We start from the raw sequence: 566,507 nt of genomic DNA on the forward strand, positions 1-566,507 counted from the left end.
GCAGTGTGCGAGACACGGGTGGTAAAGCCGTCGGTACAGGGACCGTGCTGTCGAACGTTAACGTTGAGCGTGCCAATTTCAACGTGCTGCTGAACGCTCAGGAACGATGCGACTCGTGCATACGGTACGTGGGCCCCAACGTGGTATACGCAATCGCTACGCACTCCAGTGGCAGTTCGAGGGATGTTTCTAGTTCGTAAATCGCACTGTTTAATCAACGGGCGCGCGTAAAATTCCCACGTTAGCTCTATCAAAACGCACATTTCCTCCATCGTCCACGAAAAGGGAAGTACCATGTCCAATCAATAAGAGCACAGGCTTATAAAAGTTCCATTACAAACAGTGCGGTACAAATTTGGAATACTTCTCCGCATAAGATAAACATTATTTCATCATTACCACATTTTAGTTAAACCCCAAGGTGAGTCTTACTTGATCACTGTTCCTACCCAGTGGCACAGACTTTGCAACATGTGGATTACGAAGCGTAAACGAAAAAGGAGCAAGATATCTTTATACAAGTAGCGCAAGCTGTCCTGTAATTAAGCCAATCGAACAAAGTCAGCTCTCAAGAAAAGGTGAACATATATTTGCATAACATCAAATATTATAGGATATACTTATATTAACCTGACAATAAAGTATCAGAACTAAATAAAAACGCGAATGTTTGAAAAAAAAAATTGGAGAAGTTAAGATGCGAACCACTGTCCCAGCAAAGAATCATTACTGGACAGAGACGCTGCTCATTACGCTAAACCAACATCAGAACTTATTTCTTAAAAATATTGTGGTACACCTTGCTAAAAACGTTAATCGTAGATAATTATATTATTAATTGAAATTTAATTATAACAAATTGTACGAAGAACAATGCGTTTTGGGTGGATCTTCAGCGTGTCGCTGCCTTCAAATAGCCTACTATCATAATACGCAAGCTACAATAATTGTCTTGCCCCGAATGTGATCTTACTCATTATTTTATTGGAACGAATAACACAACTAACAACGGGTTTTCCAGTGATTCTCAGTTTGGTGGTGCTCAGGAACGGCATATATACATATAGGCTTGAAATGAATGCCAATATGGCACCTCACAACTCTGTACTGAAGGGAGACGGCGTGCGTGTGACGTAGGTGGCGTTGTACCACCTCATTGGTCAACGCTCAGACGTACGCTCAGAATATCTGACATGCCAGATATTGCTCTGCACGTTCGGAAAGACTCCCGAACGTGCTATTCGACGCTATGACGTCAGAAACTGGGCACGCTCAACGCTCAACGTTCGGATGCACGGTCCGTGTGCCAACGGCTTAAGGCTCAAACCCAGAGCTCGAATGGCTGTAGTGGTGGCATGTGGTACAAAGGTGGAGCGTCTTGTGGTGCCTGTTGACGCACGCTTTGTGGACACCTGCGGGTCTACAAGCGCTCGAGTCGGCCCTGCCTCCCCGGCTACGGCCGGGCTGCGCCGGTACCTCGTTGCGCAGCTCGCAGGTCCTCGTCTCGGCGTCGTCGTGGTAGGCGGCGGTGGCGGCGTTGTGCTCGGCGCGCATGCGCCACAGCGTGGCGCCCAGGTCCTCCTCGCCGTGGCGCTGCGCCTCCTCCACCCTGCGCCGGAACTCCGCCCCCGCCGCCAGCAGGCGGTCTCGCTCCGCCTCGTACCACGTGCGCACCTCCACCAGCCGGCGCTCGTTCTCCTCTGCACAAGGCCACAAGTGACAGGGCCTGACTACCGACGAAGGCACTGCCGAGTACACGTACTGTAACGGAACATTTCCTGGTCTCATCAGGATCTCCGTCCTGCTCGCTATTGCTTCCAGTGACTCTGAAAGGGCGAGTACCGGCAGCAAGCAGGTAATGGGTCGATCTTTCTCTAATCCTTATACAAATAGTATCGGCAGCAATCGAGAGATTTATACCAACTAAATTAACAAACGACGGAGCTGATTCTCCTTGGTACACAAAACAGGTCAGAACACTGTTGCAGAAACAACGAAACAAACATGCCAAATTCCAACAGATGCAAAATCCCTAAGATTGGCGATCTTTTACAGAAGCTCGAAATTTAACGCGGACTTCAATGAAAGATGCCTACAACAGTTTCCACAACGAAACTTTATCACGAAATCTGGCAGAAAATCCAAAGAGATTCTGGTCGTATGTGAAGTATGCTAGCGGCAAGACACAATCATTGCTTTCTCTGCGCGATACCAATGGAGATACTATCGAAGGCAGTGCTGCCAAAGCAAAGTTACTAAACACAGCCTTCCGAAATGCCTTTACAAAAGAACACGAAGTAAATATTTCAGAATTCGAATCGAGAACAGCTGCCAACATGAGTGACGTAGAAGTAAATATCCTCGGAGTAGTGAAACAACTTAAATCACTTAATAAAGGCAAGTCCTTTGGTCCAGACTGCATACCAATTAGGTTCTTTTCGGAGTATGCTGATGCATTAGCTCCATACTTAAGAATCCTATACAACCGTTCGTTCGACGAAAGATCCGTACCCAAAGACTGGAAAGTTGCACAGGTCACACCAATATTCAAGAAAGGTAGTAGGAGTAATTCACTAAATTACAGGCCCATACCGTTAACGTCGATATGCAGCAGGATTTTACAACATGTATTGTGTTGGAACATTATGAATTACCTCGAAGAAAACGGTCTATTGACAGACAGTCAACATGGTTTTAGAAAACACCGTTCCTGTGAAACACAACTAGCTCTTTATTCACATTAAGTGTTGAGTGCTATTGGCAAGGGATTTCAGATCGATTCAGTATTTTTGGATTTCCAGAAGGCTTTTGACACTGTACCACACAAGCGGCTCGCAGTGAAATTGCGTGCTTATGGAATATCGTCTCAGTTACGTGACTACATTTGTGATTTCTTGTCAGAGAGGTCACAGTTCGTAGTAATAGACGGAAAGTCATCGAGTAAAACAGAAGTGATTTCAGGCCTTCCCCAAGGTAGTGTTATAGGCCCTTTGCTGTTCCTTATCTATGCAAACAATTTGGGAGACAATCTGAGCAGCCGTCTTCGGTTGTTTGCAGATGACGCTGTCGTTTATAGACTAATAAAATCGTTAGGTCAAAACAAACTGCAAAACGATTTAGAAAAAATATCTGAATGGTGCGAAAAGTGGTAGTTGATCCTAAATAACGAAAAGTGTGAGGTCATCCACATGAGTCCTAAAAGGAACTCGTTAAACTTCGGTTACACGATAAATCAGTCTAATCTAAAAGCCGTAAATTCAACTAAATACCTAGGTATTACAATTACGAACAACTTAAATTGGAAGGAACACCTAGAAAATGTTGTGGGGAAGGGTAACCAAAGACTGCATTTTATTGGCAGGACACTTAGAAAATGTAACAGACCTACTAAGTAGACTGCCTACACTACGCTTGTCCGTCCTCATTTAGAATACTGCTGCGCGGTGTGGGATCCTTACCAGGTGGGACTGACGGAGTACATCGAAAAAGTTCAAAGAAAGACGGCAAGTTTTGAACTATCGCGAAATATGGGAGAGAGTGTCATAGAAATGATACAGGATTTGGGCTGCAAATCATTAAAAGAAAGCTCGTTTTTCGTTGCGACGGAATCTTCTCACGAAATTCCAATCACCAACTTTCTCCTCCGAATGTGAAAATATTTTGTTGACACCGACCTACATAGGGAGGAACGATCACCAAGATAAAATAAGGGAAGTGAGAGCTCGTACGCAAACATTCTTTCCGCGCGCTATACGAGATTGGAATAATAGAGAATTGTGAAGGTGGTTCGATGAACCCTCTGCCAGGCACTTAAATGTGATTTGCAGAGTATCCGTGTACGTGTTGAATGGTTCTAGTAGAAGCCCACGAGGTAGGCTCGATGCCGGCTGATTTTCCCTGGATAGAAGGTGTTTTCAGGCACCTGTTAGAAGTAAACTTTTGCGAAGTTCTGGTAGGATGCAGCAGCACTCTACAAAGAAGTGCTACCAATGGAAGCAGGCAACTGGTCAATGAAAATGCACAGGTGTGGCTACTGACTCTGGATGACAAAGAGGCCCGAAAGTTAAATAATTTCGTGCAGAGTTTTAGTGACTGTGAAATCCAGATACCGGCCATCAGCCCTCGTCGGGTTGCGATGGCAAGTCGTTGAGCCCTATAGGACAGAGCAGAGATTTTAAAGTGTTTAAGTCAGGTAGGGAGCTAATGATACAAGAATCGGAAGTCTGCCCCTGTGCCCAGGTGTAGAATTCTGTTTAACTCTTTTTCCGATCTTTCTAGGAACTTGTTGTGGTGGATATTTTAAGGTCATTACAATACATACAGTAATGCACTTGAGTCCGGCTTCAGCATACTCAGTAGAAATGATTAGGAGCGCCAGCAGGAATAATTTAAGGTTCAAAAATGGTTCAAATGGCTCTGAGCACTATGGGACTTAACATCTGCGGTCATCAGTCCCCTAGAACTTAGAACTAATTAAACCTAACTAACCTAAGCACATCACACACATCCATGCCCGAGGCAGGATTCGAACCTGCGACCGGAGCGGTCGCGCGCTTCCAGACTGAAGTGCCTAGAACCGCTCGGCCACACAGGCCGGCAATAATTTAACGAGGTAGGTGATAAATGCGTATTTGTAAAAACAAACTGCCTTTGGACCACAGTTATTCAAATACATTTAGACATCAACGACACTTACTCGTAAGTAAAATTTCTCAAAGTCTTTACCACGATGTTCAAATTGTGGTTGCTATGAGCAGAGATAATTGACAGGCGGACGTAGACTAGTGAGACAGCTGTAGTGCGTGATCGTTCCGCTGTCGCCGAAGCTGGCAGTACGCTGCTGTCTCTTCGCGGCGACTCGCAGCCGCGTGAAGGGAGCGGGCTGGCGCCTTGCAGACGGCTTGCCTCATGTCTCGTGGGCTGGCGGTGCTCGTGCGGTGGTCAGTGCGCGTCTTTGGCTGCCACAGGCGCTGGGTGTCCGGCACAGACGCCCACCAGTGAACGTCCATTTAGCCGTCTCTATCGCAAGTATCCATCCCCGGCGATCTCTTTGCATCGTTCAGAGCTATATCCCTGATTGTTGCCACATGTTAGACTGGCTGGCTCGTATTCTTCTTCTGGTCAATCGCATTACCGTTCAATGCCACTGTTAAACATTTTTCTAACACCCACAAGATCCAATAACTCACCGTAAGAAGGGAAGACTACACGCAAGCCGGCCGCGGTGGTCTCGCGGTTCTAGGCGCTCAGTCCGGAACCGCGCGACTGCTACGGTCGCTGGTTCGAATCCTGCCTCGGGCATGGATGTGTGTGATGTCCTTAGGTTAGTTAGGTTTAAGTAGTTCTAAGTTCTAGGGGACTGATGACCACAGATGTTAAGTCCCATAGTGCTCTGAGCCATTTGAACCATTTTGACTACACGTAAATCGTAGAATTCCTTCACTGGGCAAGCTCCATGTTGCCAGTTAAGAATAGATATCCTGTGTCCCGTCCACACAGATAAACGATCTGGCAGACGATAGCCTGGATGTCCCAGAAGGGGAAAGAGGGGATTCCTTTTCGGTCCACTGACGCCCCCCTGTCTCCTACAGGAGCGGTCAGGATCTGAGGGCGGGGTCGAGCAGGTCTCTATCCACAGGTCCATGGCACACTGATGCTTCCTGTTATTGTACAGGTACTTTATACGAAGAGGCGTCTTACATCAGGTGCTGGAGCCTAGAAGCTAGGTGGACTATCGAGTTTTAATGATCATCACAAGCTAGGTCTACTTGTGGCTGATAAATACGGCCATCGACTTGCCCAAAACTAAGTAGACCCTGGTAGCCACATGCTGGGATGGCGTTAGTCTGAAGGACTGGTTCCTTAGATGTCTTGCTGTGTATGGTTACGCCACTGCTAGTCTGGTGTGTTGTGACAACAGTAAAATTCGGAGGCGGTGGTGTTATGGTGTGGTCGTGTTTCTCATGGAGGGGACTTAACACCCCTTGTTGCTCTGCGTGGCACTATCACAGCACAGGCCTAAATTGATGTTTTAAGCACCTTCTTGCTTCCCACTCTTGAAGAGCAATTCGGGGATGGCGATTGCATCTTTCAACAAGATCGAGCACCTGTTCATAATGCACGGTCTGTGGCGGAGTGGTTAGAGGACAATAAGATCCCTGTAATGGACTGGCCTGGACAGAGTCCTGACCTGAATCCTATAGAACACCTTTGGGATGTTCTGGAACGCCGACTTCGTGCCAGGCCTCACCGGCCGACATCGACAACTCTCCTCAGTGCAGCACTCTGTGAGGAATGGTCTGCCATCCCCCAAGAAACCTTCCAGCACCTGATCAAACGTACACCTGCGAGAGTGGAAGCTGTCATCAAGGCTAAGGGTCGGCCAACTGCATATTGAATTCCAGCATTGGAGGGCGCAACGAACTTGTAAGTCATTTTCAGCCAGGTGTCCGGATACTTTTGATCACATAGTGTACCCGACACTTGTATATTGTGTATTATCATGGCTTAACGATATGTTTTAATTCATTCAGCTACAGTGATTGCACTTACACAACCCACGTTTTAACACCTACCGCCCAAGGTGCGCGAATAAAACTCCACTATCTGGAATGGTTCTTTTTCTTCCGAAGATGTTGTGTAATTCTATGATTTTTAATTTTCCTTTATTGAATTTGATCCGTCTTCCAGTTACATACTGGCATTTGAATCTCTTGCTGGTACAAGGCGGGTCGCTAGCGACGTAACTCAACCGATGAATCGTTACCAGTGAGTGCACGTGGGACTAATTCTGCAGCGCGGGTTGCGGGGGCTACAGGGCTGTTATTGCCGAGTGGAGCTGTTGTTCTCAACACATCTACTGTTTCCTGCGGAATTTTGAGACTCTCTCTAATATTTTTGCATGTAGACGGAAGTGCCGTAAACTGGGATCCCCCCCCCTACACTAAAGTGGACCCCCTGGTCTCTCGGCTCTGCATTCTTCTGAACGAACGAAATGTAAATAGTAGTTGAGACTTGTGCCCCTCTGTAGCGAAAAGCATAAGTTGCCCGCTTCATATCTGTCGTATCAGTTCGCCATCACACGTTTCGACAATGGAAAAAGTTTTTGCACTGTACTATATTTTTCGTCATTTCTCCTAGATACTGACAGGTAAGGCTTTCAACCTAAATATGTTCTTGAACAGTAAGGTTTAAGGTTAATATTTATGATTAAATAGTTTTTAATGTTTAGTAAAAATGTATTTAATTAAAAACTGTAGGCTGTAGTTGCGTAAAATAGACCCCCTTCAATTGCTCATACCGGGCCCCTTACTTTTCATGTTCAAAGCCTGTTGGTATTAGTATACACTCTTATTCTCTTGCAGTTCTATTGCGCATTCGAAGACGATAAAGGGAAAGGTTGATCAAATAAATTGAGTGCTTCTAAAGCCATCGAAGCTATTGATGCAGTTCACAAAAAGAGGTTTGGTAGGAAGAAGGCCAGCAACCAGTTTAACTTAAAACAATATTTACGAGGGTGCCAACAAGAAGTGCGGTACATCTGAAGAAGCAGCAAAAACAAAAACAGGCACACCGACAATTTGGATAAAGATTTTGAAGGAGAGCTAGCTTAATATTGTCTTGCTTTGGGCTTACTCACAATGACATCTGAAGAATAGCCGTACACTTGGCAGAGATAAATTGCACTGAACAATTGCTTCACACACGAAGTTGGTAAGAATATGTGGGTTAGTCTTTTTCTTAAACCAAATGTCAGAAAGAACCAAACTCTCAAAAAGAACAGCTTCAAGAACATCCTATAGCGGGTTCAGCAAAGAAAACACTGGGAAAATCTATAACCTCCCGGAAACGTTATATTATACCTACTTTGAAGGTAGATTATGTTTCCTATGATTTTATTTAGTGCTATTTTGATTATTTTTAGACTGAGCTAGATTTTGGCAACTATTTTTCAAACTCGCCAAGTGCACGGATTTTGAAAGTAATTTTTTTCATAATTACTTTTAATTATATTTTCTAAGAGTATAATGAAAATCGCGCATGATATTATAAAGTAAATATTCAAGCTTCTGGAACATAATTTTTTGATGTTTTCTATTTTCTAAAATTCAAAAACAGTTCTGGGCAGTTTTACCTACTATTGGAGAAGACGCTGAGGCGATAAAAGTCATGGGATAGAGGCACGCGCAGTGGCAGTACCGGGTGCGTGCGCAAGGTACATGCGTTTAGGAGCTGTCACCTGTACTCAAGCGACTCGCGTGGAGGGTTTCCGACGTGATTACATCCGCACGACGGGAATGAACAGACTCTGAACGCGGAATGATAGTTGAAGCTAGACGCAAGGGACATTCCTTTTAAGAAATCGTCAGGCAATTCAGTATTCCGAAATCTTGATTGTCAAGAGTGTGTCGAGAATACCAAATTATAGGTGTACATCATACCACGAACAAAGCAGTGGGCGACGGAATTCACCTAACGAACAAAAGCAGCGGCGTTTGCGTAGAATTGTCAGTGCTAACAGACAAGCATAACTGCGTGAAGTAACTGCAGAAATTAATGTGGGCCCGCAGCTCGTGGTCGTGCGGTAGCATTCTCGCTTCCCGCGCCCGGGTTCCCGGGTTCGATTCCCGGCGGGGTCAGGGATTTTCTCTGCCTCGTGATGACTGGGTGTTGTGTGATGTCCTTAGGTTAGTTAGGTTTAAGTAGTTCTACGTTCTAGGGGACTGATGACCATAGATGTTAAGTCCCATAGTGCTCAGAGCCAATTAATGTGGGACGCACTATGAACATATGCGTCGGGACAGTACGGTCAAATTCGTTGTTAATGGGCTACGGCAGCAGACGACCGACGCGAGTGCCTTGGATAACAGCGCGGCATCGCCTGCACCACCTCTGCTCGGATCGTGACCATATCGGCTTGATCAAAAGCTGGTGGTGGCTTCATAATGATGTGGGCTGCGTTTACATGGAATGAACTGGGTCGTCTGGTCCAACAGGACCAATCACTGAGTGGAAATGGCTATGTTCGGACACTTGGAGACCATTTGCAGCCATTCATGGTCTTCATATTCCTAAACAAGGTTGGATTTTTTTTGGATGCACACTTGTTTGAAGAACATTGTGGACAATTCGAGTGAATGCTTTAGCCACCCAGATCACCCGACACGAATCCCATCGTCCATTTATGGGACCTAATCGAGAGGTCAGTTCGTGTATAAAATCCTGCACCGGCAGACCTTTCGCAATTATGGACGGTCACAGACGCGGCACGGCTCAGTATTTCTGCAGGGGACTTCCAACAACTTGTTGGGTCCAAGCCACGTCGAGCTGCTGCAGTACGCCGGGCAAACGGAGTTCCGACACGATGTCAGGAGGCATCCCGTGACTTTTGTCACCTCTCTGTAATGCGTGGACAGTAGCAATGTACTGTGAGAGTGCACGAAATGGAAGCGAACATTTCAGCCAGTCTTAAACGACAGTGTGAGAGGATGAGAGTAGAGTGAGTGAGAGACGCTAAAGACAGGTCGCAGGCGCTGCACTTGCGGCCGAGCTTCTGGCTCTGGAAGAGATGCCACTCACCGAGCAGCCTGTCGACGGCGGCGGTGTGGTCCCTCTGGTTGTAGAACGCCTGCCAGTCTTCAAAGTCGATCTCGTCCAGAAGACTGCTTATCACGTAGTTCTTTAGCTCCAACCCGAAGTCGAACCGATGCCACATTGTCTGCGACAGTTGCAGCAACAACAGAGGTGCTATTTAGTTAAATGTACCACGGATCATATTCAAAAGAGATATGAAATGTATCAATTAAACAAAAGTGCATATATCATTAAAAATATGTATACTGTTACCGTCCTAATCATTTATTAGCTTGCAGTTCACTGCTTATTTTTATTCAAAAATCCATGTACTTCTCTTATCAGTCAGATATTTTCTTGCCACGAGAAGATTATGAAAGAGTTTTACACCTGCGTATTTCATTTCTTTTGTGCCTAAGCTATATTTACTGCAGAGAAGTGGGGATCATTTCTTCCTCTAGTACTGTACTGGTCAGTAGTTCTATTACTCTAAAATAGCAATGGATTGTGTAGAACAAATGCCAGCAGTGGATAATTATACTGTGAGCCTGAGGTTAATAATCCCAATCTCTTAAAAAGGTATCTGTAATATTTACGTGTATTAAGTCTACACACAATTTTAATCAACTTCTCTGTGCAAAGAATACATTTAGGAGCTACCCAAGATATACAAAAAAGTCAATACAGCAACAAAGCAGTCTAAGTTGCAAATGCCATCTTAGACTTTGTTATGTTGATCTGAAAACGGGTCTCGGCCCGAAATTAGTTATCAAATGAAAAATAAAATATTTGCATCTAGTACTGGTTTTTCGTTCTATTGATTAACAGAAGTTGCTGGCCCAAGTCACTCCAGCATGCTGGAAGTTCGTATGCAAAAAGGCTTTTACTTAGTGATTTCCGTGGCTCCACAGCTGATAATTCTTCTCGCGGCAAAGTCAACTGAACCTAAACGCTTTACCATGTCAACCACATGGTTTTAGCAATTAGGTTTTCATCAATATGCACGCCCAAGTACTTAGAACTTTTTATCCAGTTTTACATTTTTTTTTGTGCACTACATTAATAGCGAGCAGCGTGTGTTGACAACGTAAAAGTCGATGAGCTGCGTTTTTTATTTTTTCAATGTTTAGAGCTAGCACATTCCTACAAAACCAATTAGAATCTGTAACTAAAATATGATTTACTATTTTAGATGCTAATACTAATCGTAAGTAGTAAAAATACAGATCAGTGAAATGCAGCAAGAACTGTGACGTGTCTATGAATGAACTTTTCGTGGGCACTTCTCAAAGGTTGTTATTGCGTTTCCCTTTTGAGCAGGAAAGGAGAACATTGCTCAAAATCAGCGAAAGTGGTTAACAAAAGCTTTAACTAGCGAGACAAAGAATGAAGGCTGGGCAATCACATGTAAAGACACAGCCAGCGCAAATTTTGCAGAACGCAATGGGGAAGGGGGGAGGGGGGAGAGGAGATTTTCCAAGTGAGGGGCACTTCGCTGCTACGTCGCTGAGCGATTGCTCATGACTTTTGTTGCGGATTCAGATGATGAGCGTCGGTTTGATACGTTGCTGGTAGACATCCGCCACGTTGCCACCAGTTGTCACACATAGGTCAACACTCTGGCGCCGCCATCACGCCGTCGCTACCAAAGATATGTTGCTCCACGACTTGCTGGACGATACACACTACCATTCATTGCCTGATAATGAAATTCAGTAACATGCCGCAGTAAAATTTCACGTTGCAATGTGTTTGTCACAGAGCAATAACTAATACCCAGGAAAGCACCCCCATGCAATTATTAATGTTTATATTTTCTTTTTAATGTTGCTGTGTGATGGAGAAATGTTAATTGTTTTGGAACTATTGTTTTAATGACTAGACGCATTCAATTTAGCCACGGCGCAAAATATACATGTATTTTTTGGAAATGGCAGCGATTATAATATATTTTAATTAAATTCCCTGCAGCTGACATACCTAAGATTTCTATTATATACTGACTGCAAATACGACAGTCACGTACAACTTTCATAGTTAATACACGTCGTTGATGCAAAATAGCGTCTCAAGATGGAAATCATTGTGAAATCTGTCACCATTTAATGAGCTTCACCAAATGGATTTAGCAGTTGTTCACTGCAGAAGTAGCTTTCCATTATGGACTACTAACACGATTGATAGACGCCCAGTCTGGGGCTAACAACAAAGTTCATCATTACAAGGCAGAAAAAATAGTCACAACCATAAAAAATTTGATTTTACAAGAGAATAAGAAATGAAATTTAAAAGAGGACTATATCAGCATTTCGACTCAGAAGCATGGACACTGTCCGTTACCTGTACTGTACATTGCAAATCAGAAAACTGTTCAGTTAAAGGTACGGAATTAAGAATGTAAAAAAATTGCAGCATTAATGCAATTATTATTATTATTATTATTAGCGAATGTCCCCATGGGAGAACGATAAGCAGGTGATTAACATTTCTTAATGTTCTTCTTATTTTCCCAGTATTTCTTCATTGCCTCCCCAAAGGCCTTCTTCCTTTCTTCGGTCCACTTTGGTCGGAAAGGTTTAGATTCCGTCTCTGGAGTAAACTTCCACTTGTCGATTTTTCTTCTGAATGTATCCCGGTCTGATGTGTTTGTTATGTCAATTTTTGCCTTTTTCAAATCCTTCTTAACTTCAGTTACCCAGGGTATTGTTGCCTTAAGTGATGTCATATAGTCCAATAGACGTTTAGTTAACCTGTTTCCAGGTAATCTGTCTATATGTCCATAAAACTTCATCCGCCTCTTCCTGATATCTGCCTCGATGTTTGATATTTTTTCGGTTGTCTCGGTAGTCTGCAGCCTGTATCCATCTTGTGTGTATCGTGGTCCTAGGATTTTTCTAATAATTTTTCTCTCTACTTTCTTAATTTCGTGTAAATCTAATTTTCTATTCAGGGAGAGTGTTTCACTTGCATATGTGACTGTTGGTTTGATGACTGTGTTGTAGTGTCTGATTTTAGTGCCTTTTGATAGACATTTCTTGTTATATATATTTTGAATAAGTCCGAATGCTTTCTTGATTTTCTGTAATCGGTTTTTTTGTGCTATTTTCTCAAGTCCTGTTGGTTCAATAACTTCACCGAGATACTTAAAGTGCTTGATTCTAGTTATTTCACCATACTTTGTTTTTAGTTTCGAAATATCTAATTTTGAGCAGATGAATTCTGTCTTCTCAAAGGAGATTTGCAGGCCAACCTTCTCAGCACATTCTTTAAGTGTCTCAATTTGTTTTACTGCTGTTTCTTCACTGTCAGTTATAATTGCCAAGTCATCTGCAAACGCTAAATAAGGGATGTTCAATTTTCCTTTACCTCTTCCTAGTTCAATTGGCTTCCAAAAGCTTTGTTTCCTTAGTGTTACTTCCCACTCTTTCATAACTTTGTCCAAAACTATATTGAATAATAGTGGTGAGATCCCATCTCCTTGTCTTACTCCTGTTTTAATTGAGAATGGTTCCGAAATTTCCCCTCTGAATTTAATTTTTGATTTGGTTTCTGTTAGTGTTTGTTCAATTAGTTTTCGGGTTTTAGTGTCTAGGCCTCGTTCTTCGAGAATGTGACATAGAGACTGTCTGTCTATGGAATCGTATGCCTTTTTGAAATCAACGAATGTGCAGATTATTGGTTTTAACCTGATTGCTTTAATCTTTAAAATAGTTTTAAGGTTGAATATCTGTTCCGGGCATGATCTATTAGGACGAAAGCCTGCTTGGTAGTCTGAAATTGTATGTTCTAGTTGTTCTTGTGCCCTCTTTATATATGGAAGTTCTACAGAAATTAAGGATAAATGTCTAGAAGAATTTTTGATATTTCTAGAAAATCTAACATAATAAGTAACGAGGATAAGTCTCTTGGAGACGCTGGCGGACGAACTTCGTCTTAGAATTTCCAGAGAAGAAACAAAGCTCCTGTTAAACGTAGATAACAAAACTATGTGCTAATTTCAAATAAAATAGAAAGAAACTTGGTGAAATGATATAGGTAAACTATTCAGAATGACCTGCAATAGAGAAATTGAGTAACAGAATGAGAAAAGCGAACATCTCAACTACGAAAGAGATATAGGCCCATAAATACCGGCATATGGAACTATAACAATTCTGCCAAAATGTGTATATGTCTGCGACTGCTTAACAATTAATTACTAATTATAGAGATTAGAGGTGCTAGAAAGAAGATTTGCAAGAGAAACAGAAGTTTAGTGGAAAATGAGAAACAATGAGGAATTTTAGCAAAGCGTAAAGAAAGTGTGAGAGGTAATATAAAACGAGGGCACAGTAACCAAACAAATAAAATGCTCGAATAAATTTGCATCATCGTATAACTTCCCAGTAAATATGGCCCTACGCTTCTTAAATTCGGTTCAATGAGACGCTATACATTGCGCGACTTGTTTCATTACCTTTTAAAAGTAAACTCGGATGACTGCGTAGGTAGCTTCACTTCATTTTCCGGTCACGCGGTATTTAGTCTTGCATCTCAGGGGTATGCTCAACTACAACCACAACCACAACCACCCCACCTCACTTTAGGGGAACCTCATAGGACCGCTCCTGTTCTCTATACAAGTAAATTATATATGCACAGGGTGAGCAGCAATCTGCAACTGTTTACTGACCATGCTGTGCAGTACGAGAAGGTGTCACCGGTGAGTGGCTGGAGGAAGACATAAGATGACTTGGACCCAATTCCTATTTAATACGATAAATAGCAGCTTTCTCTAAACGTAGAGAAGTGTAAGATAATACAGATGAGTTGGGAAAACAATCCAATAATGTTCAATAACAGTATTAGTAGTATATTTCCTGACATAGTCACATTGATTAAGTTTCCAGGCGTAACGTTTGCAAAGTGATGTGAAATAGAATAGTAATGTAAGGCCGGTAGTAAAGACGGCGGATTGTCGAGTTCCATTTATCAGGAGAGTTCTCATTTATAAAGGAGACTTTGTGTAAATCAATAGTGCGATCCATTCTTGAGTACTGCTGCAATGTTTGGTAGGATTAAAGGAAGACATCGCAGCTGTTCGGAACCGTGGTGCCAGATTTATTACCGGCAGGCAGGATCAACACGCGGGTATAACGGAGGCGCTTGGTGAACACAAATGAGGAAAATGACGTTCTTTTCGCAAAATGCTGAGGAAATTTAGAGAAGAGGGATCTGCACGTGACCGTAGAAGGATACTACTTTCACGAACGTTATGTAGCGTAAGGAATAGACAGTGGAACAGGGAACGGAATGAGTAGCAGTGCTATGAGGTACCCTCCGCCACGCACCATACGGTGGTTTGCGGTGTGTGTATGTAGATGTAGATATAGACAAGCGCCAGACTGAGCATGCTTTGGACCAGCATCCTCACACGCTGGATGTCTGCAGGAGGACCGCTGTCGAGCAACGGGGCAGGCCCCAGCAGCGACGAGTCGACCGCACCCCAAGCTCTCTTCTGCGACGTACATTATGGAGTGCAAAGGCAGTGTTGCACGCTATTAAGGTGATACCTCCTGAAGATTGCAGATTTTTTTCTCCTGTGTGCTTGTGTGGATGAGCAAACGAGAAAACCGAGCCTGCAAGAACCCACCACTCGTATTAAATCTCCAGAAATGTCTTAGTTTAACCGGTGAGTCCGTAGATGGTGGTATAAGGGACGTACAGTACAACTGGCCACGCTTTCGCACCCCAAGGTTTGCTATAATTAAGCCAGTCCGTCCTTGAACTGACTTAGTGAGCCGCTGCGTATGAATTCTTTCTACCTGTTATGTGGAAATGCGCTCGTGGTTTTATGTCCCCTTGCAGAGCCGTAGCAGCGCCGTCAGGTTCTGAAAGTGCAATACTACTTTCTGCATTTTACGTAATGAAGCGGAAAGAAGTCGCTTTGTGCAAATAATTTTTACAGGGGATGCCATTATGGTGCGTTTATTTAAGAAACACCGTAAAATCAACTTGTTCACTCTGATTATAACCTAAATATTAACGGTAAGATAGCACAGGTATCGTACGATTAGATTGAAAGGCATCCTATCGACGACTGCCGACTACGGCGCGCCGTCTGTATCTTGAGCGTACAATCGGTAAAGTTCGCATAAGATCGTATATGTTCGTTTATACCAAAGTTATTCATTCATTTATTAGCATCAACGCCTCCTGGCATTGTAAAAATAGTGAAAGACAGTATTTACAATCCATACACTCCACCTAATGTCTCAGTGGAAAAAGGCGACTTTTGTTAGCAAATATTTATTAATAACAATTACTTGACCCGCGCCAGAATAAAAGTGCTTTCCCTACATATCTCTTTGCTGACGTCACGAGTGATTCTTGCATCGGCTCCTCACCCCACTAGCTCTGAAAGAGGCAGGTGGTCAACTGCCTCTGCCAGCCAGCGTGGGAACCTATCGTTCGCTCCTTAAACCGTACGCTCTTACGTTCTCTTCTCGTATGTGACATAACAAAACTGGAAATAAAGTAAAATATGCTCTTATCTGCAAATAAGGGGCACTTCGGAAGCCAACAGTATAACAGCCGGAGCGCTGCGCTTCTCTGCTGTGCACAGAGGAGCCTCGGAGCCAGCTGCTGCTCACTCGACCTACCTCGACGTCCTGCTTGAGGATGGGCATCTGCGTGCGGTAGATGATGTCCCGGTACTTGCGCTGCACCGCCTTCCTGTTGACGCTCGACACTGCCATGTGACGCGTCAGTTTGTCCTGCAAGCAGTCACAGGTTTCAGGGAAAAGCTACCAACGTGCGCAATAGAGCTCTGGTAGCTTTGGTACGGCACAGCAAGGCGTCCTTAGCTCGGCTCCTGCAGAAAATACGAACTGTATGCATTATGTTTATGTTGGAGGTACAGAAGGTCACTGTTAAATTTGTAGGCTGATCAAATATCAACTATAGAAAACGACTGCAGGTGGGCAGCCACAGTTAGATTCTGGGAGGGGGGAGGCGAGCGTATGAAATGTTTCAGTATGATGAAAATAATTTGTTAACATAATTTCCAAGAAATTGCAGTTCAGAGAAATACATCATTTAAAAGCATTCTCCAGGAAATTTGAAATTCACATGTGTCATGCAGCTGCTTTAAGAACTACGATTGCAGTAAACTTTCAAACTTTGATAATGTCATAATTTAGACCAGCGCTTCCCAAACTGTGGGTCGCCGGACGATTTTTATAATAACTAAGTAAAATGTCTGCCCGACTGAAAATATGAAATCTTCTTTCAAGAGGAAAGTGTTATAATCTGAATAGTTGTATACAAAATCATTCTAAGAAAGAAACTATTGTGGTTTAATAACGTGTTCTGGGCGAAAAGAGAACAGTGCAGGCGCAGGACTCGTCGGTAATTGCGATAGTGCGACATCGTTTTCCTTTCAACTTGCGACAATGTGACTCATGACTTTGATTGTTTGTTGGTATAGTGTGTGCATTCGTGTTTTATTGTGGTGGCTTGTTTCATTTTATTTCGCAATGGACGAGTGGATTAAAACAGGATCGCGCCGTAAAAGCCAGCGAAGCTATTTTTTTTAGCTATTGTTGGGTTTGAATTTGATAGGAGTATAGAAAAAGAAATGCTCTTTTGTAAATGTTTGCCAGTGACAACAGGAGCAGAAATTTTTAAATATTTTGATGGCTTAATGGTAGAAAATGAAATAGAGTGGACAAAATGTGTTGTACTGACGACTGATGGTGCCCGTCCTATGTCTGGCGTTTACTCAGCTCTGATTGCCAAAGTTAGGGCAGTTGCCCCTTCTGTTTAGGGTTTAGGGGGCTCACTGCAGCCGGCACCGAATTGGGTTGTTTTGGGGGAGGAGACCAGACAGCGAGGTCATCTGTCTCATCGGATTAGGGAAGGACGGGGAAGGAAGTCGGCCATGCCCTTTCAAAGGAACCATCCTGGCATTTGCCTGCAGCGATTTAGGGAAATCACGGGAAACCTAAATCAGGATGGCCGGGCGCCAGATTGAACCATCGTCCTCCCGAATGCGAGTCCAGTGTGCTAACCACTGCGCCACCTCGCTCGGTGCTGCACCGAGAGGCCCTTGTATGTAAAGGTCTGCCTAAAGGCCTAACGATTTTATTTTGTAAATGAAGTAATGTTGCGCAAAGAAATGAAAGTGAGAAATCTTACCATTTTAGCTATTTGTTAAATCGATACTAATGGGTTAACGTGTTTCGCAATACCAATGTTCAATTAGAACTTAAACGAGATTTCAAATAATACGTAGATCATTATAATAGCCAGGTTGGTCAAAATATATGAAACATGAAAACTCAACTATAAATATTTGCCGTAAAACAATAAATTGAATATTGACTGCGTCATGTCAGCGATGTGATTCCACTAAAAGTCTGTAAGTAACAATAAATAAAGTGCATTAAGTGACGCTTCTGTTTTAATTGTTATTGGTTTGGTGCCAACACGTCAGGCACTTGTCTGTATAGTAGGAGTTCTAAGGAAGAAGGCAGTGTGAGTACTTCGAAAGCAGATTTTTTGTAAAAATGTTTATGCCAGGATCATGAAGAGGTGATACCAAACACTCTTTGAAATTAAAACTGGAAGTACTAGAAATGTCAGATACTGTAATGAGGGACTGAAAATTCCAAAATGTAGTAAATTGAAAATGTCTATAATTACAGATATGATTCTTAACGCTGTAATGAGACCCGATTCCTTGGATTTTTCTACCTCCTCGAATGTACCTCGGACTCAAAAGAAGAGATTTCGATGTGAACTACAAGGTTGCAGCTTAATCAGATGAGTACACTATATTAAAATAACTTTGGTTACCAACTATCAATTTAGATAAGTTAATATGCAAATATTTGTTTAACACACATGTGATTCTAGGTGGAAAGTAGGGTCAAGCTGCAAGATCTGTAGTGTCATATCAAGTAAATGAGTGTTTACAAAGAGTATCAGCACCAATGTAAACATACGTCTGCTCAGCAAACTCAGCACTTGGTCGTTGGCAATGTATTAAAAGTTCTGACGCCACTGGAAATACCTCTTACTTGTCTACCAGTTATTTCATTGTTATTCTAGCGTAACAATGAGACACACTAAACCATTGGGGATCTTCACTGTTTTGGCAGTCACTGTATTAAATGTTTCACTTGTGTGGTTCTTATTTCAAATCTCTGTGTCCCGCAGGCCATGTTAATGTGGTCTTTCCATTTGTATGCGCTGTGAAACCGTACGAAGTTGGTTCGTGTTCTTTAGAGAAACGTAGGCGTGGAAAATTATTAAAACCCGCGGGAAGTGGGTTATGCTTAATGTGCTCAGTATGTTTTTTATGTGTTTTGTTTCTTTTTGGTCGTGATGGTGGGGGAGCGGGGAGGGGGGCAGGAGGGGGAGCAGAGAGAATCTTTTACCGATACTGCAGATTTCTGAAGTAACGTCAGAGTTTACCAAAGTGTATTAGATGTGAGGAAACAAAAACAAAATACGGTAGCTTTTACATCACACATACCTCACACAGATGAAATACCCTATGTTTGCGACAGTTTTTTCTGCTGCTCTTTCTGCGATGTATCTTTCGTTTTTGATTTAATTTTTTGTGTAGCGTATAGCAGAATTTTACCGTATATTGTCCCTCATTGCCCTTTGAAGCTGCACTAAATGAAATCAGAAATTTTACTGTATACCTACTGTTCTTAGGTTTTACACATCACTTATGCAGATAATTTGACGTCTTGTTGTTAGGGTGCTGTACACTGGGCGTTTGGCTGTTGTAGGTACAAACGAAAGGGGCAACTAAAACGCAATTAAATGATCAAATAATTCTAATAAACGTAGGTTCTAAAACAAGCGGTTTCCTCAGTATGAAGTCTTATGACTGGAACATGAAAATCTTCCACACAACAGAGTCTCTGGGGATCCAACCTGCAGCTATGCACTTGCCGACAAACGAATTACAGCAAGTGTTCAACGTGACCTCCGTTCATGTGAAGCATACTTCAGCACGTTTCCTGATCGATGCTTGTAGTCGTTCAAAGATCCCAGGTGCATTCCCAATGCACTGAAAACAATCCACATAGTGATGGGAACAACCAAATGAAAACAATCGATTCATTCGGTTGCTGGAAAACACTCGACTCATTGGGTTGTAATTACATGTATGCGTTGAATTATTTATTCATTCTTTTGAGTGAAACTAGTCTTTTGGAAGAACTGAATGAAAACAATCGATTCTGTTGCTTGGACTACTCATTCATTCTTTTGAGTGATACCAATTTGTGGGAGCAACCGAATAAAAAAAAACCGTGTCAGTGGATTGTAGTTTTACCTGTCGGTTGGATTATTATTCGTTCACTTTTTTCGAGTGAAAGCAGTCAGTGTCAACAATCGAATGAAAAGATTTGATACCGCTGTAGCTTCGCATATTGACTGAGTTATTCATTGTTTCTTTTCAAGTGAAAATAGTCAGTAGTTTTTCTGTCGGTTGAACCATGTGTTCATTCTCTTAACTGAAGCCATTCTTTAGTGTTTTAGATAACGGAGCTATCCATTTATTCTTCTAAGTGAAACCAGCCTGCACTAATTTAATTAGTAGAACTAAAGCAGTGCTACATTATACTGTCAGAGGTTGGTCCTAAGTGAAGAGGCATCTCAGGGGTGTACCAAAGTTAAAATAAGCAGTATACATGTTAGTTTAATTATGTTCTGAATGGAGTAATTTTTCTTTTCATCATTTAATACTGATTCATCTATTGTTGTGGATTAAATTGTTCCAGGTGTTATTAACAAGTAACTAATTAACCTGACATATCGCTGGGGTAAGCTTGCCATCCTTTAAATTGCCGACCCCAGACAAAAACTTCGAAAACCCCGGACGTCTGGGTTAAATCGGATTATTTACCCAGACACATACAGTCTGTAGACGATAAGTTGGTCTACGGTCTCGTTGTTGCGCGGGGAGCGGGGACGTGCGAGGGGGAATGTTTTCCCGCTTGCGTCCATTCTCAGACGTAGTACTAATTTGCAGTAAGGGATATGAATGTAAACGAAATCGGTTTTACATAGCTCAGTGAGCAGAAGGCTAGCGACAGTTCAGGTATCCCGCTGTCTGGCGGGCGGTGTATACGATCGCCCATTGTCGGCGGCTTCTCATTGTCGCCAGCTTCTCACTGTCTCAATAAGGAAGTATGGAAAATACAGGGTGTTCCAAACTCGTCTTTGCAATTTTGATCACATGTATTTCAGAAATGGGGATAATCAGAAAATCGCCGTTTGCGGCATAATGTTCATACATACCTAAGGTTCTAGCAGCCACAGAACAGAGTTCAATGTGTTAAGCTGACCATATTTTCTACAGCCAAATTCGGGACACATAAAAAATACTGATATTGCAAAAGAAGTCTTAACTGAATGTAATGAATGCAAACTAATTTGTTACAAAAAGTAAATTAATTTATATTTTATTAGTACCTCCTAAGATGAAGGAGTGCGAGCAGACATATAGTATTCATCACTGCTGTAAATTTTCTTTAGCATTTTTCCTGAACAGAATTATGAAAAAATTCAACTCAAGTTTCATTATAACTCACTCTAGTCATTAACATTGCTTTCGCAGTTTGTACAACTAGCTATGTTTTGTCACTGCTCCATACGTTACTCATTTGGGTAAATATACTTTCAGTAACAGCATGCCGATACAGTTGAAATGAACATGTAATTCGTGATAAACGGTTTCATAATTCTTAAAACCAGGAAAATAAGTGTCTCGAATTACTTCCAAAGGAATTCGGGACAGAGCTAGAAAATGGTGACTGTCACGAGAAAAGGGGGGGATGGAGGGACGGATGATCACCTCAAATGGGTGTGCAGTCTCTAGTACGCAGCTTATCTAAGCGATATTCCAGCTCCACGTCCGGCCTAGGTTGTTCTTATTAAAGTGTAGTATTGCTGCTCTGATGCGAGCTCGCAGACAATGCAAATCCCGCCCGGGGAAAAAAATGTAACGGGGTTCCATAAGACCCGTGTGTCAGATCTGATCTGTACCAAACATCCCACACATTGTACCAACTGCTGGAGGGTAGCCAGTCGATAACTAACATGTGAGGATAAGAAAAAAAAATCAGCTTTAGGTGTGTATGAACTTTATGCCGTAAACCGCACCTTTCTACCTATTCCCATTGTTAAAATATACGTGATCACAGTTGTAAACATCATTTTGGAAAATATTGTACGCGTATATGAGCGTTTAAGCGTCCTTGCCGCTGTGTTTGTAACAGACTAAAACGAAGAAATTATCTATCATTCGCTCCTCCTTTAATGGATTGTAACTAAGGTTTACTACAATCTATTTCCAGTCAATCGAATTTCCACAGACACGAAAAAGGGTTTAGGTTTACTCCAGACAGCTTTGTAAAAATACTTCCAGCATGCGTCCATACGCCCTCAATACTGGGGCCAATCCGGACGCATTGGAGCCCTAGTTGGGGTGCGAAGATGAACGCAATGGTTCCCTTAAGGATATACACTCCTGGAAATTGAAATAAGAACACCGTGAATTCATTGTCCCAGGAAGGGGAAACTTTATTGACACATACCTGGCGTCAGATACATCACATGATCACACTGACAGAACCACAGGCACATAGACACAGGCAACAGAGCATGCACAATGTCGGCACTAGTACAGTGTATATCCACCTTTCGCAGCAATGCAGGCTGCTATTCTCCCATGGAGACGATCGTAGAGATGCTGGATGTAGTCCTGTGGAACGGCTTGCCATGCCATTTCCACCTGGCGCCTCAGTTGGACCAGCGTTCGTGCTGGACGTGCAGACCGCGTGAGACGACGCTTCATCCAGTCCCAAACATGCTCAATGGGGGACAGATCCGGAGATCTTGCTGGCCAGGGTAGTTGACTTACACCTTCTAGAGCACGTTGGCTGGCACGGGATACATGCGGACGTGCATTGTCCTGTTGGAACAGCAAGTTCCCTTGCCGGTCTAGGAATGGTAGAACGATGGGTTCGATGACGGTTTGGATGTACCGTGCACTATTTAGTGTCCCCTCGACGATCACCAGTGGTGTACGGCCAGTGTAGGAGATCGCTCCCCACACCATGATGCCGGGTGTTGGCCCTGTGTGCCTCGGTCGTATGCAGTCCTGATTGTGGCGCTCACCTGCACGGCGCCAAACACGCATACGACCATCATTGGCACCAAGGCAGAAGCGACTCTCATCGCTGAAGACGACACGTCTCCATTCGTCCCTCCATTCACGCCTGTCGCGACACCACTGGAGGCGGGCTGCACGATGTTGGGGCGTGAGCGGAAGACGGCCTAACGGTGTGCGGGACCGTAGCCCAGCTTCATGGAGACGGTTGCGAATGGTCCTCGCCGACACCCCAGGAGCAACAGTGTCCCTAATTTGCTGGGAAGTGGCGGTGCGGTCCCCTACGGCACTGCGTAGGATCCTACGGTCTTGGCGTGCATACGTGCGTCGCTGCGGTCCGGTCCCAGGTCGACGGGCACGTGCACCTTCCGCCGACCACTGGCGACAACATCGATGTACTGTGGAGACCTCACGCCCCACGTGTTGAGCAATTCGGCGGTACGTCCACCCGGCCTCCCGCATGCCCACTATACGCCCTCGCTCAAAGTCTGTCAACTGCACATACGGTTCACGTCCACGCTGTCGCGGCATGCTACCAGTGTTAAAGACTGCGATGGAGCTCCGTATGCCACGGCAAACTGGCTGAGACTGACGGCGGCGGGGCACAAATGCTGCGCAGCTAGCGCCATTCGACGGCCAACACCGCGGTTCCTGGTGTGTCCGCTGTGCCGTGCGTGTGATCATTGCTTGTACAGCCCTCTCGCAGTGTCCGGAGCAAGTATGGTGGGTCTGACACACCGGTGTCAATGTGTTCTTTTTTCCATTTCCAGGAGTGTATATGGAAGAAAGGAACTTTATCTCGTATTAGAGACAATTTGCATTCCGTTTTATTGGCAATGTGTGATAATGACCACAAATGCAAAGTCATTTGAATATTCAGTCATTTATTTCTGTGGAAGGTAAATATTTTGTACAGAAAACTACGTCGCCACATCCATACGCTCCACGTTTTCAGTTTTACAGGTAGAGTCATAGCTACAAAAATTCGTAAGCGCAAATTTTCAGGACTATCTATACGGCGTTAGGAATCTGTATTATTTAATATTTATCAGTTCGTTTTAAAACAGTGTTGTATTAAAAAGTTTTTCTATTTAAATAGTTATTTTCTCCTTTTTAGTCTTGTGTATGTGAAATTTGTCAGTTGATTTCCAACATTTTAATGAGATTACAGGAGGACATGTGGTAAACTTCAGCTTTATTTCAGTTTCTCTTGAAATAAGGCGTCCAAAATTTTGCTTTCTCATCGGCATATCTCGCAAGAAGACCGGGAATGTAAAAATAGAGAGAATAGAGCTGACAAGGAAGCTTAGCGGTAATCGTTCTTAAGTGCGAAACATTCGCGACTGGAACAATGAAACAGAGAGAAAGCAGTGGTACACCAAGTACCTATTCTTCGTCACATACCAGAAAAGAAAGCGGGTTAATATTGCATTGTCATGCAGTTCTGAGCTAAGTTGAAAGTTTCAAGTCTATAGCTTACCGGGACTTCAGTTAAAAATTAGTTGCAAAATGTGTACCGATCAGACAGACAGACAGAAAAAAACAAAGTATCCTCCGCCTCACACCAGACCCGAAAGCGAGTTAATATTGCAGTGTTATCCAATTTTGAACTATTTTGACAATTTAAAGTCTATAGCTTATCCGAAGCTTGTTTAAAACCAACTCCAAAATATGTACCGAGAAAGAAAACAGACAAGGAACCGACCTAATAAAAACGTGTTATAAAGTGATTGTTGATTTATATATACGGCAATTCTATAGCGTAGCGCCAGATATTAAACTTTTGAAACCAAGAAAAAAATTACATTTAATGCATCAAATACGAAAATTCGTATTTCAGTAAGTAAACATGTACATACATTTTGAATATAGTTTATTTTTAGAAATATACTTCTCATTCACATCTTCTTGAAACAGGAGACTTTATTTGTCTCAGAAAAAGTTGACAACCCTAGTCACGATTCATGTATAACCGAAAAGGCTGAAAAAGACGTAAGTAAAATCACTCAAACACGGTGGATGAGTGGAAATATTCGTATAGCGGCCGCAACCGACAGAGACTTGATTCACTCGGTTGTCTCGCATTGAGTGAAACAACTCAAACTCGGTGAGTGAGTGAAAACGTGCATATAGCTGACATGGTCGCAGAGACTAATTTCACTCGGTTGTTTCATTCGACTGAAAAAAACCGACCGAACGACAAAACAAACGACTGATCAATCGATTGTTGAAAACAGTCGATTGTCTCATAACTAAATCCACAACGCATTCCCAAAGTTCATCGACACTCTCAACAGGGCTGGTATACACCGGTGCTGTATCTGCGTGGCAGTAGTTACCTCCGTACACCAAGCAGGCCATGTGGGCAGTCGCCCCTCCAGGGATGTGTGTCATAAACACTGAGATATTTTATGTGTAAATTGAAGGTGGAGGCGGGGAGAAAAGACAGGGATTATTGATGTGAGGTACTTCGGGACATTACGCAGAGTCAGCGGCGGCGGGTGAAAACATGCATTGGACCGGGATTCCAACCGGGAACCTCCTACTTACTAGGTAGACGCGTTAACCACACCGACAATCGGGACACAGTGTTATCGTATCTACATGATCTCGGCACGCCTCACGACCGACCCACATTCCCGCCGAACGCCACCTATCCGCAGACCCTGTCCGTTTCCTCCACGCTCGCCACTGTGATTGTTGCAGCAGATTGGACGTACTCGTACATCGGCACTGAAGAAGGTGGAGCCATTGCCCATCTAGACGAATTAATTATGTGAATGCGTGGTGTCTGTTCCTTCGGACATGTACAAAAGAACAGAAACCGCACAATCATATAACAGAGATATTTCCTTGAATGGGCTGGGCTGTTTACCACGGAGTTACACGTCACCGCCACGATGTCTGGGGGCGCCACCCTCGCCGACAGGCAGCGTGTCTGTCGGAGCAGAGAGCGCTCTCCGCAGCGGACTATTTTGAAACGCCAGGGCCTGCGCCCTCGCAGCGCCTCGCGGTTATCCATCCGTATCGACTGTTTAGCCCACCACTGCACACTGCAAAGTCGGTAGTACCAGCAGTTCAGTCAAGCCACGTCAGCAGTTCAGTTCAGCACTACAAGTTGGCAGTAGCAGCAGTAACGTCGCAGGTCTTCTCTCCACTGCGTATCATGACTGTAGGGTACGTCATATAGGCGCATCACAGACAACGTCATAGGACATACATTTTTGTTGCATGTAGTTCTTTGGGTATTCATAAACAGGCAAATAGATCCTCAAATATATCCTGGGGAGGCATCGTACTCGAACATAATCCTACTTCCAAATATCTTGGAGTAACTCTGGATTGCGCGCTAACATATAAAAAGTATTGCCTAAACACCAAACAGAAAGTTGCAGCCAGAAATAACATAGTGCGAAAATTGACAGGTACATCATGGTGTGCTAATACATGGCCTGTGTGCTCAGGCGCGCTTGCTCTATGTTATTCCACTTCTGAATATGCATGTTCGCTATGGTACAAGTCCAGTCATGCCAGGAACGTAGATGTGGCTCTAAGTGAGTCTTGCCGGATTCTCACGGGTTGCTTAAGACCTAATCCTGTGGACAAACTCCATTGCCTCGCTGGCATAGCTCCTCCTGAAATCAGACGTGAGTTAGCTGCGAGATATGAGAAAAGTAAGGCCACAACGAAGGAAGCCCATCCACTATACGGCCGTTATTCCGCGCACATCCCAGGCTGGAATCGAGGAAGAGCTTCTTGACAACTACTGAGGCTCTCAACGAGAATCCACTTGCGGCAAGGACCTCGCGATGGCCGGAGAAATCTCAGTATTTGGGAGAGTGGATGGCTCCAAAGGAAGAACTTCCCCCTGGACATTCGGAGAAGTGGTCAATATGGAGGTCTCTCAATAAATTACGAACAAACACAGCGAGATGCAAGACCAATCTGCGGACTTGGGGTCTGTGGACTCAGTTCTTTGCCAGTGTGGCGTTGAGCAGACTAACAGCCATTTCCTTCAGTGTTCCTCATCACCAACCGCCTGTACTATGCAGGACCTTATGAGAGCTTCAACAAATGCACATGAAGTGTCCAATTTTTGGTCTTCTTTTGTGTAAAATTATGTCAGCACTCAAATATTTTTTATATTTCTGTACTTTTGACACGATAAATAAATAAATAATAATTGAATTTTGTGGTAAACCTTCCGGGATGTAAGGTCGTGGTCCATGAAACTCTTCAGCTCCTAACGTTTCGTCCAGAGCTGCGCTGGACATCTTCAGAGGGGTGTTTCTCCTCCGGTGAGTCTTGCCGACTGACGGGTCGGACGTCTGAGAGCGACTTATATATCGTAGAAAGTGGGCGTGGCCAGAGTTACACGTGATATGCAGAGATAATCTTTGTCAGACATAAAACTTAACTATCGATCGTGATCTCGTCACGGATAAAACTGTCTAGCAATTGCACTTTCTACGATATATAAATCGCTCTCAGACGTCCGACCCGTCAGTCGCCAAGACTCACCGGAGGATAAACCCCCCTCTGAAGATGTCCAGCGCAGCTCTGGACGAAACGTTAGTAGCTGAAGAGTTTCATGGACCACGACCTTACATCCGGAAGGTTTACCAGAAGATATGTCATCCGGCCGTGAAAGCCTTCATACTATGAATTGAATTTTGGTTTTGTTAGTAAAAAATTATTCTTTTAAAGTGTTCTCTATCATTCTTCAGTACGACGATACTATACAAAGCTTTTAAATAAACCCTCACAAAAAATGCAACTGATTCATTGGCACGGGAGGCGTGGAATAGTAGTGGTGAGACACACAGGATACGTGAAAATCTCATTCTGGATACGTATGTTGTCGAAACGGTATTTACTAGTACTTATGCATCTTTAATAATAATAAAATCAAATCAGGGCACTATGTAAGCATGACTTGCGGTGTTACGAAATACACTGACGGAAAAAATCTTTCAAATGGCTGTAAGAACTATGGGACTTGGCATCTGAGGTCATCAGTCCCCTGGACTTAGAACTACTTAAACCTAACTAACCTAAGGACATCACACACATCCATACCCGAGGGAGGATTCGAACCTGCGACCGTAGCGGTCGCGCGGTTCCAGACTGAAGCGCCTAGAACCATTCCGCCACAGCTGCCACCTCTGACGGAAAAAATCGCAACACCATGTTAGAGCTTTGCAAGATAATAGAAAGTTGGTAGTCGTGTTCCTACACCTGAAAGGTGTTGTCTAGTCACACACCGAGGCAGTCACATAAAGAAGGCGCTGGTAGCACCACCATGTGCATGAAAATGATGTGTGCTTTAAATACGCGCTGTAACGGTCCTGAGCGTAAGTTACCTTTGACATTGGACGTAGTGAGTTGAAGTTAGTTAAGAATGTCTTTAAGACGACGAAGACGCTATTGTCAACTTTTGAACGAGGTCGTGTAATAGAGCTACGACCGGCTGGACGTAGCTTCCACGATATTGCAGAAAGACTTGGAAGGAATGTAGCCGCTGTGCATGACTGCTGGCAGCGGTGATCACGAGAATGTACAGCCGCAACAAGGCCGGGCCCCGGAGGGACACGTCGCACAACCGAGAGGCAAGACTGGAGCACCAGCTGGCACCAGGGCGACTCAAGGAACTGTTACAAATCGGCTACTTCAAGAACAGCTCCAAGTCAGGCTCACTGCAGCTTTCATCCACCGACGCCGAACAACCGTCATTCGAGGGCAGGCTGAAGGTCTGTTGTCTGTCCTTATGAAAGGCGGCTCTGCCTGGGGGTCAGTGATGGCCGTGTGCTGGTGCAACCAACCTATGTGCACGCTGGACACGCTGCACCTGCACCTGGAGTTACGGTCCAGGTTGCGATCTCGTATGACAGCAGGAGCACGCTCGTGGTTATCTCACGCACACCGATTGCAAATATGTACTTCGATTTGCTGGTTCGACCAGTTGTGCTGCCATTCATAAACATCATACCATGGAGCCTTTTGCAACAGGGCAACGCTCGCCCACATTCCGCTGTTGTAAGCCGACGTCTTGCTTTGGCCTGGTCGAGCACCAGATTTAGTCTCCAATCGAGCACGTATGTGACGTCACAGGATGACAACTCCAGGGTCATTCACAACCAGCGTTAACCGTCCCTGTCCTGAGTGACCAAATGCAACAGGCATGGAGCTCCATGCCACAACTGACATTCAACACCTGTCCAACACAATGCATGCACGTCTGCGTGCTTGAAGTCAACATTCTACCGGTTATACTGGTTGTTAACGTACCAGCATTTCACATTTGCAATGCCTTTTCTTGCGCTTAGATTAAAGTATGAACTTGTAAGGTTAATCACTTAAATGTGTTACCTACTCAAAAGTATTCTCAAAATTTCGTGATCCTACATTAATTATTTCTTGGTGCTGCGTTTTTTTTCTGTCAGTGTTAATGTAGCCTTACACAACAGCAGTGTTGTACCGTAGCATTAACGTGACTGCCCTTGTGCATATGTCATATCAGGGAAACGATTGGTTTAAACACCTTCTTCTTCATCTTCTTCTTGCGTTATGGCCTCTGTAGGACTACGGGTAGCTCCTTCGTGGACTGCATTTTTCTCTTCTTCTCCCATAACCTCTTAATTTTTTCTCTTCTTCTCTCCCGCTCTTCTTCCGAGATCTTCAGTATCCGTTTCTCCTGTCGGCTCTAATCTTTTCGTGTATTCTTCTCTGTCCTTGATCTCCGGCATATTGGTCTGTGTATATTTGTTCCTCCGATTTTCCTTTCCTTCGACCTTGATCCCCAATTCCAACCAGTCCTTCCGAAGTTCAACAACCCACTTGGTTTCTGTCTTTCCCCTTGTCCTCCCTGTTGTTTTCCACACTCTCTTCGTCATTCTGTCCATACACATCCTAACTACATGTCCAGAAAACCTTGCCCTTTTGAGCCTGATTTCCCCAGATATTGTTCTCATGTTCCGGTACACTTCTTCCCTAGGTCTTCGCATCCACCTCTCTCTACCTCTTTTGGGACCTAGTATTTTTCTCAGTATTTTTCTCTCTTCTTTCTCTAGTTGTTCTGCCCCATTTCTTCCTAGTGTCATCGTCTCAGCTGCATATAATACTGCATTCCTCACCGTTACCTTGTAGTGCCTTATCTTTGCCTCTGTGGATTTATTCTTTTTATTGTACATCTCTCTCGCCATGCAGAAGGCTGACCTCATCTTCTTTATCCTCTCTGTTATTCTCTCCTTGCTCCTGTTCCTTCCTGTTATAAATTTGTCCACCATTTGCACAGTGCCTTCCGGTGTTTCGCAGTCTGCAGTGGTATTTAATGTCTTTGTCTTGTTATAGGATATCCTCAGTCCCACCTTTCTGGCTACCTTACTTAAGTTGTCGAGTTGTGTCTTTGCGTCTTCTTCCGTCTCACCTACTATTGCTATGTCATCTGTTTATTAGGATTATTCGATTGTTTTATTGTCGTCTAGCACTTTGGGGATAGAGCCCGAGCACAGTTCGGGCCGTATCGTTTTGTTGAAAAGACCGTACCCGAGTACAGCTCGGGCCGCGATTTTCACAACTCGCGACCCATCGAGCACTGGAAAACGGACTCATTTCGTATGATAACGAAGTACAGACGTCTCGCTACCTGTCCCTTGACAGGTGCTGCTTTCTGTTGTCAATTTCTAGAATTATTTCGAGACAAACATTACCGAACGTATCAAATGCTTTCGCGATGGCTCAGCCAATATATTGCCGCAGAGACGTAATTTCGTGCTTGTACTCGTTAGGTTTCGCTGTTTTTGCTGTAATTGTGCTACAAATACGTCACGTTTGTTATTGAATAAGAAATTTTGAAGACTCAAGAGGAAAAAATTGCTCAATAATTCACATCGCACTTTTTTTTGCAGGGATAATTTTGCTTTCTGTCATCATTTTAAATTTGTGATATGTGAAAGAACTAAAGCAAATGTGAAAAATTTTAAATTTAGGTCCTTTTTTACTATGTGTTACTCTTGAAGATATATCAATTACACATGTGCCAGTAATGTCTCAAGTAATGACGTAAATGGTCGGTGTTCTTGGCCCCATGTTCCTCTAAGATGAGGGCGGGCAATAGCGGCCCGCGGGCTACATGCACCACGTTATTGGTTTTTGTGCGGCCCGCCAACATTTCCAGAAGAATCCGCCTTTAACTGCGATTTTTGCCCGTGCGCGAGCGAACATTTCCATTAGGATGGTCATGTCAATAAGCATGCACCACAAAAAAAAGGTTCAAATGGCTGTGAGCACTATGGGACTTAACTGCTGAGGTCATCAGTCCCCTAGACTTAGAACTACTTAAACCTAACTAACCTAAGGACACCACACACCTCCATGCCCGAGGCAGGATTCGAACCTGCGACCATAGCAGCAGCGCGGTTCCGGACTGAAGCGTCTAGAACTGCTCGGCCACCGCGGCCGGCTAATACGCATGCACAGTGTAGATATATTCGTACAGTGCTTTCCAGGTTGATCTGGTTTATTTCCATTTCGTTCGTGCAACAGTACTGATATGAACTTCTAATTGTAGTGGAATCATGGGCCCTCCGAAAAAACGTAACATCAGCGAAGAACATAGTGTATTTAATGTGGAATGGACATATATTTCTTGGTTGATACAGGGAGCGAAGTAGTGTGTTTATTTTGTCATTAAACAATAGCCTTGTTTAAGGAGGGAGTCTGAAGCGACATTACGAAAGAAAACATAGCAAACCTGTCTGCAAATTTCCCAATGAAGAACGCAAAATAGGACCTGTTGATCGTGTTGAAAGGCTGAGAAGTAACAAACATTATTTACAAAGCAATTAATACTTCAAAATAGCGCCACAGAAACAAGTGTCAGGGTAGCTTGTAATCATGCTAAACGCAACAAGCCTATTTCGCATGGCGAGTTTACTAACGCCCAAACGTCCAGGTGTCAGACACTTAAATCGGTACCAAAAGTTGTATGTCCACAGAGCATGAACCAAAATACAGATTTAGTTCCTGCAGTGTGCCGTCGTCCAGTAGAAAATGCGTAAACGGTAATTACAAGTATCAACACAGCTACGGAGCACAGGAAAAGGCGTATATGTGAGTAGTTCTATGGTCGATCTTGCGTGAGTGAAAAGGCAGTTGGCCATCAGCGACGGAGCGGCGAGGACGCGTGCCTGCCTTCCCGCCGGTCAAGTGGCGAACGCGAATTTGTTTACTTCTCGCGAGCGCGAGTCGCTTGCTACAATCTCACTACAGTAACATGGCGTACTACTTTAGAAAGAAAATTATAAAGATTACGTTGCAAGCCGAATATCAGAGACAGCATTCATATGAAGTAGAAAACTTCTTGCGTCATGAACTACTTGTGCCGGCCGATATAGCCGAGCGGTTCTAGGCGCTACAGTCTGGAACCGCGCGACCGCTACGGTCGCAGTCTCGAATCCTGCCTCGGGCATGGATGTGTGTGATGTCCTTAGGGTAGTTAGGTTTAAGTAGTTCTACGTTCTAGGCGACTGACGACCTGATGAGTCACGTAGTGCTTACAAGGGAACCTCCCCATCGCAGCCCCCTCAGATCTATTTATAAGTTGGCATAGTGGATAGGCCTTGAAAAACGGAACACAGATCAATGGAGAAAACAGGAAGAAGTTGTGTGGAACTATGAAAAAAAAAGCAAAATATACAAACTGAGTAGTCCATGCGGAAGATAGGCAAAAAAAAAAAATGGCTCTGAGCACTATGGGACTCAACTGCTGAGGTCATTAGTCCCCTAGAACTTAGAACTAGTTAAACCTAACTAACCTAAGGACATCACAAACATCCATGCCCGAGGCAGGATTCGAACCTGCGACCGTAGTCGTCTTGCGGTTCCAGACGGCAGCGCCTTTAACCGCACGGCCACTTCAGCCGGCAAGATAGGCAACATCAAGGAGAGTGTGAGCTAATGAGCGCCGTGGTCCCTTGGTTAGCGTGAGCGGCTGCGAAACGAGAAGTCTTTGGTTCAAGCCTCCCTCGAGTGAAAAGTTTACTTTTTTTATCTTCGCAAAGTTATGATCTGTCCGTTGGTTCATTGACGTCTCTGTTCACTGTAATAACTTTAGTGTCTGTGTTTTGCGACCGCACCGCAAAACCGTGCGATTAGTAGACGAAAGGACGTGCCTCTCCAATGGGAACCGAAAACATTTGATCGCGAGGTCATAGGTCAACCGATTCCTCCACAGGAATACACGTCTGATACATTCTATACGACACTGGTGACGGCATGTGCGTCACGTGACAGGAATATGTAGTTGGCCCACCTAACTTGCACACTTGGCGAATGGGTAAAAAGATTCTTCTACCTTGCCCGATTTAGGTTTTCTTGTGGATGTCATAATAACTCCCACAAAAGTGATGAAACCATAACGGACGGACAGATAATAATCGTCTGAAAGTAAAAAATTAAACTTTTCACTCGATGGAAGACTTGAACCAAGAACCTCTCATTCCGCAGCCGCTCACGCTAACCACGGGACCACGGCGCTCCTTAGCTCACACTCTCCTTGATGTTGCCTATCTTCCGCATGGACTACTCAGTTTGTATATTTTGCTTCTTTTTTTCATTGTTCCGCACAACTTCTTCCTGTTTTCTCGATTGATCTGTGTTCCGTTTTTCAAGGCCTATCCACTGTGCCAACTTATAGCTAAGTCTGAGGGGGGTGCGATGGGGAGGTTCCCTTGTTAGAGCCATCTGAACCATGTTTTTGAAGAAGCGTGCACGAAGATGGTTACCGGAGCTGCTGGCAAACCACAGTTTAGGCACTCAGATGGACATATCGGCGTTGTTACCATTTAACACGCAGACCTAGGCATGAGGACCTATCGGGTTTTCGAGCTACCTTTCGAGGTCCGTTCTTAGGCTGTACGGGACTGTGATTAGCCACGTGGCTGAGAAGTGGCAAACTTTTACAGCGTATCCAGTACTCAACGGTGTAAGACAGGTCAAAATCGAACTGACGAAGCATGTTCCTTCATACTTAAACATTGCCGGTTGTAGTGGAATTATCATGTACGATGGACAAGCGCGCACATGCCTAGGATGCCGATTGGAGGGTTACGCTTGCTCTGAGTGTTTGCAACGGCGGATCACCCAGATTCCATCAGAAGAAGCGGTACAACATGTTCCTCCACCTATTCCACCCATTACCTATGCACAGGCGACGGCACCTACGACGTCTGGCGCCCAAGTGGCGACACGGCGGGCGCTGGGGATCGGGAGCGCCTGCTACTGCAGACACACGGACTCGTTACTGATGAGACACACACCGTCCGCTCTTAGGCAGACGGAGTCGCCAGACAAACCCGAACAGCAACTGCCACCGCACAACGAGCGGATGGATGTTGATACACGAGTCGTGCCAACCCGAGCTTTTCCCTCTGAAGGCGCAGAAGAGTCGCATCTACACTCCTGGAAATGGAAAAAAGAACACATTGACACCGGTGTGTCAGACCCACCATACTCTCTCCGGACACTGCGAGAGGGCTGTACAAGCAATGATCACATGCACGGCACAGCGGACACACCAGGAACAGCGGTGTTGGCCGTCGAATGGCGCTAGCTGCGCAGCATTTGTGCACCGCCGCCGTCAGTGTCAGCCAGTTTGCCGTGGCATACGGAGCTCCATCGCAGTCTTTAACACTGGTAGCATGCCGCGACAGCGTGGACGTGAACCGTATGTGCAGTTGACGGACTTTGAGCGAGGGCGTATAGTGGGCATGCGGGAGGCCGGGTGGACGTACCGCCGAAGTGCTCAACACGTGGGGCGTGAGGTCTCCACAGTACATCGATGTTGTCGCCAGTGGTCGGCGGAAGGTGCACGTGCCCGTCGACCTGGGACCGGACCGCAGCGACGCACGGATGCACGCCAAGACCGTAGGATCCTACGCAGTGCCGTAGGGGACCGCACCGCCACTTCCCAGCAAATTAGGGACACTGTTGCTCCTGGGGTATCGGCGAGGACCATTCGCAACCGTCTCCATGAAGCTGGGCTACGGTCCCGCACACCGTTAGGCCGTCTTCCGCTCACGCCCCAACATCGTGCAGCCCGCCTCCAGTGGTGTCGCGACAGGCGTGAATGGAGGGACGAATGGAGACGTGTCGTCTTCAGCGATGAGAGTCGCTTCTGCCTTGGTGCCAATGATGGTCGTATGCGTGTTTGGCGCCGTGCAGGTGAGCGCCACAATCAGGACTGCATACGACCGAGGCACACAGGGCCAACACCCGGCATCATGGTGTGGGGAGCGATCTCCTACACTGGCCGTACACCACTGGTGATCGTCGAGGGGACACTGAATAGTGCACGGTACATCCAAACCGTCATCGAACCCATCGTTCTACCATTCCTAGACCGGCAAGGGAACTTGCTGTTCCAACAGGACAATGCACGTCCGCATGTATCCCGTGCCAGCCAACGTGCTCTAGAAGGTGTAAGTCAACTACCCTGGCCAGCAAGATCTCCGGATCTGTCCCCCATTGAGCATGTTTGGGACTGGATGAAGCGTCGTCTCACGCGGTCTGCACGTCCAGCACGAACGCTGGTCCAACTGAGGCGCCAGGTGGAAATGGCATGGCAAGCCGTTCCACAGGACTACATCCAGCATCTCTACGATCGTCTCCATGGGAGAATAGCAGCCTGCATTGCTGCGAAAGGTGGATATACACTGTACTAGTGCCGACATTGTGCATGCTCTGTTGCCTGTGTCTATGTGCCTGTGGTTCTGTCAGTGTGATCATGTGATGTATCTGACCCCAGGAATGTGTCAATAAAGTTTCCCCTTCCTGGGACAATGAATTCACGGTGTTCTTATTTCAATTTCCAGGAGTGTACATTCACATTCTGACACGGAGACGCCCCGCAAGCACAAGACACGTCGACGGACGCCGTCTGACGACTGTCTCTTCCGGACAGATACGAACGATCGTACTGATTTCGACAGTGTCGTGGATGCCCGTGCTCCGGAAGCGTCTATCGACACTTCTCACTCTTTAGGAACTGATACGATGCACTTTTCTTCTCCTGGACACACGTGCAGAGATAGACGGGACGCTGGAACACCGTCACAGCCGCAGGGCCTCTTTGGTAGCCGATGAACCACACCGGCAGTCTGTCTCCAGTAACTCGTGGGCGAACGACGTGGAAGACGACTCTTTAGCGGGCACATTACATACAGAAGAGGGCGAGTTACATAATCCTCCCCATATCCTGCGGACAGCATGAGGACAGAAACGTAGGTTGGCGTGGGGGGTGACCAAACCCGTCGTTACCGATGACTGCCACTGCCTTCGAGGCGAACGACAGTCGTATCGATTCGCGACGATTAACATCAATACCATCCGGTCGCGCGAGAAGCTGTCATTGCGGGGAAGATATTAATTGTACACAATCTCCCAAGGACCAAATTCCTCAGCATCCACCATGCCCAGCACTCGGCGCTGTCATTTGGGTGCTCGGTTGGTAGACGCTTGGAACATCATCTATGCTGATACATAGGGTTTCACGCATTTTGCGGAACATTCGTCTAGAAAATTTGATAAGATATAGACCTCCCACTTTCTCAGGGATGCGGTCAAGCAGCCGAGCTGTGGCCAGCAGCATTTACTGACCACACTGCTTACATCTGTACCATCACACTTCGACGCCAACAAGTGTGGCGAAGCCGCAGCCCGTGGAAACTTAACACCGCTCATCTGGCTTCACCGGAATGTAAGGCGGCTGTGGGAGACACATGGAGTCTGTGCCTACGACGACGAGGAGCGTATACATCTGCTTTACAGTGGTGGCTGGAATGTGCCAAGCCGAGCCTTCGTCGTACCTGGAAGACTTTTAGTAGGGAAGCTGCAGCATGCAGGCGCAGCACTACTACGCCATCCTCAGGTCCTGTTCCGTTATGAACGCATCACCGGACCGCCAGATGACTGTCAACCGAGCAAAAGCGAAGATTTTGAAGTTGACGCGTCAACACCTGGAAGGGACCATCATTCGTACACGACAAACGGTCTGAATCGCCAACGAACGACCCTCGATGTACCACATAGCCATGGAAAGACAACGCAGACAAAGGACATTGATCCAGGAGGTGACGACAGAAGATGGCGTCCGTCACGTCACACAAAGAGGCATAAGCAATGCATACTTTACCCATTATTCTCACCCGTACACGGAGAAGAGATCTGACCCAGAGATTATTACTACTGTCGCTGATTTGACGCACGCAACGTTTACTCCGGAACTCCAACGGGAACTGCTATAAGTCATGAGCTCATGACAGCTGAGGTGCAACTTCCGTCTGCATTTGTGGAAGGTATCATCATTCCAATCCGTAAACTCACGGATGTTTACGTATTAAAGACTACCGACCAGGAACTTTGTTGAACAGTGATATGAAAATCTTTCCATGTCTACTGGCAGCTCGAATTCGGCGTACGACGTCTCATGTCCTAACAGTCGATCAAGCATCGTTGGGTGGGACGCATAATATCCACTCCGCCCTGTGCCGCTACAGGGACCTGATTGCCCTTGCTAAAGTGCGTCGCGTACCGGGAGCTCTGGCTGCGATAGACTTCAGTCAAGCATTTGATCACGTCAGTCATATGTACTTAACTGCTGTTCTTCAGAATATACATTACCCGGGCGCTTTTGTCCAGGTGGTACTCCGCCTCCTATGTGGCGCAACACCGAAAGTGCTTGTCAATGGTCGATTCTCGAACATCTTGCACATTCGCCACTCTGTTAAACAAGGCTGCCCACTATCGACAATACTGCACGCTTTAGCATTAGAACCTCTGTTGTGCAAGCTGCGACAACGCCTCACACGTTTGTCTCTTGGTGGCTTCGTTTTTAGGTGCACTGCGTACGCTGATGATTTAATGTTAACTCTTCGTGACGAACATGATGTTCGCAAAGCTTTGGATTGGTTAGCCACTTATGGTGAAGCTTCGGGGAGCCGTGTAAATGTACATAAATCGATGCCTTTGAATACTGGCACTGGGATGACACCTGCAAGCGTCACCCCACTCAGACTGTGCGATAAAATCCGCTGTCACGGATGACATTTCACGCACAACGACCATTAATTATCGGAGACTCTTGCAACACATCCGTGCTGGACTTGTGGATCATCGTCTTCGTGCATTGGACCTTCATCAGGGGAACGAATTTGTTAGCGTCTATCAGGCATCGCGAATTCCGCATGTAGCGCAAACACCACCGATGCCTAATCACGTAGCTCGGAGCATCATGGCAGCATTCGGTTCCTTTGTCAGCGCTGGAATGATATTTAAGGTTCAATACGACTCCCTCACTCTTCCTAAAGAACGTGGAGGACCTGGTCTTGTCAATTTACATGATCGAGTAGTATCTGCCGGGTGGCAGATGCAGGCTTCGCGTAATACAACTTGTTTGAAGACCTAAGCACGAAAAAATATGACTCACAAAAAGCAGGATTTCAATTACCGGCGTCCCCGTGTCTAGAGGTTTACTGAATCCACTTTCGGAATGTTAAGTGTGGTGTCACCGCCAGACACCACACTTGCTAGGTGGTAGCTTTAAATCGGCCGCGATCCATTAGTACATGTCGGACCCGCGTGTCGCCACTGTCAGTGATCGCAGACCGAGCGCCACCACACGGCAGGTCTCGAGAGACTTACTAGCACTCGCCCCAGTTGTACGGACGACTTAGCTAGCGATGCAACGCTGACGAAGCCTCGTTTATTTGCAGAGAAGATAGTGAGAATAGCCTTCAGCTAAGTCAATGGCTACGACCTAGCAAGGCGCCATAGCAATTGATAGTTATCGTATGAAGCATGCCTCATCAAGAACGATGTATACAAATGATGGATTAAAGTTAAGTATTCCAGCAGCTACGTACTTTTCTTTATAGCATTCATTACGTATCCTGTTTCAGACCTCACGCCATCCTGCGTGAGCTTATAGCGTGCATTTCGGCCTTCGCTAGCAATATAACATTAAGTCACAACTGGAGGGTTTCTCGACTCCTGAATGTCTGTCTTCATGTACCAGTATGTATTGTCAGAATGGTTGCATTTTGCGTAATTATGTTCGAGTAAGAGACAGACTGAATTTTGAAAACACACCGTAGGTTACCCTTTTCGAAGATGTGGCAGAAACTGCACCTGTAAGTAGATCGAGGAACACTGGACGAGATTGCGGAATATTTTGCAGATACAGGAGCGTGCCCTGGCACACAGGCCAACTATCTTAAAGACTGACATTTGCTGTTGTGTCTACTTGCCTACTTACGAGATTTCTTCTGATCTGCCTCGGTTAAACCTTGAAAGCCGAATATTATGTTTTCGCTGACCTCTCGCCAAGCCTTCAAAAGCATTTCGCGTCTCTTGTAGCCCCCATGAGATGGATCTCGTATGTGAGGACTGTGCACGCACCAACTTGTTTCTACGTATTGACTTACGCGGACGTTCCGGGACGCGGAAGGGCTGCGCGAACGGCTAAGCCGCGTATAGAACGTCCGGTCAACTGTACGGTGCCCCACTCAAATACGTGACTACAACCGCGCGCGCGAACGCGGAGCGAGGGCCATCCGTGTTACTGTGCAACGGGTCTTTGCACTTCCCGTTTCAAATTTTCTTACACACCTATCACATTTAAACTTCTGACACTCCACACCCCGACTGACAAAGAGCTATCGTTGAATATTCTATATTTTTCCCATGGTCATCTACCCTTTGGCAGTACCCTTCCTGAGATCCGAATGGGGAACTACTCCGGAATCTTTTGCCAATGGAGAGACCTTCATCACTCTTTTTCAGTTACAGGCCACATCTCATGTCAGTTCATGTTATGTGTCATTAATGCACTCGTTTCCATTCCCTTCTGCATCGTCAGGCAGTTGATCACTGTTGATCCGGCCACCTTTAGGGGCAGTTTCACATCCCCAGGGCGAGAGGGATCCTCCACCATCTTTGACAATTCTGTCTGATGAATGATGGTGACTTCTCATGCCGGAAGTCTTTGGCCGCTATTGCTGATGATTTTTATTCAAAGTTACAGCGGCAGCATTATTCGGGACTGATGACGTTTTTGACTGCTAATCAAAGTCGCTACCCCTAGACCACCCGTGACGCCTACGCAGATTAATTTCTAAAATCTTTGGGGTAAGTGGAAACAAAACGACTGTTCACGTTGATGTGGACAGTCTATGAGTCTATCATATGCGGGAAAACCGTGAGCAAACCCTCATCTCAATCTTCGATGCCCGACCAGCCTCACTGGCCCACTGGTGGAGGCTCTGGCACCATATTCCCTTGACCCTTGACGTGTAATACGTGACACTTAATGAAATACCGCGCCCTTTTCCTACTTTGGGAGGTTTTAAGTGCAGTATAGCTACCTACGAGACGTTCTCCCCGTCTCTCGATTACCAACGGCCAGTGACATCTACCACGCACTAACCCGCCGCCGGTCGCCTAATGTCGTCGAACAGACATGTCCTACCGTGCGCTGGAACGTAGTATGGCGCACTGACAACGCGGTAACGCTCGATGCAGGTGCACGTTCGACATGGTACTTGACGATGAACAGAAAACAAATTACTCGAGAGAGACTCCGTGGGATCCATATTGCAGGTTCGCCTTTATGCGTGAACTGCAAATGACCAGGATACAGATGAAAACCGGCTCCATTGTGGACCGGCGGAAGAGATCTGGTATTTTGTACGTCAAATTTTGGCTCTCTTTTTAAGAATGTAGCCCTCTTATGTTGATTCCCACACTCTCCTCTACCCGGACGCTGTTTATTACCCGAGGACAAAACACAACCCTGTCACATGGATCAGAGGTTATGCGATTCATTATTTATTTGGAGGTGGTGTCATAGAACTCATGGATATTCTGAACTATTTAAACGATCGTCACTGTGCTATTGTGAAGAACCCTAAATAGAGTCAATATTTTTCCAACTTCTTGCGGAGCATCTTCCACGATCCGCCCCGTAGCTGGTTTATTCATCGCAGGAGATAACATTGATACATACATATAAGGAGATGAACAGATAACGGTACCTACGCGACGTTACAAGAAGACATGCCAAGAAAATGAGGCGGCGGCTTCGTGGAGTATCGACGCTGCATGTGCGTGTTACAGAACTGTAGCTTTTTGTTTATCTTTTCTTTCTTTCAGAGACAAGTCATGGTGAAAGGGTACAGTACCGCCCGACATTGAAAATAGGTACAACATTCTTCGTTATTCTTGTCAGTACAACATATTTTTTCTAATAATAACTCAATTTCAATTAATACAGCGAAGCCGGATACCAGTGTGGGAAAGAATGACAATTTATTTATTTAATTGATCACATGTGCACTCCCACAAAATAAATCCCTACATCCAGTTTGGTGAGATCTGTGAAATGAATGAATGTATGGTCGTCTGCTAACCGCAGATAGTGAATGTGAATATATGATCATTTTTGAGACGATCTTTTGGTCACCTTTGGTGGAACCAAAGAGATGAAATTTACCTGAGCTTTGAGCGCCTGAAATGTGGCTGACCAATGGGTAGCATGGTCTTCCCCCACCTCGACAGAGGTGCGAGATGACCTGAAGAACGGCCATGTTTCAGCACTCTGCCGCTGGATCTAGTGTTGGTAAGACCTGTCTTAGATGTGCCCCGTAAAGACAAAAGAGTGGACACGTGGTATGCATGTGAAATACTTAAGAGTAGTTTAGAATAATGATTTCTCTATTTCAGGAACTTTTGTGGGGAGAATTAAATGTCAGGCAGGTAATATTAAGGGAATCGTAGTAATCTTCGGAAGTGACCAACGGTCACAATGAAATCACGTGTAGCAATAAGTTGAAATACTTCCGAGTGCTTAAGTTAAGCTGAATTACTAGCGTGTGTACTATAAGTTGGAAATATTTAAGAAATGGCGTGTGCAGGACTTGAAATTAGAGACGAGTACTTCCACGTGGTGAGTACTGTGTGAGTCTCAATCTGCGTATGAGACAAAGGATAAATAGAAGTACTCGTCCATGGTATCAGTTGAGGACTCGCGTGTGTGATGAATATGTTCTTAATATTACTTTGCGTGTTATGTTTCCGTGTGACGCTTGATTCAAACTATAATACTCTGAGAGAGAAGCAAGGTGAGTCAGCCGTCTATCCAGCAACGCCACTTGGCTTGCATTGCACAGGAAGACGTGCATATATCCTCCAGAGTTCATAGTAGGAAAGAAAAGTTACGAAGTGGGGCAGTGTCGTGTGAAACTGGGATGAATACTAATTGAAGTGTGAAAGCTGAAAGTGATGTGATTATAATGTTGTGACTATTCCTTGTGTTGTATTCCATGTTGCAGTGTGGTGTATGTCATGTAATTTAAGTATGTGTGGTTTGCATGGGAAAGTAGCAAGGTAGTTTCAGAGGTAGTGGGTTTTGCATGTTCCTTTTGTACCGCTCGGTCTGGAGGAAAGTTTCGTGATGATGGTTGTGAGAGCCGAAGTGTGAGATATAGCAAAAGATCCACCATCCTATCCAGAAAGAGCACTGTAGCGTTAAATAATTACGAGACCATAAGATAGAGAATCACCAATGTAAAGCCATGCCCTCTGGGCGGAATTTCTCATGTGTTATTGTTGTAGGTTATAGAATTTGTGTGCTTAGGTTATAGAATTTATCGGAATAAATAAGATAGTGAAAAGAAAAAGATTGGTGGCCTTTTCCTTCGAATTGTATGTTGTCATGATATCCAGAATTTATAATGTGTGCGCCATTAATATTTAGTGCGATGGCCACGTGTTGATCAAAGCCGTTAAATAAAAAAGAAAATGTGGTATTGCCAGTGCGTAGTGAACAGTCAGAGTTTTGTAAATTACTAATAGTCAGATTTGCGTTTCCGTTGCGTAATATTCAAACAGGAGAATAACTTGTAACTTAATTGTGAGTACTAGAGTTCATGTTACTCGATAAATAAGAATGATTCCACTCGCTTGGCAGACTACTCATCTTGCAGGCCTGACTGCTTGATACCACAGTATGAGTAAGGCATGTGGGTCCCTCTCAATGGAAAAGGTGGATTTATTTTTTCCACTAAATAAATGAATATCCTCCCATGGCCCCATTTACTCTTTCCATATGTTCTGTTTGGCGACGGGGACAACGTGGCCAGGCCTCGTACAATGAGTCCTACCCACTTTGCCCGTGCCCCCCGAGACCCTTCTACTTCTAAATAAATAAAAAAAAGGGAGGTTAGAGCGTACTCTCATCGTACCAAATGTCTCGAGTTCAAACCCCACCGATGACAATTTTTTTAACTGTTTACGGGTCAAACTATAATATGGGAGAACTTTTTCCTGACATGTAAAAGGACATTACAGAGTTCGTAGCAATGTGCTTTCGCTTCGTTAGTTGAACGTTATATAATTATTATTGATAGTATTATTTTGTTTATTATTAATTACTATTATTACTATTACTTCCACACGTGTGATGCGATTGTTTCTTTATTTTTATGTTGTGGTACTCTTTAGTACTCTGTAGGTTTACTACTTTCAAAGAAACAAAGCGAAAGCAGACTGCCAAGAGAACATTACTGTAAACTCCAAAAAATTCCCTTTACGTTGTTCCATAAAACATTTTTACGCATAATACAGTAAAAATATTTTTGTCATGATAGGGGTTTGAACACAGGACCCTTCGTACGAGGATCTAACGCTGTACGAACTTCCACATGGAAACAACACGACATAACTCCTCACAGGTATTATTTTCCTATGATCTGTAGTTCTAGTGTTACTTGTAATTAACGTTTACGCCCGTTCTGCTGGACGACAGCACATAGTACGAACTAAATCGCAGTTTTCCGTTGACATACAACATTTGGTACCGATCTAAGTTTCTGACTTCTGGAGGTTTGGGTGTAATCGGCATAAGGTGGAGTGTGCCAGAAATTGTATCCTGATATTGTAAATGCTGAAAAAGTTTCATTGTCAACAAGGATTATAATGCGGCGCATCGACTTAATTAGTGACGAAGTCACAGAACAGTTAAAGACTGCGAGCAAAGGTTTTGTTTGGTTTTCCTTGGTAATGGGGGAGAGCACAGATAACGAAGACAACTTCTAATCCTTATCCGTAGAATTAATGAAAATTTCGTCGTCACAGATGAATTACTTGGCCTAGGGTCAATTAAAGATAGAACCACTGGTTGGGACTTGGTTGAGTGAGTTGGGAATCGTGCGAAGAAAAGTGGTTTTTCCTCGAACAGAGAGGTAAGCACTGCAGTAGATGGAGCCAGAGCTTTCAGTGGGAAAAATGTAGGAATGGTTAAGATTTTAAAAACGAGTTGCAAGCACAAGACACAAGACAAGTCCAGTAATCTCTTGTCTTTTCAGGGCATTTTGCATCGGGAGCCGTTGTAAAGCTGTACTGCACTCAAAGCATGTGGTGGATCCTCTAGTTGTGAATACAATGAGAACGGGTACTCCACCATCGACAGTTCAAATCTCTTCTTCACAATGTGGGGACAGTGTCATAACTTACCAAAACAGTGTGAACTGGTTGAACCAGTGCAAAGCATTAAAAAGGGACTGGGATCACAGAATAAAATGCTCATGATATTTTTACAAAAACAGAAAGAAAAAATACGAGATGATGTTTGCAGCTGATATATTTCAGAAACTGATGTACTGAATGTGATATTGCAGGGTAAGGGGTTGTTTGCATGTGATATCTAGACGCATTTAAAAGCATTCAAAACAAAACTAGGCCCGTTTGCAAGGCAAACTGATGAAGGCAGTTTTTGTCTTTTCCCTTTATTAAGAAAATAAAAAGTGTATCTGCTAAGATCAGGGATCATCTGCGGAGTTTGGAGAACTAGTTCACTAGAAGGTTTCGGGGCATTTTAAGAAAACTGAGCCTCAATTTAATTTGCTATATTATCCCGTCGCTGCTGATACTGACACAGTAGCTGACGAGCTTGAACTTACTGACATGCAGTCATATTACACCATGAAAGAAATGCTTTGTTGGTTGGTTTAAAAGAGGAGGGAGAGGGGGAAGTGGAACCAAACTGCTAGGTCATCGGTCCCTCGTTCCGAATAAAACTATTCCACAAGGATGAGAGGAAAACAGATGAGACATACAGAAAACAGCAGGAAGAAAGAAAACAATCACAAGAAAGACAGAAGGGCAACAAAACTAAAATGTACAAAACTGGAGAAGAAAAACACAGAGAGACGCAAGAAAGAGGCAGAAGAAATTAAAACAAGAAAGCAGATTGCCACGGCTGGCTAACCACGACACTGAAAAGGAGAAGCCAGCCACTCTGCAACACATTAAAAAATCCAGCCTAAAAGCTCTAGGGTGGAGGACACAGACGGATAAAGGACATGCGCTAAAACTTAGCTCGAATGATAAATTCCGCCCTCACGTATAAAACGTAAAACCAAACCAGCTGATGAGGCGTTGTGTGCTAAAATCATTGATAAGGAGTCCGGCAAACGAAGATGCCGTCGCAGGGCAGTCAAAGTGGGACAGTGCATCAGAATATGGGCCACTGTCAACCGGGCGCCGCACCGACACAGAGGTGGGTCTTCACGGCGCAGGAAGAGCTGATGGGGTATTCTTCATGTCGACGAAGCTTCCTACTCTCGTACATATGAGGTACTGGGGGGAGTAAGATTCGCTGCCATCCTTAGCCTGGTGTTCGTCCCTTGGTGAGGCTAGGGAAGGGAACGATTTGGGGGTCATACTTCTTCGCATTGCAGTTAGACCTCGATCGCTTAGAGACTACTGGCGTTGGGCCACCAGCAAGAGATGACGCTTCGTTGCATGTCACCCGCCCTGATGCCACCAACTCCAACCAGAGGCCCTCCACACAGGCGCTACACAGTTGCAGCAGAGGCCACCTGGCACGATGGACATTGCCGGGAGGCCCGATGCCCCAGGGTGAGGGGCATCTACTCCTTGGCATACGTGGGGAGATAACGGCGCAGGCATCAGCAGAGCGATCCCTGTGTAATCAGGGGGTTACAACCATCAGGGTACATGGCGGCTCCGCCACATTGGACTGGCTACCGTGCTGTATATCAGGTGGGAACAAGCAAACATGTCCATTATCGTCGTCAGCGCAGAAAACGATACTGCCCAGAAGATGAAGGAAAACGCACCCAGGAGGGTGACCTCGCCCAACAGCTGGAGAATGAGCCGAAGTGCAGATCCACGTCGAGGAACGATGTGAGAGGTCTCAGCACATGAGGGACAAGATGCACCATGTAAGGCCGCCTTACCCAGTTGGCTCGCTCTTTGGGAAATTTTATAAGAATGGCGGTCAAACCAGACAGGGGACCATCACATAAAGGCCGAAACGTGTGATATTCCTTTTGGTCACCTCTTACGACAGGCAGGAATGCCGAGGGGCCTACTCTTACCCCTGGACCCGCAGGGGGGTATTTGTAAGTGAGAATGACCTTATATTCCTCGTCACATAACTGGACCCGCAGGGGGAGAAATGCTTTTTGCTATGACATTAATTGACTTTTACATGTCTTCCTCGGCTGAAAAATTTCCACGAATGAAGAAATTTGACGGGGAAAAAGTTCTCCCTGTTTGGGCCAACATACATTTGTGAGCAAAGTTTTTCTTGTTTGAACATCAACATGAGTAAATTTCGTTGCTCTTTGAAAGACATTAATTTGCAGACTTTGATGGGAACCACAACGAGGAATGTCACTCTGGTATAAACCGTAAAAAAGTGTGATGGGGTACATTGACTCATTAAACTGGTTTATTTCCTGTACACGTAGATGATACGAAGTTAGCAAAACAAATAAAATGAATAATACTACTACTACACTTATATTTATTGATTTTTATGGTTACACCTTTCCTGAAATGCAAAGCTAACTAATGAATGTAATGCGCTAACCTCCGCTTCCACAAAGCGCCCCATCCCTGCCCTAAGCGGCCGGTCTTATTAAAGTGCTTGTCGCTCCTTTCGTCCGTACCTATTATGGTCAAACAATCTGTAAAGGTGTACCCAAATGTTCGCTTGTTGGGAATGCCACTGGCGTCGAGGCTTGCATCACTACAGCTGCGGGTTAAACGCGGTAGCCGATAACGTGAGGCTGCTGCACAAACTAAACGTACCTTCAACTACCGTACTTACGTACGTGACCGTACTGGACAGGGCGTGCGACTCCGGTGAGGTTACAGCAGTCGTAGAGGAATACATTCGGCCGAACTTAACGATGAACGGAGTTTGGTATGGGCGGTCCGACTTGAGACTCCGCGCGGAGGGTTGGGTTGGGTTGGGTTGTTTTGGGGAAGGAGACCAGACAGCGAGGTCATCGGTCTCATCGGATTAGGGAAGGACGGGGAAGGAAGTCGGCCGTGCCCTTTGAAAGGAACCATCCCGGCATTTGCCTGGAGCGATTTAGGGAAATCACGCAAAATCTAAGTCAGGATGGCCGGACGTGGGATTGAACCGTCATCCTCCCGAATGCGAGTCCAGTGTCTAACCACTGCGCCACCTCGCTCGGTACCCGCGTGGAGGATGCCGGGAGTGATCGTGAGGGACTCTGCCTACTAACAACGATTCTAGCATCCGCCGCGCTTAGGGTCACCGGATCTCCCGGTTCATCCAGATACAACTCGATTTTTAATGCTCCATTTCAACACCCGGTTCCAAGTTTATAAAACATTAAAAAAAACCGATTTTTGGACTTCGAGACCAAGCTGTTGCTCTGTGATGTCAGATGTCATCCGGCGGACTGAAGCTGGACATAAATTGGGAGACACAAATGCAAGTTGGCAACACTTCAGGTGATCGTCGAATGTTGCAGCACGGCGACTTGATTTTCGTCTTCGTCGCTCTTGTGTGGCTTACCGCGGATCAAGCCGGCTGTGGTCGTGTAGTCGTCATTGATACTTTTTGAATACTCCTACAGATACCTGTAACTGCAATGTTAGGGAAAATTACCCGAATGAATTTCCATTTCTTCTGGAACGAAGGACTGTGTATGAGACGGAATGCTTGATGTGCAAGTAACTCCCAGATATAAATAAATATAGTTATTTGCAAGAAAATAATGCATGGAGAGCCCGCAGCTTTGCCTCCTGCGTCCATGAGTGGCAGGTATCTTGCATGTAGCTCATTACTAATATCGTTTTAAGTTTGTTTACTTCCAGATGTTTCTTCTCTATATCACGTGGTTGGAGGTCAGGCATTATGGATCATGTAAGTAAAGAAGAACAACGCACATCGCGAAGAATCGGTGAGTTCTTCCCGCAAACATACAGTGAAAGTAATCTGAAGATTGTGGCAGCTGAGGCAGCATATGCAGTTCATACCATAAAACGCCATCAGAGTTTTATCACGATGGATTGTGCCAAAACATTATTTGGAAAGGCTGTCGATGACTTAAGCCTGCAACTGAAAAAAAATTACATATGTATGAGACAATAAATTCTTATTTCATGTCTATAAATAATGTATCCATTACAATTATGTTTTTCCTAAAAAATTCTCTGGTTGAAGAATACGTATGGTTTCTTCGTAGTGTCTCCACTGACCTGCACAAACAAATGTTGTTGCGCATTGAATGTGAAAAAAAGACTGTAGCGGAAGTCATTTTGATTCTGTAACCGAGCGAGGTGGTTCAGTGCTTAGCACACTCGACTTGCATTCTGCACGACGGTTGAATACCGCGTATGGCCATCCTGATTTGGGTTTTCCGAGATTTCCCTAAATCGCTTCGGGCAAATGCCGGGATGGTCCTTTAAAAGGCCACGGCCGACTTCCTTCCCCACCCTTCCTTAAGTCTTTGGGTCCAAAGACCTTGCTGTTTGGTCCCCTCCCACAAATCAATCAACTAAACAACCAATCTGACTGTGTCCTAAGTGACACTGTACCAAGTCTGCAAAAAAAAAAAAAAAAAATGACGAGCTTGTTAACGTGTCCAGAAAATATATGGGTGCTTTTTACACTGTTTGTAGTGATTATGTTAGCAAATGGATGAGGTTGTACGATGAGTTAATTGTGCTCGATTGGTTAACTCCTAGCAAAGAACATGATTGGGAAAATGTGGAAAGTATATATCCTGTATGAGAAATAGAGCTGTTCTTGTAAATGACAGTGAATTGTTCTATGAAACAAATCGCTTGGAAATGTTTTTAAGGGAACAGCTCAACTCGGAAACCAGATCAAGATCTTTAGAGATAAAAGTATCTGTTAACTGGTGTAATTTCATGAACAACCGTTATCGAGAGGAAAAAATGTGCAATCGTTTTTTTTTCCAATCCCCGCCCACCATGCAGCTCTGGAAAGGATATCATCCTCATTAAATATACACTGAGGCGATAAAAGTGTTGCGATACCTCCTAATGTCGTGTCGGGCCTTTATTTTCCCGGCGGGAAAACGTTGGGGCACGTACTCAGCAAGTCGTTGGAAGTACCCATAGAATTATTGAGCCATGCCGCCTCTACAGACGTCCACAATTGCGAAAATGTTTCCGCTGCAGGATTTTCTGCTCGAACTGATCCATCGCTTGTGTTCCATAAGTGTTCCATGAGATCCACGTCGGGCGATCTAGGTAGCCAAATCATTCGCTCGAATTAACCAGAACGCTCTTCAAAGCAACGGCGAGCGACTGTGGCCCGATGACATGGCTCATTGTCATCCATAAAAATCCCACCGTTATTTAAGAACGTGAAGTCCATGTGGGGCTGCAGATCGTCTCCAGGGGACCCAGTTATTTCATGTAAACAGAGCCCACACCATTATGGAGGCATCACCAGCTTGCACAGAGCCTTTTCGACAACTTGGCTGCATGGCCCCGTGGGGTCTGCGCCACACTCAAACCCTAGCACCGCCTCTTACCAACTGAAATCGGAACTCATTCGTCCAGGCCACGGTTTTCCACGCAGTGTTGTTTGACTGTTAGCACTGAAAACTCTACGCAAACCCCTCTGGTCTCAGCCGCTAAGTGAAGGCCGTCTGCCACAGCGTTGTCCGTGATGAGAGATAATGTCTGAATTTCGGTATTCTCGGCACACTCTTGACACTACGGACCTAGGAATACTGACTGCGTAACGATACCAGAAATTGACTACCCCATGCGCCTAGCTCCAACTACCATTCCGCGTTCAGAGTCTGTTAATACCCGTCGTTTGGCCATAATCTCGTCGAAAATCTTTTCACGTGAATCACCTGAGTACAAATGACAGCTGCACGATTGTACTGGCCTTCTATACCTTATGTACGTGATATTGCCCGCATCTGTATATATGCATATCATAACCCATGACTTTTTTAACCTCAGTGTACATAGGACTCATAAAAGACACAAGACTTTCTCTATAGTGCGTATAGCGTTTGTTGATCATCACATATAATTATAAAGATCTGACTTGTTCTCAATGCTCTGATAACATCAAATCTCGGAAAGTGTTACTTGAGTTGGTCCCAGGAAGCGAGAAATATGCTTCCTAATAATGTAAGCCATTATGGTTCACAAAAATTATTTGTAATACCGCCCCACTCCCCCCCCCCCCCCCCCCCCCCGGGTTTTTACACTACTAGCCATTAAAATTGCTACACCACGAAGATGACGTGCTACAGACGCGAAATTTAACCGACAGGAAGACGATGCTGTGATATGCAAATGATTAGCTTTTCAGAGCATTCACGTGCTGACATGAGGAAAGTTTCCAACCGATTTCTCATACACAAACAGCAGTTGACCGGCGTTGCCTGGTGAAACGTTGTTGTGATAACTCGTGTAAGGAGGAGAAATGAGTACCATCACGTTTACGACTTTGATAAAGGTCGGATTGTAGTCTATCGCGATTGCGGTATATCGTATCGCGACACTGCTGCTCGCGTTGGTCGAGATCCAATGACTGTTAGCAGAATATGGAATCGATGGGTTCAGGAGGGTAATACGGAACGCCGTGCTGGATCACACCGGCCTCGTATCACTAGCAGTCGAGATGACAGGCATCTTATGCGCATGGCTGTAACGGATCGTGCAGCCACGTCTCGATCCCTGAGTCAACAGATGGGGACGTTTGCAAGGCAACAACCATGTGCACGAACAGTTCGACGACGTTTGCAGCAGCGTGGACTATCAGTTCGGAGACCATGGCTGCGGTTACCGTTGACGCTGCATTACAGACAGGAACGCCTGCGATGTTCTACTCAACGACGAACCTGGGTGCGTGAATGGCAAAATGTCATTTTTTTCTGATGAATCCAGGTTCTGTTTACAGCATGATGATGGTCGCATCCGTGTTTGGCGACATCGCGGTGAACGCACACTGGAAGCGTGAATTCGTCATCGCCATACTGGCGTATCACCTGGCGTGATGGTATGGGGTGCCATTGGTTACACGTCTCGGTCACCTCTTGTTCGCATTGACGGCACTTTGAACAGTGGACGTTACATTTTGAAACGTCCCCTTAGAAAAATTTTACATGACTGTGCCTAAACTGACACACAATATTTTTAGCGCAACGAAATCAGACTTTCAAAAATCCCCACAAAAGAATGGCCCTGAGTAACATTAACCTATACCTTTCACAAATCACTTACCTCACAAAATCTTCGTTACTCGAACTACTGCAATACAGCGAGCGCCACTACTGCCAGCTAAACAAAAGATTCAAACTACGCAAGGCACTAACTACTGATAGGCATAGTTAGCAAATGAAAGATTTTAATAGAGAACAAACAATGTATTTGCCTTAATAGTGTTGAAAAATCATAATATACATAGCAGTTCATGACATCCAGTCTTACAAATTTCAAATCTCCGCCATTTCTCTCCCCACATCCACCACTGCTGGCGGCTCACCTCCAACTGCGCAACGCTACGCGCTGTTAACATCCAGCTGCCCAACACTACAATGGCAGACAACAATGCAAACTAGCCACAGACTGCACACAGCACAGCCAGTGATTTTCATACAGAGCGCTACGTAACGTTGCCAATAAGAAACATAAACAGCCTACTTACATAGCCCCCATGTTCCCCACAAAAAATTTTACAAATTGTTTTGGGCAGTGGCCAATAATGATTTGATAAAATTTTTCATAATTACAATAACAAAGATATCAAATGCACACACTTATTGATACAATGTTGGTCAACAGCCAAAATTTTCTCACAGTCCATAAAGATAGTCCTGATCATTCATCACAGTAAAATTGCAGTGTTTTTCTCAAAGTCTGAGCAGTAAAAGAAAATGCACATGGAAGTAGTGGATTTGCATGCAGTCTTGAAGAAGTAGTGTTGTCCTTCTAATGGAAAGACAGTGCTGACTCTCGACATGCAGGCAGGTAATGGGCCACAACAGAGCAAACCCACAGCAGTCATTCGAAGTTTTGAAGAATATTGGTAGGTAGGTCATCACAGAGTAGACCCACTGTAGTCCTGGTAGAGATTACGGTATTGGTGGACCACCAGAGGTGCAGATCCAATGTAGTCCTGGTAGAGATTGTGGTATTGGTGGGCCACCAGAGGTGCAGACCCACTGCAGTCCTTGTAGAAATAATGGTACTGGTAAGTCAGCAAAGGTGTAGACCCACTGTAGTCCTTGTAGAAATAATGGTATTGGTGGGTCATCAAAGATGCAGACCCACTGTAGTCCTTCTAGAGATGGCCAGCAGCCATCTGTTGTGACTGTGCAGGTGCACAATCACCATTGAAGAGCCTTGTGGAGAATATAGCAAGTCCATAACCACCACTTGTGCACTCACAAAGTTTTTGGAATTGTCCTTAGAACCAGCAATGCTGTTAACCAGTCCCTTGCTGAATTATCAACACATGTGGGAGCACTAACAGTCCTCTTTTTTTCACATATTGTGCATATACTATGACCAACAGAAATGTGTGCAGTGAAATGAATGCTTACAAGGTACTTAATTTGCTGAACTGGTGTCAATTCCAATATTATAACATGAGAATACAATAACTAAGGTACAAAATATATCATTAAAGAACATAACAATACAGATAACATTTGTGGTAATATGGGCTTTACAAAAGAATTGAACTAACATATACATCAGTGTTACAGGAATTATGACATAAGTAAATACATAAAAGATCAGAATAACTTTTGAAACATCAACTTTACACATGAGCATTAAAACAAAACAGAAGAAAAAATGTCTAAGCATATTTACAAGGTAAATAAAATATTATCAGAAAAATTCTACAACGTAACTCTTATTAGCTAAACACATAAAGACAGGAAGAACACAAATACCAAATACACAAGGGTACACAAACACATAGTGGAATAATACAAAAGGAAAGGACGGGGTTTGTTTTACTGCAGTATTTTGCAAACAAAACTTTCTTTACTTCTTGGAGATCTCCCTTCATTCATCATTATTCCCAAAAAGTCCTATCTATAATTGCTTTCTGTATTCCATTCATATTTCTTTCAAAATAATTATTTCTCAGTGTATGATACTCATTTTGGCCCAAAGCTTTTTCGTATAACTTCTCAATGCATTTCTTTCCATTGATCACAACTCGTTCTCTTATATAGCCTACCCCATCTTAAGCTAACTTAAATCTACTGAGCTCAGATGCTAAACTAAGGGATGAGGCAAAGCAGCAGCACAAAACAATTAATACAAACAGCAATGACAAAAAAATGAAAATTGGTGAAGCAAGCTACAGTAAATCTAAATTACCAAGCAATGCAACATTACAACTAATATGAGCCAATGTGCAGCAACAAGAAAAATAAATCAGTAGTAAAACTAGCTTAACAGAGTAATACAAAGTGAAATTTAGTAGCACTATGCCTGGCAAACAGCAGCAGCAAATGCAATAACTTATATCTAAACATGACAAAGCTCAATCAGAAAAAATATTACAATAAAGATTGCCATGTCTAATACCTATGTCACATCTTAATACTAGAGTGATGCATCACGATAAGTTACTGTAGCAGACAAGCTACCAAATCGTTTAAAAAATTATTTGTGCAGTTCCTGTGAAGGGAAATGTCTATTTGTGCTCTCTTTTCTAAGAAAGTACATCATAAATGTATTCTTTCCTGGGTCTGTAGACAGAAAATAGTGATATTAGTACATCTATTAAATTTTATAATAACAAATGCTACAGTGCAGCTAGAAACTAGATATTAAATGAAATGAGCAAATATATATAGCCTGTATAGAGCAATGCAGGATACGTCATTCACTAGGCAAATGGCAGCTCCAAAGGCAAAAGAATCTCTCAACTGGAAAGACAATAAATGTAAAATGTTTCTCATCATTTCATTAGGCATTTCAGTAAATATCATAAATTAAGAGCTCCACAGTGTAATCATATGTTTTCAAGTTTGAGTGTGTTGTATTTGCGATGCTTTCTGCAAAGAAATGTCAATAGCGAGGATAATGGCCTCTTTTTTTTTCTCCACCTGTGCCTCTGAAAGGCACACACTAATGGCTTTTTTCCAGGTGTCTGTCACGCAGCTGGGTGCCACGACGCATTACGTGAAGGTGGTCACTTAACTTTCTCACCGAAATATTTACAACACCAGTTTGCACTACAGTGACAGTCTCATATAAAAAATTTCACAGGTCGAGAATTTGCGTTTCAAATATGTGGAAACAAAATCCTATATTCGTCGGCATTGTGATACATTCACGCATTTAGACACATTTCATAACTCTTAAAGTACGATTCTTGGTTTCCAACATACTTTTTCACAAGTCAGAGTCCCTAACCACTACTAATTATTCCTTACCTTATTACACATATACATATTCATCGACACTTCTTCAATATTTCATCATAATAAAAACGTAGCATAGTCAAATTCCTCATATAGCATCAGCTTATTGATCATAAACATACCTCAACAGCATAATACACATTGTCATCGTAATAATAACATCACAAAAACTCAGTCAAATCTTAAAATCGTCGTAGCTTTCTGCAACAATTTCCAACCACAAAAAAATATTCTCTGCTCATTTCAATAGTGTCATCTACCTTGAACGTACTTTAAAAATCATGATCCCATACCAAATACATCATTCAAAGCTCTCATAGTATCATAATGGTTCCGAAATAATATGAACAGTTCACAAAGTACAGACAAAATACAATTTCATAAGTGTGAAGTTACCCAACTGTCTAATTGCGTAAACATGTGTCACTGATGTAGTAAAAAAAATGTTTATCTCTCAGTTAAATGATCAGATAGCTGTGTAATTTGTGTGTTAGAGAAATATGATACCGATGTGTAAAGTTGTATAAGCAAATACCATATTAGCTAGGGCTCCTTGTGCTTGCCAAACACATGGTAACACAAACACAAAGTAAACGTGTACCCCCATGAGGATTAATGAATAATACCCTCAGGTGTTACAGATTACAGCAATGGAATGAAATGTATCACGGAAAATCTTTGTATCATTGTACTTCAAATATCTTTAAAAATAAATGTTTTAAGTACAAAATTAATCACTCAAATACGTGTACTGTAGCGCGAAACTGTGCGTCTTGTTGTAGGATAATCTCTGTGGAAGTGTCGTAGTTATCGTCCTCCGAAAGCTAAGTTCTGCAAAAGTCAATGTACTTACCTCATGATAAACAAAAGTGAAATGCTTTGCGTATAGATATCTTAGTTATTACGCTTATTGCCATGACGAAGAAAGTACTGTGCTGTAATGTATTGTTGTGCCACGGAAAAGGCTGTCTCATTGTAGCTATACCACAAAAGTTACTACTAAAACATGTCTTACTTTCCAGAATAATTCAGAAAAACTGTGCAGATATGCAACAGAAACACCGCAAAAGCAACATTGTAAATTGTCACTCATTAGTAGCGTCGTGATACAATCATGTAGCTGTCACATAAACGAACCACTGTGTCATCTGGTATCTCACAGAAAGTACTTTAAATCCAGAATGTATTTTCAAGTAAACCAAAATGGTGCATTAAAATCTCATTAGCAGTACCAGTATATGTTCTAAGTATGTAAGCCTTATAGTTGTTATGTAATCATGCAACTAACAAGCAAGAATGTACACACACAATAACACTGTGACGTCTGTTCACTATAACAATGCACTCGTAATTTCTGTTTAAATAAGTTCTCTTGGTTCTTGACTGGATATTTAACTTCGAACATTGTTGCATGTTAACAGATTCTAAGTCTGACAAAGCATACTGGTAATGTAAAGTGAAAAGTTATATGGCAAAGACAAAGTTAAAAAGCAGATTCTCTCTCAATAAACGGTTTTACATGTGAAATGTGGTGCAAACCTTTACTCTTCCTAGTACGCAGAGGTTCAACTTGAACGTCGGTAAGGAATACTGGAATTTTTCTCAAGGTTAGCGTCTATGTTATTTTTCTCTGAGCCAGCTGGCACATGCGGCTGCCTGCGGTGCGAGTCATTGTCTGTTCCTTAATTGGCGCGCGTCGTTATTGGGATTAGGAGACCTAACTTCTACAAATTCACCTTGTCGAGAGTGCCCTGCTCTGTTTGAATCCCGCCAGTTCTGATGGAATTCAGGTCTGTCGTTTTGTCGGTAGTTTACATAGTTTCTTTCTTGTCGGTCATGTGGTGGAGAATTTCTCCCTGAATTATAACTGCGCGCTGGACCGTTGCGTCTAAAGTTATTGTGTCGCCCTTGATAACAATTATTTTGGTTCCCAAATTGTCTGTTTCTCTGATTGTCTCTGTGATAGTCACTACTGCGGAGAGGTGATCTTGCCCTGGAATTATTACTACTCTGCCAACAGTTGTCATACGGGTGGTGTCTGTTTTGGTCACGATTTGTGTTGTGAGAATAGCCTTGTCGTGTCCAGTTATTATTTCCTTCATCGCGGAATTGCGACGGATGTGACCTGTAATTGTTGTGTTCCTGTTTTCGCGTTCCGCGACTGTCAGTGTCAATTTCTAATTCTTGTAAGAGTCCCTGAAAAGCTTCAATGTCGTCTTTTCAACGTCCTGCCAAAATAATATGTCGTAAACGTTCAGGTAATTTGATTAAGCAAATGCGGATGACTTCTGAGGGGCTGTATATGTTTGACAGGTACAGATTCTTGTGCAACATGTCTTCAAAATATTTCACAAGACTGGAAAATTCAGATTGTTCGAAATGTTTCATCATTATGATGCTATGTTTTACTCGGTCTTGTGTAGCTTGAGACCAATATGCTGAGAGGAAGGCATGGTAAAATTCTCCTTCACTGTGACAATCGTGAATGACCGATCGCATTCTTACAGCTGGTTCATTCTCTAAATAGCCACACATAAATTCTAATCTGTGCTCTAATGACCAGTTGGGAGGAAAACAATGAGAGAATTGATGGAGCCACGCTTGTGGATGAATGTCGTTGCCAGAATTCTTAAATGTTTTAAATTTACGTGTTGTAATGAACAGCTTATAGTCAAAATCATCATTTTGGCGAGTCGCATATCGGTCATTGTTACGTCGTTTCGGCGGTTCCATTTCAAAATTCGGTGTACCCTGCCAATTTCTTTCATAATTTCCAAAGTGCCCTGAATTATTATTTTGTGGCTGTTCCGTATTTCTATGTCCCTCTTCCCGTATTGGAGCACGAGTGGCCTCTGAAATATGTAATTCCTGTGTTACCTGTGTTAACTGTTCTTGTACTTCCCGGATTTCTCTTTTGTACTGTGTATTGATTTGATTCTGATTTTGTTTGAATTTCCTAATTTGTTCGCACACTTCTGTGTCATTAAAGACTACCAGTTTTGTGTCATTCAGATTATCATCTACCTTCGTAGATAAATTATTTAGCTGATCCGAAAGTTCAACTACTTTCTCTGATAATGAACTAATTTCCTCCATGTGTCTTTCTGAAGCAATTTTCAGAGTATCTACTGTGTCCTTTAAGTTTTCCTGAGTTTTGCAAGTTGCCTAACCAAATTGGTAGATGCAACTGAGTCAGTTTTGGCTTTCAAGGTCTCATGATTTTCATGAACAATAGTTTGCAGTTCTTTTATGGCTGCTTCGTGATTCTGTAATGCATTTCCATGACGCGAAAAAATAGGTTGGAAATGCTCAAAAATTTGTGTTTTTACGTCATTACAGACTTTTTAAGATTTCGATTCGATTTTATGTAACTCAGTAGTTAAATCTTCACGTGTTTGTTCAAGTGTGGTGTGAAGATTTTGTTCCATTGCGTCTAACTGTTGCTGTGTTTGTCTCTGGTGTTGTTCCATTGTGTTTAACTTTTGAAGATTTTGTTCCAATGTGTCTAACTTTTGAAGCTTTTGCTGTGTTTGTCCCATTTGTTGTATTAATTGTAATAACAATGCACTGGTGTCTGAAATATGTTCCTCAGTGCTTTTCGGCAGTGAATTTGCACTGGCAACATTCACATTTTGACAAGCAGAAAATGTGTCTTGACTTATTTGAGAAAACGGTGAGGACCCAAAACCTGAATCTACAGTATTTGCGAGATTGTGTCCTGTCATTTTGGATTCCTGAGGCGAGCTATTGCCGACCGATCGATCGATAATGCTTCCCTGTTCACTAATTGTTTCACTGTCTACGCCATTATTTGCCGCCCGCTCCATTTCCCTATGCACAATTACCAAATTACTAGTTCGAACATTAGTTAATTCATTACACGGTGGCGCTAACACATTGCTTTCGTTTTCACTGTCATTTCTCAGTTTACTTTGGAGCCTAGTATTACGTTTTTCACACGCCATTATTGTCACAATATTTCACACGACAACACAGAAAAGCACAATCTGAAGAGCAAAATAAGAAAACACATTAACATAGCACTGAAAATAATATCTAGTTAATTGCAAGCGCAGCTGCGAAATACTTGGTGCAAATCTACATGCATGCCACAACTGTTTTACTGTACAAGAATGAAAAACTACAACTACAAAGGAAATTCTCTCTACAATTATGTGCTAGCAATAAACAAAAGCTACACTAATTACACAAACTACAAGAAAAAATCAGAAGATTCCAGTGAGGTATCCTGGCAGGGCCGCCATATCAAACGTCCCCTTTGAAAAATTATACATGACTGTGCTTAAACTGACACACAATATTTTTAGTGCAACGCAATCTGACTTTCAAAAATCCCTACAAAAGAATGGCCCTGACTAACATTAACCTATACCTTTCACAAATCACTTACCTCACAAAATCTTCGTTACTTGAACTACTGCAATACAGCGAGTGCCACTACTGGCAGCTAAATAAAAGATTCAAACTATGGAAGGCACGAACTACTGATAGGCATAGTTAGCAAATGAAAGATTTTAATAGAGAACAAACAATGTATTTACATTAACAGTGTTGAAAAATCATAATATACACAGCAGTTCATGACATCCAGTCTTACAAATTTCAAAACTCCGCCATTTCTCTCCCCACATCCACCACTGCTGGCGGCTCACCTCCAACTGCGCAACGCTACGCGCTGTTAACATCCAGCTGCCCAACACTACAATGGCAGACAACAATGCAAACTAGCCACAGACTTCACACAGCACAGCCAGTGATTTTCATACAGAGCGCTACGTAACGTTGCCAATAAGAAAACATAAACAGCCTACTTTTACTTACAATTTCAGATATGTTACGACCCGTTGCTCTACCCTTAATTCGCTCCATGTGAAACCCTACATTTCAGCAGGATAATGCACGACCGCATGTTGCAGGTCCTGTAGGGGCCTTTCTGGATACAGAAAATGTTCGACTCCTCAAGTGGCCAGCACATTCGCCAGATCTCTCACCAATTGAAAACGTCTGGTCAATGGTGGCCGAGCAACTGGCTCCTCACAACACGCTAGTCACTACTCTTGATGAACTGTGGTATGGTGTTGAAGCTGCATGGGCAGCTGTACCTGTACACGCCATCCAAGCTCTGTTTGATTCAATGCCCAGGCGTATCAAGGCCGTTATTACGGCCAGAGGTGGTTGTTGTGAGTACTAATTCATCAGGATCTATGCACCCAAATTGCGTGAAAATGTAATCACATGTCAGTTCTAGGATAATATATTTGTCCAATGAATACCCGTTATTATCTGCATGTCTTCTTGGTGTAGCAATTTTAATGGGCTGTAGCGTAATTCGGAAATGTGGTAACTCAACGCCCAGTGTTAAGTTGGCCTGCACGTATAATATATGTGGCATAAGTAGCAGAAGCGATCACTGTTCCGATCTTGCGCCAGTGCTTGGTAAGCAAAGAGGAGGTACGTTGAGAACAGCGGCGACATGCAGTAGATGTGATAATACCTGGTCCCCTGCACCTGTTCACTGCCCTAGCACGGAGACGTCAGTGGGTGGGCGGGGCTTTCGACAGTGGGACAGGCTGTAAGCAAGCTATGCTAGTACAAAACTCTTAAGGTTTCGTGGCCACTTCTTGGCAAATTGCCTGTTCACTTGTGTGTCGGGTCCTTCGCCCGACGTTTTTATCATAACTTTTCTGACGCTTCGTCAGCACGGTTAGCTGGCGTTGTCAAAGCTTCGCCATCCACTGCTGGTCCACCACTACCAGTGGATGGTGAAGCTTTGACAATGACAGCCACTCGTGCTTGCGAAATGCCAGAAAAATTATTAAACTAACGTCGACCGAAGGACCCGAGACAGAAACCAACAGGCAGTTTTTGAGACCAGTCTAGGCTGGACGCTGCAGACTACGCACCCTCAGGGCCTGGCGCGCCCTCTCCTGCGCCTCCAGCAGCTGCTGCTGCTTCAGCGCCTCCTTCTCCTCTTTCGTCAGCTTCTTCTTCCCCTTCTTGGGACCCATGCCGGGCAGCTATGCCTGAAACAGAAACAACGCGATGCTGTTCATGGGTAGGATACTGCAAAACTACATGTCATAAACAGTAAAGTCACGTTAATGTGACCACCTCCTATGTTCGACGTCGACTTGGAATAATCACTCACAGACGGCAGGTGGCAGCACTAGCAGTGAAACGTGTATAAAGTGTGTCGGACAGACGCGGAAAACAGTCCAGTCGTTGATATAATGCAGAAATGGAACGATTTATCTGATGTCCAAAAGGGCATGATCATTGGCTTTCAAGTCAGGAATGGAAGCATTTCTGAAACGGCTTTTTAAGCTGTTCGTGTCCCTCCATGGTTAAAGTACACCGTGGATGCCAAAATGGCACTACCCAAAACCAGTGCTAAGGTACATAGATGCTGAGCGGTCCAGGGATGGACTGTGCAGCTGATCCGAGCGGAGGTTCGAGTCCTCCCTCGAGCATGGGTGTGTGTGTTTGTCCTTAGGATAATTTAGGTTAAGTAGTGTGTAAGCTTAGGGACTGATGACCTTAGCAGTTAAGTCCCATAAGATTTCACACACATTTGAACATTTTTGGTTCATAGATGACAGGGGTGAGCGACGGCTGCGGACGTGTATGAGGGTGAAAAGACGTGCAACTGTCGAGCAACGGACCACCCAGATGAACCATGAGGCTACCCACAGTGTCTTCTCAACGACCGTTTAGCGAATGTTGCTGCATAAGGACCTCTCCAGCAGGCTCCTGGTTCATGCCTCGAAGCTGACCGCTGTTAATTGGCGACGAAGACCGGAACTTCCACGCCAGTACCTCAGCTGGACGTTCGCTGGGTGGCAACAGGTGGCCTTCTCAGATGGGCCACCTTTTATGTTCCATCGAACAGATGGCCTTTGGCGTTTACGGCTCTACAGCAATCATTGGAAGGGTCCAAGCCTGAGCAGGGAGCATTATGGTCTGGGGAATATTATCGTGGCATTCCCTGGGTGATCTCCTTATACTGGAAGTCACAATGGATCAACAGAAGTATGCTTGTACTCCTGGGAACCAGTCCACCGTTATGTGTAGATGATGCCATCCACCAGCAGGACAATGCAATGTGTTACACAGCTTTCAATGGTTCGAATAGAACCAGGATGAGCTAACAGTATTCTCTTGGCCACCAACCTCCACCCCACCCCCCTCCGAATTTAAACCCATTCAATCAGCTTTCGCGCTTTGGATATTCAGCCCTGAAACTTAGCGTAGTTGCCCACAGCACTTGGGTCGGCATAGAACAACATCCCTGACGGTACCTTCCAGAACCTGACTGACTATCTTCTCTCACGTCTGTACCGCAGAAGGTGGTTATTTGGCTTTTTATAGGTGGTCACATTAATTTGACACGCCATCTAATATGCGTAGATCACTCAAAAAAAAAAAAAAAAAAAAAAAAAAAAAAAAAAAAAAAAAAAAAAAAAAAAAAAAAAAAAAAAACTCTCTTAAGCTGTTGGACGAAAACACGGATCACATCACTCTATAAAACGAGTAGCACGAGCGATCCATAAAACTACCGTTCAGATTCATTGACGTTCATCTATCTTAGAATTCTAGAACATATTCTGGCCTCAAACTTAAGGAGGTATCTTCACCGGAATGACCTGCATACCAGCTAGCATCGATTCTGAAAGCATCGGTCATGGGAAAACCGACTCACACTTTTCTCCCATGTCATCCTGAAAACCATGGATCGAAGCAGTAAAGGGGAAGCACCATTTCTTCACTTCCAAAAATCGTGACTGGGTACCTCTCCAACGCTTATAAGCGTAAGTACGGACACATGAACTAGCAGACAAAATTTGGCACTGTATTGACGGTTTCTTCGTACGGAGGATACAGCATGTTATCGTGAATGGTGCGTCAACAGAAGTACGAGTAACTTCAGAATTGCCCCAGGAAGTATGCTGGGATCGTTGTTACTCGTGATCTATTCTAATGAACTAACAGACAATTCAAATTTAATGAAGTACTACCTGGAAAAAACTGCATAAATAGCCGGTCAGACCTTGATAAGATACGAAAATGATGCAAAAATCGACAAAATTCGTTACACATTCAGAAATGAATAATTGCGCACTTCACAAAACGCCGCAAAGTAGAATACTTTGAACATGATATCACTGATTCTTAATTTGATAGAGTCAACTCATACAAATACCTGGATATTAAAAAATTATGACGTGGGATCAGTTTGAGATAAGGCAACCGGCAGACATGGCTCCATTGGGAGGGTGTTGGGGAAATGGAGTCGATGTACAAAGGAGACTCCTTACAAAACACGTGTGTGTCCTCTCCAAGAACAAGGCTCAAGTGTGTGGCACCTGTGAGAAATACGACAAAGAAAGAATATTGTACATGCACAAAGAAGGTCTCAATTCCATAAACATATGACACACTGATGATTATACGCTATGGTCAGACACAATCTGAAAAGCTTGTACGGGTGTTGCAGGGTAGGTTGTGCAGAGAAATAACTGTTAAGAAAAAAAAAAATTCGATACGTTGCGCTGTTTCCGAGATAATTAGCGTTGAAGAGAGCCAATCAGGCCGTTTCGCGCACATATTCGAGCAGCCCATCGGAGACAGCGTCGCCAAACGTGTTCATAGTTTAGTTTCTTAAAAACGAATAAAAGAGCGATACAAATACTGGACATGGGGCTATAGCAATGATCGAACCCGAGCCAAAGGCTGAGTATTCTCATGCGCTATTATTTACACTGTTAGAACAACGGAGACTAACTGTATCCGGCGGGCCTCCTGAATTTTCACGCGCGACGGTCTCATTGACTACCTTCAATGCTAATTAACTCGGAAACGGTGCAACGCATCGATTTTTTTCCTGACCAATTATTTCTCAGCACAACCTACCCTGCCACACCAATAAAAGCTTTTGAAACTGCTTTCGACCACCTTCTATGTCTGTGATTACAGCTGCAGTCATCTGTGACGGTCAGGACGGACACAGAGTACATTTATATTGTCATCGCGTGATCACGTTATCACATCTGACAGGAGATATAATGGGTGTGCAGTATTTCAGATGGTTGGTGAATACTGTGAAGGAAGATATAGAACGCGTCATGCTCGCATCAACAACGGTACCGGTACTTGTCAGAGTTTGGAAGGACTATCACTGTGCACCAGAATGCGCTCACCTGGTTGAGTTGTTCAAGGCCCATGCATGATGGTGAATCACTAAAACGTTATTACTCAATCCGTATTTGACACTAAAATAAGTGCCCAAATTTTAATGTACTTCTGCTGAATTCTTTGCCCTTATCATCAATCTGAGATCGACCGGAAGCACTAGATCTGTATCTGATCGACTGCTTCAAACGAAAGGATCTGATCACTGCGGCTTAAATTTTTATCGTGATAAAACTTTGTTATGTTACATCATAACGGATTGCGACATACAATTGCTTGAAATTGATGTGTCGACAGAAGTGCCGACACAGTGTGATTTGAGGGGACCGCAATGCACGCTATAAACACACGAAGGATGGCGTGAGGTCTGAAACAGGATACGTAATGAATGCTATAAAGAAAAGTACGTAGCTTTTGGAATACTTAACTTTAATCCATCCTTGTTGTATACATCGTTCTTGATGAGACATGCTTTATACGATAAGTATCAATTGCTATGTAAGGCTAATGGCGCCTTGCTAGGTCGTAGCCATGGACTTAGCTGAAGGCTATTCTAACTATCTGCTCGGCAAAGGAGCGAGGCTTCGTCAGTGTAGTCGCTAGCAAAGTCGTCCGTACAACTGGGGCGAGTGCTATTCCGTATCTCGAGACCTGCCTTGTGGTGGCGCTCGGCCTGCGATCACACAGTGGCGACACGCGGGTCCGACATGTACTAATGGACCGCGGCCGATTTAAAACTACCACCTAGCAAGTGTGGTGTCTGGCGGTGACACCACAGAAATTATCCGCCTTCTTTAAATAAATCTTTTAATTTATATTTGGTGTATCAGCAACTCAAGTTTTCAGATTTGGTTTCCCATTTAGAAATTATATGCAGCGCTATTAACATTATTTGTAAGTGATCGTTGGTTGGTTTAATTGAGTGGGGAAGGGACCAAACTGCTAGGTCATCGGTCCCTTGGTCTGAATAAAACGAAGCCACAAAAGGTGAGAATAAAACAGATGAGACTTACAACACAAAACGGAAAGAAAGGAAAAACCACAAGAACGAGAAAAGGGCAACTAACACTTAAATGGACAAAAGGGGACAAGAAAACCACAGAAACGCAAGAAAGAGGTAGAAGAGATTAAAACGAGAAAGCAGATTACCATGGCTGGCTGACCACAACAATAAAAAGGAGAAGCCAGTCACTCTGCAACACATTAAAATCTTCAGCCTAAAAGCACCAGTGTGAAGGACACAGAGGACAAAGGAGATGCAATAAAACTTAGATTAAATGATAAAACCACCCTCACGAAGAAAACGTAAAACTAAATCAGCCGATGAGGCATTGTCTGCTAAAATTAACGGTAGCCGAAGATTTCGTTGCAGGGCTGTGAAAGTAGGACAGTGCACCGGAATACGGGCCACTGTCAACCACGAGCCGCACCGACACTCGGGCAGGCCCTCACGGCGCAGGAGGCAGTGTTGGGTCGTCCAAGTGTGGCCAATACGGAGCCGGCAGAGAACCACAGAGTCCCTGTGTGAGGCTTTCATCGAGGACTTCCACACATTCGTAGTCTCCTTAATGGCACGGAGTTTGTTGTGTGTACTGAGATTATGCCATTCCGTCTCCCAGAGCCGAAATACATAGCGGCGTAATAATGAAAGCAGGTCAGATTCAGAGATACATATCTCAAGAAGCGGTTTCGGCGCACGCAGCCTGTTCGGCCACCCTGTCAGCAAATTCGTTCCGTGGGATTCAGACGTGTCCTGGAGTCAAACACCACTAAACGACTGGACCGTTCCAGAGCATAGATGGACTCCTGTCTGGTCGCTACCAAAGATGACAAGGGTAGCACTGGTCGATAGCTTGAAGGCTGCTCAAGGAGTCAGTACACAGAAGGAACGACTCTGCAGGGCATGAATGGATGTGCTCAAGAGCACGAGATATAGCCACCCGCTCTGCAGTGAATGCACTGCAGCCATCGGCCAAGGAATGCTGTTCAATGTGGCCTCTGTTGACGTAGACGAAGCCAACATGACTGTCAGCCATCGAGCCGTCGGTGTAAACCATTTCAGAGCCCCAGAACACGCCAAGAATGGAGAGTAAGTGGCAGCGGAGAGCCGCGGGAGTAACTGAGTTTTTAGGACCATTTGAAAGGTCCAGATGAAGCTTCGGCCGAGGTTTACACCATGGAGGTGTACGTGAATGGACCTCGAGTAGAGGTGGTAAAGGGAAGGACTCCAGTTCATACAGAAGCGATCATGTGCGAACCGCAACCGTGAGCCCTCACCTGAGTTGACGATGCGGGAGATGAACTACACTGGTTGGGAAAACGAGACGGTAGTTCAGATGCGCAGGAGAACTACGAACGTGTGCAACGTAACTGGCGAACAGTTGTGCACGCCTTACCTTCAATGGAGGGACTCCAGCATCCACCAGAACGCTGGTCACCGGACTCGTCCTAAAAGCTCCCTTCGCTAGTCAAACGCCACAGTGGTGCAGTGAGTTGAGTAAACGCAACGCTGAGAGCGCCGCCGAACCACAAACCAGACTCCCATAGCCAAGGCGGGATTCAAAAGGGGTCTTTATAGCTGCAGCAGCATAGAGCGATCTGCACCCCAGTTGGTGTTGCTCAGGCAGTCGAGGGCATTGAGGTGCTGCCAGCACTTCCACTTAAGCTGACGAAGGTGAGGAAGCCAAGTGAATCAGGCGACGAAAACCAATCCTAAGAATAAGCATGTCTCCACTTCAGTGAGTGGATCGTCATTAAGGTAAACTTCTGGTTCTGGGTGAACGGTACAACGCTGACAGAAGTGCATAACACATGACTTTGTGGCAGAAAACTGGAAGACGTGGGCTAAAGCCCATGACTGCGCCTTGTGGATGGCTCCCTGTAGGCACCAATACTGCAGTATGAAATTTAGAAGTCGTCTGCATACAGAGAAGGAGACACAGATGGCCCTACAGCTGCTGCGCTGCCGTTAATAGCCACTAAAGATAGAGATACACTCAAGACAGACCCTTGCTGGACGCCATTCTCTCGTATATGGGGGGAACTATGGGAGGCACCAACCTGGACAAGCAAAGTACGGAGTGATAGCAAATTTTGGATAAAAATCGGGAGCAGGTCCTGCAGACCGCACTCATACAATGTGGCGAGGATATTAAGTCCCCAGGTCTTGTCGTAGGATTTTCCTAAATCAAAAAATATGTTGGCGTCTGCAAAAGGCTGTTTGTATGGCAGACTCTAGGGACACAAGATTATCAGTTGTAGAGCGACCCTGGCGGAAAACGCCCTGTCATGGAGCCTGTAGGCCATAAGACTCCAGGACCCAACCCAACCAGCAACACAAGCGTTCTAGCAGCTTACAGAGAACGTTGGTGAGGCTGATGGGCCGATAGCTATCCAGATCAAGCGGGTTTTTACCGGATTTGAGCACTGGTATGATGGTGCTCTACCGCCATTGCGATGGAAAGACATCACCACACCAGATCCAGTTGAATATGATGAAGAGATGTCGCTTGTAGTCAGACGAGAGATGTTTAATCATCTGAGCCCGCATCTCGTGGTCGTGCGGTAGCGTTCTCGCTTCCCACGCCCGGGTTCCCGGGTTCGATTCCCGGCGGGGTCAGGGATTTTCTCTGCCTCGTGATGGCTGGGTGTTGTGTGATGTCCTTAGGTTAGTTAGGTTTAAGTAGTTCTAAGTTCTAGGGGACTGATGACCATAGATGTTAAGTCCCATAGTGCTCAGAACCATTTGAATGTTTAATCATCTGACTGTGGATCTGATCTGGCCCAGGTGCTGCGTCGGTGCAGAGTGCAAGGGCACTGAGGAGCTCCCACTCTGTAAATGGAGCATTATAGGGTTCACGATAGTATATAGTGAACCAGAGGACTTTTCCTTGTGTCCGCCGTTTGAGAGTGCGAAAGGCTGGGTGTAATTCTCGGATACAGAGGCTCGAGCATAGTGCTCAGAAACCTGCTCGGCACCCGCCTTTGCATCTATAGATAAAACACCATCGATAGTAACGCCAGGTACACCTGTTGGGGTCTGGTACCCAAAAACACGTCTGATCTTCATCTTGGTTTGGGAAGGTAACGTACGGCACCAAATGGTCGAGACATACCTCTCCCAACACTCCTGACACTCCTGTTTCCGTCTTTTTGTAAGCTGGCGAATGTGGTCACGAAGCTGTTCAAAGGCAATTAGGTGCTTAAGGTAAGTTTGCCGCTTATGTCGCTGTAGAGCTCGCCGACGCTCTTCAGTAGCCTCAGCGACTTCCAGCGACCACCAAGGTACTGACTTTCACCAGGGGCACCCTAAAGAAGAAGGGATTGCGTTTTCCACCCCAGAAACGATCGTTGTAGTGCCTGCTCAACCAAAACAAGGATTGCACCATGTGGGGCAGATTCAATGGTGACAGCGGAAGGCCTCCCAGTGTGCCTTGCTGAAAGCCCATCTGGGTAGGAGTCCGTGGGCATGACGCCAGGGGAGTGACAGGAAGATGGAGAAGAGGTCACTACCACACAGGTCGTCATGTACTCTCCAGTGGACAGATGGGAGAAGGCCAGGACTACAAACCGAGAGATCAATGGCCGAATATGTGCCATGTGCCACTAAAATGTGTGGGGGCACCTGTATTTAAGAGGAAGAGGTCGAGTTGGAACAGTAAATTTTCGATATCTCTACCTCGGCCAGTAATCAAGGTGCCACCCCACAATGGATTATGAGCATTAAAATCTCACAAAAGTAGGAAAGGTTTAGGGAGTTGAAGAATCAGTGCAGCCAATAAGTTCAGGGGTACTGCACCATCCAGAGGGAGATATGCATTGCAGAGAGTTGTCTCCTGCATCACCTGCATCCTGACAGCCACAGCTTCAAGAGGAGTTTGAAGGGGCACAGGTTCACTACATACTGAGTTCAAGACACAGACGCAAACTCCACCTGACACTCTATTACATTCGCTATGGTTCTTGTAATATCCCCTGTAGCCACAAAGGGCAGGGGTCCACATTGCCGGGAACCAGGTTTCCTGGAGGACAATGCAGAAAGCAGGTGCAAAGCTCACCAACTGCTGTAGCTCAACCAGGTGGTGGAAATAACCACATCAATTACACTGAAGGATGACGTTACCGTGAGGCAGGGAAGGCATGAAGCGTTCAAGGAAGAAGTTTACACCTCAGCATCACGTGCTGCCACTGATTGAGTACCTGTGCAATTGACATCCATTGTGTCTGAGGGCCCAGACAGATCTAGGTCCTCAGAAGACACCTTCTCAGATACTGAGCTTGTAGGGAGTGGTGGTATGGGTGCCACCACATGGACTGGGTTCTTGTGGGTCTTCTTCTTTTTGGTTTTCTCTCTCTGCTGCTTTGGATTTCTTGGCTGGGAGGGCTTCACTGAGTCAGTCTCAGGGACTGAGGAGGACTGTGAAGCCCTACGACCAGCTACCTGTGGTTACTTCAGCCACTGGAAGGTTTCTGCTTTGCCACTGGTAGGAACCTGGGAAGAGAGAGACCCAAGGGACCCCTTCCTAGTGAGAAGAGCCGAAGAAGACTTACACTTCTCCGTCTAAGAACTGGGGACTGGTATCCCTGATGGTTGGGAAGGAAGGGGGGGTGTTGCTCATGAAGTATGTGGTGCAGGAGCACCAGGGAGGGAAGTGCCCCCACCATCAAGGGGGCCAGTGTAATCTTATGGCTCTGAGAGCCGACTGGAATTGGTGCAACAGATGGGGCTGAAACAGCAGTTACAGCAGCGGCGTAAGATTTGTCATACACGTGGGATGGAGCCTTTCAAATTTCCTCTTAGCCTGAGATAGGTCAGTCGGTCCAGGGTCTTGCATTCCATGATTTTCCTCTCTTTCTGTAACACCCTGCAGTCTGGGGAGCAAGGTGAATGATGCTCTCTGCAGCTGACAACGATGGGAGGCAGGGCACATGGAATACTGTGATGTGAAGGATGTCCACAATGTCGACAGTGGCACTGAAAGTATAGTCCAAAGACATGTGCCCAAATAGACCATAACCTTGGCCTTCTCAGGTAATGTGTCACCCTCGAAGGGAAAGATGAAGGCACCGGTGGCAACCTGATTAATCCTCAGACCCTGATGGATGCGTTGGATGAAATGGACACCTCACCACTCTAAATTGGCATGCAGTTCGTCTTCAGACTGTAAAAGAAGGTCCCTGGGAATATACACCACTGGCCATTAAAATTGCTACACCAAGAAGAAATGCAGATGATAAACGAATATTCATTGGACAAATAGATTATACTGGAACTGACATGTGATTACATTTTCACGCAATTTGGGTGCATAAATCCTGCGAAATCAGTACCCAGAACAACCACTTCTGGCCATAATAACGGTCTTGATACGCCTGGGCATTGAGTCAAACAGAGCTTGGTTGGCGTGTACACATACAGCTGCGCATGCAGCTTCAACATGATACCACTGTTCATCAAGAGTAGTGACTGGCGTATTGTGATGAGCCAGTTGCTCGGCCTCCATTGACCAGACGCTCTCAATTGGTGAGGGATCTGGAGAATGTGCTGGCCTGGGCAGCAGTCGAACATTTTCTGTATCCAGAAAGTCACGTACAGGACCTACAACATGCGGTCGTGCATTATCCTGCTGAAATGTAGGGTTTCGCAGGGATCGAATGAAGGGTAGAGCCAACGGTCGTAACACATCTGAAATGTAGCTTCCACTGTTCAAAGTGCCGTCAATGCGAACAATAGGTGACCGAGACGTGTAACCAATGGCACCCCATACCATCACGCTGTGTGACACACCAGTATGGCGATGACGAATACACGCTTTCATTGTGCGTTCACCGCGATGTCGCCAAACACGGATGCGACTATCATGAACCTGGATTAATCCGAAAAAATGACGTTTTGCCATTCGTGCACTCAGGTTCGTCGTTGAGTACACCATCGCAGGCGCTCCTGTCTGTGATGCAGTGTCAAGTGTAACCGCAGCCATGGTCTCCGAGCTGATTGTACATGCTGCTGCAAAGGTCGTCGAACTGTTCGTACAGATGGTTGTTGTCTTGCAGACGTCCCCATCTGTGGACTCAGGGATCGAGACGTGGCTGCACGATCCGTTACAGCCATGCGGATAAGATGCCTGTCATCTCAACTGCTAGTGATACGAGGCCGTTGGGATCCAGCACGGCGTTCCTTATTACCCTCCTGAACCCACCGGTTCCATATTCTGCTAACAGTCATTGGAACTCGATCAACGCGAGCAGCAATGTCGCGATACGATAAACCGCAATCGCGGTAGGCTACAATCCGACCTTTATCAAAGTCGGAAACGTGATGGTACGCATTTCTCCTCCTTACGCGAGGCATCACAACAACGTTTCACCAGGCAATGCCGGTCAACTGCTGTTTGTGCATGAGAAATCAGTTGGAAACTTTCCTCGTGTCAGCACGTTGTGGGTGTCGCCACCTGCGCCAACCTTGTGTGAATGCTCTGAAAAGCTAATCATTTGCATATGACAGCATCTTCTTCCTGTCGGTTAAATTTCGCATCTGTAGCACGTCATCTTCGTGGTGTAGCAATTTTAATGGCCAGTAGTGTAATACCTTGGACCATATTTAAGCTCTTATGGGGCGTGATAGTAACAGAAACATTCCCCAGATTGTTACAAGCGAGTAATGCTCGTGACTGGGCAGAGTATGCTGTTTGTATCAAGACTGACCCTGACTGCATGTTGGACAATCCCTCCACCTCCCCAAACTTGTCCTTTAAATGCCCTACAAAAACTGAGCTTTCAATGACACAAAGGATTCATCAGCTCTCATATATACCAGGTTCCGGAGTAAATAAGCTTCACTGCCATCCTTAGCCTGGCGTTCCTCCCACGGTTGAGGTCAGGAAGGGAAAAGATTTGGGTTTGTATTTCGTGGCATTGAAGCCTGCTGGTGGTAACCACCAGCAAGAGATGATGTACTGCGCTTCATGGTGTCTTATCTGCCCTGATGCCACCCACTCTGACCAGGGACCCTCCCTACAGGTGCCACCCAGCCGCAGCAATGGCCACCTGGCAGGATGGTCATTGCCGGGAGTCCCGATGCCCCAAGGCTATGGGCATCTACTCCCTGGCATATGTGGGGGGTTAACGGCGCAGGCATCAGCAGAGTGATCCCTGTGTAGTCAGGGGGCTACAACCAACAGGGTACATGGCGGCCCCACTACAACGGACTGTCTACTGTGCTGGATATCAGGTGCAAACAAGTCCAATATCATCGTCAGTGCAGAAAACGATACTGCACAGTGGATGGAGGAAAACGCACTCCGGAGGGTGACATCGCCCAATAGCTGGAGAATCAGCGGATGTGCAGATCCATGTCGATGAAGGATGTGAGAGGTCTCAGCGCATGAGTGGCAAGATGCACCATGTAAGGCGCCCTTCTCCAATTGGCTCACTCTTCAGGAAAATTTAGAAGAATGGAGGTCAAACTCGACAGTGGACCATCACATAAAGGCTGAAACGTGTAAGTCTCCTTTTAATCGCCTCTTACGACAGGCAGACCTTGGGCCTATTCTTACCCCAGACATGCAGGGGGTATTTGTAAGTGAGAATGACCTCCTATTTCTCGTCACATAACTGGTTTTGTGGGTGACAGCTCCCATGAATTAATCTAATATGTGGACCTTGCCATTGGTGGAGAGTCTTGCGTGCCTCAGCGATACATATAGCTGTACAATAGGTGCAACCACAATGGAGGGGTATCTGTTGAGAGGCCAGACAAACGGTTAGTTCCTGAAGAGGAGCAACAGCCTCTTCTATAGTTGTAGGGGCAACAGTCTGGATTATTGACTGATCTGGCCTTGTAACATTAACCAAATTGGCCCTGTTGTGCTGGTACTGCGAACTGCTGAAAGCAAGGGGAAACTACAGCAGTAATGTTTCCCAAGTTCATTCAGCTTTACTGTATGGTGAAATGATGATGGCGTCGTAGTAAAAGATTCTGGAGGTAAAATAGTCCCCCATTTGGTTCTCCAGGTAGGGACTACTCAGGAAGACGTCATTATCAGGAGAAACAAAACTGGCATCCACAGATCGGAGCAATGACTGTCAGATCCCTGAATCGGGTAGGTAGGTTAGAAAATTCGATATGGGAAATGGTTAGGTTAAAGTTATATATAATGGGAATTAGTGAAGTTCGGTGGCAGGAGGACCAAGACTTCTGGTCAGGTAAATACAGGGTTATAAATACAAAATGAAATAGGGGTAATGGAGAAGTAGGTTTAATAATGAATAAAAAATAGGAGCGCCGGTAAGCTACTACGAACAGCATAGTGAACGCATTATTGTAGCCAAGACAGACACAAAGCCCATGTCTACCACAGTATTACACGTTTATATGCCCACCAGCTACACAAATGACGAAGAGATTGAAGACATGTATGATGAGGTAAAAGAGATTATTCAGACAGTTAAGGGAGATGAAACTTTAATAGTCATGGGGGAGTGGAATTCGATATGAAGAAGAGGAAGAGAAGGAAAAGTTGTAGGTGAATATGGAATGGGGATAAGGAATGAAAGAGGCACCCATCTGGTAGAATTTTGCACAGAGCGTCAGTTAATCATAGCTATCACTTGGTTTAAGAATCACGAAAGAGGGTTGTGTATGTGGAAGAGGCCTGGAGACATTGGAAGGTTTCAGATTGTAAGACGGAGATTTAGGAAACAGGTTTTAAATTGTAAGACATTTCCAGGGGCAGATTTGGACTCTAACGACAACCTATTGGTTATGAAATATCTACTAAACAAATTCAAAAACTCAACAAAATCAAACTAAAAGAAAAATAATCAATACCAAAATAATATGAAATTATATTAAAGTCAGCAATGAAGAAAGTGCAAAAAGATGGGAATTGAAGGAGATGGGATCTGGATAAGCTAAAAGAACCAGAGGTTGTAGAGAGTTTCAGAGAGAAGATTAGGGGACGACTGACAAGAACGAGGGAAAGAAATACAGTAGAAGAAGAATGGATAGCTTTGAGAGTTGAAATAGTGAAGGCAGCAGAGGATCCAGTACGTAAAAAGACGAGGACTAGTGGAAAATCTTGGTAACAGAAGAGATATTGAATTTAATTAATGTAAGGGGAAAATATAAAAATGCAGTAAATGAAGCAGGCAAAAAGGAATACAAACGTCTCAAAAATGAGATCGACAGGAAGTGCAAAATGGCTAAGCAGGGATGGCTAAAGGTCAAATGTATGGATGTAGAAGCATATATCACTAGGAGTAAGATAGATACTGCCTACAGGAAAATTAAAGAGACGTTTGGAGAATAAAGAACTACCTTATGAATATCAAGAGCTCAGACGGAAAACCAGTTCTAAGAAAAGAAGGGAAAGCAGAAAGGTGGAAGGAATATATAGAGGGTCTATACAAGGGCGATGTACTTGAGGACAATATTATAGAAATGGAAGAGGATGTAGATGAAGATGAAATGGGAGATATGATACTGCGTGAAGAATTTGACAGAGCACTGAAAGACCTAAATCGAAACAAGGCCCCGGGAGTAGACAACATTCCATTAGAACTACTGGTAGCCTTGGGACAGCCAGCCTCGACATAACTCTACCATCTGGTGAGCAAGATTTACGAGACAGGTGAAATACCATCAGACTTCAAGAAGAATATAATAATACCAATCCCAACAGGTGTCAACAGATGTGAAAATTACCGAACCATCAGTCACGGCTGCAAAATAGTAACACGAATTCTTTAGAGACGAATGGAAAAACTGGTAGAAGCCGACATCGGGGAAGATCAGTTTGGATTCCGTAGAAATGTCGGAACACATGAGGCAATAATGACCCTACGACTTATCTTAGAAGATAGATTAAGGAAAGGCAAAGCTTCGTTTCTAGTATTACTTAGAGAAAGCTTTTGATAATGTTGATCAGAATACTCTCTTTCAAATTCAGAAGGTGGCAGGGGTCAAATACAGAGAGCGAAAGGCTATTTACAATTTGTACAGAAACCAGACGACAGTTATAAGGGTCAAGGGGCATGAAATGGAAGTAGTGGTTGGGAAGGGAGTGAGACATGGTTGTAGCCTATCCCTGATATTATTCAATCTGTATACTGAGAAAGTAGTAAAGGAAACAAAAGGAAAATATGGAGTAGAAATTAAAATCCATGGAGAAGAATATAAAACTTTGAGATTTGTCGATGACATTGTAATTCTGTCAGAGACAGCTAAGGACGTAGAAGAGCAGTCGAACGGAATGGACAGTGTCTTGAAAGGAGGATATAAGATGAACATCAACAAATACAAAACGAGGATAATGGAATGTATTCGAATTGAGTCATGTGAAGCTGAGGGAATTAGAGCAGGAAATGAGACACTTAAAGTAGTAAATGAGTTTTGCTATTTGAGGAGCAAAATAACTGATGATGGTCGAAGTAGAGAGGATATAAAGTGTAGATTGGCAATGGATCAGGAAATGAGACACTTAAAGTAGTAAATGAGTTTTGCTATTTGAGGAGCAAAATAACTGATGATGGTCGAAGTAGAGAGGATATAAAGTGTAGATTGGCAATGGAGCAGGAAATGAGACACTTAAAGTAGTAAATGAGTTTTGCTATTTGGGGAGCAAAATAACTGATGATGGTAAGGAAAGCGTTTCTGAAGAAGAGAAATTTGTTAACATGGAGTATAGATTTATGTGTCAGGAAGTCTTTTCTGAAAGAATTTGTGAGGAGTGTAGCCGTGTATGGAAGTGAAACATGGACGGTAAATAGTTTAGACAAGACGAAAATGGAAGCTTGCGAAATGTGGTCCTACAGAAGAACGCTACACATTATATGAGTAGATCACGTAACTAATGAGGAGGTACTGAACAGAACTGGGGAGAAGAGGAATTTGTCGCACAACTTGACAAGAAGAAGGGACCGGTTGGTATGACATGTTCTGAGGCATCAAGGGATTACAAATTTAGCGTTGGAGGGCAGCGCGGAGGGTAAAAATCGTAGAGGGAGGCCAAGAGATGGATACACTAAACAGATTCAGAAGGATGTAGGTTTCTGTGGTTACTTGGAGATGAAGAAGCTTTCACAGGATAGAGTCACATGGAGAGCTGCAGCAAACCAGTCTCTGGACTGAAGACCACAACAACAACAAGAAAAACATGATGAAGACTACTCAACATGCTTTTCAACACTTTCTTAAAAAAGCACTAGGAAGCCAATGAAGTATCATAATCAAAGTGCGAGGTCTAAACACATGGACGCAGGCACTTTGTTTCATATAAAAGACAATGTTTTAATTAATATTAATTGAAACATTGATGCAAATGGATCGATAAGTTCTGTAATGCTTTCCTTGGCAAATTACAGGTCCACGTCCAGATTTGTAATTCTAAAAATAAAAATCAGTCATTTCGTATATATATTAGCCGCTTTCTCTGTAATTTGTATAGTGATTCTAGTTTTTGTGTGTTTCGATCTTTTCTATTCCCATATGAACCAAATTTAAGAAATGCAGTACAAACACGTTTTTCATGTGAACCGGCAATCTGTGATGGTCTCTGAGCTCTATTTTGATCGAATGTATCGTGCTGAAAATAGGCATCCAATGTCATTGGGCACTGTATTAATGATAATTTGATCCAAATGTCAGTGCTGTGAGGCTTGGTTGACACCATATGAATGACGTCACAGCCATCATTCCAAAAGAAGCTGTATGGAATTCTTGGATGCGGAGTCGCGTCACGTCGTAATTCCTCCACCATATTTCGGCAAACAAACACGATGTTATCTTCAGGTGGTCTTCGAGGATCACTTGAAGATGGCAACGTGTCTGTTTGCCGAAATATCGTGTAAAAGTTACGACGTGACCCGAATGGACACCCGAGAATTCTATACATTAGAAGTACGCCGGTAAAACATCAGATCACGTACCAAAATAAGCAGACGTAGCCCAAAGTGGGAAGGTTTTTGACTGCGTTTCGGCAGCTGCAGGCAGAATGTTGGGAGTAACAAGTGGTGGTGTGGTTTGACAGCTTCAGATGACACTGAGAATGTTCGCTTCTGAGTAATGCTATGCCAAAGACAGCCATACTGAATAGCAGTAATATCTTTTTATCTTGTGCTGAATAATAATAATGAACAAAAATAACGTAATGTTTTATTTTGTCATCCAGCCACCCCAAATAACCTCAGACATCATATGGAACTTCGGACCAGGAACCCTCGACGAAGTGACTAAAAAACATAAGTACAGTAACTGAAGGTAATAACGCCATGGATTCAGTCAACTGTCTGTAATGTTGTATAGAAATAAGCAAAATGTCTAATATTTAATTAGTTATTTCCAAACACCTCCCTTATGGATTCGTTAAAAATAGGCTAAACTAAACAGAGAGTGTATGACACAAATATTAAGCTTGATTATGCTATGAGGTGTTGTATAGGCACAGAAGTGCACAAATTTTCTGTGCTCTTAGGGACGTACCTCCCCCTGCAAGGTTTGACAGGCAAAATAAAATTATTCTACAGGCTTTAGAACAAGTAGCAAATGATAGAATGAAAAACGCTGTTCAGGAAAGTGTAGACATGAATGACAGCAATACATGTATGTCTGCAGCCCTGGATGCATCCTGACAACAAAGAGGCCATAATTCCCTAAACAGTGTAATTACAGCTACCTCCTTGGAAAACAGTAGCGTCATTGATGTCGAATATATTACTAAGTACTGTCATGACTGTACGAGTGGAAATGTAAATCATAAATCTTTGATTCATTTTAAAGGTTATAATGGAAGGACGGAATCTGAAGGTATTGTAAAGACATTTAACAGGTCAGTGGAAAAATATGATGTGATGTATACATCTTACCTAGGAGATGGAGACTCAAAAGGGTACCAAAAAGTTTGTGAATCCAAACCTCATGCTGAGACAAAAATTGGAAAAACGTAATGAAAAAAAGATTGAGGTACTTGACGAGGAATTTGAAGGGAAAGAAATTAGCTGTTGGTAAGTGCATTAATGGACATGGTCGGCTTACAGACAAAGAAACAGACAGGTTCCAGTATTATCATGAACAAGCCATAAGACAAAATAAAAATGACCTTGAGGGAATGAAAAGGCAGTATGGGCTACCTTGTTTCATAGTCCTCCACAGATGACAACCCATGTCTTGCATTCTGCCCACCTAGCAGTGATTCGTGGTTTGGCTACCAGAGTGCTGTTACTCAAGGTGAGAACTACAACCATAAACATTCTTTGCCATTTGCTTTAATGGAAGTTATAAAACCTGTCAATTTTTTTAAAGGTTTCTCGTGGTATTCAAGGACCAGTCTCCTAGAATGTGACTGACTTACAAGTTCATTGTATGCTTAAATTTTGCATTGTTTCCATAATTGTTGACTGTATCTCTACCATTATTGATTACAATAACGCATTTTTTCACTTTTGACTAATTTAAGGTATACTGTGTGACATAAATGTGAGAGAATTTCAAAGTGGCGTTATTACCTTCACCACTCCTTACAAAGTCGTTTTCCCTTTCCTGCCTAAAAAAATTATATCTACAGGGTTCCAATTATTGAACTGCGCAAAATAAATCCGTCGTAACTTCTGAACTGTTTGCGTTAGGAGGTTGGCCGTGGGGCACGATGGCAATTAGTACGTGCATGCATGGTTTGGTTTAGCAACGAAGCCCACTTTCATTTGAATGGGTTCGTCAATAAGCAAAATTGGCGCATTTGGGGGACTGAGAATCCGCACTTTACGATCGAGAAGTCTCTTCACACACAATAGGCGACTGTGTGGTTTGAAGTGTCCAGTCGCAGAATAACCGGTGCGATATTCCTTGATGGCATTTTGGAAGATGATTTCACCCCCCCTCCCCCGCCCCCCCCTCATTATGCATAGCCACCCTGATTTCGACAAGATGCGATTCATGCAAAATGGAGCTAGATCCTATCGAAGCAAGAGAGTGTTTGATGTCCTGAAGGAGCACTTTCGGGACGGCATTCTGGTTCTGGGGTACCCAGAGGCCTCTGGCATGCGCCTCGATTGGCTGCCTCATTCACCTCTCCGAATCTGAACACATGTGGCTCCTTTTTGTGTGGCTTGTGGCTATATTAAAGACAGGGTGTACATCAACAACTCCTAAACCATCGCTGAGATGAAAACAGCCATTCCATCGATGTTCCAACACTTCAGCGGGTCATGCAAAATTTCGTTATTCTTCTGAATCACAATGTCGTCATTGATGGCAGGGATGTAAAATGTGTCACAACCTAAATCTGAATATCTGTCGTGACGTTTACATGTTGAATAAAGTGTGAAGACGCCGAAGTCTGTAAGTAATTTACGTTTCTTTCACATACTTCAATAATTGTCACCCTGTAAAAATTACTAACCACTTTCCCTTAAACCACAAAAATTACAAGCAATTCTTGCTTTTGATGCACAACCTCTTCTAGTTCGTACCTCCTCAACTATCTTCACACCACTATTGCTACATTCCTTACACTGCAAATCTTTATTTATTAGTTCAGACAGCGCAAAGAGTTCAACGTTAACATACTTGAATCAATTGTTGGCGTCTCTATATTATCAGCATTAATACTGACAAGCCCATTGTCCAAATATTTCAGTTTTAGCTTCGAAGCACTTGGAGTAGCTGAAGCTGATTCAAGTGTTGTAGCACGTTGCATTTCAGTATTAGCAGAGTTAATCCGTTTGGTCAACCGATTTCCACAAAAGTTACGTTGTTTTAACACCGAACTTCTTAATTCTTCATATTGCTTTCAAGTGGAATAAGAAACTCACGCAAACAATTACTTCACTGTAAACAAAATATACACGGCAAAACAACAGGAAACAACTCTCTATATAAACGAAAGGTAAGCAACTGTAAAGCTTTCGCAGGTTAGCCAACTTAAGGGACTAAAAAGTCATACAAACGAAACAAATGAGAGCAAAACTTTATCTTGAACAGAGCTGTCTGTGTGCCAAAGGGACGTAGTGGTGCGTGCAGTCACTTTTAAATTCCTCTAATTTTGGTACTTTCTGTGGTCCGTTTTCTGGAAGTAGACTTTTTCTTGTTCAGAAAACTACAGAGAATTTTTTAAGGTAAAGATTTTTAAAAATCGTTTTTCTTAGTTATTCACGTACAAGCCCTGTCAAGTTCGGCACAGCCATCTTTGCACAATGTACACAGCCCTGATATCTTTATGACCCATTATCAAGTGTTTCATGATATCATGTTTTATATTGTATACACTGAATCCAATCCTTGTTGCTGCTTTTGTCCTAGAAGAAGCAACCACAGTCACCACAGTACAGATCCTTGTTGCAGGACTTGGAATGTGCTTTGATTGAGGTTTTCTTGCCAGAATTTGCACGTCCCGATGTTGATGAATCAGTATTGAGCAACTCTCTATTGAGAACCGTTGCTTTGGATTACAGCCAAGTTTTCCTAATTGGGATTTTCCCTTCATCCTTGTTCAGCCAGTTTCTAATAGTTCTTCATGGGAATTTAAATGTCCTTGAAGCCTCCGCAACAGTAATTCCGGAACTAACTACCTCCATGGCCTTTAGATCCTCAGCAGTCCACCTAGCACGAAGATTTTGATGGGGCTGACCCATATCGTTACCGAGATGAGAAAAACACGGAAATATCATAATTACCTGCATGTGTATTACACTTTAACACATGAAAGAACGTATTTTGATCACAAAGTAGTCGAAACGTTGAGTGAGAATGACATTAGAAGTTCATATGTTCCTCCTTTGACTTACGGAAAATATTCAGTGTCAATAGAAAGTAAACTTTTGGTACGCTACCTCACTGTGACAGCTGTCCAACTTACACTGACGTTGCTGTAGCTGCAAGGACGCCACAAGCATGCAGTGGATGTCCCCCCCCCTCCCCCCCCCCCCCCTTCGTTATTCGTTACTTACGCGGTGCTGCCACCATCGGAGTATTTGCAAACTAACCATTAAACTGCACATGATGTTAAAACCTGCACGGGATTGTTACCTTCAGTTAGCCTATGTCAACAGCAGCTGAATGTTTGAGAAATTTCTGAATGCGGGCTCACATTTTATACCAAAAACAGGACATACGTAGGTTTAAATCGAGTGGTCAATACGGATTGTCGTTGCCAAAGCGAAGGTTTGTTTGAGTTGTAAAACTGAGTAGCGCAGGAGTCACCGCAAACTGCAATCATTATCTGTCTTTTTAAAAAATGTGTGGGATTAGTGAAGTTTCGTTAAGAAGACGACGAGTAATTCTAAATAAGCTCGAAGCGCCATGCATGTCACATCAGCGTGAGATTCTTCATGAAAGGAGACGAGGGACACCAACATTAGCTGTGCCACCACGTCGACTTTACAGCCACCACATCTATAGCACTGTTCAGAACTGTTAAAGCCCGACCACTCGCGTAAAGTCACTTCAAAAATTTCTCAGAGACTATAAGCACGTTAAATGCGTCAGATAAATTGTGTGCACGATTTACCTGTTTAATTCCGTTTAAGAATGCATATTCCTGTGATCAATGATAAATTTAATTCGTAGTTTGTAGCATGAAAATATTAATTTAGAATCCAGAGTATTATAGACATTATCAACAAATTTAAAATGCCTATTAAATACCTATAAAACGTTCTGGATTGCACTGCATAGACCAGGTATTTGGTGTATTTCTGTGAAAAACCATTCCACTATTGTGGTCAGTGGTTCATTATCGGTACGTGATCATATTATTGTGTGCGTATGTAGGTTGACAATGTATGTGGTGATACGAGTGTCAGTGAGCGCGCTTAATTTTGCCTTGCTGCCTCCAATGCTACATCATACTATACTAGCTTAGCGCCCGCTGCTTCACAGTAAGGTTTGCACGGATTTCTCTTTTTGTTTTGTTTTGTTGTTATGTAACCGAATTTCTAAGTTGTCCATACATTGCTACATCTTCTAATCTTTACACGATAATTAAGACCGCAGAAGCATTGTCTTTTGCGAATGTACTCGTGACTAAAAAGCGATTCTGGTAGCTGCGGTCGGAGGTCTTTGTTAACCAAAACTTTTCGGTTATCGTGGTAATATTTCCATAGAAACATTCATCGCCATTCCTTTAGAAGCCAAATATCAGTTTGCGTCGATTTACCTTAAATATGTGTTAATATAACGAAATATTTTCATAGGATTGAATTTCGAAAAACAATGAACACACATTTCTTTATTTGAAGGCGAGAACCCAAACACAAATTTTATTTGATCTAGCTTTGAAAATGCTTTCATAATGAAAAGTTTTCATAAAAATGTTTATCCACTATTTCACCACCTTGGGGGTTAATTACCGAAAATACTCAAAAACATAGTTTTTATTTCCAACCGAGAAGTCAAATACCAATTTTCATAGATGTAGCTTTAAAAAAGCTTTAGTAGTATTTTAATAATGATTTACTTTTAAAAAAGATTTTCATCCACTATTTTACCCTACTGCATTAGTGGTTGAATTTTGAAAAATGCTAAGCGCGTAGTATTTTATTTCTGCAAGAGAAACCAAACAGTTTTCGTAGTTAGAAACTGTCTTAACAGGGACATATTTAAAAAAGAAGTTTCATCCCCTACTTCAAATCCTTATGGGTGGAATTCCAACAACCCCTCACTGAACGATGTATACAGTATAAGATCAAGACCCTCTCCAAATTTCAGGTTGTAATGTGGTCATGTCATATTGGTTTTTTTACTGGGTGGCAGTTATTGTACTATATGAAATAAAATCGTCATAACTTCTGATCGGTTTGCGCTAGGACGTTCAACTGCACGATGGCAATCACTATGCGCATGCACGGTTTGGTTTAGCGCCACAGTTACGGCTGGCTTATGCTACTTTTTACGGACTGTCGAAGGTAAAAAATCGCTTTGTGTCAGGACTTCGGTCTCTCTTTTAGCTCATTCTTCGTCTGTTTAAGCGAAATACTTAACTGCACACATTAACAAGCGTTAGTTTGCCATACTCTTGTTGTGATCGACTACGTAACGTCGCTGAACAAAGAATGACACAAAGAATGACATTCCTTCGCAAACAATCGTAGCTGCTAGGATTACGAGTGTTGAAAAAAGCTTGGTTTCTTGAGATATTATAATTCCGCTCTCTCTGTGATCGTACTTTTCCCTAGTGACCTCGACGTCACAGTACCGTTAAACGCCGTTCTCGCTTTCTTTTTCGTATTTTAATGTGGGTTATCTTTTGTGTATACGTCTGGAGGATTAAATACCTCGTTTCCCCTCTCTTTTATGAGTTTTTAATGTAACGTTCAGCATTAATCCCTGTGATCCATGATACAGTCTTGCATTCGTATCCAAGTCCTACGTCAACATCAACGCCTAATTAAATAGCAGTAAAACAAATTATTCGTTTCTTTTATTAGATTTTTTTGTTTCAACAACGGTTTTTAAGTAACGTTTGTGACTCCGTTAGATCCTACTTTGTAATTAGATCGAGCATTTTCGTTACAATTCAGACGTTAGTGATTGTAACTTTCCTGTAGCACTCAAAGTTATTTTCATCATGCATATACATTCCATGTATGCATGCTAAACTACCTTCTGTGTAAATCGTCCCTTGCATCAGCGATTTGCATAACTGCATATCTGCAGTCTCTCCAGACAGTTCAAGATTCGACTGTACAAAACCCTGATCCAGCCTGTTGTTCTATATGGCTGTGAGACATGGAGTATCCGGAAACAGGACTTCCATAAGCTCCTTGTTTTTGAGAGAAAAGTGCTTCGGAAGATCTTCGGTCCGGTTCTGGATGCAGATACAGGGGAATGGAGGATCAGATACAACCAAGAGCTTCAGGAACTATACCAGCAGCCCAACATAGCAGGAACTGTCAAAGCCAAACGAATGCAGTGGGCCGGCCATGTGGCCCGGATGGAGGATCACAGATGGCCTCGGAAGCTCCTTGATTTCACACCTACAGGAAAGAGACCGCCAGGGAGACCCAAGAAGCGTTGGAGGGATGGACTCAATGAGGATTTAAACCAAGTGTCAATAGATGTGGACGAATGGCGGATAGCAGCAATGGACAGAATACAGTGGAGGAGGAAACTTGTAGATGCGTGCGGTCCACTGGGCCTGATCACGTAGTAGTAGTAGTAGTAGTAGTTGTAGTATATACATCCCATCAACATTGATATAAAAAGTATTGTGGTGAATGACAGAAGGTGGACGAAACTAAGGAAAGATCAAAAACACAACTCATTACCATAGCCAATACGTTGTAGGAAAACCGTTGGCATTCAAAACAGTCGTCTCAGAATGTATAAATACAGGTCTTGTATGGTTTTCGAGAGACCCTTATACCATTCTTCCTGCAAAATACTGGCAAGCTCAGGTAACGGTGATAGAGGTGGATACCAATGACGCGCCCTTCTCTCCAAAGTAGACCGCAAATGTTCAACAGTTCCGAGGTCTGGCAACCGTGGTGACCAGGGGAGATCCAACAGTTCATCCTCGTCCTCACAAAACCAGTCCTGGACCATGAGAGCCGTTTGAACAGGGACGTTCTCGTCTTGAAACACAGCTTCAGCTCTGGGGAACAGACATTTTACCATGGGGCGGAGCTGATCAGCCAGAATGGTTACACAATCCTTGGCAGTAATGCGACCGTCCAGAGCAACCATGTGGACCATGGAATACCACAATGTGACTTCCCAAATCATCACCAAAAACTCGTCATATTTCGCTTTTGACAGCAAGCAATCTGCATCATGGGCTGGGGATAGCGTTAACTCAGCCAGAAGTTGGAAACAGTGTGTAACAAGATACATCCGTCGAAATTACTCTCATCCTTTAATCCATTGTCCAGGTTTTATGGCATCGGCACCACGTTTTCCTGTTACGGGGATTTAAATCACTGGTGAGCTGTTTTGGAATTCCAGGTTGCCCTGCAATTCACTGCTTATGGCGTTTCCTTAGTGTTGTTTTGCAGCTGAAAGGGTCCGAGAGTGCGATATTTATTTCTGCTGTGACTTTTACGGTTGTTATACGGTACCAAAATGTACCCTCCATCGTGGAACTTCTTGAGAGTCGGGCAATACTGCGTCAGTCGCCTGAAACTTCCTTCCGTTTTATTTCGTGAACGGTAACAGATCGAAACGAGGTAACCTGTAAATGATAGTAGGGAGAGCGGCACGTAATTTTTATTGAATGGTCGGTAGTGTAAACTCTAGTATCATCCTATATGTTGAACCAAGCTTTTTTATGGAACGATGTACCTTTTTTGTAAAGACATTCGAAACCCCTAGAAAGACAAGTACAGTGACATAATGCTTAACAATGTTGACGCCGAAACTTTTCGGAAAAGTATCCGAGCAATGTGTCTGAATTAAAAGGGCAAGAAGGCCGGAATCTTCCACTGTGGTGTAAGCACTGCCAAGTGGAGCTTTCTCGCGAAGCTCCGTTGCTCTGCGCAGCGAGTAGATAGGTCTACGTCACTAAGGCAGAATGTATTTCCTCCCAACCCTACATTAGGCGACGTAGATACAATTGCGACAATCATACCTGGCGGCGTTTACGAGGTCTGTGAGAAAAGTGATGAGACTGACAACTTTGCCAGCAATTTTGCAACGCTGTCTTGTTCTACTTGTGCTCTGCTTCGGTCCTTGTTTCAGTTGCGTACACAAATCACGTGAATTTGGAGAGCACCATCAGTGAACTTGTGTGTTACGAAAATGGAATAGTGGAATTTAGAGCAACGTTTTTATTAAATTTGGGGAATCGGCAAGTGTGACCGTTGAAAAGTCGAAAAAGACCTATGGGGAATACTCCTTATCAAGAGTACAAGTTTTTGATGGCGTAAATTGGTTTTGGATAGCTGAGAACACGTTGAAGATGGACCTCGCTCAAGAGACTTTCAACTTCAAAAGCCGACAATAACGTCGAACGTGTGCGTGCTCTTGTGATATCAAACCGACGTTTAGCAGTAAGGACAAACAGTCTACCAAGTGTTTTACAAATCTGTGCTTGAAAGGCTCAGGAAAAGGTTGAATCGAGTGAGACCGAACACTGCAGACAACTGGATGTTGCGTCATGACAACGCCCCATGTCACATGGTCACTTCCATCACGGGGTTTCTGACCTAAGAGAAGGCATTCCTGTTGTTTACCTGATATGAGCCCCTGTGAATTTTTTCTTTTACTGAAGTTGGAAAACGTCTTTAAAGGACGTCTGTTTGGGGTTCTCAGAACATTCAGAAACATGCGACCGGCATGCTAAACGTCCTACCAGTTCAAGCTTTTCAGCGCTGCTACGAAGACCGGGAACGACTCCGGCGGTCTGTAGCTGCCAAAGGGAACTGCTTTGAAGGGGATAATACTGTTGTCTGTAATATAAAAACATTGGTAGACAAAAGCTCAGCCTCATTACTTTACTCACACTCCTCGTACATTGCAATAGCCGATTACGGCATGCTTCGCCTATCAGTTTAGATCATTTCTCTAATATTTTCGCGAAAAGTTTCAGCGCCAGCATTAAAGAGCACTCTGTAACTGTGCTCGTATTTTCAGCAGCTTTCGAATGAAAACTACCTACAAAGTTAAAAAAAGAAGAAAAACTTTATTTGATATCTGAATGGACACAACAGTTAAAAGTATTGCATATCTAACATAACTAGTCCCCCCTGCCGTCTATTATTCGTCTTCCGAAACACTGAATACCCAACTGGTGGCACCGCACTTACAATACACCAGGCGCACGTGGATACGGTAGTAGTCAAGTCGGATTACATCTCATTCGCAATAGGTTTGTGGCTGACATTACACCGTTGTTTTAGTATACTCTCTCCTCGACGTACTTTTTATTCAGTGACCAGTTCTTTGAATAATATGAAGGTTTCGCCATGGAGAGTCCTTCGTCTCCACTAGTGGCTAATCTTTTTATGGAAGTATTTGAGGAGCAAGCACTCGCCTCAGCTACTTTAAAACCAACAGTATTTTGGCGATACGTGGATGACAGTTTTATAGTTTGGCCTCATTGTTTAGACAGTCTCCGAGAGTTCCTTCAACAGCTGAACTCCATACATAGAAAAATAAAATTTACTGTGGAGGTCGAGAAAGATTGTCATTTTTTGTTTTTAGACATCTTGGTGCGGTGTAAGTGTAGTGGCACAATTGAGCATTCAGTATTTCGTAAAGAAGCTCATACTGATCTTTATTTAAAATCTACTAGCCGCAACCATCTTGCACAAACGATGGACGTCTAAAGACTTTGATCCAGTGAGCCCATACCTTCTCAGGTGCCGATAGCATGCACAAGCTGGAACACCTGAAACCAGTGTCCCTGGACAATGGATATTCGTCTCAACAAGCACAAAGAGCCCTACAGACGTACAAACGACAGAACAAGAAAGTACAAAGTCCTATGAACAAGGAAGTGGATGAGACCTTCCAAAAGACTGCTTGTCTACCATGTACTGGAAATGTTTCAACTAAAATAGGCAGAATATTAATAAGAGATATTTTCGACCTGCTTCAAAAATATCAGTGCTTTAGGGATCTGACAAAGACGACTTATTATTGCGCAAAGCGGTTGTGTTTACAGAATTCCGTGTGAATGCGACAAATCTTATATAGGGCAAATGACGCGCACTGTGCAGGATTGCGTTATAGAACATAAGTGCCATACTCGTCTTCTCAAGGGAAATAACTCCGCTATCGTTCAACATTGTTTTTACAATGGTCATCCATGAAATATAATGAAACAAAAATTGTGGCCTATATGTCAAACTATTGGATCTCAACCATCAAAGAATAAGTGGAAATACGACTCGCCGAATCCATTATGAATCGAGACAGCGGTTTCCAGTTAAATTCTGCGTGGGGCCGGTTATAGAAAAACTTCGTGCTCTGCCTACTCGTCCTCGAGCTTTCACCACGGAGGGCGCGCCGGGCAACGCACAGACTTAACAGCAGAAGCGCATGCGCTCAAGCAACGCTTGCCCAATGCAAACTATAAAAGCACACCTCGCACGTGCGGGTGGGATCTTAAACTGGCGAGCTTAGTGTTTTGCTCATCAGTGTGCACTTGTAGATGGCCAGAAGACTCTGCCCCGAAATATCGTACTAGCAAGTTACAGATATCCGACAGTTCTGCCGAAGTTTTGTAAAACAGACATGAGGTTACATTCAAGCTTTTTATTCTTTTACACAATTATGTGTTATCACTTTGCTAGGCGAAAAGCTTCCCATCATTACTTGGATTTCAAATGTGGATTTTATTTCCACACACTGCATGTCAGTTCAAGTTTTATTGACACACGCTCTCTTTGCCCTCTACAGGCCACTGTTAATTGTGTAAATAAGGACGCACACAGGCCATTACCAGCACTTACTGTGTTCCTAGATATCTACAATGAAGAGCCAAAGAAACTTGTATAGGCATGCGAATTCAAATACACAGATATGTAAACAGGCAGAATACGGCGTTGCGATCGAATACGCCAATATAAGACAACAAGTGTCTAGAGCAGTTGTTAGATCGGTTACTGCTGCTACAATGGCATGTTATCAAGATTTAAGAATTTGAACGTGATGTTATAGTCGGCGCACGAGCAATGGGACACAGGATCTCCGAGGTAGCGATGAAGTGGGCATTTTCTCGTACAACCATTTCGTGAATGTACCGTGAATATCAGGAATCCGGTAAAACATCTAATCTCGGACGTCGCTCGCATTCGGGAGGTCGAAGGTTCAATACCGCGTCCGGCCATCCAGATTTAGGTTTTCCGTGATTTCCCTAAATCGCTTCAGGCAAATGCCGGGATGGCTTCCCCATCCTTCCGTAATCCGACGAGACCGACGACCTAGCTTTTTGTTCTTTTCCCCCCAAATCAATCCAATCCAATCAGACATCGCTGCGGCCGGAAGAAGATTCTGCAAAAACGGAACGAACGACGGCTGAAGAGAATCGTTCAACGTGACAGAAGAGCTACCCTTCCGCAAACTGCTGCAGATTTCAATGCTCGGCCATCAACAAGTGTCATCGTACGAACCATTCAACGAAACATCAGCGATATGGACTTTCGGAGCCGAAGGCTCACTCGTCTACCCTTGATGACTGCACGACAGAAAGCTTTACGCCTCGCCTGGGCGAGCCAACATCGACATTTGACTATTGATGACTGGAAACATGTTGCCTGGTCGGACGATTCTCCTTTCAAGCTGTATCGAGCGGACGGACGTGTGCGGGTATGGAGACAACCTCATAAATCCATGGATCCAGCATGTCAGCGGGGGACTGTTCAATCTGATGGAGCCTCTGTAATGCTGTGAGGCGTGTGCAGTGGGAGTGATATGGGACCCTTGATACGTCTAGATACGACTCTGGCAGGTGACACGTAATTAAGCGTCCTGTCTGATCACCTGCATCCATTAATGTCCACTGTGAATTCCGACGGACTTGGGCAATTCCAGCAGGACAATGCGACACCAGACACGTCCAGAATTGCTACAGAGTGGCTCCAGGAAAACTCTTCTGAGTTTAAACACTTCCGTTGGCCACCAAACTGCCCATACCTGAAAGTTATTGAGCATATCTGGAATGCCTTGCAACGTGCTGCTAAGAAGAGATCTCCAGCCCCTCGTATTCTTACGGATTTATGAATAGCCGTGCAGGATTCACGGTGTCAGTTCCCTCCAGCACTATTTCAGACATTAGTCGAGTCCATGCCAAGTAGTGTTACGGCACTTCTGCGTGCTCGCGGGAGCCCTACACGATATTAGGCAGGTGTACCAGCTTCTTTGGCTCTTCAGTGTAGAGTGACGTTGATACTTACATCAGAATATTTTTATACTATGTATGGTTCGAGGGCGTGAATAATTCAACTTAGGTTACACCACTGATTTTCTATTTCTAACAGATTTGAAGATGACAATGGCTGATACTGGTGATTGTGAATTGTACAATTTATATCATCAACATGGATCTTTATAAACAAATTGTAGATACTCTACACTGTATAGACGTAGACAGTCGTAGGGCATCCTTTGGGCCGTGTGTGCTAGACAGGGAACCTAAAGTAGGCGGAGGAGTTTGTGACGGTCGGACAGAGACACCATGTTTCCTAAACATCTGCCGTATCGACTCACATGCCAACAGTGTGTGTTTAGTATTTCATGAATGCAGACATGAGTCAAGCAGCGGAAAGTGCTTCGGTGTTATGTCAACAGAGAGGCACGTTGCCCACGTATGAGAGCCGGCTGTCTGAGTGCGTCAACGACCGTTCATCTGGTCACGGTGTTCTGTATGCTCGCATGAGGGGGAAAGTTCACTGTCTTCAGCAGTGATCATACACTTCCAGATAAATCGAGGATGTTTACTGTTTCGCTGACACTATTACAGCTGCAGCTGCAGCTGCAGTCGTGAGTCACCTTGTGGTGTGTGGCGGGGAGGGGGGGTTCACAGAGAACCGGTACCACTTTTTCCCTTCCTGTTCCATTCGCATGTTGTACGCGGGAGCAAAGACTGTCGCTGGTATCCTTCTGTATGTACCAAAATTTCAGTAATTTGCGGATCGAGCACTTAAGCGAGACATATGCAAGATGAAGTAATACGTTTCTGAATTCATTTTCGATGGTCGCTGCCATTGTCTTTCTTGTAGTGCCAGTACCGATAGATCCAGACGTCTAATCAGAGATTTAGAGATGAATTAATGTGTTAAATGTTCTACTTCGAGCAAGGAAATTGTAGGTCTAAAATATTTATGACTGAGGAAGATAAATATTAAATATCGTTGTTTTACTAGTTTCAGTCTATTCACCCATAGGGTAATGAAAAAGTTTACAAAAGGTTTCAACTTATGTTTGAAGTTTATTGGAAGTCTCTAAGTGCTCTCATTATGAAACACTGGGTAATTTACGCTCTGTTTTAACAAAAGCTAGTTTATTGTGCATCTCAATGCTTATGACATCATATCTCATGGACTACTGAAATGTATCGGAAGTTAATTCGCCGTCTGCCAGTCAATGTAACTGTTTGGTAGCAACAGCAATTAGAAGTGGTTGCGCGCTCATTACTGTCACCGCTGTTCTTCGAATATCCGACAGTTTCTTGCTCAAAATGAACTGTTGCATATCAGATTTTAGCTAATGTCTTTCATAGGAGAAGGACGTAATTCGTTATTCACGCCGAATACGGCCATCACTTGTACAGACAAAGTTGACTAGCACAATTGAAAGCAACTGAAATTGATCTGCTTTATTAACTATTTCCAAGAAATCATCGGACATTAAAATACTGGTGACAATTAAAATGCTCTTAAGGCGATACTATATCCTGACTTAATCTCATTTATGTTTCATGTACGCTTCGCTGGAAGTAGTAGGGTATCATGGTCTGTTCATCGTTAACCGTAATAGAGCCTACAACTTCGGAACGTATGATAGTTTTGCTACTTAATTACATCTACAACTACATTACAACTCCGCAGTTCACACTTAAATGCTTGTAGAGGGTTCATCAAACCACTTTCATTCTGTTTCTCTGCCGTTTCACTCTCTAACATGGCGAGGGAGAAACTAACACTTCAATCTTACCGTGCAACCTCTGATTTCCTTTATTTTATTACAATAGTCCTTTCTCCCTAAGCACTTTCACATTCGGAGGAGAAAGGTGGCCAGGGAAAATTTCGAGAAAAGATCTCACCGCAGCGAAAAACGCCTTTTTATAAATGATTTCCATCCCAATCGCTTATCACATCCATGACATTCTCTTCCCTATTTCTCAGAAATTCGAAACGAGCTGCACTTATTTGAACCTTTCCGATGTTCTCCGTCAATCTCATCTGGTACGGATGCCATACTGAATAACAATACTCTACCAGACAAGCGTATGAAGATAGTCTCTTAACTGCACTTATTACATCTTCTAAGTGTTCTGCCAATAAAACGCGGATCTTCGGTTTACATTCCCCACAGCATTCTTCGTGCGATAGTTACAATTTAAGTCGTTTGTAATTGTAATTCCTAGGTATGTAGTTGAATTGACGGCTATTAGATTTGTGGAAGTCGTCTTGTAACCGAAATGTAACCGATTTCTTTTAGTACTCATGTGCATGACCTCACACTTTCAGTACTCATGCGTATGAGCAGCCTTGGGGAACGCCAAATGACACTTCTGTTTTTCTCGATTACTCTTCGTCAATTGCAGCGAACTGCGACTTTTCTGAGACGAAATCACGAATCCAGCAGCATATCTGATGACACTCATGACACTCCATAGGCACCTAATTTGATTAAAAGTCGCTTGTGAGGGACGGTATCAACAGCCTTCTGGAAATTCAGAAATAAGCAATTAATTTGAGATATCCTGTCGATAGCACACATTACTTACAATGAATAAACAGCTACATGTTGCACAAGGACAGTATTTTCTGAATCCGTACTGACTATAAATCAATAGATGGCATTCTTCGAGGTAATTCATAACGTTCAAATGCAGTATACGTTCCAATAACCTGCTATAAATCGCCGTCAGTCATATGGGTCTGTAATTCAGCGGACTACTCGTATTTCTTTTCTTGAGTATTCGTGTGATATGTGCAATTTTCCAATCTTTACTTTCGGATCTTTCGAAGAGCGAGTGGTTGTATATGACTGCTCAATATGGAGATATTACATCTGCCTGCTCTGAAAGGAACTTAATTGGTATAGAATATAGAGCAGATGACTTGAGTTTGTAGGGTATTTGACAAGGTTTATTCCAACATGTACGAAGCGCAACTACAGAGACAATGCGTAAAATATATGTCTGGCTGCACATACCGACCAAAAGTAAAAAAAAAAAAAGAAAAATTAACAACACTATGACTACATAACGCATCATTCTTTGACAAGCGCCACTTTGCAACGAGATAATTTTCCACGGTCGCTACAGGTTCATTAAGTAATTTGTGTTCCTTCGTTACACAGATGATATCTACTGTTACGTTATTCATATTGGCAGCAGTTCTCGATTCGAATTCTGGAATATTTACTTCGTCTTCTTTCATTAAAGATTTCCTGAAAATCGTATTTAGCAACTGGGCTTTAGTGGTACTGTCATCGGTAACATTACAATCGGTATAGCGCAGTGAAGGTACTGTGCCGGCCGCGGTGGTCTAGCGGTTCTAGGCGCACAGTCTGCTTTAGGCGGTGGCGCGGCACGGACCTGCTGTCCTGGCTACGGGCGCGCGTGGACGAGGAAGTGTTTACACCGCCGGTACTCGTGCGTGTTGTTGTCTGACTCGATCGCCATGGCGCACAATTTTCGAAAGACTACGCTCCAATTTACGTTCGACAACGAATTTGCCAGACCCAAAGCTTTCGAAATAGAGCGTTTTTTGAGGGAAGAAGTTCGTTTACCTGCTGCAGATATAATTGCAATACACCTGTCCATTGTAAGCAGACCGATGAAGCTGCGTGTGAAAGAACTCTCTCCGCTGCTCAAAGAGGATTTAAATTTCGACACTCTGATGGCCATATCAGCGATGTAACAGTAGCTCATTCAGGACTGGGTGTGAGGGTCATTCGGATCTTTGAATTGCCGTTTGAGGTGCCAGAATCGATGGTTACTGAATCGCTGCGACCGTATGGAACGGTACTTAGTCATACGCCTGAACGCTGGGCAAGTTTTAGTACCTATCCTGTGCTAAACGGCGTGCGACAGGTGCGGATCGTCCTTACTAAACATATCCCGTCTTATTTGTACATTGGCGGATGTCGAGCTATTGTGATCTACGATGGCCAGCCACGCACCTGTTCTGGCTGTGGTGGAGAAGGACATATCCGCTCGGGGTGCGTACAACGTCGCGTCGTGCAACTGCCACGTGGAGAAGCGTCACAGCGAGAAGTTCCTACGCAACTGCCGATGACGTACGTGTCGGTGGCTCGCCGGGAGGTGTTGCCCAGTTCGGAGCGTGACAAGGACGTGTTTATGCAAGAGCAGACCGAGTTACGGGAGCATGGAGGTGACTCGGAGAATGTCCCTACACCCACGTCACGTCAGTTGAGGGAGGAACCTTCCGAAAACTCACATGAAGCACGCGGCGTGGAAGTAGAGGTCGAGACAGAGGCGCCGGCAACGGACCAACGAACGATCGACGAACACAGTGAGGCAGCAGAGGGCAGGGCACGCAAACAGCGATCGCCGAAGCGTCGCAAAAAGCGTCGCCATAGTTTCGGGTGACACGTCCCCCCCTAGCCTAGGGGACACGGAAGGTATCCTAGCCGAAGAACTGTCTGACACAGAACACGTGCCTTTAGAGGACGCTGACAGGATTCCGTCGGATGGTGACCGGATGTCCTGCCTTTCAGATGGTCCCTCTTCATTGACACCGACTGACCCAGCGCTGCCGACGAAGGAGTCAGGGATACCAACGTCCCAGCTGCCACGTCGAAATACATCAGAGTACGTTTCTCGGATGGATGACCACTGCGACTGGGCGGAACCAGTCGAAGACATACAGGAATTGCCACCCCCTAATGATGACCACTCACCTACAGGATGCAAACCACGGAACGACAACAAAGGAGGGCAGCCCGTTGGAGGGCACCCCTCTCAGCACGAATAGTGGACTAAAGCCCTTGGAGTTCTCAATGACATGACACGAGCATGACGACGACAACGAACCAAGCATATAAGGTGGGCACAGTGAACATTAACATCGCACGTTCGCTTGCAAAGATGCAACTTCTCCGGGACATGATTTACGCCACAGACGTTGATATTCTGCTGATGCAGGAAACCTGCAATGCTGCTTTTCCCAACGTGCATGGATACAACACTTACCTAGCGCCGACTCCAGATGGAGGACGTGGCACAGCGATACTAGTCCGGGAAGGGATTCTGATGTGTGACCTCGATTACCTTCCTTCGGCTCGGGGTTTGGCTATGACCGTGATAGGCATTCGTATCGTCAACATCTATGCACCCTCCGGATCTGACAATCGACAGGCGCGTGCACGATTCTACTCGGAGGAGATTGCCCCCCTATTCCATGGGAGGTATGACCACATCTTGGTAGGGGGGGATTTTAACTGTGCACTCACACTGAAGGATCAAACTCCTAATTTCAGCTCCTGCCACGCATTGACACGATCTGCCGGGACATGGCCCTTATGGACACGTGGGAAAAGATCCATGGGCAGCGAGAGGGCTACATGTATTTTACTAGCCACTCGGTGAGCAGGCTGGATCGGATTTATGTTTCTGACGGATTAAGAGATCACGTGTTGGCTGCTGAACGTTGGCCCACAGCTTTTACGGATCACCTTGCATATTTATGCACGTTAACCCTCCCACGGCAGAGGGTCTGGCGGAGTCGTAGTTCCTGGAAACTTAATTCATCCTTATTGGTGGATCTCGAATGTCGCCAGCGGATCGAAGAAACATGGCAGACTTGCACTCGCCGTCTACCGATGCACCGTACGGTTTTTTCGTGGTGGCTGCAGTGTGCAAAACCGGCGATACGAAGAGCTCTCATCACGTATGGCTCCGAGATACACTTGATTATTACTACATGGTGCTCCGCGACCTATCCTCCAGGCCCCATCGCCCGAGCGTCAAGCGGAAGTCCATCGCATTCAGGCCTGCATTTTATCGATCACGAGACGTCGACTGGAGGGACTTTCGATCCGTGCTCGGTGCTTGGACAACGTCGATGGAGAACGTATTGGCATGCATCATGTGTCCAAGGGACATGCGCGTAATCGCCGATCCTTAATCACAGTCCTCCATGATGACGATGGTCGACCCTTGACGTCACAACAGGGCATTGCTGCTGAGTTTCTGGAGCATTACCGCCTCCTTTTCACTGGGACGCCGACGGACAATCGGACAGGAGAAGAAATTTTGCGACAAATGCAAACGGAGGCGGATGGTGCGGATGCAGAGGCGCTATTGGAACCCCTAACGGAAGATGACATCCGGGGCGCACTCGCGAAGTGTGCGGTGCATAAATCCCCTGGACCAGATGGGTTGACACTCGAATTTTACCGCGCATTTGCGGATTTAATGATGTCCCAGTTGGTATTGATGTATAATGAGTTATTGAGCCGTGACACGGACGTTCTGTCGCAGTTCATAGCGGGACTACTTATACCAATACCGAAATCGACAGCGAGTGTCAGCGCCCATCAATTTAGACCGCTCACGATGCTCAATACTGATTATAAGATCTTTGCGCGAATGTTGGCGGCAAGGCTCAAGACTGTAATATCCAAGACAACACCACCAGACCAGGCTTGTCTAGGGGTTCGGAGCAACATACATTCTATCCTCGGCGAATACCGTGACGTATTTTCCCTGACGGAAGCTTGTCGCACGCGAGCGGCGTTCGTATCGGCGGATTTTGATCGTGCCTTTGACAGGATCAACGATGATTTCCTTGACTCGACCATGCGATGCATGGCGATACCACAGGATTTTATTACCGTCCTCATGCGCCTCCTTCGCGGCGCTTCTTCGACGGTGAGAGTCAATGGCAGGGAGGTAGGAACGATTCCTGTTTGCAGCTCAGTTAGGCAAGGATGTCCCTTGTCGATGATACTGTTTACAATAGCGCTCGAACCATTGATGCAGACTCTTAGACGGACTCTAACAGGCGTCCGACTCCGTGCGAGCTCCTTCACGTGTCGTGCATATGCCGACGACTTGATGATACTCGTCCGGTCGGAGAACGAAGTAAGTCAGGTGGTTACCCTTCTTACTACGTACGGAGCAGCTGCGGGAAGCAGAGTCAACATGAATGAAACCAAGATCATGCACATCGGTCGAGGGCTGGACGCTCTGCACAGTCCGTTTACGACGGTGGACATCTTGCGATGCTTAGGTGTATTGTTCACCCGATCGCTACGGCAATCAGCGGCGGCGAGCTATCGACGTCTCCTCCAGAACGTCCGACTGCACATACGCAACAATTCACTCCGAACGCACGACCTCCTCCAAAGGGTGGACTACACTAATGTTCACCTGGCTTCGCGACTGCCGCACCTGGCACAGGTACTGCCAATGCCACATGGTATTGCTGACAGATTAATGGCGGCCTTTGGATACTATGTCAGCCAAGGAATGTTGTTTAAGATCAAATACAAGACTTTAACTCTCCCACACCATTCTGGAGGACTTAACCTCACGGATGTGCGGAACAAGGCTCTAGCTCTATACCTGTGAGCGACGATACGCACTTGGAACCAACGGCAACGCGCCATCACGTCGGCCATCCTGGATGTGCTTCTTCCCACGTCCTTTGAACCACCGGTGGCGGTAGGCACAATCTCGCCCTCTTTTTCTCACGTCGCGCGATTTTTTGTTGATTTTAGTTATGTTCAGTTACAGATACCTTCCACAAGAATCCCCACTACCCGTGAGATATATCGATACTTGCGGCGTCATCATGGCAGCAATGTTGTCGAACTTAAATACCCAACACGAAACTGGCGACAGATTTGGCGAGCTGTCCATACACCTCTCCTCACCACAGCAGCGCGATCGTCATGGTATACACTAATCAACCGCAAGACAGTCAACCGCCAACGATTGTACGACATTCGCATGGTAGATTCCCCGCTCTGCCTTATATGTGGCATGCAGGACACAGACGAACATTCCCTGCAGTGCGGTGAGGCAAAGGATGTCTGGCGGCTGACGCAACGCATCATGGCCCTCCTCCGACGCACCGACGAATCAACGATCACGATGGATGCTTTATTTTTCCCTGACGCTGTATTTTTCCCCTCACAAAAAACTTCGGCAATCCGATGGATTGGAGGACACGCATCGCACTACGTGCTCTAGCGGACCTTGATATCGGGCATGGACTGTCGGCATTATCTACTAGAACTACACGAAATCATCGGACGCCACTCTAAATATAAAACGCATTTTGCGAACTTTCTAGGCAGCATGTTTCATAACCCCCCGAAGCGGTGGGGAGTCCCAGGTTTACGTTGTTTCGAGGGATAGGATGTACTCCCAGTGAAGTGACGAGGATGTCACTTCAGCCCTATATTTCTTTCCCTTCTTTTTTATATATGATTTTTCTTTTGGGACATTAAAAAAAAAAAGAAAAAAGGCGCTCAGTCCAGAACCGCGCGACTGCTACGGTCGCAGGTTCGAATCCTGCTTCGGGCATGGATGTGTGTGATGTCCTTAGGTTAGTTAGGTTTAAGTAGTTCTAAGTTCTAGGGGACTGATGACCATAGATGTTAAGTCCCGTAGTGCTCAGAGCCATTTGAACCATTTTTTTTTAAGGTACTGTTTGTGTCTTTCCGCTGGTGTACTTCACATATGAACAGTTTCTCTGAGGATTTTCTGTCATATTTCGGGACAGAGTTTCAAAATGGAAAGTATTAAAAGGATGTATCATTGAAGCCCTCACTAAATTTCGAACTTCTGTAAAACATTTCACATCTTGGGGATTTTATATTCTTTTAAATTTGGCGTGCGTTTTTAATTGCTTCTGCAACAATGTTCTGACCTGTTCTATGTGCCATGAGGAATCAGTATCCTCTCTTATGAATGTATTTGGTGTAAATTTCTGCATTGCTCTCGATACTATTTTTTTAATTGAAGCCACATCTGATCTACACATACATAGTTCCGAAGAAATGCAGGCTGTCTCTTAGGAAGGTTCAAGCGAATTTCACCAGCTTTTTTAAGTAAGCATATTTTGCGTTTATTTTTCGTGTGTTTGAATATTACGGTATTCAGTCTCGCTACAACGCTGTTGTGGTCATTAATCCCTGCATCCGTCACGATGATTCCTATTTGTTCTGGATTATTTGTTGCTAAGAAGTCGGATACCTTTTTGCAACCATTTACAATTCGACTGGGCTCCAGGACGGTTCAAAATAATTTTTAGAGAAACCATTCAGAAACACTTCGAACGATGTTTTATGCCTACCACCCACTTTAAATACTCGTATGTATTTTCGCCAACCTACTGGGGTAAACTGAAGTACCTATTTGAAGTGAGCCTCAAGTCTTCTTAGAACTGTTCAGCAATTGCATAATGTGAGTCACGAGATCGGCAAAAGGAACAAGCGAGAATGTATTAAATTGCCCTCAGTTAAGGCAGGAAAATTTTGATCTTTTGTTAATGTGCACTACTATGTATGGTGTTGGTACCTACTTGCAAACATCTAATAATTTCAAATAATTTACAAAATGCATTAGCTTTAATTCCGCTTAATATTCAGCAAACAAAAAGATAAATATTTATATTAAAAAGTCTAGTGACATTAGTTTATATTATATGTTGTCCAAGATACAAGTTTTCAGGTGTGTTCAGTAATATGTAAGTGACGACGAAAATGTTTCCGTTCGAAGACCGTACAGTCCAGAATCAATATGCCAATCAGACAAAATCGCCGAGAGCATCGAGGAAATCATTCCACCAGCGCACCAGGTTGAATATACCAGTTTGGGAAAACATTGTGTCCTGCTGCGTGGAGAGATCCGTAACTATAAAACATTCTCGGACTTCTTGCTGCGTCAGTTCAGCGTAAAACCTCAAGCTTTCGACGATTACCCCAGTCACCTTCCTCAGGAGCAGCTGACTGTCAAAATTGCGACTGCGAGAAACAGATGGACCTGATCTCAGTGTATTAAATGCGGAGATTAAACAGGAACTGCTATTCCCCCTGACATCTTGCTGGTTGACGTTAAGGAACCTGCCGTTTTGGACTGGCTTGAAGTTATAACTGGAGCCTAATAAAGAGGTCTGCTAAAAAGATAGCTGTTCGAAAAGTTCTTGGACTACGAGTTGTCATAAGGGAAAGACCTCCCGAGACCTCGATGAGATTATCTCAATAGGCAGGGATAGAGGGGGGCGATGACAGGGTGGGGGTTGATAATCCACGGTTTTTTCCTGGAGATGATGTCAAACATTATCCCATGATACCTGGCGAGATAGTACGGCTTGTAGGGAAGGGAAGGTATGGGAACATCAGGCTCGCTCGCTCGCTCTGAAACTCTGGCTACATATGGCAGGTGTGGGGGCAGGTTAAGCAGCGGAGCTGCTGTTCCTGCGGTGACCTCTGTGGGGTGCAGTGGGACCTAACGGGGTGAGCTCTCCTCACTGGGCGCCGTTGATTGTGACGGCCTTTGTTCCTACATCGGGCTGCAAGAGAAGACTACTCTCGCAGTAGGTCGGGCAAACGTGTCGTTGGCCTGTGGTGGACCTGGCGGCCCAGACCACGAATCAGGCGGCTGCCAGAGTGTTCTGCATTGCTGTAGAACACTCTGGCGATTTGCCGGAAGCGATCCCGCAGGAAGGATGCCAGCTTCTTCATGTAGCAGCCGCGTCCGGTAGCGAGGCGGCTTGTGGAGCGCAAGTCGCAGCGCCCTATTTTGCACACGTTGGAGCGTCGCAATGTGCGTCGCTGCCGCGTTACCCCACACCACAGCCGCGTATTCCAGTACCGGCCGGACAAGGGACAGATACATGGTGAGGCCGTGGCGTGGAGGAAGTGTCGATGAAGGGTTGAGCAGTGGGTAAAGCGCACGAAGGCGCGTCACTGCCCGCCCTCTGACGTTTCGGACGTGTGGCAGCCACGTCAGGTACCTGTCCAACGTCACCCCGAGGTATTTGCCGGTCCGCAACCGTGGGATGGGGCCCCCCATGATCGTGACCGGCGGTAGGTCCGGCGGCAGCCTCTTTCTGCTGAAGATGACAGCCTGACTCTTCGCAGCGTTGAACTTCAGGCGCCATTTCGTGGACCAGGCGCCCAGGACGTCGCATCCGAGCTGGAGGCGGCGGCGCATCTCGGCCGCGTTCATGCTGCGGGTGAACAACGCCGTGTCGTCAGCATAAAGGGCCAACTCCACGCGTGCCACCCGCGGGGCGTCGGCGGTGTACAGGGAGTACAGCAGGGGGCCGAGGACCGACCCCTGCGGCACTCCCGCTCGAATCTGCCGGTCGGTGGAAGTGCCTCCATCTTCTCGGACGTGGAACGTGCGTCCCGAGAGATACGAGCGCAGCAGGACCACGTGCGACGTCGGTACCCCGTGCAAAAAAAGTTTGTACACGAGGCCGTCGTGCCACACGCAGTCGAAGGCCTTGGAGACGTCGAGAAGCACCGCCCCTAGGTACTCCCGCGTCCCCAGCGCTCGCATCGCCTGCTCCACGAGGCGCAACAGCTGCTGCGTGGTAGAGTGGCCGCACCGGAACCCGAACTGCTCCTCGGGAATGATTTGCTGTTCCGTCACGTGGCGCAGCAGCCGCACCACGTACAACCTCTCAAACACTTTTGAGAGGGACGGGAGCAGACTGATCGGCCTGTAGTTCGCTGCCTGGCGTGGATCCTTGCCGCACTTGGGGATGGCAACCACTTCCGCATGTTTCCACGCGGAAGGGAAAGTCCCAGAGCGGAGGATGCAGTTAAAGATGTCCGCCAGAGATTGGTGTACCTCCGGCGGTAGCATCCTCAACCGGCAGTTGGTGACACCATCTGTGCCACCCGCCTTCTTCGGGTTGAGTCGACGGAGCTGCAGTGCCACTTCCTCAGCTGTGATTTGCTCGATCGAGTCGTCTTCCTCACGCGCAGCGAGGAAAACCGGCAGGCGGTCCTCCACCAGACGGACGTGGTCGGGATCGATCACACCATCAGCGGGTTGAAAATTTTCCGCGAACGTGTCCGCGAGGATGCCGGCTTTCGCATCTGGTTCGCAGACAACGTTCGCACCCGTATGGAGACGCGGGACTCGCTGGCGACGACGAAGGAAACGCTTGGCGGTCCGCCAAGCACTACCATCTGTCGTTGTTAGGGTGGCCACAAGGCCCGCCCAGTCCCGATTTCGATGTTCCTCGATGGCGGCCCGAATCTCGCGCCGCGCCCTGTTGAGGCGGCGCTTCGTCTCTGGCAGCCGTGTGAGCTGCCACTCCCGGAAGAGCCGATTCTTGTCTGTGATCGCCTCTAGGATGTGCGGCGGGAGTTGGCGCGACATCTCTCGCGGTCGTCCTGGCCGCCTGGGGATGGCCGCCTCAGCTGCAGCCAGTTTGTGCCTCGTGAAGAAGGGCAACGCTTCGTCAGCTCCTTGCACAGCGGGATCGGGCGCGCCCTCGAGGCGGTCTAGGACCTCGTCACGAAAGCGTGCCTCGTTGATGCCACGGAAGTTGTGGCGGTCGGACGGCATGGATGCACCGATGACGTCCAGGTCGAAGACCACCGGGAGGTGATCGGACGACATGGTACATCGAACGGTGGCAGATGTGAAGTGCCCAACACCTTTGAGCACGGCGATGTCGAGCACATCTGACTGGCCGCGATGGGGGAAGACGGTGTGATCGTAAGGTCCCAGTACCATCGCGCCATGCCGTTGTGTGGCGCGAAGGAGGCGGCGGCCGCTGGCGTTGGTGATGCGGGAGTTCCACTGCGGGTGCTTGGCATTCAAGTCACCCGCAATGAAGACTTTCCCGCGCAGTGCCAGCAGGGCGTCGACGCCAGCCTCCTGAAGTAGTCCCCTCGGCGGCCTGTAGGCCGCAACGAAGGTGATGACCCCCGCCGTCGTGGTGACAGCCACCCCAGTAGCCTCCACTACAGCGAGGGGCGGTAGCTGAACCTCATGATGTGTGAGGGACGCCTTGATATAGATAGCCGTCCCGCCGCCGTGGGTCAACCTGTCGGTGCGGTAGCACCGATAGTTGGCCATCTGCACATGGAACATCGGGCTTACTGTGGTGGCCTTATATAGTCCATAGACGGCTTCTGATTGGTCGATAATTACGTAACCTGTCGCAGACGGTGCCAACGTCTGCGCTGGTGATGCCACCTCTTCCGTAATAGCGTGAACATTGCGGCGAATATCTCTGCGTCTTTTCTGTTCCGAGAGCTAGCTTCTCTGTACCGGTAAGATTATATTCGCTGTCACAGTTGAAGTTCCGGTCACACTTTCTAATTTGTTCAATCTCTATAATTACGGAATGTGGATGGTTTTTAAGGCGGTTTTCCATCTGCCTCGGGGAATGCGGTACGAGTACACCATAATTACTCTACCACGCAAACATTGGGGTTACACTCGTCTGGAATGAGACGTTCCCGGGGGCTCCACTGGTGGTCGAACCGCACAATAACCCTGGGTTCGGTGTGGGATGGCGTTGGGGTGAGTGGACTGCTGTAGTCTTTGTGGGTTTGTGTAGCACTGAGGGCCATGGCGGGGACGAAGCCTCTCCGTCCTTTCTAGGTCCCCAGTTCAATACATAAATACTCTCTTTAACTGGACGATGAAAACTCTGGGCTCTGTGATATAAATCGGTGAGCGCCGGATTGCTGTACACGGAGTGGCTTCCTGCATACTGGGATTACGTAATTAGAGAGCCTGTAGAATGAAGAATGTGCGACAGGAACTTCAACCGTGACAGCGGATACAATCTTAGTGGCGCAGCGAACCGAGCTCTGTATCGGAGAAGGGGCATAGATATTCGTCGCAATGTTTACGCTGCTAAGGGAGCGTTGGCGCCATCAGTGCAGAAGGTTCACAGAAAGACGTCCGAGGGTGCTTTATACAACAACACAGACGCGAAAGACATCGTTCTTAAGTCCGTGACTGCTTCACATCCTCGAGCGACACGAATCGTTGACTCTTCAAGGTCTTTTTCTACGGGACCGAAGGCGTGATATTCGCACTAGGAGAGACCAGGACTGTAGGGCGGGTGCTCGAGCGTCTCCCACTTGACTTTCCCAGTTGAGCCTGGCCTACCAAATCGAGCGACGTCTTGAGTGGACTCGCGACCAGCACGCAACTTCGCGCACCGTTGCAGAACGGTGGTTTCCGCCACACATGCTGCACCATACACATTCTTCTTTCTCCGAGGGATGTCTACCGGTGTTTGTCCTTCGGCAGCCAAAAAAAGATTAATAACCCGCTGATCCTGTCTGGACGCAATTGGCAATAACATCACCGTAGTTCACGTTTCTTCATTCACTGTACGCATGTCTGAAAGACACGAATGCCACACTAATTCCGGAGTCGTGTTATTTTGCATATACGCGCAGCAACGCCCTCAGACGGAACCTTTTTGAGCGTGGATATTGTCTGTAGAATGTTTCAGGAATAGAGTTACTGGTAACGAAGTAATAAATTAAAACGCCACGCCTGATGATGAAGTTTTAGTGAATGAACAGAGAAGATTCAGTAAGCAATAAACTTTTCCTTTCATTATTTTGTGTTATGTTGTGTGTGTGTGTGTGTGTGTGTGTGTGTGTGTGCGGGGGGGGGGGGGTGTAGATGGGGTCGATCAGGGAGAAAAAAATTTGTAAATGGTTTGAAGATATATGTAAGACTTGTTGGAAATCGCTAACTCCTCTCATTTTAAAATACTGGAGGAATATAGTGTTTGTAACTTGCAGATTGTGAGTTACACTGCATCAAGACATAAGGGTGTTGGTTTTAAGTTGAGACAGCTAAATATCTCAAAAACGATGCTTCACAAAAAAAAAGTCCTGGGTGAAAATTTAATTTTAGTAAAGTGGACATCTATCTGTGCTACAAGTGGTTACCTGCTAACCATTCCTCCTGTGTGGGCGGGGTCAGTTTGGTATTTTGAAATGGGAACTGTGCTGGCGTTAGCTGGCGCCAGCACGCCATGCAGCAAAGAGGTTGCGAGACGACAGATAGAGGCCAACAACAAACTCACAGGCAACGCGCCGCCAACGCGTCCTCGGCCGTCAGTATTTAGGATCGCCGCTCGGACCGGAAGGCCAGTCTGTTCAAGTCTGTCGCAGTCTGTCGCACCGAGTAAGTTCCAGTGTCGTCAGTGGCAGCCCAGTTGGAATCGCAGTAGCAGTTAGCTCCGCCGCTACCGCAGAGACAGGCAGCACATAGCAACCATAGAACTGTACGTAGCAGACTTTGTACTTCACCAACGATGAGGCTAACGTGGACTAAGAACCCAGTTAATATATGCGTGCAGTTTCTGTTATAGAAAGAGGATACCCGCCACCAAACAACATCCTCCCTTTGCTTCCAATGGTACAGCTCTAAAGAGACAACGAAACGACATAAAAGGAACAGCCTTTTTTTGCATATTCGGATTCTACGCCAAAAATACGTACGGTTTGCTGAAAGCGTTGTTTCTCATTCATGACCGAGCGAGGTGGCGCACTGTTTAGCACACTGGACTTGCACTTGGCAGAACGACGGTTCAAACCTGCGTCTGATCTTCCTCATTTAGGTTTTCCGTGATTTCCGTGATTGCTTCAGACAAATGACGGCATTGTTCCTTTGAAAAGCCACGGCCGATTTCTGTCCGCATGCTTCCATTATTCGATGTGACCGATGATCTCGCTGTTTGGTCCCCTCCCCTAAATCAACCAACCAATCCCATTTATGGCAGACGGCGCTGCAATCGGCAAATATCAGTGTGTCTGTTTTTGCACTTAAGATCCGACGCATTTGATTCTACACTTAATTTACGACGTAAATGTAAACCTTTGTGTTCTAACGGTTGATATTTATGTTCAAACGTTACTTGAATGCCGCAAATGTGACTATACAGCACAAATAATATGGCTAGAGATCAACCTGGCAGTTAAGCTTATTGTATGGTAACGTAGTCTTCTGTTTCCTGCAGGGTTGCGCGTGGTGAGTCCTCAAACCATCACAATGATTCATTTCGGTGACAGCCCTCGAAACCTACCATCAAGGTGACTAATGTCGGTGTTTCTATCTGACCACCGTAAGACTCGTGCTAACTGCTATCGGTGGAATACAAAGCAGTCAGGCAGCAGTAGCCGACAGAGACAGACGCAGCAACAGGGAAGTAACCACTTTTGTGTCATTTACGAGTTCCTAACCAGGAGCGAATTTTATTGTATCATCCGTGTGCCTTAATAGTTCAGTTTCTTGAGTTTCTGCACGTAAATTCAATATATAATAGCCACAGTTGTCGCGTTTTTGTTTGCGTCGGAAAGTAAACCGATTTTGTGACGTATTACAAGTTACTAATCACGGGAAAATTATTTAGTTTCACCTGAGTGCTTCGGTAGTTTTTCGAATATCTGCGTATTACTAGACACAGTTCATGCGTTTCCGTCAGCGTCTAGAGTAGAGTTGCGCAGCACGTGCCGATAGTCCGTTTATATGCATGGTTTAGTTTTCCACGCTCTTTCGTATGGACAGCGACTGCGATTGTTGTGTGCGGATGCGAGCCGAGTTGGTGACACTTCGCTCTCAGCTTCAGGCTGTGAAGGCTTCGGTTACACAGCTTGAGGCTGCAGTGGATGGGTACCACTGTTGTGGGCCGGCCGTGGGGATCCAACGGACCTCCAGCACGGTCAAGCCCTCCGATCGGTTCTCACCGGTGGCCAACCCAGTTACTGCTCGCACTGAGGCTGACCCCTCACCTGTGGTCGAGTGGGAGTTCGCCCTGGGGCGAAGCAGGTGGCGAAAGATTTCCCAGGCGGCCGCACGTGAGGCCTCCCCGGTTTGTCTGACAAACAGGTTCCAGGTGCTATTTGTGGCTGACACTGTCCTGTTTCAGAGGAAACCACTCAGCCTGCAAGATCCGGGCAATCGCAGAGGGTGGGATTATTGGTAGTTGGGAGCTCCAACGTTAGCCGCGTTATGGGGCCCCTTAGGGGCTTGGCTGACGAGAAGGGTAAGAAAACCAATGTGCACTCCGTGTGCATACCGGGCGGAGTCTTTCCAGATGTGGAAAGGCTCCTCCCGTATGCCATGAAGAACACAGGGTGCAGCCAACTGCAGGTGGCTGCTCACGTCGGTACCAATGACGTGTGTCACTTTTGATCAGAAGACATTCTCTCTGGTTTCGAGCGGCTAACAGAAGTGGTGAAGGCTGTCAGTCTTGCTTGCAAGATGAAAGCAGAGCTGACCATTTGCAGCATAGTCTAAAAATTGTCCAAATGGCTCTAAGCACTATGGGACTTAACATCTGAGGTCATCAGTCCCCTAGACTTAGAACTACTTAAACCTAACTAACCTAAGGACATCACACACATCCATGCCCGAGGTAGGATTCGAACCTGCAACCGCAGCAGCAGCGCCGTTCCGGACTGAAACGCCTGGAACCGCTCGGCCACAGCGGCCGGCTGCAGCATTATCTACAGGACCGATTGCAGACCTCTGGTACAGAGCCGAGTGGAGGGTCTGAATCAGAGGCTCAGACGGTTCTGCGACCGTGTAGGCTGCAGATTCCTCGACTTGCGCCAGAGGGTGGTTGTGTTTCGGGTTCCGCTGAATAGGTAGCTAGACGGGTAGCAGGGGCTGTGTGGCGTGGACTGGGCGGTTTTTTATGTTAGAGGGTCTCGGGAAAACACAAGAAGGGCTTCAGTCACAAAGGGTGCAGGCTGAACACAGGAAGAACGTAGATACAGGAACCATTGGTACAACAGTTGTAAATTGTCGTAGCTGTGTTGGGAAAATACCAGAGCTCCAAGCGCTAATAGAAAGCACTGATGCTCAAATCTTTATAGGCACTGAGAGCTGGCTAAAGTCGGATATGAGCTCAGCCGAAATTTTTGAGAAGGATAGGCTAAACACGATTGGCGATGGCGTGTTTTTTCCTGTCAGAAGTAGTTTATCTTGTCGTGAAATTGAACTAGATATTTCCTGTGAGTTAGTATGGTCAGAGATCATTGTTGGCAACCGGAATAAGATGATAATTAGATCCTTTTACCGACCTCCCAATTCAGATGATACAGTTGCTGAAAGGTTCAAAGAAAACTGGGAGTTTGATTTCAAACGCGTACCCGACACATACAATAATAGTTGTTGGTGACTTTAATTTACCCTCGATATGTTGGTGAAAATACATGTTTAATTACGGAGGTACGCATAAAATATCATTCGAAATTGTGCTAAACGCGTTCACTGAAAATTATTTCAAGCAATTAGTTCATGAGCCCACTCGAATAATAAACGGTTCTGAAAACACACTTGACCTCTTAGCAACAAATAATCCTGAGTTAATAACGAGCATCAAAACCGATTCTCGGATTAGTGGACACAGAGTTGTCGTAGCGAGATTGAATATTGTAATCCCCAAATCCTCGAAAAATAAGCGAAAAATATACCTATTCAAAAAAGCAGATAAAAATTCACTTGACGCCTTTCTAAGAGACAATCTCCACTCATTCCAAATTAATAATATAAGTGGAGACCAGGTGTGGCTTAAATTCAAAGAAATACTATCGGCAGCAATTGAGAGTTTTATAACAAATAAATTAACAAACGACGGAGCTGATCCTCCTTGGTACACAAAACGGGTTAGAATACTAATGCAGAAACAACGAAACAAACATGCCAAATTTAAACAGACGCAAAGTCCCCAAGATTGGCGATCTTTCACAGAAGCTCGAAATTTAGCGCGGACTTCAATGCGAGATGCTTATAACAGTTTCCACAACGAAACATTGTCTCGAAACCTGGCAGAAAATCCAAAGAGACTCTAGTCGTATGTGAAGTATGTTAGCGGCAAGACACAATCACTGCCTTCTCTGCGCGGTAGCAATGGAGATACTATCGAAGACAGTGCTGCCAAAGCAGAGTTACTAAACACAGCCTTCCGAAATGCCTTCACAAAAGAAGATCAAAGTAAATATTTCAGAATTCGAACCGAGAACAGCTGCCAACATGAGTAACGTAGAAGTAAGTATCCTCGGAGTAGTGAAGCAACTTAGATCACTTAATAAAAGCAAATCTTCTGGTCCAGACTGTATACCAATTAGGTTGGTTTCGGAGTATGCTGATGCATTAGATCCATACTTAACAATCATATACAACTGTTCGCTCGACGAAAGACCCGTACCCAAAGACTGGAAGGTTGCACAGGTCACACCAATATTCAAGAAAGGTAAGAGGAGTAACCCACTAAATTACAGGCCCATATCGTTAACGTCGATATGCATCAGGATTTTAGAACATATATTGTGTTCTAACATAATGAATTACCTCGAAGAAAACGGCCTACTGACATACAGTCGCCGGCCGGAGTGGCCAAGCGGTTCTAGGCGCTGCAGTCTGGAACCGCGCTACCGCTACGGTCGCAGGTTCGAATCCTGCCTCGGGCATGGATGTGTGTGTTGTCCTTAGGTTAGTTAGGTTTAAGAAGTTCTAAGTTCTAGGGGACTGATGACCTCAGAAGTTAAGTCCCATAGTGCTCAGAGCCATTTGAACCATTTTTGACATACAGTCAACATGGGTTTAGAAAACATCGTTCTTGTGAAACACAACTAGCCCTTTATTCACATGAAGTGGTGAGTGCTATTGACAAGGGATTTCAGATCGATTCCTTATTTCTGGATTTCCGGACTTTTGGCACTGTACCACACAAGCGCCTCGTAGTGAAATTGCGTGCTTATGGAATATCGTCTCAGTTATGTGACTGGATCTGTGATTTCCTATCAGAGAGGTCACAGTTCGTAGTAATTGACGGGAAGTCATCGAGTAAAACAGAAGTGATTTCAGGCGTTCCCCAAGGTAGTGTTATAGGCCCTTTGCTGTACCTTACCTATATAAACGCTTTGGGAGGCAATCTGAGCAGCCGTCTTCGGTTGTTTGCAGATGACGCTGTCGTTTATCGACTAATAAAGTCATCAGAAGATCGAAACAAACTGCAAAACGATTTAGAAAAGATATCTGAATGGCGTGAAAAGTGGTAGTTGACCTTAAACAACGAAAAGTGCGAGGTCATCCACATGAGTGCTAAAGGGAACTTGTTAAACTTCGGTTACACGATAAATCAGTCTAATCTAAAAGCCGTAAATTCAATTAAATACCTAGGTATTACAATTACGAAAAACATAAATTGGAAGGAATACATAGAAAATGTTGTGGGGTAGGCTAACCAAAGACTGTTTTATTGGAAGGACACCTAGAAAATGTAACAGACCTACTAAGGAGACTGCCTACACTACGCTTGTCCGTCCTCTTTTAGAATACTGTTGCGCGGTATGGGATCCTTACCAGATAGGACTGACGGAGTGCTTCGAAAAAGTTCAAAGAAAGGCAACACCTTTTGTATTATCGCGAAATATGGGAGAGAGTGTCACAGAAATGATACAGGATTTGGGTTGGAAATCATTAAAGGAAAGGCGTTTTTCGTTGCGACGGAATCTTCTCACGAAATTCCAATTACCAACTTTCTCCTCCGAATGCGAAAATATTTTGTTCACACCGACCTACACAGGGAGGAACGATCACCACGATAAAATAAGGGAAATCAGAGCTCGTACGGAAAGATATAGGTGATAATTCTTTCCGCACGCTATACGAGTTGGAATATTAGAGAATTGTGAAGGAGGTTCGATGTACTCTCTGCCAGGCACTTGAATGTGATTTGCAGAGTATGCATGTAGATATAGATGTAGAAAGCACAACAACTGTAACAAGATAAAATGTCCGTGAAGTGATAGCGGAAGGTGCGTCTGCCATGGATGCTCATCGAAATCAGGCGCCCCAGTGGTGACAGGTAACCCGATGTGAAGACTACTACATCCACATCATTGTTCCTGGATCACACTAAATGTAGTTTCTAACGAGACACTGAAACGACTAACCAAATTCTCTTGTTCAATCAAATCTGCAGTACTAAAGGAAATTTACAATATAAATATCTACTGTTAGAACATAAAGGTTTACATTTACATCGGCAATGAAATGAAAAATCAAATGCATCGGCACACTTGATACTTGTCGATTACACCGCCATCTACCGCCAATGGGAAACAATGCTTTGGGTAAAATGTGCGTATTTTTTAAAAGTAGATTCCGAATACGCAATAAAAACGAGGGGCTCCCATTCGAAAGCACAAAGCTGAACCTCGCTCAGGTAGTAAGGGTGGTCAGACGTAGCACAGACTGATCTCCTCTATACTAGTATTAGCTTTTGACGGGGTACATTTTTTTTCGTACGACGGGTCGTTTACGAAACATTTAGTTGTCTTGAATTAAAAATAAAACGCCCTATATACAGATTTCCTAGTTTTAATACTTGTAATATTGTGTTAAATCGTTACCGTATGATTACACTTCTTAATGAATGGATTATGACAGCATTTTAATTTTTTGAATTCGGTCAATAATTATGTGAAATACGGAACACCAAAGTTTCGTTGCCCACAACTGGGACCTAATGACTGTTTACGGCGTGTGGTATACAGACGAAGAAGTTTCGCTCGGCTTCCATTTGAACTGCTATGAAATAAACACGGTTCTTGCAACGGTCACTCTTGTTTCATACGCCAATACTCTGCACGACCACGTGGAAATCTGTGATGTGTTATGCAGCAATGCCGTGCGCTGTTGGCGGACTGCTGTCTAATTTCCTGCACTTTGAGTATCGCGCAGGCTCTGCGTATTGGCGGTACATAGCTTGATCACTCTATCGCTAAGCACCTGAAGCTCTCTCATCCCCATCGACGCGCAAGCCGCCGAAGTGGCATCAGACCGAAAGACTTGCCCCGGCGAACGGTCTACCCGACGGGAGGCCCTAGTCACACGACATTTACATTTATTTACCTGAAGCTCTCACATGAGGCATGCTATGCTAACGAGACCAACTCTTCGCAACGAGACATAATTTGGAACTTAAAGAAAAAGCGCTAAATGAAAATTTACAAAATCAAACCCCTTTTTAAGGAGCTGACCTCCATAACTGACAGCGAGAGAAAGTGTTTGCAAGAGCTAGACATTCGAACATCTTCAAAGTATTTATGAAGTGATGCGAAAAATACAGAGTAAGAACATTTTCGTAACCGGCACAGAGATGTCTAGAAAGCGGCGCAAAAGTTTGCTGTCGTTAAGCCTCACAACATGGACAAAAATGTATTGTACATTAATGAAGAAAGTTCTACGTTACGTACGATGGATTGTGTTAATCACCAAGTCGCGAAACACGACCATAACTATTGCTCCCAGTCTTTCTATGCGTTCATTGCCTCCTATCTAGGAAACAAAATTGCACAGGGTGGCTGAATCAAGTAAGACGTCAGAAGCAAGTTGCACAGGAAAAGAAAGCTCTACCGGTATCCGATATTGATACGGAAGTAAGGAAGATGTTCCTGAACATATACGTCTGGAGCACAGCATTGCGCGGAGGTGAAATGTGGACCATCAGAAACCCGAAGAAGACGTAACAGAGGTGTTCGAAATGTGGTGCTACCGAAGAATCTTAAAAATTATGTGAAAACATCGACTATACAGTGAGGAATTATAAAAAGGGAGCTGAGGAAAAAGTCCCAGTTCGGCATTACAGGACGTAGTCTGAGGCATTGGAACCTTACTTAGCTTGCATTTAACGCGAACCTCTCGCCCAGCGGAAAGTCCCAAGCGCATGGAAAAAGGCTCAGGTGACACCTGTGTAGAAGAAAGGTAAAAGAACTGATCCGCATAGTTACGCACCAATATCCTCAACGTCGGTTTGCTGCAGAATGATTGAACACATTCAGGATTTGAATCTAATAAATTTCCTTGAGATAGCAAAGTTTCTGTCCAAAAAGCAGCACGGACTTAGAAAGCATCGCTCGCGCGAAACTCAACTTGCCCTTTTCTCGTATCATGTTCTACAAACCACCCATGGAGGGCAACAGGCAGAATTCATATTCCTGTATCTGCCGAAAATATTCTACACGGTGCTTCACTGCAGGCTGTTGACGAAGGTCCGAGCATACGGTTTAGGTTGCCAGATATGTGGGTGGCTCGAAGACTTATGAAGTAATAGAACCCAGTATGCCGGCCGCTGAGTCCGAGCGATTCTAGGCGCTTCAGTCCGGAACCGCGCTGCTGCTACGGTCGATGGTTCGAATCCTACCTCGAACATGGATGTGTGTGATGTCCTTAGGTTACTTAGGTTTAAGTAGTTCTAGGTTCTAGGTGACTGATGACCTTAGAAGTTAAGTCCCATAGTGGTCAGAACCATTTGAACCATTTGAACCCAGTATGCTGTCCTCGACGGCGAGTGTGACAGGACCGCTTTTATTGTCTTTACACATAAATGAACTGGCGGACAAGGTAAGCAGAAGTTTATGGCTGTTTCCTCATGACGCTGAGGTGTATGGCAAGATGTCGTCGTTGAGTGACTGTATGAATATACAAGATGACTTAGACAAAATTTCTAGTTCGTGAGATGAAAGGCAGCTAGCTGTAAATGGAGAAAAAAAGTAAGTTATTGCGGATGAATCGAAACTGTAAAGTTCGGATACGGCGTTAATAGTGTGCAGCTTGACACAGTCAGTTCGGTTAAATATCTACGCGTAACACTGTAAAACGATGTGAAATGGAATAAGCATGCCAGGTTGGCAGTAGAAAAGGCGAACGCTCGACTTCATTTTATTCTGAGAATTTTGGAAAGCCGGCCGCGGTGGTCTCGCGGTTCTAGGCGCGCAGTCCGGAACCGTGCGACTGCTACGGTCGCAGGTACGAATCCTGCCTCGGGCATGGATGTGTGTGATGTCCTTAGGTCAGTTAGGTTTAAGTAGTTCTAAGTTCTAGGGGACTGATGACCACAGCAGTTGAGTCCCATAGCGCTCAGAGCCATTTGAACCATTTTTTGAATTTTGGAAAAGTAGAGCTCATCCATAAAGGAGACAGCGTATTTTGATGCAGACCCATGCTTGAGTACTGTTCCGGTGTTAGGGATCCTCAGCAGGTCGGATAGAAGGAAGACATCGAAGCAATTCACAGGCAGACTGGTAGATCTTTTACCGGTAGGTTCTATCAGCAGGCAAGTATTACGGAGAAGCTTCAGCATCTCAGATGGGAATTCCTGAAAGGAAGACGTTTATCTTTCCTAAGGCACTATTGCGCAAATTTAGAGAACCGGTATTTGAGGCCGATTGCAAATCGACCCTACTGCCACCAATGTACATTTCGTGCGACGGCAGTGAAGGTACGATGCGAGTAATTAGGGCTCACACGGAGGCATATAGACAGTCCTTTTCCCTCTCTATTTGCGAGTGGAATAGGAAAGGAAAAGACTACAGGGTCTGCCATGCACCATACGGTGGTTTACGGAATACATATGTAGATGCAGAAGCCTATGGAAGATTCTTTGCAGAACAAGGAACGGATTAGTGGGACAACTGCTGCAGCATGCAGCAACAGTCAACCTGAGAATGGAAGCAGCAGCGGAGAGGGAAACACTAGGGGCGAACGAGGAGCAGAACGTGTAAAATAGGCTGTAGACGACGTTGAATGCAGTGCTTCAGTGCTTACTCAGAGATGAGAAGATTAAGCCATAGTGCTCAGAGCCATTTGAGAAGATTAAGACTGCGTCATACCAGTCAGCGAGTGGTGAGTTAAAGGAACCGGTGCGAAAGTTCGAGATTGCTGTTTAAGGTTGTGTTTCAGAGCTGCGCTGCCTAGGTGTCCTCGATGAGCGTTTCCTAATTTCAGTACCCCGTATGTTCGTCAGCAAAGCCTAACATTCTCTCCAGAAACAATTAGTATAAGAATATTTGACTGATCTCAAAAATATTACGTTTCAGACTGGTAGAAATATGTCTCCTAGTTTAGAAAACGGGGAAACGTTCTGCGTGAAAGGACTAATAATCTCTACGTCGATAAGAAATCCTTCAAACGAGCTCATAGCTATCTCATGCGGAATTTGTCCCCTCAACTACGCAGAAACACTTTGTCGCCCATAAAGATTCTAAAGTACGTCCTAGACGACAGGAAGAGGCTGTAAAATAGTTCTCCGAATACCACTATTTTGTGGTTGCTCATTCCATTCCTGTCATGCCATTCTGCGGGAGAGGCGTTTAAGTCACTCGTACGGCTTCGTTTGTATACAAGAGCCGACAGCTCTGGAGAAAGAGCGATATTTGAACACCCCGCTGGTTGTACGAAAGAAGTTACATCTGGACTCAAAAATGCAGTTTTGGGAGAGCGAAACAAGAAAATGCTACTGGTGGCATTTTCTGTTATCTTGGAGTCATAAATTTCACTACAAGAGCTTGACTTAATTTAGATAAAAGACAGTGCCCAAGAAAATACTTCCTCGGTAACAATTACTAAGCAGCGTAATGAGTGCGAAAATTATGGATCCAACAGTTATATCGATTGTTCTTGAACATTTATGCTCGTCATGGCTTCTCACGGCCAGGAATGACGGGGGTATATTTGCCTCATAGAATTTTTATAAAAATAATTACACAAATAGTACAAATAATGAGTAATGTATACCGGGTGATCAAAAAGTCAGCATAAATTTGAAAACTGAATAAATCACGGAATAATGTAGATAGAGAGGTACAAATCGACATACATGCTTGGAATGACATGGGGTTTTATTAGAACCAAAAAAATACAAACGTTCAAAAAATGTCCTACAGATGGCGCGTCATCTGATCAGAATAGCAATAATTAGCATAAAAAAATAAGAGAAAGCAAAGATGATGTTCTTTACAGGAAATGCTCAATATGTCCACCATCATTCCTCAGCAATAGCTGTAGTCGAGGAATAATGCTGTGAACAGCAATGTAAAGCATGTCCGGAGTTATGGTGAGGCATTGGCGTCCGATGATGTCTTTCAGCATCCCTAGAGATCTCGGTCGATCACGATACACTTGCGACTTCAGGTAACCCCAAAGCCAATAATCGCACGGACTGAGGTCTGGGGACCTGGGAGGCCAAGTATGACGAAATTGGTGGCTGAGCACACGATCATCCCAAACGAAGCGCGCAAGAGATCTTTCACACGTCTAGCAATATGGGGTGTTTTTTTTTTTTTTTGGTTCTAATAAAACCCCATGTCATTCCAAGCACGTGTATCAATTTTTACCTTTCTATCTACATTATTCCATGGTTTATTAAGTTTTCAAATTTATACTGACTTTTTGATCACCCGGCATATAAAATTGTCCAGATGTTTCTGAGTTATGATTCTGCGTCCGCCCCCCCCCCCCCCCCCCCCGTTTCACCCTATCCCCATCTCTGTGGCTAGTGTGGCTTTCCAGATAGTAAGTGATATGTGAACCAAGTTTGGGTGGCGCCGATCGAAAGCCTTAGGAGCTCATGTATAACGTACATGAATACAATGATGTTTTTATAAAGACGTACACGAATTTTGAGACTACAAAGTAGAGACGGATGTTTTAAAAATATTTTCAAGTCTAGTGGACACGAAAAATTACTCCTACGACGAAGAAGATGTCATAAATCAGATCTTCTTACTGTAAACAGAAATCAGTAAATTCAAAATCCTCCTCATCTCGACTTGTGAACTACAAGCTTTCTTGAGGGCACGATTACTTCGCTGATACAACAGTTTACTGAGTGAGAGCGGGAATCATTTATACAACACAAGTATTTCCGTATGATAAACATTATGCATTACATCGATCGAGCGAAATAGATGTTCAAACCTATACCATAGTAATATACGATGTTATGTGATATATAGTTGAACATCATTCGTCTGTATGTATGTCTATCGGTCTTTCTCTCTCTCTCTCTCTCTCTCTCTCTCTCTCTGTGTGTGTGTGTGTGTGTGTGTGTGTGTGTGTGTGTGTGTGTGAAACACCCATGATGTTGTATTATCGACTGCATTTCACTTAAATTGAACCAATATTACCTAGGTAACAAACAACAGGGGATTTTAGTAATAAACACTAAAGTACACGAACAGAAAATTCAAAGTGGTTTTTGTAACCTGTGGTATTTGCTGGTGACCTAAGTAGACTGATTGATCAAGCGTATGAAGTCAGCTACACGAGACATAACGAGGGCAATTGACGATCGTGTTTATTATTACTTTACAGCAAACCAATTTACTTTTTATTTCAAGCAAACTCACAGTTCTAGGGACTGATGACCTCAGATGTTAAGTCCTATAGTGCTCAGAGCCATTTGAACCATACAACACTTGTAGCGGCTGATGACTTCGCCGTTGAGCGTCCGTAAGATCCAACAGTCATATCTGCCCCTTTATGATTTTTGTACAAAGTAGCGCCCAGAGGAGTGACGTTTCGCCTGAGTACCGTACACCAGTCTTCTGGCTGCGTTGCAGTGTAATGGCAGGGCTTGGCGTGAGAGCCATACTTGGCGGCGTTTACACCGCAGTAGCAAAGTGCATCCATCATCCCCTGGAATATAACGACGTTTCTTGAATACTATTGCGAAAAGTTTTCATGCCGACATTAGTAAGCGTTATGTCACTGTACTCGGCTCATCAAGAGCTTTGCAATGTCATTAGAAAAGTACAGGGTGACAATTACTGAACCATATGAGCAAAAAACGTAAATTAGTTACAAACTACAGTGTGCACACACTTTATTCAACATGTAAACGTCACTAAAGATATTCAGATTTAGGTTATGACATGATCGATTGCCTGACATCATTGACGAGGATGTGGCGCAAACGAATAGCGAAATTCTGCAAGACCTGCTGAAGTGTCGGAACATCGATGCTGGCGATGATCTCCTAAATAACTGTTTTCAGCTCAGCAATGGCCTTGGGGTTGTTGCTATACGCCTTGTCTTTAATATAGCCCCACACAAAAGAGTCGCACGTGTTCAAATCTGGAGAATGTGGCGGCCAATCGAGGCCCATGCCAGTGACCTCTGGGTATGTCAGAGACAGAATGCGGTCCCCAAAGTGCTCCTCCAGGACATCAAACACTCTCCTGCTTCGATGGGGTCGAGCTCCGTCTTGCATGAAATACATCTTGTCGAAATCAGGGTCATTTTGGATAACAAGGATGAAATCATCTTCTAAAACCTCCTCGTATCGTTCAGTAGTCACCGCGCCATCAAGGAATATCGCACCGATTATTCCGTGACTGGACACTGCACGCCACACAGTCACCCGTTGAGGGTGAAGAGACTTCTCGATCGCGAAATGCGGATTCTCAGTCCCCCAAATGTGCCAATTTTGCTTATTGACGAACCCATCCAAATGAGAGCGGGCTTCGCCGCTAAACCAAACCGTGCATGCGCATACTAATTCCCATCATGCCCCACGGCCAACCCTGCAGTTTGAACGATTTTATTTCATACAGATTAATAATTGTCACCCTGTATGTCGTTCCATTACTTGGTTCAATATCGAAATTCTTGCAAGAGTGAAGCTGATTCGGCGTTATACAAAAATACATGCGTCTCTGCGCTCCATCATTTGCGCTCCGAATGTGTTATGTGATTCACACTTGCCTTACTGCGTGTAAACTTCTTGGAGTGTTGCTCGTCTACGTCCGCTTTTACAGCTTAGCGTTCGTTCTACATCTACATCTACATTTATACTTCGCAAGCCACCCAACGGTGTGTGGCGAAGGGCACTTTACGTGCCACTGTCATTACCTCCCTTTCCTGTTCCAGTCGCGTATGGTTCGCGGGAAGAACGACTGTCTGAAAGCCTCCGTGCGCGCTCGAATCTCTCTAATTTTACATTCGTGATCTCCTCGGGAGGTATAAGTAGGGGGAAGCAATATATTCGATACCTCATCCAGGATCGCACCCTCTCGAAACCTGGCGAGCAAGCTACACCGCGATGCAGAGCGCCTCTCTTGCAGAGTCTGCCACTTGAGTTTGTTAAACGTCTCCGTAACGCTATCACGGTTACCAAATAACCCTGTGACGAAACGCGCCGCTCTTCTTTGGATCTTCTCTATCTCCTCCGTCAACCCGATCTGGTACGGATCCCACACTGATGAGCAATACTCAAGTGTAGGTCGAACAAGTGTTTTGTAAGCCACCTCCTTTGTTGATGGACTACATTTTCTAAGGACTCTCCCAATGAATCTCAACCTGGTACCCGCCTTACCAACAATTAATTTTATATGATCATTCCACTTCAAATCGTTCCGTACGCATAGTCCCAGATATTTTACGGAAGTAACTGCTACCAGTGTTTGTTCCGCTATCATATAATCATACAATAAAGGATCCTTCTTTCTATGTATTCGCAATACATTACATTTGTCTATGTTAAGGGTTAGTTGCCACTCCCTGCACCAAGTGCCTATCCGCTGAAGACCCTCCTGCATTTCGCTGCTATTTTCTAATGCATCATCCGCGAAAAGCCGCATGGAACTTCCGACACTATTTACTAGGTCATTTATATATATTGTGAAAAGAAATGGTCCCATAACACTCCCCTGTGGAACGCCAGAGGTTAGCCTGTAGACGTCTCTCCATTGATAACAACATGCTGTGTTCTGTTTGCTAAAAACTCTTCAATCCAGCCACACAGCTGGTCTGATATTCCGTAGGCTCTTACTTTGTTTGTCAGGCGACAGTGCGGAACTGTATCGAACGCCTTCCGGAAGTCAAGAAAAATAGCATCTACCTGGGAGCCTGTATCTAATATTTTCTGGGTCTCATGAACAAATAAAGCGAGTTGGGTCTCACACGATCGCTGTTTCCGGAATCCATGTTGATTCCTACATAGTAGATTCAGGGTTTCCAAAAACGACATGATACTCGAGCAAAAAACATGTTCTAAGATTCTACAACAGATCGACGTCAGAGATATAGGTCTATAGTTTTGCGCATCTGCTCGACGACCCTTCTTGAAGGCTGGGACTACCTGTGCTCTTTTCCAATCATTTGGAACCTTCCGTTCCTCTAGAGACTTGCGGTACACGGCTGTTAGCCCCACTGCGATGGCAAGAACCCAGGTTTGATTCCTAGTTTTGTCAGGGATACATCACTGGGTGGACATCTGGATGGTAGTTAATCCAGCCAAAAGAGAGCAGCTGAGGAACTACTCGAACGGGATGTGAAGTCTCTAGTTCAGAAAGCCGACATTAGGATATGTAGCAGCGAAGTGATGGCGATATACCCCTGTAATTCTAGCTTTCAGTGGTGCTGTTAGTTAGTTCAGTGCGTCTCCGTTAAGCATTTGCAGACCAAACATATTGATTTTTCACAATTCCATCATGGTACTGCAAGTCTGACATTAGCATTGATTCATTCCGCTCTTACATGCAGGGCTAGGTCCCTCAGCGTTACGGGCAGCACATACCAAGTACAGAGATACAAATCTCTTCAGGTCACACACATTCTGGCACAAGTACGTCGCGACTGCATCCGAGGTAGGGCGCGGTGTCGGCATGAATCTTTCACGAGGTCTGCACCGGCTAACAGGTGCCCAACAAAACGGATCGGACAGCGGAAAACAAACATCCACGAGCAGAGCGGACAGATCTGTCTCTGCAGCGCTCGCTCGTGATCGGCGTGGGAAACTGCCCGCTAAGTGTGTTCAATCTTCAATGCCCAATGCCCAACGGCAATCGCGAAAACAAGGAAAATTACTGCGTTAAGGACGAAAAAGCGTGTCCAAAGAAAGGGCAATGTTTTAAAAAAATGTCGTGATCTGCACTAACAGTTACAAACTACATCCTCAGCTGGATGTCCCAGTGGAAACAGCCGAGTAGGTTCAAATGGCTCTGAGCACTATAGGACTCAACTGCTGTGGTCATAAGTCCCCTAGAACTTAGAACTACTTAAACCTAACTAACCTAAGGACATCACACACATCCATGCCCGAGGCAGGATTCGAACCTGCGACCGTAGCGGTCGTGCGGTTCCAGACTGTAGCGCCTTTAACCGCTCGGCCACTGCGGCCGGCTCAGCCGAGTAGGAAGTTATTTGAAGAGTACATAGGGGGCTTCATAAAATGAATTACACAGTTTAGAAAACCAAGTTTAGAAAACCAAGTTTAGAAAACCAAGAAACCAAGGAAACTCTAAAATCCCAAGTGAAGTGGAATGGAAGGAAGACAAAATCAGCTGTCAATGCGACTACAAATAACGGCACATCGGACTACGCCGAATAAATCGGCGTTGTGAGAAGGAAACTGAGCAGTGTAGTTACGATGCAATATTTCTCAGAATAGAATCACTGCCAACGCTAAGGATCAGATTTATACTACTTCGACACTGAAGCATCAAAGCTGCTTACATTACTAAGAGACTATGCATTCTAGCGTAATACTACGTGACTGTTTTACGAAATTGAAATATGTGCTTATTCTGTGCCAAAATTTCATCAAAATCGTTCATCTCACCTCAGTGTAGCTCGTAAAAAAGTGGAATTATAGTGACTTCTGCTGCTAGTATCGTATTTCTAAAAGAGATGAATTCAACAGTGTTTCACTCTTTCAGATCCGATTAGCAGTTTCAGAAAAATTATAATGTTCTGAACTTTAGATTTATCTGTTCTGGACATGAAAACGTTACCTTCTTATGCGGAAGTTAGTGTTGTTCTGCGTAACTGTCGCTAAGGCCTTGCAGCTTAGTCAGCTTTCTTCTTCTTCTTCTTCTTTTTCCTTTTTATGAGTCATCAGTCTTTTGACTGGTTTGATGTGGACCGCCAGGAATTCCTCTCCTGTGGCAAACTCTTCATTTCAGACAAGCACTTGCGACTTACGTCCTCAACATTTGCGATGTGTTCCAATCTCTGTCTTCTTCTATAGTTTCGACCATCTATATAGCTCCCTCTAGTATCACAGAAGTTATTCTCTGGTATCGTAACAGGTGTCCTATCATGCAGTTCCTCCTTCTTATCAGTGTTTTCCATATATTCCTTTTCACTGATTTTCCATCAGTCCACCCAATTTCCAACATTCGTCTGTAGCACCACATGTCAAATGCTTCGATTCCCTTCTGTTCTGGTTCTCGTACAGTCCATGTTTCACTACCACATAGTGTTGGATTGCAAATGCACATTCCCAGAAATTTCTTCCTCAAATTAAGGTCCATGTTTGACACTACTAGACTTATCTTGGCCAGAAATGTCCTTTTTGCTAACGCTACTCTGTTTTTTATGTACTCCTTGCTTTGTACATCATAGGTCAAATTGTTTCCAAGGTGGGAGAATTCCGTCTACTTCATGATCATCCATTTTGATGTTAAATTTCTCGGTTCTCTCATCTCTGCTGCTTCTCTTCACTTTCGTCTTTTTTCAGTTTATTCTCAATCAATACTCTCTACGAATTAGGCTGTTCATACCATTCGACAGATCCTGTCATTCTTTTTCTCTTTCAATGAGGACAGCACCGTCATCAGCGAGTCTTATCATTGGTATCCTTTCACCTTGAATATTAATCTCACTCTTGAAACTTTCTTTTATTTCCGTCATTGCTTCTTCGAGGTATAGACTGAATAGTAGGGGCGAAAGACTACGTCCCTATCTTATCCCCTTTTTAATCCCAGCACATCGTTCTTGGTTTTTCTAGTGTTCCCTCCCGGTACCTGTACTTATTGTATATTACCCGTCTTTCCCTATACTTTACCCCTATCTTTCTCAGAATTTCGAAGATTTTGCACCATTTCACATTGTCGGATGCTTTTTCCAGGTCGGGAAATCCCATGAACATGTCTTGATTTTTCTTTAGTGTTGCTTCCATTGTCAACCGCAACATCAGAACTGCCTCTCTGGCGCCTTTATCCTTCCTAAAGCCAAACTGATAAGTCGTCCAATTGAGCCTCAATTTTCTTTTTCAGTTTTCTTTGCATTATTTTTGTCATCATCTTGAACGAATGAGCTGTTACACTGATTGAGCAGTAATTCTCGCAATTGTCAGCTCCTGCAGTCTTCCGAATTGTACGGATGATATTTTTCCGATAGTTAGATGGTATTTCTCCAAACTCATACAGTCTATACACCAACATGGCTAGTCCTTTTCTTGCCACTTCCCCCAATGATTTTAGAAATTTTGATGGAATGTTCTCTATCCCTACTGCCTTATTTGATCTTAACCATACAAAGCTCTTTCAAATCCTGATTTTAGTACGGGATCCTTTAGCCCTTCTCTATTTATTCTTGTTTCTTCTTCCATTAAGTCTCCTTATGGGTCCTCCTCCTTATAGAGGTTTTCAATGTATCCTTTCCGCCTACCCGATTTTCTCGTCTGCATTTAACAGTGGAGTTTCCATTGCACTCTTAATCTTACCACCCTTGCTATTAATTTCACTTGGTTTTTCTGTATGCTGAGTCAGTCATTGCGACAGCCATTTCTTCTTTGATTTTTTCGCATTTCTCATGCCGCCATTTCGCTTTAACTTCCTTGTACTTCCTGTTTGTTTCGTTTCTAAGTGACTTGAATTTATAAGTTCCTGAATTTCCCTGAACATTTTTGTACGTCCTTCTTTTGCCGATCAACTGAAATGGTTTCTTCGCAGTTACCTTTCTTCCACCTATATTTTTCTTTCCAACTTCTGTGACTGCCCTTTTTGGAGATGTCCATTCCTCTTCAACTCAACTGGCTACTGAGATATTCATTATAGCAGTATCTATAGCCTCAGAGAACTTCAAGCGTATCTCCTCATTCATTATTACCTCCGTATCCCACTTCTTTGCGTATTGATTCTCCTGAGTAATCTCTTAAACTTCAGTCTATCCTTCATCATTGCTGCATTGCGATCTGAGTCTAAACATGCTCCTGGGTACGTTCTACATCCAGTATCTAATTTCGGAATCTCGGTCTGACCATGACATAATCTAACTGGAATCTTCCCCTATCTCCCTGCCTTTTCCAAGTATACCTCCTCATCTTGTGACACTTGACTGGAGAATTCGCTATAACTAGCTGAAATTTATTGTAGAACTCAATTCGTCTTTTTTCTTCCTCATTCCTACTACCAAGCCCATATTCTCCAGTAACCGTTTCTTCTACTCCGTCCCCTACAACCTCATTCCAGTCCATCATTACTATTAGATGTTCATCCCCCTTTACGTACTGTATTATCCGTTCGATACGCAGATGTATTTTTTCTGTTGTCTTCTTGTTCTGCTTGCGACGTTGACATGTAGACCTGAACTATTGATGTCGGCGTTGTTTTGATGTCTGTTCTGGTAAGAATAGCCCTATCACCGAATTGTTCACAGTAAATCACTGCCTGCCCTAATTTCCTATTCATAATGAGTCCTACTCCCGTTATACCACGTTCTGGTGCTGTTGCTATCACCCTATATTATTATGATCAGAAATCCTTGCCTACTTCCGTTTCACTTCACTGATCCCTGCTGTATCTAGATTGAGCCTTTACATGTCCCTTTTCATGCTTTCCAGCTTCCCTACCACGTTCAAGCTTCTGGCATGCCACGTCAAGACTCGTAAAAGCCGCGCGGGGTTAGCCGCGCGCTCTCAGGCGCTGCAGTCATAGACTGAGCGGCCGATCCCGGCAGAGGTTCGAGTCCTCCCTCCGGCATGGGTGTGTATGTTTGTCCTTAGGATACTTTAGGTTAAGTAGTGTGTAAGCTTAGGGACTAATGACCTTAGCAGTTAAGTCCCATAAGATTTCACACACACTTGAACATTTTTTTTGACTCGTAAAATGTTATCCTTTCGTGGTTAATCAATCGTTTTCTCATGGCCACCTACCCGTTGGCAGTACTGGAAAAATGGGAGACTATTCCGGAATCTTTTGCCAATGAAGAGATCATGATGATATTTTCTTTTTCTTTTGCAGACCACGCGTCCTATGGATAAACATTGTGTGCCTTTAATGCAGTGGTTTCCATTGCATTCTGCATCCTCATGCTGTTGTTCATTGCTGATTCTTCGGAATTTTAAGAGCAAATGCCCACTGCAAAGGCCAAGAGAATGCCCTAAACCTCCGTGCGCTGCTCCGCCCTCTTTGAGAAGGCCGTTGGCAGAACGAGGGTGACTTCTTATGGGGGAAGTCTTCGGCCGCCATTGCTGATTACTATTATTCAGAATTTAAGCAGCGGCGAGGATTGAACCCGAGACCTAGAACGTTTTGATTACTAATCAAAGACGCTACCCCCTTTTTTATTTCCTGCTTATCGCGAGCGGTCGCCATTACCATTTTTTCAATTTTTTTCCCTCAGTTCGACGACTTACGTGTCAATGAGGGCAAGTACTCTACCGACTTTTTTTGTTTTTAATTTTTTTTCGTTGAAGAAACAACACAAAGAAACACTTATAGAACTCGCCACATGCAGAGTCGATACTCCATGAACGCCGCAGGCTACCAAGTCTTTTTTGTATTTTTTTCATTTTTTCAATTTTTATATTTTTAGTTGAGGACCTGAGTCAGCGGCAGGTTGGAGGAGGCAAGGCGGGAAAGGGTCGAATTCCGAGGCCTGCCCGGGAAGCCTCCTCCATCCTACCACCGAAGTGTGCTGAAGCATTCTTTTATTTTCAAGATCAACAAATACATGGGAGCCATACGCCAAAAATTATGACAATAATGTGAACGAAAGAGAACCGCTGAAAGCAGTCAGAGACTGTTTCTGTCACCGTATGGGGATCGTGGAAACATCACGTCTGTGCTTCAACTTCTTCTCACACCCGGCGCACCCAAGTTGGGTGGTGAGTCCATGAACGACGACCCCAGATAGTTATCAAAAAGGTTCCGATATTGCATTCTGTTCGTTAAGACCATGAGCTCGTCCATTATGTATTGCCACAGATCGAGGACTTCCTTTTCGCCGTGGTGGTAAATATAGTGTACCGCCATTCCTTTTGTCCAACTGACCGATTTCATCTGGGTCATCGGGAAATAGATGGTGTCGTCATGAAAGAGATCAAGGGGGCACGTTCGAAGCAAAGGATGGCGTAGGAGGAAGGCCAGTATCTGGTGGATCAGTTTCCAGCACTCGCATGCTGGATCACAGTTCAGTCTGTGTTCATCCGTATCTAGCATCGCTCACTGGTGCACATGGGAACGTACAGTTAAGTGAACAGCGTGTAGCCTTTATCGGGTGTATGGATCGCCAGACTCGTGTCCAGTCGACCTTGGTGTGTCGTCATACAATGTCCTTAACCGGATTCCACTGTTGGAGAACGCTAAAATAAATCTTTGCTGTTGGATTCTGTGTCTCCGGTATAACACCCAACATATAGCTGGGTTCCATGGAAAACGTCCTGATATGCGAGGGCGATTATTATCCAACAGGTACCGGTGAGGCCACCTCTGCTATCAGGATACCAGGAAGATAGTCCATTGGTAAAAGCCAGAGTCAACGCATTGAGCGAAAGTACAGCGCCAGTGTCAGTGCTTGACGTGATTGAGTCCAACACCTCCTTTGTGGAAGGATAAAGTAAGAGTAACAAAGCAGATCTTAAAACCTGCATCGGCATTCACCACGTGTCCGAACACTGCATGTTCCTGAATGCCATTATGTCTGTCAATGGTAATATGTGAGCGTGATTGTTATGTTGCGATGCCATGTACACTTTGACGAACTGAGTTCGTTGTAGGATGTCCAACGATTTAAATTTGTTGAGGCGAGCCTGTGTGCAGAGTCGTTCTAAGATTTTTCGATACGTAAAGGCCGTCTTACATTGTATGCGTCAATGGAACGATATCTGTAAACATTTGAGCAGTGGGACCTGTGGGACCTTTGTCAGGGATAAATCACGTTCTGAAGGCATGCCTCGTCTCAAAATGGTTCAAATGGTTCTAAGGGTAAGAAAACCAATGTTCACTCCGTGTGCATACCGGGCGGAGTCATTCCAGATGTGGAAAGGCTCCTCCCAGATGCCATGAATAGCACAGGGTGCAGCCAACTGCAGGTGGCTGCTCACGTCGGTACCATTGATGTGTGTCACTTTGGATCAGAAGACATTCTCTCTGGTTTCTAGCAGCTAACAGAAGTGGTAAAGTCTGCCAGTCTTGCTTGCAAGATGAAAGCAGAGCTGACCACTTGCAGCATAGTCTAAAAATTGTCCAAATGGCTCTAAGCACTATGGGACTTAACATCTGAGGTCATCAGTCTCCTAGAACTTAGAACTACTTAAACCTAACTAACCTAAGGACAACACACACATCCATGCCCGAGGCAGGATTCGAACTTGCGACCGCAGCAGCAGCGCGGTTCCGGACTGAAGCGCCTAGAGCCGCGGCCGGCGCCTCGTCCCATCTCCATATTGTCGGAACCAGGAAAGCGCCGTACGTATAGCTATTTCGTCACCAGTCCGTGCTAACAACATCACATCATCAGCGTACGCGCCACATCGAAAGATCATTGAGCGGAGGTTAAGACCTTTCAAGCGTTGTCGCAGTCCGTCAAGAGTGGGCTAGAGGGTAATGGCGAGTAGTATGCCAGAAAGAGAACTGCCCTGTCTGACGCACCTGTTGACGCGGACGGGAGCGAACCGATAGCTGTTTACCGTAATTCTCCTGACCGCCCCACTGATTAAACGAAGCACAATAGACGTCGTCACGCGCAGGATACCTATGTGATCCATAACAGCACGCACAAAACCGTCTTCGGCGCGGTCAAAAGCCTGGTAAAAATCCAGCGGAACAAAAGCGCTCTGGAGGCGGCATATTTGCATCAACGCCACAACACATCTATAGGTGTTCAAAGTCGTAAACACATTAGGGTTCATCCGAGACAGGTGTGCTCAGTGTGAATGGCCACCATTACTGTAAATTTTGTTGTGGACTGGCAAGACAGCCAATCCACTATGACAGGTAGCCGAAAGGCACGCGTTTAAGCTCACGCAGGATGGCGTGAGATCTGGAACAGGACAAGGTCTTTATAGTAGCAAAAATAGTACGTAGCTTCTGGAATACTTAACTTTAATGCATAATTGGTGAACATCGGTCTGACGGTACATGCATCACAAGATAAATAGCAATTGATAATGGCGCCTTGCTAGGTCGTAGCAAATGACGTAGCTGAAGGCTATGCTAACTATCGTCTCGGCAAATGAGAGCGTAATTTGTCAGTGAACCATCGCTAGCAAAGTCGGCTGTACAACTGGGGCGAGTGCTAGGAAGTCTCTCTAGACCTGCCGTGTGGCGGCGCTCGGTCTGCAATCACTGATAGTGGCGACACGCTGGTCCGACGTATACTACCGGACCGCGGCCGATTTAAAGGCTACCACCTAGCAAGTGTGGTGTCTGGCGGTGACACCACAGATTTGAGCCTCTCTCAAAGGGTGCGTTGCTAACAGTTTGTAATCGATGTTTAACATTGTCAATGGGCGAAAATAAAGATTTGGGCACTGGAATCAAGAGGACCTCATTGAATTCAGATGGCACTTGAAACTCCTGGTTCAGGACTCCTCTGTACATGCTGACCCACGCTGGGCCCATAGGATCAAAAAACCTTTTGTTAAATTCAGGAGGGAGTCTGTCAGGGCCTGGCGTTTTATTGGGAGCAGCGCGCAACATAGCCTCTCGGAATTCTTCCAAAGTCACCATCTTGCAGGTTCCCAGAGACAGGTAGGTCGGATAGGACTTCCCTGGTTCCTGCATCCATGTTGTGCTCTCACTCGTAGAGTGGTGTATATGACTCTGTGAAATCTCGGACGATATTCATTTGCGTTTCAGCTCGTTGTCGATCCTCCGTCTCGAGCTCCATAATGAGCTGCCTCTTACGTCGTCTCTTGTCTTGAATGATATGACGGAGGGAAGGTCGTTCTCAAATAACATCATCAGCTGTCCTCGCCCGCACCCGCACATCCGCGAGACATACCGTGGCGATATGTAGCAAGTGGGCCTTGACGTAGTTTTCTGCCAATTGTCGTTCTGGTGACAGAGGTTACACAGCCAGTCACAGAGCGCAGTGTAACAGAAATAAGTGGTCACGGTATACCAGAACGCTCTATCTCGTCCATAGCTGGATAATGTTCGGCACAAGGCGGCTTGACACACAGTAACGAACATTAAAGTGTGGAACCGTGGGCGGGTGATCGCCGTTGGCATCTGCTCCACTTGGACTCAACTTCGCGTCTGCAATTTACCTAATCAAGAAGGGCCACATTGAGGTGCCACTATCCCCTCCTTTGTCAACGCGTTGGCGGGGGAGGTTGCGAATACACATATATGCTACGTGGTCCGTGAACGCTGCCGGCCACATGTCAGCACTGACAACTGCCGATCGCAGGCCGTATGTGACGTAAACTCGATCCAAACGGGTATATGCCTTTCGATCGCCGTGTTGTGTGACCCATGTGTCCAACAAAGCCAGGTCCTTTACAAGAGCCTGAAGTGCAGGGCAAGTGGTATAGTGCGTCATCTGATCAGATGGTCTGAGCACACAATTGAAATCTTCGACTACTACCCAGTGGTCGGTATTCCCCTGGAAGAACAGTGTTATGCCTTAGGAATAAAAGATGTGGCGTTCTCTCCTTGTGTCGGTTCCGGAAGGAACATGCAAGTTCACAAGACTGTAGCAACCGTGAGTGCGACCCCACGGGCCGATGGTAAATAGGATACATCAGTTGCCATAATCCCTTCCCTGAGCAGAGAAGTCGTACCTCCTCCGCCCACATCTGAAGGCGTGGCTTAGGCGTCATATCCGTAGGCATCGAGACAGAGTCCGGGTCGAACTTCTTGAAGAAAAAAAACATTCAGATTCACAGCTCATAGTGCATCTTGCAGCACATGGGTTTCGAAAGCAAAAGTAATGCAACTGACATTGTTCGTGGCGAGCCGGTATGCCTGTTCCATCAAGTCGCGGGGTCTGTCCTTGGTATTGCAGGTAGGCAGTGGTCATGGTGTGGAGCGACTTCAGGGCGAAGAGTTAGGAAGCGGCGATTGTAGGTCATGCCGGCCAAGGCGTCTGTCGCCGTCAACGTAGACGCTGCCAACTTCATTGGTATACCGCCAGGGTCCTGAAGAGCATCCCGCATCTCCGTCTCCTGCGCCCAGTCTCCCAGGGGGGTCGATCACACTGAAACCCGAGAGGCAGACTTAGTCGTGGGTGCAACCCCGGGGGTGGAGCGTCGGTGACCTCCCGCATGTCCACAGTGCGCGGTCCCGCCAGTAGCGCGGAAAGACATCAAACCATGTGGTGCGTTAGGATCGGCCGTGTCGGATCGGTGTATCGGTTGACGAACTCATCATCCATTGTTTCTTCCTTGGGCCGTTCTACTGCCTCGGTCGTTGTGCGCCATTTCTTATGGCGTTTCGGCATTTCTGTTTAGACTGTCTCTGTGACCGGCGCAGGGCAGGGGCTGGATGCGGCATCCTGTTCTTCAATTTCCACCGCAACGTCGTCCTGTCGTTGCAGCGGTTCATGCGGTCCTCCTGGGCTCGACGAGGGGCAACAGCGGCATCGGCGCCAGAAGAAGCTGGGAACCCCTCAGGAACTGTTGCAACGGCCTCCAAGGCTTGTACCAACATAGAAGGGGCGTCACGTAATCGGCATACAAGTCGCTACCGACAGCGGAATAAGATCGTCTGAGAGCATCTGCACGAGACGGCGTTGCAGGCATTCTGTACGTGCACGGCCTACCTGTTCACATCTGGAGCAGGTCCTCGGTTGACCATCGTAAATAATTATCGCCTGACAACCAGCTTTCTTGAGATACGAAGGTATATGGTGGTGCAGTTGTCGCACCCTGTTAAGGACAGGGCAAGTTTCGAAGGTCATTGATTTTTTCGCCGTATGGCCAAGCACAGTATCATACGGTCGAAGAGCAAGGGTAAACTATTCCGCTGTAACTTCAAATGGTAGCTCAAACACACGCACATTTTGTGTACTCCCAGTCCAGTGCGTTCAGATGTTACCCCATCCACGTTTCCATAAGAGTGACAAAATCTGTAATAATCCGTCGAGTGTCTGAGAAGTTTGTCACATGCCTCATCGTCAGCGAACTTAAGATATACAGCGCTGAAGACAACAGACAAGTGGGTACCCAGCAGCTCTTTCAGATCAACATGTATCACGTCTCGTAAAAATTTCTCTACTTCGTGGGTCTTAGTTCGAGAGTACGTTGCGTCAAACTGCAGCTTGATCGTGGCTTTCCGATGCCAAAGAGCCATCGAGTGTCAGGAACGTAGCACCGCTCCACAGCCAAAGGCTGACTGTGCCAGTCTGCCATTCAAACATACGTGAAACGCTTGTCGTTGCAGTAATTCTACCAACACGGAGTTCTTATATTTCAACTGTGCTCGAATAACGATTTTCAAAAGGAATGATACTGTGAGTTAAATTCGAATCAATGTCGACATCTACTGTATCCCATCTGTTATATTGCTTCTATTTGACGATGTTAACACCAAGCTGAAGCTCCACAGACCGCTAGAGTTGTGAACACTGACATTTCTGAACTTGGACATGTGCTATGTTCTGTTCTTGCGCTCTAAATTATTCAGGCCAGCCAATCTTTCTGCCCCTCATTACACATCCATGTGTTTCAGCTGGCACTTTTCCCTAAGAAGAGGAACCGTTAAGGCTTTATCAATGAAGTAAGGACCAATCACGTAATTTCCAATAATCCCACGCCAAAGGTTCACCCTCCACTGTGATGTTCAAATGCCTCAGTCCCCTGCGTATTCTTAACTGCCCAGAACTGCATATTTCTTACATTGTGCTTCCCATAATTTGTAAAGGTAGCTTCCTCAGTAAAAAGAATACTTTTAAGAAAGAACTTACTGTACTAATGTCATATCAGAACCGAGTAATGAAATTTAACAAGGGCTACTTTGTTTTTCAAGGTCCAATCGATCGCGGAATAAAAACAAAAATGAAAATCCTACGAAGTTTTGGACAAATCAGTTGCGCAGTGTCTCTAGTATGCCTGTCAATCGCGTCACGTCACAATTTTCGCATCTCAGCGTACAGGGAGCGGACAAACTTTCGTACAACAATCGTGTCTCCCACCGAGTGTGAATTGTGTGCTTAGGGGTTTCGCCTGATTTCACGCAGCCCACGTAACGTAACCGTCAGACGTGGCTGTCCTCATGGCAATGCCTGGCCGCACACTGCAGGTGCAACAAAGATGCTCCTGCAGCTTTTTTGATGGGAAATGTTTCACAACCCACCATATGGTCCAGACTTGGCTCTTTCTGATTTTCGTTTCTATGTACACGTGAACCGCTGTTTATGCCAGCATTTTGGCACACAGACAGCGAGCTGCATATCAGCATAGGGAATTGGGGAGAGCATAAGCACTGTCGTCGATGACCACGACAGATGTCTCAGTAGGAGCAGCGACTATGTAGACAAGTAGCTGGAAGTTGTAGCTAAACTTTGCAAATACAACAATTTTCGTTTTGTGAATGTAAATCGCCTATTCTTGCTGCAATATATGTTATTTTCCAGACGCGTTTCGCCTTTTACTTCAGGGCATCTTCAGTGGGGTATAGAATGATACCGTTTTGTTTTGACATGTTGTGTGTGTACGTGCTTCTGTGTGTGTGGGGGGGGGATGTGAATGGGGGGTGTGTGGGTCGGTGGGTGTGTAGATGTGTGGGTGGGTGGGTGAGTGTGTGGCTATGGGTATGGGTGTGTCAGTGGTTACTCAGTGCGAGTTGTAGAGCGTTGAATATGAATGTAATAGCTACCAGAGAGTGGGTGGAAGTTTTAATGTTAAGCTGATCTGAGTTTTGGTTTGAATGTTTTGTAGAGGGATTCATGGACTAGTGAGTGGAAACGGGTTGGGTGATATTATTGTTATTATGGTATCAATAATTCTCTGTTGGAGCGAAATTCTATTATTTCATCTATTAGTGTATACAATGAGTCGTTCGGCATGTGTGCTTGATCATTTAACAGGGTTTTCTTTTATTGTCTGGTTTTCTGTATGTGGTAATTTTCTTGCAGGGTTAGAAAACGTCTTTAATTGTTTATTCTAATTATTTGCATATTATCTTGAAAAATGGTTCAAATGGTTCTGAGCACTATGTGACTTAACATCTGAGATTATCAATCTCCTAGACTTAGAACTACGTAAACCTAACTAACCTAAGGACACCACACACATCCATGCCCGAAGCAGGATTCGAACCTGCGACCGTAGCAGCAGCGCGGTTCTGGACTGAAGCGCCTGGAACCGCTCGGCCACAGCGGCCAGCTGCGTGGATTTGTATATCATTGTGTACCATCCTTTGTTTTGTCTTATATTTTTCTGATTATTCTGTGTAGTTGTTATAGTACTAAGTGTTGGTGGTTGTGTTTGTTTCTGTTGTGGTTTTGTTTTTTCTGCTTTTATTTTACTTTTAATTTCGTTGCTTAACCTTGTGACTGTGTTACTATTGTAACCACTGTTTTTTGCTATCTGCATTATTACGTCTCTTATTAGTAGTTTTCTTTGTTGAGTGGCACTGTATTGAGTGTATGTAGCATGTGTCAAATTTCTGATTGTTCTTTTTGGAAGTGTGTGGTTCATGGATTACGGAATGATTATTTCAGTTACTGTGCGTTTACGGTAAATTTCAAACATATGCTTAATGATTTGTTATTTGATTGTTTTATGCACAAAGTTAATCTGATTATTCTGTTGTCTTTCAGTTGTGAATTTCATATTTTTACATACCTTGTTGATGTCAGTACGTATTTTTTAAATTTTTGTTTGTGATTCGTCTATTAAGCACAGTATGTCTTCAATATACCAGAACAAGTATAATATGTTTTATTCTTTTGCTACCATTTTTGTGAAAATAATATGTTCGGTGTGGATCATAAAAACATTTGCTAAAGCTCCCGAAACTGGGGACCCCATTGGTAATCCACCATCTTGTAAATAAAATTCATTATTAAATTGGAAGTAATTTTATTCTGTCATGATATTTATTAATTTGAGTATTTCATTAATGTGTTCATCAGGGAGTTGAGTAGGTGTTTTCAGGTTTTTGTCTATGATGTCTAAGGTTTCTGGTACTGTTAAGTTGAAACACAAAACCAGAGACTACAACACAACAGAATCAACCAGCATTACCAACACTCAGTACCATAAAACTTACACAGAATAATAAGAAAACTATAAGAGAAAACACAGGGTGAAATACAAAGACATACAAATACAAACTCACACATAAAATCACCAAAATTTCAAAAGACAGGGCATAAACATAGCATACTCTACAGACAAAACTGACAAAAGACAGAGACGTATACCTAAAAGTAGGTATATATAAATTACAATGTAACAGTTGTAAAGGCAGATACGTAGGACAAAGAGACAGAACATTTGACGTCAGATACAAGTTACACATGGGAGCCTGGAAGTATGGAACAAATGACTGGACATTTGCAGAGCATCAAAGAGAACACATTCACAAAGAAAGCTGTAGAAAGGATGACTTTAAAATAATTAGAACCAACAATTAAAAACACCTCCTCATTTTTCAAAAAATTACCAAATATAGAAAACCAAACAACAAAAGAAAACCCTGCAGAATGATCACGTACACATGCGAAACAACTCATTGTTTACACTAACGGATAAAACAGTACAGTAACACTGCAACAGAGGATTTCTATTATAATCATAATACCACCCAACCGCTTTCCACTTATTTGTCCATGGATCCTTCCGCAAAACATTTAAGCTAAAACTCAAATCAACTGAACACCAAAAGTTTTAACTATTCTGTAACAGCTATTACATTCATATTCAACATTCTACAAGTCGCACTGAAATACCACCACCAACACACACACACACACACATACACACACACACACACACACACACACACACACGCGCGCGCGCGCGCGCGCGCGCAGATATAAACACAACAGAAATGAATAGACGTTAGTTTTCTGAATATACTTCGTTAGGTTGCCAATGTGTATGTAAACAAATAAAACAGAATGAGACATAAAGTCATCTTATAGCAACTACGAATTTAAGTCACAGGTTTCGATCAACTATCAACAACTAGTGACAGAAGACTACTAGTGCTCCGCAGCAACAAAGGCAAACAATATGGATATTGTGAAGATAAAAGTTAGAAACATAAAAAAGCGCTTATGTTTTCTGAGTGAAGTTATAGTGCGACCTCCAGCATGTCACCAGATTAAAGGAAACGCGGATGCTACCAAAATCATTTAAGCAAAAAACGAGACGTGAACTGTTTTATAATCTACAAATATCGGATATCAAAACAAAACTGTATCATTCTAGATCCCGCTGACGATGCCTTAAAATAAAAGACGAAACGCGTTTGGAAAAAATAAAATACATTGCAGTTGGGAAAAATAAAATACACTGCAGCAAGAAAAGGCGGTTTTATTTACAATACGATTATTTCCGTCCCTGCTACGGCTGGTGGTGATGCAAACAAAATTGTTAAAAGAATTTTCGTTTTCACTTTCGTTTCCATTTTTACACAGACCAGACCTTGAAAAAAAAAAAATAGAGAAGAGAAAAGAAGATTCCACAGAAGCTATGTACAGGGAGTGACCATAAGTGAAATCACACATGAATAGCTGATAAACTGCAACGCCATTTTTTGCCACGTGTCTCTCGATTCGTCTGTTCGCAACGCTTTAGTCGGATTATTGGTTTGAAGACCTTTGAAATCTGTTTCAGTCTTTAGCATACCACATCTACGGATTTCTTGTCTTGGGAAGAAAGAAATCGACTTCGAAAGTTTCTGGCTTCTATTATCTACACACGTTTCGCCTGTCTATCTTAATGTCATCAGTAGTTCAATAAGTAACACTCAAAGTTATCAATCGTGTCGACAGATCGATTCTCTTTGTCAGCAAAGTATCTTTTTTACTTTTATTTGAACTGCTTTTATAGAATTTAACCGTCAATTAACATATCCTAGATCATGATCTTTTTATGTTTAATTTTTTATTATATGAAAATGGTATTATCAATAATAACAGAAGTTTCGTTTTCAAAAGTCAGCTACTGTGAAATAGTTTTACCGTGCTGTAATACATTAGCGTTTCGAAACATCATTACGAAAGTATAATTTCTACAGTTTTTCGATATGAGACATACTTTCTAGATCCACAATGATATCCAGAATGAGATTTTCACTCTGCAGCGGAGTGTGCGCTGATATGAAACTTCCTGGCCGATTAAAACTGTGTGCCGGGCCGAGACTCGAACTCGGAACCTTTTCCTTTCGCGGGCAAGTGCTCTACCAACTGAGCTACCCAAGCACGACTCACGCCCCGCTCACAGCTTTACTTCTGCCAGTACCTCGTCTCCTATCTTCCAAACCTTACAGAAGCTCTCCTGGCAGAAGTAAAGGTGTGAGGATGGGGCGTGAGTCGTGCTTGGGTAGCTCAGTTGGTAGAGCACTTGCCTGCGAAAAGCAAACGTCCCGAGTTCGAGTCTCGGCCCGGCACACAGTTTTAATCGGCCAGGAAGTCACAATGATATCATCTAACATACATTAGCTGGGAAGGAAAAAACTATCTACAGTTTAGAGGCTAGTCACTTCATCAATGAATATCCAAGCAAGCTACTCCGAAATCGCTTCAGAGCGTCTAAAATAATACAAACAATACACCTTTTTCCCCTTGTCGATTTCCATTTCTTCCAGAACGTTGTAATAAATGGCTAATACACTACATCACGCCACACTTAAATTTATTCCACATTAGCTCAGCACCCGGTGCTTCGCTCGGCTAAAGTATATCGTCCGCACAAATTTTTTCTTTTCTTAAATAGAATTTTTATATTGTTTGAAATTTGCAGCACCTTCTAAACTTTTCATGCTAATTAAGGCCCATGGTCTTTTCCGAATGTTCTTTCTGCAAAACGCGATTGTTGTAGCTGGAGTCCAAAGTTTTTGTTAGTCATGCCTTTTGCGTTCTTGTGCTGATATTTCCTTAGAAACTTTCATTCCCTAACATATATTTGTATATAACTGAGGAGAGAGATACTAATTTTCATTGGTTTAGCTTAAAAAGCGCTTTCATATTGAAATATTTCCATAAAACTTTTCGTCCCCTACCCGTCAGCGGCTTTGCCGTAGTGGTGGCACCGGTTTCCGTCAGATCACGGAAGTTAAGCGCTGTAGAGCTTGGATGGGTGACCGTCCGGTCTGCAGAGTGCTGTTGGAAAGCGCGGTGCACTCGGCCCTTGTGAGGCCAATTGAGGAGCTACTTGTTGACAAGTAGCGGCTCCAGTCACGGAAACTGACAACGGCCGGGAGAGCGCATCCGATGACGCCTGTGGCCTGAGGACGGTACTGCGGTCGCTACTCTCTTCAGGTCTATTAGGACGGAGTGTAGTTCATACCCTATTTCGCTCTCTTATGGGGTTGAATTTCCAAAAAAAATTGATTTGTAACCGATAAGCCAAAGGCCGGCCGGGGTGGCCGAGCGGTTCTAGGCGCTACAGTCTGGAACTCTGCGACCGCTACGGTCGCAGGTTCGAATCCTGCCTCGGCCATGGATGTGTGTGATGTCCTTAGGTCAGTTAGGTTTAAGTAGTTCTAAGTTCTACGGGACTGGTGACCTTAGAAGCTAAGTCCCATAGCGCTCAGAGCCATTTGAACCATTTGATAAGCCAATTACCAGTTTTCATACATGCAACTTTTAAAATGCTTTAGCAGTTCTTTGATTAGGATTTAATTTCAAAAAAACTTTCACCCAATACTTTGCTACTTTAGTGGTTGAATTTCCACAATCGCTGAAATACGTATTTTCTTTTATTTCTGACTTTGAAACGAAATACCACTTTTCGTAGTTATAGCTTAAAAATTGGCTTAATAGCGACGTATTTTCAAAACACCATTCATCCTCTTTTTCTCCTCCTTGGAAGTGGAATTTCGATCAGGCCCCTCTTGAAATATGCCTAAAATACAAAATCCATGCCCTCTCCAAATTCTAAGTTTCTAGCCTTACCGGTTTGGGCAAGGCACTGACGAATAAGTTAGTTAGTTAGTGAATCGACTTGGTCCTCTTTCAGCCCCTAAGGGGTGGAATTTCGAAAAATCCTATCTTAAACAACGCTTACAAGTTAAGGTGAACAATCTCGGCAACATTCAGGTTTCTATTCTTAGTGGTTTGGGCTGAGCAATGATGAGTCAGTGAATGAGCCATTCAGTCGGGACATTGCCTTTTATGTAGGGTGATCCGCAAAAACGTTTACTGACTGACGTGGCACATGGGGCATATAACGAGGATCAGTAATCACATAGGAACCGCGGTCGCCAAGGGCACAAGGAGCTACTAAATGGCGTTGCAGTTATTTAGTCAACTGCTACAAATGGATGCGTCGAGACACGCCTGGCATCGACGCTGGATTCAACGGCGCACCCCCTCAAAGATAGCTACTGTATAGCGAAGACATCCTGCTGTCGCAACGATGCTGCCCATTCGGTACTCCAGCGATGTAACAGGTGTTTCACACGCAATGCCTTTCATATACCCCCACAGGAAGACATCGATTGGGGACAGACCGGGTGATCGTGGTGGCCATGCCAGTGGTCCGCCGCGATCAATCCAGCGGTCCGGAAAGGTTGCCTACAGATGTGTGCTCACCTGTCTGCCGAAATGCGCGGTATCTCTGTCGTGGTAAACTCGACTGTGGTTATGAATAGGTACGGGAATATCATTCAGCAAGTCCGGCAGAACACCTCACAGGAATACGAGATACGTGCGAACATCAAGTCGGTCCGGGAGAATGTACGACTCAATCAGTCTCCAACGATGCCAGCCCACACCTTACCGTAGCGCCCTCTCGTAGCGTTTGCGACCCCAGGTTCCTATGTGATTACTGATCCTTGTTGTACGCCCGCTGTGCCATGTCAGTTTGTAAACATTTTTTTTCAAATGCATGCCAGGATTAAATGTATATTAGTCTTACACTAAATAACAAGCTAGAATTTTTGCACAATGGGGCACACTCGTACTGTAGTGAGGCACTAACAGTCCTGGTCCAGTGCATAATTGGACACACTTGCAATGTAGCAGGATTTGAATGCTGACTGAAGAAACAAGAGTATACTGCCCCATCGAAACGGTAAACACGTAAGCAAAATCGACGCCATTGAAAAACGAACAACTGAGAAGAACGAAACCCGGCTCCAACAAAAGGAATGGAAAGACATCTCGAAACTCTGAAATACACGTGAAGGTGTAGCCTCGTTGTCCTTTTCCTGTGCCGGCCGAAGTGACCGTACAGTTCTAGGCGCTGCAGTCTGGAACCGCGAGACCGCTACGGTCGCAGGTTCGAATCCTGCCTCGGGCATGGATGTGTGTGATGTCCCTAGGTTAGTTAGGTTTAACTAGTTCTAACTTCTACGGGACTAATGACATCAGAAGTTGAGTCCCATAGTGCTTAGAGCCATTTGAACCATTTTTCTTTTTCCTGTCCAGGTACCGCCATTCACGGGACGAGGGCCAGCCATGACTGCACTGCCCGGGCGAAATGCGATCCAAGAGAAGAGTGTTTCGATATCGAGAGATATGGTAATTCCTTTTTCAACGTGTACGTTTTTTTTATAAAACAGAAAGACGACGACTAAGTTAATACAAAAAGAGCACTGACGGATGATAACAAGGTTTAAAAAAAAGGATTTAACGGAAATATTAAAAGCGCTGTCGTTATATGTCATTGCTCTACTTCCATCGCGAACAAATAAAAAACTGAAAGGGAAAATTTCAGTCTACTGAAGATTAGGAAACACTCAAAGTATAACAGCCACATATCGAATTATCGTCACCAAAACTTTTTCTTGTTTTCGTACATATTCTCTGACAGTGAAAAAGAAACAGCATTAGGAACTCTATAAAAAAGCGTATATTACTACACTCTAACACAAAAAAATGACGCACCACTAAGGAATTATTCGAATGGGATGGACATCGATGGATGTCACGTATACGTACAGACAAACAGTTTTAGAAAAATTGGATGATTTATTCCAGAGAAAAAGCTTTACAAATTGTGCAAGTCAATAACACATTTTCATCCTTTGGCCTTTATACGGGCAGTTATTGGCTTGTAATTGACTGACAGAGTTTTAGGAGTCCTCCTGTGAGGTATCGTACCAAGTTCTGTCCAATTGCCGCCTCGTGTCATCAAAATCCCGAGCTAGTTAGTGGGCTCTGCCCATAATACTCCAAACGTTCTCAACTGGGGAGAGATCCGGCAACCCTGGTGGCCAAGGTAGGGTTTGGCAAGCACAAAGACAAGCAGTAGAAACACTCGCCGTCTGCAGGCGGGCATTATCGTGCTGAAATATAAGGCCAGGATGCCATGAAGGGCAACACAACGGGGAGAAGAATATCGTCGACGTACCACTGTGCTGTGAGGGTGCCGCTGATCACAACCAAATGGGTCCTGCTATGGACATAAATGGCACCCCAGAACATCACTCCTCGTTGTCGGGCCGTCTGGCTGGCAGGCTGATATCCCACCGCTGTATGGGGTGTCTCCAGACACTCCTTCGGCCTGGAATCTCATTGACAGGAGTAGAATTGTCTTCAGTGATAGTCCCGCTTCGAGTTGAGCTCAGGCGGCCAGCGAAGACGGTCCTGGCAGCGGTGGGATAACCTGACTGTCACCCGCCATACGGCCCGACAGAAAGGAGTGGTGGTTCTTTTCACAACAGGAGTGCTTCGGTTGTCATCCGCGGCGCCGTTACAGCACAGCGGTATGGAGATAATGTTCTACGCCCTGTTTTGTTGCCTTCATAGGAAGCCAGCCTGGGCTTACATTTCAGCAAGATAATGCCCGCCCGTGCACCGCGAGAGTTTCTATAGCTTGTCTTCAGGCTTACCAAACCTCACCTGGAACAGCAAGGTCGCCAGATCACAGCGCGACTGAGAACATTTGGTGCACTGTGGGCAGGGCCCTCCAACGTGCTCGCGATTATGACGATCTAACGCGCCACTTGCACAGAATTTGGCACGATATATCTCAGATGGACATCCAACAACTCTATCAGTCAATGCCAAGCGGAATAACTGCTTGGATAAGGGCCAGAGATGGACGAAAGCTTCATTCACTTCGTCTCTCGAATCAATCATCTTGTTTTTCTGAAAATGTAATCATTTATTTGTCTGTACATGTACCTCACGTCTACCGATTTCTGTTCCATTCGCATCACTCCTTCATGGTGTGTAATTTTTTTCTATCTTAGAGTGCATTTTGATACAAGAGGAACTGATTTATTTACAGAATGAGATTTTCACTCTGCAGTGGTGTGCGCGCTGATATGATACTTCCAGGCAGATTAAAACTATGTGCCGGACCGAGACTCGAAGTCGGGACCTTTGCCTTTCGTGAGAAAGTGCTCTACCAACTAAGCTACCCAAGCACGACTCACGCCCAGTCCTCACAGCTTTACTTCTGCCAGTACCTCGTCTCCTGCCTTCCAAACTTCATAGAAGCTCTCCTGCGAACCTTGCACAACTAGCACTCCTGAAAGAAAGAATATTGCGGAGACATGGCTCACCCACAGCCTAGGGGATGTTTCCAGAATGAGTTTTTATTGAAACTGGATATGTTGTTGATTAAGCGACGAAAGCAGCTCCGAAATGTTATTGAGTGACAGAATCTGTGGTGTCACCGCCAGACACCACACTTGCTAGGTGGTAGCCTTTAAATCGGCCGCGGTCCGTTAGTATACGTCGGACCCGCGTGTCGCCACTATCAGTGATTGCAGACCGAGCGCCGCCACACGGCAGGTCTAGAGAGACTTACTAGCACTCGCCCCAGTTGTACAGCCGACTTTGCTAGCGATGGTTCACTGACAAAATACGCTCTCATTTGCCGAGACGATATTTAGCATAGCCTTCAGCTACGTCATTTGCTACGACCTAGCAAGGCGCCATTATCAGTTGCTATTGATCTTGTTAATCATGTACCGTCAGACCGACGTTCACCATTAATGGATTAAAGTTAAGTATTCCACCAGCTACGTCCGTTTTTCTACATTCTAATTTCCCTTTCCTGTTCCAGGCCTCACGACAGCCTGTGTGAGCTAAAACGCGTGCCTTTCGGCTTCCTCTAATATTCCTGGGTTGGCTCTCCTGCCAATCCACAACAGAATCACTAATGAGTAACCACCACAGATATCGCGTGTCGCTTGCTTCGTCGCCAAGTATTACAAAGCTGTGTCAGAGTCAACACTTTACCGGGCTACGGTATTTAAATTAATCTTACAAGGACAGCATGTTGAGAGGGACGAAGAGCTTCAAAACAAATAATTGTAGCGTGAGGCACCTAAACAGATGAACTCATCCGATATTATAGGACACCTTGCTCGGCGATGAGTCACTGGAATAGTGGTTTCTGTGCGGAGCGATTTAAGTGGAACGACCGCGTCAGTGTAGCTGTGGGAGAGGAAGATGCCGGGCCCAGATTAACTGGCAGAATGCGGAGGAGGCGTGTGTAATCCACGCATGCAGGGGGTCGCCTACGAAACTATCGTTGTCGATCAAAAACAATACGCGGACTTCTTGGCAGAGGACGCGACGTGCGAAGGGACTTATATATCTACGATTTAAGTTCATCCGTCCACGTGCCTTGATATAAACCTAACGTGTCACGCAAAAGTCGTCACGCTGTCACGCTGACGTGTGAACAAACGCTGGGTCGGGAAATAATCCTACGTGACGGGGGATACGGTTTGATTTTTGTGTATTCAACAGTCATGAATTAATCTGTCGATCACAGCAGATACCGACCCGTGTGCGCTTCTTGCCATGGATACTAAATAATGTTTTTGTCTTAAGTCGTTCTTCGCATTGATACTAAATACGTTTTTTGAGTAATCTGTCTTCTGGCTGATTTCATGCGGCCTGCCACATTCCTCTCTTGCGCCATCTCTTCATCTCACAGCAGTACTTGCACCCTACGGCCTCAATTATTTTCACCCCTAATATTAAAGAGTTTTATAACACCCATTGAAGATATTACTGCTGAGACAATTACGTCCGCTCCGTGGGATGCCACACCAGAGTGTTTTTACAGACGACTCGCTCAGTGGTGTTTACGTCGTTGGTTGCCTTGCGACCATCTTTGTTGAGCTCTTATTTGAAATCCTATTCTCAACGTTATTTGGCTGTACACTACGTTCGGAAAGTTGCTGTACAGTTATGACATACGTTGGAAATTACGCCCACAAGTCTGAGCCCGCTTAATTTCATTGGGACACACTTCCTGCTTGCAGTTTCTGCATGTTACAGACATTCCAATTTTTTGATCATGCAATGGCGTTTCCGGCACAGCACGGGGATTCTCCGTTGCTCATAATCGTGTGCTTTGTGTGCTAACACGATCAGAGAGGTGGAACGACACCCCGTCTGTCTGGAAGGTGACATCAAGAATATCAATGGTATCCTCTCAATAAAAGATATAAAAGATGTGAAGTAACGGATTTGCTTTTCATGATCTGCATTTTTCAATTCATGAGCTACTGCAACTTTATACTGGAACAATTTCCATACTCGCCTAACGGATTTACGCACGGTTGCAAGCCCGATGTCGTTTTGTTGCAAGTAGAGCAATGATTCTTCTTGGCTCTGCTGCGTAGTCAGAAACAGTCAACAACTTCTGTTCGTTTAGTTTAGGTGGTCTTGCAGTTAGATGAGCATCTAACACTGAGACTGTCTCTGGAAATTTCTTAAGAAGTCGATGAATCGTATTACTATGAGGTACAGCTGTCTCCGGGAACTTTTCAGTAAATGCCTTCTGCGCTAAACCTGAACATTTACTGCATTGTCGGAACACATGTTCAACAAGACGAATACGTTATTTGCTGTCATTATTATTGGTTCAGAGAGAAATTATTCTTTTAATGCCTGCTGTGTGTTCAACAGGACGAATACGTTATTTCCAGTCATATTATTATTGGTTAAGAGAGAAATTATTCTTTTAATACCTGCCGTGTGTCAAAAACAAAATATTGTCGCTTCTCTATTCGCGAGGATACTAACATTTCAGCATTTATTAGTCCTTTTAATTGCGGAATATGGACGTCGCCTCGGGCACTACATCTGTGCCAGATTTCGAAGTTATTGTCGAAGAGAGCGGGAAGAGGAATTCCACATGTAGAGTTTGTTTACTGATTTATGTTTAGTTTCATAGTGTTAGACATCGTTTTATTTAAATAAGTTCATACTTAGCCTGTATTTGTTGTATGTGACACTTTGTGGAAACACTCTGCTGCTACAGGTTAGAGTTGCTGAATATTTTATAACTGTAATTCTTATTTGCATAATACAGTTTCTGCTTGATAATTTTGAGCTGTTCTGTTTAGAGGTATTTGACTTTCTTTTAGTCGAATACTAAACGCCTAAGATAGTTCACGCTACCCGCGCCTTATCTGCTCGCTAGGAATATTTGCTTTGTGTGAAAAAGATTGGCATTGTTGCTGAATTTGGTACCACTATCTCCACACTTCCTACATAGCTAAAGTGTATTTTCTGCAAGCAGCTTCGATTTATTTACCGTAAATATATAAGTTATGTTGAAGAAAGAAAAAAAGCCAAACAGATAATTGCAGCATCCAAGAAGAAATCTTGGGAAGACTTTGGAAACAGGTTGGAGACTTTGGGTCAAGCTACTGGAAAATCATTCTGGAGTGTAATTAGCAGTCTTCGAAAGGGAGGTGAGAAGGAAAAGACAAGTATTTTGGACAGTTCTGGAAAACTGCTGGTGAATCCTGTTGATGCCTTGGGCAGATGGAGTGAATATTTTGAAGAGTTGCTCAATGAAGGTGAAAATACGATCAGTAATGTTTCAGATTTCGATGTACAATGGGATAGGAATGATGATGGAAATAGGATCACATTTGAGGAAGTGGAGAAAATGGTCAATAGATTGCAGTGCAATAAAGCGGCTGGGGTGGATGAAATTAAGTCAGAACTCATCAAATACAGTAGAATGTCAGGTCTTAAATGGCTAAACAGGATAATTAAAATGGCGTGGGAGTCGGGACAAGTTCCATCACTGGACGAAAGCAGTAATCACACCAATCTTTAAACATGGAAACAGAAAAGATTGTAACAACTACAGAGGTATCTCTTTAATCAGCGTTGTGAGTAAAATCTTCTCAGGTATTGTTGAAAGGAAAGTGCGAGTATTAGTTGAGGACAAATTGGATGAAAATCAGTGTGGGTTTAGGCCTCTTAGAGGTTGTCAGGACCAGATCTTTAGCTTACGGCAAATAATGGAGAAGTATTACGAGTGGGACAGGGAATTGTACGAGGTGCGGCTAGAAAAAAACCGGACTGATGCTGGAAAAAACATTTATTTACAATTATTTACAATTTCATGTTATCTCCTTCAATGTACTCTCCTCCTCGGTATCTACACCGCTCCATACTAATTTTCCACTGTTCATAGCAATGCTGCAGATCATTTTCGGTAAGTCCATACATTACTTCCGTCGCTTTTTCTTTTACTGCTTCAACAGTCTCAAATGTAGTTCCTTTCAAAGCTGACTTGACTTTAGGGAAAAGAAAAAAGTCACAGGGGGCCAAATCAGGTGAGTAGGGTGGATGATATAAGATGGGAATGTTGTGTTTTGCCAAAAACGTCTTCACTGACAACGCACTGTGAGCTGGGGCATTGTCTTGGTGAAGGATCCATGACTTTTTTCTCCACAAATCGTTCCGTTTTCTCCGTACTCGCTCACGTAGGGTAGCCAGGACGCTAATGTAGTAATGCTGATTCACTGTTTGTCCCTCTGGTACCCAATCAATGTGCACAATCCGTTTGATGTCAAAAAAAAAAAAAAAACAATAATCATTGCCTCGAATTTCGATTTTGACATTCGTGCTTTTTTTTGTCGTGGAGAACCAGGAGTTTTCCAATGCATCGATTGGCGTTTAGTTTCGGGATCGTAAGTAAAAAACCACGATTCATCGCAAGTAATAACATTTTGTAAGAAGGTGGGATCACTTTCAGTGTTTTCCAGGATGTCAGAACAAATCATTCTTCGGCGTTCCTTCTGTACAATTGTGAGACACTTTGGAACCATTTTTGAACACACTTTGTTCATGTTGAAACTTTCATGAAGAATCTGCCTAACACTTTCCTTGTCAACTCCTGTTAACTCAGACACTGCTCTGATTGTTAAACGGCGATCTTGTCGAACAAGTTTACCGATTTTTTCGATGTTTGCATCAGTTTTTGCTGACAATGGTCTGCCAGTGCGAGTGTCATCACTGGTGTCTTCGCGGCCATATTTAAATCGTTTAAACAACTCAAACACTTGTGTTAGCGATAAACAATCATCGCCGTACACTTGTTGTAACATTACAAACGTTTCACTTGCAGATTTTCCTAGTTTGAAACAAAATTTGATGTTAACACGCTGTTCTTTCTGCACACTCAACATTTTCCGACGCACAGACAAAACGTCAACTACTTAAAACAGACGCCACGGGCAGACTGAGTGCAGGAGGCAGATGAAACTCGAGCAGTAGGCGGAGCGAGAGTCACGTGACAGGCCACGCGACTTTCAGCCTTATTGCACTCGTTTTATTGTTTCACCAGTACTAGTCCGGTTTTTTTCTAGCCACACCTCGTATCTATGCTTTATAGATATAGAAAAGGCATATGACCGGGTTCCTAGGAGGAAGTTATTGTCTGTTCTACGAGATTATGGAATAGGAGGTCAACTTTTGCAAGCGATTAAAGGTCTTTTCATAGATAGTCAGGCAGCAGTTAGAGTTGACGGTAAATTGAGTTCATAGTTCAGAGTAGTTTCAGGGCGGTAAGACAAGGCTGCAACCTGTCTCCACTGTTGTTCATATTATTTATGGATCATATGTTGAAAACAATAGACTGGCTGGGTGAGATTAAGATATGTGAACACAAAATAGGCGATCTCGCGTATGCGGATGAGTTAGTTGTGATGGCAGATTCGATTGAAAGTTTGCAAAGTAATATTTCAGAGCTAGATCAGAAATGTAAGGACTATGGTATGAAGATTAGCATCTCCAAAACGAAAGTAATGTCAGTGGGAAAGAGATATAAACGGAGTGAGTGCCAAATTGGAGGAACAAAGTTAGAACAGGTGGACGGTTTCAAGTACTTAGGATGCATATTCTCACAGGATGGCAACATAATGAAAGAACTGGAAGCGAGTGGTAGCAAAGTTAATGCAGTGAGCGCTCAGCTACGATCTACTCTCTTCTGCAAGAAGGAAGTCGGTGCCAAGACTAAATTATCTGTGCACCGTTCAATCTTTCGACCAAGTTTGTTGTACGGGAGCGAAAGCTGGGTGGATTCAGGTTACCTTATGAATAAGGTTGAGGTTATGGATATGAAAGTAGCTAGGATGATTGCTGGTACTAGTAGATGGGAACAATGGCAGGAGGGTGTCCACAATGAGGAAATCAAAGGAAACCTGGGAATGAACTCTATAGATGTAGCAGTCAGGGCGAACAGGCTTAGATGGTGGGGTCATGTTACACGCATGGGAGAAGGAAGGTTACCCAAGAGACTCATGGGTTCAGCAGTAGAGGGTAGGAAGAGTCGGGGTAGACCAAGGAGAAGGTACCTGGATTCGGTTAAGAATGTTTTTGAGGTAATAGGCTTAACGTCAGAAGAGGTACCAATGTTCGCACTGAATAGGGGATCATGGAGGAATTTTATAAGGCGGACTATGCTCCAGACTGAACGCTGAAAGGCATAATAAGTCTTAAATGATGATGATGATGAGGATGATGAAATATATATTCACATTTTTATTGAGCATCTCTGAGTCTACTAAATCTGTAGCCTTCTTTTTACGATACCTGATTCGATTTCTTTCCAAGAAGTGTTCCTGTTATAAACAGTGTGACTGGCCATAACAGATGTAATTCGAAATGCGCTGTCCGACAAAAATGATAAAGCATCCAGAAGGGGAGGAGCAAACGAAATGACACCTCACGAGCTAAGAAGCTGTGTCATGTTATTTCGGAGATGACAAAACCAAGTCAAATTTACAGAGAATGTGGCAACATGAGCCCTTTTATCAGTAAGACGTTGCAACACCTCTGACCTGAAAGCATGCGCTGAATCGCTTGAGAAGACTGTATAAAGGCGTTGTATGCTCTCCTGAGGCAAGCTAGCCCACAGCTGTTGTAACTGGTTCTTGATATGCGGGAAGCAGGCGCTGTGAGGAGCTGACATCCGATCTAGTCCCGCACATAGACGATCGGGGACAGATTCGTGGATCTTGATGGCCACGAGAGTAACCCAGCATCACCGCAAATGCGAAGGGGGTTATTAAGAAAACTGGTTTTACTAGCTCATCACTCCTTTGAATATCTGGAGCCCTTAAGTTAAACAGATAAAGGAGACTGAATGGGGAGATGAACTTACCGACGAATAGATACCATCTTCATATAGTTCAGGCTAACCGGCTATTGACCTTCTTCTTCTGTGCGGATGCAAACGTATTGCCCGAACTCTTACGGAATTCGGTAAGATTGTCTGCCACGAGTAATGAGTGTAATGGGCAGGGGCATTACGAATGGAGTGTGTGGACATAAAGTTGAGAATGTGGGTCCCACTGTGAGTGTGCAAGGGATAAGTCCATGCAGTCGCACTACCCTCTATGCCCTCGGTGGCTCAGATGGATAGAGCGTCTGCCATGTAAGCAGGAGATCCCGGGTTTGAGTCCCGGTCGGGGTACACATTTCAACTGTATGTATATCGACGCCTGTCGGTAGCTCAGGGTCTTGATTAAATTATCATTTCAAGAAAGGAATTGCCCGTCACGAAGAACTTTATTCACGAAATTCAGAGAGCCCACGTTCCAGAACGAAGCAAGATACGTATTACGTGCATACAACCAAGGCAGTAAAAAGAGATAAATTCGGAGTTGTGTAGAGTTGTACCGGCAGATCTTATCGCCGCGTGCGATCCACGAATGGAACAGCAAGGGGTCAGATCCTAAGGGCACCGTTTACTTAGTTGATCCAGTTGCAAGTGCAGATGCAGATGTAGCTACAGATGTAGATAACGCTTATATGTGTGTGGAACCCACTGTGATAGTTTACCGAACTAGTTGCATGTGGCCAAAGTTCGGGAAATTTCAGAGACAGCTTAGGTTTCCTAGGTGCATTAAACTAGCACAGGGTTGCGATGGACCGGTGGATCGCCATTGCTTTATGAATCGATCTTTCAAAATCTTTGTCCGAAATCTCTTTAAATGAGTCGCTTATGTGAAGTACCAGTTTGTCGACAAAGGGTGTTTCCCACGGTACTTGTAGGCTGCAAATCTGACAACTCTGTCTCCGCCTGTCTCCTCGCCCCTTACGTTTCATCGCCTTTAACGCTCGCGCTAAGCAACGGTCTTTCCTCCTTCGTGGTGAGGTCAAATTCTCTCGAACTGTAGCTCTGCGCGTTGTGAGCGGGGGTTGCGATGAGCGGGGAGAGCGCACAGGAGGAGGTGCGGGGAGGGCAACGAGCACCGCCTCCAGCAGGCCACACAACGGCACACAACACAAACATCTGTTTTCGAGCTTTCACGAAACAACAAGATGCGCGATGGAGGTAATGATCACTTAAATACTTCGCACCATAGGAACTCTTTTCTCAAATACGGTCAGAAGTGTCGGGTCAACAAACGTAATGGGATCAAGAAGCTGCAAAAAAGTGTAAGTCCAACCTGACACCACTGAAGACAGAGCTACGAAGATAACTTTTGGAAATTAGTGAGTGTAAAAACTTACCCTAACATTGTAAAAGTGTCCTCAGACGTTTTTTGGCTCAGTTTATCTAAGTGAGGCGGCGTTTTCAACCATGAACATAGCGCAGTCTAAATGTAGGATTAAAACGACTGAACCTCATCATTCAGACTGTCAGGTTGACTCTGACAAATTATTCACCAGATTATAATAAACTTGCCAGTCATATGCAGCCGCGCGGGACTAGCCGAGCGGTCTAGGGTGCTGTAGTCATGGACTGTGCGGCTGGTCCCGGCGGAGGTTCGAGTCCTCCCTCGGGCATGGGTGTGTGTGTTTGTCCTTAGGGTAATTTAGTTTAAGTAATGTGTAAGCTTAGGGACTGATGACCTTAACAGTTAAGTCCCATAAGATTTCACACACATTCGAACAGCCATATGCAAAGCCAAGTGTCTTACAAAAATTTTTAACGTTTATCATGACGTGCATTTTACATTTTTTCACGTACATTATATCATGTAAACTGAGCAGCAGCCTTACAACTTTTGACGTACAGAAAATTCTACATGTACATGTACATCTACATCTACATCCATACTCCGCAAGCCACCTGACGGTGTGTGGCGGAGGGTACCTTGAGTGCCTCTATCGGTTCACCCTTCTATTCCAGTCTCGTATTGTTCGTGGAAAGAAGGATTGTCGGTATACCTCTGTGTGGGCTCTAATCTCTCTGATTTTATCCTCATGTTCTCTTCGCGAGATATACGTAGGAGGGAGCAATATACTGCTTGACTCATCGGTGAAGGTATGTTCTCTAAACTTCAACAAAATCCCGTACCGAGCTACTGAGCGTCTCTCCTGCAGAGTCTTCTACTGAAGTTTATCTATCATCTCCGTAAAGCTGTCGCGATTACTAAATGATCCTGACACGAAGCGCGCTGCTCTCCGTTGGATCTTCTCTATCTCTTCTATCAACCCTATCTGCTACGGATCCCACACTGCTGAGCAGTATTCAAGCAGTGGGCGAACAAGCGTACTGTAACCTACTTCCTTTGTTTTCGGATTGCATTTCCTTAGGATTCTTCCAATGAATCTCAGTCTGGTGTCTGCTTTACCGACGATCAACTTTATATGATCATTCCATTTAAAATCACTCCTAATAGGTACTCCCAGATAATTTATGGAATTAACTGCTTCCAGTTGCTGACCTGCTATATTGTAGCTAAATGATAAGGGATCTTTCTTTGTATGTATTCGCAGCACATTACACATGTCTACATTGAGATTCAGTTGCCATTCCATGCACCATGCGTCAATTCGCTGCAGATCCTCCTTCATCTCAGTACAATTTTCCATTGTTACAACCTCTCGATATACCATAGCATCATCCGCCAAAAGCCTCAGCGAACTTCCGATGTCATCCACAAGGTCATTTATGTATACTGTGAATAGCAACGGTCCTACGACACTCCCCTGCGGCACACCTGAAATCACTCTTACTTCGGAAGACTTCTCTCCATTGAGAATGACATGCTGCGTTCTGTTATCTAGGAACTCTTCAATCCAATTACACAATTGGTCTTATAGTCCATCTGCTCTTACTTTGTTCATTAAACGACTGTGAGGAACTGTATCGAACGCCTTGCGGAAGTCAAGAAACACGGCATCTACCTGTGAACCCGTGCATATGGCCCTCTGAGTCTCGTGGAGGAATAGCGCGAGCTGGGTTTCACACGACTGTCTTTTTCGAAACCCATGCTGACTCCTACAGAGTAGATTCCTTTTCTCCAGAAAAGTCATTATACTCGAACATAATTACATTTTCTGTATTTCGTACAAGTAAAATGATTAATTTTGCGTACGGTGTTGTTCTGTGCTTAAACCTTTACGAATTTCTAAGTCAGTACATCTCTAAATGAACTAAACTGCATGTAGAAGATGTTGTTGTTGTTGTTGTGGTCTTCAGTCCTGAGACTGGTTTGATGCAGCTCTCCATGCTAATCAATCCTGTGCAAGCTTCTTCATCTCCCAGTACCTACTGCATCCTACATCCTTCTGAATCTGCTTAGTGTATTCAGCTCTTGGTCTCCCTCTACGATTTTTACGCTCAACGCTGCCCTCCATTACTAAATTGGTGATGCCTCGATGCCTAAGAACATGTCCTACCAACCGATTCCTTCTTCTAGTCAAGTTGTGCCACAATCTTCTCTTCTCCCCAATCCTATTCAATACCTCCTCATTAGTTACGTGATCTACCCACCTAATCTTCAACATTCTTCTGTAGCACCACATTTCGAAAGCTTCTATTCTCTTCTTGTCCAAACTATTTATTGTCCATGTTTCACTTCCATACATGGCTACACTCCATAAAAATACTTTCAAAAACGACTTCCTGACGCTTAAATCTTTACTCGATGTTAACAAATTTCTCTTATTCAGAAACGCTTTCCTTGCCATTGCCAATCTACACTTTATATCCTCTCTACTTCGACCATCATCAGTTATTTTGCTCCCCAAATAGCAAAACTCCTTTACTACTTTAAGTGTCTCATTTCCTAATCTAATTCCCTCAGCATCTCCCGACTTAATTCGACTACATTCCATTATCCTCGTTTTGCTTTTGTTGATGTTCATCTTATACCCTCCTTTCAAGACACTGTCCATTCCGTTCAACTGCTCTTCCAAGTCCTTTACTGTCTCTGACAGAATTACAATGTCATCGGCGAACCTCAAAGTTATTATTTCTTCTCCCTGGATTTTAATACCTACTCCAATTTTTTCTTCTGTTTCCTTTACTGCTTGCTCAATATACAGATTGAATAACATCGGAGACAGGCTACAACCCTGTCTCACTCCCTTCCCAACCACTGCTTCCCTTTCATGCCCCTGGACTCTTATAACTGCCACCTGGTTTCTGTACAAATTGTAAATAGCCTTTCGCTCCCTGTATTTTACCCCTGTCACCTTTAGAATTTGAAAGAGAGTATTTCAGTCAACATTGTCAAAAGCTTTCTCTAAGTCTACAAATGCTAGAAACGTAGTTTTGCCTTTCCTTAATCTTTCTTCTAAGATAAGTCGTAAGGTCAGTATTGCCTCACTTGTTCCAACATTTCTACGGAATCCAAACTGATCTTCCATTCGCTTGTAAAGAATTTGCGTTAGTATTTTGCAGCCGTGACTTATTAAACTGATAGTTCGGTAATTTGCGCAACTGTCAATACCTGCTTTCTTTGGGATTGGAATTATTATATTCTTCTTGAAGTCTGAGGGTATATCGCCTGTCCTACATCTTGCTCACCAGATGGTAGAGTTTTGTCAGGACTGGCTCTCCCAAGGCCGTCAGTAGTTCTAATGGAATGTTGTCTACTCCCGGGGCCTTGTTTCGACTTAGGTCTTTCAGTGCTCTGTCAAACTCTTCACGCAGTATCGTATCTCCCATTTCATGTTCGTCTACATCGTCTTCCATTTCCATAATATTGTCCTCAAGTAAATCGCCCTTGTATAGACCCTCTATATACTCCTTCCACCTTTCTGCTTTGCCTTCTTTGCTTAGAGCTGGGTTTCCATCTGAGCTACTGATATTCATACAAGTGGCTCTCTTTTCTCCAAAGGTCTGTTTAATTTTCCTGTAGGCTGTATCAATCTTACACCCAGTGAGATAAGCCTCTACATCCTTACATTTGTCCTCTAGCCGTGCCTGCTTAGCCATTTTGCACTTCCTGTCGATCTCATTTTTGAGACGTTTGTATTCCTTTTTGCCTGCTTCATTTACTGCATTTTTATATTTTCTCCTTTCATCAATTAAATTCAATACTTCTTCTGTTACCCAAGGATTTCTAATAGCCCTCGTCTTTTTACTTACTTGATCCTCTGCTGCCTTCACTACTTCATCCCTCAGAGCTACCCATTCGTCTTCTACTGTATTTCTTTCCCCCATTCCTGTCCATTGTTCCCTTATGCTGTCCCTGAAACTCAGTACAACCTCTGGTTTAGTCAGTTTATCCAGGTCCCATCTCCCTAAATTGCCACCTTTTTGCAATTTCTTCAGTTTTAATCTACAGTTCATAACTAATAGATTGTGGCCGGAGTCCACATCTTCCCCTGGAAATGTCCTACAATTTAAAACCTGGTTCCTAAATCTCTGTCTTACCATTATATAATCTATCTGATACCTTTTAGTATCTCCAGGATTCTTCCATGTATACAACCTTCTTTTATGATTCTTGAACCAAGTGTTAGCTATGATTAAGTTATGCTCTGTGCAAAATTCTAACAGACGGTTCCTCTTTAATTTCTTAGCCCCAATAAATATTCACCTACTATGTTTCCTTCTCTCCCTTTTCCTACTGTCGAATTCCAGTCACCCATGACTATTAAATTTTCATCTCCCTTCACTACCTGAATAATTTCTTTTATCTCATCATACATTTGTTCAATTTCTTCGTCATCTGCAGAGCTAGTTGGCATATAAACTTGTACTACTGTAGTATGCATGGGCTTCGTGTCTATCTTGGCCACTATAATATGTTCACTATGCTGTTTGTAGTAGCTTACCCGCACTCCAATTTTTTTATTCATTATTAAACCTACTCCAGCATTACCCCTATTTGATTTTGACTGAGTCTGACCAGAAGTCTTGTTCTTCCTGCCACCGAACTTCACTAATTCCCACTATATCTAACTTTAACCTATCCATTTCCCTTTTTAAATTTTCTAAACTACCTGCCCGATTAATGGATCTGACATTCCACGCTCCGATCCGTAGTATGCCAGTTTTCCGTCTCCTGATAACGACGTCCTCTTGAGTAGTCCCCGCCCGGAGATCCGAATGGGGGACTATTTTACCTCCGGAATATTTTACCCAAGATGACGTCATCATCATTTAATCATACAGTAAAGCTGCATGCCCTCGGGAAAAATTACGGCTGTAGTTTCCCCATGCTTTCAGCCGTTCGCAGTACCACAACAGCAAGGCCGTTTTGGTTAATGTTACAAGGCCAGATCAGTCAATCATCCAGACTGTTGCCCCTGCAACTACTGAAAAGGCTGCTGCCCTTCTTCAGGAACCACAAGTTTGTCTGGCCTCTCAACAGATACCCCTCCGTTGTGGTTGCACCTTCGGTACGGCTATCTGTATCGTTGAGGCACGCAAGCCTCCCCACCAACGGCAAGGTCCATGGTTCATGGGGGGAGGATGTAGAAGATCTCAAACCTAAAAAGGTTGAGCATTCCTGAACTAGGAAAATGGCTCGAAACAATTGTGTAGGACAAGACACTACTTGGCCCTGTCTCGGGCGAAAAAGGTGAGCTGGAAGACTTCATCAAAACATCCTTTAAAATCCTTGAACTATATCTACTCCGTCTCATTTTCTGTATGTGTGAACCCAAGCGACTAACCCCCGTGTAGTGCTAAGGCATCCAGCCACGTCACGTACACTGAGTCCAAAAATGGCTTTCGATACAAGCATCCACACAGATACTGCGGCGGCGTCTAGAGCAGCACAAACTGTGAGCATGGCGACCATTCTTAGGGCTTCCCTTGACACAGTAGCAAAGACACACGTGCGGACAGTGATACGACCAGCAACTACACTGGACAGACGAGTGCCGTCATGTCGTCTTTTCTGACGAATGACAGTTATGTCTACTGCATCACGATGGACATATCGGAGTGTCGAAGCTTTGAGGAGAGCCAACGTTGGCAGGCTGCGTTTTTCTTCACTACGCAGGCTCAACACCTGGCGAGATGGTATGGGGTCTCAATGCGTACACAACATCGTCATGGCTGTGCCTTGAGTTCGAATTCTTTGTAACATCATTCAACAAGAAAATGCAAAATTGTATGTTGCCCGCGCTGTCCTGATATATCTCGATGCAGAGGGTATTCGAATATTGCCCTGGCCAACATATTCTCCGTATCGCTCTTCCATTGAAGACGTCTGGTCAAGGGTTGACAAGAGACTGGTATCCCATCAAGCGGGAGCGCCTGAGATTGTTGTGCTCTGGTACAGAGTTGTAGCAGCATTGGATAAGACACCAGTATGTCATCCTGGAGTCCATACCCAACCGGGCTGGAGCCATTGTTGCTGTCAGAGGTACCACTTCGTTGCACTTAGTGTTGCACCCTGTACACTGACGGAAAAAAAATCGCTACACCAAGAAGCAGTTGTGCGTCATAAACGAAAGTTGGTAGCCGTGTTTCTACATCTCAAAGGTGATGCCTATTCAGGTTTCACGCCAGTCGCATAGGAGGGTTCTAGCAGCGTCACCATGAGACTGCAAATCAGGTTTGCTTTAAATGCTTCTTGCAGTAGTCGTGAGCGTTTGTTATCTAAGAGATTGGATGTGGGCAGTTGATGTCAGTCAAGAAGGTCTTTTAGGTAAAAGACGCCATTATCAACACCTAATTGAGTTAGAACGAGGTCGTGTAATAGGGCTACAAGAATCTGGATGTTCCTCTGCGATACTGCAGACACACATGGCAGGAATGTAGCCACTGTACATGATAGCTGGCGGCGGTCACGGGAATGTACGGTGGCTCGGATAACCATGTGGCACTACCGGAAGGGCATATGGCTTTGGCGCGTCGTACTGCATATGCAGGAGCAATTTGAGAAGAATTTGGCACAGCGGTGACACAACAAACAGTTACAAATCGGTTCCTTCAAGGACAGCTCCGAGACAGACGGCCTGCACTGTACTGACTCCAGACCACCGCCATTTTCGTCTTATGTGGTGTCAAGTTCGGACTTACACCTGGAGTTATGGACTGGGGCGTGATTTCGTATGACATAAGAAGCACTCATTTGGTTATCTCACGGACCCTGGAATCTGATGATTCGACCTGTTGTGCTGTCATTCATGTACAGAATTACAGGGAGTGATTTCCGACCGGATAACGCTAGCCAACATTCCGCTGTTTTAGCCCAACATGCTCTACAGAGTGTCGACGTGTTGCATTGGCCTGCTAGGTCATCAGGTCTGTCTCCGATCGAACACACCGTACCTGTATTGACCGTCCAAGTGGAACGGACATGGAATTCCATCCCACAAGCTGACATCTGGCACCTGTACAACACAATGCATGCACCTTTGCATGCTTACAATGAGCATTTTAGCGGTTACGCTGGTTGTTTATGTACCAACATTTCACATTTGCAATGGCTTATCTCGCGCTTACATGTGATCTTGCAATCTTTCATTTTTTATTTTAATCGTATGGTGATATTGTACAATATACAGTTGATATAAGGCAAATGATTTTATACAATATACATATGATATTAGACAAGATTAAACCTTAAAGTCCGTGTTTTTCAGCCAGTTAATTAATCTGGGTGTGAGAGTGAACAAATCATCGGGAATTCCAGGGTATGAATGAAGTGGGCAGCGTTGGACTAAATGTTCAATTGTCTGCTCTTCTTGATAACATTCACACATTGGTGAACTGATCCAGCCCCATTTGTACCTGAAGTACCTACAACAACCAGCGTAGCCAAGAGCTTTCAAATGCCCACATAAATGTTGAGGCGGCACCAAAGGTTCCTCGGTAGGGCAACAGCTTTTGACTTCTTTGTGGGATCAAGGTGATGGGCTCTTGTTTCCAATGTTTTTGTTGACCATTCATGCTTCCAGCTTTCATTTAGATCAAAACCATCCGCAATGAGTTGTCTTGCAGTAACACTTGCTGGTCTTGTTGCTCGCAATCGTTGCTGTGGCGGATGATAGAATTCCTGGTGCAGCGGTAGAGAGGGTGATGCAGAGATTTTCTTGGCCTCCCTCAGCAGAGCTTGTTTCCGCCTTACGTGAGGTGAAGGGATGTGACTCAGTACAGGTAACCAGTGGCATGGGGTTGATTTGATGGAACCAGTAATGCAGCGCATTGTGTCGTTGATTTTTGTGTCTACCTTCTTCACATGTACACTTTCCAACCAGAAAGGTGCACAGTATTCGGCAGCAGTTGCATTGTTAATCACTTAAATATGTTACCTAGACGAATGTGTTCCCGAAATTTTACTGATATACATTAATTATTTCTTGGTGCTGCGACTTTTTCCTGTCTGTGTATTTAATCGTTTAGTTTCACTATTAAAATCTACAGGGTGTTACAAAAAGGTACGGCTAAACTTTCAGGAAACATTCCTCACACACAAAGAAAGAAAATATGTTATGTGGACATGTGTCCGGAAACGCTTACTTTCCATGTTAGAGCTCATTTTATTACTTCTCGCCGGCCGGTGTGGCCGTGCGGTTAAAGGCGCTTCAGTCTGGAACCGCGTGGCCGCTACGGTCGCAGGTTCGAATCCTGCCTCGGGCATGGATGTGCGTGATGTCCTTAGGTTAGTTAGGTTTACTTAGTTCTAAGTTCTAGGGGACTGATGACCTCAGATGTTAAGTCCCGTAGTGCTCAGAGCCATTTGAACCATTAAATATTACTTCTCTTCAAATCACATTAATCATGGAATGGAAATACACAGCAACAGAACGTACCAGCGTGACTTCAAACGCTTTGTTACAGGAAATGTTCAAAATGTCCACCGTTAGCGAGGATACATTCATCCACCCTCCGTCGCATGGAATCCCTGATGCGCTGATACAGCCCTGGAGAATGGCGTATTGTATCACAGCCGTCCACAATACTAGCACGAAGAGTCTCTACATTTGGTACCGGGGTAGCGTAGTCAAGAGCTTTCAAATGCCCGCATAAATGAAAGTCAAGAGGGTTGGGGTCAGGAGAGGCCATGGAATTGGTCCGCCTCTACCAATCCATCGGTCACCGAATCTGTTGTTGAGAAGCATACGAACACTTCGACTGAAATGTGCAGGAGCTCCATCGTGCATGAACCACATGTTGTGTCGTACTTGTAAAGGCACATGTTGTAGCAGCACAGGTAGAGTATCCCGTATGAAATCATGATAACGAGCTCCATTGAGCGTAGGTGGAAGAACATGGGGCTCAATCAAGACATCACCAACAATGCCTGCCCAAACGTTCACAGAAAGTTTGTGTTGATGGCGTGATCGCACAATTGCGTGCGGATTCTCGTCAGCCCACACATGTTGATTGTGAAAATTTACAATTTGATCACGTTGGAATGAAGCCTCATCCGTAAAGAGAACGTTTGCACTGAAATGAGGATTGACACATTGTTGGATGAACCATTCGCAGAAGTGTACCCGTGGAGGCCAATCAGCTGCCGATAGTGCCTGCACACGCTGTACATGGTACGTAAACAACTCGTTCTCCCGTAGCACTCTCCATACAGTGACGTGGTCAACGTTACCTTGTACAGCAGCAACTTCTCTGACGCTGACATCAGGGTTAACGTCAACTGCAGAATTGCCTCGTCCATTGCAGGTGTCCTCGTCGTTCTAGGTCTTCCCCAGTCGCGAGTCATAGGCTGGAATGTTCCGTGCTCCCTAAGACGCCGATCAATTGCTTCGAACGTCTTCCTGTCGGGACACCTTTGTTCTGGAAATCTGTCTCGATTCAAACGTACCGCGCCACGGCTATTGCCCCGTGCTAATCCATACATCAAATGGGCATCTACCAACTCTGCATTTGTAAACTTTGCACTGACTGTAAAACCACGTTCGTGATGAACCCTAACCTGTTGATGCTACGTACTGATGTGCTTCATGCTAGTACTGTAGAGCAATGAGTCACATGTCAACACAAGCACCGAAGTCAACATTACCTTCCTTCAATTGGGTCAACTGGCTGTGAATCGAGGAAGTACAGTACATACTGACGAAACTAAAATAAGCTCTAACATGGAAATTAAGCGTTTCCGGACACATGCCCACATAACATCTTTTCTTTATTTGTGTGTGAGGAATGTTTCCTGAAAGTTTGGCCGTACGTTTTTGCAACACCCTGTGTATGTACAACAATAATCTGTAAAGTTTGGAAGGTAGGAGACGAGGTACTGGCAGAAGTAAAGCTGTGAGTACCGGGCGTGAGTCGTGCTTCGGTAGCTCAGATGGTAGAGCACTTGCCCGCGAAAGGCAAAGGTCCCGAGTTCGAGTCTCGGTCGGGCACACAGTTTTAATCTGCCAGGAAGTTTCAATAATGCTCCTGGTACTGCAATTTAAATGGCCGGTAGTGTCAGTACAGTTACGGATTCACGTGTGTTGCGGACCGTTTGCAAGTGTCAATGGGAGCTTCCTCTGAGTACGCCACTGAATTTATGAAAGTCAGTACTGGTACCTGTTTTCGTGCAAATGGGAAAACCTCTGGTTGAGACCATGGAGACACGAGTGTCAGTTTGACAGGTACTTGACGATGGCGGTGGTCGTACTGCGGTGTGTTGGTTTCACTCGTGGGTCGGCACGGGACGGATGCGACGCCGCCGGCAGTGGCGGGCAAGAAAACTCTACGGTGCCCCCACTCCCAGAGCACAGTGGCGGCCGGCCGAAGGCAGGTTAGGTGGCTTCAGTGTGTGTCTGCGGCGGCTCCAGGCAGGTTTGCAGGCGGCGGTAGCGGCGGAGGCAGCGGCAGCTCAGGACAGCAGGCATCGCACCACCTCACACCGAGGTGAGCTACTCGCTGTCCGCCGTCGGAGAGCACTTGTTACCGCTACTGGCTCCACTACGTTATTAGCAGGCAGTCCACCGTCGTGCGTTGCCCGTCACAGTCTCTTTTACTTTTCCATTCATTCTCTTCAAGTCACTTTTCGGTCCTTGACGGTGGATACTTGCCATACTATCATTAATGTCCCCATTTCCCTTTCTGTTCGCGAATGGCGTGTGGGAACATCGAGTGTCGGTAAGCCTTCTGTGTGCTCAAAATCCTCTAATTTCTCCGCCGTCGTTTCATGAGGTGTAATATTGGAAGAAGTGATACGTTAAGTGGCTCGACTTGGGATGTAACGCCCTCGCCCTTACTAAACCAACTCGTGACGAAATGGGCCTATTTTCTTCGGACTTTCTTTGTACCCTCTAGTAGTCCTACTTCGTGAGGGTTTCAGATGGACGAGCAATACACCATAATTGCTCGAAGGGATGCTTTTATGAGCCACTTCTTTCGTGGATGAAACACGTTTCCTTATTTATTGCCGGCCGGTGTAGCCGTGCGGTTCTAGGCGCTACAGTCTGGAACCGCGTGACCGCTACGGTCGCAGGTCCGAAACCTGCCTCGGGCATGGATGTGTGTGATGTCCTTAGGTTAGTTAGGTTTAAGTAGTTCTAAGTTCTAGGGGACTGATGGCCTCAGATGTTAAGTCCCATAGTGCTCAGAGCCACTTGAACCATTTGAACCTTATTTATTTACTTATCCTGGCATTATTAAGATCACCTGGCTGTCCCTTGCATGTACCCAGGTGTTCTCGATATTCTGCATTGTTCATTATGAAACACCTGTCACGTTAGTCCTTCTACTTTAGGACGTTCTAGACGGCTACTCTCAGCTATATCACTGTTGTCACTCATTCCAGTGGTTTATGAGCAGTGGTTTATTTGAACACTAATAGGCGTTTCAGCTTATTCTTGTAAAATACGCTCCATTTATTTACGATAAAGTATTTAGTTTAAAAATATTTCAGTAATACCATCAGTCATCATTCGTAATAATTTAGGTTTCTATTCAATGCATACACATTGCAGCACTACAGTTTCCGTATCAACTACTACATCAATATTTTAGACGGTTACATCAGCAGCTCAGGGTCTTCTGGTTAGTGTTGATATCGCTCGATCGCGAGGCCCTGGGTTCGACTGCTGGTCGGATCTGGGATATTCTTCGCAAGGGTCTGTGTGTGTGTGTGTGTGTGTGTGTGTGTGTGTGTGTGTGTGTGTGTGTGTGTGTGTGCTGTGTGTGTTTTGTCCTGATCATCGATGCTCGAGTCACCGAAATGACGTGAAATAATGAAAATACTTTCATCGGGCTGCTGAACTCCTCAGAACGGGACTTCCGGTCAACAATGCCATATGCACATTTCATCCTATTTTCTTATCAAACATCTCCATCTGTTCTCTGCAAACCGCCGAATAGTAATGCGGTGGTGAATGCCTAGTGCAGCACTGTACTTTTGCATTTGCGATTCGTGCTCGGGAAGAAGGATTGTACACACTGCTCTGTGTAAGACTGAAATTCCTTAATTTGCCGTTGTTATCCTTACGAAGGAAGTACGCCGGAGAAAGAAATATACTACTTCATTGGTGCCATGCCCTACCTCTCAGAATGAAACGATAGGAGCCTCCCGCGATGCAAGTGCATTGTATTGCTCTTATTTACGTTTAGTATCCGCTTTCAGCCTTTGCATAAAGTGGTGACTGCCTTTATTCTTCCCGTGTTTCGAAATAATTCTCCAATCACGTGATATTACTGCATACAATTCTATCGCCTACCAACGGTTTCAGAAAATAGCGAAGTTTGTCGTGGAGGTAATTTATTTATATCGTGCATAGTAATAGTCTTATCAGACACTTGATACTTTTAAAAAAAATCTTGGATGAAATTTAATACACAAATCTAGAATATTTATACGAACAACGCTGAAAAACTTTAACGTGCACAGTTATACTCAGAGAACTTTGTCACTTTCATTATATTTACGTAATTAGAAAAAGTCTTTTGTGACCATGTATTTAAGTCTTACACTGAGTTAACAAAATTATCAAATTTCTGCAGTTTAATTGTCAACTTGGAATCTTTCCATAGGCAGGCATGAGACATGGACATTGAATTTCGTACGGGAGCTATTGTCCTAAATTAACCACATGTCGGTGTATCACGGGCGCAGGAAGACTGAGGCACATGTAAATCTCAAAAAGGTCACTTAACTCCTTGAAATTTTACTTTGTAAAGCGTCGGAATTAAACAGAAAAGTGAAACATCGTAGCTGAAGGTAGCAGTGCTTACTTAAATAAATACGTATCTTAAAAGATACGCATTCGGCATTAAACTGGCGCTAAGTGAATAGTTTTACAAATGTATGAGCTGTTTACAGGGTGGTTATAATTAAACTTCCACTACTTGAGACAGTGAACACGGAAAACTATTTACTGAGTGGGTACCCAGCTTTATAGAAATGATGTTCAGACTGTACGCTGCAGACTTCGCGTTGCTAGTAAGTAGTGTTAGTGTCTCGAGTTGCCACTAGTCGCCAGTATTGGTACGTGAATTTTAAAGACAAGCATCAGTGTGAATTACGGTTCCAGACAGTCAATATGGATCCGGACGAGGTGAACAGGGCTTTGCTTGTAAAGCTGTGTTATCAAAACAACACCAATAGTGCTGTCGCTCTCTCGACTATCACGCATTAACGGAACACGGAGAGGTTCTTCTCCGGGACCGGGGTTGAGGAACATCTTTCAGAAGTTCGAATTAAGTCGCGATTAGGGAATTGCTCCCAGAGAGGCGGACGGTCAATTGCGCCACAAATAGTTCAAGAAGTTCGTGTTCCCATGGCTGAAAATGCTGGACGAAATGTGCGACCTGGGAGCAGCGCACGATCTGTGTCACGGCAGCTGAACACCTCATGTTCCACCGTCCAAAAAAGTGCTGCGTACATTTGTGAGACGATACATCTCGAGCGGTTTCAGGCTGTCGTGGATGCAGATAGCAGTTACGTTGAGCGATATTTGTAACCTACGACGTAATCATGGTTCGTAATTAACGAATGTTAACCTCTTATGTGGAAATAAAGTGTATTTCTCTCAATTGTTTGTTCGTTATCTCTGTTCCATGTGTCCTTGCAAATGTTTCCACAATGTTTCATTGTCCTACGATCATACGTTTTTCGTGGGGGCTGTCCCAAGTAGCAAAAGTTTCATTATAGCCAGCCTGTAGAACAAAACAGATCTGTCTTACAAGGACGCCAACGAGTAAGTAGATTTATAACGGTTTCAGCTCCTCCCGTAACAGGTATACAGAACACATGCGACAGTTGATAGCATCGGCAACTACGTTGCTATGTGGAGACGGCTGATCTGTTACCATCACTTATACAGGTGTTTCGTGTTTTATGAAGATTATGACTATGCAACTGTAAGCATAGTTCACTAAAGAATGAAGTTTTGGATTATTCTCTCTCGGCAAAACAGGCCACTCCCTAAAAATTATGTTAAATGTGGGCTGAGTACATTGAACTAAATGACTTAGAATCAAACGTATATCAACCAAAAAATCAGGTTAGTAGGTACATGCCCATGGGAATGAGATTTTTACTCTGTTGCGGAGGTGCGCTCATATGAAACTTCCTAGAGGACTAAAATTGTGTGCCGGACCGAGACTCGAAGTCGGGACCTTTGCCTTTCGTGGGCAAGTGCTCTACCAACTGAGCTATCCAAGCACGACTCACTCCTGTTCTTCTGTTATTGCCGTTTTGGTCATTGAGCATATTTTCATTTTTATAGAAAATATATAATTTATTTTCAGAGTGAAAATCTCATTCTGTAAACATCCTCCAGGCTGTGGCTAAGCCATGTCTCCGCAATATCCTTTCTTTCAGGAGTGCTAATTCTGCAAGGCTCGCAGGAGAGCTTCTGTAAAGTTTGGAAGGTAGGAGACGATGTACTGGCAGAAGTACAACAGTGAGGGCTGGCCGTGAGTCGTGCTTGGGTAGCTCAGTTGGTAGAGCACTTGCCCGCGAAAGGCAAAGGTCCCGACTTCGAGTCTCTGTCCGGCACACAGTTTTAATCTGCCAGGATGTTACACGTCCACAACTTACAGGGCGTGCATTTGTAATTCGTGGCGGAACACTACCATACAGGACCTGAAAATTTTGTAGAGTACATTATGCTCCGTTGCCACCCAATATGAAACCCTGTTTTCCCAGGAGCTATACGAAGAGCAGTTTCTACCGATTAATTTGCTCTAAAACACGTAAATATTCAATTGTACGTTTTTGTGGGCCAGAAAGGATGCTGAAGTTTATATGCCTTTTAGGACAGCACGCTCCTTGCTGGAGGACTTGGCCGAATGGCGCTGAGGTAATGATACTGGGCACATATCCGGGATGAACGAGCTTCGAACCACGTCCTAAAGTCCACGCTTAGCTTTTCTGCTGTCGTGATGGTCACTTACTCAAGGTCACTGTTCGATTCCTGCTATCGGTGTGGAGGTGATGATAAATAGGTACTATAAAATACACTTAAACACTTTTTCATGTAAAATGACCTCATAATCCTCGACTATAATGTTGTTTGCTCAGGAGTTTGCGATACGAGTATTGGAATAAAAGTAATATTCGGTCTGGGGCACCACAAGACTGCCATCAAGTCTATCTCTACGACAAGGGACTCTTGTATGGATACTTTCCATAATAACTCCGTGTGATGTCGGACGCGACGTGAGGGATAGCTCCTTGGGCGATCCTGACCTCTACATCACAATCTTCGATCCACGTAGACCTCAGGAGACCGTTCTAATGCGTTCTTCGTCGATATCACAGCTTCGTAGATTGGCGCCCGGCCGCCAACGATTCGTCTATTCTTCATTCGTGGATCTGCGATTGCAGAAACGGTTGCTCGAGATGTGGATTAGACCTTGACATCAGTGGATTCTTATTAGCTCGACGGTTTCCAAGAATTTCGTTCAATATATATTTTATTAATGTCCTTATATTCACCATTGTCCAACAAGAGCGCGACACAGATTATGTTAGTCATTCCCCTATCGCCAGCGCATAGTCTGCAACTGTTCACTGTCCACACGCCAACTCAGATCAAGTTATAAGCGCCGCAGCGCTACTTAAATGTTCAAATATTGCCTGAAGTTGGTTAACAGTACTCTTGCATAGTCACACGACCAACGTTTCCAGATATCAGTGTGATGACGAATGTGTGTAATGAAAATCAAACAGCCTACATAAGTTTTACCACGTACTAACAGAGCCGCAAATCCACGGAAGACGCAGGTGCGACTGGTTCTCCATGACATGACGTAAAGCCTCAACTCAAACATACAAGCCCTGACGATGAATCTTTCATACTCACTGGGAATAAAAAACTGAAATATAGAGAGTTAAGTGAATTTAGTACGTAGAGTACATATACACTGACCATTAAAATTGCTACACCAAAAATATGACGTGCTACAGACGCGAAATTTGACCCACAGGAAGAAGATGCTGTGATTTGCAAATGATCAGCTTTTCAGAGCATTCACACAACGTTGGCACCGGTGGCGACACCTACAACCTGCTCACATGAGGAAAGTTTCTAACCGATTTCTCATACACAAACAGCAGTTGACCGGCGTTGCCTGGTGAAACGTTGTTGTGATGCCTCGTCTAAGGACTAGAAACGTGTACAATCACGTATCCGACTTTGATAAAGGTCGGATTGTAGCCTATCGCGATTGCGGTTTATCGTATCGCGACGTTGCTGTTCGCGTTGGTTGAGACCCAATGACTGTTAGCAGTATATGGAATCGGTGGGTTCAGACGGGTAATACGGAACGCCGTGCTGGATCCCAACGGCCTCGTATCACTAGCAGTCGATATGATAGGCATCTTATCCGCATGGCTGTAACGGATCGTGCAGCCACGTCTCGATCCCTGAGTCAACAGATGCGAACCTGGGTGCGAGAATGGCAAAACGTCATTTTTTCGGATGAATCCAGGTTCTGTTTACAGCATCATGATGGTCGCATCCGTGTTTGGCGACATCGCGGTGAACGGACATTGGAAGCGTGTATTCGTCATCGCCATACTGGCGTACCACCCGGCGTGCTGGTATGGGCTGCCATTGGTTACACGTCTCGGTCACCTCTTGTTCGCATTGACGGCACTTTGAACAGTGGACGTTACATTTCAGAGGTGTTACGACCCGTGGCTCTACCCTTCATTCAGTCCCTGCGAAACCCCACATTTCAGTAGGATAATGCACGACCGCATGTTGCAGGTCCTGTACTGGCCTTTCTGGATACAGAAAATGTTCGACTGCCGCCCTGGCCAGCACATTCTCCAGATCTCTCACCAATTGAAAACGTCTGGTCAATGGTGGACGAGCAACTGGCTCATCACAATACGCCAGTCACTACTCTTGATGAACTGTAGTATCGTGTTGAAGCTGCATGGGCAGCTGTACCTGTACACGCCATCCAAGCTCTGTTTGACTCAATGCCCAGGCGTATCAAGGCCGTTATTACAGCCAGAGGTGGTTGTTCTGGGTACTGATTTCTCAGGATCTATGCATCCAAATTGCGTGAAAATGTAATGACATGTCAGTTCTAGTATAATATATTTGTCCAATGAATACCCGTTTATCATCTGCATTTCTTCTTGGTGAAGCAATTTTAATGGTCAGTAGTGTATTTCACCTGTGTGCCAAATGATACCATTATGGATTCGAAACGCATTTCATGTGCAACTGCTCTGTCGACTGAGCCATCCAAGCAGCCTTACTTCTCCTCGGCACCTCATCCACTACCTTCTTAACGTCGCAGGAGTTCTTCTGCGTACCTTACCGATCCAGCACTCCTGGAACAGACGATACTACGCCGAGATGGCTTAGCCATATACTAGGGGACTGTTCCCACAACGAATCTTCCACTCTTTGGAGCGGAGTCTGCGCTGATATGCAACTTTTTGGCAAATGAAAACTATGTGCCGGACAGAAACTGGAGCGCTGGACCTTTGCCTTTCGCAGACACGGTTCTACCGAGTGAGCTACCGAAACACGACTCACGACGCTCCCTGATCCATTAGTAAGTTTCAAATCAGCGCAGTCATCGCTGCAGAGCGATAATTCATTCTGGAAACATAATGAAACTTGTTAAAAAATCTTCCCCAGTGTTTAGCGGTGCCAGCCTAGACGTGAGCACAGTACAGCTACTTTAATATAAATGACATTCGCGTTCATACGTGTTCTCATCAAAATTGTAATCGCAGGTAATTGAAAATGGCGATCGTAAATAAAGATTAATTATTATAAGCAGCTATTTGGTGCGTCTACTCTAGTAACCTACGCATTGTTTCAACCGAAACTTACCAAGAAAAAAGTGTGTAGTATTACTTATTGGACGCCACTCGTGTCTTTAATGCCTAGACAGTTATACGGTACTTTGGCTAACATACTTCGTACTGTTGGCGATTAATACCTTCACTGCAGTGACAAACGGTTGTCGCAGTGCAAGAATGATCTGCCTTCCCTACTAAGAAACAAATGGTTTGTAATGTTTTGCTCACAATACGTACTTATTAATGTGAAAACATCTTGATAGGTTTTACATCTTCATTTACATTCATACTCTGCAAACCATCTTATGGTGTGTGGTGGAGGGTAGTTTGTGTATCACTGTCTCTTCCCACCTTTCCAGTCCCAGTCGCAGTGGTTAGCACACTGGACTCGCATTCGGGAGGACGACGGTTCAATCCCGCGTACGGTCATCCTGATTTAGGTTTTCCGTGATTTGGTTTCACGCAAATGTTGGGATGGTTTCTTTGAAAGGGCACGGCCGATTTCTTTCTTCATCCTTCCCTAACCCGAGGCTGTGCTCCGTCTCTAATGACACTGTTGTCGACTGGACGTTGAACACTAATCTCCTCCTTCTCCAGTAACGAATAGTTCGAGGGAATGCGATTGTTGGTAAGCCTCCGTGTGGGCTCGAAGTTCTCTGATTTTATCTTCATGCTCCCTTCGCGAGATATCCATTTAATGGAATCAGTTTAATTATTTCTCGTGTACGTGTTAAATTCTTATTACTGGTTTAATTTTTCCGTGTTTACGTAATACGTTCTTATCTTCGGTTTAATTTTTTCCGTGCGTACGTAATACGTTCTTATTTCCGTTAAACAAATTCTGAACAGCAGTCCTTTTTATTTCTCTGTTAAAGAATTGATGCCGGCTGTAAAATATCAGCCAGTAACATATTTAAACATAAAGATTGTCAATTCTTTATTTTTAAAGTAACCAGTATTTCGACTGGTTCGTGTTGTCCTCCATCTTTTGCTGTCTTGTGCTTATCAAATGGTTCTGAACACTGTGGGACTTAACTGCTGTGGTCATCAGTCCCCTAGAACTTAGAACTACTTAAACCTAACTAACCTAAGGACATCACACACATCCATGCCCGAGGCAGGATTCGAACCTGCGACCGTAGCGGTCGCGCGGTTCCAGACTGTAGCGCCTAGAACCGCTCGGCCACTCCGTCCGGCTTGTGCTTATCTTCCCATCTCTACGTCAGTACTACACTCTAAACCTATTTGCACATTCTACTCTATGTTCGCCCCTACTGTTATCCGCCCTTAGTGCTCTTTCCAGCACCCTTCCTCTCGTGATTGCTTTCAATATACTTCTATCTTCATCGATAGCACCACGTATCAAAATCTTCCAGTTTATTCTACAACATATTTGCAATGGTTCACGTTATACTATCATACAATGCTGTGTTCCATGCTTTCAGAAACTTCTCGCTCAGTTCCATTTAGAAATCTGGTATCTGTTGTGCAGTCCTATGCAGCTCTCCACGCTATTCTGTGCAAGCATATGAAGAACTACTCCAACCTACATCCATATCCATTGGAACGTACTTGGTGCATTCTTACCTTGGTCTCTTTTAAAGTGTTTGAACCCCCCCCCTCCCTACCCCGTACACAAACACATATTTCCCTCCATTACCAAGCTGCCAATTCCTTGACATCTCAGAATGTCATCTGTCAACATATCGTTTGTGTTACTTAAGTGCCGGACGGTGTGGCCGAGCGGTTCTAGGCGCTTCATTCCGGAACCGCGCGACCGCTTCGGTCGCAGGTTCGAATTCTGCCTCGGGCATCGATGTGTGCGATGTCCTTAGGTTAGTTAGGTTTAAGTAGTTCTAAGTTCTAGGGGACTGATGACCTCAGATGTCAAGTCCCATAGTGCTCAGAGCCATTTGAATCATTTTTGTTACTCAAGTTGTACCATAAATTACTTTTCTCCCAAATTCGATCCAGCAACTTCTCATTTGATGTATCCATCTAGTACATAGCATTCTTCTGTAGCATCACATTTCAAATCTTCTACTCTCTGCTAGCATGAATTGCTTGTATTCTACAGACCTAGTTTCAGTATTCAGCCATATATGCCATCACTTAATTCTTCACTTCGTAAATTTGTTTATAACAGGTACGGCCAAGATTTCGGCTCGCGGGCGTTGCCAGGGCCCGAGTGCCACGGGGCTCATTGTCAGCCTCGCTGCACATTTCCCCCACCGCCCCGCTGTGCTGTCTGAGAGTAAGAACGGCGAAAGAGCGGAAAACAGCCAAAGCGCCGCATTTAAATGACAATACAGTCGCACTGCATAGGACTCGGTTTTATGTTTCATGTTTCTCGTCAATATAGTTCACAAACAAAATAAGTTTTCAAAATTAATTAAATATTCAGTATCAATAATTTTTGGCGCGCTGAAGACATAATATAATTTTTATCTGGTACAAACTGTCGGCATACGGACACACGCAAACAATTTCACTGATTTTCGCACCCAATCTGCCATTTAATCATGACTTATTTAGCTTCATAACCGAAAAAAGGTCTTTCACACTAATATGCCGATGGAGATATTGTAGTACTTTTGCAACCTCGTTATTAAGACTTGGCATATCTCCATAAGAAAAGCAATGTAGCATCCTGGACAGTTTTAACTAAAGAGATTTTTAGCTGAAACTGGAGTTACTTGCAGTTCAATTAGTAACATCTGCATATACACAGGGGCGCTTTCAACTGAAACGGCAAACGGTCTCGTAATCAGCTCGGAAACAGATGTAAGACTGACAGTCTCGTCAGTAGCATTACAAAACTATCGTTGTTATTCTTGCAAAGCCAAAATGAAATCTTAAAACCTCGCCCTTTCTTTAAGGCCATTGAGCGTAGGGAACTAGGTTGTTTCTGTCAGATTTCCTTTTTAAATACATCTCGATCAAATCAGAAAGAAATTACCTGCAATTTCTTTCTGTGGGCAGTGTGCGGTCAAGCCCACTTAAAATGCGATGTCTGCAATCGATTGGGGGTGTTTTAATTTACGTTCCTGTACTCCTTTTTCCTGCGTAAATTCAACAATAGCGAGATTTAAATCGAAAAATCGTTCCAAGTATGACCGCTGACTTAACCAACATACTTTGCAGGAATATATATAGTCTCCATACTCGTCATTAATTTCCATTGAAAACTGTTGAGCCGCGCGGGATTAGTCGAGCGGTCTGAGGCGCTGCAGTCATGGACTGTGCGGCTGGTCCCGGCGGAGGTTCGAGTCCTCCCTCGGGCATGGGTGTGTGCGTTTTTCCTTTGGATAATTTAGGTTAAGTAGTGTGTAAGCTTTGGGACTGATGACCTTAGCAGTTAAGTCCCATAAGATTTCACACACATTTGAAATTTTTTTTGAAAACTGTTGCAGCTGAAAATGGAATAATGTTTGTCACTCCAGAAATTGTACTATTCTTAAAATCAGTTTCTTCAAGTGCTCCATGCCTGCAAATTTAGCACCAAGTGCTTCTTGATGTACAGAACAACGAATCCCATCTGTCGATCACTGTAATTTCTTGCTCTTTCATTGTCATCTAAAAGTTTAAATTCTTTCTGCATGGTACTGTAATGTCGTGTAGTAGAAAATAAGCAGTACTTGTCACTTATTCAATTTGAGAATTCTCATCCCTCTCGTCAGTCATTCCCATTTGTTTTCGAGGGTTGTGACGACAGGTCGCTAGACGGCACCTTTTTCTGTAAACAGCCACTGGACCTGTGAACGTCCTTCACAGCATGAACAAATAGCGAAGTTCAAACAGCGCTGACACCACGATTCTGCCAAGCCCAGAGAGTTGTGCCGACCGCAAAATGCCGCACCGCAATGCCAAATGAAATGCGGCGCCGTTCCGGGTACTTCCGAGAAGCAGCGAGCAAACGAAAGTGACAGGCCGGGCCTTGGCACGCAGCGCGCGTGGAGTTTGGCACGCCGTGGCCGGCCCTGAATTAAAAGATGGCAAATAGAAGAAACTTTAGACTATGGAGTTTATGATTCATTCAAATGGTTCCTGTACAGTTTAATTGCTGGGTGGACCGCTGGTGTAAACTTACAGTATGGAGACAGTGAAATGTCTGCTACAGAAAAGAACGTTAGAGTTTCATATTCTGCCCATGTCTAGGCCCTCAAAGCGCACCAAAATATGTAGCTAAGTACTGTGAGATGGATGTCGACACAATCAGACCTATGAAGGGACTTGGGTGGAAACTGTAAGTCGGCGCAGCACTCACACTCTCCCCTACAACGTTACGTTCAATAGCTGATCACGGCAGAGGTAACCATGGATCTGCCGCTGACAGAATTAATAGGTGCGAATATAAAGCGCTGAGAACTTATGTGGGAGTCCCAGCACTATTATTATCAATCGTATGGGAATAACATATCACTTTATAAATACAATTAAATATGTAGATATTTACATATTACTTAAATATAACTGATTACTTCTGATTTAGTTCCACGAAGCCCGAGGTATTTCCAGGTTATGAAATCCGAGGGCATTCTTCAACAGTATGTCTGACATTCTGCCTTGGAAAGCCACAAGTGGTGCACTCTGCACTTTTGCCGTGTGTATAACAGGCCACCGCTGCTCCTGTGATTACTCCGGATCCTGCTGAGTATACTCCATGTCCTCTGGGGCAGATCAAGTTCCCAATAGGTTGTTGCAGACTTGGAGAAAGCTGTGGAGCTGCTTCGCGCATATAGAAGTTATGGTCCAGCAGGTTGCTAGCTGTCCAAATGGTTCAAATGGCTCTGAGCACTATGGGACTTAACTTCTGCCGGTCGGAGAGGCCGTGCGGTTCTAGGCACTACAGTCTGGAGCAGAGCGACCGCTACGGTCGCAGGTTCGTATTCTGCCTCAGGGATGGATGTGTGTGATGTCCTTAGTTAGGTTTAAGTAGTTCTAAGTCTACGGGACTGATGACCTCAGATGCCAAGTCCCATAGTTCTTAGAGCCATTTGAACCAACTTAACTTCTGAGGTCATCAGTCCCCTAGAACTTAGAACTATTTAAACCTAACCAAACTAAGGACATCACACACATCCATGCCCGAGGCAGGATTCGAACCTGCGACCGTAGCAGACGAGCAGTTCCGGACTGAGGCGCCTAGAACCGCTCGGCCACAGCAGCCGGCTGCTGGCTGTTCTGATTGGAGGATGTATGGAGTGGAGTCTGTTGATTCAGACGGTAGGTATGCTCTCATGAACTGGAAGCTACTGGTTGTTGCTGGTTTTCTTATATTACCTCCAAACAACATTCTTCCTTATCAGGTTAGGTGGTTAAATGCGGTTCAGGGCAGGTAGTCAGAATGCTACAGTGGACTTACTTGTACCAGTAACGTGGCAGGAAGTCGACGGCGATACTTCTTAAGTAAACATAGTATAAACTGATGTAAGAGCATGTCGAGTATCCCAGTATTTGTTGGCTGGACAGGGATTCGCACCACGCACATTCCATTAAGAGTGAACTACCCTAACCACTTTCATGACTCGGCCGTTGGAGCAAGGGAACTAAGCAAAAAGACAGTGCAGATTAATACTTGGATTTTTACTTCGAGATGTTCTGGGAAGCGCAACTGGCATAATATTTTGTGCTCACCATCTGCCACACAGCATTGATGCGTCATGAACCGTAATTTAGTATTTGTTACTACGTAGCAGCGTGCTTTTCATGGACAAATTACGTTAAATGATTGTTATTAATCGAAAGTGCGATACGGAAAGTGAGAAAGTGTTGTTGTTTTCTACGACAGTAAGACAAACGCAAAAAAAGCGCTCTGGCGGAATGTCGGTGGCCTTGTGTGGGCAGACCTGGTGCAAGTGTAAGCCAGGATTTGTGGCTGTGGCGATGGCTGCCACCGATAAAGCGGCCTCGTAGCCGCGCAGTTGAGTGAGTCTGTTACAGTTTTTCCATCGCTCAGTATGCGAGTGGAACAGGAGAGTTGGTAGAATGTACCCTCCGCCATTTACTGCACAGTGGGTTGCGGAGTACTTGGGTAGATGTAGAAAAAAAATTAGTACGCTACTGCTTAGCATTCGCTGTGCAGCACTGTCATGCGAAAGAGAAGCAAAAGAAACTAGCAGTTACGTTTCGCGTTCCGGTTCGTTTTACTATATTTAATTAGCAACGAATTTTTAGAATAGTCGTGCTCCAGGAAGCTGTTACTGAACTGATTTCGTAAGAAAACATAATTGCTGCTCCCATCTCAAGTACACGCGTCTCTCGGAGTCCGTCATAGAGCGTTCGCCAGGATACAGAGCGCTGGCTGCGGCCGATTACAAGAGTGGGTGATATCAGGTCAGCGACAAGTACTGTAAGCTGCCTCCTGTGTCTCGTGGATGAACAGAGCGAACTGGATGCCAAAGGATCGCTGTTTTCGGAATCCATGTCGACTCCTGCATAGGAGATATCCGGTACTTAAAAAGGTACGCGGTCACACAACGTGTTCGAGAATTCTGTAACGGGCTGGCGTTAGCGGTAAAGGCTAGTACAGTCTTCATCAGTAAAAAAATTTTGCAAGAAGGAATTTACTGCACTGGTCTACTCTCTGCCATCTTCCGTTTCGCTGGCGTATTCCGTTTATCCAATTGTTTGTAGACTGTGTATTGACTTGGTGCATAAGTTCGTAGCGTTTTTCTGTAAGTTTAATAAACGCGACAGATGCACATAACAGACTTCAGTCATCAATAATATATTCCACATTACTGATTACAAAGTCTTCCAACAAAGATTACAGAGTCTGCCAACGTTGGGGTACCTTTTCGAATCCGAGACTGTAGAAATCACTTGGCTTTGAGGCGAAGAACTCGTCGAGCCGTGTTCGGAGCGCATTTTCACCCGGAAAAGAAGTTCCCTGAAGGTTGTTCGGTAGAGAGCGGATAAGGTGAAAATCTGAGAGCGCAAGAGCAGATGAGTAAGGTGGGTGTGGAATGAATTCGCAATCCGACTCCGGTACAGTGTTTTTCTTTTCAGTTCATCGGAATGTGGGCGGGCGTTATCCTGGAGTAGCATCGCTTGACGCTGTCTTTCTGGTCGTTGTTCATGGACTGCGTCTGCAAGACGTGTCAGTTCTTGACAATAAATGCCAGCAATGGTGGTTACACTTCAGGAAAGCTATTTGTAGCACACCACACCGTCACTGTTCCACCATATGCATAGCACTTTGTTTGGTTGATGCGCATACGACTTTGTACGGGGAATTGCTGCTTTGTTTGGGCTCAACCATTCAGTTCTTTTCCTTATATTAACATAAAGATACCGTTCTCGTTACCAGTAATGATACAGGATAGGAATGGTCGGTGTTGTTCACTAGCCAACTGATGACGAGCAAGCAAAGATGCATGTACAGCCACACGCTGATTTCTGAGGTTTTGGTTTACAGCATTCGGTACCCATACATCCAATTTTTGAACCTTTCTCGTTGCATGAAAATGTCGCACGATAGTGCAATGGTCACACTTCACCACCTTTGCCACTTTTCGAGTACACTGTCTAGGATCATTGAGGGTTAATGCGTTGGAATAACCTTTATCAAACTCCGAATTTCTTCAAAAACTTGGAGAGTCATTAATGTCAAAATGATCTTCCTTAAAACTAGAAAACAATTTTCTTGCTGAGCTGTGTGCAGTGGAATTATCGCCATACACGGTGCAAATGTTTCTGTCTGCCTCCGCTGCTGTCTTTCCTCTACTGAACTCAAACAGAAGAATATGTCGGAAATGTTATGATTTCTCCAGTTTGCACTCCATTTTCTAACGTTCACAGTTCTACTTTCTATCTCCAAATGACAATATGTAAACTCAAACAGCAGCAGTGAACTACAAATAAAAAATGACAGTCGAGAAACAAACCCAGAGCAAACGGTATACCAACATGCAAAACAGAACTTATGCACCAATCCATATTTATAGTCTGGGCGCTAAATTTGAAGTTATAATATATCTAGCCGTTGCTTGTATAGCAAAGTTTTATTGCATCGTCAGCTGTGGGTTATTCATTCACTAATTCAGTATACCCATATAAACGGTCGGTCGTTGAGTAATGCCGTCACTGTACCGACATAAACTTCAGCGAATATCCGGCACTCCAACAACACTATAAGCACGCGAGAACCGGAAATTCGCAACCAAAGCAAATAAAAAGACGAATATTTAGTGACAACGTTTTTTTAGGAAAATCCTTCACATATCGTAGGAAGTCCGCTGATGAACGGCGCGGTCCCGACATATCCTCTCTCTAGACCCCTCTCGTAATCAGTACCAGGAGCTGCGCGAAGAGTGCTGGAGCGGTCCTGCGTCCGCCATAGAACTCGTTACAGATGGACGCCATCTAAAGAAATCAGAGAGAAAAGCTGTCTACCAATAACTGGCGACGGACACGGGAAATACGGTCGACAAGTAATCGACCCTTGCTTGGATGGAATCGAAAGCGCTCCAAACAATAGAACATGCTGATCACAAAGTCTTCAGTCTTTCGAAAAATTCGTCAGAATTAATTGTTTCACTATACTCGATATTTTGGCAACTTCAGGAGTGGCGGTTGTTCGCTGTCTGGATTCGATCCCCCCCTTGCCAACCAACGCGCTCTGCAGATGGCCAAGTGATGATGATTGCAAAGACGATGACGATCATGATGATGATGACAGCGTCGTTGTCCTTGTTGTCATTTTATACTGCTGACAAAGCCACATTTGCCCAGGTATTCGTTTCGTCAATTTTCTATTAGGAACATACAGTTTTTGTATGCTATTTCACCTATCTACAATGCGATTTTGTAAACCTCTCTATGGCAACGCCTCTTCATAGCTCCGTGGGCGACAATTGTTTTCGCCTATAGCCGTGCGTGCTTTGCAGTTAAAAGGTGTCAAAAACGCTGCCAGGTACCATGAATTTCCTTAAGTTGACTCGATTGTACGAATGTTTTAGTAGTAAAGAATACATGTATTAAAACTTCATACATAAATTATATGCAATATTAGATACAGGCTCCCCTGGTAGATACCATTTTCCTTGACTTCCGGAAGGGGTTCGATACAGTTCCGCACTGTCGCCTGATAAACAAAGTAAGAGCCTACGGAATATCAGACCAGCTGTATGGCTGGATTGAAAAGTTTTTAGCAAACAGAACGCAGCATGTTGTTCTCAATGGAGAGACGTCTACAGACGTTAAAGTAACCTCTGGCGTGATACAGGGGAGTGTTATGGGACCATTGCTTTTCACAATATATATAAATGACCTAGCAGATAGTGTCGGAAGTTCCATGCGGCTTTTCGCGGATGAGGCTGTAGTATACAGAGAAGTTGCAGCATTAGGAAATTGCAGTGAAATGCAGGAAGATCTGCAGCAGATAGTCACTTGGTGCAGGAAGTGGCAACTGACCCTTAATATAGACAAATGTAATGTATTGCGAATTCACAGAAAGAACGATCCTTTATTGTATGATTATATGACAACGGAACAATCACTGGTAGCAGTTACTTCTGTAAAATATCTGGGAGTATGCGTAAGAAACGATTTGAAGTGGAATGATCATATAAAATTAATTATTGGTAAGGCGGGTGCCAGGTTGAGATTCATTGGGAGAGTCCTTAGAAAATGTAGCCCATCAACAAAGGAGGTGGCTTACAAAACACTCGTTCGACCTATACTTGAGTATTGCTCATCAGTGTGGGATCCGTACCAGGTCGGATTGACATAGGAGATAGAGAAGATCCAAAGAAGAGCGGCGTGTTTCGTCACAGTGTTATTTGGTAACCGTGATAGCGTTACGGAGACGTTTAACAAACTCAAGTGGCAGACTCTGCAAGAGAGGCGCTCTGCATCGCGGTGTAGCTTGCTCGCCAGGTTTCGAGAGGGTGCGTTTCTGGATGAGGTGTCGAATATATTTCTTCCCCCTACTTATACCTCCCGAGAAGATCACGAATGTAGAGAGATTCGAGCGCGCACGGAGGCTTTCCGACAGTCTTTCTTCACGCGAACAATACGCGACTGGAACAGGAAAGGGAGGTAATGACAGTGGCACGATAAATGCCCTCCGCCACACACCGATGGGTGGCTTACGGAATATAAATGTAAATGTCGATGTAGATGATGCGACATTTTCTGTTTGTGACATATCTCTTGAACTATGTGTCGTACTATGAGATACTTATACAGGTAGATTCAGTGGAATATGTGGGTACTGTCTGTGAAATATGCTGCCAATAGAGGTAGTAGAAAGGAGTATTTAATTTAAACGTTGATGCAGCAGTTTTTCACGTATGTCATTGTTTACGACGCCATATCTCCTGAGTTATATGTGGCACCAAGATGATTTTGTAGGTGCATTTAGCGGCATATGTAGATACAGTCTACGAAATTTATTGCAAATAGGATTTGTAGAAGTAATAGATTTAAACATGCATAATGAAGCAGCTTTTCACGCACCTCATTGTTTATCACGTCGTATCTCCTGAACTATGATAGGAGGGTGGTTCTTACCCCACAGCGATTGTTGTCTCACAGTAATAGAGACGTGTGCTACGTTTGGTTACAATAGATCCAGTGGTTTAAGAGGAGATGTGGAACTTATACACAAACTCACATACGTAGATATACTTTTATGAAATGTATGGATTTCTACGCCAAAACACCTGTTTTTGAGAATTGTTACAAACGAACTAGGAACAGGAAGTATTCCACCCCTTTGCAGACGAATTTCGCTCAAAAACTGGGAACCAGCCAGTCTGTTCTGAGTCGATGTCTTTCAGAAAAATTACGTAGAGTGAACGGTGTGGACACCGAGTGGCAGTACATTTCACGCAGTTAACATTGCGTGTCTTTGTATGACACGACTTTTTTTCACCCGCCTCAGACGAGTCCTTCGTTCTCGTGGACGTCCTGCTACGACACAGAGAGGTGTTTCCAGTTTCTGCTATCGTCTGTGGCTTTATGTGCATATCAATTTGATTTCAGCCTTGGCAGCTTCCAAAATTGGTCCTTCTTTCAAATTCTGCAAGTGAAACGAACTGCTTATCAGCTACAAATGGCGTTTCCGGGTAATAATTACAGCAGTCAGCGCCAGAAATGATAATTGTCTTTCTTTTCCGCGTAGAAACGATGCAACTATAAACGATTACGTAAGCGAGGTTAATCAGAAAAGCTTAACATATTTAACGAAAGCTGCGACATTACACTTTAAGATACAATGCCGGCACGTGAAGGGATGAATTACGTCCTATCGTTTACAGCGTTCGTCGCGTCTAAGTTGTTCTACTTGAATGGTTTGTGTGTGCCAAAAAACTTGTGTGATGGATTAGTTTTGACGTTCCACAGACGATGAGTTGGTTGGAGTTTGGAGTACAAGCTCGGATTATCGGAAGGCGGTTGAGGAAGAGGAGGGAGGAAGCGGATCCACCCCAACATTCATCGTAAGCGAGTTAGGAGAGAGTTACTTACTTTAGTCTACGGTTGCAAGTTTTAATTTGCCTGCTGGTTACCAGCTCCGTTACCAAGTCCCATCTTCAGGTCACCCCTGTCCGCACTCGTCATGCCTGCTTCCGAAGTACAGGGTGGCACAAAATTGCCTTAATATTCGAAAATTCAATACTTCATGGAACGAATAGGTAGTGAAGTAAAAACGACATGGGGTTTTATAAAAAAAAATACACGAAATTACCACTAGATGCAATAATTAGCATAACAATTGATTTTTAGCAAAGACGTTGTTTTATATAACGAACGCTCAACCTGTTGCCCGTCGTTAGTCAACAGTACCTATAGTCGGGGCAGAATGTTGTGGACAGCACTGTACAGCGTATCAATAGCTACGATGAGAAACTGTCGTTGCATGTTTTCTTCTCGTATCCCTAATGAGGTCTGACGATCGCGGCAGATTTGTGACCTCGGGTAATCCCACAACCAGTGATTACACTGATTGAGGTGTGGGGACGTGGGAGGCCAAGCGTGACGCAAGTGGCGGTTTAGCACGCGATCCTCAAGAGATCTCTCATACGTGTAGCAGTATGGGGTGGAGCACCATGCTACATAAGAGTCGTACCTTGCAGCAGGTATTTATCAGCCAGGCTGGAGATGATGTGATTTTCTAACATATCGGCGTACCTACAACCCGTTACGGTGGGTCCGCAGCTCGTGGTCGTGCAGTAGCGTTCTCGCTTCCCACGCCCGGGTTCCCGGGTCCGATTCCCGGCTGGGTCAGGGATTTTCTCTGCCTCGTGATGACTGGGTGTTGTGTGATGTCCTTAGGTTAGTTAGGTTTAAGTAGTTCTAAGTTCTAGGGGACTGATGACCATAGATGTTAAGTCCCATAGTGCTCAGAGCCATTTTCGCTACGGTGACAGTTTGAAAAGTAGCACACCTCGTTCTCTCGAAGAAAAATACATACGACACCGTGCCACTGTCGTCATGCAGTGGTGTTTCCAAGAAAGTTGTAGGGTTTTTAGCACCCCAAATTATGCAGTTGTGGATGTTGACACACCCTGAGAGCGTGAAATTGGCTTCGCCACTCCACAACGCGACAGAAAATTAATCGTCACATTCCCCATTTCCTGAAGTGGCCACATCACAAATGCTCGTCGTGTCACAGGATCGGTGACTAACGGTTCACGATGACGCTGGATTTTGTACGGATGGCCTTGGAGGATACACCTTAGCGCTCTCCAAGCAGCTAAAGTCTCCACTTATTACTGAACTGTCCGAATGGTAGTAACACTTGCCTCTGGTAGCCCAAAAGGCGATCGATCGTCTTAACAATCCGTGGCTTCCAACTTTGTTATCATTTTCTTCAGAGCGTCAGTTGTCACAGGACCTTTACCCGTTCAGATGCCTTTCTTATGTCTACAGGATCGTTAAGCTGCAGTATCGGATTCTCCATTCTGATAGTAAACCTTCAGTAACAGTGCTCTTCTGGTAGGGCAAACATGCTGTGACACATCTGAGTCCCTCTCTCACTACAGCTTAATTTAGACACGATTCTCATGCGGTGTCACTGACGTGTTGCTGTCCAGCGCCATCTGTTGACCGTTTTTTGCACTCGCTTTTGGTTTCAATAAAACCTCATATGATTTCAGACATGTGTGTCAAGTTTTACATCTCTAGCTACGTTATTCCGTGAATTAGTGCATTTTCAAATATTAACTGACTTTGGGTCACACTGTAGATGTGTCATACAAGAATACTGGGCAGCTTGATGACTGCGGACAAATGATCTGTTGGTACTTGGTAATGAAACCGGCAGTCAGTAGCAAATTGAAACTTACATCTGTAGACAGAAGCAAATAACTTTTTCTGATTATGTTGGCCGCTGTCCTAACCGGCACCATGTTGGAATATGTGATTCAGGAAAATCACGAGAAATATAAAGCAGCCACGGGTGGACAGGGCTCTCCAGTGCCCTGACGCTGCCTTTGACACACCGCTCGTCAACAAACTTCCTATCGTAATTCTTGCACAGTCTGCTGTGACATACTGTATCGTGATACCGATATTCCTATACTATCGTCAGATATTCGTGTAAGTGGTGCGATGAGTGTTAAGGTGTGATGTCTTTGACGTTCTGGTTTCTTTACAAACAGTCGTACAATTGTATCTTATGCACCTTTCAGTGATTTCCAGTCTCTCAACTGCAGTTTCTATGTATTTAGAGAATCGGATTATGAGCTGAAGGTTCGCTGCAACAATGATGCTCAACAAATGTCCGGGGAGATGCGTGAAACCGGATATATTTCTGTGTAAGATAAGCTTGCAAAGCGATTGCAGGAAAGTAAGTTTCCGTGACAAACATCAAAAATTTATGCTACTTACAAAGGAGCTGGTGCCCATACGACATGGATCTACAAGTTTTGAATCTAGTAAACACTTAAAACGACTACCTACTGAGAAATGTGTTTACTTTGATCATGCAACGCTGCATTTCCGAATGCTCAGCTTACTTTTGTTGCCCTTCTGTTACAGCTGTTCTTGTCTTCAGTCCGAAGACTGTTTCGACGCAGTCAGCTGTACCAGAAGCCTCTTCTCTCCCCGATTCCATGCAGTACCTCTTACGACATAAATCTGTAACACTGTATATCATAAGTTTCTATTCTCTTCTCGCCTGCACTGTTCATGACACACTTTCCATTACCACACAATGCTACATTCCAGATAAATATTTGCAAACAACATTTCTTAACACTTAAATTTGTGTTTGATGTTAACATATTACTCTTTTTCAGAAAAAGGTTTCGTTTCTATCGCTAGTCTATATGTTATATCCTCTCTACTTCTGGCACTGTCGGTTATATTTCTGTGCAAGTAGCAAATAACGCCCATCACATTCACTGACTCGTTTCATAGTCCAATTCCCTCGACATTTGAGTTAGTTCGATTGTACTACATTACCTTGTTTCATTTTTGTTGATGTTCATCCTATAATATCTTTTAAAGATACCGCCAGTTCCTGTAACCGTCTCCTTTCTGCCGTCCCCGACAGAATTATAATGCCATGGGCAAAATTTAAAGATTTTTTTTTCATTTTCTCCTCAAATTTATTTCATTTTCATATCACTTTTTAGTTTCCCACTGAGTTTACAGATAGTTATTAAGGATTTGCTTATAAGTATAAAATTCTACACACTAGTCACGTAACTAACTCTGCTTATACTACGAAGGTGGTTTGAAAAGTTCTCGGAATCACCGCGAGAGGTTAGCGCTAGCATAACGAGTTGTTCACGTGATAGTCATTGGACTGTTGACTGTAAACACGTGCCACGTCAGTGTTCTTGGAAGAGAGCTGTAGCGGTGACGTGGCTCTGTTGTTGTACCCGTGTAGTGATTTACGAAGATGGAGAAAATCGAGATTTGAACAGTGATTTATGTACTTCGTAAAGAAACGCATGAAAGCAAAGGACATTCATGTCGATTTCCAGAATACACTGGGGCACTCTGCTCCTTCATATCCAACTGTTGCCAAGTGGACAAATGAATTTAAATTTGGTTGGGAGAGCTTAGATGATGATCCGCGCAGCGGTCGGCCAAGATGCGCCACTACTCCAGAAATCATTGCAAAAGTGCGCAAAATGGTCATGGAGGATCACCGACTGAGAGCACGAGAAGTTGCTCACGCTTGCCAGATGTCATCTGAAAGGGTATATCACATGTTCACTGAAGAATTAGAAATGAAAAAATTATCTGCAAGATGGGTGCCGCGACTCCTGACGCGCGCCCGCACACATGTGCCGTCGCCATGGCAAAACTGCACGAACTAAGGTATGAATTGTTGCCACACCCGCCTCATTCACCTGCTAACGTCTCTGTTAGACTTCCATCTCTTTCCAAAACTGAAAATTTTTCTTGGTGGACGAAGATTCACTTCAAACGAAGGACTGACAGCCGGAGTTGACAACTATTTGGCAGGCCTGGAGGAAACTCATTTTCGGGATGGGATCAAGGCACTGGAACATTGTTGGACCAAGTGCATTAATCTACAAGGAGACAAACAGAAAAATAAAAAAAGTTTCAGTGATGTAAGTACTTTTTTTCTATTCCATTCCGAGAACTTTTCAAACCACCCTCGTAACAGTAAATGTTACCAGCACACAACTTTTCAGTTGGTCGACTGTATTATTCATATGTCATTCATTACTTATCCCAACGTTCGATAACTTTAAGGATAGTTATTATTACCCATTTTTTACTTGATTCGGACATGAACTAATAATTCAGTAAGGAAAAAAGTTAACTGGTCGTTGAAGACAATAAGTTATTCTCCCCATTGCAGTACAGTTCTTGCGAAGGAATCGATTTTACAGTCTTACATTCAATACGTAATTAGACCGGAGTCCGATGGTGTTTGACATCGAACACGACTTTGTCCACCAAACAAGTATCTTAACTATGACGTGAAGCACTGAGGTTACAACGCTGCCCTGACGGAAACACGAATGACTGGCAGAACACAACGAACCTGCGTCAGCTCCGGTAAATGTGAATGGCAGGGTCCGCTGAGGGTGAGGAGCACAGCTCGAATGGCAGTCAGCAGGTGCCGGCAACGCCTAGTCCTACTAGAAAAAACTGCCAGCGTGGCCCACTCGGACAAAGGGCAGTTTGTGAAGGCGTGGTCCCTGGGAATTCGTATTACAGAACAACAAAGGATCGTGGACCCAGTGCCGTCACTGACTGATCTACATCTGTGTTCCATAAAGCCTCGTACGCTGTACCAGAAGCACATCACACATGGAACTGGTGTGATCCCCTGGTTTGCTGCATTTACTCTTCCAACCTACCAACCAATTTCCCACATTAAACGATGCTATATGAGGAAATTACACTACTGGTCATTAAAATTGCTACACCACGAAGATGACGTGCTACAGACGCGAAATTGAACCGACAGGAAGGAGATGCTGTGATATGCAAATGATTAGCTTTCCAGAGCATTCACACAAGGTGCTGACATGAGGAAAGTTTCTAATCGATTTCTCATACACAACAGCAGTTGACCGGCGTTGCCTGGTGAAACGTTGTTGTGATGCCTCGTGTAAGGACTAGAAATGCGTACCATCACGTATCCGACTTTGATAAAGGTCGGATTGTAGCCTATCGCGATTGCGGTTTATCGTATCGCGACATTGCAGCTCGCGTTGGTTGAGATCCAATGACTGTTAGCAGAATATGGAATCAGTGGGTTCAGGAGGGTAATACGGAACGCCATGCTGGATCCCAACGGCCTCGTATCACTAGCAGTCGAGATGACAGGCATCTTATCCGCATGACTGTAACGGATCGTGCAGCCACGTCTCGATGCCAGAGTCAACAGATTGGGATGTTTTCAAGACAACAACCATCTGCACGAACAGTTCGACGACGTTTGCAGCAGCATGGACTATCAGCTCGGAGACCATGGCTGCGGTTACCCTTGACGCTGCATCACAGACAGTAGCGCCTGCGATGGTGTACTCAACGACAAACGTGGGTGCACGAATGACAAAACGTCATTTTTTCGTATGAATCGAGGTTCTGTTTACAGCATCATGATGGTCGCATCCGTGTTTGGCGACATCGCGGTGAACGCACATTGGAAGCGTGTATTCGTCATCGCCATACTGGCGTATCACCCGGCGTGATGGTATGGGGTGCCATTGGTTACACGTCTCGGTCACCTCTCGTTCGCATTGACGGCACTTTGAACAGTAGACGTTACATTTTAGATGTGTTACGACCCGTGGCTCTGCCCTTCATTCGATCCCTGCGAAACCCTACATTTCAGCAGGATAATGCACGACCGTATGCTGCAGGTCATGTACGGGCCTTTCTGGATACATAAAATTCTCGACTGCTCCCTTGGCCAGCACATTCTCCAGATCTCGCACCAACTGAAAACGTCTGCTCAATGGTGGCCGAGCAACTGGCTCGTCACAATACGCCAGCCACTACTCTTGATGAACTGTGGTATCGTGTTGAAGCTGCATAGGCAGCTGTACCTGTACACGCCATCCAATCTCTGTTTGACTCAATGCCCAGGCGTATCAAGGACGTTATTACGGCCAGAGGTGGTTGTTCTGGGTACTGATTTCTCAGAATCTATGCACCCAAACTGCGGGAAAATGTAATGACATGTCAGTTTTAGTATAATATATTTGTCCAATGAATACCCGTTTATCATCTACAATTCTTCTTGGTGTAGCAATTTTAATGGCCAGTAGTGTATGTTCTCGACGACCCCCTGCACAAGTCAGAATTTCTCACGCTCATTATGCGAAGTGTGTCTCAGTGAGATGCTAAATTTTTAAAACCGCGTGGTAAGTGAGACTCCAGGTCATGCACAACGCCCTTCTTCAAGTGTCAACTCTTGCAGTTTGCTAAACATTTCTGAGTCGTTCTCGCATTGATGAAACAAAACTTTGATCTAATGTGCAGCCCTATCTTTTGCGTTAATCCATTTTGATTAGGATCTGCTGCAGAGTCTAGTCACCTGTGGAAAACAATTAGCGCTAATGTGAAGACGTCGTGAGCAACTAATGATGTGGTGATTTATAAACACATATTAAATGTTGTACTCACTGGACAAAAATTATATAATTATTAAAGGTTTATTATTGCACATTTAAGATTTAAACAAAAGTTTTGTGTTCTGCAACAAGTTTGTTTACGCGGTCATTATCCTTTTGTAAACTGAAACCGCCTTTTGTTGCTGCAATGTATTTTATTTCTTCCAGACGCGTTTCGTCTTTTACTTTATTTACGTGGAATCTAAAACAACACTATTTTGTTTTGATGTGCAATATTTCTACATTACAAAACAGCTGACGACTTGTTTTTACGGTAGTAAGTGATTCCCAATGGTTCTTCGCGTTTTTGGTTGGCATCTGCGTTTCCTCTCATCTCGTTATAAACTGGAGGTCGCACTATAACTTCACTTACGAGACACAAACACGTTTTTATGTTACGAACTTCTTTCTTCGCAATTTTCATATTGTTTGCATTAATTTCTGTGGAGCAATATTAGTGACAGAAGTGTCAGTAGCTGTAGATAGTGACAGAAGAATACTAGTGCTCCACAGCAATAAGCGCAAGCAATATGAACATTGTGAAGAGAAAAGTTCGTAGCACGGAAAGGTGCTTATGTTTTGTAAGTAAAGCTATACTGCGACCTCCAGCATACGACCAAAATGAGAGGAATTACAGATACCAATCAAAAACGCGAATAACTGTTAAGTAATGATTCATTTACTAAAAAACAAGATGCGAAGTGTTTTATAATCTACAAACGTCCCTTATCAAATAAATGCTGTATCACTGTACATTCCACTGAAGATGCCTTACAGTAAAAGGCGAAAAGCATCTGTAAGAAAGAAAATACAGTGCAGCAAGAAACTGTGGTTTTTGTTTATAAAACTAATTTTTGTGTGTCATATGTTTGCGTGCGCGCTGTCTCTCTCTCGTGTGTGTGTGTGTGTGTGTGTGAGAGAGAGAGAGAGAGAGAGAGAGAGAGAGAGAGACTGAAACGGAGCGAGTGTGTGTGTGTGTGTGTGAGAAGATGGACAGGAATTAATATTTAATTTCTGTAAATCACTAAATTGAGTTTCATTGCCAGAAGCTGGCTGGATTAATGTTATTCGATCAACAAAAGATCTGGTAAGAGTCTCAGACTGACCAACAATACTTAAGGATTTCCAAGGAACCTACACTGCGGAACACAGAGAGTCGCTTTCTCGATACCCTGTATCGCTTTGCGACGCAGAAATTTGAAATGTGGCTCTCTAACGTCTTTGCAAACATCCTCTGTAGTGGTGCAAAAGCGCGGCACTGTGCGAATCACTCTAGAGTTCTGCGACGTTTCAAGGAGCAGCATGTCAACATGAGGAAAAAAGACCAGAGGTGAGCAGTTCATGTGACGGGTAGGTGGGTAAATGATGCCTCACATGCACCAAACGTCACCAATATTCCGCCCAGTCCCACCGCCTACAATACCCACATCGCACCCTTCCTCTTGACACCAAATTTCAAAATTCTAAAAAATGGTTCAAATGGCTCTGAGCACTATGGGATTTTAGATCTGAGGTCATCAGTACCCTAGAACTTAAAACTACTTAAACCTAACTAACCTAAGGACATCACACACAGCCATGCCGAGGCAGGATTCGAACCTGCGACCGTAGCAGTCGCGCAGTTCCGGACAAGCGCCTAGAACCGCTCGGCCACCGCAGCCGGATTTTCAAAATTCTGTACGCTATCAAAACAATTAGACGGTCTCGAAAAAGTGATAGTTTAATTGTGTTGTGCGATGTTGATGAATGACAGGGAAAGCGCTAGTAAACGAAAATTCGTTGGAATCCCAAGATCGATTCAAGAAGATAAATTTCAGAGAGAGAACTGCTGTGTTGAGCAGAATAAGCCGTACACACCATAGAGATGTCTGTAGACACAAGTGTTAAGACGCACGCCGCCAAATACACTCCACTGAAAGCCGCCGACCTGTATGTGTCAATATGACGACCTAACGACACCATCAGTTCCAGTCGCTGGCTACTATCTTCAGTTTCTTATGAGAGAAATTCACGTGGGCCGTTATGGTGCCTTTAATTCTTATACAAGACACCATGAAAGCTGTGGACTTTATTAGCACCAATTGTTCAGAACCTGAGCCCCTACATGGTTGACATACGCACCGGGAATGCCATTTCCCGCCACCGTAACAATCCGTGACACAAGGCGAGAATCGTGCAACGATTGTATGCGGAGTACATACAAGGACATTAGTTGAAGCGTTGCAACTGAAGTTTCTAGGGTTATCAACTTGACAAGAAAACGTAGGACACGTCACTATGAGTTCCAAGCGTCACCTTTTCCCGTCTACGTGAACTACGTGATGTAGGCGAGTGTGCATCCGGCCACACATGCATGACTCGTAGACCCCATAGAATGATGAACTGCAGATGTTTCTCGAACCACATGTGAGGCGAAGCGATGTAAATTCTCTCCGGCTCCTTGTATAGTACATACTATTTAGGAGACTGATAAGGCGACTTCCACTGTTCGCAGATGATGCTATCGTTTACTGTCCACTTAAGTCGCCTGAACATCAAAACGAATTGGAAGATGATTTAGAAAAGATTTGTGCATAGTGCGAAAAGTGGCAACTGAAGCTAAACAAATAAAAGTTCCAACAGCTAAAAAAAAAAAAAAAAAAAAAAAAAAACTGCCGTTAAATTTCGGTTAACGATAAACCACACAAATGTGAAGGTTATCGATTCAACTAAATACCTATGGATTACAATTTCGGACAACTTATGCTTGAACTAGCACAAATAAGATGTTGGGGGAAGATCAATCAAATACTGCTGGCTCTGAGCACTATGGGACTTAACTTCTGAGATCATCAGTCCCCTAGAACTTAGAACTACTTAACCCTAACTAACCTAAGGACATAACACACATCCGTGCCCGAGGTAGGATTCGAACCTGCGACCGTAGCGGTCGCGCAGTTCCAGACTGTAGCGCCTAGAACTGCTCGGCCACCCCGGCCGGCAATCAAGTACTGCGTTTGATTAGTAAAACACTTAGAGGATACAACAAATCCACTCAAGAGGTTGTCCACACTATGTTTTCCATTTATTTTATGGAGTACTGCTGCGCGATATGCGATCCTTAGCAGGTAGAACTGACGGAAGATATGGAAAAAGTCCCAAGATGGGCACGTCGATTTGTTGTTAAGAACCAGGAGAGGAAGCGTCATTGATCTGGTAAGGAAGTTGGGGTGGAAATTATTCGAATAAAGGGTGTTTTTCTTTTTTTCAGCGAGATCTTTTCACGAGCTACAATTTAAGGATAAGACACAGAAGATAAAGTTTCGGTCACATATTTAAGATGCTACTCCTCATCATGCTATTATTCTTCTTCGCTTTATAAACCTTTTGTAATAATTTCATCACTTAACGCCTATAGCTGCCACTTCCGCATTTACCTAACTCACGCAAGCGACGTAACATAATCGAAGCAGGTGCTTTTACAACAAAACTGTCACGGCCTGTGTATTACAAGGGACCACGTTGTTAAGGCTGCAGCCATTATTCGCACCGGCTGTTCGGGAGAACAATCGACCGTTAAGCGGATTTCGCAGTTACACCTTTCACAAACTCCTTCCTCTGCGTTCCGGGGCAATTTTGAGCCCGTCTCTCAGCCTGTTCCACACCCCACCTGCTCGCCCAGCAGTCCTTCGGGCTTGCCCGTGATCCCGTTAACAGCGAGCATTCGAGCCATCGCCTGGATCAGCTATTCGCACGCGTTCTGTCACACGCTGTTGACGTTCGTGTAGCTCCAAATGAAAGTAGTCGTTCCACGCTGATGTACTTCCCACATTTCATCTTTTACAATACAAAATTGTTCAGTTTCATCTAACATTAAGAATCGGTTCAGAGCAACATCACTGACTGAAATAAAACGTGCGCGGACTTGAGAGACCGAAACTATTTACCGGACAGATAAACGAACAGGAAAATTTATTAAGTGGCTTTCTGCGAATGGGCTTGCTCTGAACTTTGAAAAAAACACAGTAATCCACTTTTCTGCTGCAAAAAGTGTAATTCCTTCAATAAACATAACACATCAAAAGAAGTCAGTAGCCAGGGTAGAGCATACTAAGTTTTTGAGTGTACATATAGATGAGAATCTTAATTGTAAAGTTCATATTTTGGATCTCCTAAACCGACTAGGTTCAGCAACTTTTGCAATCAGAATAATTGCCAATTTTTAGGATGCAGAAATTTGTAAGCTAACATACTTTCCATACTTCCACTTTCTGATGTCATACGGAAGTGCAAAATGGCTAAGCAGGGATGGCTAGAGGACAAATGTAAGGATGTAGAGGCGCATATCACTAGGGGCAAGATAGATAATGCCTACAGGAAAATTAAAGAGACCTTTGGAGAAAAGAGAACTACTGTATGAATATCAAGAGCTCAGACGGAAACCCAATTCTAAGCAAAGAAGGGAAAGCAGAAAGGTGGAGGGAGTATATAGAGGGTCTATACAAGGGCGATGTACTTGAGGACAATATTATGGAAATGGCAGAGGATGTAGATGAGGATGAAATGGGAGATACGATACTGCGTGAAGAGTTTGAAAGAGCACTGAAAGACCTGAGTCGAAACAAGGCCCCGGGAGTAGACAATATTCCATTAGAACTACTGATGGCCTTGGGAGAGCAAGATGTATGAGACAAGCGAAATACCTTCAGACTTCAAGAAGAATGTAATAATTCAAATCCCAAAGAAAGCAGGTGTTGACAGATGTGAAAATTACCGAACTATCAGTTTAATAAGTCACAGCTGCAAAATACTAACTCGAATTCTTTGCAGACGAATGGGAAAACCGGTAGAAGCCGACCTCGGGGAAGACCATTTTGGATTCCGTAGAAATATTGGAACACGTGAGGCAATACTGACTCTACGACTTATCTTAGAACAAAGATTAAAGAAAGGCAAACCTACGTTTCTAGCATTTGTAGACTTAGAGAAAGCTTTTGACAATGTTGATTGGAATACTCTCTTTCAAATTCTAAAGGTGGCAGGGGTAAAATACAGGCAGCGAAAGGCTATTTACAATTTGTACAGAAACCAGATGGCAGTTATAAGAGTCGAGGGGCATGAAAGGGAAATAGTGGTGGGGAAGGGAGTGACACAGGGCTGTAGCCTCTCCCCGATGTTATTCAATCTGTATATTGAGCAAGCAGTAAAGGAAACAAAAGAAAAATTCGGTGCAGGTATTAAAATCCATGGAGAAGAAATAAAAACTTTGAGGTTCGCTGATGACATTGTAATTCTGTCAGAGACAGCAAAGCACTTGGAAGAGCAGTTGAACGGAATGGACAGTGTCTTGAAAGGAGGATATAAGATGAACATCAACAAAAGCAAAACGACGATAATGGAATGTAGTCGAATTAAGTCGGGTGATGCTGAGGGAATTAGATTATCAAATGAGACACTGAAAGTAGTAAAGGATTTTTGCTATTTGGGGAGCAAAATAACTGATGATGGTCGAAGTAGAGAGGATGTAAAATGTAGACTGGCAATGGCAATGAAAGCGTTTCCGAAGAAGAGAAATTTGTTAACATCGAGTATAGATTTAAATGTCAGGAAGTCGTTTCTGAAGGTATTTGTATGGAGTGTAGCCATGTATGGAAGTGAAACATGGACAATAAACAGTTTGGACAAGAAGAGAATAGAAGCTTTCGAAATGTGGTGCTACAGAAGAATGCTGAAGATTAGATGGGTAGATCACATAACTAATGAGGAGGTATTGAATAGAATTGGGGAGAAGAGGAGTTTGTGGCACAACTTGACTAGAAGAAGGGACCGGTTGGTAGGACATGTTCTGAGGCATCAAGGGATCACAAATTTAGCATTGGAGGGCAGCGTGGAGGGTAAAAATCATAGAGGGAGACCAAGAGATGAATACACTAAGCAGATTCAGAAGGATGTAGGTTGCAGTAAGTACTGGGAGATGAAGAAGCTTGCACAGGATAGAGTAGGATGGAGAGCTGCATCAAACCAGTCTTAGGACTGAAGACCACAACAACAACAACGGAATAATATTCTGGGACAACTCAACACTTAGGCAAAAGTTATTCACTGCTCAAAAGAAAGTAGTTACAATAATGTGTTGTGTTCATAGTCGCACATCTTGGACGCATCTGTTTAAATGGTTAGGAATTCTTATAACTGCTTCACAGTACATTTACTTAGTAATGAAATTTTTTCTCAACAACATGGACCAGTTTAAAATCAACAGTGGCATTCATGATCACAATACCAGTAACAAGAAAGACCTGCACTATCCTTTACTTAACCTATCTTTGGCACAGAAAGGTGTAAAATATTCTGCTATAAAACTTTTTGATAAATTACCAGATGAAATAAAATGTGTGACAGACAGCAGCAATAGTTTCAAAAACAAATTGAAATCATACGTTCTTGACAGCTGCTTCTATACCATAGATGAATTCTTGAATATGAGTAAATAAATCTGGAGATATAGTACTGTTAATACTGTATATGCAGTTTGTGCCATTTAGGGGAATGGGATAGATAATAGAAATATTTAGGTATAACACAATAATGTAAACAAAAAAAAAAAAAAGAAAACAAATTGTTTCCTGTGCGCATTTATTGTGCATTTGACACGTTCCACATCATAATGGTTTTTCCGTGCTATTGATCAATGGAACACGTAACTAACTAACTAACTAACACGAATTGCTTCGTATCGGAGATATCGTATTTTCAGCAGTGCTATCAAGGACACTGTCCTGTGATAAAATGTAAGATAAACTCAATGACTTTCTAAATGCCTCAATCACCAAAACGGAAGAACGCGTCCCATTGAAAGTACATGCCTGCGCTCCAGATCCTGTCCGACACACAGTATTAACTCGTCGGCAACACTGATAAGAGGAGCGCCGACCAACCCCTTCAGTCCTCTCATCTCTAGCAGGTGTTTTCCATTTCACCCGCCACGCACTCTTTTTTCCCTTCTCGAATACCGATTCCGTTTCCTCTTGCCAATGGCAAACTTCGTTATCTTTGTTCTCTTCCTAGAAAGACGGAACATCGCAGTACTGCATCTTTTAGTGTTCTTGTTTCAGAAATTTGTGACCCTTCTCTTTATTTAATCCGTAGTTCTCAAAATTTCTCTCGTCTGGGCTCTGAATGTGATGCATTGATCAGCACCTCCTCTCTGGTTGGCTGGTGTTATTTCTGCACGAGACTGCCTTCCTCGCCGACGCGCCTTTTTAAACCACCCCGGGGATGCACTGCCGCGGATGTTATCCGTGTGAGAATCGTGTAGCCTCGGGCCTGAGTGCTCGATGGTGAAAACGTTAACCATTTTGGCCTCAGTGGCCGACCGAACACCATTAACTCGTTGTGCTGACTGGATTCAGTTCTCGCTTTTCTCACAGGAAAATGGAAATGAGCGTACGGCATCGTTGGCCGGGAGGCCCCTATTCGGGTAAGTTCAGCCGCCAAATGTAAGTCTTATTTCAGTCGACACCACATTGGGCGACATGCGCGCCGGTGATGAGGATGAAATGATGATGAGGACAACACAACACCCAGTCAACGAGCGGAGAAAATCTCCAACCCGGCCGGGAATCGAACCCGGGCCCGCTTCCATGGGAGGTGAGCACATTGCCACCCAGCTAAGCAGGCGGACTTTTCAGAGGAATTGTCACTTAACGCATTTGTTCAGTCGAGCGGGTAAATATAGCAAAACTGGCGGGTTAGCGGGTCTCGCATCTGACAGTACATGTGCATGGAAACCTAACAAGAGGATGACCAAAAGATTAATAATGAATAGCGGTAGATAGGAAGGCGCTACACCGCTCATTTCTTATTTTATTTCCTACTCTGTACGGCTGTTGGACGCTAGTTGCCTTATCAGCTTTTGCATGTCAGACGATTTATAGGTCTTAGATGTTCCCTTTTCCAACCGAGGCCTAGGTTACTTGTCCCTGCAACGATTAAGAAAAACGTTGAGTTGTGTTTCCCGTATTTCCAGCGTTTTACACTTCGATCTGTACTCCCGAAGTCACCCCAGTGTATGTGGTAAAGAATATTTATGCTACCGGAATCGTTTTTCTTCTTCCTGTCCCATTTTCAGGGGGAGAACCATAGTTCGTGTTATTGTTGCGGTCTTCAGGTCGCAGCAATGCTTTCTGGCGTCGGAGCTCTTTTCGGATAGTTACAGTATTTACTCGCCATAGAGCTCGTTTCGCGCCATTTCGCGTCTAAATTTTGCGTTACAGACTTTGGTTGAGTGATAAACATCTGCGCAGGCAGTTTCGCGCACGTTGAGCACGAATCGAGCTTCGATTAGCGCTCGAGAATGAACACGCGCCGTTTTAACGTGAGCGCCATGTCGCGACGCATTCGACTGATCACTAAACATGTCTACGCCTCTCACTCAAACGTAACAGCAACTGATCGGTTCATCGAAATCACGTTAGCCAGCATTTCCTCCGATGGACTGATCTCCTAGTCACTTAGTCACTAACAATAGCCAACTCAGAGTCAATCTTATGAATATGTCACGAGAGAGTTTTATTTAATCGGCCTGTATCGAAGGTTTTGAAGAGAATGAACCGTACTTGGCTGTGTGGCAGTTTTCGGTAGCGCCGACGTCGACAAGATAACTGTGGTATTTTGGGTTGTTGCCTCGTGTTTCGAGCGCTTGCACATTTCACTTGACAGTATTCCGGGGATCAGACTCCGTGCACCAACACAGGCTGCTTCCACGACTCCAGCAAGGTCAGAGGCTGCACGACGGAGAGCGTCCAGTCAGCACCCTTCATCTCGTATCCCTGGACGCTGTGCCGCACTGCGGCACATCGCAGAGAACAGCCGTGTGGTCCACAGGAAAGCTGTGGTTCTTACCACTCTCCACAGCCTATGGCTGCATCACATGCAGTTTAACGCGTTATTCGCCGCGATATTCTATTATACGTATTTAATGAAGTCTTTGTGGTGGCTCAGATATTCTACTGTCTCTTCGTCGAAGGTAAATTTTCAACCCTCTCAGGATACTTTCTCAGAAATTTTGTTTGACTTATGCCATAATGACTCATTACGTATGATGCTGTATATTGCATGATACTCTGTTCCAACTATTTCATGTCCGATGTTTTCTCTGGAGTGAATACAGTACCAAACAACATGGTTCGGCGTTCCAGTCTCTTCATGGTCATAGTCAGCATCAAGTCAACGTCCTGCTCTGTTCAGATACGAGGGGTAAGCCCCATGTCCGTAAGGAAAAGGACCAAACTCTTCTAAACTAGAGTCTCCCTCATTTTAAGTCTTTCCGTCACACGGGAAAAGAATTCAGAGGCGCGCCGTCCTCTTGTACCTGCATACCAATCCTTTAGTCATTCTCTTATTGTGTTTGAATTTATTTATTTCTTACAGTTTGCTCTTTGCCACAATTTCTACGTCAGTTTTTATGCGTCATCTCTTCTTGAGCAATATTGCGCTCTCTTCTTCCCGATCAGTAGATCTAGGGGGCGTGTTTGTAATATTATGAGGAAAGCTTCCCTAGAAATTTTCTTCTTTGCCTATGTAAGTCCCACTAATATGGCCCTTTGCAGCGTGCGTGGAGCTAGCTTAGTTTCAGCTAGTCCTGTGGTATGCACCCACACTCTTGCAGCATAACCTACTATTGAGGCAAACGTACCTTCGTGATACAATCTGACGGCGTCTACCGGGAGCTGGAACTGATTTTGTCCAGTCATTGCAATTTTATGACACTAAGAGTTCGTTTCCAGGCAATTTCAATACATTTATGAAAATTTTGCTTTTCTTCGACGTGAAACGCTAGGTACACTGTTACCACACATGCCTTAGTTGAATCATTATCTATTCTCACCCTCAGATTTCTTGCTGACGACAGGTTCATTTGAGCACCGTGTAGACTTCTTTTTATTGGTAGTTGTTTTTGATTAGTTATCTGAGAATGACGTAATGTATTCTGTGGACTAATTTCTTCCAACTTGGGTCTAGTGTTCTACGTTGCTACCATCATTAAGTCGTCGGTGTATGCCATGTATGGCGCTGCTTGAAGTAGTTAGTTGTTTTTTGCACTAGAGTTTCCAGACCAACATCGCATAGTGAACCGGCGGAAGTAATTACTATAAAGGGAGATTTCTTGACGACCTTACAAACTTCCACAGATGACGTAGGAGGGTAAGTATGTCAGTTTGAGGTAAGGGACCCTGGTACGGAAACGATCTAGTTGAAAACTATGAGCGAAAATCGTTTCGATACCTCTGACAGTGGGATACACGTACTGATATTGTTGTTCTTCATACTGTAGGGTAGACAACTTTCAGAGGTGGTAGTGTGGACCAAGACAAGTCAAAAATGTCTGGTAAACAAGGGCTCTAAAATGCATAACTTAAGAGCTATGGGCACTTTTTCAGTAGAGGAGATGTGTTTCAGTATTGCGCAGGTGAACAATTGCTCGTCGCTCCTGAATCATGCATTTTAGAGCCCATGTTTACTAGACATTTTTTCCTTGTTTTTATCAATAGTACCACCTCTGATATGTGTCTACCCTACAATATGAACAACTACAGTACCGGTACGTGTATTCCACTGTCAGGGGTATCGGAACGAGTTTCGCTCATGGCTTTCGTTTCCGCACCGGGGTCCCTGAACTCAGATTGACACATTTGTCCCTTCTCCGTCATCCCTGGGAGTTTGTAACATCGCCACGGAACCGCCGTGTGCGGACTGCGGCATCAGGTGGAGACGGCCGCAGCTGCAGCCACGGCTGAGCGAGCGCGGCGCGGCGCGGGCTTTCCAGCGGGCGGCCGCCGCTGCCGTGTCCTCGGCGGGCCAGCCGGCGCGGTGAAAGCAGGGCCAGCAGCCGGGAGCCGGGGAGCCGCCGCCGCCGGCTGCTTTCTAGCCTCGCGTAATATTCACCGGCCGCCGCTTGCGAAATTTGCAGCTCGTACCTCATGCACGTGCTCTGCACAGCAGCTCGACGAGTCGCTGTCGTACCGCGTTACTCGCCCCTCGTACACTTGCCGTACTGACGACCAACAGCAGAGAGCTGAATACATCACGCAGGAAGAATGACAGTTGCTAAGCCTTGGTATGAGTTCTGACGCCTCTGATTTTCTCGTTGTGATTATTTCGTGACAAGTATGTCAGAGGAAATAACACGTTGCCGGGACGTGCCTCTGTCATTCATCTCACCAGTGCTACAGGAAATAAACTGTCGCAGTACTCCTGTGGCCGGCCGCAGTGGCCGAGGGGCTCTAGGCGCTTCAGTCTGGAACCTCACGACCGCTATGGTCGCAGGTTCGAATCCTGCCTCAGGCATGGATGTGATGTCCTTAGGTTAGTTAGGTTTAATTAGTTCTAAGTTCTAGGGGACTGATGACCTCAGATGTTAAGTCCCATAGTGCTCAGAGCCATTTGAACCCAGTACTCCTGTGTATTCCTTAGTAAAGGAATATTTGAAAATATTTGACAACGGACGTCAGTATTTCTTATTTTGCTTTACTACCTTCCATTTCAGTTTCTGTGTCATCCGTATGTTTCTGGCTACTATCTTTAGTGCCATTCACAGTTTACTACCTTGAGGAAGGGAGATTATTTTTCATCTCTAGCACTTTTTTCAGATTGTTTTACACCGAACTCAAAGTGCGTTATGTTCATCCTCTAGTTATCGACTGGAGTCAGTACACGGTGTCAACTCGAACGCCCTAATTTCATTTTGTTCCAGAACCCAAAATAATACAGCTACAGAGGCGGATCTTAAACATGAAGCTCATCAATGTTTATAGCTTGATTCTGTAGCAATAAGCATAACACTTCAACTTGAACTGCCAGACTCTACTCACACTGCAGCCACATACTCTCTACGTGGGAATGGGACGGGGTGGGGCGTTAGGAGGGGATGTGGGGTTTTTGATGACTGAGTCTCAACGAACTGAAGCGCTGTTCAGGGCTACACTAAACACGAGCGAGCGGTACATCGAGTATATAGATTCTCAAAACTCATCAACGCTATACACGAAGTCTTATGAGTAAGCAGAATATCTTGTTTAAATACACGCCGATTTTACACCACCCTTCAAACTACTAGCACTCAGTAAGGCACATTTTATAGAATTACACATATCAAAATAAACGTTTTGCATCACCCAGCTTCCCAGAACTTCTGAAGACAGACGTTGACTGTGGATATTGTATACAGAGACAGTCTCTTTGACTGTTCAGTGATGTCACTAAACCCACCCAAAGATCTAAACAACCGTGTATGACCAGCGCCTATTTGACGGAGTGTGTCCGAAAGACGATCACTTCCAGTCATTCCACGAGGAAGGAGGTACACAGCTCGTGTTGCCTGTAGTTCAACTATGCCTAGACGGCCAATACCGCGGTTAGATCGCTTCCGCACTGATACTTTCTGCCAGGAAGAGCTCTCAATAAGGGAAGTGTCCAGGAGTCTCGCAATGAACTAAAGAGATGTTATTCAGACATGGAGGAGATATATCCGTAGGTAGCGGTGATCCACTGCCGTAGGAGTCCTTGGGTGGCCTGAGCGAGGCATGTCATCGACAGTTCCTGTGAGAGACAGCAACGCCACCATGTTGAATAATGTTTTCTCGTGCAGCCACAGGACGTCGTTTTACGACTCAAATTGTGCGCGAGAGGCTGCATGATGCGCAACTTCACACCCGACGTCCATGGCGAGGCCCATCTTTGCAAACTAGACACCATGCAGCGCGGTACAGATGGGACCAACAACATGCCGAATGGACCTCTCAGGATTGGCATCACGTTCTCTTCACCGATGAGTGTCGCATATGCCTTCAACCAGAATATCGTCGGAGACGTATTTGGAGGCAACCCGGTCAGAGTGAATGCCTTAGACACACCGCCCAGCGAGTGCAGCAAGGTGGAGGTTCCCTGCTGTTTTGGGGTGGCATTATGTGGGGCCGACGTGCCCCACTGATGGTCATGGAAGGTGTCGTAACGGCTGTACGATACGTGAATGTTATCCTCTGACCGATAGTGCAAACATATCGGCACCATATTGTCGAGGCATTCGTCTTCGTGGACGACAATTCGCGCCCCGATCGTGCACATCTTGTGAATTACGTCCTTCAGAATAACGACATCGCTCGACTAGAGTGGCCAGCATGTTCTCCAGACATGAACCCTTATCGAACATCCCTGGGATGGATTCAAAAGGGCTGTTTATAGACGACGTGGCCCACCAACCACTCTGAGGAGTGGTACAATCTGGACCAACATTGCCTTGATGAAGTTGCGGATAGTATGCCACGACGAATACAGGCATGCATCAATGCAAGAGGACATACTACTGGGTACTAGTGGTACCGGTGTGTACAGCAATTTGGACCACCACCTCTGAATGTCTCGCTGTATGGTGGTAAACATACAATGTGTGTTTTTCATGAACATTAAAAAGAGCGAAAATGATGTTTATGTTCAACTCTATTCCAGTTTTCTGTACAGGTTCCGGAACTCGCGGAACCGAGGTGCTGCAAAACATTTTTTGATGTGTGTATTTATGTAAATGTGTTAAACACACTATACACTATTCCAAACCCTGCAGCATGGACGAATAACCTTTCATATTAATTCACGACACGATTCTTTGCGTATTGTTATTCAATGATGGCTTGTCAGCAGGAAGTCTCCTGGCATGACAATGCCACATAAATGAACGATACCTCAACGTTCATCTCATGATAAACATGACGACACTAAATCTCCCTCAGTCTTTACTATTGGCAGTATGCAACCCTATATATACTTTTCGATAAACATTATGAGGAATGTTGTGGATTACACCGCGATACTAGGCCAGGGCGCCAGATATGTTTTGGACTCGATCAGCGAGTTGGCTTAAATACAGATACTGACACCCTGACCTTCGTTGCGACTTAATGTAAACAAGCAAGATTGTATTAATCTACAACGTCCCGTCCACCAAGAGGTCATTAGAGATGGAACGATACCTCAGGTAGATAATGATAAGGAATAAACGGGTCGTGTCCTGTTTTTTACGGAAGGAGAAACCAGGAAAAGCCTACATGTGGACGACCGCACGGGGCACTGAACCGGCGTCCTGTCAATCGTGAATCTAGAGTGCCAGAGTGCCACTTCCTGTGAGGCATCTTCCACCTCTACAGCCTGAATGTAAAACTACGTTATGTGAAGTTGGGATCGGAACTGGGTAGTTAATAATTGGCAATTTTTGTAAGATAAAAAAATGCGAGAAAACAATTTTTGTAAAATAAATTTTGGGAAATTTTTGTAAAATAAATAAATGCGAGAAAACATTTCTTTAAGGTACAAAAATCACTTTGTAGTAGAACCTGACGTACCTTACTTGAAACTCACTTAAAACCTCATGTTACATATTTTTTACATCTTTTCAGAGAGATGCTAGCATATTTCCCGTTCTGCCCAATCCACGGGGCAGAATAGGATAAGGCACTTTTTTGTGAAATTATTGCATTAACTAAGACATAATTTTTTAATGAACGTTGACATTAAGGAATGTGGAATCTTCAAAAATATCGTTTACAATAAGAAAATACAGGGAGCCCAGGTTAAACATATAATAACATGAAATCTAATATCTTGAGACGTAATTGAGATATTTATTTGATGTTTGCTTCTACAAGTACGCCAGCTCAAAATGTTTTCTGTGTTTGCTTGCGTCAGTTGGTACCACTTAAAAGACAGCGTCAGAGACTATCTTCTACGCGGAGCCTACAGTTAACGCTACAACTTACGTATACATTTTACAGCTGTATGCTGTGCCACAATTTTCTCGTGACGTGATATTTCAACAAGATGCCGCACCATCCCACTTTGCGAACGTTGTGAGGAATTTGGCTCAAATGGCTCTGAGCACTATGGGACTCAACTGCTGAGGTCATTAGTCCCCTAGAACTTAGAACTAGTTAAACCTAACTAACCTAAGGACATCACAAACATCCATGCCCGAGGCAGGATTCGAACCTGCGACCGTAGCGGTCTTGCGGTTCCAGACTGCAGCGCCTTTAACCGCACGGCCACTTCGGCCGCCTGTGAGGAATTTCTCGGATCATAAGTTCCCAGATCACTGTATTAGGAGAAGTAGTCCATCGACTACGTGGCTCTTTAGCAGCCCAGTGGGAGTTTATCACGAATCAAATATACCAGCTACAGTTCGTGATGTACCAGATATGCGCCATCGCATTCGTGCAGCTATTACATATGCACGAATGCAATGCTGCTAAACACTTGGAGAGAAGAGGAATTCAGATTAGATGTCTGTCGCCAAATAAGGGTGCGCATATCGAGGTGTATTAGCTATCTAAAATACATTTTGAATAGAAACATACGGGCAATAAATATTTCAATTATTTCTCAAGGTACTTCGTTTTGTATTACCATACATTTAAGCCGGACACATTGTACTGTAATGTCACTTTGAAAAAGGTATTAAAATTTTTAATGCTTATCGCTAAGTTACTGTTATTTTATTGATCCCACGTGTCGAGCAGCCGATGTATTTTCTGGCGTGCGCGTATACGAAGTAGGATGCGTAGTAAGAAATCCCATGACCCAGTCCTGGCAAACTAGACAAATTTCTTTGTCAAATCTGTGTGCTAAATCAATTATTTCTGCTAGTTGATAGGCTAATGATCTGACAATAATGTTTTATTGTTGGACTAAATAGTGCGTTCCACACTGACGACAGGTATGCTACCAGCTCGTCTTATTATTATGCAGAGGTGAACACATTTTTATATTTTCCATCCGATTTGTCAATTCTGTAGTTGGGATTATTCTTAGCTTCTTAGCTTCAACTTTGATCTGAGTACATAAAACTCCCTGTATAATTTTAAAACTCCCATTTTAGAAGGTAAGACGGGTGAAACTACCATTGGCATTGATTTAACACCCCACTGCTGTCTATCAATCTTTCTACCTAAGTTCATACCATAGGGAAAAGCAAAGGGAAAAAAAGAAACATGTAGTTTCCAATCTACTTGCATCAGAACATGACTTGGCAGAACGGGACACTATCCCACTTTCCCCGTCTTGTTCCGCCTCTCGAGTGCACTTCAGGTTAACGACGCCTATGGAGCATATTAACTGAAGCATTTAAACATGTTATATAACTCACTGTAGGCAGTTCGTGGTCTCTCGCGGGATCCCGGGTTCGATACCCGGGGATCAGGGATTTTCACCTGCCTCGAGATGACTGGGTGTTGATGTGTCGTCTTCATCATCATCATTAATCTCCATTACGGTTGGAGGAACGCAATGGCAAACCACCTCCACCAGGACCTTGCCTAGTACGGCCGAGCGAGTCTCCCGCGTCGTTCCCCTACGCTCTGTAAAGGAGTATGGGACTTCATCTAGCTATCTAGGTAACTTATAGCGAATGGCACGAACTTTGAGATTACATGTCATTTAAGAAGGTACAATTAACAATTAACTGCTTATCTTCCGTTAAAATTCACAAGAAGTTTTAAAAACAGAACTGGAAACGTGAAGGGCACCGGATCACTTAAAAGTCGCACTCGCAACCAAGTCAAAGTGGATACCGCATCTTCCATTCAGAGACAGCCATATGCCACTACAACAGGTTTCAGCGCTCTGCAGTCTAGCAAACCGCACAATCCCGTTGTGCCCCACTACGTCGCTCTGTCCCGGGGTTCCCCTAACTGTTGTGCTACGTACGACGAAAGCTGCCCTACATTTTAGAGACACAGTGCGGTTTCTGGGCCTAATTTTTGACTCCAGGTTGTCATGGCTGCCACACCTACGTGACTTGAAAGCCAGAACGCTGAAGGCACTGAACATCCTCAAGTGCCTCAGCCACAGGTCTTGGGGCTCGGACAGGGCGCGTCTCCTTCAGTTTTATGGAGCTTTTGTGCGTTCACGGCTGGACTATGGGTGCACAGTATATGGGTCAACGAGGCCATCTTATTTGCGGATCCTTGACGCTGTTCACCATGCTGGGATCCGACTGGCCACGGGTGCTTATCGGACCAGCCCCGTACCCAGCCTCTGTGCTGAGGCTGGCGAACCGCCACTCACCATCCGCCGGCAGCTCCTCCTGGTGCGCCAGGCTTGTAAGTTTCTTGCAGCTCCCAGCTCGCCTGCTTACCGTCTTGTTGCCCATCCACCTCTGGACCGCCCTTTTTCCCGCCGTCCCCGGGCTACGTTGGCGTTTGGGATCCGTGTGCAACGTGTAGTCCCTCGGTGTGGAGTCTGTACAACCCCAAATCCAAGGTTTTAACCGCCTGCCGCCCTGGTTACTGAAGAGGCCCGGAGTGGTTTTAGATTTATTGCAGTACAAGAGAGATTGCACTCCTGCCACCGTTTTTAATGCAGCATTTTCTGCCATTTTATCTGAGCACCACGACTATGTAACTGTTTTTACGGATGGGTCGAAACAAGGGGATTCTGTTGGTTGCTCAGTTGTTTTTCCATATCCTCAAGGTCCGCCTGCCTCAGACTTTTACTGTCTTTGATGCAGAATTGTTTGCGATCTTGCGGGCACTGGAGCACATGAGACATTCTTCCTCTCCTAAATTTCTTGTCTGTTCCGATTCACTCAGTGCCCTTCACTCATTGCAACGTTTGTATCCGGCAGACAAAATTGTCCAGACCATCCAGGATACCCTCCTCCGACTACAGCGACTGGGGAAGGTTGTAGCTTTCTGCTGGGTTCCGGGGCATGTTGGCATTGCTGGGAATGAAAGGGCAGATCTCGCAGCCTAGGAGGCGTGTCTCGCCCCAGAAGTATCTCAGTGTGCTATCCCCTTGCACGCACTCACTTCGCTGTTGAGCTCACGGGTCATGCGTCGGTGGGAGGATGAGTGGCTGGAAGTGACTGACAATAAGCTCCGTATAGTGAAGCCCACAACGCGTGTGTGGTGTACTTCCTTTCAGCCCCACCGACGGGACGAGGTTCTCCTCACTCGGCTTCGAATAGGCCACAGCCCTATGACGCACGGCTTCCTGCTCCGGTGAGAGGACCCTCCAATCTGTGGTGCTTGCGGCGTCCAGGTCACTGTACGCCACGTTTTATTGGACTGCGTTTTATTTTCTGACCAGCGGGTAGCGGCTGACTTGCCAGCGGACCTGCCATCTCTTTTAGGCAACACTCGGACGAGTGTGGTTAAAGTTTTAAAGTTCGGGGCCATGTCAAATGTTTTTACAAAGATTTTCGGGAGAGGATTTTAATTTGCTCACTGTGTGACAAGCTCGCCCATATTTAATGTAAGTGGCCAGCCAATAACAATTTCCTGTGACATTCTTGTTGCTATGTTTCCCCTTTCCTTAGGTTTTACTTTCTTATGTAGCATTTTCCTTCTTTTTCTGCTTTCTTTGAGTGTGTGCTTTAGTTTTCTTAGGTCTGTCCACATTCGTTCCTTTTAATGTGTGTCAGGGCGCTGATGACCTCGATGTTGAGCCCCCATAAGCCCCAACACACCACCACCACCACCACCACCACCACGAAAGCTGCAAACACACATAAGAGCACCAGCAGAGCAGAGAATCTCTGACCAGTAGAGGGAGCCAGAGACTGATTCGTCAGCCGAAGATAGGGTCCCCCGTCTACGCACAGCGTACAGTCATCCTAGACACGGGAAGTTGCGTACTGAATAGGCCACACATTATGTCAACAACGTCGCAACTGGACTCATACTCCGTAGTATTGCTGTTAAAGTTCTCGTCTGGAAATCCTTCTTTAGGTTTCCGGTATTTTCAGCATATCATCTGAGTCGAATGCCACGACTGTTCCTTCCAAAATAGCACGCTGCTGGTTTGCTATTTGTCACTTTTATTGTCTGGCGTGTAGCCTTGGACGCAGGTGAAAGCTGATAAGAAGAGAACAGGGCCTTCTGAAATGTGGTTCTGCAGAAGAATGCTGCAGGTCAGACGGGAACATCGAATAGCTAACGAGGAGGAACTTAGTGCCAATGGGGCAAAATAAATTCATGGCACAACTTGACTAAAAGCGGGATTGCTTTACAGGAAACATCCAGAATCATCAGGCTGATAACGGAGGGAAGTGTGATGGGTAAAAACCGCGCAGGAGACCAAGGGATAAACACAGTGGGAAAGTTAAAATTGATGTACAATACGTTACAGTAGCTGCGGTGAGATGAAGAAGCTTGCGCGATATAAACTAGCATGGAGAGCTGCCGTAAACAGTCTCAGGCTGAAGAGTGTCAACAACAACATGGTTCGTCAAGGACGGAGAGTACCACAATGTTCTTAAGAAAGTCTCTGTACTTAGAAAGCGTCTTACAAACAGAGGGTTTGCCCAGCTGGCCGCACTAATACTGAAGCATATCGGAAAAAAAGAACTGTGATCTCCAGAAAACATAATGGTCGTACAGAGAGCAGAAAATGACCGCTTAAGATTACCAATTTTTGCCCCCTATGGGTGATTAGCCGAAAGGCCCGAATGCTAAAACAATCGCAGGAGTTCCTTGGAGCTCTTGGAAGAGCGTGATTTGCTTGCACATGTCTTTGTGTGTAGTAGGCAAGCCTTGTGTCAAAGGCGTTGTTTAAAAGTGTTTGATATTTTTCTAATCGAGACTGATCTCGTGATTCAGAAAGTTATTTCTTAATTTTTCTTGTAACGAGTGTTGAAAAAACTAGGTTGCAACTGTGGAGACCTATGGCCTACCTTCCCCTACCTCGTGGGTATGATGATAAATGGACGGCTTGGAAGTCCCTGAACAGACTGAGATGTGGGGTTGGCAGATGAAAGGTTAGTTTGGCAAGATGGGGCTAGACTGATCAAAGAGATAATCAGCGCGACTGTGGAGAAGGACAGGCTGCTCATCGTGTGCTTTAATGTTGAGTGTGTCCAGCATCCTGCACACAAGATGAACTTCGTCAAGGAGCGGAAAATGCACTGGAAGTGGCCACGTTTTGGGAAAAGTAATTAGTCATAACTGTGTCTATAATCTATACATGGATCAGCCAGAACATTATGACCACGTACGTAATAGCCAGGTCTTCCACCTTTGCCACGGATAACAGCGGTGATGCCTCGTGGAATGAGACCTTGCTTGGCCGCTGGAGGGGGTTAGCACCACACCTGCACATACAAGTCACTTAATTCCCGTAAATTCCTGGGAGGGGTGCGATGAGCTCTGGCGCCACGTGCAATCACATCCCAGATGTGTTCGACTGGATTCAGATCTGGAGAGTTGGCGGGTCACCACTTCTACTGCACACGAGAGAGTGTTCCTCGAACCACCCCATCACACAACTGGCCTTGTGACATGGCGCATTATCTTGTTGAAAAATGCCACTGCCGTCGGGAAACATGATCGGTATGAAGAGGTGTACGGCACTCATTGGCCTTCATGGTGCCTTACACTAGCTCACTGGATCCATGGATGCCCTCGTGATTGTTTCCCAGAGCATAAAGGAGCCGCCGCCAACTTGTATCCAGGCCGCAGTGCAGGTCCCAAGCAGCTGTTCTGTGGTGTCACCGCCAGACACCACACTTGCTAGGAGGTAGCCTTTAAATCGGCCGCGGTCCGTTAGTATACGTCGGACCCGCGTGTCGCCACTGTCAGTGATTGCAGACCGAGCGCCGCCACACGGCAGGTCTAGAGAGACTTCCTAGCACTCGCCCCAATTGTACAGCCGACTTTGCTAGCGATGGTTCACTGACAAAATACGCTCTCATTTGCCGAGACGATAGTTAGCATAGCCTTCAGCTACGTCATTTGCTACGACCTAGCAAGGCGCCATTATCATTTGCTACTTATCTTGTGATGCATGTACCGTCAGACCGATGTTCACCAATTATGGATTAAAGTTAAGTATTCCAGCAGCTACGTATTTTTCTTGCTAGTATAACTCCTTTAACTGTTACAGACCTCACGCCAGCCTGCGTGAGCTTAAACGCGTGCCTTTCGGCTACCCGTCACTGTGGATTGGCTGTCTTGCCAGTCCACAACATGTTCCCCTGGAAGACGAAAGATTCGCGCTCTCCCATCGGCATGATGAAGATGGTATCGGGATTCATCAGACCATGCAACGCTTTCCCACGGCGCCAAAGTCCAGTGCCGATGGTCACGTGCCCATTTCAGTCGTAGTTTCCGACATAGTGGTGTTAAAACTGTCACATGCACGGGTCGTGGCTGCACAGACCCATCGTTAGGAGTGTGCAGTGCACTGTATGTTCGGACACGCTTGTATTCTGCCCAGCATTAAAGTCTGATGTTACTTCTGCCACAGTTCACCGCCCGTCTGTTTGACCAGTGCCCAGTGTACGACGTCCTGCATTGTAATGAGGGGTGGGCGCCTAACCCGATGACGTCCGAACGTGGTTTCACCCTGGTCTCGCCAAGGGCTGAAGACACTCACCACAGCACTCTTCGGAGACCCGACAACTTCGAAATGCTCGTGCCGAACCTCCGGGCCATCACAATCTGCCCTCAGTGAAACTCAGATAGATCGCGGGACTTCCCCATTCCACACACGAACAGCACGCTCACCTGGACAGGTTTATATCGATAGTAGTTAAGTGGTCGTAATGTTCTGCCTGATCAGTGTATGTTTCTCATACGCGAATGAAAAAATTAAAAAAAAATCTTCAGTAAGGGAGGCCTACAAAAATTCGCAATTTCTTTCCCGTACTCTGCCGTGAATCTCTGAATAGACATTTGCTTTTTCTCTACATGAGTGTTGTTTTTTAAATAGTAGCCGTGCACGTGGTCGGCAGGCACCAGAGGCCTCATAAGAGAACGGCGTGGAGGCATTAACTAACTGGATGCTGTGTTTAATGACGCACACTCTCTTAACGAGGTATGGCTAGAGCTAATAACTTGCATTTGTTTTCGTGGAAACTTGGACTGTGGCGTTTAATGGGACATTTTACCTACTGGCCTTGAAATGTTAGTATCTTTTGCCTTGACGGGAGGGAGGGTGGTAAGCACAGCACACACTGTTACCGGCGTACGTCTTCCAGTCCAACGGTTGTTTATGGGAATCTTTCTTAATACACATGTATAGCCACAGAGCATTTATCATTAGTTTTGGAAGACAGACAACAGACAAGCTTAACCGTGACCGCAGGTGCAGCGGCTGGAAGTGACCACGGAGGGGGAAGGTAGTAGGTATAACTATTGGGACCGTTTCACTCCACTAGCAGCGTCAGGAAGCGCTTGATGAAGACAATGAGTCATGTTCTCGAAATATTGTGCATGCATCACACTGATATCAGGCAGAACACTAAGCACATCAAGATCTCAACAACAGGTCGCCGGGAAAGCCTGAAGAATTACAACAAGTTTAACCACGTCTCGAGGGCCAAAGCGCGCCTGGCGAACCTTATCACGATTACTTTATACATTCAGCTCCGCAGAAAATTGTTCTGGATTCGACGGTAATTGTTTCGCTAGTTAATCAGCGCAGTATTCTTCGGGCAGGAGTGCCACTCTTCCGGTCACGGCTGCCAGTGAGACCTCACCGAAGCTCTCAGTACCGGACGAAGAAACGTAGCAATACAAGCTCTACATTTCTTTTTCTCTGTCTATCTTAAAAATGTCTTCTTTGTACTCCACTGCAGGTATCGAAGCAGTTAGAACAGTTCACGCTCACTGTCGTATTGGGTTATTTACTGCAGATCGCGGCAAAGGCAGCTGAGACTTGTTGACGCAGTTGTTCCGCAACGTTTTGGCGAAGTACAAAGGAAACGTACTAGAGAGCAAGAGCTATCGTAAGTTTGCGAATGTTCTGCATACCAGGACTTCACTGACAGGAGTCTTGTAACTCGCAGTTACAAGACTAGAGATGATTACATAACTTACTACAGGAACTGTACTATTATTTGAGACTTTACAGAAAAGGTGATGAATTGATTCTGGTTAACTTCTTCTATCATTCTGAAATTTAAGCCGGAAACTGATTTCAGGGGCTTTGGATACATGATTTAAAATGTTATTTCCAGAAGTTTACTATCTAATCGACATTAATTTACAACGCACACCTCCATCTATCCTCTCTATGCGGTGTCTGAGATAATCACCGAATGTATCAATGAAAGCCAAAAATTCGAACGAAGTTGCAAATTTCAACATAGTTATTCTTTTTCTCAGTTTCAAGCCTGACGCATTCTCAAGTCGTGCTGCTATATCATCGAGGTGTTAAAAACATGTAAGACTGATAATATTACATTACGAGGTTTCTTACGCCATGTTACTTACATGATCAACTACATAACTGTACAAAACGAATCCGTGTGCCATTAATGTAGTGCTGTATTACAATATGTATTTCTGAGACATACTTAGAAATTAATTCCACTACTGTCAGAATGTGGGAGTCTCTTGTACAGAAGATGTAAACTCAAGTGCCAAAGAAACTGGTATAGCCATGTGTATTCAAATACAGAGATATATAACAAAACAAATGTCTGGCGCACGCAGTTGTTAGATCGGTTGCTATTGCTTCAATAGAGGTGATTTAAGTGAGTATGAACGTCGTGTTATAGTCGGCGCACGAGCGGTTGGGCACAGCATCATCGAGGTAGCGATGACGTTGGGATATTCCCGTACGACCATTTCGCGAGTGTACCATGGATACCAGATATCCGGTAAAACATCAAATCTCCGACATCGGTGCCACCGGAAAAAGATCCTGCAAGAACAGGATCAACGAATACTGAAGAGAATCGTTCAACGTGAAAGAAGTGCAACCCTTTCGCAAATCGCTGCAGATTTCATTGCTGGGCTATTAACAATGTCAGCGTGCGAACCATTCAACGAAACATCATCACTATGAGCTTTCGAGGCCGAAGGCCGTCACGTGTGCACTTGATGACTGCACGTCAGCGCCGACATTGCACTGTTGACGACTGAAAATCTGTTGCCTGGTCGCACGAGTGTCGTATCAAATTGTATTAAGTGGACAGACGTGTACAGGTATGGAGACAACCTCATGAATCCATGGGCTCTTCTGTAATGGTCTGGGGCGTGTGGAGTTGGTGTGATATGGGACCTCTGATACGTCTAGATACGACTCTGACACGTGAAACGTACGTATGCATCCCGCCTGATCACCTGAATGCATTCATGTCCATTGTACATTCCGACGGACTTGGGCAATTCCAGCAGGACAATGCGACACCTCACACGTCCGGCGTTGCTACAGAATGGGTCTAGGAACGCTCTTCTGAATTTAAACACCTCCGCTGGCCACCAAACTCCCCAGATATGAACATTATTGAGCATATTTGGGATTCTTTGCAATGTGCTTTTCAGAAGAGATCTCCACCCCTTCGCACTCTTACGGATGGTGTCAGTTCCCTCCAACACTACTCCAGACATTAGTCGAGTCCATGTCACATCGTGATGCGGCACTTCTGCGTGCTCGCGTGGGCATTACACGATATTAGGCAGGTGTAACAGTTCCTTTGTCTCTTTACTGTACAATAAGTAACCAGGAACTATTATTGTGGTCCTTGATTACGATTCATGTAATCTGGACGTAAAACTTATATGAAAACAGAAGCTACTACGCTGCAATATACGCATATTAGATAAACGTCATTTATGGAGACTGTTGTTCAAGTTTGTCACGATTAACCACGCAACAAAATGCAATGATCGTATGGCATTATTGGGCGGGAGATTGCGTCTGCTGTTGTTCCATAGTATAATGCAAATCTCTATATTTGACGCCACTTTGGCGACTTGGGCTTCAATGAAGATGAGCTGAAATTCTTAGCAGAATGCAAACACACAGTTGTCGACTGAAAATAAATTCCGATTTGGCCGGGAATCGAAACTGGCACCCCCTGATCTAGAGGCAGCGACACTAACTGTTGTGTTGCAGAAGAGCCAACACCGTGTTACTAGAGGAGGCCGAAATGCACGCGTTTTAGCTCACGCAGGCTGGCGAGAGGAGGGAAGAACTATACTTACGTGAGGTATAGAACATGACAAGGAATTATAATTCAGAAAGCGGATGTAATTAGTTTGATACTTAACTTTAATCCATTAATGATGAAGTCGCTCTTGAAGGTACATGATTCACAATATCAATATCAATGGTAACTGAATATGGCGCCTTGCTAGGTAGTAGCAAATGACGTAGCTGAAGGCTATGCTAAACTGTCGTCTCGGCAAATGAGAGCGTATGTAGACAGTGAACCATCGCTAGCAAAGTCGGCTGTCCAACTGGGGCGAGTGCTAGGGAGTCTCTCTAGACTAGACCTGCCGTGTGGCGGCGCTCGGTCTTAGCAATCACTGATAGTGGCGACACGCAGGTCCGACGTATACTAACGGACCGCGGCTGATTTAAAGGCTACTACCTAGCAAGGGTGGTGTCTGGCGGTGACACCACACTAACTTCTTTCAGTTTTCTTTTTTTTATATAATTAAATTCTTCTTAAAAATTAACTAAAATTTCTATATTGTCAACAAACGGATTTAAATATTGTATTCTGCAGATCTGCAGAGGAAACTAAAGTAACATTATCGGCCTACTGTGCCACATTAAACGGTTTCGTGCAGGGGCGGCCAAGAATTCAGCCCGCAGTTCGTGTCCTGGCGTGAGTGCCATCGAGCTCAACCTGGTTGCACATTTCCTCCTCCGTCACGGCATGTAGTCTGACGTGAGAGTGAAGAGGGGGAAGAGGCGGAAGTTGCAAACGCGCCACATTTAAATAGTCGATCACTCGCACTGCATGCGACTTGATATTATGTTTCACAATTATCAACAAAACAGATCACAAACAAAACAGTTTTTCAGTGTTATTTGAATAGTTTTGACGTGCTGAAGATATATAATAACTTTTATCTCGTACAAACTGTAGGGATTCGGAGAAAAGCAGACAATTTGGCTCAGGTTGCCACGTAATTGTGACTGACTTAGCTTCATAACTAAAGAAACGTCTTTCACGCACCTACATTGATCGAAATGTTGTACAGTTTTTGCAACCTTATTACGGAAACGTGGACACTATGTGAGGAAAATGACGTAGACCTCCTGGGCGGTTTTAACGCAAAAGGATTTGTCATTAAAATAAGGATATGCTTGCAGGTCAACCATCTTGAAATGCACTGGAGAGCTTTAACCTGAAACAGAAAACGGCCTGAAAATAGCTCGAAAACAGATGTAAGATTGGCAGGGTCCTCAAAACATTTTGGGAACTATGCTCGTAATTCTTTCAAGACCATAATGAATGCTTCAAACCCCGCGTCTTCTTTAACGGCGGTAATCTTACGGAGCTGGATTTTGTTTGTCAGAATGTGTCCGTTCTATAATGCGATATTCTTTTTAAATGCATCCCCATCGTATCAGAAAGAAGTAGTTTCTCACCTTGCAATGTGGACAGTGTGCAATAAAACGACAATTCGTTGCAGTTGTGCCCGTTTACTGAACCAACGTTCTTTGCAGTAATATACATTGGAGAACTAAAGAAACTGGTACACGCTGAAGTGCCGCACCACGACGCGGCGTGGACTGGACTAATGTCTGATGAAGTGCTGGACTGAATTGACACCATGAATCCTACAGGGCTGTCCATAAATCGGGAAGAGTACGATGGGGTGGAGATCTCTTCTGAACAGCACGTTGCAAGGCATACCAGATATGCTCAATAATGTTCATGTCTGGGGAGTTCGGTGGCCAGCGGAAGTGTTTAAACTCAGAAGAGTGTTCCTGAAACCACTCCTAGCAATTTTGAACGTGTGGAATGTCGCATTGTCCTGCTGGAATTGCCCAAGTCCGTCGGAATGCACGATGGACATGAATGGATGCAGGTGATCAGACAGGATGCTTACGTACGTGTCACCTGTCAGAGTCATATCTAGAAGTATCAGGAGTTCCACATCACTCCAACTGCACACGCCCCACCCCATTAGAGAGCGTCCACCAGCTTCAACAGTCCCCTGCTAACATGCAGAGTCCATGGATTCATACGATTGTCTCCATACCCGTACACGTCCGTCCGTTCGATACAGTTTGAAACGAGACTCGTCCGACCAGGCAACGTGTTTCCAGTCACCAACAGTCCAATGTCGGTATTGACGGGCCCAGGTGTGGCGTAAAGCTATCTGTCGTGCAGTCATCAAGAGAACACAAGTGGGCCTTCGGCTCCGAAATCTCATATCAATGATGTTTCGTTGAATGGCTCGCACGCTGACGCTTGTTGATGGCCCAGCTTTGAAATTTGCAGCAATTTGCGAAAGGGTGGTACTTCTGTCACGTTGAACGACTCCTTTCAGTCTTCGTTGGACCCGTTCTTGCAGGATCTTTTTCCAGCACAGGGATGTTGGGGATTTGATATTTTACCGGATTCCTGATATTCACGGTACACTCGCGAAATGGTGGAACGGAAAAATCCCCATTTCATCGCTACCTCGGAGATGCCACCACGTTCAAACTCACAAAAATTTTGATAACCTGCCCTTGTACCAGCAGAAACCGATCTAACAACTGCGCCAGGCGCTTGTTATCTTAAATGTGCGTTGCCAACCGCAGCGCCGTATTCTGTCTGTTTACATATCTCGGTACCGAATATGCATGCCTATAGCAGTTTCTTTGGCGATTCAGAGTATAAAGTTGCATCGAAAACTGTTGCAACTTACAGTGGAATAATGCACACTGTGGTGTCACCGCCAGACACCACACTTGCTAGGTGGTAGCCTTTAAATCGGCCGCGGTCCGTTAGTATACGTCAGACCCGCGTGTCGTCACTATCAGACCGAGCGCCGCCACACGGCAGGTCTAGTCTAGAGAGACTTCCTAGCACTCGCCCCAGTTGTACAGCCGACTTTGCTAGCGATGGTTCACTGTCTACATACGCTCTCATTTGCAGAGACGGCAGTTTAGCATAGCCTTCAGCTACGTCATTTGCTACGACCTAGCAAGGCGCCATATTCAGTTACTATAACCTGAACAGATAATATTGTGAATCATGTACAGTCAAGAGCGACGTTCATCATTAATGGATTAAAGTTAAGTATCAAACTAATTACGTCCGCTTTTTGAATTCTCATTCCATTGTCATGTTCCAGACCTCACGTCAGTATAGTTCTTCCCTCCTCACGCCAGCCTGCGTGAGCTAAAACGCGTGCATTTCGGCCTCCACTAGTAACACGGTGTTGGCTCTTCTGCCAACACAACAGCTGTCGCTTATGAGCCTGGATGATAGATACTGAGAATTCGAATCTCCCTGTTGTAACATTGCAGATGATTTATAAAGGTTTGTGATGACTGGTCGCTAGACTGCTTTTGTGCAAATATCCAATGGGCCTGTGAATGCCCTTCGTGCCATGAGCAAACATCGAAGAGTAAACAGCGCTGACGCCACGACGCTGCCGAATTGAAGGGAGTTGTGCTGACCGAAAAATGGGTCAGCGCAATGCTGAATGAAATGTCGCGCTGTACCGACTACTTCCGGGAAGCGGCGCGCAAATCCGAGAGACGCCGAACCTCGGCACGCCCGTGGCCCGCACACCCGGTCTGCGTCAAGTTTGGCTTTCCGTGGCCGTATCTGGTTTAATGTCACTACACGCCGGGTTGTGGACACCAGCCGTCCAGAAATACGTGAGCTCATAGATACTCTGGAGCTAACATCAACATATAACTATTTCATCGTTCAAGCAGAAAGTCCTAACACGGTCATTCTCGAGGAAGTTAATATTTGTACACACGCAACAAACTAACCGTAAGACATATTGAACGAACGGGCGGACCTTCAGCTTCAATACTATTTAAAGAATTTTACTCAAATACTCGAAAAAGAAAACGGACAAATTCAATGCGGTGCTCACAGCCAAAGATGACGCACACCAAAAATGATACCTTAACATCGTTGCTCCTACACATACTCTGGAAAAGCATGTCAAAGTATCACCACAATATGTACGACATTTTGAAACAGAAGTAACAAATACATAGACGTGAAATAAAAAACTCCTACCTATAAAGATACGCAAATTAACAGCATCTACGCTCGCTACAAGCATACACTACTACAAACATGCGGCAACCATAGTTATACACACAACCAAATAATGTATATATCACCTGTATAACAGTGCTTTTACTTTGTAATCATAAGATATCGTAGCTCCAAAACTTTGAAATTACTGTCATAAAAAATTAATTACTACCTTAATTCAAGGAAAAGAATGACAGTCAAAATATGGTAAGCACGATGTTATATGTAATACAGGAAATGTATTCGCAGTTGCGAATATGAGCAATCATCGGTTGTATAATGGGATGACGACAATGAAAATCTGTGCCGCACCGGGGCTCGAATCTGGATTTCCTGCTTTCGCGAGCGATCACCCTAGCATTAGATTATCCGAGCACGACTCGCGGCCGTACCGAAACTTCCATATATCGTGAACCATGTGTCTACTCGTACGTTCGTTGTGTATGTTCCCATACTGGGGGAGACATTTTACTTGAAAGTCACTTGCCGCATGTCGGCGGATAAATACGATACTGCAGTGCCTGTGTTATTCCGAATAACGGATTACGACGTAATGCTCCACGCATGTCAGTCTAATGGAACATTGCATCGTAATTCGTAATAACATAGGCACTGAAATATCGTACCGTATGTTGTATGTATGTCAGTCCATCTAGACAATACGTACATAAATAGCAATCCACGCTCAATGTTCTACTGTAACATGTAAATGTTGTTGTTGTTGTGGTCTTCAGTCCAGAGACTGCTTTGATGCAGCTCTCCATGCTACTCTATCCTGTGCAAGCTTCTTCATCTCACAGTACCTACTGCAACCTAATTCTTTCTGAATCTCTTTACTTTATTCATCGCTTGGTCTCCCTCTACGATTTTTACCCTCCACTCTGCCCTCCAATACTAAATTGGTGATCCCTTAATGCCTCAGAATATGTGCCACCAACCGATCCCTTCTTCTAGTCCAGTTGTGCCACAAATTCCTCTTCTCTCCAATTCTATTCAATACCTCCTCATTAGTTATGTGACCTACCCATCTAATCTTCAGCATTCTTCTGTAGCACAACATTTCTAAAGCTTCTATTCTCTTCTTGTCCAAACTATTTATCGTCCACGATTCACTTCCATACATGGCTACGCCGGCCGGTGTGGCCGTGCGGTTCTAAGCGCTTCAGTTTGGAACCGCGTGACCGCTACGGTCGCAGGTTCGAAATCCTGCCTCGGGCATGGATGTGTGTGATGTCCTTAGGTTAGTTAGGTTTAAGTAGTTCTAAGTTCTAGGGGACTGATGACCTCAGAAGTTAAGTCCCATAGTGCTCAGAGCCATTTGAACCATACATGGCTACACTCCATACAAACACTCTTAGAAACGACTTCCTGACACTTAAATGTATACTTGATGTTAACAAATTTCTCTTCTTCAGAAACGCTTTCCTTGCCATTGCCAGTCTACATTTTACATCCTCTCTACTTTGACCATCATCAGTTATTTTGCTCCCCAAATAGCAAATCTCCTATACTACTTTAAGTGTCTCATTTCCTAATCTAATTCCTTCAGCATCGCCCGGTTTAATTCGACCACATTCCATTATCCTCGTTTTGCTTTTGTTGATGTTCATCTTATATCCTCCTTTCAAGACATTGTCCATTCCGTTCAACTGCTCTTCCAAGTCCTTTGCTGTCTCTGACAGAATTACAATGTCATCGGTGAACCTCAAAGCTTTTATTTCTTCTCCATGGATTTTAATACCTACTCCGAATTTTTCTTTTGTTTCCTTTATTGCTTGCTCAATATACAGATAGAATAATATCGGGGAGAGGCTACAACACTGTCTCACTCCCTTCCCAACCAGTGCTTCCCTTTCACGTCCCTCGACTCTTATAACTGCCATCTGGTTTCTGTACAAATTGTAAATAGCCTTTCGCTCCCTGTATTTTACCCCTGCTACTTTCAGAATTTGAAAGAGAGTATTCCAGTCAACATTGTGAAAAGCTTTCTCTAAGTCTACAAATGATAGAAACGTAGGTTAGCCTTTTCTTAATCTAGCTTCTAAAATAAGTCGTAGGATCAGTATTGCCTCATGTGTTCCCATATTTCTACGGAATCCAAACTGATCTTCCCCGAGGTCGGCTTCTACCAGTTTTTCCATTCGTCTGTAAAGAATTCGTGTTAGTATTTTGCAGCCGTGACTTATTAAACTGATAGTTCGGTGATTTTTACATCTGTCAACACTTGCTTCCTTTGGGATTGGAATTATTATATTCTTCTTGAAGTCTGGGGCTATTTCGCCTGTCTCATACATCTTGCTCACTAGATGGTAGAGTTTTGTTAGGCCTGGCTCTCCCAAGGCTGTCAGTGGTTCTAATGGAGTGTTGTTTACTCCCGGGGCCTTGTATCGGCTCAGGTCCTTCAGTGCTGTGTCAAACTCTTCACGCAGTGTCATACCTCGTATTTCATCTTCATCTACAGTCCTTTCCATTTCCATAATACTATGCTCACGAACATCGCCCTTGTATAGACCCTCTAAATACTCCGTCCACATTTCTGCTTTCCCTTCTTTGCTTAGAACTGGGTTTCCATCTGAGCTCTTGATGTTCATACAAGTGGTTCTCTTTTCTCCAAAGGTCTCTTTAATTTTCCTGTAGGCAGTATCTATCTTACCCCCAGTGGTGGTGGTGGTGGTTAGTGTTTAACGTCCCGTCGACAACGAGGTCATTAGAGACGGAGCGCAAGCTCGGGTTAGGGAAGGATTGGGAAGGAAATCGGCCGTGTCCTTTCAAAGGAACCATCCCGGCATTTGCCTGAAACGATTTAGGGAAATCACGGAAAACCTAAATCAGGATGGCCGGAGACGGGATTGAACCGTGGTCCTCCCGAATGCGAGTCCAGTGTGCGAACCACTGCGCCACCTCGCTCGGTCTTACCCCCAGTGATATATGCCTCTACATCCGCCATTTTGCACTTCATGTCGATCTCATTTTTGAGACGTTTGTATTCCCTTTTGCCTGCTTCATTTACTACATTTTTGTATTTTCTCCTTTCATCAATTAAATTCAGTATCACTTCTGTTACCTTTTTACCTACGTAAGCCTCTGCTGCCTTCACTATTTCATCTGTCAAAGCTACCCGTTCTTCTTCAACTGTATTTCTTTCCCCCATTCTTGTCAATCGTTCCCTAATGCTCTCCCTGAAACTCTCTACAACCTCTGGTTCTTGCAGTTTATCCAGGTCCCATCTCCTCAAATTCCCACCATTTTTCAGTTTCTTCAGTTTTAATCTACAGTTCATAACCAATGGATTGTGGTCAGAGTCCACCTCTGCCTCTGGAAATGTCTTTCAGTTTAAAACCTGGTTCCTGAATCCCTCTCTTACCATTGTATAATCTATCTGAATCCTTTCAGTACCTCCAGGCTTCTTCTATGTACAACCTTCTTTCATGATTCTTGAACCAAGTGTTAGCTATGATTAAGTTATGGTCTGTGCAAAATTCTACCTGGCGGCTTCCTCTTTCATTCCTTACTCCAATTCCATTTTCACCTACTACGTTTCTTTCTCTTCCTTTTCCTACTATATAGTTCCAGTCACTGTATTATGAGAATAATGTCACCCACATTGTACCGCAGTCACTCGATAGTTGCAATTTTTCCGAAATAGACCTATAAGGAAAGTGAAAGAAATAAAAATTAATATCATATAGCAGCCAACATGGATACCCTTTATAAATATGTCACTTTCTGGCTTATACTACTCTGCAAGTCCTATGAGAAATACTGCAGGTTTCATCTGCTAGGTTCTTGCGTGCCCAGTGTGGTGTACGTCAGCGTATACTGTATCATGTCACATTCGATCGATCGAGCCCTGCGTCACAGAGGAGGTGGGCGCGCTGTGCTCGGTCATTATCGTCTTGGGAGACGAACCCACGGCCGAGGGCCGGTTGTCCTTTGTAACCAAAAAACTGAGTAAAGGAATCAACGATCAACTTCAACAGATGTCATGTGACTTCCTCCCAGACCAAACGAAACGAACAATAGTTGGTAGACTGTCAGATCGTCGTACTAAAGTTCCCGAGTTCGGAACGCACTGACAGCGATTTTTATTTAAACAGCTTACGCTTGAAATTGTCATATGGGAGAACATATTTCTGAAATGTAAAAAGAACGTTTCCGCAATTGTAGCAATGTTCTTTGGCAGTCTGATTTCGCTTCATTAGTTGAAAGTAGCAACGATATATGTATATTTGTATAAGACCACACCTATCTACACAAATGTGCTCTATGGGTTTGCTACTTTCAGCTAAGAAGCAGAAAGCAGACTGCCAAAGAACACTTCTACAAACTCCGAAACGTCCTCTTTACATGTCAGAAAAATGTTCTCCAATATAAAAATTTCACACGTAAGCTGTTAAAAAAGAAAAAAAAATCGCCGTCGGTGGGCGCCGAACTTAGAACCGACGATCTGACGTTCTACGAACTCACCTACCAGAGAGATATTAACACTTGCGTTTCGCAGATGCTCTTTGGTTGTACTCCGCAGTTCTGTTGTTATTTTTAACTACCATTCACACATCCTCTACTGGACGACAGCACACAGGACGAACTACATCGGTGTTTTGGTTGATACTCTGTCGACATAAAACGTGTGGTACCGATCTGAGTGTCTGACATCTGGAGGTTTGGTTGTGAGTGGACTAAAGATGTGGCTAAGGCGACGCCCCTTTCGTGCGTAACTGTCATCGCGTAGTTGTTCCGGTCCACGTATAGCAGTCGTAATTACGGGATTACAGAAAAGACTTAAGCCCAAACATGTTTCATCACATAAGAACCATCGATATTGGACACTCTTGATTGAGTTCTTCATTTTTCTTTATTGTTGGGTTATTAACAACTAAATATAGAGTACTCACTGGCGATGCTACATAGGTGCTGATATATGTTTGGGTTTGTATAAAAACAGTTGTTTGCATAATAGGTGGACCTGAAATACAATAATATCGCCTCAAAACACGGCTCCTGAGGGACCTCGAGGGAAAACCACGTGATGAGCAATAAAAGTCATAATTGATAGGTACCGGTTAACAGCCGGTGTTATTGATCGCAAGCGACCACTGCGAGGGTGATATTGCACGTTTTATGTGTCTGGTGGGCAGTTTAGTGTTCGAACAAATGGCAATTTGACGGGCCGTTTCCCATGCTGACATCCATGACTGTTATTAAGTGACCGTCTTCGCGAGGCTAAACTTCAAATGACCCTTCGAGGCGTGTTGGTAAAACTGAATAGTTTACATGCCGCACTGTCCAGTTCACATTTGCAGGCCCAGTACTCTCTACTCGTACTCAACTGCAGGTTGCACAGATGGCCGTACGCAGTAACTGCATGGGGTCAAAAGAGGTTCGAGGTAGTCCTTTCTGCTAGATACTGCGCAAGTCGTGAGCGTGAGGCGACATTTTGTGAGAAGTTTACGTGACACGCAGAAGTACGTTCAGCCAGGCACAGGTAAAGTTAAATTCAATAAATGCGACGTGTATGACATGAGATTAGTTCACATGTTTCTCATAACTTGCTAGATTAGCGAAAAACTTAATATCAAAATTGGGGACCATGAAGTTAAGGAAATCTTCTATATTGGAAGGAAAATAAGACAAGGAGGACGTAAAGAGTACGCTAGCGCAGGAAAAGCGGGCATTTCCGTCCAAGAGAAGTCTGCTAGTATCAAGCATCGGGCTCATTTTGTGTAGGAAATTTCTGAGAATGTGCATTTGGAGCACGTTGTATACTGGTGCAGCATGGACTGTATGAAAACTGAAAAAAAAAAGTGAATGGAAGTGTTTGATTGCTTGGTTGGTTAATTTGAGGGAAGGGATCAAACGGCGAGGTCATCGATACTGTCGGATTAGGAAAGGAAGTCGGCCGTGCCCTATCAAAGCAACTATCCCGGCATTTGCGTGAAGCGATTTAGGGGAATCACAGAATACCTAAATCAGGGTGGCTGGTCGCGAGTTTGAATGTCGTCCTTCCGAATGCGAGTCCAGTGTGCTAATCACTACGCCACCTGAAGTGTTTCACATGTGGTGCTATAGAAATATATTGAAAATTACGTGGACTTATAAGATAAGGAACGAAGGGACTCTCAACAATAACGGCGAAGAAAGGAAGATACGGAAAACACTGACAAGAAGAAGCGGCAGGGTGATCGGGCATGTGTTAAGACATCAGAGAATTTCTTCCATGGTACTAGAGGGAGCTCGGCCTAAAATTGTAGAGGAACACAGAGAGACTGGAGTACATCCAAGAAATAATTGACGACATAGTGTACAAGTGCTACTGTGAGATGAAGACGTTGGCACGAAAGTGCAATTCGTGATGAGTTACATCATATATGACTGACGACCAAAAATACACCTAGATAGCGAACCGCATTGGGAAATTGGCAGTTGCAGGATAAACATACCAAATACTGCAACTTTGCTGTTATTCATGCAGTCTGCACTGAGGCGACAAGGTCAAGCGATAGTGATATGCACATATACAGATGGCGGTAGTATCATGCACGCAAGGGATGAAAAGGCTGTGCATCGGCGGAGCTGTCATTTGTACTCAGGTGATTCACGTGAAAACATTTCCCACTTGATTATGGTGGCACGACGGGAATTAACGGGCTTTGAACGCGGAATGGTAGTTGGAGCTAGACGCATGTGATATTACATTTCGGAAATCGTTAGGGAATTGAGTTTTCCGAGATGAATAGTGACAACATTGTACCGAGAACACCAAGTTTCAGGCATCACCTCTCACCACGGACGACGCAGTGGGCGACGGCCTTCACATAACGACCGAGAGCAGCGGCGTTTGCATAGAGCTGTCACTGCTAACAGACAAGCAATACTGAGTGAAATAACGGCGGAAATCAATGTTGGACGTACGACGAACGTATCCGTTAGCACGGCGCAGCGAAATTTGGTGTTAATGGGCAATGGCAGCAGATATCTACATCTACATCTGTGTGGGCTCTAATCCCTCTGATTTCATCTTTGTGGCCTCTTCGCGAGGTATACGTAGGAGGGAGCAATATACTGCTGGACTCCTCAGCGAAGGTATGTTCTCGAAACTTCAAAAAAAGCCCGTACCGAGCTACTGAGCGTCTCTCCTGCAGAGTCTTCCACTGGAGTTTATCTAACATCTCCGTAACGCTTTCGCGATTACTAAATGATCCTGTAACGAAGCGCGCTGGTCTCCACTGGATCTTCTCTATCTCTTCTACCAACCCTATCTGGTACGGATCCCACACCTGTGAGCAGTATTCAAGCAGTGGGCGAACAAGTGTACTGTAACCTACTTCCTTTGTTTTCGGACTGCAGTTCCTTAGGATTCTTCCAATGAATCTCGGTCTGGCATCTGCTTTACTCACGAGATAACAGACGAAAGTGCCTTTTCTAACAGCACAACGTGTGCAGCGCCCCTCCTAGGCTAGTGACGATATCGGTTGGACCCTAGACGACAGGAAAATCGTGGCCTGGTCAGATGAGTCCCGATCTGAGTTGGTAACAGCTGGTGGTACGGTTCGAGTGTGGTGGAGACCCCAAGGAGCCAAGTTGTCAACAAGGCACTGTGCAAGCTGGTGGTGTTTCCATAATGGAGTGGGCTGTGTTTACATAGAATGAACTAGGTCCCCTGGTGGAAATGGTTACGTTCGGCTACATGGAGACCATTTGCAGCCGTTCAGAGACTTCATGTTCCTACGTTTGTGGATGACAATGCGCTGTGTCAATGGCCCACAACTTTTTATGATAGGTTTCAAGCACCTTTTGCGCAAATAAAGCGAATGATTTGGCCACCAAGATCGCCCGACATGAATCCCATCGAACATTTGTGGGACATAATGGAGAGGTCAGTTCCTGCACAAAGTCCTGCACCGGCAACACATTCATGATTTCGGATGGCTGTAGAGGCACCATGGGTCAGTATTTCTGCAGCGGGCTTTCAACAACCTATCGATCCCACGCCACGCCGAGCTTCTCCACTACTCTGGACACCTTATGGCTTTTTTCATCTCAGTGTAACATGAGTACATATTCTCGTTGTGGTCTTTAGTCCAAACACTTATATGATGCTACTCACCACACTGTTCTGTCCCAATGGAATGGACTGAGTCCTCTGATCCAGCTGAACCGATCATTGATTGGAAATGGTTATGTCCAACCGGACATAAGTTTGAGACCATCTGCAGCCATTGATGGGCTTCATTGTTCCCAAACAACGGTGGAGTTTTATGGATGACATCGGGCAACAACTGTTCGCGACTGGTTTGAAGAACATTCTGGACAATTCGAGGAAGTGATTTGGCGTCAATATCCCCGACACGAATCCCATCGAACATTTATGGGACAAAATCGAGAGGTCATTTGTCGAAAACATCCTACACCAGCAACCACTTCGCAATTTTGGACGGCTGTAGGGGCAGCAAAAATTCTGCAGGGAACTCCCAACGACTTGTTGAGGCCATGCCGCGTCGAATTGCTGCAGTACGCTGAACAATAATAGATCCGACACGATATGAGTAGATATACCTTGACTTTTTAAATAGAGATGGCGCCCCTCCACGCCCGCACCAACGTGGTGACCAAACCAAAAGTTCTACTGTCACCTCCGTCAACATGTTAGTTATCTAGTAAATGGATCACAGGACGCTGGGCTGTGATGTTATCCGTGCGTCTGGGTAAGACTACGTATTAACACGGTCCATCAGTTGATAGATAGTGGACGAAACGCGAGAGGGGGGGGGGGAGGGGGGAAGCAATTCGAAGAGCAGAGGGAAAAAAGTGCCAAGGCTCGAGCCGTGGGAAAAAAACCTCTGCGACAGTGGGATGGGTAGTAAGAGCAGTAGTGGCTTACTAGCTGCTGCAAGGTTGGATTTGTTAGTATGGGTATCATGCATCATTACCGTGGCAAGCGATGGCGATGTATCCCAGTTGCTGCAGCCGCTACATTCCTGGAACAATCAAGATCGTTATACAGTAGTGGGAGATCGGCCATGGATCATCTCACTGTGTGGGGGATGTGTGGAACTTGTCAGCATGCAGTGTACGGTACGGCTTCCCTGCGTCGTGCCAGTTTTTCGGCAGTGTATTCCAGCTGGATATCCAGTAATGGCGTCTGATTAACAGGGGCTCACCTGTACCGTTGTGTTTTCGTGTGCTAGGCTGTAGATGTTAGGTCCTTACAAGTATGTCTTTTGGTCTTTTATGTTTCCATCTATGGTTGTGGTCGTAATTCCCCAGATTCAGAATAAACGGGTTCTGCGAATGTCTAGAGTTTCTGTACAGTCTTGTGGTGAGTTTGTGGATTACCTCCTTGAGAGTCTCAAGTCGGTATTCTCGGTGAAGGTCCGCGATGCGTGACTTTTGTCCTGTCAGTATATTAAGAATCCGGAGCACGAGATGAAAAAGAAATACAGATTGTTTTAACAAGCTGTCGTCGACACGACTCATAGTCCAGTTCGGCCATTCTTGACGATGGAAGAGCTGGAGCCAGGCAAGCACGCTGCGACGCGGGTAACAGGCGCCCGTCCTTGCAGCTGCTCCAGACGCAGCGCGACTCGTGACGACAGCAGAGGGCGTGGACGGCTAACGGACCAGGCGTTCTAGGAAAACTCAAGGCCGCCCAAGAACCGGTGGCGTGGCAAGAGACCTCAGAATTCCCGACGCTGCCCCCGACATTTATTTAGACACAGAAAGGGCGTTCGCTAATGTGTGACCTGGAGTTCTATATAATAAATACCTAAAGGACCTTTGTGCTGAATATAACGGACCTTCCAGAATATTTGTAAAATCTTCACTCCACAGGCAGCGTTACGACAGGAAGCAGTTTTCTCTCCTCTGCTGTACAGGCTCTGGTACCAATCGCGGACGATGAAACACCACACAAGCGTTGTTGCCTTCTGTACTGCAATAGTAAAAAACCCGTGGCAGTGGCGGTTGTTCTCTAATTGTAAGTGATCACTGCGACTGGATTATAAAGATTCTAATTAAATAATTCGAAATTTCATTTTGGATACTACACTCAACAGGCTCTTTTTTTTTAACGTAATCAGCACTAGATTGAATTTCAGAGCAATGTGTAAAATGAAAAAGGTTGTTTTCGTCTATAGTCGAAATTTATTTATTTTACGTAAGGGCTACCGGTTTTTGTAAACAGCACCATCCTCAGGCCTCCCTATGACAAAAAAATCGGTAACATAGTTAGAACAATAATGTAAGAGCAATGTACAAAGATTATCCTCTATGACAGCAAACGTATGGTATAAAGTGCATCTTAAAACGTAGGGGAAGCCTCCTACCCCTGGCACGATCTCGTCACATTGGCCTCCCAAGTACGTGTGTCAAACACTAAAAGTCAAGGTCAGTCTTTAAACAGGTGTAGTGATAAAAGTGCCTACTATTTACCATGTATTATTTTTACTTTTTCCTCTTAAAACATCACGAGGATAAAATTTAAAATTACTATATCACATAAGAAAACAGTCCCCACCGTAATGAAGCATTAAAAGAAAAATAGCAAATCTGTTAAGGCAAGTTTATATTTTACCGTTATATGCAGTTTATACCACTATAAAATAGCGATCTGACCATGAATCTTTATATTAGACAAATGTCGTCGTCATCATAGCATCAAATAACTTACGGGACTGCACCTGGGTGACGTCGACAACTGCCGATATTTCGACAGGAGAACACCCAGTTATTTTCGAGGCAAAACTGCGCAACACATCGGTTCTCAGAGAAACACAGGAAAGCTAACGAACACACACACACACACACACACACACACACACACACACAGACACACTGTAAATACTAGCGCCGTCATAGACCAAAGATGACCGACGTCGTTATCGTTAGAGCGAAAGACAAATCAGACGTGCGTTACGCTACAGACCGACAGTGCACCGGACGGGTGACGATGATTCTGAGCTGGTGCAAAACTCTATGGCCTTTTTGCCTCAGTCAGGGAGAATTTCGAATAGGATTTGTCGTATTTTGCAGAAATATGATGTGAAGTGTGTTTTGCGGCCACCATCTAAGAACAGGTTCAAATCCTGCCTAGGGCATGAATGTGTGTGATGTCCTTAGGTTAGTTAGGTTTAATTAGTTCTAAGTTCTAGGGGACTGATGACCTCAGAAGTTAACTCGCGTAGTGCTCACAGCCACTTGAACCGCCGGCCTGAGTGGCCGTGCGGTTCTAGGCGCTACTGTCTGGAACCGAGCGACCGCTACGGTCGCAAGTTCGAATCCTGTCTCGGGCGTGGATGTGTGTGATGTCCTTAGGTTAGTTAGGTTTAATTAGTTCTAAGTGCTATGCGACTGATGACCTCAGAAGTTAGGTCGCATAGTCCTCAGAGCCATTTGAACCATTTGAACCACAGTGTCCAGCGAGTGCAGCAAGGTGGAGGTTCCCTGCTGTTTTGGGGTGGCCGCCGGTAGACATGGAAGGTGCTGGAACGGCTGTACGATACGTGAATGCCATCCTCCGACCGACAGTGCAAACGTATCGGTAGCACATTGTCGAGGCATTCGTCTTCATGGACGACAATTCGCGGCCCCATCGCGCACTTCTTGTGAATGAGTTCCTTCAGGATAACGAGATCCATTGGCTAGAGTGGCCAGCATGTTCTCCAGACATGAATCCTATCGAACATGCGTGGGATAGATTGAAAAGGACTGGCTGTTTATGGACGACGTGACCCACCAACCACTCTGAGGGATCTACGCCGAATCGCCGTTGAGGACTGGGACAAGAATACAGCGATGCATCAATACGAGAGGACGTGCTACTGGGTATAAGAAGTACGGGTGTGTGCAGCAGTGTGGAGCACCACCTCTGAAGGTCTCGCTGTATGGTGGTACAACATGCTATGTGTGGTTTTCATGAGCAATAAAGAGGGCGGAAATGATGTTTATGTTGATCTCTACTCCAGTTTTCTGTACAGGTTTCGGAACTCTAGGAACCGAGATGATGCAAAACTTTTTTTGATGCGTTTATTTAACATAAATTTCAATTTTATACAACTACACATTCTTGAAGAAACGGGATCTTAACAGGCGGAAGGACGAACAGACAGTCTGATAACAAATGACAAAAAGGGTTTTTCATGGATATAATTACGATTAACAGTTATCGGATTTTTTTCTTACTTCTCGACAAATTTCATGATTCTACGTCAACAGGAAGTACCCAGTAGGCTTTGACGGCTGAGTTTGCGAGCATGAAAATATGTGACGTAAATAGGCGTATCTTGTGACTAGATTGATGTCGAAGCTTTCAACGCGGTACGTCAACCTGTTCCTTAGAAAAAGAACACTTTACAGATGGACGGACAGACGGACAGCCAGATAACAAATAAGAAAAAAAATTCGTGATATACGAGGGCAGTTCAATAAGTAATGCAACACATTTTTTTTCTGAAACCGGGGTTGTTTTATTCAGCATTGAAATACACCAGGTTATTCCCCAATCTTTTAGCTACACAACACTATTTTTCAACGTAATTTCCATTCAATGCTACGGCCTTACGTCACCTTGAAATGAGGGCCTGTATGCCTGCACGGTACCATTCCACTGGTCGATGTCGGAGCCAACGTCGTACTGCATCAATAACTTCTTCATCATCCGCGTAGTGCCTCCCACGGATTGCGTCCTTCATTGGGCCAAACATATGGAAATCCGACGGTGCGAGATCGGGGCTGTAGGGTGCATGAGGAAGAACAGTCCACTGAAGTTTTGTGAGCTCCTCTCGGGTGCGAAGACTTGTGTGAGGTCTTGCGTTGTCATGAAGAAGGAGAAGTTCGTTCAGATTTTTGTGCCTACGAACACGCTGAAGTCGTTTCTTCAATTTCTGAAGAGTAGCACAATACACTTCAGAGTTAATCGTTTGACCATGGGGAAGGACATCGAACAGAATAACCCCTTCAGCGTCCCAGAAGACTGAAACCATGACTTTACCGGCTGAGGGTATGGCTTTAAACATTTTCTTAGTAGGGGAGTGGGTGTGGCGCCACTCCATTGATTGCCGTTTTGTTTCAGGTTCGAAGTGATGAACCCATGTTTCATCGCCTGTAACAATCTTTGACAAGAAATTGTCACCCTCAGCCACATGACGAGCAAGCAATTCCGAACAGATGGTTCTCCTTTGCTCTTTATGGTGTTCGGTTAGACAACGAGGGACCCAGCGGGAACAAACCTTTGAATATCCCAACTGGTGAACAATTGTGACAGCACTACCAACAGAGATGTCAAGTTGAGCACTGAGTTGTTTGATGGTGATCCGTCGATCATCTCGAACGAGTGTGTTCGCACGCTCCGCCATTGCAGGAGTCACAGCTGTGCACGGCCGGCCAGCACGCGGGAGATCAGACAGTCTTGCTTGACCTTGCCGCGATAATGACGCACGCTTTGCCCACCGACTCACCGTGCTTTTGTCCACTGCCAGATCACCGTAGACATTCTGCAAGCGCCTATGAATATCTGAGATGCCCTGGTTTTCCGCCAAAAGAAACTCGATCACTGCCCGTTGTTTGCAACGCACATCCGTTACAGACGCCATTTTAACAGCTTCGTACAGCGCTGCCACCTGTCGGAAGTCAATGAAACTGTACGAGACGAAGCGGGAATGTTTGAAAATATTCCACAAGAAATTTCCGGTTTTTTCAACCAAAATTGGCCAAGAAAAAAAATGTGTTGCATTACTTATTGAACTGCCCTCGAATAATTACAAATTAGAAATTTTCGGACTTTTTCCTGAGGTTGTTGGGTGAAACCTTGATTCTTGAAAAATTCCTTGATTCTGGATCAACGGAAAGTGCCCTGTAGGTTTAGATGAGTGAGTTGTCAGTAAAAAGATATGGGATATAAATAGCGTATCGTTTGATAGCATAGACTTTCTTACATCGCCAGGGAACAGTAGACCTTAATATATGACATGAATGGCAGCTTAATACATCCACCACTTCCTTTGAAAAAGGTTTTGAACAGTTGGACAAACACACTGACCACAAAGTGATCCTATTAGGGTTCCGTTTCCTCCGACTGAATTACGGAACGCTAAAAAGAGAAAAATAATTATTTATTAACCTACATTCGTGTGTGAGATGTTAATTCTTGGTATTCTATTCTGAACCTTATCCTACTTCAATACTTTGTCGGCATTTATCTAGAAAATTTGTCAATAGTGTAAATGTCCATTTGGAATTTGAACATCACTTGAGTTAATGGAATTTTTGTATAAAATATACTGTTTCATAACATGTGCTGCTTGCGTTCACAACATCTGTGACTCTCCACTCCAAGTCACTTACTATCTTTTTTTTAAAAAGAAATAGCTACTTAGTGTCACATTAAGATTGTGTCACATAACTGTAGAAGAATTCGACCATGCATAGGGGAACGAATAATGATCATCCAGCATTATATTCAGTAGCCCCTTCGTGGTCTATTTAATTGAGAAAGGAATGGAAGTCATTGACAAATTTTATCCGTGGGTATATCCAAGAATATATACCAACTCCATGCCAGCAGCATTGAGCACACTAAATATCAACTTACATCAAGTCGTTCACGATGGAAGTGTTCCTCATATATCATCTACAGATTTACGCTTTCCATAGTAAGCTACGTTAGAATAACTTAACGCATCCAGCAGACGAGACTACGTCTTGTCCTATAGGCAACTGTCATCCACGGAGCCTTCATTTTTCTGGATGAAGCCCTTGTATGGCATCTATTTCTAGTAGTATCTTGAAACACCTACTGTGTTCCAACACAATGAAATACCTCGAAAAAAAGTATCTATTGACATATAACAAGCACTAATTCGGAAAATTTCGCTCTTGCCAAACACAACTGGTTCTTTATTCACGTGAATAACAAGTGCTATCGATTTACACAAGGTTTTTGGCACCTTTCGTCACAAGTGCTTCTAATCAAATTCCGTGCCCATGGAGTATCTTCCCAGCTGCTCGACTGGGTTCGAGATTTCCTGCCAGAGCGGTCACAGGTCGTAGTAATTAATGCAAAGTCGTCGACTTAAACAGAAGTGATTACTGGCGTGCTCTGGCTAAGTGTTGCGGATCCCCTGCTGTTTTTAGTGTATATTAACTGTTTAGGAGACAATATGAGCTTCCCTCTTAGACTATTTGCAGATAAGATCAAAACGAACTATAAGCGACTTACGCAAGATAACTGCACGGTGCGAAAAGTGGCAATCGATCCTGCAGCATAAAAAAATGTAAGTTTTCCCAAATTCTGGTAACAAAATTCCTTTAAATTTCAGTTACACGATAAACTAGAAGGCTTAGAAATTGTAAATTGGCTTCCGTTGCTGCAGCGAACGACCGTCGCAGGTAGCAAGAGGAGAACCGCACGGGAAATGACCGTGGAGAAGCCCTCGAACGTTGGCGCGCTAGGTACATATAGCCTGCGGCCGCGAGCTCGGCTTCAGTTCACCACCAGCAATGGAGGGTGAAGCTTTGACAATGCTAGCCACCCGTGCTGGATAAACGTCAGTAAAATCATTAGAAGAACGTCGGCCGAAGAACCTGAGACAGAAGCCAGTAGGCAGTTTGTAACTAATTTACTAGACTACCTGCATTAAGCTTGCCCCTCCTCTTCTGGAATACTCCTGCGCGGTAAGGGGTCCTTACCAGATAGAATCACGCAAGGCATCGAGGAATTTAAGAGGACAGCTCGTTTTGTAATATTACCAACTAGGGGAGAAGGGTGTATCACGGATATGTTAAGAAAGTCGTGGCGGTAATCACTTTCTTTCTTCTCTCTCTCTCTCTCTCTCTCTCCCTCTTTCTTTAAAGCCAGTTTTTCGTTTTCGCGATCTTCTGAGAAGTCAGAGCTCGCACAGAAAGAGTTAGGTGTTTGCTTTTCCTATGCGCTATTTGAGAGTGGAACTGTCGAGAAGTAGTGTGAAAACCCTCCCCAAACGTGCGAAATGCAGAGTAATCATGTAGATGTAGATGGAGATGAAATAACTGAGTTTGTCATAGTTGCGCGGAATGATACTTCCGCGGAGGTGGAGTGTGTTGATATTTCTATCGAGCCGAAGACATTTCGGGCAGTTTGTTGTTCTTACACTCGTTGGCTTTACCAACTCACAATCTAAGGGTCGCATTGCAACCTACCCTGTACCACAGGCTTCTCAGCTTCAGATCAGCCTGTCACCACAGCCAGGTTTTCTGCTTCCACATTCGTTGGCTTGCCAGTGACAGATCCAGGCTCGGCAGAAGTGCCTCTTCACAGAGGTGCCACTTTGCGCTAGTGTTCCAACTGTGAATTGATCGGCGCTGACCTGAACGTGCCTTCAGCTTTGTAACTTATTCTTTGCAACTTATTCTGAAGCTTTCTGACAGGTTAAAACTGTGTGCCTCATCGGGAATAGATCCTGGTACATTGCAGCTCTCCCGGATTTCTCTTACCAACCGACTATCCAGATACGCCCTACGGCTTGCCTCACATCTTCCCTTTATCATCTACTTTCCAGACTTCCACGGAACACAAGCACCTCTGCACATCCTGCTGGATTAGCACTCTTTTCTTCCGTCAGTCGTTCCTGGGTAACTCTTACTCCTGAGAAAAGCTACCGTGTGTAGATCTTCACCACTGGTTTTCAGGAATCTTCAGCACTGAATATACTGAGGTGACGAATGTCATGGATACATCATAAAATCGTGTCGGACCCCCTTCCAGCCGGCCGCGGTGGTCTAGCGGTTCTAGGCGCTCAGTCCGGAACCGCGCGACCGCTACGGTCGCACGTTCGAATCCTGCCTCGGGCATGGATGTGTGTGATGTCCTTAGGTTAGTTAGGTTCAAGTAGTTCTAAGTTCTAGGGGACTGATGACCACAGATGTTAAGTCCCATAGTGCTCAGAGCCATTTGAACCATTTGAACCTCCTTCTGCCCGACGTCATGCAGCAACTGTACGTGGTATAAACGCAACAAGTCGTTGGAAGTCACTTGCAGATATCCCGAGTTATACTGCACCTACAGCCGTCCATGATTGCAAAGTATTGACGATGCAGGATTTTGCGCAAGAACTGACCTCTCCATTAAGTCCCATAAATGTACGATGGGATTCATTACGGGGGATCTGGGTGGACAAATCATTCGCTCTAATTGTGCAGAATGTTCTTCAAACCACTCGTGAAATATTGTGGCCTGGTGACACGGCGCAATATTGTTTGGGCACAGGAGTCCATGAATGGCTGAAAATGGTTTCCAAGTAGCCAGACAATGGTTGGTTCACTTGGAACAGAGGACACAGTCCATTCCATGCAAACACAGCCCACACAACTATGACAGCTTGCACAGTGCCATATTGACAACTTGGATCCATGGCTTCGTGGGGTCTGCGCCACCTTAGAACCCTGCCATCAGTTCTTACCTACTGAAATCTGAACTCCTCTGACCAGGCCAGGGTTTTTCCAGTCGTCTAGGCTCCAACCGATATGGTCCCGAGTCCAGGAGAGGAGCCGCGAACGATGGCGTGCTGTTAGCAAAGGCGCTCGCATTGTTCGTCTGCCGCTATAGCCCATTAACGCTACGATTCGCCGCACTGTCCTACCGGATATATTCGTCGTACGTCCCCACATTGTTTTCTGCACTTATTTCGCGCAGTATGCTTGTCTGTTACCGCTGACAACTCTACCCAAACACCGCTGCTCCGGGTCTATAAGTGAAGGTCATCACCCACCGCGCTGTCCGTGGTCAGAGGTAATGCCTTAAATTTGGTGTTCTCGGCACACTATTGACGCTTCCATCTCGGAATACTGAATTCCCTAACGACTTCCGAAATGGAAAGCCCATGCATCTAGCTCCAACAACCATTCCGCGTTCAAAGTCGTGCGGCCATAATCGTGTGGGAAACCCTGTCACATGAATCGCCTGAGTACAAATGACAGCTCCACCAATGCACTGCCCTTTCATATCTCGTGTACGCGATGCTACCGCCATCTGTATATGTGCATATCGCTACGCCATAGCTTTTGTCACCTCTTCGTAAATCGGCAGGAATTAATACCCATCTGGATTGTGGTTTTCTCTTTCTAATGATGCTGCTTGATCGCCTCCAAGCATACGGGGCGGCGTATGAAGACATGGACGATGTTCTCATGTTCTTCAATGTACACCAATATTTTAACCTACGTAAAGTGTCACAACATTGCCGTTATTGAAGCACTGGTTCACTCGCGTGAGAAATGAACAACTAATTAATACCCTCACGCTGAAAAAGTCTAATGAACTGGGGAAGGAGGGGAGGAGGAAAAATGACTTTTCAGGCTAACTTCTAGGGACTGGGGTCTATAAATTTCCGGAGACCAGATTCGGATTTATTTTCAGAAAATTTAATCGACCCGAAACGTCAAGTATCTATGGAAGGGACTTGCAAAAAAGCGAAGATATGGAAGAACTCTAACGAAATCTAGGAAGCTCCGGAAATCATTTGTCAAGTGACAACTTCTATAGGATGCAATAATTACCACGTTGAGGACACATTTTATGCTAATTATTATCGATATGTCAGAAACAAATAATCTACTAGACACAGAGAAATCTAAAATCCAAACAGCTAAACTGATACCTATCAAAAGTATGTATCGGAAGACCTGGAATGGCAAAATTAGACATTAGTCAATTGGGAAAGAAGGTGACATTAAACTAAATGCTTTCGACGTACTGGGAATCTTTAAACTCAAGTGAAAAGATCATACAATGATACTAAAGAAGGCAAACATAGCAGAAACGTACTTTTTCAAACAAACCAAAAAAAGAATAGCACCACACAGAAAAGAGAATAACGACACATTTGCCTCAAACATTGAACACAGAAATGCTGAAATAAGACACGATTTATTTATTGTTCAGCAAAATAAATAGCGAGTGTTTTAGCAACATTTACAGCAAAGTAACAATGAAAAATTTTGTTGTTGTTATTGATGAAGATGTCAAAATGTTTGAACCTCACTTCTATTATAGTGAGTTAATGCGTGAGTTTCACATTTTTAATAGACCTATTTGTAAACGACGTTTGAATCGCATACGGTACTTGGCAGTAGAAGAACTTCGACGTCTAGAAGTATGTTTTACATTGAGACATTTACATTCCAGCGGCGCCGCCTACCTGTGTGGTTCTTGCAGTGACTTTTCATTTGAGAGACGGCGCGAAACCGCAGGCTTGTTCTTTGCTGGGAAAGCGTACCTAACGGACTCCCGGGAACTCCTTGGCAGCTGCCTATCTATGATGTAACATGCAGAGCGAGCCAAGTTAGCACTTAATACTGGAAAGCACCTGGTCTTATGGCTGAAATCTCGAATGCGACAAAGGTGTGGTTCGTGAAAACAAGTCTGGGGGATACTTACGTATACTGAAATAATACATACTTAGGTGACAAAAGTCATCGGATAGTGATATGCACATATACAGATGGCGGTGGTATCGCATACACAAGGTGCAAACAGGCGGTACATTGTGGAAATTTCACTTGTACTCGGGTGATTCACGTGAAAATGATTCCGATGCGATTATGGCCGCGCGACAGGAATTAACAGTCTTCGAACGCAGAATGGTAATTCGATCCAGATACATGGGAAATTCCATTTCGGGAATCGTTAGGAAATTCAGTATTCCGCGATCAACAGTGTCAAGAGAGTGCCGAGAATACCACATTTTAGGCATTACCTCTCACTACAGACAAGGCAGTGACCGACAGCCTTACCGAGAGTTAGCTTAGGCCGGTATTACACTATCAAATTTCTTTATCCAATATCTTTGTCAAATATCTTTTCAAAGAAATTTGATGGTGTAATAGGGAACTTTATCAAATGTCGTCAAATATTTGATCAAATCAAGGACCTCGCTGTATATTTGATCAAAGAAGTCGCTTGTCTTCTGTTCACTGCAAAGTGACATGTTACCTCGTGGAGCGCTAGCATCGCTGCAGCGTTCAGTCATCTGTAGCGTTTTTATAAACATTGCCAGTAAACACAATTGGTATGTAGCGACAACTGCAAAATTAATAGAGATGTATGAACCTCATGAGGCGCTTTACAACGTGAGGCACCCTGAATGCAAAAATAGATTAAGAAGATTGGAGACCTGACCTGACCTAACCTAACCTAACCTAACCTCTCTCCTGTAGCAAGGAATCGGAGTGTTACTGTGAGCCTGTCTTCCGCAGATATAGCAGTTCTTAAGTGAGTATTGTGCTTTGTGATATGAGGATACACTTCACTGAGCACATACAGAAATGTATGCTCACCCATTCTAAGTAATTGATGTACGACTTGATGTCCTCCACTATAAGCTCACGTAACACGTAACAAGTTTTGTTGAACGCTTTTATCATGTCGTCGTAGAACCCACGGCTTCACCCAGGTACGTTTCCTTTTTTCCCTCTCTTCTCTTCCGCATGTGCACACAGTGCAGTTGTGCTACATGCAACTGCTGCGGTTAATAACAAGTTGTTGTTGTCAGCCATCTTGAACTTTGCCGGAAAATATGATGGCAGTGGTTCAAATGGCTCTGAGCACTATGGGACATAACATCTATGGTCATCAGTCCCCTAGAACTTAGAACTACTTAAACCTAACTAACCTAAGGACAGCACACAACACCCAGTCATCACGAGTCAGAGAATGATGACAGTGTAATACCCCTTTTAGCACCACGTCAAAGATCTTTGTCAAATATATTTGACGAATATTTGACCACATCTTTGATCAAATCTTTGACAAAGAAATTTCATTGTGTAACACCGGCCTTAGAATCGTCAGTACTATCAGAGAAGCAACAATGAGAGAAATAACCACAGAAATGAATGTGGGACCTACGACGAACGTATCCATTTGGGCAGAGCGGCGAAATTTGGCGTTAATGGGCTATGGCAGCAGACGGCCGACGCGAACGCCTTTGCTAACAGATCATCGACTGCAGAACCTCTCCTGGGCTCGTAGCCATATCGGTTGGACTCTAGACGACTGAAAAACCGTGGCCTGGTCAGATGAGTGCCGATTTCAGTTGGCAGGAACTGATGGCAGGGTTAAAGTGTGGTGCAGAACCCAAGAAGCCATGGACTCAGGTTGTCAACAATGCACTGTGCTAGCTGATGGTGGGTCCATAATTGTGTGGGCTGTGTTTGCATGGAATGGACTGGGTCCCAGTAGTGGAAATTGTTATGTTCGGATACTTGGAGACCATTTGCAGCCACTCATGGACTTCATGTTCCCATGTTTATGGATGACAACGTGTATGTCACCGGCCCACAATTGTTTGCGACTGGTTTTGAGCACATTTTGGACGAATGGAGTGAATGATTTGGCCGCTCAGATCGCCCGACATGAATCCCATCGAACATTTATGGGACATAATCGAAAGGACTGTTCGTGCACAAAGTCCTGGACTGTCAAAACATTCACGGCTATAGAGGCAGCATGGTTCAATATTTCTGCAGGGGACTTCAAACGACTTGTTGATCTCATGCCAAGTTGAGCTGCTGCACCACGCTGGGCAAATATTGTAGGGGGTACCCCCATGACTTTTGCCACCTAGATGTAATACGAGTACATGTTAATGCGGTGGTCATCATCTGAAGACTGATATGATACTGCTCACCACACGATTCTGTCTTGATCTTTGCATAGCTACTACAACACACATCCATTTGAACTTACTGTATTCGATGGGTTGGTCTTGCTCTGCAACTTCTATCCGCCCCTACTTCCTTCATGTACTAAATGGACCATTCGTTGGTGTCTCAGGATGTGTCCTATCAAATTAACGCTTCTTTCAGCCAAGTTGTGCCAAAAGGTCCTTTCTGCCCTGTTCGATTCAGTTCTCCTTCATTAGTTACATGACCTACGCATCTTATCCTCGGCGTTCTTCTCCAGCACGACATTGTATTGTCTCTCTGTCTGTACAGGTTATTATCCACGTTCCAGCCCCGAACAACACCATAATCCTAGCAAATACATTAAGTACAGCATTTGTAACACTCATATTTATATTAGATTTTAGCATGTTTCTCTTTTTCAGAAAAAGCATTTCTTGGTATTTCCAGCTTTGATTCTGCATCCTCTTCATTTCTGCTGCCGTAGGTTATTTTTCTCCCCAAATTGAATAATTCATCAACATCTTTTAGGGTCTTAATTTCTTAATCTAATTCATTCAGCATCACCTGATTTTACTCGACCATACTCTGTCACTCTGGTTTCACATTTGTTGATGTTCATCTTATAACCTCTTTTCAAGACACTATCCATTTCGTTCGATTGATTTCCGATGCCCTTTGCCGTTTCTGACCAAATTACATACTGGCAAACTTCAAAGTTTTTATTTCTCCTCCCTGAATCTTAATCCCCTTCCGAAATCTGTTCATTGTTTCCTTTACTGCTTCAGGATATACAGATTGAATAATGTAGGAGATAGGTTACACTTATAACTTCGGTCTGGTTTCTGTACAAGTTTGACGAAAGACTTTCTCTCCCCGAATTTTAGCTCCCCTCACTTCGGAGTTCGATAGGGTGAATTAAAGTCAAAGTCAGGAAAGGCTTTTTGTAAAGTTACTTGTACGGTAAGTATGTGTTTGCCTTTCTTGAAACCTTCTTCGGAGATAAGTGGCAAGGTCAATATTACGTCTCGTGTTCCCACATTTCCGCGGGAGGCAACCTGATTTTCCTCCAAGTCGGCTTCTGCCACTCGTCCCATCTTCGTGTAGACATTTCGTATCGCTATTTTACAAGTATGGCTTACTAAACTGACGATTCGGTAATACTCGAACTTGTCAGAACTTCGCTTGTTTTGATTATTACGTTGTTTTCAGATGACGCTATAAGCCTTTGCCATAAACCATGCATACCGAAGTAACAGTTATGTCGCGGCTGGTTGTCCCTAGGATTATAATACTCATGAAGAAATGTCGTCTTTTCGAGGGGTCTTGTTTTGAATTAAGTTTATGATGTAGGGGATGCAAAAGTGATAAGTGCTTGGATACCACAAAATGTCATCAGTATTCTACTGACCCGCCAGGTTAGTAGAGAGCGCTAATGCGCTGCATCCTGGCCTGGGGTAGGAGCGCCGACCCCAAATCGAATCCGCCCGGCAGATTACCGACGAGGGACGGTGTGCCGGCCAGCCTGTATGTGGTTTTTAGGCGGTTTTTCACAATCCAATAGGTGAATACCGGGCTGGTCCCCACGTCCCGCCTCATTTACACGACTAGCAGACATCTGAACACGTTCACACTATTCAATGGATTACACTATACGGGGACAGGTGGGGTACACAAATTCCGTCCCGGGCGGTACGGGGTGGCGGCACGAAGGGCATCTGGCCACCCCTTAACATTGACCTTGCCTAATCCGATACTAACCATTCCGACCCTGCGAAACCGCGGAATGAGGTCACAAGCCAAAGAAATAAAGATCATCACTATTCTTCTATTTATTCTAATTTTTTGAAACTCTGCTGAGAAATCATGTTGCACTCGAGGATCATATAACTATTTGTGCATTACGAATAGCCAGTGTTAGAAGGTGAAAACTGAGTTGGAAAACAGTATATTTGGTATTAATTGGTCCGTTTCCAAGTGCTACAAGTAGATAAAGGCATACTATGTAGACACACGGTACATATAAGCTACTTTGCATTTTTCTTGTAAATATATGATGTGGCAAATTGTTGCAACTCTTCCCGTCCTTAATCTTTTAAAGCAGATGGAGCACTACACTTCGTTGATATCGCGCTTCGTCAAATACTTCCAGTATAGGAATGGTGACATTCTGTAATACAACTAATGTCCGATGACACAAACGAGAAACTACCAGATACGGCAAGTCTGGCACACTGCATGTACGCAAATACCATCCTGTTGGCGACGACACACGGCAATACGGGGGGAGGGGGGGAGGGACATTACTGTCTCAGGAGTGCTGTACCAATTCTTATGCCACGTGTTTATTGCTCGTTTCTATCGGCATTGTTCATTGTTATTGAAATAGCACTGATCGCTTTCCTCATTTTCTATAATAACGCAATATTCAAAGCAATGAAATTTTACAAATAAAAATGACTAGTTTTTTTAAACAGGTTTATTGAAAAACTAAGTCTTTTGCCACTGCGGCTATGTCCAATCGATATTTCGTGTTTTTAACCAGTTGTTGTTGTTGTGGTGTTCAGTCCTGAGACTGGTTTGATGCAGATCTCCATGCTACTCTATCCTGTGCAAGCTTCTTCATCTCACAGTACCTACTGCAACCTAATTCTTTCTGAATCTCTTTAGTTTATTCATCTCTTGGTCTCCCTCTACGATTTTTACCCTCCACGCTGCCCTCCAATACTAAATTGGTGATCCTTTGATGCCTCAGAACATGTCCTACCAACCGAGCCCTTCTTCTAGTCAAGTTGTGCCACAAACTTCTCTTCTCCCCAATACTATTCAATACTTCCTCATTAGTTATGTGATCTACCCATCTAATCTTCAGCATTCTTCTATAGCACCACATTTCGAAAGCTTCTATTCTCTTCTTGTCCAAACTAGTTATCGTCCATGTTTCACTTCCATACATGGCTACACTCCATACAAATACTTTCAGAAACGACTTCCTGACACTTAAATCTATACTCGATGTTAACAAATTTCTCTTCTTCAGAAACGGTTTCCTTGCCATTGCCAGTCTACATTTTATATCCTCTCTATTTCGACCATCATCAGTTATTTTACTCCCCAAATAGCAAAACTCCTTTACTACTTTAAGTGTATCATTTCCTAATCTAATTCCCTCAGCATCCCCCGACTTAATTCGACTACATTCCATTGTACTCGTTTTGCTTTTGTTGATGTTCATCTTATATCCTCCTTTCAAGACACTGTCCACTCCGTTCAGCTGCTCTTCCAAGTCCTTTGCTGTCTCTGACAGAATTTCAATGTCATCGGCGAACCTTAAAGTTTGTATTTCTTCTCCATGGATTTCAATACCTACTCCGAATTTTTCTTTTGTTTCCTTCACTGCTTGCTCAATATAGAGATTGAATAACACCGGAGAGAGGCTACAACCCTGTCTCACTCCCTTCCCAACCACTGCTTCCCTTTCATGTCCCTCGACTCTTATAACTGCCATCTGGTATCTGTACAAATTGTAAATAGCCTTTCGCTGCCTGTATTGTACCCCCGCCACCTTCAGAATTCGAAAGAGAGTATTCCAGTCAACATTGTCAAAAGCTTTAACCAGTTCTTACTAAAAAAATAAAAAACATCCTGTTATAAGCGAGACGAAACAAATACCGCATGTTCAAACTAAGATAGCGGTGTCGGTTTTTAACTGGTCGGTTTTCTCCCATCCCTACAAAGTGATACATTCTTCAGTTTGCTAAACGGAGGAGTCAACAGAGCGCCGCTAGCGCGCACGCAGGGGCCTTCAGGCCATCCAAGGACTCGCTGAGAATATTGTCCTCGGCACTTCCAGTGCTACCGGCGGGCGACACCGTGGAGCAGCCGATCGGCTGCCGAGTGGCAGCTGAAATGTCAATGTCGTGCGGAAAGTGCGCTTACTGCCCGTTGGCCGACAACACGGCAGTGCATAAATGTCAGCCGCACGCTGTGACTTGTACTACAGTTCTGAGTGGTTGTAGCTCCTGCCGCCAGGAGACGCTGCAGCGGCCCCGTGAAGAAGCTGCAGAAATGCTCTGCCCACCATGGAGACTGCGGCAGCGCGAGGGCGGCATGGACAAATTTCAACTAGCACGAAGTGTAGTATGTAGGACAGCAGCACACTGAAGGTAGAAGTAACACTGTGTATATTCTACGAGGTTTGCCCAGAAAGTAATGCACCGCATTTTTTTTTCTCAGCCGAAAGCAATGCTACGACTGCGAAATGTTACGTATATATTATTTGAAGTCTTCTCACTGAGTGCGCCAAGTTTCCGTCACTTCCGACAGATAGCGTATCTGGAGGACAGTTTCAAAATGTCGTCTGTACGTGATGTACTTTACAACCAACGTGCCGTCATTGAATTTCTCACTGCAGAGAAAGAAACTGTGGGGACTATGCACAAACGATTGTGCAAAGTCTATGGAGCCTCTGCCGTTGGCCGCGCGGGGTAGCAGCGCGGTCTGAGGCATCTTGTCACGGATCGCGCGGCTCCCCCCGTTGGAGGTGCGAGTCCTCCCTTGGGCGTGGGTGTGTGTGTTGTCCATAGCGTAAGTTAAAGTTAGATTAAATAGCGTGTAAGCTTAAGAAACGATGACCTACGCGGTTTGGTCTCATAAGATCTTACCACAAATTTACAAATTTCTCTGCTGTCAACAGAAGTGCAGTTAGTCGCTGGGCACGGAGGGTGAGGTCATCGGAATGCGGTCCGGCGGAGCTCCACGATTTGCAGCGGTCAAGGAGACCGTCCGCGACAGTCACACCTGACATATTGCAGCGAGCTGTCATTCGCGATGACAGACGCCAATAAAGTATGCCATTCGTGGCAGACATTTAGAGGTCGACGAGGAGGTGATTCACACATTAAAGCACAGGCTCCGCCACCACGACAAGGATTGGTACCGACAGGGCATACACGCTCTTTTTCCGCACTGGAGGGAGGCCATAGAACGGGATGCTGATTACGTGGAAAAATGGGGGTGTAGATAAAACATCATTCTTTCTTATGTCTGATTCTCATCATGTTCAATAAAGAATTGTTGAAGTAAAAAATCAGGTGCATCACTTTATGGGCAACCCACCTCTAACAAGGAAGGATTACACAGCGAGTTTCACACTCACAAGCCGGCCGGAGTGGCCGAGCGGTTAAAGGCGCTACAGTCTGGAACCGCACGACCGCTACGGTCGCAGGTTCGAATCCCGCCTCGGGCATGGATGTGTGTGATGTCCTTAGGTTAGTTAGGTTTAAGTAGTTCTAGGTTCTAGTGGACTTATGACCACAGCAGTTGAGTACCATAGTGCTCAGAGCCATTTGAACCATTTTTCACACTCACAAAAATTTGAATGTTGTTTGCTTCTGAGAAGTTCGCGTCACGCCTCGTCTACTACCAGGGCGCCTCTGAATCTGACAGCAGCACGATCGCACCCTATCGAGACTGTGCTTCGTCGTTCTGCAATATTGGTGACTGCGTTAATCGGACACCCGCGTACGTCTTGGGAATATCGACGGGTTCAGGAGCTCGATACATTACGGTACTGGTTCCCAGTCTGGGTTAATTACGAATTTCGTCGACGGATAAATATGTTAAAAGGCTGTTTTTATTATGCACACTTACTTAAACAGACGTCTGTAGGATGTACACGTGTTCATCCCACAAATAACTCAAATTACATTACCCTGTGCAATGAATACTTTACGCATAAATAATGAGCTACTTTGGAATACTAGCCCGTGTCCTATGGCATCAGTAAATAACTGACTTATACGTCCCCAAATTTGGCTCTTATTCTTACAGCGGAAGTAGCTGAATCTAAACGTTTTAGCTCGTCTTTTGCCACTTTTTCCCGATAGCTCCACTAAGAACGTGGATTTTTCAACCCTGTTTCATTCTTCTTCTTTGGTACTTCCGCCGTATGTACTCTGAAGCGCCAAAGAAACACCCATAGGCATGCGTATGCAAATACAGGGATATGTGAACAGGCAAAATACGGCGCTGTATACAACAAGTGTCTGGCGCAGTTGTCAGATTGGTTATTGCTATTACAATGGCAGGTTATCAAAATTTAAGTGAGTTTGAACGTGCTATGTTAGTCGGTGCATGAACGATGAGACACAGCATCTCTAAGGAAGCGATGAAGTGGGGATTTCCTCGTACGACCGTTTCACGAGTGTACCGCGAAAGGCAGGAATCCGGAAAAACATCAAATCTCCGACATCGCTGCGGCCGGAAAAAGATCCTACAAGAACGGGACCAGCGACGACTGAGCAGAATCGTTCAACGTGAAAGAAGTGCAACCCTTCCGCAAATTGCTACAGATTTCAATGCTGGGCCATCGACAAGTGTCAGCGGGCGAACCATTCAACGAGACGTCATCGATATGGGCTTTCGGAGCCGAAGGCCCACTCTTTTACCCTTGATGCCTGCACGATACAAAGCTTTACGCCCTGCCTGAGCCCGTCAACACCGACAATGGGCTGTTGATAACTGAAACATGTTTCCAGGTCGGGCAAGTCTCGTTCCAAATTGTATAGAGCGGGTGGACATGTTCCGGTATGGAGACAGCCTCTTGAATCCATGGACCCTGCATGTCAGCAAGGGACTGTGCAAGCTGGTGGAGTCTCTGTAATGGTCTCGTGCCTGTGCAGTTGGAGTGATATGTGACACCTGATACGTCTAGATACGACTCTGGCAGGTGACATGTACGTAAGCATCGTGTCTGACCACCTGGTTCCACTCATGTCAATTGTGCATTCCAACGGACTGGGGAAATTCCAGCAGGAGAATGCGGCATTCCACACGTCCAGACTTTGCTACAGACTGCCTCCAGGAAGACTCTTCTGAGCTTAAACACTTCCGCTGGCCACCAAACTACCCAGACATGAACAGTATTGAGCATATCTGGGATGCCTTTCAACGTGCTGTTACAAAGAGATCTCTACCCCCTCGTACTCTTACGGATTTATGGATAGTCCTGCAGGATTCATGGTGTCACTTCCCTCCAGCACTAGTTCAGACATTAGTCGAGTCCATGACACGTCATGTTGTGGCACTTCTGCGTATTCGCGAGGAGCCTACATGATATTACGCAGGTGTAACATTTTCTTTGCCTCTTCAGTGTATTCCGATTAGCTTAGTTCCATTTTTCAAACTTTAAAGCGAGTCCATTTATGCAAAACCAGTTGGAAAGGAAAGAAAACTCTTTTCCTGTAGGATGGTTCTAAAAATGGTTCAAATGGCTCTGAGCACTATGCGACTTAACTTCTGAGGTCATCAGTCGCCTAGAACTTAGAACTAATTAAATCTAACTAACCTAAGGACATCACACACATCCATGCCCGAGGCAGGATTCGAACCTGCGACCGTAGCGGTCGCTCGGTTCCAGACTGTAGCGCCTAGAACCGCACGGCCACTCCGGCCGGCTAGGATGGTTCTCCGCTGGGTTTGACAGCAATTTGTATCATCTGCGACAAAGCAGCCTCCTGATTCAAATGAAACATCAGCCCGGCAACATGGACAAACGTCGGTAATGCGCCCACCATAGCTACCAGAGGACCGTCTACTGTGATTTTTTCATATACTGGCGATGCGGCGGTCGTCTTTGTATTAATGGAACATTCCAATATAACTTTCGATATTCTGTTCCTTAAATAGGAATTAAACAAAGCAAGTGCTGAAGTATGTACGACAAAAAACATAATTTATCTTGTAGAATATATTGCGAGGATCAAATATCTTCGATAAATACGAAAATGACCCTTCTGGTTATGTTTATCATTTCAAAATCTTAATGGGTGCTCATAGTATAAATAGCTGTCACTAGTGCAGGCTGTTTGAACTCTAAATTGTCATTGAGTAAGATGGTTCAAATGGCTCTGAGCACTATGGGACTAAACATCTGTGGTCATCAGTCCCCTAGAACTTAGAACTACTGAAACCTAACCAACCTAATGACATCACACACATCCATGCCCGAGGCAGGATTCGAACCTGCGACTGTAGCAGTCGCGCGGTTCCGGACTGAGCGCCTAGAACCGCTAGACCACCGCCGCCGGCCATTGAGTAAGTATTACTTTACTACAGACGTAGGTGACAATTAGGACTGGATAAGTGAAACTTCTGTGAGATCGGACTGAATACACTCGTAACACCCCTCAGATCTCGATGCGGTACCGAAAGCTGTTCCAACAATCGCGTAAGATCAAGAATCAACGCTGCGCGAGAGCAAGTGATGCGCAAGAAACTAAGAACCGATCAAAATTGGATAATTTCGTGAAATACCGGAAGAAATCCAACTACGGCACAGGCTCCTGTTGTTTTTGTAGAACTAATTTGTAACAAGAGTTCACATACAATGTGTATAAGCACTTATAGTAGTACACACATCAAAAAAGTTTTGTACCACCCCGTTTCGCCGGAAATCCTGAAGACAGACGTTGACTGTGGATATTTTATCACAGACATAGTCCCTTTGACTTTTCAGAGATGTTATTAAACCCGCCCAAAGATGTAAACAATCATGCATGAGCAGCGCCTATTATACGGAGGGGGTCCGACAGCCGATCAGTTCCAATCATTCCACCAGGAAGGAGGTACACGGCTCGTGTTGTCTGTAGTTCAACCATGCCTAGACGATCAATACCGCGGTTCGATCGCGTCGCATTGTTACTTTGTGCCAGGAAGGACTCTCAACAAAGGAAGTATCCAGGCGTCTCGGAGTGAACCGAAGTGATGTTGTTCCGACATGGAGGAGATACAGAGAGACAGGAACTGTCGATGACATGCATCCCTCAGGCCGCCCAACGTCTACTACTGCAGGGAATGACCGCTACCTACGGATTATGGCTCGGAGGAACCCTGACAGCACCATGTTGAGTAACGCTTTTCATGTAGTCACAGGACGTCATGTTACGACTTAAACTGTGCGTAATAGGCTGCACGATGCGCAACTTCACTCCCGATGTCCATGGCGAGGTCCATCTTTGCAATCATGACGCCATGCAGCGAGGTACAGATGGGTCCAACAACATGCCGAATTTACCGCCCAGGATTGGCATCACGTTCTTTTCATCGATGAGTGTCGCATGTGCCTTCAACCAGACAATCGTCGGAGACGTGTTTGGAGGCAACTCGGTCAGGCTGAACGCCTTAGACACAGTGTCCAGCGAGTGCAGCAAGTTGGAGGTTCCCTGCTGTTTTGGGGTGGCATTATGTGGGGCCGACGTACGCCGCTTGTGGTCATGCAAGGCGCGGTAACGACTGTACGATATGTGCATGTCATCCTCTGACCGCTAATGCAACCATATCGGCAGCGTATTGCTGAGGTATTCGTCTTCATGGACGACGATTCGCGCCTCCAACGTACACATCTTGTGAATGATTTCCTTCAGGATAACGACATCGCTCGATTAGAGTGGCCAGCGTGTTCTCCAGACATCAACCCTATCGAACATGCCTGGAATAGATTGAAAAGGGCTGTTTATGGACAACGTGACCCACCAACTACTCTGAGAGATCTACGCCGAATCGCCGTTGAGGAGTGGGACAATCTGGACCAACAGTGCCTTGATGAACTTATGGATAGTATGCCACGACGAATACAGGCATGCATCAATGCAAGAGGATGTGCTACTGGGTATTAGAGGTACCGATGTGTACATCAATCTCGACCACACCCTCTGAAGCTCTCGCTGTATGGTGGTACAACATGCAATGTGTGGTTTTTATGAACAATAAAAAGGGCAGAAATGATGTTTATGTTGATCTCTATTCGAGTTTTCTGTACAGGTTCCGGAACTCTCGTAACTTTTTTTGATGCGTGTATTTGAGTAAAGTTAACAGTCACACGCGGAAATGTTGTCGTCCGTATAAAATTTTCTATATGTGACTGTCAACCCAGCACGATATTTTATTTGCTTATTAGAGACAATAATGACTCATTAAGAGGATTGCAAATAAGTGATTCGAGATTAACAGTCAATAGCTTTCAATCAGCTTGAACACACTCATATTCAGATAAAATAAGGAAGAAAATTTTAAATAAGAATTAAAAGCCCCTTAACGGCATAAATGGTAATAATCTGATTGCAGTTACGATCATGAGAATAAAGTATACCGACAAGACGTGTCGTGGAGATAACACTAACTGACGTCGCTATATCGCAGGACGGGCGACATCTCGAAACTTGGACCGAACTGTAGTTGAGTTCTTTTATTAATATGTTTTTCTGTACATGACCTGCACCCTAGAAGATACTGCAGTCTGTGGTTCACTCTTTTTGCTTATGAAATCCATAGTGAAGGTAATAAAGCTGAGATGCGTGGTTTAGGTAGCACCAGCAGAGGCCATTAGTTCGTGGACGATTGGAGGGTCCAGTAGAGTCCAAGATTTTCTGACCTGTGACGTCAACTGCTCGAGGGTTGTTAATAGTTTAAGCACTACCTTCTCAAACATTTTGGAAAACGGTGGCCTGGTCTACAGAATCAGGTCTCGTGTGGTACGGTGGTTTATTTGTTCCACGTTTCTGGGTCCAATGGCAGCCCTCTACTAGATATCTGGCGTGGAAATTGTAAGTGACCTGGTATAATGTCGCTCAAGTGCAATATATATCGTGTTCGCACATTATGAATTATCTCGAAGAGAACGGTCTATTAACAAACTCAACACAGATTAAGAAAACATCGATCCTGTGAAACACAACTAGCCCTTTACTCACACGAAGTCCTGTCGACAATGAATTTCAAACTGATTATGCATTTATAGATTTCCTGAAGGTTTTCGCACCGTACCTCGCAAGCGCCTTGTAATCAAATTGCGTGATTATGGAATATCGTCTCAGTTATGCGACTGGATTCGCGATTTCCTATCAGGAGGGTCGCAGCTCATAGTAATTCACGGAAAGTCATCGATTAAAACAGAAATGATTTCTTGCCTTTCGTCTGCTGTTTATATAAACGATTTAGGAGACAATGTGAGCAGCCGTCTTAAGTAGTTTTCGGGTGATGTTATCGTTTATCGTCTAGTAAAGTCATCATAAGATCAAAACAAATTGCATAACGATTTAGAAAATATATCTGTATGGCACGAAAATTGGTAGTTGACCATAAATAATGAAAAGTCTGATATCATCCAGCTGAGTGCTACAAGAAATTCGTTAAACTTCGGTTACACGGTAAATCAGTCAAATCTAAAGGCTGTTCATTCAACTAAATGTCTAGGGATTATAATTAGGAACAACTTAAATTGGAAGGCACACATAGAAAATCTTGTGGGGGAAGTCTAACCAAAGACTGCGTTTTATAGGCAGAACACCTAGAAAATGTAACAAATCTACTGAAAAGACTGCCTACAACACGCTTGTCCGATGGGATTCTTACCAGATAGGATAGACGGAGTACATCGAAAAGTTTAAAGAAAAGCAGCACGTTTTGTATTATCGAGAAATAGGGGAGAGAGTATGACGGAGATGATACAGGATTTACGGTAGACATCATTGAAACGAAGGCGTTTCTCGTTGCAGCGGAATCTTCTCACAAAATTTAAATCGCCAACTTTCTCCTCCAAAGGCGGAAATAGTTTGTTGACGCCGACCTACATAGGGAGAAACAATCATCATAATAAAACAAGGGAATTTAGAGCTCGCACGGAAAGACATGTGTTCGTTTTTCCGCGCGCTGTTCGAGATTTGAATGACAGAGAATTATTGTGAAGGTGGTTCGACGAAACCTCTGCCAGGCACTTAAGTGTGATTTGCAAAGTACGTATATAGATGTAGAAGTATCCGATGTTGTAATCCGTGACTGTTCACAGCAGTCCCGTAATGAAAGAGTTGTCGCCTCTTATAAAGTTGAACATTCACACAGAGTGTGTCAATTTGAGATATTCCGCACAGATACCGAAAAAATCGGTGCGGTATATAAGATTGTCAACTTTAGGGTCTCAATGAAGCTTAACGAGTACGTAGCAATATGTCGGACGATCGACTGTTTATGAAATATCTACAAAATCCTGTTACATTATTTACGTACATTAATATTTCAGAACGCTGTTACGGAAACAAGTCTTCTGACTTTCTGTGTGACATGCCATTTCCACAACGAAACTAAACATGTTCCATACATGATAGAAAAAAATCCTGTTCCTAAGTTTAAAATCAGGGTACAGATACTTTTAAATCACGATAAAAAGTAATGAGATACGCCTGAAAAATAACTTCTGAATTTTATTCCGAAAATGTCTAATAATTATTGTAATGTACCTAAAAAGTTATCAGATTCGTAAACATATCTCAAGGAGAAACTAGATATCTCAAGAGCGCATCCACAAACCTTACACATCTTCGGTAGCATTGTATTAAGTTTACCGTCCGACCACACGATGAGGATACAGAGTCGTGTGAATATTAACGATATAACTTAGTCACTGTAGTTCAGGGATGCACAAACAGCGGCCCGCAGGTCTGTGGTCTGATAGCTGCCCGCCACTCACAGTTTATTTTTGTACATTTAGCCAAACATCAAAGTAAGTTTGAAATAAATGGAGTGTGTGAATAATACATCTTTACAAGTACATTGCTGTCATTATATTTGTTAAATAAAATAAATATTTCTCAAAGAAATGATGTTAACTATGTGTAGGCCCTATAGCTTTTTACTTGGTAATTTCCAAGAATGTTTGCCAATCGGAGCCGAGGGCTCCAAATAATAGATATCGAACGTGCGATTCTAAATCGATTACGCGACTGTGATGGCGGGCGTTGTGCGATGCTAGGAAAACCCAAATGATTTGTGATGGTTGTGTGTGGGATGTCTGGTATTGCAGACGTTTCTTCGGCCGATTGCCTCACGTGGAAGAATCTAATTCCATGCTTACCCAACGTAGAAAATAGTTTGAATTTTGTCCCAAATGTGACACTCTACCCATGCGTGACATTGACAGAGCCTGCTCAGGTTATGGCAAAAAGGGAATGCGGTCCGTAGCATCCACATCAAATGGACTTACTCATGACGACAACGTCGACCACGAGTGAGGAAAGCCGTTTCCTTTGTAATTACAACTATTTTAGTAACGCTCTTCTTTTGTCATTGTTGTAGTGACCACTATAAAGATGCTCATAACGCCCGCCACCACAGTCGCGTGATCGATTTAGAATTGCACGTTCGACATCTATCGTTTGGAGCCCGCGGCTTCGATAGACAAACATTCTTTCTTTAGTTGCGGCCCTTACGTAGTCACAAAGAGGGGTTCGCAGTATAGCAGGACTGCTATAGACAGTTCCATGAATTACGCGTACGGAAATAAAGACACAGCTCGCTATCTTAGATCAGTAGACATTTGAGGCTGGTACGGAAATGCTCCACTCCACGCTCCTATATCGATATATCTACAATCAACAGGTCGCAGAAGTGCCCTCGATAGACTCTTCTGTAATTTTTTCGTAGCTTCTGACAATCACTTACTTTCAAATAAATACTTACAGAGATTCGTGCAGTTCTACGGTGTCTAAGATATGATGAATGCCCGATAGCGTCGTTAGCGGAACCACAAAAAAGTAAATAAATTCTTGTCATATGTTGCAGCACTGTAAAAAAAAAAAAGAAAAAAAAATGCCTCTCTGGGACTGGTTAAACTCAAAGAGTAAAACAGTCTGCCAAAGATTATCGTTGACCTATCACAGCCATCGTCACAGACACACACAAGTCAAAAAACATAGAGTTGAGACATGCAGTAAATTAGTGATTTATTACACACTAAAAATATATCCTCTTTTATTCCTTTCGGGAGCCATATCTTTAATCTTCATTCACTTTTCGCAACTAAATTATTAACCGTAGCCTAGTCATCCTCCACGTCTTCAGCACTAACACTACGGCGTAAACAGAGGTAATTACTCATACTGCTGTACATAAATCTTACCGACTGACTGGCAACGCTCTCCCGCATTATCGAATTTATCTAGCTCATTTATGCTGGGTAAAAATAGGGCAAATAAGTGTAATATTAAAGTATCAATCTTAATTCAGAATGCAGGTAGAGTGACACGTAAGTGACGATACTGTTTAAGTTCGATGCTGGCGACATGCGCTGTGCACAGCTCTCACCACACAGGTATTCCTTCTGTTTGTTACGCCCGCGTGTTTTGCTAGTCATGCGTATTGCGTGCGCTTGGCCCATCTTTTGCACATTTAGGGAGACCTCATCAGTGGAAATCTTGTTTATGACGAGCTTTTTGCATACTTAAGTTATCGTTGTTGTTGTCCACAGGCGATAACATTGTAAAGAGTACAGATAAGACACAAGAAGAGATGCTGAGCTCATAACCGCCTCTGCTACCGCCAAAATATTGTAAACACTGCTGACTGACAATATGGCTGTTCTCTACCGAGCAGCTGTTTAAACCAAAGGAGAAGTGCGTTTTTAATTACACTTGTGTTTTGAACTCTGCGAGAAAGAAATGTGGGATCATTACAAAGGATAAGAAGTCAATCGTGGTTGATTTGAACGGATGAGTTTCTAGGGCACAACACCTTTTGTGTAAAGTGTGAAGCACTGAGAAGTGCTGTTGTGATTTAGACGGCCGTCTCTTCGCGTGAATGGTTACTTAAAAAAAAGCAACAGTCCTTTTTATTCTTCTTCGACAAAGGAACTCTTTGATCTATAATAGTCATAATTACGCAAGAAATCATGACCACATGTTTGAAACAAGTTGTAAAAGGAAAAAAATAAAACATTTTAGCAGATTCAGATACTTGTTATAACAAAACGTACTTTTTTAAAGCTGTGAAGCACGATTTTGAGAAGATTTTTTAATTATTTATAACTTTAAGTCTCGAGAGAGGTCGGTGATAATTCTGTTCAACACTTAAATCAATACAAAATAGTTTTAAGTGAGACTCAGAAAACACAAAATTTAATTTTGTCTCGTTATTGTCGATACTATAACTTTTATGATTTTTTTATTCTCGTTTATGTTTCTGCTTTCATTTACATTAACTTTCATGAATTTTGTTCTCACTTATCAGTAAATACTCTTGCATTTCAAGAACCATAAATTCAGATGATTATGAACACACTGAAACGCGTAAATGATATCATAAATTGATTGTGCAACCAAGACTGTATAATAATTATTTAAGTGTGGCACCTTGATGCAGACGGACCAACAGTTGTAATCTTCTTTGGTAGCGGATATGTATCAATGGTGTTATATCTCTTTTTTATTGGCTTCTTTAGAGGAATCGTACCAATTTCGTCACAATGGCGACAGTTATGCGCCTGGATGGAAAATATTGTACAAAATATTTCACAAGTTTATTTTGATTGCTACAGTCACCAAGTTTTGTTTATTTAACGTAATGGTCAGTAGATATGTATATAGGTTGAATTTCATAACAGTGTATAAGTATTTAGTCCCAATTGGAGCGTGCTTTGGTTCTATATCTGCCTAGTTAGCGCCTAAACTGTACGAATCATTCTGTTCGTTTTATCTAAAGGATAATAGACGAAACTGAGTTTTACATCTCTGGCATGGGACTGTAATACTCGAATTCCAGCGATCGCCATGATCATTCTATACAAATAACTCGTGGTAATATTGGGGACTATCTTATACTGAATTGTTGTAGTTGATATGCGTCCCTGTGGGGTTAAGAACATGGCACAGTGGTATTCATCGTCATCATCTATATCAAGAATTACACCTACTGGCCTTATTTGCATCAAATCTGTTCACGCCACCTCTGTGATAGTTGGTCTGTATTTCGTTTTCCTTTGCGAGTATATTGCAAAGTTGATGACGTTCGGTTTGTGCGGTTATCAGCGCCCGTATAAAGCACAAATTTTTTCACAGTCCAATTTTGCCACTTTCACGGATCATAATGATAATGATGAAATGATGAGGACAACACGAACACCCAGTCTCCGGGCCGAGAAAATCTCCAACCCGGCCGGGAATCGAACCCGGGACCCCACGATCGAGAGGCAGCAACGCTAGCCGCTAGACAACGAACTGCGGACTTATTACAAAATGATCTCGGAGATCATACAGTCTTCCACCAAGTGAACGTGATCCCTCCACTTCATTTTGTACTTTTGTTTTTATGACAGGAATACTCTCTTTTAAATTCTGAAGGTGGCAGGGGTAAAATACAGGGAACGAAAGGCTATTTACAATTTGTACAGAATCCAGATGGCAGTTATAAGAGTCGAGGGATATGAAAGGGAAGCAGTGGTTGGGAAGGGAGTGAGACAGGGTTGTAGCCTCTCCCCGATGTTATTCAATCTGTATATTGAGCAAGCAATAAAGGAAACAAAAGAAAAATTCGGAGTAGGTATTAAAATCCATGGAGAAGAAATAAAAACTTTGAGGTTCACCGATGACATTGTAATTCTGTGAGAGACAGCAAAAGGACCTGGAAGAGCAGTTGAACGGAATGGACAGTGTCTTGAAAGGAGGATATAAGATGAACATCAACAAAAGCAAAACGAGTATAATGGAATGTAGTCGAATTAAGTCGGGTGATGCTGAGGGAATTAGATTAGGAAATGAGACACTTAAAGTAGTAAAGGAGTTTTGCTATTTGGGGAGCAAAATAACTGATGATGGTCGAAGTAGGGACAATATAAAATGTAGACTGGCAATGGCAAGGAAAGCGTTTTTTGAAGAAGAGAAATTTGTTAACATCGAGTATAGATTTAAGTGTCAGGAAGTCGTTTCCGAAAGTATTTGTATGGAGTGTAGCCATGTATGGAAGTGAAACATGGACGATAAATAGTTTAGACAAGAAGAGAATAGAAGTACAATGAAGGCTTTCACGACCGGATGGTACTGTTGTTGATAATTCTTCCGGGTTATATGGTCGTGGTCCATGGAATTCTTCTATTCCTAACGTTTCGTCCAATACTACGTTGGACATCTTCAGAGGTATGGCTGGTCCTGCTGAGTCCTACCGACTGACGAGTCGGGCGTCGGAGAGCGGCCTAAATACCGAGGAAATTGGGCGTGGTTTAGATTGCACATAGTGGCAATTATTAATTAAGCGAGATATGGACAGTGGCGTTAGAGAATTGATAAATGATTTTTATCTATGAAGGACTATTATCGATAGTTACATTTTATCTTTGACTAGTTTTCTCTCTGCCACTATGTGCAAGCTAGACCACGCCCACTTTCCTCGGTATTTAGGTCGCTCTGCGACGCCCGACTCGTCAGTCGGCAGGACTCAGCAGGTCCAGCCATACCTCTGAAGATGTCCAACGTAGTATTGGACGAAACGTTAGGAATAGAAGAATTCCATCGACCACGGCCATATAACCCGGAAGAATTATCAACAAGAGAATAAAAGCTTTCGAAATGTGGTGCTACAGAAGAATGCTGAAGATTAGATGGGTATATCACATAACTAACGAGGAGGTATTGAGTAGAATTGGGGAGAAGAGGAGTTTGTGGCACAACTTGACTAGAAGAAGGGATCGGCTGGTAGGGCATATTCTGAGGCATCTAGGGATCACCAATTTAGTATTGGAGGACAGCGTGGAGGGTAAAAAACATAGAGGGAGACCAAGAGATGAATACACTAAGCAGATTCAGATGTAAGTTGCAGTAAGTACTGGGAGACGAAGAAACTTGCACAGGATAGTGTAGCATGGAGAGCTGCATCAAACCATTCTCTGGACTGAAGACCGCAACAACATCAATAATGAGCAGCATTATCATCATCATCATGAACATTTTCTGGTTAGTGGTGCACGGTTCCAGTTGCAGGTTGCGTATCTAATAAGGGGGCAACAAAAATTTGATTTTCAGTATTTTTTATAAAATTATTGGCCGAATTTAAAAATTTAAAATTCAGCATAATCTACTCATTAAGAGGTATAATCTTACATTAAAGGTTTAACGCAGAATGATATTAGATTATGTGTAAGTCTTCAGGCTCACGGTGGCGAAGTTATCCAGACTACATTCATGCTGTATTTGAGATCGAGTGCACTTAGTGACTACCATTCCACATAATGTCAAACCTTTACAAAACGTTTTCTAGCGGACACCACCCGCAAAATGACTAAAGGAAAACGTTTATCGCTAACTACATTTCCGCTATTCATACAGTAAAGCTTCAGCATCCGGCACTACTAACTCTGTTCGCAACTCAATTTACAGACAGTGTTCACATGTGCTACTTAGTTCAAATGGCTCTGAGCACTATGGGACTTAACTTCTGAGGTCATCAGTCCCCTAGAACTTAGAAATACTTAAACCTAACTAACCTAACGACGTAACACATATCCATGCCAGAGGCAGGATTCGAACCTGCGACCGTCGCGGTCGCGAGGTTCCACGCTGTAGCGCCTAGAACCGCTCGGCCACCTCGGCTGGCGCTACTGAGTGTCTACATGTAATACTGAAGCACCTGCAAAATTGTGATTGTACAACTCACAGCTCAGAACAAATGACGTCATAAACATAGTTCTAACGATCGAAATGCCATACTTGTGGAATTAGTCATAAAATATGTACTGTTGTCTGTACTTCATTTTCGGCACTGCCATTTATTACCCGGTCGTCAGAAAACAGCGAAGTTACTAGAAGAAACAGTAGGAGTAGGAAGAAGCCAGGAGGTGGCAGTACCGTCGCAGCGCTCTTAATGAGAACTTTTATTGATGTTCATTTTACAGTCTGTTTGAAGACGCTAGCCATTCCGTCTAACTGCTCCTCAAATATTTCTCCCGTCTGAGGCAGAATAACGATGCCTACAGCAAAGGTGATTTTTTTAATTTTTTTCCCCCTGAACATTTTGCTTTGAAAATTTCTCCTTGGTTCCCTGCAAGGCTTACTCAGTGTTCAGATTGATTAAGATAAACGTTAGACAGAAATCCAGTCACTCTTCTAAACTAATGCTTCCGTTTCATGCTTCAAAAATGGTTCAAATGGCTCTGAGTACTATAGGACTTAACTTCTGAGGTCATCAGTCCCCTAGAACTTAGAACTACTTAAACCTAACTAACCTAAGGACATCACATACATCCATGCCCGAGGCAGGATTCGAACCTGCGACCGTAGTGGTCACGCGGTTCCAGACTGTAGCGCCTAGAACCGCACACGTTTCATGCTCCTCAACTCTTATGTAGGCATTCTTGTTACTGCACAAGTTGCAACCACTTTACAACAGCTGTATTTTTTTCTCTGCCTACTTCAGAATTTCGAAAGGTGATTGCCAGTGAACAGTGTCGAATGAGTATTACAAATTTACTAACATTTTCAGGTCAAAACATTCGGCTGCTTTTTCTCAGGTCTATTCACTGTTAATAGCAGATTGTTTTCTGAATAGCTAAAAAACTGTTCAGAGTACTGCGTTACTGTGCATAAGTACTGGTGACATTGCGTTTTTCTGCTTTATTCCCTGATTTCGTCCTCGTTCCGTCTTTGTTTGGTATCGACTTTTACCGAAGTATTCCTATTAAAGTGTTTTACTGACATGTACTTTGGTACTCCAGTACTGTAAATGTGCTATAGCAACCACTGAACATGTCCAACATTCCATATTTAATTTCCAGTGGAACGTGCTAATTAATTCAATATTCATGACATCACCTCCGGGAGCGTTTATGTGTTTCTTTATTCTGAGAATGTCATCGAATTATTCTCATGTCGCTTCATTCAAAGCTGCCTTATTCTCCAATGTCTGGATCTGTATTTATTCCTGTAGCTTTCGTCGGTATATCTCTATAATGTTTCAGGCAAATTTCCAGTATTGTTTCATTGATTAAGGCATGTTTTCTATGCAGTTTGGTTCGTACATATTAACGTTTGTGCACGATGTAGATCACATTCGATGTTAGTTTTGTTTCTGTCCCAGCTTTCCCTGTAAGCTGTTCTATCTGAAATACCCATGTTCTATAAATTCCAAAGTTATTTATTTAAAATTACTTGTTGTTCTGGAATAAAACTGTATGCTTCTTTAGAATGCTGTACAGTATTTAACCCTAGGCTATTGAATATTAATGTTTCTATACTTTACAATTTGTCTCGCGACTTTCTCTGTTTGGGTGGACGTCTTACATCTCCCAGATGCTGGAAATGAAAGGATAAGTGCCCAGCGAGATTACAGCCGCAGCAGTGGCACCGCCTTGTCCGTTGCGCTGTTAACACCTCCGTTAACCGGCGTGCGGTGCCGTTCCACTGCCGGTTCTGGCTGGGCGTTAACTGCCTCGCGACTTACGCCTTCCTGTACAGGCCATTGTTCTCTTCTCTCTAAGTGTTCATAATCTCATTCCGGCCTTGATGCAATTTCTCGCAACTTCGCATCTATTAAGTATCGGGCAGTTAAAATTTTTCTCCTGCACCTACTTACACGCCTCCCTATACGGGTCATCATGACCACCATCAAAATTATCGAGCCTTTCCTCTTTACTATGATTCCCAGTTTTAATTCTTTCATGCAGGAGATACGCCTGCATTAAGATACCAACGACTTCAATTGTCCACACAGAGGAAGGCATGGCTTTCGCAATTGTAATAAAACTTCCTGTTACCCTGGAAGACTTCATCATAAAACAGTAGTTCATCTGAAAACAGTTCGTAAAACGTTTTGCACCCCCTGAGTATCGGCTAACGTTAGTGGGCATAGAGTCAAGGGGAGCAGGGAATGAAAGAGTGAATCCTTACGAAAAAAATATTAATTTGAAATCAATACAGTGAACAAGAAGGGCAGTCTGTTCGAAAGTGCGGAACTTCGGCCGTCTGTGACGTCATGCAGTGAACGAAGAAGATTCCTGAGATGACGCGCTGGTTCCGAACATGCCCGGTGGGGTTCATGTCAGCAGATACCGAGGGCCACGCTATTCTATTGTTCCCTCCCTCCTGGACGCTGGGGGAGGGAGCGGGGAGGGGAGGTGTTGACGAGGAGGCAGCCGTGTGCTCGCGCAGTCTCTTTAAACTACGTTCCGCGGAACGCTGTGTTTCCGGGCCATGTTTTCGTAACAATCAAGAAAGTAACTTAAAAAAATTGTTCTAATGGCATTGAGCACTATGAGACTTAACTTCTGAGGTCATCAGTCCCCTAGAACTTAGAACTACTTAAACCTAACTAACCTAAGGACATCACACACATCAGTGCCCGAGGCAGGATTCGAACCTGCGACCGTAGCGATCGCGCGGTTCGAGACTGTAGCGCCTAGAACCACTCGGCCACCTCGGGCGACTTAAAAAAAAAGTTCACGAAATTAAAAATTGGAATAACAACCAACGCTCGCATTGCCTTACCAGTTTGGCAAGTTGTTAAGAATGCGGCACCAGCAGTGAGTAAGGGTGTACTTATCAGACACCAAACGGTAACCTTGCAAGAGGCACTCACAGTAATGATTCGAAAACTGTACTGTACTGATGTTTAATTTATCATTGGAAGAAAAATTAACTTGAAGTAGAATTTAACTTATGCATATGACTCCAAAGTTTTTTATTTTCAAAAGCGAAATCATGCGACGTTGGTCGTCAGTGGTGCACATCCCTGGCACCCTGTGGCACCCGTTGTCATGCAATGCTGTTAAATGTGGGTGCCAGTCCTCCATCCCGTTGAAATACGGAAACCCAAAACGCCTTGTGTTTCCGTATTTGAAGCATACTGAGAAGTGAATGAACGCTCGGCGTTCAGTTTTGATGCGTAAATTAAAACTGACTCCAAGTTTCTATTTTCATTCGTGTTGAAAGTTTAGTGTTTTGATATCGTATGAAGGTTTTTGAACCAACCTGGGGATCAAGAAAACGAAAAATCTGTCAAATTTAATACACTCTCCGAATTGCGTTTGTAGTAGAGCTGAAAATGATATCTTGTATTCTTTACTGGAGTGAATAAAATGTGGGAAACAAAGGGCTAAAACATTATACGAAGCCCTTATAATTGTTGATTACTTTTCACAGCTATAAAATCTATTAACGTATTTATTGTTTCATTAGAATTTGTAAAAGGGGTACTTAGTGATAAAGTATACAATTTCTTTTAGTTTTTCCTGCTCGGCTCTTTAGTTTATTGGTTTATGGATAAGCTTAATTCTGAAAAACACAACGTCCGATGTCTTTGCATTTGTAGTAACAGGGTGCACAGAGTTCAATTTTAAAATTTCAGTATGCTCATGACCTATGTATAAACTGACTACAATTTAATTTTGTCTGACGTCTCTGAAACTTTTGTTTGGGTGTATGAGCCATTTCCGACAGTCATTTGAAATAGGTAAATATACGAATAAAATACACAGCGAGAAAAAATTTCTCCTTTTTTTTTATAAAGTTCATGCTACCACGGTATCTTTGTTCCACGTACTTTTTCGACGTCAGCTCATCATCACTCTTAATTTTGCGAGTGCGTCAGAACTTCCTAAGATACAATTGTGAACCATAGCAAAAACCAGAACAGAGGCCTCTTATGTTTCTGATTTACAGTGTCCTGTACAATCAATAATCTTTGCAACAACAAGCCGAACAGTTTATAAAGGGAACGACAGAGACACATTATAAAAAGAAAGAATAACAAATTTTATAAATTACCTGCCTGCCGTGGTAGCCGAGCGGTTCTAGGCCCTTCAGTCCGGAACCGCCCGACTACTACGGTCACAGGTTCGAATCCTGCCTCGGGCATGGATGTGTGTGAAGATTTAAGTAGTTCTAGGGGACTGCTGACCTCAGATGTTGAGTCCCATAGTGCTCAGTGCCATGTGAACCATTTAAATTATCTCTTTGAGGAGGTAGTAACATCATGTGTGTTCATTATATTTTATATCGTCCAATAATCCGCATATTATTCCATATAAAATTCCCAAAGCTACGAGTTTGGGACGACTAACAGAACCGATAAGGCTAAACAGAGACCTCATAGTAGTCGGCTGGTAATGTGAAAGGGTGACGTGAACGTTGCTGTGCTCTTGTGTTGCAGATGTCGTCGTACAAAGTGTCGGCCGTGGCTGCCAAGGAGAAGGCCAAGGCAGAAGCCGCCGACGCAGAGGCCGCCGGGTGAGTGATTTTCTCTCCTGTGTTCTGAATTGCACAAACAACGCCACAGGTGCCGCTTGGGAGCACCCTGTCGTAGCCAGGAGATTTTGTTTGCTGCATTCCGCTAGTGCCTAGGCCCTATAAATATGGTGTTGGCGAAGCATGTTAAAAGTAAAGGTACAGGTAAAAGTTTGAACTGAAAGAATAGTAAATAAAAGTGATGAAGCAATGAAAGTAGCAAAAAAGTTCTTAGTATTAAAGAAAAGTAAATAAATAAATATGTTTAGAAACAAGTACAGAATTCACCAAGACAAACACAAAATTTATTTTAAAATCATTGTATACACTGGAGTTGATTTTGACTTCATTTCTAAATTTAAAATTATCTGCCTCGTTCACCGGACTGCCTGATTCCGGCATCCATTTCTTCGGAAAGCAGCAATGTTACATCACGTTTTTGGTATGTACCTGATAAAATGTAGTGGCACTCCTCGAATGTGAAAGAAGTGTATGAAAGTTCCTAAATCACAACTTCATTTCTGAACTCGGCTTTTCCAGTTTTGGCTATCGGCTTTCAGGTATTTGAAGTCACTTTTTCAAACGATTTTTGACTAACCTTTTGCAGTTATCACAACCCGACGCCTCACTCCCAATTTCGTCGCTCCATTAACCGTGTATTTTGGGAACAGCACGTCTTGAACTAACCTAAAAATCTGGAAACCCACAGAAACAAGGTGCTTCAAATGTACACTCATTTCTGTGCGTGGTACATTGTCCACACACAGGGATTCGCGTGTCAACAACAATGCATACCGCTCAACTCCGGAGCCGGAGGCGTGTTTTAGACAAGTGTATGGAATAATTAAATCTGAAATTATTATTTATGACCTTTCATACATTAATAGCTGGTGGAATATACATATGCACATTATGGACGTGTTCCGTGCACAAAGGAACAGTTTGTCCTAAACTGAATTACTTTAATTATTCTGCTGTTGGTCCAAGTAATATAATTATGCAAATCTTTTACAGTAATGAGGAACCAGAAGTTCTATTTCATCAAGAAGTAATGACTTCCGATTTGAAACAAAGTTTGTTCTGCAACCAATCTTTACGCATGTTATTGAAAATAAACTGTTACAGACAATAATGCATTTGGCAAGAGAACTACACACACAAACACTCACACACATACATACACAGATACATACTCATTCATATTTAGAGATTTTTGGCTGGGACGCCGTTGTTCCTGTGGTGTCACCGCCAGACACCACACTTGCTAGGTGGTAGCTTAAATCGGCCGCGGTCCATTTAGTACATGTCGGACCCGCGTGTCGCCACTGTGTGATCGCAGACCGAGCGCCACCACAAGGCAGGTCTCGAGATACGATATAGCACTCGCCCCAGTTGTACGACGACTTTGCTAGCGACTACACTGACGAAACCTTTCTCTCATTTGCCGAGAGACAGTTAGAATAGCCTTCAGCTAAGTCCATGGCTACGACCTAGCAAGGCGCCATTAGCCTTACATAGTTTGAGAGTTATCGTATAAATGTCTCAAGAAGAACGTGTAAACCAACAAAGAATTAAAGTTAAGTATTCAAGGAGCTGCATACTTTTCTTATTAGCATTCAATAGTTATCCTGTTCCAGAATTCTCGCCAGTCGGCGTGTGTGTACACGTGCCTTTCTTTCGGCTACCCGTCACTGTGGACTGGCTGCCTTAGCAGTCCACATCAGTTCCCATATTAACTTAAAAGTTATTGTAATCACCCAGCTATGACAAACGTTCAGGAGAGGTTTTCTACGGTTATCAGGTAAATGCCCTCCCAGATATTCGTCACTGAGGATCTCTTTTCCCCAGTGCGATTTTCCTGAACAGAATTCAGACTTCTACAAAGGAATGGCTTGTCCACTGGCATAGAAAAACGAAAAAGTCATCTGGGTCTCTTTCCTGAAAGTAAAGCGTGAAACACTGTAGCAACCAACAGTCTCTTTGTCATTTGGTTCTAAAAGAACTTTACATTTTGGCATTATGTAGAATATAAAATGTGTAAATAGTACATAGTCTTTGTCCAAGCATGACCCCTATCAGAAATGGAGTTAGGTGACTGTTTTCTCACTGTTTCAAAGAGCTATTCTTTTTGTGGAGTGGGTTTTGAACGAGCGGTGGTCCTGACGTTGTAATTATCACCTCGATAAAATCGAGGTGCTACAGTGAAATCCATCTCTACACATTCACAATGGGACACATTTATCTCAACAATGGTTGACTTGACGGATACCTTGGTTGTAGAAGTCTGCATTTTGGCTGTTCAGGAACACTCATCCTCGAAAATCACCTCGTCGTCGTTCCGAAAAAGATGCCACGCAATGGTCTCGCCATCCAAGGAAAGTCGAAGCAGTTTCTGAGAACCGTTTCAGGAGATGTCGGGATGATAATGGGGGTAGGGGTGGGGGGATGGGGGGCTTGAGGTTTTTACTTGGTGTTTACGTAAAATGCGTCCAATTTTTCCGGATAAGGCCCCACAAAACTGAATAATAACCAAGGTCGACTCCTCCTGGGGTTCATCCTCAGTTTCCGCCGGTGCTGCAGTTGTGGGATGTAGAGCCTTCAGAATTTGCCCTTCCTTGTAACCGTTTTGTGAGGCCTTATCCGGAAAAATTGGACGCATTTTACATAAACACCATCTTTACGTAAACCCCATCTTCCGTCCTCCAAGCAAAACCAAGAGCCTTCTTGGTAGTGTCAAGGACAACCTTGGTCTACGTAAATCAGGGATTTATCACATACCTTGCCAATGCGGTATTGTATGCATAGGGCAGACCATTCGTACCATTGAGGACCGATGCCGAGAACATCAACGGCACACTAGTCTGCAACAGCCCAGTAAGTCGGCAATCGCTGAGCATTGCCTGTAGGAACTCCACAGAATGGATTATTACCAAACCAAAGTCCTGACACAGACTTCCAAATACTGGGACTGTGTCATCAAAAAGCCATAGAGATCAGAGTAAGGGAGCCACAACTAAATCGTGACAGCGGTTACATCCCTAGGAAGGCGTGGGAACCCGCGATCACCAGGATTAAGAAGAATAAGGATATTTCCCAGAGTGTACCGACTTCGGGGGAGGAGGGAAGAATAACGAGAGCGGTGCCGGCAGACCCTCCTGAACGAGAAGACCTAGGACGCAGCGCCCAGACGGCGGGAGAACGGAAGCTGTACCTGGACCACGCGCGGGGCGCGGACCGCACCGACTCATAGGAAGCGCCTGAGGGAGGAGCGGGAGGGGTATTGTCCTATATATACATGGCGCCGACTCACCGCAGGTCAGTACATCAGCGCACCTGATGATGGTAACGTGGTCGATTGCCGAAATATTGTGTCCTATGTACACTCATACCAGACTGTTCACCCGAGATTTATTTCGTCACGTTGAAGTTTGTACCAGCTTTATTCTATGCATAACTGTCACTAATGTATAATTTATGTTCCGCTGTATCGACAAGCCGCCGCCACGAAGACGAAGATTTCAAGAACAAAGAAAACGGTGAGACGACGTCAGCCAATAGCCCTCTGACAAGGACCGCACCACGACAGGAGCGCCCTCTACAAGAAGGGAATATAAGGGCCGCTCCTGCCAGCCTCGGCTGGACAGTATTAGGACTGTACTAGGAGAACACTAAGATAGCGGTGACGTCTGGTCCATATCAATTGCTTACATGGACTTTGTTTACAGCAAAGGACTTTGATTGCTTGCTTGTCGCCATCGCTTGCGACGCCGTTGTAAATTCAAAGTTTCGTCAATCTGCTTAATAGAAATATAGTAAAACTGTGTTATGTGATTGAATTGTTGTTTAGCATTCCAAGAACGCAGCATCCTTTAGGCACCTTATAAGTGACTAGTCGGCAGTGACCCCACAATTTACATATATCTCGCGGTTCTAGGCGCGCAGTCCGGAACCGTGCGACTGCTACGGTCGCAGGTTGGAATCCTGCCTCGGGCATGGATGTGTGTGATGTCCTCAGGTTAGTTAGGTTTAAGTAGTTCTAAGTTCTAGGGGACTGATGACCACAGCTGTTAAGTCCCATAGTGCTCAGAGCCATTTGAACCATTACATAGTTATAAATAAAGAATTTTTATGTTGGCACAAAATTACTACTGCGCCCTCTGCGCAGTTACTGACTATGTTGCGCCGCCGGAGTGGCCGAGCGGTTCTAGGCACTATCGTCAGGAACCGCGCGATCGCTACGGTCGCAGGTTCGAATCCTGCTTCGGGCATGGATGTGTGTGATGTCCTTAGGTTAGTTAGGTTTAAGTAGTTCTAAGTTCTAGGGGACTGATGACCACAGCAGTTAAGTCCCATAGTGCTCAGAGCCATTTTTTTGACCATGTTGTTATATGCTACCAGGGCTGCAGGGATGTACGTGCGAACAAAGGAATAACTGATTACGTAACTTTTAATTTTTCGAGGTGACAGCCATAACTTTATTATTGCTCGTAAAACAAAACAGAGAAACCACGTGGTCCGCGAGAACCTGTTGACATGATTGTACAAACGGTGGGTCTAAACTCCCTCGATTTTGCCAGATGAATTTTGTCACGTCAACAAGACAAAGCGAGTATCTTTCCGTTACTAAAACCGCCTTTATGTTCCACATGTTCGCTGTCGATGTTGCCGCAAGCTGATGAAACAGGAAACGGAGAGAAAGCAAAAGAGGACAAAGGAGTATGACGGAAAGTGTCGAGGTATATTAAGACCTCATTACGCTAACAAGGCCTCGGCACACGCCCTGTTACTTACGGCGGCGTTTGAAAGGTTTAACACCGATGCGGCGCTGATCTCAGGGAAGGCAGGCCTTTTCAGCGTCGCGCGGCCTCCTTCGTGAATCTGTACTGTGGACAAAAGCAGCGAGCAGAATGGGCAGGAGTAAAAGCGGCGGCAGCGTTTACAGCACGCCGCTCCCACGCCACAATGCGCCGCCGGTGCGAACGCTCTCTCAGGATAAGGCAGAATCAAGGTTAAACTTGAGTCTCCGACGTGATTCAGTTGACTGCGGGTAGGCAGTTCAGTATACGCCGCACGCGAATTTTAGTGGCGACCGTGTTCTTCACCGCGAGATCTAGACACTCTCAATGTGCGATGTTGATAACTCTAAGATCGCCGAATACACTGAAGGCACACATTGATTTACACTGGCATAACAAAGTCCTTCGATAGCATATACAGGGTGCATCAAAAGGATGGCGCAAACTTGCACGGCTGAAAGTACACGATAACAGAAGCAAAAATACCAAGTAAACATGGGCTCTAAAACGCATAGCTTAAGAGCCTATGAGATATCCTTGATTTTCAATATTGTGAAACAAATTTCTTCTTCTACAAGCTCTTTGCTTTCCTTATTTTGAGAAGTGGTAGTATGGAAAATGGTTTAAATGGCTCTGAGCACTATGGGACATAACATCTAAGGTCATCATTCCCCCAGACTTAGAACTACTTAAACCTAACTAACCTAAAGACATCACACACAACTATGCCCGAGGCAGGATTCGACCCTGCGACGTTAGTGGTCGCGCGGTTCTAGACTGAAGTGCCTAGAACCGCTTGGCCATACCCGCCGGCGGTAGTATGGATCAAAAAAAGAAAAAATGTCCAGTAAACATGTGCATTAAAATGCATACCTTAACAGCTATGAGCACAAGTTCATCTTCGGTACTTTGGAACACAACTATTCTAATGAACAAATGCTCATAATTCTTAAGGTATGTGTTTTAGAGCACATGTTTACTGGACATTTTTTCTTGTTTTTGGTCGATACTACCACTTCCCAAAATATGGAAAGCAAAGAGCTTGCAGTAGAAGAGATCTGTTTCACAATATTCAAAATCAAGAATATCTCACAGGCTCTCAAGGTATGCGTTTCTGTGTCCATGTTTACCTGACAACCGGCCGGAGTGGCCGAGCGGTTCTAGGCGCTACAGTCTGGAACCGCGCGACCGCTGCGGTCGCAGGTTCGAATCCTTCCTCGGGCGTGGATGTGTGTGATGTCCTTAGGTTAGTTAGGTTTAAGTAGTTCTAAGTTCTAGGGCACTGATGACCTCAGCTGTTAAGTCCCATAATGCACAGAGCCATTTAAACCAGCAACTGTCGATGCCTCGCTCAGGCCGCTACAACTGCAGTAGATGACCTCTACCTACGGATTATGTCTCGGAGGAACCCTGACAGCAACGCTACCGTGTTGAATAATGCTTTTCGAGCAGCCAAAGGACGTCGTGTTAAGACTCAAATTCTGCGCAGTAGGTTGCATGAAGCACAACTTGACTCCCGACGTCCATGCCAAGGTCCATCTTTGCAATCACGACACCATGCATCGCGGAACAGATGGGCCCAGCAACCTGCCGAATGGACCGCTCAAGATTGGCATCACGTTCCTTTCACCGATGAGTGTCGCATGTGCCTTCAACCAGAAAATCTTCGGAGACGTGTTTGGAGGCAACACGGTCAGGCCGAACGCCTTAGACACATTGTCCAGCGTGTGCATCAAGTTGGAGGTTCCCTGCTATTTAGGGGGGGGGGGTGGCATTATGTGGGGCCGACGTAGTCCGCTGGTGGTCATGGAAGGGGCTGTAACGGCTGTACGGTATGTGAATGCTATCCTCTGACCGATAGTGCAGCCATATCGGCAGCATATTGGCGAGGCAGTCGTTTTCGTGGACGACAATTCGCGCCCCCATCGTGCACATCTTGTGAATGACTTCCTTCAGGATAACGGCATCGCTCGACTAGCAATATTAGCTTAGAAACGGGGTGACATAGACCTGCATCCATTGTCAGCGGCAATGCCTCTAAGGTTTGAATCCCAAAGTCACTGGCAAGGCAGGGCACTCGCCTCCGTTCCATGACCGTTAGGATCTTTTTCGACCACTGTTCTTACGGCGTGTCACACGCCTGCGAGTGGTTCACGATTCTTCGTTGACACGTTGAACAGACTTCGTTTATGCACCAACAAATCGGCCATATTCATTCACTATTTCGTCTTGAATGTGTACAAACAGGACACCTACTTTCTGCCGTTCTGTCGCATCTCCACGTCAACACATCTCAGTGTGATAAACGTATGACACATGCATGTCACTTCGCTGCCACGACTTAAGCGCTGGCCACCTGACCGAGTTTGCCAGTACTTTGAGCGGACGTCTTTTAAGAGGGTGATCTGGTATTTTACCGGTGAGCTTAGAAATCAGCATGATCCTCAATAACTCAAACGATGAAGGACGTATCCACGTCTAGTCTGCAGCCGTAGTGACTCGATTAAGACGAAACATTTAATTAGTGCAAAAAGAATCTGGACGCAGGCACTCATGCGGCAGTTTTAGCCCATATCGTGAATTACAGGGAAGTGTTGCGTTGGAGGACGAGTGCTACTGACGTCACGGCGTATAGTCCAACGAGTCACGTGACGCAAGTATCGATGCACTGTCAGACGTCGTGACACGATATCGACGCGTTCCATCACGGCCTGATCGTGTGCACCCGATGCGCAGCACTACCAATTTCCCAATTCGTGCAGACGTTGGGCATTTCAGCTGAAACCGTGTCAGTGGCGCACCGTCAGAATACGGATTTGGGAGAACCGCCTACCGCAGAGTCAACTCTTGTAGGCAACAGTGCGTTCATTAGAGGAGCCACCATCCATTCCCTTGCACTGTAATAGCGGATAGACTTCTCTGAGTGCCAGAACAAAAGGGACCAGTCTCACACTTTAGTCATGTATTTGGCAGTACACAGCAAATCTTCATTACTTGTATGGAATATGAAAAGAATTTTATGACTGTATAGGTTTTCTTAGTAGGGAGGACACAGCATGGTATCTCGGAAGGAGACTCAGCGAGATGTAAAAGTAGCTTCAGGCGTACCCCACAGGAATGTGTCGCTTTTTGTGTTGTACACGAATTACTTGTGACACAATGTTAATAGTAGCCTCAGAACGTTTGCAGACGATGCAGTTGTCTATAACGAATTTGTGACTGAAAAAAACCGCACAGGCTCGTCTTGATAAGATTTCAAAGTGACGGAAAGACTGGCTACTTCCTTTAAATCTTCAGAAATTTCAAATAGTACACTTCACATGACACAAAAATTAGTAGATACTACGACTACAATATCAATGAGATGTAATTAGAATCAGTAAATTAATACAAATACCTGCATATAGGATTCAGAAGGTATAAAGTAGAATATTCACATGGGCTCGATCGTAGGTGAAGTAGTTGGTGGATTTCCGCTAATTGGCAGGATACTGCAAAAATGCAGTCAGTCTGCAGGAGAGACAGCTTGCAAAACACTCGCGTCAGACGTAATAGGTCGGACAGGTACGAAATAAGATTAACAGGGAATACTGAACGTACACATACAAAGACAGCATGAGTGATTACCAGCTTGTTAGATCCACGGAAGAGTGTGAAGAAATTGCTGAAGAAACTGAACTAGCAGACGGTTGAAGTTAGATGCCAACTGCATACCCTCCACCCCCACCCCCCCCACTCCCCCCCCTCCCCTCACGACCCTGCGCACTCCTCAAAGCTTGCTTAGAGACGTTCAATGACCATCTACATCTACTTCACTGACGAATTTCGAAATTTACTGCAGCCTCCCAAATATCGTCGCCATACGGACTGATAACACAAGATTTACACAAATTATGGAGTTCAGAGATACTTTCGAGGAGACATTTTTACCGCATTCTATGCTGAATTGAACGAGAATAAACACCGATACGTAGTACAGTGGAAGATGCCCTCTGCCATGCGCCTCACAGAGGTTTGCAGAGTACAGATGTAGCATAAACTAACACTTAGCAGAGATCTGCAGTTTGAAATTAGGACCATAGTTCTTCGAGTCCAGACACTGTCAGATTCCTCAGTCGGCTCGTCTGCAGACAGGTCTGGTAAAACTACCACGTTACACTCGCCACTGAAAAGTGTAAAACGACAATAAATACACTGCGTCGTCTGAGGAGCAGATCAGTTGGTCGGACTAACGTTATACGGCACCTTAGTACCACCGTGGTTTTATTATGCTTGCTTCTGATTCACACTTATGCGGCCTCCACAATGCCAACATGTTTCAGCTCATCCGCAGGCCATAGAGGGAGAGGAAACTGATTATTTAAATGGCACTTGACAAGGCAGATACTGACGACTTAACTGTAGACGTACAGTAGGTTTCTGTACTCACAGCAGTGCGTACAGTATCACAGTCACCAATCGCCTTGTTGCAACTTAGCCATCCATGAGGCAGGCACGTCAGACGCAGCAGTGTGAGTGTTGTACGAGGGAGAATCTGGAAGAGGTGGGAACCTGGCGGCTTCGTGCAGTCTAAGAACCCTCAGTATGGCACTCCTCACCTCTTACAAGCGCAGCCTTTGTGTGTGCACCGATTATCTGTGCAGGCGATCTGAAAAAAAAGAACAGTGTGATTTTACATACTTATTTATCTTGTGGCTAATTATACCTTTGACACCATGAAATACACGTTTTCTATTCCTGGACAAAGCTTCTCTTTTACTTATTGTGATTATGCTCTGATCGAGAAATGTGCAAAATTTCCAAAATTCCGAATGAGGATGAGCTCAAAATTGTATCACTACTACTTAGGCCACCTCGACCCCACAATGTTTGGGATAAGATGCAAACAAAACTTCTCCAAGTTTGATAGTATCAAAAAGAAATACACAGGCATGTGGGAGCTGGAATTAGCGAATCATTATGTAATACTTCAAGCTTGCGAATCACAGAACAAAACCAAGGACTTTTTTACTACAGGAAAAGCTATACTGACCTCCTTCAGTGGCAGCAGCAGTTTATTCTGATTGCGTGAGATCATCAAAATTTCCGTGCTTGTTTTTTAGTACGCTTGAGTGAAACAAACAAACAGGATGTCAGTGCTAAGTTTGAATTTTTTGAATGAAGAAAAGAAGGCGTTTTATTGCAGTGTACTAAGTGCCTAACAGCTTATTTAACGGTTGGACCCAGGTCACATTGGTTAACCCAGGACTAACACAGATTTCTCACTTTGAAAAATTGTTTTCGAAAAATTGTTTCCGTAACTGAACAATCATTCTCAACATCTAACAAAAGTAGCAGTCAAGAATTTGTTTAAATTCTTAACGCCACATAGTGTTTTCGCTCTGCTGGGGAAAATATGATTGCCATTTGTTAGATAACAAAATGACATTTTTGAGAATACAACGTATGAAGGGGTTACATGGGGGGGTTCAAAGTTTCATTGACGAACAGCGTCTAAGCTATTGGTTCTAGAAACATGAAATCTCGAGAAAATTTCTTTATGTAGTGTAGTCGCCCATTACGAAAGGATTTTGCGAAATTTAGCCCCTAGTGGGTTGAAATCGGTGGAATAGTTAACAGAACTGCTGTTCAGTAAAAATGACTATCTTACATACTCGTACTTTAATGTTTGCACCTGCACTTCGTGTCTGACTACACAAATGCATACGCTTTTGCTCCGTTTCTATTTGTGGTACACCAGCAAAAAATAGCTCCAGCAGCCAAGTCCCATAACAAACCGACGGTACACATGGGAACTTTTATAACTTCCGTTGCCACTCACGGACATTTGTTGGATAACAAAATGACGTTTTTGAGAATACAACGTATGAAGGGGTTACATGGGGGGTTCAAAGTTTCATTGACGAACAGCGTCTAAGCTATTGGTTCTAGAAACATGAAATCTCGAGAAAATTTCATTATGTAGCGTAGTCGCCCATTACGAAAGGATTTTGCGAAATTTAACCCCTAGTGGGTTGAAATCGGTGGAATACAGTAGTTAACAGAACTGCTGTTCAGTAAAAATTCCATACTGCCTGAGAAACAAAGAACACAGTTTGCGGAAGGTTTGCACGCCCCTTGTCTGACACATCTGCTTTTCAGGATTCTTAATGTTCTGAATATCATAATAATCCCCCCTCCCCCCCCCCCTCCCCCCAGAATAGGCGATCAACGCGGGAGACGTGATAGTATCTTGCATCAAGGCCATTGTAAGACTGGGAATTGCTAGTTACATAAATAAACACCGTACAGCCCAGACACTTCTTCTCTGTCTTATTAAATCGCTTCAGGCAAATGCCGGGATGGTTCTGAAAGGGCAGGCCGACTTTCTTCCCCACCCTTCCCTAATCCGAGCTTGTGCTCCGTCTATAATGACCTCGTTGGCGACGAGACGTTAAACACTAATCTCCTCCTCCTCCTCCTCCTGCTTTGTCGCTGGTATATGAAGGGGGGAATAGGCCTTTCGTAGCGGCAAGTGGCGAGACGCAATCAGTACCTTACAACGGCGAAGTCACTGATGACAGTGCCACTAAAGCAGAGTTATTAAACACGATTTTCCGAAACTCCTTTACCAAAGAAGACGAAGTAAATATTCCTGAATTACAATCAAGAACAACTGCCAAGATGAGAAACATAGAAGTAGATATCCTCGGTGTAGCAAAGCAGTTTAAATCACTTAATAGAGGTAAGGCCTCTGGTCCAGATTGTATACCAGTCAGGTTCCTCTCAGAGTATGCTGCTAAAATAGCTCCATATTTAGCAATTATATACAACCACTCGCTCATAGGAAGATCTGTACCTAAAGACTGCAAAATTGCTCAAGTCACGCCAATACTCAAAAAGGGAAGTAGGAGTAATCGGCTGAATTACAGGCCTATATCAATAACGTCGATTTGCAGTAGGGTTTTCGAACATATACTGTATTCGAACATTATGAAGTACCTCGAGAGAAACGCTTTATTGACACATAGTCAGCACGGTTTCAGAAAATATCGTTCTTGTGAAACGCAATTAGCTCTTTATACTCCTGAAGTAATAAGTGCTATCGACAGGGGATGTCAAATTGATTCCATATTTTTAGATTTCCAGAAGGCTTTCGGCACCGTTCCTCACAAGCGTCTTCTAACCAAGTTGTGTGCCTACGGAGTATCGCCTCAGTTATGCGGCTGGATTCGTGATTTCCTGTCAGAAAGGTCACAATTCGTAGTAATAGACGGAAAGTCATCGAGTAAAACAGAAGTGATATCCGGCGTTCCCCAAGGAAGTGTTATAGGCCCTCTATTGTTCTTGATCTATATTAACGACATAGGAGACAATCTGAATAGCCGTCTTAGATAATTTGCAGATGATACTGTCATATACCGTCTTGTAAAGTCATCAGATGATCAAAACGACTTACAAAATGATGTAGATATGATATCTGTACGGTGCGAAAAGTGGCAATTGACCCTGAATAAGGAAAAGAATGAAGTTATTCACATGAGTATTAAAAGAAACCAGCTAAATTTCGATTACGCGATAAATCACACAAATCTGAAGGCTATAAATTCAACTAAATTCTTAGGGATTACAATTACGAATAACCTAAATTGGAACGATCACATAGCTAATGTTGTGGGTAGAGCAAACCAAAGAGTGCAATTCATTGGCAGAACACTTAGAAGGTGCAACAGGCCTACTAAAGAGACTACTTACACAACGCTTGTCCGCCCTATTCTGGAGTATTGCTGTGCGGTGTGGGATCCGCATCAGGCGGGACTGACGGATGACATCGAAAAAGTACAAAGAAGGGCAGCTCGTTTTGTATTATCGCGAAATAAGGGAGATAGTCTCACAGACATGATAGGTGAATTGGAGTGGCAATCATTAAAACAAAGGCGTTTTTCGTTGCGAAAAGATTATGTTGGCACCCTCCTACATAGGGAGAAATGATCATCACGATAAAATAAGAGAAATCAGGGCTCGCACAGAAAAATTTATGTGCTCGTTTTTCCCACGTGCCACTGATGACCACAGCAGTTGAGTCCCACAGTGCTCAGAGCCATTTGAACCATTTTTTTTCCCGCGTGCCGTTCGGGAGTGGAACGGTAGAGAGACAGCTTGAAGGTGGTTCATTGAACCCTCTACCAGAAACTTTATTGTGAGTAGCGGAGTAACCACGTGGATGTAGATGTAGATTTAACAGGTTCATCAAAAATGTGAAGGCAGTATTAAAAACCAAGAATTTCATTGTTAGAGAAACTGAGAGAAAAGTCGCAAAGAAGTTGTTTAACTCGTTAATAGCAGGGTGGTTTGAAAACAGAGGTCAGCACTAGCGCAACGAGCTGTTCAGATGATATTCATTGGACTGTTGTCTCGTGCCACGTAAATGCTCTTGGAAGAGAGCTGTGGCGGTGGGATGGCTCTGTTGTTGTTCCCGCGTAGTGATTTGCGAAGATGGAAAAATCAAGATTCGAGCGGTGATTAAGTACTTCGCAAAAAAGGTATGAAAGCAAAGTGCATTTGAGACGATTTCCAGAATACACTGGGGGTCTCTGCTCATTCATATCCAACTGTTGACAAGTGGACAAATGAATTTAAATTTGATTGGGAGAGCTTAGATGAAGATCCGTGCAGTGGTCGACCAATGTGTGTCACTATTCCAGAAATCATTGCAAAAGTGCACAAAATGGTCATGGAGGATCGCCGATTGAAAGTACGTGAAATTGCTCACGCTAGACAGATGTCATCTGAAAGGGTATATCACATTTTAACTGAAGAATTAGAAATGAAAAAATTATCTGCAAGATGGGTGACGCGACTCTTGACGCTGGATCAAAAACGCATGAAAATGGACATATCGGAACAATGTTTGGTCAGTTTTAGTAGAAACGAACAAGATTTTGTGCTCCGGTTTGTGACCACAGATGAAACTTGGGTGCACTACTGTACCCCAGAGACAAAACAGCAGTCAAAGCAATGGAAATATGCTGATTCTCCGCTACCAAAGAAAGCAAAGGCAATTGCTTCAGAGGAAAGGTCTTGGTATCAGTGTTCTGGGATGCGAGGGAGATTCTGTTTGTAGATTATTTCCCCACTGGGCAAACAATTACTTGAGAATACTATGCTAACCTCCTGGACAAACTGAAACAAGAGATACGCGAAAAAAGGCCAGGTATAGCAAGAAAGAAAGTCATCTTCCATCAAGACAATGAGCACCCGCACACATGTGCGTCGCAAAGGCAAAATTACAAGAACTAAGGTATGAATTGTTGTCACACCCGCCTTACTCACTTGATTTGGCTCCGTCAGACTTCCATCTCTTCCCAAAACTGACAATTTTTCTTGGTGGACGAAGATTCACTGCAAACGAAGAATTGATAACCGGAGATGACAACTACTCGTATTTTGCAAGCCTGGAGGGAACTCATTTTCGAGATGGGATCAAGGCACTGGAACATCGTTGGACCAAGCGCATTAATCTACAAGGCGTCTACATTGAAAAATAAAAAAAGTTTCAGTGATGTAAGTACTTTTTTTCTACTCTGTTCCGAGAACTTTTCAAACCTCCCTGGTATCGTGATGTTCTGGCGTCGTAGGGCAACGGAAGCGGTCGGAAATCTGGTTGCAGTTTCACATACCACCGTGACTTCTTACCTCTGTAGCTCAATTCACGTAAACAACTCGCTTTTCCACGATGACGGAACGTGAAGCTATAACAATATAGGTTTTATTTTAAGAATTCAAAAAGAAAAACCCACACTCTTTTGTTATATAGTTCTGGAAGCTATAATTTCTTATTCTGAGAAATGGTTAATAGCGCTCACATTAACAGTCACTCCAAAAATGTTACGCTTGTGTAAGATATTTTACGTTAATAAGACTTCATCTGTTTCTGGAGTCTTCATCTCGCTGTCGCTGAAGTGAGACGACGGCTAAGATGACAAACAACCTATACGAACATGCTAATCAGTCTCACACTGAAAAACCAGCGTGATAAAAAATAAATAAACGAAACGAAGTGCTATTTATCTGCTTGAACCTCCTTCACTTTATCCATTCTTCGTCTTGGGAAAGAGGAAGAAGTGACAGAGAGTTACACCTGGTGTACAATGTTGCTGACTCATGCAAGCCGTATATGGTCGTGTATTGTCACGGCCGAGTACCCAGTGGTTCGTGTGCCCCTCTGTGAACGTTCTCTCGTCATTTCCTTCCTCAAACGTCTAACAACATCGCAATAAAACTCTTTATTGGTCGCCTGATCAGATGAGAGGAAATCAGATCAACGAGGCCTTAATGCTACTTTTGATTTGTCGAGCCTCCGTCTTGTTTCTGTCGAGCCCTCAATTCCCCACCCCTTTTTCTTTAGCGAGATGTGACTTTTCCACTGCAACGGTTGCTGCTTGGTTTCACGGTCATAGCCATAAACCGAACTTTCGTCTCCAGTGACAATCTTAGAAAGAAAGTATGGATCGCCGTGCAGCTGTTGTTTATGCTCCACATGCTCTTGCTTCTGGTGGTCGTGCAGCAGTCGTGCCACAAACTGCGCCATAGCCCTTCTCATGGCCAGTTCGTCTGCCGAAATACGTTCACATGCACCATAACTTTCTCCTAAGGCACTGTAGACGAGTTGGGTGGTTTGTTTACAATCTTGCAGAGTCAGTCCCTCAGTTTACGAGCATTTTCCAGTGTGATAACAGTTGACGAATGACCAGAAATGTCGTTTTCACTAGTGAAAGTGAATGTTTGCAACGCTTATATCACTCGCAAGTGAATCCTGCCTTGTGTGCTGAAGCTCGCTTCATCACGAGGTGCGCTTCTACAGCGGCTTCTACTAGATTAAAACGAAATTTTACGCAGACACACTGCTCTTTCAGCTCACCCATCGCAAAATAGTAAACTCACGAAAACACCAAACAACAAAGCAAAGCATTCAGCACGCAGCCATTTGCCACACTAATTCAACAACGATGTATGGGGAGACACTTAGCACTACTTCCGTCTGCTCATTACCGTTTGTGCGTTAGAATTTCGGAAACATTTTGGATAACACTTCGTAGCACAAAAGTAACGGGATCCTTGATAGACTGCGTTACGTCGAAACGAGGAGAAATGAGACGCTACAGAGGCAGAAATGTGAGATGGAGCTGCGAGGCCAGACCGTAGCGAGTTAATTCGCCGCCGTCCCACGCGCCGTCTGCTACTGTTGGCCACTTGTCATGGTGTCCCCCGCTGGCCTACAGTGTACAGTAGGCAGTGGGCCAAGTAGAGCGGCCTGTTAACAATCTCACCTCCTGACCCTGTCACCGGCTTTCGTCACGAGCACGCGGGGTAGGTTCGAGATGGTTAGCCAACCAAGCGTTGCTGAGTCTCTTCAGTGCTGCTGCCTACCTTGTTTCCATCGTTAACTAGCTCGTTACCCTGTTACTTGCTGGCCCCAATCTTATATCAGATAACAGAAGAAATTCAAACTATCTATCTTGTAAAAACTTACGAGGTGTACTCAGAAGGTGAGGAACTATTGGTTGCGAAATGAAAAGTACAGTGAAAATCTGACGAGGCCTTGCACAAATATATGAAGATAGTAACTGTTCTCGAAAGAACGGATACCATTGATGACCGTGCAGCTCCTCTAGAATAAATGATAATTAATTGAAACCCTCAGCTGCCGACAGGTGTTGTTGATATATCTCGATGGGGACAGCTGAAAATGTGTGCCCCGACCGGGACTCGAACCCAGGATCTCCTCCTTACATGGCAGAGGGCCATTGACCTTCGTCTGTGCGAGTGCGCACAGGTTGCCCGAACTCTTACGGGAATCGTTAATTTAGTTGGCGCTAGTAATGAGTGGATGGGCAAATATCTATTAGGAAGAACACGTATGTATATTGTGGACAGTTGGGAATGTGGGTCTCACGGGAAGCGTGCAAGGGATAAGACCCTGCAGTCGCGCTATTCATATGTGTCCTCGGTGGCTCAGATGGATTGAGCGTCTGCCATGTAAGCAGGAGCTCCTGAGTTCGAGTCCCCGTCGGGGGCACACATTTTCAGCTGTCCCCATCGAGGTATATCAACAACACCTGCCAGCAGCTGAGGGTTTCAAATAATTATCATCTTTATACAAAAGTGTAGGGCGGTGTCTCCAGTATGGCAGTAGATAGTATCACGTCGCTATTTTAATTTCTGAGCGCACAGTCAGCGCGTAAAGATACCTAGAAAAGAGTGCCTCCCGCTATGTATAACTGCCTGCCGAGAGATTTCGCCTGCTTTCGTGCGACGCCACATAACGTACTGTCATGCAGTTCCATCTTCGTGACAGTTCGCAGGCACACTCTGCAGGGGTAATGACGACGCTCCTGCAGCGTTTTGATGGCCCACAACACAACTCGTAGTTGGCTACCTCTGATTTTCACCTCTGCTCAAATGAAATTCGAAATTTGTGGTGAGGTCGTATGGGACCAAAATGCTGAGGTCATCGGTCCCTAAGCTTACGCACTACTTAATCTAACTCAAACTACCTTACGCTAAGGACAACACACACACCCATGCCCGAGGGTGGAGTCGAATCTCTGACGGGGGGAGCGGCGCGGACTGTGACAAGGCGCCCTAGACCGATCAGCCACCCCGCGCGGCCTCTACTCAAATGAACCGCTGGCTAAGAAGACCACATTTTGCCACAGACAACGAGCTGCAGTTCAGAGTAGATTGTTCGAAAGCACACGGGGCTGCCTTCTATGACGAGGGTACTGGAAATTGTCTAAGTCGGAGCGGCACTAGAGACTTAGCTACAAAGTGCAGATAACTGTTGCAAATAAAACGGTTTTGGTTTTCATTGGGGCTTCCATTTCACTACTGATCGTTCCTTAAATCCGAATAACCCTCGTATTTCGATATGTTTAAAAGTACACAGAAGAACTAAAGAAACTGGTACACCTGCCTAATATCGTGTAGAGCCCCCGCGACCACACAGAAGTGCCGCAGCACGACGTGACATAGACTCGATTAATGTCTGAAGTAGTGCTGGAGGGAACTGACACTATGAATCCTGCAGCGCTGTTCATAAACCCGTAAGACTACGAGGGGTGGAGGTATCTTCTGAACAGCACCTTGCAAGGCATCCCAGGTTTGCGCGATAATGTTCATGTCTGGGGAGTTTTGTGGACAGCGGAAGTGTTTAAGCTCAGAAGAGTATTTCTGGAACCAATCTGTAGCAATTCTGAACGTGTGGGGTGCCACATTGTCCTGATGGAATTGCCCAAGTCTGTCGGAATGCACAATGGACACGAATGGACGCAGGTGATCAGACAGGATGCTTACGTACGTGTCCCCAGAGAGTCTCATCTAGACGTATCAGGGGTCCTATATCACTCCAAATGCACACGCCCCACAGCATTACAGAGCCTCCAACAGATTGAACAGTGCCCTGCTGACATGCAGGGTCCATGCATTCATGAGGTAGTCTCAATACCTGTACACGTCCATCCGCTCGATACAATTTGAAACGAGACTCTCTCGACCAGGCAACATGTTTCCAGTCAGTAACAGGCCAATGTCGGTGTTGATGGGCCCAGGTGAGGCGTGAAGCTTTGTGTTGTGCACTCATCAAGGGTGCACGAGTGAGCCTTCGACTTCGAAAGCCCATATTGATGATATTTCGTTGGATGGTTCGCACGTTAACACTTGTTGATGGTCCAGCACTGAAATCAGCAGCAATTTTCGGAGAGGTTGCACTTCCGTCACATTGAACGATTCTCTTCAATCGTTGTTCGTCTCGTTCTTGCGGGATCTTTTTCCGGCCGCAGCGATGTCGGAGATCTGATGTTTCACCAGATTCCTGATATTCACGGAATACTCGTGAAATGGTCGTACGGAAAAATCCCCGTAACATCGCCACCTCGGAGATGCTGTGTACCATAGCTCTTGCGTCGACTATGACATCACGTTCAAACTCACTTAAATCTTGATAACCTGCCATTGTAGTAACAGTAACCGATCTAACAACCGCCCCAGACAATTGTTGTCTAATATAAGCTTTGCCGACCGCAGCGCCGTATTCTGCTTGTTTACCTATCTCTGTATTTGAATACGTATGCCTATACCGATTTCTTTGGCGCTTCAGTGTAAATTTAAACATAGAATAGTTTACAAATTTGTTGTATTGAAAAGTAAATACAAAACGTTATCATGTACAATACTTTTAGTTTCCCCAAGGTGCTACAATAAATATATGCTGGGTAAACATACTCTAACGGAAGCAACATGACTTTGATGAATTTGCCCGTGGGAGAAATATGACGACCTCATAGTCACTCCACAGCACTTGACAGATAAACCATGTCATTTATTGGTCGTGATTGAAAACGTAGTTGTCAATAAAAATATCAAAATTTCATAAAGGTAAAGGGGAAATCCATAGAATGAGTCATATTCCTGGCACAAAGACTACTTCACCTTTTCCATTTCTTGTTTGTCTCTACAGCAACGTTGTACTGCACCACTACTGATCGTTGTCGATTACCTTGCATTCCACTCTTTCGGACCCCACCGTAAGTGGGTGTGTTTGGAGCTTATGAGCACTCAACGGCAGGGTTATCAGCACCTGTACGCTTATTAAAACAAAGGAATGTTAATTAAACCTCTAAAATTGTTGCACATACATGCACTTAGATTGAACGCACAATCACCCCATCTCAAATAAGCTAAAAGAATGGAGAAAAAGTAAAAGTTGCCATACATGAGATTAAAACACAAGTAAAGCGACAAGGGAGTTAAAAGAAAAGCACAGGGAAATATCACTGGCTGACCGCTTACAAAAAACGTGAATGAGCCAGTCAGCATGTTAACACATTAAAATCACTCCCCTTAAATCTTGGGAAAAAATGCTGGACAATTCACAAAACTGTAAAACTAGAACCATATTTGTTTGAACGTCATTTAAAATATAGGGCATATCCGTAGGCAAATCCGCCGCCGCCCACTGGTCAGAAAATAAACCACAGTCCAATAAAATGTGGCGCACTGTGATCTGGATGCCAGAAGCTCCACACATCGGAGGGTCCTCTCGCTGGAGCAAGAAGCCGTGAGTCATAGGGCTGTGGCCGATGCGACGACGAGTAAGGGGGACCTCGTCACGTCGACGTGGCTGGAAGGAGGTGCGCTACGGCTGCGTTGTGGGCTTTGCTAGACGAAACTTATTGTCTGTAACTTCCGGCCACTCATCCTCCCACCGATGCAAGACTCTGGACCTCAAGAGCAAAGATATACCACGCAGGGGCATGGCACACTTGAGGAGCTGAGGATCACGAAACGCCTTCTTGGCTGCTAGATTCGCCTCTTCATTTCCTGCAATATCCATGTGCCCTGGTACTCAGCAGAAAGAGACCTTCAAAAATGGTTCAAATGGCTCTGAGCACTATGGGACTTAACATCTATGGTCATCAGTCCCCTAGAACTTAGAACTACTTAAACCTAACTAACCTAAGGACATCACACACATCCATGCCCGAGGCAGGATTCGAACCTGCGACAATAGCAGCAGCGCGACTCCGGACTGAAGGGCCTAGAACCGCTCGGACACAGCGGCCGGCTGTGGTGCTCATATAAAAGTCAGAAAATATCTCATTAAGAACAGTAGCAGGAGTGGAATCTCTCTTGTACTGCATTAAATCTAAAATGACACTGGGCATCTCCAGTAACCAGAGTGGCAGACTGTTAAAAACCTGGATTTTAGGTTGGACTTCCTCCACTCCAACTGATTCCAGCACATGCCGCACGCGGATCCCAAATGGCATTGTTGCTCGTGAACAATGGCGCTCCAGAGGTGGACAAGCAACAGCGTGGTATGCGGATGAATTCGGAGCTGGGAGGAACTTACATGCTTGACGCAACATGAGGAGTTGCCGTCGAATTTAAAATGGAGGTCCGCCGGCCTCAGCACGGAGACTAGGTATGGGGCTGGTCCTATGAGAACCTGTGGCCGGCCTAACCCCTCATGGCGGACAGCGTTAATGATCTTGAAACAGGAAGTCCGATCCATACACTGTGCACCTGTAGTCTCGACGCGAACGCACGAATGTTCTGTAAAACTGGAGCAGACACGCCCTGTTCGCTCTCCAGGACCTGTGGGTAAGGCTGAATGAAGGTACTTGTCATGTGTATACGTGTGTCCCGTTGGTCGCTAGTCCACATGCTCCTACAGGTGGTGTTGAGTACGGCGCTCTTGGACACTTCGATTTAATATTCGCATGGCAGTAGTGGAATCCTGACCATAGCGAACTGCAACGTCGCGAAGTCATAAACCGCAGTGTCGACGGGCCGCGACAGTGACGCTGTCCAGTTGTGTTACACGAAGCATAACAAAATCTTCTCACAAAGATTCAAATGCGATTTCTGAACGGGAAGTCCGCTGCATTATCTTTCCATGTGTAGAAATTGTAGATGGCTTTTTCCGTTTCCAAACATGCAGTACACTTCATGCCAATTTGTCGTTTTGTTTGCCGCGTTGTATTTAATGGCCACATGTGGAGTTGCTGTCCTAAAACGTGACTTCATACGCAACCGCCGCTAGACAAGCATGCGAGATTCTCCTTTTGTACAAGCGATAATCAAAATGATTGGTAAAATTTATAAAATCTCTAAAAATATTTTTTTTGTATCACTTTGAACAGCTTATTCTTATAGAAAATTAAACGGCAGCATCGCACGGTCATTGCTAATCGTGATTGTAAGAAGATATTAATGGAGATCCTGACGTACTTGCTATGTGTGTGTGTTTTTGTCAGAGAGAGAAAGAGAGAAAGTGAACAGCGAGTAGCGAGTACCATGGGGTGGTTTCTGCAGTGTTGTTTGAACATACAGCGTTGTAAGTGGATTTGTTGCTTCAGTTAAGTGTATAAAACATTTCTGTTAATGGGAGTTTTTTTTTGGTGTATCCCAAACGTTTCAGTATTTTTTGATGTTAAATTAAATTTTTGTATAATGCGTTTCCCGTAGGTTACATTGACTGTGATGTTAACCAGTTAGTACTAGTCGAAATCAGTTACTTAGCCACGCATTACCAGATGTATTCCTATTAAGCGATAGCATTAACAATAAAGTGTGTCAGCACTCTGCAGAAAAACCCTATGATTACGTAGAAGCTATTCCTACAGCACCCATAGGGACGTTATACTACATTTCCTGTGACAAATTTACGATTGTTTTATAGTTATGCGGATAGTATACATATGATACGGTTGGCGAATAATTTCCGTCTTAGCTATTAAGGATACACTTTAGTTCGAACCGAACACCAAACCCTATGGCCCCTCCCTGGGATCTCGTGCTCCGAGATGGCGAGATTCGTCTTGCATCAGTGGGGTATTTGTGGTATATCGAGGCGCCAAAACTACCGGGTAGGTGGCCAGGCAGCCAGGTCGTTTCCCAGCGGGGCCCCGCCTCTTCTTCCGCACGACACGGGCGGGCCAGCGGCCACGCCCCCCTCTGCCTCAGGCAGCCACCGACCCTCGACTCCCGGGCGGCCTCCTCATGACCTCCGCCACTGTCCTAGAGCGGCCAGACCCGAGGAGAACTACTGCTGTCCTCGCCATATCGGCTTAGCACTCATCTACTGAGGTCCCACTGTCAATTGTTGACACTGTGATATGGAGACTAGCCAACCATTTTAATGTGGCCCAGCCATTTCGATTTTTGTAAGTTATCGATGTACACGTCAGAGAGAGGGGCACAGTCTCACTGTGGCACAGTCTTCGCCTCTGCGCAGTCTGACACGAAGTGCAGTGGTGACGGACATATTCAGTAGTGCTGTTAACTTATGATTGTATCTGTTACATGAAAAAAGGTGCACTACTGGCCATTAAAATTGCTACACCAGGGAGAAATGCAGATGATAAACGGGTATTCATTGGACAAATATATTATACTAGAACTGACATGTGATTTTTTCGCGCAATTTGGGTGCATAGATACTGAGAAATCAGTACCCAGAACAACCACTTCTGGCCGTAATAACGGCCTCGATACGCCAGGGCATTGACTCAAACAGAGCTTGGATGGCGTGTACAGGTACAGCTGCCAATGCAGCTTCAACACGATACCACTGTTCATCAAGAGTAGTGACTGGCGTATTGTGACGAGCCAGTTGCTCGGCCACCATTGACCAGACGTTTTCAGTTCGTGAGCGATCTGGCGAATGTGCTGGCCAGGGCAGCAGTCGAACATTTCCTGTATCCAGAAAGGCCCGTACAGGACCTGCAACATGCGGTCGTGCATTATCCTGCTGAAATGTGGGGTTTTGCAGGGATCGAATGAAGGGTAGAGCCACGGGTCGTAACACATCTGAAGCGTAACGTCCACTGTTCAAAGCGCCGTCAATGAGATCAAGAGGTGACCGAGACGTGTAACCGATGGCACCCCATACCATCACTGTGGTGTCACCCCCAGACACCACACTTGCTAGGTGGTAGTTTTAAATCGGCCGCGGTCCATTAGTACATGTCGGACCCGCGTGTCGCCACTGTGTGATCGCAGACCGAGCGCCACCACAAGGCAGGTCTCGAGATACGGATTAGCACTCACCCCAGTTGTACGGACGACGTAGCTAGCGACTATACTGACGAAGCCTCGCTCCTTTGCCGAGCCGATAGTTAGAATAGCCTTCAGCTAAGTCAATGGCTACGACCTAGCAAGGCGCCATTAGTAACATTGCATGTATCTAAAGAGTCTCACTTGTATCGCCACAATCTCCAGATGTACCAAAAGGATGGATTAAAGTTAAGTATTCCAGAAGCTACGTACTTTTCTTTATAGCATTCATTACGTATCCTGTTTCAGACCTCACGCCCATCTGCGTGAGCGTATCGCGTGCCTTTCGGCTTCCTCTCATTGTGTCTAGGCTGTCTTGTCTAGACACAACAATCACGCCGGGTGATACGCCAGTAGGGCGATGACGAATACACGCTTCCACTGTGCGCTCACCGCGATGTCGCCTAACACGGATGCGACCATCCTGAACCTGGATTCAACCGAAAAAATGACGTTTTGCCATTCGTGCACCCAGGTTCGTCGTTGAGTACACCATCGCAGGCGCTCCTGTCTGTGATGCAGCGTCAAGGGTAACCGCAGCCGTGGTCTCCCAGCTGATTGTACATGCTGCTGCAAGCGTCATCGAACTGTTCGTACAGATGGTTGTTGTTCTGCAGACTTCCCCATCTGTTGACTCAGGGATCGAGGCGTGGCTGCACGATCCGTTACAGCCATGCGGATAAGATGCCTGTCATCTCGACTGCTAGTGATACGAGGCCGTTGGGATCTAGCACGGCGTTCCTTATTACCCTCCTGAACCCACCGATTCCGTATTCTGCTAACAGTCATTGGATCTCGACCAACGCGAGCAGCAATGTGGCGATACGATAAACCGCAATAGCGATAGGCTACAATCCGACCTTTATCAAAGTCAGAAACGTGATGGTACGCGTTTCTCCTCCTTACACGAGGCATCACAACAACGTTTCACCAGGCAATGCCGGTCAACTGCTGTTTGTGTATGAGAAATCGGTTGGAAACTTTCCTCGTGTCAGCACGTTGTAGGTGTCGCCACCTGCGCCAACCTTGTGTGAATGCTCAGAAAAGCTAATCATTTGCATATCACATCTTATTCCTGTCGGTTAATTTTTTTTTTCTTTTTACTGCAGCACAGCGCAACTACACGGCTACATTGAAGAGCCAAAAAAAGTGGTACACCTGCCTTATATCGTGTAGGGCACATCGGCCACGCAGAAGAGCCGCAACACGACGTGGCATGCATTCGACTAATGTCGGAAGTAGTGCTGGATGGAACTGCCACTAAGAATCCTGCAGGGTTGTCCATAAATCCGTAATATTCATGTTTGAGGAGTTTGGTGGCCAGCAGAAGTGTGTAAACTCAGAAGAGTGTTCCTGGACGTGTGGGGTGTCACGTTGTCCTGTTTGTTGGAATGACATGAATGGACGCAGGTGGTCAGACAGGATGCTTACGTACGTGTCACCTGTCAGAGTCGTATCTAGACGCCCACATCTCTCGAACTGCACACGTCCCACACTATTACAGAGCCTTCACCAGCTTGAAGAGTCCCCTGCTGACATGGGGGTCCATGGATTCATGAGGTTGTCTCCATACTCGTACACGTTCATCCACTCGATACCGTTTGAAACAAGACTCGGTCGACCAGGCAACATGTTTCCAGTCGTCAACAGTCCAAAGTCGGTGTTGATGGGCCTAGGCGAGGCGTAAAGCTTTGTGTCGTGCAGTCGTCAAAGATACACGAGAGGCCCTTCGACTCCGAAAGCCCATATCGATGTTGTTTCGTTGAACAGTTCACACGCTGACACTTATTGATGGCCCAGCATTTAAATCTGCAGCTGTTTGCGGAAGGGTTGCACTTCTGTCACATTTAATGCCGTTGGTCCCGTTGTAGCTGGATCTTTTTCCGCTCATAGCGATGTCGGAGATTTGATGTTTTGCCGGATTCCTGATATTCACGATCGACTTCGTCGCTACCTCGGAGATGCTGTGTCCCATCGCTCGTGCGGCCACTATGACATGACGTTCAAAATCACTTAAATCTTGATAACCTGTCTTTGTAGCAGCAATAGCCGATCTAACAACTGCGCGAGACACATGTTGTCTTCTATAGGCGTTGCCGACTGCAGCACCGTATTCTGCTTGTTTTCATATCTTTGTATTTGAATACGCATCCCTATACCAGTTTCTTTGGCGCTTCAGTGTAGATTGTCGGAATGATTATTGTCAACTAACTAACTTGCTCAGGGGTGAGAGAGAGACCATCGAACTTCCCTGATTCATGCATTAACGTGTCAACTGATTACCCTGTGGAAGCTGAAGCGAGTAGGCACGCGGACGCCCGGCCCCTTTGAGACTGCCGCGTGCTGATCCAGTTCCGCGTTGCAGGCGCTGTGCGTCGGCCCTGGAGTGGAGAGCCGCCCAAGGCCGGCAGCCACGGCCGTGGTGTGAGACACCGGCCAGGCACCGCGTACTCCTCAGCCGCTCGCCTCCGTTCGGCCTCGCTCTGCTATCGCTGCTCTGCGACCTGCCGTGGAACGGAAACTACCGTCGCCCTTCCTGTCTCCAAACACTTCACAATAACATGTTTTAACGTACCGTCTGTTTACACAGTGGAGCTTTAAGGGTGTCGCAGGGTAGGTTGGTTGTGCTGACAAGTAACTTTTCAGAAAAAATTCCATACATCGCGCCGTTTCCTAGTTAATTAGCATTGAAGTTATCAGATTAGGCAGTTGCGAGCAAAAACACGCGGCCCGCCAGAGGAGGCGCCGCCAAACGTATTCTTCGTTTGGGTTCCTAAAACCGAACAAGAGAGCGATACAAATATTTGACATTGGACTGTAGTAAGCATCGGATCGAAGCCGTACCAAAAGCTGAGCTGCCTTGTGCGCAGTGAGAACAACATACACTACCTGCATCTGGAGTACCGCTTGAATTTACTCGCGCAACCGCCTGATTGGCGAACTTTAATGGTAAATAACACGGAAACGGCACAAGCTATCATTTTTTTAAACAAGTATTTCTCAACACAACTTACCACGCAACACTGTTAGAAGCTTTTCAGACTGTTTCCGAATATCCTCCATATGTCCTAAATGTCTGTTGAGTCTGAAGGATACGTGGTATCGATAGCTACGATGCCAGAACGTAGGAGCGCTCTGCTAGGTTGGCACTACTACGAGACACCGACGACAGCGCCCTCTAGCCAGCGCTGTGCAGCTCTACGAGCGCCACTCCGGATTCTATCCATTTCATTCCGAGGAGACGACCTAGCGACATTGTTTCTACCTCATAGGGGGCCATTACAGACTTTGTTGCTTCAGTTAATGATAGTTTGTCCAACTAGTAGTAGCAGTTAGCGTTCATACCTGTACGGCTTCGCACCTACGTGCTCATCCGAGCCAAAGTTAAGTAAAACCACTTTTAATTGCAGTATCAAGTGTTCTACCTCACCTGCTCCTCCTGGCATCCTACATTCGGCCTACCCCTCAGTTTTCAGGAACAGACCCGTGCACCACCTTCCAGGCGGGATACAAAAGGATACCCTTTGATTCTCAACAGTTAAGTGGTACAAGATGAATCTTAACTCCACCTACAATTTCTCGGTGGATACACGCAACCCCTGATCTAAGATGGTTCTTTAAAGAATAATTGCATTTATTTTGGTTTCTTACTGCACTGAACATATTTGCACAACGGTGTAAATGTCGACCATATGCGCTGTATGACTTCTTTGGAAACAAACTTGTTCCACAAATTCACGCTTGCTGTTGACAACTAAATTGCCCACTTTACTCTCCGTCCTCGAGTTGGAATTCATTGCTGCTCGGTTCTGTCTCGGATTCATTTTTCCGGGACTGTTAATTATTCGTTAACAGTTGTACAAAATACATTTGATAGGTTCCCTGATTGGAAGTTTGCCGTTGTGCAACTCATATGTGGTTTCACTAAATGCTATGTTAGGCGCACTAAGGCGCTATTCTAAGCCCTTCCCGCATCATCGTTCTTTTTTTGCACATCTCAAGGCTATTGCCTTACTTTGTGTTCTCTCTTGTACGCTTTGATGATTCCATACTTCAGGCGTTTTCAGTGTTGGGAACGTGTTTTCACAAAAAGAAAGTTAATTGGAACAAAAAAACCAAATAAATCATAATTATTACTATGTATCGCAGACGATAGATGCCTGATACTAAAATACTGAGAAAATATCTTTGAACAACCTCCAAACTTTTGCCAGTTTTTGGAGTTCGACTTCAACGCCGTGTATCTTGGATTAATGAATAGTACAAGCACCTATACTGAGAATTAGTGATATGTTTGTTACTTCTGCCGGTATCTGCAAGCTCCGGATGGAATTGTGTAGAATGGGAGGTGTGCAGATTAGACACGATTCAGAACAGCACCATATGAACACTGAAAGGGAGTATCACAGAATGTTCAAGAAGTCGTACCCACAAAGTGAATATTTATGACACACTACCTTTGCGATGGAAGTACGTTATTGTGAAACGTTGTATTGAACTGTAATCAGGAAATGGTTCTGAGCACTATGGGACTTAACATCTATGGTCATCAGTCCCCTAGAACTTAGAACTACTTAAACCTAACCAACCTAAGGACATCACACAACACCCAGTCATCACGAGGCAGAGAAAATCCCTGACCCCGCCGGGAATCGAACCCGGTAATAATCAGGAAAGGCAACTGATACCCATGTATGCGTATTTCAAGTTGCGTTAAAATTTATTTCTCTCAAAATCGTGTCAAGCTGTGAAGTGTACAAATGGATTCTTGAAGTCGAATGGTGTAACAAGTCCACTATTACAAGGACTCGTTTCCCAAAACACGGGAAACAGAAAATTGCAAGCAGAGTGGCTCCGACGTCCGAACTTAGGGCACTAAACAGAAATTTTTATGAAAAAGATGTAGTGTCTAGAAAGCCTGCATACTACGTTCGATAGGCAAACAATCAAACAAGTCGTATATTCAAATGGTTCAAATGGCTCCGACCACTATGGGACAACATCTGAGGTCATCAGTCTCCTAGAAATCAGAAGTACTTAAACCTAACCAACCTAAGGACGTCACACACATCCACGCCCGAGGCAGGATTCGAACCTGCGACCGTAGCGGTAGCACGGTTCCAGACTGAAGCGCCTAGAACCGCTCGGTCACAGCGGCCGGCACAAGTCGTATAAATGAGTTTTATTACAACAAGAAAATTACAATACCTAACTTTCGCAATTACACAGATGTGTCGCAAGCAAAGGGCGACATACGAAATAATGTCTTTGCAGTGGCTGCTGATCTCTGACAAAAATCTGTCCTGAACTGTACTATCGAAGTCGCTATCGTTGATGCTGCTACCCAAGTCGCTAATCTTGAAGCTGCTATTGGACTGGGCCTTCACCAGTCGGTCGCGGCGCTTATGTCCTCTTCACATAGGGGCCGCTGCTATCGCTTTGTCGTCCTGGAGGGAGGTCTGGTCAGCGTGCGGTTGGTTGGGTTCTTCTCACAGCCGTCTCTTCTCTTTCGTTCTCGACTGGCGTGCCGGCGCTTGTCTCTGCGCCGAAAGAAAAGAAATTAGGCGTGAAAGGCAAACGCCTGACGCAGAAAATTAGGAAAATCCAACAGATTCGCCTTGTGCTTGTCTTCAGTCCGAAGACGCTGGATACCTTTCTCCTCACTAGTGCGGCAAGCATCTCTGAATAACTGCTGTAACCTGCAGGGGAGTGGACAGAAATGTGGAAACACCGAAAACGCGACACATTGCCGTGCCCAATACGGTGAAGTGAAACTGTTGGCATTTAAAACTGCTTCTAGTCTTCTCGGAATGGATAAATTCACGTCCTGTGTGCGGTTCTCAACGGAATATTATATCATTCTTCCTGCAAAATGATGACAAGTTCAGTCCGCGATAATGCAGGTGGGTAGCAATCACGCACCCTTCTCTCCAAACTAGACCACAAAGGCTCAGTAATATAGTGACAGGGCGACTGCGGCGGCGACAGTTCGTCCCCAAGCTGACAAAACCAGCCCTGGTCGATGTTATCTGCGTGAACAGGGAACCAGCCGACTTGGAACACAGCTTCACCACTAACAAACAAACATTGTACCGTGGGATGCACGTAATTAGCCAAAATTGCCACATAAGCCTCGGCAGTAAAGCGGCCTTGCAGAGTAACTATGCCACCCACGGAATACCACGATACGGTTGCCCGAGCCGTTACCGAACTCCCGTCAGAAGATGAAAACAGTGCAAAAGAAGACATTCGACCAAATGACGTTGTTCCATTGCTCCATAGCCCGGATTTTATGGTTTCGGCACCACGTTTTCATGGGGGGTTGGGTTGGGTTGTTTGGGGGATGAGACCAAAGCGAGGTCATCGGTCTCGTCCGAATAGGGGAGGATGGGGAAGGAAGTCGGCCGTGCCCTTTCAAAGGAACCATCCCGGAATTTGCCTGGACCGATTTAGGGAAATCAGAGAAAACCTAAATCAGGATGGCCGGACGCCGGGTTGACCACGTTTTCGAGCATTTGTATCACTGATGAATGGTTTTGTAATTCCAGCTCGCCCTCCAGTTCCCTGCATATCGACCTCCAATCTTGTTGCTTAGATGCAGACAGGGTTCGTGAGCGCAAAATTTAGTGCTGGAGCGCCTTTTGCAGCTGTCGTCCTTTTATTTTTAGTCACGATCTCTTCAATGATCGTCCTTCGCGATCGCTCAACAAGCGCCTTCGTACGCATTGTGACTTAGCGGATTTACTTTTCCGCTTTTCCTGTATGTGATATAAATCTTAAGTAGAATGCCTTGGAAACAGCAAATGCTTCGACTTCCTCAGCTAAGAAAGCACCCACCATTCGACAACCAACAATTTACCGACTTTCGACTTCACGACATAATGCAAAAAAATGTTCAAATGTGCGTGAAATCTTATAGGACTTGACTGATAAGGTCATCAGTCCCTAAGCTTACACACTACTTAACCGAAATTATACTAAGGACAAACACACACACCCATGCCCGAGGGAGGACTCGAACCTCCGCCGGGACTAGCCGCACAGTCCATGACTGCAGCCCCTGAGACCGCTCGGCTAATCCCGCGCGGCGACATAATGCACTAACAACTGCACAGAATACTGTTCTGAGCACCACTGACAATTGTAAAATTTCGAGGACACTGCACGGGTGCCGTTTCCGATGAGATCTAACCGTGCAACCTGCAGGCTTAGCTATCATCTGCTTGTATGTTCAGGCATGCGTTTCTGGAGATGTTTCCATTTTTTGTGCACCCCCCTGGACATTCATTTGAACCCCCTTACTCTGTTCATGGCTAGGTCTAACTCTATAGCTTTCACCCTCCACACTTCTCTCCATTACGAAACCGATTATTCCTTGATGAGCAAGATCTACATCTACATCTACACTCCTGGAAATCGAAATAAGAACACCGTGAATTCATTGTCCCAGGAAGGGGAAACTTTATTGACACATTCCTGGGGTCAGATACATCACATGATCACACTGACAGAACCACAGGCACATAGACACAGGCAACAGAGCATGCATAATGTCGGCTCTAGTACAGTGTATATCCACCTTTCGCAGCAATGCAGGCTGCTATTCTCCCATGGAGACGATCGTAGAGATGCTGGATGTAGTCCTGTGGAACGGCTTGCCATGCCATTTACACCTGGCGCCTCAGTTGGACCAGCGTTCGTGCTGGATGTGCAGACCGCGTGAGACGACGCTTCATCCAGTCCCAAACATGCTCAATGGGGGACAGATCCGGAGATCTTGCTGGCCAGGGTAGTTGACTTACACCTTCTAGAGCACGTTGGGTGGCACGGGATACATGCGGACGTGCATTGTCCTGTTGGAACAGCAAGTTCCCTTGCCGGTCTAGGAATGGTAGAACGATGGGTTCGATGACGGTTTGGATGTACCGTGCACTATTCAGTGTCCCCTCGACGATCACCAGTGGTGTACGGCCAGTGTAGGAGATCGCTCCCCACACCATGATGCCGGGTGTTGGCCCTGTGTGCCTCGGTCGTATGCAGTCCTGATTGTGGCGCTCACCTGCACGGCGCCAAACACGCATGCGACCATCATTGGCACCAAGGCAGAAGCGACTCTCATCGCTGAAGACGACACGTCTCCATTCGTCCCTCCATTCACGCCTGTCGCGACACCACTGGAGGCGGGCTGCACGATGTTGGGGCGTGAGCGGAAGACGGCCTAACGGTGTGCGGGACCGTAGCCCAGCTTCATGGAGACGGTTGCGAATGGTCCTCGCCGATACCCCAGGAGCAACAGTGTCCCTAATTTGCTGGGAAGTGGCGGTGCGGTCCCCTACGGCACTGCGTAGGATCCTACGGTCTTGGCGTGCATCCGTGCGTCGCTGCGGTCCGGTCCCAGGTCGACGGGCACGTGCACCTTCCGCCGACCACTGGCGACAACATCGATGTACTGTGGAGACCTCACGCCCCACGTGTTGAGCAATTCGGCGGTACGTCCACCCGGCCTCCCGCATGCCCACTATAAGCCCTCGCTCAAAGTCCGTCAGCTGCACATACGGTTCACGTCCACGCTGTCGCGGCATGCTACCAGTGTTAAAGACTGCGATGGAGCTCCGTATGCCACGGCAAACTGGCTGACACTGACGGCGGCGGTGCACAAATGCTGCGCAGTTAGCGCCATTCGACGGCCAACACCGCGGTTCCTGGTGTGTCCGCTGTGCCGTGCGTGTGATCATTGCTTGTACAGCCCTCTCGCAGTGTCCGGAGCAAGTATGGTGGGTCTGACACACCGGTGTCAATGTGTTCTTTTTTCCATTTCCAGGAGTTTACATGACTACTCTGCAATTCACATTTAAGTGCGTGGTCCATTGAACCACAATCGTACTATCTCTCTACCATTCCACTCCCGAACAGCGCGCGGGAAAAACAGACACCTAAACATTTCTGTTCGAGCTCTGATTTCTCTTATTTTACTTTGAGGATCATTCCTACCTATGTAGGTTGGGCTCAACAAAATATTTTCGCATTCGGAAGAGAAAGTTGGCGATTGAAATTTCGTAAATAGATCTCGCCGCGACGAAAAACGTCTTTGCTTTAATGACTTCCATCCCAACTCGCGTATCATATCTGCCACACTCTCTCCCCTATTGCGTGATAATACAAAAGAGCTGCCCTCTCTTGCACCCTTTTATGTCCTCCGTCAATCCATCCTATCAAGGCGTCCCTTCTTCTAGGCAAGTTGTGCCGTAATTTCTTTTCCCCTGTATTGCACGTACCTCCTCATTATGTTATCCGATCTCCCAGTCTAATCTTCTGGATTCTTATGTAGCAAGACGTGTCGCAGGTTTCTACTCTCTTCTTGTCAGCACCGTTTATCGTTCACGTACCACTTCCGTGCAAGGGTACAGTCCAAACACCTTCACAAAACACTGTCTAACATTTACATTTATGTTAGACGTTGCATTTCAGTTTTTCAGGATAGCATTTCCTCCTGATGCCAATGCGCGTGTTACATCCTCTTTAATTCTGAGGTTGTGTTATTTACATGCCTGAATAGCAACAGTCATCCACTAATTTTATTTCTTATTCACTTATCTAATTCCCTCAGCATCGTCTGATTTAATGCAATTTCAGACTGCATTTCACTCCGTTCCTCTCATTAAATTCTTGTGGCTTTTTATTTTCTAATTTCGTTTGAAGAAAGTCTGTTTAGCTGATCTTCTTTTCCACCTACGACATTTACAATGTTAGTGACAAATCTCACAGTTTCAACACTTTTTCCAAATTTTTTCATTTGTTTTCCTTATCGCTTGCTCCATTTACTAGTTTAATAACACGAGAGTAAACTGCAGCCTGTGTTAGCACCAACTCAACTGGTGCCGCCCCTTCGTTTTCCACGACGTGTTTTGAAACTTCCTGGTAGGTTTGTCTCCCTGACTGTTATGTAAAGCAGGAGCCTGCCTTTCGCGGAAAATGGAAGAGCTTTAATATGTAGAAAGTAACGCTGATAGTTTTTGAACCTTCATTTCAATACTGGCTGCATAAATGCGCCAAGTAGGGGAGATTGTTGTACCCTCAAGATAGGGTACCTAGGGAGAAATGCTGCTGCCAAGATCCATTTTGGATTCACATGAAGAAATGCTCACTACAGAGCGCTGTTGCCCGTTTTCAGTATTTTAGACTGTTTTTGTTGTTGTGAAATATGATTTCGTGTTTTGTACAGCTTTTGTAAATATTCTTAGAACTACACATTTAAGTGCTGATCAATGATCATTATTGAAGCTGAAGCTGGCAGATTAAGACTGTATGCCCGATCGAGACTCGAAGTCTGAACCTTTGTCTTTTGCGGGAAAGTGCTCTACCTACGGAGCAAAGGTCCCGAGCTCGAGTCTCGGTCCGGCACACAGTTTTAATCTGCCAAGAAGTTTCATATCAGTGCACATTCCGCTGCAGAGTGAAAATTACATTGTGATATTGAAGCTATTTGGAAGATATTGTCATTTCTTCAGTTACAGAATTTTATAGTCAGTAAACCTCTATATATTTTTTGAAATTAATTATATAACGTGAGGACGGATAAGACGTGCTTCGTCGGTCACGCAGCATCTTGTACCTCGAAACAGAAGAAAGTCTTCTACCATGGAAGATGTGATATTTGCAAATGGACTGAGTTTCTTCAATGTCTTAACAATTTCATCTGTCTTGAACATGAACATATGTGATAGTTTGTAATAGATTCTATTTCAAAACGCGTTTAACTTGCAACTGGTTTTGGTAACACTTCTATTTAATTCTTCTGTTTAATGAAACTTACTAATTATCGGTATGTAGTATAGTAATAATTTACAAGCAGACTATTAAATACAGTGCTGATAAGATTCTCTCGATCGCAATACTTCTAAATTTCAATAGAACATTGGTTGCTTAACATGTGACCGTGTTGTATCTTGGAACATTTTTTTTCCACATAACCTCACTTTTCCTGACGTAGTCTTACTTTTCGAGAGTATTTTTTACAATTCCAGAAAAAGACTGCAACATACAAATGGCGAATAGTGACTACTAAAAATATAATCAGAAAATGTATCAAACTTCTTTGACGGGAGTGCCTCGAGACGAAAATCTGAAAAGTATTCCATAGTACCACGCTGTCCCCCACGTGGCTAGGTGCGGCATTGCAGATTTTTTAAACAAATCGTGCGCGGTCTGATGTGGAACAGCATCCAGGATTCGCAGATGCTTCGTGGACAGCCAGTAGCGTTTGACACCCTGTCTTAGAACCGAGTATCACTTGGCTGTTCGCATTACTTATAGACTTTGATACAAAAATTGTTGCAGAGCGTAGACAAATGGGATGATGATATTCTTGTTGTGTCTAGACAAGACAGCCTAGACACAACGAGAGGAAGCCGAAAGGCACGCGCTAAGCTAAAGCAGGATGGCGTGAGGTCTGAAACAGGATACGTAATGAATGCTATAAAGAAAAGTACGTAGCTTCTGGAATACTTAACTTTAATCCATCCTTTTAGTACATCTGGAGATTGTGGCGATACAAGTGAGACTCTTTAGATACATGCAATTTTACTAACGGCGCCTTGCTAGGTCGTAGCCATTGACTGAGCTGAAGGCTATTCTAACTATCTGCTCGGCAAAGGAGCGAGGCTTCGTCAGTGTGCATCGCTAGCTACGTCGTCCGTACAACTGGGGCGAGTGCTAGTCCGTGTCTCGAGACCTGCCTTGTGGTGGCGCTCGGTCTGCGATCACACAGTGGCGACACGCGGGTCCGACATGTACTAATGGACCGCGGCCGATTTAAAGCTACCACCTAGCAAGTGTGGTGTCTGGCGGTGACACCACAATTCTAATGTCGGCGTGCAGCCTGCCGACTGTTTCATTGGCTCACCTATGAAATCGCGGAGGGGGTTAAGACTAGCCGTCCCGCCGACTGCTGCGCGTGCTGTGTCCTCGGCCCGGCACCTCTGGAGCAACGCCAGGCACTGTGCAGGCTGGCCTTGGCCAACTCGCCCCTCCAGTACTTGCGGCGCTCCTCCTCGGAATACTGTATTGTTACTGTGTGTTAATGTCAGAAATACACCCACGTGTTGACCCTGGCTCAGCTTCGTAGTACTTGCGGGACTGTAACGACCGATGTGTGATTTACACTACAGGCCATTAAAATTGCTGCACCACGAAGATGACGTGCTACAGACCCGAAATTTAACTGACAGGAAGAAGATGCTGTGATTTGCAAATGATTAGCTATTCAGAGCATTCACACAAGGTTGGCGCCGGTGGCGACACCTACAACGTGCTGACATGAGGAAAGTTTCCAACCGATTTCTCATACACAAACAGCAGTTGACCGGCGTTGACTAATGAAACGTTGTTGTGATACCTTGTGTAAGGAGGAGAGATGCGTGCCATCACGTTTCCGACTTTGATAAAGGTCGGATTGTAGCCTATCGCGATTGCGGTTTATCGTATCGCGACACTGCTGCTCGCGTCGGTCGAGATCCAAAGACTGTTAGCAGAATATGGAATCGGTGGGCTCAGGAGGGTAATACGGAACGCCGTGCTAGATCCCAACGGCCTCGTATCACTAGAAGTCGAGATGACAGACATCTTATCCGCATGGCTGTAACGGATCGTGCAGCCACGTCTCGATCCCTGAGTCAACAGATGGGGACGTTTGTAAGACAACAACCATCTGCACGAACAGTTCGACGACGTTTGCAGCAGCATGGACTATCAGCTGGGAGACTATGTCTGCGGTTACCCTTGACGCTGCATCACAGACAGGAGCGCCTGCGATGGTGTACTCAACGACAAACGTGGGTGCACGAATGACAAAACGTCATTTTTTCGTATGAATCGAGGTTCTGTTTACAGCATCATGATGGTCGCACCCGTGTTTGGCGACATCGCGGTGAACGCACATTGGAAGCGTGTATTCGTCATCGCCATACCGGCGTATCACCCGGCGTGATGGTATGGGGTGCCATTGGTTACACGTCTCGGTCACCTGTTGTTCGCATTGACGGCACTTTTAACAGTGGACGTTACATTTCAGATGTGTTACGACCCGTGGCTCTACCCTTCATTCTATCCCTGCGAAATTCTACATTTCAGCAGGATAATGCACGGCCGCATGTTGCAGGTTATGTACGGGCCTTTCTAGATACGGAAAATGTTCGACTGCTGCCCTGGCCAGCACATCCTCCAGAACTCTCACCAATTGAAAACGTCTGGTCAATGGTGGCCGAGCAACTGGCTCGTCGCAATACGCCAGTGACTACTCTTGATGAACTGTGGTATCGTGCTGAAGCTGCATGGGTAACTGTACCTGTACACGCCATTCAAGCTCTGTTTGACTCAATGTCTAGGCGTATCAAGGCCGTTATTACGGCCAGGGGTGGTTGTTCTGGGTACTGATGTCTCAGCGGTAGCGTTCTCGCTTCCCACGCCCGGGTTCCCGGGTTCGATTCCCGGCGGGGTCAGGGATTTTCTCTGCCTCGTGATGGCTGGGTGTTGTGTGCTGTCCTTAGGTTAGTTAGGATTAAGTAGTTCTAAGTTCTAGGGGACTGATGACCATAGCTGTTAAGTCCCATAGTGCTCAGAGCCATTTTACTGATGTCTCAAGATTTATGCACCCAAATTGCGTGAAAATGTGATCACATGTCTGTTCTAGTATGATACATTTGTCCAATGAATACCCGTTTATCATCTGCATTTCTTCTTGGTCTAACAATTTTAATGGCCAGTAGTGTATTTCTTGTGTGCTTATTCGGCGATTATGCCACGTTGTTGTAATTAGAGAGCAGCTAGTCACAGAGGTCCAGTGTGGGCTGTAATTATCGTAAAGCAGCGAAACGTGATAATTTAGTGATGCGTTAATGCGGAACTGATTTACCTTGGAAAAAATTAGTTCGAGTTGTAGCCACCAGGTTCAAATATGGCGCTGTACACTGAGTGTATGATGGTATGACATACACACTGTCATTGAACAAGCCATAATGTCAGTGAACAGTATGGCTTTCGAGGAGTGTGACCATGCACTATTACTGAAATTGTTTTACGTGACTAGCAGCAATTACAGTGCTGCATTGAGAGACTATTGCCGAGTGAAAGGTCTGAGGAGAGGCCTGATGTCACTAAATGGTTTAAAGAGGATGATGATAAACACATGTGAGCTTGGTGTGGTACGTGGAAGAGAGAGGCGTCCTATCCCGGTGACAGTTTTTGACGAGGTCGCTGTTGCTGTGACTGACCATGCAGCACGTGCATCAGATAGTGCTCGTACTCGTGCAGTGTCACTACAATTGTCCATCACACGGTCGACAGTACGGAAAGTTTTGCAGTCTATATTATACTGGTTCCCGCACAAGATGCAGACGGTACAGCAACTGAAACCTCATAATCTGCAGCAATGTTCTGAATCTGCTCTTCGTTTTCTGGCATGGATCGCATTTCATGACATGTAGCTGGGAAATATCAGAAGGAGCGACGAGGTACGGGGATCAGTGAATACACAGAACTGCGAATTTGGGGTAATGTCGAACTGCGTGGCATGCATGAAGAGCCACCAGACTCGCTGTATGTGGCTATGTTATATGGAGTCACAAACACCTTTGTTGTCGGTCTGTTCTTATTTGACGAGAATACACCCAACGGGCCTATGAGGTGCACCGTGATGTCTGCACGTTATCGACACCTCCTTGTGCAGCATGTGATTCCTGGTTTGGAAGGGCGCAGGTGTGTGGAAAGCACTGTTTTCATGCAAGATGGGGCAACACCTCATGTCTCTCGCCCAATAAAAGATTTTCTTGGTGCAGCCTTCCACGAACGTGTTATCTCAAAACGTTTTGCAGATTGAAATAATTCAAATGGCTCTAACCACTATGGGACTTAACACCTGTGGTCATCAGTCCCCTAGACCCAACTAACCTAAGGACATGACATACATTTATGCCCGAAGCAGGATTCGAACCTGCGATCGTAGCAGCTGCGCGATTCCAGACTGAAACGCCTAGAACCGCTCGGCCACAGCGGCCGGCTCTGTTGCAGGTGCTTGGCCTGCAAGATCGCCTGATCTTGAATCTGTGTGACATTTGGCTCGGGGGCATTTAAAAGAACACGTTTCATAGGGGCACATTCGGTCTCCATCTGGTCTGAAGACCAGTATACAGGAACACGTTGCTCGGATTTCACCGGAACTGCTTCGAACAACTGTTGATCACGTTGTTTTATGGATGCAGCTTCTTGTCGAAGTCTCCCCGGCGCTCATATTGAAGAATCTGGGTAAGCGGCGTTTAATAATAAAATCAGCATTATCCGTTTTTTACTTGTTTGACCTCCCTGCCCACGTCCGCTACTTAATCCATCTCATATGGGAACGTTTCCATGCGAATTTCTTCCATTCAAAGCGCCATATTTGCACCTGGCTGCCAAAATTGGAACAATTTTTTCAGTGTAAATCGGCACCGCATTAACGCATTAGAATGTCTGCCGAGTTTCGCTGCCTTAGAACCTTTGCAGCCGACACTGGAGCTCTATGAGCATCTGCACTTCAATTATAACCACCCGGTGCATGAGGACTTACATTTCACACTTCGTCCCACGGTTAGACCGCAGCACAACAGGAGGGGCGCATTGTCAGAGGAGAGAGCACGATCCGGGTCTCCTGTAGGCACGGTGCTGCTGCGGTACGGATAACAGGTGCGTCGCAGGGCGCGAGGTAAATGGCGCGGCAACTGGAGACATAATCCAAAGTTGAATTACGCCAGATCGAATGATTCTTGTGAGCAGTCAAAATAGCTCACAGATTCACAGTGAAATTCTGGCGGTTTATAGGAAAATGCTATGCCGCGTCCAGCCATAGTGAAATCGTGCCAATAGTTTGATCAAAACACACAGACGTGCACGGTGCTGATAGGGAAGGAAGGAAGATCATGCGTTTTCGATTTCCGTATTTTCGGCAAGCGGCAAGAATATCTGGATGCGAAGAGATTTTTCTACGCAGAGAACGTCCACACAGCGGTTCGTCGAATGGCTCCGCGACCAAGGAGCGAATTTGTATTGTCGATGAACTGAGCGACTGGGAGAACCTTCCGACAGTTGCTTACAGAGACTTGGCGACAATGTTGAAAAACAGTGTCAAGTATCTTTGTCGCTCTGAAGTGTAGTGCAGTATTCAGTAAAATTTACTTGGCTTACCATGATAACGTGTAACTTATGTTTTCAGTCCCCTCGAATAATGAATAATATTAAGAATCTGCTTTAAGCAAGCAATTCGCAGCATATTCTCGCTCATTTCATTGAAAGCTATCACTTGTTCTCTTCGTTCTGCGATGAACATGGGTAAAACATTTTTGTTAAAATTATTTCAGTTGCTTTATACACAAAGTTGTACTGCAGTTTCGTTCTTTGTAAGGTTCTTTATAAACCAAACAGCTATCTTCGGCTTTTAATAGCAATTTCCGCTTAGTAGACAAAAATTTCAAAATCCATCAGATTTTTGCCCGTACGCGAATTGTGGCTTTAGTGTGGAGTTACTCGTGTTCGTACGGGCCCGAGGTTCGACGAAGCGCTTCAGATGCCGATGCGGTATCACGTCACAATCGACTGGCGCGGCGACAGTGCAAGCTATCCGCGGCGAAATACAAAGTGGCAAAAAGGACAAGCTCTAACTCTGATTAAAATTTGACAATTTCGTGAAACGCGAAAGGAAACAGCATTACATTCTACTATCGCACAAAGTACTGCTGCATTTGAACAAATTACTCAGATTTCTCATGTTGCATGTACAGATATATGAACATTTATGGTGATTTTTAAGTAAGAGCATCTGTCAAACGTTGCCCTTCGGAAGATATTACTTGAATCCGAATCTAGAATAACAAGAAATGATATATTATTTTCTTTATTAGAAACTACACTACTGGCCAGTAAAATTTCTACACCACGAACATGATGTACTACAGACGCGAAATTTAACCGACAGGAAGAAGATGCTGTGATATGCGAATGATTAGCTTTTCAGAGCATTCACACAAGGTTGGCGCCGGTGGCGACGCCTACAACGTACTGACATGAGGAAAGTTTCCAACCGATTTCTCATACACAAACAGCAGTTGACGGCGTTGCCTGGTGAAACGTTGTTGTGATGCATCGTGTAAGGAGAAGAAATGCGTACCATCACGTTTACGACTTTGATAAAGGTCGGATTGTAGCTTATCGGGATTGCGGTTTATCGTATCGCAACATTGCTGCTCGCGTTGGTCGAGATCCAAAGACTGTTAGCAGAATATGGAATCGGTGGGTTCAGGAGGGTAATATGGGACGCCGCGCTGGATCCCAACGGCCTCGTATTACTAGCAGCCGAGATGACAGGCATCTTATCCGCATGGCTGTAACGGATCGTGCAGCCACGTCTCGATCCCTGAGTCAACAGATGGGGACGTTTGCAAGACAACAACCATCTGCACGAACAGTTCGACGACGTTTGCAGCAGCATGGACTATCAGCACGGAGACCGTGGCTACGGTTACCCTTGACGCTGCATCACAGACAGGAGCGCCTGCGATGGTGTACTCTACGACGAACCTGGGTGCGAGAATGGCAAAACGTCATTTTTTCGGATGAATCCAGGTTCTGTTTACAGCATCATGATGGTCGCATCCGTGTTTGGCGACATCGCGCTGAACGCACAAAAATGGTTCAAATGGCTCTGAGCACTATGGGACTCAACTGCTGAGGTCATTAGTCCCCTAGAACTTAGAACTAGTTAAACCTAACTAACCTAAGACCATGGCTGCAGTTACTCTTGACGCTGCATCACAGACAGGAGCGCCTGCGATGGTGTACTCAACGACGAACTTGGGTCCACGAATGGCAAAACGTCATTTTTTGGGATAAATCGAGGTTCTGTTTACAGCATCATGATGGTCGCATCCGTGTTTGGCGATATCGCGGTGAACGCACATTGGAAGCGTGTATTCGTCATCGCCATACTGGCGTATCACCCGGCGTGATGGTATGGGGTGCCATTGGTTACACGTCTCGGTCACCTGTTGTTCGCATTGACGGCACTATTAATAGTGGACGTTACATTTCAGATGTATTACGACCCGTGGCTCTATCCTTCATTCGATCCCTGCGAAACCCTACATTTCAGCAGGATAATGCACGGCCGCATGTTGCAGGTAATGTACGGGCCTTTCTAGATACGGAAAATGTTCGACTGGTACCCTGGCCAGCACATTCTCCAGAGCTCTCACAATTTGAAAACGTCTGGTCAATGGTGGCCGAGCAACTGGCTCGTCACAATACGCCAGTCCTTACTCTTGATGAACTGTGGTATCGTGTTGAAGCTGAATGGGCAGCTGTACCTGTACACACCGTCCAAGCTCTGTTTGACTCAATGCCCAGGCGTATCAAGGCCGTTATTACGGTCAGAGATGGTTGTTCTGGGTACTGATGTCTCAAGAGCTATGCACCCAAATTGCGTGAAAATGTAATCACATGTCAGTTATAGTATAATATATTTGTCCAATGAATGCCCGTTTATCACCTGCATTTCTTCTTGGTGTATCAATTTTAACGGCCAGTAGCGTTCAAATCGCTCTTCATATTTTAGAATAACACACAATAAAGATACTAGCTTTAAACAGCTTGAAAACAAGATAGTAACAGGCAACTGAGATACGAAACAAAATTAATTCAGTTCAATGCATAATAAAAGAAATAAAAGATTTGACACTGACTTTAGCTGCGATCACGAGAATAAGTTACAGCTGCATAAAACAGTCGTGGACATAGTCGTAGTAATAATAGACGCCACTACTTCGCGAGACCAGCAAAACACCGTAAATCAGAGTCAGTCGTTATTGTGATATTATATTTATTTAGTACTTAGTGTTTTCACATAGGGCCTGAACCGTAGAAGACACTGCATCCAAGTCCCAAAGTTACTTTTATTATCAAAATCCATGGTATCTTAACAACATTCACAAATAAGCATCGTGGAGGTAGTACCAACCGAAGTCGATAGATCGTGGGACGATAAAGAGGTCGAGCAGTCCACAGAAATGTACACTGATCGGCCACATTATGACCACCGCCCTTCTATCGATATAAACCCGTCCAGGCGATAGCAACCTCACGTGACGAGGATGAGTTGACCAAGGATAGATTGTGATGGCCCGCAGGCTCGGTATGGGCATTTCGGAAATTGTCCGACGTGTCGGCTGTTCGAAGAGTGCTGTGGTGAGTGGCGAGACCGACGTGAAACCACGTCCAGACGCCTTGGGGTTGGGCGGCCACCCCTCATTACAATGTCGGACATCGTTGACTGGGCAGACTGGTAAAACAGGACAGCCGGCGGACTGTGGCGCGACTGCAATGGGCACGTACCATCGGCACTCGACGTTGGCGCTATGGCAGAGAGGTGCGTGGTGTGATGGATCACGATACCTTCTTCATTAAGTAGGCGGGAGCGCCCGAATCCGTCGTCGTTCAGGGGAACAGCTCCTTACTTGAACTGCGGGACGGAGACAAGCTGGTGGCGGCTCCATTATGCTCCGGGGAACATTCACTTGGGCCTCCACGGGTCCAGTGGAGCTCGTACAAAGCATCATCGCTGCCAAGGAGTACCGTAAACCCGTTCATGACGATCATGTTTCGCGACAGCAGCGGCATTTTGCAACATGATAACGCACCGTGTATACTTGGAAAAGGCTGGGAGATAGGGGAAGATTTCAATTTGATTACATCATGGTCAGACAGAGATTCCGAAATCAGATACTGGATTGTAAGGCGTACCCAGGAGCAGATATAGACTCAGATCACAATATAGTAGTGATGAAGAGTAGGCTGAAGTTCAAGACATTAGTCAGGAAGAATCAATACGCAAAGAAGTGTGATACGGAAGTACTAAGGAATGACGAGATACGTTTGAAGTTCTCTGACGCTATAGATACAGCAATAAGGAATAGCGCAGTAGGCAGTACAGTTGAAGAGGAATGGACATCTCTAAAAAGGGCCATCACAGAAGTTGGGAAGGAAAACATAGGTACAAAGAAGGTAGCTGCGAAGAAACCATGAGTAACAGAAGAAATACTTCAGTTAATTGATGAAAGGAGGAAGTACAAACATGTTCCGGGAAAATCAGGAATACAGAAATACAAGTCGCTGAGGAATGAAATAAATAGGAAGTGCGGGGAAGCTAAGACGAAATGGCTGCAGGAAAAATGTGAAGACATCGAAAAAGATATGATTGTCGGAAGGACAGACTCAGCATACAGGAAAGTCAAAACAACCTTTGGTGACATTAAAAGCAACGCTGGTAACATTAAGAGTGCAACGGGAATTCCATTGTTAAATGCAGAGGAGAGAGCAGTTAGGTGGAAAGAATACATTGAAAGCCTCTATGAGGGTGAAGATTTGTCTGATGTGATAGAAGAAGAAACAGGAGTCGATTTAGAACAGATAAGGGATCCAGTATTAGAATTGGAATTTAAAAGAGCTTTGGAGGACTTACGGTCAAATAAGGCAGAAGGGATAGACAACATTCCATCAGATTTCCTAAAATCATTGGGGGAAGTGGCAACAAAACGACTATTCACGTTGGTGTGTAGAATATATGAGTCTGGCGATATACCATCTGACTTTCGGAAAAGCATCATCCACACAATTCCGAAGACGGCAAGAGTTGACAAGTGCGGGAATTATCGCACAATCAGCTTAACAGCTCATGCATCGAAGCTGCTTACAAGAATAATATACAGAAGAATGGAAAAGAAAATCGAGAATGCGCTAGGTGACGATCAGTTTGGCTTTAGGAAAAGTAAAGGGACGAGAGAGGCAATTCTGACGTTACGGCTAATAATGGAAACAAGGCTAAAGAAAAATCAAGACACTTTCATAGGATTTGTCGACCTGGAAAAAGCGTTCGACAATATAAAATGGTGCAAGCTGTTCGAGATTCTGAAAAAAGTAGGGGTAAGCTATAGGGAGAGACGGGTCATATACAATATCTACAACAACCAAGAGGGAATAATAAGAGTGGACGATCAAGAACGAAGTGCTCGTATTAAGAAGGCTGCAAGACAAGGCTGTAGCCTTTCGCCCCTACTCTTCAATCTGTACATCGAGGAAGCAATGATGGAAAAGAAAGGTTCAGGAGTGGAATTAAAATACAAGGTGAAAGGATATCAATGATATGATTCGCTGATGACGTTGCTATCCTGAGTGAAAGTTAAGAAGAATTAAATGATCTGCTGAACGGAATGAACAGTCTAATGAGTACACAGTATGGTTTGAGAGTAAATCGGAGAAAGACGAAGGTAATGAGAAGTAGTAGAAATGAGAACAGCGAGAAACTTAACATGAGGATTGATGGTCACGAAGTCAATGAAGTTAAGTAATTCTGCTACCTAGGCAGTAAAATAACCAATGACGGACGGAGCAAGGAGGACATCAAAAGCAGACTCGCTATGGCAAAAAAAGGCATTTCTGGCCAAGAGAAATCTACTAATATCAAATACCGGCCTTAATTTGAGGAAGAAATTTCTGAGGATGTACGTCTGGGGTACAGAATTGTATGGTAGTGAAACATGGACTGTGGGAAAACCGGAACAGAAGAGAATCGAAGCATTTGAGATGTGGTGCTATAGACGAATGTTGAAAATTAGGTGGAATTATAAGATAAGGAATGTGGAGGTTCTACGCAGAATCGGAGAGGAAAGGAATATGTGGAAAACACTGATAAGGAGAAGGGACAGGATGATAGGACATCTGCTAAGACATGAGGGAATGACTTCCATGGTACTAGAGGGAGCTGTAGAGGGCAAAAACTGTAGAGGAAGACAGAGATTGGAATACGTCAAGCAAATAATTGAGGACGTAGGTTGCAAGTGCTACTCTGAGATGAAGAGGTTAGCACAGGAAAGGAATTTGTGGCGGGCCGCATCAAACCAGTCAGTAGACTGATGACCAAAAAAAACGCACCAAGTCACAAGGCCAGGAGTGTGATGGAGCTCCAATTGGTGCTCTGGGCCCCCAAGCCAGATCTGAACCCGATCGAACACATCTGGGATGTAATTGTATGTAGTACCATAGCTCATCGCCCCCTCCCGAAATTTAAGGGAATCAGGTGATGCAGATGTAGTGCTAACTCCGTCCCACCCCCCAACCCCCTTTCCCTAGCGACCTACCAAGACCTCATTACTTTCATGCCGTGACGTGTCTTCGATGTTATCCGTGCCAAAGGTGGACATACCGGCTATTAGGAAGGTAGTAATAATGTTTTGGCTGTCAGTGTTAAGTCCATGCCACTATCCATGCTGTGTTGGTGTTTGAAACCAACAAGTATGTCACAAGACGGGTGGAATTATGCAGAGTTTCTGGCATTACAGAGTATTCGAAGTGAAGCTGACAGTTAACAGTTTCTCTCACTACAGTGCAAATAAGGATTGATTTTAACAATTCAGCCGCTTTTTGCATTAGTATTGCGTATGTAGTACTACGAGTAACGTAACTTCTGCGAAATTCCCCAGTGGTTGTCGTTGTAACATTTGGCCAGATTAAAATGTAGCAAAAAATGTTTGATGTTTGAAACATTATGTTTACAGTTTTTATGCTTATGCTTTTCACAAGCTCCGATGAAGCCCCCTTTTTGCTACATTGTGTGTCATTTAGTTTCAACATGAGTAGAGGTCAAAATATCAGTTTGACGCGAATCATAGTTTTCGAACAGTTCATCAATATGTGAAATATTTTTTTTTTTGTAGCCGATTTTACCAGTCACGTGCGATTTTTACAGATAATAAGCGTTTATAAATTTATATCCTATGAAGTTCACCAAATGACGTAGGGATACTGGAACAGTATCAAATTATGAAAGAGAATATATTAGAAATCGTTGATTACAGAGAGAAATTGATGTAGCGAGTGAGATAATATTAAAGTGTTTCTGTGAAGTGCATTTCTGCTGCCGGAGAAAGTTGACTTCAACGCATGACAATATGAAGATTAGCAGATTACTTATCTTAACTGCAATAAAATAACAGAAAAGTGAAGGAAGAGATTTATCAGTATTTCCAACAGAAAGAAAAAGCAGTTATGTTTTGTGGATCAAATTTGTTCCGCTGATTCTGATGGTAATCAACACCATGTTACTACTAAAATCTGCGAATGTACACATAATATTCTGCTACTGCTGTTTTGTTATGTGCCCTGACTGGTACGCAAGTCAGATTGTTTCTCACAGATATTTATGCAAACTAAATCAAACCTCAACTAAATGTTATTTCAGATCGAATGAAACTGTATGTTTAAGTGATTGGTACTTGTTCATCAATTTTCTTTACAGTAGTATCTGTAAACAGAAGACCACCACGTCTTCTGCATCTCCTGTGATTCCGTGCCCCTGTGTTTTCGTCATTCAGACATATTTGACAGCACTGGAACGTCTATGCCACCTGACCATCGTGTCATATGATGGTGCATCGTCGCCGTACACCAACTCAACAGGAATTAGAAACATATAAATTTTTTAAAATTTTTGTCTCGATCAGAATTTTTTAAACACACAACAACTGTGGGAGGAACTGCACACCGTATGTGGAAGACGTCACGTTTTCGGACCAGAAACAGTCGGTTCCGGCACGTTAGGTATTGTTTTTGCGACAGGTGGTTCGGAGAGGGCGAAAGATACTCGTTCGGTCGTGACGAAGATGTTTCTCCTCTGGAAAACCCATTTCAGTACTAGGGCAGAATGTTACATGCTGCAATTTTCTTTCCGCATTCGCCCCTAGCTAGTCTTGTAGTACAAGTTTAATATATTTTCTTATTAGATTTTTAATAATGGCATTTATTTTTTATGTTCTGTAGTCTTAAATTTCAAAAATTACTCCCTAAATTAAGGTTTCTCCCACTGTCAAAACATGTTCCAAGGTACAATACGGTCATGTATCATTTTCAAGATAGGTATAATTCGCTTCTGCTCGGTAACGACATTCAGCCAACGGCTCAATGACGTGATCTCGAAATACACGTCCGCAAAATTTTTGTCGGAGATGTTGGTGTCAACATAATTATGCAATGATTTAAATAATTAAAATTGCACCAGTTACTTACGTTTTGATCCTTAGCACAACATGTTCTGACAATTTACTCTCATTTTCGAGTGCATTTGTTTACATGAGTATGTTTGGTGATATTTGTATGTATGAGTTTCTGCATCTCTTGCGTCTTTTTGCACTTAGACTGATATCGGAAATCAGGCAAAATGACTCTTTGGGCCTTTTTAAATGTCAATGTTAGAAATGGTATTTTTGTGTGTCTACTTACCGGTATTATGTCTCCTCCATTACACAGAATATCACATATAAGCAAATCACCACTTACACTGTTTCTTTACAAAATATGCTACAAAGATATTATGACACTATGGCTTACAAAGAGTTTGTCCACAGTCTGAGGTATTACAGTGCTTTTGGATTACACACACACACACACACACATACACACACACACACACACACACACACACACACGTCTATTATAAAATGTGTGTTTACCTCTATTGATTATTAAATTATCGGTTACAATTTTTTTCCTCGTGAGGAAATGTACATATTAATGAAATTTATTACTGTTATCATATACAAGAGGGACATTTTAAGAAATTAACTGACTCACTATCCAGTTTTTCACTGAGAGTATTTGTTGTGTACAAAAATTTCAAGTTCCCCCATTAAATCCATTGTAAATTCCAATTTCCCTGTTATTGAAGCCATTGCAGTAATAAAGAACAACTTACTAAAGCCCAAAAAGTGTTCAAAAGCTGAAATTATTGAGTTTATAGAGTTACTAGAAATAATCTTCAACTGCAGCTGCTTTGCACTGAATGGTGGCATTTATGAACAACCAGATTGGCTAGCCATGGGCTCATCCATATCTGGGACAATAGCCGACAGTTTCATAAACCACCTAGAACAGAATATATATATAATGTAATTTAAAAGCACTGTAGCACCTCAGACACTGTACAAACTCTTTGTAAACCGTAGTGCAGTAATACCTTTGTAGTATGGTTCAAATGGCTCTGAGCACTATGGGACTCAACTGCTGAGGTCATTAGTCCCCTAGAACTTAGAACTAGTTAAACCTAACTAACCTAAGGACATCACAAACATCCATGCCCGAGGCAGGATTCGAACCTGCGACCGTAGCGGTCTTCCGGTTCCAGACTGCAGTGCCTTTAACCTTTGTAGTATGTTTTGTAAAAAAAGAGTGTATGTGATGATTAGCGTATGTGTGACAATCTGTATAAGGGAGGGGGCCCAATACCTGTAAGTAGACGAACAAAAATACCATTTCTAACACTGGCATTTAAAAACACCCAAAGATTCATTTCGTCCGATTTTCCGATAGCAGTCTACCGCAAAAAGGCGCCAGACAGGAGAAAATCACACATGCAAACATTACCAAACGTATTTCTATGCACTTGAAAAAAGAATAAATTCTCTAAACGCGATAAATTCTCGAAACGCGTTATGGTAAGCATCAAAATATACGTAACTGGTGCAGTTTTCATTATGTAAATCATGAATGGCACAGTTGCAGGCTTTCCTGAAACATCTGCTATCTTCTTCTTCTTAGCGTTTATCCCGCGCTAGTAGGGTCTGCTTCTCACATCTGCCTCCATTTGGGTCTGTCAAGGGAACCTTCATACGTGGCATTGATGAATTCCATATCCTTCTTGATACGGTCCATGCATCATGCCTTGGGTCTGCCACAAGGTCGTCGGCCATTTGTGCCGAGGTGCGTAGCTGTTCTTGCCACCGAGTTTGCTTTACTGCGTGTGACATGTCCGTACCACCTTAGCCTGCTTCCCCAAAGTCTGTCAGAGCTGGGTACGACTGCAGGTCGCAGTCGCAGTGTGACGTCGGCGTTTGTTGCATGGTCAAGTCGGATTAGCGCAAGGGACCATCGGAGCACACGAATTTCCATCATGTGGAGAACCTGCTGATGCTTCGTTGTCGTTGGCCAACATTCCGACCTATAAAGTGCGACCGGGCTTCCTATAGTCCTATAAACCGTTGAACGAAGACGTAAAGGCATACGGCGATCACACAGGACGCCGGTCACCTGGTGCCATTTCATTCAGGCTCTGTTAACATGGGCACGGACAACTGGTAAACTTTCATCATCACTCGATTTGAGCGAGCCAAGATATTTGAATTACTCCACTTTATTCAGGTCTTGTCCATTTTGATGGTCCTACCAGTTTGAATATCACGCTCCATGTATTCTGCCTTCCTGTTATTAAGCAGGGGGGGGGGGGGGGGGGAATTTGCCAAGTCGTTGATTCCACTGCTGCGTCTGTTCCTGGAGGCCTTCAAGTTGTTCGATTGCCAATAAAACATCGTCAGGAAATAGGAGAGACGAAGGGTGTGGTGACTGTAGATCGTATGTCACAGTGTCCATACAGTAAAGGTGACAGTCCTGAACATTGATGTACTTCGACATTGATAAAAAAAATGGGGATACTGTTCAGGCTGCACATCGGATATTGCTCGAGACATGCCGATACAGCAATTGGACCCATCGGACATAGACTTCAGGGACATTGTGAGATCGTGAGACATGCCAAACAAGCTGCTGTGGGACAAGGTCGGCGGCCTTTTCCAAATCTTGGAATGACATACGATTATCCTTGTCCTTCTCAAGGTATTTGTTAATAAGTAACCGAGTGGCATGAATGGAATCTGTGGTGCCACTTTCTTTGATAAACCCGCAATGGTTTGGGGTGATAGAAACAATTGTGCAGAGCCTGGTGTCTGTAACCTGCTCAAAGAATTGGTCGATACTGCGATCATTCTGTCACATCTGAAACACCTATTGTCATGAACGAAATTAAAGATTTAATGCGCAGTCTATAGTTTCGGGTAGTTATAATTAAAATTTCCCCATTTAACTCATTATAACACGGAAACAAATTACCGTACAAGTATCAAACATGGTAGCATTAACTTCAAAGACATGGGGAAGAGAAATCAGGCAGTTCGATTGAAATACTTTTAACGTGCTGCTATGATACATCATAACATTATATACCGGTACCATTACTGCTACAAAAGGTGCTCAATATGGCGCCCATCAGGATCCAAAACAGTCTGAAAGCGCAGGATTGTACTCTGCAGAGCAGAATGAAGCTTGTCCGTAGGTATGCTGGCTACCTCTCTTGATATGCTGCGATTCAGATCAGCACTTGTGTGAATATTCTCCTGGTAAACTCTATCCTTCAAGTACCCCCACAACGAGAAATCACAGGGAATGAGATCAGGTGATCGTGGCAGCCAAGAATTTGGAAACGATCGGCTGGTAGTTCGGTCGTTTCCAAATGTGTTTCAGAGGAGGAGTGAACTTCACGAGTGATGTGCGGTGGGGCCCTACCTTTACGAAAACTGTTGAGTCCAATGCGTCTCTCTCCTGTAGGGCGGGTATGACATGCTGGCGAAGTATATCGCAGTAACGCTGGCCAGTCACGCTGCACGTCTTTGGTTCTTGAGCGCCAACCTGTTCAAAAAAGAATGGGGCAATGATGAACGTATCTGTGAAGCCACGCCATACAGTAACATGTTCAACATGCAGAGGAATTTCATGCACACTGACTGGAGGTGAAGATCCCCAAAATCAGCAATTCTGTGTGTTCACCTCACCTGTCGGAGGAAAATGAGCTTCGTCTGTCCATAAGATGGCCCAGGACCAGCCCTTGTCACCTCCAATCCTTGTGAGAAAGTCGAGGGTGAAGCCAATCCGTCGTGCGTCCTGTGGTGCAAGCTGTTGTACAATATCGAACTGCGCATTGCCTGACGATCGGGAATTGCGCGCAGCGTTGTCTGCCATAGCAAGGGTTGTCGGCCACTTGCCAGAGCGACGGCCCGTTCTCCAGTCGATTCGAACTTCATCATGTTCCGCTCAGCAGAAAGACGACCCCTCCGTAATCCTTTCAGTTAACGATGTTCTCGAAGTGCAGCTGCAACATTACTGTTGTTTTGATAATACAGCTTCATCAATAATACCCTGTTCCTGTTTTCCCAGCCCATGTTGGCACGTCAACAACTGCACTGCGACTGGTCAGGTGTGTGAGGCTATGATCACGACACCTGGTGGCCATAGTTGGAACTGGACGGTGACGCTGTGACGCCTGGAAATCGTACACCACATACTCTGGACATTAATTCTACCAAGTTTGGGTCCCGTGCAGTTATTAATTTCCATGTTATAACGTGTTAAATAGGGGAAGTTTACTTATAACCATGGGGTGTATGTGGTCTAAGGCTCGAGATTTGTCGAGCTGTGGCGCAAACTGCCCGAGCCGCTCGAGTCGCGCACTAGCGCAGCAGTGCGATTGCGTTCACGCGCATGCGTGTGTGAGCTCCGTCTGCGTGGGCACCTGCTGCCTCCATCACGTGAAACTAGGTGGAAACTGAAGATGCTGAGCTCCCGACTGGTGAGCCTGTCCCACCCAAAGGCGCGGCCGGCAGACCTGCCACGCCAAGGGCGCTTGACGCAGGCTCCAGGCTGCTCCACTCTGGAGTTACGTAAGGCGGCCTGCGCTGCACCGTTATCCTCACAGCGAGCGGTGCGCCGTGCACGCCCGCGAGGAAACTGCGCGCGCAGGACCGTAAACAAGCAGTCTGACTTCTCATCTCGTCAAGATAGTCCGCTTAATGCGGAAATGGGTACTACCACTCGTTCTTTATTTGGAGGACCCATAATTCACGATCGTCGTCACCACCACCATCACCACCACCACCACCTTCAAAACAAATACCATTGAGAGTTCTGCAGGCATCGTAACACAGAATCTCCTTCAATATAACTACAGTTGGTTTACACGGCCATTATTTTACGGCAATACTGTTGCCATCAACGTTTTTTGCATTACACCTGTAATAGACGCCAATATTTCCATATTCCCGCAATACTGAGGACAGAGTAGGCCGTTGCAGGTAATTGACGAGACGCTGCTAACTTTGCTCAGCAGGAGTCGAGTGTTTTCAATATGATTTTGGTGTTGCTGTTGTTTTACTTGTTGTTGTCTTCAGATCGAAGTATAGCTTGATGCAACTCTACACGCTAGTCTGCACTATGCGACTCTCTTCATGTCTGCATAAATGCCGCAAGCTACATCCACACGAACCTGCTTCCTGCACATAACCTTGATATCCCTCTATCATTTTTATCCCCCCCTCCCCCCCCCCCCCGTCCACCCTAACGCACTTCCCTCCATTACAAAACTATTTCTCTACGCTTGAAGATATGTTCCATCGACGCAGACCTTCTTTTAGTCAGGTTGCGCCATACATTTCTTTTTTCCTCAATTCGTTAAATAGAGAATCATTAGCTTTTCGATATACGCACCTAAGTTTGAACATTCTTCTGTATTACCAGATTTCAAAACTTTCTGTCCTCTCCTTGTGTGAACACGATATCACCCTCGTCTGACTTCTGTGCAAGGCTACACTCCGTAGAAATACCACCAGAAAAGGTTCCTAATACACAAATTTAGATTCAGAAGTGCCTTACTTGCTATAGTCAGTCAGCAGAAGTGCCTTCCTTGCTACTGACAGTCAGCATTTTGTATGCTCTATACTTCGTATCCCGTATGGCTCCTCTTTCCTGTTAATGCTTCCTTCTCTTCCAGACTCGTCATTTAAAACCTGTAATTTTTTTGCCAGTAACAGTTAACGCCACTTGAAACAAACCAGCCAAATTTCTGCTGCTGATAAACATTGGAACTTACCTGAAAACAAAGTAAAAGCCAGTGTTTTGTGACTTGGGGCCTAGGAGTATGTGATGTCCCCGTTTTCATGGTCCGCTGTACGCATGATGGAGCAATTGCGGCCGGCCGGCGCGGCGCTCTTTCAACTAGAATCTCGATTCAAGGCTTTGTTAAAAGCCAAAGTTAACATAGGATTTTTGGCCATAAGAAACTCAAATGTCGTATGGCATTGTGGCCGGGGATACATCATGGAGTAGGTTCAGCCGTCTGTCGAAAAGCGCGTATGTCCTTCGCCCACACTGGTCCCTTTCCTTGCGGATACATCAGAATCGTGTCTATGTGCTTTTGTAGAGTGTAGATGCGTCTGTTGGGCGCATGTACACTGGTGAGCCGAAACACTATGACCACCTATACATTAACTTGTTTGTCCATCTGTGGAACGAAAAACATCACTGATCCTGTGTATGAGGGATCCGACAGTTTGTTGGTGGGTTTGTGGAGGTACGTATCATTATATGTTTACGCACTGGTCACGTAATTCGAGTAAATAACGAGCCGCTGAACTGCGTACGTGGTCATGGAGCCCTGTAGCGAAGCATATGGGTTCCATAGGACTTACATAAGGCGAATTTGGTTGCCAAGACATGGAAGTGAGTTCACTATAATGCTCCTCAAAAACCTCCGTACCACTGTTCTGGCTCCGAGACGTGGGTAATTGTACTGCTGAAAGATGACATCGTCGACGGGGAAGCTATCAAGCATGAAGCGATGCAGCCGGCCGCTGTCGCGGAGCGGTTCTAGGCGCTTCAGATTGGAACCGCTGCTGCTGCGGTCCCAGGTTCGAATCCTGCTTCGTGCATAGATGTGTGTGATGTCCTTAGGTTAGTTAGGTTTAAGTAGTTCTAAGTTTAGGGGACTGATGATCGCAGATGTTAAGTCCCATAGTGCTTAGAGGCAATAATAATAAAAGCATCATCATAGCGACCCATTTGTAGACTGGATTCTGCGGTGAGCATATTGGATCTTCATTCTACGATGAATTTCAGTACGCTTCACACCGTCACTGCATAGAAACCGGCAAGTTGCTGTGGTGTCACCGCCAGACACCACACTTGCTAGGTGGTAGCCTTTAAAGCGGCCGCGGTCCGGTAGTATACGTCGGACCCGCGTGTCGCCACTATCAGTGATTGCAGACCGAGCGCCGCCACACGGCAGGTCTAGAGTGACTTTCTAGCACTCGCCCCAGTTGTACATCCGACTTTGCTAGCGATGGTTCACTGACAAAATACGCTCTCATTTGCCGAGACGATAGTTAGCACAGCCTTCAGCTACGTCATTTGCTACGACCTAGCAAGGCGCCATGTTCAGTTACTATTGATATTGTAAATAATGTACAGACAAGAGCTACGTTCCACCATCTGCGTCCGTTTTTCTAAGTTATAATTTCCTTGTCCTGTTCCAGACCTCACGCCAACCTGCGTGAGCTAAACGCGTGCCTTTCGGCTTCCTCTAACATTAGTTGCTACCGGGGCTGCCCTATTTGCGCTTTACGTTTACCAGTGTTTGTGGATATGCGCCGACACATTGTTAGGAACGTACTTACCGACTCACAGGCTACTCGCGCCACATTTCGATTTGTTATTACGTATTTATAGTTTTCATTTGGTTCACCCTCATATAGAGGTTCGTGGCGTCGAAATGAGCATTTTGGCATAGCTGCCAGTGGTCACAAATAAATCATGTCGGCACCTATTTGTGAGACGACTGGTTGGATAATTGCGGGGGGTGGGGTGGGAAGGGGAAGGGTGTTACGGAACTAAATAGCAGCCAATTTGAGGGTCAATCGTTCTGACACTTTGTGACGAGACGGTGTTTTCACGAAGTTACTCATATTTTTGCAGTGTGTTGCATACGTCTGAGCATGCACCATGATTAGTTTACTACCTCTGGATTTCGCCACACGAATGTCTTCGTTAAAATACGGCTGGCTGTCTGTGGTCGGCGCCTGCTGGCATACGTCTTCCTCACGCCTCTGTAACTACGTGGCTGCAGCCCACGAAACGTTGTGCACACGTTTCCCACCAGGCAACCACCGAAGCTGGCAATAACGGAGGAGTAGCACACGGACGTGACGTTTCGTCCACCTGATTTTAACATTACACGTCATATTACCAGACACAACAAATAAATGATACAAAAGAGTATACCGTGACAATCAATTCAAATGACGCAGTTTTACTGGCTGACATTGAAACAAATATTAAATTAAATATTCACATTCAATTCAAGCATGTGAAGAACATACTATGTAAATTTCCTACAGCAAAACAAATTTAGTGGCATGTAAATGGTAAAAATAAGGGAATAAAGTTAGTTTTTATATCGTTTGTGTGAAGAGCAATGCAAATCCGTAACCCTCCTCTCCTTCCTGCCCTTGCTCTGCTATATTAGAACGATCAACAAAGAAAACAAAAGCACTGACACTAGCCCCTCCCGCCGGAGGTTCGAGTCCTCCTTCGGGCACGGGTGTGTGTGTTGTTCTTAGCATAAGTTAGTTTAAGTAGTGTGTGAATTTAGGGACCGATGACTTGGGTCAACAGAAACCTCCGATCTTACTCGTCTGCTTTGACCCGTGACGTAAGCGTGTTGTGGTGTGTGACGTCATTACGGCGCGGAGTTTAGTCTTGTTTTTGTTTGTGGTGCTCTCTGGTGGTGTGTTCATGGTTTTCGTTTGTTTTAATTTAATGCTCATTGCTGTACGTCGGGTGAGTTTGTTATTGAGTGTATTTGGTTGTGGTTTTTTGTTTAGGAATGGATATGAAAGACCGCCTTAATAGTGTTCGGTTGAGGGCGATGATGGGCGAGACAGCGTTAGAACTTATCAAGTTCTTACAACTATTCGGTTTAATCGCCGAAGGGCTGTGGGTAAAATGGTAAAATGTATAGGCCGAAAGTGGTTAGTTAGGGTGCATTTGTGTGTGATTGTGGTGGCCAATCTAGTTTGTGGGGCTGGAACTTTTTTGAGGTAAGTTCCGTTTTTTTTTGTTTTTGATGTGTGTTTTGTGTCAACAGAAACATCCGATCTCACGCGTCGGCTTTGACCCGTGACGTTAGGGACCTACACATTGATCTGTAGCGTAGCCCTGAATACGAGGTTAGGTTGGGAGGTTTTTTTTTGGCGGGGGGGGGGGGGGTCAGGGGGGGGCGCAGCCCCCCCCCTGCCTGGCCTCGAGTACCACTTGTTTATTATTATCTTTGTTCGATCGTAATTTATGTGATTGGGAGCTGTTGTAGATGTATGTAGGTGTAAGGGAAGTGTTGGTTTTTTAGGTTGGTGTTGGGGGATGTGATCGGTAGGTTCTGTTGAGCTATATAGGTCAACGGAAGTGTTCGATCGTAATTTATGTGATTGGGAGCTGTTGTAGATGTATGTAGGTGTAAGGGAAGTGTTCGTTTTTTTTTTTTTTTGTATTGGAGAATGTGATCGGTAGGTTCTGTTGAGCTACATAGGTCAAGGGAAGTGTCCGATTCTGGACAGGAATGTGTTTTTTGGTATTTGGTCAGTTTTGTGATGTTGATTTATTTCGTTGTTTTGCGTGGTTTTGTATGGCGGTCGGTGGCTACATTTGTGTATATTTAGTTTGTCCCCACCCAAAAACCCCCAATTTCCCACGCTTGTCCCGTTAGAGTCATTAGGCTTTTTGTGAAACTTGTGTATTTCAGTGTTTATAATACGTATGCGATGTTTTTATATCCGCCATATTGGATAATACGTATGCGATGTTTTTATATCCGCCATATTGGAATTGTCGTTTATAGTCGTTTCCGCTACATTTGTGACGTCACGGGTCAAAGCCGACGGGTAAGATCGGACGCTTCTGTATTTCCGATGACTTCAGCAGTTTGGTCCGTTAGGAATTCACATACACACATTTGAACACTGGCACTACAGTTTGTGTTGTACGGAGGCAGCAGTAAACGACATGCAGATACCTGTGTCGCAGACTCTCGACTTGGCTTTTACTTTTGTTTCTACTTGGCCCTCGATTCACTATGTGAATATTTCGCTAGCAACCACCGGCCGCGTCGGCGGTCCGTTCCCCTCTGTTCTGCTGCTCCGCATCAAAGTTGCGCGACTCCGCTCTATTTCGGCGCCTGCAAAACTTTTGCAGCTCTGAAACTTCCGCTGGGTTTTGCATTTGTGTCCAGTGTTGTTGTTGTCATGAGCTCCAGTCCGAAGACTGGATTGATGAAATTCTTCACGCTCCCGTATCCTCCATAAGCCTCCTCATCTCTGCAAAGCTTCCGCAACCTACGCGCATTTGACTTGCTTATTTCTGTCAAGCCATAGCCTGCCTCTAGAATTTCCTTCCATTACCACACCGACGCTTCCTTGATGTCTAAAGATGTGTCCCATGAACAGGTCCCTTCTCTTAGGTCACGTAGTCCCATAAATTTATTTTTTTCCTCAATTCGATCCATTACTTACTCATTCAACAATCTCATGTAATACTACATTTCAAAATCCTCACTCTCTTGTTGTCTGTTCCATCTTCCAATTCCGTACAAGATTGCACCCCGAATAAATATCTACAGAAAATACTTCCAAACACTTAAATTTATATTCGATGTTAACAGATTTCTCTTTTTAGGAATGCTTTTGCTATTAGTGCTATTCTGCATCTTATACTTTCTCTACATCTCTGTCAGTTATTTTGGTGCTCAGATACCAAAACTCATCTACTGCTTCTAGCATCTGATTTTTGACTGTAATTCCCTCGGCATCGCCAGATTTAATTCGATTACACTTCATACCCGTTGTCTTACTTTAGTTGACGTTAATCGAATAATCTCATTTCAAGATACTACCTATACGGTTCAACTGTTCTTCTAAATCCTTTGCCATCTCTGATAGAATTACAATGTCATTGGCAGACCTTAAAGTTCTTCTCCATGAACTTTGTTTCCCCTTCCAGAATTGTTTCCTTTACAGCTTACTCAATATACAGGCTACAACCGTGTCTTTCTCGTTTCTCAATCACTGCTTCCCTTTCACGCCCTTCGATCCTCACAACTGGAGTCCAGTCTCCTTTCAAATCGTAGATAGAAATCAAATGATCGTAGGACTTTACTGACCGGAGTTGTTACGTCATCTGCTGCAAATCTTTCTATTTGACGCCACTTCTCCGTGCTTTGCGCCGATGAGGACTAGATGAAATGAATTGATTAGGACAATACAACCAGTCCCCGAGAGGGAATCGAACCCGACTACGTCCGATCTAGAGATAGCGACTCTAACCACTCTCTTCTTTTTTAAGTATGTATTAAAAAGAGGGGTCTCATTTCTGCTCTGCAGCCCTTCCTTTCGCTTACCAACATTCGCATTCTTCGGCGTGAACTTCATCTCCCGTGCAAATTATAAAACTTTATCTTTGTGGACAACACGCTGAAAAAATAAAACTCTTCTTGGTTGCGAATATGAGCGTCGTAAGAACGTGATTATACAGTGTAGTTTGCAGATTTCAAAGTAAAACTCTTTCTTGCAACGTGACATGATGGAGGACAGAACTTCCACTTGTTTGCAAAACATAAAGCTTACCTCTTCTCATATGTAGTAATCTGTAAAATTTAAATTTCTTGTTTAGCTTCTGATACGAGTTAAACTTGCTTCATGTGACACATAATTAACGTATCAATTATCTTCCTATCAAATGTGGAATGAAGAAAGAAAAATCGTTGTGAGTTTCTTCAATAAGTTTTCTGCATTCGCCAAAGCAAAATAATATATGCATACGATCATAATTAAGTCACGCCTTCACCTCCTCTATCCACTTACCACTCCACAACTTTTATTTTCTGCAAGAAGTAGTGACGTCAACTAAAATCCATTCTTGTAACATGCAAGATATGTGAATTGGTAAAGTAAATTATTCGCTTTTATTTTTACATTGTTGCCCTGGTTAAAAAATTTCAGTAGGTTTCTTTACAGTTTCTGGTGCGCATCACCATGGGGTGCTCAGTTGAAAGATATACCCAGAATTCCTCCCTATTGTCTAGATGTAATGCCTTTCAGCCGAGAGACTGCATTTCGTTTTGTTTTTGGGTAACGTAGGCCAACCGACTTTAAAAAATTTTCATGTTCAATTGCTTTGCCGGCTGCGGTGGTCTCGCGGTTCTAGGCGCGCAGTCCGGAACCGCGCGACTGCTACGGTGGCAGGTTCGAATCCTGCCTCGGGCATGGATGTATGTGATGTCCTTAGGTTAGTTAGGTTTAAGTAGTTCTAAGTTCTAGGGGACTGATGACCACAGCTGTTAAGTCCCATAGTGCTCAGAGCCATTTGAACCAATTGCTTTCTTTTGTATAATATAGAGCAATATGTCTTTTACGTTATCATACAGAAATCTGTGTTCCCGGTTATCTACTAGTTTGCATACCGTACACGTCGGTGAATCATCGAATCGAGTAGAATGAAGTTTTGAATTCGTAGCTCATTCTCTGCTGACAGCAAAGTTCCAACTCGACTTCGCGTACAATGACAGGTTACGGCTGTGAATGTTTTACCAATTACAGTCTGTATTATTTCTGTTCTTGTCTTTCATGAGGTTACTGTGCAGTCCATTTACTTTTATGATTTCCTTTTCGGTGATCCTTGTCTGCATCTAACTACACCTTATTAAAAAGTATTTTAAACGATAGAGTCCGTTGGGAACTTGTTGGACACTAATTGATCTATTTCGTTTAAAAGATGTGCGCAGAACTATTGTTTCGTTTTTTCCATTACTTATACGCTCTGGACAGATATAAGGCTCGCGCTCTTCTGCTGGCATCTATGAGGCTGTTGTTGTTGTGGTCTTCAGTCCTGAGACTGGTTTGACGCAGCTCTCCATGCTGCTCTATCCTGTGCAAGCTTCTTCATCTCCCAGTACCTACTGCAGCCTACACCCTTCTGAATCTGCTTAGTGGATTCATTTCTTGGTCTCCCTCTACGATTTTTACCCTCCACGCTTCCATCCAATACTATATTGGTGATCCAACCGATCCCTTCTTCTAGTGAAGTTGTGCCACAAACTCCTCTTCTCCCCAGTTCTGTCCAGTACCTCCCCATTATTTACATGATCTACCCATCTAATCTTCAGTCTTCTTCTGTAGCACCACATTTCGAAAGCTTCTGTTCTCCTCTTCTTTAAACTGCTTATCGTCCACTTTTCACTTCCATACATGGCTATACTCTATATAAAAACTTTCAGGAAAGACTTCCTGACACTTAAATCTATACTCGATGTTAACAAATTTCTCTTCTTCACAAAAGCTTTCCTTGCTATAGCCAGTCCACATTTTCTACACTTCGATTATCATCAGTTATTCTGCTCCCCAAATAGCAAAACTCAATTACTATTTTAAGTGTCTCGTTTCCTAATCTAATTCCCTCTGCATTACGTGATTGAATTTCACTACAATCCATTAACCTAGTTGCTTTTGTTGATGTTCACCTTATATCTTCCTTTCAAGACACTGTCCATTCCGTTCAGCTGCTCTTCCAGGTCCTTTGCTGTCTCTGACAGAATTACAGTGTCGTCAGCAAACCTCAAAGTTTTATTTTTTCTCTATGGATTTTAATTCCTACTCCAAATGTTTCTTTCGTTTCCTTTACTGCTTGCTCAATATACAAATTGAATAACATCAGGATTCCAACCCTGTCTCATTCCCTTCTCAGTTACTGCTTCCCTTTCGTGATTCTTTACTCTTATAACTGCCATCTGGTTTCTGTACAAATTGTAAATAGCCTTTCGCCCCCTGAATTTTACCCCTGCCACTTTCAGAATTTCAAAGAGAGTATTCCAGTCAACAATGTCAAAAGCTTTTTTTAAGTCTATACATTCTAGAAACGCTGGTTGGCCCTTTCTTAACTTATCTTCTAAGATAAGTCGTAGGATCAGTATTGCATCGCGTGTTCCATCATTTCTATGGCATCCAAACCGATCTTCCCCGAGGTCGGCTTCTCTAGTTTTTCTATTCGTTCGTAAGGAATTCGTGTTATTTTGCAACCATGACTTATTAAACTGATAGTTCTGTAATTTTCACACCTGTCAACACCTGATTTCTTTGGAATTGGAATTATTATATTCTTCTAGAAGTCTGAAGTTATTTCACCTCTCTCATACATCCTGCTCACCAGATGGAAAAGTTTTGTGATGGCTGGCCCTCCCAAGGCTATCAGTAGTTCTAATGGAATGTTGTCTGCTCCGGGAGGCTTGTTTCGACTTAGGTCTTAAAGTGCTCTGTCAAATTCTTCACGCAGTATCATGTCTTTCATTTCATCTTCAGCTATGCCCTCTTCCATTTACAAAATATTGCCCTCAAGTACAGCGCCCTTGCATAAACCCTCTATATCCTTCCACGTCCCTGCTTTCCCTTCTTTGCTTAGGACTGGTTTTCCATCTTAGTACTTGACATTCATACAGGTGGTTCTCTTTTCTTCAAAGGTCTCTTTAACTTTCCTGTGAGCCGTATCTATCTTACCCCTAGTTATATTTACCTCTACATCCATACATTTGTTTTCTAGCCATCCCTGCTTAGCTGTTTTGCACTTTATGTCGATCTCATTTTTGAGACGTTTGTATTCCTTTTCGCCTGTTTCATTTATTTCATTTTTATATTTTCTCCTTTCATCAATTAAATTCAATATTCGTTCTGTTACCCAATGATTTCTATAGCCCTCGCATATTTTCCCTACTTGATCCTATGATGTCTTCACTATTTCATCTCTCAAGGCTACGCATTCTTCTTCCACTGCATTTCTTTCTCCTGTTCTTGTCCGCCGTTCCCTAATGCTCTTTGTGAAACTCTCTAGTTCTTTCAGTTGATCCGGGTTCCATCTCCCTAAATTCCTACCTTTTTGCAGTTTCTGCTGTTTTAATCTGCAGTTCATGACCATTAAATTGTGGTCAGAGTGCACATCTGCTCATGGAAATGTTTACAATTTAAAACTTATTGCCCCCAGTCCATATCCACCTACTATATTTCCTTCTCTTCCTTTTCCTACAAAGGAATTCCAGTTCCCCATGACTAGTAAATTTTCGTCTCCCTCAACTACCTGAATAATTTCTTTTATCTCATCATACATTTCATCAATTTTTTCATCATCTGCAGAGCTAGTTGGCATATAAACTTGTACCACTGTGGTGGGCGTGGACTTCGTGTATATATTGGCTACAAAAATGCGCTCACTATGCTGTTCGTAGTAGCTTATCCGCGTTCCTATTTCTTTATTCATTATTAAATATCTTTCTGCATTACCTTTATTTGATTTTGTATTTATAATCCTGTATTCACCTGACCAGAACTCTTCTTGTTCCTCCTGCCACCGAACTTCACTAATTCCCACTACATCTAACTTTAACCTATCCATTTCTATTTTTAAATTTTCTAATCTACCTGACATTCCACGCTCCGATCCGTAGAACGCCAGTTTTGTTTCTCCTGATAACGACGTCCTCCTGAGTACTCTGCCAGGAGATCCGAATGGGGGACTATTTTACCTCTAGAATATTTTACCCAAGAGGAAGCCATCATCATTTAACCATACAGTAAAGTAACGTGCCCCCGGGAAAAATAGCGGCTGTAGTTTCCCCTTGCTTTCACATGTTCGCAGTACCAGCACAGCAAGGCCGTTTTGGTTGACGTTACAAGGCCAGATCAGTCAATCATCCAGGCTGTTGCCCCTGATTCAGAAACGAACGTGACGAAATTTATAAGCGAAAATCATGCTGAAATCTCTTGACAGTGGAATACATTTGTCGACACTGTTGTTAGTAAGAGTTTAGGGTAGGCAACTTTCAGAGGTGGTAGTACAGACGAAAACAAGAGTAAAAGGCCAGTAAATTCGCCGTAAAATACGTACTTAAGATGTATGAGCACTTGCTCAACTGCGCTGCTGCGAAGCACGTCTCCTCTATTGATGGTTCAAATGGCTCTGAGCACTATGGGACTCAACTGCTGTGGTCATAAGTCCCCTAGAACTTCTCCTCTATTGAACAAGTGTTCATAGCTCCTAAGGTAAGTATTCTAAAGTCCACTTTTACGAAGCATTTTTGTCTTGTTTTGGTCCATACAATTGTTTCAGAATGTTGCCTACTCTACACCCTTAACAACAACTGTAACAGTACATGTATTCCAAGTATGACAACAGTTTTCGCTTATAACTTTCGACTTGTTCGTTTCCTTACCACAGATTGAGATAAATATATGGTTTTATGCGTCCCTGGAAGTTTGTAACACTATCACGGAATCACCCTGTATATACACACATATACAGCTGCTGGCGTCGTTGCACGACGTTTTCTGCCATGCGTTCCTATCTTCACTTTGTTTCTCAAGACACCTTCTACATACCCTCGAAGTGTGTCGGTGTAATTTTGTTTGGCAAAAGAAGAACACAAAAATCTGTTTCAGTATACAAGGCAATCAAAGAGATTGGCATCGCAAGGGTATATAAAAGAGAATAAATATACATAGTAACATTTTCTTCCTGATTTCCTGTGAGACTCTGCGGCAGGATCGTCTGTTCGTAAGGTCCAGCAGTAGTCAGACAATATTTCAGTAATGTAGTTACCTTGCCGGCGCTTTCTCATTTCAGAAATCTCCTGGTGGAACCGTTCTCCATGTTCATGATTAAGGTTATCTGGGAAGTTATCTGGGAAGAAGACTATATGATTATTCAAGAAACTATGTTAAGTGACGTGTCACATATCCAATGGTCGTGTGATCTCACTAGTTGTAGTATATTATCGCTCTAGTTTTCTGACTTATGTTTGCCTAAAAAAGTTCTTACAACACTTATGAAAGACAGCCATGTTATTTGTTTAGCATTACCCAACAAATTAAGGAAATGTTCATCAGATATTAATTCCTTTACTTAGGGTTCTACAAATATTGCCTCCTAAATTTTTGTTTTACCAATCCTTGGGAACGTATCTCACAAATATCTCAATGCATGTGATGTTTTATCCACGGCTGTTACAGTCTTCATAAGACCCATTCTAATATCCAGCGGAAGGTGACACACATTTTTCGGCTCAAAAGAGGAGCCCTCATCACATTCTGCTCTCCAGGTAGCAGCTCTTTCCGAGCAGTCCATTTTTTTTTTTTTTTTTTTTTTTTTTTTTTGGCCAGAATGGTGGCATTTCCTATCTCTGCTGTCCCAATCGCATATAAAGTAGGCAGTACTGTACGCGAGCTGCAAGCCGCACTTCCACATATATGCCATTTGTTTTCTCATATTGGATATGTGTGCATAACAGTTTTAAGTTCTTATACATCTTCTTCATGTTAACTATTTGAGCAATAGGAACAGAGGGAAATTTGTTCCCATTGTGGGGAAGTACTGCTTCCAGACTAAGTTTGCTAGAATCTATGAGCAAGCGCCAAATCACTTATACTGAAATCATGTCCGAGAGTTTCCGCAACGAATTCGATGTCATTACAAAATACGTATCACTTTCCTTGGAAAAATATTCAGAGAAAAGAGCGTTGCGGTCACGATAGACATTCACTTCGTATCAGGAAGAAGAAGATTTCTTTCTTTTAATCGTGATGCTAGAAGCTCAGGCTGTTGCTTCAACAATTTTAAAGCACGAATGAGATCACTGGGATCCCCTTGAGAAAAAAATGCTCACTTGATTCACAGGTGGCGTGAAATGCTGGGACAGCGTGCGTGTCTCCTCTATCTACTATGTGCTCGCCTCTGTATTCGTCTTCACTCTCTGTCACAATCTCAGGAGGTACTTGTACTGGCAACTCTTCACTGTGACAGATACACCTTAAAGCGGAAGGTCAATTAGGACACTGCACAGTTTTCTTTGTTTTCGAGATGACTCCAACTACACTGGCGTCCAAAATTAAAGCAACAAACGGAAATTTTGCAACATTGCTTTTATTTAGCCACAAAACAATATAAACAGATGATACGAGGGCTGTCCAGAAAGTAAGTTACGATCGGTCGCGAAATGGAAACGACTATGAAAATCCGATAAAGCTTTGCAAAGATGTGTTGGGCAGTGTCTCTAGTATGACTCTAGGTAGAATTATGTCGCTCTTTTCATTCCTGAACTCTTAGTGAGCGCGTAAAGATGTTATAGAAAATAGTGTCTCCCGCCAAGTTGAGGGCCTGGTGAGAATTTTCCCCTGAAGCTATGCAACCAACATTACATAACTGTCGTTCGGTTTCTTCTTCAAGACAATTCTCAGCCTCATTCTGCAGGGGCAATGAAGATGTTCCCGCATCGTTTCAATTGGAAATGTTTGGTTACCCACAATACAGCCCGTAATTTTCTCCCACTGAGTTTCATCTCTGCTCAAACGCACCACTGGCTATGAAGACAACATTTTGGCACAGACAACGAGCTTTAGGCCAGCGTAGAGAATTGGCGGAAAGCTCTGGCGGTGGCCTTCTATGATGAGGGTATTGGAAAGTTGGTACAACGCTACGACGAATGTCTGAGTCAGAACGGCGACTACGTAGAGAAGTAGCTGAAAGGTGTAGCTAACTGCTACAAATGAAACATTTCTGATTTTCACTGTGATTTTCATTTCGCGATCAATCGTAACTTACTTTCTGGACAGACCTCGTAGTTAAATAGAAACACTGTACAGAACGTAAACGATTGCAACATGCGTAACTATAGACAAAATGTTCTTCGTTTTTTCCAACTCAACGAATTTGCACACACTTTCTGACAACTGGCTAATGTGTTCAGTATAGGGTGTAGTACAGACCTGTCATCGATAGTGCATGCTGTGAATGATGTCATCAATCTCATGCAGAGGCAATAATGCCCATTCTTCCTGCAGAGCTGCTTGCAAGTCTTGGATGGTCGTTGGTGGATGCTGACGTGATGCAAGCCGTGCCCTGGTGCATCCCAGACGTAATCTATGGGACTGAAGATAGGAGAGCGAGTAGGCCACGTAGCGCGTGCAGTATCTTCCATTTCCAAGAAAACATCAACCTCCCGCCCAGTACGAGGTCGAGCTTAATCGTCCATCGTACGAAGTCTGGGCCCACAGTATCTCGCAACAACCGCACGTAAGTTCCCAAGATCTCGTCACGATATCTGACACTAGTTAAACCCTGCCGATTAACCCATACATTTTCATCAAGAGGCGTTCGTGTGGTCAACATAATCCCTGCCCACGCCATTAGGGATATCGCTCTCTTTCCGCAATGTCTGCTTTCATTCTGTCTATGGTCCTTCACCGCAGAGTCTCTTAGGCGTCTTCTACGTGCCATGCTGCTCCGTTAGTGTCTGTGAGCACAGCGGATTTGGATGTTGGGACTACGTTTGGATTACTCCGTTTGATAGGTACCCTGATGTCATCGTTGGAGTGGTTGTCCGCTAACGGGAATGGCATGTTCCCTGCAGAACACAATCGTGCGGGCATCTGTTGACAGTTTGTATGATTATATCGTGAATTAGACACAGGACGAGGAAGTAGCGGTTTGGTGCTTTAATTTCAGACAGTAGTGGAATTTTGTCACACAGAAATATTACTCTGTTATGTGATCCATTAGTTCCCTCCACATTACAGCAAAGGACATATGACGTGATCGTTTTAACCAGCCTGTCACGACTAACACATGACAAACAGCATATGTGTCGGTCCATTTTTTGTCTTGGTCGCATTTTTATTTTTTTTTATTTTTTTACAAGAGGATTAAGTTTTCTAGTTTGCGACTTCAAAGTGAACTCACCACAGATATAACAAAAATAATTTGGGTTACTTACAGAAGTATACAAGTATGAGGCATTTCTTCTTCTGGATTCGCGCAAAACGCAAACTTTCGCGAACCTACAGCAACTCTCTTCAGAAGCTTAGAGCTCTCTCGCTGCCGAGATCGATGAACAGTCACAGCCCGATGCGATGCGACATGAGTGTGGCTCACTAGCCTCCTTCGAATGCTGGCGGACAATGTCCGAAATGAGGATTGTATGTTGAGTTCCTTGTGTACATTTCTATTGTTTACCGACAGTTACATCCTAAAAAATTAATAAAAACAAATAAATTAAACAATACCAAAACATGGAATTCCTTGCATACAGGGTGGTCCATTGATCGTGTCCGGGCCAAATACCTCACGAAATAAGCACTAACCTAAAAAGTACAAAGAACGAAACTTTACTAACCTGAAGGGGGAAACCAGATGGCGCTATGTTTGGCCCGCTAGATGGCGCTGCCATAGGTCAAACGGATAGCAACTGCGTTTTTTAAAAATAGGAACCCCCATTTTTTATTACATATTCGTGTAGTACGTAAAGAAATATGAATGATTTAATTGCACCACTTTTTGCGCATTGTGATAGATGGCGCTGTAATAGTCGCAAATATATGGCTCACTATTTTAGACGAACAGTTGGTAACAGGTAGGTTTTTTAAATTAAAATACAGACTGTAGGTACGTTTGAATATTTTATTCCGGTTGTTACAATGTGATACATGTGCCTTTGCGAACTTATCATTTCTGAGAACGCATGCTGTTACAACGCGATTACCTGGAAATACCACATTAATGCAATAAATGTTCAAAATGATGTCCGTAAACCTCAATGCATTTGGCAATACATGTAACAACATTCCTCTCAACTGCGAGGAGTTCGCCTTCCGTAATGTTCGCACATGCATTGACAGTGCGCTGACGCAAGTTGTCAGGCGTTGTCGGTGGATCACGATAGCAAATATCTTTCAACTTTCCCCACAGAAAGAAATCCGGGGACGTCAGATCTGGTGAACGTGCGGGCCATGAAACGGTGCTTCGACGACCAATCCACCTGTCATGAAATATGCTATTCAATAGCGCTTCAACCGCACGCGAACTATGTGCCAGACATCCATCATGTTGGAAGTATATCGCCATTCTGTCATGCAGTGAAACATCTTGTAGTAACATCGGTAGAACATTACGTAGGAAATCAGCATACATTGCACATTTCGATTGCCATCGATAAAATGGGGGCCAGTTATTCTTCCTCCCATAATGCCGCACCATACATTAACCCGCCAAGGTGGCTGACGTTCCACTTGTCGCAGCCATCGTGGATTTTCCGTTGCCCAATAGTGCGTATTATGCCGGTTTTCGTTACCGCTGTTGGTGAATGACGCTTCGTTGCTAAATAGAACGCGTGCAAAAAATCTGTCATCGTCCCGTAATCTCTCCTGTTCCCAGTGGCAGAACTGTACACGGCGTTCAAAGTCGTCGCCATGCAATTCCTGGCGCATAGAAATATGGTACTGGTGCAATCGATGTTGATTTAGCATTCTCATCACCTTCGTTTTTGAGATTCCCGATTCTCGGGCAATTTGTCTGCTACTGAAGTGCGGATTAGCCGCGACAGCAGCTAGAATACCTACTTGGGCATCATCATTTGTTGCAGGCCGTGGTTGACGTTTAACGTGTGGCTGAACACTTCCTGTTTCCTTAAATAACGTAAATATCCGGCGAACGGGCCGGACACTTGGATGATGTCGTCCAGGATACCGAGCAGCATACACAGCACACGCCCGTTGGGCATTTCGATCACAATAGCCATACATCAACACGATATCGACCTTTTCCGCAATTGGTAAACGGTCCATTTTAACACTGGTAATGTATCACTAAGCAAATACCGTCTGCACTGGCGGAATGTTACGTGATACCATGTACTTATACGTTTGTGACTATTACAGCGCCCTCTATCACAAAGTGAAAATAGTGGTCCAACTAAAACATTAATATTTCTTTACCTACTACACGAATATGTAATAAAAATGGGAGTTCCTATTAAAAAAAAAAAGAAAGACGCAGTTGATATCCGTTTGACCTACGGCAGCGCCATCTAGCGGGCCAACTATAGCGCCATCTGGTTTCGCCCTTCAAGCTAGGCGAGTTTCGTTCTTTGTAGTTTTTTCGTTTGACGCTTATTTCGTGAGATATTTGGACCGACCAATCGACCACCCTGTATATTTCCATTGTTTACCAACAATTTCATACGCAAAAAATAAACGAAAGCAAATTAATTAAGCAATACTAAAGTAACCACTATGAGGAATTTTCATTAAATACAGAAGGTACCGCATCACGAAAACAGAACCCAATAAGCAAAAACGTTTTCAGTTTTCCAATGCAATAACCACAAGACGTGGTGGCGCAGTGTGACAGTTTTCTGAGGTGAGCCGCGCCGGCTTTGTTGCAGCGACGTGTGCGCGGACGGGCGCGGCCCCGTGTGGAAGGTGTGGCGGCGCCGGCGCTACGTGGTGGCGCTGCTCGCCTTCCTCGGCTTCTTCAACGTGTACGCGCTGCGCGTCAACCTCAGCGTCGCCATCGTCGCCATGACCGCCTACCGCAACGTCACGCTCGACAACGGCACCGTCACCCAGGTAACGTGCACTCCTCTACTCTCCTGTCCACCCGCTCTAAAGCTGGTCATCAAAACTGCGATACCGTTAAAAAAAGGATACATGGAATCGGCATGAAGTGCACTGCATGCGTGAGTTTTGACTGTGCTTCTCAAATTACGTACGGGTCCAACTACTTACGTTCTGTCTACAAGAAAAGACTACACAGGCGGTTTTATGGTTCAAATGGCTCTGAGCACTATGGGACTCAACATCTGTGCTGATCAGTCCCCTAGAACTTAGAACTACTTAAACCTAACTAACCTAAGGCCATCACACACATCCATGCCCGAGGCAGAATTCGCACTTGCGACCGTAGCGGTCACGCGGTTCCAGACTGAAGCGCCTAGAACCGCACGGCCACACCGGCCGGCGCCATTTTTTGTTCAGAACTCGAAGTTGGTTTTTTGTGAGGAGGTCACGTAATACCTCGTTTAGGAAGGAGAAACTACTATCGAAAGTCAACAGCGACAGGATTGTGACTTGTTGTTTCGCGTTGTTCTCTATCCTACGAAGGTCGTGGGATGGATGGGTTCGCTGGTTATAGGAGGCCCATTCTCAACGCCATGCAGGGTATCAGCGGTCCTACACGACTAGCGCCCGACGGGAACGACATATCTCGGTTGTGCAGGATCGTACAGACCCATCCTGTACCTCGAGTCAAGAAATGGCGTTTGCGAAAAAGAGACATTCCGTAGAAGGAAAACTTTATTCTAACTTCCTTTCATTACACATTTTTGCATCTTATCGCACAATGACAGACATTTTCGGTCTGCACTGGCCGTCTTTATCTACTGCAACAGGAAAATAGAAAAACCTAATTTAATATCTTAAAACCTACAAAATAATTACCAGCTCTACTTGTGAGTTAAGCAAAGTGCATTTGGGATACGTTGGGGAGACGTACTGCTACATCTCCAGTGCAGCTAGCAGTTGTCAACCGCGCTGGTGGAGGACTGGAAGGCCCACCACGAGAACTCCTTATCAACCCTGTGACCAGCGTGGGAGCACTTTGCAGGGCAAGCTCTGCTGTCCGTCATGAACACACACCCTATTACGTACCATGTCTCGCCCTTTGTAATTCCCAGGGTACTGTCACGGATCGTCTTTAAACAGAAGTGTCGTTTCTGTTCGTCTCACTGCGTATTTCTTTCAGTTGCCTTCTGCATTATACTGTAGCAGTTCCTTCTACAGATGGCCCAAGTTTCACCAAGCTATGTTACTTATCAGTGACATATCCGAAAGGTACTTTCGCCTTTTCGTCTTCTGCAGTAGTACGCAAACAGCTGATAGTTCTTCTGCCACACAAGATGATGGTTTGTGGATTGGACATGTGAGCATGTTAATACGTCCATAATAATGATGCTCCTCGATCATGGAAAATTTCCCTGTCACCACCACAGGTTAGGTCCCAGTGACCTCACCTTTGCAGAGACATCCACTAGTTCCGTCATGCAGGAATGAACGTGGCAGGAAGTGTACTTCAAAGGAGAAGAACACGCGCCAAAACACCTTCTACCCGGGTCAAAGCACACACGTGAGGCACTGATTCGAAAAAAAAAAAAAAAAAACACCTTGTCGCCAACTGATGTGTCTGCCGAAGGCGGCGCAGGAAAAATACCCAAGTATAAAATGAATGTTAAGTTCATTGTATCAGGAGTCAGTTTGGAACACAATAACTGGACGCAAATCACTTCTTGAATATTGGAAGAACAATAATTATATCTGATAGCTACAGACCTGAAGATGCCACTGTAAACTGAAAGGTCCATAATCCGACGCCCCTCCACTAAGCATGAAACAATCATAGGCCAAATGGGATGTGGGAGGAGCAAAAATGAAAGTCCTTAAGGGGTGCACAAAAGTTTAAAACAGGCATAATGTTGATTTAAAACGAAGCGGCCACGAATTTTTAGATCCATAACTGACAACCTCTGTAGGTGAAGGTTGACATGGGCGGCGCCCTCATAGTGGTGGTTCCAGAGTGAAATCCCGATTGTGGGAATTTTTCGCAACTGGCACCTGGCCCAGGGGACTAACTTGGAGTGAACTCCCTGATCATAGCCCAGGTCCCGACCTAAATACTGCCCTGGCACCAAAATAGTGCAGGTACTACTTTCGGTCACACGGCCCACAGAGAGGATGAGGCCCAGGGCCAGTGTGGCCTCTGGCAGCACCTAGGTTCTCACCTGGTGGCCGGTTGTAGTACAGCTGCTGCTTTGTCATCTGAAGAGCTGTCCCCTGCGAGGTTTGTGCCTGCATAACCCATCTGTGCTGTCGCTTGCTGGCTTGCAAAGGTGCAACATCTCTCTACACTCCATTTGTCACTGTCGTTCGGGCTCAGCATCTGGCACGATGATATTGGGTACACAACACAATCGCTTCTGATTTGCATCGTAGTCGGTTATTTGGTCACACGTTAAGGTAGATGGCCGTGCCTATCTTTCGACAAGATAAGGCACAACTGCATGTCGTCCACAGTGTCTCGATCTACCACGAAACAGACGGTGTTGGCCTTTTGCCCTCGCCAGCACGTTCTCTGGGCCTCTCGCCATTGGAAACATATGGTGATGGATTTCTCACTATCACTCACCAGCCGCAACGTTTGACGAACCCTGGTGTAGTGTTGAATGGGCGCAGAACGGCGTACATGTATGTCAGTCAAGCTTTGTTCGGCTCGATGCTCTGCAGGGTTAACACCCTGTTGCTGCCAGATCTATGCAGGAAATCACCCAGTCACCCCTATATTCCCCAAAACTTACCCACCCACAAATGTGATTATGTATACTTCATCCTATATAAGCACAATAAGTAAAGTATCCTTCCTGGAACTGCGGTTTTAATGGTGAAATACTTGACACGAGTGACCCTCGGTGAGAAAGCCTCCCCCTGCCTACAGGTGCGCGACTTCGACTGGGACTCTGAGACGCAGGGCGCGGTGCTGAGCTCGTTCTTCCTGGGCTACCTGCTGACGCAGGTGCTGGGCGGCTGGCTGGCGGCGCGCGTCGGCGGCCAGCGCGTCTACTGCATCGGCATCGCCACCACGGCGCTGCTGACGCTCGTCACGCCGCCGCTCGCCTCGGCCAGCCTCTACCTGCTCATCGCCGTCCGCGTCATCGAGGGGCTCTTCGAGGTGAGTGCCCGCACCTGTACTGCCTACTGCCGCTCTCCCTGCTCGTGCTGTGGCCTGCACTCCCAAGGCTGCTTTCGTCCACCTCTGCGTGCTAGTCTGTCTTGGGCAAACCTCTTCGTTGCCCCATAACTGCAGCTGCGACAGGTCGGAGCTTCGTTGCCAATGCTAATAAGTGGCTATTTGTTGTTGGTAGGTTATGAGCGACCTTGAGTTGCAGGGGTGCCGAGGTAGAATTGTCAAGGACGTTCTCCCAATCGCCTGTATACAGGGTGGTCCATTGATAGTGACCGGGCCCAATATCTCACGAAATAAGCATCAAACGAAAGAAACTACAAAGAACGAATTTTTTTGTCTAGCTTGAAGGGGGAAACCAGATGGCGCTATGATTGGCCCGCTAGATGGCGCTGCAATAGGTCAAACGGATATCAACTGCGTTTATTTAAATAGGAACCCCCATTTTTATTACATATTCGTGTGGTACGTAAAGAGCTATGAATGTTTTAGTTGGACCACTGATTTCGTTTTGTGATAGATGGCGCTGTAATAGTCACAAACGTATAAGTACATGGTATCACGTAACATTCCGCCACTGCGGACTGTATTTGCTTCGTGTTACAATACCCGTGTTAAAATGGACTGTTTACCAATTGCGGAAAAGGTCGATATCGTGTTGATGTATGTCTATTGTGATCAAAAAGCCCAACGGGCGTGTGCTATGTATCCTGGACGACATCAGCCAAGTGTCCGGACCGTTCGCCGGATAGTTACGTTATATAAGGAAACAGCAAGTGTTCAGCCACATGTGAAACGTCAACCACGACCTACAACAAATGATGATGCCCAAGTAGCTGCCGTCGCGGCTAATCCGCACATCAGTAGCAGACAAATTGCTCGAGAATCGGGAATCTCAAAAACGAAGGTGTTGAGAATGCTAAATAAACATCGATTGCTCCCGTACCATATTTCTATGCACTAGGAATTGCATGGCGGCGACTTTGAACGTCGTGTACGTTTCTGCCACTAGGCACAAGAGAAATTTCGGAACGATGACACATTTTTTGCACACTTTCTATTTAGCGACGAAACCTCATTCACCAACAGCGGTAACGTAAACCGGCATAATATGCACTACTGCGCAACGGGAAATCCACGGTGGCTGCGACAAGTGGAACATCAGCGACCTTGGCGGGTTAATGCATGGTGCGGCATTATGGGAGGAAGGATAATTGGCCCCCATTTTATCGATGGGAATCTAAATGGTGCATTGTATGCTGATTTCCTACGTAATGTTCTAACGATGATACTATAAGATGTTTCACTGCATCACAGAATGGCGATGTACTTCCAACATGATGGATGTTCGGCACATAGCTCGCGTGCGGTTCAAGCGGTATTGAATAGCATATTTCATGACAGGTGGATTGGTCGTCGAAGCATCATACCATGGCCCGCACGTTCACCGGATCTGATGTCTCCTGATTTCTTTCTGTGGGGAAAGTTGAAGGATATTTGCTATCATGATCCACCGACAACGCCTGACAACATGCGTCAGCGCATTGTCAATGCATGTGCGATCATTACGGAGGGCGAACTACTCGCTGTCGAGAGGAATGTCGTTACACGTATTGCCAAATGCATTGAGCTTGACGGACATCATTTTGAGCATTTATTGCATTAATGTGGTATTTACAGGTAATCGCGCTGTAACAGCATGAGTTTTCAGAAATGATAAGTTCACAAAGGTGCATGTATCACATTGGAACAACCGAAATAAAATTTTGAAATTTACCTACGTTCTGTATTTTAATTTAAATAACCTACCTGTTACCAGCTGTTCGTCTAAAATTGTGAGCCATATGTTTGTGACAATTACAGCGCCATCGATCACAAAGCGAAAAAAGTGGTACAATTAAAAAATTCATATTTCTTTAAGTACTACACGAATATGTAATAAAAATGGGGGTTCCTATTTTAAAAAAACGCAGTTGATATCCGTTTGACCTATGGCAGCGCCATCTTTCGGTCCAACCATAGCGTCATCTGGTTTCGCTCTTCAAGCTAGACAAGTTTCGTTCTTTGTAGTTTTTTCGTTTGACGCTTATTTCGTGAGATATTTGGCCCGGTCACTATCAATGGACCACCCTGTATACTGTAGTCTCCCCTTCACCCCCACGCCCGCCCCCGCCCCCCAAATGAGGGAGTATTTCGGCGCTGCAGAATTATTAGCTGAGAGAAGGAAGTTTGTCTACGGCGGCACTGGGACTTTGACAACCTACGCAGTTCAGTTCTCAAACACAGAACTACCACGGATGAATTAAAACAAGCAAATGAACTGGAACATTTTTTAAAACAGTGATGTTGGTCTGATAATAAGACTGTTCGATTCAGTACCGGTACCTCCTCATTAGCTACTAGACCTGTCTCTCTAATCTTCAACATTCTTCTGTAGTACCTCATTTCAAAAGCTTCTATTCTTATTTATCTGATAGTGCGTATTCTCCGAGTTTCATTTCTGTAAAACGCTAGACTTCTGACAAATATCCTTAGAAAACACTTCCTCACATTTATATTTGTTTCTGTTGGTGACTGAAAACCTATGAAGTGGAGATCTTACATCATGGATTTCTAGTCCCCAACATAAACAAAAATTTACAACAGATCGCGTGTCTCCTGGCTGACAATGTCGAAAAACTTTATTTAAATTTATCAAACAGTGGAAACTACAGATAGGAATATCAACAATGTAGAAAAATAGATTGCCAGTCACTGTAAAGGTAACGCACCAGGTTGGAGACAGGCACAATTAGAAGACACTTACACGTAAGTTTTCGGCTTCAGCCTTCATCGGGAAAAACCAAAGAGAAACCATTCATTCACACAAAGCAAGGACACTTCCTGCACACATTGTGGCTCTGGCTGCCGGGGTTGGCGGTCATATGTGCATGTGGTGTGCTTGCTTGTATGAATGATGGTGTGTTTTTCTCTATTTCTGACGAAGATTGAGGACGAAAGTTTATGTGTAATTGTCTTTTAATTATGCTTTTCTGCAACTTATCTCTAAGGTTTGTAGCAATCTATCTTCTCTTACTACGCTGATTTAAATTTATATTCTATGTCAATAAATTTATCTTTTTCACAAATGCTTCCCTTGCTACAGCCAGCTTGCATTTTATATTCCCCATACATCGAGTATCACGAGTTATTTTGCCGCTCAAATAGCAAAACTCGTTTACTACTTTTGGTACCTCATTTCCTAAGCTAACCCACAAAGTGTCACCTCTCAGCTCGACTACATTCCAATACGCTAGTTTTTCTGTTGTTGGGGATTATATTATGAATTATTTTCAGTAACTATCCATTCCGTTGAACTGCTCTTCCAACTGCTTGCCCTGTTTAACAGAATTATAATTTCATCGCAAAATCTCAACCTTAATATTTCATCTGTCTCGACTATAATTTGTTTTCTGTCTCCATCGTTTCCTCTAGTGCTTTCTTAATGTACACATTGATTAACATCAGGGATAACCTACAACTCTGCCTCATTCCGTTCTGAACGACTGTTTCTATTTCACGCCCTCCGACTCTTACAGCTTCAGTCTGGGTTCTGCACATGCAGTATGTAACTTTCGCTCCCTGTATTTGACCCTGATACCTTCAGAATTTTAAAAGAATGTATTGCAGTCAACGATTCGAAAAGGCTTCTCCAAGTATGAAAAACGTTATAATGTAGGTCTGCCTTTCTTACAATTATCTTTGGTGGTAAGGATGAGCACTGCCTCGGATGTTCCTACATTTCTACGGAGCTCAAAGTCGTCTTCTAGCACTTTTCCCGTTCCTCTGTAAATAAATAGTGACAGTATCTTGCAGCCATGACTTATTAAGCAGATGATTCGATAGTATTCACGCCTGTCAGCGCCTGGCTTCTTCTAAATTGCGATTATTACATTTTTCCTGAAGTGTGAGAATATATCTCGCATAGCAGGTGGAATAGTTATGTCACGGTTGTCTCTACGGAAAATCTGAATAATTCTGTGGGAATATCTTGCACGCGTCGGAGACACTACGTTATGCATACCCGCCGTTATTTCATTGTTATTGTTAGCCAAGCGGTAGGTTCCAGAATAAAATTTTCACTCAGGATCAGAATAAGCGCTGATTTTAAATTTCTTGGCAGATTAAAACTGTGTGCCGTGGCGGGACTCTAAGCAAGAACCAATGCCTTTTCCGGGCAAATGCTCTATCAAGTGAACTATCCAAGCACGAGACACTGTACCACTTTCGCCATACACTGAATTGCAGCTTTAAGGACAGGTAATGGGTCGTGGTCGGAATGGAGCACTTGCCTGTGGAAGGATAAGGTCCCTTGTTCGAGTCCTGATATGGCAAACAACTTTCTGCGGAGAAGATTCGAGCGGTATGTTGATAGGACAGCTCCTGAGAAATCGAGCTGTCGGTAATTTCGTAATGGCAGCAAGTGTGGGGGTAAACTGCTAAAGGGAGACCGAGGCTTGAATGTGGCCTTAGGGTGCAGCTGTTGCAGAGATAGACCATCGTGCAGAGTTGTATAAATGCAGTGTTGGGACGACTACAGCACGAACCCACTGTGGCTACTGTGGCGAGGCCAGCGCCTGCATGCTGCGCGTGCGCACCGAGTGACCGCCCACGCTCTCACCCGGCCGCTCGCCCCCCGCGTGCCCGCAGGGCGTGACGTACCCGTGCATCCACGCGGTGTGGGCGCGCTGGGCGCCGCCGCTGGAGCGCAGCCGCATGGCGACGCTGGCGTTCTCGGGCAGCTACGTGGGCACCGTCGTCTCCATGCCCGTCTGCGGGCTGCTCGCCAAGGAGGTCGGCTGGCAGTCCATCTTCTACGTCTTCGGTGAGTCTGGCAGTCCTGCGTACAGCTTACAGTCACACAGCGGCTCCTCCGCCACGTGTGCACTCCTATACTCCTAAAGTGCAACGTTAGTCAACGTCCGGCTTAGCCTGTTTCTTGATGCAGGTTAGTAAGTGTTACCTTTTTACAGGATTAAGTGCCCCTGATCTGGTATTTAAAGAATATAACACTACTGGCCATTAAAATTGCTACACCAACAAGAAATGCAGATGATAAACGGGTATTCATTGGACAAATATATTAGAACTGATATGTAATTATATTTTCACGCAATTTGGGTGCATAGATCCTGAGAAATCAGTACCCAAACCACCTCTGGCCGTAATAACGGCCTTGATACGCCTGGGCATTGAGTCAAACAGAGCTTGGATGGCGTGTACAGGTACAGCTGCCCATGCAGCTTCAACACGATACCACAGTTCATCAAGAGTAGTGACTGGCGTATTGTGATGAGCCAGTTGCTCGGCCACCATTGACCAGACGTTTTCAATTGCTGAGAGATCTGGAGAATGTGCTGGCCATGGCAGCAGCCGAACATTTTCTGTATCCAGAAAGGCCCGGGCCGGCTGGAGTGGCCGAGCGGTTCTAGGCGCTACAGTCTGGAACCGCGCGACCGCTACGGTCGCAGGTTCGAATCCTGCCTCGGGCATGGAATTGTGTGATGTCCTTAGGTTAGTTAGGTTTAAGTAGTTCTAACTTCTAGGGGACTGATACCCTCAGCAGTTAAGTCCCATAGTGCTCAGAGCCAAGAAAGGTCCGTACAGGACATGCAACATGCGGTCGTGCATTATCCTGCTGAAATGTAGGGTTTTGCAGGGATCGAATGAAGGGTAGAGCCACGTGTCCCAACACATCTGAAATGTAACGTCCACTGTTCAAAGTGCCGTCAATGCGAACAAGAGGTGACCGAGACGTCTAACCAATGGGACCCCATACCGTCACGCCGGGTGATAAGCCAGTATGGCGATGACGAATACACGCTTCCAGTGTGCGTTCACCGCGATGTCGCCGAAAAGGATACGACCATCGTGACACTGTAAACAGAACCTAGATTCATCCGAAAAAATGACGTTTTGCCATTCGTGCACCCAGGTTCGTCGTTGAGTGCACCATCGCAGGCGCTCCTGTCTGTGATGCAGCGTCAAAGGTAACCGCAGCCATGGTCTCCGAGCTGATAGTCCATGCTACTGGAAACGTCGTCGAACTGTTGGTGCAAATGGTTATTGTCTTGCAAAGGTCCCCATCTGTTGACTCAGGGATCGAGACGTGGCTGCACGATCCGTTACCGCCACGCGGATAAGATGCCTGTTATCTCGACTGCTAGTGATACGAGGCCGTTGGGATCCAGCACTGTGTTCAGTATTACCATCCTGAAGCCACCGGCTTCATATTCTGCTAACAGTCATTGGATCTCGACCAACGCGAGCAGCAGTGTCGCGATACGATAAACCGCAATTGCGATAGGCTACAATCCGACCTTTATCAAAATCGGAAACGTGATGATACGCATTTCTCCTCATTACACGAGGCATCACAACAACGTTTCACCAGGCAACTTCGGTGAACTGCTGTTTGTGTACGAGAAATCGGTTCGAAACGTTCCTCATCTCAGCACGTTTTATGTGTCGCCACCGGCGCCAACCTTGTGTGAATGCTCTGAAAAGCTAATCATTTGCATATCACAGCATCTTCTTCCTCTCGCTTAAATTTCGCATCTGTAGCACGTCTTCTTCGTGGTGTAGCAATTTCAATGGCCAATACTTTATGAAATATTTCTACTCAGGAATGGATACGACACTATTCGACGTAATTGCAGAAAAAGAGGTTGGACCGCAAAGATGAAGAAGTTAAGAGATAAGAAGAAAACAATATAGAACTAACGGTGAAGTTTGTGAAAACACCACTGTCTAAAGCAGAAGTAAGTAAGGTCCTAGGATCAGGAAATATACGAATGGAACTTCTGAAATATAGAGGAACTGTAGTGATAAAACAGAACCTTTTTAGGAAAACAGAGGTGGGAGAATATCCACCCATGGGGTGGAATTTCTCATATATCTCCTAGATATGTAAAGAAGGTGAGCAAACAGTATGCGTCCACCAGTGATGTCGGGGCAAGAGGGACACATGTCCCCTCCTGGAATTCTGCTAGTGGCCTTGTATTCATTTAAGAAATCTAGCACTGGTTGCTGCGACTCTATTAACCTAGAGATTTAAGGCTGACAAGTAGGATGGAAATACTGTGACTTTAGCTATCACAGTCAGTCTTGTTTTTGCTTTTCATTTGTCACGATCTTCTCGGGAAATTCACTCTTAGAGATACAAATTCTTCAGTCCAAATGGCATGACTACGCAATAATGTGACAAACCGAAGAACATCTCTTGGTTCTGTTCCTAACTGTTAAAAGTGAAGTGTATCGGCCAACTGGAGGGCGGTTTTGGGAAGTTTCTCACACGACCTAGTCGTATATTGCCCCCGGGTATCAGTGTAGCGAAGCAAGCCCACAGAAACAGGGCTTTAGAATCACATTTTCTTCAAAATCATTTACACAAATAAACATTAAGACATGCAAACATAAAGACGAAAAAAAAGATGTTTGCATATTCTGCTGAAATATGCTCAACTATTAATCGTTTCATGCTTTCTGCCAAATTTACTTCCTTGGGCATGATACGTTTCGAAACGCATTGAATCAAGTATACAAAAAATGACAATTTCAGAATTTTTCCCTCTCTTGGATAAATTTCTGTGGACACCCATGTCTGCTCAAATTATATAGGAATAAATGCTATCCCAACAACAGCTTCTTTCCAGAATTTTCCGTAAGAGAATGATGTAAAAAGATGTGTCCACTTTAAGTGAAGAGCAAAGGGGTTTCCAGTTCAAAATGATTCAAATGGCTCTGAGCACTATGGGACTTAACATCTGAGGTCATCAGTCCCCTAGAACTTAGAACTACTTAAACCTAAACTAACCTAAGGACATGACACACATCCATGCTAATGCGAAAGAAGAATGTATAAACCTGGTTAAAATGCTATACAAGAACAGAAAAGTAATGATTAATATTGGAAACAACGTTCGCGAGGTATTTACTTGGCAAAGGTCTGAAACAAGCTTGTGGAATGTCACCTACTTCGTCTAACATTTACTTGGGTCAGGCACTGAATAGATTCTATAGGAAACGCTGAGACAGAGGAATAAAGAGTGGTGATGATACTATCCACTCTTTTTTGTTTGCGAGTGACCAGGTAATATTCTCTGAAGATGAAGAGGATATGGGATAAAAGCTGAAAAACTCAAGGAGGAATATAGTAAAAGGGGTTATAGCAAAAGGGGTTTCGGAATCTCCCTGGACAAGACGGAGTGCATGTGTGTGGGCAGGACTTCGTGACAAAGGACGCAGACAAAGGAGAGATAAAATGATGAGGAAGCTATAAATGTTTCGGAGCAATGATAGATAGCTAAGGTTCACGTGCAACGCTATCAGTTCGAGAATATTAGTGGGCAAGAGAGAGTCTCGGGTTTTGCATAGAATATTATGAAATACCAATGTTTTTCAAGGTTCTGGGGTGTAGTGCCGGATCCACTCGTTGAGGTTCACGTTATTTCGGTGAATAACCATTCCGCCATCATGAGGTGGTGCTGATGGAATGATGTGTCTGCTGCGTGCTGCCATTGTTTATGCCTGCCAGTCCAGAGTTCGGGTCTCACTGCTTCCCCCCCCCCCCTCCCCCTCCTCCTCCTGTGCTCGGTTTGTGGGAGGGGGGGGGGGAGAGGGTGGTTGCTGTGTAGCAGGGGAGAGTCCCAGAAGCCTTCCGCTCGCCGCCCCTGTCGCATCTCACGTCCGCTTCGATGGGGCTCAGTATTGGCTCCCATGTCTTGCTTATCTGGGAGCCATGTGGAAACGGACTACCTAAAGAGATGTCTGCAGTTAACGAGGCAAGATAGGACACGAAATGAGGAGGTACGGAACAAAATGCAGATAACGTGCTCTATAACAAAAACTTTGGGAACACAGCGAATCAGTGGTACCGGCACGTATAACAAATATCCGACAATAAGTGGCGAAATAAGGTTTTAAACTAGGAGCCATCCGGCACAAGAAGAAGAAGAAGAGGAAGGCCAGCGCTAATACAGAAAAAATACATAGAATTTGCAGTAGGAGACAGAAATCTAGGGCCGGATCACTGGTACAAAGGGGCCTGTGGAAGTGGAAAACAACTACCGCATAGAGAGAATCGCCGAAGAAAAAGAAGAAGAAGAAGAAGCAACCGGACTGTAAACTTCATTTTCTGACACTGAGCTGTATTAAAAAGAGAAAATGAAACAGGAAACCTAATTCGAACATAGGTTCACAAAAGCACAGAAATGATATGTCACCAGATCAATGGGAAATGGTCGCCAGTCCAAAGTGATTTCAGAGCAGTTATTAATAAGTTTCAAAATTCAGAAATGAAATATAAACTCTTCATACTGATTAAACGATACCAAGCCAGCAGTATCAATCACTAACAACATTTACAAAATTCCCTCCTGTTAAGCATGACCAAGTAGCAAAAACTTTCCGACTGTAATGTTTGCTAACGGACCAGCTTAATACAGAACATTTTTAATGAAAATTATTAACCACTGATAAACACATTGTCTAGAATATGGAGACCCTGAAACTATTATGGCAACACTTTTAGAAGCACTTTTCATACAATAAAGTGTATAGGCACTAAGGTACATTTTGTAGGACTTATTTAAGCAAAAATATGCAAATTTAAAGCGATCCCCTGTGAACCATTGACTTTGCCGTTGGTGGGGAGGCTTATGTGCCTCAGCGATTCAGATAGCCGTACCGTAGGTGCAGCCACAGCGGAGGGGTGTCTGTTGAGAGGTCAGACAAACGTGTGGTTCCTGAAGAGGGGCAGCAGCCTTTTCAGCAGTTGCAGGGGCAAGAGTCTGGATGATTGGCTGATCTGTCCTTGTAACACTAACCAAAACGGCCTTGCTGTGCTGGTACTGTGAACGACTGGAAGCAAGAGAAAACTACAGTCGTAATTTTTCCCGAGGACATGCAGCTCTACTATATGGTTAAATGATGATGGGGTACACTTGGGAGACATACTTGAGAGCAACATTATGGAGATTGAAGAGGACACAGATGAAGATGAGATGGGATACATGATACTGTGTGAACAATTTGGCAGAGCACTGAAAGACCTAAGTCAAAACAAATGCCAGGTAATAGACAACATTTAGTTAGAACTACTGATAGCCCTGAGAGAGCCAACAACGACAAAACTCTTCCATCTGGTGAGGAAGACTTATGAGACAATCGAAGTACCCTCAAATTTCAAGAAGAATACTATAATTCAAGTTCCAAGGAGAGCAGGTGCTGTCAGGTGTGAAAATTATAGAACTATTTGAATAAATCACGGTTGCAAAATACTAACACAAATTCTTTACAGAAGAATGGGAAACCTGAGAGAAGCCAACATCTGGAAAGATCAGTCTGAAATCCGGAGAAATATAGGAATACGCAAGTCAATATTGACCCAACGAGTTTTCTTAGAATATAGCTTAAGGAAAGGCAATGTTGACTGGAATACACTCTTTGAAATTCTGAAGGTAGCATGAGTAAAATACAGGCAGCGAAAAGCTAATTAAAACTTGTATAGAAACCAGTGGGCAGTTATAAGAGTTGAGGAACACGAAAGGGAAACACTGGTTGAAAAGGGAGTGAGACAGGGTTGCACACTATGTGATCAAGAGTATCCGGACACCTGGGAGAAAATGACTTACAAGTTCGTGGCGCCCTCCATCGGAAATTCTGGTATACAGTATGGTGTTGGTCCACCATTAGCCCTGATGACAGCTTCCACTCGCACTGGCATACGTTCAATAAGATGCCGGAAGGTTTCTTGGAGAATGGTAGCCCACTCTTGACGGAGGGCTGCACTGAGGAGAGGTATCGATGTCGGTCGGTGAGGCCTGGCACGAAGTCAGCCTTTCAAAACATCTCGAAGGTGTTCTATAGCATTCAGGTCAGGATTCTGTGCAGGCCAGTCCATGACAGAGATATTATTATTGTGTAACCATTATTGATATGTGACCACTCAGTCACAGGCCGTGCATTATGAACGTGCTCGATCGAAAGATACAATCGCCATCGCCAAATTGCTCTTCAGCAGTGGGAAGCAAGAAGGTGCTTAAAACATGAATGTAGGCCTGTGCTGTGATAGTGCCACGTAAAACAACAAGAGGTGCAAGCACCATGAAGAACACGACCACACCATAACACCACCGCCGGAACCGCGCGACTACTACGGTCGCAGGTTTGAATCCTGCCTCAGGCATGGATGTGTGTGATGTCCTTAGGTTAGTTAGGTTTAAGTAGTTCTAAGTTCTAGGGGACTGATGACCACATATGTTAAGTCCCATAGTGGTCAGAGCCATTTGAACCATTTGAACACCACCGCCTCCGAATTGTACTGTTGCCACTACACACGCTGGCAGATGACGTTCACAGGGCATTCGCCATACCCACACCCTGACATCGCATCGCCCCATTGTGTACGATGATTCGTCACTCAGCACAACGTTTTTCCACTGTTCAATCGTCAAAGTTTATTGTCGTTACACCAAGCGAGGCGTTGTTTGGAATTTACTGGCATGATGTGTGGCTTACGAGCAGCCGCTCAATCATGAAATCCAAGTTTTCTCTACTCCCACATAACTGTCATAGTACTTGCAGTGGATCCTGATGCTGTTTGGAATTCCTGTGTGATGGTCTGGATTGAAGTCTGCCTATTACACATTACGACGCTCTTCAACTGTCGGCGGTCTCTGTCAGTCAACAGACGAGGTCGTCCTGTACGTTTTTGTCCTGTACGTGTTCCTTCAAGTTCCCACTCCACTATCACATCGGAAACATTGGACGTAGGAATGTTTAGGAGTGTGGAAATCTCGCGAGCAGGCGTATAACACAAGTGACATCCAATCACCTGACCAAGTTCGAAGTCCGTGAGTTGCGCGGAGAGCCCCATTCTGTTCTCTCACGATGTCTAATGACTACTGAGGTCGCTGATATGGAGTACCTGGCAGGAGGTGGCAGCACAATGCACCTAACTTATGTTGTTGGGGGTGTCTGGATACTTTTGATCGCATAGTGTAGTTTATCCCCGATGTTACGCAATATGTATATTGGGCTGGCAGTGAAGGGTACTATAGAAAAATTTGGAGTACGAATTAAAGTCCAGGGAGAAGAAAGAAAAACTTTGAGATTTGCCGATGATATTGTAGCTCTATCAGAGGCAGCAAAGAACTTGGACGAGCTGCTGAACGTAATAGACAGCGTCTTGAAAGGAGGATATAAGGTGAACTTCAACTAAAGCAAAACAACGGTAAGGGAACAGCGGTAACTGAATTTAGTTGAATTAAATCAGGTGATGCTGAGAGAATCAGATTAGGAAAAGACACACTTCAAATTATGATGATGCCGAAGTAGAGAGGATATAAAATGTAGGCTGACTATGGCAAGAAAAGCATTTCTGAAGAAGCGGAATTTGTTAACATCGAAATAAATTCAAGTGTCTGGAAGCCTTCTGAAAGTATTTGTATGGAGTGAAGCAATGTACGGAAGTGAAAATGGACGAGAAACAGTTTTGACAAGAAAAGAATAGAAGCATTTGATATGTGGTGATATAGAAGAATGCTGAAGACTGGGTGCGTGGATCATATAAGTAATGAGGAGGTATTGAATAGAATTGGGGAGAAAAGAATTTGTGGCACCACCCGATTAGAAGAAGGGATCGGTTGGTGGACAATGTGTGAGGTATCGAGGGATCACCAATTTAACACTGGAGGGAAGCGTGGAGGGTAAAAATTGTAGTGGAAGACGAAGAGATGATTACAGTAAACAGATTCAAAAGGATGTAGGTTACAGAAGTCATTCGGAGATGAAGAGGTTTGCACAGGATAGAGTAGCACAGATAGCTGTATTAAACCAATCTTCGGACTGAAGACTACAACAACAACAACATTTTCTGCAGCTATTTTCTTTTTATGTTAAGTCAAATAATTTATATACTACAGTATATTTCAGACTAACTGAAGAAACTGTCAAGTCTTTCAACGCTTTAATTGTTTGTGTTAGCAGAAATCAAATATTTAACTTCACTTTTATGAACACTCAGAAACTTTCCATATCGGTAACACGACTCTTATGCTGGTTACGTTACTTATGTCAAGGATGTTCTCTTAACAAAATTGCTTCTAAATTCACAATATTTTGAGTCACTCCAGTAAAATTATTGATTGATACTCTGACACAAATCTAAACATGCTATTACTTTTCTGGAGGCGTTGGAGAGATCTACTGTAGCGATATCAGTGGAAATTGTTACGCAACCATGGCTCTTCAAACAATTTGGTGTTTTAAATTTAGTCTCCGCGCTGTGAAATGTCTTAGAGGTATAATCATTGTGGCGCGTTGCTACATACAATAATTTGACGATATTTTTCTCTCGCTTTCCACTTCAGGATGGCTCGTTACCACAAACCCAATTCGTGCTCGCTAACGTATTACCCTTCCGCCGTTCTCTTCGGCACGTTGACATATTCCAGTTATAGAGGGACTTCCCTCCAAGTTTCCTGACCATACAGTTCTAGCTATCGGTTCCCTTTGCATAAGTCAGTGAAGTTACAGTTTTTTTTTTTTTTACTTTTGAATTATAAAAGAATGTATCTTGTACTATCACTCAATAAATGGAACAAGACATTTGAGAATATACGCTAGTAAGAATACATTAATATTTACATTTGTGGTATGAGGTTATTAGCGTTACAGCACCAGTCATGTAGAGTACTGGTTGAAGCGTGTCGTTTGCCACGGTTCCTGTTTTTCCCTTGGTTTACTCCTGTCTGGAGTTTCCGCGTTTTCCTAGAGGGCGTTGCGGAGCCTCCGCGAGCGCGCTGCCAGTGTGCCCGTTGGGAGGGGGCGCGGCGTCGCGAGCCGAGGGGCGGACGAGGGAGTTGAGACGGGTGTGTGGCCCTGGACGACCGTTCTGCAGCAGGACGCTAAGTCTGGATGGGTCCAAAAACCCGGGGCGTGAGGACACAAGAGGCTGTAAATCTCTGGATAACGTTTGGTTTCCGTTCGTGGGCCGGGGAAGCTATGAAGTCCGTCTGCGGCTGCCAGTAACCTCCAGAAGGAGGTGTCGTCACTGAAAGTAAGCTTTTTAATCTAGTTAGTGCAACGGTCGTCGTCTGACGGGCCCAATCTCCCGGTGTTGTGGGAGCTATTAATAATTGTGTGGCAACGTTTCTCTGTTTTGAGTTTGTGATCGGAAACTGCCTTGCATGTGTGTTACTGCCCCCTTGCATGATCGTACATTTGAACGCCATGCTGACTTACTTAAGGCGCGCGTCGTAAAGAAACAAAAAAAGGAAAAATTATTTTGGCTGTGGACCTTCTGCAAGCCGTTGTTTTCCCATGGACGGCGTAGGTCACTGTTTGGGTAAGCACGTTGTAAAATGTTTAAATAACCTTGTACTCTCTGGCGGAGAGATAGAGTGAACTGTAGCCAATTAATTTAATGGATGTCTGAAATGCGAGATTATGTTAATGTACGCTAATATCTGTTGTGTTTTAGTACGTAGGTATATTTAACTTCAGTCACTGTTATTGTGTACATATGCTTGTTTTAAGGAGTTTGGTCCCCGTGGCATTTAAGTGCTCTATTTAGTTATATTTAAGGTAGTTCCTCTTAGCCACGACTGGTGTCGGTTGCTCGGTCTGTCTGAAATGTTGGATCTATTGGGTAGAGACCGTTGTTGACTTGCTTTCCTCAGTCCCGAATTCCCGTATTGATACTACGGCTGTAGTTCTGCCGGAATCTCATTTGCAGAAGTTATCAGTTCTTGTGAACACAAATATAGCTAACTTTGTCTCTGTAATTTTCGTCCGCTGGCCAGCAAGCTTTGGGTAATAATTAAAAATCGCCAACTGGTCTTCGCCCAACTTAGTGGCTCGAGTTAGACGAGTTCCGTGTCCAGTTTCCTCCTCCTGGTGGAGCCATCCTCTTTCCCGAGCCACGCTGGGGTAAGAATTACGCGAGCGTGCATTGCCGCTCAATGTTCCAGGAGAATGAAGTAAGAGGTTAATTATCTACTCTACCGTTATGTCCAAGAAAGGCGAATTAGAGTTGTTCTGGATAACCTAAGGATTGTACACTATTTAGATAGTTCTAGGTTTGGAGAAATTGCTGTTTGGTAAAATTTAGCCTTCTGTGTCGGTAGTCCGGCGTATTCGACGAACCACCATTTTTATAGAACTGAAAGACTTGGTTTTGATCCATTTGCTGAGACGTGACTTAATTATCTGCTATTAATGTTAATTGCTTTAGATGATTTTTTTTTAATCTGTTGTTATAGTTCTTAATGACTGATCGTCTTTAATGATGCAACAATGTACGTCTGATTGTCCTATATGTCACCTACCGACTTCATTCAGAGACTGAAAAGGTGATCCTTGCTCTAGTTCTGTGGGATTTCATTAACCGTTGATCCTTATTGTTTATGGTCTTAAATATATGTTTGCTTAAAGGAGTAATCATAGATTCCTACTGTTTATTAAGTAATTCTTAAGTTACATACCAAATATTACGAGTGCAAATATTCTCTCATTGTTACACTTACGTGTTCTGTGGTTTGCACTGAAGCGTGTGACAATAAATGCAAAATCTAAAGTGAAGCGTTGTGGCGAATTAATTCTTTCCCTTATCATTACCTTTAAAGATAACTGTTTGTCACTTGTTATTGAAATTGGTTGGAAGAATAGTTTATCGATTGACCCCGTAGAAAGAGTAAATCACTGGTGTTACGTACTGAGTCGACATCTACAATATGCAAGCTAACTGGCAGTGTGTTTTGGAAGACTGTGGAAAATGTTACACCATGAAGCGCCCTTCTAGTATTTATCAATTTTTGTGTAGGTGTTCATCACATAACGTATATTAAATTATTAAATTTTCATTCCTTTCTGAGCTGATGTCGATCATCGAAGTCAGTATGAGGTGTTACGCCGCCCCCAAAAATCAGGCCTGTTGCCATATCCAACAGCCCTCCACATGATAAATCCAGAAGAGTTCGCCAATCACTGCTACCTGTGGCCTTTCACCAGGTAATCTAAGGAATCGTTGCCGTCGATATGATCATCGTGAACAGAAACTTCACTTACCACTGAATACATTTAATACCACCCTGTGTCCCAGTTGACTGTGGCTACACACCGTGCAAATCTCTGCTGACTGTGGTGCGGTGTCAACGGCAGACGACGCATCACATATCGAGACCCCTGCTCAGCTTCCAGTACCCTGTTACCGAGGTTTGTGACATCACTCTGCCTGTAACCTCTACCCCAATATCGCCTTTGTCGTCTGTCTACTCGTGAGAGACAGTAGAACAGTTCTAACACCTCTCCATACTGTGGTCCTTCTGTAAGGACGCGAGGCTGGCTTTATTGCCACAGTGTTGTCCTGAGTCCATCCTGTCACCGCTCATTCTGCAGCCGTTGCTCTACAGCCAGCTGCCTGAGCGCCCTGTCGGCATGACGCTCCCACGTCCCTCATGCCAATGACTCGACCGTTCCCAACGTCCTACAGATCGTGACGAGCTGCACGTACTTGTCCTCTGCGCATGCTGAACTGCGATCTGCACCAGGAGGGTTAGACACGTCCACCATCCATCAAGTACCCCAATTTTTCTCAACATTAAGAACGTCTTTATTCTGTAAATAAGCTCGCATAGCGATGAAATTTTAACCAACATATCATCCAGCCACTGAAATACTGTGTTGTATTAGATTAGTGTTCACTGAAGGTGTTCATTGTTAAATACTTTCCTTATTCGTGAGCGACCGTTAAGCAGCATTTGAAATTATTTGGCACAGTAGATAAAGGTGGCAATTTTAGATGGGACGTCTTAGTCTAGTGAGCATTTAGCAGAAATCGTCAGCTGTGATTGTTGACCACCTCCATGAAATCGACCAAAGAAACGCATTTATGGTCCAGAAAACGGTTGTCATCGTTATTAGACTCAAGTAGTGACATTGCTTGAAGTTTTTCACTGGCTCCTCTGCATTCACTGTTGTTTTGACTACACCGAGGTGGCAATAGTCCTCGGATACCTTCTAATATCACGTCGGACCTCCTTTTTCCAGGTGTAGTGCAGCAATTCAACGTGGCACGGAATCAGCAAGTCTGTGAGAGTCCACTGCAGAAATATCGAGCTATGCTGTTTCTGTAGCCGTTCCTAATTGCGAAAGTGTTGCCGGTGCAAGATTTTTTGCACTAACCGACCTCTCGATTACGTCCCATAAACTTTTGATGAGATTCACTTCGGGCGATCTGGGTGGCCATATCATCGCCGCTAAATGTACAGAATGTTCCTCAAACCAATCGCGAACAATTGTGGCCCGGTGACATGACGCATTTCAATCCATAAAAATGCTATCGCTTTTTGGAATCACGAAGTCCATGAATAGCTGTAGATGATCTCTAAATAGCCGAGCATAGCCATTTCCAGTCAATGATCGTTTCAGCTGGACTAGAGGACACAGTCCATCCCATGTAAACGCAACCCCCACCACCAGCTTGTACAGTGTCTTGTTGACAACTTGGGTCCATGGCTTCGTTGGGTCTGCGCCACATTCGAGCCCTACCGCCAGCTCTTACCGACTGAAATCGGGACTCATTTGCCCAAGTAACGGTGTTCCAGTCGTCTAGGGTCCAGCCGGTATGGTCACGAGCCCAAGAGAGGCGCTGCAGGCGGTGTTGTGTTGTTATCAAGGGCACTAGCGTTGGTCGTGTTCCTTCACAGCCCATTATCGCCGAATTTCGCCACGCTCTCCTAACGAATACGTCCGTCGTTCGTTCCACACTGATTTCTGGGGTTATTTCACGCAGTGTTGCTTGTCTGTTAGCACTGACAACACTACGCAAATGCCGCTGCTCTCGGTGGTTAAGTCAAGGCTGTCGGCCACTGGGTTGTCCGTGGTGAGAGGTAATGCCTGAAATACGGTGTTATCGGCACCCTTCGACACTGTGGATCGCGGACTATTGAATTCCCCAACGATATCCGAAATGGAATGTCCCATGCACCCATCTCCAAGTACTATTAACGTGTTGAAAGCGTGTTAATTTCCGCCGTGCGCCCATAATCACGTCCGAAACCTTTCCGCATGAATCACGTGAGTACAAATGACAGCTCCATCTGTGCACTGCCTTTCTATAACTTATGCACGCGACACTATCGCCATCTTTATATGTGCGTATCGCTATTCCTTACGTTTCGTCATCTCAGTGTATGTGTTGGTGTTGTATGCCCACGCTTTGTCGCTCGTAGCAATGTGGCGAAACAAAACATGTTCTCTGTGTCGATAGTAGTCCAAAAATACTCATCCACTTCACAACTCTCCTCTTTATGTTGTCATTGCACTCCCATTCGGGAGGAGGACGGTTGAAATCCGCGTCCGGCCATCGAGTTTTAGCTTTCTGTGCTTTCCCTAAATCGCTCCTGGCTAATGCTGGAATGCTTACTTTGAAAGGGCACGGCCGATCCGTCTCCGTTCTTCAAACAGTCAGAACTTGTGCTCCGTCTCTGATGAGCACGTTGCCGACGAGACGGTAAATGCTAATCTTCCTTCCTTCCTCTTTGTTGCGGGTAACCATTTTCAGTATTTGCCTTGCACATAGTTTGTGACACCCGGTCTTAGCCGTCAGAGTCATTGAAGCCTCGAATCCGTCGTCTAACATTCGCTCCACTCAGTTCTGTAGGCCGCCGTAAACTGGGTACAACTCCTGAAGAATTTGAGCAACTATAAATCCTTCTCCGCACAAAAATCGAATTTGTGCACGCACTTCGCAGCTGGTGCCGAGGCTTTGCTCTTACTCATAGCAAACGACTACTGCATGAAAAAATTACTTCTGCGATTTGGTAAAGAATGAATACATGGCGATGCATTTGTGCACCTTTGTTGTCAGCTGACAACATTTAAATACGAGCGAACTTCATACAAACGTATGGAAGGGTAGGTTTCAGCTCAGTTTTGTTCTTTACGGGGTCTAATACTTCGCTGTTTCCTTTAGTTCTGATTAGAATCTACCCTCTTCTACTATGTGCGCTTCCTTTCTGTTTCTCACTTCATGACAATTCTTCACAGTCAGTTTATCCTTTGAATGCGTTCCACCCATTTCAGTCTCCTCTTTCAAATATACTTTAGAAGTATTCTTGCTTCATTTACTGTTTTGAACCAGTTTCATTAGCTCCATTCTTCTTCACTACTAAATTTCAAAGAGTTTCAATTATTTCTCCTCTTTTTCCTTAATGTCCATCCTTCTGGGCCATATGTAACTACAATCCAAATAAAATATTTGGCAAATCTAATTCCTATGGCTCTTATTGGCAGTAACTCTTGTATTTTTCTAAATGCATACTTTGTAGTTGATACTCTTCTCCTTTTTTCTCCGATACAGCTTCCATGTGCATTAAGCATACCTCCTGAGTAAGTGAATGACTTTCCCTTTCCAGCTTTTCTCTAGTGTATATCCACTGAGCTACCAGGTATGTATCTCTGCTGTTTTCATTATCCTTGCCTTGGCGTGTTGATAAGAATTCAGAAATGTTCCCCACTTCTTTTCATTGCCTCAGTCAGGTTCTCAAGAAAATACACCAGTATCTATTGCGAGGTCCGCTGCTTACATTGCCTATGTCCGTAACCAAACTCAGTTCATCGAAACGAGTTCTAATTAAGCAACTACTGAAGTCTGTTTGCACACTTGAAAGTGGCATGCTGGAAGATTTGCCAGGAAAGTAGTCAAAACAGCTTCCGCTCTGATCAAATCCCGTATATATTTGGATCTAAAAATCATGCAAGAAGCGCACAGACTATTATCATGAGCTATATGTCGATAATCTCGTCCCCAGATCTTATTTTTCGGTACGTTATGAAGTTTAGAACTCAATATTCGTCGGCTGCCGCCGACAAGAACGCACGATATGGAACCAACTGGGACGTCTTTCCCTTTGGCCAAAGATATGCTAAGGCCATATGAACAACATTTCAAGTTCGCAACAGTTTCAACTGAGCATTCGTGAGAGCTCTGTTATGTATATTTAGGAATAGAATTATTTAATACGACAAACAGCTGTTTACAATAAGCGAGGTGGAACTTTATGGAGCTGTACGTATCTGATAGCAAACAGCTACTATCTTTTTATTACTAGCATTATCGCACACTTGACATGGTGCTATTGATTGCACGTGAATTTTTTCAGAGTATTTCTTTGCTTTCGAAGATCTAGACAAGGTGATAACTGTTGTGGGGTGCTGAACAGCAAAACTTATTTTTGTCTGCAGGCGTGGTGGGCCTCGTGTGGTGCACGGCTTGGTGGCTGGTGGTGGCCGAGGGTCCGGAGAAGGACCCCAGGATCTCGCCGGAGGAGCTCAAGTACATCCAGGACTCGCTGGGCCCCGACAGCGACCACAAGGTCGGTAAACAGGCCACACTAGCTGTCTCTGTGTCTGCTCGCAGCCAGGCCATAGTCTGGTCGTTTTCAGCCTTACCACGACAGGAACTGCAAAACATTGACAGTCAGTATCAGCATCCTTCCCTCCCCCCCCCCCCCCTCCCCTTGGACAACAGACCTTGCCGTTAGTGGAGAAGCTTGCATGCCACAGCAATACAGATAGCCGTACCATAAGTGCAACCACTACCGAGGGGTATCTGTTCAGAGGTCACGCAATTGTGTGGTTCCTGAAGAGGGCAACAGCCTTTTCAGTAGCTGCATGTAGAACTCCCCCTCCATGAACCATGGACCTTGCCGTTGGTGGGGAGGCTTGCGTGCCTCAGCGATACAGATAGCCGTACCGTAGGTGCAACCACAACGGAGGGGTATCTGTTGAGAGGCCAGACAAACGTGTGGTTCCTGAAGAGGGGCAGCAGCCTTTTCAGTAGTTGCAAGGGCAACAGTCTGGATGATTGACTGATCTGGCCTTGTAACAATAACCAAAACGGCCTTGCTGTGCTGGTACTGCGAACGGCTAAAAGCAAGGGGAAACTACAGCCGTAATTTTTCCCGAGGGCATGCAGCTTTACTGTATGATTACATGATGATGGCGTCCTCTTGGGTAAAATATTCCGGAGGTAAAATAGTCCCCCATTCGGATCTCCGGGCGGGGACTACTCAAGAGGATGTCGTTATCAGGAGAAAGAAAACTGGCGTTCTACGGATCGGAGCGTGGAATGTCAGATCCCTTAATCGGGCAGGTAGGTTAGAAAATTTAAAAAGGGAAATGGATAGGTTGAAGTTAGATATAGTGGGAATTAGTGAAGTTCGGTGGCAGGAGGAACAAGACTTCTGGTCAGGTGACTACAGGGTTATAAACACAAAATCAAATAGGGGTAATGCAGGAGTAGGTTTAATAATGAATAGGAAAATAGGAATGCGGGTAAGCTACTACAAACAGCATAGTGAACGCATTATTGTGGCCAAGATAGATACGAAGCCCACACCTACTACAGTAGTACAAGTTTATATGCCAACTAGCTCTGCAGATGACGAAGAAATTGAAGAAATGTATGATGAAATAAAAGAAATTATTCAGATTGTGAAGGGAGACGAAAATTTAAAAGTCATGGGTGACTGGAATTCCAGTGTAGGAAAAGGGAGAGAAGGAAACATAGTAGGTGAATATGGATTGGGGGACAGAAATGAAAGAGGAAGCCGCCTGGTAGAATTTTGCACAGAGCACAACATAATCATAACTAACACTTGGTTTAAGAATCATGAAAGAAGGTTGTATACATGGAAGAACCCTGGAGATACTAAAAGGCATCAGATAGATTATATAATGGTAAGACAGAGATTTAGGAACCAGGTTTTAAATTGTAAGACATTTCCAGGGGCAGATGTGGACTCTGACCACAATCTATTGGTTATGACCTGTAGATTAAAACTGAAGAAACTGCAAAAAGGTGGGAATTTAAGGAGATGGGACCTGGATAAACTAAAAGAACCAGAGGTTGTACAGAGATTCAGGGAGAGCATAAGGGAGCAATTGACAGGAATGGGGGAAATAAATACAGTAGAAGAAGAATGGGTAGCTTTGAGGGATGAAGTAGTGAAGGCAGCAGAGGATCAAGTAGGTAAAAAGACAAGGGCTAGTAGAAATCCTTGGGTAACAGAAGAAATATTGAATTTAATTGATGAAAGGAGAAAATATAAAAATGCAGTAAGTGAAACAGGCAAAAAGGAATACAAACGTCTCAAAAATGAGATCGACAGGAAGTGCAAAATGGCTAAGCAGGGATGGCTAGAGGACAAATGTAAGGATGTAGAGGCCTATCTCACTAGGGGTAAGATGGATACCGCCTACAGGAAAATTAAAGAGACCTTTGGAGATAAGAGAACGACTTGTATGAATATCAAGAGCTCAGATGGAAACCCAGTTCTAAGCAAAGAAGGGAAAGCAGAAAGATGGAAGGAGTATATAGAGGGTCTATACAAGGGCGATGTACTTGAGGACAATATTATGGAAATGGAAGAGGATGTAGATGAAGATGAAATGGGAGATATGATACTGCGTGAAGAGTTTGACAGAGCACTGAAAGACCTGAGTCGAAACAAGGCCCCCGGAGTAGACAATATTCCATTGGAACTACTGACGGCCGTGGGAGAGCCAGTCCTGACAAAACTCTACCATCTGGTGAGCAAGATGTATGAAACAGGCGAAATATCCTCAGACTTCAAGAAGAATATAATAATTCCAATCCCAAAGAAAGCAGGTGTTGACAGATGTGAAAATTACCGAACTATCAGTTTAATAAGTCACAGCTGCAAAATACTAACGCGAATTCTTTACAGACGAATGGAAAAACTGGTAGAAACGGACCTCGGGGAAGATCAGTTTGGATTCCGTAGAAATGTTGGAACACGTGAGGCAATACTAACCTTACGACTTATCTTAGAAGAAAGATTAAGGAAAGGCAAACCTACGTTTCTAGCATTTGTAGACTTAGAGAAAGCTTTTGACAATGTTGACTGGAATACTCTCTTTCAAATTCTAAAGGTGGCAGGGGTAAAATACAGGGAGCGAAAGGCTATTTACAATTTGTACAGAAACCAGATGGCAGTTATAAGAATCGAGGGACATGAAAGGGAAGCAGTGGTTGGGAAGGGAGTAAGACAGGGTTGTAGCCTCTCCCCGATGTTGTTCAATCTGTATATTGAGCAAGCAGTAAAGGAAACAAAAGAAAAATTCGGAGTAGGTATTAAAATTCATGGAGAAGAAATAAAAACTTTGAGGTTCGCCGATGACATTGTAATTCTGTCAGAGACAGCAAAGGACTTGGAAGAGCAGTTGAATGGAATGGACAGTGTCTTGAAAGGAGGATATAAGATGAACATCAACAAAAGCAAAACAAGGATAATGGAATGTAGTCTAATTAAGTCGGGTGATGCTGAGGGAATTAGATTAGGAAATGAGGCACTTATAGTAGTAAAGGAGTTTTGCTATTTGGGGAGCAAAATAACTGATGATGGTCGAAGTAGAGACGATATAAAATGTAGGCTGGCAATGGCAAGGAAAGCGTTTCTGAAGAAGAGAAATTTGTTAACATCCAGTATTGATTTAAGTGTCAGGAAGTCATTTCTGAAAGTATTCGTATGGAGTGTAGCCATGTATGGAAGTGAAACATGGACGATAAATAGTTTGGACAAGAAGAGAATAGAAGCTTTCGAAATGTGGTGCTACAGAAGAATGCTGAAGATTAGATGGGTGGATCACATAACTAATGGGGAAGTATTGAATAGGATTGGGGAGAAGAGAAGTTTGTGGCAAAACTTGACCAGAAGAAGGGATCGGTTGGTAGGACATGTTCTGAGGCATCAAGGGATCACCAATTTAGTATTGGAGGGCAGCGTGGAGGGTAAAAATCGTAGGGGGAGACCAAGAGAAGAATACACTAAGCAGATTCAGAAGGATGTAGGTTGCAGTAGGTACTGGGAGATGAAAAAGCTTGCACAGGATAGAGTAGCATGGAGAGCTGCATCAAACCAGTCTCAGGACTGAAGACCACAACAACAACAACATGTAGAACTGTCTGGTTGGTTGGTTGGTTGCTTGGTTTGGGGTGTAAAGGGACGAAACTACAGGGTCATCAGTCCTTTTTTCCTCATGGAAACATGTCTCAGGTCTCAAGTCTTTCTGTGTGATTCAAAGTTAATTTTACGCCATTATACTTTCCCCGACTACTTTTGGGAATTGGAATCACAGAGAAAGACAAAACGAAAGAAGGGAACCAAAAGAGGAAAACTTACACTAAAGTGAAAAGCGGTCAAAGGTATTAAAATAATATAGCAAATGGCCTGGGCTGGCTTACCACAAGAGTAAAAAGGATGAGCCAGCCACACTGCAACACACAAAAGTGTCCAGCCTAAAAGACAAGGCGAGACGAACACAAATAGGGAAAAGACGAACACCAAAGCAAACAAACAGCAAAGAAAAAGTGAGGAAGAGTTAAAATGGAAGTTATGGTCGTGGCCTGGGAGAGAAGGCCACACGCCCGCCCTTAGATTGTGTGATAAAAATCTCCTTAATGTATAAAACATAAAACGTTTTTGAGGCATTAACACCCAACACGGGGGGCAGGATGCTAGGAAAGTTAAGAGTCTACCGCCAAGTGGACAAAGTTGGAAAGTCCAACAAGATGTGGACGACTGTCAAGAGGGAACCACAGCAACACTGAAGCGGGTCCTCACGATGGAGGAGGTGACTATGGGTCTGCCAGCTATGGCCTATGCAGAGCCAGCAAAGGACAACAGAGTCCCTGTGATGGCTCACATGGATGAGCGCCACACATTTGTTGTCTCCTTGACAACACGTAGTTTATTTGGTGAACTGATGGTGCGCCATTCAGTATCTAATGTCCCAAAAACTTTGCCACGTAAGACCGATCGGAGATCATACTCTGGCAGTCTGATCTCCAGACGTGGGTTACCAGTAGCTTGTTTAACCAGTCTGTCAACAACTTCATTGCCCGGAATCCCAACATGTCCTGGCTTCAAATGAAGAGTACTGAACATTGATTGTTTCGGAGGTCATAAAGAGACTCCCGGACAATCATAACCAAAAAATGGCGAGAGAAGCACTGGTCGAGAGCTTGTAGGCTGCTTAAGGAGTCACTACAGATGACGAAGGAGCTTGAGAGTGGGAGAGACGACTACACACTCTGCAGTGAAAATACTGTAGCCATCCAGCAAGGAGCGTTCTTCAGGCCATCATGAACGTAAGCTGGCTGAGCTACACTGACTGGGGTGCTGATTGCCCTACGCTGCTCCAGCTATACAGAGCCGTTGCGCTGCCCTATGTTGACTATGGGAGCCTGGTGTATGGATCCGCATCACCATCGAGCCAACGGTGTACACGAATCAAGACGAAGTTGTGGCCAAGGCATGGATCATGTAGGTGTTTGGAAGTGGACTCGCAAGAAAGGTGGTGAAGGCAAAGTTTCAAGTGCAATAAGAAGAGACCGAAAAAGGACCGCAATTATAATCCCCAATCTGGACTGTTGTTGCAGGAGATGAATCATCGAGTTAGGGAAAATGAGGTGGTAATGTGGATGGCAAGGCGAACAATGAATGTGGGCAGTGCAATCCGCGAGCAGTTCCGTCGCCTAATCCATAATGGAGGAATGCCAGATTCTATGAGGAGGCTGTTCACTCTGCTGGTTCAGAAATCTCCCGTCCCAAGCCAAAGTTTACAGTGGTGTATAGGGTCCAGCAGCGACAGTGCTGAGGGTGATGCGGAACCATACACCGGGCTCCCATTGTCAACATAGAGCAGCGCAACGGCTCTGTATAGTTGGAGCAGCGTAGGGCGATCAGCACCCCAGTCAGTGTAGCTCAGGCAGCGAATATTAAGATGCCACCAGCACTTTTCCTTAAACTGATGAAGATGTTAAAGCCAAGTTAAGCGAGCATCGAAGACCAATCCCAAAAAGCAGTAGGTCTCCACTGCATTCCCTCTGCCAGGCACGTTGTTGTGAATAGCAGAGTAATCACGTAGATGTAGATGTAGATGACGACAGACGTGCATGAACAAGTCTTGGCTGCAGAAAACTGATAGCTGTAGGTTAGGGCCCACAACTGTGCCTCTCGTATGGCTCCCTGCAGGTGATGTTCAGCCACGCCAATATAAGAGGAGCAGAAGGAAATACAAAATTCGTCAGCATATAGGAGGGGAGAAATGGAGACCCCACTGCTAGTGCAGACCATTGACGAAGTTAAAAACAGTCGGGCGCTCAAGACACAGCTTTGCAGGACCCCATTCTCTTGGATGTGGGGTGATCTATGTGAAGCATCGAATCGAACCCTGGAAGCGACAAAAAGTTCAGTATAAGAACTCAGAATCCGGCTCTAGAGACTCCATTCGTGTGTAGTAGCGATAATATGGTCTGATCAAGTGATATGGTAGGCTTTCGTCAGGTCAAAAAAGATGGCAATGAGGTGTTGATGCCAGGAAAAGTCCATTCGGATGATAAACTCCTGGCAGACCAAGTTGTCAGCGGTGGAGCGACCTTGCGGAAAACCGCCCTGGGAGGAAGCCAGAAGGCACTGAGACTTGAGGAGCTAACACAACCACTGGCTCATCATACGTTAGAGCAACTTTCACAGAACGTTGGTGAGGCTGATAGGACGATAGCTATCCACGTATAGCAGGTTCTTACCAGGCATTAGCACTGGAACGGTGATACTTTCCCACCATTACGACTGGAATTCGCTATCGCTCCAGAGGCGGTTGAAGACGGCAAGGAGGTGGTGCTGGTAGTCTGCTGACAGATGTTTAATCATTTGGGAATCGATGCTGTCTGGGCCAAGGGTTGTGCAAGGACAGTCAGCAAGGGCCCTAAGAAATTCTCGCTCACAGAAGGGAGCATTATATGGCTCAGGGCGTCGGGGAGCAAACGATAGTGGTTGTCAAACCACCCGCTGTTTTAGGAGACAAGAAGTGGGGCAGTAATTCACAGATGCAGAGGTGCAAGCATAATGCTTGGTAAGACGCTGTGCGATTACGCTAGGATTGGTGGATACAGCACCACGTGTGGAAATTACAGGTATGCATGCAGGCGTCTGATACCTGTTGAGATGTCTCAGGTTGGTCCAGACCTGGGAAGGAGACGTTCGTGATCTGATAATGGTGATGTATCGTTCACAACACTTCTGCTTCTGTCATTTTTTGAGCTGACGGACCAGTGTGGAGAGCCGTTTGAAGGCAGTGAGATGCTCCAGGGATGGATGACGTTTATGACATTGGAGGGCCATCCTACAATCTCTAATCGCCGCAACGATTTGCGACGGCCACCAAGGCATCAACTACTCCGGGGGCAACCCAAGGAACGAGGGATTGAAGAGTCAGCTGTGCAACAATGATAGTAGTGATTGTCTGGATCACCTCATCGATGTTGTCACGCAATGGAGATTCAATGGTGGTAACAGTGATAGGGAGGCGAAAGCATCTCAGTCAGCCTTGGTAAAGAGCTCATCTGGGCAAGCGACCAGCTGAATGACGCTGGGGTACGGACAGGAAGAGTGGAAAGTGGTCACTACTACACAAGACGTCACGAGCTCTCCAGTGGATAGATGGGAGAAGGCGAGGACTTAAAACCAAGAGGTCAGTGACCGAGTATGTGCCATGTGCCACACTGAAATGAGTGGGGGCACTGGTATTTAGGAGGCAAAGGTCGAGTTGAGTTAGTATAAAATGCCCAGAAACTTTGGTTCCATCCCACAAAGTGTTATGGACGTTCAAATCGCCCAAATGCAGATAAGGTGGGGGGAGATTAGTGCAGCCAAGACATGGTGCGACACGTCACCACCTTCAGGAAGGTACATGCTAGAGCTGATAACTTCCACGTTGTCGTCACCCTGACAGCCACAGCATCTAAAGGTATTTGAAGGGGCACAGGTTCGCTACAGACAGAGATAAGAACATAAACGCAAACTCCACCTGACAGTCTGTCACAGTCATGACGGTTTATGTAGTACCCCCAATAGTCACCAAGTCACTGTGGGAAACCATGTTTCCTGAACAACACAAAAAGCAGGCATAGCACTTAAGAGTCGTCACAATTCAATCAGGTGGGATACAAAATTGCCGCAGTTCCGCTGGAGGATGACTCTTTGTGCAGTCAGCATCACCTACTGCCACTGGTTGAGTGTTTGTATCCGTTTCCATTGTGGGTGAGGCGTCCATCTCATACTCAGATGCAGAACTGGTAGGGTGACCCAGGAAGTGAGAGTCCCAAGGGACCCCTTCCATGTGAGAGGAACTGGAGGAGGCTATTGCTTCTCTGACTGTGGGGAGGGGACCATTGCCCCAGCATTGGGGGAGGGATATTGCTCCTGAAGTAGGTGCTTTGGGAACAACGGAATAAGAGGTTTCCACATCAGAATAGTGTGGCTGATACAGCTGTGCGACCAGCTGTAGCATAGATGGCTGTGAGGCAATCACGCCACGCCCACTTGTCAGGTCCGCAGTGCTGTGGGCAAGTGCAGAAGTGGAAGAAAACAGAGCTGAGAAGCCGTGTTGGCGAGTTTCCTGTCTCTGGCGAAAAGCAGCAAAAACTTGGAAGGTGCGAGCCAGTGCAGGAACGAATGACGTCAGGGACCCGTTATACTTTCACAGCGATAAGGCACTGCACGGGAAGTTCGAATTCACGTCGCTGGCGCTCGGTCTATTAACTGGAGACACTTATCTTTCCGCAGCGACTAGTCACCATTGCGATCTACCATCTCTGACGTTATAATAGTTACATTAATAAAACCTCAATTTGGGGAAAAAATTTTCTCAGTTTTCCTGTCGCGCCCAACTTGTTTGTTTGTATATTGTGAATGGTCTCCTCTGTCGTCATCTCACGATTTAACTGCCGTACTGATATGGTGTTCGCATGTAGCTGGCTGAAATGCCTCACGAGAACGTCACGAAGTCACTGTACCTCCGTAATACTACCAGTGATTACGTCTGACCTTCATAAATTCTAGCAGCGAGGCTGACTGCGTCAAATTGTGCATGACTTTGTTTTTACTCTGTAGCCTTCCTGCATGGAGCGCCAGTTTCCATGCACCGCTGAGGATATAACCGCTGTTCCAGTTAAAGCTGTTGTTGCACTTTTTGATATCAACGGCTTCTTTGATGACGTAATACCTGAAAATAGACACGTGGGATAAGATAAACGTATTATCAGACATAATTGTATTGCGTCCGACCGCAGCAGATTTGTCAAAATCGCGATATTTTCCATATGGCTCTATGATGTATAGAGTGTTCTGAAAATTGTGTGTATAGATCGACCAATGTAACTGAAAACGCGTTGTAAATTCCACTAAAAGGAGATCGAGGCTGTCTTTTTCTGAAAGCAGCATCTCTTTAATTTTCTTGAGTGGTAGTTTCGCATCTATTTAGTTCGCGTTATGTAATAGTTAACATCGGAAATTTATTACGAAATACGTCCTTGGCTTAGAAGGTGGTAGAGCAGAGTCGTGTGGGTGAGATGGTTCCTTTCAAAAGGACACGGACGATATCCTTCTCTATCCTTTCGTAATCCGAGTTTGTGCTCTGTCTAAATGGTCTCGCTCTCAAGCGGGACGTTAAACTCTAATTTTCCTTCCTTCCTTTTATATACGCGAGTTACTATACTGCTGGTACCACCCAAGTCTCGGCACTTGCTTGTAAATAGAAAATCTCTCTCTCTTTGTCTCTGTGTCTGTCTTTTTCTCCCTGTCTGTCTGCCCCCCCCCCCTCCTCCCCACCAACTCTCTCTCCCTGGCCGTGATCTGCGTTCCAGAAAGTCATCAAATACTGGAGCACAGAAATCAGGTCTTGACTACTGTAAATGATATGCACCTATATCTACAAAGACAGGTGACATTGTAAAAATCATTATAAATAAGAAAAAATGCTTGTAAACATTAAATACTGCGTCAGAATTATTGTTAATGACAATACACATACTCATCATTATGCATATGTGTTTTAATGAGAAATGATATCGAGGTTTTATTCCAAAGAGGTGGACACATGCATATGTTTTTCAAGAGCAGGTCAGTTTATAGTGGGGGGTTGTTCGAGAACGAGATTAGCGAGCAATTTTCTACGTTTGGCGTTGGTTGTGCTATGTCCCGGATCAGTCAAGTTTTTTTTTTTATATACAAATCTTGGAATCTTCGTTATGTTAAAGAAAGTAATTTCATTATCATGATTAAGACCAGTCGTTCACAACTGATCTCAATCGACAAACTTCTTTAATTCATACTTCCCTCTACTACAGTCGTAAAATAGGTTGAGCAGCTCCTCTATCCAGGATTGCCTATTTTATTTGACGTAGATCCGAAGACAGGACGGATTTCTATATTCTGCTCACCTCGTGATGATTGAGTATCTCCGTGATTCCCTTCAGACTAAAACTTAATATCTAGTTCACTACAGTCATTCTTTCTGAACGCCTTTTTCATATTTATCCTAGAATACCGCCACAAGAAACTAATTTCTTAATCTTCCAGTCGGATTCACGATTTAGATCAGTGTGGAAGAAAATTCGGTGGAAAAATTCAGTTTTGGTGTCTGTAACAAATGTGAACAGTGTTCTACTAGTGAAATGAGGCATAAAACTGCTAGGTTGCTTAACATAAAATTAAAAAGTCACCGTATTCACTTCCGTGTCCTGTTTCAGAAACAGCTAATGTTTTTTGAAGGACTGGTCGGTTGGCTGAGCCACTCTGGACAGTACTGTAAAATGTTGTCTAATGCTTTTTTTTTTCTTTTTACAGAAAGTCGTGCACCCTTGGGGGAAATTCCTGACGTCGATGCCTGTGTGGTCGATCGTGATGGCGCATTTCTGCGAGAACTGGGGTTTCTACACACTGCTGACGCAACTGCCCACGTTCATGAAAGGTATGTGTAACAATGTTGGTACATAGGAGAAGGATCACTGCTCGATCTGACGGCGCCCCGGAAGAGTGGAATTTCAAATGACACGATAATACGGGGCTGTATCTGTTGTGCCTAGTATACAAACAAACTGCAGATAAAATTGGTGTGCTCGGGCTACGGAGTATAAGATAAGTGAAAGGACTGGTGGAAGATAGTGCTAAACATTAGTTTAGTAAGGATTAGTCCGGTCAAGCTATCTGTCGTGTTTTTGATTGCACCACGTGTTGCTAACAAATGGTTCCACGGGCACTGTTAGAAAATATCGTCTGCTACACAAGCTGCCTGGTCTTATTCCATTTATATTCTTGTTTTTGAATGTAGCTAAACATACAACACGCAGTAACGCAAAATGTGCTTATCTGGGTTATCACTTTCTTCCGTCGTATCCTTCAATTTTTAGTTGACTAAACTAATATTTGTTGTAAGAAAAATTGCTAAATTCCTGTTGATGAGACTATAAGGCAGAGAATCACAAATAGGTAATCTACGAACTGTCGGGAAAATGTGTACTTACCTCTACTGCTTTTCCAGGAGTAACGTAGACTGGAAGACTGGCAAGCAGAATAAAATTACGTCTTCGAGAAAGGAATAAAGTTTTCATTTGATAGGCTTGTGTTTGCATTATATGTAAGATTTCGCTCATATAGTGATAAGTTAATAAAAAAGTTGGTGTTGCCTACATTATTTAAAGATCAACGCTTTTAACACTACCTCTTTGTAAATTCAGCATCCAGAAATGAGAAACAAATTATGGAGAGATGATTTCAAATTTGTGATTTCTGAGAGCGCGAGAGATAATTTTAAACAAACTATGTTGTAACAAGCAGTTGCTAAAATTTGGTACAGTTCAATAGAGTACTGATGTTTATTTACTTAAGGTGGTAGCACCGTACATCATCTCCTGTCTGTCTGTTGTATAAATGTATATTAGATGACTTTTGCATAACAGTTAGTAAATATATATTAAACTGAATCCAAAATTTTAAAAACACAGCCGTCAGTGGCGAACACAATTAATTTGTGACCTAGGTTTCGGTGTCACAACGGACACCTTCTTCGGACAAAATTGAAACTAAATGTTACAGCATAAAGTACCAAAAAATACGAAAGCTGAGGTCATACCTGACAGCGTCAGATAGTCAAAAATAAAGTATAATGCAACATAGGTGCAAGCCACTAGGGGCTGCCATGTGTCCTCTGCTACAGTCAACACAAAACTGTGTTCGCGACTTAGGGCTGTGTTTTTCAAAATTTTGTATTATACAACAGTCGCTGATTGACAGTCGTGTTAAAAAACCTTACACTGAATCGTCTCTAAGCACTTGGTGAGCTCTAATTTCTTCGTTGATACTTTTCGAATTGCACTTTTAGCCTGAGTAGGCAGTGTCCAAAATATTTTCTGTAAACAGTGCTGCACAGCCTCAGTGTATTTAAAGAAAGGCATCAGAAACTAGGAAAACCTGCTGTACTGTCTATTTATTTATCGACAGGCAGTGTTGGTCAAGTGACCATCCAAGCCATATTGATTTTTATGTAAGTGTACAAGGATGTTGCGTCTTATTAGAGGTAATGTTCTCTTACACTAGCATGCCATTCGTAAATTTTGTAAATGCGTTGAATCTGTGCACCACTGATCACAGAAAATATTATTAACACTGCCTGACCAGGCTAAAAGTGCGATCCTATCATACAAACGGTAGAAATTAAATTTCACTAAATGTGTAAGGAGCACGAAGTTCAAGAACGTCTCTACATGGGCCTGACACCTACGTTAGTAAGTCTTTAGTTATCGCTTTACAATTAATAAAAAATATTGACAGCTTTATCAATAAAAATTTTTACAACAGTAGTTGACGTGACCAGTGCACTGCAGTCTGCAGCGAAACACTCTCAGCCAGTGGTTCCGTTTGTCTGCTGCAGACGCGATGCACTTCAACCTGAAGGAGGCGGGCTTCATGTCGGCGCTGCCGTACCTGGTCATGGCCATCATCCTGCAGTTCTCGGGACACCTCGCCGACTGGCTGATGCGCCGCCAGATCCTCTCCACCACCATGGTACGTAGGTGACGCTCCGCTCTCAGCTCAGCGCATAGTCTCGGATGTGGAGTCCTCGACAGGGCTAGATGCGACTTCAGGCGTGCCCCAGGGAACTTTGCTGGGACCCTTGTTCCTCATCTTTTACATTAAGGAGCCAGCGGACAATATTAACAGTAAGCTCGAACGTTTTGCAGATAATGAAAAGCTGCTCAAATGTAAAAGCAGGTCTTGATAAGGTGCTTTAAATTTTCAATGAAGTAAGACTGTACGCCTCACAAAAGGAAAACGAAGGCGCATTATATTCTGTCTAAAATATCAATAAGGCACATTTTTAATGTCATTTCGTATAAACAGCGTGAGCTCAGCAATCTCCAGTGACATGAAATGGAATAATCACATATGCTCAGTCACAGGAAAAACAGGTCCGTCGAACACAAGCACAAAACCATAGGGCTATATCTCAGACGTCAGTCAGTCGTAGAATTGTGAAACACGTTCTATACCTGCGTGATATATCCGCTGATCGAAAATGTCCTCTGTAGGAATCAACAGAGATTCCGAACAGAATGACCACGTGATAGGCAGCTCGTTCCGTTGGCCCATAAGACCCAGAAAGCAAAGAAAAATCACGTCCAGGCTGGCGCCCTGTTGCTCGACATTCGGAAGGTGATCCACACAGTTCCGCGCTGCCGCCTAATGAACAAAATATGAGCGTATGGAATATCATATTGAGATGGATGTCTCTGATGATTGGTGAAGGAGCAACAGGGATCGAAGTGTCCACCATCATTAAGGGGGCGCTTGTAGTCTTGCACCCTGGGGCCCAGCCGTCAATGGCGGAACGGATGGGGCTGGAACACTAGTTGTAGCGGTACCATAGGATGATGTCATGTCCACGGGATGGAGCCTTGCAAATTTCCTCTTAGCCTCAGTGTAGGTCAGTCGGTCCAGGGTCTTGTATTCCATGATTTTCCTTTATTTCTGTAAAATTCTGCAGCCTGGCAGGTAAGGGGAATCGTGCTCTCTGCAGTTTACAGAGAGGCGGGGCATAAAGAGTATTTTTATGTGATGAATGTCCACAATCTCGGCAGGTGGCACTGGACGTACAGCAGGAAGACATATGCCCGAACTGCCAGCACTTAAGCACCACACTGGGGCAGGGGTATATGGCTTGACAACACAGAGCTAGATCATCATCTTGACCTTCTCAGGTAAAGTGTCACCCTCGAAGGCCAAGATGAAAGCACCGGCTGCAACCTGATTATTCTTCAGACCCCGATGGATGTGCCAGAGGAAGTGAACACCTCGCTGCTATAAACTGGCGCGCTGCTCGTCGTCATACTGCAAAAGGTCCTTGAAGAATATAATACCCTGGACCATATTTAAGCTCTTATGGGGCGTGATGGTAACAGGAACATCCGCCAGCTTGTCACAGGCGAGTAATGCCCGTGACTGGGCAGAGGATGCTGTTTTCATTAAGGCCGAACCTGATCGCATTTCGACAATTCCTCCACCTCCCCAAATTTGTCTAAATTCTCGACAAAAGACTGAGGCTTCATCGACATAAACGATTCTCCGTCAGCTCTCTTATTTACAAGATACGGGGGCGAATAAGATTCGCTGCCATCCTTAGCCTGTCGTTCCTCCCATGGTATGGCCAGGGAGGGGAACGATTTGAGGTCATATTTCTGTTCATTAAATCCAACACTTGAATGCTTAGATACTGTTGATGTTTGACCACCAGCAAGAGATGTAGTATGCTTCATTGCGTTTCATCTGCCCTGATGCCACCCACTCCGACCAGGGGACCTCTCCACGGGCGCCACTCAGCCACTGCGACGGCAACCTGGCAGGATGGCCATTGCCAGGAATCCCGATGCCACAGGGTGATGATCATCTACTCATTGGCATACGTGGGGAGTTAACGGCGTTGGCATCAGCAGAGCGATTCCTGTGTAGTCAGGGGGCTGCAACGAACAGGGTACATTGCAGCCCTACCACAACGGAGTGGCTACCGTGCTGGATATCAGGTGCAAACAAGGAAACAAGTCCGTTATCGCCGTCAGCGCAGAAAAGGATATTTCACAGTTAAATGAGGAAAACGCACCAAGGAGGGTTACCTCGCCCAAGAGATGGAGAATGAGCGGAAGTGCAGATCCACGTCGACGAAGGATGCGAGATGGCTCAGCGCATGATGGACATGATGCACCATGTAAGGCGCCCTTCCCCAATTGGCTCGCTCTTCCGGAAAATTTAGGAGAATGGAGGTCAAACCCGACAGGGGACCATCAAATAAAGGCCGAAACGTATTAGTCTCCTTTTAGTTGCCTCTTACGACAGGTTGGAATACCTCGGGTCTGTTCTAACCCCCAGACCCACAGGGGGTTCTTACAGGCTGTGTACTGTATTATTTTATTATTCATTTCGAGATTCAAATCTGTCGTCAAACTGAGGAGACTTGATCTCACAATTTGCAGCACTTTGCTATACTGGTGGAAATTATCAAGGAACAAATTCCACACACTGCTAAGATAAAAGAATTTTTCATTTTGTACATGTAATGAGACAATGATATTTCATAAAGGACAGGCAGTTGCATTCGTACTCTCTTCCTTTTCTTGATTTTGAAATGTTTTTATTGTTGCTAAAAACATTTCATTTGTAGCTTTAAGTTTGTTCATATCAATGAAAAGCCTACAACAACTTGCTCCTGGACTTAAATAATAGCTCAAAAGAAAGAAGTGACGGGCTAGATGAATATGAAAGGCATGGCCGATCTACACACTATACAGATATCAGTCAAGCTGGTGTGGAGGAGACCCCTTCAAGCTGTGCAATCGCCGCACTTTACTGCCGTGTGGGTTGCCTACCAGACACGGTAGCAGGTGCGTGACGTCATTCCCGTTGAGATCGTGTCGTTCAAAATAACGGCTCCCGCACCTTATCTAAGTGATTCTCAGCCACACTTCGATTACGTGGTATATGTAATTTTTTTAATGTTATAACATGCCGAATGCGTATGTAAAATCATTTTGTTCTGCGGCATCAGAATAGCGACCTAGGAAAACAAATACATTGCTTCTATTCATCACATCTTACAGGTGGAGTCAGCTGATCATAAATTCTACAAATGTCAACTCTACGTAATGATGATAATATCGTAATTTCCTGCATAGCATTACACACGAGTTCGGAATATATTCTGTTGTGCAATGAATTAAATATTCATCTGAAAACAAAAGTGATGTAAAAATTGTTAACAATGCTAAAAGGAATTTATATCATTCAATATTAATGATAATTTTGTTGTTTCAAGAAGATGAAATTAATAGAACCGTAAGCATTAACACTGATAGATAACTAATCATTTTGGTGAGATATATGAAGATGCCACAAAGAGACAAGATGACAAAATAAATCCTTCAAGAACACGAGTATGTTCTGATCTGTGTAATAACCATCAATCTATCCTTCAACAGTCATGTCATATGAACTCTTCATAAATCCTGATTTTACGCACGACCGAAGACAATCTAGACAAAGATGAGTGAGTCACTTCTGTGCTAATATGTCTCCTTGGAAACATTTCACAAATTATCCTGATTTTCGTACGCGGTTTTGGACTCAAATTTCTTTGGAAAATTTTAATCCACTCAAATACGGTTTCCCTTCTGAAATTCAGAATATTATGAGAGGAGACAGATCCGTTAGTAACTTGTTAATAATATGGAAATGGTACGTGAATGGAGAAATAGCCTGCCTTAGCTTTGATTAGTTTACTGTTCTTTTCTGTTTATCGATCTGGGTATCAGGATGGCCACTCGGAACAGATTCAGCTTCTTCTGTATAACAGGGAACACAGGCTGTTAAAGAACGATTTATCAACAACATTACATTTTGAAGATGGTTGACGGTTGATCGTTTGGTTTGTACATTAAAGGGGCTAAACTACAGGTTTAGCAGTCATTTTTCCCACAGTCTCGCAGGCAGCTCTCTGATGAAAACCATACCCCAAAAGACTCCTATTACCTGATATCCGGGGAAGAAACAAAATGCGTGAAACTAAATGTGTAACCATATCGAAGTAGAAAATGAAAGCATCAAGCCAAAAGTGAAAACACTGAGTAAAAGGGAAAAGCGGTAGAAGGTGTTGAAACAATATAGCAGATGGCCTGCACTGGCTATCCACATCTAGCGAAGTCTTATCAGATTTTAACACTGGAACGAGGACACTTTCACGCCATTGCGACGGGAACTCTCCATCGCGCCAGATGCGGTTGAGCATGGAAAGGATGCGGTGCTGGTAATCCACTGAATGATGTTTAATCATTTGGTGATGGATGCGGTCTGGCCTAGGGTTTGTGTCGGGACAATGTGTAAGGACACTGAGAAATTCCCTCTCACTATATGGCTCAGGGTGGCGTGTAGTAAAAGGTAGGTGCTGTCATTCCAGCCACTATTTTAGTGTGCGAAAGGTGGGGTGGTAACAACTCAAGACGCAGAGGTTCGAGCATACTGCTCAGAAAAACGTTCTGTGATTGCGTGTGAGTCGGTATATACAGCGTCACGTGTGGAAATTCCAGATATGCCTGCAGGGGTCTAATACCCATAAAGAAGACTGAGCTTGGTCACAATAGTGGAGACGTATCATTCCCAACACACTGACTACGTAATTTGATGAGGTAGCGACTTCCTGCGACTACCAATGCACTGTTTTCCACAGGGGCCATAACTGAGGACCTTCCCTTCCACCCGCCGTTTGAGAGTGAGAAAGGCGGGGGGTGATTCTCCGGCGCAGAGGCTTGAGCATAGTGCTCAACAAAGTGCTTGGCAATCGTGTTTGCGTCGGTATATAACACACCATTTTCGTTAACGCCAGGGACACCTGTTGGGGACTGATATTCGTCGAGACTTGGGAAGGTGACGTATGGCACCCAATGGTTGAGATGTACCTCTCCCAACACTCCTGTTACCGTCTTTTTTAAGCTGTTAATTGCCTCAGCAATTTCCAGCGTCCACTAAGGTACTGTATTTCGCTGGGGGGCATCCTAAAAAACATGGAATCACATTTTCCGCGGCAGAAACGATCGTTCTAGTGACACACTCAACCACGACATCGATGGTACCATGTGGGAGAGTTTCAACGGTGACAGGAGAGGTGAAAGCTTCCCAGTCCGCCTTGTTTAAAGCCCATCTGGGTAGACATCTGGGGGAATAGCACCAAGGGAGTGATAGGAAAATGGAAAACTGCTCAATACCACAGAAGTCATCGTGGACTCTCCAGTGGACAGATGGGAGAAGTCCTGGGATGCAAATTGATAAATCAATGGCCGAGCCAGTTCTATGAGCCACACTGAAATATATGGAGTCCCCAGTATTTAAGAGACAGAGCTCGAGTTGCGACAGTAAATTTTCGATGTCTCTACCTCGGGCAGTACACACGGTCCCTCCCCACAAGGGGTTATGGGTGTTACAATCTCGCAAAAGTAGGAAAGATTTAAGGAGTTGATGAATCAGTGCAGCCAATACGTTCAGGAATACTGCGCCATCTGGAGGAAGATATACGTTGTAGAAAGTTGTTTCCTGCATCATCCTTATGCCGACAGCCACAGCTTCAAGAGGGGTTTGAAGGGGCACAGTTTCACTAAATACTGAGTTCAGGGCATAAATGCAAACTCCACCTGACACTTTGTTATAGTCGTTACAGTCCTTGTAAATATCCCCTATAGCTTCTTAGGGCAGGGGTCCGTATTGCCGGGAACCAGGTTTACAGGAGGGCACTGAAGAAAGCAGGCATATAGCATAACAGTTGCCGTAGCTCAGTAAGGCGGTGGAAGAAACCACCACAATTCCACTGGAGGATGACGTGACCGAGAGGCTGGGAAGGCATGAACCCTCTAAGAGGCAGTTTACGCCTCAGATGACATAGTACGCTTCATGGCATATCATCCACTCTGATGCCACCCTCTCCGACCAGGGAACCTCCCCACAGGCGCCACGCAGCCACAGCAAAGGTCACCTGGGAGGATGGCCATTGCCGGGAGTCGTCCTAGGGTCACGGGCAACTACTCCTCGGCATCCGTGGTGAGTTAATGGTGCAGGCATCAGCAGAGCGATCCCTGTGTAGTCAGGGGGCTACAACTGACTGGATACATGGCGGCCCCACCACACCGCACTGGCTATCGTGAAGGATTTGAGGTGCAAAGAAGTCCATGGTCATCGTTGGCGCAGAAGACGACACTGCATTGTGGATGGAGGGAAACGCACCCAGGAAGGTGTCCTCGCCCAAGAGATGGAGAATGAGCAGAACTGCAAGGAATACTCAAGGTGTCAGTGCATGACGGACATGATGCACCATGTAAGGCGCCCTTCCCCAATGGGCTCGCTCTTCGCGAAAATTTGGAAAAATGGAGGTCAAACCCTAGAGGGGAGTATCACGTAAAGGTCGAAACGTGAGACTCCTTTTTGGCGCCTCGTACGACAGGCATGAATACCTTGGGCCTATTCTTCTAACCCCCGGACCCGCAGAGGAACATAAGTTTGAAATATGGGTCAAATATGCCTATAACCTTTCTCTGTGATAGTGAAAATGCATGATGCACTCTGACATCACACTCGGCTCGGCGGCGCTTCAAACAGCAAGGTGTCTTCACACGCGAGAAAAAAGCAACAGCTCAGAAGTTCGTGTGACATGTATGGTGGATTATTGATGTCACATTCGCACCAAATTTCTGCAAAATTCGGCCCATCGCCGGAGTGGACGTGTAACTCAATGGGAAGGTCATCACACACTCTCTTACGCACATTTCACCCTTTCTTGACGCCTCTGCGTTAGAGATCAGAATCGCGACATCCAGAGTTGAAATGAAGCGTTTTCCTTATGTGCAGCCGAGGGGAAACGTTTCAGAAGTACCGCCGCTCACAATCGACACGAAAAGCTGCCTGCCGGCCAGAGTGGCCGAGCGGTTCTAGGCGCCATTTTTTGAAAAGCTCCCAGGAGGTGGCATAAAGAACGTCAAAGAAACCATCCCTTCTCCTTGGCCGTTGATACATATTTCGCTCTCAAAATCGACCGTTCGCAGTGCAATGACCAACAGGACAACGTTCGCCCGTGCTGACCCCTCCCCCCTCTCTTCGGACGATTCAGCCCTGCTCCAAGGACATCGTGAAGGCTGAAAACATGCAGTTAACATGACATCAACATTAAGTTTGAAGGAATAAATATATCTTTAAGCTTAATTACACATCTCATGATGGCAGTAGCTAAAACTATATTATAAATAAAGACATGTATTAAAAAATCGAGACGTTTTTATTCTCACTACACAGACGTGACAAAAGTCATCGGATATCTCTCAGTATCGTGTCGGAACTCCCTTTTGCCCGGAGTAGTGCAGCAACGTGACGTGCATGGATTCAACACATCCCCTGCAGAAATATTGAGCCTTGCTGCCTCTATAGCCCTCTATAATTGGGAAATTGCTGCCGTTGGAGGACTTTGTGCACGAACTGACTCTCGATTATGTCCCATAAATGTTCTATGGGATACATTATTGACGATCTAGGTGGCCAAATCATTCGTTCGCGTTGTCCAGAATGTCACCATAAAAATTCCATCGTTGTTTAGCAACATGAAGTTTGTGAATGGCTGCAAATCGAAGTAGCCGAACATCCAGACAACCCAGTCCATTCTATATAAACACATCCCACACCATCATGGAGCCAGCACAAGCTTGTACATCGCCCTGTTCACAACTTAGGTCCATGGCTTCGTGGGGTCTGCGCCACGATCGAACCCTACCATCCGCTCTTAACAACTGAAATCGGGATTCACCTGACCAGGCCACGGTTTTCCAGTCGTCTAGGGTCCAACTGATATTATCATAAGCCCAGGAGAGGCGCTGCAAGTGATATCGTGCTGTTAGGAAAGGCATTCGCGTCGGTCGTCGCCTGCCATAGCCCACTAACACTAAATATCTCCTCACTATCCTAAGGGATACGTTCGTCATACGTACTGTATTGTTTTTTTTCGGTTATTTCTCGCAGCATTGTTAGTCTGCTAGCACTGACAACTCTTCGGAGACGCCGCTGCTCTCGGCCGTTAAGTGAAGGTCATTCGCCACTGCGTTGTCCGTGGAGGGCCGTGACGCCTAAAGTGTGGTATTCTCGGCACCCTTTGAAACTATGGATCTCTGAATATTGAAGTTCTTAACGATTTCCTAAATGGAATGTGCCTTGCATCTAGCTGTAGCTGCCACTCCGCGTTCAAAGTCTGTTAATTCTAGTCTTGCAGCCATAATCATTTCAGAAACTTTTTCACATGAATCACTTCAGTACAAATGACAGATCCATCAACACACTGCCCTTTTAAACCATGTGTAGGAGACGCCACCGCTATGTGTATCTGTGCATATCGATATCCCATGAATTTTGTCGCCTCAGTGTACATTAAGCGATCCAAACGGTTTTGATCACGATATATTCTCAATGATGGTCGATTCATAGAGGAAATTTATTTTATTTGTTTACAGCATGATTTTAGATGGGCCCAGTTTCTGGGCACCGTTTTCTTTTATTGAAGAGATCTACACTATAGTAATGTTAAAATGGGAGCGTTCTCAGCCGAAAATTCTATGTAAAATTTGACAGGGATTCCAACGGGCCTGGTGCCTTGTTTAAGTACATCTATTATAGCTGTTTGTCAATCAGGCATCATATTAGTGGTGTGAGAATTAAACTCGAGTAGTATTTCTGTATATTCGTCACTAAACGAACAATTTTGGTAAACATTTTTGGACAGTGATCAATGGAGTATTATATTTTAACTAAATTTCAGTCTTGATCACAACACTTATGTCTCAATAACATAGGTGACCGGTTTCGGTTATATTTATATAACCATCTTCAGACCCATGGCTTCCTTGGAGGATGGTAATCGGAGCTCTCCTCAGCTGATACGAACTGATCAGTTGACTTCGTAGGAGCTGAGGAGAGCTCCGCCTACCACCATCCAAGGAAGCCAGGGTCTGAAGATGGTTATATAAATATAACCGAAACCGGTCACCTATGTTATTGAGACATAAGTGTTGTGATCAAGACTGAAATTTAGTTAAAATATACTAAACGAACACTTGAAAGAGAAATTCGGGTTTGCTGCTTTTGCTTTGCTGTCCTCAGTTTCTGTGCCCGTCTCGTCCGCAAGTGCCTAAGACACTGACTTTGGTGACGCTGATAGCCGTTACGTACGACGAGACAGCGAAACGCGTTTCGTCCAGCATCTCTCTATCTGTATCAGTGCTCTGTTTTGACGTAATGTGCAGCAGTCGCTGAGCTATGGGACGGTTTCCAGCAATCGGCTTCATGTTATAGCGAGTGTTTGTCCAGCTGGCTAAGCTGCTGCCCGCCGCTGTGTCCGCAGGTGCGCAAAGTGTTCAACTGCGGCGCGTTCGTGGCGCAGACCGTGTTCATGCTGGCCGCCACCAACGTGCTCACCCCGGTGGGCTCCACCGTCTTCCTCACGCTCGCCGTCGGGCTCGGAGCCTTCGCGTGGTCTGGCTTCAGGTGGGTCTCTGTCACACACACACACACACACACACACACACACACACACACACATACAACTACACTTGAGGTAGTTGACAGACGGGAGTACATTAGGAATCAACTTAAGATTAAACTTATTTGTGACTTTTTCTACGTATGGTTGGAGTACTTGTTTAATTTCCTAATTTCCCAAATAGATAAAAAAAAATTTAAAAAAGTCCTAGAAAATTGTTTACTTGTAACATTGTCCCTTCGATTGTGGCTTAGCTCTGTCTTCATCAAAAAGCAGCAGGGAAGTTTTGAGAGAAAATACGTCATTTTTACTATGTCAGAAACTGGTATACTGACGAGCCGAAACATTATGAGCTCCTGCTCAACAGCGAGTTGGTCTATCTTTGGCACGCAGTTCAGCACAGATCCTTCGTACCATGGATCCTACAATTTGTGTACGCGGTGATAGCGCCCGATTGCGACGCAGATGGGTTTCACAGGAATTACATCAGGCGAATACGGTCACCAAGACATCATCGTGATTCCACTGCCGTGCTCTTCAAACCACTGTAGGACGATTCTGGCTTCAAGACATAGACAATTATACGGCTGAAAGGTGACATCGTCGTCGGGGAAAAATCAAGCACGAAGAAAAACAGGTGGTTCGCAGCTGTCAGCATGTCTTCCATTAGTACCACACGGCCCATGATAGCACAGGAGAATGTTTTCCATGGCATATTACAGCTAGTCTGGAACACCGCGACGGCTACGGTCACCGGTTCGAATCCTGCCACGGGCATGGATGTGTGTAACGTCCTTAGGTTAGTTAGGTTTAAGTAGTTCTAACTTCTATAAGACTGATGACCGCACCAGTTAAGTCCCATAGTGCTCAGAGCCATTTTTGAAAAGTTACCACAAGCCAGTGCTTACTGCACCCTGAACATTTCGAACCGTCGTTCACTTCGATGACGTCATTTGGGGAGACGACAATAGAAACAGATTAGCAGGAAGCATCATTCAACCGAAGAGACAACACTTTTCCAATGATCCACGGTCGAATCCTCGCAGTCCCTTGCCCAATGCAGTTGTAATTGTCGAAATCGATGTGCCGGCCGGTGTGGCCGAGCAGAACAACCACCTCTGGCCGTAATAACGGCCTTGATACGCCTGGGCATTGAGTCAAACAGAGCTTGTGTACAGGTACAGCTGCCCATGCAGCTTCAACACGATACCACAGTTCATCAAGAGTAGTGACTGGCGTATTGTGACGAGCCAGTTGCTCGGCCACCATTGCTCAGACGTTTTCAATTGGTGAGAGATCTGGAGAATGTGCTGGCCAGGGCAGCAGTCGAACATTTTCTGTATCCAGAAAGGCCCGACCGGGACCTGCAACATGCGGTCGTGCATTATCCTGCGGAAATGTAGGGTTTCGCAGGGATAGAATCAAGGGTAGAGCCACAGGTCGTAACGCATCTGTAATGTAACGTTCACTGTTCAATGTGCCGTCAATGCGAAAAAGAGGCGACCGGGACGTGTAACCAATGGCACCCCATACCATCACGCCGGGTGATACGCCAGTATGGCGATGACGAATACACGCGTCCAATGTGCGTTCACCGCAATGTCGCCAATTACGGATGCGACCATCATGATGCTGTAAACAGAACCTGGATTCATCCGAAAAAATGACGTTTTGCCATTCGTGCACCCAGGTTCGTCGTTGCGTACACCATCGCAGGCGCTCCTGTCTGTGATGCAGCGTCAAGGGTAACCCCAGCCATGCTGCTGCAAGCTTCGTCGAACTGTTCCTCCAGATGGTTGTTGTCTTGCAAACGTCCCCATCTGCTCACTCAGGGATCGAGACTTGGCTGCACGGTCCGTTAGAGCCGTGCGGATAAGATGTCTGTCTTCTCGACTGCTAGTGATACGAGGCCGTTGGGATCCAGCACAGCGTTCCGTATTACCCTCCTGAACCCATCGATTCCATATTCTGCTAACAGTCGTTGGATCTCGACCAACGTGAGCAGCATTGTCGCGATACGATAAACCGCAATCGCGATAGGCTACAATTCGATCTTTATCAAAGACGGAAACGTGACTTTACGCATTTCTCCTCCTTACACGAGGCATCACAACAACGTTTCACCAGGCAACGCCGGTCAACTGCTGCTTGTGTATGAGAAATCAGTTGGAAACTTTCCTCATGTCAGCACGTTGTAGGTGTCGCCACCGGCGCCAACCTTGTGTGAATGCTCTGGAAAGCTAATCATTTGCATATCACAGCATCTTCTTCCTGTAGGTTATATTTCGGGTCTGTAGCTCGTCATCTTCGTGGTGTATCAATTTTAATGGACAGTAGTGTACTTTACAGAGCACACAAGCCTCCGAATCCCACGTTCTGTGAAGATTCTTGGGGATCTAACCACTTAGCGCCAAGTGGAAGTTTCATTGTCCTTCTACCTCATTCCGTAGATGCCCATGACAGTACCACGTAAACATTCGACCATCTATGCCGTCTTCGAGATACTAGATCATGGGCGCTGTGTAATAATAATCTGCCTTTGTCAAAGCCGCTTATTTCAATGGATTTCCCCACGTGCGGCCCGTATCTTCGCTAGTGTCTGTTCCGCCTACATACTTTTGTTACCGCGTCTCCTGCCCGCAACGCCATCATGAGCCATCCAACGTCGCAGTGGGCAGTGGTCATAATGTTTTGGCTTATCGGTGTACAGCGGAATGTTATGATTCTGTTGCAGGATGATGAGAGAAGGGAGAGAGTGAAACCCGGCGTCGGCTCTTAACCTACTCGTCTACTGTATGAAGGTGCTTTATTACCAACTACAGGGTTCACGTCAGTACAGACGCATCTTCCAGTTTATAATTGTTATACTTCCATAATGTAGATGGACAGTTACGAAGTCCCAGCTTTTGGGAAGTTACCAACGTTAAAAATCAAATCACAATGATCAGTTGTCACAATAAAATTGTGTACACCCAAAAGACGGTTCAGTCTCTCCTGTACTGTACTAAATCTAAAATTAAGCTGGGCCTCTGTAGTAACCAGGGCGCCTGATGATTAAATTTGGGTTTTGATGCCTCCATTCTGTGTGACTTCGGCACATGCTGCATGTGGATCCCAAACGGCATTGTGACTCACTGACAGATGGAGAAAAGGCGTTCCAGAGGTGTAACAGTACGGTATGCAGGTGAAGTTGGAGCTAGTGGGAACTCACATGCTTGCTGCACCATGAGGAGCTGCCTCCGTATGATGATTGGTGGTTCCCTGGCCTCAGCACAGAGGTTGGATATGAGACTGGTCCTATAACCATCTATGACCAGCCGAATCCCCTCATAGAAGACAAAATAAATGGTCTTCAAAAAATAAGGTTTTTCTGATCCATACACGATGCACCCATAATCCAGTCGGATATAACTGGAGCTGACACACCCTATCCACTTCCCCAAGACCTGTATCTAAGGCACTAGATGATGTTCAGTATCTTGAGAGTTCTGGCTTTCAGGTCTCTCAGGTGTCAAAAATGAGGACCAGTAACCAAATTGAGTCTCTGAAATGGTGTCCCTAATATGCAAGTCAGGTAAATTAAAAATGCGATCAGAGCGATTAAAATGAACACACACACACACACATATCTGGAGGAAACTGAAATCCTGTCCTTGCAGCTCACTTTTATAAACTCCGCAAGGTCAGCTGCAACTGACAGCTGTTGCACGAATAAAAAACACAAATAACGAGCACTGTACAGGACTCCTTACTATAAACATAATACTGTTTATAGCTACGCCGAAGAGAGTGATACTTAAAACAGTGCCCTGTGGGGCACAATTCTCTTGCCCAAATCTATCAGACAGAATGTGACCAACTCAGGACCTAAAAACCGATGTGATAGGAAAGATTGTGTTAAGATGGGGAGGTGGCCATGAGAACCCCACTGATGCAGCTGTGCGAGAATAAAGCGGCTCCAAGCAGTATCGTATGCCTTCCTGATACTGAAGAATGAGGAAATACAGTGATGTTTACGTAGGAAAGCCTGCTGATCAGCCAACTCTAGCAGGGTCAGGTTATCGATAGTGGACCGAAATCTCTAGGACCCACACTGAGAGCGGCTAAGTGGTAGCCTATTAGCTGACAACCGTACCAAACGATGGTTAACCATTCGCTCCAGGGTCTTTCCTACACAGCTCGTTAAGGCAGTACACCTATTACTACTGGCAGATGGTTTCGTGGTTTGAGAAGAGGTATCAGAATTGTCTACCTCCAGGAGTTGGGGTAGCTGCCTGTCTACCATATGATATTAAAAAATTCATGGAGGATTTCCTTTGTCACCGCTAGCAAATGTCGAAACATGCAGTACCGGATTTTGTCGTGACTGGGCGCAATGTCACAAGTCTGAATAGGGCCGATTCGTGCTCCCATATGAGGAAAGGTAATTTGTAGGCATCTGATCTGTAGGATTCTAACTTCCTTTTCTCTGCAGTCACACCATAGCAACGGAACACCAGATCCTGGTTTGCGTTGACATTAGTTTTTGCAAAATGCTCAGCCAGAATCTGAGTGATGTCTCCAGGTGTTGTTTTGAGATATCCCTGTTTCAGCACTGCCGCTATTGGTAAACGAATGTGTTTACCAGAAATTCTCCAGATGGCTTCCCGTACTTTTGTAGAAGAAGATGAATTATTGATGTAGTCCAGGAACGCTTGCCATGACCTTTTCTTACTCTGCTTAATGACCATATTGAGTCTTGGCCCTTGTAACTCGAAAGGCCCTGAAGTTGTCCACTGTTGGTCAGCATTTAAAATGTCGAAGAGCCACACACCTGTCCCAGATTGCTGAACAGCCCTCATCTGTCCACCAAGGTACAGGTCACCTCCTAAGATGACCTGAGGACTGTGGAATGGATAGGTCAGCAGCACAATGGATCACTTGCATAATGTAGTCCACCCACTCCTGGACACTGTCATGGTGTTCGAACACAACCAGCTGGCTGGACAGCGTCCAGGTAGTTCTGCTGACCACCTATTTTGGTGGGTTCTGTTGAAGCAATCCTCTATCCAGTAGGTTAAGACAGAGTGGAAAGTGGTCACTGGAATGAAGGTTATCAATTATTTCGCACTGAAGAAAGTCTGCAAATGCTTTGAGCAGAGAGATAGGTTGATGGCGGAGAATAACCCACAGCAGCGCGGAAATGAGTGGGAGTACCAGTGTTGAGGATGCACAGTTCTTGGAATGTCATGAGGCACTCCAAAACCTGATCCCAAGGGCAAGCGGAAGTCGAGCGACACAAGACACGTTGAGCATTGAAGTCTCCCAAGCGGAGAAATGGGCAGGGGAGTTCTTTCATAAGATTTGGGAGACCCTCAGAGTCTTCTGCATCAGACGGAGGTAAATAAAGTGAGCAAGCTGTGATCCTCCAACACCAATGAACTGCAACTGCTTGCAGGTCAGTAGCCAGTGGAGAGCAGAGGAGGATGTACGTATTTACAGACACAGCAACTTTGCTCATTCCCGAGTCAGTTCATTCTTGTGAGAGACTATGGCATTGTAAGACTTGGGCATCAGACGCTTTACAGTTCGTTTCCTGCGTACAGATGCACACTGAGTGTTCCTGCGCTAGGAACTTAAGTTCCCTCCACATGTGTCCTGAATCCACTAACTTTACATTTATCACAGGAGTTGCACTCTCTTCCTGTCTTTCTGCCCGGGAGTGGGGCTTACTTTATGAAGAGGCTCAGCTTTTGGGCAAGATGATTAACCCAATCTGACATCAAGTCCCATTAGATCTGTTGAAGAATCACGAGATACACCAGAGAGGATGAGTTCGACATCATGGGACAGTTGACTCCCCGGTTCTGTCAGTGGTTGACGCTTTGTCTTGGATTTTTTTATCCTGAGTGAGCTTTCGGAATACAACCGTGACAGTCGTGGTAGCAGCACTGGATGGTGGACCAAGCTGAACCTTCGGAGTGGCTGGGAGCTTCACAGCAGTTGCAACCACAGTCTTGTCTGAAGTCTTGGTTGGAGGTCACGACTTCGAAATAACTGCAGCAGAACAAGTGCACTGTCAGACGCAGGTACTAGTGCTAACATTGCTACCTCCGTTTGTGTGGCAGCATTTGTTTTAGGAACTGGCTAAGAGCAAATGCAAAAGAGGTAGCGAGCGTCGGCGTCTCCTTGGCCTTATAGATCTATTTGGCTTCTTCATATGAGGTACATTTAGTTGTTTTTATTTCCTGCACCATCCTTTCTTCAAGAAAGACACTGCAGTCTCTACTCCAGACATGGTGATCTCCAAAGCAGATGACACACTTCACAGGAGATGAACAACCAACTCGTTCATGGGCGGCCTTCCCACTTTTGCCACAAGTGGCTTCTTCTTGCTTTGACAGTAGTGTGCCCAAAATGCTGGCACTTAAAACAGCGGATTGGGTTCGAGAAATTAGGCCACACCCAGAGGTGAAGGAAGTCAGCCACAACGTGCTCAGGAACTTTCGTTCCACTAAATGTCATAATAAAGGAGTCGGATTTGATAAGATCACAATCCACTCTCTTCACGACGTTTTGCACGTCGGCTATGTCTTCTGGAGACAACTCACGCTGCATTTTTTCCTTGGGAATGTCGACTGGATCCCTGCATGTTACAACACTTTTGCTGTAATTTAAGGTGCTGTACAGTAAAAAATGTCTACTGTGTACTCTCCGAGGCATTTAGGTTTTTGTAGATTAGTGGCTTGCTATGAATTTAAAGTTTCCACCAGCAGTGTCCCACTGTGAAAATGCTTGTATGGTGCCACGGACTCCCCGTAAATCCTTTTGTATATTCAAGGGCGAAAGCTTCTCAAAACTATCCTAATTCCGTTTCACTATTAAAAACAAGTTCTGAGAATCAGCATGTGTTTTTACTAGAGACTGTACTTTCAGAATGAACTCCTGAGTTAGGACTACTGGGTAGACTAGCCCTCTTGTTAGTGCTAGTATCTTCCAGCGGCCCACACTTCCCGCTGGGAGGAGGAAAAGACGATTTCAGAGGATCCAATTCGGTCCCACAAGCATCCAGCGAAATAAAAGTCCACTCAGACAGAGCCCTGCATTCTTGAGTAAGCCCTTACGACTGAGGTGTGGCAGGTTCCCCAGAGATTGTCCGCTAACGACTGTTTCATCTCAACAGCCATGCACTTCATCAATGCGCATCTCACCCCGCGACGCTGGGTCCCTGAGGGCGCCTCGTAACACTAGCTGTTTAAAACCAATGAAATAAAAATTAAAATTCCTTGTAATGTGCGTACTTCCACCGTATTGATAACCGGCCGACGTGGTGTAAGTTGCCTAACAATATTAGGTTGGTGCATAATTTCGTAGGGTTTTTCCGTGAGTTACATAAACACAACAGACAGTTTAGTCATCAAAAATATATTCTCTTTCATTATTTACAAGAGTCTGCCACTGCTGGTGTAACTTTTCGATTCCGAGACTAGAAATCACGTGGGTTTGAGGCCAAGAACTCATCGAGCCGTGTTCGGGGCATATTTTCATCCGGAAAGGAAGTTAATTGAAGATTTTTCGACAGAGGGTAAAAAAAAGATGAAGTCTGTTGGCGGAAGTTCAGGTGAAGAAGGTATGTGCAAAATGACTTCCCAATCCAATTCCTATACAGCGTTTTCTTTTCAGTCTAGCAGAATGAGGGCGGATGCAGTCGTGGAGAAGCATCACATCACGCAGTCTTCCTGGTCGTTGTTGAAATGTCTCTCTCGAGCATGCCTGGAAGACAGTGATCAAGTTTTAACAAATTTACTGACAACGAAATACGTCTGCTTCGACGGTAAGAGCAAAAGGCACAAAATACTGTGTCTCACTAGGAACTGGGACACAGGCTTGACAGAGCTGCTATCTAAAAGTCGCCTGACTGTTTCTAGTATGTAGTAAGACCGCTAGGCGCTTCGTAGGAAAACAGGAAAACACACAGTGGAAATGTCTCTGACCGCCTCTGCTGCTGTCACCTCTCTATTGGACACAGACACAAGAACACGTAGGAAATGTTTAGATTCCTCTACTTAGAACTCCGTTTTCTAGCGTCCACAGCCCTAGACACTATCTCCCAATGACAAAATGACAATATGTAACCTCAAATAGCAACAGCGAAGTAGAAATAAAAAAAGACAATCTATAAAAAAACTCATAACAAACGGAGAGTCAACATGCAAAGCAAAAACGATACGAACTTATGTATCAACCTAATAGTTTACATGCATAATACAGGAGTCTTAGTTTGGGGAGTAAATTTGTGAGAATGTACGTCTGGAGGTGGGCATTGTCTGGAAGTCAATCATAGACTTGGTGGAAACCGGAAAAGAAGGGAAAAGCATTCGAGTGTGTTGCCATTGAACGACGTTGAAAATGTGCACTGATAAGGTACGTAATTTGTGTGCCGTTCTGGACAAACTCATAGTAGAGGCGGTTTGCTGTCAGTCACTGTGCTATTTTAACAAACTTCCTGTTCACTGCCTAACCATACATTTTTTAAATTTTTATTTCACACAAATTGAAAAAAAAAAATACAGTGACACTAATATAGAGAATTAGACGTCTTGAATAATACGTGACTTTAAATAGTATAATTGCTTACTAAGCTTTGGTAAAATAACACCTGTAGTGAAAATGACCTAATTGGTTTTAAGCTTACATAAGATTTTACCTGATAATACAAACACCATGCACACAACAGTGCACCGAAATATACTGATAGTAATGTACTGATTATGCCCAGTGTAAAGCACATGTGATCCATAAGATATGTAATATAAGACTAATACAAATACAGCTTTATACACATAAATTAATCAAGTGACTATTAAAGATATATTTTGTACGCTACCTCGAATGTGACAGGCTCGATGATTTACCAAGCCCTCACATACGAGATCCCTTTGTGGTGGGATCTCAAACCCAACTCTGTCTTTCCTATTACCTTTTAATTCTCCTTCACATTTAAGAACCTTGTTATTTTTTAACAAAATTCCGAGTTTTTAATATGTCATAAAGTGATGATATTTCATAACCTCTTTTCTGTGTACCTAAATGACTACCTTCTACTCATAAATTGTTAATTTTAAGATTTTTATTTCTTAATTAATTGCAATATTATTAATCCTTATTACAAATGAGAAATATGAAATAAGTTTAACATTTTGTACATATTCAGTTTGATACTGTAAAAGTGCGACCTTTCTTAGTAACGAAGTGGCAGGTTATTTGTAAATGACAGGCACATAAATAATAAAACAAAAAAACGCCCGTACATGTGCGCGCTGTGCTGTTGCAGCGTGAACCACCTGGACATCGCGCCGCAGCACGCCAGTGTCCTCATGGGCCTCTCCAACACGGTGGCCACGCTGCCCGGCATCGTCAGTCCTATCATCACGGGCTACATCGTCACCGACAAGGTACCGCACCTGTACCAACGGCTCATATCTAACGTGTCTCAACAGTTACATAAACACTACGCCAACTTCACACATTTTTTTTCAAATTTCTTACTACACCATTGTTCTTGGGATCAGCTTCCCTTAGCTATACACAGAGAAGACCAAAGTCATGAGATACCGATATGCACAGATGGCGGTAGTGTCGCCTACACGAGGTTGCTTGGTTGCGGGAAGGTGGGGGGGGGGGGGGGGAGGGACCAAACTGCGAGGTTATCGATCCCTTGTTCCCGGTAAAATAATTACACAAGGGAAAGAAGAAAAGAAATGAGACGTACAGCACAATAACAGGAGAAAAGGAGAACCAGAAGAACGACAGGACAACCAACACTACTATGGATAAAACAGGAAAATAAAACCGCAGAGAGAAGCAAGAAATAGATAGAAGGGATAAAAACAAGAGAGCAGATGACCGCGGCTGGCTGACAACGAGAATAAAAGGAAAATCCAACACTCTGTGAAGCATTAAAATATCCAGCCTAAAAGCATTAGAGTGGAGAACACAAACTTATATAGAATGATAAAACCCACAGTCACGTATAAAACGTGAAACTAAATTAGCAGATGAGGCGTTGTCAGCTAAAAGTCATGGCAATAAAACCGGAAACTGAAGAGTAAGTCGCAGGGCAGCCAAAGAAGGACAGCTCAACAAGAAATGGGCCACTGTCAACCGGCCGCCGCACCAACACTGAGGCGGGTCTTCACGGTGCAGGAGGCAGCCGTGGGTCGCTCAAGTGTGGTCAGTGTGGAGCCAACAGAGAGCCACAGAGTTCCTGCGAGAGGCCCGCGTGGAGATCTTTCACACATTCGTAGTCTCCTTGATGGCATGCAGTTTGTTGTGCTTACTGAGGTTATGCGATTCCGTCTCCCAAAGCCACAAAATCTTGTGGCGTAGTACTGAACGCATGTCAGTTGCAGAGAAGCCGATCACCACAAGCGGTTGGCAAGTCCATTCATTGCCTGGGGCGCCGACGTGATCTGGGGTCCGATCAACACCACGGAACGACTGGACCGTTCCAGAGCATAGATGGACTCCTGGATGGTCACTAGTAAAGGATGACGAGGGTAGCACTGGTCGATAATTTGTGGGCTGCTCAACGAGTCAGTACACAATGAAACGACTCCCAAAGGCATGAACGGATGTGCTCAAGAGCATGGGATATAGCCATTACCCTGGCAGTGAAAAGATTGCAGCCATCGAGAAAGGAATGCTGTTCACTACGTCCTCCTTGGACATATGCGAAGCCGACGTGATCATCAGTCATCGAGCCGTCGGTGTAAACCATTTCATGGCCTCGATACATGTGTGGAGAATCAAGAGGAAGTAGCAGCGGAGAGCTGAAGGGTTAACAGGGTCCTTAGGGCAATGTGAAAGGTCCAGGAGAAGACGTGGCCTAGGTGTACACCATGGATGTATACATGAATGAATCTCAACTATAGTTGGTCAAGGAAAGGACTCCAGAAATAGGGGATCGGCCACGAATGGCAATTGGAAGCCCTGACACAGGCCACCAATGCGGGAAATAAACCACTGTGGGTGAGAAAAGGAGACGGTAATTCGGATGTGTAGGAGAACTATGAACATGTGCAACCTAACTGGAGAGCAGTTGTGCACGCCTAACCTGCAATGGAGGTACTCCAGTCTTCACCAGGTCGCTGGTCATCGGACTCGTCCTAATAGCTCCTGTCACTAGGTGAACACCAGTGGTGCACTGGGTCGAGTAAACACAATGCTGAGGGTGCCACTGAACCATAAACCAGACTCCCGCAGTCAAGGCGGGATGGAAAAAGGGCTGTGTAGAGCTGCAGCAGTGTACAGCGATCTGCACCCCAGTTGGTGCTGCTCAGGGAGCGGAGGGCATTGAAGTGCTGCTAGCACTTCCACTTAAGCTGAAAAACGTAAGGAAATCAAGACAATTGGGCGACGAAAATCAGTCCTAAGAATCGATATGTCTCCACTACAGTGAGTGGACCGTCATTAAGGTAAAGTTCTGGTTCCAAATGAATGGTAGGACGCCGACAGAAGAACGTAACACACGACTTCGTGGCCGAAAATTGGAAACTGTGCGCTAGAGCCCATAACTGCGCATTGTGTATGCTCCCTGTAGGCGCCTCTCTGCAAAACCAGTACTGGTGGAGCAGTAAGAAATACGTAAGTCGTCTGCATACAGAGAATGTGAGACGGACGGCCCTACAGCTGCTGCTAGACCATTTATGACCACTAAAAATAGAGATACACTCAATACAGAACCCTGCTTGACCCCTTTCTCCTGGTTATGGGGGCCGGGGGGGGGGGGGACAATGGGAGGCACCAACTTGGAAAGTTCGAGGCGACAGGAAATTTTGGATAAAAATCGGGAGCAGGCCTCGGAGACCCAACTCGTATAATGTGGCAAGGATTCGTAAATCAAAAAAGACGGCAATCAGGTGTTGGCATATGCAAAAGGCTGTTCGAATGGCATACTCGAGGGACACAACATTATTAATGGTAGACTGACCATGTCAGAAGCCACCCTGGCATGGAGCCAGTAGCCCAACCGCCGACACGCCATACATTCCAGCAGCTTACAAAGAACGTTGGTGATACTGATGGGCCGATAGCTATCCACATCAAGCGGGTTTTTACCGGGTTTGAGCACCGGAATGATGGTGCTCTCCTGCCATTGCGATGGTAAGACGCCATCGCACCAGATCTGGTTGAAGATGACGTAGAGATGTCGCTTGTAGTCAGATGAGTGAAGTTTAATCATCTGACTGTGGGTCAGATGTGGCTCAGGAGCTGTGTCAGGGCATTGTGCAGAAGCACTAAGGAGCTCCCACTTTAAATGAGGCGTTATAGGATTCACTGTGACGTGTAGTGAACCAGAGGATTTTCACTTCCAGCTGCCATTTGAGAGTGCGAAAGGCTGGGGGTAACTCCCTGATGCAGAGGCTCGAACATAGTGCTCAGCCAAGTGCTCGGCAATCGAGTTTGTGTCAGTAGTTAACACGGCATTTATGTTAACACCGGGAACACCTGTTAGGGTCTGGTACCCGAAAACCCGTTTCATCTTTGCCCAGACGTATGGCATCCAATGGTCGAGTCGTATCTCCCCAAACACTCCTGGTTGCGTTGTTTGATAAGTTGGCGAATGCAGGCACAGAGCCGTTTAAAGGCTATGAGGTGCTCCTGAGAAAGGTGCCACTTATGCCGCTGTATAGCTCGCCGACGCTCCTTAATTGCCACAGCGACTTCTGGCAACCACCAAGGCCTTTCGGCGAGGACACCCTAAAGAGCGAGGGATCGCGTTTTCTGCCACAGAAACTATATTGTAGTCACCTGCTCAACCACCACATAGATGTTACCGTGTGGGGGAGATTCAACGGTGACAGCAGAGGTGATAGTTTCCCAGTACGCCTTGTTTAAAGCACATCTGGGCAGGCATCCATGTGCCTGATGCTGGAGCAGTGACAGGGAGATTGGGGAGTGGTCACTACCACACAGGTCGTAATGCGCTCTCCACTGGATAGATGGGAGAAGTCCTGGGCTGCAGCTTGATAACTCAACGGCCGAATATCTACCATGAGCCACACTGAAATGTGTGACAGCCCCAATATTTAAGAGGGAGAGGTTGAACTGAGACAGTACAGTTTCGACATCTCTACCTCAGCCAGTAAGCATGGTGCCACCCCACAAGGGGTTATGGGCGTTAAAGGTTTAGGGAGTTGAACAATCAGTGCTGCTAATACATTCAGTGGTACTTCACGATCTGGAGGAATATATACACTGCAGACAGTTATTTCGTGCGTCGTCCTTATTCTGACAGCCACAGTATCAAGAGGAGTTTGAAGGGGCACAGGTTCACTTCAGACTGAGTCTGGGTGATAAATACAAACTCCACCTGACACTCGATTACAGTCGCTATGGTTCCTGTAATATAGCCATGGAGGGCAGGGATCTGCATTGCCAGGAACCAGTTTTCTTGGAGAGCAATGCATAAAGAAGGTGTAAAGCTTAACAGTTGTCATAACTCAGCCATGTGGTGGAAAAAACGGCCGCCATTCCATTGTAGGATGATGTCATCATGAGACTGGAAAGGCACAGAACAATCAGTGACGCAGTTTATTCCTTTTAGTGGCCTCTTATGGCAGGTGGGAATACCTCAGGCCCGCAGGGGGCCACCACCAGATTAATGTTTGCATCCAGTACCATTGCATCCGAGGCATCAGCGAGGTCCAGGTGCTCAGGGTGCGCCAGAATCTGCACCTCGTCCTTGGACGCAGAGCGATGAGGGAGCGGTGGTGTGGGGGCCACCAGAGGTTATTTCTTAGCAGACTTCTTCTTTATGGTTTGTCCTCTCTCCACTCCTTGTGGGCTTGCTGGGAGGGCTTCTCGAAAGTAGCTTCAGGGACACACGAAGATTGTGAACGCTTTTGATCAGCAGGTAGTGGCTCCTTCAATCACTGTCTGGTGGAAAATAGAGTCCCAGGGGACCCCTTCCAGACCCCTTTCACCACATGAGAGGTTCTGGAGGAGGCTGTTGCTGCTCTGGCCGCTGGGTGGGGGGGATCGATGTCTGTGTCGTTTGGGGGGCCAAACTCCCAAAGTAGAAAATTTTGGAAGCAACACAAGAAGACGTCCTCCTCTAAGCTGGAGGGTGATGGACTGCCCTGAAGGCCACTGGTGTAAGTTTAGATCACGTGTGTAATGGCCTCATGATGGCGATGCTGTCTTAGCAGCAGAATAGGAAAACAGCATGTGGTTGTCTTTTTTTATTTTTGTTTAATTATGACTGCACCAGACAGAAAAAACTCAGTTTTTTACGATAATTCTCATTTATTGTTCCGTCTCAGCTGTACGTTTTTAATTAGACAACATGCTTCGATTGCTCTGGATCATCAAGTGTCACAGGGAACGGGGATCTTGGCTTGACCGCCCGGATAACGAGGATGTAAAAATCTCTGTAACAGACCCCTCAGTCTCAAGGAGCGCTGCGCGCTGATGATGCAGAGTGATCGAAACTTGTTATCTTACTAAAAACGTGCAACTAGACGAAACTAAAAAATGAGAATTATCGTAGATATCTAAACAGTTACCGAATCGAAACCCTGGCAGATTAAAACTGTGTGCCGGACCGAGACTCGAACTCGGGACCTTTGCCTTTTGTGGGCAAGTGCTCTACCAACCGAGCTACTCAGGCACGACTCACGCCCCGTCCTCACAGCTTTCTTTCCAGCAGTACCTCGTCTCCTACTTTCCAGATTTCACAGAAGCTCTCCTGCGAACCTTGCAGAACTAGCGCTCCTGGAAGAAAGGATATTGCGGAGACATGGCTTAGCCACAGCCTGGGGGATGTTTCCAGAATGAGATTTTCACTCTGCAGCGGAGTGTGCGCTGATATGCTGTGTGCAGGAGAGCTTCTGTGAAATTTGGATGGCAGGAGACGAGGCACTGGTGGAAGTAAAGCTGTGAGGACGGGGCGTGAGTCGTGCTTGGGTAGCTCAGTTGGTAGAGCACTTTCCCGCAAAAGGCAAAGGTCCCGAGTTCGAGTCTCGGTCCGGCACACAGTTTTAATCTGCCAGGAAGTTTCATATCAGCGCACACTGCGCTGCAGAGTGAAAATCCCATGCTAGTTAGTGAATCTCTCAACACGATTATGCAGCTGCTAAGATCTGAAGATGATCGAAACATGTTATCTAATTAAAAACGTGCAACTGAGAAAGAGTAAAAAAAAAAAAAAAAAATGAGAACTATCGTAAATATCTTAACAGTAGCTCAATGTTGGCTACAGAGAAACTCAGTTTTGTTTCCAATTATGTCCAATACTGACAATAGAGCAACACGCAACATTTATTTTGACTACTGTTGTTTTACTCACCAACTAATTCCGTTTTGCCTCCTATGTTTTACCTACCTTATAGAACCACGAAGAGCTTTGCTCAGACACAGATCCTGTTTAACTTATGGTTTGGTTGCTTTTGACCTCAGTCGTTTTGCCGCCCTAAATCGTACTGCTACCCACTGCCTACACGGCGCGCTGTGAAGCACTTTGTGTGCGCTGTTGGCAGAGTGTGGAGCGCTGGAAGTACGTGTTCTACATCGCGAGCGCGATCTACCTCACGGGCGCCATCTTCTACGGGCTGTTCGCGTCCGGCGAGCGCCAGCCGTGGGCGCTGGAGCCGCCGGCCCAAGACGAGGAGAGGCCCAAGGATGACGCCAAGGGCGGCCACGTCAACCCGGCCCTCGAGCTCAACGAGGCCCTCTGACAGCCGCAGCGGCACGCCGCACACACCACGCAGCGGGCAGCAGCCGGCCCCAGTCCCAGCTCGCTGCCAGCTGTCTCCAGTATTACGATACCAAACTAACGCCCGGCACTTTGCGGCCCTCGTGACGAAGGGTACGTTTGCGTTGGAGCTGTGATAGATTAGAACAGCGTCGAGGAGGGCAGCGAGCGAAGCGAAGCACGGATCTCAGCTCCACGACGGAGCTTCGGCATCAAAGACGGACAGAGCGTCAACAGTGTACAGGGTACTAATAAATTAGTTGTACAAAAGTAGCTATCAGTTGTCAAAAAACTAAATACAGCAGTCAATACAGTATATCTTCAAGTATTATTTACAAATGTTAGTGTGGCACCTTTCGTTACACGACAAATGTCCCACCTGTAATCAAATTCCTGTGAAGTTCTGTGAAACAAGTCTTGATTTATGCCAGCAGTTGCTCGTGTTATCCGCTGTAGCAGCTCGTAGACTTTTCTCGGAAGCGGAGGAACAAACGCTCTGTCTTTAGCGTAAGCCCATACACAGAAGTTATTGGGGTTGAATCAGATGATCGTGTTGGCTAGGATATTGCTCCACCACGTCCAACCACAGTCGGCTCATTCACACGGAGTTACGTGACAACTTCACGATGATAATGTGGTGCCGTGCGGAATTAGCCGAGCGGTCTAGGGCGTTGCATTCATGGACTGTGCGGCTGGTCCTGGCGGAGGTTTGAGTCCTCCCTCGGGCATGGGTGTGTGTGTGAGTCATTAGGATAATTTAGGTTAAGTAGTGTGTAAGCTTAGGGACTGATGACCTTAGCAGTTAAGTCCCATAAGATTTCACGCACATTTGAACATTTGATAATGTGGTGGCGCGCCATCTTGCCCAAAAATAAATTCTTTGTCCATATTTTATTGTTATTGAGGAATTAGATAATATTCAAGCACGCCCAGATACGAACCTGTTCAACTGCTGCGTCAGAAACTCCTGGTCGAACCTTACCCAGCGTCCTATGTGATACACATCCAGATTCGGTGAAACTGTCGGACAATTAATGACAGTTTGCCTTTGAGGTGGTGACTTGCAACATTTAGTCCTCAACTGAACTGCAGTAGCGGATTTGGATTCATTAAACCGTAAACAACAGTGCGCACGTCCTGCACTGTAATACGACTCCGTGATGACTGTTGAAATGACTCATTAAAGTGTATTACCTAGTGGAAACATCGGAAACTAACAGTGTTAGACGGGAATAAAACTTGAAGATACACTACATTAAGTGCTGTATCAAACATATCTCCAAGTTATTTACTTTAAATTAAAGGTTACTTTTGTATAACCAATTTACAAATATCCTGTATTTATTCTGGGTTTAGGAACGGAGACGAGATATTCATAATTCATCACGTAAGCTTTTTCGTTTATTTTGCACTGAAGTTAGAAAAATTAGGCTTAAACGATGTGCGATTAACAATACTTTATTCTAGGAAACCACATTGCATAAACATAAATACATAATAATTAAAAAAAAATACCTGTGTTGCTGAAATTCGACTTTTGCATAGATTTGCCTACTGCTCATCCATTTATCTGTTTTGCCTTTTCTTTTCATACTGGAGTCGTAACTGCTGCGAAAATCATGAGAGCTAACTACAGTTTATGGTAATGTAGTCTAAACTGGAATTTACAGTTTGTCGATGATTTCAGAAAAATGATGTTTATAGATTATTCAAACAACTTAGGAACTGTATTCAAATTATTTGCACTGCCCAATCTGGCTCTTTATTCAAAAACTACAGAGACGATGTCCTAATCTGTTACAAAGACTGGTGCTAATTATGAATTCATAAATATTACTGTAACTAACGGACGACGTCAGCCAGATGCCGAGAAAGAATATTTAAACATTTAGTTATCACGATCACGCAGAACTGCTGAATTTGCCTTTTATATAAGGTGTTCTGTACGGAGATATTAGCCAGAGAATATTAGCCACAAAACTATAAAATCAGGTAGAAGTACCCGAATATGTTGTTGCATGTATTTGCTTATTGTACAATTTAATAAATGTTAGAGAATAAACTGAACATTATCTTACCGTGAACAAAAATTGACAATCAATAAAGGTTTCAAAAAAATGGTTCAAATGGCTCTGAGCACTATGGGACTCAACTGCTGTGGTCATCAGTCCCCTAGAACTTAGAACTACTTAAACCTAACTAACCTAAGGACATAACACACATCCATGCCCGAGGCAGGATTCGAACCTGCGACCGTAATAGCAGCGCGGCTCCGGACTGAAGCGCCTAGAACCGCACGGCCACCACGGCCGGCAATAAAGGTTTCATCCAGCGGAGTTTGCCCCGGAAGATTAAATTAATGAGCCGCAAATATTCACGATCTCTTCAGATGTCGTCTTTGTCGGAATTCAGTGCTTCTTATTGCACTTATGACTATAAAAACAAACTTTTTTACTTGCATGTTCTTTTCAGTTAAGTAGCCATCTCTTTTCAAAATTGGTCGGAAACGAATAAAATTACGATTCTTTTGTCTTTATGATCGGGCAGTGGAGGCCTGGAAGTATTTCATCGATAAAACCTCCGATACGTTTCGTCGGCAACAGCGAAGGAAACTCAAGCCGACGTACGGACGCTCTTTCCGCGGCTCAACTTCTGACTGTGGCTCAGCCGTGGCGGCGCCGTAGGGCCGCCGCTTACGCTTCCCTCCGCTCCGCCAGTACCGCCGCTCTTATCTCTTCTCTTTTACCGCAGCTCCAACGTAGACGTGCCCCCACAATATGTGAGAACGCCTCACTTATTTTCGCTCATTCTGCAGGGCGTGAAACATTCTGCGATGTGGACGACTTTGACAAAGAACTGTCTAGACATATGCTGAACTCGACATATGTTGTGCATGACGTGAAACAGGGTTAAGGACGAATTGTATGTCTAGGTGACTGCGAATTGGCAAAAACATAAGCAAAGTTCCTACAGTACTTTTTGTTTTTCCAGACGAACAGTACCATTCGAGAGGTGGCAACGCACAAGAAAGAATGCACCACCTACATACGTTCGATTTGTCGTTGTTTCCCCATTTAACTAATGTGATTTTGCAATCTTTGTAGTCAGGTGTACGAGGTACTCGTCATTCCAAAACATTATGAGTCTGGTCAGTTAAGGTGTGAAGCAAGGGAAACGAGAAATAGGCAGACTGCAATAATATTTCGTACTGTTGGTACTGTTGTATCTACTTAAAACTTGCGAAGGCAGACAGCGATAGCAGAAGACTCAGTGACATTGTGTGAATGAAGTTTGGATTCGTTTCGCTGATAAACAAAGAGTGACATTCGCTTCAGTCTTCGTGTATAGAGCACCACCGTTACCGTTACTTCCGGAACAGCTACAGTTGGACTGAAATAACACTGACTGACACTTCAACGTGTCGAGTGGTACAGTCGGTTCCCTATGTAGTGCCACACGTAGTGTCCTGTCCTGATTTGTTTTCGAAGTACGCGCAGAGCCTTCCTTGTGGGTGTTTCGGGCTATTGTAGAGTTTTGTGCAGAACACGATGCTTCATAATGAAGCAGTACTGCGACGGTGCCGGGCCACAGGCAGTGACTAAATGTATGTATTTTTTTTCTTCCGAGTATTTTTTTTACGTTTGAGTATTACAGCCCCTTGCATGTCGAGTTAAAATTTAAATACGTTTAAATTTTTATTACATGTTAAATTTCCATATCGTGAACTTCCCACACTCGAAATATTTATTGTATAATATATTTATGTATTTACTGTAATTACTGTCAATAAAGTTTTCCTGTATTTATCCTGGATAAATTTCGTATGTTCATGATTATTAGCAAATTTTATGTTGTGTGCGAGTATTTTACTCTGATCTCTTCAGTGCAAAGCATGAATCAGCGTTATTGTACAAGCAGCAAATATTTGGTGACCAGCAGCAGCATTAACCGCTGGCATACAGTGGATCCAGATAATATAACTTGTTCTGCCGACAGTCATTTTCCAAACCGTTTGACCTCTTATGTCTACAGCGATGTTGGAGGTGTCAGCCAACGGAAATGCAGTTCTCAGAGAAAGGATCCACTTATGAGGTGCTACCCCTGTGGCCGTCAGAAGTGTCACAATAAAGGACTTTCATCAGGGTGGTGAAAATCACATTAACAATAGTCCCACTGAGAAGACGAGTAAGTCACGTATTTTTATTGTTACTGACAACAACCACGAACATCTACACTTGCATTATTCACACATTATTTAACTCAAATTTCAACACCAAACTACATTTAACTATTCACTCCATTTCCGTTAATATTCACAAAAAAGGTGCAATATAGATTGATGAACCAAAACAACATGGCCAGCTGTTAAACAGTTTGTTGCTCCACCCTTAGAGCGCTGATCAACACGATGACATGATGTTGGGCGCACGACATCGAGATCCTTGTAGCGTTTAGACGATTTTTGAGTGGAGTGTGATTATAAGAAATCCATAAAAATTTCAACACGTACCAAACCAGCTCCTTAAAAATCAGGATCTCGGTGACACACAAACGCACACACACACACACACACACACACACACACACACACACACACACACACACACACTCTGAAGATGCTCCAGTCTTCGAGAGATAAAAATCGTAAAACAACCCCAAGGAGGTGAGCTTCGAAAAAGACCGTAATAAAATCCCAGTGAGACAGAGCGGAAAAACTAAATAAAGTCATGGATAAAATACCTGTACAGATGCTGTTAAAAAAGGGACACATTAAGATCTCACACCCAGTATTGAATTGCGGACACCACACAAAATCTTAAGACACGAACAACACTCGCCTCGTTAGCAGTTAAATAGAGGGAAAATCCTGTAGGAGGCCCAGTTGAAGCCTCAGGTTGTCACATAAAACACACTCAGTTAAAACATGTCGTACTGAAAGTTGCGTCCTGCATCTTTGATATACTGGGGGCTCCTCCCGACGTAAGAGGAAGCCGTGTGTCAATGGACAAGGTCCCACTCTAAGCCGAATGAGGGCTACTTCTTCACACCGTCGCAAGCGGAGGGAGGTAATCAATGGTCGCACTGGAACGTAGTTTATTATTTCTCACTTCCAGCCACTGACACTCCTTTCTGCTCACAAATGGAGTGACAGCCCGCAGAAGGACTGAACAGCGGGCAGGAGGAGGAAAGGAGCAAGCCTCCTTAGCAGCTGCATCAGCCAGTTCGTTTCCCTGGATGCCTATGTGCCCTGGAACCCAGCAAAAAATGATTTCCTTGTTTTGCCTTTGCAAGAGAAGGAGAGCGTCCTGTACCTGTTGCACCATCAGATCTGCTGGGTACATGTATTCAGCAGCGAAAAGGGCACTTTGAGAATCAGAGCAGATCAGAAATTTTTGGTCACGACGCCATCTCATCTGCTCCATGGCACTCAGGGTAGCAAACAGTTCCGCGTAATAAACTGAGAACTGCTCTGGGAGCCCTACCCTGAGAACGACGTCTGGGAACACGACAGAATAACACAAAAAATATTAACCTATTGTAGTGTCACCGCCAGACACCACACTTGCTAGGTGGTAGCCTTCAAATCGGCCGCGGTCCGTTGGTATATGTCGGACCCGCGTGTCGCCACTGTCAGTGATTGCAGACTGAGCGCCGCCACACGGCAGGTCTAGAGAGACTTCCTAGCACTCGCCCCAGTTGTACAGCAGACTTTGCTAGCAATGGTTCACTGACAAATTACGCTCTCATTTGCCGAGACGATAGTTAGCATAGTCTTCAGCTACGTCAGTTGCTACGACCTAGCAAGGCGCCATTATCATTTGCTGTTTATCTTGTGATGCATGTACCGTCAGACCGATGTTCACCAATTATGGATTAAAGTTAAGTATTCCACAGCTACGTCCTGTTTTTGCTAGTTCATTTCCGTGTCCTGTTCCAGACCTCACGCCAGCCTGCGTGAGCTTAAACGCGTGCCTTTCGGCTTCACCTCGTAGTGGCTTGGCTGTCTTGCCAAGTCACAACACCTATGACTGACACATTAAGGATGTTTAAGGCATTGAGACATCTCAGTTTCAGTTCCTTATGGTGTGGCAACCATGTTAACTTTGCATCAAAGGTAAGACCCAGATACTTCACCTTTTCCTTACAAGTGAGAACGGTGCTCCCCAGTTTAAAAACTGCATAAACAGAAATAGGGTAATAGGGATCAATTAAATAGGGAAATAGGGAAATAGGGATCAATTAAAATCAACACAAACTGTTTTCTCTAATGAGAATTTAAAACCAATTGTGCATGATCGCCTGATCGGCAGTTGCAATTGTCGAGTAGCCATGGCGAGGCTGGAGGATGCACAGAAGATGGAGAAGCCGTCCACGAACAAGGAACGTAGTACTGGACCTCGCACTGTGGATGTAATACTGTTGATTGCAATGGCGAAGGCCGTGACACTTAAAACACTCCCTTGAGGATCCCCATTCTCCTGCTTAAAACGCTCAGACAGCACATTCCCAACTTTGCATCTGTCCGAAAGAAAAGGACAGCGTAAAGGTCGGTATACGTCCACGAAATCCCCACCCATACAGCTGAGACAAAATATTATGCCTCCAGGTAGTGTAGGTCTTTTCAAAATCGGAGAAAACACCGAATAAGTGTTGCTTACGAAGGAAAGATCAGGTTATCGAGGGTGGAGCGATACCTCCTGAACCCACACTGGGAGCGACTGAGTAGGGACCCAGTTTCAAGAACCCACACTAGACGCTGGTTGAACATGCACTCCAGTGTCTTTCCTACTCAGCTTGTCAGGCTAGTACTACGATAACTACTGGGGTCTGTCCAATCCTTCCCTGGTTTTAAAATTTGGATTAAAATAGATTCTTTCCACGAGTTGGGAAAGTCGCCCGTCATCCAAATTTTATTGGAGAGCTGAAGAAGGACCTCCTTCGACCGTCAGTTCAAATGGTTCAAATGGCTCTGAGCACTATGGGACTTAACATCTTAGGTCATCAGTCCCCTAGAACTTAGAACTACTTAAACCTAACTAACCTAAGGACATCACACACATCCATGCCCGAGGCAGGATTCGAACCTGCGACCATAGCAGTCCCGCGGTTCCGGACTGAAGCACCTAGAACCGCACGGCCACCGCGGCCGGCTCGACCGTCAGTCCAACTGCTGCAACGTGCTGCAGGTTATCAAGTCGATTCCAGGGGTCGTATCAGAAGCAACTGACAATGCAGAGTCCAGCTCCCACAAAGAGAAAGGCTGGTTGTATTCTTCCATGTTGGTGCCTCCCGATAGCGATGGAAGATGGGATCCTCTGTCGGCCATAATGGATTTATATCATTCGGCCATTGTCTGGGCCAAGTCCCTCGTCGATGTTACAAGATACCCCTGTATTCGTGCCGACGCTTTTGGCGGTCGAGAGTTGAGCCTCCTGATGGCTTGCCATACTTTTTGCAGATGTGGACCTATTGATGGAGTTAAGGAAGTTTTGCCAAAACCTCCGCTTATTCTCCCGAATTCCTGCCTTTGCATGCGGCATTTGAAAGTTTCCTAGATTCTCATTGGTAGGGCATCTATCGAATCTGGGCGTAGCTGCCCTCCTCTGCCTGATTGCTAAACGACATTCATTATTCCACCAAGGGACAGGTCGCCTCCTAGGCGTTTCTATAGACTTTGGGATGGTTGCATCAGCAGCGTGGTAAATCACAGCTGTAATGTGATCCACAGAGTCCTGGATGTCATCACAATGCTCGGAAACAGCTAACTGCCTGTAGAGCAACCAGTTAGTCTTTTTGAACAACCATCTCTATGGCTTTCTTTCGGGATGTGTTCCATCAGGCAGGTGGATCCAGATAGGCAAACGCTCACTACCATGAAGGTCAATGTCCAAGAGCAGGCAAGAGGAAGGAGAGGTCTATGGCTGTAAACGAACCTGTAGCAGTGCTAAAATGTGTTCAAAAATGTGAAAACGTGTGTGAAATCTTATGGGACTTAACTCTTAAGGTCATCAGTCCCTGCTAAAATGTGTGGCTTGACCCATGTTCAGCAGTATAAGATCTGTTGTGTTTACCATATCCTCAAGTACCTGACCATTGGGGCATGTGGTGTTAGAATCCCACAGTGCACTGCGTGCATTTGAGTCCCCCAAAAGGAGAAAGGGATGGGGTAATCCATGTAAAAGTTGAGTGAGGACCCCATTGTTCGAGGGCTCATGAAGTGGAAGGTACACAGAGCACACTGTGATGTCAACTTGGGCCACTATCCAAACAGCAACAGCTTGTAGTGTTATTGTTAAGGGAATAGGTGAGGAGTGAAAAGCGTCCTTGGTGAACTCTGCAACCCCACCTGTCATCAGCAAGGTCGTCTTTTCTGTAAAGGTGATAGCCTCCAAGTACAGATGTGTCAATCTGCTTAAAACGTGTTTCTTGCAAACAGAGGGAAGAGGGTCAGTCCTGTACAAGGAGTTTCAATTCCTCCTGATGAATTCTGTATCCATTTATATTCCATTGGAGTATGGGAGCCATTTAATCAATGTGGTCTGGTCTGTCTTTGAGACAGGGTGGTGAGGCGCTTTTAGAGTGAGGTGGGGTGGTGGGGCTGACTGGGTCTGTTGATGAGGCATCAAAATCCACGATGCCCTCATCATCAGTCAGACATGCCAGAATGATGTCTGATGGTGCCCATGTCAGCTTTCGACCCAAATGGTGGCATCCTTTCTCTGCTCCCTTTCCCAGCAATAATGAGGCGGAAAGGTGGTGACGAGAGTCACTTTTCTTTGAAGAAAGCTGGCATTGAGAGGCACTCTGCTGTTGTGGTGCCTTAGGGCTGCACACTGTGGAAGCATTACTGGTCTCTTCCATCGTAGCTGCATGGATCACTGCGTCTTTCACTTTGCTTTGGTACATGCAAATACAAGTACAGGTGCTAGTGGCGGATAATGGTACACTGGGCGTCGTCTGAGTCGCAACGTCGACCTTAGTAACACGTTTCTGCAGCAAGGAAGCATAAGAAGTGGCGAAGACAGGGGTTTCATATCCTGATAGTCCTTTTTTGGCTTCTGCGTAGGGGATCCTCTTGGTCACTTTGATCTCCTGAATTTTGCGTTCCTCTGCAAAAACAGTGCAGGAGCGGCTCCAGAGTGGGTGGCTCCCAGAGCAGTTAATGCAGACTGCTGGAGATGAACAGTCAGTTCCAGCTTCATGGGGTGCCTTTCAACACTTCGCCTCTGAAACTCAGCGTTGTATTGTCAAAACGCTGGCATTCAGCAGCGCGTAGGGTTAGGTACAAAGGGCGTAACCCTAAGTCAGAGGAAACCTGTCATGATGCATTGGAGAATTGAAAGTCACATTGAAGGTGGCAGTCTTCTCAGTCATTCCATTGTTCTTACATGTCCTTTGTTCCACATCTATGACACCCTGTGGTGCTCATTCTTGTTTGAGTTCAGCAACGTCTATGTCCATGATATCACGGCGGTTTACCAGAACTTTGCTGGAGTTAAGGCCATTATGCAACTCAATAATGATGTCGTACTCACCCAGTTTCTGTGACCTCTTAAGCAGTTCCACCTGCTTTCCCTGGACAGTCTCGACCAGCAAGGAACCATTTTACAACCGCTTAATAGACTTAAGAATACCAGCAACCCCTTCTAAGCCTTTGCCGGCCGCAGTGGCCGAGCGGTTGTAGGCACTTCAGTCCGGAACCGCGTGACTGCTACGGTCGCAGGTTCGAATCCTGTCTCGGGCATGGATGTGTGTGATGTCGTTAGGTTTAAGTAGTTCTAAGTTCTAGGGGACTGATGACCTCAGATGTCAAGTCCCATAGTGTTCAGAGCCATCTGAACCATTAGAAAAAAAAAAAAAAAAATTCTAAGCCTTTATGGATATAGAAGAGGGGCGCCTTTTCAAACGTCTCCTCCTTACTCTTGATCACTACAGAGACATCGTGATTCATGACTCCTTGAGCCCCTTACTGACAAGAAGTTGATCATCTTGAGTACTAGCCTCACTCAATCTTTTTGATGAATGTGTGAGTACTCCCAGGTAGTGCACCCTTTCCGCTGGGAAGAGAAGAAGAAGATTTCGAGGGTTCTATCTCGGTCCCACGAGCAGCTGGGGAAATAATGGTCCACTCAGACGGAGTCCCACATGCCTGAATAGGCCATATACAACCGAGGTGAGGCAGGTTCCCCGGAGGTTTCCGCTAACGACTGCTCCACCTCAACAGCCATGCATCTCATCAGTGCTCAGCATACCTTGAGATTGAGTTTCTTTTTTTTTCCATCATTGCGATCTGGGCGGTTAAGCCAAGATTCCCATTCCATGTGACACACAACATTCCACCACCACGCAACATGGTGGTCACTGAAGCATGCACAGAGCTTACAATGCCAGAGGACTGGCGGCGCTTACCAGTCCCCAGCTGAGGAACCCCTGGGACACAAACAAATGCTGGGCCCCTGAAAGCGACTTGATGTCGTGATTCACCTACGGGCTTACAGTTGGGCTTCACTGGTAACCGAACCACAAATATCCCTGCTTTATCTCAAGCTGTGTGGCGCTAAAAGTGTGCCTCACATAGTCTACCCTGCTTATTCACGGTTTTGGTAGACAACTGCTCTAGCGCAAAAACTTCTGCAGTTGGGTGTCCAAGTTGTCACTTCTAACAAAACATACAGTGATTGTAGGACAAGATATATACCATGAAGCTGGAGGAATCCTGCTAGACAAAATCCAGCCAGATTTTATATCAATCAGTGTTGGATGATTTTGTTATTCCAGCTTTTCCTTACCGACAACCTCAAAGAAAATCTCAGCACCAAAAGTCAGATATACTCTAGAAGTCTTATTGAACACTGGATCGGTAAGTGGTGGATCTAGCTCACATGTAAGTCACTGATTGCATTATCCACAATAGCGCAAGTGACTATAATACGACAGCCGTCAAGTCTAGAGCACAGGTCAACAATATACGTATATGGAGGTACCAAGGCAGTAAATTCATTGCTTATGCCATTCACAGGGAATAGCTGTTTTGTCTGTCTCAGCTCCTGAATATCTGCTGTCCTATTAAAAGACAGTTGTCTCGCACTGTCTAACACCAGCTTCCGAGACTGCTGTCCATCTGTGCGATCCTTAATATTAACAACAGCTGTTGCCAACAATGCTTTACAACTGACATCAGGTCTCCCCTTAGCCCTCTGATGGGTTAAGGAATAGAAGGAATGGGTTCTTGATTCACCGGTCTATGTACCTGATGAGTCAGCTGGTTTGTGGAGCAATATTCTGCTTTCCATTAGATGTCTTAAAGAAGGAACCTTGTACTTACTCAAGAAGTGACCATGGCAAATACAGAAGAAACGCAGCTTATATTTTGTTACGAATGTTCACCGCTCGTCAACATTTAGTGCTTGAAAGCCCTTGCATTTGGTGACAGCGTGAAGTTCATTGAAAAATTTACACGACTCCTTAGCCTCAGCATTAGCCAGATAAGCTTTCATCTCATGTCTCTTTTGATGTAAGCTACTGATATTTTCTTACGGATCCCATGAGATGATGTCTGGACAACTCAATGACCTGATGCTTTGTCTCCAAAAACTTCATCCGTTGAGTTAATGAAGTGAATGTGGAGTTAGACATTGTAACCTCTCGCTCATTACGATCTGTGGATCGCAAAATAGCAGAACTGGCTTCTGAGGGGATCAATACATGAAATGGGACATCAGGTTTAAGAAACTCTAAGGTCTTCAAACAGCTACATAAATGTTTAACCATTTGTCTATAATCGCTTGCCGTGCCATGGCTGACTGTTGGGAAGGTGAACAAAGCTTTAACGTGGCTTGCTGCAGTTATTTTGGTATCATCATACATCTGCCTCCGAGCTATCTTTAGCTTTCCTGATATGACGAGTATTGAAAGGTATCGGAAGGTCCTTTGCTTCAGCTCCGAAAGTGTGGCGTCCTGCCCATGCGTCTCTTATACGGTGCCTAAAGGATGCTGCTGTCTCGGGTAGCTATACAACAATTCAAGCAAATCACATTAATAGTTTTTACTACAATAAAGAAGATTGACAAAACTTAACTTTGTATTACAAGAACGTGTCGCAAGCGATGGGCGACATGCAAAAAAATCGGTTTCCTTCACTATATACAACGTCCATGTATGCGATGGATATGGATCACTAATAACTGTTCTGTGAGAGCCTGCCTACTAACGTGCGGCCGAGGCTGGCACGAGCGGCGCGTACATTCTCTCCTTGTAGAGGGCGCTCCTGTCGTGGTGCGGTCCTAGTCTGCGGGCTATTTGCTGACGTCTCACAGCCTTCTCTACTCTTGTGTTCTTCATTTTCGTGCTGGCGCTTGTCGTTACCCCGGAACATTCGTTCCCCCAACCCTGTCCCCCCAAAGCAACGGACCGTCGTCGAGTAGGGAGTGCGACAACGGCGGGGGAAGCAGGAGTGTGGGTGCATCGCGAGACCGGAAGCTGTGGCTGCAGGGGAGATCAATCATCTGGTCGTACCACGCCATCCGACCTCCGCTCTGGCGGAAACGTCCCCCAGAAAACGACCAAGAGGGTACGCGTCCACCTCCTGAATGCCATGAACCACATGAACAAGGTGGCGACTGCTGTGGTGTGGGCGGGTCCAGCTCCATCGGTAGGACGAGATGAGGCGGAGCAGGCAGAGGAGGCGAAGGCTCGGTCTCCATGCGGCCATCCTGCGGTGTCGTGAGGAAACCCCCTGATGGCTGCTGGGGCCGCGCTGTCCTCTGGATCCATGAATCTGGGCGAAGAGACACTGAAACATCATCGTGCACAACACAAAGTTGACTTTGATGTCGGCGCTGCAAGCAATCTCGACCTGAAATAAGATACATGCAAGCGTCAAGTCAAAAAAATGGTTCAAATGGTTCTGAGCACTATGGGACTTAACATCTAAGGTCATCAGTCCCCTAGAACTTAGAACTACTTAAACCTAACTAACCTCCTAAGGACATCACACACATCCATGCCCGAGGCAGGATTTGAACCTGCGACCGTAGCTGCCGCTCGGTTCCAGACTGAAGCGCCTATAACCTCTCGGCCACACCGGCCGGCAGCGTCAAGTCGACGGGTGATCTAAACCCCCCCCCCCCCCCCCCGCCCCCCTCCCCCACTCCCGTCTGCTGCCGCTAAAAACCCTGTAAAACACAATACCATGCGGCGCGAAGCGATACTTGCTGCCTTCCTTCGGCGCCGCATGCTGAGGTGGGTGGAGCAAGTGGATCGTGTCCAATGGCGGCGGCCGTGAAGCAATTCCACCGGTGATGGTCCTTCTAGTGGGTGCGAACGATAGGAGGCGAGAAACAGTTGCAGTGCTTGATCCCTGGTGTGTGCGGAACAAAGTTTGGCCATCTGCTGCTTGAAGGTTCTGACAAAACGTTCCGCTTCGCCGTTTGACTATGGATGGAACGGTGAACTAGTTAGATACTGTATGTCATTGCGTTCACAGAATGTTACAAATTCACTTGATGTAAACTGAGGGCCGTTGTCTGACACTATTACTTAAGGTAAGCCTTCGATGAGAACACCTGAATTGTGCTACGTGACACTGTCGAGTTCATCGGCACTGCAAAAGGAAACTTGCTATAGGAGACAACCACAATCAACCAACGCGTGTTCCAAAAAGGTCCCGCAAAGTCAGTGTGCACACGTCGCCATGGTGACAGAAGGTCCAGACAAAGCTGTGGCTGAGGTGTGGACCATCGAGGTTATGTCAGTGGAACCTAAGGTTGGTCTCTTGGTTTAAAAGAGGGGGGAGGACCTAACTGCTAGGTCATCAGTCCCTCATTCTGATTAAAATAATGCCACAAGGGTGGGAGTAAAACAAATGAGACATACAGAAAACAGCTGGAAGAAAGGAAAAAAACACAGGAACGACAGAAGAGCAACAAAATTAAAATGGACAAAATAGGACAAGAAACACGTAGAAGAGGTTAAAACTAGAAAGCAGATTACCATGGCTGGCTGACCATCAGAATAAAGAGGAGAACCCAGGCACTATGCAACACATTAAAACATCCATCCGAAAAGCACAAGGTTGAAGCATACAGAGGACAAAGGACATGTGCTAGAACTTAGATCAAATGATAAAGCCCATACTCACAAATAAAACGTAAAACCAAATAAGACGATGAGGCGTTGACTGCTAAAATCAATGAAAACGAGTCTGGCAACCGAAGATGAAGTCGCAGGTCAGCCAAAGAAGGACAGAGCAGAAGAATATGAGCCACTGTTAACTGGGTGCCGTACTGACTCTGTGGTGCGTCTTCATGACAAAGAAGGTAGCCGTGGGTCGCCCTAGTGTGGCCAATGCGGAGCTGGCAGAGTGCCACAGAGTCCCTGTGAGACGCCCACATGGAGGACTTCCACACATTTGTAGTCCCCTTAATTGCTCGCAGATTGTTGTGCATACTGAGATTATGACATTCTGTCTCCCAATGCTAAAAAAGATGTGGCGTAATAACGAACGTAGGTCAGTTACGGCGATGCCGATCTACAGTAGCGGTTTCCGTGTAGCCTGTTTGGTAAGCCTGTCAGCAAGTTCATTTCCTTGGGTTATGACGTGTCCAGGGGTCCACACAGACACCACTGAACGAGGGGACCGTTCCAGGGCAGAGAACGACTCCTGGATGATAGCTATCAAAGGACGGCGAGGGTAGCACTGGTTGATAGCTTGTACGCTGTTAACGGAATCAGAATGGAGAAGAAACGACTCATCAGTACAGGAACTGACGTGCACGAGCTATGGCTAGAAGATCTACAGTGAATACACTGCAGCCAGGGGGGCCAGGAATGCCTCTGTGGTGGTAGGCAAAGCCAACATTATCATCAGCCATTGAGCCATTGGTGTAAACAACTTCAGCACCCTGGAAAACGTCAAGAATCGAGAGGAAGTGATAGCAGAGAGCAGCAGGGTTAACGGAGTCCTTAGAGCCATGCAAATGTCCGGACGAAGCGTCGGTTGAGGTGTACACCATGGAGGTGTACGTGAATGGGACTGAAGAAGAGGTGGTAAATGGAAGGACTCCAGTTCAGACAGAAGGGATCGCACGCGAACCGCAACCATTAACCCTGTCCTGGGCCACCAATGCGAGAGATGGGCTGCTGCAGGTGGGGAAAGGAGATGGTAATTTGGATGCTCAGGAGAAGTACCAACGTGTGCAACATAAATGGCGAGGAGTTGTGCACGATGGATACGCAATGGAGGGACTTCAGCCTCCAGCAGGACACTGGTCACCGGACACTTCTAAAAGCGCCCGTCGCTAGGCGAATGCCACAGTGGTGCACTGGGTCGAGTAGATGCAGCGCTGAAGGCGCCGCCGAACCGTAGATAGACTCGCATAGTCAAGGCGGGATTGAGCAAGGGCTCTGTAAAGCTGCAGCAGCGTAGAGCGATCTGCACCCCAATTGGTGTTGCTCACGCAGTGGAGGACATTGAGGTGCTGCCAGCACTTCCGCTTAAGCTGACGGAGGTGAGGAAGTAAAGTCAATCGGGCATCGAAAACCAGTCCTAAGAATCGATATGTCCCCACTACAGTGAGTGGATCGCCATTAAGGTAACGTTCTGGTTCCGGATGGAATGTGCGATGCCGACAGAAGTACATTACAAATGACTTTGCGGCTGAAAACCCGAAGCCGTGGGACAGAGCCCATAACTGCGCCTTGTGTGTGGCTCCCTGTAAGCAGCGCTCAGCAACACCAGTACTGGAGCAGAAATACGAAATGCAGAAGTCGTCTGCATACAGAGAAGGTGAGACGGACGGCCCTACAGCTGCTGCTAGGCCGCTAATGGCCACTAAAAATAGAGATACAATCAATACAGGGCCCTGCAGGACGCCATTCTCCTGGATATGGAGGGAACTATCCAAGGCACCAATTTGGACATGGAAATTACGAAGCGACAGGAAATTCCGAATAAAGATCGGTAGCGGGCCTTGGAGACCCCACTTGTATAACTTGGCATATGATGTCGCCAGGTGGTGTCATAGCTTTTCATAAATCAAAGAGATGGGAAAAAGGTGTTGGTGTCTGGAAACGGCTGTTGGATGGCGGACTCTAGGGACAGAAGATTGTCAGTGGTAGAGCGATCCTGGTGGAAACCGCCCTGTCGTGGAGCCAGTAGACCACGGGATTCAGGACCCAACCCAACCGCCAACACACCATATGTTGTAGCAGCTTACAAAGAACTTTGGTGAGGTTGATCGGTCGGCAGCTGTCCACATCAAGCGGATTTTTGCCAGGTTTGAGCCCTGGTATGATGGTATTCTGCCGCAATTGCGAGGGAAAGACGGCATCGCACCAGATCGAGTTGAGGATGATGAGGAGATGTCGCTTGTAATCAGATAAGAGATGTTTAAGCATCTGACTGTGGATCCGATCTGGCGTAGGAGCTGTGTCGGGGCAATGTGCAAGAGTACTGAGAAGCTCCCACTGCGTAAATGGGGCGTTGGGTGGCTGGCAGTGAACGAGAGGACTTTCTCTTCCAGCCGAAATTTGAGAGTGCGAAAGGCTGAGCAGAGTGATCGGCAAAGAGTTTGGCAATCGAGTTTGCATAGGTAGATAACATGCCAGTTATGTTATCACCAGCAACACCCGTTGGGATCTGGTGCCCAAAACTTGTGTGACCTTTGCCCAGACTATGGAAGGTGACGTATGGCACCCAATGGTCAAGACATATCTGTCCCAACACTCCCGCATCCATCTAATGATAAGATGGAGAACATGATCATGGAGCCATTTAAAGGCTACGAGGTGCTCTAGAGAAGGGTGTCGTTTACGTCGCTGCAGAGCTCATCTACACTCTTCATTTGCCTCAGAAACTTCTGGCGACCACCAAGGGACTGACCTTCGCCAGGGAAACCACAAAGATCGAGGAATCGCATTTTCAGACGCTGAAATGGTCGTTGTAGTCACCTAATCCACCATAACATCGATGGCACCATGTGGGGGAGATTCAATGGTGACAGCAGAGGTGAAGGCTTCCCAATCTGCCTTGGTGAAAGCCCATCTGGGTAGGCGTCTGTGGTCATGACGACGGTGGAGTGACAGGAAAATGGGTAAGTGGTCTCTGCCACACAGGTTGTCATGTGCTCTCCAGTGGATAGATGGGAGAAGACCTGGGATGCAAATTGATATATCAATGGCCAGGTAACTACCATGAGCCACACTGAAATGTGTGGCGGCCCCAGTATGTAAGATGCAGAGGTCGAGGTGGGACAGTAAAGTTTCGACGTCTCTGATTCGGCCAGTAAGCATTGTGCTACCCCCCATGGGGTTCTTGGCGTTAAAATCTCCTAGAAGTAGGAAAGGTTTAGGGACTTGATCAGTAAATGCAACTAATACATTCAGAGGTACTGCTCCACCTGGAGGAAGATATACATTGCAGACAGTTATTTCCTGCATCGTCCTTATTCTGACAGCCACAACCTCAAGAGGGTTTGAAGGGGCACAGTTTCACTATATATCGAGTTCAGGACATAGACGCAAACTCCACCTGACACTCGATTATAGTCGCTATGATTTCTGTAATATCCCTTATAGCTGTGGACTGACCCTGGCCGCATTTTGAACAATCCCTCCACCTCTCCAAACTTCTCCTGTAAATGCTCTACAAAGAACTGAGACTTCATGGACACAAATTATACCCCATCAGCTCTTGTACATAGTAGGTACCGAGGCAAATAAGATTCAGTGCCATTCTTAGCCTGGTGTTCCTCCCATGGTGTGGTCATGGAGGGGAACGGTTTGGGGTCATTGTTCCATGCATTAAATTGTGTCCTCAAACACTTAGAAACTGATGGTGGCTGACCACCAGCAAGAGATAATGTACTACACTTCATTGGGTGACATCTGCCCTGTTGCCACCAACTTTGACCAGGGGCCCTCCCACGGGCGCCACCCAGCCTCAGCAAGGGCTACCTGCCAGGATGGCCATTGCCAGGAGTCCCAATGCCCAAGGGAAATGGGAGCCTACTCCATGGCATACATGGGCAGTTAATGGTGCAAGCACCAGCAGAGGCTACATCCAACAGGGTACATGGTGGCCCCACCACAATGGACTGGCTACCATCCAGTATATGAGATGCAAAGAAGTCCATGGTCATTGTCAGCACAGAAAGCGACACAGCATAGTGCATGGTGGAAATCGTACCCAGGAATGTGTCCTCACCCACGCGATGGAGATGAGGGAGACTGCAATGCAATGATGAGAAAGTGTCTTCAAACTGTCATTAATACCACAGAAAAATTTGGTAACTGGTTTAATCTTGTAATAAAATGACAAGTGTTTAAGTAGTCAGAATAAACTATTATTCCATGGTGTTTCTGAACTGTCTTTGAATTTTATAGAAACTCGTTTTACACCTATTTGTTATGGCGCAGATCATATCTAATAAAACAAAACGTAGTTTTAGAAGAAAATACCTAATGAAACAAAACAAAGTTTTGAAAGAAAACTGACTCAGTTCAGTGTGAACTGGTAGAAGTTTTTTTTAAACAAATTGTATGGTATCATGAATCTTCTATAAGGACATTTCTCCTAATAATGATAATAAAGTGAATATTAATGAACCCAAAGGGCTTGACAATTGGGAAAATTGGAAATGGCATGTCTCTATGGTGCTCTTTTTATACGTACTCGAAGATATTATTGACAATATGTGCAATTGTGTGATATTGCCTTGGAAATCAACAAGTGAACTCAAGGCAGTGTATGTATAATGGCAAAAAGGTGATGTGGAAGCAAATTGTACTAAGTAAACCACTTGCTGAACTTGTGCCGATGTATTGCAAAGCTAAACAAATATGAGACAAATACATGCATAATATGAACATAGCAGTACACAACACTTAAACATATTAATTTAAATGTTTTCTCATTTCAGACACTACAAAACAGAAGATATTAGCAGACACACTGTTAAGTTTCAAAAGTTATTTGTAAATCTAAACGAAGAATTAATCACTATTTAAGGAAAAGATAGATTGCTACTTACCATAAAGTGACATGTTAAGCTGCAGTCAGGCACTGCTAAAAGTCACTTGCACATTAGCTCTTGCCCACAGCCTTTGTCAGAAAAGGAAACACTCATACACATCCATTCACACAAGTAAGCACACATGACCACCACCTCTGCCAGCTCAGACCCGAAATGTGAGATCCATAAGTCTATAAAGGCCTTTTCCACGGTGTTCATGGTTAATTCAAGAGATACTGGTGGCCATTGTATGATGGCAGGGGACCTTTGATATCCATACATATGTGAGAGAAGCAATGGCCCACTGGGAGTAAAGAGGCGATGGGGGCATGCACGTGCCTGCCTATTTCAGAGTGCTGGCACAGGACGCATGCAAGGGTCCAGTTAGTGCCATCGTGCTGTTTACTAAGCCAAATCAAACACTCATGCATGAGTGTGGCAGATGCAAGGATGCCATCCTGGGCCAGGGTGTGAAATTGTCTAAGGCTGCCATGCGCAAATCCAGAGGAAGGTGTGGGTGAATGTGCTCTGAAGAGGGGCCTAGTTGGTTGATTCTGATTTGAATGTCAAACCAAATGGGTTTGTGGGTGCCTGTTATCATGTGCGGTTGAAGATTGAGTTGCAGCCATACGAGCTTGGAATTGGCAACCTGGGTGGTGGCAATGGTCGCTTAGTCAAGAGGGGCAGTGGAGAGCATGATTGGCTAATGCAATCAGCAACTATGTTGGCCATTCTGGCTATGTGTCATATCAGTGGTGAACTGCATAATAAACCCATGCTGTTGTAATTGGTGCAGTGATGTCTGGGTGTTCTCTTTATAGTAGAAACCTGTTGTTAATAGGTGGTGGTTGGTCCAAATAATGAAATTCTGCCCCTCCAGCGACAGAAATACCTAACTGCCTCATACACAGCAAGGATCTTGCAATCATACACAGCCTAATGCCGCTGCGGCTAAGCAAGCTTTGCTGAGGGGAAATGACAGGGGGTGCCAAGTCCCTTCAACATGTTGTTGCAGGACTTTACCTAAGGCAAACCAGCTGGCATCAGCAACAATTGCAAATGGAGCAGTTGGGTGGTGGTGTGCTGGGATGGCAGCAAGCTAGAGGTCATGCTTTGTTTGTTCAAAACTGCTCAACATTTGTGCTGTCCATGGAACGGGCCTTATGCCTTTTGTGCAGTCACCTTAGAATGTGGCTGCAAGTAATGCTTGAATGCTCTCAGAGGCCATTCAGTGGTGCCTAAAAACTTTGCCATCCTGAGTAACCTGCAGAGTTCCTCATAAGTAGTGGGACATGGGAACTTGGACATAGCATAACATTATTGTCAATGGGTCAAAACCCTGCACCTGATATCCTGTGCCCCAGAAAGTTGATTTATGCAACACTGAAACTGCACTGCTCAATTTTTATAATGACACCAGCCTCTTGGAGGTGAAAGAATACCTCTTGGACACAGTGGCAGTGCTCCATGCGATCGCATGAATAAATCAGGATATTGTCCAAGTAGGCAAAATACCCCAAGACATAACATAGGACATTGTCAAAGACATATTGCCATGTCTGGGCAGCGTTTCAGATGCCAAGTGGCTCGAAGGCACTCTTAAAGATATCAAGAAGTGAAATGTGGCAATCTTCTCTATGTCCTCAGGGGTGAACATGTCTGTGTGAATACTTTCGTGCAGTCCACAAGTCGTCACTATAACTGCACAAAAGTGGTTTGGTGTACCATTCTGAAGTGCCCAGACATCCCTGCACAGGCACCATATACCATCTTTCTTTGAAATGAGGTACTGATTGGAGGTCCACAGACTCTTGGAGAGACAGAGCACACCTGTGGCAATCACTGCCTCAATCTCATCCAGAAGGATTCTCTGTTTGTTGTGCAGAAGGGGAAAAAACTGACAGTCTAGGCATTTGGCAACACATGCCTGGTGTCTCAGTGAACCTCATGGGCAGTGCTGGAGGGGTGGATGATGAGAGAGAATGTGGCAAGGAGGTTGGCAAAATGGTTGGAGTAGGAGAGCTGTTTGATGGAGAAAGAGGTGGTGGGGTGGGACTGGCAACACAGGGCAGAATGACAGGTAGTGGCATCAGCAATACATCAGCTTGGCAGGTCACGGAGGAGGCCATATGAGAAATAAAATTTCCACCAAGGATGGGGTCCATAATGTCAGCCACATCTAGATCAATGGATCAGCTGTTGGCCAGTAAGTTTCGATAGAGGGCAGTGGTGGTCTGTGCATGGATGCAGGCCAAAACTTCCATGGGTGGTGTTACAGGATTGGTCTGTACCATGGCAGTGGCAGACAGAGGGGTGGGGATGGATGAATGACATGGCTGCAGCATGCATATGCACAGTGCAGTGAGTGGAAGCCAGTGGGTTGTGGCAGTTCAGTCGAGGGTCACCAGTGTGGAGATCCTTTACTCATTGAACTTTCACACATAGCCCTTGGTACCTGAGTACATATGGATGTTAGCAGGGAAAAACGGTGAACAGGACACAGAAAGTATTCATGAGTTGAAACTGCAGCATCACAGGAGAGCTTCTGTGAGTTTGGAAGGTAGGAGATGATGTACTGGCAGAAGTGAAGCTGTGAGGATGGGGCGTGGGTCATGGTTGGGTAGCTCAGACTGTAGAGCACTTGCCCACGAAAGGCAAAGGCCCTGAGTTTGAGTCTCTGGCTGGCACACAGTTTTAATCTGGCAGGAAGTTTTATATCAGTGCATACTCCACTGCAGAGTGAAAATTTCATTCTGGAAATATTCATGAGTTTTCAGTTCCTTTATTGGAACAGAACACAATTACATAAAAATTAACTTGGGAAAGTAACACATTAAAATTATATAGTGATAAGAATGAACATGGTGAAAATTATTTCTTAGGCACACAATAGCCTCACAGAACTGAAGATTTGAGTGAGCCAAGTTATACACACCTATTCCATACCTTACAAATCCTAGGGAAGAAAACTTGTGGACAAGCATATGGTAGCTTGCTGCAATCAAGCAACACACTATGCACTGTGATACAAATGTTACTGAGCATTCCATGATGTGGAATTACTTTACTAATCCTGTGAAACTGCTGGTACAGCATGAAAAACATCAATCTCAAAATGTTGCAGATGAACAAAATTCCAACATTCTGCCACTAGCTCTCAGCAAGGCTTTTGCAGTTCCTACAATCATTGTTAGGCCAAGGTGTGTGATACAGCCTCACTGGTGTCATCTTCTCTGTAACTGTACATGTCTACAATACCATCACTGCACCTTGTGGCAAAACCATCTTCAAGACCACACAAAACAAAAGACAGTCACTGTAAAACACTATCTCACTTGGGTGAGCATGCCAATCATTCTGCATCAGCACAGGAAGTGCACCAAGTGAGGTGGCACAGTGGCTAGCACACTGGACTCGCATTCGGGAGGACGATGGTTCAATCCCGCGTCCGGTCATCCTGATTTAGGTTTTCCATGATTTCCCTAAATCGCTCCAGGCAAATGCCAGGATGGTTCCTTTGAAAGGGCATGGACGACTTTCTTCCCTGTCCTTCCCTTATCTGATGAGACCGATGATCTCGCTGTCTGGTCTCCTCCCCCAAACAATCCAATCCACAGCAAGTGCTGGTCAGGGAGCTCTCTCCATCATATGCTTATCTCCAGAAAATCTCCAGGGCTGCCACAAGATAGTGTATGGCTGAAAGACAATCTACTACTTCAGTCTGCTTTGCTCGCAGTTGATCTATGTTGCCCGCTGCTGTCATTTCCTGAAGCAGATAGGAGGTGAGCATGTATACACTGTAGCATCACCACGAAACCGTACAGTAAAGCTGCACATTCTCAGGAAATTCAGGAGGTGTTCAAGTCTTTGCTTGAGCTATTCACAATACCAACACAGCAAGGCTGTGACAATTAATGTTACTACGCAAGATCAGGCAGTCATACAGACAGTTTTCCCTGCAACTGCTGAAAAGGCAGCTGTCCGTTTTCAGTAACAGTACATTAGCCTGACCTCTTGACAAATACTTTGCGAATGCAACTGAACTTACAGTATAGGTATCTGCATCATTGACAAAAAGAAGCCACCTCACTGCTGCAAGATACACATTTCACAAAGGTGACTATAACAACGCTCTTGAAACTTTAACAGAAAGTTTCAGAAAGTACATTTTGCAAGACATTTATACCAAATGGACTTTTTCTGCATAGATATGTAAGAAACTTATTCAATATTTTTTTCTCTCACACATAAGTTTAAACACTGAGCAGAAATAAATTATTTTAAGATGTAGATTTCCTTATTCATACTTAAGTCTTTATGACTGTTGGGTGTATTTTGATAATTCCAATTTAAGCATTAGCATTATATCAGTTAAACTCATTAAATTTAGTAATTATCTGATATTAAATTGATATATTTGATATTGATGCACACTGTTATACTGACCTGGTGTTGTCCTGTTAGGACATCAACCTCCACTTCAGCCACAGTTACTCCATAAATGTACTGCTTCACAGCATCTGTGATCCCAGGATACCTAACATTCAGATTTCATTAATTAACTGTTGCAATTAAGATACAAAGCAATCATGTCACAAACACATTTACCAATGTAGAATAAATACAAAATAAATTTCGAGAAGGAACTAGTTCTTTATACTGTTCAAGAAGGGAAGATTTGAGTAATTGGGACTGTTTCTCAATCAGGGAAAAAGTAATTAATAAATATTTTCTTGCAGGTGTAACCCTACTATGTCGTCCTCAAACTAGATTCCTGGTTGACTTTTCAGCTTAATTACGAATATACCTGTTTCCTGAAAACCTCTCCTTTGCATAGTCTATTTTAATTCTAGTGTATTTCTTTAGCAGGTTTTGATTTGCTCTCTGCAACCTGCATAAATATATTTTACAACATTCATTTCCTTAGAGCATAAGGAAATTAGTATCATGTAGGATAAATGCAGTCGTTACATATACATACATCAGAAATGTTGAACATGAATCAGCATTTGCTGAATATGCTGCAGCAATAAGCTCCTGCCAGGAAGGATCTTCAAGTTTTTCTTTGAAAGGAGCCAAACACTTTAAAAGTTCTTCACAAGCATGTAGTGTAGCCTGTAATTACAGTTTTAGCAATATTTCATTTTAGTAGATAAAAAAAGATCAAACTACTGAAGCATTTAATAGTGATATTCATGTACATATGCACAGGATTCACTTTCAGTGCTTCCACCAGTGACTATGTTGTTAGGAGATGTCAAAACATTACTAAGCTTCATACTCACAAGCTCTAGTGGCACACCAAGGGCATGGGCACAAACCTGAGCAACCTAAAACAAAAATAAATATATTAGAAATTAAAAGGAGTGAAAAAGGTGCTCTGTTGTTGCTAGTGGTCAATCAAAAGGTTTCAAGGAAACACAATGTCTCATTATTAATAAATCTCCATTTGGTGATCTGCAGTGATCACCCAGAAAGTAATATTCTACATCCTTTTTCTCAGCTGGCAACAATGTTACAAATACAAGAAATCTGGTATCAGTTCTTTGAGGTTTTCACAGTGCACTTGCAAAATTTCCAGTTCCTTTGACAGTCAACACTACTGCAGCAATGTTTCAAAATGGCACCTGGAAGTGATGCATGTAACAGGCAGTCTGCTGTCTTTGAATTTCAAAATGTTGACAAAGAGACTGTGGGTAATATTCACTAGTGGTTATGTGAACTCTGTGGAACATCACAGTCAACAAGGGTACAGTTGGTCATGGGGCACACAGCGTGAGGCCATCAGAAGGTGGTTTGCCAGACCTCCATATTTGTAATTGACAGGGAGACAATCCATGGCTGTCATACTTGACATGTTGCAGCATGCTGATGTTCTAATTCTTGATACATTGTGACTCAGAAATTGCCACTGCTGCTGACCATCAGTATAGGAAGCGTTGGTGTGATTATCTGCTGTCTTGAATACTCAATAGTGCAATATCAGTTCTGTGCTGCATTAAGGTGTGATACAAATCTTAGAGAAAAACCATTTAATCTGAGTTTTTGCAATATTTTGAAGCTGAACAGCATGGCTTGCAAGTTACAATTTGTGGCTGGTGCTTAAACCTAGATAAGATAATTAGCACAGTGAAGAAATGGCTTTGTGACCAAAACAAGGACTTCTGCTCACAGGGCATACACACCCTTGAGTCTCCCTCAAGGAAGGCTATAGAACTGGAAGGAGATTATGAGGAAAACAGGGTGTCTAAAAAATGTCATTGTTTCATATGTGTGAGTTTCACTGTGTGGAATAAATAATTATTGAAGGAAAAAATGTGGGCCATTACTTTCTGGGTGGTCCTCCTCCTTGTGTTGTTTCCTGAAATAATTTGGGGTAATTTCTGTAATGCTTCCTTAAATAAGACCATGACACATTTCTTTTCCCATCCTTATACAACTGTAGCTTATGCTCTGTACCAAATAGCCTCAACATGAATTTAACATTAAACTCAAAATTTCTTTCATTATTCACTAATATTAATATCTGCTATAGTTTTTCTTATTAAGAAGAAAAGGACTTGAAGGAGAAACAGCCACTCACTTTCTCCTCTCTTTAGCTTCCCTAAAATCACTTGAGTTTCTAGCAGACTATTTGACAAAAAATAAGTAAAAATTCAGATACTGTACTTCATTATTTGGGTTCTCACAGATTGAATGTTATATTTGCAGCTATGATTCTTCAGTTTTTAAGAGAAACTAGTGTATTTTTTTCTAATCAAAGTAAGAACACTTCAGTAATTCTTAATTCAATGTTTTTAATATTCTGTGAGAGTGTAATGGTTATTATTATGCTATCAACTTTATTTTAACAGTGTGTAGTAGTTATTCTTATTTTAACTCATGAAGATTTCTGTAAATATGATAGGATAGTTAAATTATTAATATAAGTGGAGGAAGTAATTACCACCAAAGACTGAAAATTGCATGCTGCTCTGAAACTGGCAACACTGCAAATGCAGAGTGACAATTATTGAACTATATTAAGTAAAATCCTCATAACTTGTGAACGAGTTGTGTTAGGACATTCAAACTGCACAGTTGGCCACAGGGAATGATGGGAATTAGTATGCACATATGGTATGGTTTGCAACAAAGCCAACTTTCCTTTGGATGGGTTCAGCAATAAGCAAAATTGGTGCATTTGGGTGTTTGAGAATCCATATTTCACAATCAAGAAGTCTCTTCATCCTCAAAGGGTGACTGCACAATGTCCAGTTACAAAATAAATGGTGCAATATTCCTTGATGGCACAGTGACTACCAAATGCTACATGAAGGTTTTGGAAGATGATTTCATCCTAATTATCCAAAGTGACCCTGATTTCAACAAGATGGAGCTCAACCTCATCTTTGAGGACCACTTTCTGCCTCTGGGGTACCCAATGCCACTGGCATGGGCCTCGATTGGCTGCCATATTCTCCAGATCTGAATGCATGCAACTTCTTTTTGTGGGGCTATATTAAAGACAAGATGTCCAACAATAACACCAAAACCATTGCTGAGCTGAAAACAGGCACTCAGAATGTCATTGACAGCCTCAATATTCTGAAACTTCGGTGGATCATGCAGAACTTTGTTATTTGTCTACACCATATCATTGCCAATGATGCCAGGCATAATGAACATGTCATAACCTAAATCCAAATATCTGTAGTGACATTTACATGTTGAATAAATTATGTGCACCCTGTAGTTTGTAACTAGTGTCTGTTCTTTTTTCATATAGTTAAATAATTATCATCGTGTATGTGCTGTCTCTGTGTGCCACATAGCACAGCTAGCAGATCATCTATTATTATTAAAGTTAGTAAAATTTATTTCTTTTGTATTCAGCACAGGTGGGTAACCAGTGGCCCATTGGTCACATCTAGCCAATGGAAGAAATTCTGGGTAAATGTAAAATGAATGTCTTCTCAAAAACAAGGGTTTTAAGGTATTACTTGTTGGCATTGCACATGGGGGAAGAGGTGTGATCAGTATTTGTGGATTACCTTGAAAATATTAAAGTCACAGATGCTGTAGTTTTGTTTTTATGCACCAGGAGTGTGGCTGTTGTATTATGATGAGGCAGCCCATGAGGCTAAGTTCATATGTGCATCAGGCCCATAGGTCACAAAAAGTTGCCTATGCCTGGTATGAAGCATAGAGCATATCATTTAATCTACCACATGGGGTCTCACATAAAGTTGTTTGAAAGATAACAAAAAACTATTAGTGAATGTATAGCTATCAGCTATGATTCATATATACACTGCTTCTTGTTTGACCATTTATTTTTCATACTTGGATTGTACACAACAGATATTAGTCTGTAACACGTAATTCCTGGTTGTAGTTGTGTGCCCATGCTCTTTGCCACTGTTGGTGCCAGAGCAGATAAATGGTATTTGATGAATATGGGCTTCGTCTACCCCAAAGTTAATGGGGTCAGGCTTTCTGCTAATCTGTTTAAGTGATTTGCCTCTTCTGCTGTCTTCATGGCTATGGACATTCCCCTGAAGAAAGATGTTTTCAAGCATTTGTTGGAAATAAACTTGTGAGAGTTCCTCCAGTAAGGCATACTACAGAGAGGGGTGCTATTAGGTGGATTAGGAAGGACCAATGGGACTGCATACATTTTGTCCCTGAGACTGATTGGCATGAAGGTCAGAATGGTTATACATTTTTGTAACGTTTTGAAGAGCTTGTGTATTCAAGAGTTGGCTGGCAAACCTCATAGGTGTCTTGTCTTCTGGTGAGTAGATTTTACAAGGTCCTTTCAATAAATAACTTGGAAGGTTGTACAAAAACCATAAAACTTATGATGTGTGTGCCTTTTTGTTATTGTTTGGTAGTGTCATAGAGCTGTTATCAGATGGTGCTAGCATGACTGCCTTGTGAGTGGGATGCTGGAAACCTGTGAAACAAGATGGTGACACCATTGCGTGTTTGCACCAATGTGGAGCAGTGGAGTGTCATTAGATTTCTGTTAGCTGACGGGTTGAAATCAATCAAAACTCATCATTAGATGGCAGTGTAATGTGACAAAAATTGCTTGAGTCAAACACAAGAGTACCAGGGGCATATGATGGTAAATGATACTGCAGCAGTGATGAACATCTGTGTTCGATTATCCAACCGTAGTGATCATTACATACGGACGTCAAGAAAATATGTATGAAGTTGGTTCCAAAATATTTGACATCAGAAATGAAAGAAAAGCACATGAATGTTTTCAGGGAGGCTTGTAGTTCATCTGCTTACCCCACTCCCTGTATTCCCTGGATCTGGAATCTTCAGATTATTAAATTTTTAACCACCTAGAAGAAGTTCTTTATGGCTCAAAGTTTGTTAATGATGAAGAAGTGCAAGCAGCAGTACATATCTGGTTACACAAACACCCACAAGAACTCTTTGCCCAGGAATTGAGAAGGTTGTCCAGTACTGAAATAAGTGCATAGTGTTTGAGATGGATTGTGTGGAAAAATAAGTAAGTGTTGTATTCAATCCTCCCCACTCCACCAAGATTGTCTTTCCACCGTCCACCTAACCTTCGCAACTTCTTAGTTCATCCCTATGAAATCCCCAAACCACCTTCCCTACCCTCTGGCTCCTACCCTTGTAACTGCCCCTGGTGTAAAACCTGTCCCATGCACCCTCCCACTACCACCACCTACTCCAGTCCTGTAACCTGGAAGGTGTACGTGATCAAAGGCAGAGCCACGTGTGAAAGCACCCACGTGATTTACCAACTAACCTGCCTACACTATGAAGCTTTCTATGTGGGAATGACCAGCAACAAACTGTCCATTCGCATGAATGGACACAGGCAGACAGTGTTTGCTGGTAATGAGGATCACCCTGTGGCTAAACATGCCTTGGTGCACGGCCAGCACATCTTGGCACAGTGTTACACCATCTGGGTTATCTGGATACTTCCCACTAACACCAACCTGTCAGAACTCCGGAGATGGGAACTTGCCCTTCAGTATATCCTCTCTTCTCGTTATCCGCCAGGCCTCAACCTCCGCTAATTTCAAGTTGCCGCCGCTCATACCTCACCTGTCTTTCAACAACATCTTTGCCTTTTTACTTCCGCCTCCACTGACATCTCTGCCCAAACTCTTTGCCTTTACAAATGTCTGCTTGTGTCTGTGTATGTGCGGATGGATATGAGTGTGTGTGCGAGTGTATACCTGTCCTTTTTTCCCCCTAAGGTAAGTCTTTCCGCTCCCGGGATTGGAATGACTCCTTATCCTCTTCCTTAAAACCCACATCCTTTCGTCTTTCCCTCTCCTTCCCTCTTTCCTGATGAAGCAACCGTTGGTTGTGAAAGCTTGAATTTTGTGTGTATGTTTGTGTTTGTTTGTGTGTCTATCGACCTGCCAGTGCTTTTGTTTGGTAAGTCTCATCATCTTTGTTTTTAGATATATTAAGTGTTGTATTCCATTCACAAAATAAATTCTTTAAAAATATTTTCTTTCTATTTTATTTTTTGTTGAACGACCCTTGTATGTTGTTGTGGTTAACATTTTGGAAATCAGGAGTTAGTAATCCTATTTGATCAGCAAAGTTACTTTTTAAATAATGAAAGTCTACAACAATACAAAAGTGTATTCCAGTGGGATTCTGCTTAGGAAATTTCCCAGTTTTTAGGAAAGTGTTACAATCTAGTAAGAGTGCACATGTTCATTAGGATGGAGCCTCATGTGGAGTGTCACAGCCATTAGCTGGATGGATAATGGTGGTTAATGAATGAGACAGACCTGGCAAGGTTTAATTGAAGGGGATATATATTACATTTGTGTCTGCAGGAAATTAGTATTGTATTTCAATGTGAGTTCTGACCTATGCACTATGACCAGTATTGTGATTTGGTTTAATGGAGATTATAAGCAGAAGTATCAAGGATCCCCCTAAAGGCTATGTACAAACTGCTAATTATGCACAATTACCAGTTCAGTGGTCAGACTTTGGAGCCCTTCTGAAAGTGGTTTGGTAACTACAGTGCTTTCATTATTGGCTTTTGGTTAGTGAAAAGTTTAACGCTTTATCACAGAATAGAAATAGTTTAGTTCAATTACCTTGGTATTTATTCCTTGTCCACATTCAATTCCTCCATCTGCAACTGAGATAGTTTCACCATGAGCATAAACTGATACAATTGCATAAGAATTACTTAAATAATGAAATCTGTATCTCATAGGGACAGTTGAAATCCCTCTTTTTCTCCAGAGGTTATTCTGCAATTGGAATACAAATCCAGTTTAAAAAACCTCAGAACCATATGACACACAAAAAAAAAATTGTATAAAATCTTCTCTTATAACATAAAAATGGAAACTGAAAAGGAAAGGATTTCAGAACTCTGGGTTAAGAGAGGCACTGCAGTGAAGAGTGTGTGAAGGAAGTAGTCAGTGTTTGTATGTGTGACATGTGTTGCAGAATACAACACTCACATTAACCCCTGAGCAGGCACACCAATTTTCATAACACGAGCAGGTGGGCAGCACACTTTGTACACATGTAGTCAAAAGCTGTCACTAAGCTACCAAGAGAAACACGTATGAGCTAAATCCTAGTTTAATTTTAGTTTATTTAAACAAAAATACAAGAAACTTATATTACATCACTGATTTACTATTTGAATAAGAAAATAAGGAACTTTCATATTATTCTATTGCTGCAGTTGACATACCAATCTATTGTAACACTTTTTTAAGCACACTCTTTCATTGCAATATAAAAGGACAAAGGCGTTATATATTGAAGAAGTATCAGTTATCATGAAGTTTCTTACATCTACACAGCTAATTCTCTTGCACATTTTTGGAAAATACCTTACACTTCTCACATGTATGCATTGTTTTTAGACATCCTTTGCAAAGAAAGCTATGGCATGAGTTCCAGCTTATGGCAGTAGATGTGTTTCTTACTCATCCATACATCACATATCAACCTCTATTCTTGGTGTACGTTCTGCAGTTCTTTCAACACGCTGATCTTTGTATTTCGTGAGGAATGTTACAATGTCAGCACGAAGTGGAGGAATATTAGCTCTTTCCACTAGTTGAGGCTTCATAAGAGAAAGTGCTCAATTTTTCAAGAAAATTGCCTCATTTGTATAAAAAATTATTTGAGCATTGATTCCTGCTATATCCATTACATCATATAATACAACAAATGGCCATCTACTTGTGACCCATGCAGTGGAATACTCACCTCCCAGTTGATTGACTGTGTTGACTCCTCCATTTGTTCTATTGCAGTCCAAAACTATCTCTGGTTTACCTGTAACTTCATCAATGGTTCGAAAATTGTACATAGTTGAACGTAATATAACTGCCTTGTTTTGTTTGGCACATATGAAAGTTGTGTCATATCATTCTGAAAACCAAATAAACAGGATGTATAGCCCTACATTTCCCAAGTAAAAATTCTTGTGGGAATCTGTGTTTGTTTCTTCTCAATGTGCCAATGCATGTTAGTTGCTTTTTTCAAAAGGGAGTTGGCTAAGGAATAGCTAGTGTATCAATTATCCACTGTAATGTTTCTTTCTGAGCCTTTAGTGTGGATAACTAGCCTTCCTACAAGATCACAGGGAGAATTAGAAACATTGTGTGGTCCTTCAGGTTGTTTTCCACAATGTACTTCAATACCACCAATGAAAAATGTTTTAGCATCTGCTAAAACAAAATTTGAATGTATATGTTTGTGTATTTTACAATTTCATCAATCTTTTCCTGGCTAAGAATTGTCCATAAAGCCTCTGTTTTACTTGTGACCTCTCTGAAAGCACATGTAGGCCCAGGGAATATTTTCACAAAATTCTTTCCTTTTGTTTTTAAAGTCACATTAGGGCATATTTTATTCCATTTATACATTTTGTCCTTCCCAGTAAAAAGTCAATCAGTGGAGAGTGACTTTTCACAGTCATCATGTGACTCATGGACTTGATCAGAATCTGAACTGTGGCCATTTTGTGTGATAAATTCCTGTTCTTCTTCAGAGTCATCATCGTTTTTATTGTCTGGTACAGTGTTGAATATTGGATCCTCGTTGAGTAACCAATGAAGCTCATTGTCTGTCAACTTTGATCTCACCCTGCACAGTGATACAATTGCTTGTTATGTGTTATCTTGTAATTTGATTAAAAAGGAACAGAATAAAAGTGAAGGAAAAATTACTTACATGACTGAGTGTGTGGCACACTTTATACACTAAGATAACATGCTCACAGTTTATTCTAAATTGCTGTAGCTCACGTGAACCTATGACAACACAACTTCTCACTGTGATAGCTGAAACAGTAATGCAGGAATAGGTAAGGGCTTGCTATTGTAAAACAAAAATGGAACTGTGCACTTTAGAAACTGGTGTGCCCGCTCAAGGGTTAAATTCATAGCATGACCCAAAGAATCAGAATTGTAAATCTAATATCATAATTCATTCTTATATTTTTCTGTAAACTGAACTAACATATGAAACTGAGATTACTTTTGTTTCCATTTTAATCTGAAATTGTTATAATATTTTAAAATTACTGTCATTATTTCTGTTGTGGACTGGCAAGACAGCCAATCCACAGTGACGGGTAACTGAAAAGGCACGCGTTTAAACTCACGCAGGCTGGCGTGAGGTCTGAAACAGGATACGTAATGAGTGCTATAAAGAAAAGTACGTAGCTGCTGGAATACTTAACTTTAATCCACAATTGGTGAACATTGGTCTTGTTGATACAGTATTATCATCTCAATATAACTTGGTGACGGCGCCTTGCTAGGTTGTAGCAATTGACTTAGCTGAAGGCTATGATAACTATCTTCTCGGCAATTGAGAGCGTAATTGTCAGTGAACCTTTCCTAGCAAAGTCGGCTGTACAACTGGGGCGAGTGCTAGTAAGTCTCCCTAGACCTGCCGTGTGGCGGCGCTCGGTCTGCAATTACTGACAGTGGCGACACGCGGGTCCGTCGTATACTAATGGACCGCGGCCGATTTAAAGGCTACCACCTAGCAAGTGTGGTGTCTGGCAGTGACACCACATTTTCTCTATGTATAATTTATTCTGAGAATGTTTATAAAAGAAGTATTTAATTATGTATGCAACTCTTTGGATGTAAAAGTTCAATTTGTTACAAGAGCACTGAACCGTGAATTTTTGTATTTTTCTGCTTGTTAGTTTGTGCAACAAGAATGAGTTAGTTGCTGTTATGATATGAATTGTTGTGAAGCAGTTGTCATAAAGTTGATTTGAAATTGTTCTGCTCAAATGAAAGGATTTATCAGAATGACAATTGTATTTGTAACATTTTACTGAAATATGAGATGATGAAATTAAAAGTTCTGATAAAAAAATTTAATGATGCAGGGTCCAAAGTGCCAAATACAACAGAACCTGTTTATATTGTCTAGGCATTACTGTTTTCAGCAAACCATGTTTTCAACAAGCCATGTTTCCAATGAAGGTCAGTGAGAACCAGATGAGTATATTTTAGATTTAGGTATTGTTTCAAACTTCCTTCTTGTTTAAAAAAAAAGAATACACAAACTTAGAGATATTATTCCTAAAACTGTGTAGGTGAACAACTAATAATTTCTGTTAGTAACAGGGAGGAATTCTTGATAAGTGGAATGGAAAATAAAGTTAGTGCAACACATGAAATATGATTTCCCAACGTATTAGGATATAGACATGAAAAAAAGACAGCCAGTCAATTAAGTAAATGGAATGAGCAGTTAGTCAAAATCAGAGCAATAGTAAATGAACAGGAACTGAAATCCAAAGCAAAATGTGAAAAGAAAATCATGGATAGTAAAGCAATACTGGAAATAAACAGAAGCAAGGAGGGACAGTATATAGAACCAGACAAAAGACCATCAGGGATGACTGAAACCATCAGGAAATGTTATACAAGGAGAGAAAAGCAATGTAAGAGCTGAAACTTCCTGGCAGATTAAAACTGTGTGCCGGACCGAGACTTGAACTCGGGACCTTTGCCTTTCGTGGGCAAGTGCTCTACCAACTGAGCTACCAAAGCATGACTCACACCCCATCCTCACAGCTTTACTTCTGCCAGTACCTCGTCTCCTACCTTCCAAACTTAACAGCCCACGAAAGGCAAAGGTCCCGAGTTTGAGTCTTGGTCCGGCACACAGTTTTAATCTACCAGGAAGTTTCATATCATCGCACACTCCGCTGCAGAGTGAAAATCTCAATGTAAGAGCTTTCTGTCAAATATTTGTCAAAGGCATACACACCATATTTATATGAATTCAATATTCAGTCTTCATTAGCTTTCCACAACAGTACAGTAATGACATATGCATGTGAGTACCTGTTGGAATATTGCAATTAATATACACTGACAACCATCACAAATTACTTTTACACAGTACCCATTTACAGATCGTATTCTGTGGTACAGTAGCAAACATCTTTGTCATTGTTTTGAAAGTTATTTGGCAAATTGTTACCTCTATAACTATTTCATTATCTTTGAGGTGGAGACTCGCTTTCCAGAATGTACTAATGTTTAACTATCCCTTTTCTCTCAGCCTGTAGAAATTTGTGTTCCTATTCTTTGCTAACCATTGCTTCCATTGTTACCAGCCATTTACATATTTTCTTCATTCTTTGTTTCATACTTCACCTTTCAAATCTGTGGTCTCTCCTTATGTCAAATCTCCATCTTAATCCCTCAAGCAGAGACAGAAAAATTACAAAAATGGACATTCAGTGAGGCTACCTGAATACTGTACAGCTTGTTGGAAATGTGTTAAAATTATGTGACATTGTCCAGGAGTGTGTAGACTGTGTGACAAATCAGTCAGATTTCTTCCATTTATTATGTTTTTCTCCCCCCTAAAAATTTTATTACTTTTTATTTTGTGAATATTTTTGATACTAACATTTATATTGAATGTTCCCAGTACCTAAGGATTTCAAATATTGAAGCAGGGCGTATCTGAAACCTCATTGTATATTACATTCCTTTAGTTTTCAGAATCCATTAGTGTGACTAGTATGCCTGGAAACTGTCCTAGTTACAAAATACCAGTAATCTAATACTTCATTAACATGGTTCATATGTAAACATGTATATTCAATTACTAACTTTTTGACAAAATAGATCAGAAAGATATACAAATAAGTGACCTAGCCCTACAACCAGTGATGAAAATATGTTAGAAACACTTGCACTCCTTTCCTAAAATAAAAATATATATTTTCTATTATATATAGGCAAAGTAGCCAGCATAATTCAATAGAAATTATTGTTTTATCTAAAAGCCCTCATTCAAACAAATATCCCTCAACTGCCCATTTACTGGGAATTTAATATTTAATTGAAAGCTATGAAAATTCATCAACAGCAATAGCTGACTGTAAACTTGTAATTAATTTCATGACCTGTGTTAATCTTCAATAATGCTTATTGTGTCAATAGGGTCAGGTTACTTCCAATACTTACTTACTGTGCACACTGTTTTCTTTATTGCAATTACTATTAATCTTCAAGGACAGTGATTGTATTAATTATGTGTTTACCATACGTGAACTGTTGTGACACTTCAGTGTTAGGTTACTGCAGTAAACAATTAACAAGTGTTGTATGTGGCAACCAATATTATCTGTGAATAAATTAAGTAGATGAGACTCACACTGGCCGTGAATGGGAGTTCTTTCAACATTTGAGTGTTATGAACCTGTTTGAACTATAAATCTGGTGCAGAATACATCACTGACAGTAGCCTACTTACATCAACCACTTTTCAGCCAGATTAGATGGAGGTGCAGTTATTGAGGGCATATTTGTACAGGTAACAATTATGCTACAATTGCATTATACATATGTGGATGGAAGAAATTCTGTTACTCATCCTAAAACTGGTAAAAGACAATATGGACCCCAGCAATTATTCTAGCTTTACCCTAGCATCTTGTTTATGAAAGATTTTAAGTGAATCATTGGCTGTCGCATCATATTCTGGAAGCCAGGCAGCAAGTGTTCCAATGTGAGCTTAAGAGGTATCAATGAATGTTTGAATATCTCACCCTGCTGAACAGGACATTACAAGGACCCTACCTTATGGGAAGTTTTTTGAACCTTAGAAAGCCTAAGACAGGAACAAAATTGTCCAACAACTTCATGAACAGAAATTACAAAGACTTTCCTTCCTGAGATGCATTTAGGATAGCCAAAATTATTACTTATAAAGTGTTCAATATCACATTTCACTTTTACTTTTCAATTTATTTTATATACTTTGTGACAGTTTTTACCAAATAAAAAGTTTAAATTTACATATTGCTTCCTTTTTGGCCACTCCGGGCAGTGTGACTATGTCAACTATTGCTATTAATACTAGAATGGTGGAAGGGGTCAAAATGACCCCTGTCATACATTTTTTGTTCATTGTCATATCCAATTTATTTACTTTGTTACTGAAATTATATGACTTTCTTAATTTTTTTCTCCTCTTTCTGACAATGTTTTAGTATTCACAAAATATTTTAGTTTTCTTTGCCATTTCATTCAGTACTGGCATATCTAGAATGGTGGAGGGAGTCAGTTTGACACCACTGTAATTTCTCATCTGAATATAAGTAAATTATCCAACAATACAGTGGCAACAGTGAGCAGTAATGGAGAGCAGTAGCTCCTCATTGTTGCAACTTGACACATGTACATTCCAGTCTGACACAGATTATGCTGTGTCACTCAGGTAGTCTTTGTCCTTGAAACATGTTTTCAAACATGTATCATCAGCATGGACTTTGTGCTGAAAAAGTGTTACATGTCTTAGAGAATTCTGACATTGAATCGGAAATTGACTTCACTGATGAAGATGATGATTATGCACCTGACACAAGTGACGATGAAGACATTGTGAATGAGGTATGCTTAGTGGAAGAGGATTCAGATGCTGATGTACATCAATCATCACCTCTTTCACAACAGCAGATACAGTTGGAAGTGTCTACAAAGATGACTGCAAGGAATGTAACTGTGTGGGAGATTGGAAATTATTCATCTTCTGGAAAATGGTCAGCTGAGAATGTTCTGAACAAGAGAGGAGGTCCCACTGCTTATGCTTGACATCATGTAGAGAGCTCTGCCATCACTGCCTTCCATCTTATTTTGTATGAAGCAATGCTACATCTCATGAAAAAAATACACAGAATCAATAGTTTGAAAAGTATTTAAAAAAACAGTGACTGGACTGTGTCACTTGAGAAACTGGAGAAACTGGTAGCCATCATGTATGTTTGGGGTGTACTGTGCACAAAAAGTACGTCTGTGGATGATCTCTGGTTGTGCTCATGGGGACCTGCTTTTATCAAGGACATTATGCCAAGGGACAGATTTAAGGAGCTTTCTCCATTTCAGGAGCTTTCTCCATTTTGATGAAAAATCAACCCGGGCTGAATGCCTGGCAGCCAACAAATTTGCTCTTGTATCTGAAATTTGGGGAAAGTTCATTGAAAACAGTATTTGCACTTACTGCCCCGGAAAAAATATAACTACTGACAAGCAACTGTTACCAAGCAAAGCAAGATGAAGGTTTACTTCATTCATCTACAAAAAACCAGAAAAATATGGTCTCAAACTCTGGTTGGCTGTTGATGTAACAACAAAGCAAATATATAATGCTTTCCCATACCTCGGCATAGAGGACATGCACAGAGAGCAACAACCACTTGGAGAGTACATTGTTCTGCATCTCATGGAGCCATTTGTAAATCAAGGAAGAAATGTGACCATAAACATCTTCTTCATGTCTCTTCAACTTGCTAAATAACTCAGAGAAAAGAAGACTTCATTAGTTTGTACAGTGAACAAGATCTGTCATGTAATTCCTGATGAAGTAAGGAAGCTGAATGCTGAAATACACTCCACCACATTACTGCACAATAGTGGCAACACAGACTGCACCTTGACTGTATACCAAGGGAAGAAGAATAAAAATGTCATTCTTCTGAGTACACTGCATGCTGAAGTAGCAAAAGGCAAGGAAGGAAAGAAAAAACCTGAAACTGTAACAAAGTACGGGGTGGATGTGTTTGATCAAATTACCTGTAAATATACTATGAAAACTGCATGTAGAATATGGCCAACGCATGCTACTTTGTGATGCAATAAATGCATGGCTCATCTATAACATAGTAATGAAAAAAAAAAAAAAAGGAAAGGAAGAAGTTCGTACTTCAACTGGCAAATGAACTCAGTGGAATAAAAGAGAAAGAACATCAAGCAAAGGAGTAGGATATGTGACTGAAGTCACCTAGAAATTGGAGGAAGTGCCAAATCAGCCTCTGAAAAGGTAAGGAGGCCAGCAAAAACTATGTAAAGTGCCACAAAGCCATGTGCGGAAAATGTGTGTGTAAAACAGAAATCTCCTGTGCTAAGTGCGTCTAGCAGCTTCAAATGACTTGAGTGAAAAATAATACAGAGCTGTTTGTAAAACATATGTGAGAGTAAAATGGACCACATATACTAAATCTGCCTAGAAGGTGGTATGAATAGTTAATAAATTAAAATCTATAATTAAGAAACTTGTTAGCAGTAGCAACAATAAATTTGTATTTATTTGTTTATTTATTTATTCCATGTGATCTGATGGTACACAGTGTGTTGCAGATGTTGGAAAGTATCAGTTAACATTGTTAACATATATTAACATATAGTATCCTAATGTATTATATTGCAAAGATTGGTTAAGTTTACTTCACTCTATTTGCTTAATGTTTTCAATTTAACACAAATAGGAAGATTACTCTCTTAAGTATTCATTTATAGAGTTAATTCAGTGACACAACAAATATGATTTCACAGCTTTGCTAAATTTTATGTTGTCTTTGATAGACTTAACACTAGCGGGCAGATTGTTGAACTGTTGGAGGCCCATGCGGAAAGCTCCTTTCTTACACAGTTGAGTGTTTGTACATATAACATGCAGATTTTTGTTCTTCCTGGTGTTGTGTTTATGTATTTCATTTTTTTATGACTCTGGAGTCAGCTGGCACTATGTGGTTTCTGAAAAATTTTAGAGTGTTGAGAATGTATAGGCAAGGCAGTGTAAGGATTTCCAACTTTCTGAAGATGGGTTTGCAGGAGTCTCTGGGTTTGCTCTCAGTAATAATCCTCATTGCTCTCTTCTGGATTTTGAATGTGCTCAGGGCAGTTGGAGAATTTCCCCAGAAAACCACATCACATTTTAGGTGGGCTCGTATGTAAGCGTAGTACACACTGGTTTAGTGTTTTCAGGCTAGCACATGATTTCAGTACACTCAATGCATAACAGCCAGTTCTGACTGTTCTGGCATTTATCTTTCCTGTATGTGTATTCCATTTCAGGTATCTTGAACCCACAGACCCAGGAATTTGAAAACAATGTCAGTATCTATTGGCTGGTTATTTACAGTGACAAGTGGCTGAGAGGAATTTGCATTTTGTGTTGTGTGAAAGTTCATGGAAACTGTCTTTTTGGTGTTGTTAGTTAATCTGTTGTTTTTAGCCCAGTTGCTGACTTCTTCAGTGGCTAAGTTCACAGCTTTTTGCACAGCCTCTGTATTCTCCCCTTTGGGGACTACAGTTGTGTCATCAGCAAATATTATTGTTTTGTGTGCATCTACATTCAGGCTCAAGTCATTAATATACAGGAGGGAAAGTAGAGGTTCCAATACTGAGCCCTGTGGTACACCTTGTTTTACAGTTTTATATTACTTGATAGGATTTCGGTTATTGAGTTGGTTGTCTATTAGTGTATTTCTTGCTGACTCTCTGCATCTGATTGGCTGCAATTCCTCTGATACCATAGTGTTCTATTTTTCCCAGCAATATTTTGTGGTCAACAGTATTAAAAGCCTTTGACAGATCCAGAAATATGCCTGTTATGGTTTTTTATCTAACAGATCTAATAGCGTATTTACGCAATCAAATACTGCAGTTTCAGTAGATTTGTTGCTTCTCAACCCGTGTTGAGCTAAACTTAGTAAATTTTTTTTTTTTTTTTTTTTTTTTTTTTTTTTTTTTTTTTTTTTCAATTAAGTCCATCAGTTTTTTGTATATTATTTTTTCAAAAACTTTAGAAAAGCAGGTTGAGATTGAGATAAGCCTATAGTTATTCATATCTTTATTATCACCTTCTTTGAGGACAGGAGTTACTTTAGAAAGTTTCAGAGCTTCAGGGAAACTACCTGCCTGGAAAGAATAGTCACAGAGGTGAGTTAATGGTTCAGCAATTGTGTGTACACAATTTTTGATTACGTCTGCTGGGATACCATCAATTCTAGCTGAATATGAATTTTTTAACTCTCTGAGGGCTTTTGCAACATAATTTTCAGTGACTTTGGTAATGAAAATTGACTCTGCACATGTGTGATATTTTTGGTTTGCTGGTTGGTAGCTTGTGTTAGGATTATTTTTGACCAATTTTTCAGCTATACTCATAAAGAAATTGTTGAAAGAGTTCACCACAGCTTCGGGATTAGATATAGATTCATTGTTGAGTTTGATTTCTATGTTTGTGTGTGTGTAGCTTTCATTTCCCCTCTTTCCCTTTTTATGATATTCCACATTCCTTTTACTTTATTGCTGGATTTGTCAATGTACTCATCATTTTGCACCCTTTTTGCTTGCCTTATCATCCACATGTGCAGTTTTTATAGTATTCTGTTAGTTGGGGGGACTCACTACTTTGTTTACATAACATGTGGAGTATTCTTTTATGTTTGCAAGATATTTTTATAACTGGTGTAATTCAAGTCTTGTTTCTCTTATTATTATTTATTCTCACTGGTTTTTGTGGAAAAGCTTCTTCAAAGTGGTGGATCATTTTTCAAGAAATATGTTGAATTTAAAGTTGACATCAGTGGCTACATACATCTCTGTCCACTTTTCTTTACTAAGGAGGGCATTTAACTTGTTCAAGTTATCTTGAGTGAAAAACCATCATAAAGTTTTAGGTGGGACTGGGTTTGAGGTATCTTGGCTAACATTGACCTTTAGAATGACAGCTTGGTGGTCACTGAATCCTGCATTGTATACTTCTGGTGTTGGGTTAAATTTATTTCCATTTGCAAAAATTTGATCTAGAGCTGTTTTGGATGTGGATGTTACTCTAATGGGCTCGTTTGCAAGGCCATGCAGATTATAAGTTTTTGCAATGTTAATCAATGTCTCACTGTTTCTGTTGTAGGTGAGAAAGTCTATATTAAAGTCACCACATATAATCACATCCTGTTTCCACTGACTTATTTTGGATAGAAACAAGTCCATTTGTAACAGAAAATCATACATTGTTGTTCAAAAATTATTAATTATTATTTATAATTGTAAATAATTGTTGTGATTATTAGAAATAAAGTATGGATTAAGAAACACTAAAAAAAGTACTTGTTTAAGACAAGTATGATAATATTTTATGTGGGGTCAAAATTATCCCTTTCCTCCACTTTAGGAATGTCAGAAACTCTGCCATTCTAGTGTTAACAAGGACCTGAAACAGGTAGTGGATGGAGGGGGGAGTCTTAGGTCCAAGTCAGTCTGATGTGAGTGAAAATTTAGATGATTTTTAAATTGATAAACTGGAGCTGGGGGACGTTTTGAGAATACTTTTGGCTAAAAAAGGAGAAATGAAAACTAACAACAGCAAGGTTAATTCCAAATTAGAAAACATGAACTCAGCTATAAAAGCCAACAGTAACCTTTTAAGAAGTGAAATGATAACTAGCAGTGACCAGTTAGGTTCCCGGACAGAAAATGTGGAACTGATTACAAAGTCGAATAATTACATTTTGAGCTGGCCGGAGTGGCTGTGCAGTTCTAGGCACTACAGACTGGAGCCAAGGGACCGCTACGGTCGCAGGTTCAAATCCTGCCTCGGGCATGGATGTGTGTGATGTCCTTAGGTTAGTTAGGTTTAAATAATTCTAAGTTCTAGGCGACTGATGACCTCAGAAGTTGATGCATAGTGCTCAGAGCCATTTGAACCATTTGAATTAGCTTTTGAAAACAGAAACTCAGAATTAACAAATCATTCAGAAGAAGGTATGACTGATAATAAAGTTGTAAGTATATAAAATGAGTTGATTAAATTAAGTTCCAATCCAGAGAAGGGCACTGAAAAATTAAAATCGATACATAAAGCAGTAGAGAGTGATGAGTGCTTTGATTCAGAGGTTTTTTTTTGGGGGGGGGGGGGGGGGGATAGTGTGGAAGAAGATGATGATGATAACTTAATATATGTTTGTTCAGGGCTTCAAGAAGCTACAGTGATGATGCAAGAGCAGTAACAAAGTGAAAGTAATGATGTTGATGGTAATTTTTGTGAAGATAATGATGTTACTAATACTGTTGTGGAAGAGAGAGTTACGGAGGATTCTGCAGGTGAGTATAGAATTTTTATTGAAATAACTGACAATGGAATGTTTAAGTTAAGTAATGATAATGTTTATGTTAGTGGATTCAGGGACAATGTTGTGATTAATGAAGTTGTAGCTGATAAACCACTTATAGCCATTTCATGCTAAGCAATCTACAATTTTTGAATTTGGTTTCTGAAGGGAAGAAAGATGAAAAAGAATTAGGTTGTTCTTGCATCAGATTCAAAGTAGGTTCAACGGTAAAGGTTTAATTCACACAGGGAGTCCTGTTCATGGGATTTCAGAGAAAGTTATGGATGAAAACAAAAACTGGAAAGACTTCGTTAAAATGACAATAATTTGGGTGAAACTCACAGGAGATACAGGTAAACAAAGTAAATTATTAAAAAAGTCAAGTGTTACTGACTTTAAAATTTGAAGATGTAACTTTTGATAAAGGATGTCTGATATTTAATACATGGCATGGATTGGGTACTAAAAGTTGATGTAAGCTTAAGCTGGGGTGAAAATGAAATAATAATTACTGAACCTACACAAAATATTGCATTGAAAAATGATCTGCATTCTTTGAATTGAGCAGTAATTGTAGTCATACAAAAGGAAAAATAAGCCACAATGAAAAATCAATTTCTTTATGAAGGCATGTCTTTTGATTATACAGATGAACAAGATTTTGGAAAATTTGTAACTTTCAAGATAAATTAAGCTGTAAATTTAAATGTTGATTGCAACAGCCAATTATGGGAAATATTACAGGAATTCCAAGAAGTGTTTAGTGAAAAATCTAGCTAAGTTAAAAATTATTGATGCAAACTTCATCTCAAAGCTCATCAACCATTCTTTTAAACAGTTTTATTCATTTATTTATTCATCTGTGGAACAATAAATATTGTATGGATGTCGTCAGATTACAACACATGAGCACACATACATTTTCAATTAAACAGGTTTCTCATATTTTGTGTAGTTTTTATAACTAGTCATACACATATTTATAATTACATAATATTTTGGTGATGATGTCATATGTTGCTAAGAATCTACATCTATGTTAAATATTCTTTTACAGTATAACAACTTTTACTTACTAAAAAGGTTTTAAGCTTTTGTCTGAAAGTGAGGGGCTCATTTATTTCTTTAATTTCTTGTGGTAATTTGTTATACAGTTTTATCCCATTATAAAATATACTTTTTTGCGTCTTTGCCTTGTTCTTTCTATCTAGATGGAGGTGGTGACAAGCTCTTATTTTATGGTCATGTATTAGGCTGTTTGTGTTGTACATGTAGAGATTTTTCTTTATGAACATTATGTTCTGAAAGATATACTCGCAAGAAACAGTTAGAATTCCTAGCTTTCTAAATAATTCTAGACAGTGGGCCCTATTGTTGCTATTTGTTATTATCCTTATGGCTCTTTTTTGTACTTTGAACACAGTTTGTATGTTACTGGCACTTGTACCCCAAAACATGATCCCATAGCTGAGGACTGAGTGTAGATATCCGTAATATGTTATTTTAAGACAGGTATTATTGCATACCGGTGCAAGGATTCTAAGAGCATAGCATGCTGTGGATAATTTCTTTGCCAAAATGTTGACATGGTTTGTCCATTTCAGTTGGCTGTCTACATTCATCCCTAAGAATTTGGTACTTGTTACACATTCTAATTCATTATTATTAACTTTTATTCTAGTGGCATTGTGTTTTTTGTTCAATTGGAAGTTAATATAGTTAGTTTTCTTTACATTTAGGGTTACTTTATTTTTTAATGACCAGTTGTGGACATCATTGAGAGCCTCGTTTGCTCTTTCTGACAGTTGTGTTGGATTTTCACCTGTTATTACTATGTTGCTGTCATCAGCAAAAAGTATTTTTTCACCATGTCTGATACTTTCTGGGAAGTCGTTAATGTATATAAGAAACAATATTGAGCCTAATACACTTCCCTGTGGGACGCCTATATTCACATTTTCTGGGTCAGACAGGTGTTTTATAAGGGAATTGTTTGAAACTTGTGATATCTCAACTCGTTGAACTCTGTTTTCCAAGTATGATTTGAACCACTTCTTTGTCACACCTCTTATTCCTATTTACCCTAATTTATGAAGTAAGATTTTGTGGTCAACTGTATCAAAGGCCATGGACAAGTCTAAAAAGATACCACTTACATTTTCACCTTTGTCCATTGTCCAGTGCTTCTAAAATTACTTTAGTGAACTGTCCTATAGCATATAGTGTGCCTTTTCCGGCCCTAAAACCAAATTGGTCATTGGAAAGAAGATTATATTTATTCAGGTAATTTAGCAGTCTCTTTTTGACTAGTATTTCTATTATTTTAGAAATGATAGACAGTATAGAGATCGGCCTGTAGTTCTCTACATTTTCCACATCTCCGTTTTTAAGGATAGGTATAACTTTTGCTTGTTTTAGGTACTCCAGAAAGTATCCAGATTCAAAAGATTAATTAATTATGTCTGTTAATGGGCCCTTTATGGAGTCTATACAATCTTTAATTATGCAGACTGGGATTTCGTCAAGTCCTACTGCAGTTTTATTTTTTAGTTGGTGTACTACTAGTGCCACTTCCCTTCTGCAGTTTGCAAGAGCACCATTGAGTTTGTTGGCTGGTTCTGAGTAGGTAAATCATACGTACCTGGAAATTTCTGCTGTAATTTTCTTGCAATACTACTGAAATATGAGTTTACAAAATCAGCTAATTTTTTAGGGTTACCTACTGGTACATCTTTGTTTTTAATATGTGAATTGAGGTCTTTTTTAGCAGAGTTAGATGTTTCCTGTTTGACGATGTTCCTGGCTGCTTTGCTCTTGTTTTCAGCTTCAAGTAATATTTTGTTGTTTGAAAGTTTTTTTGCAGCTAGCAACACCTTTCTGTAAATTTTCCTGTACCTTTTTGTAGGATTGCAGAACTTCTGGGTTAGACTGATTATTTTTTATGGAGTTGAGATATCTAAGAGTTTCTGAGGATTTTTTGATACCTGTAGTCACCCACTGATTTCTCTTTGTAGTTTTAATTTGATAAAGTGTTTTGGGAAACATCTCTTCAAATCTGAGTTTAAAAATTGACATGAACTTGATAAATTTCTGATTTGCGTTGGTTTCTGCATAGACTTCCCTCCAATCTTCATATTCTAGCTGGGATTTAAACTGATGCAGGGCTGATTTGGAAAAAATTCTTTTTTATGTACAAAGTTTAGGAGGAGTTTCTACATGAATGTTAGTTTTTAAGATCTGGCAGAGGTGGTCTGCTAGGCCCAGGTTTTGGACAACAATATGACATTTTTTACTATCAATATCTGTGGCTACATGATCTATAGATGAGGAGGATTCTTTCGTTATTCTAGTTGGACAATTAACAAGGGAGGATATTCCATAACAGCTTAGAATATTCACATATATGTTGCTAGCCTTATCAGGCTTCATCATATTAATGTTTAAGTCACCACAAATAATTACATTTGCTTTTGGTCCAGAAACCTTGTCTAAGCTTTGATTCAGTTTTGAGAAGAATATATCAATGTCTCCACTGGGAGAGCGGTACACACAAAATATGACTAATTTTTTTGCTATGCCAGGTCTTATTATTTCAACAGCGGAAAGTTCGAAATGTTTGTCCTCACCTAGATCTAAAAGATCATATCTTACTTCAAATGACATACCTTTTTTTACATAGATACATGAACCTCCACCATTCATTGAGATTCTGCTATAGTAACATGCAAGGTCAAATGAGGCTAATGCAATGTGTTCAATTTGCTTCCCTTTGCACCAGTGTTCAGTGATACACAAAATTTGGCTATCAAATTTTTCCAATTCTACTTCTAGCTGTTGTGCTTTGTTCTTTATGGCTTGAATGTTTTGGTGAAACACTGTTAGGCATTTGTTTTTACTTATCTTGTTGGCGCCTTTCCCTTTAGACCTGATGCTAAAAAATCCTTTAGATGAGCTGGTGGCATGGTTATTCTTCTGTTGATGACAGTTAAGGTGAGTCTGTTGCCAGTTTGACTTGGAAGTTGGTGCATCTGAAGGTATCTGCCTTATGTTAGTCTTGTAACTGAGGCCGGGTACCAAAAATCCTGCAGAGTTGTAAGTTTCCTGGTTCTTGTGCTTCTTCTGTTTGCTTCTGTTACTGCTGATGATGGTGAAGCTGGTGAAAAGTCTTTCGCTGTTGAAGACTGAGGAGTGGCCAATACTGATGAAAGGTCATTGGCTGTTGGCACATCAGGCGTTTTTTTTTCTTGTTAATGATGCAGTTGCATAGTATGTAGCTGCATCTGCTGAAGCTGCTTTGGAAACTTCTATCGTAGTTGAATCATTTATCTCAGCTGTTTTTGAAGAAAGTGGAGATTCTAGTGCTGGACCTGTTGTCAGTGATTCAGTTTCATTTCCTTGTTGGAAATTTTCAGTTGCTGTGTTTGGTGGTGGAAGTGGTATGGTCGTGCTATTCTTGTCCTTAACTGCCTTCACTGCATTAAGGATTTCTCGACTAATGAATGATTTTCCGAGTTTATTTCTGTGAAGCCCATGCCTTGTAAAATGACTTCTCTCTGCGGATGGTACGTCCACATATGTGGCATTTGGGAGGCTTCGGCAAATTTTCTCAAATTTCCTATTAGTAACTGTGATTTCTTTGTTGACACAGGATTCTTCTATAAGATCATGTCTTTGTGGGATACTGGCAATGAAGAAGTTGACATCTGTAATTTTCTGTAATGTACTTCTTAGAGCTCTTGTGGCGAGTTTGCCCTCATTCCTATAAACATCATTAGCACCTCCTATTATTAGACAGTTGCTTCCCAGCTTCAAAGAATGTTCACAGTCTTTTAACACTTCGCGCAAAGGGGCACCCGGTTTCGTTATTCCACTAACCTTGAATATAGTTTGCATGTTACACAAAATGTCGGCTAAGCCCTTTCCATGAGTGTCTGAAAGTATGAAAATATCTTCTTTTTTCTTCTTACCTGTATTGGTAAATATCTTGTTTGCACGATAAGTATGTTCCACGTATTTTCTGGTATTTCCTTTCTTGTTATTACAGGACTTCGTAGGCCTACTGAAATGATTTGTGGTCGCTGCATTTGATGAAAGTACTTTCTTTCTTTGGCTCTTTTCACATATTTCATATTCATCACACGTTAAAAATTCAAACTTATTTGCTTGTGGGAGACGAAAGTTGTTTTCGTTACGATTAACACGACAAAACTTTTTAGGCCTAATAAAGTTACCGTTTTGTTCGTTTACAACCGTTTCACTACCCTTTGAATGGTCTATCACTTCTTCCAGCTTCTGTACACTATCTATCACTGATTCAAGCTTCTCTACATATAGTTTAGCTAACATAAAGTCATATTTTAATGAAGAAGTCGTGCATTCTTCTTCGCATTCCGTTTGTAAACACATGATATAATGATAGTTACAGTGCACATTTCCACAGTCACAGGTCATGTGACCACGAACATAATTTAACACCATATTTCACCTTCTTACTGCATTTTACACACACAGGATTTAAAAACTCGTAATTTTCCGCGGATCGGTTTATTAGTATGTCTACACGCGCCGCCATCTTGGTATTCAATTTTCAAACAGGAAAGAAGCTGAGATACAGAAAATGGAGACATGGAGACTAGTAGAATGAAGCAGAAGTGCTTACAACTCATTTGTTATTGAAGCAAAAAGGAATGGATGTGTTAGACTTGTAACTGATTCCAGGAACCTTAAAATTTTTTACTAAGATACAATGAGTGCCCTGAAAACATGACCAACCTTCTGATGAGTTTGAATGTATATAGGTTATGAGTAGTTTGGACTTAACATCTGGTTTTCATGAAATTCCCAGTGAATTTGATTCTAGAAAATTTACTGCATTTTTGTATGGAGGTAAAAGTTATTGGCACTGTGTTGTTCCTTTTGGGCTGAATGTGTCAATAGCATAATTCATTGGGGTGTTCAATTTCATTTTGGGTGATGAAGTATCTTCGGAACTAATGGTGTATGTTGATGTCATTTCTATGACTCATAGGATATGGAAGAAACATTTTAACCTTTGGGGGAAGTTTTTTCAAAATTGGGTAATGAGCAAATAACTGTAAAATTAAAAAAAGTGTACCTTTGGGGTTAATGAATTGAAATTTATGGGACATAATATTTTTGAAAATTGCGTTATTATCTGATAAAGAAAAAAAAGCATCTTCTAAGGCAAAATTGATGCGACTGGAAATTTACCTGCTCCTAAGACCAAAAAGGAGCTAAACTCACCTTTCAGCATCACAGGATTATATAAAAAATTTCCTTATAATTATGTTCATCTGATTTATTAATGAAGAATTCAGTTTGTGATTGGATGCCAGGAGTGGCAGTAGCCTAGGCATTTGATGAAGCAAAGAAACAATTTTGGCAAAGTCGGGTTTTGTACAGCCAGACATGTCCTTACCTTTTTGCATGGTGACAGACAGTAGCAATAAAAGTTTAGATGCATATTTATTAAAAAAATGTGTATAACAAATGTATGAAAAATTTTGTACCATGCAAAAAAGGGTATTAATAAATTTAAAAATTATCTTTTGGCAGATAACTTAATTGCATATTCAGATCATAAAACACTGACCAACAGTTAGGAATTCAGGTTATGCCACAATCAAATAACATGATGGGTTTTATTGATACAGCAGTTTGTTTTGATTATGAAATTAGGTACATTCAGTGAAAAGACAGTATCATACATGATGCAATTTGTACACTATCACTGGAGTAAAGTCTGAAAATACTAGTGAGGAATTGGAGAAATAATTCAAAACTGCATACTTGATTTGAGTAAAAGATAAAAGAGAAATTTTAGAAATTTGTAATGATATTCACAGGAATCAAAAATATGATGAAAACTGGAGAGTAATTAAAAGTTGTTTAGGAGAAAAGTAGGGGAGAAAATGCTGATCAATTCTACATAGCTCACAAAGGAATTTTGTTTAGGAGACAATAACCTGATTTAGGTGAAGAGGAACTATGCTTCCCCAGACAATCCATTGACACTTTAATAAAGTACATATATGAAAGCTTTGAGCACTTTGGATATACAAAATACAGAAAAATAGATGTTTTTATAGAATTGATTAAGATGAAACTGAAACTTGCTATTTACGATCACTGACAAAGATTGGAGGTGAATAACCAACCGTTGAGAGAACTGATGGGGAACATCTTCCCAAACAAGATAGTGTGACTTAAAGCTGTTGACATATATCACTCTTTGCCAAAAACAAAGGCAAGGGTTCAGCTATATCTTTGTGATAAGTGTGACACATGATGGGGAAATAATAAATAGAGTGAGAACGTCAAAATTCTTAGGTGTCCATATTGATACAAATTTAAATTGGTAACTCCTGAAACAACTTATTTCATCCACATTTTTACTTAGAATCATTGCAAATCTTGGGAAGAGATAAATTAGTAAGTTCAAACACTTTGCATATCTCCAGTCACAACTGTCATAGAAAATAATGTTGTTGGGGAACTTCTATTTAAGAAAGAAAGTCATCACTGCTCAAAAACATGCCATAAGAAAAATATGTAGTGTCACCCAGGATCATCTTGTAGACATCTCTCTAAGGAGATGGGCATTCTGAGTAATGTTTCACAGTATATCTATTACCTCATAAAATATCTTGTAAATAGACCACTGCAGTTCAAAGGGAACAATGATGTACATAAATACAATACCAGAAGGAAAACGAAATTCATTTCTCCACATTAAGACTGTCTTTACCACAAAAGGGGCACATAATGATGGAACAAAAAATTTTTTATAACTTACTCAGTTATATGAAATGTTTGACTGACAGTGTAGTAAAATTTTAAAACAAAGTCAAGAAGTACTTCCTTCACAAACACTTAATCCATAAAAGAATTTCTGATATTGTAATGTTTAATGTGGTGGGTACTCATTCACATCTGCTTATTTAAAAAAATGGAGAGAGAGAGAAGGAGAACTAAAAAGAAAACGAAAAAATTAAAAATAAAACCATATAAATGTTCAGTATATAGTCATTTGATTTGTGATGTGAATGTGGTTACTAACTCAAATCTGTATAAAAAAATGAAAATAATAAAATTAGAAATAAAATCTTGTAAGTGTTCATCATGTAGCCACATTTACAAATTAATTTGCGATGTGATATGCAAAATGATTCATTACATATCATTATGATGTATCATGCAAATGATCCAAGGAAGATGAAACTAACTAGCTAATGGCTATTTTGTTATGCAAAATCATCACCACCTGTAAAAGTAGGAAAATCCCCATGTAATCAAATTTCGACTATTTGAGAATATTTCAAATAAAAACCAAAATTATTTTAAGTAAAAATAATGCCTATGAAATGGCTTTTAATTTTCTGTTTTAAGAAGTATATATCTTCGGTGCAAATTGTGTTTTAAGAAATAGATGACATAAATGACATTTATTAATCTTTTTAGATGTACTTGAACATGCAGCAATGTTGTATAAGGCTTTCTATCAGTTATAAGATAGCTTTAACCCTCACAATACCAAGAGGAGGGGTACTTTATGCCCACCTTCTGACAATATTGATATATACTCAGGTACTTTATTTTTTAAAATTTTGTAAAAAATATTTATTGTCTTTAATGAAGTCTTCTTCTAAATTGTATGATTAGATTAATACTTGTTCCATAGATCATGAATACGACACTTCGTAATGATGTGGAACGTGTCAGGTTAATAAAAGATGTCTGTACAAGATATTACATTGCACAAAATATTGCACGACACTAATGTTTTTTTTTTTTTTTTTTTTTTTTTTTTTTTTTTTTTTTTTTGCCCCCCTTAATTTATATCTAAAAATCCAGCCAATGAGTAGATGGAGTTGTCATCTAGAAATACTTTTAATTTATTTTTAAATGTTAGTTGGCTATCTGTCAGGCTTTTGATGCTGTTTGGTAGCTGACGAAAGACTTTTGCGGCAGCATAATTTACCCTTTCTGTGCCAAAGTCAGATTTAACCCAGCATAGTGAAGATCATCCTTTCTCCTGGTGTTATAGCTATGCACACTGCTATTACTTTTGAACTGGGTTGGATTATTAATAACAAATTTCATAAGTGAATATATATACTGTGAGGTTACTGTGAGGATCCCTAGAGCCTTAAATAGATGTCTGCAGGATGACCATGGGTGGGCTCCAGCAACTACTCTGATTACACATTTTTGAGCAATGAATACTTTTCTACTGAGTGATGAATTACCCCAGAATATGATGCCATACAAAAGCAGTGAATGAAAGTAGGCATAGTAAGCTAATTTACTGAGACTCTTATCACCAAAATTTGCAATAACCCTAATAGCATACGTAGTTGAACTCAGACATTTCAGCAGACCATCAATGTGTTGCTTCCAGTTTAACCTCTCATCAATGGACACACCTAAATTTTTTTAAAATTCTACCTTAGCTACAGACTTCTGTTCAAAGTCTATATTTATTACTGGAGTTGTGACATTTACTGTACGGAACTGTATATACTGTGTTTTATCAAAATTTAAAGAGAGTCCATTTGCTGAGAAAAACATCATTTACAATTACATCACTTAGTTCTTGGTTTTTGGATGTTATTACTATACTTGTATCATCAGCAAAAAGAACTAACTTTGCATCTTCATCAATGTGGAATGGTAAGTCATTAATGTATACCAAGAACAGTAAAGGACTTAAGACCGAACCCTGTGGGACCCCGTACTTGATAGCCCTCCAGTTTGAGGAATCAGCTGTTGTTTTAACATTACATGAACCACTTATTTCAACTTTCTGCATTCTTCCAGTTAAGTATGAATTAAACCATTTGCGCACTGCCCCCCTGAAACCATAATGATTTAGCTTATCTAGAAGAATTCCATGATTTACACAATCAAAGGCCTTTGAGAGATCACAAAAAATACCAATAGTTGATGTCCGGTTATTCAGAGCATTTAATATTTGATCAGTGAAAGTGTATATAGCATTTTCTGTTGAAACGCCTGTCTGAAAACCAAACTGACATTTTGTTAGTACTTTATTTTTACAAATATGGGAGGCTACTCTTGAATACATTACTTTCCAAAAACTTTTTGATAGAGCTGTCAGAAGAGAGATTGGGTGGTAGTTGTTGACATCCAACATATCCCCCTTTTTATGCAATGGTTTTACAATGGCTTATTTCAGTCAATTGTGGAAAACACCCTGCTCCAAAGAGCTATTACATATGTGGCTGAGAATCCTACTTATCTGTGGGCAACAAGCTTTAAGATTGTTTTACATTTTACGTTTAAGCTTAATAAGGAAATTTAAGTTTAAGGGAGGTGGTCATAAAGTTTCCCCCTCTTGGTAGTAGTTGCGACTTCCCACACCAGTAGTCTTACTCCACGAATAATAGCATTAAGTGACCTTAGAACACATGTACATTATATTTCTCTGTGATGACAGAACAATGGTCTCAACAATGATTCATTTCACTTTGGTTCTTTACTATTTCCTGTTCAGTGGCACTTTACCAGTGTTAGATACAACTGTGATTGAAAATGTATTGACAATCACTTACTGACAGAAAAATATTGCAGATTTTGGAAGAATCTACAGATTCTCAAATTGAATTTGATGAAACTCACAGTGTAGTGAGTGAACCTGAAGAGGAATGTGTTGTGCGTGAGGATGTGGACAGTGATAGAGTACCTACAGACACTGAGGATGAACTCTGGGCACCTGAACCTGATAATGACGCAGCTTGCAAGGTTAGTGACAAGTATATTACAAGCACTGGAAAAATTTACACCTTCAAACTTCCTCACATTAGAAGAGGAGAAACACAAAATATAGTGAGAATAAGAGAAGGCATAAGAGATGAAGGTAAAGTAGGAACAATAAGGTGTTGTGCGTGAGGATGTGGACAGTGATAGAGTACCTACAGACACTGAGGATGAACTCTGGGCACCTGAACCTGATAATGACACAGCTTGCAAGGTTAGTGACAAGTATATTACAAGCACTGGAAAAATTTACACCTTCAAACTTCCTCACATTAGAAGAGGAGAAACACAAAATATAGTGAGAGGAAGAGAAGGCATAAGAGATGAAGGTAAAGTAGGAACAATAAGGTAATCATTTAGAAAGTCTCCAGAAATTGTCAACATCGTAATAAGGCATACCAATGAAGACATGTTGAAGCACAAAATACCCAAGAGAGACAGACTTGTATTCATGGCATATATAGAGCTACTTATTATTATGTTGTTGTTGTGGCCTTCAGTCCTGAGACTGGTTTGATGCAGCTCTCCGTACTACTCTATTCTGTGCCTGCTTCTTCATCTCTCAGTACCTACTGCAGCCTACATCCTTCTGAATCTGCTTAGTGTATTCATCTCTTGGTCTCCCTCTACAATTTTTACCCTCCCCACTCCCCTCCAATACTAAATTGGTGAACCCTCGATGTCTCAGAACATGTCCTACCAACCAATCCCTTCTTCTAGCCAAGTTGCGCCACAAGCTCCTCTTCTCCCCAATTCTATTCAATACCTCCTCATTAGTTGTGTGATCTACCCATCTAATCTTCAGCATTCTTCTGTAGCACCACATTTCAAAACCTTCTATTCTCTTCTTGTCTAAACTATTTATCGTCCATGTTTCGCTTCCATACATGGCTACACTCCATACAAGTACTTTCAGAAACGACTTCCTGACATTTAAATCTATACTCGATATCAACAAATTTTTCTTCTTCAGAAACGCTTTCCTTGCCATTGTCATTCTACATTTTATATCCTCTCTACTTCGACCATCATCAGTTATTTTGCTCCCCAAATAGCAAAACTCCTTTACTACTTTAGGTGTCTCATTTCCTAATCTAATTCCCTCAGCATCACCTGACGTAATTCGACTACATTCCATTATCCTCGTTTTGCTTTTGTTGATGTTCATCATATACCCTACTTTCAAGACACTGTCCATTCTGTTCAGCTGCTCTTCAAAGTCCTTTGCTGTCTCTGACAGAATTACAATGTCATCGGCGAACCTAAAAGTTTTTATTTCTTCTCCATGGATTTTAATACCTACTCCGAACTTTTCTTTTGTTTCCTTTACTGCTTGCTCAATATACAAATTGAATAGCATTGGAGAGAGGCTACAACCCTGTCTCACTCCCTTCCCAATCACTGCTTCCCTTTCATACCCCTCGACTCTTATAACTGCCATCTGGTTTCTGTACAAATTGTAAATAGCCTTTCGCTCCCTGTATTTTACCCTTGCCATTTTCAGAGTGTGTTCCAATCAACACTGTCAAAAGCTTTCTCTAAGTCTACAAATGCTAGAAACATAGGTTTGCCTTTCCTTAATCTTTCTTCTAAGATAAGTTGTAGAGTCAGTATTGCCTCACCTGTTCCAACATTTCTATTGAATCCAAACTGATCTTCCCCGAGGTGGGCTTCCATCAGTTTTTCCATTCTTCTGTAAAGAATTGCGTTAGTATTTTGCAGCTGTGACTTATTAAACTGATAGTTTGATAATTTTCACATCTGTCAGCACCTGCTTTCTTTGGGATTGGTATTATTATATTCTTCTTGAAGTGTGAGGGTCTTTCGCCTGTCTCATACATCTTGCTTACCAGATGGTAGAGTTTTGTCAGGACTGGCTCTCCCAAGGCTGTCAATAGTTCTAATGGAATGTTGTCTACCCCAGGGGCCTTGTTTCGACTCAGGCCTTTGAGTGCTCTGTCAAACTCTTTACGCAGTATCCTATCTCCCATTTCATCTTCATCTACATCCTCTTCCATTTCCATAATTTTGTCCTCAAGTACATCGCCCTTGTATAGACCCGCTATATACTCCTTCCACCTTTCTGCTTTCCCTTCTTTGCTCAGAACTGGGTTTCCATCAAAGCTCTTGATATTCATGCAAGTGGTTCTCCTTTCTCCAAAAGTCTCTTTAACTTTCCTGTAGGCAGTATCTATCTTACCCCTAGTGAGATAAGCCTCTACATCCTTACATTTGTCCTCTAGCCATCCCTGCTTAGCCATTTTGCACTTCCTGTCAATATCATTTTTGAGACGTTTGTATTCCTTTTTGCCTGCTTAATTTACTGCATTTTTATATTTTCTCCTTTCATCAACTAAATTCAATATTTCTTCTGTTACCTAAGGGTACCTACTAGCGCTCGTCTTTTTACCTATTTGGTCCTCTGCTGCCTTCACTATTTCATGCCTCAAAGCTACCCATTCTTCTTCTAGTGTATTGTTTTCCCCCATTCCTGCCAATTGTTTCCTTATGCTCTCCCTGAAACTCTGTACAACTGGTTCTTTCAGTTTATTCAGGTCCTATCTGCTTACGTCCCCACCTTTTTGCAGTTTCTTCAGTTTTAATCTGCAGTTCATAACCAATAGATTGTGGTCAGAGTCCACATCTGCCCCCGGAAATGTCTTACAATTTAAAACCTGGTTCCTAAATCTGTGTCTTACCATCATATAATCTATCTGATCCATATTCACCTACTATGTTTCCTTCTCTCCCTTTTCCTACTCTCGAATTCCAGTCACCCATGACTATTAAATTTTCGTCTCCCTTCACTACCCGAATAATTTCTTTTATCCCCTCATACTTTTCATCAATTTCTTCGTCATCTGCAGAGCTAGTTGGCATATTAACTTGTACTACTGTAATAGACGTGGGCTTCATGTCTATCTTGGCCACAATAATGTGTTCACTATGCTGATTGTAGTAGCTTACTCGTACTTTTTTTTTTTTATTCATTATTAAACCTACTCCTGCATTACCCCTATTCGATTTTGTATTTATAAGCCTGTATTCGCCTGACCAGAAGTCTTGTTCCTCCTGCCACCGAACTTCACTAATTCCCATTATATATAACTTTAACATATCCATTTCCCTTTTTAAATTTTCTAACCTACCTGCTCGATTAAGGGATCTGGCATTCCACGCTCCAATCCATAGAACGCCAGTATTCTTTCTCCTGATAACAACGTCCTCTTGAGTAGTCCCTGCCTGGAGATCCAAATGGGGGACTATTTTACCTCTGGGATATTTTACCCAAGAGGATGCCATCATCATTTAATCATACAGTAAAGCTGCATGCCCTCGGGAAAAATTATGGCTGTAGTTTCCCCTTGCTTTCAGCTGTTCGCAGTACCAGAACAGCAAGGCCATTTTGCTTAGTGTTACAAGGCCAGATCAGTCAGTCAACCAGACTGTTGCCCCTGAAACTACTGAAAAGGCTGCTGCCCCTCTTTAGGAACCACACGTTTGTCTGGCCTCGCAACAGATACCCCTCCATTGTGGTTGCACCTACGGTACGGCTATCTGTATCGTTGAGACACGCAAGCCTCCCCACCAACGTCAAGGTCCATGGTTCATGGGGGGGAATGCAAATGACAGTAAGTCATCTTTTACAGATTTATGGTCCTACACTTCAGGAAGGTTTGTTTATACTGCTACCATGAGCTGTACCAGATTCCAGCAGTTTACTAAAATAGTAAGATTTGATGACACAGAGTCATGAAGTTATTGCAGGAATGTGATAAGTTTACTGCAATACAAGAAATTTTTAATAAAATGAATCAATTACTGCCAAAATATTGTTCTATTGGGATGCACGCTGTTATTGATGAAATATGGTCATTGTTCCATGGCAGGTGTCCCTTCAGGGTCTTCATGAGGGAAAAGCTGGTAAATATGGTGTACTTATATGCATGCTCACAGATGGTAAAACCAGATATGCTATCAGCATGGTGTATTATGCTGGGAAAAGAAATGATGGTACAGAAATATCAAATTCTGCTGCAGCTTTGGTCAAAAGGCTGGTGGTTCCTATCTGTAATTTTGGGTGAAATGTCACCACAGGCAGATTACACTTCAATTGATATGGCTGAATATCTGTGGAGGAATCACGAGCTAACTCTTGAGAGAATGTTACATGCACCTCAAGAACTGAAAGATATCTCAGACAAGAATTATATTCTAGTAAACTTGCTTTCAGTGATACTAGTGCTGGAAATATTCCAATCACAATTGTTTCTTATTTCAATTAGATTACATCATGATCAGACAGAGATTCCGAAATCAGATACTGGATTGTAAAGTGTACCCAGGAGCAGATATAGACTCAGATCACAATATAGTAGTGATGAAGAGTAGGCTGAAGTTCAAGACATTAGTCAGGAAGAATCAATACACAAAGAAGTGGGATACGGAAGTACTAAGGAATGACGAGATACGTTTGAAGTTCTCTAATGCTATAGATACAGCAATAAGGAATAGTGCAGTAGGCAGTACAGTTGAAGAGGAATGGACATCTCTAAGAAGGGCCATCACAGAAGTTGGGAAGGAAAACATAGGTACAAAGAAGGTAGCTGCAAAGAAACCATGGGTAACAGAAGAAATACTTCAATTGATTGATGAAAGGAGAAAGTACAAACATGTTCTCAGAAAATCAGGAATACAGAAATACAAGTCGCTGAGGAATGAAATAAATAGGAAGTGCAGGGAAGCTAAGACGAAATGGCTGCAGGAAAAATGTGAAGACATCGAAAAAGATATAATTATCGGAAGGACAGACTCAGCATACAGGAAAGTCAAAACAACCTTTGGTGACATTAAAAGCAACGGTGGTAACATTATGAGTGCAACGGGAATTCCACTGTTAAATGCAGAGGAGAGAGCATATAGGTGGAAAGAATACATTGAAAGCCTCTATGAGGGTGAAGATTTGTCTGATGTGATAGAAGAAGAAACAGGAGTCGATTTAGAAGAGATAGGGAATCCAGTATTAGAATCGGAATTTAAAAGAGCTTTGGAGGACTTACGGTCAAATAAGGCAGAAGGGATAGATAACATTCCATCAGATTTTCTAAAATCATTGGGAGAAGTGGCAACAAAACGACTATTCACATTGGTATGTAGAATATATGAGTCTGGCGACATACCATCTGACTTTCGGAAAAGCATCATCCACACAATTCCGAAGACGGCAAGAGCTGACAAGTGCGAGAATTATCGCACAATCAGCTTAACAGCTCATGCATCAAAGCTGCTTATAAGAATAATACACAGAAGAATGGAAAAGAAAATCGAGAATGCGCTAGGTGACGATCAGTTTGGCTTTAGGAAAAGTAAAGGGACGAAAGAGGCAATTCTGAAATTACGGCTAATAATGGAAGCAAGGCTAAAGAAAAATCAAGACACTTTCATAGGATTTGTCGACCTGGAAAAAGCATTCGACAATATAAAATGGTGCAAGCTGTTCGAGATTCTGAAAAAAGTAGGGGTAAGCTATAGGGAGAGACAGGTCATATACAATATGTTCAACAACCAAGAGGGAGTAATAAGAGTGGACGATCAAGAACGAAGTGCTCGTATTAAGAAGGATGTAAGACAAGGCTGTAGCCTTTCGCCCCTACTCTTCAATCTGTACATCAAGGAAGCAATGATGGAAATAAAAGAAAGGTTCAGGAGTGGAATTAAAATACAAGGTGAAAGGATATCAATGATATGATTCGCTGATGACATTGCTATCCTGAGTGAAAGTGAAGAAGAATTAAATGATCTGCTGAACGGAATGAACAGTCTAATGAGTACACTGTATGGTTTGAGAGTAAATCGGAGAAAGACAAAGGTAATGAGAAGTAGTAGAAATGAGAACAGCGAGAAACTCAACATCAGGATTGATGGTCACGAAGTCAATGAAGTTAAGGAATTCTGCTACCTAGGCAGTAAAATAACCAATGATGGACGGAGCAAGGAAGACATCTAAAGCAGACTCGCTATGGCAAAGAAGGCATTTCTGGCCAAGAGAAGTCCACTAATATCAAATACCAGCTTTAATTTGAGGAAGAAATTTCTGAGGATGTATGTCTGGAGTACAGCATTGAATGGTAGTGAAACATGGACTGTGGGAAAACTGGAACAGAAGAGAATTGAAGCATTTGAGATGTGGTGCTGTAGACAAATGTTGAAAATTAGGTGGACTGATAAGGTAAGGAATGAGGAGGTTCTACGCAGAATCGGAGAGGAAAGGAATATGTGGAAAACACTGATAAGGAGAAGGGACAGGATGATAGGACATCTGCTAAGACATGAGGGAATGACTTCCATGGTAGTGGAGGGGGCTGTAGAGGGCAAAAACTGTAGAGGAAGACAGAGACTGGAATACGTCAAGCAAATAATTGAGGATGTAGGTTGCAAGTGCTACTCTGAGATGAAGAGATTAGCACAGGAAAGGAATTCGTGGCAGGCCACATTAAACCAGTCAGTAGACTGATGAAAAAAAAAAAAAAAAAAAAAAAAAAAAAAAAAAAAAAAAAAAAAAAAAAAAAAAAACACATCGTCTGTGGAAAACCCAAAATCTGCTGTTTCTTCATCTCAACATTATGATGCTTCAGTTTAGTTCACCTACTGACACTAAGAAGAAAACAGTTATCAATTTATATTATAATGAGACTAAAGGTTGCATTGACATGATAGATCAAATAGTGAGGAAATATCCAACTAAGAGGGCTACAAGAAAGAGGCTGCTGTCTGTTTTCTATACTCTTGTGGAGATAGCAGAGGTAAATAGTTATACACTATTTTCGTTCAACTTTTTGGACTGAAATAAGAAAAAACCTAATAAGCAAGAACTGGGACTACAACTTATGAAACCATTCATTGAAGAACGGGCTACAAATACTGCAGGACTGCCAAAGCTTGTAGTTTCAACTACGGAGGGTATTCTCAGATGGAAAATCAAGCAGAAATTCAGTGCAGAGCTAAAGGTAGATGTCATTTGAGTGTTAGTGAAAGCCATTCAAAAGCAAGTACAACAAAGTGAACCTGCAACAATTGTAAGAGATACACTTGTGGTAAACACAGCAAATAAACTGTTGTATGTTCCAAGTGTGAAGTACATTCTGAAGAAAATGGTGAATAATTCTTCTCATAAAACTATGTTATGTATCTAAGCTATTTGTTTATTACCTCAAGTTTTAGCAATATTTTTTAATTACAGTAAAGTGTACTTAAATAGTACTATAATGACTTTTACTACTAATTTTTCTCAAGATAATGAGACTTAGTAAATTTAAATGATGAGGTAAGTGAAAGATATATAATTAATTTTTTAAAACAGTTTTAAAAGAAATATTCATGTTCTGGATCCATTTATGCATCAATAGATCTTTCAGAAGTATGTTATTAATGTAAGTCAAGAACAATTAACGAACTTTATTTATTTTTTTAAATTTTTTTATGGCGGTCACAAAGTAACGCCCCCCCCCCCCCCCCCTCCCCAACCTGCTTTGATAATGCACGTTACTGAAGATGGCTTGGTATTGTGAGGATTAATATGTACAAGACATAGTCCATTTGTTGTTCAGTTCATAGTTTATGTTCCTTGAGAGCTGTCGTGTCAGCTGTATAGCACATTCTACAGATCACACACTTCTGCTTAATCCCGGCAGAGGACACTTGGAGTGAAAGCTTGTGATGAGCTCATAGCACATTGGCTGCTGAAACAATCCCCACCTCCTTCTCCTGAGCAACTGGCTTACAGCTTATAAAATAAAATAAAAATCTAATAGATTGTTGCATCACAGAAGTGGCACAGAAGTTGATGGAAAGATGGTAGAAGGGCCGGGTACAGCCCATTTGCTCATTTTTGTGAATAATATTAATGATCACTGTGCACAATATTGTCCATGGATCAACACTGTATTGACAATGGCTTCTTACTGTTATAGTGCACGCTGCTGTTATCTGTAGCTAATGTTGGCAGTGACTGTAAACATTCCAGTGCAGCACAAAGTCAGCCAACCTCCACCAACCACAGAGGGGCCATGTTAAACAGGTGACCAGTATTTGCCTTTTATTTTGATTCTGTATGAGCTACTTTTGAAGAAAATAAAAAGGAAAATGGAGATGTTGTAGGTGTTGAGCTGCAGACAGGCTAATGTGAAAGACTGTTAAAATGATTAAACTTTTTGGCAAAGTCTCTCTTCCGTAATAGAATCAAACACACACACGTACACACACACACACACACACACACACACACACACACACATACACACACACACACACACACAAGCACAACTGCTATGGCAGTCAGGCCCCAGTGCCCAGAGACAGTGGCCAAGTGCGTGCGTGAGATGTGCTTGTGTGAACGTGTGTGTATTGTCAATTTCAGAAAAAGGAGATTGTTTGAAAGCTTAATTATATTAGAAGTCATATCATTGTGATGTCCGCAACTCAAAACTTCCTCTAGGTGGTGAGTAGCAGTCCATCCTTCCCATGTTGTTGTTATTCCATCCATGAATTTCCATTGTTTGAAAATGGAAGATATGCATTTTAATCTGTTTAATGTGTTCTATAAGTATTTTTTGTAGTGCTCTGTCCTCAGTAGTCATTCATAGTGCAACATTAGCAGTAACATCTCTAGAAATGCACTTATCAGAAAATGTTATTGGTAAGGTAATCAGAGAATGGATGCACTTCAGTCCCTAATGCCCCACTTCCTGACAAAAAGCTATTATTTTTACAAGGTCTGTGACATCCTGTCAGACTTGTGCTTACAAGAGAATGATTATATGTTACTGAAGTGCCTGAAGTTTCATTCTTTTTCACGTAATAATAAACTATACTACACTGAAATTAAAACCACTTAGGTGAAAGATCTTTCCTTATGAGAAATTTCTAAGTTTTCTGTTCTTTGACCAGCATTAGGACAAAGCATTTCAAGTTTAACTGACAGTTTAAACATTTGGAATTATGGCTTCAAGGACATATTCTAAATTTTCTTCAGAAATGATATCTTCAAAGTTTCCAGCCATTCTCACACTTATAACTCACCCCAACTCCACCTCAGTTTTACAATTTAATTTTTAATCCATTAGGTTCCTTGGTGTATTTCATGATGACAGCTTTATTCTGTTGCCATAAGTGAAGAAATCCAGATGTCAGGCGGCACTTTAAAATCATGAAGGGCTTTAATATACACTCCTGGAAATTGAAATAAGAACACCGTGAATTCATTGTCCCTGGAAGGGGAAACTTTATTGACACATTCCTGGGGTCAGATACATCACATGATCACACTGACAGAACCACAGGCACATAGACACAGGCAACAGAGCATGCACAATGTCGGCACTAGTATAGTGTATATCCACCTTTCGCAGGAATGCAGGCTGCTATTCTCCCATGGAGACGATCGTGGAGATGCTGGATGTAGTCCTGTGGAACGGCTTGCCATGCCATTTCCACCTGGCGCCTCAGTTGGACCAGCATTCGTGCTGGACGTGCAGACCGCGTGAGACGACGCTTCATCCAGTCCCAAACATGCTCAATGGGGGACAGATCCAGAGATATTGCTGGCCAGGGTAGTTGACTTACACCTTCTAGAGCACGTTGGGTGGCACGGGATACATGCGGACGTGCATTGTCCTGTTGGAACAGCAAGTTCCCTTGCCGGTCTAGGAATGGTAGAACGATGGGTTCGATGACAGTTTGGATGTACCGTGCACTATTCAGTGTCCCCTCGACGATCACCAGTGGTGTACGGCCAGTGTAGGAGATCGCTCCCCACACCATGATGCCGGGTGTTGGCCCTGTGTGCCTCAGTCGTATGCAGTCCTGATTGTGGCGCTCACCTGCACGGTGCCAAACACGCATACGACCATCATTGGCACCAAGGCAGAAGCGACTCTCATCGCTGAAGACGACACGTCTCCATTCGTCCCTCCATTCACACCTGTCGCGACACCACTGGAGGCGGGCTGCACGATGTTGGGGCGTGAGCGGAAGATGGCCTAACGGTGTGCGGGACCGTAGCCCAGCTTCATGGAGACGGTCGCGAATGGTCCTCGCCGATACCCCAGGAGCAACAGTGTCCCTAATTTGCTGGGAAGTGGCGGTGCGGTCCCCTACGGCACTGCGTAGGATCCTACGGTCTTGACGTGCATCCGTGCGTCGCTGCGGTCCGGTCCCAGGTCGACGGGCATGTGCACCTTCCGCCGACCACTGGCGACAACATCGATGTACTGTGGAGACCTCACGCCCCACATGTTGAGCAATTCGGCGGTACGTCCACCCGGCCTCCCGCATGCCCACTATACGCCCTCGCTCAAAGTCCGTCAACTGCACATACGGTTCACGTCCACGCTGTCGCGACATGCTACCAGTGTTAAAGACTGCGATGGAGCTCCATATGCCACGGCAAACTGGCTGACACTGACGGCGGCGGTGCACAAATGCTGCGCAGCTAGCGCCATTCGACGGCCAACACCGTGGTTCCTGGTGTGTCCGCTGTGCCGTGCGTGTGATCATTGCTTGTACAGCCCTCTCGCAGTGTCCGGAGCAAGTATGGTGGGTCTGACACACCGGTGTCAATGTGTTCTTTTTTCCATTTCCAGGAGTGTACATATGATTTTGGAGCTGATAGGTTTTGCCTCTTGTAATTGTACCTATCATTTTGCTCTGTTCTGACTTTAATATAGCTGTAATACACAACTGCATTCAACAAAAAAATGAGAGAACATTCACACTTAATTGTGAGGGTAACTGATGCTCATGTAATCAGATTCATAATTTATGCTCTATGGCCAGTGAGCCACCACTCTCAATGAGATAGCAACTCCTTTTGCAGAGGGAGTGGGGGCAAGCACAGATGGTATTGGCACCACCACTATCATTTCCATATGCTAATGCATTGCAATTTATATTAGAAATATGACTTTACTGTTTTGTGTATTAATAGATTGAAGTAGGAGGGTATTCTTGGATGCTCTGCTATTTTTTTCCAAATATGATTTTGTAATTCCACATTCCTAACATATGTAACATACAAAAACCAAGAGAAGTGAATGCCTTTATGTTTAGAACCAAGGGATGTGAATCAAAAGTGATAATATCACAGATTCAGCAGCCAAAAATGCTTGTATCTCAATAGTTGCTTTGTTGTTGTTTTTTTCTGAAAGACTGCTCAAAAGCTGTTGTAATTTGTTTCTGTATTTGTCTGTTGTGTTGTTTACCCCTCAGTTTTATCTAATTTGGTCATTCCGAAATTGTTGAGGTTCTGGTCAAAAGGAAGAAGAAAATCTGATAGGGTCAAAATGAGATAGGATCAACAATAGCATTTGAAGATGATACGGGCAATTTATCTAATTGATGCAGGAAAGATGCTGGTAGGGACAGCTCTATGCAGGATTGCTTGTGAAGATGAAGTAAAGATGTAATGAATGACTGTGGTAGAGACAACCAGATTGGCAGTTGCAGTTTATGAGTGCAGAAATAGTCCGCTGTCACTGACAAAATAACAATACTATGATATGCAGGCTTATTCAAGAAGTTCTGGAAGCTATCAGTCTTCAATGGAAGTGAATATAGAAATTTAAGGAAATTAAACTAAATTGCAGTACAGTGTAGTGCAGCACAGTTCAGTTTGTGTTCTATACTCTGTTTTTGTTTTGATGTGCACTAACAGTGTTAAATATGTGCTATCACAATTATACATTTAATAAATAATATAATGAAAAGGATAGTTGGTACTTACCATATAGCAGAGATGCTGAGTCTCAGATAGGCACAACAAAAGGACTGTCAGAAAATGAGCTTTCAGCCAACAATGCCTTCATTGGACATACAATATACACATAGACACACACACAAACACAACTCACACATATGATCACAGTCTCTGGTTGCTGAGGCCACACTAAATAAATATGTAGAACTGGGTGTTTATTCATCATCTCCATCCAACTTCTGATGTCCAAAACAATAAAGCATAGTATTGTATGACTACAATAACAATCAAGTCACATAATCAGGCAACTCTTACAAATACCTAATTATAACAGTCTGCAGTGATATGAAATGGATCAATCACATAGACACATTCATAGGTAAAGCAAGTGAGAAACTTCAGTTATCTGACAAAATACTAGGTAAATGCAGCTATTCTACAAAGTAGGTAATTACAAAACACTTGTGCAACCATAGAAGACTGATAACAAAATATCCGTGCAAGCCTGCCTAGAATATCTCTCAAGTGTTGTGATGAAGCAAGCTGTGATCTGTTTACTTCCTCTCTTGTTTTTCCATCTGCCTCCTTAAGTTCATTGTATTTCCATTTTTATCTAATTATCATTCACACGCATGAGTATAATGTGCATCTTCATAAAAGGGGAATGTTGGCCCTCAGTCTTAAAGAATATAACAACAGATCTAATTTTGTGCTTAGTTTTGTGTATGTCATCAATTTCCTAATTTATTTTGACTGTTCCTAGTTATATCTTTTGTTATAGGGTGAAATCAATAATTGGTTTGGGGCTTAGATTTTATAAATTCCATACTAATTTTAAACATTTGGGAGAAGAACTGCCAATATACTTAAATTATTTATTCGGTTCCATTCAAAAACATTAAAAAAGCCAGCCCTTAATTAATTTCGAACCAATTACCAAATTTGTCAAAAGTATTGTTTGTATAACTATATCTGTTAATTTCATCAATTAAACAAATAATTCAGCCTAACACTTGCAGTAGAAGAATCTGTTAAGAGAAAGGGATTTTTCTATATATTCAGTTAACTGAATTAGTTATGTTTTAATTGTAATTTCTGTAAATTAAACATCAAACAATGTATAGACTCAGTACATATTATTGTAAGGGTGTATAAAGGCCTGATTTTTAGTCGTGAGTCAGTTAGTCCATGGTCGATTTTCAGAGGAGAAATCTGTATTGGTTAGATAAACAACAATGCATTAACTTAGTGAAATAAGTGTAATGCAAATAGGCTGTGTGCTAAAACAATGACAGTGTCTGTTCAATGGTGTCACACATACTGTATTATTCTGCAACAACTGTGTGGTTAGGTTTTTACTGCTTATAGATGTTCAACAGTAAACTATTGTAGCAGTATGCTGATGTTTGCCTACAAACTTTTAATGAGGCTTATCAAAGAACTGTGAAATGCAACTGTGCAACATCATTTGCAGTAGTCAGTGTTGAACTTCCACCCTCCATTTGTCAGCCAGTGTAACAACGCAGTACGTCAACACAAAGGACTATCAATGAAGAAATAAAGCTGGTGAATGTCTCATATGGTGCCCTTTTGGGTGAGGACTATTATATTTGGGCACCATAAACTAGGACTCATGAACTTTGAACAGTGAACTCAAGAACAGTTTACAATACAGTGATTTGAATGAAGGAGGTGCAACAGCCAATCAGCACTTGGGTTTCATGGCCACAGTATGACAGCAATAAATCAGCGAGTGGGTTCTATGGAAGTAGGCATTGGGTACAGGAGCAGCCAATCAGCACACAACCAACTGGGATAAACAGCAAGCATCACTGAGAAAATTACAGCTTGCAGAGGCTGTGCAGATGCTGAATCAAGATGATAACTGCAGCAGCAGCAGCAAGAGACGAGTGAATAAAAGTAAGGTAATCTGTAGCAAAAGCCTTTTGTGTTAAATGATACATCATGAGTGGCCTTAATGAACAAGGCAGTGCGATAGGGGTGAATGGAAAACCAGAGTGTGATGTGATTGATAACAATGCTGTAGGGGTTAAGTTTTTAAATGAACAGAAAGATTTAATGGGGACTGATACAGAGGACAATAGTGGTTACAGAAATTTGGAAGTGATGTTACACAAATTATGAGTAGTTTGAGTAATATAAGTATGACAGAAGACATTAGTAGGTTGGGAAATAGTATAAATAAAGTATTACATAATACTAATGAGAAATTAACATTAATGAGTAGTAAATGTGTAGAAGAGAGAGAGAGAAACTTAGTGATGACTACAGTATGAGGGTAGAGGTTCCTGAGAAATTTTGTGCTGAAAGTAGGGTTAAACTTGGGAACCAAATCAGTCAGATTAAAATGAACAGAGTTAGAAACAAAGTGTGCGGTAGTGGTAGAGAAAAACCTGGTAAAAGTAGATGAAAATGTAGATTCAAAGTGACAAATAGAGATAAAAGTGAAAGAGGTACAAAATCTAAAGCATAGAGAAAGTGACAGTGGGTCTGATTTCGACAGTAGTTGTAATGATAATAGCAATGACAAAACCAGTAGTGATGTGGATGAGGTATTTGAATTTATCATTGATAATAATGGCAATTTGTTAAGTAAAGAAAGAATAAAGGAGGATAATATTTGGCCTAATGAAGAGTTAGAGTTTAATTCGAGTGGTAATGGGGAAGAGGACCACACTATCTGTCATTTGACTGTGTCTGGTAATTGTTTAGGTTAGCAGGATGATAGTTTTTCCAGGGAAAAGATTAATGAGGTTTTGTTATATGAAGACGATCAGATGTTAAGTAAAAGCAAAGTGTGGCACCCTGTAATAACAGCAAGTGTATAAGGAATACATGTCAAGTGTTTACTGGACAGTGGTAATGATTTGAATGGCATTTCACAGGAATTTTTTTTAATCTTTTAAGAACACATAGCGTATAGTAGTGACATATGTTTACAAAATAAAAGTCATTGGTACCACTGGTAAGCTATCAAGTAGTGTGAAATGAGAGATACTATTAACTGTGGAATTGGCAGGACAGCTGTTGGAGGGCAATTTCTTGGTGATTCAAGATCTCAACATTGATGTAATATTTGGGACTAATTTCTTGTGCAAATATCAAGTAAGGGGGGGTTAACATCCTATGTTGGATTCATTATGTCTGCCTCATTTTTCATGTTTCCTGAGGCAATCGAACTCTTCCCCTATACTATAGTTTATAAGTAAATCAGAGACATTCTGTCTTTGACTTTCATGTGATTTTATACAGTAGGATACTTTGGTATAGGAATATTTTAGAATAGGTTTCTCCAATCTTATCTGTATATATTATGTTGTGTTAGTGATAAGTAATGGACTCATAAGAGAATGGGAAACGAGGGAAAAAAAACAGCAATGGCATTTGGTAAAATTATATGAGATACAGTGCTTATTCTGGTTTTTTGAAACATGATGAAAGTAAATTGGTATCATGGTTCAAGAATTTCTGTCAAAGAGGTAAGATAAACAAAAAATGAGAGGTGTAAACATATGTGGAGGAGAAGGTGCAGATTATCATAATAATTAACATGTAAATTAATCACCTCATGTGTGAAATTAGTATAATTTAGTGTAGCAGCAGAGGCAATATGCAGTAAAAACCATCTTGGTCCTTAGTCAGTCAGTCCATGGCTGATTTTCAGACAAGAAATCTGTATTGGTTAGGTCAACAAGAATGCATCAACTTAACTGTGAAATAGGCCATGTGTTAAAACAATGACAGTTATTCTGAAACAGCTGTGTGGTTAGGTTTTTACTGCTCGTAGATATTCAAGAGCAAACTATTGTAGCAGTATGCTGATGTTTGCCTGCAAACTATTAATGTAGCTTATCAAAAGTTAAACAATAGTGAACTGGACATATTAACTGTGTAATATTGGGGGGTTGTGAACAGTGAAAGTAAAGAACTGTGAAATGCAACTGTGCAACTTGATTCATAGTAGTCAGTGTCGAACTTCCACCCTCCATTTTTCAGCCAGTACAACAATGCAGTATGTCGACACCAAGGAGTATCAACGAAGAAATAAAACAGGTGAATGTCAAAGAGATGGAAAAGTAATAAATATTGGAAGATAGTGGGCAGTGGCTGTTTTATAGAAAGAGTACTGGAGACAATGGTATTGTAAGAGAAACAGAGGGACGGAGTGGCAGCAGAACATAATTTACAGTGCTAGGAAAAGAGTGAAGGAGACAGTGCCAGTGGGAGAGGAATAAAGAGAAGTGGGTGAGAGCCCACCATACAAGAACAACAGCATATATTGAATGCATACAAAGAACAGCAGCATAAATTGTCAGAGGCTTGTCTGACCCATGAGAGAGTGTCACACAGAAGCTGAAAATACTGAACTGGCAAGTCCTTGAAAATAGAAACAAACTATCCCATGAGAGCCTCCTTAATAAATATCACGGACCAACTTTAAGTGATAAATCTAGAAACACATCTCCTGCCTATTACTCCTGTGGGGATTGCAGAAGACAAGATTAGAATAATTACAGAGATACAAAGGTGTTGAAACAATTATTATTCCTGAATTACATATTTGAAGAAATGAGGAAAAGCTCTGAGAACTGATACAATGGGAAGCAATTTCTGACATGAACTTCACTGTACTTTACAGGACATGGATTTACCGAATGATCAAAAAATCAGTATAAATTTGAAAACTTAATAAACCACAGAATAATGTAGATAGAGAGATAAAAATAATTGACACACATGCTTGGAATGACATGGGGTGTTATTAGAAGAAAAAAAAAAAAGAAAAACAATAATCAAAGTATTGCTAGACATGTGAAAGATCTCTTGCGCATGTCGTTTGGTGATGATCGTGTGCTCAGTCGACACTTTTGTCATGCTTGGCCTCCCAGGTCCCCAGTGTATCATGATCAACCGACATCTCTAGGGATGCTGAAAGACACAACATCATATGCCAATGCCTCGCCATAACTCCGGACATGCTTTACAGTGCGGTTCACAACATTATTCCTCAACTACAGCTATTGTTGAGGAATGATGGTGGACATATTGAGCATTTCCTGTAGAGAACATCATCTTTGCTTTGTCTTACTTTGTTATGCTAATTATTGCTATTCTGATCAGATGAAGCGCCATCTGTCGGACATTTTTTGAATGTTTGTATTTTTTTGGTTCTAATAAAACCCCATGTCATTCCAAGCACGTGTGTCATTTTGTACCTCTCTATCTACATTATTCCATGATTTATTCAGTTTTCAAATTTATACTGACTTTTTGATCACCTGGTAGATGGCAGACTGTGGATGTAAATGTAAATTTAGATGCTTCATACCCTCTTGGTGGAGACAAGGAAAATCATGAGCAAATGTGAAGATAATTTGTAATAAGTAACTAACAACAAGCTGTGACCATAGCTGGTCACCATTTAACCATGGTGTATTCCTTCCAAACACTATGATGGATGAATATAATCTTCCTGGGAATATGCTGTTTCTCTATAACATATTGCAACTGGTTCTACCTAGAGGGCCTACATATGAACTTTACAATGACGTCCCATCCCTACACTATTTTTAATGTGTTATATTTTATTTGCTGTAAACAAGATGGCACTCTGATTCAACAAAGATCATTATCAATATTATCTGTAAAGAACTAAACTGTTTTGGAGGTGACAGAAGTTTGTGTTGAGTCACACATTTTTCCTAAGCTATTGGGAGAGAAATATTAATTTTGTGGCAGTCGTTCATGCAAATGGACATACAAAATCAGGTGGTATCATCAGGTAAAGACAACAAAAGAAGAGATGAGAAAACAGTTGTTAGCCTTATGAGACCTTTTGCAGGGGCAAATTACAGATCTGTATTTAGCGATGTCAGACAAAAGAAGTTCAGTGAGCAGTCTGCAATCACAAAATTGGACTACATGTGTTATAATGTGAAGACACAGGTACACTACAGTTCCTACCTGACAAACAAGTACCATGGGATGCAATGTTGGAGCTAGTATTCTAGCAGAATGAGGTAACAGATGAGTGCACAAAATCTGCAGCAGTGGTGAATGCATTAGATGCCAGGGTGGCTGCTATTACTGTAGATGTAATACTCAAGACACCAGAGAAGCAACAATACATGTTTGAAGAAAGTGCTAATTGAGTCTATGTGTAAACCATTGGATCAGCATATTCAGAAAGCATTACACTACAAGCAAATCAGGGATAGAACTCCATCTGAGTATCAGTGGCACTTGCATGGCACTGTAGGAAATGCAGGTTTACCAAAAACAGCTATGGTTACATGTGAGAAAGATGATATTACCACCCTGATAATGTTAGCAGACAACGTCTATGCAACATTAAACAACTCACTGACAGTGAGCACATGCTAGTTGCTGATGACTGTGAAAAACCACAGGCAGCATTTATACAGAGAAGCCAACAATCAGATCTAAATCAGTAAGTGTATGAACTACAAAATAAGATCATGTCGCTACAGAAACACATGTTTAGTCACTTTGAGTGACAGAAGAGCTCAACCAGGCAAGACACTAGGAACAGAAATGAGATGCACTGGAATAGTTTTCAACAGCAGGTCTGCTAGTACCATTAGCAATTTGATGACAGAACCATAAAGTGCACAACACCATGCAACTACAGTGAATGCTGGTGGCAAGGGGGTGAGCAAGCCAAGAAGCTGAACATGGTGAATAACCTATCTCATGTATCTACCCCACCCCATAGACTGCACACCAGAGATTTGGGTTCAGGCCATTACTTTAGAGTCTGGATCAGATTTTTAACATACAACCAACAGGAAGCTGTACAGTGATAGGAAATTGCTCGCAAGGAGACTTTACAGAAGTCAATAAATTACCAATAGTCACACATGGTAAATGTTTGTTAATAGTTAACTTGGGTTTCTGCCAGAGCTGTGAGCGAACCTTTATTATAGCAGAAGTGTCAGACTCCATTCTAAGTGCTGATTTTCTTTGCCACACTGGAGTGGAAGTCAATATTAGAGCCACACACGTTTGAAAAGGCAGTGAAATCATCAGGAGCATATTGGGATGAAACACTAAACAGGCAGTAACACATGTGAGTATATTTGTTATGATCAAATGGAAACAGCACCAAAGTATCACCTATACACATGAGGGTGCACCAAGTTCAAACAACACCAGGTCAGCTCAGTGGACACAGAAAAACCTCAAGGAGGGGGCACTAAGGATATCTTGAGCTACCTTTACTTTAAATAAATAAAAAATAGTCAAGTTACATACAAAGTTTAAGAAAGTTTTATTTAAACTGATTATACACATATACAAGACAATGCCATTTTGTGATATAAAAAAGTTACAATTGCAGTTCTCTTCCTTAAATGATGAATTCTATGCACCCACTCTTCCTGTAAAAATTTTACTTATTCATTTTTCAGTCTTAATATTTCTGCTTCTGAATGTAAACTAGCTTCCTATTTGACAAATAGTCCACATTTATAACACTATGTATCGGAGGTTCTCTGTACAAGAAAACAGAAAACAGTAGAATATTTGTGACTTTTCTTGAACAAATGACAGACATATTAATGTATCAAGATCACTAGAATGGCTGTGACTTTCCTCCTAGGTATGTGTTAGCTATCTATGTGCCAGACTGAAATGTATAAAATATGATATCACAGATGTGCGTCCTACATAGGAAAGTACAGTTATGCAATAACTCGATTCAGTCAAGTCAACTGATGAAAGAAACAAACGAATAGCATGTGAGCTGACTGGTGTGGACATTGCAGTGGCCCTGCGCGCCTCCCATATATATTTACCACTGGGTCAGCCAATATCTCAGCTCACAAGGATGTTAACCCCGGACTGTTTTGTAGCAGTGAAAGCAAAATTTGAAGAATTACTGAAAAATGGCATGATAAAAATGTGTGGCCTCAATGTTGCATATGGTGAAGGAAAAACATGGTACTTGGAGGCCTTGTGGTGATTATAGGGCACAATGTAAGGACAGTCCCAGATCAGTACCCAGTGCCTATATCAGAGACTTTACCAACATAGTGGTGGGGATGACAATATTCAGTGTGACTGACTGCAAGAAGGCTAACCTCCAAATTCCAGTCTCAGATACTGACACTCAGACAACAGCAATAACAATGCCCTTCAGCTTATTCAGATACTTGAGACTGCCTCTTGGCTTAAAAATTGCAGCACAGATGTGGCAATGCATTATTGAGGAGGTACTGCATGGATTAAAGTGTTGTTTTATGTACTTAGATGACATTTTAGTATTTTAAAAATAAATAAGTCAGCATGAGGAACAACTTGAGTCTGCAATTGAGTGCATAAAGAGATATAGAGTTGTAATCAACATAATCAAAACGCACACTCCAGCAGAAATTCAACTATCATTTCTAGGTTAAGATGTACTAGCAGTCATGATACACTCTCTGGAGGACAAAACAGCCTTCTGAGAGCAAATATATCCTCCCAATTGACTTAGAAGGTTTCTCAGAGCAGTCAATTTCTACAGGCAGCATTTACCAGGTACAGGTAAGATGCAAACACCATTAGCGGCTGTTCTAGAAGGCAGAGCTACAACCAGCTGACATCTCCTGAAATGGTCCACTGATATTCAAAAAGCTTTTGAACAAATACAATCCACCCTGAGGAACATGATCCTGCTCACATATCCAGTCTTATAGCTGTAGTTGTTGATGACAGTCAACAGGCAATTGGAGCAGCTGGCAGACAAAAAGTGGGTGGACTCTGGCAGCCCTTGGAGTTCTTTTTGTGCAAACGTAAAGCAGTGCCAATCAAATGGAGCACATATGACAGAGAGTTGCATGTGATATATGAGGCAGTGTAATACTTTTGCCAATACATAGAAGGCAGAGCATTTACAGTCTACACTGTCCAGAAGCCTAATACCTTCACATTTAGCAAGAACAAGGACACCTTCTCCCCATGATAATTAGGCCATTGTAATTTATTGCCCAATTTGTGACAGATTTGTGTCACATTTGTGGAGTGAAGAACATCATTGGCAGTTTCTTGTCAAGGGTGGAAGCCATATCACGCACCACTGATTATGACCAGTTGGCAAGGACCCTGATGCATGACCCAAAACTTGAAAAATACAGGCATGATATCACTACAGGGCTGCAATTTAAGCAAGTAGAAACATGGATTGAGGTTTGGTGTGATGTCTCACAAGGCATGCCCTGCCCATTTGTCCCCCCGAGGACTGTGAAAGTCATTCTTTAAAAATATTCATGGAGTGGCCCACCTGAGTGTGAACTCTACAGTGAGGCTCTTGATGTACCAGTTTGTTTAGCTGAGCATAAAGAAAGATTGCTGTAGATGGGTACCAGACTAACAAAGTGAGGTGCAACATCCACAAATCTGTAAGAGATATCTCACCAATGACAGACTGGTTTGTGCACATACGCCGGGTGATCAATAAGTCAGTATAAATTTGCAAACTGAATAAATCACGGAATAATGTAGATAGAGAGGTACAAATTGACACACATGCTTGGAATGACATGGGGTTTTATTAGAACCAAAAAAATACAAAATTTCAAAAAATGTCCGACAGATGGCCCTTCATCTGATCAGAATAGCAATAATTAGCATAACAAAGTAAGACGAAGCAAAGCTGATGTTCTTTACAGGAAATGCTCAATATGTCCACCATCATTCCTCAACAATAGCTGTAGTCGAGGAATAATGTTGTGAACCACACCGTAAAGCATGTCCGGAGTTATGGTGAGGCATTGGTGTCGGATGTTGTCTTTCAGCGTCCCTAGAGATGTTGGTCGATCACGATACACTTGCGACTTCAGGTAACCCCAAAGCCAATAATCACATGGACTGAGGTCCGGAGACATGTGAGGCCAATCATGATGAAGGTTACGGCTGACCAATATGGGGTGGAGCACCATCCTGCATAAACATTGTACCTTCCAGCAGGTGTTTATCAGCCAGGCTGGGGATGATGCGATTCTGTAACATATCGACATGCATCTCACCCGTCACGGTAGCAGTTACAAAACCAGAATCATGCATTTCCTCAAAGAAATAAGGCCCGATTATGGTAGATGTGCTCAATACAACCCATACCGTGACTTTCTTGTCATGCAATGGAGTTTCCATGACAGTTCTAGGATTTTCGGTAGCCCAAATTCTGCAGTTGTGGGCGTTGACAGACCCGTGGAGTGTGAAACGAGCTTCGTCGGTCCACAACACATTACTCAACCAATCATCATTTTCTGCCATCTTTTGAAATGCCCACACTGCAAATGCCCTCCGTTTCACTAAATCACCAGGTAACAGTTCATGATGCCGATGGATTTTGTATGGATAGCATCGGAAGGTACGCCTCAGGGCCAACCAAAGATTAGTGTATGGAATGCCAGTGCAACGTGTGACTGCATGAGTGCTGACTTCCCCATGCATAGACAGACCCGCTACAGTCTCCATTTCTTCCTGAACTGTCTCAGCAGCATTATGCCTTGTGCTCGGTCAGCCTCTACGGGGTCATCGTCTAAACAACCCGTGGCTTTGAATTTCGAAATCATTCTCACCACAGCTGCATTTGTCAATGGACCTTTACCCATTTGAACCCTTCCTATGGTGATGGGATCATAATGCTGAACTAGCACATTCCCCATTCTGATAATACAGCCTCACTAAAAGCACCTTTTCAGGTAATGTCAACATGCTGTGACTCCTGGCGCATCTGATTCTCTCTCTCATTACAGCTCCTTTTATACACAATAGTCATGCGCAGTCAGTGATACTTTGCTGTCCAGCGCCATCTGTCAGACATTTTGTGAACTTTTTTTTTGTTTGTTTTAATAAAACACCATGTTATTCCAAGCGTGTGTGCCAATTTTTACCTCTCTGCCTACATTATTCCGTGGTTTGTTAAGTTTTCAAATTTATAATGGCTTTTTGATCACCCAGTACTTGGGCATCATGAGACCACTACCACCATCAGAAGGTTTTTGTTATCTCCTGACAGTAGTACACCGATATACAAGATGGGCCGAAGCAGTGCCACTAACAGACACGTCAGCAGAGACATTAGCATCACTCTATCTGCCCTCATGGATAGCAAGATTCGGTTGCCCTTTGCTCATGACTACAGACTAGGGATTCCAGTTCAAGTCAATATTATTCTCAGAGCTGTCCACTCTATGTCAATTCCGACATCATCACACAAATGCTGACCACCCAGACAGTAATGGAATGGTCAAGTAGTGGCACCAGACCGACTCCTCAGCCTTGCCAGTGGTGCTACCAAGATTGCAAATTGCTTACAAACCAGATTTAGCAGAGTCTATGGTGGGAATGGTCTACCAAGAGACCTTGCAGCTACCAGCAGCATTCTTCATGGTACAAGAACAGTTTACAACCCTGGAATTGCTGCATGTCTTACAACTGTAGTGATTCAAGAATTTCTGTGTAAATTCTAGAACCAGTCAGACTTCTACCATCTCAAACACACTTTCAGTCATCAAAATGTTAGAACATGGTGACCTGTGTGAAAGGTCCAAAAGAACACGAATTTTCAGTCAAAAACGATAAAAGAAGCTGTTGTGTGTTCCCATAGCAACCAAACGTAATACGACAACAAATTTACCCTGAGACATTGGAATATGTTCAAAAATCTAATGGAGCAAAATTTGAATGAAAAATTGTGAAGACATAAAAAATTCACAACAATAAAACAGCAAAGAAGATTTCAACATATTTTTCTAAGAAAAAATATGCATAGAATGCTTCAACCAAGAAGATACAGTGCGGAGAGTACACAGCTCTCACACAAGTCGTGGGGACACAGACCTGGAAACCAATGTACATCTGATGCCACTGACACCAGCTGCTGTTCACTGGTGCTGACCTGCCTCCGCATCCGTTCACTTACACTACCAGAATTCTACGTGAGGTGAGCATGAAACAAAACCACCATTACCTTAGTACGAAGTGCTACAAGATACTGTTGAGTGAACTTTATTTGTGTAGTTATAATATATAAAGTTAGTTTTAAATGCTTACAAGAGATAAAGCATACAAGAGTATGGAAAATATACAACAGATTGGGGAAACTCAAGACCCAGGTATGGCCATAAAACTTAGCAAAGAAGTGCCGATTGGGCATTCCTTCAGGGACCTCAAATGGCGAAGGAGACGATTTAACACCAAACCTCCTCCAACATCTCACTCAAGTACCTGAGAGGTAGGGACCCTGGGGAAGGGGGATAGGAAGGATTTCTTGTCTTTGGGGTCTATCTTCTTTCTCCTTTTTGATCCTAGCAACCACATATGTTTTTTCCTTTCTTACTTCTCATGTTGAGAACCTGTCTATCTTTTCCCTCTTTCCATATTCATAAACTTCTATCACTGAAGTCCTTCCTTATTTCTGTGGTTACCAATAACCTACATCTTATCTTTAGATAAAAAGGCCGAAGAATCAGCCTACATGAACACACATGCACATATACAAAAATATACAAACATTAAATTATATAAGACAAAGCCTGTCATGATGTGAGAACTGCCAGGTGTTGTAGGGGAAAAGGTGTGTACATAGGGAATTATGTGCACATATATGTGGAGTTATTATGGTTCTACATTGAATGTGCATAAGAAGAGGTGCCCATACACAATGAACAACTATAAAATAGTAATGAGTAATGGATAAATAAGAAAAGGCGTGAGCAATGTCAGTGTAATAAAAACTCTGATGAATTGGAGGATAGTGGGACATAAGTAATATATATAGACATAATATCTATTGGAAGTATAGAAGTTGATAAGAAGAGGAGGACTCTAGGGAGTGAATGATATATTAAAGAATGAATGCAAATTTTAAGACAAATTTATATCTTTGCCAGAAGATACTTAATTATGGTATATGTTGAAATGTATATTAGAGTATTGAACCGTGAGGCCTGCTCAGAAAGGATAAGTGAAGTGTACCCGGCAATCAATAAGTATAAAGGACAGATGTACCTATGTGGAGATAGGATGATCTGTGGCCTAAAAAATAGAGATGTTTTGTAAGGGGCATACCTACCAGAATGGAAGGAGGAAGTGCTCTCATAAGGTCAACCCACAAGCAAGGAATAGGTGCTGATCCTAGGAGAAGGGGACAGTTTCATGACAAAAGTCACAAATTTTATACGAAGTATTCTGCAAAGTGTAAATTCTATGAACAACTAGCATTATTATGTGTTGTGGAAGTAAATGAGTGTCAAAAGAACACTTTCATTTCACCCAGAGTTTCTCCAAGCTTCAAATAATGAAAATAGTACATACTAGGAAAAAGGTAGTACAACAAGCTAAGAATAGAAAATAGATTACTCATGTGTCATAAGCACCTGAAGCTTTCAATTGAAAAAGGACATAAAGAAAAAAAAGAGCCCTCACAATTCCTAAATATTAGTAAAGCTGACTGAAACAACAAATAAATGTTCATGTATTAATAATAAAGTAAGGTAAGAAAAGAGTAGAGAAAAAAGTAAGTGAAAGATTGTGCAAGAGAGGACAGAGAGTTGTTACTCAAAGGAAAGAGGGAATCATTCCACATGGGAAAAATATATCTAAAAACAAAGATGATGTGACTTACCAAACGAAAGCATTAGCATGTTGATAGACACTCAAACAAACACAAACATACACACAAAATTCAAGCTTTCGCAACCAACGGTTGCTTCATCAGGAAAGAGGGAAGGAGAGGGAAAGATGAAAGGATGTGGGTTTTAAGGGAGAGGGTAAGGAGTCATTCCAATCCTGGGAGTGGAAAGACTTACCTTAGGGGGAAAAGAGGACAGGTATACACTTGCACACACACACATATCCATCCGCACATACACAGACACAAGTAGACATTTTTTCCCCCTAAGGTAAGGCTTTCCACTCCCGGGATTGGAATGACTCCTTACCCTCTCCCTTAAAACCCACATCCTTTCATGTTTCCCTCTCCTTCCCTCTTTCCTGACGAAGCAACCACTGGTTGCAAATGCTTGAATTTTGTGTGTGTGTTTGTGTTTGTTTGTGTGTCTCTCGACCTGCCAGCACTTTCGTTTGGTAAGTCACATCATCTTTGTTTTTAGATATGTTTTTCCCACGTGGAATGTTTCCCTCTAATATATAAACCTATGTAAAATGTGTATTGTTAAGATATGACATGCTATTATGTATAAAATATCATGTGTGGGGAAGGTGGGAGGGGGGATATGTAGTGATTCAAGAATTTATGTGTAAAATCTAGAGCCAGTCAGCCTTCTACAAAGCACAATATTCTAGAAAAGAGTGCGGGATGGTAGAATCCTACCTACTGCACATCGCATGTTTGTGTGTGCAGGTTTAAAATCAGCTGTGGGAAGAATGTAGACGTGTCAGCCTATGGGCAATCCATAGAGGTTTTACTGTGTGTGTAAGGAAGAACCATGGAGTTTTTATGCTGCTCTGTGCTTATTGTGTGATTGTTATTGTTATGTGAAACAAGAGTAGTTGAAAATGTACTCTTGTAGACTCTTATCTCAGCCTTGTTAGAGGCAAAATGTTTCTTCAGTCTCTTTTTCTGAAAGTCATGGTGTCTAAGCAGACTTTCTTTCAAATGTAAATCAATTTGTTTCCAACATATGACTGTACAAGATACTTACTGAAGTTACATATTATGTTGAAAGTGAGAATTTTTGTTGTGCTTGAAAGTCAAATACATCACTGATTGACGAAACGTAAAGTTTGTATGGCTACTTATTTCACAAGTAGAAAGATGCTTGAAAGTGCCTGTACCTAGTGTTATTTGACAGAGAAGAAGTCAAGAGAGCTTCCAGCAGCCAGCTATCCAGTAGAGAAGAGTGGCTGTAAACCCCAAGTCATCTCGTAAAGAAGTGGAATGTGGTTTGGGGAAATAAAGTAGTATAACCCAGACCCACTCTCACAGATGTGGAGCACTCCTAGGAGAGAAGGTGCAGGTGACACAGGTGGCAGAAGAGTGCCCTTGAACAGCTCAAATAATTACATACATCCCAGGAGCTCTTCTTCCATGGAGGAGGGGGGTGGTGAGGGGGAGGGGGGGGGTGTCACCATAGTCATGGAAAATAAATGCAGAATGAATCAAAATGTTGTACTTTGGGGGAAGTAGAATGAAATTATCATTCCTCTTTCTCTTTTTATAATACTTCCATGTTTATTAAGGATTCTCGGTTTATCCATTCAGACAAAATTGGATAAACTGTTTTTCTTCATATCTTTACATTGGTGGGTGTTATTTGCATGGCTCTTATAATGAATATTGCTTTTTTTTTTTTTTTTTTTTTGGTCATCAGTCTACTGACTGGTTTGATGCGGCCCGCCACAAATTCCTTTCCTGTGTTAACCTCTTCATCTCAGAGTAGCACTTGCAACCTACGTCCTCAATTATTTGCTTGACGTATTCCAATCTCTGTCTTCCTCTACAGCTTTTGCCCTCTACAGCTCCCTCTAGTACCATGGAAGTCATTCCCTCATGTCTTAGCAGATGTCCTATCATCGTCCCTTCTTCTTATCAGTGTTTTCCACATATTCCTTTCCTCTCCAATTCTGCGTAGGACCTCCTCATTCCTTACCTTATCAGTCCACCTAATTTTCAACATTCGTCTATAGCACCACATCTCAAATGCTCCGATTCTCTTCTGTTCCGGTTTTCCCACAGTCCGTGTTTCACTACCATACAATTCTGTACTCCAGACGTACATCCTCAGAAGTTTCTTCCTCAAATTAAGTCCGGTATTTGATATTAGTAGACTTCTCTTGGCCAGAAATGCCTTTTTTGCGATAGCCAGTCTGCTTTTGATGTCCTCCTTGCTCCGTCCGTCATTGGTTATTTTACTGCCTAGGTAGCAGAATTCCTTAACTTCATTGACTTCGTGACCATCAATCCTGATGTTAAGTTTCTCGCTGTTCTCATTTCTACTACTTCTCATTACCTTCGTCTTTCTCCGATTTACTCTCAAACCATACTGTGTACTCAGTAGATTGTTCATTCCGTTCAGCAGATCATTTAATTCTTCTTCACTTTCACTTAGGATAGCAATGTCATCAGCGAATCGTATCATTGATATCCTTTCACCTCGTATTTTAATTCCACTCCTGAACCTTTCTTTTATTTCCATCATTGCTTCCTCGATGTACAGATTGAAGAGTAGGGGCAAAAGGCTACAGCCTTGTCTTACACCCTTCTTAATACGAGCACTTCGTTCTTGATCGTCCACTCTTATTACTCCCTCTTGGTTGTTGTACATATTGTATATGACCCGTCTCTCCCTACAGCTTACCCCTACTTTTTTCAGAATCTCGAACAGCTTGCACCATTTTATATTGTCGAATGCTTTTTCCAGCTCGACAAATCCTATGAAAGTGTCTTGATTTTTCTTTAGCCTTGCTTCCATTCTAGCCGTAACATCAGAATTGCCTCTCTCGTCCCTTTACTTTTCCTAAACCCAAACTGATCGTCACCTAGCGCATTCTCAATTTTCTTTTCCATTCTTCTGTGTATTATTCTTGAAAGCAGCTTCGATGCATGAGCTGTTAAGCTGATTGTGCGATAATTCTCGCACTTGTCAGCTCTTGCCGTCTTCGGAATTGTGTGGATGATGCTTTTCCGAAAGTCAGATGGTATGTCACCAGGCTCATATATTCTACACACCAACGTGAATAGTCGTTTTGTTGCCACTTCCCCCAATGATTTTAGCAATTCTGATCGAATGTTATCCGACCCTTCTGCCTTATTTGACCGTAAGTCCTCCAAAGCTCTTTTAAATTCCGATTCTAATACTGGATCCCCTTTCTCTTCTAAATCGACTCCTGTTTCTTCTTCTATCACATCAGACAAATCTTCACCCTCATAGAGGCTTTCAATGTATTCTTTCCACCTATATGCTCTCTCTGCATTTAACAGTGGAATTCCCGTTGCACTCTTAATGTTACCACCGTTGCTTTTAATGTCACCAAAGGTTGTTTTGACTTTCCTGTATGCTGAGTCTGTCCTTCCGACAATCATATCTTTTTCGATGTCTTCACATTTTTCCTGCAGCCATTTCGTCTCAACTTCCCTGCACTTCCTATTTATTTCATTCCTCAGCGACTTGTATTTCTGTATTCCTGATTTTCCCAGAACATGTTTGTACTACCTCCTTTCATCAATCAACTGAAGTATTTCTTCTGTTACCCATGGTTTCTCACAGCTACCTTCTTTGTACCTATGTTTTTCTTCCCAACTTCTGTGATGGCCCTTTTTAGGGATGTCCATTCCTCTTCAACTGTACTGCCTACTGCGCTATTCCTTATTGCTGTATCTATAGCGTTAGAGAACTTCAAACGTATCTCGTCATTCCTTAGTACTTCCGTATCCCACTTCTTTGCGTATTGATTCTTCCTGACTAATGTCACTACTATATTGTGATCTGAGTCTATATCTGCTCCTGGGTACGCCTTACAATCCAGTATCTGATTTCGGAATCTCTGTCTGACCATGATGTAATCTAATTGAAATCTTCCAGTATCTCCCGGCCTTTTCCAAGTATACCTCCTCCTCTTGTGATTCTTGAACAGGGTATTCACTATTACTTGCTGAAACTTGTTACAGAACTCAATTAGCCTTTCTCCTCTTTCATTCCTTGTCCCAAGCCCATATTCTCCTGTAACCTTTTCTTCTACTCCTTCCCCTACAACTGCATTCCAGTCGCCCATGACTATTAGATTTTCGTCCCCCTTTACATACTGCATTACCCTTTCAATATCTTCATACACTTTCTCTATCTGTTCATCTTCAGCCTGCGACGTCGGCATGTATACCTGAACTATCGTTGTCGGTGTTGGTCTGCTGTCAATTCTGATTAGAACAACCCGGTCACTGAACTGTTCACAGTAGCACACCCTCTGTCCTACCTTCCTATTCATAACGAATCCTACACCTGTTACACCATTTTCTGCTGCTGTTGATATTACCCGATACTCATCTGACCAGAAATCCTTATCTTCCTTCCATTTCACTTCACTGACCCCCACTATATCTAGATTGAGCCTTTGCATTTCCCTTTTCAGATTTTCTACACTCCTGGAAATTGAAATAAGAACACCGTGAATTCATTGTCCCAGGAAGGGGAAACTTTATTGACACATTCCTGGGGTCAGATACATCACATGATCACACTGACAGAACCACAGGCACATAGACACAGGTAACAGAGCATGCACAATGTCGGCACTAGTACAGTGTATATCCACCTGTCGCAGCAATGCAGGCTGCTATTCTCCCATGGAGACGATCGTAGAGATGCTGGATGTAGTCCTGTGGAACGGCTTGCCATGCCATTTCCACCTGGCGCCTCAGTTGGACCAGCGTTCGTGCTGGACGTGCAGACTGCATGAGACGACTCTTCATCCAGTCCCAAACATGCTCAATGGGGGACAGATCCGGAGATCTTGCTGGCCAGGGTAGTTGACTTACACCTTCTAGAGCACGTTGGGTGGCACGGGATACATGCGGACGCGCATTGTCCTGTTGGAACAGCAAGTTCCCTTGCCGGTCTAGGAATGGTAGAACGATGGGTTCGATGACGGTTTGGATGTACCGTGCACTATTCAGTGTCCCCTCGACGATCACCAGTGGTGTACGGCCAGTGTAGGAGATCGCTCCCCACACCATGATGCCGGGTGTTGGCTCTGTGTGCCTCGGTCGTATGCAGTCCTGATTGTGGCGCTCACCTGCACGGCGCCAAACACGCATACGACCATCATTGGCACCAAGGCAGAAGCGACTCTCATCGCTGAAGACGACACGTCTCCATTCGTCCCTCCATTCACGCCTGTCGCGACACCACTGGAGGCGGGCTGCACGATGTTGGGGCGTGAGCGGAAGACGGCCTAACGGTGTGCGGGACCGTAGTCCAGCTTCATGGAGACGGTTGCGAATGGTCCTCGCCGATACCCCAGGAGCAACAGTGTCCCTAATTTGCTGGGAAGTGGCGGTGCGGTCCCCTACGGCACTGCGTAGGATCCTACGGTCTTGGCGTGCATCCGTGCGTCGCTGCGGTCCGGTCCCAGGTCGACGGGCACGTGCACCTTCCGCCGACCACTGGCGACAACATCGATGTACTGTGGAGACCTCACGCCCCACGTGTTGAGCAATTCGGCGGTACGTCCACCCGGCCTCCCGCATGCCCACTATACGCCCTCGCTCAAAGTCCGTCAACTGCACATACGGTTCACGCCCACGCTGTCGCGGCATGCTACCAGTGTTAAAGACTGCGATGGAGCTCCGTATGCCACGGCAAACTGGCTGACACTGACGGCGGCGGAGCACAAATGCTGCGCAGCTAGCGCCATTCGACGGCCAACACCGCGGTTCCTGGTGTGTCCGCTGTGCTGTGCGTGTGATCATTGCTTGTACAGCCCTCTCGCAGTGTCCGGAGCAAGTATGGTGGGTCTGACACACCGGTGTCAATGTGTTCTTTTTTCCATTTCCAGGAGTGTAGTTTCCCTACCACGTTCAAGCTTCTGACATTCTACGCCCTGACTCGTAGAACGCTATCCTTTCGTAGATTATTCAATCTTTTTCTCATGGTAAACCTCCCCCTTGGCAGTCCCCTCCCGGAGATCCGAATGGGGGACTATTCCGGAATCTTTTGCCAATGGAGAGATCATCATGACACTTCTTCAATTACAGGCCACATGTCCTGTGGATACACGTTACGTGTCTTTAATGCAGTGGTTTTCATTGCCTTCTGCATCCTCATGTCGTTGATAATTGATGATTCTTCCGCCTTTAGGGGCAATTTCCCACCCCTAGGACAAGAGAGTGCCCTGAACCTCTATCCGCTCCTCCGCCCTCTTTGACAAGGCCGTTGGCAGAATGAGGCCGACTTCTTAAGCCGGAAGTCTTCGGCCGCCAATGCTGATTAATTATCAAAATTTAGGCAGTGGCGGGGATCGAACCCGGGACTATGAATCAAAGACGCCACCCCTAGACCACGGGTATTGCTGTAATGTAGTAAATAGAGTGACTGGCTCATCCACTTTTTACCAAATACTTACTTAAATAACTATGTTTTTAAATAAAATTATTCTTTAATTTTACTTCAATTGTTGAACCAAATGTTTTATGTTTTATAATATTATTGCTGCTTTTGTGATTTTCCCTACTCTGTAGCCAATTTCAGGTGGCTTTGTACAACCAGTCAGATAAGTTAGCAATGGTTTCCCCACTGAGCCTCTAATTAGCTGAAATGTTTGTAGATAATTTTGAACAAAGATCTTTAGTATTGAAAACAAGGGAAACTCCAGTATCATTCATATAAATATGTAACTATTTTCTTTTTTATTATTGCATATTGATTTTTTGAAGAACTTGAGAAAAGATCAAAGAGCACTGCAGTTTAATATGACTGGCTGATGATCTTCAGTGCAAGACTAAGTCCAGAGGAGCCATATAATCTTGCACAAGATATAACTTCAGACATAGTTAATCATAGTGAAGAACATGCTAACTGGGAGGTAAGATTCAAAAGTATGAGTTAGAATCTTACTTGCTAGTTGGCATGTTGTTCTTCAGTATGAACAACTATGTTTGAAGTTATACTTTATTCATGATTTTGAGTCCACTGGAGTTAGTCTTGCACTGACTATGATGACTCTGTGATTGAAATTGATATGGAATAATAATATAAAAAAGGTTCCAGATTTATATGACCAATGCTGGAGATTCCTTTGTTTGCAATACTTGTTATGTAGCACAAATTTCCCCTATAGAATCGAACCTAAGAAAATATTTTTACAAAAAGAGCTTGTGAGTTCTAAAATACAACACTGGGCAAAATGTGTGGATAAGGTACAGTGCTTGTGGACAGGTACCAGCACACTATTAAAATAATGATTTTTTTTCAGTATTTGAATTCACATTGAAATTAAGTTTACAATGCAAGTGGGAATAGGAAGCAACAGTATGTATTTAAGAGATACAGGACAGTAATTTCAACAGACAGAGTAATACCAGTCAGTTTCCAGCATCCGATAACAAATACACATGCAGCCTTCCACTACATCATGTACGGCCTATACCTTTACCACAAACCCAACCAGAATCTGAAAATGAATTGAAAATAATTAAAGAAATAGAGTACAGCAGTGGTTATAGGCCTACCTTAGTTGACAACGTACTCAGTAGAAAGAAGAAACAGAGGATAATAGCACTCCTTTATCCACATCACACAGCACAAAATCAAACCTATAACAAATGGACCAGCATCCTACATATAGGTAGGAATTCAAAGACATTAGCCACGAATCTAAAATCCTGGAAATATACTCTAGTTCATTACCACTAAGAATACGGTTGCCACATTCTGCTCAACTGTAAAGATAAGATTCCACCCTCGGAACAGAGTGGAATTTAAAGGATTTCATGCCCCGTGTGTGGTAAATTGTATGTACGTGAATCAAGCGTGGGCCTTTAAGGCAGAGTTGTGTAGAATATCCTCATCTAAATAGTTCGTTTCAAGGTAGAATTCACGAATATAGTTGATAATTGAGTCGACCAACGTCAATTGGTGGCACCAGACTTGCTGGACGGAGAATATGAAACAGCTTCGATGTCACGGTATGAGGGTAGGTGTTACAGATAACGATGATTCTGCTATTGTAGAGTGATTTTGCCTTCTAACTAATGTCCGTCAATGCCAAGCCCCCTGTTTGTCTAGATGTCGTGATGGTACTATACCCCACCTTGAATATGTGACTCTGCCACACATATCTGCTACACAGTTACGTAATTCTTTCTGCTATCATTTTTGGGATAGGGAAAACCTGCGCCACATAGTAGACTTTACACAGAATATAGGTGTCAATAATTCTGACTTTCACGATGAGATTCGTTACCCTCCATGTATTTTCATGTACAGCTCCTTGTAGTTTCTCTGTTGTCCGCTTCCAATTCTGAGCTGCCATTCGCAACGGGCACTTGTCTATAATTATGCCTAGTGATGTATGACGTTCTACAGCGGTTGCCCACGGAATAGGGACAGGGTCGAATCCCCTGATATTTAAAAGTTTACATTTGCCTTCACTTAACTGTGCTCCTGAGGCTTGTACGTAGGTGTCAATCACTGTTTTAACTGTGTCAACATCCCTGTGGCGGCGTAACAGAACCGCAACATTATCTGCGTAGGCTCGGACAGTGAGATTCTCTCCTAAAACAGCCAGTCCAGTGAGGTTCGCGGTCAGACGCCTCAATAGCGGCTCAAGGGAGAGCACAAAAAGCGACATGGAAAGCGGACTGCCTTGCGGGACACCCCGTTGGATGCTAATGTCTTTGGTCAGTTGTCCATTAACGCTGATTTTGGCACGTATCCAAGTGATCATATTCCGTATGACAGTCACAACCCGGTCGTCGAGTCCTGTTTGCCGCAGTACATGTTCTAGATAATGGTGACTAACACGATCGAATGATTTCTGAAAATCGATAAACAGCAAGGCACATTGTACATTAGTCACCGAAGAAAGGGAAATGACATTGCGATATTCAGCAATGGGTGTCATAATTGACCTCCCTGGGGTGCAAGATTGATGTGGTCGTACGAGTTTCTGATGTATCGGCGTCAGTATGGTGTTAACGGCTCGGGCTACTGTCTTGTAATCCAAATTCATGAGAGTGAGTGGCCGGAAATTGTAAAGTGTGTTGTGTCCCGGGTTCTTCGGAAGTAAAAAATTCTTCCTGCTTTGAAATCAAATGGAATAGGACCTCCCCGTATTATTTCATTCACAACTTCAGTAAAGGTGTCACTTAAGACATCCCAGAACTTAATATAAAATGCTTTAGGAAGACCGTCTGCACAAGGGGATTTCTTGGACAGAGATTTGAAGATGAATCAAAAACTTCTGGTGCCGTAAACTCTAATAAAAATTCTTCATTATCAGCAGGAGTGACATCACTATCAATAACCGGCACCATATCGGCAATAGACGTTGCATTCGTGTCTTCGAGGGAGTACTGTTGTTCAAAATGTCGGTGGACCGTCTGGAGGCCCACATCTCCCGTCCTCAAACCATCAATAAACATGCGTTTGCGACGTCACTATTGCCGTGCTCGCTCGTTCTGCTACGACAACAGATTTGAGTTTCGATTTGAACGATAGACCTTCCAACTCTTTCCGCTTCAAGCTCAAGAGTTTAGCCTTGACACGCTAAATTGCTGTTAAGTTGGCGGTGGTGTGACCAACGTTGTCGTACAATTCTCGAAGCACGGTATAGTAAAACTCAAATGTCTCCTTCTTATTTTGGGCTATCCGGGCCCCATAATAAATTAAACCATTTCTCTATTTCGGTTTCGCTATATGGATCCACCAGTCAGCTCAGGAGGGAAAATTGAAAATTGAGCGTAATAGGCATTTCACGTGGTGCGGATGACAACAGCGATTTCGCTGTCATCCAGATGAGAAATGTTTAAACTACATGGAGGTCGGTAACATTTAGTAGGCTGTCTATCCAAGTTAACAGTGGCGGCGAGGGAACAATGCCCGGAAAAGCATGTCGGAATAACTCATACTGTCTGAGATGTACATACTATCCAGTCGCTGTAGGACTTTGGCACCTAAGTACGAATGCTTCGTGCTATTCATGTTTGATACGCTACGCTTACATGCACATCAACCGCCTCTCGTCATCGAAAAAATGCAAAAAACGGGCGCCTTGCCTCGTGCTACCTGTCGAACAGCGAGCGCAGATGTGTGGCAAGCTCCAAGCTCTGCAGGCGCACCGCGACCACGCAGCTGGACGAGAGGTGCCTTCCTTGGGAGCTTGTTGAGCCCTGGAGAACACGTTTCTTAGCGAGGTGCACTTGCATCGTAGAACGGGCCCAGTCCGTTGCCCTGTGGCGCAACGGATAACGCGTTTGACTACGGATAAGAAGTTTCCACTTTCGAATCCTGGCAGGGTCGGCATTTTGTTAGTTGACAAAGCGTAGCTGGGCAGTGGATTTCGTATGTCGCCGCATCGAGGAGTGCAGTGGTATTCCTGTGCATCTCGCAGCTGCATGTCGAGTCGATCGTGGTAAATATCGCTCCCTGCAAGCATCAGTCGAGCAAAGTCGAGGCAAGTCAAGCTGACAGCTGTAGGAGATGTTACGCAATTAAATACAGGCGTGCGAAAGCGACGCAGAAAACACTGCCCAAGTGTCTCACGTGATGTGGAGAAGAGTCAGCGTAGCCCCAGCCAGCAGAGTGGCGCAGTGGAAGCGTGCTGGGCCCATAACCCAGAGGTCCGTGGATCGAAACCACGCTCTGCTAAAATTATTTCTTTTCCTGGTTGGGTCGAGCTCGATTATTACGCCTAGAGAGTGGGCTAGGGGCATTACTTCAGCGTTAACAGCAAACCCCATAACTCTGAAGTGTGAAGAATGCGAGAACTACTTCCTAAGTTGTAGCATTTTTTAAGATTTTGCAGCAAGTTAATGCTCTTCCGCCCCACACGCGCAACACTCGAACAGGTTTGTGAAAATCGAACCCCGGTCTCCCGCGTGACAGGCGGGGATACTAACCACTATACTACCGAGGAAGACGCAGCTAGCGTCTCGAATGCACAATTATGTTACTCAAATAGCCGATACATCTCAAACCTAGCCTCCTGTTGCTGTCAGAGACAGCTGCTAAGAATTAAAAGTATGCCCCAGGTGAGGCTCGAACTCACAACCCCGGCATTGCTCACGGCTACTGCCTTATAAGTACCGTGCGCTAACCAATTGCGCCACGTTTTTTTTTTTTTTTTTTTTTTTTTGTTACAAAGTGGGCAGGGGTCAAGAATAATCTGAGGCCTGGCCACAATGTCTCCACCATACCCATCACTGATTTTCGACCTTGTCGCTCCTATGATCCAAAAATACAACTCCCCACTTTAGCAAATTTATTTTTTTTGTTTTTTTAATTTTTTTTGTTTTTAATTTTTTTAAATTAGTGTTTCCTCTTTTTTTATGATTTTTTTATATTATCATGATTAAATGAAAGGAATTCGTTCGTGAAATAAGTAATGGCTCTCCATGTGCATAAAATGAAAAATATAACTCAATCTTCTACTTGTTGTTCCTGCCTTCATTTTTTGTTTAACTTTTTTAAATTTTTTATTTGTTGTCGTTTTTGACCATTTTGTCATAGTGGAAAATCAACAAAAATGAAAGTATAAGAAATGAAACAGGCAATAATTCTGCACATAGTAATATAGTCACTCAATACTGTGTGCGTTAGGTGGATGGTGTTTAGCCTATCCCCATTCTATCAAATATAATTTGTAGCATATTACCATATTTCTTCTTGTGGTCTGCATACGTACGTATTTTGTGGTATTTGCACTGTAAGTATATCTTGAAATCTGTAACGGTGTCAGTTCCAGCGTCATGAGTTACGTAAGTTACATAATTTCCTAGGAGCCAATAGACGGCATTATTCTTCGTCTCTGGAAAATAACGGTCTTGTGGTCTGTGCAGCACTGACAGCGAGATGTACTGAGGTGAAGACCTTGTAATGAGAGCTATTTGCACTTTGAGCCAATTCCAGATATGTATATTGCCGCCGCAAGTGTATCGATGGATAATTGTGTCCACTAGTCGACATCGTTGACATAGATTGGTGTCACTGAGGCCAATTTCATATAATCTTTCGTTGGTGCTAATGATATTATTAACGGCTTTGTACCATGCTGTTCTTATGTCAGAAGATAAAACTTTTAAATTGATGTTTTGCCAGATAGCAGTCCAGTGTATGTGAGGAAACTGTCTCTCTACTTTATTCTTTCCTTCACACGTCTCCCAGACCCGCATAATATCTCTTGACGTTAGCTGACGTAGCCGTGTAACTTCGTCCCTCAAGTAGCTAAGTTCAATATAAAAGGATCGCACGTGCTGGAGACGATTGTTAATTTTTTGCACATCAATAGGAGGCTGCAGGCTGCGAAGTTTTAGAATTTCAAAAAGTCGGCTTGAAATACTTTCCGGTACTTCTCTAATGATAGTTAGTTGCCTTCTGACGAAGAGTGCAGAGGCTTTGTTGGTAATATTGATGAGACCTAAACCACCATTTCGGGGATGTAAGGTAGCCACTTTGGCGGTTACTCGAAACAGTTCTCCTTTCCACAGAAAATTTGTGATTCTGGACGTTATGTTCTTGGCTATCATTTTGGGTAGTGCAAAGAGCTGAGCGGTGTGGTAGGCTGTAGCTAAGATACACGTGTTGATGTACTTAATCCTCTGAATCTGATTCATATTCCGTGATAAATTATCCATTATAGCACCCTGCACTTTCCGTGCCGCAGCTTTCCAATTCAACGCGGTCATTTTCATTGGGCATGCGGTCAATGTGACACCAAGCGTCGTATGCTGCCTGACCAGCTTTGCCCACTCTACGTTTATGTGCTCAAAACCCCTAAGATGTAAAATTTTGCTTTTCTTTTCATTTGAATTTGCCCCAGACGCACTGCAGTAAGTCTGAATCACTGCAGCTAACGTAGCTACATCGTCATTATTTCTGATTATGACGCCTACATCATCAGCATAAGCTTTTATAGCTGTTTTGCACCCTGACAGTGTTATACCTGTTAATTTATCGTGAATACGTTTAAGAAATGGGTCCAGTGAAATGGCAAATAGTGACATAGAAAGGGGGCTTCCCTGAGGAACACCGCGTCGTATTTGGAATTTTCTCGTAGCCTGACTGTTAACTGCTATGCATGCGTTTATTCCTGTCGGCACGTTTTTTATTACGTTTAAGGCTCGTTCCTGGAAACCGAGCTTTTTTAACGTCTTGAAAAGGTAGATATGATTCACGAGATCGAATGCTTTATGAAAATCCAGGAAAACCAGGGCACATTTGATGTTAGTGACGGAAGTGATTGCAATTATATCCCGAAATTCCGCTAAATTGTGAAACAGAGTTTTACCTGCAATGCAGTGTTGATACGGACTAATCAGTCTACTTGCTAAGGATGAAATTTTCTTGTTGAGAATTCTTGCTATTATTTTATAGTCCGCATTGAGCAACGAAATCAGTCGGAAGTTAGTAAGATCTTTGTGTCCTTTAGTTTTGGGGATAAGGACTATTTTACTTTCTTTAAATTCAGAGGGTATCATTGCGCCCTGAAGAACTTCATTTACAATCGCTGTAATTGTCCCTCCCAGTATCGGCCAATAGCGGACATAAAATTCTGCAGGTAGACCATCAGGACCAGGGGATTTTTTCAGAGGGGAGGTACACAGAGTCACATAAACGTCCTCATTACAGACGTGCGACAGGAAGGTAACGTTGTCATCATCCGTCAGCTGTGGCACAAGAAAGTCGAGGAAATCATCAATAGATTCCTCGCAGCTGGAATTTTCGGAATATAAGTTATCGAAGTAGCGATAGATCTCATTCAAAATCTCTTTCTGTGTCCTAAGACTTGTACCATTCGTCGTCCGTAATTCGTCGATAAGCATTGTTCTTCTGTTTTGAGCGTGCTTCAGAAGGTGGTATAGGGAAGTTGTTTCGTCCTCTGAGACAGATTTCGCCTTGGATTTTATTTTAAGTCCTTCCAGTTGATGCCTCTTAATGCTGAGTAATTTAGCCTTAATTTTTTTGATATCTGATAGGCGAAGATGTGAACCAGATGTTTGACCATATAGCTCTCTGAGTACTGAGTAATAGAACTCTATAGTGTTCTTAAGATCTCTGGCCCTCTGAAAGCTATATTGCATTATCGTCTTTCTAAGTTTCGGCTTTGTCATTTTTGTCCACCATTCGACGGTAGTCGCGTATCTAGGAAGAGCACGCAGGCATAACGCCCATGCGTCTTTTATCTGATCTTCTAATTCACGGTCTTGTAACAGCGAGACATTTAAATTCCACTGGTTTTTGAAGCGGCGTATTGGCTGCGCTTGTAAATTTATACAGGCCAACACACCGGAATGGTCCGAAAAGTAGACAGGAACCGTTTCTGTTTTCAATAAAGCCGTTTCGAGAATGTCGGTAATGTAGAATCTGTCGATTCTGCTGCATGCATTGGAAGTTGCATAAGTGTACTCGACAACAGCAGGGTGTTTGCATTCCCAAGCATCCTTTAGCTTTAAGCTAGTGACGAGATGTTTTAATTCAGCAGAATAATTAAAATTGGGACTCTGATCTTTCCTGTTGAGGACGCAATTAAAATCACCCCCCATTATAAGGTGACTGGGGTTTTTGCGTAATAAGTATATTACCTCGTCTTTAAAAAATCGTGTTCTGTCAGATCTATGTGAGCTGCCGGAAGGGGCATACAAGTTAATAAGGGACACGTCATAAATCTTGAGCCCTATTCCCCTTCCAGATTCCAGTCGTTCTACTTCCGTTACTGGAATCCCATCCCGGATTAAAAAAGCTGTCCCCACGCTAGTTTCGTGGGAGACATTTAGGTGAGCAACATACCCGGGAATATTTAAATCCGACGTGACAACTTCCTGCAGCAGGGCTATATCAGTTCCCGAGTCATATAAAAATTCTTTTAGCGCTGCTATTTTCAATGCCGACCGTATTTTATTAATATTGACAGTAGCAATAGTATAACACTGGGTCATTGCGTTATTACTCGTTGGATGTGCGTAAATAACATGCGACTAAATTATTACTTAGGAGACACAGAAAATTTAGACAGAACAGAACGTCCCATTGAGAGGTTGCTAATTACAGTATTAGTGCAGTCTAGGTTTGAGATTTCCCTCCTGAATCAGTAGAAGATTGATTATCAGGAAGTTCCTCAGGAGATTCTTTCATTGACCCGTGCCTGACAGTTTCGTAACGCACATTTTGGGGTTTCGTGTCACTTTTCACGCTCTTTAACTTCGCTTGATTACGAGGAGCATTGACATTCGGTTGTGGCTTTAACTTCCTTCGTGGAGCATCCGAAGGCTCTGTGACGGGTTTTGTGGTGGTCGGTTGTGACGCCGATCCCGTCGGGTCGTCCAACTGTACGACACGGCCTGTACTGCTTAGCCCTGTCGTGTGGTCAGTACCCTTCGGGGAAGCACTAGCCGTTACAGAGGGTAGATCCAGACACACTAATTGTTTCTCGTGACTGTCAGGAGGCTGCTCGTCTTTGCAAACTGTGTCCCCTCCTGATGTTTCGCGGTCATTGCTGGAAACATCCCCGTTTTCGCAGTTTCCCACTAATTGGTTACGTTCTGATTGTTTACAAGCTTCCATCTGCATTTCCTGGAGTTGTGGCTTTACTTCCTCCTCGCATTGTTTTTGTTTGCGTGCCGAGTGAGATTTGTCAGACAACTCGTCGTCAGAACAGCTATCAGTTATCTCATGGGGCCGTTTCTTTGTCTGCAATTCGGATGATGCGGGGGTGTCAACATCAGCCTTTTTATCTAAACATGGAAATTGAGTAATATCATTTACGGATAAATCAGAGTGGTTTGCTTGGGCAGTATCCACACCCAGCGGGACAGATACATTATTTGGCAAGACATCGTTTAGGGTAAGTTTCTGGAGTTGCGTTAGATTGCTTTTCAATACAAAAACCCGCCGCGGACAATCCTGTCTAAAGTGGCCAGACTCATTACAAACATGACAGGTCGGTACTTGACCTGAATACACAATTTGCGCCCTGTAGCCATTTACAAATATATGAGACGGAATATTGGTCTTGATGTCCATCTCCACAGATCGAATTCCGTTAAAACACTGCAGTTTGTAGTGACGAGACCAACGTTCATTATTAACAGATTTCACGTCACCATACTTGCAAAGCGCATCCTTAATTAAATCATTATCAATTTCAATAGGTAAGTTAAGCACGCGAACGGTAGTGTAAACAATATCAGCTCGCCAGATCCGAACTTTGCTCTTCGAGCCGTCTCTGTGAATAAATTCTACTTCACTACCCCACTTTGCTAAAAGTCTATCTATCGTCACCGAGCTCTCAAACTTAACAAAAATACAGAATTTATCACTGTCTAACTGCATTGTATGGACGGAATCAGAGTTGACAGAAATTACCTCAGTAATCCAATCGTGTATTTCCAGTGACGTTGGCTGGATATGACGGGTTTCCTTGTCGAAAGCGAAGACCAATGTGTTTTTCCTGACGTTCGTAGACATGATTCAGAACAGGGATGAAACTCCGGTTAAAAAACCGAAATTCCGGCGAGTGACAGAACGGTGATGAACAGCCAAACACTAACGACGATACACAAACACGAAGATGAACGGACAGCCAGCAAAGGAGACAACAGCAGAACACGTATGTAAACAACACAATCAGAGCGCAGCAGTACACACGTCCACACGGTAGCACAGCAGAAGCGCGACTGACGCCACTGGGGCTACAACAGAGTGCTTTCAGTTAGCGGTATTCACTTTGCTGCAAACCAGTGGTGGCCACAGAAACATACGATCGCCACCTGATGCCATACTGCGACTTTGGCACCTGACTACCAATGCTTCGTGCTATTCTTGTTTCATATGCTACGCTTACATGCACATCAACCGGCTCTCGTCGTCGAGAAAACGTGGGAAAACGCGTGCCTTGCCTTCTGCTACCTGTCGAACAGCGAGAGCAGATGCGTGGCAAGCTCTAAGCTCTGCAGGCGCACTGCGGCCACGCAGCTGCACGAAAGGTACCTTCCTTGGGAGCTTGCTCAGCCATGGAGAACACGTTTCTTAGCGAATTGCACTTGTCTCGTAGAAAGAAATGCTGCCACTGGCCCTGTGGCGCAACGGATAACGCGTCTGACTACGGATCAGAAGATTCCAGGTTCGAATCCTGGCAGGGTCGGCGTTTTGTTAGTTGCCGACGCGTAGCTGGGCAGTGGATTTCGTATGTCGCCGCACCGTGGAGTGCTTTGTTGCTCCTGTGCATCTCGCAGCTGCATGTCGAGTCGATCGTGGTAAATATCGCTGCCTGCAAGCGTCAGCGTAGCGTCAGTCGAGACAAGTCAAGCTGAGAGCTGTAGGAGATGATACGCAATTAAATACAGGCGTGTGAAAGCGACGCAGACAACACTTTCCAAGTGTCCCACGTCACGTGGCGAAGAGCCGGCGCAACCCCAGGCAGCAGAGTGGCGCAGTGGAAGCGTGCTGGGCCCATAACCCAGAGGTCCGTGGATCGAAACCACGCTCTGCTAAAATTATTTCTTTTGCGGACTGTGCCGAGCTCGATTATTACGCCCACAGCGTCGGCTGGGGTGCTTTGATACAGCGTTAACAGCATACCCCGCAGTTCTGAAATGTGAAGAATGCGAGAACCACTTCCTAAGTTGTAGCATTTTTTAAGATTTTGCGCCAACTACACTCCACGATCGCAAAGTTAATGCTCTTACGACCCACATACGCGCAACACTCGAACAGGGTTGTGAGATAAAAGTCGCATCTCCCCGGCGGGGAATCGAACCCCGGTCTCCCGCGTGACAGGCGGGGATACTAACCACTATACTACCGAGGATGCGCTGTAGACAGGTGCCTGTGTGCGAGAGATATGTTGCTAGTAGCCGCAAACGACCTACACTAAGTTCGGCGAGTGATAGAGCAGCAATTAAAAATCGGATGTGCCTCCCCGGCGGGGAATCGAACCCCGGTCTCCCGCGTGACAGGCGGGGATACTAACCACTATACTACCGAGGAAGACGCAGCTAGCGTCTCGAATGCACAATTATGTTACTCAAATAGCTGATACATCTCAAACCTAGCCTCCTGTTGCTGTCAGAGACAGCTGCTAAGAAATAAAAGTATGCCCCAGGTGAGGCTCGAACTCACAACCCCGGCATTGCTCACGGCTACTGCCTTACAAGTACCGTGCGCTAACCAATTGCGCCACTGGGGCTACAACAGAGTGCTTTCAGTTAGCGGTATTCACTTTGCTGCAAACCAGTGGTGGCCACAGAAACATACGATCGCCACCTGATGCCATACTGCGACTTTGGCACCTGACTACCAATGCTTCGTGCTATTCTTGTTTCATATGCTACGCTTACATGCACATCAACCGGCTCTCGTCGTCGAGAAAACGTGGGAAAACGCGCGCCTTGCCTTCTGCTACCTGTCGAACAGCGAGAGCAGATGCGTGGCAAGCTCTAAGCTCTGCAGGCGCACTGCGGCCACGCAGCTGCACGAAAGGTACCTTCCTTGGGAGCTTGCTCAGCCATGGAGAACACGTTTCTTAGCGAATTGCACTTGTCTCGTAGAAAGAAATGCCGCCACTGGCCCTGTGGCGCAACGGATAACGCGTCTGACTACGGATCAGAAGATTCCAGGTTCGAATCCTGGCAGGGTCGGCGTTTTGTTAGTTGCCGACGCGTAGCTGGGCAGTGGATTTCGTATGTCGCCGCACCGTGGAGTGCTTTGTTGCTCCTGTGCATCTCGCAGCTGCATGTCGAGTCGATCGTGGTAAATATCGCTGCCTGCAAGCGTCAGCGTAGCGTCAGTCGAGCATAGTCGAGACAAGTCAAGCTGAGAGCTGTAGGAGATGATACGCAATTAAATACAGGCGTGTGAAAGCGACGCAGACAACACTTTCCAAGTGTCCCACGTCACGTGGCGAAGAGCCGGCGCAACCCCAGGCAGCAGAGTGGCGCAGTGGAAGCGTGCTGGGCCCATAACCCAGAGGTCCGTGGATCGAAACCACGCTCTGCTAAAATTATTTCTTTTGCGGACTGTGCCGAGCTCGATTATTACGCCCACAGCGTCGGCTGGGGTGCTTTGATACAGCGTTAACAGCATACCCCGCAGTTCTGAAATGTGAAGAATGCGAGAACCACTTCCTAAGTTGTAGCATTTTTTAAGATTTTGCGCCAACTACACTCCACGATCGCAAAGTTAATGCTCTTACGACCCACATACGCGCAACACTCGAACAGGGTTGTGAGATAAAAATCGCATCTCCCCGGCGGGGAATCGAACGCCGGTCTCCCGCGTGACAGGCGGGGATACTAACCACTATACTACCGAGGATGCGCTGTAGACAGGTGCCTGTGTGCGAGAGATATGTTGCTAGTAGCCGCAAACGACCTACACTAAGTTCGGCGAGTGATAGAGCAGCAATTAAAAATCGGATGTGCCTCCCCGGCGGGGAATCGAACCCCGGTCTCCCGCGTGACAGGCGGGGATACTAACCACTATACTACCGAGGAAGACGCAGCTAGCGTCTCGAATGCACAATTATGTTACTCAAATAGCTGATACATCTCAAACCTAGCCTCCTGTTGCTGTCAGAGACAGCTGCTAAGAAATAAAAGTATGCCCCAGGTGAGGCTCGAACTCACAACCCCGGCATTGCTCACGGCTACTGCCTTATAAGTACCGTGCGCTAACCAATTGCGCCACTGGGGCTACAACAGAGTGCTTTCAGTTAGCGGTATTCACTTTGCTGCAAACCAGTGGTGGCCACAGAAACATACGATCGCCACCTGATGCCATACTGCGACTTTGGCACCTGACTACCAATGCTTCGTGCTATTCTTGTTTCATATGCTACGCTTACATGCACATCAACCGGCTCTCGTCGTCGAGAAAACGTGGGAAAACGCGCGCCTTGCCTTCTGCTACCTGTCGAACAGCGAGAGCAGATGCGTGGCAAGCTCTAAGCTCTGCAGGCGCACTGCGGCCACGCAGCTGCACGAAAGGTACCTTCCTTGGGAGCTTGCTCAGCCATGGAGAACACGTTTCTTAGCGAATTGCACTTGTCTCGTAGAAAGAAATGCTGCCACTGGCCCTGTGGCGCAACGGATAACGCGTCTGACTACGGATCAGAAGATTCCAGGTTCGAATCCTGGCAGGGTCGGCGTTTTGTTAGTTGCCGACGCGTAGCTGGGCAGTGGATTTCGTATGTCGCCGCACCGTGGAGTGCTTTGTTGCTCCTGTGCATCTCGCAGCTGCATGTCGAGTCGATAGTGGTAAATATCGCTGCCTGCAAGCGTCAGCGTAGCGTCAGTCGAGCAAAGTCGAGACAAGTCAAGCTGAGAGCTGTAGGAGATGATACGCAATTAAATACAGGCGTGTGAAAGCGACGCAGACAACACTTTCCAAGTGTCCCACGTCACGTGGCGAAGAGCCGGCGCAACCCCAGGCAGCAGAGTGGCGCAGTGGAAGCGTGCTGGGCCCATAACCCAGAGGTCCGTGGATCGAAACCACGCTCTGCTAAAATTATTTCTTTTGCGGACTGTGCCGAGCTCGATTATTACGCCCACAGCGTCGGCTGGGGTGCTTTGATACAGCGTTAACAGCATACCCCGCAGTTCTGAAATGTGAAGAATGCGAGAACCACTTCCTAAGTTGTAGCATTTTTTAAGATTTTGCGCCAACTACACTCCACGATCGCAAAGTTAATGCTCTTACGACCCACATACGCGCAACACTCGAACAGGGTTGTGAGATAAAAATCGCATCTCCCCGGCGGGGAATCGAACCCCGGTCTCCCGCGTGACAGGCGGGGATACTAACCACTATACTACCGAGGATGCGCTGTAGACAGGTGCCTGTGTGCGAGAGATATGTTGCTAGTAGCCGCAAACGACCTACACTAAGTTCGGCGAGTGATAGAGCAGCAATTAAAAATCGGATGTGCCTCCCCGGCGGGGAATCGAACCCCGGTCTCCCGCGTGACAGGCGGGGATACTAACCACTATACTACCGAGGAAGACGCAGCTAGCGTCTCGAATGCACAATTATGTTACTCAAATAGCTGATACATCTCAAACCTAGCCTCCTGTTGCTGTCAGAGACAGCTGCTAAGAAATAAAAGTATGCCCCAGGTGAGGCTCGAACTCACAACCCCGGCATTGCTCACGGCTACTGCCTTACAAGTACCGTGCGCTAACCAATTGCGCCACTGGGGCTACAACAGAGTGCTTTCAGTTAGCGGTATTCACTTTGCTGCAAACCAGTGGTGGCCACAGAAACATACGATCGCCACCTGATGCCATACTGCGACTTTGGCACCTGACTACCAATGCTTCGTGCTATTCTTGTTTCATATGCTACGCTTACATGCACATCAACCGGCTCTCGTCGTCGAGAAAACGTGGGAAAACGCGCGCCTTGCCTTCTGCTACCTGTCGAACAGCGAGAGCAGATGCGTGGCAAGCTCTAAGCTCTGCAGGCGCACTGCGGCCACGCAGCTGCACGAAAGGTACCTTCCTTGGGAGCTTGCTCAGCCATGGAGAACACGTTTCTTAGCGAATTGCACTTGTCTCGTAGAAAGAAATGCCGCCACTGGCCCTGTGGCGCAACGGATAACGCGTCTGACTACGGATCAGAAGATTCCAGGTTCGAATCCTGGCAGGGTCGGCGTTTTGTTAGTTGCCGACGCGTAGCTGGGCAGTGGATTTCGTATGTCGCCGCACCGTGGAGTGCTTTGTTGCTCCTGTGCATCTCGCAGCTGCATGTCGAGTCGATCGTGGTAAATATCGCTGCCTGCAAGCGTCAGCGTAGCGTCAGTCGAGCATAGTCGAGACAAGTCAAGCTGAGAGCTGTAGGAGATGATACGCAATTAAATACAGGCGTGTGAAAGCGACGCAGACAACACTTTCCAAGTGTCCCACGTCACGTGGCGAAGAGCCGGCGCAACCCCAGGCAGCAGAGTGGCGCAGTGGAAGCGTGCTGGGCCCATAACCCAGAGGTCCGTGGATCGAAACCACGCTCTGCTAAAATTATTTCTTTTGCGGACTGTGCCGAGCTCGATTATTACGCCCACAGCGTCGGCTGGGGTGCTTTGATACAGCGTTAACAGCATACCCCGCAGTTCTGAAATGTGAAGAATGCGAGAACCACTTCCTAAGTTGTAGCATTTTTTAAGATTTTGCGCCAACTACACTCCACGATCGCAAAGTTAATGCTCTTACGACCCACATACGCGCAACACTCGAACAGGGTTGTGAGATAAAAATCGCATCTCCCCGGCGGGGAATCGAACGCCGGTCTCCCGCGTGACAGGCGGGGATACTAACCACTATACTACCGAGGATGCGCTGTAGACAGGTGCCTGTGTGCGAGAGATATGTTGCTAGTAGCCGCAAACGACCTACACTAAGTTCGGCGAGTGATAGAGCAGCAATTAAAAATCGGATGTGCCTCCCCGGCGGGGAATCGAACCCCGGTCTCCCGCGTGACAGGCGGGGATACTAACCACTATACTACCGAGGAAGACGCAGCTAGCGTCTCGAATGCACAATTATGTTACTCAAATAGCTGATACATCTCAAACCTAGCCTCCTGTTGCTGTCAGAGACAGCTGCTAAGAAATAAAAGTATGCCCCAGGTGAGGCTCGAACTCACAACCCCGGCATTGCTCACGGCTACTGCCTTATAAGTACCGTGCGCTAACCAATTGCGCCACTGGGGCTACAACAGAGTGCTTTCAGTTAGCGGTATTCACTTTGCTGCAAACCAGTGGTGGCCACAGAAACATACGATCGCCACCTGATGCCATACTGCGACTTTGGCACCTGACTACCAATGCTTCGTGCTATTCTTGTTTCATATGCTACGCTTACATGCACATCAACCGGCTCTCGTCGTCGAGAAAACGTGGGAAAACGCGCGCCTTGCCTTCTGCTACCTGTCGAACAGCGAGAGCAGATGCGTGGCAAGCTCTAAGCTCTGCAGGCGCACTGCGGCCACGCAGCTGCACGAAAGGTACCTTCCTTGGGAGCTTGCTCAGCCATGGAGAACACGTTTCTTAGCGAATTGCACTTGTCTCGTAGAAAGAAATGCCGCCACTGGCCCTGTGGCGCAACGGATAACGCGTCTGACTACGGATCAGAAGATTCCAGGTTCGAATCCTGGCAGGGTCGGCGTTTTGTTAGTTGCCGACGCGTAGCTGGGCAGTGGATTTCGTATGTCGCCGCACTGTGGAGTGCTTTGTTGCTCCTGTGCATCTCGCAGCTGCATGTCGAGTCGATCGTGGTAAATATCGCTGCCTGCAAGCGTCAGCGTAGCGTCAGTCGAGCATAGTCGAGACAAGTCAAGCTGAGAGCTGTAGGAGATGATACGCAATTAAATACAGGCGTGTGAAAGCGACGCAGACAACACTTTCCAAGTGTCCCACGTCACGTGGCGAAGAGCCGGCGCAACCCCAGGCAGCAGAGTGGCGCAGTGGAAGCGTGCTGGGCCCATAACCCAGAGGTCCGTGGATCGAAACCACGCTCTGCTAAAATTATTTCTTTTGCGGACTGTGCCGAGCTCGATTATTACGCCCACAGCGTCGGCTGGGGTGCTTTGATACAGCGTTAACAGCATACCCCGCAGTTCTGAAATGTGAAGAATGCGAGAACCACTTCCTAAGTTGTAGCATTTTTTAAGATTTTGCGCCAACTACACTCCACGATCGCAAAGTTAATGCTCTTACGACCCACATACGCGCAACACTCGAACAGGGTTGTGAGATAAAAATCGCATCTCCCCGGCGGGGAATCGAACCCCGGTCTCCCGCGTGACAGGCGGGGATACTAACCACTATACTACCGAGGATGCGCTGTAGACAGGTGCCTGTGTGCGAGAGATATGTTGCTAGTAGCCGCAAACGACCTACACTAAGTTCGGCGAGTGATAGAGCAGCAATTAAAAATCGGATGTGCCTCCCCGGCGGGGAATCGAACCCCGGTCTCCCGCGTGACAGGCGGGGATACTAACCACTATACTACCGAGGAAGACGCAGCTAGCGTCTCGAATGCACAATTATGTTACTCAAATAGCTGATACATCTCAAACCTAGCCTCCTGTTGCTGTCAGAGACAGCTGCTAAGAAATAAAAGTATGCCCCAGGTGAGGCTCGAACTCACAACCCCGGCATTGCTCACGGCTACTGCCTTACAAGTACCGTGCGCTAACCAATTGCGCCACTGGGGCTACAACAGAGTGCTTTCAGTTAGCGGTATTCACTTTGCTGCAAACCAGTGGTGGCCACAGAAACATACGATCGCCACCTGATGCCATACTGCGACTTTGGCACCTGACTACCAATGCTTCGTGCTATTCTTGTTTCATATGCTACGCTTACATGCACATCAACCGGCTCTCGTCGTCGAGAAAACGTGGGAAAACGCGCGCCTTGCCTTCTGCTACCTGTCGAACAGCGAGAGCAGATGCGTGGCAAGCTCTAAGCTCTGCAGGCGCACTGCGGCCACGCAGCTGCACGAAAGGTACCTTCCTTGGGAGCTTGCTCAGCCATGGAGAACACGTTTCTTAGCGAATTGCACTTGTCTCGTAGAAAGAAATGCCGCCACTGGCCCTGTGGCGCAACGGATAACGCGTCTGACTACGGATCAGAAGATTCCAGGTTCGAATCCTGGCAGGGTCGGCGTTTTGTTAGTTGCCGACGCGTAGCTGGGCAGTGGATTTCGTATGTCGCCGCACCGTGGAGTGCTTTGTTGCTCCTGTGCATCTCGCAGCTGCATGTCGAGTCGATCGTGGTAAATATCGCTGCCTGCAAGCGTCAGCGTAGCGTCAGTCGAGCATAGTCGAGACAAGTCAAGCTGAGAGCTGTAGGAGATGATACGCAATTAAATACAGGCGTGTGAAAGCGACGCAGACAACACTTTCCAAGTGTCCCACGTCACGTGGCGAAGAGCCGGCGCAACCCCAGGCAGCAGAGTGGCGCAGTGGAAGCGTGCTGGGCCCATAACCCAGAGGTCCGTGGATCGAAACCACGCTCTGCTAAAATTATTTCTTTTGCGGACTGTGCCGAGCTCGATTATTACGCCCACAGCGTCGGCTGGGGTGCTTTGATACAGCGTTAACAGCATACCCCGCAGTTCTGAAATGTGAAGAATGCGAGAACCACTTCCTAAGTTGTAGCATTTTTTAAGATTTTGCGCCAACTACACTCCACGATCGCAAAGTTAATGCTCTTACGACCCACATACGCGCAACACTCGAACAGGGTTGTGAGATAAAAATCGCATCTCCCCGGCGGGGAATCGAACGCCGGTCTCCCGCGTGACAGGCGGGGATACTAACCACTATACTACCGAGGATGCGCTGTAGACAGGTGCCTGTGTGCGAGAGATATGTTGCTAGTAGCCGCAAACGACCTACACTAAGTTCGGCGAGTGATAGAGCAGCAATTAAAAATCGGATGTGCCTCCCCGGCGGGGAATCGAACCCCGGTCTCCCGCGTGACAGGCGGGGATACTAACCACTATACTACCGAGGAAGACGCAGCTAGCGTCTCGAATGCACAATTATGTTACTCAAATAGCTGATACATCTCAAACCTAGCCTCCTGTTGCTGTCAGAGACAGCTGCTAAGAAATAAAAGTATGCCCCAGGTGAGGCTCGAACTCACAACCCCGGCATTGCTCACGGCTACTGCCTTATAAGTACCGTGCGCTAACCAATTGCGCCACTGGGGCTACAACAGAGTGCTTTCAGTTAGCGGTATTCACTTTGCTGCAAACCAGTGGTGGCCACAGAAACATACGATCGCCACCTGATGCCATACTGCGACTTTGGCACCTGACTACCAATGCTTCGTGCTATTCTTGTTTCATATGCTACGCTTACATGCACATCAACCGGCTCTCGTCGTCGAGAAAACGTGGGAAAACGCGCGCCTTGCCTTCTGCTACCTGTCGAACAGCGAGAGCAGATGCGTGGCAAGCTCTAAGCTCTGCAGGCGCACTGCGGCCACGCAGCTGCACGAAAGGTACCTTCCTTGGGAGCTTGCTCAGCCATGGAGAACACGTTTCTTAGCGAATTGCACTTGTCTCGTAGAAAGAAATGCCGCCACTGGCCCTGTGGCGCAACGGATAACGCGTCTGACTACGGATCAGAAGATTCCAGGTTCGAATCCTGGCAGGGTCGGCGTTTTGTTAGTTGCCGACGCGTAGCTGGGCAGTGGATTTCGTATGTCGCCGCACCGTGGAGTGCTTTGTTGCTCCTGTGCATCTCGCAGCTGCATGTCGAGTCGATCGTGGTAAATATCGCTGCCTGCAAGCGTCAGCGTAGCGTCAGTCGAGCATAGTCGAGACAAGTCAAGCTGAGAGCTGTAGGAGATGATACGCAATTAAATACAGGCGTGTGAAAGCGACGCAGACAACACTTTCCAAGTGTCCCACGTCACGTGGCGAAGAGCCGGCGCAACCCCAGGCAGCAGAGTGGCGCAGTGGAAGCGTGCTGGGCCCATAACCCAGAGGTCCGTGGATCGAAACCACGCTCTGCTAAAATTATTTCTTTTGCGGACTGTGCCGAGCTCGATTATTACGCCCACAGCGTCGGCTGGGGTGCTTTGATACAGCGTTAACAGCATACCCCGCAGTTCTGAAATGTGAAGAATGCGAGAACCACTTCCTAAGTTGTAGCATTTTTTAAGATTTTGCGCCAACTACACTCCACGATCGCAAAGTTAATGCTCTTACGACCCACATACGCGCAACACTCGAACAGGGTTGTGAGATAAAAATCGCATCTCCCCGGCGGGGAATCGAACCCCGGTCTCCCGCGTGACAGGCGGGGATACTAAACACTATACTACCGAGGATGCGCTGTAGACAGGTGCCTGTGTGCGAGAGATATGTTGCTAGTAGCCGCAAACGACCTACACTAAGTTCGGCGAGTGATAGAGCAGCAATTAAAAATCGGATGTGCCTCCCCGGCGGGGAATCGAACCCCGGTCTCCCGCGTGACAGGCGGGGATACTAACCACTATACTACCGAGGAAGACGCAGCTAGCGTCTCGAATGCACAATTATGTTACTCAAATAGCTGATACATCTCAAACCTAGCCTCCTGTTGCTGTCAGAGACAGCTGCTAAGAAATAAAAGTATGCCCCAGGTGAGGCTCGAACTCACAACCCCGGCATTGCTCACGGCTACTGCCTTAGAAGTACCGTGCGCTAACCAATTGCGCCACTGGGGCTACAACAGAGTGCTTTCAGTTAGCGGTATTCACTTTGCTGCAAACCAGTGGTGGCCACAGAAACATACGATCGCCACCTGATGCCATACTGCGACTTTGGCACCTGACTACCAATGCTTCGTGCTATTCTTGTTTCATATGCTACGCTTACATGCACATCAACCGGCTCTCGTCGTCGAGAAAACGTGGGAAAACGCGCGCCTTGCCTTCTGCTACCTGTCGAACAGCGAGAGCAGATGCGTGGCAAGCTCTAAGCTCTGCAGGCGCACTGCGGCCACGCAGCTGCACGAAAGGTACCTTCCTTGGGAGCTTGCTCAGCCATGGAGAACACGTTTCTTAGCGAATTGCACTTGTCTCGTAGAAAGAAATGCCGCCACTGGCCCTGTGGCGCAACGGATAACGCGTCTGACTACGGATCAGAAGATTCCAGGTTCGAATCCTGGCAGGGTCGGCGTTTTGTTAGTTGCCGACGCGTAGCTGGGCAGTGGATTTCGTATGTCGCCGCACCGTGGAGTGCTTTGTTGCTCCTGTGCATCTCGCAGCTGCATGTCGAGTCGATCGTGGTAAATATCGCTGCCTGCAAGCGTCAGCGTAGCGTCAGTCGAGCATAGTCGAGACAAGTCAAGCTGAGAGCTGTAGGAGATGATACGCAATTAAATACAGGCGTGTGAAAGCGACGCAGACAACACTTTCCAAGTGTCCCACGTCACGTGGCGAAGAGCCGGCGCAACCCCAGGCAGCAGAGTGGCGCAGTGGAAGCGTGCTGGGCCCATAACCCAGAGGTCCGTGGATCGAAACCACGCTCTGCTAAAATTATTTCTTTTGCGGACTGTGCCGAGCTCGATTATTACGCCCACAGCGTCGGCTGGGGTGCTTTGATACAGCGTTAACAGCATACCCCGCAGTTCTGAAATGTGAAGAATGCGAGAACCACTTCCTAAGTTGTAGCATTTTTTAAGATTTTGCGCCAACTACACTCCACGATCGCAAAGTTAATGCTCTTACGACCCACATACGCGCAACACTCGAACAGGGTTGTGAGATAAAAATCGCATCTCCCCGGCGGGGAATCGAACCCCGGTCTCCCGCGTGACAGGCGGGGATACTAACCACTATACTACCGAGGATGCGCTGTAGACAGGTGCCTGTGTGCGAGAGATATGTTGCTAGTAGCCGCAAACGACCTACACTAAGTTCGGCGAGTGATAGAGCAGCAATTAAAAATCGGATGTGCCTCCCCGGCGGGGAATCGAACCCCGGTCTCCCGCGTGACAGGCGGGGATACTAACCACTATACTACCGAGGAAGACGCAGCTAGCGTCTCGAATGCACAATTATGTTACTCAAATAGCTGATACATCTCAAACCTAGCCTCCTGTTGCTGTCAGAGACAGCTGCTAAGAAATAAAAGTATGCCCCAGGTGAGGCTCGAACTCACAACCCCGGCATTGCTCACGGCTACTGCCTTATAAGTACCGTGCGCTAACCAATTGCGCCACTGGGGCTACAACAGAGTGCTTTCAGTTAGCGGTATTCACTTTGCTGCAAACCAGTGGTGGCCACAGAAACATACGATCGCCACCTGATGCCATACTGCGACTTTGGCACCTGACTACCAATGCTTCGTGCTATTCTTGTTTCATATGCTACGCTTACATGCACATCAACCGGCTCTCGTCGTCGAGAAAACGTGGGAAAACGCGCGCCTTGCCTTCTGCTACCTGTCGAACAGCGAGAGCAGATGCGTGGCAAGCTCTAAGCTCTGCAGGCGCACTGCGGCCACGCAGCTGCACGAAAGGTACCTTCCTTGGGAGCTTGCTCAGCCATGGAGAACACGTTTCTTAGCGAATTGCACTTGTCTCGTAGAAAGAAATGCTGCCACTGGCCCTGTGGCGCAACGGATAACGCGTCTGACTACGGATCAGAAGATTCCAGGTTCGAATCCTGGCAGGGTCGGCGTTTTGTTAGTTGCCGACGCGTAGCTGGGCAGTGGATTTCGTATGTCGCCGCACCGTGGAGTGCTTTGTTGCTCCTGTGCATCTCGCAGCTGCATGTCGAGTCGATCGTGGTAAATATCGCTGCCTGCAAGCGTCAGCGTAGCGTCAGTCGAGCAAAGTCGAGACAAGTCAAGCTGAGAGCTGTAGGAGATGATACGCAATTAAATACAGGCGTGTGAAAGCGACGCAGACAACACTTTCCAAGTGTCCCACGTCACGTGGCGAAGAGCCGGCGCAACCCCAGGCAGCAGAGTGGCGCAGTGGAAGCGTGCTGGGCCCATAACCCAGAGGTCCGTGGATCGAAACCACGCTCTGCTAAAATTATTTCTTTTGCGGACTGTGCCGAGCTCGATTATTACGCCCACAGCGTCGGCTGGGGTGCTTTGATACAGCGTTAACAGCATACCCCGCAGTTCTGAAATGTGAAGAATGCGAGAACCACTTCCTAAGTTGTAGCATTTTTTAAGATTTTGCGCCAACTACACTCCACGATCGCAAAGTTAATGCTCTTACGACCCACATACGCGCAACACTCGAACAGGGTTGTGAGATAAAAATCGCATCTCCCCGGCGGGGAATCGAACCCCGGTCTGCCGCGTGACAGGCGGGGATACTAACCACTATACTACCGAGGATGCGCTGTAGACAGGTGCCTGTGTGCGAGAGATATGTTGCTAGTAGCCGCAAACGACCTACACTAAGTTCGGCGAGTGATAGAGCAGCAATTAAAAATCGGATGTGCCTCCCCGGCGGGGAATCGAACCCCGGTCTCCCGCGTGACAGGCGGGGATACTAACCACTATACTACCGAGGAAGACGCAGCTAGCGTCTCGAATGCACAATTATGTTACTCAAATAGCTGATACATCTCAAACCTAGCCTCCTGTTGCTGTCAGAGACAGCTGCTAAGAAATAAAAGTATGCCCCAGGTGAGGCTCGAACTCACAACCCCGGCATTGCTCACGGCTACTGCCTTATAAGTACCGTGCGCTAACCAATTGCGCCACTGGGGCTACAACAGAGTGCTTTCAGTTAGCGGTATTCACTTTGCTGCAAACCAGTGGTGGCCACAGAAACATACGATCGCCACCTGATGCCATACTGCGACTTTGGCACCTGACTACCAATGCTTCGTGCTATTCTTGTTTCATATGCTACGCTTACATGCACATCAACCGGCTCTCGTCGTCGAGAAAACGTGGGAAAACGCGCGCCTTGCCTTCTGCTACCTGTCGAACAGCGAGAGCAGATGCGTGGCAAGCTCTAAGCTCTGCAGGCGCACTGCGGCCACGCAGCTGCACGAAAGGTACCTTCCTTGGGAGCTTGCTCAGCCATGGAGAACACGTTTCTTAGCGAATTGCACTTGTCTCGTAGAAAGAAATGCCGCCACTGGCCCTGTGGCGCAACGGATAACGCGTCTGACTACGGATCAGAAGATTCCAGGTTCGAATCCTGGCAGGGTCGGCGTTTTGTTAGTTGCCGACGCGTAGCTGGGCAGTGGATTTCGTATGTCGCCGCACCGTGGAGTGCTTTGTTGCTCCTGTGCATCTCGCAGCTGCATGTCGAGTCGATCGTGGTAAATATCGCTGCCTGCAAGCGTCAGCGTAGCGTCAGTCGAGCATAGTCGAGACAAGTCAAGCTGAGAGCTGTAGGAGATGATACGCAATTAAATACAGGCGTGTGAAAGCGACGCAGACAACACTTTCCAAGTGTCCCACGTCACGTGGCGAAGAGCCGGCGCAACCCCAGGCAGCAGAGTGGCGCAGTGGAAGCGTGCTGGGCCCATAACCCAGAGGTCCGTGGATCGAAACCACGCTCTGCTAAAATTATTTCTTTTGCGGACTGTGCCGAGCTCGATTATTACGCCCACAGCGTCGGCTGGGGTGCTTTGATACAGCGTTAACAGCATACCCCGCAGTTCTGAAATGTGAAGAATGCGAGAACCACTTCCTAAGTTGTAGCATTTTTTAAGATTTTGCGCCAACTACACTCCACGATCGCAAAGTTAATGCTCTTACGACCCACATACGCGCAACACTCGAACAGGGTTGTGAGATAAAAATCGCATCTCCCCGGCGGGGAATCGAACCCCGGTCTCCCGCGTGACAGGCGGGGATACTAACCACTATACTACCGAGGATGCGCTGTAGACAGGTGCCTGTGTGCGAGAGATATGTTGCTAGTAGCCGCAAACGACCTACACTAAGTTCGGCGAGTGATAGAGCAGCAATTAAAAATCGGATGTGCCTCCCCGGCGGGGAATCGAACCCCGGTCTCCCGCGTGACAGGCGGGGATACTAACCACTATACTACCGAGGAAGACGCAGCTAGCGTCTCGAATGCACAATTATGTTACTCAAATAGCTGATACATCTCAAACCTAGCCTCCTGTTGCTGTCAGAGACAGCTGCTAAGAAATAAAAGTATGCCCCAGGTGAGGCTCGAACTCACAACCCCGGCATTGCTCACGGCTACTGCCTTATAAGTACCGTGCGCTAACCAATTGCGCCACTGGGGCTACAACAGAGTGCTTTCAGTTAGCGGTATTCACTTTGCTGCAAACCAGTGGTGGCCACAGAAACATACGATCGCCACCTGATGCCATACTGCGACTTTGGCACCTGACTACCAATGCTTCGTGCTATTCTTGTTTCATATGCTACGCTTACATGCACATCAACCGGCTCTCGTCGTCGAGAAAACGTGGGAAAACGCGCGCCTTGCCTTCTGCTACCTGTCGAACAGCGAGAGCAGATGCGTGGCAAGCTCTAAGCTCTGCAGGCGCACTGCGGCCACGCAGCTGCACGAAAGGTACCTTCCTTGGGAGCTTGCTCAGCCATGGAGAACACGTTTCTTAGCGAATTGCACTTGTCTCGTAGAAAGAAATGCTGCCACTGGCCCTGTGGCGCAACGGATAACGCGTCTGACTACGGATCAGAAGATTCCAGGTTCGAATCCTGGCAGGGTCGGCGTTTTGTTAGTTGCCGACGCGTAGCTGGGCAGTGGATTTCGTATGTCGCCGCACCGTGGAGTGCTTTGTTGCTCCTGTGCATCTCGCAGCTGCATGTCGAGTCGATCGTGGTAAATATCGCTGCCTGCAAGCGTCAGCGTAGCGTCAGTCGAGCAAAGTCGAGACAAGTCAAGCTGAGAGCTGTAGGAGATGATACGCAATTAAACACAGGCGTGTGAAAGCGACGCAGACAACACTTTCCAAGTGTCCCACGTCACGTGGCGAAGAGCCGGCGCAACCCCAGGCAGCAGAGTGGCGCAGTGGAAGCGTGCTGGGCCCATAACCCAGAGGTCCGTGGATCGAAACCACGCTCTGCTAAAATTATTTCTTTTGCGGACTGTGCCGAGCTCGATTATTACGCCCACAGCGTCGGCTGGGGTGCTTTGATACAGCGTTAACAGCATACCCCGCAGTTCTGAAATGTGAAGAATGCGAGAACCACTTCCTAAGTTGTAGCATTTTTTAAGATTTTGCGCCAACTACACTCCACGATCGCAAAGTTAATGCTCTTACGACCCACATACGCGCAACACTCGAACAGGGTTGTGAGATAAAAATCGCATCTCCCCGGCGGGGAATCGAACCCCGGTCTCCCGCGTGACAGGCGGGGATACTAACCACTATACTACCGGGGATGCGCTGTAGACAGGTGCCTGTGTGCGAGAGATATGGTGCTAGTAGCCGCAAACGACCTACACTAAGTTCGGCGAGTGATAGAGCAGCAATTAAAAATCGGATGTGCCTCCCCGGCGGGGAATCGAACCCCGGTCTCCCGCGTGACAGGCGGGGATACTAACCACTATACTACCGAGGAAGACGCAGCTAGCGTCTCGAATGCACAATTATGTTACTCAAATAGCTGATACATCTCAAACCTAGCCTCCTGTTGCTGTCAGAGACAGCTGCTAAGAAATAAAAGTATGCCCCAGGTGAGGCTCGAACTCACAACCCCGGCATTGCTCACGGCTACTGCCTTATAAGTACCGTGCGCTAACCAATTGCGCCACTGGGGCTACAACAGAGTGCTTTCAGTTAGCGGTATTCACTTTGCTGCAAACCAGTGGTGGCCACAGAAACATACGATCGCCACCTGATGCCATACTGCGACTTTGGCACCTGACTACCAATGCTTCGTGCTATTCTTGTTTCATATGCTACGCTTACATGCACATCAACCGGCTCTCGTCGTCGAGAAAACGTGGGAAAACGCGCGCCTTGCCTTCTGCTACCTGTCGAACAGCGAGAGCAGATGCGTGGCAAGCTCTAAGCTCTGCAGGCGCACTGCGGCCACGCAGCTGCACGAAAGGTACCTTCCTTGGGAGCTTGCTCAGCCATGGAGAACACGTTTCTTAGCGAATTGCACTTGTCTCGTAGAAAGAAATGCCGCCACTGGCCCTGTGGCGCAACGGATAACGCGTCTGACTACGGATCAGAAGATTCCAGGTTCGAATCCTGGCAGGGTCGGCGTTTTGTTAGTTGCCGACGCGTAGCTGGGCAGTGGATTTCGTATGTCGCCGCACCGTGGAGTGCTTTGTTGCTCCTGTGCATCTCGCAGCTGCATGTCGAGTCGATCGTGGTAAATATCGCTGCCTGCAAGCGTCAGCGTAGCGTCAGTCGAGCATAGTCGAGACAAGTCAAGCTGAGAGCTGTAGGAGATGATACGCAATTAAATACAGGCGTGTGAAAGCGACGCAGACAACACTTTCCAAGTGTCCCACGTCACGTGGCGAAGAGCCGGCGCAACCCCAGGCAGCAGAGTGGCGCAGTGGAAGCGTGCTGGGCCCATAACCCAGAGGTCCGTGGATCGAAACCACGCTCTGCTAAAATTATTTCTTTTGCGGACTGTGCCGAGCTCGATTATTACGCCCACAGCGTCGGCTGGGGTGCTTTGATACAGCGTTAACAGCATACCCCGCAGTTCTGAAATGTGAAGAATGCGAGAACCACTTCCTAAGTTGTAGCATTTTTTAAGATTTTGCGCCAACTACACTCCACGATCGCAAAGTTAATGCTCTTACGACCCACATACGCGCAACACTCGAACAGGGTTGTGAGATAAAAATCGCATCTCCCCGGCGGGGAATCGAACCCCGGTCTCCCGCGTGACAGGCGGGGATACTAACCACTATACTACCGAGGATGCGCTGTAGACAGGTGCCTGTGTGCGAGAGATATGTTGCTAGTAGCCGCAAACGACCTACACTAAGTTCGGCGAGTGATAGAGCAGCAATTAAAAATCGGATGTGCCTCCCCGGCGGGGAATCGAACCCCGGTCTCCCGCGTGACAGGCGGGGATACTAACCACTATACTACCGAGGAAGACGCAGCTAGCGTCTCGAATGCACAATTATGTTACTCAAATAGCTGATACATCTCAAACCTAGCCTCCTGTTGCTGTCAGAGACAGCTGCTAAGAAATAAAAGTATGCCCCAGGTGAGGCTCGAACTCACTCGAACTCACAACCCCGGCATTGCTCACGGCTACTGCCTTATAAGTACCGTGCGCTAACCAATTGCGCCACTGGGGCTACAACAGAGTGCTCTCAGTTAGCGGTATTCACTTTGCTGCAATCCAGTGGTGGCCACAGAAACATACGATCGCCACCTGATGCCATACTGCGACTTTGGCACCTGACTACCAATGCTTCGTGCTATTCTTGTTTCATATGCTACGCTTACATGCACATCAACCGGCTCTCGTCGTCGAGAAAACGTGGGAAAACGCGCGCCTTGCCTTCTGCTACCTGTCGAACAGCGAGAGCAGATGCGTGGCAAGCTCTAAGCTCTGCAGGCGCACTGCGGCCACGCAGCTGCACGAAAGGTACCTTCCTTGGGAGCTTGCTCAGCCATGGAGAACACGTTTCTTAGCGAATTGCACTTGTCTCGTAGAAAGAAATGCTGCCACTGGCCCTGTGGCGCAACGGATAACGCGTCTGACTACGGATCAGAAGATTCCAGGTTCGAATCCTGGCAGGGTCGGCGTTTTGTTAGTTGCCGACGCGTAGCTGGGCAGTGGATTTCGTATGTCGCCGCACCGTGGAGTGCTTTGTTGCTCCTGTGCATCTCGCAGCTGCATGTCGAGTCGATCGTGGTAAATATCGCTGCCTGCAAGCGTCAGCGTAGCGTCAGTCGAGCAAAGTCGAGACAAGTCAAGCTGAGAGCTGTAGGAGATGATACGCAATTAAATACAGGCGTGTGAAAGGGACGCAGACAACACTTTCCAAGTGTCCCACGTCACGTGGCGAAGAGCCGGCGCAACCCCAGGCAGCAGAGTGGCGCAGTGGAAGCGTGCTGGGCCCATAACCCAGAGGTCCGTGGATCGAAACCACGCTCTGCTAAAATTATTTCTTTTGCGGACTGTGCCGAGCTCGATTATTACGCCCACAGCGTCGGCTGGGGTGCTTTGATACAGCGTTAACAGCATACCCCGCAGTTCTGAAATGTGAAGAATGCGAGAACCACTTCCTAAGTTGTAGCATTTTTTAAGATTTTGCGCCAACTACACTCCACGATCGCAAAGTTAATGCTCTTACGACCCACATACGCGCAACACTCGAACAGGGTTGTGAGATAAAAATCGCATCTCCCCGGCGGGGAATCGAACCCCGGTCTCCCGCGTGACAGGCGGGGATACTAACCACTATACTACCGAGGATGCGCTGTAGACAGGTGCCTGTGTGCGAGAGATATGGTGCTAGTAGCCGCAAACGACCTACACTAAGTTCGGCGAGTGATAGAGCAGCAATTAAAAATCGGATGTGCCTCCCCGGCGGGGAATCGAACCCCGGTCTCCCGCGTGACAGGCGGGGATACTGACCACTATACTACCGAGGAAGACGCAGCTAGCGTCTCGAATGCACAATTATGTTACTCAAATAGCTGATACATCTCAAACCTAGCCTCCTGTTGCTGTCAGAGACAGCTGCTAAGAAATAAAAGTATGCCCCAGGTGAGGCTCGAACTCACAACCCCGGCATTGCTCACGGCTACTGCCTTATAAGTACCGTGCGCTAACCAATTGCGCCACTGGGGCTACAACAGAGTGCTCTCAGTTAGCGGTATTCACTTTGCTGCAATCCAGTGGTGGCCACAGAAACATACGATCGCCACCTGATGCCATACTGCGACTTTGGCACCTGACTACCAATGCTTCGTGCTATTCTTGTTTCATATGCTACGCTTACATGCACATCAACCGGCTCTCGTCGTCGAGAAAACGTGGGAAAACGCGCGCCTTGCCTTCTGCTACCTGTCGAACAGCGAGAGCAGATGCGTGGCAAGCTCTAAGCTCTGCAGGCGCACTGCGGCCACGCAGCTGCACGAAAGGTACCTTCCTTGGGAGCTTGCTCAGCCATGGAGAACACGTTTCTTAGCGAATTGCACTTGTCTCGTAGAAAGAAATGCTGCCACTGGCCCTGTGGCGCAACGGATAACGCGTCTGACTACGGATCAGAAGATTCCAGGTTCGAATCCTGGCAGGGTCGGCGTTTTGTTAGTTGCCGACGCGTAGCTGGGCAGTGGATTTCGTATGTCGCCGCACCGTGGAGTGCTTTGTTGCTCCTGTGCATCTCGCAGCTGCATGTCGAGTCGATCGTGGTAAATATCGCTGCCTGCAAGCGTCAGCGTAGCGTCAGTCGAGCAAAGTCGAGACAAGTCAAGCTGAGAGCTGTAGGAGATGATACGCAATTAAATACAGGCGTGTGAAAGGGACGCAGACAACACTTTCCAAGTGTCCCACGTCACGTGGCGAAGAGCCGGCGCAACCCCAGGCAGCAGAGTGGCGCAGTGGAAGCGTGCTGGGCCCATAACCCAGAGGTCCGTGGATCGAAACCACGCTCTGCTAAAATTATTTCTTTTGCGGACTGTGCCGAGCTCGATTATTACGCCCACAGCGTCGGCTGGGGTGCTTTGATACAGCGTTAACAGCATACCCCGCAGTTCTGAAATGTGAAGAATGCGAGAACCACTTCCTAAGTTGTAGCATTTTTTAAGATTTTGCGCCAACTACACTCCACGATCGCAAAGTTAATGCTCTTACGACCCACATACGCGCAACACTCGAACAGGGTTGTGAGATAAAAATCGCATCTCCCCGGCGGGGAATCGAACCCCGGTCTCCCGCGTGACAGGCGGGGATACTAACCACTATACTACCGAGGATGCGCTGTAGACAGGTGCCTGTGTGCGAGAGATATGGTGCTAGTAGCCGCAAACGACCTACACTAAGTTCGGCGAGTGATAGAGCAGCAATTAAAAATCGGATGTGCCTCCCCGGCGGGGAATCGAACCCCGGTCTCCCGCGTGACAGGCGGGGATACTGACCACTATACTACCGAGGAAGACGCAGCTAGCGTCTCGAATGCACAATTATGTTACTCAAATAGCTGATACATCTCAAACCTAGCCTCCTGTTGCTGTCAGAGACAGCTGCTAAGAAATAAAAGTATGCCCCAGGTGAGGCTCGAACTCACAACCCCGGCATTGCTCACGGCTACTGCCTTATAAGTACCGTGCGCTAACCAATTGCGCCACTGGGGCTACAACAGAGTGCTCTCAGTTAGCGGTATTCACTTTGCTGCAATCCAGTGGTGGCCACAGAAACATACGATCGCCACCTGATGCCATACTGCGACTTTGGCACCTGACTACCAATGCTTCGTGCTATTCTTGTTTCATATGCTACGCTTACATGCACATCAACCGGCTCTCGTCGTCGAGAAAACGTGGGAAAACGCGCGCCTTGCCTTCTGCTACCTGTCGAACAGCGAGAGCAGATGCGTGGCAAGCTCTAAGCTCTGCAGGCGCACTGCGGCCACGCAGCTGCACGAAAGGTACCTTCCTTGGGAGCTTGCTCAGCCATGGAGAACACGTTTCTTAGCGAATTGCACTTGTCTCGTAGAAAGAAATGCTGCCACTGGCCCTGTGGCGCAACGGATAACGCGTCTGACTACGGATCAGAAGATTCCAGGTTCGAATCCTGGCAGGGTCGGCGTTTTGTTAGTTGCCGACGCGTAGCTGGGCAGTGGATTTCGTATGTCGCCGCACCGTGGAGTGCTTTGTTGCTCCTGTGCATCTCGCAGCTGCATGTCGAGTCGATCGTGGTAAATATCGCTGCCTGCAAGCGTCAGCGTAGCGTCAGTCGAGCAAAGTCGAGACAAGTCAAGCTGAGAGCTGTAGGAGATGATACGCAATTAAATACAGGCGTGTGAAAGGGACGCAGACAACACTTTCCAAGTGTCCCACGTCACGTGGCGAAGAGCCGGCGCAACCCCAGGCAGCAGAGTGGCGCAGTGGAAGCGTGCTGGGCCCATAACCCAGAGGTCCGTGGATCGAAACCACGCTCTGCTAAAATTATTTCTTTTGCGGACTGTGCCGAGCTCGATTATTACGCCCACAGCGTCGGCTGGGGTGCTTTGATACAGCGTTAACAGCATACCCCGCAGTTCTGAAATGTGAAGAATGCGAGAACCACTTCCTAAGTTGTAGCATTTTTTAAGATTTTGCGCCAACTACACTCCACGATCGCAAAGTTAATGCTCTTACGACCCACATACGCGCAACACTCGAACAGGGTTGTGAGATAAAAATCGCATCTCCCCGGCGGGGAATCGAACCCCGGTCTCCCGCGTGACAGGCGGGGATACTAACCACTATACTACCGAGGATGCGCTGTAGACAGGTGCCTGTGTGCGAGAGATATGGTGCTAGTAGCCGCAAACGACCTACACTAAGTTCGGCGAGTGATAGAGCAGCAATTAAAAATCGGATGTGCCTCCCCGGCGGGGAATCGAACCCCGGTCTCCCGCGTGACAGGCGGGGATACTGACCACTATACTACCGAGGAAGACGCAGCTAGCGTCTCGAATGCACAATTATGTTACTCAAATAGCTGATACATCTCAAACCTAGCCTCCTGTTGCTGTCAGAGACAGCTGCTAAGAAATAAAAGTATGCCCCAGGTGAGGCTCGAACTCACAACCCCGGCATTGCTCACGGCTACTGCCTTATAAGTACCGTGCGCTAACCAATTGCGCCACTGGGGCTACAACAGAGTGCTCTCAGTTAGCGGTATTCACTTTGCTGCAATCCAGTGGTGGCCACAGAAACATACGATCGCCACCTGATGCCATACTGCGACTTTGGCACCTGACTACCAATGCTTCGTGCTATTCTTGTTTCATATGCTACGCTTACATGCACATCAACCGGCTCTCGTCGTCGAGAAAACGTGGGAAAACGCGCGCCTTGCCTTCTGCTACCTGTCGAACAGCGAGAGCAGATGCGTGGCAAGCTCTAAGCTCTGCAGGCGCACTGCGGCCACGCAGCTGCACGAAAGGTACCTTCCTTGGGAGCTTGCTCAGCCATGGAGAACACGTTTCTTAGCGAATTGCACTTGTCTCGTAGAAAGAAATGCTGCCACTGGCCCTGTGGCGCAACGGATAACGCGTCTGACTACGGATCAGAAGATTCCAGGTTCGAATCCTGGCAGGGTCGGCGTTTTGTTAGTTGCCGACGCGTAGCTGGGCAGTGGATTTCGTATGTCGCCGCACCGTGGAGTGCTTTGTTGCTCCTGTGCATCTCGCAGCTGCATGTCGAGTCGATCGTGGTAAATATCGCTGCCTGCAAGCGTCAGCGTAGCGTCAGTCGAGCAAAGTCGAGACAAGTCAAGCTGAGAGCTGTAGGAGATGATACGCAATTAAATACAGGCGTGTGAAAGGGACGCAGACAACACTTTCCAAGTGTCCCACGTCACGTGGCGAAGAGCCGGCGCAACCCCAGGCAGCAGAGTGGCGCAGTGGAAGCGTGCTGGGCCCATAACCCAGAGGTCCGTGGATCGAAACCACGCTCTGCTAAAATTATTTCTTTTGCGGACTGTGCCGAGCTCGATTATTACGCCCACAGCGTCGGCTGGGGTGCTTTGATACAGCGTTAACAGCATACCCCGCAGTTCTGAAATGTGAAGAATGCGAGAACCACTTCCTAAGTTGTAGCATTTTTTAAGATTTTGCGCCAACTACACTCCACGATCGCAAAGTTAATGCTCTTACGACCCACATACGCGCAACACTCGAACAGGGTTGTGAGATAAAAATCGCATCTCCCCGGCGGGGAATCGAACCCCGGTCTCCCGCGTGACAGGCGGGGATACTAACCACTATACTACCGAGGATGCGCTGTAGACAGGTGCCTGTGTGCGAGAGATATGGTGCTAGTAGCCGCAAACGACCTACACTAAGTTCGGCGAGTGATAGAGCAGCAATTAAAAATCGGATGTGCCTCCCCGGCGGGGAATCGAACCCCGGTCTCCCGCGTGACAGGCGGGGATACTGACCACTATACTACCGAGGAAGACGCAGCTAGCGTCTCGAATGCACAATTATGTTACTCAAATAGCTGATACATCTCAAACCTAGCCTCCTGTTGCTGTCAGAGACAGCTGCTAAGAAATAAAAGTATGCCCCAGGTGAGGCTCGAACTCACAACCCCGGCATTGCTCACGGCTACTGCCTTATAAGTACCGTGCGCTAACCAATTGCGCCACTGGGGCTACAACAGAGTGCTCTCAGTTAGCGGTATTCACTTTGCTGCAATCCAGTGGTGGCCACAGAAACATACGATCGCCACCTGATGCCATACTGCGACTTTGGCACCTGACTACCAATGCTTCGTGCTATTCTTGTTTCATATGCTACGCTTACATGCACATCAACCGGCTCTCGTCGTCGAGAAAACGTGGGAAAACGCGCGCCTTGCCTTCTGCTACCTGTCGAACAGCGAGAGCAGATGCGTGGCAAGCTCTAAGCTCTGCAGGCGCACTGCGGCCACGCAGCTGCACGAAAGGTACCTTCCTTGGGAGCTTGCTCAGCCATGGAGAACACGTTTCTTAGCGAATTGCACTTGTCTCGTAGAAAGAAATGCTGCCACTGGCCCTGTGGCGCAACGGATAACGCGTCTGACTACGGATCAGAAGATTCCAGGTTCGAATCCTGGCAGGGTCGGCGTTTTGTTAGTTGCCGACGCGTAGCTGGGCAGTGGATTTCGTATGTCGCCGCACCGTGGAGTGCTTTGTTGCTCCTGTGCATCTCGCAGCTGCATGTCGAGTCGATCGTGGTAAATATCGCTGCCTGCAAGCGTCAGCGTAGCGTCAGTCGAGCAAAGTCGAGACAAGTCAAGCTGAGAGCTGTAGGAGATGATACGCAATTAAATACAGGCGTGTGAAAGGGACGCAGACAACACTTTCCAAGTGTCCCACGTCACGTGGCGAAGAGCCGGCGCAACCCCAGGCAGCAGAGTGGCGCAGTGGAAGCGTGCTGGGCCCATAACCCAGAGGTCCGTGGATCGAAACCACGCTCTGCTAAAATTATTTCTTTTGCGGACTGTGCCGAGCTCGATTATTACGCCCACAGCGTCGGCTGGGGTGCTTTGATACAGCGTTAACAGCATACCCCGCAGTTCTGAAATGTGAAGAATGCGAGAACCACTTCCTAAGTTGTAGCATTTTTTAAGATTTTGCGCCAACTACACTCCACGATCGCAAAGTTAATGCTCTTACGACCCACATACGCGCAACACTCGAACAGGGTTGTGAGATAAAAATCGCATCTCCCCGGCGGGGAATCGAACCCCGGTCTCCCGCGTGACAGGCGGGGATACTAACCACTATACTACCGAGGATGCGCTGTAGACAGGTGCCTGTGTGCGAGAGATATGGTGCTAGTAGCCGCAAACGACCTACACTAAGTTCGGCGAGTGATAGAGCAGCAATTAAAAATCGGATGTGCCTCCCCGGCGGGGAATCGAACCCCGGTCTCCCGCGTGACAGGCGGGGATACTGACCACTATACTACCGAGGAAGACGCAGCTAGCGTCTCGAATGCACAATTATGTTACTCAAATAGCTGATACATCTCAAACCTAGCCTCCTGTTGCTGTCAGAGACAGCTGCTAAGAAATAAAAGTATGCCCCAGGTGAGGCTCGAACTCACAACCCCGGCATTGCTCACGGCTACTGCCTTATAAGTACCGTGCGCTAACCAATTGCGCCACTGGGGCTACAACAGAGTGCTCTCAGTTAGCGGTATTCACTTTGCTGCAATCCAGTGGTGGCCACAGAAACATACGATCGCCACCTGATGCCATACTGCGACTTTGGCACCTGACTACCAATGCTTCGTGCTATTCTTGTTTCATATGCTACGCTTACATGCACATCAACCGGCTCTCGTCGTCGAGAAAACGTGGGAAAACGCGCGCCTTGCCTTCTGCTACCTGTCGAACAGCGAGAGCAGATGCGTGGCAAGCTCTAAGCTCTGCAGGCGCACTGCGGCCACGCAGCTGCACGAAAGGTACCTTCCTTGGGAGCTTGCTCAGCCATGGAGAACACGTTTCTTAGCGAATTGCACTTGTCTCGTAGAAAGAAATGCTGCCACTGGCCCTGTGGCGCAACGGATAACGCGTCTGACTACGGATCAGAAGATTCCAGGTTCGAATCCTGGCAGGGTCGGCGTTTTGTTAGTTGCCGACGCGTAGCTGGGCAGTGGATTTCGTATGTCGCCGCACCGTGGAGTGCTTTGTTGCTCCTGTGCATCTCGCAGCTGCATGTCGAGTCGATCGTGGTAAATATCGCTGCCTGCAAGCGTCAGCGTAGCGTCAGTCGAGCAAAGTCGAGACAAGTCAAGCTGAGAGCTGTAGGAGATGATACGCAATTAAATACAGGCGTGTGAAAGGGACGCAGACAACACTTTCCAAGTGTCCCACGTCACGTGGCGAAGAGCCGGCGCAACCCCAGGCAGCAGAGTGGCGCAGTGGAAGCGTGCTGGGCCCATAACCCAGAGGTCCGTGGATCGAAACCACGCTCTGCTAAAATTATTTCTTTTGCGGACTGTGCCGAGCTCGATTATTACGCCCACAGCGTCGGCTGGGGTGCTTTGATACAGCGTTAACAGCATACCCCGCAGTTCTGAAATGTGAAGAATGCGAGAACCACTTCCTAAGTTGTAGCATTTTTTAAGATTTTGCGCCAACTACACTCCACGATCGCAAAGTTAATGCTCTTACGACCCACATACGCGCAACACTCGAACAGGGTTGTGAGATAAAAATCGCATCTCCCCGGCGGGGAATCGAACCCCGGTCTCCCGCGTGACAGGCGGGGATACTAACCACTATACTACCGAGGATGCGCTGTAGACAGGTGCCTGTGTGCGAGAGATATGGTGCTAGTAGCCGCAAACGACCTACACTAAGTTCGGCGAGTGATAGAGCAGCAATTAAAAATCGGATGTGCCTCCCCGGCGGGGAATCGAACCCCGGTCTCCCGCGTGACAGGCGGGGATACTGACCACTATACTACCGAGGAAGACGCAGCTAGCGTCTCGAATGCACAATTATGTTACTCAAATAGCTGATACATCTCAAACCTAGCCTCCTGTTGCTGTCAGAGACAGCTGCTAAGAAATAAAAGTATGCCCCAGGTGAGGCTCGAACTCACAACCCCGGCATTGCTCACGGCTACTGCCTTATAAGTACCGTGCGCTAACCAATTGCGCCACTGGGGCTACAACAGAGTGCTCTCAGTTAGCGGTATTCACTTTGCTGCAATCCAGTGGTGGCCACAGAAACATACGATCGCCACCTGATGCCATACTGCGACTTTGGCACCTGACTACCAATGCTTCGTGCTATTCTTGTTTCATATGCTACGCTTACATGCACATCAACCGGCTCTCGTCGTCGAGAAAACGTGGGAAAACGCGCGCCTTGCCTTCTGCTACCTGTCGAACAGCGAGAGCAGATGCGTGGCAAGCTCTAAGCTCTGCAGGCGCACTGCGGCCACGCAGCTGCACGAAAGGTACCTTCCTTGGGAGCTTGCTCAGCCATGGAGAACACGTTTCTTAGCGAATTGCACTTGTCTCGTAGAAAGAAATGCTGCCACTGGCCCTGTGGCGCAACGGATAACGCGTCTGACTACGGATCAGAAGATTCCAGGTTCGAATCCTGGCAGGGTCGGCGTTTTGTTAGTTGCCGACGCGTAGCTGGGCAGTGGATTTCGTATGTCGCCGCACCGTGGAGTGCTTTGTTGCTCCTGTGCATCTCGCAGCTGCATGTCGAGTCGATCGTGGTAAATATCGCTGCCTGCAAGCGTCAGCGTAGCGTCAGTCGAGCAAAGTCGAGACAAGTCAAGCTGAGAGCTGTAGGAGATGATACGCAATTAAATACAGGCGTGTGAAAGGGACGCAGACAACACTTTCCAAGTGTCCCACGTCACGTGGCGAAGAGCCGGCGCAACCCCAGGCAGCAGAGTGGCGCAGTGGAAGCGTGCTGGGCCCATAACCCAGAGGTCCGTGGATCGAAACCACGCTCTGCTAAAATTATTTCTTTTGCGGACTGTGCCGAGCTCGATTATTACGCCCACAGCGTCGGCTGGGGTGCTTTGATACAGCGTTAACAGCATACCCCGCAGTTCTGAAATGTGAAGAATGCGAGAACCACTTCCTAAGTTGTAGCATTTTTTAAGATTTTGCGCCAACTACACTCCACGATCGCAAAGTTAATGCTCTTACGACCCACATACGCGCAACACTCGAACAGGGTTGTGAGATAAAAATCGCATCTCCCCGGCGGGGAATCGAACCCCGGTCTCCCGCGTGACAGGCGGGGATACTAACCACTATACTACCGAGGATGCGCTGTAGACAGGTGCCTGTGTGCGAGAGATATGGTGCTAGTAGCCGCAAACGACCTACACTAAGTTCGGCGAGTGATAGAGCAGCAATTAAAAATCGGATGTGCCTCCCCGGCGGGGAATCGAACCCCGGTCTCCCGCGTGACAGGCGGGGATACTGACCACTATACTACCGAGGAAGACGCAGCTAGCGTCTCGAATGCACAATTATGTTACTCAAATAGCTGATACATCTCAAACCTAGCCTCCTGTTGCTGTCAGAGACAGCTGCTAAGAAATAAAAGTATGCCCCAGGTGAGGCTCGAACTCACAACCCCGGCATTGCTCACGGCTACTGCCTTATAAGTACCGTGCGCTAACCAATTGCGCCACTGGGGCTACAACAGAGTGCTCTCAGTTAGCGGTATTCACTTTGCTGCAATCCAGTGGTGGCCACAGAAACATACGATCGCCACCTGATGCCATACTGCGACTTTGGCACCTGACTACCAATGCTTCGTGCTATTCTTGTTTCATATGCTACGCTTACATGCACATCAACCGGCTCTCGTCGTCGAGAAAACGTGGGAAAACGCGCGCCTTGCCTTCTGCTACCTGTCGAACAGCGAGAGCAGATGCGTGGCAAGCTCTAAGCTCTGCAGGCGCACTGCGGCCACGCAGCTGCACGAAAGGTACCTTCCTTGGGAGCTTGCTCAGCCATGGAGAACACGTTTCTTAGCGAATTGCACTTGTCTCGTAGAAAGAAACGCTGCCACTGGCCCTGTGGCGCAACGGATAACGCGTCTGACTACGGATCAGAAGATTCCAGGTTCGAATCCTGGCAGGGTCGGCGTTTTGTTAGTTGCCGACGCGTAGCTGGGCAGTGGATTTCGTATGTCGCCGCACCGTGGAGTGCTTTGTTGCTCCTGTGCATCTCGCAGCTGCATGTCGAGTCGATCGTGGTAAATATCGCTGCCTGCAAGCGTCAGCGTAGCGTCAGTCGAGCAAAGTCGAGACAAGTCAAGCTGAGAGCTGTAGGAGATGATACGCAATTAAATACAGGCGTGTGAAAGGGACGCAGACAACACTTTCCAAGTGTCCCACGTCACGTGGCGAAGAGCCGGCGCAACCCCAGGCAGCAGAGTGGCGCAGTGGAAGCGTGCTGGGCCCATAACCCAGAGGTCCGTGGATCGAAACCACGCTCTGCTAAAATTATTTCTTTTGCGGACTGTGCCGAGCTCGATTATTACGCCCACAGCGTCGGCTGGGGTGCTTTGATACAGCGTTAACAGCATACCCCGCAGTTCTGAAATGTGAAGAATGCGAGAACCACTTCCTAAGTTGTAGCATTTTTTAAGATTTTGCGCCAACTACACTCCACGATCGCAAAGTTAATGCTCTTACGACCCACATACGCGCAACACTCGAACAGGGTTGTGAGATAAAAATCGCATCTCCCCGGCGGGGAATCGAACCCCGGTCTCCCGCGTGACAGGCGGGGATACTAACCACTATACTACCGAGGATGCGCTGTAGACAGGTGCCTGTGTGCGAGAGATATGGTGCTAGTAGCCGCAAACGACCTACACTAAGTTCGGCGAGTGATAGAGCAGCAATTAAAAATCGGATGTGCCTCCCCGGCGGGGAATCGAACCCCGGTCTCCCGCGTGACAGGCGGGGATACTGACCACTATACTACCGAGGAAGACGCAGCTAGCGTCTCGAATGCACAATTATGTTACTCAAATAGCTGATACATCTCAAACCTAGCCTCCTGTTGCTGTCAGAGACAGCTGCTAAGAAATAAAAGTATGCCCCAGGTGAGGCTCGAACTCACAACCCCGGCATTGCTCACGGCTACTGCCTTATAAGTACCGTGCGCTAACCAATTGCGCCACTGGGGCTACAACAGAGTGCTCTCAGTTAGCGGTATTCACTTTGCTGCAATCCAGTGGTGGCCACAGAAACATACGATCGCCACCTGATGCCATACTGCGACTTTGGCACCTGACTACCAATGCTTCGTGCTATTCTTGTTTCATATGCTACGCTTACATGCACATCAACCGGCTCTCGTCGTCGAGAAAACGTGGGAAAACGCGCGCCTTGCCTTCTGCTACCTGTCGAACAGCGAGAGCAGATGCGTGGCAAGCTCTAAGCTCTGCAGGCGCACTGCGGCCACGCAGCTGCACGAAAGGTACCTTCCTTGGGAGCTTGCTCAGCCATGGAGAACACGTTTCTTAGCGAATTGCACTTGTCTCGTAGAAAGAAATGCTGCCACTGGCCCTGTGGCGCAACGGATAACGCGTCTGACTACGGATCAGAAGATTCCAGGTTCGAATCCTGGCAGGGTCGGCGTTTTGTTAGTTGCCGACGCGTAGCTGGGCAGTGGATTTCGTATGTCGCCGCACCGTGGAGTGCTTTGTTGCTCCTGTGCATCTCGCAGCTGCATGTCGAGTCGATCGTGGTAAATATCGCTGCCTGCAAGCGTCAGCGTAGCGTCAGTCGAGCAAAGTCGAGACAAGTCAAGCTGAGAGCTGTAGGAGATGATACGCAATTAAATACAGGCGTGTGAAAGGGACGCAGACAACACTTTCCAAGTGTCCCACGTCACGTGGCGAAGAGCCGGCGCAACCCCAGGCAGCAGAGTGGCGCAGTGGAAGCGTGCTGGGCCCATAACCCAGAGGTCCGTGGATCGAAACCACGCTCTGCTAAAATTATTTCTTTTGCGGACTGTGCCGAGCTCGATTATTACGCCCACAGCGTCGGCTGGGGTGCTTTGATACAGCGTTAACAGCATACCCCGCAGTTCTGAAATGTGAAGAATGCGAGAACCACTTCCTAAGTTGTAGCATTTTTTAAGATTTTGCGCCAACTACACTCCACGATCGCAAAGTTAATGCTCTTACGACCCACATACGCGCAACACTCGAACAGGGTTGTGAGATAAAAATCGCATCTCCCCGGCGGGGAATCGAACCCCGGTCTCCCGCGTGACAGGCGGGGATACTAACCACTATACTACCGAGGATGCGCTGTAGACAGGTGCCTGTGTGCGAGAGATATGGTGCTAGTAGCCGCAAACGACCTACACTAAGTTCGGCGAGTGATAGAGCAGCAATTAAAAATCGGATGTGCCTCCCCGGCGGGGAATCGAACCCCGGTCTCCCGCGTGACAGGCGGGGATACTGACCACTATACTACCGAGGAAGACGCAGCTAGCGTCTCGAATGCACAATTATGTTACTCAAATAGCTGATACATCTCAAACCTAGCCTCCTGTTGCTGTCAGAGACAGCTGCTAAGAAATAAAAGTATGCCCCAGGTGAGGCTCGAACTCACAACCCCGGCATTGCTCACGGCTACTGCCTTATAAGTACCGTGCGCTAACCAATTGCGCCACTGGGGCTACAACAGAGTGCTCTCAGTTAGCGGTATTCACTTTGCTGCAATCCAGTGGTGGCCACAGAAACATACGATCGCCACCTGATGCCATACTGCGACTTTGGCACCTGACTACCAATGCTTCGTGCTATTCTTGTTTCATATGCTACGCTTACATGCACATCAACCGGCTCTCGTCGTCGAGAAAACGTGGGAAAACGCGCGCCTTGCCTTCTGCTACCTGTCGAACAGCGAGAGCAGATGCGTGGCAAGCTCTAAGCTCTGCAGGCGCACTGCGGCCACGCAGCTGCACGAAAGGTACCTTCCTTGGGAGCTTGCTCAGCCATGGAGAACACGTTTCTTAGCGAATTGCACTTGTCTCGTAGAAAGAAATGCTGCCACTGGCCCTGTGGCGCAACGGATAACGCGTCTGACTACGGATCAGAAGATTCCAGGTTCGAATCCTGGCAGGGTCGGCGTTTTGTTAGTTGCCGACGCGTAGCTGGGCAGTGGATTTCGTATGTCGCCGCACCGTGGAGTGCTTTGTTGCTCCTGTGCATCTCGCAGCTGCATGTCGAGTCGATCGTGGTAAATATCGCTGCCTGCAAGCGTCAGCGTAGCGTCAGTCGAGCAAAGTCGAGACAAGTCAAGCTGAGAGCTGTAGGAGATGATACGCAATTAAATACAGGCGTGTGAAAGGGACGCAGACAACACTTTCCAAGTGTCCCACGTCACGTGGCGAAGAGCCGGCGCAACCCCAGGCAGCAGAGTGGCGCAGTGGAAGCGTGCTGGGCCCATAACCCAGAGGTCCGTGGATCGAAACCACGCTCTGCTAAAATTATTTCTTTTGCGGACTGTGCCGAGCTCGATTATTACGCCCACAGCGTCGGCTGGGGTGCTTTGATACAGCGTTAACAGCATACCCCGCAGTTCTGAAATGTGAAGAATGCGAGAACCACTTCCTAAGTTGTAGCATTTTTTAAGATTTTGCGCCAACTACACTCCACGATCGCAAAGTTAATGCTCTTACGACCCACATACGCGCAACACTCGAACAGGGTTGTGAGATAAAAATCGCATCTCCCCGGCGGGGAATCGAACCCCGGTCTCCCGCGTGACAGGCGGGGATACTAACCACTATACTACCGAGGATGCGCTGTAGACAGGTGCCTGTGTGCGAGAGATATGGTGCTAGTAGCCGCAAACGACCTACACTAAGTTCGGCGAGTGATAGAGCAGCAATTAAAAATCGGATGTGCCTCCCCGGCGGGGAATCGAACCCCGGTCTCCCGCGTGACAGGCGGGGATACTGACCACTATACTACCGAGGAAGACGCAGCTAGCGTCTCGAATGCACAATTATGTTACTCAAATAGCTGATACATCTCAAACCTAGCCTCCTGTTGCTGTCAGAGACAGCTGCTAAGAAATAAAAGTATGCCCCAGGTGAGGCTCGAACTCACAACCCCGGCATTGCTCACGGCTACTGCCTTATAAGTACCGTGCGCTAACCAATTGCGCCACTGGGGCTACAACAGAGTGCTCTCAGTTAGCGGTATTCACTTTGCTGCAATCCAGTGGTGGCCACAGAAACATACGATCGCCACCTGATGCCATACTGCGACTTTGGCACCTGACTACCAATGCTTCGTGCTATTCTTGTTTCATATGCTACGCTTACATGCACATCAACCGGCTCTCGTCGTCGAGAAAACGTGGGAAAACGCGCGCCTTGCCTTCTGCTACCTGTCGAACAGCGAGAGCAGATGCGTGGCAAGCTCTAAGCTCTGCAGGCGCACTGCGGCCACGCAGCTGCACGAAAGGTACCTTCCTTGGGAGCTTGCTCAGCCATGGAGAACACGTTTCTTAGCGAATTGCACTTGTCTCGTAGAAAGAAATGCTGCCACTGGCCCTGTGGCGCAACGGATAACGCGTCTGACTACGGATCAGAAGATTCCAGGTTCGAATCCTGGCAGGGTCGGCGTTTTGTTAGTTGCCGACGCGTAGCTGGGCAGTGGATTTCGTATGTCGCCGCACCGTGGAGTGCTTTGTTGCTCCTGTGCATCTCGCAGCTGCATGTCGAGTCGATCGTGGTAAATATCGCTGCCTGCAAGCGTCAGCGTAGCGTCAGTCGAGCAAAGTCGAGACAAGTCAAGCTGAGAGCTGTAGGAGATGATACGCAATTAAATACAGGCGTGTGAAAGCGACGCAGACAACACTTTCCAAGTGTCCCACGTCACGTGGCGAAGAGCCGGCGCAACCCCAGGCAGCAGAGTGGCGCAGTGGAAGCGTGCTGGGCCCATAACCCAGAGGTCCGTGGATCGAAACCACGCTCTGCTAAAATTATTTCTTTTGCGGACTGTGCCGAGCTCGATTATTACGCCCACAGCGTCGGCTGGGGTGCTTTGATACAGCGTTAACAGCATACCCCGCAGTTCTGAAATGTGAAGAATGCGAGAACCACTTCCTAAGTTGTAGCATTTTTTAAGATTTTGCGCCAACTACACTCCACGATCGCAAAGTTAATGCTCTTACGACCCACATACGCGCAACACTCGAACAGGGTTGTGAGATAAAAATCGCATCTCCCCGGCGGGGAATCGAACCCCGGTCTCCCGCGTGACAGGCGGGGATACTAACCACTATACTACCGAGGATGCGCTGTAGACAGGTGCCTGTGTGCGAGAGATATGGTGCTAGTAGCCGCAAACGACCTACACTAAGTTCGGCGAGTGATAGAGCAGCAATTAAAAATCGGATGTGCCTCCCCGGCGGGGAATCGAACCCCGGTCTCCCGCGTGACAGGCGGGGATACTGACCACTATACTACCGAGGAAGACGCAGCTAGCGTCTCGAATGCACAATTATGTTACTCAAATAGCTGATACATCTCAAACCTAGCCTCCTGTTGCTGTCAGAGACAGCTGCTAAGAAATAAAAGTATGCCCCAGGTGAGGCTCGAACTCACAACCCCGGCATTGCTCACGGCTACTGCCTTATAAGTACCGTGCGCTAACCAATTGCGCCACTGGGGCTACAACAGAGTGCTCTCAGTTAGCGGTATTCACTTTGCTGCAATCCAGTGGTGGCCACAGAAACATACGATCGCCACCTGATGCCATACTGCGACTTTGGCACCTGACTACCAATGCTTCGTGCTATTCTTGTTTCATATGCTACGCTTACATGCACATCAACCGGCTCTCGTCGTCGAGAAAACGTGGGAAAACGCGCGCCTTGCCTTCTGCTACCTGTCGAACAGCGAGAGCAGATGCGTGGCAAGCTCTAAGCTCTGCAGGCGCACTGCGGCCACGCAGCTGCACGAAAGGTACCTTCCTTGGGAGCTTGCTCAGCCATGGAGAACACGTTTCTTAGCGAATTGCACTTGTCTCGTAGAAAGAAATGCTGCCACTGGCCCTGTGGCGCAACGGATAACGCGTCTGACTACGGATCAGAAGATTCCAGGTTCGAATCCTGGCAGGGTCGGCGTTTTGTTAGTTGCCGACGCGTAGCTGGGCAGTGGATTTCGTATGTCGCCGCACCGTGGAGTGCTTTGTTGCTCCTGTGCATCTCGCAGCTGCATGTCGAGTCGATCGTGGTAAATATCGCTGCCTGCAAGCGTCAGCGTAGCGTCAGTCGAGCAAAGTCGAGACAAGTCAAGCTGAGAGCTGTAGGAGATGATACGCAATTAAATACAGGCGTGTGAAAGGGACGCAGACAACACTTTCCAAGTGTCCCACGTCACGTGGCGAAGAGCCGGCGCAACCCCAGGCAGCAGAGTGGCGCAGTGGAAGCGTGCTGGGCCCATAACCCAGAGGTCCGTGGATCGAAACCACGCTCTGCTAAAATTATTTCTTTTGCGGACTGTGCCGAGCTCGATTATTACGCCCACAGCGTCGGCTGGGGTGCTTTGATACAGCGTTAACAGCATACCCCGCAGTTCTGAAATGTGAAGAATGCGAGAACCACTTCCTAAGTTGTAGCATTTTTTAAGATTTTGCGCCAACTACACTCCACGATCGCAAAGTTAATGCTCTTACGACCCACATACGCGCAACACTCGAACAGGGTTGTGAGATAGAAATCGCATCTCCCCGGCGGGGAATCGAACCCCGGTCTCCCGCGTGACAGGCGGGGATACTAACCACTATACTACCGAGGATGCGCTGTAGACAGGTGCCTGTGTGCGAGAGATATGGTGCTAGTAGCCGCAAACGACCTACACTAAGTTCGGCGAGTGATAGAGCAGCAATTAAAAATCGGATGTGCCTCCCCGGCGGGGAATCGAACCCCGGTCTCCCGCGTGACAGGCGGGGATACTGACCACTATACTACCGAGGAAGACGCAGCTAGCGTCTCGAATGCACAATTATGTTACTCAAATAGCTGATACATCTCAAACCTAGCCTCCTGTTGCTGTCAGAGACAGCTGCTAAGAAATAAAAGTATGCCCCAGGTGAGGCTCGAACTCACAACCCCGGCATTGCTCACGGCTACTGCCTTATAAGTACCGTGCGCTAACCAATTGCGCCACTGGGGCTACAACAGAGTGCTCTCAGTTAGCGGTATTCACTTTGCTGCAATCCAGTGGTGGCCACAGAAACATACGATCGCCACCTGATGCCATACTGCGACTTTGGCACCTGACTACCAATGCTTCGTGCTATTCTTGTTTCATATGCTACGCTTACATGCACATCAACCGGCTCTCGTCGTCGAGAAAACGTGGGAAAACGCGCGCCTTGCCTTCTGCTACCTGTCGAACAGCGAGAGCAGATGCGTGGCAAGCTCTAAGCTCTGCAGGCGCACTGCGGCCACGCAGCTGCACGAAAGGTACCTTCCTTGGGAGCTTGCTCAGCCATGGAGAACACGTTTCTTAGCGAATTGCACTTGTCTCGTAGAAAGAAATGCTGCCACTGGCCCTGTGGCGCAACGGATAACGCGTCTGACTACGGATCAGAAGATTCCAGGTTCGAATCCTGGCAGGGTCGGCGTTTTGTTAGTTGCCGACGCGTAGCTGGGCAGTGGATTTCGTATGTCGCCGCACCGTGGAGTGCTTTGTTGCTCCTGTGCATCTCGCAGCTGCATGTCGAGTCGATCGTGGTAAATATCGCTGCCTGCAAGCGTCAGCGTAGCGTCAGTCGAGCAAAGTCGAGACAAGTCAAGCTGAGAGCTGTAGGAGATGATACGCAATTAAATACAGGCGTGTGAAAGGGACGCAGACAACACTTTCCAAGTGTCCCACGTCACGTGGCGAAGAGCCGGCGCAACCCCAGGCAGCAGAGTGGCGCAGTGGAAGCGTGCTGGGCCCATAACCCAGAGGTCCGTGGATCGAAACCACGCTCTGCTAAAATTATTTCTTTTGCGGACTGTGCCGAGCTCGATTATTACGCCCACAGCGTCGGCTGGGGTGCTTTGATACAGCGTTAACAGCATACCCCGCAGTTCTGAAATGTGAAGAATGCGAGAACCACTTCCTAAGTTGTAGCATTTTTTAAGATTTTGCGCCAACTACACTCCACGATCGCAAAGTTAATGCTCTTACGACCCACATACGCGCAACACTCGAACAGGGTTGTGAGATAAAAATCGCATCTCCCCGGCGGGGAATCGAACCCCGGTCTCCCGCGTGACAGGCGGGGATACTAACCACTATACTACCGAGGATGCGCTGTAGACAGGTGCCTGTGTGCGAGAGATATGGTGCTAGTAGCCGCAAACGACCTACACTAAGTTCGGCGAGTGATAGAGCAGCAATTAAAAATCGGATGTGCCTCCCCGGCGGGGAATCGAACCCCGGTCTCCCGCGTGACAGGCGGGGATACTGACCACTATACTACCGAGGAAGACGCAGCTAGCGTCTCGAATGCACAATTATGTTACTCAAATAGCTGATACATCTCAAACCTAGCCTCCTGTTGCTGTCAGAGACAGCTGCTAAGAAATAAAAGTATGCCCCAGGTGAGGCTCGAACTCACAACCCCGGCATTGCTCACGGCTACTGCCTTATAAGTACCGTGCGCTAACCAATTGCGCCACTGGGGCTACAACAGAGTGCTCTCAGTTAGCGGTATTCACTTTGCTGCAATCCAGTGGTGGCCACAGAAACATACGATCGCCACCTGATGCCATACTGCGACTTTGGCACCTGACTACCAATGCTTCGTGCTATTCTTGTTTCATATGCTACGCTTACATGCACATCAACCGGCTCTCGTCGTCGAGAAAACGTGGGAAAACGCGCGCCTTGCCTTCTGCTACCTGTCGAACAGCGAGAGCAGATGCGTGGCAAGCTCTAAGCTCTGCAGGCGCACTGCGGCCACGCAGCTGCACGAAAGGTACCTTCCTTGGGAGCTTGCTCAGCCATGGAGAACACGTTTCTTAGCGAATTGCACTTGTCTCGTAGAAAGAAATGCTGCCACTGGCCCTGTGGCGCAACGGATAACGCGTCTGACTACGGATCAGAAGATTCCAGGTTCGAATCCTGGCAGGGTCGGCGTTTTGTTAGTTGCCGACGCGTAGCTGGGCAGTGGATTTCGTATGTCGCCGCACCGTGGAGTGCTTTGTTGCTCCTGTGCATCTCGCAGCTGCATGTCGAGTCGATCGTGGTAAATATCGCTGCCTGCAAGCGTCAGCGTAGCGTCAGTCGAGCAAAGTCGAGACAAGTCAAGCTGAGAGCTGTAGGAGATGATACGCAATTAAATACAGGCGTGTGAAAGGGACGCAGACAACACTTTCCAAGTGTCCCACGTCACGTGGCGAAGAGCCGGCGCAACCCCAGGCAGCAGAGTGGCGCAGTGGAAGCGTGCTGGGCCCATAACCCAGAGGTCCGTGGATCGAAACCACGCTCTGCTAAAATTATTTCTTTTGCGGACTGTGCCGAGCTCGATTATTACGCCCACAGCGTCGGCTGGGGTGCTTTGATACAGCGTTAACAGCATACCCCGCAGTTCTGAAATGTGAAGAATGCGAGAACCACTTCCTAAGTTGTAGCATTTTTTAAGATTTTGCGCCAACTACACTCCACGATCGCAAAGTTAATGCTCTTACGACCCACATACGCGCAACACTCGAACAGGGTTGTGAGATAAAAATCGCATCTCCCCGGCGGGGAATCGAACCCCGGTCTCCCGCGTGACAGGCGGGGATACTAACCACTATACTACCGAGGATGCGCTGTAGACAGGTGCCTGTGTGCGAGAGATATGGTGCTAGTAGCCGCAAACGACCTACACTAAGTTCGGCGAGTGATAGAGCAGCAATTAAAAATCGGATGTGCCTCCCCGGCGGGGAATCGAACCCCGGTCTCCCGCGTGACAGGCGGGGATACTGACCACTATACTACCGAGGAAGACGCAGCTAGCGTCTCGAATGCACAATTATGTTACTCAAATAGCTGATACATCTCAAACCTAGCCTCCTGTTGCTGTCAGAGACAGCTGCTAAGAAATAAAAGTATGCCCCAGGTGAGGCTCGAACTCACAACCCCGGCATTGCTCACGGCTACTGCCTTATAAGTACCGTGCGCTAACCAATTGCGCCACTGGGGCTACAACAGAGTGCTCTCAGTTAGCGGTATTCACTTTGCTGCAATCCAGTGGTGGCCACAGAAACATACGATCGCCACCTGATGCCATACTGCGACTTTGGCACCTGACTACCAATGCTTCGTGCTATTCTTGTTTCATATGCTACGCTTACATGCACATCAACCGGCTCTCGTCGTCGAGAAAACGTGGGAAAACGCGCGCCTTGCCTTCTGCTACCTGTCGAACAGCGAGAGCAGATGCGTGGCAAGCTCTAAGCTCTGCAGGCGCACTGCGGCCACGCAGCTGCACGAAAGGTACCTTCCTTGGGAGCTTGCTCAGCCATGGAGAACACGTTTCTTAGCGAATTGCACTTGTCTCGTAGAAAGAAATGCTGCCACTGGCCCTGTGGCGCAACGGATAACGCGTCTGACTACGGATCAGAAGATTCCAGGTTCGAATCCTGGCAGGGTCGGCGTTTTGTTAGTTGCCGACGCGTAGCTGGGCAGTGGATTTCGTATGTCGCCGCACCGTGGAGTGCTTTGTTGCTCCTGTGCATCTCGCAGCTGCATGTCGAGTCGATCGTGGTAAATATCGCTGCCTGCAAGCGTCAGCGTAGCGTCAGTCGAGCAAAGTCGAGACAAGTCAAGCTGAGAGCTGTAGGAGATGATACGCAATTAAATACAGGCGTGTGAAAGGGACGCAGACAACACTTTCCAAGTGTCCCACGTCACGTGGCGAAGAGCCGGCGCAACCCCAGGCAGCAGAGTGGCGCAGTGGAAGCGTGCTGGGCCCATAACCCAGAGGTCCGTGGATCGAAACCACGCTCTGCTAAAATTATTTCTTTTGCGGACTGTGCCGAGCTCGATTATTACGCCCACAGCGTCGGCTGGGGTGCTTTGATACAGCGTTAACAGCATACCCCGCAGTTCTGAAATGTGAAGAATGCGAGAACCACTTCCTAAGTTGTAGCATTTTTTAAGATTTTGCGCCAACTACACTCCACGATCGCAAAGTTAATGCTCTTACGACCCACATACGCGCAACACTCGAACAGGGTTGTGAGATAAAAATCGCATCTCCCCGGCGGGGAATCGAACCCCGGTCTCCCGCGTGACAGGCGGGGATACTAACCACTATACTACCGAGGATGCGCTGTAGACAGGTGCCTGTGTGCGAGAGATATGGTGCTAGTAGCCGCAAACGACCTACACTAAGTTCGGCGAGTGATAGAGCAGCAATTAAAAATCGGATGTGCCTCCCCGGCGGGGAATCGAACCCCGGTCTCCCGCGTGACAGGCGGGGATACTGACCACTATACTACCGAGGAAGACGCAGCTAGCGTCTCGAATGCACAATTATGTTACTCAAATAGCTGATACATCTCAAACCTAGCCTCCTGTTGCTGTCAGAGACAGCTGCTAAGAAATAAAAGTATGCCCCAGGTGAGGCTCGAACTCACAACCCCGGCATTGCTCACGGCTACTGCCTTATAAGTACCGTGCGCTAACCAATTGCGCCACTGGGGCTACAACAGAGTGCTCTCAGTTAGCGGTATTCACTTTGCTGCAATCCAGTGGTGGCCACAGAAACATACGATCGCCACCTGATGCCATACTGCGACTTTGGCACCTGACTACCAATGCTTCGTGCTATTCTTGTTTCATATGCTACGCTTACATGCACATCAACCGGCTCTCGTCGTCGAGAAAACGTGGGAAAACGCGCGCCTTGCCTTCTGCTACCTGTCGAACAGCGAGAGCAGATGCGTGGCAAGCTCTAAGCTCTGCAGGCGCACTGCGGCCACGCAGCTGCACGAAAGGTACCTTCCTTGGGAGCTTGCTCAGCCATGGAGAACACGTTTCTTAGCGAATTGCACTTGTCTCGTAGAAAGAAATGCTGCCACTGGCCCTGTGGCGCAACGGATAACGCGTCTGACTACGGATCAGAAGATTCCAGGTTCGAATCCTGGCAGGGTCGGCGTTTTGTTAGTTGCCGACGCGTAGCTGGGCAGTGGATTTCGTATGTCGCCGCACCGTGGAGTGCTTTGTTGCTCCTGTGCATCTCGCAGCTGCATGTCGAGTCGATCGTGGTAAATATCGCTGCCTGCAAGCGTCAGCGTAGCGTCAGTCGAGCAAAGTCGAGACAAGTCAAGCTGAGAGCTGTAGGAGATGATACGCAATTAAATACAGGCGTGTGAAAGGGACGCAGACAACACTTTCCAAGTGTCCCACGTCACGTGGCGAAGAGCCGGCGCAACCCCAGGCAGCAGAGTGGCGCAGTGGAAGCGTGCTGGGCCCATAACCCAGAGGTCCGTGGATCGAAACCACGCTCTGCTAAAATTATTTCTTTTGCGGACTGTGCCGAGCTCGATTATTACGCCCACAGCGTCGGCTGGGGTGCTTTGATACAGCGTTAACAGCATACCCCGCAGTTCTGAAATGTGAAGAATGCGAGAACCACTTCCTAAGTTGTAGCATTTTTTAAGATTTTGCGCCAACTACACTCCACGATCGCAAAGTTAATGCTCTTACGACCCACATACGCGCAACACTCGAACAGGGTTGTGAGATAAAAATCGCATCTCCCCGGCGGGGAATCGAACCCCGGTCTCCCGCGTGACAGGCGGGGATACTAACCACTATACTACCGAGGATGCGCTGTAGACAGGTGCCTGTGTGCGAGAGATATGGTGCTAGTAGCCGCAAACGACCTACACTAAGTTCGGCGAGTGATAGAGCAGCAATTAAAAATCGGATGTGCCTCCCCGGCGGGGAATCGAACCCCGGTCTCCCGCGTGACAGGCGGGGATACTGACCACTATACTACCGAGGAAGACGCAGCTAGCGTCTCGAATGCACAATTATGTTACTCAAATAGCTGATACATCTCAAACCTAGCCTCCTGTTGCTGTCAGAGACAGCTGCTAAGAAATAAAAGTATGCCCCAGGTGAGGCTCGAACTCACAACCCCGGCATTGCTCACGGCTACTGCCTTATAAGTACCGTGCGCTAACCAATTGCGCCACTGGGGCTACAACAGAGTGCTCTCAGTTAGCGGTATTCACTTTGCTGCAATCCAGTGGTGGCCACAGAAACATACGATCGCCACCTGATGCCATACTGCGACTTTGGCACCTGACTACCAATGCTTCGTGCTATTCTTGTTTCATATGCTACGCTTACATGCACATCAACCGGCTCTCGTCGTCGAGAAAACGTGGGAAAACGCGCGCCTTGCCTTCTGCTACCTGTCGAACAGCGAGAGCAGATGCGTGGCAAGCTCTAAGCTCTGCAGGCGCACTGCGGCCACGCAGCTGCACGAAAGGTACCTTCCTTGGGAGCTTGCTCAGCCATGGAGAACACGTTTCTTAGCGAATTGCACTTGTCTCGTAGAAAGAAATGCTGCCACTGGCCCTGTGGCGCAACGGATAACGCGTCTGACTACGGATCAGAAGATTCCAGGTTCGAATCCTGGCAGGGTCGGCGTTTTGTTAGTTGCCGACGCGTAGCTGGGCAGTGGATTTCGTATGTCGCCGCACCGTGGAGTGCTTTGTTGCTCCTGTGCATCTCGCAGCTGCATGTCGAGTCGATCGTGGTAAATATCGCTGCCTGCAAGCGTCAGCGTAGCGTCAGTCGAGCAAAGTCGAGACAAGTCAAGCTGAGAGCTGTAGGAGATGATACGCAATTAAATACAGGCGTGTGAAAGGGACGCAGACAACACTTTCCAAGTGTCCCACGTCACGTGGCGAAGAGCCGGCGCAACCCCAGGCAGCAGAGTGGCGCAGTGGAAGCGTGCTGGGCCCATAACCCAGAGGTCCGTGGATCGAAACCACGCTCTGCTAAAATTATTTCTTTTGCGGACTGTGCCGAGCTCGATTATTACGCCCACAGCGTCGGCTGGGGTGCTTTGATACAGCGTTAACAGCATACCCCGCAGTTCTGAAATGTGAAGAATGCGAGAACCACTTCCTAAGTTGTAGCATTTTTTAAGATTTTGCGCCAACTACACTCCACGATCGCAAAGTTAATGCTCTTACGACCCACATACGCGCAACACTCGAACAGGGTTGTGAGATAAAAATCGCATCTCCCCGGCGGGGAATCGAACCCCGGTCTCCCGCGTGACAGGCGGGGATACTAACCACTATACTACCGAGGATGCGCTGTAGACAGGTGCCTGTGTGCGAGAGATATGGTGCTAGTAGCCGCAAACGACCTACACTAAGTTCGGCGAGTGATAGAGCAGCAATTAAAAATCGGATGTGCCTCCCCGGCGGGGAATCGAACCCCGGTCTCCCGCGTGACAGGCGGGGATACTGACCACTATACTACCGAGGAAGACGCAGCTAGCGTCTCGAATGCACAATTATGTTACTCAAATAGCTGATACATCTCAAACCTAGCCTCCTGTTGCTGTCAGAGACAGCTGCTAAGAAATAAAAGTATGCCCCAGGTGAGGCTCGAACTCACAACCCCGGCATTGCTCACGGCTACTGCCTTATAAGTACCGTGCGCTAACCAATTGCGCCACTGGGGCTACAACAGAGTGCTCTCAGTTAGCGGTATTCACTTTGCTGCAATCCAGTGGTGGCCACAGAAACATACGATCGCCACCTGATGCCATACTGCGACTTTGGCACCTGACTACCAATGCTTCGTGCTATTCTTGTTTCATATGCTACGCTTACATGCACATCAACCGGCTCTCGTCGTCGAGAAAACGTGGGAAAACGCGCGCCTTGCCTTCTGCTACCTGTCGAACAGCGAGAGCAGATGCGTGGCAAGCTCTAAGCTCTGCAGGCGCACTGCGGCCACGCAGCTGCACGAAAGGTACCTTCCTTGGGAGCTTGCTCAGCCATGGAGAACACGTTTCTTAGCGAATTGCACTTGTCTCGTAGAAAGAAATGCTGCCACTGGCCCTGTGGCGCAACGGATAACGCGTCTGACTACGGATCAGAAGATTCCAGGTTCGAATCCTGGCAGGGTCGGCGTTTTGTTAGTTGCCGACGCGTAGCTGGGCAGTGGATTTCGTATGTCGCCGCACCGTGGAGTGCTTTGTTGCTCCTGTGCATCTCGCAGCTGCATGTCGAGTCGATCGTGGTAAATATCGCTGCCTGCAAGCGTCAGCGTAGCGTCAGTCGAGCAAAGTCGAGACAAGTCAAGCTGAGAGCTGTAGGAGATGATACGCAATTAAATACAGGCGTGTGAAAGGGACGCAGACAACACTTTCCAAGTGTCCCACGTCACGTGGCGAAGAGCCGGCGCAACCCCAGGCAGCAGAGTGGCGCAGTGGAAGCGTGCTGGGCCCATAACCCAGAGGTCCGTGGATCGAAACCACGCTCTGCTAAAATTATTTCTTTTGCGGACTGTGCCGAGCTCGATTATTACGCCCACAGCGTCGGCTGGGGTGCTTTGATACAGCGTTAACAGCATACCCCGCAGTTCTGAAATGTGAAGAATGCGAGAACCACTTCCTAAGTTGTAGCATTTTTTAAGATTTTGCGCCAACTACACTCCACGATCGCAAAGTTAATGCTCTTACGACCCACATACGCGCAACACTCGAACAGGGTTGTGAGATAAAAATCGCATCTCCCCGGCGGGGAATCGAACCCCGGTCTCCCGCGTGACAGGCGGGGATACTAACCACTATACTACCGAGGATGCGCTGTAGACAGGTGCCTGTGTGCGAGAGATATGGTGCTAGTAGCCGCAAACGACCTACACTAAGTTCGGCGAGTGATAGAGCAGCAATTAAAAATCGGATGTGCCTCCCCGGCGGGGAATCGAACCCCGGTCTCCCGCGTGACAGGCGGGGATACTGACCACTATACTACCGAGGAAGACGCAGCTAGCGTCTCGAATGCACAATTATGTTACTCAAATAGCTGATACATCTCAAACCTAGCCTCCTGTTGCTGTCAGAGACAGCTGCTAAGAAATAAAAGTATGCCCCAGGTGAGGCTCGAACTCACAACCCCGGCATTGCTCACGGCTACTGCCTTATAAGTACCGTGCGCTAACCAATTGCGCCACTGGGGCTACAACAGAGTGCTCTCAGTTAGCGGTATTCACTTTGCTGCAATCCAGTGGTGGCCACAGAAACATACGATCGCCACCTGATGCCATACTGCGACTTTGGCACCTGACTACCAATGCTTCGTGCTATTCTTGTTTCATATGCTACGCTTACATGCACATCAACCGGCTCTCGTCGTCGAGAAAACGTGGGAAAACGCGCGCCTTGCCTTCTGCTACCTGTCGAACAGCGAGAGCAGATGCGTGGCAAGCTCTAAGCTCTGCAGGCGCACTGCGGCCACGCAGCTGCACGAAAGGTACCTTCCTTGGGAGCTTGCTCAGCCATGGAGAACACGTTTCTTAGCGAATTGCACTTGTCTCGTAGAAAGAAATGCTGCCACTGGCCCTGTGGCGCAACGGATAACGCGTCTGACTACGGATCAGAAGATTCCAGGTTCGAATCCTGGCAGGGTCGGCGTTTTGTTAGTTGCCGACGCGTAGCTGGGCAGTGGATTTCGTATGTCGCCGCACCGTGGAGTGCTTTGTTGCTCCTGTGCATCTCGCAGCTGCATGTCGAGTCGATCGTGGTAAATATCGCTGCCTGCAAGCGTCAGCGTAGCGTCAGTCGAGCAAAGTCGAGACAAGTCAAGCTGAGAGCTGTAGGAGATGATACGCAATTAAATACAGGCGTGTGAAAGGGACGCAGACAACACTTTCCAAGTGTCCCACGTCACGTGGCGAAGAGCCGGCGCAACCCCAGGCAGCAGAGTGGCGCAGTGGAAGCGTGCTGGGCCCATAACCCAGAGGTCCGTGGATCGAAACCACGCTCTGCTAAAATTATTTCTTTTGCGGACTGTGCCGAGCTCGATTATTACGCCCACAGCGTCGGCTGGGGTGCTTTGATACAGCGTTAACAGCATACCCCGCAGTTCTGAAATGTGAAGAATGCGAGAACCACTTCCTAAGTTGTAGCATTTTTTAAGATTTTGCGCCAACTACACTCCACGATCGCAAAGTTAATGCTCTTACGACCCACATACGCGCAACACTCGAACAGGGTTGTGAGATAAAAATCGCATCTCCCCGGCGGGGAATCGAACCCCGGTCTCCCGCGTGACAGGCGGGGATACTAACCACTATACTACCGAGGATGCGCTGTAGACAGGTGCCTGTGTGCGAGAGATATGGTGCTAGTAGCCGCAAACGACCTACACTAAGTTCGGCGAGTGATAGAGCAGCAATTAAAAATCGGATGTGCCTCCCCGGCGGGGAATCGAACCCCGGTCTCCCGCGTGACAGGCGGGGATACTGACCACTATACTACCGAGGAAGACGCAGCTAGCGTCTCGAATGCACAATTATGTTACTCAAATAGCTGATACATCTCAAACCTAGCCTCCTGTTGCTGTCAGAGACAGCTGCTAAGAAATAAAAGTATGCCCCAGGTGAGGCTCGAACTCACAACCCCGGCATTGCTCACGGCTACTGCCTTATAAGTACCGTGCGCTAACCAATTGCGCCACTGGGGCTACAACAGAGTGCTCTCAGTTAGCGGTATTCACTTTGCTGCAATCCAGTGGTGGCCACAGAAACATACGATCGCCACCTGATGCCATACTGCGACTTTGGCACCTGACTACCAATGCTTCGTGCTATTCTTGTTTCATATGCTACGCTTACATGCACATCAACCGGCTCTCGTCGTCGAGAAAACGTGGGAAAACGCGCGCCTTGCCTTCTGCTACCTGTCGAACAGCGAGAGCAGATGCGTGGCAAGCTCTAAGCTCTGCAGGCGCACTGCGGCCACGCAGCTGCACGAAAGGTACCTTCCTTGGGAGCTTGCTCAGCCATGGAGAACACGTTTCTTAGCGAATTGCACTTGTCTCGTAGAAAGAAATGCTGCCACTGGCCCTGTGGCGCAACGGATAACGCGTCTGACTACGGATCAGAAGATTCCAGGTTCGAATCCTGGCAGGGTCGGCGTTTTGTTAGTTGCCGACGCGTAGCTGGGCAGTGGATTTCGTATGTCGCCGCACCGTGGAGTGCTTTGTTGCTCCTGTGCATCTCGCAGCTGCATGTCGAGTCGATCGTGGTAAATATCGCTGCCTGCAAGCGTCAGCGTAGCGTCAGTCGAGCAAAGTCGAGACAAGTCAAGCTGAGAGCTGTAGGAGATGATACGCAATTAAATACAGGCGTGTGAAAGGGACGCAGACAACACTTTCCAAGTGTCCCACGTCACGTGGCGAAGAGCCGGCGCAACCCCAGGCAGCAGAGTGGCGCAGTGGAAGCGTGCTGGGCCCATAACCCAGAGGTCCGTGGATCGAAACCACGCTCTGCTAAAATTATTTCTTTTGCGGACTGTGCCGAGCTCGATTATTACGCCCACAGCGTCGGCTGGGGTGCTTTGATACAGCGTTAACAGCATACCCCGCAGTTCTGAAATGTGAAGAATGCGAGAACCACTTCCTAAGTTGTAGCATTTTTTAAGATTTTGCGCCAACTACACTCCACGATCGCAAAGTTAATGCTCTTACGACCCACATACGCGCAACACTCGAACAGGGTTGTGAGATAAAAATCGCATCTCCCCGGCGGGGAATCGAACCCCGGTCTCCCGCGTGACAGGCGGGGATACTAACCACTATACTACCGAGGATGCGCTGTAGACAGGTGCCTGTGTGCGAGAGATATGGTGCTAGTAGCCGCAAACGACCTACACTAAGTTCGGCGAGTGATAGAGCAGCAATTAAAAATCGGATGTGCCTCCCCGGCGGGGAATCGAACCCCGGTCTCCCGCGTGACAGGCGGGGATACTGACCACTATACTACCGAGGAAGACGCAGCTAGCGTCTCGAATGCACAATTATGTTACTCAAATAGCTGATACATCTCAAACCTAGCCTCCTGTTGCTGTCAGAGACAGCTGCTAAGAAATAAAAGTATGCCCCAGGTGAGGCTCGAACTCACAACCCCGGCATTGCTCACGGCTACTGCCTTATAAGTACCGTGCGCTAACCAATTGCGCCACTGGGGCTACAACAGAGTGCTCTCAGTTAGCGGTATTCACTTTGCTGCAATCCAGTGGTGGCCACAGAAACATACGATCGCCACCTGATGCCATACTGCGACTTTGGCACCTGACTACCAATGCTTCGTGCTATTCTTGTTTCATATGCTACGCTTACATGCACATCAACCGGCTCTCGTCGTCGAGAAAACGTGGGAAAACGCGCGCCTTGCCTTCTGCTACCTGTCGAACAGCGAGAGCAGATGCGTGGCAAGCTCTAAGCTCTGCAGGCGCACTGCGGCCACGCAGCTGCACGAAAGGTACCTTCCTTGGGAGCTTGCTCAGCCATGGAGAACACGTTTCTTAGCGAATTGCACTTGTCTCGTAGAAAGAAATGCTGCCACTGGCCCTGTGGCGCAACGGATAACGCGTCTGACTACGGATCAGAAGATTCCAGGTTCGAATCCTGGCAGGGTCGGCGTTTTGTTAGTTGCCGACGCGTAGCTGGGCAGTGGATTTCGTATGTCGCCGCACCGTGGAGTGCTTTGTTGCTCCTGTGCATCTCGCAGCTGCATGTCGAGTCGATCGTGGTAAATATCGCTGCCTGCAAGCGTCAGCGTAGCGTCAGTCGAGCAAAGTCGAGACAAGTCAAGCTGAGAGCTGTAGGAGATGATACGCAATTAAATACAGGCGTGTGAAAGGGACGCAGACAACACTTTCCAAGTGTCCCACGTCACGTGGCGAAGAGCCGGCGCAACCCCAGGCAGCAGAGTGGCGCAGTGGAAGCGTGCTGGGCCCATAACCCAGAGGTCCGTGGATCGAAACCACGCTCTGCTAAAATTATTTCTTTTGCGGACTGTGCCGAGCTCGATTATTACGCCCACAGCGTCGGCTGGGGTGCTTTGATACAGCGTTAACAGCATACCCCGCAGTTCTGAAATGTGAAGAATGCGAGAACCACTTCCTAAGTTGTAGCATTTTTTAAGATTTTGCGCCAACTACACTCCACGATCGCAAAGTTAATGCTCTTACGACCCACGTACGCGCAACACTCGAACAGGGTTGTGAGATAAAAATCGCATCTCCCCGGCGGGGAATCGAACCCCGGTCTCCCGCGTGACAGGCGGGGATACTAACCACTATACTACCGAGGATGCGCTGTAGACAGGTGCCTGTGTGCGAGAGATATGGTGCTAGTAGCCGCAAACGACCTACACTAAGTTCGGCGAGTGATAGAGCAGCAATTAAAAATCGGATGTGCCTCCCCGGCGGGGAATCGAACCCCGGTCTCCCGCGTGACAGGCGGGGATACTGACCACTATACTACCGAGGAAGACGCAGCTAGCGTCTCGAATGCACAATTATGTTACTCAAATAGCTGATACATCTCAAACCTAGCCTCCTGTTGCTGTCAGAGACAGCTGCTAAGAAATAAAAGTATGCCCCAGGTGAGGCTCGAACTCACAACCCCGGCATTGCTCACGGCTACTGCCTTATAAGTACCGTGCGCTAACCAATTGCGCCACTGGGGCTACAACAGAGTGCTCTCAGTTAGCGGTATTCACTTTGCTGCAATCCAGTGGTGGCCACAGAAACATACGATCGCCACCTGATGCCATACTGCGACTTTGGCACCTGACTACCAATGCTTCGTGCTATTCTTGTTTCATATGCTACGCTTACATGCACATCAACCGGCTCTCGTCGTCGAGAAAACGTGGGAAAACGCGCGCCTTGCCTTCTGCTACCTGTCGAACAGCGAGAGCAGATGCGTGGCAAGCTCTAAGCTCTGCAGGCGCACTGCGGCCACGCAGCTGCACGAAAGGTACCTTCCTTGGGAGCTTGCTCAGCCATGGAGAACACGTTTCTTAGCGAATTGCACTTGTCTCGTAGAAAGAAATGCTGCCACTGGCCCTGTGGCGCAACGGATAACGCGTCTGACTACGGATCAGAAGATTCCAGGTTCGAATCCTGGCAGGGTCGGCGTTTTGTTAGTTGCCGACGCGTAGCTGGGCAGTGGATTTCGTATGTCGCCGCACCGTGGAGTGCTTTGTTGCTCCTGTGCATCTCGCAGCTGCATGTCGAGTCGATCGTGGTAAATATCGCTGCCTGCAAGCGTCAGCGTAGCGTCAGTCGAGCAAAGTCGAGACAAGTCAAGCTGAGAGCTGTAGGAGATGATACGCAATTAAATACAGGCGTGTGAAAGGGACGCAGACAACACTTTCCAAGTGTCCCACGTCACGTGGCGAAGAGCCGGCGCAACCCCAGGCAGCAGAGTGGCGCAGTGGAAGCGTGCTGGGCCCATAACCCAGAGGTCCGTGGATCGAAACCACGCTCTGCTAAAATTATTTCTTTTGCGGACTGTGCCGAGCTCGATTATTACGCCCACAGCGTCGGCTGGGGTGCTTTGATACAGCGTTAACAGCATACCCCGCAGTTCTGAAATGTGAAGAATGCGAGAACCACTTCCTAAGTTGTAGCATTTTTTAAGATTTTGCGCCAACTACACTCCACGATCGCAAAGTTAATGCTCTTACGACCCACATACGCGCAACACTCGAACAGGGTTGTGAGATAAAAATCGCATCTCCCCGGCGGGGAATCGAACCCCGGTCTCCCGCGTGACAGGCGGGGATACTAACCACTATACTACCGAGGATGCGCTGTAGACAGGTGCCTGTGTGCGAGAGATATGGTGCTAGTAGCCGCAAACGACCTACACTAAGTTCGGCGAGTGATAGAGCAGCAATTAAAAATCGGATGTGCCTCCCCGGCGGGGAATCGAACCCCGGTCTCCCGCGTGACAGGCGGGGATACTGACCACTATACTACCGAGGAAGACGCAGCTAGCGTCTCGAATGCACAATTATGTTACTCAAATAGCTGATACATCTCAAACCTAGCCTCCTGTTGCTGTCAGAGACAGCTGCTAAGAAATAAAAGTATGCCCCAGGTGAGGCTCGAACTCACAACCCCGGCATTGCTCACGGCTACTGCCTTATAAGTACCGTGCGCTAACCAATTGCGCCACTGGGGCTACAACAGAGTGCTCTCAGTTAGCGGTATTCACTTTGCTGCAATCCAGTGGTGGCCACAGAAACATACGATCGCCACCTGATGCCATACTGCGACTTTGGCACCTGACTACCAATGCTTCGTGCTATTCTTGTTTCATATGCTACGCTTACATGCACATCAACCGGCTCTCGTCGTCGAGAAAACGTGGGAAAACGCGCGCCTTGCCTTCTGCTACCTGTCGAACAGCGAGAGCAGATGCGTGGCAAGCTCTAAGCTCTGCAGGCGCACTGCGGCCACGCAGCTGCACGAAAGGTACCTTCCTTGGGAGCTTGCTCAGCCATGGAGAACACGTTTCTTAGCGAATTGCACTTGTCTCGTAGAAAGAAATGCTGCCACTGGCCCTGTGGCGCAACGGATAACGCGTCTGACTACGGATCAGAAGATTCCAGGTTCGAATCCTGGCAGGGTCGGCGTTTTGTTAGTTGCCGACGCGTAGCTGGGCAGTGGATTTCGTATGTCGCCGCACCGTGGAGTGCTTTGTTGCTCCTGTGCATCTCGCAGCTGCATGTCGAGTCGATCGTGGTAAATATCGCTGCCTGCAAGCGTCAGCGTAGCGTCAGTCGAGCAAAGTCGAGACAAGTCAAGCTGAGAGCTGTAGGAGATGATACGCAATTAAATACAGGCGTGTGAAAGGGACGCAGACAACACTTTCCAAGTGTCCCACGTCACGTGGCGAAGAGCCGGCGCAACCCCAGGCAGCAGAGTGGCGCAGTGGAAGCGTGCTGGGCCCATAACCCAGAGGTCCGTGGATCGAAACCACGCTCTGCTAAAATTATTTCTTTTGCGGACTGTGCCGAGCTCGATTATTACGCCCACAGCGTCGGCTGGGGTGCTTTGATACAGCGTTAACAGCATACCCCGCAGTTCTGAAATGTGAAGAATGCGAGAACCACTTCCTAAGTTGTAGCATTTTTTAAGATTTTGCGCCAACTACACTCCACGATCGCAAAGTTAATGCTCTTACGACCCACATACGCGCAACACTCGAACAGGGTTGTGAGATAAAAATCGCATCTCCCCGGCGGGGAATCGAACCCCGGTCTCCCGCGTGACAGGCGGGGATACTAACCACTATACTACCGAGGATGCGCTGTAGACAGGTGCCTGTGTGCGAGAGATATGGTGCTAGTAGCCGCAAACGACCTACACTAAGTTCGGCGAGTGATAGAGCAGCAATTAAAAATCGGATGTGCCTCCCCGGCGGGGAATCGAACCCCGGTCTCCCGCGTGACAGGCGGGGATACTGACCACTATACTACCGAGGAAGACGCAGCTAGCGTCTCGAATGCACAATTATGTTACTCAAATAGCTGATACATCTCAAACCTAGCCTCCTGTTGCTGTCAGAGACAGCTGCTAAGAAATAAAAGTATGCCCCAGGTGAGGCTCGAACTCACAACCCCGGCATTGCTCACGGCTACTGCCTTATAAGTACCGTGCGCTAACCAATTGCGCCACTGGGGCTACAACAGAGTGCTCTCAGTTAGCGGTATTCACTTTGCTGCAATCCAGTGGTGGCCACAGAAACATACGATCGCCACCTGATGCCATACTGCGACTTTGGCACCTGACTACCAATGCTTCGTGCTATTCTTGTTTCATATGCTACGCTTACATGCACATCAACCGGCTCTCGTCGTCGAGAAAACGTGGGAAAACGCGCGCCTTGCCTTCTGCTACCTGTCGAACAGCGAGAGCAGATGCGTGGCAAGCTCTAAGCTCTGCAGGCGCACTGCGGCCACGCAGCTGCACGAAAGGTACCTTCCTTGGGAGCTTGCTCAGCCATGGAGAACACGTTTCTTAGCGAATTGCACTTGTCTCGTAGAAAGAAATGCTGCCACTGGCCCTGTGGCGCAACGGATAACGCGTCTGACTACGGATCAGAAGATTCCAGGTTCGAATCCTGGCAGGGTCGGCGTTTTGTTAGTTGCCGACGCGTAGCTGGGCAGTGGATTTCGTATGTCGCCGCACCGTGGAGTGCTTTGTTGCTCCTGTGCATCTCGCAGCTGCATGTCGAGTCGATCGTGGTAAATATCGCTGCCTGCAAGCGTCAGCGTAGCGTCAGTCGAGCAAAGTCGAGACAAGTCAAGCTGAGAGCTGTAGGAGATGATACGCAATTAAATACAGGCGTGTGAAAGGGACGCAGACAACACTTTCCAAGTGTCCCACGTCACGTGGCGAAGAGCCGGCGCAACCCCAGGCAGCAGAGTGGCGCAGTGGAAGCGTGCTGGGCCCATAACCCAGAGGTCCGTGGATCGAAACCACGCTCTGCTAAAATTATTTCTTTTGCGGACTGTGCCGAGCTCGATTATTACGCCCACAGCGTCGGCTGGGGTGCTTTGATACAGCGTTAACAGCATACCCCGCAGTTCTGAAATGTGAAGAATGCGAGAACCACTTCCTAAGTTGTAGCATTTTTTAAGATTTTGCGCCAACTACACTCCACGATCGCAAAGTTAATGCTCTTACGACCCACATACGCGCAACACTCGAACAGGGTTGTGAGATAAAAATCGCATCTCCCCGGCGGGGAATCGAACCCCGGTCTCCCGCGTGACAGGCGGGGATACTAACCACTATACTACCGAGGATGCGCTGTAGACAGGTGCCTGTGTGCGAGAGATATGGTGCTAGTAGCCGCAAACGACCTACACTAAGTTCGGCGAGTGATAGAGCAGCAATTAAAAATCGGATGTGCCTCCCCGGCGGGGAATCGAACCCCGGTCTCCCGCGTGACAGGCGGGGATACTGACCACTATACTACCGAGGAAGACGCAGCTAGCGTCTCGAATGCACAATTATGTTACTCAAATAGCTGATACATCTCAAACCTAGCCTCCTGTTGCTGTCAGAGACAGCTGCTAAGAAATAAAAGTATGCCCCAGGTGAGGCTCGAACTCACAACCCCGGCATTGCTCACGGCTACTGCCTTATAAGTACCGTGCGCTAACCAATTGCGCCACTGGGGCTACAACAGAGTGCTCTCAGTTAGCGGTATTCACTTTGCTGCAATCCAGTGGTGGCCACAGAAACATACGATCGCCACCTGATGCCATACTGCGACTTTGGCACCTGACTACCAATGCTTCGTGCTATTCTTGTTTCATATGCTACGCTTACATGCACATCAACCGGCTCTCGTCGTCGAGAAAACGTGGGAAAACGCGCGCCTTGCCTTCTGCTACCTGTCGAACAGCGAGAGCAGATGCGTGGCAAGCTCTAAGCTCTGCAGGCGCACTGCGGCCACGCAGCTGCACGAAAGGTACCTTCCTTGGGAGCTTGCTCAGCCATGGAGAACACGTTTCTTAGCGAATTGCACTTGTCTCGTAGAAAGAAATGCTGCCACTGGCCCTGTGGCGCAACGGATAACGCGTCTGACTACGGATCAGAAGATTCCAGGTTCGAATCCTGGCAGGGTCGGCGTTTTGTTAGTTGCCGACGCGTAGCTGGGCAGTGGATTTCGTATGTCGCCGCACCGTGGAGTGCTTTGTTGCTCCTGTGCATCTCGCAGCTGCATGTCGAGTCGATCGTGGTAAATATCGCTGCCTGCAAGCGTCAGCGTAGCGTCAGTCGAGCAAAGTCGAGACAAGTCAAGCTGAGAGCTGTAGGAGATGATACGCAATTAAATACAGGCGTGTGAAAGGGACGCAGACAACACTTTCCAAGTGTCCCACGTCACGTGGCGAAGAGCCGGCGCAACCCCAGGCAGCAGAGTGGCGCAGTGGAAGCGTGCTGGGCCCATAACCCAGAGGTCCGTGGATCGAAACCACGCTCTGCTAAAATTATTTCTTTTGCGGACTGTGCCGAGCTCGATTATTACGCCCACAGCGTCGGCTGGGGTGCTTTGATACAGCGTTAACAGCATACCCCGCAGTTCTGAAATGTGAAGAATGCGAGAACCACTTCCTAAGTTGTAGCATTTTTTAAGATTTTGCGCCAACTACACTCCACGATCGCAAAGTTAATGCTCTTACGACCCACATACGCGCAACACTCGAACAGGGTTGTGAGATAAAAATCGCATCTCCCCGGCGGGGAATCGAACCCCGGTCTCCCGCGTGACAGGCGGGGATACTAACCACTATACTACCGAGGATGCGCTGTAGACAGGTGCCTGTGTGCGAGAGATATGGTGCTAGTAGCCGCAAACGACCTACACTAAGTTCGGCGAGTGATAGAGCAGCAATTAAAAATCGGATGTGCCTCCCCGGCGGGGAATCGAACCCCGGTCTCCCGCGTGACAGGCGGGGATACTGACCACTATACTACCGAGGAAGACGCAGCTAGCGTCTCGAATGCACAATTATGTTACTCAAATAGCTGATACATCTCAAACCTAGCCTCCTGTTGCTGTCAGAGACAGCTGCTAAGAAATAAAAGTATGCCCCAGGTGAGGCTCGAACTCACAACCCCGGCATTGCTCACGGCTACTGCCTTATAAGTACCGTGCGCTAACCAATTGCGCCACTGGGGCTACAACAGAGTGCTCTCAGTTAGCGGTATTCACTTTGCTGCAATCCAGTGGTGGCCACAGAAACATACGATCGCCACCTGATGCCATACTGCGACTTTGGCACCTGACTACCAATGCTTCGTGCTATTCTTGTTTCATATGCTACGCTTACATGCACATCAACCGGCTCTCGTCGTCGAGAAAACGTGGGAAAACGCGCGCCTTGCCTTCTGCTACCTGTCGAACAGCGAGAGCAGATGCGTGGCAAGCTCTAAGCTCTGCAGGCGCACTGCGGCCACGCAGCTGCACGAAAGGTACCTTCCTTGGGAGCTTGCTCAGCCATGGAGAACACGTTTCTTAGCGAATTGCACTTGTCTCGTAGAAAGAAATGCTGCCACTGGCCCTGTGGCGCAACGGATAACGCGTCTGACTACGGATCAGAAGATTCCAGGTTCGAATCCTGGCAGGGTCGGCGTTTTGTTAGTTGCCGACGCGTAGCTGGGCAGTGGATTTCGTATGTCGCCGCACCGTGGAGTGCTTTGTTGCTCCTGTGCATCTCGCAGCTGCATGTCGAGTCGATCGTGGTAAATATCGCTGCCTGCAAGCGTCAGCGTAGCGTCAGTCGAGCAAAGTCGAGACAAGTCAAGCTGAGAGCTGTAGGAGATGATACGCAATTAAATACAGGCGTGTGAAAGGGACGCAGACAACACTTTCCAAGTGTCCCACGTCACGTGGCGAAGAGCCGGCGCAACCCCAGGCAGCAGAGTGGCGCAGTGGAAGCGTGCTGGGCCCATAACCCAGAGGTCCGTGGATCGAAACCACGCTCTGCTAAAATTATTTCTTTTGCGGACTGTGCCGAGCTCGATTATTACGCCCACAGCGTCGGCTGGGGTGCTTTGATACAGCGTTAACAGCATACCCCGCAGTTCTGAAATGTGAAGAATGCGAGAACCACTTCCTAAGTTGTAGCATTTTTTAAGATTTTGCGCCAACTACACTCCACGATCGCAAAGTTAATGCTCTTACGACCCACATACGCGCAACACTCGAACAGGGTTGTGAGATAAAAATCGCATCTCCCCGGCGGGGAATCGAACCCCGGTCTCCCGCGTGACAGGCGGGGATACTAACCACTATACTACCGAGGATGCGCTGTAGACAGGTGCCTGTGTGCGAGAGATATGGTGCTAGTAGCCGCAAACGACCTACACTAAGTTCGGCGAGTGATAGAGCAGCAATTAAAAATCGGATGTGCCTCCCCGGCGGGGAATCGAACCCCGGTCTCCCGCGTGACAGGCGGGGATACTGACCACTATACTACCGAGGAAGACGCAGCTAGCGTCTCGAATGCACAATTATGTTACTCAAATAGCTGATACATCTCAAACCTAGCCTCCTGTTGCTGTCAGAGACAGCTGCTAAGAAATAAAAGTATGCCCCAGGTGAGGCTCGAACTCACAACCCCGGCATTGCTCACGGCTACTGCCTTATAAGTACCGTGCGCTAACCAATTGCGCCACTGGGGCTACAACAGAGTGCTCTCAGTTAGCGGTATTCACTTTGCTGCAATCCAGTGGTGGCCACAGAAACATACGATCGCCACCTGATGCCATACTGCGACTTTGGCACCTGACTACCAATGCTTCGTGCTATTCTTGTTTCATATGCTACGCTTACATGCACATCAACCGGCTCTCGTCGTCGAGAAAACGTGGGAAAACGCGCGCCTTGCCTTCTGCTACCTGTCGAACAGCGAGAGCAGATGCGTGGCAAGCTCTAAGCTCTGCAGGCGCACTGCGGCCACGCAGCTGCACGAAAGGTACCTTCCTTGGGAGCTTGCTCAGCCATGGAGAACACGTTTCTTAGCGAATTGCACTTGTCTCGTAGAAAGAAATGCTGCCACTGGCCCTGTGGCGCAACGGATAACGCGTCTGACTACGGATCAGAAGATTCCAGGTTCGAATCCTGGCAGGGTCGGCGTTTTGTTAGTTGCCGACGCGTAGCTGGGCAGTGGATTTCGTATGTCGCCGCACCGTGGAGTGCTTTGTTGCTCCTGTGCATCTCGCAGCTGCATGTCGAGTCGATCGTGGTAAATATCGCTGCCTGCAAGCGTCAGCGTAGCGTCAGTCGAGCAAAGTCGAGACAAGTCAAGCTGAGAGCTGTAGGAGATGATACGCAATTAAATACAGGCGTGTGAAAGGGACGCAGACAACACTTTCCAAGTGTCCCACGTCACGTGGCGAAGAGCCGGCGCAACCCCAGGCAGCAGAGTGGCGCAGTGGAAGCGTGCTGGGCCCATAACCCAGAGGTCCGTGGATCGAAACCACGCTCTGCTAAAATTATTTCTTTTGCGGACTGTGCCGAGCTCGATTATTACGCCCACAGCGTCGGCTGGGGTGCTTTGATACAGCGTTAACAGCATACCCCGCAGTTCTGAAATGTGAAGAATGCGAGAACCACTTCCTAAGTTGTAGCATTTTTTAAGATTTTGCGCCAACTACACTCCACGATCGCAAAGTTAATGCTCTTACGACCCACATACGCGCAACACTCGAACAGGGTTGTGAGATAAAAATCGCATCTCCCCGGCGGGGAATCGAACCCCGGTCTCCCGCGTGACAGGCGGGGATACTAACCACTATACTACCGAGGATGCGCTGTAGACAGGTGCCTGTGTGCGAGAGATATGGTGCTAGTAGCCGCAAACGACCTACACTAAGTTCGGCGAGTGATAGAGCAGCAATTAAAAATCGGATGTGCCTCCCCGGCGGGGAATCGAACCCCGGTCTCCCGCGTGACAGGCGGGGATACTGACCACTATACTACCGAGGAAGACGCAGCTAGCGTCTCGAATGCACAATTATGTTACTCAAATAGCTGATACATCTCAAACCTAGCCTCCTGTTGCTGTCAGAGACAGCTGCTAAGAAATAAAAGTATGCCCCAGGTGAGGCTCGAACTCACAACCCCGGCATTGCTCACGGCTACTGCCTTATAAGTACCGTGCGCTAACCAATTGCGCCACTGGGGCTACAACAGAGTGCTTTCAGTTAGCGGTATTCACTTTGCTGCAATCCAGTGGTGGCCACAGAAACATACGATCGCCACCTGATGCCATACTGCGACTTTGGCACCTGACTACCAATGCTTCGTGCTATTCTTGTTTCATATGCTACGCTTACATGCACATCAACCGGCTCTCGTCGTCGAGAAAACGTGGGAAAACGCGCGCCTTGCCTTCTGCTACCTGTCGAACAGCGAGAGCAGATGCGTGGCAAGCTCTAAGCTCTGCAGGCGCACTGCGGCCACGCAGCTGCACGAAAGGTACCTTCCTTGGGAGCTTGCTCAGCCATGGAGAACACGTTTCTTAGCGAATTGCACTTGTCTCGTAGAAAGAAATGCTGCCACTGGCCCTGTGGCGCAACGGATAACGCGTCTGACTACGGATCAGAAGATTCCAGGTTCGAATCCTGGCAGGGTCGGCGTTTTGTTAGTTGCCGACGCGTAGCTGGGCAGTGGATTTCGTATGTCGCCGCACCGTGGAGTGCTTTGTTGCTCCTGTGCATCTCGCAGCTGCATGTCGAGTCGATCGTGGTAAATATCGCTGCCTGCAAGCGTCAGCGTAGCGTCAGTCGAGCAAAGTCGAGACAAGTCAAGCTGAGAGCTGTAGGAGATGATACGCAATTAAATACAGGCGTGTGAAAGCGACGCAGACAACACTTTCCAAGTGTCCCACGTCACGTGGCGAAGAGCCGGCGCAACCCCAGGCAGCAGAGTGGCGCAGTGGAAGCGTGCTGGGCCCATAACCCAGAGGTCCGTGGATCGAAACCACGCTCTGCTAAAATTATTTCTTTTGCGGACTGTGCCGAGCTCGATTATTACGCCCACAGCGTCGGCTGGGGTGCTTTGATACAGCGTTAACAGCATACCCCGCAGTTCTGAAATGTGAAGAATGCGAGAACCACTTCCTAAGTTGTAGCATTTTTTAAGATTTTGCGCCAACTACACTCCACGATCGCAAAGTTAATGCTCTTACGACCCACATACGCGCAACACTCGAACAGGGTTGTGAGATAAAAATCGCATCTCCCCGGCGGGGAATCGAACCCCGGTCTCCCGCGTGACAGGCGGGGATACTAACCACTATACTACCGAGGATGCGCTGTAGACAGGTGCCTGTGTGCGAGAGATATGGTGCTAGTAGCCGCAAACGACCTACACTAAGTTCGGCGAGTGATAGAGCAGCAATTAAAAATCGGATGTGCCTCCCCGTCGGGGAATCGAACCCCGGTCTCCCGCGTGACAGGCGGGGATACTGACCACTATACTACCGAGGAAGACGCAGCTAGCGTCTCGAATGCACAATTATGTTACTCAAATAGCTGATACATCTCAAACCTAGCCTCCTGTTGCTGTCAGAGACAGCTGCTAAGAAATAAAAGTATGCCCCAGGTGAGGCTCGAACTCACAACCCCGGCATTGCTCACGGCTACTGCCTTATAAGTACCGTGCGCTAACCAATTGCGCCACTGGGGCTACAACAGAGTGCTCTCAGTTAGCGGTATTCACTTTGCTGCAATCCAGTGGTGGCCACAGAAACATACGATCGCCACCTGATGCCATACTGCGACTTTGGCACCTGACTACCAATGCTTCGTGCTATTCTTGTTTCATATGCTACGCTTACATGCACATCAACCGGCTCTCGTCGTCGAGAAAACGTGGGAAAACGCGCGCCTTGCCTTCTGCTACCTGTCGAACAGCGAGAGCAGATGCGTGGCAAGCTCTAAGCTCTGCAGGCGCACTGCGGCCACGCAGCTGCACGAAAGGTACCTTCCTTGGGAGCTTGCTCAGCCATGGAGAACACGTTTCTTAGCGAATTGCACTTGTCTCGTAGAAAGAAATGCTGCCACTGGCCCTGTGGCGCAACGGATAACGCGTCTGACTACGGATCAGAAGATTCCAGGTTCGAATCCTGGCAGGGTCGGCGTTTTGTTAGTTGCCGACGCGTAGCTGGGCAGTGGATTTCGTATGTCGCCGCACCGTGGAGTGCTTTGTTGCTCCTGTGCATCTCGCAGCTGCATGTCGAGTCGATCGTGGTAAATATCGCTGCCTGCAAGCGTCAGCGTAGCGTCAGTCGAGCAAAGTCGAGACAAGTCAAGCTGAGAGCTGTAGGAGATGATACGCAATTAAATACAGGCGTGTGAAAGGGACGCAGACAACACTTTCCAAGTGTCCCACGTCACGTGGCGAAGAGCCGGCGCAACCCCAGGCAGCAGAGTGGCGCAGTGGAAGCGTGCTGGGCCCATAACCCAGAGGTCCGTGGATCGAAACCACGCTCTGCTAAAATTATTTCTTTTGCGGACTGTGCCGAGCTCGATTATTACGCCCACAGCGTCGGCTGGGGTGCTTTGATACAGCGTTAACAGCATACCCCGCAGTTCTGAAATGTGAAGAATGCGAGAACCACTTCCTAAGTTGTAGCATTTTTTAAGATTTTGCGCCAACTACACTCCACGATCGCAAAGTTAATGCTCTTACGACCCACATACGCGCAACACTCGAACAGGGTTGTGAGATAAAAATCGCATCTCCCCGGCGGGGAATCGAACCCCGGTCTCCCGCGTGACAGGCGGGGATACTAACCACTATACTACCGAGGATGCGCTGTAGACAGGTGCCTGTGTGCGAGAGATATGGTGCTAGTAGCCGCAAACGACCTACACTAAGTTCGGCGAGTGATAGAGCAGCAATTAAAAATCGGATGTGCCTCCCCGGCGGGGAATCGAACCCCGGTCTCCCGCGTGACAGGCGGGGATACTGACCACTATACTACCGAGGAAGACGCAGCTAGCGTCTCGAATGCACAATTATGTTACTCAAATAGCTGATACATCTCAAACCTAGCCTCCTGTTGCTGTCAGAGACAGCTGCTAAGAAATAAAAGTATGCCCCAGGTGAGGCTCGAACTCACAACCCCGGCATTGCTCACGGCTACTGCCTTATAAGTACCGTGCGCTAACCAATTGCGCCACTGGGGCTACAACAGAGTGCTCTCAGTTAGCGGTATTCACTTTGCTGCAATCCAGTGGTGGCCACAGAAACATACGATCGCCACCTGATGCCATACTGCGACTTTGGCACCTGACTACCAATGCTTCGTGCTATTCTTGTTTCATATGCTACGCTTACATGCACATCAACCGGCTCTCGTCGTCGAGAAAACGTGGGAAAACGCGCGCCTTGCCTTCTGCTACCTGTCGAACAGCGAGAGCAGATGCGTGGCAAGCTCTAAGCTCTGCAGGCGCACTGCGGCCACGCAGCTGCACGAAAGGTACCTTCCTTGGGAGCTTGCTCAGCCATGGAGAACACGTTTCTTAGCGAATTGCACTTGTCTCGTAGAAAGAAATGCTGCCACTGGCCCTGTGGCGCAACGGATAACGCGTCTGACTACGGATCAGAAGATTCCAGGTTCGAATCCTGGCAGGGTCGGCGTTTTGTTAGTTGCCGACGCGTAGCTGGGCAGTGGATTTCGTATGTCGCCGCACCGTGGAGTGCTTTGTTGCTCCTGTGCATCTCGCAGCTGCATGTCGAGTCGATCGTGGTAAATATCGCTGCCTGCAAGCGTCAGCGTAGCGTCAGTCGAGCAAAGTCGAGACAAGTCAAGCTGAGAGCTGTAGGAGATGATACGCAATTAAATACAGGCGTGTGAAAGGGACGCAGACAACACTTTCCAAGTGTCCCACGTCACGTGGCGAAGAGCCGGCGCAACCCCAGGCAGCAGAGTGGCGCAGTGGAAGCGTGCTGGGCCCATAACCCAGAGGTCCGTGGATCGAAACCACGCTCTGCTAAAATTATTTCTTTTGCGGACTGTGCCGAGCTCGATTATTACGCCCACAGCGTCGGCTGGGGTGCTTTGATACAGCGTTAACAGCATACCCCGCAGTTCTGAAATGTGAAGAATGCGAGAACCACTTCCTAAGTTGTAGCATTTTTTAAGATTTTGCGCCAACTACACTCCACGATCGCAAAGTTAATGCTCTTACGACCCACATACGCGCAACACTCGAACAGGGTTGTGAGATAAAAATCGCATCTCCCCGGCGGGGAATCGAACCCCGGTCTCCCGCGTGACAGGCGGGGATACTAACCACTATACTACCGAGGATGCGCTGTAGACAGGTGCCTGTGTGCGAGAGATATGGTGCTAGTAGCCGCAAACGACCTACACTAAGTTCGGCGAGTGATAGAGCAGCAATTAAAAATCGGATGTGCCTCCCCGGCGGGGAATCGAACCCCGGTCTCCCGCGTGACAGGCGGGGATACTGACCACTATACTACCGAGGAAGACGCAGCTAGCGTCTCGAATGCACAATTATGTTACTCAAATAGCTGATACATCTCAAACCTAGCCTCCTGTTGCTGTCAGAGACAGCTGCTAAGAAATAAAAGTATGCCCCAGGTGAGGCTCGAACTCACAACCCCGGCATTGCTCACGGCTACTGCCTTATAAGTACCGTGCGCTAACCAATTGCGCCACTGGGGCTACAACAGAGTGCTTTCAGTTAGCGGTATTCACTTTGCTGCAATCCAGTGGTGGCCACAGAAACATACGATCGCCACCTGATGCCATACTGCGACTTTGGCACCTGACTACCAATGCTTCGTGCTATTCTTGTTTCATATGCTACGCTTACATGCACATCAACCGGCTCTCGTCGTCGAGAAAACGTGGGAAAACGCGCGCCTTGCCTTCTGCTACCTGTCGAACAGCGAGAGCAGATGCGTGGCAAGCTCTAAGCTCTGCAGGCGCACTGCGGCCACGCAGCTGCACGAAAGGTACCTTCCTTGGGAGCTTGCTCAGCCATGGAGAACACGTTTCTTAGCGAATTGCACTTGTCTCGTAGAAAGAAATGCTGCCACTGGCCCTGTGGCGCAACGGATAACGCGTCTGACTACGGATCAGAAGATTCCAGGTTCGAATCCTGGCAGGGTCGGCGTTTTGTTAGTTGCCGACGCGTAGCTGGGCAGTGGATTTCGTATGTCGCCGCACCGTGGAGTGCTTTGTTGCTCCTGTGCATCTCGCAGCTGCATGTCGAGTCGATCGTGGTAAATATCGCTGCCTGCAAGCGTCAGCGTAGCGTCAGTCGAGCAAAGTCGAGACAAGTCAAGCTGAGAGCTGTAGGAGATGATACGCAATTAAATACAGGCGTGTGAAAGGGACGCAGACAACACTTTCCAAGTGTCCCACGTCACGTGGCGAAGAGCCGGCGCAACCCCAGGCAGCAGAGTGGCGCAGTGGAAGCGTGCTGGGCCCATAACCCAGAGGTCCGTGGATCGAAACCACGCTCTGCTAAAATTATTTCTTTTGCGGACTGTGCCGAGCTCGATTATTACGCCCACAGCGTCGGCTGGGGTGCTTTGATACAGCGTTAACAGCATACCCCGCAGTTCTGAAATGTGAAGAATGCGAGAACCACTTCCTAAGTTGTAGCATTTTTTAAGATTTTGCGCCAACTACACTCCACGATCGCAAAGTTAATGCTCTTACGACCCACATACGCGCAACACTCGAACAGGGTTGTGAGATAAAAATCGCATCTCCCCGGCGGGGAATCGAACCCCGGTCTCCCGCGTGACAGGCGGGGATACTAACCACTATACTACCGAGGATGCGCTGTAGACAGGTGCCTGTGTGCGAGAGATATGGTGCTAGTAGCCGCAAACGACCTACACTAAGTTCGGCGAGTGATAGAGCAGCAATTAAAAATCGGATGTGCCTCCCCGGCGGGGAATCGAACCCCGGTCTCCCGCGTGACAGGCGGGGATACTGACCACTATACTACCGAGGAAGACGCAGCTAGCGTCTCGAATGCACAATTATGTTACTCAAATAGCTGATACATCTCAAACCTAGCCTCCTGTTGCTGTCAGAGACAGCTGCTAAGAAATAAAAGTATGCCCCAGGTGAGGCTCGAACTCACAACCCCGGCATTGCTCACGGCTACTGCCTTATAAGTACCGTGCGCTAACCAATTGCGCCACTGGGGCTACAACAGAGTGCTCTCAGTTAGCGGTATTCACTTTGCTGCAATCCAGTGGTGGCCACAGAAACATACGATCGCCACCTGATGCCATACTGCGACTTTGGCACCTGACTACCAATGCTTCGTGCTATTCTTGTTTCATATGCTACGCTTACATGCACATCAACCGGCTCTCGTCGTCGAGAAAACGTGGGAAAACGCGCGCCTTGCCTTCTGCTACCTGTCGAACAGCGAGAGCAGATGCGTGGCAAGCTCTAAGCTCTGCAGGCGCACTGCGGCCACGCAGCTGCACGAAAGGTACCTTCCTTGGGAGCTTGCTCAGCCATGGAGAACACGTTTCTTAGCGAATTGCACTTGTCTCGTAGAAAGAAATGCTGCCACTGGCCCTGTGGCGCAACGGATAACGCGTCTGACTACGGATCAGAAGATTCCAGGTTCGAATCCTGGCAGGGTCGGCGTTTTGTTAGTTGCCGACGCGTAGCTGGGCAGTGGATTTCGTATGTCGCCGCACCGTGGAGTGCTTTGTTGCTCCTGTGCATCTCGCAGCTGCATGTCGAGTCGATCGTGGTAAATATCGCTGCCTGCAAGCGTCAGCGTAGCGTCAGTCGAGCAAAGTCGAGACAAGTCAAGCTGAGAGCTGTAGGAGATGATACGCAATTAAATACAGGCGTGTGAAAGGGACGCAGACAACACTTTCCAAGTGTCCCACGTCACGTGGCGAAGAGCCGGCGCAACCCCAGGCAGCAGAGTGGCGCAGTGGAAGCGTGCTGGGCCCATAACCCAGAGGTCCGTGGATCGAAACCACGCTCTGCTAAAATTATTTCTTTTGCGGACTGTGCCGAGCTCGATTATTACGCCCACAGCGTCGGCTGGGGTGCTTTGATACAGCGTTAACAGCATACCCCGCAGTTCTGAAATGTGAAGAATGCGAGAACCACTTCCTAAGTTGTAGCATTTTTTAAGATTTTGCGCCAACTACACTCCACGATCGCAAAGTTAATGCTCTTACGACCCACATACGCGCAACACTCGAACAGGGTTGTGAGATAAAAATCGCATCTCCCCGGCGGGGAATCGAACCCCGGTCTCCCGCGTGACAGGCGGGGATACTAACCACTATACTACCGAGGATGCGCTGTAGACAGGTGCCTGTGTGCGAGAGATATGGTGCTAGTAGCCGCAAACGACCTACACTAAGTTCGGCGAGTGATAGAGCAGCAATTAAAAATCGGATGTGCCTCCCCGGCGGGGAATCGAACCCCGGTCTCCCGCGTGACAGGCGGGGATACTGACCACTATACTACCGAGGAAGACGCAGCTAGCGTCTCGAATGCACAATTATGTTACTCAAATAGCTGATACATCTCAAACCTAGCCTCCTGTTGCTGTCAGAGACAGCTGCTAAGAAATAAAAGTATGCCCCAGGTGAGGCTCGAACTCACAACCCCGGCATTGCTCACGGCTACTGCCTTATAAGTACCGTGCGCTAACCAATTGCGCCACTGGGGCTACAACAGAGTGCTCTCAGTTAGCGGTATTCACTTTGCTGCAATCCAGTGGTGGCCACAGAAACATACGATCGCCACCTGATGCCATACTGCGACTTTGGCACCTGACTACCAATGCTTCGTGCTATTCTTGTTTCATATGCTACGCTTACATGCACATCAACCGGCTCTCGTCGTCGAGAAAACGTGGGAAAACGCGCGCCTTGCCTTCTGCTACCTGTCGAACAGCGAGAGCAGATGCGTGGCAAGCTCTAAGCTCTGCAGGCGCACTGCGGCCACGCAGCTGCACGAAAGGTACCTTCCTTGGGAGCTTGCTCAGCCATGGAGAACACGTTTCTTAGCGAATTGCACTTGTCTCGTAGAAAGAAATGCTGCCACTGGCCCTGTGGCGCAACGGATAACGCGTCTGACTACGGATCAGAAGATTCCAGGTTCGAATCCTGGCAGGGTCGGCGTTTTGTTAGTTGCCGACGCGTAGCTGGGCAGTGGATTTCGTATGTCGCCGCACCGTGGAGTGCTTTGTTGCTCCTGTGCATCTCGCAGCTGCATGTCGAGTCGATCGTGGTAAATATCGCTGCCTGCAAGCGTCAGCGTAGCGTCAGTCGAGCAAAGTCGAGACAAGTCAAGCTGAGAGCTGTAGGAGATGATACGCAATTAAATACAGGCGTGTGAAAGGGACGCAGACAACACTTTCCAAGTGTCCCACGTCACGTGGCGAAGAGCCGGCGCAACCCCAGGCAGCAGAGTGGCGCAGTGGAAGCGTGCTGGGCCCATAACCCAGAGGTCCGTGGATCGAAACCACGCTCTGCTAAAATTATTTCTTTTGCGGACTGTGCCGAGCTCGATTATTACGCCCACAGCGTCGGCTGGGGTGCTTTGATACAGCGTTAACAGCATACCCCGCAGTTCTGAAATGTGAAGAATGCGAGAACCACTTCCTAAGTTGTAGCATTTTTTAAGATTTTGCGCCAACTACACTCCACGATCGCAAAGTTAATGCTCTTACGACCCACATACGCGCAACACTCGAACAGGGTTGTGAGATAAAAATCGCATCTCCCCGGCGGGGAATCGAACCCCGGTCTCCCGCGTGACAGGCGGGGATACTAACCACTATACTACCGAGGATGCGCTGTAGACAGGTGCCTGTGTGCGAGAGATATGGTGCTAGTAGCCGCAAACGACCTACACTAAGTTCGGCGAGTGATAGAGCAGCAATTAAAAATCGGATGTGCCTCCCCGGCGGGGAATCGAACCCCGGTCTCCCGCGTGACAGGCGGGGATACTGACCACTATACTACCGAGGAAGACGCAGCTAGCGTCTCGAATGCACAATTATGTTACTCAAATAGCTGATACATCTCAAACCTAGCCTCCTGTTGCTGTCAGAGACAGCTGCTAAGAAATAAAAGTATGCCCCAGGTGAGGCTCGAACTCACAACCCCGGCATTGCTCACGGCTACTGCCTTATAAGTACCGTGCGCTAACCAATTGCGCCACTGGGGCTACAACAGAGTGCTCTCAGTTAGCGGTATTCACTTTGCTGCAATCCAGTGGTGGCCACAGAAACATACGATCGCCACCTGATGCCATACTGCGACTTTGGCACCTGACTACCAATGCTTCGTGCTATTCTTGTTTCATATGCTACGCTTACATGCACATCAACCGGCTCTCGTCGTCGAGAAAACGTGGGAAAACGCGCGCCTTGCCTTCTGCTACCTGTCGAACAGCGAGAGCAGATGCGTGGCAAGCTCTAAGCTCTGCAGGCGCACTGCGGCCACGCAGCTGCACGAAAGGTACCTTCCTTGGGAGCTTGCTCAGCCATGGAGAACACGTTTCTTAGCGAATTGCACTTGTCTCGTAGAAAGAAATGCTGCCACTGGCCCTGTGGCGCAACGGATAACGCGTCTGACTACGGATCAGAAGATTCCAGGTTCGAATCCTGGCAGGGTCGGCGTTTTGTTAGTTGCCGACGCGTAGCTGGGCAGTGGATTTCGTATGTCGCCGCACCGTGGAGTGCTTTGTTGCTCCTGTGCATCTCGCAGCTGCATGTCGAGTCGATCGTGGTAAATATCGCTGCCTGCAAGCGTCAGCGTAGCGTCAGTCGAGCAAAGTCGAGACAAGTCAAGCTGAGAGCTGTAGGAGATGATACGCAATTAAATACAGGCGTGTGAAAGCGACGCAGACAACACTTTCCAAGTGTCCCACGTCACGTGGCGAAGAGCCGGCGCAACCCCAGGCAGCAGAGTGGCGCAGTGGAAGCGTGCTGGGCCCATAACCCAGAGGTCCGTGGATCGAAACCACGCTCTGCTAAAATTATTTCTTTTGCGGACTGTGCCGAGCTCGATTATTACGCCCACAGCGTCGGCTGGGGTGCTTTGATACAGCGTTAACAGCATACCCCGCAGTTCTGAAATGTGAAGAATGCGAGAACCACTTCCTAAGTTGTAGCATTTTTTAAGATTTTGCGCCAACTACACTCCACGATCGCAAAGTTAATGCTCTTACGACCCACATACGCGCAACACTCGAACAGGGTTGTGAGATAAAAATCGCATCTCCCCGGCGGGGAATCGAACCCCGGTCTCCCGCGTGACAGGCGGGGATACTAACCACTATACTACCGAGGATGCGCTGTAGACAGGTGCCTGTGTGCGAGAGATATGGTGCTAGTAGCCGCAAACGACCTACACTAAGTTCGGCGAGTGATAGAGCAGCAATTAAAAATCGGATGTGCCTCCCCGGCGGGGAATCGAACCCCGGTCTCCCGCGTGACAGGCGGGGATACTGACCACTATACTACCGAGGAAGACGCAGCTAGCGTCTCGAATGCACAATTATGTTACTCAAATAGCTGATACATCTCAAACCTAGCCTCCTGTTGCTGTCAGAGACAGCTGCTAAGAAATAAAAGTATGCCCCAGGTGAGGCTCGAACTCACAACCCCGGCATTGCTCACGGCTACTGCCTTATAAGTACCGTGCGCTAACCAATTGCGCCACTGGGGCTACAACAGAGTGCTCTCAGTTAGCGGTATTCACTTTGCTGCAATCCAGTGGTGGCCACAGAAACATACGATCGCCACCTGATGCCATACTGCGACTTTGGCACCTGACTACCAATGCTTCGTGCTATTCTTGTTTCATATGCTACGCTTACATGCACATCAACCGGCTCTCGTCGTCGAGAAAACGTGGGAAAACGCGCGCCTTGCCTTCTGCTACCTGTCGAACAGCGAGAGCAGATGCGTGGCAAGCTCTAAGCTCTGCAGGCGCACTGCGGCCACGCAGCTGCACGAAAGGTACCTTCCTTGGGAGCTTGCTCAGCCATGGAGAACACGTTTCTTAGCGAATTGCACTTGTCTCGTAGAAAGAAATGCTGCCACTGGCCCTGTGGCGCAACGGATAACGCGTCTGACTACGGATCAGAAGATTCCAGGTTCGAATCCTGGCAGGGTCGGCGTTTTGTTAGTTGCCGACGCGTAGCTGGGCAGTGGATTTCGTATGTCGCCGCACCGTGGAGTGCTTTGTTGCTCCTGTGCATCTCGCAGCTGCATGTCGAGTCGATCGTGGTAAATATCGCTGCCTGCAAGCGTCAGCGTAGCGTCAGTCGAGCAAAGTCGAGACAAGTCAAGCTGAGAGCTGTAGGAGATGATACGCAATTAAATACAGGCGTGTGAAAGGGACGCAGACAACACTTTCCAAGTGTCCCACGTCACGTGGCGAAGAGCCGGCGCAACCCCAGGCAGCAGAGTGGCGCAGTGGAAGCGTGCTGGGCCCATAACCCAGAGGTCCGTGGATCGAAACCACGCTCTGCTAAAATTATTTCTTTTGCGGACTGTGCCGAGCTCGATTATTACGCCCACAGCGTCGGCTGGGGTGCTTTGATACAGCGTTAACAGCATACCCCGCAGTTCTGAAATGTGAAGAATGCGAGAACCACTTCCTAAGTTGTAGCATTTTTTAAGATTTTGCGCCAACTACACTCCACGATCGCAAAGTTAATGCTCTTACGACCCACATACGCGCAACACTCGAACAGGGTTGTGAGATAAAAATCGCATCTCCCCGGCGGGGAATCGAACCCCGGTCTCCCGCGTGACAGGCGGGGATACTAACCACTATACTACCGAGGATGCGCTGTAGACAGGTGCCTGTGTGCGAGAGATATGGTGCTAGTAGCCGCAAACGACCTACACTAAGTTCGGCGAGTGATAGAGCAGCAATTAAAAATCGGATGTGCCTCCCCGGCGGGGAATCGAACCCCGGTCTCCCGCGTGACAGGCGGGGATACTGACCACTATACTACCGAGGAAGACGCAGCTAGCGTCTCGAATGCACAATTATGTTACTCAAATAGCTGATACATCTCAAACCTAGCCTCCTGTTGCTGTCAGAGACAGCTGCTAAGAAATAAAAGTATGCCCCAGGTGAGGCTCGAACTCACAACCCCGGCATTGCTCACGGCTACTGCCTTATAAGTACCGTGCGCTAACCAATTGCGCCACTGGGGCTACAACAGAGTGCTCTCAGTTAGCGGTATTCACTTTGCTGCAATCCAGTGGTGGCCACAGAAACATACGATCGCCACCTGATGCCATACTGCGACTTTGGCACCTGACTACCAATGCTTCGTGCTATTCTTGTTTCATATGCTACGCTTACATGCACATCAACCGGCTCTCGTCGTCGAGAAAACGTGGGAAAACGCGCGCCTTGCCTTCTGCTACCTGTCGAACAGCGAGAGCAGATGCGTGGCAAGCTCTAAGCTCTGCAGGCGCACTGCGGCCACGCAGCTGCACGAAAGGTACCTTCCTTGGGAGCTTGCTCAGCCATGGAGAACACGTTTCTTAGCGAATTGCACTTGTCTCGTAGAAAGAAATGCTGCCACTGGCCCTGTGGCGCAACGGATAACGCGTCTGACTACGGATCAGAAGATTCCAGGTTCGAATCCTGGCAGGGTCGGCGTTTTGTTAGTTGCCGACGCGTAGCTGGGCAGTGGATTTCGTATGTCGCCGCACCGTGGAGTGCTTTGTTGCTCCTGTGCATCTCGCAGCTGCATGTCGAGTCGATCGTGGTAAATATCGCTGCCTGCAAGCGTCAGCGTAGCGTCAGTCGAGCAAAGTCGAGACAAGTCAAGCTGAGAGCTGTAGGAGATGATACGCAATTAAATACAGGCGTGTGAAAGGGACGCAGACAACACTTTCCAAGTGTCCCACGTCACGTGGCGAAGAGCCGGCGCAACCCCAGGCAGCAGAGTGGCGCAGTGGAAGCGTGCTGGGCCCATAACCCAGAGGTCCGTGGATCGAAACCACGCTCTGCTAAAATTATTTCTTTTGCGGACTGTGCCGAGCTCGATTATTACGCCCACAGCGTCGGCTGGGGTGCTTTGATACAGCGTTAACAGCATACCCCGCAGTTCTGAAATGTGAAGAATGCGAGAACCACTTCCTAAGTTGTAGCATTTTTTAAGATTTTGCGCCAACTACACTCCACGATCGCAAAGTTAATGCTCTTACGACCCACATACGCGCAACACTCGAACAGGGTTGTGAGATAAAAATCGCATCTCCCCGGCGGGGAATCGAACCCCGGTCTCCCGCGTGACAGGCGGGGATACTAACCACTATACTACCGAGGATGCGCTGTAGACAGGTGCCTGTGTGCGAGAGATATGGTGCTAGTAGCCGCAAACGACCTACACTAAGTTCGGCGAGTGATAGAGCAGCAATTAAAAATCGGATGTGCCTCCCCGGCGGGGAATCGAACCCCGGTCTCCCGCGTGACAGGCGGGGATACTGACCACTATACTACCGAGGAAGACGCAGCTAGCGTCTCGAATGCACAATTATGTTACTCAAATAGCTGATACATCTCAAACCTAGCCTCCTGTTGCTGTCAGAGACAGCTGCTAAGAAATAAAAGTATGCCCCAGGTGAGGCTCGAACTCACAACCCCGGCATTGCTCACGGCTACTGCCTTATAAGTACCGTGCGCTAACCAATTGCGCCACTGGGGCTACAACAGAGTGCTTTCAGTTAGCGGTATTCACTTTGCTGCAATCCAGTGGTGGCCACAGAAACATACGATCGCCACCTGATGCCATACTGCGACTTTGGCACCTGACTACCAATGCTTCGTGCTATTCTTGTTTCATATGCTACGCTTACATGCACATCAACCGGCTCTCGTCGTCGAGAAAACGTGGGAAAACGCGCGCCTTGCCTTCTGCTACCTGTCGAACAGCGAGAGCAGATGCGTGGCAAGCTCTAAGCTCTGCAGGCGCACTGCGGCCACGCAGCTGCACGAAAGGTACCTTCCTTGGGAGCTTGCTCAGCCATGGAGAACACGTTTCTTAGCGAATTGCACTTGTCTCGTAGAAAGAAATGCTGCCACTGGCCCTGTGGCGCAACGGATAACGCGTCTGACTACGGATCAGAAGATTCCAGGTTCGAATCCTGGCAGGGTCGGCGTTTTGTTAGTTGCCGACGCGTAGCTGGGCAGTGGATTTCGTATGTCGCCGCACCGTGGAGTGCTTTGTTGCTCCTGTGCATCTCGCAGCTGCATGTCGAGTCGATCGTGGTAAATATCGCTGCCTGCAAGCGTCAGCGTAGCGTCAGTCGAGCAAAGTCGAGACAAGTCAAGCTGAGAGCTGTAGGAGATGATACGCAATTAAATACAGGCGTGTGAAAGCGACGCAGACAACACTTTCCAAGTGTCCCACGTCACGTGGCGAAGAGCCGGCGCAACCCCAGGCAGCAGAGTGGCGCAGTGGAAGCGTGCTGGGCCCATAACCCAGAGGTCCGTGGATCGAAACCACGCTCTGCTAAAATTATTTCTTTTGCGGACTGTGCCGAGCTCGATTATTACGCCCACAGCGTCGGCTGGGGTGCTTTGATACAGCGTTAACAGCATACCCCGCAGTTCTGAAATGTGAAGAATGCGAGAACCACTTCCTAAGTTGTAGCATTTTTTAAGATTTTGCGCCAACTACACTCCACGATCGCAAAGTTAATGCTCTTACGACCCACATACGCGCAACACTCGAACAGGGTTGTGAGATAAAAATCGCATCTCCCCGGCGGGGAATCGAACCCCGGTCTCCCGCGTGACAGGCGGGGATACTAACCACTATACTACCGAGGATGCGCTGTAGACAGGTGCCTGTGTGCGAGAGATATGGTGCTAGTAGCCGCAAACGACCTACACTAAGTTCGGCGAGTGATAGAGCAGCAATTAAAAATCGGATGTGCCTCCCCGGCGGGGAATCGAACCCCGGTCTCCCGCGTGACAGGCGGGGATACTGACCACTATACTACCGAGGAAGACGCAGCTAGCGTCTCGAATGCACAATTATGTTACTCAAATAGCTGATACATCTCAAACCTAGCCTCCTGTTGCTGTCAGAGACAGCTGCTAAGAAATAAAAGTATGCCCCAGGTGAGGCTCGAACTCACAACCCCGGCATTGCTCACGGCTACTGCCTTATAAGTACCGTGCGCTAACCAATTGCGCCACTGGGGCTACAACAGAGTGCTCTCAGTTAGCGGTATTCACTTTGCTGCAATCCAGTGGTGGCCACAGAAACATACGATCGCCACCTGATGCCATACTGCGACTTTGGCACCTGACTACCAATGCTTCGTGCTATTCTTGTTTCATATGCTACGCTTACATGCACATCAACCGGCTCTCGTCGTCGAGAAAACGTGGGAAAACGCGCGCCTTGCCTTCTGCTACCTGTCGAACAGCGAGAGCAGATGCGTGGCAAGCTCTAAGCTCTGCAGGCGCACTGCGGCCACGCAGCTGCACGAAAGGTACCTTCCTTGGGAGCTTGCTCAGCCATGGAGAACACGTTTCTTAGCGAATTGCACTTGTCTCGTAGAAAGAAATGCTGCCACTGGCCCTGTGGCGCAACGGATAACGCGTCTGACTACGGATCAGAAGATTCCAGGTTCGAATCCTGGCAGGGTCGGCGTTTTGTTAGTTGCCGACGCGTAGCTGGGCAGTGGATTTCGTATGTCGCCGCACCGTGGAGTGCTTTGTTGCTCCTGTGCATCTCGCAGCTGCATGTCGAGTCGATCGTGGTAAATATCGCTGCCTGCAAGCGTCAGCGTAGCGTCAGTCGAGCAAAGTCGAGACAAGTCAAGCTGAGAGCTGTAGGAGATGATACGCAATTAAATACAGGCGTGTGAAAGGGACGCAGACAACACTTTCCAAGTGTCCCACGTCACGTGGCGAAGAGCCGGCGCAACCCCAGGCAGCAGAGTGGCGCAGTGGAAGCGTGCTGGGCCCATAACCCAGAGGTCCGTGGATCGAAACCACGCTCTGCTAAAATTATTTCTTTTGCGGACTGTGCCGAGCTCGATTATTACGCCCACAGCGTCGGCTGGGGTGCTTTGATACAGCGTTAACAGCATACCCCGCAGTTCTGAAATGTGAAGAATGCGAGAACCACTTCCTAAGTTGTAGCATTTTTTAAGATTTTGCGCCAACTACACTCCACGATCGCAAAGTTAATGCTCTTACGACCCACATACGCGCAACACTCGAACAGGGTTGTGAGATAAAAATCGCATCTCCCCGGCGGGGAATCGAACCCCGGTCTCCCGCGTGACAGGCGGGGATACTAACCACTATACTACCGAGGATGCGCTGTAGACAGGTGCCTGTGTGCGAGAGATATGGTGCTAGTAGCCGCAAACGACCTACACTAAGTTCGGCGAGTGATAGAGCAGCAATTAAAAATCGGATGTGCCTCCCCGGCGGGGAATCGAACCCCGGTCTCCCGCGTGACAGGCGGGGATACTGACCACTATACTACCGAGGAAGACGCAGCTAGCGTCTCGAATGCACAATTATGTTACTCAAATAGCTGATACATCTCAAACCTAGCCTCCTGTTGCTGTCAGAGACAGCTGCTAAGAAATAAAAGTATGCCCCAGGTGAGGCTCGAACTCACAACCCCGGCATTGCTCACGGCTACTGCCTTATAAGTACCGTGCGCTAACCAATTGCGCCACTGGGGCTACAACAGAGTGCTCTCAGTTAGCGGTATTCACTTTGCTGCAATCCAGTGGTGGCCACAGAAACATACGATCGCCACCTGATGCCATACTGCGACTTTGGCACCTGACTACCAATGCTTCGTGCTATTCTTGTTTCATATGCTACGCTTACATGCACATCAACCGGCTCTCGTCGTCGAGAAAACGTGGGAAAACGCGCGCCTTGCCTTCTGCTACCTGTCGAACAGCGAGAGCAGATGCGTGGCAAGCTCTAAGCTCTGCAGGCGCACTGCGGCCACGCAGCTGCACGAAAGGTACCTTCCTTGGGAGCTTGCTCAGCCATGGAGAACACGTTTCTTAGCGAATTGCACTTGTCTCGTAGAAAGAAATGCTGCCACTGGCCCTGTGGCGCAACGGATAACGCGTCTGACTACGGATCAGAAGATTCCAGGTTCGAATCCTGGCAGGGTCGGCGTTTTGTTAGTTGCCGACGCGTAGCTGGGCAGTGGATTTCGTATGTCGCCGCACCGTGGAGTGCTTTGTTGCTCCTGTGCATCTCGCAGCTGCATGTCGAGTCGATCGTGGTAAATATCGCTGCCTGCAAGCGTCAGCGTAGCGTCAGTCGAGCAAAGTCGAGACAAGTCAAGCTGAGAGCTGTAGGAGATGATACGCAATTAAATACAGGCGTGTGAAAGGGACGCAGACAACACTTTCCAAGTGTCCCACGTCACGTGGCGAAGAGCCGGCGCAACCCCAGGCAGCAGAGTGGCGCAGTGGAAGCGTGCTGGGCCCATAACCCAGAGGTCCGTGGATCGAAACCACGCTCTGCTAAAATTATTTCTTTTGCGGACTGTGCCGAGCTCGATTATTACGCCCACAGCGTCGGCTGGGGTGCTTTGATACAGCGTTAACAGCATACCCCGCAGTTCTGAAATGTGAAGAATGCGAGAACCACTTCCTAAGTTGTAGCATTTTTTAAGATTTTGCGCCAACTACACTCCACGATCGCAAAGTTAATGCTCTTACGACCCACATACGCGCAACACTCGAACAGGGTTGTGAGATAAAAATCGCATCTCCCCGGCGGGGAATCGAACCCCGGTCTCCCGCGTGACAGGCGGGGATACTAACCACTATACTACCGAGGATGCGCTGTAGACAGGTGCCTGTGTGCGAGAGATATGGTGCTAGTAGCCGCAAACGACCTACACTAAGTTCGGCGAGTGATAGAGCAGCAATTAAAAATCGGATGTGCCTCCCCGGCGGGGAATCGAACCCCGGTCTCCCGCGTGACAGGCGGGGATACTGACCACTATACTACCGAGGAAGACGCAGCTAGCGTCTCGAATGCACAATTATGTTACTCAAATAGCTGATACATCTCAAACCTAGCCTCCTGTTGCTGTCAGAGACAGCTGCTAAGAAATAAAAGTATGCCCCAGGTGAGGCTCGAACTCACAACCCCGGCATTGCTCACGGCTACTGCCTTATAAGTACCGTGCGCTAACCAATTGCGCCACTGGGGCTACAACAGAGTGCTTTCAGTTAGCGGTATTCACTTTGCTGCAATCCAGTGGTGGCCACAGAAACATACGATCGCCACCTGATGCCATACTGCGACTTTGGCACCTGACTACCAATGCTTCGTGCTATTCTTGTTTCATATGCTACGCTTACATGCACATCAACCGGCTCTCGTCGTCGAGAAAACGTGGGAAAACGCGCGCCTTGCCTTCTGCTACCTGTCGAACAGCGAGAGCAGATGCGTGGCAAGCTCTAAGCTCTGCAGGCGCACTGCGGCCACGCAGCTGCACGAAAGGTACCTTCCTTGGGAGCTTGCTCAGCCATGGAGAACACGTTTCTTAGCGAATTGCACTTGTCTCGTAGAAAGAAATGCTGCCACTGGCCCTGTGGCGCAACGGATAACGCGTCTGACTACGGATCAGAAGATTCCAGGTTCGAATCCTGGCAGGGTCGGCGTTTTGTTAGTTGCCGACGCGTAGCTGGGCAGTGGATTTCGTATGTCGCCGCACCGTGGAGTGCTTTGTTGCTCCTGTGCATCTCGCAGCTGCATGTCGAGTCGATCGTGGTAAATATCGCTGCCTGCAAGCGTCAGCGTAGCGTCAGTCGAGCAAAGTCGAGACAAGTCAAGCTGAGAGCTGTAGGAGATGATACGCAATTAAATACAGGCGTGTGAAAGCGACGCAGACAACACTTTCCAAGTGTCCCACGTCACGTGGCGAAGAGCCGGCGCAACCCCAGGCAGCAGAGTGGCGCAGTGGAAGCGTGCTGGGCCCATAACCCAGAGGTCCGTGGATCGAAACCACGCTCTGCTAAAATTATTTCTTTTGCGGACTGTGCCGAGCTCGATTATTACGCCCACAGCGTCGGCTGGGGTGCTTTGATACAGCGTTAACAGCATACCCCGCAGTTCTGAAATGTGAAGAATGCGAGAACCACTTCCTAAGTTGTAGCATTTTTTAAGATTTTGCGCCAACTACACTCCACGATCGCAAAGTTAATGCTCTTACGACCCACATACGCGCAACACTCGAACAGGGTTGTGAGATAAAAATCGCATCTCCCCGGCGGGGAATCGAACCCCGGTCTCCCGCGTGACAGGCGGGGATACTAACCACTATACTACCGAGGATGCGCTGTAGACAGGTGCCTGTGTGCGAGAGATATGGTGCTAGTAGCCGCAAACGACCTACACTAAGTTCGGCGAGTGATAGAGCAGCAATTAAAAATCGGATGTGCCTCCCCGGCGGGGAATCGAACCCCGGTCTCCCGCGTGACAGGCGGGGATACTGACCACTATACTACCGAGGAAGACGCAGCTAGCGTCTCGAATGCACAATTATGTTACTCAAATAGCTGATACATCTCAAACCTAGCCTCCTGTTGCTGTCAGAGACAGCTGCTAAGAAATAAAAGTATGCCCCAGGTGAGGCTCGAACTCACAACCCCGGCATTGCTCACGGCTACTGCCTTATAAGTACCGTGCGCTAACCAATTGCGCCACTGGGGCTACAACAGAGTGCTCTCAGTTAGCGGTATTCACTTTGCTGCAATCCAGTGGTGGCCACAGAAACATACGATCGCCACCTGATGCCATACTGCGACTTTGGCACCTGACTACCAATGCTTCGTGCTATTCTTGTTTCATATGCTACGCTTACATGCACATCAACCGGCTCTCGTCGTCGAGAAAACGTGGGAAAACGCGCGCCTTGCCTTCTGCTACCTGTCGAACAGCGAGAGCAGATGCGTGGCAAGCTCTAAGCTCTGCAGGCGCACTGCGGCCACGCAGCTGCACGAAAGGTACCTTCCTTGGGAGCTTGCTCAGCCATGGAGAACACGTTTCTTAGCGAATTGCACTTGTCTCGTAGAAAGAAATGCTGCCACTGGCCCTGTGGCGCAACGGATAACGCGTCTGACTACGGATCAGAAGATTCCAGGTTCGAATCCTGGCAGGGTCGGCGTTTTGTTAGTTGCCGACGCGTAGCTGGGCAGTGGATTTCGTATGTCGCCGCACCGTGGAGTGCTTTGTTGCTCCTGTGCATCTCGCAGCTGCATGTCGAGTCGATCGTGGTAAATATCGCTGCCTGCAAGCGTCAGCGTAGCGTCAGTCGAGCAAAGTCGAGACAAGTCAAGCTGAGAGCTGTAGGAGATGATACGCAATTAAATACAGGCGTGTGAAAGGGACGCAGACAACACTTTCCAAGTGTCCCACGTCACGTGGCGAAGAGCCGGCGCAACCCCAGGCAGCAGAGTGGCGCAGTGGAAGCGTGCTGGGCCCATAACCCAGAGGTCCGTGGATCGAAACCACGCTCTGCTAAAATTATTTCTTTTGCGGACTGTGCCGAGCTCGATTATTACGCCCACAGCGTCGGCTGGGGTGCTTTGATACAGCGTTAACAGCATACCCCGCAGTTCTGAAATGTGAAGAATGCGAGAACCACTTCCTAAGTTGTAGCATTTTTTAAGATTTTGCGCCAACTACACTCCACGATCGCAAAGTTAATGCTCTTACGACCCACATACGCGCAACACTCGAACAGGGTTGTGAGATAAAAATCGCATCTCCCCGGCGGGGAATCGAACCCCGGTCTCCCGCGTGACAGGCGGGGATACTAACCACTATACTACCGAGGATGCGCTGTAGACAGGTGCCTGTGTGCGAGAGATATGGTGCTAGTAGCCGCAAACGACCTACACTAAGTTCGGCGAGTGATAGAGCAGCAATTAAAAATCGGATGTGCCTCCCCGGCGGGGAATCGAACCCCGGTCTCCCGCGTGACAGGCGGGGATACTGACCACTATACTACCGAGGAAGACGCAGCTAGCGTCTCGAATGCACAATTATGTTACTCAAATAGCTGATACATCTCAAACCTAGCCTCCTGTTGCTGTCAGAGACAGCTGCTAAGAAATAAAAGTATGCCCCAGGTGAGGCTCGAACTCACAACCCCGGCATTGCTCACGGCTACTGCCTTATAAGTACCGTGCGCTAACCAATTGCGCCACTGGGCTACAACAGAGTGCTCTCAGTTAGCGGTATTCACTTTGCTGCAATCCAGTGGTGGCCACAGAAACATACGATCGCCACCTGATGCCATACTGCGACTTTGGCACCTGACTACCAATGCTTCGTGCTATTCTTGTTTCATATGCTACGCTTACATGCACATCAACCGGCTCTCGTCGTCGAGAAAACGTGGGAAAACGCGCGCCTTGCCTTCTGCTACCTGTCGAACAGCGAGAGCAGATGCGTGGCAAGCTCTAAGCTCTGCAGGCGCACTGCGGCCACGCAGCTGCACGAAAGGTACCTTCCTTGGGAGCTTGCTCAGCCATGGAGAACACGTTTCTTAGCGAATTGCACTTGTCTCGTAGAAAGAAATGCTGCCACTGGCCCTGTGGCGCAACGGATAACGCGTCTGACTACGGATCAGAAGATTCCAGGTTCGAATCCTGGCAGGGTCGGCGTTTTGTTAGTTGCCGACGCGTAGCTGGGCAGTGGATTTCGTATGTCGCCGCACCGTGGAGTGCTTTGTTGCTCCTGTGCATCTCGCAGCTGCATGTCGAGTCGATCGTGGTAAATATCGCTGCCTGCAAGCGTCAGCGTAGCGTCAGTCGAGCAAAGTCGAGACAAGTCAAGCTGAGAGCTGTAGGAGATGATACGCAATTAAATACAGGCGTGTGAAAGGGACGCAGACAACACTTTCCAAGTGTCCCACGTCACGTGGCGAAGAGCCGGCGCAACCCCAGGCAGCAGAGTGGCGCAGTGGAAGCGTGCTGGGCCCATAACCCAGAGGTCCGTGGATCGAAACCACGCTCTGCTAAATTATTTCTTTTGCGGACTGTGCCGAGCTCGATTATTACGCCCACAGCGTCGGCTGGGGTGCTTTGATACAGCGTTAACAGCATACCCCGCAGTTCTGAAATGTGAAGAATGCGAGAACCACTTCCTAAGTTGTAGCATTTTTTAAGATTTTGCGCCAACTACACTCCACGATCGCAAAGTTAATGCTCTTACGACCCACATACGCGCAACACTCGAACAGGGTTGTGAGATAAAAATCGCATCTCCCCGGCGGGGAATCGAACCCCGGTCTCCCGCGTGACAGGCGGGGATACTAACCACTATACTACCGAGGATGCGCTGTAGACAGGTGCCTGTGTGCGAGAGATATGGTGCTAGTAGCCGCAAACGACCTACACTAAGTTCGGCGAGTGATAGAGCAGCAATTAAAAATCGGATGTGCCTCCCCGGCGGGGAATCGAACCCCGGTCTCCCGCGTGACAGGCGGGGATACTGACCACTATACTACCGAGGAAGACGCAGCTAGCGTCTCGAATGCACAATTATGTTACTCAAATAGCTGATACATCTCAAACCTAGCCTCCTGTTGCTGTCAGAGACAGCTGCTAAGAAATAAAAGTATGCCCCAGGTGAGGCTCGAACTCACAACCCCGGCATTGCTCACGGCTACTGCCTTATAAGTACCGTGCGCTAACCAATTGCGCCACTGGGGCTACAACAGAGTGCTCTCAGTTAGCGGTATTCACTTTGCTGCAATCCAGTGGTGGCCACAGAAACATACGATCGCCACCTGATGCCATACTGCGACTTTGGCACCTGACTACCAATGCTTCGTGCTATTCTTGTTTCATATGCTACGCTTACATGCACATCAACCGGCTCTCGTCGTCGAGAAAACGTGGGAAAACGCGCGCCTTGCCTTCTGCTACCTGTCGAACAGCGAGAGCAGATGCGTGGCAAGCTCTAAGCTCTGCAGGC

At 45.2% G+C, this 566,507-nt stretch overlaps 1 protein-coding gene and 217 non-coding genes across 218 annotated transcripts; 56 read left to right on the plus strand and 162 right to left on the minus strand.

The window, feature by feature from the left end:
* Positions 1 to 135,626: 135,626 nt before the first annotated feature.
* Trnar-gcg lies at positions 135,627 to 135,701 on the plus strand. Its single transcript has one exon. It is a non-coding gene; the product is annotated as a tRNA-Arg (tRNA).
* A 23,661-nt stretch (positions 135,702 to 159,362) lies between these two features.
* On the plus strand, positions 159,363 to 389,911 carry LOC124711404 (vesicular glutamate transporter 2). Its single transcript, XM_047241463.1, has 11 exons — positions 159,363 to 159,480; positions 258,509 to 258,585; positions 328,000 to 328,183; positions 331,101 to 331,334; positions 336,036 to 336,210; positions 351,636 to 351,766; positions 362,105 to 362,228; positions 364,188 to 364,321; positions 373,722 to 373,864; positions 383,173 to 383,293; positions 389,381 to 389,911. Exons 2-11 carry the CDS (start codon positions 258,509 to 258,511, stop codon positions 389,576 to 389,578), a joined length of 1,521 nt encoding a protein of 506 aa, XP_047097419.1. The 5' UTR covers positions 159,363 to 159,480; the 3' UTR covers positions 389,579 to 389,911.
* Positions 389,912 to 485,352: 95,441 nt separating this feature from the next.
* Positions 485,353 to 485,425, plus strand: Trnar-acg. The gene has a single exon. It is a non-coding gene; the product is annotated as a tRNA-Arg (tRNA).
* Positions 485,426 to 486,019: 594 nt separating this feature from the next.
* Trnad-guc lies at positions 486,020 to 486,091 on the minus strand. Its single transcript has one exon. It is a non-coding gene; the product is annotated as a tRNA-Asp (tRNA).
* A 107-nt stretch (positions 486,092 to 486,198) lies between these two features.
* Trnad-guc lies at positions 486,199 to 486,270 on the minus strand. Its single transcript has one exon. It is a non-coding gene; the product is annotated as a tRNA-Asp (tRNA).
* Positions 486,271 to 486,377: 107 nt separating this feature from the next.
* Positions 486,378 to 486,469, minus strand: Trnat-ugu. The gene is given in 2 exon segments: positions 486,378 to 486,413; positions 486,432 to 486,469. It is a non-coding gene; the product is annotated as a tRNA-Thr (tRNA).
* Positions 486,470 to 486,847: 378 nt separating this feature from the next.
* On the plus strand, positions 486,848 to 486,920 carry Trnar-acg. Its single transcript has one exon. It is a non-coding gene; the product is annotated as a tRNA-Arg (tRNA).
* A 604-nt stretch (positions 486,921 to 487,524) lies between these two features.
* On the minus strand, positions 487,525 to 487,596 carry Trnad-guc. Its single transcript has one exon. It is a non-coding gene; the product is annotated as a tRNA-Asp (tRNA).
* A 107-nt stretch (positions 487,597 to 487,703) lies between these two features.
* Trnad-guc lies at positions 487,704 to 487,775 on the minus strand. The gene has a single exon. It is a non-coding gene; the product is annotated as a tRNA-Asp (tRNA).
* Positions 487,776 to 487,882: 107 nt separating this feature from the next.
* On the minus strand, positions 487,883 to 487,974 carry Trnai-uau. Its single transcript is given in 2 exon segments — positions 487,883 to 487,918; positions 487,937 to 487,974. It is a non-coding gene; the product is annotated as a tRNA-Ile (tRNA).
* A 378-nt stretch (positions 487,975 to 488,352) lies between these two features.
* Positions 488,353 to 488,425, plus strand: Trnar-acg. Its single transcript has one exon. It is a non-coding gene; the product is annotated as a tRNA-Arg (tRNA).
* Positions 488,426 to 489,029: 604 nt separating this feature from the next.
* Positions 489,030 to 489,101, minus strand: Trnad-guc. Its single transcript has one exon. It is a non-coding gene; the product is annotated as a tRNA-Asp (tRNA).
* A 107-nt stretch (positions 489,102 to 489,208) lies between these two features.
* Positions 489,209 to 489,280, minus strand: Trnad-guc. The gene has a single exon. It is a non-coding gene; the product is annotated as a tRNA-Asp (tRNA).
* A 107-nt stretch (positions 489,281 to 489,387) lies between these two features.
* Trnat-ugu lies at positions 489,388 to 489,479 on the minus strand. Its single transcript is given in 2 exon segments — positions 489,388 to 489,423; positions 489,442 to 489,479. It is a non-coding gene; the product is annotated as a tRNA-Thr (tRNA).
* Positions 489,480 to 489,857: 378 nt separating this feature from the next.
* Trnar-acg lies at positions 489,858 to 489,930 on the plus strand. Its single transcript has one exon. It is a non-coding gene; the product is annotated as a tRNA-Arg (tRNA).
* A 604-nt stretch (positions 489,931 to 490,534) lies between these two features.
* Positions 490,535 to 490,606, minus strand: Trnad-guc. Its single transcript has one exon. It is a non-coding gene; the product is annotated as a tRNA-Asp (tRNA).
* A 107-nt stretch (positions 490,607 to 490,713) lies between these two features.
* Trnad-guc lies at positions 490,714 to 490,785 on the minus strand. Its single transcript has one exon. It is a non-coding gene; the product is annotated as a tRNA-Asp (tRNA).
* Positions 490,786 to 490,892: 107 nt separating this feature from the next.
* Positions 490,893 to 490,984, minus strand: Trnai-uau. The gene is given in 2 exon segments: positions 490,893 to 490,928; positions 490,947 to 490,984. It is a non-coding gene; the product is annotated as a tRNA-Ile (tRNA).
* A 378-nt stretch (positions 490,985 to 491,362) lies between these two features.
* Positions 491,363 to 491,435, plus strand: Trnar-acg. Its single transcript has one exon. It is a non-coding gene; the product is annotated as a tRNA-Arg (tRNA).
* Positions 491,436 to 492,039: 604 nt separating this feature from the next.
* Trnad-guc lies at positions 492,040 to 492,111 on the minus strand. Its single transcript has one exon. It is a non-coding gene; the product is annotated as a tRNA-Asp (tRNA).
* A 107-nt stretch (positions 492,112 to 492,218) lies between these two features.
* Trnad-guc lies at positions 492,219 to 492,290 on the minus strand. Its single transcript has one exon. It is a non-coding gene; the product is annotated as a tRNA-Asp (tRNA).
* A 107-nt stretch (positions 492,291 to 492,397) lies between these two features.
* Positions 492,398 to 492,489, minus strand: Trnat-ugu. Its single transcript is given in 2 exon segments — positions 492,398 to 492,433; positions 492,452 to 492,489. It is a non-coding gene; the product is annotated as a tRNA-Thr (tRNA).
* Positions 492,490 to 492,867: 378 nt separating this feature from the next.
* On the plus strand, positions 492,868 to 492,940 carry Trnar-acg. The gene has a single exon. It is a non-coding gene; the product is annotated as a tRNA-Arg (tRNA).
* A 604-nt stretch (positions 492,941 to 493,544) lies between these two features.
* Trnad-guc lies at positions 493,545 to 493,616 on the minus strand. The gene has a single exon. It is a non-coding gene; the product is annotated as a tRNA-Asp (tRNA).
* Positions 493,617 to 493,723: 107 nt separating this feature from the next.
* Positions 493,724 to 493,795, minus strand: Trnad-guc. The gene has a single exon. It is a non-coding gene; the product is annotated as a tRNA-Asp (tRNA).
* Positions 493,796 to 493,902: 107 nt separating this feature from the next.
* Positions 493,903 to 493,994, minus strand: Trnai-uau. The gene is given in 2 exon segments: positions 493,903 to 493,938; positions 493,957 to 493,994. It is a non-coding gene; the product is annotated as a tRNA-Ile (tRNA).
* A 378-nt stretch (positions 493,995 to 494,372) lies between these two features.
* Trnar-acg lies at positions 494,373 to 494,445 on the plus strand. The gene has a single exon. It is a non-coding gene; the product is annotated as a tRNA-Arg (tRNA).
* Positions 494,446 to 495,049: 604 nt separating this feature from the next.
* Trnad-guc lies at positions 495,050 to 495,121 on the minus strand. Its single transcript has one exon. It is a non-coding gene; the product is annotated as a tRNA-Asp (tRNA).
* Positions 495,122 to 495,228: 107 nt separating this feature from the next.
* On the minus strand, positions 495,229 to 495,300 carry Trnad-guc. The gene has a single exon. It is a non-coding gene; the product is annotated as a tRNA-Asp (tRNA).
* Positions 495,301 to 495,407: 107 nt separating this feature from the next.
* Positions 495,408 to 495,499, minus strand: Trnar-ucu. The gene is given in 2 exon segments: positions 495,408 to 495,443; positions 495,462 to 495,499. It is a non-coding gene; the product is annotated as a tRNA-Arg (tRNA).
* A 378-nt stretch (positions 495,500 to 495,877) lies between these two features.
* Trnar-acg lies at positions 495,878 to 495,950 on the plus strand. Its single transcript has one exon. It is a non-coding gene; the product is annotated as a tRNA-Arg (tRNA).
* A 604-nt stretch (positions 495,951 to 496,554) lies between these two features.
* Positions 496,555 to 496,626, minus strand: Trnad-guc. The gene has a single exon. It is a non-coding gene; the product is annotated as a tRNA-Asp (tRNA).
* Positions 496,627 to 496,733: 107 nt separating this feature from the next.
* Trnad-guc lies at positions 496,734 to 496,805 on the minus strand. The gene has a single exon. It is a non-coding gene; the product is annotated as a tRNA-Asp (tRNA).
* A 107-nt stretch (positions 496,806 to 496,912) lies between these two features.
* Positions 496,913 to 497,004, minus strand: Trnai-uau. Its single transcript is given in 2 exon segments — positions 496,913 to 496,948; positions 496,967 to 497,004. It is a non-coding gene; the product is annotated as a tRNA-Ile (tRNA).
* A 378-nt stretch (positions 497,005 to 497,382) lies between these two features.
* On the plus strand, positions 497,383 to 497,455 carry Trnar-acg. Its single transcript has one exon. It is a non-coding gene; the product is annotated as a tRNA-Arg (tRNA).
* A 604-nt stretch (positions 497,456 to 498,059) lies between these two features.
* Trnad-guc lies at positions 498,060 to 498,131 on the minus strand. The gene has a single exon. It is a non-coding gene; the product is annotated as a tRNA-Asp (tRNA).
* Positions 498,132 to 498,238: 107 nt separating this feature from the next.
* On the minus strand, positions 498,239 to 498,310 carry Trnad-guc. The gene has a single exon. It is a non-coding gene; the product is annotated as a tRNA-Asp (tRNA).
* A 107-nt stretch (positions 498,311 to 498,417) lies between these two features.
* Trnai-uau lies at positions 498,418 to 498,509 on the minus strand. Its single transcript is given in 2 exon segments — positions 498,418 to 498,453; positions 498,472 to 498,509. It is a non-coding gene; the product is annotated as a tRNA-Ile (tRNA).
* Positions 498,510 to 498,887: 378 nt separating this feature from the next.
* On the plus strand, positions 498,888 to 498,960 carry Trnar-acg. Its single transcript has one exon. It is a non-coding gene; the product is annotated as a tRNA-Arg (tRNA).
* Positions 498,961 to 499,564: 604 nt separating this feature from the next.
* Trnad-guc lies at positions 499,565 to 499,636 on the minus strand. The gene has a single exon. It is a non-coding gene; the product is annotated as a tRNA-Asp (tRNA).
* Positions 499,637 to 499,743: 107 nt separating this feature from the next.
* Positions 499,744 to 499,815, minus strand: Trnad-guc. Its single transcript has one exon. It is a non-coding gene; the product is annotated as a tRNA-Asp (tRNA).
* A 107-nt stretch (positions 499,816 to 499,922) lies between these two features.
* On the minus strand, positions 499,923 to 500,014 carry Trnai-uau. Its single transcript is given in 2 exon segments — positions 499,923 to 499,958; positions 499,977 to 500,014. It is a non-coding gene; the product is annotated as a tRNA-Ile (tRNA).
* A 378-nt stretch (positions 500,015 to 500,392) lies between these two features.
* Trnar-acg lies at positions 500,393 to 500,465 on the plus strand. Its single transcript has one exon. It is a non-coding gene; the product is annotated as a tRNA-Arg (tRNA).
* A 604-nt stretch (positions 500,466 to 501,069) lies between these two features.
* Positions 501,070 to 501,141, minus strand: Trnad-guc. Its single transcript has one exon. It is a non-coding gene; the product is annotated as a tRNA-Asp (tRNA).
* A 107-nt stretch (positions 501,142 to 501,248) lies between these two features.
* Positions 501,249 to 501,320, minus strand: Trnad-guc. Its single transcript has one exon. It is a non-coding gene; the product is annotated as a tRNA-Asp (tRNA).
* Positions 501,321 to 501,427: 107 nt separating this feature from the next.
* On the minus strand, positions 501,428 to 501,519 carry Trnai-uau. Its single transcript is given in 2 exon segments — positions 501,428 to 501,463; positions 501,482 to 501,519. It is a non-coding gene; the product is annotated as a tRNA-Ile (tRNA).
* A 378-nt stretch (positions 501,520 to 501,897) lies between these two features.
* On the plus strand, positions 501,898 to 501,970 carry Trnar-acg. Its single transcript has one exon. It is a non-coding gene; the product is annotated as a tRNA-Arg (tRNA).
* A 604-nt stretch (positions 501,971 to 502,574) lies between these two features.
* Trnad-guc lies at positions 502,575 to 502,646 on the minus strand. Its single transcript has one exon. It is a non-coding gene; the product is annotated as a tRNA-Asp (tRNA).
* Positions 502,647 to 502,753: 107 nt separating this feature from the next.
* On the minus strand, positions 502,754 to 502,825 carry Trnad-guc. Its single transcript has one exon. It is a non-coding gene; the product is annotated as a tRNA-Asp (tRNA).
* Positions 502,826 to 502,932: 107 nt separating this feature from the next.
* Positions 502,933 to 503,034, minus strand: Trnai-uau. Its single transcript is given in 2 exon segments — positions 502,933 to 502,978; positions 502,997 to 503,034. It is a non-coding gene; the product is annotated as a tRNA-Ile (tRNA).
* Positions 503,035 to 503,412: 378 nt separating this feature from the next.
* On the plus strand, positions 503,413 to 503,485 carry Trnar-acg. Its single transcript has one exon. It is a non-coding gene; the product is annotated as a tRNA-Arg (tRNA).
* A 604-nt stretch (positions 503,486 to 504,089) lies between these two features.
* Trnad-guc lies at positions 504,090 to 504,161 on the minus strand. Its single transcript has one exon. It is a non-coding gene; the product is annotated as a tRNA-Asp (tRNA).
* Positions 504,162 to 504,268: 107 nt separating this feature from the next.
* Positions 504,269 to 504,340, minus strand: Trnad-guc. Its single transcript has one exon. It is a non-coding gene; the product is annotated as a tRNA-Asp (tRNA).
* A 107-nt stretch (positions 504,341 to 504,447) lies between these two features.
* Trnai-uau lies at positions 504,448 to 504,539 on the minus strand. The gene is given in 2 exon segments: positions 504,448 to 504,483; positions 504,502 to 504,539. It is a non-coding gene; the product is annotated as a tRNA-Ile (tRNA).
* A 378-nt stretch (positions 504,540 to 504,917) lies between these two features.
* Positions 504,918 to 504,990, plus strand: Trnar-acg. Its single transcript has one exon. It is a non-coding gene; the product is annotated as a tRNA-Arg (tRNA).
* A 604-nt stretch (positions 504,991 to 505,594) lies between these two features.
* Trnad-guc lies at positions 505,595 to 505,666 on the minus strand. The gene has a single exon. It is a non-coding gene; the product is annotated as a tRNA-Asp (tRNA).
* Positions 505,667 to 505,773: 107 nt separating this feature from the next.
* Trnad-guc lies at positions 505,774 to 505,845 on the minus strand. The gene has a single exon. It is a non-coding gene; the product is annotated as a tRNA-Asp (tRNA).
* Positions 505,846 to 505,952: 107 nt separating this feature from the next.
* Trnai-uau lies at positions 505,953 to 506,044 on the minus strand. Its single transcript is given in 2 exon segments — positions 505,953 to 505,988; positions 506,007 to 506,044. It is a non-coding gene; the product is annotated as a tRNA-Ile (tRNA).
* A 378-nt stretch (positions 506,045 to 506,422) lies between these two features.
* On the plus strand, positions 506,423 to 506,495 carry Trnar-acg. Its single transcript has one exon. It is a non-coding gene; the product is annotated as a tRNA-Arg (tRNA).
* A 604-nt stretch (positions 506,496 to 507,099) lies between these two features.
* Positions 507,100 to 507,171, minus strand: Trnad-guc. The gene has a single exon. It is a non-coding gene; the product is annotated as a tRNA-Asp (tRNA).
* Positions 507,172 to 507,278: 107 nt separating this feature from the next.
* On the minus strand, positions 507,279 to 507,350 carry Trnad-guc. Its single transcript has one exon. It is a non-coding gene; the product is annotated as a tRNA-Asp (tRNA).
* Positions 507,351 to 507,457: 107 nt separating this feature from the next.
* Trnai-uau lies at positions 507,458 to 507,549 on the minus strand. The gene is given in 2 exon segments: positions 507,458 to 507,493; positions 507,512 to 507,549. It is a non-coding gene; the product is annotated as a tRNA-Ile (tRNA).
* Positions 507,550 to 507,927: 378 nt separating this feature from the next.
* Trnar-acg lies at positions 507,928 to 508,000 on the plus strand. Its single transcript has one exon. It is a non-coding gene; the product is annotated as a tRNA-Arg (tRNA).
* Positions 508,001 to 508,604: 604 nt separating this feature from the next.
* Trnad-guc lies at positions 508,605 to 508,676 on the minus strand. The gene has a single exon. It is a non-coding gene; the product is annotated as a tRNA-Asp (tRNA).
* Positions 508,677 to 508,783: 107 nt separating this feature from the next.
* Positions 508,784 to 508,855, minus strand: Trnad-guc. The gene has a single exon. It is a non-coding gene; the product is annotated as a tRNA-Asp (tRNA).
* A 107-nt stretch (positions 508,856 to 508,962) lies between these two features.
* On the minus strand, positions 508,963 to 509,054 carry Trnai-uau. The gene is given in 2 exon segments: positions 508,963 to 508,998; positions 509,017 to 509,054. It is a non-coding gene; the product is annotated as a tRNA-Ile (tRNA).
* A 378-nt stretch (positions 509,055 to 509,432) lies between these two features.
* Trnar-acg lies at positions 509,433 to 509,505 on the plus strand. The gene has a single exon. It is a non-coding gene; the product is annotated as a tRNA-Arg (tRNA).
* Positions 509,506 to 510,109: 604 nt separating this feature from the next.
* Trnad-guc lies at positions 510,110 to 510,181 on the minus strand. The gene has a single exon. It is a non-coding gene; the product is annotated as a tRNA-Asp (tRNA).
* Positions 510,182 to 510,288: 107 nt separating this feature from the next.
* On the minus strand, positions 510,289 to 510,360 carry Trnad-guc. Its single transcript has one exon. It is a non-coding gene; the product is annotated as a tRNA-Asp (tRNA).
* A 107-nt stretch (positions 510,361 to 510,467) lies between these two features.
* Positions 510,468 to 510,559, minus strand: Trnai-uau. The gene is given in 2 exon segments: positions 510,468 to 510,503; positions 510,522 to 510,559. It is a non-coding gene; the product is annotated as a tRNA-Ile (tRNA).
* Positions 510,560 to 510,937: 378 nt separating this feature from the next.
* Positions 510,938 to 511,010, plus strand: Trnar-acg. The gene has a single exon. It is a non-coding gene; the product is annotated as a tRNA-Arg (tRNA).
* Positions 511,011 to 511,614: 604 nt separating this feature from the next.
* Positions 511,615 to 511,686, minus strand: Trnad-guc. Its single transcript has one exon. It is a non-coding gene; the product is annotated as a tRNA-Asp (tRNA).
* A 107-nt stretch (positions 511,687 to 511,793) lies between these two features.
* Positions 511,794 to 511,865, minus strand: Trnad-guc. Its single transcript has one exon. It is a non-coding gene; the product is annotated as a tRNA-Asp (tRNA).
* Positions 511,866 to 511,972: 107 nt separating this feature from the next.
* Positions 511,973 to 512,064, minus strand: Trnai-uau. The gene is given in 2 exon segments: positions 511,973 to 512,008; positions 512,027 to 512,064. It is a non-coding gene; the product is annotated as a tRNA-Ile (tRNA).
* A 378-nt stretch (positions 512,065 to 512,442) lies between these two features.
* Positions 512,443 to 512,515, plus strand: Trnar-acg. The gene has a single exon. It is a non-coding gene; the product is annotated as a tRNA-Arg (tRNA).
* A 604-nt stretch (positions 512,516 to 513,119) lies between these two features.
* Positions 513,120 to 513,191, minus strand: Trnad-guc. Its single transcript has one exon. It is a non-coding gene; the product is annotated as a tRNA-Asp (tRNA).
* Positions 513,192 to 513,298: 107 nt separating this feature from the next.
* Trnad-guc lies at positions 513,299 to 513,370 on the minus strand. The gene has a single exon. It is a non-coding gene; the product is annotated as a tRNA-Asp (tRNA).
* Positions 513,371 to 513,477: 107 nt separating this feature from the next.
* On the minus strand, positions 513,478 to 513,569 carry Trnai-uau. The gene is given in 2 exon segments: positions 513,478 to 513,513; positions 513,532 to 513,569. It is a non-coding gene; the product is annotated as a tRNA-Ile (tRNA).
* A 378-nt stretch (positions 513,570 to 513,947) lies between these two features.
* On the plus strand, positions 513,948 to 514,020 carry Trnar-acg. Its single transcript has one exon. It is a non-coding gene; the product is annotated as a tRNA-Arg (tRNA).
* Positions 514,021 to 514,624: 604 nt separating this feature from the next.
* Positions 514,625 to 514,696, minus strand: Trnad-guc. The gene has a single exon. It is a non-coding gene; the product is annotated as a tRNA-Asp (tRNA).
* A 107-nt stretch (positions 514,697 to 514,803) lies between these two features.
* Trnad-guc lies at positions 514,804 to 514,875 on the minus strand. The gene has a single exon. It is a non-coding gene; the product is annotated as a tRNA-Asp (tRNA).
* A 107-nt stretch (positions 514,876 to 514,982) lies between these two features.
* Positions 514,983 to 515,074, minus strand: Trnai-uau. Its single transcript is given in 2 exon segments — positions 514,983 to 515,018; positions 515,037 to 515,074. It is a non-coding gene; the product is annotated as a tRNA-Ile (tRNA).
* Positions 515,075 to 515,452: 378 nt separating this feature from the next.
* On the plus strand, positions 515,453 to 515,525 carry Trnar-acg. Its single transcript has one exon. It is a non-coding gene; the product is annotated as a tRNA-Arg (tRNA).
* A 604-nt stretch (positions 515,526 to 516,129) lies between these two features.
* Positions 516,130 to 516,201, minus strand: Trnad-guc. The gene has a single exon. It is a non-coding gene; the product is annotated as a tRNA-Asp (tRNA).
* A 107-nt stretch (positions 516,202 to 516,308) lies between these two features.
* On the minus strand, positions 516,309 to 516,380 carry Trnad-guc. Its single transcript has one exon. It is a non-coding gene; the product is annotated as a tRNA-Asp (tRNA).
* Positions 516,381 to 516,487: 107 nt separating this feature from the next.
* Trnai-uau lies at positions 516,488 to 516,579 on the minus strand. Its single transcript is given in 2 exon segments — positions 516,488 to 516,523; positions 516,542 to 516,579. It is a non-coding gene; the product is annotated as a tRNA-Ile (tRNA).
* A 378-nt stretch (positions 516,580 to 516,957) lies between these two features.
* Trnar-acg lies at positions 516,958 to 517,030 on the plus strand. The gene has a single exon. It is a non-coding gene; the product is annotated as a tRNA-Arg (tRNA).
* Positions 517,031 to 517,634: 604 nt separating this feature from the next.
* On the minus strand, positions 517,635 to 517,706 carry Trnad-guc. The gene has a single exon. It is a non-coding gene; the product is annotated as a tRNA-Asp (tRNA).
* Positions 517,707 to 517,813: 107 nt separating this feature from the next.
* On the minus strand, positions 517,814 to 517,885 carry Trnad-guc. Its single transcript has one exon. It is a non-coding gene; the product is annotated as a tRNA-Asp (tRNA).
* Positions 517,886 to 517,992: 107 nt separating this feature from the next.
* Positions 517,993 to 518,084, minus strand: Trnai-uau. Its single transcript is given in 2 exon segments — positions 517,993 to 518,028; positions 518,047 to 518,084. It is a non-coding gene; the product is annotated as a tRNA-Ile (tRNA).
* A 378-nt stretch (positions 518,085 to 518,462) lies between these two features.
* On the plus strand, positions 518,463 to 518,535 carry Trnar-acg. Its single transcript has one exon. It is a non-coding gene; the product is annotated as a tRNA-Arg (tRNA).
* A 604-nt stretch (positions 518,536 to 519,139) lies between these two features.
* On the minus strand, positions 519,140 to 519,211 carry Trnad-guc. The gene has a single exon. It is a non-coding gene; the product is annotated as a tRNA-Asp (tRNA).
* A 107-nt stretch (positions 519,212 to 519,318) lies between these two features.
* Positions 519,319 to 519,390, minus strand: Trnad-guc. The gene has a single exon. It is a non-coding gene; the product is annotated as a tRNA-Asp (tRNA).
* Positions 519,391 to 519,497: 107 nt separating this feature from the next.
* Positions 519,498 to 519,589, minus strand: Trnai-uau. The gene is given in 2 exon segments: positions 519,498 to 519,533; positions 519,552 to 519,589. It is a non-coding gene; the product is annotated as a tRNA-Ile (tRNA).
* A 378-nt stretch (positions 519,590 to 519,967) lies between these two features.
* Trnar-acg lies at positions 519,968 to 520,040 on the plus strand. Its single transcript has one exon. It is a non-coding gene; the product is annotated as a tRNA-Arg (tRNA).
* A 604-nt stretch (positions 520,041 to 520,644) lies between these two features.
* Positions 520,645 to 520,716, minus strand: Trnad-guc. Its single transcript has one exon. It is a non-coding gene; the product is annotated as a tRNA-Asp (tRNA).
* A 107-nt stretch (positions 520,717 to 520,823) lies between these two features.
* Positions 520,824 to 520,895, minus strand: Trnad-guc. The gene has a single exon. It is a non-coding gene; the product is annotated as a tRNA-Asp (tRNA).
* Positions 520,896 to 521,002: 107 nt separating this feature from the next.
* Trnai-uau lies at positions 521,003 to 521,094 on the minus strand. The gene is given in 2 exon segments: positions 521,003 to 521,038; positions 521,057 to 521,094. It is a non-coding gene; the product is annotated as a tRNA-Ile (tRNA).
* A 378-nt stretch (positions 521,095 to 521,472) lies between these two features.
* Trnar-acg lies at positions 521,473 to 521,545 on the plus strand. Its single transcript has one exon. It is a non-coding gene; the product is annotated as a tRNA-Arg (tRNA).
* Positions 521,546 to 522,149: 604 nt separating this feature from the next.
* Trnad-guc lies at positions 522,150 to 522,221 on the minus strand. The gene has a single exon. It is a non-coding gene; the product is annotated as a tRNA-Asp (tRNA).
* Positions 522,222 to 522,328: 107 nt separating this feature from the next.
* Positions 522,329 to 522,400, minus strand: Trnad-guc. Its single transcript has one exon. It is a non-coding gene; the product is annotated as a tRNA-Asp (tRNA).
* A 107-nt stretch (positions 522,401 to 522,507) lies between these two features.
* Trnai-uau lies at positions 522,508 to 522,599 on the minus strand. The gene is given in 2 exon segments: positions 522,508 to 522,543; positions 522,562 to 522,599. It is a non-coding gene; the product is annotated as a tRNA-Ile (tRNA).
* A 378-nt stretch (positions 522,600 to 522,977) lies between these two features.
* Positions 522,978 to 523,050, plus strand: Trnar-acg. Its single transcript has one exon. It is a non-coding gene; the product is annotated as a tRNA-Arg (tRNA).
* Positions 523,051 to 523,654: 604 nt separating this feature from the next.
* On the minus strand, positions 523,655 to 523,726 carry Trnad-guc. Its single transcript has one exon. It is a non-coding gene; the product is annotated as a tRNA-Asp (tRNA).
* A 107-nt stretch (positions 523,727 to 523,833) lies between these two features.
* Positions 523,834 to 523,905, minus strand: Trnad-guc. Its single transcript has one exon. It is a non-coding gene; the product is annotated as a tRNA-Asp (tRNA).
* A 107-nt stretch (positions 523,906 to 524,012) lies between these two features.
* On the minus strand, positions 524,013 to 524,104 carry Trnai-uau. The gene is given in 2 exon segments: positions 524,013 to 524,048; positions 524,067 to 524,104. It is a non-coding gene; the product is annotated as a tRNA-Ile (tRNA).
* A 378-nt stretch (positions 524,105 to 524,482) lies between these two features.
* Trnar-acg lies at positions 524,483 to 524,555 on the plus strand. Its single transcript has one exon. It is a non-coding gene; the product is annotated as a tRNA-Arg (tRNA).
* Positions 524,556 to 525,159: 604 nt separating this feature from the next.
* Positions 525,160 to 525,231, minus strand: Trnad-guc. Its single transcript has one exon. It is a non-coding gene; the product is annotated as a tRNA-Asp (tRNA).
* Positions 525,232 to 525,338: 107 nt separating this feature from the next.
* Positions 525,339 to 525,410, minus strand: Trnad-guc. The gene has a single exon. It is a non-coding gene; the product is annotated as a tRNA-Asp (tRNA).
* A 107-nt stretch (positions 525,411 to 525,517) lies between these two features.
* Positions 525,518 to 525,609, minus strand: Trnai-uau. The gene is given in 2 exon segments: positions 525,518 to 525,553; positions 525,572 to 525,609. It is a non-coding gene; the product is annotated as a tRNA-Ile (tRNA).
* Positions 525,610 to 525,987: 378 nt separating this feature from the next.
* Trnar-acg lies at positions 525,988 to 526,060 on the plus strand. Its single transcript has one exon. It is a non-coding gene; the product is annotated as a tRNA-Arg (tRNA).
* A 604-nt stretch (positions 526,061 to 526,664) lies between these two features.
* Trnad-guc lies at positions 526,665 to 526,736 on the minus strand. The gene has a single exon. It is a non-coding gene; the product is annotated as a tRNA-Asp (tRNA).
* Positions 526,737 to 526,843: 107 nt separating this feature from the next.
* Positions 526,844 to 526,915, minus strand: Trnad-guc. The gene has a single exon. It is a non-coding gene; the product is annotated as a tRNA-Asp (tRNA).
* Positions 526,916 to 527,022: 107 nt separating this feature from the next.
* On the minus strand, positions 527,023 to 527,114 carry Trnai-uau. The gene is given in 2 exon segments: positions 527,023 to 527,058; positions 527,077 to 527,114. It is a non-coding gene; the product is annotated as a tRNA-Ile (tRNA).
* A 378-nt stretch (positions 527,115 to 527,492) lies between these two features.
* On the plus strand, positions 527,493 to 527,565 carry Trnar-acg. The gene has a single exon. It is a non-coding gene; the product is annotated as a tRNA-Arg (tRNA).
* Positions 527,566 to 528,169: 604 nt separating this feature from the next.
* Trnad-guc lies at positions 528,170 to 528,241 on the minus strand. The gene has a single exon. It is a non-coding gene; the product is annotated as a tRNA-Asp (tRNA).
* A 107-nt stretch (positions 528,242 to 528,348) lies between these two features.
* On the minus strand, positions 528,349 to 528,420 carry Trnad-guc. The gene has a single exon. It is a non-coding gene; the product is annotated as a tRNA-Asp (tRNA).
* A 107-nt stretch (positions 528,421 to 528,527) lies between these two features.
* On the minus strand, positions 528,528 to 528,619 carry Trnai-uau. The gene is given in 2 exon segments: positions 528,528 to 528,563; positions 528,582 to 528,619. It is a non-coding gene; the product is annotated as a tRNA-Ile (tRNA).
* Positions 528,620 to 528,997: 378 nt separating this feature from the next.
* On the plus strand, positions 528,998 to 529,070 carry Trnar-acg. The gene has a single exon. It is a non-coding gene; the product is annotated as a tRNA-Arg (tRNA).
* Positions 529,071 to 529,674: 604 nt separating this feature from the next.
* On the minus strand, positions 529,675 to 529,746 carry Trnad-guc. The gene has a single exon. It is a non-coding gene; the product is annotated as a tRNA-Asp (tRNA).
* A 107-nt stretch (positions 529,747 to 529,853) lies between these two features.
* On the minus strand, positions 529,854 to 529,925 carry Trnad-guc. Its single transcript has one exon. It is a non-coding gene; the product is annotated as a tRNA-Asp (tRNA).
* Positions 529,926 to 530,032: 107 nt separating this feature from the next.
* Trnai-uau lies at positions 530,033 to 530,124 on the minus strand. The gene is given in 2 exon segments: positions 530,033 to 530,068; positions 530,087 to 530,124. It is a non-coding gene; the product is annotated as a tRNA-Ile (tRNA).
* Positions 530,125 to 530,502: 378 nt separating this feature from the next.
* Trnar-acg lies at positions 530,503 to 530,575 on the plus strand. The gene has a single exon. It is a non-coding gene; the product is annotated as a tRNA-Arg (tRNA).
* Positions 530,576 to 531,179: 604 nt separating this feature from the next.
* Trnad-guc lies at positions 531,180 to 531,251 on the minus strand. The gene has a single exon. It is a non-coding gene; the product is annotated as a tRNA-Asp (tRNA).
* A 107-nt stretch (positions 531,252 to 531,358) lies between these two features.
* Trnad-guc lies at positions 531,359 to 531,430 on the minus strand. Its single transcript has one exon. It is a non-coding gene; the product is annotated as a tRNA-Asp (tRNA).
* A 107-nt stretch (positions 531,431 to 531,537) lies between these two features.
* Trnai-uau lies at positions 531,538 to 531,629 on the minus strand. Its single transcript is given in 2 exon segments — positions 531,538 to 531,573; positions 531,592 to 531,629. It is a non-coding gene; the product is annotated as a tRNA-Ile (tRNA).
* A 378-nt stretch (positions 531,630 to 532,007) lies between these two features.
* Trnar-acg lies at positions 532,008 to 532,080 on the plus strand. Its single transcript has one exon. It is a non-coding gene; the product is annotated as a tRNA-Arg (tRNA).
* Positions 532,081 to 532,684: 604 nt separating this feature from the next.
* On the minus strand, positions 532,685 to 532,756 carry Trnad-guc. Its single transcript has one exon. It is a non-coding gene; the product is annotated as a tRNA-Asp (tRNA).
* Positions 532,757 to 532,863: 107 nt separating this feature from the next.
* Trnad-guc lies at positions 532,864 to 532,935 on the minus strand. Its single transcript has one exon. It is a non-coding gene; the product is annotated as a tRNA-Asp (tRNA).
* Positions 532,936 to 533,042: 107 nt separating this feature from the next.
* On the minus strand, positions 533,043 to 533,134 carry Trnai-uau. Its single transcript is given in 2 exon segments — positions 533,043 to 533,078; positions 533,097 to 533,134. It is a non-coding gene; the product is annotated as a tRNA-Ile (tRNA).
* A 378-nt stretch (positions 533,135 to 533,512) lies between these two features.
* On the plus strand, positions 533,513 to 533,585 carry Trnar-acg. Its single transcript has one exon. It is a non-coding gene; the product is annotated as a tRNA-Arg (tRNA).
* A 604-nt stretch (positions 533,586 to 534,189) lies between these two features.
* On the minus strand, positions 534,190 to 534,261 carry Trnad-guc. Its single transcript has one exon. It is a non-coding gene; the product is annotated as a tRNA-Asp (tRNA).
* A 107-nt stretch (positions 534,262 to 534,368) lies between these two features.
* On the minus strand, positions 534,369 to 534,440 carry Trnad-guc. The gene has a single exon. It is a non-coding gene; the product is annotated as a tRNA-Asp (tRNA).
* A 107-nt stretch (positions 534,441 to 534,547) lies between these two features.
* On the minus strand, positions 534,548 to 534,639 carry Trnai-uau. The gene is given in 2 exon segments: positions 534,548 to 534,583; positions 534,602 to 534,639. It is a non-coding gene; the product is annotated as a tRNA-Ile (tRNA).
* Positions 534,640 to 535,017: 378 nt separating this feature from the next.
* Positions 535,018 to 535,090, plus strand: Trnar-acg. Its single transcript has one exon. It is a non-coding gene; the product is annotated as a tRNA-Arg (tRNA).
* Positions 535,091 to 535,694: 604 nt separating this feature from the next.
* Trnad-guc lies at positions 535,695 to 535,766 on the minus strand. Its single transcript has one exon. It is a non-coding gene; the product is annotated as a tRNA-Asp (tRNA).
* Positions 535,767 to 535,873: 107 nt separating this feature from the next.
* Trnad-guc lies at positions 535,874 to 535,945 on the minus strand. Its single transcript has one exon. It is a non-coding gene; the product is annotated as a tRNA-Asp (tRNA).
* Positions 535,946 to 536,052: 107 nt separating this feature from the next.
* On the minus strand, positions 536,053 to 536,144 carry Trnai-uau. Its single transcript is given in 2 exon segments — positions 536,053 to 536,088; positions 536,107 to 536,144. It is a non-coding gene; the product is annotated as a tRNA-Ile (tRNA).
* Positions 536,145 to 536,522: 378 nt separating this feature from the next.
* Positions 536,523 to 536,595, plus strand: Trnar-acg. Its single transcript has one exon. It is a non-coding gene; the product is annotated as a tRNA-Arg (tRNA).
* A 604-nt stretch (positions 536,596 to 537,199) lies between these two features.
* Trnad-guc lies at positions 537,200 to 537,271 on the minus strand. Its single transcript has one exon. It is a non-coding gene; the product is annotated as a tRNA-Asp (tRNA).
* A 107-nt stretch (positions 537,272 to 537,378) lies between these two features.
* Positions 537,379 to 537,450, minus strand: Trnad-guc. Its single transcript has one exon. It is a non-coding gene; the product is annotated as a tRNA-Asp (tRNA).
* A 107-nt stretch (positions 537,451 to 537,557) lies between these two features.
* Trnai-uau lies at positions 537,558 to 537,649 on the minus strand. Its single transcript is given in 2 exon segments — positions 537,558 to 537,593; positions 537,612 to 537,649. It is a non-coding gene; the product is annotated as a tRNA-Ile (tRNA).
* Positions 537,650 to 538,027: 378 nt separating this feature from the next.
* Positions 538,028 to 538,100, plus strand: Trnar-acg. The gene has a single exon. It is a non-coding gene; the product is annotated as a tRNA-Arg (tRNA).
* A 604-nt stretch (positions 538,101 to 538,704) lies between these two features.
* On the minus strand, positions 538,705 to 538,776 carry Trnad-guc. Its single transcript has one exon. It is a non-coding gene; the product is annotated as a tRNA-Asp (tRNA).
* Positions 538,777 to 538,883: 107 nt separating this feature from the next.
* Trnad-guc lies at positions 538,884 to 538,955 on the minus strand. Its single transcript has one exon. It is a non-coding gene; the product is annotated as a tRNA-Asp (tRNA).
* A 107-nt stretch (positions 538,956 to 539,062) lies between these two features.
* Trnai-uau lies at positions 539,063 to 539,154 on the minus strand. The gene is given in 2 exon segments: positions 539,063 to 539,098; positions 539,117 to 539,154. It is a non-coding gene; the product is annotated as a tRNA-Ile (tRNA).
* A 378-nt stretch (positions 539,155 to 539,532) lies between these two features.
* Positions 539,533 to 539,605, plus strand: Trnar-acg. The gene has a single exon. It is a non-coding gene; the product is annotated as a tRNA-Arg (tRNA).
* A 604-nt stretch (positions 539,606 to 540,209) lies between these two features.
* Trnad-guc lies at positions 540,210 to 540,281 on the minus strand. Its single transcript has one exon. It is a non-coding gene; the product is annotated as a tRNA-Asp (tRNA).
* Positions 540,282 to 540,388: 107 nt separating this feature from the next.
* Positions 540,389 to 540,460, minus strand: Trnad-guc. Its single transcript has one exon. It is a non-coding gene; the product is annotated as a tRNA-Asp (tRNA).
* Positions 540,461 to 540,567: 107 nt separating this feature from the next.
* Positions 540,568 to 540,659, minus strand: Trnai-uau. Its single transcript is given in 2 exon segments — positions 540,568 to 540,603; positions 540,622 to 540,659. It is a non-coding gene; the product is annotated as a tRNA-Ile (tRNA).
* Positions 540,660 to 541,037: 378 nt separating this feature from the next.
* On the plus strand, positions 541,038 to 541,110 carry Trnar-acg. Its single transcript has one exon. It is a non-coding gene; the product is annotated as a tRNA-Arg (tRNA).
* A 604-nt stretch (positions 541,111 to 541,714) lies between these two features.
* Positions 541,715 to 541,786, minus strand: Trnad-guc. The gene has a single exon. It is a non-coding gene; the product is annotated as a tRNA-Asp (tRNA).
* A 107-nt stretch (positions 541,787 to 541,893) lies between these two features.
* Trnad-guc lies at positions 541,894 to 541,965 on the minus strand. Its single transcript has one exon. It is a non-coding gene; the product is annotated as a tRNA-Asp (tRNA).
* A 107-nt stretch (positions 541,966 to 542,072) lies between these two features.
* Positions 542,073 to 542,164, minus strand: Trnai-uau. Its single transcript is given in 2 exon segments — positions 542,073 to 542,108; positions 542,127 to 542,164. It is a non-coding gene; the product is annotated as a tRNA-Ile (tRNA).
* Positions 542,165 to 542,542: 378 nt separating this feature from the next.
* Positions 542,543 to 542,615, plus strand: Trnar-acg. The gene has a single exon. It is a non-coding gene; the product is annotated as a tRNA-Arg (tRNA).
* Positions 542,616 to 543,219: 604 nt separating this feature from the next.
* Trnad-guc lies at positions 543,220 to 543,291 on the minus strand. The gene has a single exon. It is a non-coding gene; the product is annotated as a tRNA-Asp (tRNA).
* Positions 543,292 to 543,398: 107 nt separating this feature from the next.
* Trnad-guc lies at positions 543,399 to 543,470 on the minus strand. The gene has a single exon. It is a non-coding gene; the product is annotated as a tRNA-Asp (tRNA).
* Positions 543,471 to 543,577: 107 nt separating this feature from the next.
* Positions 543,578 to 543,669, minus strand: Trnai-uau. Its single transcript is given in 2 exon segments — positions 543,578 to 543,613; positions 543,632 to 543,669. It is a non-coding gene; the product is annotated as a tRNA-Ile (tRNA).
* A 378-nt stretch (positions 543,670 to 544,047) lies between these two features.
* On the plus strand, positions 544,048 to 544,120 carry Trnar-acg. Its single transcript has one exon. It is a non-coding gene; the product is annotated as a tRNA-Arg (tRNA).
* A 604-nt stretch (positions 544,121 to 544,724) lies between these two features.
* Positions 544,725 to 544,796, minus strand: Trnad-guc. Its single transcript has one exon. It is a non-coding gene; the product is annotated as a tRNA-Asp (tRNA).
* A 107-nt stretch (positions 544,797 to 544,903) lies between these two features.
* Trnad-guc lies at positions 544,904 to 544,975 on the minus strand. The gene has a single exon. It is a non-coding gene; the product is annotated as a tRNA-Asp (tRNA).
* Positions 544,976 to 545,082: 107 nt separating this feature from the next.
* Positions 545,083 to 545,174, minus strand: Trnai-uau. The gene is given in 2 exon segments: positions 545,083 to 545,118; positions 545,137 to 545,174. It is a non-coding gene; the product is annotated as a tRNA-Ile (tRNA).
* Positions 545,175 to 545,552: 378 nt separating this feature from the next.
* Positions 545,553 to 545,625, plus strand: Trnar-acg. Its single transcript has one exon. It is a non-coding gene; the product is annotated as a tRNA-Arg (tRNA).
* Positions 545,626 to 546,229: 604 nt separating this feature from the next.
* Positions 546,230 to 546,301, minus strand: Trnad-guc. Its single transcript has one exon. It is a non-coding gene; the product is annotated as a tRNA-Asp (tRNA).
* Positions 546,302 to 546,408: 107 nt separating this feature from the next.
* Trnad-guc lies at positions 546,409 to 546,480 on the minus strand. The gene has a single exon. It is a non-coding gene; the product is annotated as a tRNA-Asp (tRNA).
* A 107-nt stretch (positions 546,481 to 546,587) lies between these two features.
* Trnai-uau lies at positions 546,588 to 546,679 on the minus strand. The gene is given in 2 exon segments: positions 546,588 to 546,623; positions 546,642 to 546,679. It is a non-coding gene; the product is annotated as a tRNA-Ile (tRNA).
* A 378-nt stretch (positions 546,680 to 547,057) lies between these two features.
* On the plus strand, positions 547,058 to 547,130 carry Trnar-acg. The gene has a single exon. It is a non-coding gene; the product is annotated as a tRNA-Arg (tRNA).
* A 604-nt stretch (positions 547,131 to 547,734) lies between these two features.
* Positions 547,735 to 547,806, minus strand: Trnad-guc. The gene has a single exon. It is a non-coding gene; the product is annotated as a tRNA-Asp (tRNA).
* A 107-nt stretch (positions 547,807 to 547,913) lies between these two features.
* Trnad-guc lies at positions 547,914 to 547,985 on the minus strand. The gene has a single exon. It is a non-coding gene; the product is annotated as a tRNA-Asp (tRNA).
* Positions 547,986 to 548,092: 107 nt separating this feature from the next.
* Positions 548,093 to 548,184, minus strand: Trnai-uau. The gene is given in 2 exon segments: positions 548,093 to 548,128; positions 548,147 to 548,184. It is a non-coding gene; the product is annotated as a tRNA-Ile (tRNA).
* A 378-nt stretch (positions 548,185 to 548,562) lies between these two features.
* Positions 548,563 to 548,635, plus strand: Trnar-acg. The gene has a single exon. It is a non-coding gene; the product is annotated as a tRNA-Arg (tRNA).
* A 604-nt stretch (positions 548,636 to 549,239) lies between these two features.
* Trnad-guc lies at positions 549,240 to 549,311 on the minus strand. The gene has a single exon. It is a non-coding gene; the product is annotated as a tRNA-Asp (tRNA).
* Positions 549,312 to 549,418: 107 nt separating this feature from the next.
* On the minus strand, positions 549,419 to 549,490 carry Trnad-guc. Its single transcript has one exon. It is a non-coding gene; the product is annotated as a tRNA-Asp (tRNA).
* A 107-nt stretch (positions 549,491 to 549,597) lies between these two features.
* On the minus strand, positions 549,598 to 549,689 carry Trnai-uau. Its single transcript is given in 2 exon segments — positions 549,598 to 549,633; positions 549,652 to 549,689. It is a non-coding gene; the product is annotated as a tRNA-Ile (tRNA).
* Positions 549,690 to 550,067: 378 nt separating this feature from the next.
* Positions 550,068 to 550,140, plus strand: Trnar-acg. The gene has a single exon. It is a non-coding gene; the product is annotated as a tRNA-Arg (tRNA).
* Positions 550,141 to 550,744: 604 nt separating this feature from the next.
* Trnad-guc lies at positions 550,745 to 550,816 on the minus strand. Its single transcript has one exon. It is a non-coding gene; the product is annotated as a tRNA-Asp (tRNA).
* A 107-nt stretch (positions 550,817 to 550,923) lies between these two features.
* On the minus strand, positions 550,924 to 550,995 carry Trnad-guc. The gene has a single exon. It is a non-coding gene; the product is annotated as a tRNA-Asp (tRNA).
* Positions 550,996 to 551,102: 107 nt separating this feature from the next.
* Positions 551,103 to 551,194, minus strand: Trnai-uau. Its single transcript is given in 2 exon segments — positions 551,103 to 551,138; positions 551,157 to 551,194. It is a non-coding gene; the product is annotated as a tRNA-Ile (tRNA).
* A 378-nt stretch (positions 551,195 to 551,572) lies between these two features.
* On the plus strand, positions 551,573 to 551,645 carry Trnar-acg. The gene has a single exon. It is a non-coding gene; the product is annotated as a tRNA-Arg (tRNA).
* Positions 551,646 to 552,249: 604 nt separating this feature from the next.
* Positions 552,250 to 552,321, minus strand: Trnad-guc. Its single transcript has one exon. It is a non-coding gene; the product is annotated as a tRNA-Asp (tRNA).
* A 107-nt stretch (positions 552,322 to 552,428) lies between these two features.
* Positions 552,429 to 552,500, minus strand: Trnad-guc. Its single transcript has one exon. It is a non-coding gene; the product is annotated as a tRNA-Asp (tRNA).
* A 107-nt stretch (positions 552,501 to 552,607) lies between these two features.
* Trnai-uau lies at positions 552,608 to 552,699 on the minus strand. The gene is given in 2 exon segments: positions 552,608 to 552,643; positions 552,662 to 552,699. It is a non-coding gene; the product is annotated as a tRNA-Ile (tRNA).
* Positions 552,700 to 553,077: 378 nt separating this feature from the next.
* Trnar-acg lies at positions 553,078 to 553,150 on the plus strand. The gene has a single exon. It is a non-coding gene; the product is annotated as a tRNA-Arg (tRNA).
* Positions 553,151 to 553,754: 604 nt separating this feature from the next.
* Positions 553,755 to 553,826, minus strand: Trnad-guc. Its single transcript has one exon. It is a non-coding gene; the product is annotated as a tRNA-Asp (tRNA).
* Positions 553,827 to 553,933: 107 nt separating this feature from the next.
* Trnad-guc lies at positions 553,934 to 554,005 on the minus strand. The gene has a single exon. It is a non-coding gene; the product is annotated as a tRNA-Asp (tRNA).
* A 107-nt stretch (positions 554,006 to 554,112) lies between these two features.
* On the minus strand, positions 554,113 to 554,204 carry Trnai-uau. Its single transcript is given in 2 exon segments — positions 554,113 to 554,148; positions 554,167 to 554,204. It is a non-coding gene; the product is annotated as a tRNA-Ile (tRNA).
* A 378-nt stretch (positions 554,205 to 554,582) lies between these two features.
* Positions 554,583 to 554,655, plus strand: Trnar-acg. Its single transcript has one exon. It is a non-coding gene; the product is annotated as a tRNA-Arg (tRNA).
* A 604-nt stretch (positions 554,656 to 555,259) lies between these two features.
* Trnad-guc lies at positions 555,260 to 555,331 on the minus strand. Its single transcript has one exon. It is a non-coding gene; the product is annotated as a tRNA-Asp (tRNA).
* Positions 555,332 to 555,438: 107 nt separating this feature from the next.
* Positions 555,439 to 555,510, minus strand: Trnad-guc. Its single transcript has one exon. It is a non-coding gene; the product is annotated as a tRNA-Asp (tRNA).
* Positions 555,511 to 555,617: 107 nt separating this feature from the next.
* On the minus strand, positions 555,618 to 555,709 carry Trnai-uau. Its single transcript is given in 2 exon segments — positions 555,618 to 555,653; positions 555,672 to 555,709. It is a non-coding gene; the product is annotated as a tRNA-Ile (tRNA).
* A 378-nt stretch (positions 555,710 to 556,087) lies between these two features.
* On the plus strand, positions 556,088 to 556,160 carry Trnar-acg. The gene has a single exon. It is a non-coding gene; the product is annotated as a tRNA-Arg (tRNA).
* A 604-nt stretch (positions 556,161 to 556,764) lies between these two features.
* Trnad-guc lies at positions 556,765 to 556,836 on the minus strand. The gene has a single exon. It is a non-coding gene; the product is annotated as a tRNA-Asp (tRNA).
* A 107-nt stretch (positions 556,837 to 556,943) lies between these two features.
* Positions 556,944 to 557,015, minus strand: Trnad-guc. The gene has a single exon. It is a non-coding gene; the product is annotated as a tRNA-Asp (tRNA).
* Positions 557,016 to 557,122: 107 nt separating this feature from the next.
* Positions 557,123 to 557,214, minus strand: Trnai-uau. The gene is given in 2 exon segments: positions 557,123 to 557,158; positions 557,177 to 557,214. It is a non-coding gene; the product is annotated as a tRNA-Ile (tRNA).
* Positions 557,215 to 557,592: 378 nt separating this feature from the next.
* Positions 557,593 to 557,665, plus strand: Trnar-acg. The gene has a single exon. It is a non-coding gene; the product is annotated as a tRNA-Arg (tRNA).
* Positions 557,666 to 558,269: 604 nt separating this feature from the next.
* Positions 558,270 to 558,341, minus strand: Trnad-guc. Its single transcript has one exon. It is a non-coding gene; the product is annotated as a tRNA-Asp (tRNA).
* A 107-nt stretch (positions 558,342 to 558,448) lies between these two features.
* Trnad-guc lies at positions 558,449 to 558,520 on the minus strand. The gene has a single exon. It is a non-coding gene; the product is annotated as a tRNA-Asp (tRNA).
* Positions 558,521 to 558,627: 107 nt separating this feature from the next.
* Positions 558,628 to 558,719, minus strand: Trnai-uau. Its single transcript is given in 2 exon segments — positions 558,628 to 558,663; positions 558,682 to 558,719. It is a non-coding gene; the product is annotated as a tRNA-Ile (tRNA).
* A 378-nt stretch (positions 558,720 to 559,097) lies between these two features.
* Trnar-acg lies at positions 559,098 to 559,170 on the plus strand. Its single transcript has one exon. It is a non-coding gene; the product is annotated as a tRNA-Arg (tRNA).
* A 604-nt stretch (positions 559,171 to 559,774) lies between these two features.
* Trnad-guc lies at positions 559,775 to 559,846 on the minus strand. Its single transcript has one exon. It is a non-coding gene; the product is annotated as a tRNA-Asp (tRNA).
* Positions 559,847 to 559,953: 107 nt separating this feature from the next.
* On the minus strand, positions 559,954 to 560,025 carry Trnad-guc. Its single transcript has one exon. It is a non-coding gene; the product is annotated as a tRNA-Asp (tRNA).
* A 107-nt stretch (positions 560,026 to 560,132) lies between these two features.
* Positions 560,133 to 560,224, minus strand: Trnai-uau. The gene is given in 2 exon segments: positions 560,133 to 560,168; positions 560,187 to 560,224. It is a non-coding gene; the product is annotated as a tRNA-Ile (tRNA).
* A 378-nt stretch (positions 560,225 to 560,602) lies between these two features.
* Positions 560,603 to 560,675, plus strand: Trnar-acg. The gene has a single exon. It is a non-coding gene; the product is annotated as a tRNA-Arg (tRNA).
* Positions 560,676 to 561,279: 604 nt separating this feature from the next.
* Positions 561,280 to 561,351, minus strand: Trnad-guc. Its single transcript has one exon. It is a non-coding gene; the product is annotated as a tRNA-Asp (tRNA).
* A 107-nt stretch (positions 561,352 to 561,458) lies between these two features.
* Positions 561,459 to 561,530, minus strand: Trnad-guc. The gene has a single exon. It is a non-coding gene; the product is annotated as a tRNA-Asp (tRNA).
* A 107-nt stretch (positions 561,531 to 561,637) lies between these two features.
* Trnai-uau lies at positions 561,638 to 561,729 on the minus strand. Its single transcript is given in 2 exon segments — positions 561,638 to 561,673; positions 561,692 to 561,729. It is a non-coding gene; the product is annotated as a tRNA-Ile (tRNA).
* Positions 561,730 to 562,107: 378 nt separating this feature from the next.
* On the plus strand, positions 562,108 to 562,180 carry Trnar-acg. Its single transcript has one exon. It is a non-coding gene; the product is annotated as a tRNA-Arg (tRNA).
* A 604-nt stretch (positions 562,181 to 562,784) lies between these two features.
* Trnad-guc lies at positions 562,785 to 562,856 on the minus strand. Its single transcript has one exon. It is a non-coding gene; the product is annotated as a tRNA-Asp (tRNA).
* Positions 562,857 to 562,963: 107 nt separating this feature from the next.
* Positions 562,964 to 563,035, minus strand: Trnad-guc. Its single transcript has one exon. It is a non-coding gene; the product is annotated as a tRNA-Asp (tRNA).
* A 107-nt stretch (positions 563,036 to 563,142) lies between these two features.
* On the minus strand, positions 563,143 to 563,234 carry Trnai-uau. The gene is given in 2 exon segments: positions 563,143 to 563,178; positions 563,197 to 563,234. It is a non-coding gene; the product is annotated as a tRNA-Ile (tRNA).
* A 378-nt stretch (positions 563,235 to 563,612) lies between these two features.
* Positions 563,613 to 563,685, plus strand: Trnar-acg. Its single transcript has one exon. It is a non-coding gene; the product is annotated as a tRNA-Arg (tRNA).
* Positions 563,686 to 564,289: 604 nt separating this feature from the next.
* Trnad-guc lies at positions 564,290 to 564,361 on the minus strand. Its single transcript has one exon. It is a non-coding gene; the product is annotated as a tRNA-Asp (tRNA).
* Positions 564,362 to 564,468: 107 nt separating this feature from the next.
* Trnad-guc lies at positions 564,469 to 564,540 on the minus strand. Its single transcript has one exon. It is a non-coding gene; the product is annotated as a tRNA-Asp (tRNA).
* A 107-nt stretch (positions 564,541 to 564,647) lies between these two features.
* Positions 564,648 to 564,738, minus strand: Trnai-uau. Its single transcript is given in 2 exon segments — positions 564,648 to 564,683; positions 564,702 to 564,738. It is a non-coding gene; the product is annotated as a tRNA-Ile (tRNA).
* A 378-nt stretch (positions 564,739 to 565,116) lies between these two features.
* Positions 565,117 to 565,189, plus strand: Trnar-acg. The gene has a single exon. It is a non-coding gene; the product is annotated as a tRNA-Arg (tRNA).
* Positions 565,190 to 565,792: 603 nt separating this feature from the next.
* On the minus strand, positions 565,793 to 565,864 carry Trnad-guc. The gene has a single exon. It is a non-coding gene; the product is annotated as a tRNA-Asp (tRNA).
* A 107-nt stretch (positions 565,865 to 565,971) lies between these two features.
* On the minus strand, positions 565,972 to 566,043 carry Trnad-guc. The gene has a single exon. It is a non-coding gene; the product is annotated as a tRNA-Asp (tRNA).
* A 107-nt stretch (positions 566,044 to 566,150) lies between these two features.
* Positions 566,151 to 566,242, minus strand: Trnai-uau. Its single transcript is given in 2 exon segments — positions 566,151 to 566,186; positions 566,205 to 566,242. It is a non-coding gene; the product is annotated as a tRNA-Ile (tRNA).
* Positions 566,243 to 566,507: the final 265 nt, after the last annotated feature.

This window comes from Schistocerca piceifrons, chromosome 8 (genome assembly GCF_021461385.2).
Source record: "Schistocerca piceifrons isolate TAMUIC-IGC-003096 chromosome 8, iqSchPice1.1, whole genome shotgun sequence".
Classification (NCBI taxonomy): Eukaryota; Metazoa; Arthropoda; class Insecta; order Orthoptera; family Acrididae; genus Schistocerca; species Schistocerca piceifrons.

Bases quoted from the DNA above. Each gene is read 5' to 3' on its own strand.
- LOC124711404 (XM_047241463.1), top strand. From the start codon at position 258,509: ATGTCGTCGTACAAAGTGTCGGCCGTGGCTGCCAAGGAGAAGGCCAAG. The intron at 362,229-364,187 runs GTATGTGTAACA...TGTCTGCTGCAG, and splicing joins ACTGCCCACGTTCATGAAAG to ACGCGATGCACTTCAACCTG. The intron at 373,865-383,172 runs GTGGGTCTCTGT...GTGCTGTTGCAG, and splicing joins TTCGCGTGGTCTGGCTTCAG to CGTGAACCACCTGGACATCG.